This window comes from Cryptomeria japonica, chromosome 3 (genome assembly GCF_030272615.1).
Source record: "Cryptomeria japonica chromosome 3, Sugi_1.0, whole genome shotgun sequence".
NCBI classification, from domain to species: Eukaryota; Viridiplantae; Streptophyta; class Pinopsida; order Cupressales; family Cupressaceae; genus Cryptomeria; species Cryptomeria japonica.
Genome location: NC_081407.1, coordinates 313,437,679 through 314,014,394, shown reverse-complemented (window position 1 = coordinate 314,014,394; position 576,716 = coordinate 313,437,679). Strand labels below are relative to the sequence as shown.

Here is a 576,716-nt window from a genome sequence, read left to right as displayed (position 1 = left end):
AGCCATCAGTTAATTAAATTAATATTTAATTAATTCATCTTCAAACATTCTTCTATTAATTAAATAAATTATTCAATTTATTTTAATTAATTCATTAAATCAAATTCACAAGCAATTAAATGAATAAATCATATTTATTTCATTTAATCCCCTTTTTCCTCTTTTAAATAAATAAAATAAAATATTTATTTAAATCATTTATCCCCCCCACTTGCATTTTCCTACAAATGCAACTTGCACACATTTATTGAAATAAATTAATTTATTTTAAATAAAAATCCTATTTTCCCTCATCCACCAAATCCACTTGCATTCCTAAACCCCCTTCTAGATCCTTCTAAACCCTTCCTAATTAGCCTAATCCATCCCCTAATTATTGTCACATTCCTAAGCAACTTGGAGTCACTTCTCAAAGACTTCAAAGTCTTTGAAAAACATTTAATGCTTTGTGTGTTCAACAATTTAACCTCTAAAGTCTTCCAAAACCACTAATGGCTCTTACATGACCATTAATGGCTCTTACATAACCATTTATGGTTAATTCAACTTGCACTCATGTGTCTCCTCAAGCATTTATTGCTTTGACCATGGTTATCCCTTTTGCCTTTGCACAAGAGTTTATCCATTGGATAAAAGCTTTATTCTTTGAATAAAGAATTTATTCATTCAACCTAACCTTGACCTTACCTCCCAAGTTAACCCTCAGGTCATGTCAAACATTTAATGTTTCTTCCCTTTCCTCTCAACCTATCTGACATTGACACTTGTCATCCTGGGATTGGGTTGAAAGCCCTCACATGGATTGAATATCATTCAATCCTGACCCTTGTTGAGATTACTCAATCTCAACCATCCATTGCTCCATTTTTCCTATAAATAGAGTCCATTCCTTCATAATCCAGATCCTGAAAACTTGTATGCATCTAAGTTATAGAGAATTTTAGAGAGCATTTAGCATAAATCATTAATATCTTGTTATTTTGGCCTAAAATAAATCATTTTATCATCATAGCATCCAATATTAGCTTTTTATTCACATTTGCATAACATTTAGAGTAATCATCTATAATCTTGAACCTCCATAAGCATCCATAGTGCAAAAAGCTGTTGAGAGCTACACTAATGTGGAACTTGGAGAAGAGAGGAACAAGGAAGGAGAAGCTAGCAGCATGGTAGAGAGCATATGGAGAAGTTTAGTTACTTTTTGTAGATTCATTAAGCTTTCTTTTTGTTTAGTAGTATCTTTCTTGATATGCTTGCTTAGGATAGTTTTTAATTGGTGATTTCTAACACTAACATCTAACAATTGATTTCTTTTGTTTCTTGTGTTGTGTTTATCCTAACTAACATTGTCTTTTTTCGCAGAGCATCAGACATCATATTCAGTGCCTATAAATCAATGCTTTTTGTCATGTTCCATCCTTATTTGATAAAATAAATTTGGGAGAACCACAAGGGGATTTACTTGGATGAATGATCCTTTATTCCAATAATATATTCAACCAATATTTTACCTCATTTGATTAAACTAAACTCTCACAGTACAACACTATATTAGGCAAATGATAATCCAAAAATACTAGGATTTCATGCTCAATGGAATACTTAGGTCCAACAATTCCTTAGGATCTATAAAAAATAAAAAACCTTACCAAATCACCCATTTCAATTATTAGTGTGTATCCCATGTAAACTTTCTACCTCTAACCCTTGTATTTGGATTAGGTATTATATCACCTTGTGCAATCCCATGAAAATTATAATTATTTAATATTCTATATATTGTAATGTTGGGGTGCCCCACATTAAGAATCTTGAATACTCTATGTATAACATAGCCTAACACTTGTCAAAGTGGTTATGGTTTATGTAAGAGAACATGTAAGAGGGGGGTTACAAAGTATACTTGAAAATTTTCTTGTACTACCTATTTTGGTAGTGTGCAAGAGCATCTTGGAAGGGGAATCAAACATCCAATTCAGAGTGCTATTTTTTCTCGATTGACTATTCAAATAGGAGGTTACACTCACATGATTTTATGATACATATGAGAATCTTTGGATGGGCTAAAATAGTGTTACCCAAGTTAGATGATTAAACTGCAGGATCCTACATATTGGGAGTTACATTCTATATCAAGGTTGTTGATTACGCATGAAGGGAATTAGAATTAACCCATTCTTACTTCACCAAAATATCCAATCCGTTCAACTAATTAAGTGAATAATTTTGTATATGCTCCATATTTTTTTAAGTCCCCAATTATTCTATTGATTTCTAAGAATTTAAATTATCTTGTTAGAATGTATCAAAAAGTGTGTCTTCATTTTTGTACTTGATTTATATAATTGTCTAAAATAGAAAATGGTGAGTCCATATTCCTCCTTAGAAGTATCTCCTAACACATAAGTTTCCTTGCACGCCATACATTAAAAATTCTCATTTGAATAAACCTGCCAATTCTATTTCTATTTGAATATTTATCTTTAAAGAATTCTCTATGCATGAAGTTTTAACTTGGTCTAGCTTAACCTTTTTTAATTCCTAATATTTTTCATCAATTAGTGTCATACCAAGATTATCAATTGAATCCAATATCATCATCTCAAGTATATCAAATTTCTCCACAAATATTGGTATCCTTGCAACATTATCCTCATGTATTTTGAAAAGCACATCCTTAGGGTGCCCACTCCCTTGATCTAATATTGTGTTTCTATGGAATAAATGTTCTACTTCCACTTTATCTAGTGGATGGCATACCTTTTCATAATTTTTTTATGAACGAGTGTCTACATTAATCATTTATAAAAATTAATAGTACACATTCAAAAAAAATGGTACATAAGAGACTAGAGATAACCATAGTAGAGGTGGAAGGTTGAGGGCCTTGATAATATGGCTTACCTCATTAATTAGAGAGGTGTAGACTAATCATGTGAGGGTCCCACTCTTGATCATCTTTTTTTTAATCTTGATCATCATAGGCTAGATAGATGGCTAGAGCTAGTTGAGAAAACTTGCTAGAGACAAACTAGTTAGAACCACTACCAAAAGGGTCACTTAGGAGCTCCAAACATAGGAGGTGGATAGTAAAGCATAAACTAATATCTTATGATGCACTCCAATATCCATGATCTCCCTTGTCAGCTAGAGGAGAAGCAATGAGTAGTAGGGGTACCATGAGTCAAAAGCCTCTTAACTCCTCAAGTGCCCTCAAGAAAGCGAGCAACACCAATAGGAGGAGGGAGATAGGGAACTCGGGCCTCAACACATGGGGAATTTACCCAATGGTCAAGTAGCACTTGAAGTAAGCCACTTCTAGGGAAAACTTGTTGATTTGGACCTAGATGTATAATAATACATTAGAATAAATATTGAATTTAGAAAAAGTGACATTTTACTTGTTCATAATTTTTATTTTCTAATAGTAAGAAAAAAATGATACAATTATAGATAGAAACACTTATGAAAGACTCATAGATATTTCCCCTAGTAGATATCATTATGCCAATTCAATAAACAACCTTAAAAATGGTAATTTATCACCTCATATAGATGTAAAAAATAGAAACATATATTTTCCATAATAAAACATAAAAGACATGTTAAAAAGAGCATTGACTAGTGAGGAAACACACACACACATTGATATTATTGAACAAAATAATGATCGTTGAGAAATTCTACAAGGGTCAAAACTCCAACAAGAGTGGAAATTTGTGTTATTATATCACTATATTAGTCAATGCATAATTGATACATCAATAAATAGGTCCATTGGGTCCATATAACATGTACAAATATCCCTCACAACTATTATGCAACCCTTGGAACTCCGATAACATATCTCCTACAATTTCAATCTCATAAAGAATAAAAGAAAGAAAGGCTCTAAAATGTGCTAACCCTTCTAAATTCAGGTTTACACAAGATATAATAGTCCTCTATCTTTCTATGGCCCCCAAAATAGAATAACAAAACATGAAATGAATTACTTCAAGAGCCAAAAACATTCAAATTCTATTCTTTATTCGAATAATTTTCTTTTTGTGACTTTTACTAGATCAATGAATACATTTTTGCTACAATATGTCCAAGAAAATTGTACTTTTTATGCATTTTGCATTATATAAATGGTCATTCAATATGATAGATGAATTTTTTCTACATTTACAAAGTAGAAAATTCACCATTCTTACTTTTCTACTTAATTTCACAATTTGCAACTTCGTCAAAATCTTTGTTAGATATTCTAGACCACCACAATTGCCCTCCAAACATCACCATAAATTATCATATATGAAAATACACCATTTTTTATAATATCATATTTCTAAATCTTCATTGAGTTCTCTATAATCCTACCTATCTAATTTAACTTAATTTTTAAATTTATCATAATAATATTCAAAATAAAGAATTCTAACTTTAAAAAAACCTATTTTTTAAAATAATCTAACAATATATCAAAGTATTTCGAATAAATTAATAAAACAAAATAAATATATAAAAACCATAAATATGCTAAAATCAACAACACTAAAAGACTTGAATCATAAGAAAAATGTTAAAAATTGTACACTTTTATCTCTTAAATAATTTTGTATTTATTTCTATACATATTAATGCACATGCCCAATCATAGCTTTTTAAGGATATATAAAACATTTCCATCATTTTTAGCTTTGAAATTAGAAAAGGCTTTGAGTCTCAATTTTTTTTAAATTTATAGGATGATACTAATGTTGTCATATACTTTAATTATAAAAAAATTCATTACTATTTTTAGTTCTTGCAGGAATACTTATGCATTTACCATGGTGTTAAATAGCAATTAGTTTTTGTACTTGACAATCAATCAGCATTTAAAAATTTTCAAATTAAAATAATTTTTTGTTTTTTCAAAAGTAGACATGCACAATTTTTAACAAAAAAATATTTTAAAACATGATTTATTTCTTATCTGATTGGTCTACATTAATTTTAGTAGGCATAAAATTTAATTTCTATAAAAAAAATATAGAATTTTCGTATAATTATTACTATGACATCATTTACTGTTAAAGTAATTATTTCACATGTACAACACTGTACTAAATTAAATAGCTGATAGGACGCTGTTAAATCTTGATTTCCCATTCTCGATAGTTTCCGCCATTTTTACTGCCATCCATTTATCCCGTCTATAGCACAGTATCTCTGCGACAATTAAATTTTTAATGTACCAAATGACGTGGACGTGCGATCGTATCCACCACATGACAAAGTGAAACCGTTTGACAAATGAAGGAGATATACGGAAAGAAATACAATTGGCTACTATACCATATAACCACTCAAAATAATAAATGAATAATACTTACATGCCAGATTGAAGCCAATTTATGATTATTTTTATTTGTAATAAACAAGTTGTTTGGTGTTAATTAAAAATTTAATTAAATTGCTAATTTATTTGTAATTGAATAATTAGCAATTATGGTTATAGATGCAGCTTCATGGTTTGATACAACTTTTGACAAATAGATATGAGGAGTGAAATTTGTAAACTATTTTTTTATAGTAAATAGTATTAAATCGTTATTATTATTATTTTTAAAGAAGTTGAATTAAGTTTTTAATTATTATTAATATAATGTTTAATAATATTGTTTTATTTTTATTTTTTACTCTTGTTTACCATGTTACAATAGATGAAATACAATAATAATTTTTTAAAGTCTTTGATAAAACTTTTGACAAATAGGTTTCAATTTTAGATAAGTATTATTGTTTCACAAAGAGTTAGATCATGAGAAGTGAAATTTGTAACTATTTTTTCATAGTAAATAGTATTAAATCATTATTATTATTATTTTTAAAGAAGTTGAATTAAGTTTTTATTTATTATTAATATAATGTTTAATAATATTGTTTTGTTTTTTTTTTACTCTTGTCTACCATGTTACAATAGATGAAATGCAATGATATTTTTTTAAAACCCTAGATAAATTTTTTGACAAATAGGTTTCAGTTTCAAATAATATTATTGTTTCACAAAGAGTTAAATCATGAGGGGTCAAATTTGTAATTATTTTTTCATAGTAAACAATATTAAATCATTTTATATAAAAAAATCACAACTAATATTATTTAATTGTCATATAATAATTCACTTAATATGCATTTATGTTTTTAAAATATTTGCAATATAGTACTTCATCTAATGTAATATTAGAGTACATTTAAATTTTGAGTTTTAATCTCCTATCGGCTATCCCTTGAACCTCCACGCTATGTACTCACCTAAAAGAGTTAATATTAAAAAAATGAATACGCATTTGTATTAAATTCATACCAATATTTTATATAATTTTGATTTTTTTTATTATTTTTACTTTTGTTTTACTTTTAATTACCCACAATATTAATGGGAATATAGTTTTCCAAATTTAGAAATTTGTCATTATTTTTAGTTTACATTTGAATAAAAATAAATTAAATTATATTCAAATTTTCAAATTTGAATTATTAGATATTTTTAAACCATTGAAACATAAATTTATAAATTAATTTAATTTATATATCTTGACTACAATTGTTAAAGATGAAAAAATAAAGATTAGAGATTAGGTATAATTTTGTTATATTAATATTGTATTTTTCAAGTATGGTAATTAATAAAATTTAATTAGTTATTATTCTTTTTAAATGGTAAATAGATTCTTTTAATTAATTTAATTTAAATATTACTGTATATTAATGTAAATTAATTTTTAAAATTATATTAGAGTTGGAAGACATATCTTAATAATCCTACAAGACTATTTCAAAATTACTAGCATAACATCTTTTTCATGTTTTTATATAGTTTTATAATAAATTATAAATTGACTTTCTAAAACAGAATTAAAATTTTAACTATTATATTGAAAGATACAAATAAAATTAAATTAAAAAAAAATGAAAAAATGAAATCTATTGAAAGTAAAAAGCCAATTTGCAATTCATTCACTTATTTGATTTCACCCCTCTCTCTATAAATTAATAATAATTAGATTTATAAAAAATATTATTATTTATAATTCAAATGATTTTTTATAGTATTTATTGTAATGGTGATAATTTTGTTTGTAAAGTGATTGGTTCATTTAAAACACATCACCCTAGAAAAATGTTAATAGAAAAATCTCATGGTTTTAGGTTTTCCACCTTCTAACTTTTTTATCCATTAAGAAATAATCTAATATATATAGTGACATCATAACTCAATCCACATAATATATATATTTTGTAATAATTTTTCAATTTTTATTGAATTGTGAATTGTTATATAAATTTCGTAATAAATTTTAAAGTTTTGTTGAATGTAATAAATTTTTTATTTTCATTGAATTGTGTATTATATAAATTTTGTAATGAATTTTTAATTTTAGTTGAATTATAGATAAAAATTTAAGACATTCAAAATTAATTGTAATAAATTAATTGTAATTGCTAATCTTAAACTAATATTCATTAACAACAATATTTATATAATCTAGTAACACTCATTTTAAACAATTAAAATTAAATCTTTTCAACTACAAGAGTATTTTAATTAAAAGTTTCTAATATTCATTTTCAAATATTAAAAAAGAATTTCAATATATTAAATTATCTCTATTTTTATTTACTATAAACTAATCATACTAATGGCAAGAACTTGACGCTTTGCGTCCTTGTTTTGGAAGTGGAAAAGACTAGTAAATTAAGATCGTACATACTTTTCACAATTAGATTGGAGCTATAAATTGGAAAAGGTCAACGAATTAGGTCTCACATGTGTATCATTAGGTCTAATATGTTGATCATTTATTTCTTTCACTATCTTCTTCCTTTTTAGACCATGCATACAATTAGCTTAGCATAGAATTATAATATTTATAGAAGACATGATATATTGAGATATATTTGAGTGTTTCAAGGTATTAATTGAATAAATTTGTTAAATTAATTTTCAGATCATTTGAATGATGTAGATTTTTTTATAGATATACAAATCTCAAAATTTAATAATTTATTGATACATTTCTTACATTAAACATAATTAAGAAGATTATAAGATATACTATCTAAATATATATTGGCGCTAAATCTAATTTAAAGAAAATTAGTTATTTCTATTACTCGTGTTAATATATTTTGTATCAATTAAAGTTAAGGGTGAATACATTTTGTATGATTAAAGTTAAGGAGGTTATAACTAGAGGATCTTATCTTTGAGATCTAAGGGATTTGTAGAAAATATTTGAATGTGCTAATAACATACTTATAATTTACACATATAACTTTAAAATTTTGAATTTGCATATATATCTTATTTAATCCAAAAATATTCATTTGTTCTCTTTAAGCATTATAGAAGGTTCTATTATTTTGATTATACATCGCATTTTAAAATGCATGCGTTGGTCTTTTATGTAAAATATAAAAAGAGTATTGTTTAGACACTTACCTTATCAAGTTAAATTCTATTACATCCACAATACTAAGTTGAATAACATTTTAAGCCATAAAACCAAGGCAAAATCCATAAGTTGAATTTCAAATGCACTTAACAGATGTTTTCCCTTATACTCTCATGATCCTGCTACGCAACTTTTGAATTCTCTACACATGGAACCTTCTTTGGGGGGGGGGGGCATATCCATTCTCCTCCTCTCAATTCCAATGATACTCCTGTTGGCATTTTTGATGATTATGTTGTGATTGTCATTGATGGACACACACTTGCTATGAGATCACTTTTTGTATGTATGAGCTACCCTCAACCGATATTTGTTTCAAACCGGTATTATGTTATAGTCTTTAGACTATCGGTATCTTGCAGAAAGTGTTTACCGATCTCAAGCGGCATGAGGACCTCAAGCGGTTCGAAGATCTCAAGCGGAACGGAGCAAAGGAACTAGAAGCGGCAATTATCATTTTCCCAATCTTCATTTTTGTCAACCGGTAATACTCTGTGATGAGTTACCAACCGGTATATCTTTGTGATGAGTTACCATCCACTGACACTTTGATGGTGATTTTGTGTCGTGTTACCAAATATGTCTAGATACAATGAACCTAGGAACTTGCAATGTAATCCTATTGGACCGATATGAAATCAGATTCCTTTTAAGGACATCATGTCTATGGTTTTAGTATGTGTGTAGCTGTTAGGGTTTGAAGTGGTTGATGAGTTCTTGTATGTGCAATCTTATAAGAAAAGATCAAGTCTGTGTACTGTAACAGAGTGTGGATTTTACTGAAGACTGAAGTAATGCTGAAATGCATTAGCAATGAGCTATCATGGATCTAACAAAGCAGACTGTGCTATTTGCTAGATCATTCACTTGTTGATTACTCACATCTTTGACAAGTTAGAAACCGTTAACCGAGTAGGCCCAGAAAAGCCTTTGTAAATCCTCTAACAAGGTGATTCACATCTGTGGATCTAAAATACTCTTACAAGGTAGTCTTTAATCGGACTTATCTCCTAGCAGAGATTGAGATTCCTAACAGGATCTGTTCTGGCAAAGAACATTGTATGACCTTAACCGGTCCGGTTACTATTCTGCAGATAGTTACTTGTGAGTTTCATCTCACCGTGGTTTTTCCCATTTGGGTTTCCACATCAAAATCTCTTGTGTTATGGTGATTGTGCTTCTGTGGGTGAATGTCTTACTTGCTGTTTGGTTTGCATTTGTGTTAACCAGTTTGTTAGTTAAACTGTTATACCAGTTTACCGCTAGACTGATAAAGTGTTTGAGTACAGTAATTTTTGGTATACTAATTCACCCCCCCTCTTAGTATTCATCAATTGGTATCAGAGCCAACCTTTCTATAAGTCTAACCACTTGGAAAGAGATATGGGGGAATACACTGTGAGGGAACTTACTCATCGGCTCACTCAGACTGGGAAAGCCTATGATGAACTTAAAGTCAAATATAAGACCTCTCAGGCAAAAAGAAGAGACCATGCTAAAAAACTGATGGAGCTAACTGAAAATAGTTCTTCTGATGAAGCGGACATGGAAGCCCTAGTTCAAGAAGTTGAAAAACTGAATGAGTCCAATGCCAACCTAAGAAGGGAACTTGAAGGACTAACTATTAGAATGTGTCAAGAACTTGAGAACCAGAGGAAAGTTGAAGATCTAGTAAAAGACAAAGATCATGAGATCTCCAAGCTGAAGCAAGAGATCAGTGCACTTACCGCTCATCTTCATGAAAATAAAATGGAAAAGGAAGAAATGCAAGGTGAACTACACATGGTTGTTTTTGAGAATGCAACCTTGAAGGAATCCAATGCTGCTATCACCAAAGAACTTACTGAGTCAAAGGAAATACTTACCAAATTCAATAAGAGCACTGTCAAGCTAGAGCAGAAGCTTGAGTCGGCTAAACTGGTAAAGAATACCAATGGACTTGGTTTCTCTGAATATGAGGAAGGTGAGACCTCTGGAACAAAAGATGGAGCATCAAAGAAACAACCGGCACCAAAGGATAAAGGTAAGCAAAAGTTCAAACCTGTTTGCTTTAATTGTCTCAAGGAAGGACACACTGCTAATGTATGTAGAAGTAAGGCTTACAATAACTTTTCTTATTTTCTAAATGATAAGCCTAGACCCAATAGATTCAATGGTAATTGTTATGCATGCAACAAGTTTGGGCATAGAGCATATGAATGCAGGTCTGTCATGCACAACACTAGAAGGTATCCTCAAAGGAGTAAAGGAGCTTTTTCTGAACCCTCTGGGAACCGGAACCCAAACCGGTTTAATACCTATAATTATCAGTCAGGAAGCAATGGCTATCAAGCAGCAACTGGATGGAGAGAAACTTGTTTGATCTGTCATGGTAATGGTCACACTGTTGCAACATGCAGAAGGAAGAATGGAAACATGAACAATGGACCTTGGAGAGCACCTAGAATGATTTGCTATCATTGCAACAAACCGGGTCATACAACAAGATTCTGCAGAATGAGAAAGAATATATCGGATGATATACCGGTAACTCCGGAAGGAAAGATAGATGTTAAAACCGTTCAAACAGATATGAAGAAAACCTAGAAGAAGAAGTCAGAAGAAGTGTTTCAAGAAGAATCGGTTTCTGCACCTAGTGTGGAAGTCACTGAACCGACAAACTAAGCATCAGAAAATCTTAGGGGGAGCAAATAGTGAAATATCTCGAACCCCCTAGTTTAAACCGGTAAAAGACCTTAACCGGTAAGTGATACCTATCAACTGGCAGAAGATCGAAAATGGTAAAAGGCAAATTAGGGTTTACGCCCTAATAGTGGAGCATTTATTATGGTAGGTGGAGAACTTGTTTAAAAGGATTTTTCAAGTCATTTTTCACTTATCAGTTCTTGAGCGAAGAAGTTTTTTTAAGCACTGAGCGATGAAAAGTGATTTGGATTCCGATTCAAAGAATTCTCAAAATCTTGAAGAATAATCAAAAGCGAATATCAATCGATCAAGTGTAGAGCACAAAGCGGTATTTCAGCAACCGAAGGAGTGAGTGACAAAGTGTAATTTGCAAGCCCTAAATTTTGAATTACGAAGGTATTTCTCAAAATCTCTCTGTTTATCATGGCTTCCGCATCACACTCTAGCCCTAGTGCACCCGTTGATCCAATAGACTTCATTCAATGGAAGGCAAAATACAATGCCCTATCTCAGATACCCACTGGTGTTATAATGGAGGAAGGCATTTCCGATTACATTGACTATAAAATTGAAGACTTGGGATCTCTTGTAATCCATTCCTAGTTGAGTTTGTTCTGCGGGAAGGACAAGAAGATTAAACCAAAATTTAGCATCCTAGAAAAGAAGAAGCTTCACAATGTAGTCTATTTCCTTGAAGAGTTTTCAGATGATCACATCCACATCATTCTGAGAAAAGTGCACGGTGATAAAATGAACTTAGAGTGGATGCATGACATCACACTGGAAGCAATTCAGGCCGTCACTGGTTTCTGTAACGTTGGTGAAGTGCTTGCCCTAAGGAAGATCAGCAAGACGGAAATGACCAAGCTCACTAGTTCAGTGAGTGACTCATGGGGAATGATTATCAATTCCATCAAGGATGATCTGGTCAAATATGCGTGTATGGTGATAGGATACTAGACATTCCACGCCAACAGAATCAACTCTATCTCTGCTGCAGTGGTAAATGCTGCCTACCGGATGATCATGAAAGATGCATCATTTGATTTGTGCACTTATATGCAAAGACAACTTCTGGTGAACCTGAATTCAATTAAATAGGACAATGCCTTGAGATTTAAGTTTGGACAACTATTGGTTGGGTTGTTCTTCTACTTCCGAGGTTACTTCCTAGGAGTCAGAGATATTCAGTGGTCTGCTGACCAACCGGTTACAAAGCAAATCAAGGAAAGCCTTCAAGCAGTTGGAACCGGTTATCCGGAAGTTCTGAACAAATACTTTGATGACTTCAAACGCAAGATGAGCCAAAGAGTGAGAATATCAGGTGATATTGTCAAGAAATATGATAATGACATCTGCTTCACCATCAGAGTTGATGAATGCATAATGGAGGTGGTTGAGCCTAGACAGGAAGAAGTGGAACCGATGGGATATGAGGTAATGTATGACATGCTAGATGGGTATGCTTCTACCCTACTTGCCTTGCCCCTTGATCCAAAGGCAAAGAGAACCAACACCTATTTGGAAAGGGTTACACCAGTTGAAGAACCATCAGTAAAGAAGGAAAAGATAGTACCTTCAGTATCGACATTGGCTACCACAGCAAGTCCCAAAGTGACCAAGCGGTCACCAGCAAAGAAGAAACTGGAAGCTGCACCCACCAAAGTCTTTGAGAGAAAGCGGAAGACAAAAGACACCACACCATACTCAGAGGACACTGTGTCTGAAGAACAACCTAAGAAGACTAGGCAAACGAGGAAAAAGACAAAGAATGAACCGGCAACATCTGCACCGGTAAATATTGATATTTCCTCCTACAAACCTTTGACACATTGTCAAAGAACTATTAAGAATATTAGAAAAAAATTCCTTGGTGATTTGAAAGAGTTCTTTGATGATTTTAATGATGATGAAAAGAAGGAAGTTGAACAGGAAGTCATCAATTATTTATGTATTAATGACCGATGGCCATCAAAAATTAAATCTAAGACACCTGATTCTTTGTATAATTCTTTAGATAACAAGTGGCGCATTGCCATAGAGAAGGAACAGGAAATAAGAGAGGAAGTATTTGCACAATACTTTCCTAATGTGCCTAAAACTGAACTTTATGAAGTAGTGGAAAGATATAAGGGCCTCTTCTTCATGAGAAGGAGGAGACTCTTGTTGCTAGAAGGAAAAGTTCCTAAAGTGGTAAAAGATACCCACTCTCACATCCAAGCTGCTTTAAGGTTGCATCAAGTGGTTGAAGCCAACAAGAAAGTTGAGAAAGAACCGGTAACCAATAAACTGGATGAGGTATATGACAGTGAAGGAGAATAGGTCACTGATCAAATGGATCCTACTGATGTTGATGCCTTGAATGGTAAAAATGTCACTCCAGGTACACCATCAGAAGCAGCAAGATAGGAAAAACAGGACAAAGAAAAGGCTACCAAGGAGCAAGCAGAAAAAGAGAAGAAGCAATAGGAAGTTGAAAAGAAGAAACAGGTAGAAGAAGAGAAAAAGAGAAAAGAGGAAGAAAAGAAAAAAGAGGAGGAGAAGAGGAAAACAAAAGAAAAGAAGAGGAGAAGAAGAAACAAGAGGAAGAGAAGAAGAAGAAGGAAGAAAAAAAGAAAGAAGAAGAGAAATGACAGGAAGAAGAAAAGAGAAAGGAAGAGGAGAAGAGGAAGCATGAAGAGGAGAAGAGAAAGGCAGAAGAGAAGAGGAAGTAGGAAGAGGAGAAGAAGAAGCAGGAAGAGGAGAAGAAGAAGCAGGAAGAAGAAGAAAAGGAATGGACAAAAGAAGAGAAGAAGAAGGAAGAAGAGAAAAGAAAGAAAGAAGCAGAGGAGCAAAAGAAGGCAGAAGAAGCTAAGTTAAGAGCCAAAGAGAAGGAGGGAGTGGCACAGAGCACACAGGTGAAGACCCCAAAGGAAACCGGTAGTCAAGTCAAATCAGCTGACTTTACCTGTCCCATTGACCTCCAATTTGCTAATGAATCGGAGCTGCTACAAAGCATTAAGCTTTCTCAAGAACTCCTAGAGGTTATAAGAAGGAAGAAGGAGCAAGATGTGATCCAAGCTATAGTGAACACTCTTACCGGTTTGATACCCGGTACCAACCTCCCCAATACCGATTCCTCTCTTGCCCAACTGAAACTCTTAGGCACAATTATGGAGGACCAGGTAAAAACCCTGGAACAGGTTGCCGAAGTGCATGCCAAGAAGGAGCATCAAAAGGCTTTGAACACTGCCTTGGTGAAAAAGTTACATGAGCGTCGATCTAATCTGTAGAAGGCATAGAAGGACATCAGAGATGCAATGGATGAGGGGAAATTGTTGCTCAGTAAGATATGTCTACCCCATCTATCCTGTGATGATGTGCTTGCCCAGAAAGACAAACTGCAAACTGATTTGCAGACATTCATAAGCACCTTCAAAACCCCATATGACTCCTTTACTGCTTATGGGCAAACTGCTCACCGGTTTCAACTTCAGGCTGCAAGAATTGATTTGGAGATCAGCAACCAGACCAAGGATTTGCAGGAACTACAACTGGTTCTACTACCAAGACTGCAAATGCTTCAGAAGTGTTATCTCAATCTGGATGCCTTGACGGTTACTCAAGAGATGAGTACTTTGGATGCCATGGAGGAACAAGTATCCTAGATGCAAATGGAGAGTGAGTTTGCTACCTCATTACTTGAGTCATGGTCCATATCCATGAAGCAATTTATGCAGGACTTTAAATCATTTTTTGACAAGTTTCACTCTTTATTGTCATAAACATTTATTCAGCTAATAGAAACAGGGGTTATTTAGCTATATTTTGTCATTGTTGGCAAAGGGGGAGAAGTATTATGGTATTTAAAATTTTGATGCATGCTATGTATACTCATGTTTATCTCTGTAAGGAAGTAGTATACATTTTCTTTTCTGCAAAGGGATAGTGTATATGCTTAGGGGGAGTATTTTTTATTATGGCATATTTCTTTTGTAAAAACACTTAGACATCAAAATTTTTCCTAAGTGTTGCCATCAATGCCAAAGGGGGAGATTGTTGGCATTTTTGATGATTATGTTGTGATTGTCATTAATGGACACACACTTGCTATGAGATCACTTTTTGCATGTATGAGCTACGCTCAACCGGTATTTGTTTCAAACCGGTATTATGTTATAGTCTTTAGACTATCGGTATCTTGCAGAAAGTGTTTACCGATCTCAAGTGGCATGAGGACCTCAAGCGGTTCGAAGATCTCAAGCAGAACGGAGAAAAGGAACTAGAAGTGGCAATTATCATTTTCCCAGTCTTCATTTCTGTCAACTGGTAATCTGCTAAACTGGTATTACTCTAAGTTACCAATTTGTAATCGATAAAGTTGTATAAACTGGTAATACTCTGTGATGAGTTACCATCCACCGACACTTTGATGGTGATTTTGTGCCATGTTACCAAATGCGTCTAGATACAATGAACCTAGGAACTTGCAATGTAATCCTATTGGACCGACATGAAATCAGATTCCTTTTAAGGACATCATGTCTAGGGTTTTAGTATGTGTGTAGGTGTTAGGCTTTGAAGTGGTTGATGAGTTCTTGTATGTGTGATCTTAATAGAAAAGATCAAGCTTGTGTACTGTAACAGAGTGTGGATTTTACTGAAGACTGAAGTAATTCTGAAATGCATTAGCAATGAGCTATCATGGATCTAACAAAGTAGACTATGTTATTTGCTAGATCGTTCACTTGTTGATTACTCACATCTTCGACAAGTTAGAAACCGTTAACCAGGTAGGCCCAGAAAAGCCTTTGTAATTCCTCTAACAAGGTGATTCACATCTGTGGATCCAAAATCCTCTTAGAAGGTAGTCTTTAATCGGACTTATCTCCTAGTAGAGATTGAGATTCCTAACAGTATCTGTTCTAGTAAAGAACATTGTATGACCTTAACCGGTCTGCTTACTATTCTGCAGATAGTTACTTGTGAGTTTCATCTCATCGTGGTTTTTCCCATTTGGGTTTCCACATCAAAATCTCTTGTGTTATGGTGATTGTACTTCTGTGGGTGAATACCTTACTTGTTGTTTGGTTTGCATTTGTGTTAACCAATTTGTTAGTTAAATTGTTATACCAGTTTACCGCTAGACTAATAAAGTGTTTGAGTACAATAATTTTTGGTATACTAATTCACCCCCCCCCCCCCTCTTAGTATTCATCAACTCCCATGTCATGTTCTAAGGGTCTTATTATAGAGGCTCTTGTGGTACTTGTTGGGGTTGGTGGATTCTCTAAATGCCCCTACACCATCTAAAAAGGAAGGACATGGAAGTGCCACCCAGCTTGATGGTCAACTCAAGACCGAGAATGATGACAGTCCTACAATGATTTAGAATTTGGAGCATGCAACTCCAAAGGGAATCATGAAACCCAAGGGGTGGAAAAATATGCTAATAGGTGATTTTGTGCTACATAATATTCTTGATATAACCTTGGGTTATCTACAAACATAAGAAGGAACAACTATTATGTTGCTTGACTTTGTAGTGGACCACATCGTCTCAACCATGAACTTCACTCTGGTACGCCAATTTTTCTATTTCTATCTATCCATTGATATGTTTCACAGATGGGTTGCTACTAAATGGAATCTTAAGGGGAGCATGACCGCAATTTCATGTTGGGTGGTCTCTTTCTTTTCAAATTTAAAACTAAAGAGGATCTCATTGTGATTCTTACTCTAGGACCATGTTCCTATGGAAAACATCATTTGTCAATCTATAGATCGAAATTAGGATTTGACCTTGCTACAGATCTAAATAAAATAGCGCTACTGTGGGTGCCCCTCTCGAGCTTCCTTCTTGAATTTTGGGATTAATAGATCTTACAAAGGATTGGCAACACTTTTGGACACTATGTGGCTACTAATGGGGTGATAATGAATAAGACTAGGTTCGTATTTGCATGCTTATGTGTGAATATGGATATTAATAAAACTCTCCCTAACTTCATTTCCTTGCAATCTATGTTAGGAAGTTGGACTCAAGCTATAGTTTATGAAAATGCTACAATTTTCTACCAGAATTGTTCTAAGTTTGGACATCTGATCTCTAAATGTAAAGTCCCACCTAAAAAGCCTAAAAAAATAGAAAGCAAAATGTGTTTCTTAGGGGGAAACTACTCAAGATGCAATGGTTTCTCCCTGAGTGGAGAATCTTGCTAATAAGCCCTAGGGGGACGATTTAGGCAATGACTATCCTTTCATGGATTGGATTCTAAAAATCATGGAGACCCCAATAAAAGTTGTCAAACCCCTAGAGGGTTGTAATATGTTTACTCCTGCTAGTGAGGTTCTCCTTGAAGAGGGATAAATCCCAACTCCTTCCAAACCTAGTATTTAGGGGAATTATTCACTCTCACCAAAGCTTCCAATTTCTCCCTTGGCCCAAAAGGCCTATTTTTCACCAGGTGCCTCCTCTAGTGGCCAGATGTTGCTAGCTGATAACTTAGGTTCATAGCCTAAGGAGGAGGGATGGATAACACAAACAAGAAACAAGAATATTGATGTGGGGATGGAAACAAAAATTGGTCAACCATCCCAAAGATTCACAAGGAAAAAGGAACTTGCAAGGGAGATTGCCAATGGAAGGCAGGGAACCCTAGAATCTGCCTCTAAAGTTCATAAATAAAGTTTCTCACTTGGAATATGATGGGCCTCAATAGCCCTCAAAAATAGTATTCCCTACATAATTTCCTCCTAGAGAAGGAAATTAACATTATGTTACTTCAGGAAGTTAAAATGACTATTGCTATTTTTTTAAAAGTTGTTAACTATATTTGGTCGAGCTCTTTCTTTTTCACTAGTGATGTTACTGGCACCTCTGGTGGTGTTGTCACTATGGGGGACCCTCCAAATCTATGGGGAAGTCTCATCTTCAACTTTGCTAATAGTTTGACTATAAATATTACTTCTCCTCAAGTGTCATGGTGTTTGGTGAATATTTATGCTCCAAACACTCGCTCTGGAAGGAAAACTATTTGGGGGGATATTTTTGCTCAAATTTTGGTTGCCTCGAAAGACCACTGGATGATTGTAGGATACTTTAATACCCCTCTTTTCCTTCAAAGAAATTAGGAGGTCTAGTTGATTACTCTGGCAATGCATGTCAGATTTGGTTGATTTCATCAATACAACGGGCCTTCTTGACATTGAATTACAGGGCCAAGTTTTCATCTAATTCAACCACAGGAAAGGGGACAATCTCATCCAAGTTAAGCTGGACAAGTTTCTAGCCTCCTCCAATTGGGATTTAGGATACAACTCCATCCCACAACCCTTCCTAGAATGGTTTTTGATCACAAATCTCTTCTTCTATATTGGGTAGACAAATCAGCAAGGGAACCCATCCCCTTTCATTATGAAACTATTTGGTCCTCACACTCGGACTTCAGAAACTATATTCAAAGATAGTGGAATACCCATATCTAGGGGACTGCTATGTATAGGGTGTCCCAAAGACTAAATATCATAAGAAACAAAGTTAAATGTTGGAAAAAATTCACATTCGGAGATGTTTGTACAAAGAAAAAGGAGATATACACCAAATTAACAGTCATATAGATGCAAATTGTTAATGGTGATTGGTTTGAAACCTCACACAAGGAGGAGGAAGCTTTAAAAGGACAATGGAAAGAGACCTTGAAGAGGGAAGAATTTATTAGAAACAAAATTCATAGGTACAATGGTTGAAAGAAGGTGACATGAACTCTGACTTCTTGCATAGATCAACTCTGAAACATAGAAAGAGAAACACTATCCAATCCTTGATGGATGAGTTGAATAATACTATTATAGATGACCTACAAATAGGGGATATGGCTACTAATTAATTTTATAATGCATAAAGAGATGGTGGAATTGATCATGACCCTGCTTTGGAAGTTCAATTGTAAACCTATGTGCCTATGACTTTGAGTTAGGTTGATAATGCTCAAGTTATGACATCCGTTACTAAACAGGAAGTCAAGTTTGCTACATTCTCTATGGGTTATTTTAAGGCACCAACATTGGATGGCTTTCCCCCAACTTTCTTCTAAGAATTCTGGGATATTTTCGGGTATGAAATAACAATGGCAACTAAGGACTTCTTTTACACTAGTAAGATTTTTAAAAATTGAACGATTCCTATATTGCTTTGATTCCTAAAGTCTTGGATCCCTTGAGACTTTCAGTTTTAAATCTGTTAGTTTGTGATATATGGTCTATAACTAAAGTCTTGGTCAATAAAATCAAATCAATACTTGATAGAATTATTAATAGGAGTCAGTAAGGGTTTGTCTAAAGTAGAAAAATCCTTGATGTTTCAATTTCAATGCATGAAATTATTCATTCAATAGATAGAAGTTGCCTTCCTAGAATGGTCCATAAGATTGAAATTTCCAAGGATTATGATAGGGCGACATGGGATTTTATTTTAAAAGCCCTAAGAAAGATGGGGTTCCAAGACAATCTAATAGGTATGATCAAGGAATGTGTAACTACTATGATTTTTTTTTATTTTGGTCAATGGAGCCCCCAAGGGCTTCTTTAATGCTAAAAAAGGGCTTAGACAAGGGGACCCATTTTCCCCTTATCTTTTCATAATGGTGGTTGAAGTTCTAGGTAGGAACTTCCTAAAATGGAACTTTGCAGGGTGTTAAGGTAGCTTCAACTATCCCACCCTCTATTTTGTAGCAATTTGTTGATGATACCATCTTGTCTGGTTCATCCTCAATTGTTGAGACCAAAAGATGGAAAATGTTTCTAAATGAATATGACAAAGTCTTGGGACAACACATAAATTATGAGAAGAGAAAAATATAATTTTTTCACACAAGGAACAAAATTTAGAGAAAAAACAAACATATTTTAGGGTGTCAAAGTGTAGCCCTCCTGGGGGTCTACTTGGGCCTACCCCTGATTGTCAAGGAGGTAACACATTCATTTTGGAACTCTAAATTGGAAAGACTTCAACAAAAGCTAGCGGGGTGGAAAGGTAAGCTATTAAGTAGCACAAAGAAATTACACCTCTTGGTTACCTTTGTATAGGGGATCCCTATCTACTTTCTCTCCCTCTTTAAAATCTAAGCATCTATTGTTGAAAAACTTGAGAGAATCCTTTGCAAGAAAAAGGAAGAATCCATCTCCCATATCCTTTTACAATGTCAATTTTCTCATGATCTGTGGTGTTAGGTTTTGCAAAATCTAGATGGGTGTTGGTCTATGAAAATAGCTTCCCCAACCCTTGCTTTGTATTGGGTAAGCCCATCTCATCATCCTCAGGTGGGGGAACTATGGAGACAAATATGACCACTCCTATGATGGAGTATCTCGAAGGAAAGGAATAATAGGATCTTTAGAGAGGAGGAAAGAAATATGGAAGAGGTTCTTATCATCTTTACAAACTCTTGAAAGACAATATATTTTTCTATAGATGGGCAGCCCCTCCTACCCCACCTTGACTTTTGATGATAAAACTACCAAGAATTGGAACCTACCCAACGCTTATGCCAAATTCAACAACCCAAAAAGGATAGATGGTGTATACATGTTGGTGGGTGATCCCATAATACTGGGTTACACTTTTTGGCCAAACTTGACACTGAAATTAGCATTTTCCACCAAATATTTACTTGTTAACACTTGTAGCGACTAAACCATTAAGAATTTGAAGATGAAGTAAACTATTGATTTGTGAGATTTTTCATATATATATATATAGATATAGATAATTAGAAATGAATTGTCCATATTTTTATGTACCTTTTAATAACTTAATATTTACAGTAATCAACATTTTTCAGTTGTGACATATATTGTGTAATGCATAACATTTTGTATAGCAAGAATGCAATTCTAATTTTTAAAATATAGATTTATCACACCAATATCTAGTGCATGGATATTTTTTCATAAAAAAATTTTGCATAGATTTTTTTTAATTAATTTTTGAAGTCAGTGTAATTGTAATTTGGATAGAGGTGTATTATGTAATGCATAAATTTTTTTGTATGAATTTGAATTAACTTCTTCTTTTTCTATTGAAATGAGGATATTAATGTCTAGGGAAAAGATATTTAAAAAAAAATCCTGTATTTTTCAATTTTTTCACGTGTCAAATACAATCCTTAATATTTGATGAAAAATCTACATTCATAAAAAATAAAAAACATAAATATATTAGTTAAATTAAATATATTAAAAATTATACTATTCAGAAAGTTTATAATAAGGACTACATACTTAAAAAACAAAAGTTCTAAATGGATTCATTTAACCCCCCAAAAGCTAACGTAAAAGTGGTTTTTTAGATCAACATTTTGATAGGTGCAAAGGAGACTCCATTTCAGCTATGATTTAAGAGTAGAGAGGTTATATCCAAGGGATTTTGATCTAAGAGGCTTTGATCTAAATCTCTTCAACTAATTGTTGTAAATGGGACCTCCCAAGCCTTAAATCACTATATTTTCTAAAAAATGTATGATTTCAATAAAAATGAGGATGTATCAAAAAGTGTAACCCAATATTATGGGATCACCCTGCCAGCACCCCCCTTAATCTGGGTGGCACAAACTAAATTTTGATGGGGCAGCTAGGCAGGGTTTAATTTCTACTAGAGGAGAAATTCGATCCACCATGGCTACCTTGGTGGTAGATTACATTGGTATCCTGGAGGAGGGTACTAGTAATTAGGAAAAGGTATGGCACTTCTATGTGGGTTAAATATTACCCTCTCAATTAGCATCTGATTTTTAGATATTGAGGGTGATTTAAAGCTCATTGTACATTCTATCAAAGGTGATAACATGGCAGGATGGACCATCGATGAGATTATCAATGATATTTGCAAACTACTCCTAGGGCTTGATACTTTTGAAATAAGACACGCATTTAGGGAAGGAAACAAACTTGTGAACACAATGGTTGCTTTGGGCCTAGGGATTGAAAACTTTAGATGTTGGAGATTAAGGGAGTGTCTACCCACCAATGTTCAAAGACTCCTTATAGAGGAGTGCAAATCCAATCAGCATGTAGAATGATGAAAAATGGGAGGTTTGTCTTCGAGGAGCCATTCTCTACTCGTTCTTTCTAAAATAGAAGATGGGAAGTAATGACAAAAAATTCAAATTATTTAGGTAGGAGATGGATTTGAATTGCTTGATGACTAGATGTGACAGTGAGGCTTCTATTAGGGTTGGTAGCCCACATGGAAGAAATGGTGGCACCTTGGGTACAATAAGCTAAATGTTAGGGGGGTGATGCCTATCGAGATGACATGGAAGCCTAGCACATGGTACTACAGACCAAGTAGGATGAAAGGGTGGGGTCACCTTTATAGTGAAGGGGTTGTAATGATGAGATGGTCGGTCCATGCATGGGCTTCTCATGTGCCCACCCCAGAGGACCACTTAATGAAGTTGAGAATCTATCATTTTTCATGTAGTCGGGCAATTGAAATGACTATTAAGAGAAAAATAACACTTTTTTAATGATTGTTTTAAGTGTTGCTATTTTCCATAATAGCAAATCCCAATGTAATATTTCACTTGGTACTGAGGGAAAGGGTTGGCACATTTGACATTTATTGTGACTCCTTATCAATTATTACATCATTGTTGATAGGCATTTAACTAAGAAAGTTAATTTCAATGCTCAAAAGTTTGTTTTATTGATTAATTTTAGATTGTTGAAAAAAGAAAGGGTTGTCTTTGGTTTGGGTTCTCTATGTTACTATGACAAATTTCACTATAGGTGGGGACAAGGTAATAATTGAGCCCAACACCCATGCTCAGTTTAAAGAGAACCCTAATATATGGCATATATATAGGGAGGGAGGGGTGGCCCAATGTATTGAATGCATAAATGATTACGATGAAAACCTATCCATCTAGTTTGCCAAGTCTTGGGTTGATAGGAGGATTACTATGGGAGGTGTATCATTTGAGATCAGTGAGGAAATCATTGGAAAAGTGGCAGGTCTCTCCACTAGAGTGAGAAAATTTAAGAAGCAAAGCCAGGTTATGAACAGTGAAAGACTAGCCCAAATATTCAAGGATAAGAAGGAACTAGTTAGCCTACATGTAGGATTTGTTCATGTCAAATTGACAGAACCATGGAGCAAGGTTTGTCTAATGTTAATGAAATATTTTACTTTAGAAGGAAGATTCAAAGTGTATTACTATGATGGATGAAAATGGACTCGGGTATATTAGGTCCTAATCCCACCTTCATTTATACATTGGAATATGAAAGAGCCTAAGGAAGTGATTCACTTTGACTAACTCTGGTGAAAGAGATCCAAGGAATACTTTTAGGATTTCTATTCCTTCACTGATATGAAAGGGAATGAGCTAAATGTAGGGGAATGTAAAGTTATGCTAATAAGATGAATGAAAGTAACTAGAAAAACAATAATAACAGACAAATAACTTAACCAAACTAAGACAACAAGTACAGATTTGAGAATGGAATTTTGATGTGCACCTGATATAAAAAATTGAGCTTGAATTGGAAAGACCAGGGAATTGGGCACTTTGGTCCTAGTGATTGTTGGCATTATACACTCAAATGAGAATGGTGGATGTTTTCATTGATGGCAACAAGGTTCCATAGGTTCAACCAGAAATAGACTTCACCTACCGGCACCAATAGATACAACAAGGCTTATTCACACCGGCATCCACTTTACACTGGCAGAAGATTATACCGACATTCCAGGCCAACTTGGCAATAGTATTGTTTATGAGAAATGAATTGTAATATAAATTATAATTGTATGGCTGACATGTTGTATTGTAAAGACTCATATATTTATGATCTCTTGTAGGTCATTTGGAATGAATGAAAGCAATGATATGAGATAGGATAGTGATATGATAGTGAATAGTGGTATATGCATTTTGATGTGTTTATTTAGGAGTGAATAAGAAGCTGAGCTGAGCGAAGACTATTTTGTATAAGCAGAATCATTTGACAGAATACCGGCTAGGGTTTTTGGCAGAGGAAGAACCGGTATCAGATAGAGCATAACAGTGAACTCATCCAGCATTTTGATGCAAGTTGTAAGAGTTCATTTTATGTTTACATCAATGTGATGTTGTAGTCAGTGAGACTCCACTTTTTTTGTTGAGCAGTGAGATCTAGGCAGTTGGCCTTCCTGCATGTGCAGGCCCCTTTTGTGCTAAGTAATATTTATTCATATGGCCAATGAGTAAATATTGTGGGTCACAAATCCCACCAAGGTTTTTCCCTTACCGGGTTTCCTCACCAAAATATTTGTGTTATGGTGTGCATTGATGTTGATTCCTTTGTTTCTCTTTACTGCATTATTATTTGTTTACCGGTATATTTATCTCAGTTACAGAATTGCAAATAAGTTTAAATCTTTCATCTACTGGTCAGACACTAATTCACCCTCCCCTCTCAGTGTCTTTGGGATTAACCAATTATCTAACAATTGGTATCAGAGCTTGGTCCTCTATTTGCAGAAGCCTAACAGCTTGAGGAAGATTCTAAAACCAGTACTGATAGAAAGTTTGAGACAACAGTTGGAAGGGGCTCTTGAAGATTTTGATGCAAAAAAATTAAAGAATATCAACCTAGAAGAAGAACTCAGATCTGTTCGAGAATTCATCAAAGCACTTCAAGAAAACCTAGTCATGGCACAGAGTAAGAGAAAAGAATTGCGTGAGTCACTGCAAAAACAAGATGATGAAGAAAAAGAAACTCTTAGAGATATTGCAGAGAAACTGAGACAAGAAAATAGGAACATGAAGAATGAGATGCAAGAATTAACCATGAGACTATGTAAGGATATTGAAGATAGAAAGAAGAATCAGGAAGATTTGGCCAGACAATTTAAAGAAAGATCAGATGAATCTCTAAGGTTTAGTCATGAAAATGATATGCTTAAAACAAAGTTGATTCAAATGCAACATGACAAAGAGGAACTTATGAGACAAGTTAGCACTCTAGAAAATGAGTTGGTCACTACAAATGAATACAAAGATAAATTCAAAAAGAGCTCAGACAAGCTTGATGATATGCTAAAAAGTCAAAAACTTGATGGAGAAACAGTTGGACTTGGATTTGAACATGGAGAAAGTTTTGGAACTGCAAATAATAATGATCACAACAAACCGGTAAGCCAACCCAATGATTATAAATTCAATGGAAAATGTTTTAATTGCAACAAATTTGGTCATAGAGCAAATCAATGCAGATATAGGAATAATCGAAATACAAACTCATCTACTGGTCAATGTTCTAAATACAATAAATATGATCATAACTCAAATAATTGTAGAATGAATGTGAAATTCTATGCTTGTGGTAGATTTGGACATCTATCTAATCAATGCAGAACTCAAACCGGGCAAGGTTATGGAAAAGCTATTCAAAGAAAAAATGTAACTTGTTATGCATGCAACAAGATTGGGCATATTGCAAGATTTTGCAGAAGCAAGAATGTACAGGCAAACAATAGAGGATCTAATGACAAAGGCAAGGAAAAGGTGAATGAAATCAAGCAAGAATTATCTAAACAATGGGTCAAGAAGACAGATCAAAGAAATGATGAATGCACTAGTAGAACAAAGCAATCCTACACTGGCAGTAAATTCTTCATCTAACTATGGAATAATCCTTAGGGGTAAGGCAACTAACTGAAGATCATGCATTTTACCCTCAGGTGATGGTAAGAAGTCATAATCCTTCTTTACCGACATATATGTTGAGTTACAATGGAAATTCACTAAACCAACAAAGCATTTAATGTGGTTGTTAGTTAACCTTTTGGCTATAAAGAATTGAAATTTCTCATTTTGACTCACCAAGCATCCAAGTATTCGAAGAGAACTGAAGTAGAGCAAAAACATTCAAGAAGCGAAGCAATATAGATTTTCTAGGGCATCCATGGTTTTCACTTGCATATGACAGTAAAAGGTATTTATTTTGCATCATGGCTTCTTCATCTTTTGTTCCTGAATTCATAGCAAACCCTACTATTGTGGAGAATATCAAACGTCCTAGGCCATTTTTTAAGATAATTCCTAAGATAGCTAAGGGATTTGCATTCGCAGAAGACCCTAGGGCATACATTCACTGTAATATTGAAGATTTAGGGTCTAAGGATATAAGGAACATGTTTATGAATGTCATCACAAACAACCAAGGTATAATCAAACCTGAACATAAGATTGTGGAAGATTTAGGGTTGGTAGACATCCTTCATATGACTAAATTTGAAGATGAAATTATTCGATATGTTCTAAGTAGAGTTCACGATGAATTCTTATGGCTTGACTTCGTCTTCAAAATCACCAAGGAATCAATTAAAGTTGTTACAGGTTTACCCTCTACCAACACAAGGCTTGAAAAGAAGAAGAAAATTCCAAACAAGGGTGTTATGGATCTACCCGACGCTACATCTGATAGCAGATCACTCAGGGTAAGTGACATAACTGGTGACAATGTTAAATATGCCAGCATGGTTATTGGTTACAAGGTTGCACATACAAATAGGTTGAATTTTGTTTCCAGTCTACGCGTTCACAGTGCTTATAAAATGGTAAAGAACAATGCAAAAATTGATCTTTGTGAATGGTTAAAAGATGAATTGATAGATAACTTGGACAAAATCAAGGGTGATAAATAGGGAACATTCAAATTTGGGAATTTACTTGTATGTTTGATGCTATACTTCTCAAAGGAGATTCCCAACATAGGCCATAGAGACTTTGCCTATGATATTTCTATTGGAAAATAGATTAAGGAGGCAATTTCTGGCATGGGCTCAGAAGGAAACAAGCAGGTAAAGGAATACTTCAAAAACTTTCAAGCAAGAATGAAGCAAAGGGAAAGAATCCCTCAAAGCATTATTGATACGTATGACAAATTGATATGATTTGTTATAAAGAGAGATGAAATATGGATAGAGGCTATCAAACATGGAACTGTTTGGGAAACAGAAATGGGATATGAAGTGGACACCAACATTCTGGAATCTTATGCCAAGATACTTCTAGATGCCCCATTGAAACCTACTGAGAAGATCTTTGGCACTGATGAAACCAGAAAGATGTTGCTATTCATAAGCAAAGAAAGAAAAGGGATAAAATATTAAAAGATCCTTCAAAATTTGTCGAAGATGTTAAAAATGGATTATTGAAACTTGATCAATTGAGTGGTGTTGCTGCAAGCATGGAAGAAATAAAATTCAACCAGCAACTAGTAACACATGTTTCCCCTGTTGTTACCTCATCTAAAACTGATAGTGACAAAGCTGCTGAATTTAAAAGGGTGGATAGGAAGAAGAGAACATCCTCATCGGCACTTGCTCCATCACATAAGAAGACAAGGACACCTAGGAAGAAAGAACAGGTTGTGAGAGAGCCTAGCGGTCTGAAGAAGAAGATTGCACAGAAGCAACCGACACCAAATAAATTTGATACTCTTTCCCCGGTAGAGCTCATCAATGAAATAACTCAGGATGGTAATCTCAGTAATGTCAGTAAGTTTTATCATTCTTTTAATGATTCAGATAAGGACACTATTGAAGAAAGCATAATCTTGTAACCAGATATAAATAAGAAAATTATTATTGAATTCATTGATGTTCTCCCCAATGACTTATATCTAAGACTTGAGGCAAAAAGAATGTCTATTATGGAATTGGACAAGAAATTGAAGGTTGAAGCACTGTTGGTTGTTCATCCAGCTAAATCTAGACAAGAAATAGATGAATTGATCATTGAAGCTAACAAAACTATTTTTGTAAGTGGTCACCGACAAGTAAGCCTCATGGTCGGTAGGACAAAGGAAATAGCAGAAGAGACAACAGACAAATGGGATATTTTCTTTGTGGAGAAAGAGAAAAGAGAAGAAAAAGAAAGACAAAAAGTTGATAAATCTTCTACTAAGGTATATCAAAAGGGAGATAAAAGGAAGAATAAGGTTGGTAGTGCTCCTGACTTAACAATAAAGGATAAATTACCATCACCGGTTCAAGACACCCCACCGACAGTAGCAGAGGCATAGACAGAGGTGCAGAATCAACACGCAGAAAAGACATCAGAGGAAGAAAAAGGAACTGATGCAGTTGATCCCAAGTCAAACATTTTATTCACAATGAAGGTTGACACTCAAGACATTAACATTACAATAGATAATACCTCTATTTCAGAAATTGTTGTAGATAAAGAAATTTTTGAAGAAAAGAAATCAGAATACGTAAATGTTGAGATCTCTGACTCACCGGTCAAGGCAATTGACACTCAACAGGATATTGAGATACCGAAAGATAAAGCACAAGAAAAGACAACATCTGAACCAGAAAAGGATAAGAATGAGAATAAGGAAGAGGAAGTGGTTGCTGAATAGAAAATAGAGGAAGGTACAAAGAAATTAGGAGAAGAGAAGAAAGATAATGCAGAACCTAGCACTTCTCCCAGTACTTCAACTTTGGATTTCAGACCAACAATTGTCACAGAAGTACTATTGGATTATATAAAGAAGATAATAGAGTGTAATGCCTTAGCATTTAAGGCTATCAATGATTCTCTACCCATTTTGTAGATGATTGCACCGAGGTGCAAGGTAGATCATATTGTTGGCTTGATAGGTAAATTGGACACATTGTCTAAATTCATTTCTGCTAACATTCAGACATTAGACAAAGTAAATGAGAAGACTATTGAAGAAAAAGTTGATAAAGAAAAGGAATAATTATTTGGTAAAACAATAAAGGATTGTACTCAGCAGATTGATACACTGCTACCGGCATTAAATTCTACCATTTTGGAGAATAAGGAATTATACCAGGAAGCTTGTAAACCACATCAACTAACATAAGATATTGATGATCAGATAAGAAAAACTCAAAAGAAAATTGATGATATTGTGGATAACATAATTGGTTCCTCATAACTAAAATCAGTCATAGAACAGGAGATGGCTATATATGAGGAAAAGATTGAAAATCTTGAAAAAGAAAAGGCAAGATGGAAAATGAAAACCAGGGAGTTGAAGAATAAGCTTGGTCCAAGACTGGACAATCTAATCATTCACCAGAGTGCACTATCAATGGCTACAATTCAAGAAGATAGATCACCAGAACAACAAATGCACTATCTTACCAAAATGATCAGGCAAACAGAAACATTAATCGCTGACAATACGAAGTTCATGCAAGGTCTGAACTTAGTTCTGGCAAATATTTTTCAAGTTGTACATAACCGTCTTCAGGGTTGTAAGTAAATTTTTGAAGTTTTGGAAAAAAATTGACATCCTTTGTCATTGATGTCAAAGGGGGGGTGGTATAGTGAGAAAAATGTACAATGAACATATCATTTGCTCAGGGGGAGCACTCACCATTTTGGATTCATAATTTTGATTTTTCTCATGAGTGTTGCCATCAATGCCAAAGGGGTAGATTGTTGGAATTATACACTCAGATGAGAATGGTGGATGTTTTCATTGATGGCAACAAGGTTCCATAGGTTCAATTGGCAATAGACATCACCTACTAGCACCAGCATATACAACAAGGCTTATTCACACCGGCATCCAGTTTACACTGACAGAAGATTATACCACCATTCCAGGCCGACTTGGCAATAGTATTGTTTATGCGAAATTAATTGTAATGTAAATTATAATTGTATGGCCTACATGTATTGTAAAGACTAATATATTTATGAGCTCTTGTAGGTCATTTAGAGTTAATGAAAGTGATGATATGAGATAGGATAGTGATATGATAGCGAATAGTGGTATATGCATTTTGACGTGTTTATTTTGGAGCGAATAAGAAGTAGAGCTGAGCGAAGACTATTTTGTATAAGCAAAATCATTTGACAACATACTAGCTAGGGTTTTTGGTAGAGGCAGAACTAGTATCAGACAAAGCATAACAACGAACTCATCCAGCATTTTGATGCAAGTTGTAAGAGTTCATTTTATGTTTACATCAATGTGATGTTGTAGTTAGTGAGACTCCACTTTTGTTGTTGAGCAGTGAGCTCTAGGCAGTTGGCCTTCCTGCATGTGCAGGCCCCTTTTGTACTAAGTAATATTTATTCATATGGCCAGTGAATAAATATTGTGGGTCACAAATCCCACCGAGGCTTTTCCCTTACTGGGTTTCCTCGCCAAAATATTTGTGTTATGGTGTGCATTAATGTTGATTCCTTTGTTTCTCTTTACTACATTATTATTTGTTTACCGGTATATTAATCTCAGTTACAGAATTGCAAATAAGTTTAAATCTTTCATCTACCAGTCAGACATTGATTCACCCCCCCCCCCCCCCACTCTCAGTGTCTTTGAGATTAACCAATTATCTAACAGTGACTATATTGATTTACAAATTGAGGAGGTTTGAGCCCTGTCTACCAAAATTTGCACCTGATTAAGAGGGAATAGGGTGCTAGGCAATTTGGTCTTGTGGACCAGGGTGTTGGGTGCTCTGATGGTGCAGGAGCACATAGCTTCATTCTCAACTTCATTTTCATCTCAGGTTTGTTTTTTGTTGTTTTAAGTTGGAAGGTTGTTTAGGATGTTTTTGAAGTTGTTCTAGGTTGTTTTGATGAGTTTTGAACTCATTATGGGGTTTTGGTTTCTTGTTTTCATCTTTTTGCTCAAAGTTGCCAATTTGGTGTTGCTTGGCAAAATGATGGAAAAATGAGTTTTTTTTGTGGTTTTTGTTTTGAAAAGGTTTTAGACATGTTTTATGCTTGGGTTTAAGGTATGAGAAGTATTTTTAGGTGATGGTTAGTTTTGGAGGTCAATCTTGCATTTTCTAGGCACCAAAAGTTGTCATTTAGGCATCAAAATGTCAAAATTAAGTGCCCTTGGACATGTACCTATCAGTACAGGAGGTTAACCAACTTGGAGAGGTATTTAATCTCCTATTTTAACTATTTTAAGGGTTGATCATTCGAAGTGAAGAAGCATTTTGCAAATTTACACTAGTTTTGTTTGGTTTTTCTCTAGTTTTTGGCTCCATGTGAACAACAGTCCGTACACCAGCTATACTTGGTCATACTGTTCTTACATTTTCTGAATCTAATATGTTTTCTTAAACTTTTCCCTTTGGTGGCATTTGATTTTATCAAGTTTTGAGTTTGTGGAAAAATTAGTTTGATTTGACAGTTTCACTGCCTTGTCTAGGAATTGGCAAGGATGCTTGACCAACTTGGCTTCTTGGAGTCCTAAAATGCTCATGGATTCCCAAGAACCAGTTGGTCAACTTGTAGACTATGTAAATACATGTTTTGTTTTCAATAATGCAGGTGTAAGGAGTTTTTGTGGCCATTAAGCCCTAGGCAAGTGTGCCATTTGGCTAGGGTCTTGAAGGAATTTAATGCTTTGCTCTACTATAGCAAGTGCATTTAAAAGTTGAACAGACTTTCCTTGATGAATAATTTTGTATGCCAAGGAAAAGAGGCTTTCTAAGCCATGAGGAGAATGTTTCATATTTAGTTTTGGAAAATATTGTAAAAAACAGTGAGTCACTATTTTAGAGTCAATTTTCTTGCATTAGCCTACTCTCCATCATGCATTGGAGCTTGTAAGGTTGTTGTACCTCCTTCTAATTGCTTGCAACAAGCACAAGGAGTGTTTTTCATGTCATCTATGAGTTTTAAGTTTCCGAGATCAATCAATGATCTTTGAGGCAAGATTTTGGAATGCCTAATTGCTGTCACAGTCAATTAGGATTGAGTTTTACTTTTTTTCTTGAAGTTATACATGTATTCTTCTCCTCCCAAATGATAGGTATGAAGGACAATAAGTCAGAAAATATTGAGCCTTGTTAAGGAGCACTAAACAGACTTTTTGTGAGGAGTTTTAATACTGAAAGTGCAGGTCACAGTGAACTACAAAAACAACGAAAGACAAAGGGCAGCAACAGTCAGCTTAACAGTGAATTAATTCCATTTTGTAATTGCCTAATGTTTGTATGCAGAGCTAACAAGATTCTATTTGTTTCTAAATGATAGGCATTCTTACATGTTGAATGTAATTGGTTTTGGTTGCAAATGATGTGTTTGAAAGAGGCAAAATTGGAAAAGTTGTAAAATGTTGCATTTTCCTCATAAGCAACTTTTTGTAAAAACTTGTTCTTTAAACTTGGAAGTATAAATATTCTTATTTGTGGCTTAATTAGTCAGTACTATGATGGCACTAAGGTCTCTTTTCCATATTGGAGGTTTATAGGTTGAATCTTGGTTTTTCACCATCAAAACCCTTCAAAACCCTCCTTTTTCACCCATTTTTGGGACAGTCATGAAGAAGGCCTAAGAGACCCTGAAACTTTATGAATCTTCAAGTTCTCCCAAAAGGGTATCCAAAAATGTAAAGCTTTTGTTCTGGAAGTCCATCATTTGAACAGGGTGAGCACAAAACCCCTAATGGAGGGCTAATTGCCTAGTAGCCCGTTTTAGGCCTAAAACCAAATTTGTGACAAATCGGGTATGCCAATGAAGGTAGCAAAGCATGAATTCCAAAAAAACAAGTTGAAACAGGTTAGCCTAACATGAATCCAACCTATTTGGTGAATTTGGCTTCTTAAGTTGGTTTTTGAGCACTTGAAAGGATGTCAAAACTAGGGAGTTCGAGCTTTTGAATAGCCAAGAAGAGTTTAAAATAGGGAGGTGGAGCAAGGTGAGTTGTCAGACTGCCTTTGAACTATTTGGACTCTGACCTTGGTGTTTACACCTTGAAAACAATAAGGAACTTTTGACTAGCAAACATACTAGCCGCTTAACGACCACCCAGCACTATCCTCCCTATCATAGTGGTATCAGAGCACAACTACACTTGGGAAGAAGTAGCAATTTGGCAACCATGGTGACAAATGCAGAGCTAGAAAAGAAAGTGGAAGACCAAGAAGAAGAAAATAGGTTACTCAAAGTGAAGCTAGACCTCTTAGAACAAAAGTTGGGTGAAGTAGAAGTGAAGGCAGATGAAGCCAACAATAAGATAGAGGGAACAGAAGGTAAGGGTAAGCTATTAGCTATAGAGGTTGAGACCCCTATACCAAACCCTATGATAGAGAATGAAACTTTTTTGAAAGCCTTGAAGGCTATGAGTGGGAGAACACTAGAAGGAGTCCCACTATTCAGTGGTAAAATGGACCCAGAAGTGGTCATGGAGTGGATTGAGGGGCTTGAGAACCATTTTGAGTGTGATGGTGTGACAGAGGCCCAGAAAGTGAAGGTGGCTAAGTCCAGGTTGAGAGGAGCTGCCTTAACATGGTGGAAGTTCATTCAGGATGAACATGAGAAAGAGGGCAAAAGGCCCATAGCAACTTGGAAGGGAATGTTGTCCAAGATCAGAGAGGCTTACATTCCAAAGGACTATGAAATACAGTTCCATAAGAGAAGGCAAAACCTTAGGCAAAAAGAATTAGATGTCAGCACCTACACCAAGGAGTTTCAGAAGCTATGCCTTAGGTCAAAGATCCAAGAGGATGAGAATGTCAAGGTTGCTAGGTATCTCAATGGTTTGAGATGGAACATACAGGAAGAGTTAAGTTTGTTGTGCCCTACAACAGTCCATAAGTGCTATCAACTTGCACTCAAGGGAAAGGAAAGGAGTAGGAAGAAGCAAGAGAAGCATAACAGAGGTAGAGGAAGAGGTAGAGATGGTCAAGGCCATTGAGGCAATTTTGGGGGAAGACACATTGACCAAAGGTCCCAGGGGGAATCTAAGCTTATAGAGCAAAGCAGAGATTCTCAGAGCAAACCTAATTATAGGGGAAGGGGATCAAGCAACCTAGGAAGGGGTAGGTCTAGTGGCCTAGGTAGAGGGTCTTATTTCTCCACAATGAAATGATACAACTGTCAGAAATTGGGTCATCCTGCTTATAGGTGTCTTGAAAAGCCTAGTTCTTCCCATGGAGGTGAAAAAAAAGTGAACTATGTGCAGGAGGAAGGGAGTAGTACAAGAACTCCAGCAATGCACCTAGCACCCAAAGATGGTGAAAGTATAATGATGAGGAGAGTATTGATGCATGAACCTCATAAGTGTGAAGTGTCTCAGAGAAGAGCATTGTTCAGGATCAAGTGCAAAATCTTGGGCAAGGTATGTAAGGTGGTTATTGATTTAGGCTCCACAGATAATATTATCTCAGAGGAGGCAGTTAGCAAATTGAACCTACCTAGAATGAAGCACAGTGAACCCTAAAAGGTAACCTGGTTAAACAAGGGGCAACATGTCCTAGTGAATGAACAAGCATGGGTAGACTTCAATATAGGTGATACAAGGATATGATACTATGTGACATCCTTCCCATGGATGCTTGCCGTCTACTATTGGGTAGACCTTAGCAATTTGACAGAAGGGCACACCATGATGGTGAAAAAAACACATATTCCTTTCAAAAGAATGGCATTGTCTACAAAATTTAGTCCCTTAGTGAAGAGACAGAGAACAGCAAACCACAGGCACCTAAAGTGCTATTAGTCAATGAAAAAGAGTTCATCCAAACCATGAAAGAGGGAGATGGGATTGGTTATGCACTTGTAGTGAAACCTAAGGAGGATAAGAAAGAAAAACAAGTTGAGATCCCACAAGAAGTGCAGCAACTTCTTGATAACTTTAAGGGCATGATCAGTGATGGACAACCAACAACATTACCTCCTCCTAGAGCCATTAGTCATCAAATTGACTTTAAACTAGGAGCTTCTTTGCCAAACAAAGTAGCATACAAGATGACTCCTGAGTAGAACAAAGAGGTAGCTAGACAGATTCAAGAGTTATTGGATCAACGATTAATAAGAAAGATTATAAGTCCTTGTGTAGTACCCACTGTGTTAGCACCTAAGAAAGGGGGCACATGGAGACTATGCACAAACTCGAGAGCTATCAACAAGATCACAATAATATACAGATTCCCTATTCCCAGGATAGAAGATTTGATGGATTGTTTAGGGGGTGCGAGGTATTTCTCCAAAATAGACTTAAAAAGTGGTTACCATTAGATAAGAATAAAAGAGGGTGATGAGTGGAAAACTGCTTTCAAAATAATTGAGGGTCTTTATGAATGGTTAGTTATGCCTTTTGGACTCTCTAATGCTCCCAGTACCTTTATGAGGTTAATGAATGAAGTATTGCAGGATTTTCTCAGTAAGTTTGTGGTAGTCTGCTTAGATGATATACTCATTTTTAGTAAGACTAAAGAGGAGCATTTGAAACACTTAGCTATTGTTTTGAAGAGATTATCTGATGAGCAGTTAACCATAAATCTTGAAAAATGTGATTTTATGCGGAAAGAGCTAGTCTATCTTGGTTTTGTTGTGTCCAGTGGAGATCTTAAGATGGATCAATCTAAAGTTGCAGCCATAACCAGTTGGCCAACCCCATAGTCAGCCAATGAAGTTAGGAGTTTTCATGGTCTAGCCCAGTTTTACAGGAAGTTTATCAGAGGTTTCAGTGAAATTTGTGCACCCATGTTAGATACAATAAAAGGTGGTCATAAAGTCAAGTTTCAATGGATCGAAGCAGCCAATAAGGGGTTTGAGTTACTCAAAACTAGAGTTGCTACACAGCCAATGTTAATCCTTCCTAGTTTTGATAAACTCTTTACAATAGAATGTGATGCCAGTCATCTTGCAGTAGGTGCAGTCTTGAGTGAAGATAATAGACCAATTGCTTTCTTTAGTGAAAAACTGAATGATGCAAAGAAAAAGTATTCATCTTATGATTTAGAGTTATATGCATTGGTGCAGGCACTCAAGAAGTGGAGGCATTATTTGCTTCCTAAGGAATTTGTTGTGTATACAGACAACCAAGCAGTCAGTTTCTTGAATTCTCAGGATAAACTCAACCATAGACATGTGAAATGGGTAGAGTACCTACAAGCATATACATTTACTCTTAAGCACAAGAAAGGCCAATGTAACAAAGTAGCTGATGCTTTAAGTAGGAGATTGTTAACTATTCAGGAGATCCAAGTAAAGAGTATTGGGATTGATTGCTTTCAAGATTTATATCCTAATGATAATGATTTTGTTGCTGCTTATAAAGTTTGTCTTGCTTTTGAGAATCATTTTCATAGTGAGTATGCTGACTATACATTGCAGAATGGTTTGTTATTCAGGGGAGGACAGCTATGTGTTCCTAAAGGTTCCATGAGAGAAAATCTCATTCAAGAGAAACACAATGGGTGTTTGAGTGGCCATTTTGGTCTCAATAAGACCTTAGAGTTGGTTCAACACTTTTATTACTGGCCTAAGATGCAAAGAGATGTCCGAAGGTATGTTGAACAGTGCATGATATGTCAGAAGGCAAAAGGTCATAGCACTAATGTTGGTTTATATCAGCCACTTCCCATTCCTTCTAGGTCATGGGAGTGCATCAGTATGGATTTTGTTGTAGGTTTACCAAGGACAAAAATAGGGCATGACAGTATCTTTGTGGTTGTGGACAGATTTAGTAAAATGGCTCACTTTATACCTTGCAAAACTACTAATGATGCTAGTCATATTGCTTTTCTTTTCTTTAAAGAAGTTGTCAGAATACATGGTTTGCCATCTAGCATTGTATCAGATAGAGATGTTAAGTTTTGGGGTCATTTTTGGAAGACTTTGTGGAAGAAATTGGGTACTAACTTATCTTTTGGCTCAGCTTACCATCCACAGACAGATGGCCAAACAAAGGTGGTGAATAGAACATTGGGTAATCTACTCAGATGTCTCACCAAGGAGTATGGACAAAGCTGGGATCAGCTCATCCCATAGGCAGAGTTTGCCTACAATGACAGTGTAAATAGATCCACTGGTAAGAGTCCATTTTAGGTTGTTTATGGTATGCATCCAAGAGGTGTTTTTGAGTTACATGATGTGACTAACTTGCAACATGTTAGTGGGAGAACAGAAGATATGGCACAATCTCTCAAAGAGATACATGAACAGGTTAAGCAGTCTTTGCAGGATACCACAACAAGAGTCAAGGAAAGGGTGGATGCTTCAAAGAGGGATGTCCAATTCACAGTTGGAGATTTTGTGATGGTACATCTCAACAAGTCTAGATTGCAAAAGGGAGTTCCTACCAAGTTACAAATGAGAAGAATTGGACCTTGCAGGATTTTGGCTAAGTATGGTCCAAATTCTTATAAAATTGATTTACCTACTGATGTTTCTTTGTCTCCTATCTTTAATGTTGCAAATTTGGTACCTTTCAAGGGGCAGCTTCCAGAAGAGACTCAGAGAACTTCAAACATTTCAACTTCCCTTTCTGATCTATCTATCCCCTCTTCTTCTTCTCCCATTCCTGAACAGGTACTTGATTCTAGGATCATCAAAAAGACTAGAAGACATAACTACCTTGAGCATTTGATCAAGTGGAAAGATCAACTAGCTTCTGAAGCCACTTGGATACCTAAATGTGACTTCACCAAGGCTAGTATTCCTCTCTCTATTCTGCCCAAAGGAGTCACATGACTTCTTTGTCACCGGGGGAGTATGGTGCAGGAGCACCTAGCTTCATTCTTAGCTTCATTTTCATCTCAGGTTTGATTTTTGTTGTTTTAAGTTGGAAGGTTGTTTAGGATGTTTTTAAAGTTTTTCTAGGTTGTTTTGATGAGCTTTGAACTCATTATGGGGTTTTGGTTTCTTATTTTCATCTTTTTGCTCAAAGTTGCCAGTTTGGTGTTGCTTGGCAAAATGATGGAAAAATGAGTTTTTTTTGTGGTTTTTGTTTTGAAAAGGTTTTAGACATGTTTTATGCTTGGGTTAAAGGTATGAGAAGTATTTTTAGGTGATGGTTAGTTTTGGAGGTCAATCTTGCATTTTCTAGGCACCAAAAGTTGTCATTTAGGCATCAAAATGTCAAAATTAAGTGCCCTTGGACATGTACCTATCCATAAAGGAGGTTAACCAACTTGGAGAGGTATTTAATCTCCTATTTTAACTATTGTAATGGTTGATCATTCAAAGTGAAGAAGCATTTTGCAAATTTACACTAGTTTTGTTTGGTTTTTCTCTAGTTTTTGGCTCCATGTGAACAGCAGTCCGTACACCAGCTGTACTTGGCCGTACTGTTCTTGCATTTTATAATTCTAATATGTTTTCTTAAACTTTTCCCTTTGGTGGCATTTGATTTTATCAAGTTTTGAGTTTGTGGAAAAATTAGTTTGATTTGACAGTTTCACTGCCTTGTCTAGGAATTGGCAAGGATGCTTGACCAACTTGGCTTCTTGGAGTCCTAAAATAATCATGGCTTCCCAAGAACCAATTGGTCAACTTTTAGACTATGTAAATACATGTTTTGTTTTCAAGAATGCAGGTGTAAGGAGTTTTTGTGGCCATTAAGCCCTAGGCAAGTGTGCCATTTGGCTAGGGTCTTGAAGGAATTTAATGCTTTGCTCTACTATAGCAAGTGCATTTAAAAGTTGAACAGACTTGCCTTGATGAATAAGTTTGTATGCCAAGGCAAAGAGGCTTTCTAAGCCATGAGGAGAATGTTTCATATTTAGTTTTGGAAAATATTGTAAAAAATAGTGAGTCACTATTTTAGAGTCAATTTTCTTGCATTAGCCTACTCTCCATCATGCATTGGAGCTTGTAAGGTTGTTGTACCTCCTTCTAATTGCTTGCAACAAGAACAAGGAGTGTTCTTCATGTCATCTATGAGTTTTAAGTTTCCAAGATCAATCAATGATCTTTGAGGCAAGATTTTGGAATGCCTAATTGCTGTCACAGTCAATTAGGATTGAGTTTTACTTTTTTTCTTGAAGTTATACATGTATTCTTCTCCTCCCAAATGATAGGTATGAAGGACAATAAGTCAGAAAATATTGAGCCTTGTTAAGGAGCACTAAACAGACTTTTTGTGAGGAGTTCTAATACTAAAAGTGCAGGTCACAGTGAACTACAAAAACAACGAAAGACAAAGGGCAGCAACAATCAGCTTAACAGTGAATTAATTCCATTTTGTAATTGCCTAATGTTTGTATGCAGAGCTAACAAGATTCTCTTTGTTTCTAAATGATAGGCATGCTTACATGTTGAATGTAATTGGTTTTGGTTGCAAATGATGTGTTTGAAAGAGGCAAAATTGGAAAAGTTGTAAAATGTTGCATTTTCCTCATAAGCAACTTTTTGTAAAAACTTGTTCTTTAAACTTGGAAGTGTAAATATTCTTATTTGTGGCTTAATTAGTCAGCACTATGATGGCACTAAGGTCTCTTTTCCATATTGGAGGTTTATAGGTTGAATCTTGGTTTTTCACCATCAAAACCCTTCAAAACCCTCCTTTTTCACCCATTTTTGGGACAGTCATGGAGAAGGCCTAAGAGACCCTAAAACTTTATGAATCTTCAAGTTCTCCCAAAAGGGTATCCAAAACTATAAAGCTTTTGTTTTGGAAGTCCATCGTTTGAACAGGGTGAGCACAAAACCCCTAATGGAGGGCTAATTGCCTAGTAGCCCGTTTTAGGCCTAAAACCAAATTTGTGACAAATCGGGTATGCCAATGAAGGTAGAAAAGCATGAATTCCAACAAAACAAGTTGAAACAGGTCAGCCTAACATGAATCCAACCTATTTGGTGAATTTGGCTTCTTAAGTTGGTTTTTGAGCACTTGAAAGGATGTCAACAACTAGGGAGTTGGAGCTTTTGAATAGCCAAGAAGAGTTTGACATAGGGAGGTGGAGCAAGGTGAGTTGTCAGACTGCCTTTGAACTATTTTCACTCTGACCTTGGTGTTTACACCTTGAAAACAGTAAGGAACTTTTGACTAGCAAACATACTAGCCGCTTAACAACTACCCAACACTATCCTCCCTATCATCTATTCCTTGATAGTTGGGTCTAATTTTTGATAATGGGTCTATGCATTTTCACTAATGTTGGAAACAAGGCAAAAAAATCAGAGGGCGGGAGGGTGAATCAGTTTTCTCAAAAACTTTACTTAACTCAAACACAAATTTAGATTTGATAATTAACAGTGAAAGATCAAATAAGCACCACATCAATAACACACATAGCACCAAAAATTTTGATGTGGAAAACCTAGTTAAGGGAAAAACCACGGTGGAAAGCTACCCACAATATGATGATACACTTTTAGAAGTATATGAAATATTACAATGGGGAATGCACATGCATTCAGGAACACTACCTAGAGCTCACTGCTCAAACAAAATAACAAAGATGGCTACAACCCTTTGGAAGACTAACTGTCTTACAAAAAGATTTGGATTACATCAAAAAGATCATGAACTGATAGGATAGCATATCCTCATGCCTAGTTATAGTTTCTGTTAAGAACAAAACACTTAATCTGCTCTTTCGCACTTCTTCACACTTCTTCGCACTACTTCATTGCTTCTAAAAGATTAAAGCATTATTCTCACACACAAATCCCTCTCTCACATGATTATTACATTTATTTATACATATCATCAACCTATCTTTCAAGGTCGGCTCAAAACACATCACAAATTACAAATATATAACCACACATGCTAAAATTTTCCTTTCATTTTTCTCATGTGTTTCTTCATGGGTATGGGTCCTCTGTGTCCCTAGTACCCAAATTTTTTTGTGGGTTGAGGGACCCTTTCAAATCCTTCTTGGTTCTGTTTGGAATCAGTTAGCTGGTTTTTCGGTTTTAGGTTGTGGGAGCCTGGTAAAACCCATAAGTAGGTTGTTTGATGCTAGTGCTTTCAGGCTTTTTTTCTTTTCTGTGTGTTCTAGTTGTGGGAGCCTTCGTCTTCCCACATGCAAGCTGGATGCTAGCAATTTTAAAAGGCCCAGTCTGGCTAGTTGTGGTTTTTGGTTAAGGGTTTGTTGTGTTGTTGGTAGGATGAATACTTTGTTATAGATTAAGGGAGCCTAGGAAAACCCTTGTTTGTTGCTTTTGAGAGCCAGTTTAAAACTCATAATGAAGGTTAGGGGAGCCTTTCAAAACCCCATCAGTCCAGATTGTGTTTGTATATGTTGATCTATTGTAATCTAGTGTTGTTGAAGGTGATGGGTTCCTGTATACACCCATGGAAACATCTGTAGGTTAAGGGAGCTTGTAAAACCCTTTTTTATGTGTTAGGGATGATTTTATGTCCAATTTATGGTGTGGTTACTGGTATGCTGATGTTCTTTTTTTTAGTAGCATTGTGCTATGGGTTCCAAATCCTGGTAAAATCTGAGGGTTTTGGGTCCCTTCAAAATCTGTGGGGTTTCAGGTCCCCTCAAAACCTATTGTACGGGGTTTTTGGTCCCCTCAAAACCTGTTTACCCTTAATCAAAAACATATGTGGACCAAAACAATGTTGGCTAAGACATAGTATGGACCCAAATCAACACCTCAAATATGAAACACCTCCAAGAATTATGCCTTGAACATCTGCAACACGCTACAAGGATCATGTCGACCAAGAACAAGAAGAACACCACATGATCAAGGAAAATTATCAATAACACACACAATGATCAATGTAGACAACCAACACAAATAGGACATGATCTAGAAACATCCACAAGTAATCTGAATTACCACAAAAACAACTGCACCATCACCACTTACTAGAATCACCATCATCATTAAACCGAACTTCAAGAACACCCACTGAACTGACTGTCAAACTGAAAAATTCACTTGCAGACCCCCAAATCATGAATCATATGAATTAAGGACTAACCAAAATGTCCCAAACACTACCAAATTTGCAAACCAAAATATTGCAATGCAGAGCAAAATCCAGAACACTGAACAACTATAAAACCAGTCGCAATACCGGATCGCATAACTCGATTAAATCTCCATGCGGACCCTAGAAACTTTAGTTGAATCAACTAGAGATAGTTATCTCAAAACCCTTTAATCTGCAACAACTCATTTGCAACATGCTAGCCAAACCAACTTACTTAATCTGACTGCAACATTGGAACACACAGAGGAATATGTTGACAACAATGACAACACGCCACTCAATCAATCCAAACATATATTTGCATATTATCCCAACAATCTCCCCCTTTGGTATTGATGGCAACATATGACATGAAAAATAATCAATGACAAAGAAAAATGTGTCTCAACAATCAACAATCTCCCCCTTAGATTTTTACATGGTTCTTCACATAATTCTCTCCCCCTTTGACATCAATGCAGAAACACATATTTGCAATCTTGATTCTCTCCACTTTGAACTAAGTCACAAAACTGAACATCTCCCTCAAATCTGAACATCTAAACCACAACACTGACTACTCCCCCTGAGTAGCAACCAGCGCTCATCAATCCAGATCACAAGATATGACTGTGAAATCCACCAGACTGATGCAAATCCATGCATCTTAGTTCTTATCTGGAGGAACAATCACCCCTAGATTCGCTCTAAGATACTCAAAAGTATCCTTAGGCAAAATATTAATAAATATATCTACAATCTATTCCTTTATGGATACATACTCCAATCTAACTTCCTTCTCATTCACCTTCTCTATCAAGAAATGAAACTTGATTGATATATGCTTAGTCTTTGAATGCAATACCGGATTCTTAGAAATGTTGATAGCACTTGAATTATCACAATATATAGAAATAGGCACATCATAAATAACTGATATCCTTCAACATCTACTGCATCCATAATAATGTACAATTTCTAGCGGCATCAATATACTCGGCCTCTACAGTACACAAATAAATTGCATTCTGGTTCTTACTCATCCATGAAACCTATCTCTTTCTCAAGAAAAATGCACTACCACTAGTACTCTTCCGGCCATCCACATCACCTACCCAATCAACATCTGTAAAAGCACTCAAAGTAAAATCATCATCTTTAGGATACCACAAACCAAAACCAACAATCCCTTTCAAATATCTGAAAATTCTTTTCACAACTACAACGTGAGATTCCTTAGGATCAGCTTGAAATCTAGCAACAAGACATACAACATTCATTATATCTAGTCTAGTCTAAATTAAATATAACAATCCACCAATCATAGATCTGTATCTAGTATAATTTGCTTTCAAAGAATCATCATCTTTTGTCATCTTACATCTGGTCACCATAGGAGTACCAAATGGATTTGAGTCTTCTAAACCAAATTTCTTCAACAATTCCTTCACATACTTGGACTGAGATATAAAAATTGTTAGGATAACTAGTGGACAACTGAGAGGGGGGATGAATTGGTTGTCAACAAATTATACAACTTTAAGAACACAAAACCTTTTACCGGAATTCATAAACCAAATACCGTAATAGCAGATATAACAATTAAGCATAAACATAAACCACAAACAAATTACCAACCATCCATAACACATAACACCATGATTTGTACGTGGAAAACCTGATAAATGGAAAAACCATGGTGGGAAGCCTATCCATAGTTAGATAATACTTCTGCAGCAAGTATGTGATTATAATAAGAGGGGCCTACACATGCAAGAAGGACAATAGCCTAGAGCGCACTGCTCATCACAAAAGGAGCGTCACTAACAACAAAATAAATCCAAATTATAATTTGGAAAGATGAATAAACTGCAAGAATAGCATCTCCTATGCTTGAGTACAGTTGTGGTTAAGCTCAATACCAGAGGTCTTAAACCTCTTTTACAAACCCAATTCGATCACCTATGATCAACCAAAACTTCTGCATATGATTACAACTTTATTAGCACACAGATAATCCCATAACCTTTTCCTACCACATATCTATGATCAACAAAGAGATCTTACATTATATTTCTACCAACCCAAGACCTAAACAATTAGGGTGGCCACCTAAAAGATAATACAATAGATCTGTTGCATAATCCCACAAACCAATGATAAACCAAGTTGGCCTAAGATCGAAACAACATAAACCAAACAATAAAATCAATCGGTGATGCATTAGGAGCATCAACCAACACGTTACATAAACCGGTCCATAACCTAACAAAATAACCACCAGACCCAAAATAGGTCGCCATAAGCCAAATGAAATTGGAACATGAACATGATAACCATCAACATCCTGATAACCTTCTAGAAGTTGCACCAACACCACTTATCAGATTCATCAAAAGATCTTCATCAAAGCGTTGCCAGTAAAACCCTTACTGGTAACCAAAAGGCTTACTATAACATATGATAGCATTCAGATCATCAAATCCTAAACCAACTTAATGTGATACACATCAGGAACACATGAATAACCAATCCAAAGCAATTCCAATAGCTAGACCAAACCCAGAGACAAATCTCCAGATCAACATCAAAGACCAACCACTCTACTAGAAACCACTAGACAACAAAACAGGTAGTGTTAACATCAATGAAAAACATCAATAAAACACATAATCAATTCCTCCAAATTGCCAACAATCTCCCCCTTTGGCATTGACGGCAACACTAGATGTGAAAAACATCCAAGTGCCAAGAAGTGCCAAACAAGTCTCCCCCAAAGGAAGACATCCTACAATCTCCCCAAAATGATATGACAATGAAGTTCTGAACCAATAGACCAAACTCCCCTTGTGAATGATATCCCTGTTAAGCTCTGCTTTTCACATAAATATCTCTCTCCCTTTTAAATCAATGCTAAAAATCTGACATAAACATCAAAGAAAAGTCATCAAATCTCTGAACAACATAGTTGACTACTCCCCGTAAGTAGTAGCACCAACACATCAATCTAGAATGAATGGTAGTTCTGATAATTCATGTTGGACTGATGCTAGTGTGCATCACTCAAGTCTCTACCAGAGGGGCATAAACTCCCAATCTATCTCTGAAGTACTCAAATGATTCCTTAGGCAAAGATTTAGTGAAGATATCTGCAATATGTTCTTTAGTGTTCACATAAACCAATCTGACTTCGTTCGCTTCCACCTTCTCCTTCATAATATTATACTTGATAGAATTGTGTTTAGTCTTAGAATAAAATACCAAATTCTTTGATATTTCAATGCAGTAGAACTATCACAATGAATAACTACCGGTTCATTGCAATCCACCCTTATATCCTTCAATTTTTTCTTTGTGTATAGTTAGTAGTGGCAACAACATACTCAGATTCAACAATAGATAAAGAAGTACATGATTGTTTCTTGTTGATCCATGAAACAAGTTTCTTTCCAAGAAAAAAATCTCCATTGGATGTGCTCTTCTAGTTATCAACATCTCCAACCTAGTCAGCATTTGTATATGCACATAGTGTAAAGTCATCATTTTTAGGATACCACAAACCATACTTAGTTGTTCCTTGCAAATACCTAAAAATCCTTTTCACCGCACTCTCATGGTTCTCTCTACGATCACTCTGATATCTTGATACAATACAAACTGAATTCATTATATCCGGTCTAGTCCGAGTCAAATATAGTAAACCTCCAAGCATAGATTTATACCTTGTAAGATTTACTGGAGTTGATGCATCATTCTTTGTCAATTTCTCACTTGTAACCATAGGGGTACCAACTGGTTTGGAATTTTCCATACCAAATTTCTTCAACAACTCTCTAGAATACTTAGTTTGATAGATGAAAATACCTTTATCATTCTGAGTAATCTGCAAACCTGAGAAAAATTTCATCTCCCCAATCATAGACATCTCAAATTCATTCTTCATATTTTTAGAGAATTCCATACATAACTTATCCTCACCTCCAAATATTATATCATCAACAAAGACTTCAAAAATCGATATGTCATCATCAGTAATGTTATAATATAAGTTACTATCAGCATTACCTTTAGTGAAACCAAGCTTCAAAAGATATTTGTCCAATCTAGCATACCAAGCTCTAGGGGCTTGTTTCAATCCATATAAAGCTTTCCTTAACCTGCAAACCATAATTTTATCATCTGAAAGTAAAAATCCATCAGCCTGCTCAGTGTAAACTTTCTCTTCAAGATCTCCATTCAAAAATTCACACTTAACATCCATCTGATACACCTTGTATTTCTTATGGGAAGCATAAACAAGAAATAATCTCACAGCTTCAATCCTAGCTACCAGAGCAAAAGTCTCATCATAATCAATTCCTTCCCTATGAGAATATCCTTTACATACCAATCTAGCCTTATTCCTCACAAATTGTCCATCCTCATTCAATTTATTCCTAAAAACCCATTTAGTTCCAATAACATTCTTATTTTTAGGCCGGGGAACTAAAGTTCATGTGTTGTTATTCTCAATCTAATCTAATTCCTCTTCCATAGCTCTCATCTAACATTCATCTTTACAAGCTTCAATAACTAATGACGGTTCAACTTGAGAAATTAAACATACCTCATTAGTTGCCAACCTTCTTCTTGTCATTACTCCTTTGTTCTTGTCTCTAATGATCTGATCTACTGAATGATTGAACCTTACATACCTAGGAGTCTTCTGACTTTCTATTCCTCTGCTCTGATCTTCAGTTACTGTTGAATTTTCTGATACTGTCAGGGTAACTGGTTCAACATTCTATTCCGGTATAGGTGCTATTGGTTTAGTTATGATCATCTTCACTTTTGGTTCTCTCTCATAAGTTCTGATTTGACCTTTGTACAACTCATCCACCTTGACATTATCACTTTCCATAATTCTCTGCACTCTATTGTTATAACATCTATATGCTTTGCTTTCATTAGAATAACCAATAAATATCCCTTCATCACATCTAGGATCAAAATTTCCAATGGAATCATCTCTTTTGATATAGCATTTACTACCAAAGACTCTGAAATACTTAATTGTAGGTGTATGACCAAACCATAACTCATAAGGTGTCTTACCAGTGTCTCCTTTGATATAAACTTTGTTAAATGTGTATACCACCGTGCTCACATCTTCTCTCCAATAGATATGAGGCAAATTAGCTTCCATCATCATAGTTTTGGCCACATCCAAGATAGTTTTTTTCTTTCTTTCCACAACACCATTTTGTTGAGGTGTCCGAGGAGTAGACAACTGTCTCCTTATCCCATGCTTCTCAAAATAACTATTAAATTCATCGGATGTGAATTCACCACCCTGATCTGACCTTAAGCATTTAATCTTCAACCCTATCTCTATCTCAACTTTAGCTTTAAAGATCTTAAACTTTTCAAAAGATTCAAATTTCTCCCTTAGAAAAGTAACCCACATCATTCTAGAATAGTCATCAATGATTTGCATGAAATATCTATCACCCTGAAAACTCTTTATTCTAGCAGGACCACACAAATCAATATGAATAAGATCAAGAACATCAATAGAGTTTCTTGTATACTCTTAAAAGAAGTTCTTACTTGCTTTCCCATTTGATATTCCTTACATACCAGATTATAGGGCTTCACAATCTTAGGTATATCTCTAACAACCTTAGTTGAACTGATCTTTACAATGCAATCAAAAATCACATGGCACAACCTCTTATGCCATAGCCAACTCTCATCAACTTTTGCAATCAAACATGTCTTCTCACCAGAGTTCAAATGAAAGATGTTACCTTTAGTCTATGTATCGGTTGCAATCTCCAACCAAGATCTGTTAATGATTTTGGATTTTCCACCCTTGAACATTATCAGTATTATACTTACCATCCAATGATATAGTTCCTCTTCCTTTGGTCATACATGCTTTGTCATCTCCAAATCTAACCAATCCATCATCAAATTCTTGCAAAGATAAAAACTTCCTTTTATCTCCAGCCATATGATGTGAAAATCCACTGTCTATCACCCATTCATCCTTTTCTTCAATTTTAGCAGCAAGGGCCTTTTCCTCATTTTGAACAATAGGTGACAGAGCATCTTCCTTGATAGCCAAAAATACCCATTCCTTTCCACTACCGGATCCACTAGTTGAATCTTGTGTCGGTTCATCATCAGAATCAGTCACACCTTCCTCATCCACATAGTAACATGATTTGTCTTTGTTTCTCCTATACTTATGCTTGTTCTGATAATCATGGTTAGGCCTAAAATATCTTCTATCTTTCTCTTCAAATCTTGAATTCCTTTCAAGACATCTAGATGCAAAATGACTTATCTTATTACATGCAAAACATTTAAAAGGTGATTTTCTTTCATACTTACTTCCTATCGGACCTTTAGGTGCTCTTCTAGAAAATAGGGCTTCAAGTTACTCAAACTTGTCATCTTCTTTCTTCATTTCCTCCAGTTCCTTTGCATATAAAGCTTTCCAATCACTCTTGCCGGTTGATGATGCAGATGTATGAAAACCAGATTCAGTCTTTGTAGCTTCTTGAGGACCAAATTCTTCAATCTCAAAAGCAAATAATTTTCCAACCAAAGTATCCCTATTAATAGAAGTGTTAGCCATTGTTCTCATCTCATTAATTATAGTAGCCTTCATCTTGAAATCTGGTGGAAAAGCTCTCAATACTCTAGAAACAATCTCATCTTCGCTCAGAGTTCCACCACAACACTGGATTCCCATAAAAAATTCATTAACTCTTTCCATAAAAGCATTAATCCTTTCATCTTCTTACATCTTCAAATTCTCATACCTCACCCAGTAACTATCAAGTTTAGCAATTTTAACAGCAAGGTCACCTTCATTTAGAGCCTCCAACTTATTTGATATAGCGTTCACAGATGATGGGTTAGTTAATCCCATAATTTGCTGATCAGAAAGTGCACTTAAGAGTGCTTCTCTAGCTCTACAATCATTCTCAATGTCCTTATCCAAGGTTATCGGAGGAGGATTTCCAAATGTTGGATTGTGAGGAGTATAGCTTTTCTCTGTGACCTCCCAAATCTCTTTCCCAATACATCTCAAATGAGTTTCCATCTGAATCTTCCATACCCTATAATTTGTCGAATCAAGCTTAGGGGTTTCTCTCTGGAAAACAGATGCAGTTGAACTATTAGTTGCCATAGGATCTTCCTCAAGTGGTTAAGCTTTTGCAAAGAGAACAAAGCTCTGATACCAATTGTTAGGATAACCGATGGACAACCGAGAGGGGCGGGCAAATCAGTTCTCAACAGATTATACAAATTTAAGCACACAAAACCTTTTACCGGAATAGCAGAATAACAATTAAGCATAGACATAAATCACAAAACAATTACCAACCATCCATAACACATATTACCATGATTTGTACATGGAAAACTTGATAAAGGGAAAAATCATGGTGGGAAGCCTACCCACAGTCAGATAATACTTATGCAGCAAGTATGTGATTACAATAAGAGGTGCACATGCAGGAAGGCCAACAACCTAGAATGCACTGCTCATCACAAAAGGAGCCCCACTAACTACAAAATAAATCCAGACTACAATTTGAAAAGATGAATGAAGTGCAAGAATAGCATCTTCTATGCCTGAGTACAATTCTGGTTAAGCTTAATATCAAAGTTTTTAAACCTCTTTTACAAACCCAATTTGAACACCTATGATTGACCAAAACCTCAGCATATGATTATAACTTTATTCGCACATAGATAATCCCATAACCTTTTCCTACCACATATATATGATCAACAAAGAGAGCTTACATTATATTTATACCAACCTGAGACCTAATTAAACAATTAGGTCAGCCACCTAAAAGATAATACAATAGATCCATTACATAATCCTGCAAACCAATGATAATAAGACCAAAACAAACAACATAAACCAAACAATAAATCGAACCGGTGACGCATCAGGAGCATCAACGAGCACATTACATAAACCAGTCTATAACCTAACAGAATAACCACCAGACCCAAAATAGGTCACCATAAGACAAATGAAACTAGAATGCGAACATGATAACCATCAGCATCCTGATAACCTTCTAGAAGCCGCACCAACACCACTTATCAGATTCATCAAAAGATCTTCATCAAAGCGTTGTCAGTAAAACCCTTACCAGTAACCAAAAGGCTTACTAGAACATATGATAGCATCCAGAGCATCAAATCTGGAACCAACTGAATGTAATACACATCCGGAACACATGAATAACCAACCCAAACCAATTCCAATAGCCAGACCAAACCCAGAGACAAATCTCTAGATCAACATCAAAGACCAACCACTGTACTGTAAGTCGGTAGACAACAAAACAACTAGTGTTGACATCAATGCAACACATAATCAATTACTCTAAATTGCCAATAAAATACCTTTATCTCACTTTGAAATTTGCAATCCCAAAAAGAATTTCATCTCTCCAATCATAGACATCTCAAACTCATTTTGCATCTCATCAACAAACTTCTTGCACAAACTATCATTCCCTCCAAAAATAATGTCATCAACAAAAACTTCAACAATCAAAATGTTATCATGCTCAATCTTGAAATACAAATTACTGTCAGCAATACCTTTATTGAATTCAAGCTTCATCAAATACTTATCCAATTTGGCATACCAAGCTCTAGGGGCTTGCTTCAGTCCATACAGTGCTTTCTTCAATATGCAAACCATATCTTCCTGATCTGTTAACTAAAATCCATCAAGTTGCTCAATATAGACTTTATCTTCCAGATCACCATTAAAAAAAATATGACTTTGTTGGCATTGTGTTTTCATTGATGTCAACCAGTATGGGATGACTACCGGTAGAAGAGATGTATGTGCAACACTATTATCAAGGAGAACAAGATGTGATATCTTGGATATCATCGTGTGTTGCAGAACACCGACAAGGAAAGGATGTCCACTGATGAGTGTTGTGTTGATAGAGGAAGGGTAGGATGCTTGGATGGTGTTTGTGATGAAGAGGCAAAATGTTACCTGAATCACATCAACACTGGAAGAGAAGAATGAACAGGTCATCAGAATGTTGTGAAGTTGCAGAACAACAAGACTCCCACTAGATGAAGAATGCAATCACCATATGAAGAGATAACTGACAGTGAATGTGCCCACACCAGATCACATGTGCCTATTTGAAGATATGTTGCACAAACAGGAAAGTCACATGAGTACATTGTAGGATGTGGAAGACAGGTGTCACTCCACGGGTAAGTGGGTCTTATCTCCTATTATGCATTGTGTGCATTATAGTTTGGCGAGATAAGAGTGAAGTGGTAAAGGCAAGTGCTTGAATGATCACACCGGATCCACTAGTGAAACAAAAGGAATGCCTCAAGAGCATGAGAAAAGGGTTATGCACTAGACTGACAATGAAGGCGTGTTGAGATGCCGATACAAAAGAAGATTGTGTTGTTGCATGCAGATCAGTGAAGTGCTCATCAAGAAGATAGAGAAAAGGCTGAGCAAATGCAAACAAAGGAATGTGTCCTTCATGACTTATGTCATCAAGAGGTTTTACTGGTATGAATGTTCACTGGTAATATGGAAAAGGTATAGAAGAAGATGACCTCCCACTTGATGGGAATGAGCATGCTATGGATAGACATGTATGGCAACCAGTCAAGGAGTTCCACCGGTAGTTCAACAAGTGCAGACATGATGAGTGAACTGGTAGAATGTGAGATGCCAACAGGGTTAGTATACCGACAAGAAAGAGGAATTTGTAGAGTGTTTGGTCGATGATCCTATCTAGACCAACATGAAAGAGGAACCAGTTATAGCTCGTGGGAAAAGGGCAAAACGAATGGGATTCAGACTTGTTGATTCAAGATTGATTTGATAGTCAAAGATGATAGCTCGGAGATGTGAAAGGATTTGGATAATCTTCCAGTTCACGTGTGATGAATCACAAGTTCTCTGATGAATTTAGAGATTTACTTATTGATAGAAATCTTGAAGTAGGAGATTGTACACTGAAAAGAGGAATAAGATCAGAATAAAATCATTCACATAAGGTGAACACATGCCAGTAGAAAAGGAGTGATGGCCTAGGAAATGGTGGTGACTTGAGTTATAGGCATAATTGCTAGAATATGTAGTTGACAGGTTGAGTAGAAGATATCAAAGTGATGATTCTTCACATGGATTAGCACCACCATTTTGAAAGAAATTAATGATTATAAATTCACTAGGCAGATGATAGAATGGGTAGAAACAAATATAAGTTTTTTCATCTTTCTGAGAATAATTTTTCATCTGTAAGAGGATGTTGTTTGAACAGAACTATGAATGGAGTAGTTGTATAGTATATGACATTGGATGGATGATATTTCTCTAGTTTGACGTTGTTCATTGCTAGAGGGGATGTGAAAGCTCAGGGGATTTCCAGAGGGGGTGTGAAATCCTTTTCTTTTTAAGAAAAGTCACCTCAGGCCTATTTCCCGCTCTTACTCTGCATTTCGTTGGCAGAGTGTTCCAAGAGGGAGCTCATGGGGAATTGAAAGAAGGATTTGTTCAAGTGAGGACTGGAAGCCAGTCATCTCTACAGCATTAGGGAAGTTGCAATGCCTTCTCAACAAATCCTATTTACCCCCAAGTTCCTCTTTCCATTTTCTCTGATCTGAGGCATAAAGGCTGGATATTTTCCATTAATTTGAAGGGAAAGTGTTGTTTCATGCTGAGATCTATTTTCCTTTTCAGGAAGAGAAATGCTATGGAATAGAATGAGCATCTCAAATTCCATCCAGGAGTGTCTGGGTGATATCGACACGGCTCAAGTATTTTTGTTTCTACTAATAATCAGTTGTAAATTTTGGTTCCACCTCATCACGAGCACCAACATGCGGATAAGGAATGATTTGTAACAAGAATTGTGTACAGCCTATAAGGCTTGGTTCTGTTGACAAGTGTATAATGGCCTGAAGCTTGTTGCTCCCTTATTTTTTATAAAAGGGAATTCAAGGCCATTAGTTAGGGTCTGAATTTTTCTGAGAAAGATCTTTGTAAAATAGATATTTCTGCAGGGTTAGGTCCAAAATATTTCTAGAGAGTCGTAGGAAATAATAGGGACTGTAATGTTATTTTGCAGAGCAAAATTGTAATAGAATAGTTGTAGTTTCCCCTTTTCAAATGGGTCACTTTGTATTTGAATTTGTTGGCTATCATCTGATAAAAGATAGCTCATAATATTAATGCAAATATAGTTTCCTAATCTTTACTCTCTAGTGTGCGATTTTATTTTCTTTTAAGCAAATGGGATTAAGGGTTTATTTTGTTTATTGCATTGTTATGATGTATGTACTCTTTTATTCAATTCTTTAATCCAAGGGGTTAATTAAAATTCTTGAATAAGATTACAGAGAAAAGAAGGCTCGCCATAGGATTTGATAAGTAGTTCAGATAAAGGATCATAAGCAAATTAATATTGTAAGGCAATATTATTTTAGGCAAGACCAACTATTAGATGAAGTTTTATTAGATTTTCAGCAACACTTTTCATCAACTTTGTAGCCCAAATGAATAAGGCACCAGTATTAGCTAGAAAATCTCATTAGGTTATCAGTTTTCCTATTTTATCTTCTTTGGGATCTCTCGGAACGGATCTTATAAACAATCTGAACAATCATTTGCTAAGATTTATGTATTTTCTGAAAATAGTCTCACCATCTCTCATACTCTAGGTTAAGGTTGAGGATCACTAAAGGATTTTCCATCCTTGAGAATTCTCCCTTTTTGTTGAGTTTTATTAATGAGATAATCTACTTTGTTTTTAGTAGGTTCTTGAATATCCTTGTGGAGAGCAGGAATTTCTTACTAAAGGGATCACCCTCCCTAGTCCTGCAGAGCCTAAAGTGCAGGAGGGCCCTCTGTCCTTGTTATTGTTGGTCCGAACCTGACAAATATTGATTGTTGGAGGTGGCTCTCCATAGATATTTGAATGAAACCAGCTTGGTCTCTACCCTGTAAGCAGTGTAAACCCATCGTCCATTTTTGGGAACCAACAGGGTTGTTTCCCATAAACAAGTTAGGAGTTGGTGCTCCTTGGGTTGGTGCCCTAAAATCAAGGGTTATTTCTCCTTGGGTTGGTGCCCTAAACATTGTAACAAATTTTTTCGTTGTGAGGCTAGATTGGAGTAGTAGACTCCAGCAACATTGCTCACTGAGGTTTTTCCCATCTTGGGTTTTCCTCATACATGCTAAGTGTTATGTGATGCCCCTTGTGTGTATTTGCATTTGAATTGGTCTCCTCACTAATTGGTAAGTTTGTTCCTAGTTAGATCTAATAACTAGTATACACACATAGGATGGTTAAAGGGAAAAGTTTGAGAACCACTGATTCACCCCCCTCTTAGTGGTGCATTGTGTCTAATAGACTTGACATCCATATGATAAACTTTAAAATCTTTGTAAGTAGCATAAGCAAGAAATAATCTAACAACTTCAATTCTAGATACCAAAGCAAAATTCTCCTCAAAATCAATTCCTTCCATCTGAGAATATCCCTTACAAACAAATCTCGCTTTATTCCTAACAACTTCACCTTTTTCATCCAATTTATTCTAAAACACCCATTTTGTTCCAATTATATTTTTATCCTTAGGTTTGGGAACAAGAATCCATATATTATTCTTTTCAATCTGGTTCAATTCTTCTTCCATTGCTTTAACCCAATTTTCATCTTTACATGCTTCATCAACATCCTTAAGTTCAATCTGAGAAATCAAGCAATATTCTTCAGCAATTCTTCTCCTGGTCATCACACCTTTATTATTATCTCCTGTGATCTGATTTTCTAAATGATTTAACCTCACATACTTGGTAGTCTTAGGATTTACTTGATTTTTAGACTCTTGAGCTCTTTCTTCTACACTAGCACTTATCCCTTCTCCTTGAGTTTCAGGCTTTTCCAGAACACTGAATTTGGTTATGGGTCTGCACTTGCTTTCCTTTATCTGAACTAACATCCTAATCATTTGAATCATATCTGCAAGATCTGGGTTGATACACATTTCCTTCATCCACTTTTATATTAGCACTCTCAACTATCTTTCTCAATCTCTTGTTATAATACCAGTATGCCTTGCTCTTAGTATAATAACCAAGAAAAATTCCTTCATCACATCTAGTATCAAATTTTCCTAGATCTTCATCTCTTTTGATATAGCATTTACTTCCAAAAATTCTGAAATATCTAACTGTAGGAACATGACCATACCATAAATCATAAGGAGTCTTACTGGTATCACCTTTTATATGCACCCAATTAAGAGTGTATACAACAATACTCACAACTTCTCTCCAATAGATATGCAAAATATTTCCTTCAATAATCATAGTTCTAGCAGCTTCCTGAATTGTCCTATTCTTTCTCTCCACAACATCATTCTAATGAGGGGTTCTAGGCACGGATAACTGTCTCTTCACTCCATATTCTTCACAAAATGCATTGAACTCACTGAAAGTGAATTCACCACCTTTGTGAGATCTCAGACACTTCAGTTTCAATCTTGTCTTAGTCTCAACCATTTCTTTGAAAATATTGAACTTCTTCAATGCTTTAGACTTCTCCCTTAAGAAAGTAACCCACATCATCCTTGAATAGTCATCAATCAGGGACATGAAATTTATGTCTCCCTGCAAGATTCTCAATCTAGAACACAAATCAGTATGCACAAGGTCCAATAATCCATTAGTATTATACTATTTTCTTTTGAAATTAACTCATGTCTCCTTCCCTAATTGACATTCCTTGCATACTAGATTAGTAGGCTTTACTAACTTAGAATGATCTCTCACTGCTTGAGTAGAACTTATCTTAACCATGCAATCAAAATTTACATGACACATCATTCTATGCCACAACCAACTTTCATTAATTTGAGCAATCAAACAAATTTTACCACCAACATTTAAGTGAAATATATTCCCTTTAGTCTTTGTATAGATGTAATCTCAATTCTGGAACACCTATAAGATCAAGGATTATTTTTTTCAATTTTATTGGAGAGAACTCTCAAGATCCTAATAGTCATATTCAAGCATTTACTATCACTTGTGAAATTTTAGGATACTGTGAAGAAGATGTGTTCATGTAGTTGTTTGTTGAAAACCTCGTTGGATATGCTATAGAATGGTTTCAAAGCTTAAAGGATGGATGCATTACAAATTGCAACAACTTGAAAGGGAATTTTCTTGCAAGATTTAAATCTATAGTTGATATATGCACTATTATCTTAATTTTCCAAATTTAGAAGAAAAAAAAACCTATAAGGGAGTTTACAGAACAATTCAATTAGTTTTTAAATAAGATATTTTCAAAAAAAATGATTGAATGAAAATAATTAATTGTGTCTTAAGCAATGCATTATAACTTGACATTGGATCTCTCTAAAGCCAGATAAGGTACAAAGGTTAGGAGTTAGACAAGGATGCCATTGAAATCAAATATGACTTTAGTTTTATCTAGTTTTTCAAAAAATGGATTAAGAGATGTATTTGTACATTGATACAAGGAATTTAGGTATGCACAACCTTTCTAGAGGCATTTACATGACTAAATAATGTTGTTTTCAATATTATTCAATTTCAGTAGATTGATCAAGGAGTAATGCCCTCATAACTCGTTTGCACAATAATCACCTAACAAATGCATTAATCAATACCACCAACCCATAAAAATACCTGCAAGGTACCTTGAGTGAAGAAAAGAGAATAATTTACAAATTATACAAGTCAAATTTGTAGATATAGGACAAAATTGCAGTCATGGATTCATCCCTAAGAATTAAGCTTGACTCTATATAGTCACAATAGTATGTTCTAATCCTTAAGCAAATTATTAGTCTATTAGCCACTATTCTTAGCAAATTATTTGTCTATTAGCCACTATTCTTGATGTTGAGATACATTAGATTCAAATCCATATCAATTTTAAAGTTGTCTTCCACTATCAAGCCAAGTACATTTTTTTTTATATATACATTTCTTGCATCCAATTATTACAAATTACCAACAATGAGCTAACAAGTATCCACCTAGGTTGATCCATGCTTATTTGTATGCATCTTATTGGAATAGATGATGTAACTTTAAGGAAATATTATTTTCATTTATAAATAATACATTTTGATTTATGAAGGTAAAGTTGATTAGTTCATAAAAGAGTTCCACTTCATACCACACTTACTTTACTGGTCAAATAGTCAATAAAACTTTTAGAAATACTAAAATATAATTAACTGGTCAAACAGTCAACAATAACTTTAGAAACTCCTAAAAATAACACTTAAAACTTATATCCACAGTCTTACTCATATACAAATAACCATCCTATTTATTAATAAAAATGTTTATAATTATCAAACCAGTACACATCCAAAAAAACTTTCAACAATCAAATCTCATTCAATACATACATATTTATCCTTCAATCAAAATAATTAATTTTATAACATATTTAAATGTTTCAGATAACAGTTCTCTAAGCTTTACCATCACCCACCCATTAAAACCTTAATGAGTAAAAAGACCCATGTCCTTTCACTAAGTGTCCAATCACTGGGCCCTATATGATTCCCACATTATGAAAGTTTCTCACTATATTTTTGCCAGAGGGGTCATAGCATATCTGTGGGGACTTTCCTGGATAGAGAAGAATCAATAGAGAGCTGTGCAGTAAGGTGGGGAACCTCAGTTCAGAGCTCAAAGTAGATTTCATCTTCATCTGGGACTGCTATGGACAATACGAGCACCTTGGACTTGGAGAACAGATCCTCCTTTCGCAGTAATCTTCTGAGAGAAGATCCCAATGGCTACTCCTCTAGAGTGTATTACAGATCCAATGTGAATGAGGATGGAGGAGTTCCATTTGAATGGGAAACACAACCAGGGAAGCCCAAGACTGATAACGTGGAAGATCCTTTTAATGTTCTGCCTCTCAACCCTCCTCCCTCCTTTGGGAGTTCACAGGGGAAAACAAAGTTGAGATCAGTGAAGAAGAAGACAGGTAAGAAGTCCAAGAAAATTCGGGGTTCTTGTATGGGCTGTTATCCCTTCAGTTTTAAGATGATACAGTACTTGGTGAAAGTGTAATGCTCATTGCACAACTTTCTTTTCTGTTAAGTCTAGTTAGTCTGTCAGTAGGTTGCATTGTCATTCAACAGTCTGTCAGCAGACTGCATTCCAGTCAATCAGCAAATTTTATGTAGTTTGTACTCAAATCTCTACTTAATAGACAAGTTTCCCAGAAATTTAGACTCTACATTCTTATATTTCATATGATCTGCAAGTTATTGTTTATTTTCTCCATTACTGCTCTATTCTTTTAGTTAGTTACTAGACCTGGTTTTTAAGGTCCAGGTCAGTGGCTTAAAGATTTTTATGAATATTTGTTTAATCAGTTTGTTTAGTAGATAAGTAGGAGGTATGTTATATCAAGTCTTAAGCTATGATATTAATATTGAGATTCAACTGTGTAGTTATTTCTAATTAGTTTGTTTGGTTGATATTTAAGAAGTATTTTTTATAGTGAATTAAGTTATTAATATCAAGAGTCAACTGCATAGTTTTTTTAATCAAATTCATGAAAATATAAGTTAAGAAATTTGACTCAAAAAATCAGTGTTAAATCGTGATACTAATATCATAAGTTAGCACTACTCAAAAGATTACAGAATTAAATTCTATACTAATATCATAACTTAAGACAATGTAGGAAATACCTCCTACTTTTAGTAAGTAGGTTAAGAAATTTGACTCAAAAACAAAAAAACTATACGATTGAATCTTGATGTTAATATTATAAATTAGCACTATTCAGAATTTATGCAGTTGAATATTGATATCAATATAGCACTGTAAGAAATACCTCTTACTTATCAACTAAAGAAACTGATTAACACAAATTAAACATTCTGCATGTTCTAATGGTTTGATATAATGGTTTGATATAGATATTATTCTAAAGATTACTCTAATGGTTTGGTATAGATATTATTCTAAAGAGTAATCTTAGAGATGCAAAATTTTATGACACTGAAATCTTACATACAGAATTTCAGTATAGTGAACTGTGGTTTGGAAACCCATCTCAAATTTTATGACACTGAAATCTTACATACAGAATTTCTGTTTAGTGAACTGTGTTTTGGAAACCCATCTCAAATACAAAGCCTGCCTGTTAATTACTTAGTAATTAAGCCTGTTTTTGTGTGAATGCAGTCAGCTACCATCTGTCAAGCACTTTTGTTGGTCAAAAGTGTTTTTAACTATAGATCAGTACAAAAAGACAACTGTGGACTAGTACAAAAAGGCAACCATGCATCTGCTTATATGTAGTGGTGTTATGATTTATGATTTCTGTCTTAATCATTTCTATATGATTTATCCTTACAACACTTGTTTTAAAAATTAAACAGATTCATAGGATGAGAATACATTGTTATAATGGATAGGATGAGAATACATTACTATATTGGACTGCAAATGTGTGTGGTGTTAAGCTCAGCTGACAGACTCTGCAATTCTCTTTGGTAGAGGGACAATTATTTTGTGTTATCTAGCAAAAACTGAGCCTTTACAGATTTGTCTTCCATGATAATGTTTGCTGTCAACCTGCAGGGTAATGTTTTCTGTCAACCTGCCTGCTTTTCCTTGACCCCTGCAGGAGAATCATTTCAGTTTGCCCCAACAAGGAACATTAACCCTCTTCCCAACTCATTTGTCTGATTAGTTTCAGGCCATGGAATAGCAAGTATGTTATGCCAAAATACATACTGTTGTTTTGAAGCCAAAATAGACGCGTCCTTAAAATGAATGGGTATTTTTGTGTTTTTGTTTGTGGTTCTATTTAAATTTTAGTTTTCAAGAATTAAATGATCAATGATCCAACAATCAATAGTAGTTTGAAACTTTATTTATATAAAAAATTATAAATAATTGTAGTACTTTATATCAGCCAAAATTTGTCTTTGACTATTGAATTGTGTGATATTTAAGAATAGCCTTTTTGAACAAAGACATAAGTACTTGTTGTTGATAAAGAATCTATTGATTTAAATTTACCTTTCTAATGTTTTGAATGAGTTAGAATAATGCAAAATTGTAATAAGCTTGACTCATAAGATTCAATTTTATTTCACAAAATTTGAATACATTTTAAAGAGTTTAGAGAGCATATAAAGCATCCCATTTGAAAAAATGATTCTTCAAGAATAATTCTTGAATAATTCTTTTATAAAAATATTTTTATAATGTTACCTATTTTAATAATCAAACATAAAATTTGATTAATAAAAAATCAAATAATTATTTTTTTAAAAAAGAAAGAATTATTATAAATTATTCACCCATTAAATTAAAAAATTATTTAAATAAAATAGTACTTAAACATATCACATCAAATATTAATGAAATTGCTTATGGCACACATATCATGAAAGATCTACATTGGATTAACATAAAGATCACAATACAATGATAGCACAATCACCTTTCAAAATTATGATATAATGAAGACAAAATGTGGAGTTCGAGGAATGAATTGATATGGGTACAATTATTAGAATGGTCCGTGTAGCCAAAATTGGAATTGGTTCTACCATTATAACTAAGAGCTCATCCATATCACATATTTACTTTATTGATTTATTAATCAATTATTGGTCCATGCTTAAATAAACAATCTAGTAATTAATGTTACAATAATTATGGATGTATATGATTCTAGAACAATTTTTATTTTTTTTCTCATAGTTTATTATATATAATTTTTTCATATTAATTTTAAAATGTATGTATGTATGCATGCATACATGTATGGATAGTAGTAATGCTTATTAAGTAAGATTATATCAATCATGGTCATTTGATGTAAAAATTATTTATATACGCACATCTTACACTAGAAATTAAAAAAAATCATATATGTATGATTATTCATATTTTAATTGTCACCTTTCTTTCGTTGCATCCATTGTCTTGTTAACTAGACAAAATCCTCTTGAAAACTTATATTTTCTTGTTTAGTTCTAGTTTAATAGTAGTTTTTACATGCAAAATTGTAGCCCGCACTTAAACAATCACTAACAACCAAATAAGCTTAATAAATAAAGGTTAAATGGAAATAAAATTAAAAAACACTCAAGTAACACATACCATAAACAATAGTCACCTTTATAGATAAAACCTTCATTAGATCCTAGGGCTCACTTTGCACAAATATTATATCAACCTTAATACACCCATTAAATCAAATATCAAGAAAATTAGGCACTACCTTATCTCCAAAATAACTCTTTTAGTATGGGCACAAGTTTACAAAGTTAAAGGGAAGATTGCAAAAGCTTCTATAGTTGCAAAGGGCACCACCACAACCACATCAATTCTAAGATTTAAGAGAAAGACACTAGAGAAGATGATGTGCCTAATTATGAGGCCAACTAATGATCAAATCATTTAATTTAGGGGTAATTGATCCTTATCACATTTTTCTATAATGGAGTATCATTTTTCTAAATGAAACATAACATTTCTATAGATCTTCACTATAAAAATATGTCTAATATCAATTTGTGGATTGTAATGGGTGAAAAATTAGGGTTTCCACCACAAGAAGGATGAAAATTGCTATTTTTTTTAGTGACCTATTACATTCAAAAGAGGTTTGAATCCAATGGATTTAGTCACAAACCAGCAATCATAAGGACTAAAAATACTAATTGGATTCAAGGGGTGGATTTGTTTACCCTCTTTTGTGAGTTGAATTGTGGAAATTAGGGTAAAGTGTTGGAAATGAAGGTAGAAACATGAAAACAACAAGCTACAGATGTCGGATTGAGACACACACCTGAATTTGAGGAATATAAGAAGATTTTGATTTGATCCCCGAAAAAGCTCCAAAAATGTTGGGACCACCAAAATTCATCCTGGTCCTTCAGAATTTTTCCACACCAAAAGGGGTTGATTCGTCTATGCAAATAATGCCAATTTTGAAGATTGCAACTCCGTACCTATTTCCTACACACATAAAGAAGGGGAAATAGGTTGGGAATAGGGACTTGCCTAAGTCAAACCCCCATTTTGGAATTAACCATGAAATAGAGATAAAAGATAATTGAACTATTGTAATTGAAGATTCTCCTTTTGAGAGAGATGTCGAATAATGACTGAAAACCAAATGATATACCTCTTTGTGAATCTTTGTTTGTCTCCACGCGGGATTAGGAATTCATGAAGTCTTTGACAAAATAAGAGGTAAATCTCCACTTTAATGCTCGAATCTTAACTTTGTTGCTACTCCAAGACTTGAAAGAAGACTGTTTACTTGCCCAATTGCTTGAATGCTTGATCTCACGTGTACATATAATGTATTCTTGCCTATGTATTGTGTGTGTGTCCTTTCAAGAGGGAAAAGCTTCCTTTTATACTTGCCCGACAAAAAACTTATCAATTTTTTGACATGAGCCGACATAGAGTTGGGTTTCCCACTCAAATTTGAAAAGGGGCCCAATTAGGGAGGACCAAAGCGTGGAGCTCTAGTCCTACCCCAAATTAGGGCTAGGACAAGGTGTCGTGTTGGTGTAAAAGTAAAAAATGCAGTCACACTTCAGTGATATGAGCAGAATTAGGTTCCAAATAGGCCTAGGGGTGCAAATGCTAAGGTAGGGACCCAAATGCTGTCAAATTATATAGGCATGCAATTTCAGGACACTACATTTAACCCCTACTTTAGTAGGAGTATGAAGTCAATCATATTCTCTGTAAAGTACAAGGTTTCATATTGAAAAACTTTCACCAAGTCACCAAGAAGGCAAGATACACAAAACCTCCAGTGGACTTTAGGATCTTACAACTTTGATGACAAGATAAAAGGGACATCATGAGAGAAAGAGAAAGAAAGAGTCGTGCCTACAAACTAGTAAGGAACCTCTCTTACTATGAGTCATGAAAATAAATACCAAAATTACAAAGCAAAAGACTAAGTTCGCTAAGTAACTTAAGTATCGAGATATGCAAAAGAGAGATAGCATTGAGCAAAGTGTATGCCACCATGTTAAAGAGCTTGCATACGCCTTATCAGGAGAAATTGCTTTAAAGTAGGATACACCCAAAAAGACAAGCACGTTATAATAATAATATGCCCCCAAGAAAGGGCACATCAAAGGATAATGATCACAAGACATAAAACAGAGGGTGGTTTCGCTTAACTTTGGGGTCAATACGCTTTTTATGATAAATATTGTATATCATGTATATATATGCATAGAATTGCCCTCATCCCCCAAAGAAAGAAAAACCACCATGGAAGAAGGGCACATGTGTCTTTTGAGTCAACATGGGAGAGACCAAAAGAGATCTCAATTCTTTGCATCATCCTCAAGTAGATAAAACTAGGGACAACCAATAGAAGAATTGAGAGACAAATAGAAGATCACAAACAAGCGAGAGAGAGAGAGAGAGAGAGAGAGAGAGAGAGAGAGAGAGAGAGAGAGAGAGAGAGAATATATGGCACAAATGAAACTAATCATGCAAATCATCTGGCTCCCCATCTTTCTCATCACTATTTTGGGAAGGTGGATGACATGCAAGAGGAGCCACTTCGAGCACAGTAGATGGAGCTATCAAAAGTTCCAAACAAGGACCATGCTCTAATGATGAGTCACTTTGTCTGTTACTAGGAGCTAGGATTAATTATTTTGAAAATTGTTTAGACAAATAATTATCAACATCGATATATTCATATTCGTCATATGAATTATTAGCATCAACATTTTCATCATGAACAACATTCTCTTCTATGTTTCTTCAAGATTAACAAAAAGAGGAGCTCTAATAGGAATAGAACTTGAACCATCATTTGTCTTAATCATTTTATGTCTTTGAGATTTAGGTTTAACCTCTTGGTTAGGAGAAGGTTGAGCAAATGTTATCATTTCAATAGTAGGTATCTTAGGAGAAGAAATGGTTTGAGTTAAGCAAGTTCACGAGCCCTAGCACGATGTCTTCATCGACGTTCTCTCACACAATGGTTTCGTTTAGTTTTAGTTGAAGGTTTAAGTTCAACAGACATATACTTATTTTCTTCTTTTAAGGAAGGATGCATAGGAGAAGGTCTCTTAGGTTGAACAATAGGATATGTCGGGTGTTTCCCTTTGTAATATTTAGGAGGTAGAACCACACCATATAAAGGAGTAATAGAAGGTGTAGCAAGGAGACCGAGTCCATCATTAGGAGGAATAGGTCTATCCCTAGGAGGAATAATATGTTTATCCTTAGGAGGAAGAATAGGTTTATTCGCAGGAGGAAGAGGGGGAGTATCCTTAGGAGAAGGACGGGGATAACTTTAAGAAACCACCCCTTGGGCAACTGTGTAAAATCTGTGTAAAATCCTGGCGAATCAGACATTATTTTCAGGGGGAAATTTTCATATTGATGGTGAATTTTTTTTTCAAAATAGGGAAAAAAATTATTTTATATTGGCGATTTTTTTCTAGGGTACGAAAATTCCATAAATTTATAGCGAATAATAACTTGTTCTATGGAGAAAATATATATTGTAGGAGGCGAATAATTTTTGTTAAAAGGAACAAATATATAATTGTATGGGAGAAAAATTTTACTCCAAAGGAAAAATTATTTAAATGTATTGGCGATTTTTATCCACCGCTTGAAAATTATTTCATTTGTTTTGGCGAATATTTTGTTATTTATGAAAAAATATATAATTTATTGACGATTTCATGAATTCATTGTCATTAATAGACAAGGCACATCAAATCACATCAGTACATCACATTGAGTCCGGACTCTGCATGATGTATCAATCAGCACGGCCTCTTTGACATGTGAAGGGTGACACATACCTAAAATCCATCAATGATTTTAAACTGTTCAATGATCGTAGATCAATGGCTGAAGTTTTATTTCGGCCTAATTTTTTGAAGAGAACATAGCTCACCAGAAAGTGCCCGAAATGGAATTGGATTCAATAGACACGTATCAAATGTCGCGATCGATAATTTCGGTCATTTAATATATATCTATTCACTAACTACAATCCACTCTGTCCCCACGACTTCCAATGTGGTACTTGCCAACTTGGTACTGGTTTATATAGTTGTTTCCAATTTCGCACACTAGTGCATTTATGGGAAAGATTTGCAGAGATACGAAAGATTTAAATTTTTTTAAAGCAATTAATATGGTTAGAGAAGTAATTATTACAATCAAGAGCTTCAACTATTTATATACGATCTCTGCTTCTTTCATCTTCAATTAGCCTTTGCCATTTGGTAGATAAATCGTCGGAGCTCACGGTATTTAAATTCTTCCTCTGGTTTAGGTTTATAGGCTCAAGTTGTTTAATTTGTTAATCTGATTTCTCAAGATGGACACTCCCATCTGCTTGAGAATCATTTTTGTAGAGGACTAGAGGGCCTTTCTAGGCTCCGTTAGAGACCCAACCCTCCAATTAGTCTGCAAGGGGGTTGGGTCATTCACCAATGAGGTTGTGTGGATGGTGATGGGAAGAGAGTTTCTGTGAAACGAAAATAGATACCATGTTAACACAGACATTACATCCCGGTTCTTGGCGTCTCTTCTAGACCTCGGAGGAGACAAGGTGGATATGTTGATGCTGTTGAGGAAGGTGTTTAAGGAAGACTTCCTTGGAGACGATATTACTGTTGTCGTCCTTGCAGAAGTAGGGGTGGGGATCCCTTGGGCGAGTGAATTATCCAAGCTTCTCCTCCCTGACCAAACAGTGCCAGTGGCCAGGCAACCGTTTCTTCTGAACCTGAATATGAAGCACTTGACGCGTCATAGGAAATGGGCACGGATTGGCAGGGACTTTCTCCGGAAATGGTTGCTCTTGGACGACTTTCCAAACTACATGTGGCTTGAAGAATTCTCTCAGCTTATGTTGTCTGAAGAATTATACATGGAAGGAGGGAGAGATTCTTAGGGTAAAGTTGTAAACCATCCATTACCTGTGCCCTAGCCCCGTGTTGGCATATGCACACTCCAATGAGACATTGTAGATGATTGAAGGTTTTGTCATTGATGGCAACCTTACAATCCTATGACACCAGCAAGGCATTCCACCGGCACTAGCAAGATCAGACTCTACACCGGCACTCAGACCATCGGCACCAGCAGTGAAAGGAAGCATACTGGCACAGAAGCCGACAGGAATTTTGTTGTTAATATATTTTGTTTATTATTGTAAAATCATTGTAAGCCGACTTGGCAAGTTGTAAAATGACTCTTATATAAGAGAGATCATTGTAGAACATTTTGTAATGAGAGATAGAGGAATGTAATTAGGCGAAATAAGGCAGACCTATTATGTGAATTATAGGTTAAGGGTTTATGTAAGAAGCAGAGCAGAAACTGGTACTGGATCCGGCATTATAGATGCTATTTTGAAGCAGTACAAGACACTGGATTTATACAATCCATTTGTAAGTCAGTGAGACTTCCTATTTTGTATTTGAGCAGTGAGCTCTAGGCACTTGGCCTTCCTGCATGTGTAGGCCCCTCTTGTAGTAGTAATATTCTCTTATTGGCCAGTAAGCAAATATTGTGGGTCACAAATCCCACCGCGGTTTTTCCCACACCGGGTTTCCTCATTAAAATATTGTGTTATGGTGTGTTTTTCATGTGGTTGCTTTTGTCTCTATTTATTGCATTACTTTATGTTTACCGGTACACAGTATTAATATGCTCTACATGTTTTAAGTTAAGAAAATTCTATAACCGATTAGATACTGATTCACCCCCCCCTCTTAGTATCTGTGGGAATCCTAACAATTGGTATCAGAGCTTGGTCCTCTATTTTTAGAAGCCTAACAACTTGAGGAAGATCTTGACACGGGTAGAGATGGAAAACTTGATGAAGCAACTTGAAGGAGCTCTCTCAGACTATGATGCAGAAAAATTGAAAAATATCAAACTTGAAGATGATCTAAAGGCTGCTTAGGATATCATTCAAGCACTTCAAGAAAATCTTACTATTTCAAGAAACAAGAGAAGAGAACTTTATGAAAAGATGCAAAATGAGAATGATGAAAAAGAAACTCTTAATGATATGATAAACAAGCTGAAGCAAGAGAACATGACAACAAAGAATGAGCAGGATATGACTATGAGATTCTGTAAAGAAATTGAAGATAGAAAGAAGAATGAAGAAGATTTGACTAGAAGACTAAGTGATGCTACAAATGAGAACACAAGACTTAGCTATGAAAATGATTTGTTGAAGACAGATCTGATGCACACACAGAATGACTCAAATGAACTGATGAGGCAAAAAGAAGTCTTAGAAAGAGAAGTAGATACTGCAAATCAACATAAAGAGAAATTCAAGAAAAGCTCAGAAGAACTTGGTAACTTGCTGAAGAATCAAAAACCTAAAGGTGACACTTGTGGAATTGGCTTTGAAGTTGGTGAAAGCTTCGGTACTACAAACACACAGGATCATAGCAAACCGGTAAGACAACCTACTGCTTATAAATTCAATGGCAAATGCTTTAACTATAACAAGTATTCTCATAGGCAAATGAATGTAGATCTAGAAACTATCAGAATACCAATGCACCCACCGGTTAATGTTCAAAATGCAACAAAGTTGGTCATAACTTCAAGAATTGCAGAATGAATGTGAGATGTTATGTTTGTGGAAGATTTGGACACTTATCTAATCAATTCAGAACACAAACCGACATAGGTTATGGAAAGGCTATTCAGAAAAATAATGTGACTTGTTATGCATGTAACAAAATTGGGCATATTGCTAAATTTTGTAGAAGCAAGTCCTCACCGGTAGACAACAAAGGTCCTAGTTTGAAAGGAAAAGAAAAAGTTGAAGAAGTTAAGCAGGAATTATCAAAACAATGGACCAGGAAATCAGAACTGAATGGTGTTGGGAATACTCCTCCACTGGTAGAAACAAGCAACACTCCACTGGCAGAACAGAGTAGCACTCCACCGGCAGGAGTCTCTTCATCAAATTGAAGAAATTTCTTTGAGGGTTTGGCAATCAATGAGACATATGCTATTATTCCCTCAGTTGATGGAAACAAGTTGAAATTACTTCTATACCGGCAGTTATGTTAAGTGATTACTTAACCGACGAGCATTAAATGTGATAGTTGGCAGATTGACATTATAAATTAGTGCTTTTGGCTCCATTTCACTTCACTAAGCATTCAAACATTCGAAGAGCGCGAAAATTCCAGAGCTAAGGCATTTCGAGCAAAGAGGCAAAGCATTTCAGCAATCAATCTTTCCAAAGGCAGAAAAAATTATTTATAATCATGGCATCCTCTTCTGTACCTGAATTCATAGCAAACCCTACTATAGTCGAGGTAATCAAACGCCCTAGGCCCGTATTTCAGCTAGTTTTTGAGATAGCTAAAAAGGATAATAATGTTGGTGCATTTTCCCAAATTCCCAAATGAGTTGTTTTTGCAAAAGACCCTAGAATGTACATCCATTGCCATATAGAAGAATTAGGAGATGAAGAAATCAAAAACATGTACAAGATTGTCATATGTGATGACTCCGGAAATGTAAAACCTGAACACAAAATTGTTGAAACCCTAGGATTCACTGAGATCCTCTGCATTCTAGAATTCCCCAAGGAAGTGATAAGGATAGTATTAAGTAGGGTACATGGAGAATTTTTCTAGCTAGATTCAATTCATAAAATGACCAAGGAAGTTGTGAAAGTTGTAATAGGGTTACCTTCCACCGGTAACAGACTAGACAAAACCAAGGTCTCAAAATGACCTGGTAATGAGCCTAATAGGTGCAACATCCGACAAAAGGTCCTTAAGGGTTAATGATGTAACCGACATAAATGTAAGATTCATTAGCATAATTCTAGGTTACAAAACAACACATGCAAGCAGACTTAACTCAATCTCCAGTTTATGCATAAAAAGTGCACATGATATGGTAAATGAGAATGTGAAAATTGATGTATGTGAATGGTTAAAGGATGAATTGATTGACAATTTAGGGAAGATCAAGAAGGACAAGAAAGGAACATTTAGATTTGGCAACTTACTTGTATGCTTAATGCTACACATAACCAAACAGGTGCCCGGTATAGTTATCAAGAACCTTGGATTTGACATACCGGTAGGAAAACAGTTATAAGACTTGTTCAATAACATGGGTGAAAGCAAACAAAAAAATATTGATGAGTATTTTCAAGCACTAAAGGCCAGAATGAACAAAAGAGTCAGACTGTCACACGAAATTGTTAACAAATACAAAGATGACATATGTTTTGTGATTAAAAAGGATGAGATCTGGATGGAAGCAGTTATCCCAAGAACAATCTGGGTTACTGAGATGGGTTATGAGACAGATGATCACATCATTGAAACATATGCTAAATCCCTTCTGGAAGCACCAAATGAACCTAAGGAAGAGGTATTTGGTAGTGCTGAGACCATTGAAAACCAAATTCAATCTAAGAAGAGAGTGAAGAAAGTAGAAGCAACTGTGAGAAGAGGTTCAAGGTAGGATAAGGCTATCAAAGAAGATGTACTAAAACAAACCGGTATCACTGAAGATGAGTTACAAGCTCAACAACCAAAAACTCACCTTTCACTGGTAGCAACTTCTTCAGAAAGTGACATGCCAGCTAAATTCAAAAGAGTTGTAAGGAAAAGACAACCTTCACCGGTATCCACACCTTCACCTAGAATAACCAGGCAAAAACAACAGGCAATGAGGCCCCCGGTCAAGAAGAAAAAGTTGACACCAAAGAAAAGGACTCAACAAAATATTTCTCCGATTGACAAATTGCTAGATGAAATCATAGAGGAAGGATAGTTGAAAAACATCAACAAACTATATGACTCACTATCAGTTGATGATAAAGAAAAGGTTGAAAACTGTGTTATCTTACACTTGGATATCTACAAGAAGTTCTTGATGCAAATTGTAGATGAAGTACCAGATGAACTATTCAAGAGACTGGAAGCAAGGAGACAATCTGTTACAGAGCTTGACAAGAAAATAAAAATTGAAAAATTACTTGTTGTCTACCCAGTTAACTCTCCAAAAGAAATAGATGATCTAATTGTAGAGGCTAACTGGTCAGTATTCTCTACTGCACATCGACATATTGCACTAATGGTTGGAAGAGTAAATGAGGTTGCAGAAGAAACTGAAAATGCATGGGATATATTCCTTGTTGAGAAGGAAAAATAGGAAGAATACAGAAACCCTAAACCAATAAAAGTATATCAGAAAGACAAGGATAAAGGTAAAGGAAAGGTTGGTGGTCCTCCGAGCATCAAAATAAAAGATAATTTATCCCCACGACCTCTAGTTACTCCACCGGTAACAACAACTAAAGATCAACCAACAAATGAGAGTATGGATATAGAGGATACAAATCCTAATCCTAAGGTCTTATACACAGTTGATATTGATACTCAGAAGGTCAACATTATGATAGACAAGGACACAACCAGTAACACAAATATGGCTAGTGAGCCACTGGTAGTTGACAACATTGATAACACTAAAGGTAAACCGGCAGATGGGAAAACAGAGACTCCAACAGATCAACAAACAAAGAGACAAGTAGAGCAACAAGCTCCAGAACAACAACAGGTTCATGTGGAAATAGTGCCACCGGCAACAGGAGAACAACAAAAACCTTTGCCTAAGGAAATGGAAACACAGATTGACCTACCAGAGGTCAGTGCACGCAAGGATATTGCTCCCACCGGCAGAATTCAGAATGTTAGCTCTTCAACTGAAGGATTTAAATCAACAAATGTAACTGAAGTTCTTTTAGATTCTATAAAGAAAATTACAGATTGCAGTTCACAGGCATATAAAGCTATAGATGACACAATTCCAGTTTTGAAGATGATAGCTCCAAAATGCAATGTAGATAATAAGGATTCTTTGAGTCAACTTGACACTTTGTCTAAGTATATTACTGACAACACAGTGATAGTTGAATAAATAAAGGAGGAAGCATTCAAAGAGAGGTTAGAAAAGGAAAAACAGAAATTCTTTGAGGAAGAAATAAAGAAGTGTTCAAGGCAGTTTGACACACTTCTACTGGAACTGTGCAACACACTCAAGGAGTTCAAAACTTTGTACAAAGCCACTTGTAAGACAAAATTTTTAACAGTTGACATAGACAAGAAAATGAGCAAGATACAGGAGGAAATTAATCAACTTGCTGACAATTTTGTTAATTCACCTGATACATTATCAATTTTTGAGCAAAAGATAACTAGTTTTGAGGAAGAATTACTGAAGCTAGAGAGAGAAAATGTGAGAATAATAAACAAGGCTAAGAATCTGAGATTAAGACTAAGTCCCAGACTGGACTATCTAGCATCCCTGAGGAAGGAAATATCTGAAGCACTAGTACAAGGACAGAAAACACCGGCAGAGCATATGCAACACCTCATCGGTACAGTTCAAAGAACAGAGGCAACAATAAAAGACAGTAAGAAGTTTTTGGAAAGCATAAATTTGGTTTTGGCGGATCTTTTTCAAATTGTAACCACCCAGTTACAAGGTTGAGACAGAAAACTACAACTCTATTGACACTTTGACAACCTTTGTCATTGATGCCAAAGGGGGAGTAGTAGTATGAGAAAATAATCAGCAAAAGACTTATCTGCTCAGGGGGAGCTCATATATTTTTGGTACACAATTTTTGGATTATAAGTTTTGGAATTTTCTCATGAATGTTGCCATCAATGCCAAAGGGGGAGATTATTGGCATATGCACACTCCAATGAGACATTGTAGGTGATTGAAGGTTTTGTCATTGATGGCAACCTTACAATCCTATGACACCGACAAGGCATTCCGCCGGCACTAGCAAGATCAGACTCTACATCGACACTCAAACCACCAGCACCGACAATGAAAGGAAGCATATCGGCAGAGAAGCCGACATGAATTTTGTTGTTAATATTTTTTGTTTATTATTGTAAAATCATTGTAAGTCGACTTGGCAAGTTGTAAAATTACTCTTATATAAGAGAGATCATTGTAGAACATTTTGTAATGAGAGATAGAGGAATGTAATTAGGCAAAATAAGGAAGACCTATTATGCGAATTATAGGTTAAGGGTTTATGTAAGAAGCAGAGCAGAAACCGGTACTGGATCCAGCATTATAGATGCTATTTTGAAGCAATACAAGACACTAGATTTATACAATCCATTTTGTAAGTAAGCGAATATTATGGGTCACAAATCCCACCGAGGTTTTTCCCACACTGGGTTTCCTCGTTAAAATATTGTGTTATGGTGTGTTTTTCATGTGGTTGCTTCTGTCTCTATTTATTGCATTACTTTCTGTTTACCGGTACATAGTATTAATATGCTCTACATGTTTTAAGTTAAGAAAATTCTATAACTAGTTAGATACTGATTCACTCCCCCCTCTCAGTATCTGTGGGAATCCTAACACCCCGACCCCCTAGTAGTTTTTTTTTGCCTATGTCCTCGAAACCTCACAGGCTCAGTGGCTCACTCATTTTGGCTTTAAAGTTTTTGAGGGACTCAAGTCTCAAACATGTAAAAATTGTAAATTTCCAAAGCATAAATAATGATAATTTTTCAAATTCCAGTTTGTTTTAGTTTGCCTCTTAGAGTCTTATGGATATAAAAATGCTTTCTATTTCATTTTTATTAATGAAAGTTTTTCAAATGCTTTTTGTCTACGAGCTACATTATTTCAATATTTTGTTAAACAATAGAATAAATTTAATATTGTGATCTTTTTTATGTAATGCTTCTTCCTCTATATTTAATATATAAAAAAAAATCAGTTCGTTCTATTAATTATTTGTACATTGATTATGGTTGATTATAATTTTATAAATATAAAAAACAAAAGTTTATCTCGCAAAAAACAAGTGAATTGAAACTAAAAGTCCAACTTACTTGTTGTTGAAGTTTTGAACTAGTGCATGCGTGGGTTGGTACTGGGTACATGCTATGATTTATAGTTAAGATTTTGTCATAATGAAAAAAATTGAGACATTTATGAAGGGCGGATAGGGTCGCTTTCATGGAAGAGAACCAAGGGCAAGGATGTCCCAACTTCACACAAAATTGATCTGAAGTAGGATTTAGGAATGATAGAAAAAATGACATCTAAGCACTTAGTACCAACCTTAACGGGAAGAGTAATAGAACCTATAGTAGGACAAGAGAAACCATCAAATATCTTAACCACTAAATCAGATTTATCATATCAATATGTTACTTCATGCAATTGTAAAGTGTAAAGATATTCTTAAGTTATTACATTCACCATACATGTTGGATCAATCATCAATGAGAACCCCTCGTGAGAGTATGTCTTTGATCTTTGCAGGTGATATATAGACTTATAGTGGGCCATCAAGTGTTTCAAATTTCAATAGTCTCACTAGGATCAAAGGTAATGCATATTGCATAGATCCTTAGGAGGTGCAACTTTATCAATAAGATTCACCACATTATTAGACTCAAGGCCAAGGTCATTAGAAGAAAATTCAAGATTCTAGACTCAATTGGAGAACAAGATTAGACTCAATTAGATCAATGACTTAGGGTGGATTTTTCATAGAGGCTATAAACTTTGTTGTAAATACAATCATAGAATTTTTTTATAGTCTTTATTTGTTTATTAAATTAATTTGAACTAAATTAAATTAAAATTATATTAAATTAAAATTTATATTAAACTAAATTTATTTTGAACTTTTATATATTTTTTTAGTCTTTATTTATTTATTAAATTAAATTAAATTAAAATTTATATTACATTAAATTTATGTTGAACTTTTATATATATTTTTAAACTATTTTTTAAAATTATATATCGTAAACATATTTTTAAAGAATTTTGTTAAACTTTAAATTAATATTTTAGTTTTAATATTGAATTTTTTCTTTTTTATATTAAACTTTTACCTTTCAAATTGTATATCAAAATTTATATTTTAATTCAGTTATTTTTTTTGTTCTAGAAACTAAGTTTCATGTTCTATACTATTTTTGAATTTCATATTTTTACAAATAATATTAACATTATATTTAATAGTTATCTCAAACTATTGCACATCTTTAAATGTCTCTTATTATGGGACCCACGACATCTGACAACGGGTACCATCGTCCATTGGATGAGCAAAGATCAACGGCTTAGGGTGGATTTCGGCCCGAATGTGGGAAGTGAACACATTTATGAGAACTTCGCCCGGAATTGAACGTTTTAAATTTAATTAAATATAATTAATTCTATAAAGCTCTTTTTTCGGGCAGAAGTTTAAAATGATTAAACAGACTTAAAAAACAATCCCAAAAAGTAACTCGAGTGTGGTGACATTCCCAAAAAATGGCAAAAGTCATGGGACCCACGACATCTGACAATAGGTACCATCGTTCGATGGATGAGCAAAGATCAACGACTTAGGGTGGATTTTGGCCCGAATGTGGGAAGTGAACACATTTGTGAGAACTTTTCCCAGAATTGAATGTTTTACCTTTAATGTCCTCAGAATTTAGACTGAAGTAATGAATATTTTGTCCTTCGGCGGAGAATAGATATTAATAATAATTAATAAAATTATAAATTAATTTAGATATTTTGCTTTAAGTATTACTTTTGTACTTTTTAGAGTTTTCAAAATAAGTGACTCATAAATCATAATCGTATTTCATTTCATGGACAAACCAGTAAATCGAGGGAGATTCAGAAACAACTACTAGATTGAGGAATGCAAGTTGCAACAGAGATGATCTACGCAAATCTAGTGAAATAGAAATTTTGGGTAAAATCTAGAACACATCTCGCCTTTTTTAATTTTTTTAATCTCGTGGTCCAATTTGAGGGTTAGCATTTTCAGGTAGGTATCTAGCATTATTTTGAATTATTAACAATAATAACAATGGGGAAAACGGGAAGCAGTAGTTCAACAGGAAGTCAAGTGAAAAAAAAATGTACCTAACTTAATTAGTTAAAACACCAGGTTTCACTGATGAATACCATGATATTTATGACCCTGCTATCCATGGTGAAAAGCGTATCATAGATATTAGATATGCATTGTCTAGTAAGGCAGTAGATCCATCCAAGGCAAAATTTACTATTTTCAACTCAATGTTAAAACAAAGAACAAATAAAATCACATCGTGGGATCCTGGATTAGGAAGCATGGTGTTACCTGAAGTATTCCCTTGCCCTAATTTTTTCATGCTCTACACCAAAAATTATGATGAATATAAAAAAACAATTGTCAATAAAAATACAAAAGAGGAAATTCGATCCATAAACATGGGAGAATTTGCTCATTTGTTGAACCTAGGGTTTGAAGCACAAAACTCAAACGTCCAAATTGACCTAGGAAAGTTGGCAAAGAATTATGAGAGTCTCGATCCAAGTCGCAGAGATTCATTTATCAAAGCTCTAATAAAGTGTGGTACTCTGTTGGATCATAATCATAAGCCTCCTTATGATTCTAACATATTTGTTCCATGGGCTGGGGATACTATTTCCTTGTTGTCGTTTTGCCTGAGATTGGAAAATGATAGAGAAGTGGGTGCAAGCCTTCTTGAAATTATTTTTAATATCCATTGTGTAGGTCAGCCAGTAAGATATAATTTTATTGAGCACATTGTTCAATCCATGCAAAAACAATTACTAATGATCAAAAAAGGTTCATGTAAGACATTTAGGTTCTCATCCTACTTGTGCTATCTCCTTCTATCCAAGTATCGTGCAATATTCGAGACCAACAATCTTCAAATTGTGAACTATAAGATTGATGAGAAGACTCGGAACATAACAGAGTGTCCAATACATGAATGGACACCAAAGATAAGGATGCATGATAACATAAAGAACTACAACCATTTTGTAGACTTCTTTTTGGCACCAATGTATAAAGAAATTACAAGCACTCCAATGCCTAGATTGCTTGTGTCTTGTAGAGATTGCATTCAACTCGGAAGTCAAATACAATTGGTTGACTGGTTCTTCATGGAAGAATTCACTGTGTTAAGGTTTTACGGATCAACAGTAAAGCCATACAGACTTCCAATACATGTGACAGGGAGGGTATTTGCATTGGAATATGTATGGCAGTTGGAGAGTATAGATAGGCACTTCCATGGTCAGCAAAAGAAGAGCATATTTCCTTCCTTGCCTTTCTCATGTGGAGGGTTCATATTTGAGAGAAAAGCATTCAATGTGGCACATGATTTTTTGACAATTTTTAGCTTTGGTGATGAGGGTCTCTGGCAGTATGATCAAATCAGTGTAGTTCAAGCAAGGCTTAAGAAAAATGGGAACTCTTCAGTGTTATGTCAACATGAAAGTAAACCATTGCTAGAAAAGCTTAGAAATATGGACTCCTGGGATGAGGTAAAAAAAGAGATGGAGAAAATTGTCACTGACAATAACATTTCAACAGTAGAAATGTCATCACAAATTATGGCATTGCACACAAAGAGGACAACAGAGGAGGGCCAGGGCATCTAAAATAGGAGGTCCTACAATTTCTACCAAAAATCTATTAATCCATCTAACAAATCTATTCCCAAATCAATTCTACAAGAATGTAAAGACAGTTATTGGACTCAAACTAAAATAAATGATTTTTGGACTATGAGGAAGAATCTCGGTGAACCAAAGACCAATGCAGAATTTGAGACCATTGACGAGGATGAAGAGTTTAGAAAAAATTGTGGAATATGGAGCATCCCACAACATCATATGACAGGAGTGAAGAAGATGATGAGTATGAGGTTGAGCCCAATCCAACAACTACTACAATCCCTAAAATATTAGGTGGAGTCAATGAGTCCATGAAAGAAAAATATAGCAAAGGGGCAAACATTGTGGAAAAAATGGGTTTTGAAGGTGGTGGTCTAGGTCCCAGAGGAGAAGGCATTTGGTATCCACTCGAGGTACAACTTCCATCAGATTCAAATTCAAAAGCTCTTGTTAAACCAGTCATTGGACTTGATTCTTCAGATTCATCACAGAAAGGTACTACTCATTACCCTCAGGGTCCACCTACATTTGTTTCAGGTTCAAATCCACAACCACCACCACATCATGGTATTCCCATTGGTGGTGAATCAAGTGCCACTTCCACTAGTGGGGAATCTGGGGATAGTATTCCCATTATTGTTCAGTCAAGTGTCGTTGTGATTGGTGGGGTTGGCATGGGTACTACTACTGATACTAGTTATCTTGGTGTTGGACAAGGGCTACGACAAAATATCTCTCGCAAGAGGCCACTAGTGGTAGATACTCATACTATTCAGAATCCTATATCAAGTGCCACTGACACTACAAATCAATCATTTGTAGCTTCAGATCACACACCTCAAAAGATTATGAAAACTACACATGAAAGTGTCAATGGGACATGATCAAGAAAGGTTGTTGGTAATCCTAGTAATGCATTAGTTAAAACCATGGGAATAAGTGGAACTGGAGCCTCTGTTATTCCTATGTCACCTTTCAAACATTCCATTTGCTTCAGCAAGGCCAAATTTTCAATTTCGTGATTACTATGAAAATTTTGAACACACAACAAATGCAAATAAATAAAAAAAGAGCATTTCATAGGGTTGTCGTGACTGAAGTTTTAGACGAACAACCTACAAGGAATGGGGTATTAATTCCAACATATGACCCACACAAAGATATGATGGAGTTCATGGTTGTTATGCCCCCAACTAAAGATAAAAATCCACCACACAGTCAGATAGATCCCTCCGAATTTCAAGTTAGCACCCTCCAAATGGATTTTTCCAGAGTACATAATGTGGACAAAATTAGTGTGTCAAAAAGGACTGACGAAGTGGTCTACACTTCACTGCTAAAGGTGGAAAGAGAAAAAAATAAACTGGAGAAACAAATAGAAAAGTTACAGGCAGAACTGGCAAACAAAAAATCAAAAAGGAAAGCAGCAGATAACAAGTGCAATGATTTATAGAAAAGGATTAAAAATTTGAGCTCTACAGTAGAAATTGCAGAGCACGAGAAGATGGATGCAAAATTGAAGGACTTGAGAGAAAAACTGGCTAAAAGCAGTAAAAAAATTGATGAGGAAAGAGCCAGTTTAAAAAAATTATACAAAATTTATTAGTCTTTTGCTGCCGAAATAAGAAAAATACAGGACCTATTGGATCATGAGAAGGAAAAAGAAAAACATTTGCAAGAGGAAATAGAGGAAGAAAGAAAAAAATGTGCACAAATGAAAGAAGACCTGCACAATGCAAATGATAAAATTAAAACTTTGGAGGATAGATTGAAAGATAATATGAAAAATACAATGAAGTATATACAAGAAAACATTTGGCAGCAAATAATGTAGAGGAGTGACAAGTTGTATGAATGGTTTTAATTGAATGAAAGTCTGAGAGTAATTTATATGAAAATCAAAGGGCGCTTTGAGAAGAGCATACATGTTAATTCAAAATAGGATATGGCAAAACAAATTCTACAAGTAGTCTATTGTACCAGTGACAGCTACTTGGCATCCAAGGGAATTAAGAGCCGCATTGATGCCACAGTTAAGACATCATCTATCATTAAAAAATGCTAGAAACTAAGGGAAACATCAGAAGTTATGGATAAATGTGGCAAAAAGTTATTGAAGCTATAAGAAAAGAAAACTAATTTGATTAAACTTGGTTTGCCTAAGATCGTTGACCCATCAAATAAACTCATTGGAAAAGAAGCTTACAAAAAAAGCATGGAGATAAAATGAAGTCTAATTTAGACTTGCTTCCTAAGGACACAACTCCTCAAAGCTTTCTGGAATTCATCCAAGCATTTAAACTCTGAATTCGGTATTGGGTGAAACACTGATGTCAAGTCACTCTTCTAAATATGGAATGTTGACAAAGTTGCAGTTGACTTTCCATAGTTTACAGAATATTGACCTTCCATCAGACAAAGAGTGGAGTACCCTACAAAAAATGGCACATAAATCTTTAGAATCATAGTATGTATTGCACAGTTTTCTTCTTTTACTCTTAATTTCAAGGTTTTATGTTTTTTCTGTTTGGAATTTGGCATCACTTGAAATAACTTTGTTTTATGAATAGGAAAAAACCAACACTCGCTATTGCTAAATTTCTAATCTAGCCTATGAATCTATGATGCACAGTGCAAAACTTCAACCTGTAAATTTGTATTCTCAAATTCTCCCAAGCTTTAACATTTCTCCATTTCTCTATTTATGATTACTAGGTTTTGGGCACTGTTATTATCTATATTTAATTTTTCATGGCGTGAATTAATATTTAATTTTGAACTTTGTTTTTTTAACAGAAGACATTAGACATGTAGAAGTTGTTAAATTACTAATCCGACTTGTGATGGCCATGTAAATCTGTGTTGAGTTTGTGATTTTGATGTTGAGTCTTCACATGTTGCAATTCAACCTGAAGTTGTTGTTGCTCCCTTGTTTCTATAAAAGGGAATTCAGGGTCATTTGCAAAGGGTTCTAAAACTTTGTATTGACTTTTGCATGGAGAATCACACAAATTGGTGTATTAGTATTAAATGAATTGTATCGTATGGCTATATTTTGAAAGAATTAATGAAAATCTAAGTTCTCAAACATGTCTAAATAAACAATAAACATCTTTGTATCAATAAACACATTATGGTCTTTTATTATGCTATTTTAAATATGGAAATAGAAAGTTGAAAAATACAATTATAAATCAATATTTAATTCTAATTGCAAAAAGTAATATGCTTTTATAATATGAATGATGAGATACAATAATAAGATTAATAAATACCAATCTCTTATAGTTTCCATTCATCCTTATCAAATTCAGAGCTTTCTTGATTCTTGTCTGTGGTTTCTTCACTCTGAGTCTACATACCTTCGTTGAACTGCATCTCAATGCTACCAGTAGGTCCAGTATATGAGTCAATAGTCCCACTGGCACTTTGGTTTGAAGTGTTTCCCAAACCTCTTCTTTCACATTTTGACCTCCAAATTTGTAGTGCCCTATCGTAAGGAGAAGTGTGGACATCATACCTAGATGTATAGAGCCTCAAACAATTTTCCAAATTTTTGTCTAGTTTGTTTCTTAGCTTTGATTTTAGGAACCCCAAATCACTGAAAACTCTCTCATCTTCCACTGAGCCCAATATCATGGTAAGACATAAATCAACAAACTTCAAATATTCTGGTATTGAATCATGCAACACTGTGTTCTCAGCTATATATTTCCAAACCCTTGTTATTGATCCCTCTTCGCGGGGGTTCTCCATTGTGCCATATTGTTATCTCATAGTGTATGCAAAACGAGATGATTGCTCTCGAAGATGAGTTTCGTCTAATATTCCATTTATAGTTACTCCATTCAATTCTTTGGATATGCAAAATTGTTTTATCAAAGTCACTAGCTTACTTAGAAAATCAGTTGCACTATTGAGGCTCCAATATTGAGGAAACACAATAGACATGGCTTCGAGTAGGTTGTCAGGAGGGAATCTGCTTTTAATTTGTGAGGAAAGATCATACGCAATTTTCTTCACGGAAGTAGTTACAGTCTCAACAATCTTGTCGAAATCTTCCCTTGTAAACTTTTGCTAGGGGCTTCCTAGGGCGCTTTCCTGGTTCCTCGAGGTCGACCATGGCATATAAGTGCATTGGTATCTCAACTCCCCGTACATTGGCACATACCTCCCCGTCTGCACCGATTTGTAAAAAGTTATCAGGATTGTTCAAATCTGTGAGTGTCTGCCACTTAACAAATTTTTCATCAGATAGTGTTGGTTGATTTTGATAGAGATTGTCAAGGGTCATGCATTTCATCTTACACAGCATAGCATATTTTGCAATATACAGAGCTCTTTTTTGGGCAGCCTTCATAATATTCCTCATTTCCTCTAGCATGAGCAGAAGAGTTGTTAAAGTTAAGAGTGTCTCTAGATTACTTAACCTCCGAAGAAGGTCAGGAAATTTTGGTTGATCTGATTTGTCGCGAGTTGTGTAAAATAGTCCAATCAAGGATGTATATACTGAAAAAACTAGATGCACTGGACTATCCAAAGAGATCCATCTAGTATCATTATCCTTGAAAAGCTTGTTCCCATCAATTATTCCATCAGCAAAGTGTTGAAATTCCATAAATCGCTTAGGACTTCGACATAAGTGTGAGTAGAACTCTTTGATTAAAATATCATTTTTTCTTACCGAAGCAAACTTGCTCACAATTCCAAAAGCTAGATTCATTTTGTGAGCCATGCAGTGAATTGCAGTAATGTACGGTGCAAATGAAGTTTCAATATTTGTACAAAGACCGTTCCTATGACCTTGCATTACTGAAGCTCCATCTGCTCCAACACAAACCAATTTTTTGGCAACCGTCATGTCATCCATACCTCCATATTCAATTAAACTTCTCTTTACTAGTTGAAATAAATTTTCCGTTGTCGCACTCTCCTTCATTTTAGTAACAGATAGTAAATGAGGTTGGTGGGTATGATTCTCTACAGTATAAGCATGCATGCATACCCATGAAGTATTGTCTACTGTTGTAACTTCGTCTAAAGAAAATACAAAAAAGTTTGACTCTCTTATTTTTTCCTTTACATCTTCTTTTTCAACCTCAGCAAGACAACTTGCCCATTCCCATCCACTATTTACTAACCAATGTCTATTAGAATAGTTAGGAACTTTCAAAAAGTGTAATAAACCACTAATTGATGGGAAATCTATCATAGCACACCCTGTGCTCAAAATATAAAAAAAACAACGCTTAACTGATCAACTTTTCCCAGTTGTTCTATTTGCATTGCTTTTCCAAAACTAGCTTCAATAGAACCTTTAACTTCAGGAGACTTCGTCTGTATTTTCTCATTAAAATAATACTCTTCGGCATTCCTCACATGCTTACATTCCTCCTTTGTTTTCCATCTTATCACTGATTTTTCAACTCTGTCTATCATTTGTTTTTCATAAACTTTACCCATATGCTTTTCTATGGTGTCAAATTTTAGTTGCAACCTAATTTCCTTGTTATGTTTCCAAGTGCAAATCTTACACCTGCATTCTATTAGAGGCTCGCCTTCAATTGGATTCTCCACTGGTTCAATGAATGGATACTTTGATGCCCAATTAATTTGAAAATTCCTCACTGACATATACCACTCCTGATCCTTTTTTGATTGTGGTTCATCCTTTTTTGATCTGGCTTTTCTTTTCCCCTTTCGTGCATTATCATCAATGGCATTATCACCCAAGTCGATTATATCATTTCGGCTAACTTGGGCATCTACCAAATAATCTTCTTCAAGATCATCATAATCTGAGATATCAGGTTCACCGTCGTCTTCAACATGCGGTGTAGGTTGTGAATTTTGTACTTGCACTTGTGATGATGTACCTTCCTGATTTTCACCACAATCTTTTCCAAAGCCAAAGTACGAAGACAACATTTTGCTTTTTGTTGGCCTCTCATGGTCTTCCCCACATTTAGGTTTCCTACCCTTCTTCCTGTTCGACATCTCCAATGAAATAAAGGCTGCCAAAAAAATATCAATTTGTTGAAGAAGCAATAATAGACTATAAAGTATAATATATGTTTCATTGGCCCTATGACCTACAATCTAGATGTCTGAGGTATGAATGTCTCAGCTGACCACTTGGCACTGACGGGTCGCCACTGAATAAAAATGAACTCAATAGTGCAAACAAATATAGATAAATTCAAAATAACATTATAACACTTCAAAAATATGATCGCTCACCTTTAGGTCACTAGCAGTCACCAATGCAGTCAATAGCAATTATTTTCCTGTTGGCATGTCCCTCCACCTCTACCAAAGCTTCTTTTAATTGATTCTTATGTTCTGGATGCTAAGGAGATCCCATAAAGAGACGTTAGTCGGGGCTTTCTTTAGCTGCTCTACCACATCCAATATTGATGACACATATGCTTTTTCTTCTCTTGGCTTATAGGGGATAAACTCCTTCCTCTGATAAGCGGTAGCAACTGCGAGTTGTTCAGGAATTTTTTCCGAGATGAACCTCCCTTGGATGCCTACATGCTCCCTTGTGAATTGTCTTTTTGACCGAAGGTTGTAATCTAACTGCACTTGGGAAGCTCCCGAGATTGATGCAATTGCACTGTTTGTGAGTACGACATCCTCATCTTCCATCCAAGAGAATAAAGCATCGTCTAGAGCTATCTCTATTTCTTGCTCCATTGACATACCTTGCATTTGAGCGATGAGAGTTGCATTGTCCATGCCAAGGGAAGCATAAACCGAATCATCTAAAGTAGCACCTTGACTTCGTCGATCTGCAATTTTTTGTTGCAAATTGCCTCTCAGATAGTTTCTTTGGGCATGAGCATTGTTACATGGGAAACACTAAGAATTGGTGTCATCCGCTAGATTATTATGTCCTACGGTCAACTCTTAATTGGTGCTAGGATAGACAGTTTGCAACGGATTGGGCACTGGAACTATCTGGCCATTCGACTGACTTGAGGAAGCTCGGTTATTTGCATATTGGTTTTGCTGATATGGGGGTCTATTCCCTTGGAAATTTTGATAGAAGGGAGGTCTAACAGAGGGGATTTGGGATCTTTTCAAATTAATGATTTCATTTGAGAAAGATCTCAACAAATTTTTTATATCATTGACTTTCGTAGCCAAAGATGAAGAGGAGGACGTACTCACTTGTTGGGATCTAGGGTACACATACATGGATTGGGGTGCAGCCATGCTAGGTGCAGCTGGCTCAGGAATTTGATTTGATATTTCAGGGAAAACCGACATGAGCGGTCATGGTGCAAGCTTTCCAACATCAATTAGATTGTTTTTTTCTCGGACCGCCAAGTCATACGCATCTGAGAGAGTATTTCCTCTGAGAGACTGGATCATCACAGATATATCCGAATTGAAAGCTTTCAGATAAAAAACAAATGCCATATCTATGAGAGGATGAGCGAACAACGATATCCTCTACCAGGTCCTTTGGAACTTCATATTGAATTATGTCACTGCTTCCTAAGGATCCCTTTTGATGGTAATCAATTGTTGCATTAGAGATGATCTATCGGCCTTGTCGGAAAATCTCTCAAAGAAGCGACTACCCAGTTGGTCCCAATCAGTTATAGAATTAGGAGTAAGAGATCTATACCAATCTAAAGCTCTTCCTTTAAATGAAGCTGCAAGCAATCTCAGATATACATTTTGCTTTGTAATGTTATGGATGGTGCAAACATCAGCTATATCTTGTAGATGTTCCCCTGACATCTTGGAACATTCTTTGGTGAATTTAAGGAAAACTTTTAGCGCAGAGGTGGGAATTGGCCCCCATACTGCAGGTGGAATAGGAGGAATGAGGGGACTACCACTATTCCAATTCATGAAATTTCTGGGAGGAACTTGAGCCATTACTATGGGAACAAGTACCGTAGGGGTAACAGGTGAATTCTGGGAAGAAGTAGCTGCAAAAGAATGGACGTTTACCAAGGGTGGTAGAAGCAAACTGGAATTTGAAGCTGTTTGACTCCTAGAAACAGATCTATGGCTCATAAACTTGCTTAGGCTTGTTAAAAATTAGATCCCACCGGGCGTGCCAGAAAAAGAATTGTTGACTACTAATTTTGCATTAAATGCTAACAACCTTATGAGAAAATCAGTGATGGGGGACCTTTGCGCGAGATTCACTGAATAACCTCCGGGTTTGAGAAGTCGGCTCTTCATACAATTGGGGGAGAAAAGGGGATGAAGAAAACTTTAAAACTACACTACTTAGGCAATACGCCAGAATATTTTAAAGATATTTGCGGCATAGAAAACCCAGATACATGCAGTTTTAAGGCCCATTTAACAATCTACATGCCCAACACCATTTGAGAAGACAATTAAACAATAATCATTCAACATAATATGACATTCACCATTCATCCAACAAATAACAAGTTCTACAACATAGTTTAATTCTTAGAGTCTCACAACATATATCATAGAAGTTACAGAATTCGAATATAGCACATAAGTTAATCTATTAAGCTTCAAACAAAACAACCATAAAGGCCATAGAAGCAATCTGATATGTCTATCATTCATGAAATTTCATTAACATAAAGGCTTCTTCAATGAGCCAAAGTCTAATAAATTCTCTCAAAAGTCTAAACCCCTAAAAAAACAGAAAGAAGACCTATAAATAGCCTTCTTTCCTCAACAAACAATAGGAAAGCATTAGAAAAATCCCAACAACCGCTCCCAATCAGGATTCTCCCTGTGTGGCGCTCATAGAGATGCATGCAAGCGAAAATGACCTGTGATATTGTTATTCTAACTGCATCATGACGACCCCTGCACCTACCAAAACAAGAAAATCGCGGTGCAAACAACATTCTGGTTCATGAATCGCCAAAGAAGGCACGCGACAACTCAGGGGAGACTAGAAGTCGAACACAAAAAGGGAACCAAAACATGCAACGTGGAGGCACCAAGTGTCGTTGCCAGCACATGAAAGATGGTGGGGCCAGAAAACATACGTCGAGGAAAAGACCTGTGCCACGTGACAACTCCACGTTTTCTCAACATAGGGCGAGAAAAGCAAGCCGCTTAGAGCAACGCCAAGACACCACTTGGCAAGCGCGTGAGCGAACAAGAGAGCGGGCCGAAAAACAAAGGAAGGCCTGATACTTTACCAAAATGCCGCTCACGAACAACTTCAAAAGAACATTAACAAATTTTATTATGCATGTTCAAGAGGATGATTTGTAGCTAGTCTAATTTTGTTACTCTTTTAATATTTAAGCTCCAAGTCTACGAGAAAAGGGGAGCAAACTATAATCTTATTTAGCTTTCGATTTTGCTTGCTTATGAGAAAACAATTGATCCAAATTCCCCTAAGACAACAAGATGTTCCCACAAACATGAAATTGACCTAATTGACCTAAGCTTACCACGATCACAACTTTGCCTAATTAGAAGGGTATTATAGTTAACAGAGAGTCACTTATGCTGCTAGAGAGAGTAGGTAGGATTCATTCTAGCCATAACTATTCACTACTGTCCCTTGGACCACAAACTCTTAAAACCCAAAATAGGGGCAGGTTCATCCCACACACCTGCATCTTAGAAATGTCAATTGAATAAATGAAACAACACCTCACAGCCAATTCGACAACCTCAATAAAACAGACAACCACCCCTGTAGTTGATAAGTACCAAAAAAAATATCAGTAGCTTTACCTTATTGAGATTTTTTTACGTGTTTTATCAATAGATTCAGTAACCCAGAAGTTGGCAAATGAGTTTAGTTGCCAAATGGTGAAACCATAGGACAGAGGAGGGGGAGGTGGATCGATCTGCTCCCAATCTCTACTGAGCGAAAGATGCCATTTTGGGGTTAATACGAACCAGAATAGATTCTTTCAGTTTACTGGCGACGATTATGTCGATATCCTGATAAAAATGTTTCATTATAGATGTAACATGCTAGATTAAATAAGAAGAAACTATGTTGGCGTCTAGTGGGTTCCTGAGAATCATGGTATAGGAAGAAACGAGTTTACCCAGTTTACGACATTGAATCATAGACCGTTTACCAAATAACCGATATCAATGCCATTTTAATCTGAAATAGAGTAAGTGATAAGGTATATCCTTCCAAAATGTGTAAACATTGACAATGCAGGTGAACTGTTTGACCAAATGCCTCAAAAAAATGTTGTTTCATGGAATCCCACGATTGCATGATATTCACAAAATGGATTTGTTGAAAAACCCTTGAAACGTTATAACCAAATGCAATTGGTAGGTGTGAAGCCAGTCTGTACAGCCTTCGCCAGCATCCTTCCTCCCTGGGCTAAAGTGGGAGCTTTGAAACAGGGCATGGGCGTACATCAAAGGATAAAATAGAGGAATTTTGTTTGTAATTGCAACTGCCCTGGTACGTGTATGCAAAATGTGGAAGTATAGAAAAGGCACGTGAACTGTTTGACGGAATATCAACAAGGTGTTGAAAAGGCTTTAGAAACTTTCAAGCAAATGCAATTGGCAGAGGTAAAGCCAGACTTCGCAACCTTTGCGAGCATTTTCCCAGCCTGTGCCAAATGAGGGTTTTGGAACAGGGCTCGGACATCCCCAAAGCATGAAGGATAGAGGAACTTTGTTAGATGTTGTAGTTGCTATTGTTCTGGAAGGCATGTATTCAAAATGTGAAAGCATAGACCAAAAAAAATGTGAACTGTTTGACAAAATGCCTCAAAGAATTGTGGCCTCAAGGAATGCCACAGTTGCAGGATATGCATAAAATGGTTTAATTGGCAAGGCTTTAGAAACCTTCAAGTAAATGAAATTGGCTGTTTTGGAGACAGCGTCGCTCCCCGCCTGTGCCAAAATTGGATCTTTGTAGCAGGTTATGGACATCCATCAAAGCGTAATGGAAGGCGGATTTTGTCAGGTATTGTAGTTGGAACGCTTTGGTTGGCATGTACGGCAAAAGTGAAAGCATAGACAAGGTATGTGAACTGTTTGACAAAATGTCTGAGAAATAGGTAATGTGATCCCATGGAATAGAGTAATTGTAGGATATGTACAAAATGGATTTTGCAAGAATGCCTTTAAAATCTTTGCATTAATGAAAAATCTTCGAATCAATGATGCATTCTGGAACATATTCATTCTGACATTATAATCTTGTGTTCAGTCTGCATGCATTCATGCAGATTTAGTGGATGAGGACTGTACGTACTTCAATCACCAGTACCCTAATTGTATTACACGTGCAATTGATTATTATGCGTGCATGGTTGAATTTATTGCCCGTGCTAACCATTTTGAGGACATACTGAACTTTATCATTAAGATGCTAGTTAAACCTGTGGTGGTGGTGTGTTTGTGTTTTCTTGGTGCTAGCAGATCACATATGAATATAGGTTTAAGAGTATTTTCAGTGACTATTTGTCACTTTTTATATGGATGTTAAAAATGTTGTGACTATTTTAAAAATGTTGCGACTTTCTTAACATCTATGTAGAAGAGGGTAAGTGGTGTGAGCTTCAAACAATAAGGAATTCAATGAAAAAAGAATTAAAAATATCTCTGAATGTAGTTGGATTGAAGGATGGTTGTATTAGGGTGTTTTCCAAATTATTTAATGATGTGGAAAAGGAGAAAAAAGAATTATTTTTCTATCGTAAAAATGAAAAGCCGGCAATTGCTTTTGGTTTGTTAGACATGCCCCCCAAGAACAATTATTTGATTTGTGAAGAATCTTTAATTCTGTGTTGATTGTCACACTACAACGAAATTGTTCGAACGAAATTGTTCTCCATGATTGCTACAAGAGAAATTGTTGTGAGAGATGGAAATTGTTTCTATTATTGTTAACATGAAAAATATTTTTGTGGAGATTATTGGTGATGCTAAATGAAGTGATCTAAAAAGTAGGCCTGCACTATAATAATACACATTGTGTTAAACCTAAACTAATATTAAAGGAACATGGTTTTATTTTCAATTTATAGAAATTTCTTTTTCTTTTGTTTTTTGTTTTGAGAATTTGGTGTTATAGACTATGATATTGGCTTCATAAAATTATATGCATAGGGTTTTATTTAGATGACTACGTATATGCATAATATTAGGGTATATATCAAAGATTAATTTTATATTTTAACACATTTAATTAAATTATTTTAATGAAATCAACACATGTGATATGAAAAGTTGGAGGAGGGTGTGGAGAACTAGTTAAAAAAAGGTGAGGAACACTTCAAGTAAATAGAAAGATGCTTGACTAGCAAGAAATGAGAGGTGAGCGTTCACAATTATTCTTGCCATTTTGAATAATTTTTATGTTTGGATTGATTATGTTATCTTTTGTCTGTGCTAGGTTAACCATTTAATACAACAATATAGTGGGCCCTTCAAACGACAATATGCTTTTTCATTAATCCCTTTGAGCAATTAACAATTTTCTACATGGTCCATGCAATAACAAGATCACCAAGTCATGACATAGCATTTCAAGCAAGTCCCCTTTGTCTGTGGATGGGTCATCAATAGAAAAAAGCATGAGGAGCTAGTATTGTGATTAACAATTTATACACCATTAAATTGAAGATCTAATAGCTCATGGGAGTTAAAACAATTCTTAAGAAGAAATGCATGTGAGTGCTAGTTGGTCATTAAATGTATATGATCTATGGTTCTAATTTTTCAATGAACCAAGCCTACATGATAATAACTCCTAGGTTGGACACCCATGAGTTACCCAATGTAAAATCATTTCAAATTTGGACTTCTTTTTGTAAAATGAATAATAAGAAAGGACTACATAGGCCAACAATCTCTAAAGTATGTGTAGTCTCAATCAATAATTTGATTTACTATCAATGTAAGGTTTAAATTTTGATGGGGGGTTTGTAGATAGATTTGACTACTTTGAGTTGAATGCCTAATGAGGCAAGGAAAGGGATAATGGCAAAAATCTAACCTTAGGACACAAGTGGTCATGCTACCATTAAGGTTCTAACCCTCCTAAATTGGACAAGGTAGTTTTTGTAGGTGATTGCCAACAAAGTCAAGATGACACTTCCCACATAAAATTTAAGTATGATTTTCCCTAACCAAAATAACAATGAAATATAGTAGCATACACCAACTTCCAAAACAGAATCAAGTAACATGAGGAGTGATCAAGATTTTGATAAGTGACATGTTGATACAAGGCAATTATCTTTTGTCGTTGGAATTAATGACCATTTGGTACAAGCCATGATTTTGACCATGACATTCTTTTTTGCTTGTCGTTAAATTTCCTTCTTCTAATCTAGCTATAAATGTATTGATCTCATATGAGTTGGTGTGAGAATATTTATGTGTGAAGCCTTAATATTTTAAAGTTTTGAGCATAACCTTGGTCACTTAATTTATTTTATCCTCAAACCTTAAATAATAAAAAATTGTGCAATTTGTGTTTTCCTTTCACATTACTGTTAAGTGTGTTCCTTTTGGCAATCAAGCTATTCTTGCTCTTTATATTTTTTATTTCATTTGGTTCTCTCCTCCCCATTGCTCTCCATTTTCTATGTTTGAATGATAGTGAATCTATGCACTATAGGAAGGCATCCTCAAAAGGCATGTTTACAAGAGTGGATGGGATCACTATGATAACAAGAACACTAGTAGGTGGGATAAAGATTGGACTGTCAAAGGATATAGTTTTCCTACTAGAAGATGAGGTAGAATTTCTTAACTCATGTGAGGGTCATCTACCTAGGCAAACTAGGGTTTGTGGGGGATCAATGTAGTAACTTAAATAGTAAAGGGATAAAAGATTCAGATATGATTAGGGTTGGTATTATGGTGGGAATAATAAGGTCTCACTATAATGGGTGAAAAAATGGTAGAAGTATCAAGTGCAAGAAGTGGATTAGAAATGATAGGGGAAATGGTAGTGGGAGAACTCATGACATGGTATATAAGAGGGGGTAGAGAGGTAGTAGGGGGTGAAATAGAAAAATGATCAATAATACGATGCCTAATAGTAGGAGGATGTCAAGAGGATGTGGGAAGGGGTATGTTTTGGCATAAGGTTGTGGGAAAAGAGAAGAAATGGTATGGGTAAGTAATAAAGGCGAGAGAGAAGAGAGAACATTATAGAATGTGAAATGGCAATTATATTTTCAATATAAGAGATTCTTTATATTGGAAGTATTAGAGGTAAAGAATGAAATTTTTTTTAGCAACCTTATTAAAAAAGTTCTTTCACATTTCTAATTAGATGTTATTTAATATTAAATTACCTAATACATATAAGCATCTTAAGCTAGTCATCCAAGGAAAGATTGGAGTAGGTATTTACCTACTTTAATTAAATGTATCAAGCATGAAGTTGATTATGTCAATGGAAAAAGCCCTTGGCTTATTTTACCAATAGAAGTTGCTAATTTTAACATGCGTATCACTAAATTCTTACGTCCTTAAAAAATCCTACTAAGATTCATTAACTAAACTATAGGAAGATATCAAACACATATAATATATTCTCTTTACTAAATTAAGTTTATAGACCCAAATAAATTTGTTGGTATCAATTATCCATGTTGGTGTCCTTCCTTTTGTACCTCATTTGTGAGACATAGCCACAACATTTTATTCTTAATAATATCTATTGGTGTATGGTTATGACTTTTTACGCTATATTTTTAAATTCTAATTTATATGCAAGAAATATTTATGGTAAAGAATTATGGACTACATCTAAATTGTTGTGACCCTAAACACAATTTTATATCAATAAGGGTAATGATTCATAAGAAATTGGACTCATAAAAATGATAACAAATGCTAAGAATACAATTATAACATGAGGACTCAAAATCCTTATGGGTATCTAAGGGTTGAATAGCATGTAATGTTTAATGCATCTATGTATTTGTATGCCACATATATTATGGTCATACTTCGTAGTAAGAGAATGTTAAAGTTGCAAATTGCCAATATTATGTTTCACAATGACCTCTTGTACCTCAAATCATGAATTATATTTAATTTTAAATTTTTATTTTTTAAAATTGTGTTTGTATAATTTTAGTTTATTAATATTATGTTGGCTAAAATTTTAGTATTGTGTTAGACATTTTGCCAACAAAGATGTTTTGATCAAAACTATTTCATTTCTAACAATTACAAACAAAGGTATTCCACTTGAAACTATTTGGCACCTACATGAGATAAAGTTTCAAGAAAAACCTTTTTACCCTAAATTATTAGATCGATATAATTTAAAAATTTTTTAAACTAGGTTAAATTTAAATGCAATATTTCTTCTAAAATATTTTTGTGTGAAAAAGTTCCAATTCAAACACTTTTGTCTAAAACTACTTATGTGGTAGACTAACACTTCTTTTGGGAAAATTTAAAAAAAAAAAAAAAAAATACAACTTCAATTTTAAATTTTTCAAAACTACTTTCATGAAAATATGAAAATACCCTTTTTGTAGAGCTCAAAGTCTAGAATATATTCTTTAAAATATTTTGATTAGTTTATTATGATTTTTTTTTAATTTATTATAAGTAGGTTATTATAACCAAACATAAAACTAATTAGAAATTTATTAATAATATAATAATAATATATAGTGTATTAATAAAAAAAATCCTCTCTAATTAGTATAGTTTATTTTGAACTATAAAACATTTAGACAAAAGTTGATGTTCCATGAAAATAATGATATTTTCAATAAATTTGACTTTAAAAATTATTAAAAATAAATATTCATTGATTTTTTAATTTTTTTCTCCGTGCATTAGATTTTTAAGTTATTTAAGTGAAAATATTAAATAAAATTTCTAGGAGTAATTTTTTTATATATTTTTTTTGTATATCCAAGTAATTTTAAGAAAATTGTAAAAATTATAAATTTACACTACATTGAGAGTTCTATATTTTATTAGTTTGTATTATTCTAAAATTTAAAACATAAATATCACTTTTAGATGGTCCAAGTCAAAAAAAAAGTCTTTGCCATTTCTTTGATAAAAGTGTGAAGTAATTTTGGATTTTTATCCAATCATGTTCAATAATAAAATATAATATGACATCTCAATATCAATGTCTTGAAGGGACGAACATGATATTTATGTATTTTCATGTTGGTATTATGCACATTTTGACATTTATTTCAATCTCTTAATCAACCTTTATGTATCCAATGTTCGTATCGTACATAACACATTACAATTGTATAAAAATAGATTGTGATAATAAAAAAATATTAGAAATTCTAATGTATTTAAGAAGCGACTCATCGAAAAAATATATAACACACAAAAAAAGATAAGTCTAAATAGTTCGTTTGATTTCTAAGAATAATTTATTATAAGATGACTTGTTACAGAATGTATTTAAAAAAAGTATTATGTAATTGGATAGATACATTCTTTAAAAAAAAACATACAAATTAGTCCTTCTTAATATGGTTAGTACTTGTGTTACTATAGAATATCTTTTGAAATCATTCATAATGTTGATTTAAATTAAAATACTTTTGAAGTTGCTTCTTGCTTAAAAAATTATCTCTTAAATTATCATATCAATAAAATTGTTGGAAATTAGTAACAATAACTAGAATTATTATCCAATAGCCAACAAACATAAATATTTATAGTCTATTGGCAAAACATGATATCTAGAGTGACTCTTAAAAAATATAAATATTTATTTGACAATGACTAAACGTTTGTGTTTATCAACCATTTGTAAACACACTTAAAAAAAAAAATGTTTATTACTTGGCTAACAAAACTATTAATATTTGCGCATTGACCATTTGATAATAGCTTTGAGTATTGTTCCTACTTAGCATTATTAAAAAAAATCTTAATCTAAAATACTTTTGAAGTTGCTTCTTTCTTATAAAATCAAATTGTTGGAAACTAGTAAAAGTAACTAAAATTATTATTGAATAGTCAACAAACATAAAATAGCCAACAAACATAAATATTTATAGTTCTATTGATCAAACATGAAATAGAATTACTCTTAAAAAGTATAAATATGTAGTGCTTGGCTCACAGTGACTATAAACATGTGTGCCAATCAACCATTTGAAAACACTTTAAAAAAAATAATATAAGTGTCTATTATGTATATTGGTTGACTAACAAAACTATAAACATTTGGACATCGACCATTTGATAATACCTTTGAGTATTGTTCCTACTTAGCATAACAATATGAACAAAACTGTGGATACTTATAAATTGTTAATTATGTAGTACCCCTCCTCGTTTGAACTTATTAAACTCATATTTTATTATTGTTTACTTTCATTGGATACATTACCATGATGTGTTATTTAGACTTATATGACATTATTTCATGCTTTATCTGGATATGAGATGCATAATTTATTTGCAGTATTTCAGTACTTGTGATTTATGACATTTTATGGATTATTGCTATGTACTGACACTTTATTTTATCTATGCAATGTGAAATTATATGTTGCATGTCTGCGAGTGTATTGGATGCAAGGGGACGATTTTCCTTCACTCATTCCGATGAGATAGAGAACGTCGTGATTCTCCTTCATCGGTGTGCATGCCGTGTTTTCTATATTGTATATATGCATGTGTGGTTCGGTGATGCAGGATATTGTAGGTACAAGTACCGGGTAGATACGGGGTATCATCTCCACCTAGCTTCACAGGTCCGAGCGTGCCTTATATTGTCTGATGGAAGTGGAGGAGGCAATAGTTGACCCTATTTTAACCAGTTACACTCTTGTGAGTGTCGTCAGTTGGTCGTCCTGTCAGTTTGTTCGGCCTTCGTGTATTGTCGTTTGACTTTTTCTGAGTCTTTGCTTGGGGTTTGTTCAGTTTGTGTGTTTTAGTGGATTTAATTAATTAATTAAATTTATGGAGTTATCTCATAGTTGGTATTTTTGAATTATGTATTTTATGCATTGAGATTATAAATTTAATTAATTAAAAGAAGTTGTTAAATTAAGTTGCAAGCTGCATGATATTAGAAATATATTTTATTTAAATTTTAGTGAAAAATAAATTAAATTAATTTCATTTATTGTTTCCTAGAATTTTAAATAAATAAAAGAATAAATAAATGAATAAAAGACTAAATTAGAATTAAAGTATTGCTTTAATTCCTTTTTTAGGAAATTAATTAATTTGCATGAGAAAAGAAAAGAAAAGAAAAAAAAATGATTTTTGCTTATTGCATGTTATTTTATTCCTTTATTACGAATTAGAAAAGAAAAATAAAATTGCTTTTAATTACTAAAATTAAATATTAGGGTTTTTGGGGAAAAATATATGCAACCTAGAATTTTAGTTTAAAAGGGGAATACATCTTTTTATTTTTGGGAAGTCACGGGAAAGAGGCAGAGATTTTGGTGAAGAAAAATTATTGAAAGCTTGTTGAAGGATTGAATCTCTCATACAAAGTTCTTCCAGGAAAGCTATACCAAGTTGTGTGGCTTCTTCTGATTGTTTTTAAAGAAAACATTTCTATTTCTTCCCTCTTTCTGAATGATGTGTGTGTTAAAATATTTGTCAAATCCAAAATCCTTTCTGGTTATTTCTTGTTCTTGGCTAAAGTCCATTCCTGAAATTAGTTTCTTGTCTATGGATAGAAGTTATTTCCTAGGTGTTTGTAGATTAAAATTTTGAGAAAATTGGGAAAAGTTAATATGGCAAATTTTGCCAAGATTTTTATTGTGCATGAAAATTGCAAGATTTGGGAGAAATGGGATTTACCAGAGAAAATATTCCTTCTTGTTTGATTTTTGTTCGATATTTGGCTATGGTTTTCCTTTTTAGTATTTGTGCATCTCTGTGTGATTATTTAGTTACTATGGTAATAAATTTAATTTCAATTAAATTTATTGGGTTATTAAAATTATGGGGAAATTATTTTATTTAATTATTATGGGGAAAATTTTATTAAATAAATTTAGGAGAAATAAATTTTATTGGAAAATGAAATTTATTATATTCTGATGCTATTGTAAATTTTAAATTAAAAAAAAACATTGGTAGCAACTACCGACGGTAGTACAGCTACCAAACGGTAGCAGTACTATCGGCGGTAGTAGCGGCTACCTACGGTAGTACCTGCTACCATGCGGTAGTAGGGAGGGAGTTATTATATTCGCTTCTTCCTGTGTTAAATTTTGTGCAAATTTTGGTACTTTTGGTTTTCATGCTAGAGTTTTATAATTCGATTTTATTTAATTTTTAATATGTTAAAAAATAATAATAATAATATTATATATTTAGTATTTTTCTGTGGTTTTAGTTATGTTATTTTAGGAATAAAGTTATTTCCTAATTATTGGAAATGAAAGTTATTGCAAAATTAAATCTTCATTTTATTATATAGTTTTAATATGATATAATTACATGATATTATATTCGAAGAATATATATATATATATATATATGTTATATTATTATATATATTTTTAATTTTTAATTTAATTTAGATTATTGATATAAGCTAATCGGGTTTATTTATAAATTAACCATGAACATATAATTAGGGGGTTAATTTTAATGTGATTTTATTTAACCTTATTAGACAAATGACAACATTGATTTCCTTGTATTAATATAGTTGTATTTTCTTATTTTCTAGAAAATCTTTGATTGCAAGTATTTTATGATTTTGGCTGTTTAAAGAAAAGATTGTCTGTATTAGGATTTTGTGTAATGGTATTTGCAGTCAAAGCTTAATTTCGTTGTAATTCTGGTTGAGTTGTTATTATGTCATATGTTGTTATACTCCCTTGGTCAGGTGTTGTTGTATAACCCCGTTGATGTGAGTCATTGTGTGTTTTGTTCCAAATGGTCAATCTTGGGTTAGTGATTGTGTATCCTTCACCTGTGGTTTGTCAGGATTAGATATGGTTGTCTGTTTCGCCATAGAGTTCTCGTAGAGAGACCTTTCCTGGTAGTGTCCTATGAGAGAGAGTGGCTTTCGAGCGGGGGCCGCGCCCGAAGTGGATGGCAGGATAACCCCTCAAAAGTTAGTTAAGAAGTGATAACCGAATAATTGATTAGGGGGTGGGTAGATTAAATATTAATTAAGATAATGTGCCTCTCACATGGTTGAGTTCTTGTATAGGCTCAGGATGTGGTGAGAAGGTCTGGAATGACAAACTTACCACCTTGTCTTCACAAAAGGATTGGTAGGGTCCACATGAGGCTTAGATGGAGCCGGAGGTTCAGGAGAGGTTACCAGGATAACCCAGGATGGGGGTCGGGACCTATGGAGGCCTACCAGGGTAACCACCTTAAGCCATGCGATGACTCTCTCTCTCTCTCTTTAGAGTCACTAGTGTTTGTGAGTTGAGTCACATGGATGTTTGCGGAGTCATGTAGTTCTATCGTACTTGTCTTATTTTGCTTGCTTAAGGGTCTTCTACTATCTCCTAGCACATTGGGGAGGTTCCATTTCGGTATCACATGGTCGGGTGGTAGTGCCACTTCCCATTAGATGTTTTGGATTGTATCTTCAGGCGAGGAAAGGCTTCGCTGGTGTTTCTTGGTTCGTGGTTCATGTACCAGCTCATGTTCGTGTTCATTGTTCAGTTGAGACCTTGTGGTCATTGTATCAAAAATTTATGTAACCTTGGCATTGTAACTTTTGGATACCGTGGTTTTTTTGGAAGCCATGTATTTACGGATATTGTAATATTGTATCAATGAAATGTATGTTAAATTCAATTGCTTTAATCTTTTGTATATATGATCTATGGGAAAATAAATGCATAGGAATACTTTGATTCTTTCATTATGGAATTTAGATGTATGTGTAGGTTTATTCTCAAGCATTTAATTTACCTAATTAAAATGGACAATTAGATTAACCTTGGTGTTAATATAATCTATGAATTAATCTTCATTGGTAACCCTTAGGAAATCATGTGTTAGACTTTTGTTGTGTTATTAAACGTGCAATTGTTATAATTAATGCACTTAATTTTTTTTTAAAAAAAATTTGCCCTTTAGTTGCCTAGTTGTGTTGTTTTCCTTTAGGGTTCCTGGCGGGGCATTACAAATTACATAAATATTCTAGAAAATAATATAAATACATAAAATTCTTACAAATTATAGTTCAATTGGTGAGGATGATGGTATGTTCCTTGATTAGAGCATCTACCAAGGTTCAAATTTGTAGAATGTTACTAGATTCCCCTACTTAAAACAACTTAGTAAAAAACAACGTCTAGTTTAAATTTATACATCCTCATAATACTTGTATTCTCCTACTTATAACAACTTGACCAAAAAATGACTTTTAATTTATATGTTAGCCAAGAAACCTACTTATGACAACTTGACCACAAAAACAACTTTTATTAAATTATATGTATACTTAATCACTATATATAGATTCTCCTACTTATAACAACCTAGCCAAAAAAACAACAACTAATTCAAATTTATACTCTCTCATAATATTTCAATAAACTAAATAAAAAATGCCATATAATTCAACTATTTCCCAAAATTCTTACATATTACAAATTACTATAAAACTTCAAAAACATCTAAATAAAGGCACATCCCAAGATCTAAAAATAATTATTAGATCTCTTTTTTTGTCAAAGGACACTTGATTCAATGACAAAGTCCATATTATAAACATCTAGATGATATTGAGTTCAAATCTTAATCAATATAATAAAAAAGCTATATAATATTATTTAAGAATTTTTGTGAGAAAATATGAAACCCAAATTTTACGAAGACAAGGGGAGGGACTGATAGGTGAGAGGGGTCCAATACATGCTATGGTAGTTGAAAAAAAATGTGATCAATAATGGTGACCTAAAAATGTCATGTCAATGCTTATCCCCAAAAAAGTACCTCTAAATTTTTTTAAAAAACTAATCATGCGATGCCACATCAATGCACAAGTAAATATGACTTAGTGCATACCTATTAGTTTTATCACAATTTGGAACCATTTTGGACTTATTATGATATGGCTATTAGGATTCAACTGTGTAGTTTTTGAGTCAAACTGGTTGACCCATGTTTCATGAGTAGTGGTTCACAAGAATCCACCTCTCAGTAGAATGAATGTTCCACTTAGCACTCATTGCATCTAGGTGATGCTCACATAGGTGAAGCATTGGGCCTTCTTGGGAGGTCACCCATCCCAGTACTGCTCCAACTCAAGCACACAACTCTATTTGCAAAATATTCAACAAGTGTTGTGCCTTATGAACCATTCATTATAGAGCCCCTTTAGCTAATCAATTGACAAGTAGGAGATATTTTCCACAACAAGTCATGAATAGTGGTTGACAAGAACCCATCTCTCCTGAGAATGAATGGTCCACTTAGCACTCATTGCAACTAGGTGATGCTCACAAAAGTGAAGCATTGGGCTTTCTTGGGAGGTCAGCCATCCCAGTACTGCTCCAACTCAAGCACACTTAACCACATAGTTTCCTCCAAGGTTAAACCCACTTATTTTGCAACCCCATTTACAAAACCTTCAGTAAGTGTTGTGCCTTATGAACCATCCCAAATCAAGCACACTTAACCAAATAGTTTCCTCCAAGGTTAAACCCACTTAGCTTGCAACACCATTTGCAAAACCTTCAGAAAGTGTTGTGCCTTTTATATTTTTAATTTCCTCAACCAACTTGGCTCCAAACATCTCTTCCATTTCTTGGAATTTTCTTGCCACTTCGACAGTCATCCCCTTTGAGGCATGGTGTTAGCCTCTCCGTCACTTTCTTCTGCTGACATGCACCAAGATTGCCTTTCCCAATGACCTACTTGTGCTCTGATACCAATATGATACAAAGCTCTCAGTGGAAGCAAGGGTATTCACCCCACAACACCACTCTCCCTAAAAAAATTTGCCCTCAAAACACTAAACCTCCAATGACTTCTAAACAATTTGACACACACTAGAGTGGTCATAACCTCATAAGAATACATATTTCCACTATACATTGGGACATCTGCTTTTCCATCCGAGGAATTCCTACCTACTAACTTCAAGGCCTCAATGAACACCCTATGATCTTCAGGCACCTCCACTTCCTGCCTTGGGGTCTCTTCTCTTTCCCCTTCCTATTCATCTCCTTCAGAGTCACATTAATCCCTCTTCTCTTTGCCTTTTATCTTTCTGATCTCCTTAGCCAACTTGGCTCAAAAAATCTCTTCCATTTCTTGAAATTTTATTGCCACTTCGGCAGTCATCCCCTTTGGCACCATGGTGTTAGCCTCTCCGTCACTTCCTTCTGTTGACATGCACCAAGATTTCCTTTCCCAATGACCTACTTGTGCTCTGATACCAATATGATACAGAGCTCTCAGTGGAAGAAAGGGTATTCAACCCACACCAACACTCTCCCCAAACAAATTTGCCCCCAAAACACTAAACCTCCAATGAATTCTAAACAATTAAACACACACTAGAGTGGTCACATCCAAGACTCTTCTTCATACTCAAAGACTCCAATATTCCCCACTAACATGGACTCCACATGTCTAGTCTTAGAATTGAGTCCTTTTCCTCAACATTTACAATGGTCTTTGACTTGACCCTACAAATTTGTTGCATCCATTCATTGCAGAGGTTGGATAGATACATATGTATGTGTTTCTTGACACTAGGGACCCAAGACACTAGGATACAAACTCACCTTTTATCTCACAATGCTCCTCCAGGGACATTTGTTAGAAATAGGCCCACTCCTTGTAGCCCTTCTAAACACCTTTCTTCCCAACAACTTCCAAAAACCCCTCACAACCACACAAACATGTTACACTTCCAAATTCCCTCTATTGAGACACCAAACATACCAAACCCTTAGGTTTGGATCCCTTCATTCACCTGGTCAAGACCCCAAAGTTTAGATAGATGTAATAGCCCTAATTGTGCATATTTACAAAATAAATACTAGGGTTTGGTTTGATCTTCCCAATCCAATGCTTTGAGAATTGTTGCACACCCTCATGAAGACCAAATCCATCGACCGATTGCACCTATCCAACCGAATTTCATTTCTGCACATACTTTTCTCATTCACTAGTGGCTAGTCGCATAGGGATGCCTGGCATAGGGCTTGGTTTTTATCCCAACTGTCTCCATCTCCCTGTCTAAAACCTTTTGCATCTTAAAATACATACACTCCCCTAAATCTCCACCAGAGGCTGATATCTCCCTATGGTGGAAAGTCAAGATATTAACATTTTATTACCAAACCCTAGGTAGGTGAGGGTTTATAGACTAGTTTCACAAAAACCTCAATATCTTTCACCAAAATTGATGGATTGACTTCACACCACTTGCAGAGAAAATATAACTCAGGTTTATAAGCATCCATGAACATTTTAGTCAATCTCCCAATCCGTACAATGTCATACAACACAAAGAACAATGGAATTGACAGGAAAATAGAGAAATTTTTATTGATTTCAAAAGCTAAACCTTCAACAACTTCAATTCCTCGACCTCTTGAGCCATAAATAAGTACATTCCAACTTCTTCAACCAACCTCAACCGAAATATGAACTGGTTGACTGTTGGGAGGCAAGTTTGTACATTATGATCAAAAGTTGCTCAAAAGTTGTCAAGCAACTTTTGAGCAATTTTATATTTTTGACAACTTTTGCTCCTACCTAGTTTCTATCACCCAAATTAAGTTGCATATAGGTCACACATGACCCTTAACATCAACAAAGGTCACATATGCCATTTTCCTACTCTCCTAAGGTCTTTGACCAAGCTTGACCATATTGACCCATACATGTCTAGTCAGGAACTAATGGCCTTTAGCCTTACAAAATGGTTTCAAAACCTTAAAAAATGGTATGCAATGGTCCATGGGACCTTGTTGCAACATAAAAAAATCAAAACAAAGATGGGTCTTCTTAGGTTCTCCATGAGGTGCCCCTGCACCATACTCCCGGGGTGGATTAATCTCAAGTCCCACTTGAGATGAGTTCCTCAATGCTGCTTCCATGCTTCTTGATCTCAGTCTCATGCATCCAGGTTGGATCCTCTTCAGGAAGTCCTTGCCACTTGACTAAATATTGTTTGTAGGTGTTCTTTCTTGTCTTCTTAACAACTTTGGTGTCCAAAATACATTCAAGACTCAAAGGTTGGCTTGGTGGGAGTTCCTTCAACCAGTCAACATCTACTTCTTTCTCTGTATATTCATCAGTACCTACAATAGTATCATTTTTATAGGGAATCAAATCTAAAACATTGAAAATGAGAGAGATACCTATGTTAGGAGGCTATTCAATTTCATAAGCATTAGGTCCAAATTTGTGGACTATCTTGCATGGACCAATCTTTTTCAGCCTCAACTTTGTATGTTTTCCCTTTAGTAGCCTCTCTTTCTTGAGGTGTTCCCACGCCAAGTATCCAACTTGGAATTGTAAGTCCCTCCTTTTCTTATATGCCTGTTGCTTGTACTTTTCTACGGTCTTATGAAGAGTATCCTTGACCTGATCATGAATGTCCTTGATAACTTCTACAAAACTCTCACCTTGAGAACTGCTCTTGTCATCCTTTGACAACTCTTGGAGCTTGAGTATTCCTCTTGGATTCATCCCATACACAATTTGGAAAGGGATTTTACTTGTTCTTTGATTAATGGAATCATTATAGGCATACTCTTCTTGAGGAAGGACCACATCCAACGCTCGCCCATGTTGCTTTTTCAAACATCTAAGTAGGTTTCCAAGGGACCTATTGACTACTTCACTTTTCCCATCTATTTGGGGATGGTAGGAAGAACTGAAGGAAATATTGGTGCCTAACTTCTTCCATAAGGTCCTCCAAAAATGACCTACAAACTTTGCATCCCTATTAGACACAATGTTTAATGGTAGCCCATGAATTCTTACCACTTCTTTAAAGAAGACCCTACAATTTGAGAAGCATCATTGGTGCTTTTACAAGGTAGGAAGTGAGCCATTTTACTAATTCTGTCTACTACCACAAAAAAATTGTCATAACCCTTTTGTGTCCTTGGAAGATCCATTACAAAGTCCATACTGATGGTTTCCCATGGTCTACTTGGTATGGGGAGGGGTTGGTAAAGTCCCGCATTAGTTGTCACTCCCTTGGCTCTTTGGAAAATCACACATGACTCCACAAACTTCCTAATATCATACTGCATCTTAGGGCAGTAATAGTATGACCTTACTTGTTCTAAGGTCTTATCAAGACCAAAATACCCACTTAAACTACCACAATGTTTCTCCTTTACAATATTATCCCTCATAGAACATCTAGGGATACATAGTTGACTCCCTTTGAAGAGCAATCCATCGTTTAGCAAGGAATTATAATATTCAACATGATAATTATTAGAAAAATCAGTGCATACCTTATAGATCTCATGGAAGTCTTCATCCCCTTCATACATGTCCTTAAGGGAATCCATACCCATACTCTGCAACTGAACTTCTTGAACTGTCAAAACCCTCCTACTTAAAGCATCAACCACTTTGTTGGCTTGACCTTTCTTGTGCTTAATTGTGAATGTATATGCTTGAAGAGTTTCCACCCACTTCATATGCTTGTGACTTAATTTGTCTTGGCTATTTAGGAAACTCAAAGCATGATTATCAGTATATACAATGAACTCTTTAGGAAATACATAATGACTCCATTTCTTTAATGCCTACACCATGGCATAAAGTTCTAAATCATAGGAGGAGTATTTCCTCTTTTCCTCATTTAATTTTTCACTAAAGAAGGTTGTTGGCCTCCCATCTTGGCTTAAGATTGCCCCAATGGCCATGTTACTTGCATCACATTCCACAGTAATTTTTTTATTGAAATCAGGCAAAATCATAATAGGTTGTTGGGATACCTTTTTCTTCAAGAGTTCGAAAGCTTTGTCTGCTGCCTCTATCTAAGAAAACTTGCATTTCCATCCCCCTTTAATTGTCTCCAACATTGGTTTATAAATTTGACTAAAGTTTTTAATGAAATTCCTATAGAAGGTGGACAATCCATGAAAACCCCTTACTTCTTCCATTGTTTTTGGAGTAGGCCAATTCACTATGGCCTCCACCTTTCATGGATCCATTTTGAGGCTCCCCTTGGAGATAACGAATCCAAGGTATACCAGTTCTTCTCTCATAAATTCACACTTTTCTAGGTTGATCAAGAGTTTCTCCTCATGCAACTTCTTCAAGACCATGTCCAAGTTTCTTAGGTGCTCCTCCTTTGACCTGCTAAACACAAGGATGTCATCTAGATATACTACAACAAACCTTCCAATAAAAGGCTTAAGAACCTCATTCATCGAGTGCATAAAAGTGTTTGGGGCATTGGTTAGTCCAAAGGGCATAACCATCCACTCATATAGACCCTCATTGGTCTTGAAAGTTGTCTTCCATTCATCACCTTCCCTTACCCTTATTTGGTGATAGACACTTTTTAAGTCAATTTCAGAAAAATAGCATGACACTCCTAAACAATCCATCAAATCTTCAATCCTTGGCATAGGAAATCTGTATCTTGAGTAATTTTATTAATAGCCCTAGAGTTAGTACATAGTCTCCACTTACCATCTTTCTTGGGTGCAAGTACAGTTGGTATTGCACATGGGCTAAGGCTCTTCTTTATCATCCCTTGTCCAATAGTTCCCGAACTTGTTTTGTAATTTCCTCATTTTGGGATGGAGTCATTTTGCAAGCTACTTTGTTTGGCAAGGTGGCTCTGGGAACGAAGTCAATATAGTGACTTACATCTTTGATAGGTGGCAGGAGTTGGGCAGATCCTCTACCACAATTCCTTCATACCTTTGTAACATCTCCTGCACTTCTTTAGGAATATCCTTCTTCTTAGCACTTGACAGTCCCAATCTATCCTTGGGTTTCAACACCAAAGCAAATCTTATGTGTTCCTCTTTCAACATCTGCAACATCTCCTTCTCCCCAATTAGCATGATGCCTGACCCATTATGTTTATCTACAACATTATTAGGCAAGGGGCTCATGGTATAACTCACACCATCCTTGATGATTGTATATGTATTCTTCTGCCCATCATGTTGGGATTTCAAGTCATATTGCTAAGGCCTCCCAAGGAGTAGATGACATGCATCCATGGCTACTATTTCACAAAGTAGCTTATCCTTATATTCTCCTATCTTAAACTCTACCCAAGCCTTTTCTTCTACCAAGGTTTGTTGTCCTCTAGTTAGCCAAGATACCTTGTATGGGAAAGGGTGAGGTGTCCTCCTTAGCTTCAACTTTTCAACCATCTCTAGGGATACTAAATTGTCAATTGAACTAGCATCTATAGTTACTTTACATACCTTCCCATTAGATTTGCAAGAGGTTCTAAATAATGACTTCCTTTGTGGGGGTTCCTGTGTAGTTGGTATCTTCAACAATGTCCTCATCATTAGGCTTTCTTCTTGCTCTGGGTTTGTAGGTCTTGATGGAGTGTTTACACTTTGAGAATCCTCCTCTGGAACCAGATGAGTTCTCCTTTCTCCCCCTTGGTAATTTGAGGTGTTCTTCTCAGGGAATTTTCTTGCAAGATGTCCTACCTGATTGCAATTATAGCATCTACTGGTGAAGGGACCATTACTTCTTCCAGATCCTCCAAATATACCTCTACCATTTGGTCTTCTCCCTCTAAAGTTCCCTCTAAAACTTGAGTCTCCATGTTGTTCACCCTAGTTGGATTCACCTTTGGTCCGTTGTGGTTGGTTCCTTCCACCAAAACTGCCCCTACCCTTGAAATTTCTTCCACCTCTACCTTTGGTCCGTTGTGGTTGGTTCCTTCCACCAAAACTGCCCCTACCCTTGAAATTTATTCCACCTCTACCTTTGTTGCTCTACTCACTCTTTCTCTTCAAATTATCCTCTTCTCTAAGTGCCAATTGGAAACACCTATTCACTGTCTCCAAGTCACATTGCCGATCTCATCCTGGATACTAAATTTTAACCCATTGATATATCTTGCAACCTTCTCCTTTTCCTCTTCATGGTGTTTGGATCTAAGACTTAGTCTATGGAACTCCTCAGTGTATGCACTTACATTTAGGTCCCTTTGTTTTAAATTTTGCATCTTTCTTTAGATCTGTACCTCATAGTCAGCTGGCAAAAATTGTACCTTAAGCTTAGTCACCAGCCTATCCCAGGATGTGATCATACTCTTCCCTTCTTTCACCCTCTCACCTTGTCTGTAGTTCCACCATGTGAGGCCTGCCCCCTTTAATTTGGTTTTTGCAAATCTAACCTTCTCGTTTTCAGGTACTTTCTTATATTCAAAGTAGTTGTTCAATGCCTTTATTTAATCCACAACCTTGTCAGCATCAATCTTTCCACTATACATTGGGACATCTTCTTTGCCATCCGAGGAATTCCTACCTACTGGCTTCAAGGTCTTAATGAACACCCTCTGATCTGCATGCACCTCCACTTCCTGCCTTGGGGTATCTTCCCTTTCCCCTTCCTCTTCATCTCCTTCTAAGTCACATTAATCCCTCTTCTCTTTTCCTTTTATCTTTTTGATTTCCTCAAGGAACTTGGCTCAGAACATCTCTTCCATTTCTTAGAATTTTCTTGCCACTTCGACAGTCATCCCCTTTGGAGGCATGGTGTTAGCCTCTCCGTCACTTCCTTCTACTGACATGCACCAAGATTTCCTTTCCCAATGACCTACTTGTGCTCTGATACCAATATGATATTGAGCTCCCAGTGGAAGCAAGGGTATTCAACCCACAACAACACTCTCCCCAAACAAATTTGCCCCCAAAACACTAAACCTCCAATGACTTCTAAGCAATTAGACACACACTAGAGTGGTCACATCCAAGACTCTTCTTCAGACTCAAAGAATCCAATACTCCCCACTAACATGGAATCCACATGGCTAGTCTTAGAATTGAGTCCTTTTCCTCAACATTTACAATGGTCTTTGACTTGACCCTACAAAGTTGTTGCATCCATTCATTGCAGAGGTTGGATAGATACATATGTATGTGTTTCTTGACACTAGGGACCCAAGACACAAGGATACAAACTCACCTTTTATCTCACAATGCTCCTCCAGGGACATTTGTTAGAAATAAGCCCACTCCTTATAGCCCTTCCAAATACCTTTTTGCCCAACAACTTCCAAAAACTCCTTACAACCACACAAATAGGTTACACTTCCAAATTCCCTCTATTGAGACACCAAACATACCCAACCCTTAGGTCTAGATCCCTTCATTGACCTGGTCAAAACCCCAACATTTAGACAGACCTAATAGGCCTAATTGTGCACATTTACAAAGCAACTACTAGGGTTTGGTATGATCTTCCCAATCCAATGCTTGAAGAATGTTTCACACCCTCATGAAGACCAAATCCACTGACTCATTACACCTATCCAACCGAATTTTATTTCTGCACACACTCTTCTCATTCACTAGTGGCCAGTCACATAGGGATGCCTGACCTAGGGCTTGGTTTTTATCCTAACTATCTCTATCTCCTTGTCTAAAACCTTTTGCATCTTAAAATACATTCACTCCCCTAACTCTCCACCAGAGGCCAAAATCTCCCTATGGTGAAAAGTCAAGATATTAACATTTTATTACCAAACCCTAGGTAGGCAAGGGTTTACAGACCAGTTTCACAAAAACTTCAATATCTTTCACCAAACTTGATGGATTGACTTCACACCACTTGCAAAGAAAAGATAACGTAGGGTTCTAAGAATCCATGAACATTTTAGTTAGTCTCCCAATCTATACAATGTCGTACAACACATAGAACAATGAAATTGACAGGAAAATAGAGAGTTTTTATTGATTTCAAAAGCCACACCTTCAACAACTTCAATGCCTTGACCTCCTGAGGCATAAATAAGCACATTCCAACTTCCTCAACCAACCTCAACTGAAATTTGAACTGGTTGACGGTTGGGAGGCAAGTTTGTACATTATGATCAAAACTTGCTCAAAAGTTGTCAAGTAACTTTTGAGCAATTTTACATTTTTGACAACTTTTGCTCCTACCTACTTTCTATCACCCAAATTACATTGCATAGGTCACACATCACCCTTAACATCAACAAAGGTCACATATGCCATTTTTCTACTCTCCTAAGGTGTTTGACCATGCTTGACCATATTGACCCATACATGCCTAGTCAGGAATTAGTGGCCTTTAGCCTTACAAATGGTTTCAAAACCTTAGAAAATGGTATGCAATTGTCCATGGGACCTTATTACAACATAAAACAATCAAAACAAAGATGATTCTTCTCAGGTTGTCCATGAGGTGCTTCTATACCAAGAGCCCCTTTAGTTCATCAATTGATAAGTAGGAGATATTTTTCACAACAAGTCAAATCATGATGTGACATAATTGGACACCTTCACAAAAATGCATGTTTAACCAAGGAGTTTCCTCCAAGTTTAAACCCACTTAGCTTGCAACCCTATTTGCAAAACTTTCACCAAGTGTTGTGCCTTATGAACCATTCATTATAGAGCCCCTTTATCTCATCAATTGATAAGTAGGAGATATTTTTCACAAAAAGTCAAATTATGATGTGACATAATTGGACACCTTCATAAGAATGCATGTTTAATCCAAGGTTAAGCCCACTTAACTTGCAACCCCATTTGCAAAACCTTCAAAGTGTTGTGCCTTATGAACCATTCATTATAAAGTCCCTTTAGCTCATTAATTGATAAGTAGGAGATATTTTTCACAAGTCAAATTGTGATGTGACATAATTGGACACCATCACAAAAATGCATGTTGATGTGACATCATATTTGACCAATTTTTTAAGCAAGAGACTTGACAAATCAATTCTATACAAAATTGAAAATAATTTGAAATATCCACCTAAGATTTTAAAAAGTATAAAACTAAAATTAGGGTACACATATCCCCTATCTAGAAAAGAAGATTTTAGACACTTCATCAGAATTTCTAAGAGGGCAGTTTCAATGGATAAACATCCCTAAACAAATCGTTTAACAGGCAGGGTGACTGTGAGACTCAGGCCTCACCCAATGGACAACAACAATGTCGGATAAGTCGGTGGAAGAATTGAAACAATTTGCCCAAGTAATCGACGTGGACAAACAAATAGCCAGTGGATAAGGAATGGCCTTCTATACAAATAAAATCTCCTCAATAATACAAACAAGTCGCCATAAATTCACCTTTTTCTTTCAACCAAATCACAGTTGTCTTTGCCCATTGATGGGTCCTTGTCATGTTTTATTGCAAAGAATCTGCCCTGCCTACTCCAAGATATCAAAGCTTTTTTAGCTGACTGTTCCATTGGAGTGTCGACAGTGTGTTTTTCTATGATGGGTCAGAGCCTTTCTGTAAGGGCTTTCTTGCACAGACAAGACTCCCTAGACGACTCAGCACGCTGGGAGATCTCATTTAAGGCCTCTGATTCATATTTATCTTCATGTGGGAATGGTGTGAACAGTAGAAGAGTTCTAGATGTGGAGAACAAATTCTTTGGTCGCCCTAATCTCTTAAGGGAGGATCCATATGGGTACTCATCTAGAGTATATTACAGATCAAATGTGAATGTGGGTGAAGGAGTTCCATTCCAATGGGAGACTCAACCAGGGAAGCCCAAGACTGATCATGAACACCATGGTTTTAATGATGTGCCTCTCAGCCCTCCTCCCTCCTCCCTCAGCTCACAGGGTGAGCAAAAGATGTATAAAAAGAGTAAGCAGATTAGAAGAAAGTCCAGGAAAATCTATGGCCCTTTTGTGGGTTGTAGTCTTTTCAATATTAAGAAGGTTTGATTGTATTCCATGTAGATGACAGGCCTGGTTTCTTAGGTTTAAGATTAGTGGCTTGGAGCTTTCTATACATATTTCTAAAGATTGGTTTTCAAATTGTGCTGGATGACTGCATGGGATCTGATTTATAACCTCAAAGTTTCTATTGATATGAAATAAAGTTGTAAGAAGCAGAAGGAACAGAAAAAAAAAAAAAGAAGCAAATTTGCTGTGGATTGTTCATTCTATCTTCTGTGATAAGTACAGATCTATGGGATTTTTGTTATCTCATTCTCATTGTATTTATATATATATATATATCTCCCTCCCTCTTTTAACATTTTGCAGCTGATATGGAAGCTCTATGAATGAACCTTCCCAATGGCTTATCCAAACAAATATCTTTGGAAAAGATATTTGTTTTGTTTAACAAAAGTCACATAGAAAGCTGAAGTTTTGGCTTAGCTATCAAGAATTTTGCTTCTATACTGTAGAATAATTAAAAGTTGATAATAAAGGCACTATCAATGCTTGATAAGCATAGATTTTCCAACAGTGTTTTTAGTTAATACTCTTATAACATATTTAATGGTTTTTATGAACAATAATTTATTTATTTTTATTATTATTAATTTATGTTTGTATATGCAGAGATTAATGTTTTTCTTATCTTTTTATAAATAATTATATAATTTGGTTTTAATATTTTTTATCTTACACTAAAATTGATGTCTTATCTGATTGGTAGTTGGCCAAAGCATAATTTCTGGAGGTTTTTATTTCTTCAAAAGTAATTTCAAATCCCTAGCCAATAAAAAGAAAGCAATAGAGAAATAAAACATGTTTAACTATAGTTTGATTTTAACATTTTTATATTACATGAAAATTGATGATTTGAAGAAAGTAAATGTTGTTTTATGCAATATGAAACATACTGAGATTGTTTGTTCATATGAATGATACTAAAATGATAGGCTCAGCTATAGAAGTTTGATTGTCATGGAAAATCAAACTTTTGACCTATCATTGAACATTATTGTCATTGGAGTTTCATTTTCCTCAAAAATAGTTTAAAAAAATATACAACAAAAAAGAGGGTGAGAAAAATATACAGTATTTCATTGGGGTTTCATTTTCCTCAAAAATAGTTTAGAAAATTATACAATGGGAAAGAGGGTGAGGAAAATATAAAGTAGATTCTACAAAGCTCTTTATTGTTGATTAGCATAGGCACATGGTCTACATGATAGAAGACATGGCAATTATGTGTTTGGAATAGGTGTGGGTGTGTGTCAATTTCTTCTTCAATTATAGGCAAAGCTTATGCACAACAAGTGCAAGCCACTGAATTGAGAAAAACTTGGAAATGAAAAGTCTTGAAAGTGAAACTTATTTTCATTCCGAGTTCAGAATTTTTTGTGGGCATTGGAGTTAGTTTCCCTCTCTGTGCATACTCGGGGATTTGGTTTCAAAATGTTTGTCTTAGGCCCTTTGGGCTTTTTGGAAACCTGAACTTTTAGCTGTAATCTTTTTTATTGATTAATATATAAATTTGGCTCTGCCTTTATCGATAAAAAAAAAAGTGAAAGAAAATATAATTTCCTATCATTTGCTTGAGATTTTATCATTCTTGTGAATACTTATAGCAATAATTTATATTCTCAATTTGCAGCCATTTCTTGATGGAAGATTCATAGGATTAAAGAGGCCATAAATTTTTGTTGGAGTGTCATACTGAACAATAAGTTTTTGTTTTGAATTCAGGTTTGGAGGGATCACTAATAAGCACAAAATTACTAGCTTTGGAGCAATATCAAGGCGCAAAAATAGAATGGTAGATTTTGAATAATAGATTGTAGTTGTAAAATTTATGAAGTTATCTGATCAGATTTTTGTTCCTAGAAACAAAAACCTATTATTTATGTAACTACAATTTTCTTTGTCGGTAATTTTGTACATCTAGATAAATGGTTTTCAAAAAGATAAATTTATTAGATTCAAGAGTTCTTGTCTCAAGATAATTCTAAATTTGTTGTTGGAAGTTGTTTTTGAAATTTTTTGTTTGTTTATATAACTTCTAGATATCCAAGAGGTAATTACGCTCTTTAAGCTACACTACTATGGTGAATATTATTTTTTGAAACTCTCCTCACCGTACTTTACTTTCAAGTTATAGAAAAAGTGTTTTCTATTTAGTTATGACTCTGAATAAATATATTTTTTTTCGTAAAAAAATGTTGAAGCGTGGATATTTGAATTGAGTTCTTTGGATTTTTTGTGAGATGTAAGCAACATGATTCTAGGCATTGAAATCATTCAAAAAATATTGTTTGTTTGGTACCTTATCCCATATTTGTAACCTTGATAACAAAAACCATAAAATACAAAACTTAGTATATTTCTTTTTTGAAATATCAAAATTGCATTTTCTAGTATCTTATAGGAAATTTATAATACCTTTTCAACAAATGCATATTATGCATATCCTACATTCATTGTACTCCAAAATCACAAATATGCTCTAAACAATATGGAATTTCACCCTTTTGAATGGAAAGAGATTAAACATCTGTTTGGGATATACAAAGTCCCATATAAAAAGTAGTATGTGTATTGCATACTTTCATCCCTTCCCAATTGGTTGTGCTCTAGATAGTGGGCTCATAGGTAGTTAATATTATCATATGCCTGAAAATGAAACTACAAGATGATAAATGGTCTTTCGTGGTTCTACTCTTTATTTCTAGTTTTACTCTTTAAAGTGTGTTATGACACTTCCATTGGTTTCTATTTGGCACAAAGTTGACAAGACATATAGGTAAATAAGATTATAGGTTGTCCATTTTACAAGCACTAGAAAATCCCTTATCATGTAAACAAGGATCAACTGATTTTGAACCAATGCTTTGTTTGCAGATTAGGAGACCAACAACTTAGGCATGCTTACCCTTTTGTATCTTTGTATTTTTTGTGTGAACAGGTGGTTCAAGGATTCATTTTTTATTGTATGGGTCGTAAAGAATCTCGAGTACGTACTAGATTAGTAGAATAATCTAATTATGAAAGGCCCAAATTTTGCATATGATTTTATGAAAAAAGATTCTTAATCCTTATATTAAGCTCTGGGCATAAGCTTCTTGAGTTTTCTTATGTAGTGGATAAGCAATTTGATAAAGGATAAATATTTAAAATTATTATTTTTGATAAATTTTATTATGTCCACATTTAGTTGAGAAGATCTAGTATAAGGTTGCCATGTCTATTTACTTTGTGTACTTTGAAGAGTCAATGTTCCATTGAAGAATATCCACATTTTCTCAAATCTTTTATATAATGAAAAGATTGAGTTACGTATACAAATCAAGATTATAGCATTAGCAGTGTATAATGTTGATTAGATATTTATGACAATTATGACCATATAATATTTTTTAATTTTTGTCCTAAATCAACTTCCAAATTAAAAAATGTCCAGTTGCATTTCTTATATTAAAGATTGCAAATTATTTGAGTTTATGAAATTGAGTGACTTTGATTCTCACATTGTTATAAAAATAGTCACAAAGAAATATTGTTTATCAAATTCATTAGTATGTTGCAAGTTTAGCAAGTGTTCTCACCCATGGGTGCTTTTTAGTTATTTCAATTCTTTAAACATAAATATTGCACAATTTTCTTGTGGATAAAAATAAGTGATTTTTTACTATATATTTATAATAGATATTAAAGTAAAGGGAAAAAATGAAAGTTACATTGTTATAAGAAGACAAGAGAGATAGGAAAGATTTGTCTAACAATTGAAGTTGATGAGTGCAATATTTCTTATTGTCTTTCTTTATTATAAACATTTAACCTTCAATATGTTTGTAAAAGATAATACATATGAATTATTTAACTTCTTTCTTCATAAGAGAAAAGATTTACACTCAATATTAAAGAATTAATTTTTTTAGTTCATGTTTAATGTAAAACATTAAATTCAAAATCTTATTTATATGTTTTTAATTATTAATCATTTAAAAAAAATTAAATATTAATTCCAAATTAAATGTTAGAAATTTAGACTTGTCAAGATCTTATAGATTGAATGTCAATATTGGTCGAGCAATGAAAGTTAAGCAATCGTACATTCTTATAAGTTATCAAAAACACGTAATGCAAAGCAAAATGAATACACACAAAAACATGGATTCAACATGTATCTGTAGATAGGAATTTGGAATTCATCAAAGCAAATAGATATTAAACTAGCTCAATCACAAAAACTAGATTGCAATGATAAGAAATCCTAAAAACATTCAATAGAGATATGAAGACAAGATAATCAAACCAAATGCAAACCATTACAAACGCGAATATCTCCCCCATAATTCTCCATTGTCCTTATTTCTCTTTCAAATTACTTTGTTTGTGGATCTCACTTACAAATGCAAAGGCATAGTATGAAAGCAAGATTGACAAGATGAAATGGCAGCGTAAGGATACTAGAAGCGTGATTGATTCTCTGAAAATGTGATTAGATAGATCCCTTGATTGAAGAAAATCATCCAATTTATAGACAAATTGGAGAGATGACAAGATTAGCATGAAGAGATTTGAAAGGAAATTTCAAATCAAGAATGACAAATATGACAAATTATGACAAAATTGACACTTTCTATGCAAGATTGATTGATTGACAAATTATGACAAAATTATGACATGCAAGATTGATTGATTGACAAATTATGACAAATTATGACAAGATTGAAATGCCATTCCCATGAAATTAGGGGAAATATTAGAAAAATTGAAGAAAATAGGAGAAATAAAAAATTAGGAATTAGGAGAAATTAGTAAATTAGGTGAATTAATTAATAATTTTTCATTCATTAATTAATTCACAAAAAGAGGGGGAATTAATTAGCCAATTAAATAAATATTTAATCGTGACAAGAAGACTTAGGATAAATAAATAAATTATTTAACCTAGAGGGAAAATGATAAACAAGATTAAATGAATAAATCATAAAACCCTAGAAGATGAATTAGAAATGCAAGGATGACAATTAGGCCTTGACAAAAGATAATTGATGTAGGGTCGATTTGATCATGATTCTGACTGACAAAGGACCAATGCTGATAAACGATTGAGATTGGTTGACAAATTGACCAAGATTGACAAAGAGATCAAATTGATAGGCGCCAATTGACGAGGAACAATGACTAATTGATCCAAATTGACATGATTGAAAAGGACAACGATCGATGACAAATTGATCGCAAAATGGCAAGATTGACCAGTACAAGGATCGATGACGAATCGATCACAAAATGACAAGATTGACAAGGACGAGGATCGATGACGAATCGATCGCAAGATGACAAGATTGACAAGAGGAAAAAACCCTAATTCCATCATCGATTAGGATTGATGATGTCCAAAATGATGATAAATGAGCACGCACATTGATGCGATAGGATAAGATCGACCAAAACCATGACTGAAGATTGTTATCGATAAGACCTAATTTGAAAGCAATAAAAATGAGGAATGTAGAAGGACTTGATGCTCGCAAATGATAAAGACCAAGTGCGCAATAAAGAAGAAGGACTCGATGCTTGCAAATGATAAAGACCAAGTGCGCAATATAGAAGAAATGTTAATGCGATGCAAAAATCCTAAAATAAGGCAATGCGCAGATGTTAAAGTATGACTCCGCAAGCGTTGACCATTTTTAGACGTCTATAGTATCATGTCATGAAATGCAATGTACATATAGAAGAGAGGGAAGAAACTACCACCCAAAGTAATGGAGAAGACTAGAAAGTCAACTTACACTAATTGAGACTCATGGTGAGTTAACTTCCTCAAGATTAATAAGAGATGGCAAGCTAACTCCTACTAATTAGAACACCTTGAGGCTTAAGGCCATGTGAAACTAACTAGATACATAATATGTATGAGATAATGTATACACTAACATGATATATAATTTGAATAAGAGCTGATGCAACTAGAGTCCCTACCTTCTGCCAAAAATAGAAGATTTGTTCTATGTTTAAAACATTTAAACAATATAGGGAAATAACTTATTGCAATGTAGCAAAATAGTTTTTTTATGGATTGCAATTGAATTAAATTCTTACCTTCGTTTAATAACATGAATGTTTATGCAGCTACATGTTGATTAGCCTTTATGGGTTTTGGGATAGATCACTCTTCAATGACAGGTTATTACTCATCCACTTTGATAGACTAAAGATCAAAGACATGTCATTGTTTGCTCTCTCACCATTTTCTGGCATTGTTTTTTGGTCATGCAATGCTTGTAGCATACCCTTCCTAGAGTTTTTCACCCATCTAGGTTTTCTCCAATTGAAATCACATGTACTGCGAGTTTTTTGTTGTTGGATTCTTTGTGTTATTTGGTAACTCAAATATTTATTTCATTGTGTGTTAATTAGCCTTTACAATGGTGTAGCCATGTAGATTTTTTGTTTGATGTATAAACCCAACGATTATGAATCATTTTTCCTTAAGAAGGGGAAATTTGACTATGGGATTTGGGTAGATCACACTTCAAAGACTAGTGATTCCTCACTAACTTTGATACACTGAAGATCAATTAATGACATGTTTTTTTTTTTCTCATGAACGCCATGTACTAAAAAATTATAATGGAGGATGCCATAACATATACCTTCTTCATAGTCTTACAAATATTGACAGTTAAAGGTGAATTTTCATCTAGGAATATGTAGGCCACCTAGCTATAGAGATGATAGAAAATGGTCTGTGTTGCAATCAACATTAGGGAGTTAGATCCCACTCTTACCAATTGCATTTACTTAAAATTTTCAAGGATTTGCCATTCAACACATTTTACATGCATATCCTACAATTATTCCATAAGGCTATATCTCATTGTTACATTTTATCAAATAGTTTTTATGTACCTTGTGTATGCATAATTTTTATACTTGTCTACTAGGGCACTTTCAATAATGTGGAATTTTTTTGTTTATTATTTTTAATGAAATTCAATCCCTTCTTCAAAGACTTTGTTTTTGACATCTAGGTGAGAAGGATACTAAATAAGATTATGGATTCTAGATTTACACATGCCAATTACATAAAATTAGATTTCAATCCATTTTATCTAAATCTAAAATATTATAAATTATTTTAAAAAAATGATAATATAACAAGCCATTGAAATCAATGAAAAATATCTTTATTAATACATACGCAATGACATGTATATCAAAGCCTCTCCTAATTTGAGGTCTTGGTCAAACTCATTATTACACATTGGAGAGATCAATTGATGATGAACATGGTATACCAATCGACAATTCCAATATCACATGCTATTGAAAATTGTCAATCGCCTTGACTACTTAATTGTGGATGGTGCTTTAGATAGCACAATAATAAATCCATCATTCATGTATTCTATGTTTTTAAGAAACCACTGCCACAATGTAATGTCCCTTCTCAAACTTTTCAATCGAAATAATTTGGAACACAAATAATAATATTCATCAAATAACATAAATACAATCTTCAATAAATTATATTCATATTATAATAATTATTTATGTGTACATTGAAAATTGAGAGTGAAAAATTATAATAATTGTGCTTCTCAACCACATATTATTCAAACAGTACAAATAAACTTATACACAAATGATTCAAATTTTAGCAACAATTTATATTGATTTTTATTTGATTTTTACAACAAGGGATTGTTATGACACTCATTACACATCAACATACAATATTGGTCAACAATACACACATTGACTTACTAAAATTTCAACAAATCCTTGAATCTCCATGAACTCCCTAAGTGAAAATGTTTTCAAATAACTAAAGTTTTTTTGTCTTCTAAATTCAACAACCAATGGATTTTTGTCAATTGATCATAATCTCCTATGAGGTTTTTTCCACAAAAGGTATTTTGAATATGCAATGCCAAAAAAATATCATAACATAACATGGATGCCCACAAATGAAATATTTTCCTAATTTTATATACTACCTCTCAAAAGAAAAAAACTAATCAACCTGGACCCAAAATGGCACCAAGGCCCAAATTTTAATTATACTTTATATCACACATAGACCTTATAAGCCTTACAAACTTTTTCGTCAAAGGTTCAATAATTATCCTTTGTCATGACTTGGCATAGGTAGATTATAACTCCAAGCTCTGATTAATGTTGCTTCATTGATCCCATGTCATCCTTTCTCTCTATCATATGTGGATCATAATCTTGAACTCCAATATTCAATGGCTCTTTGGCATGCATTATGTTGCAACCCCAAACCTTGATCTCTAATATCTTTATATTAGACATCTGGTCACGAAATCAGTTTTTGATGGATTTTTGGCACATGTCAGAATGCAACCTTGAACCCCAATCTCCAACAATTATTTAGCATATTTGAAAATGAAACTGACCCTCGATCTCCAATAGCTCTTAGGAACTAGAAGAAGCGCTTCAGGAAACCTACTCCTAAACACCCTAGGTGGGAAGTATTTACCAAATTTTTAAAAAGGTACATGTTGTGCTTCACAAATAACACTCCACCACTTCACTTGAGTGAATAATGAACCCCTCCTCTTCTTTCTAGAATCCAAGAACACTGAGAGGGGGGGGGGGGGTGGGTGGTGAATCAGTGTTTTGTCGGTTAGAGTAATTTTAACCACATGCACCAACACCATAACACATATATTTATACGTGGAAAACCTCAAAGAGGAAAAACCACAATGGGGTTGGAGACCCACAATATCTATCCATTGGCCAAATGAATAAACATTACAAGAGGGGCTTGCACATGCACGAAGGCACACTGCCTAGAGCACACTGCTCATCACAAAAGGAGCCTCACTTGATAACTCAATGATGAACAATAAATACCTAACCAGTACTGAGAGGGGGGGGGGTGTGAATCAGTACAGGCACAAATTTTCTTTTCCCAAACTAGTTTGATTGTAAATACTACAAATGTTGACAGATAGTAACACCGGTCCAAAACATAGTGCAACCGGTAAAGCTAAGAATGACTGAGATAAGCATTAACCGGTTAATCACTTAACTTTCCACTCAACTTAATACTATACTTCCATTTCACCCTTATGCATGAGTAGGTAATCTATCATCAGAGACATAATAACCACTAGCTCAACATGATTTACCTTCAAACACAAAACACATAAATCATCACATGAAAAGTACTACACATGACACATAGATTTTTCACATGGAAACCCAACTGGGAAAAACCACGGTGGGGATGAATACCCACAAGCTGCTTTTGAACTCTTTAGAAGTCCACTCTATTAGGAGCCTAGTTTGGTTAATGACTGTTACAACAGGTTCTGCTAGGAATCGATCATGTTAGAGATCACCCGGTTAAGGGATGGCTAAATACCCGGTTAAGGGTTAAACCCTGTTAGAGGTTACCTTGTTAGAGGATTTCAAGAACTCAATGAGTTTGAGTCACTCGGTTAAAGGATTTACAACAAGCTGATTAAAGCTACCCAGTTAAGGGATTTTCCAACTGTTGAAGTGGTTAAAGATCAACAGGTATTACAATGATCTGATAATAGCACTCAATGCCTAATGTAGATCTGCTTAAGTACCTTCCTTCTGCACACACACTATGCAGGAATCAATCCTCTTATCTCATCTGGTCTGGCAAGAATCACGTATCTCTTTACTTAGATACACACACACCATTTGCCAACAACCTCAACATGAAACACAACATTGACCTTATAGGAAACAGATAGGTCTGTAGCATAAACCCTAAACCCTAAAACATTTAGGTTAAGTAATTCAAACGGTTCAATCCTGACTGTTGAACTTATTGCATTGAATACAAAAGTCTTGAACATATCTCAAGACATTCTCCATCATTAATTCTTCACCGCTTTCATGGTGGCTTGTAACCCATCATGCGTTCTCCACTATTTACAGAGAGTTCGCATATTCCTGAGGTAGATAGGATCGATCTCCTTCATGCAAGATCCTTCATGCGCTCAAGCTAAAGTGGCAACACGATCAAATCTTCATTACAATGCTAACTCATCACACAATGTCATCGGTTGAGTTACACAGGCTTGGAACACTTCAATTGGAAACCCTTAAGCTAAGACTACCAACCGGTAGTCATATCATGTTCAGTCCTCATAGAGAACATTCCATATGGCGGTTCACATTTCATCATATCGGTTCTCTTGGACAAACATACCACTTCACCCATTGCTCAATATATCGGTTTATATCATTATACCAGTTCACTTTGCCAACTGTTTAGCTTCAATATACTTGTTCACTTCTTTGCACATATACCGGTTCACCACATTGTACCGGTTCACATTTCAGCATATTGCCGGTTCACTCTTCAATCATATTGACATCAATGACAACATAATATCATCATGTCAACATACTCAGCACAAATGCCAACAATCTCCCCCTTTGGCATTGATGGCAATATACAAAGATCTCACTTTCTGCATCACATCTTCTCCCCATTGTTGTGGATATATTCTTCGCTTCACATCTTACTTCTCCGCTTCACATCTTCTCCCCCTTTGACAACAATGCCAAAGTGGAGGCACAAGTTTTCCTTTTCCACTATGCTGCTCCCCTTGAGGAGTAGCATCCTTCAACACATCAATCTGGAAAAATTTGGACACTGCAATACCTGACTAATGTGGAGTACATTCTTTGAGTTTACCTCTTGAAGGGGAAACACCCGTAGTTCACCTCTTAAATAGGTAAATGAAGCCTTTGGTAGAGGCTTGGTGAATATATCTGCTAATTGCTCCTTACTGGAAACATGTTCCAGTACAACTTCCTTGTTCTGAACCTTTTCCCTCAAGAAATGATACTTGAGCTCAAAGTGCTTGGTTCTAGCATGCAAAACCGAATTCTTGGAAATGTTGATTGCACTTGTATTGTCACAAAATATGCTTACCGGTTCAGATATAGGAAATTTGAAGCCATTCAATACATGCTTCATCCAAATAGTCTGGGTATAGTTCATAAAGGCTGCAACATACTCCGCTTCTACTGTAAACTGAGAGATACAACTCTACTTTTTACTCATCCATGAGATCGGTCTACCACCGAGAAAGAATGCACCATCGGTTGTGCTCTTCTGTTCATCTACATTACCAACCCAATCAGCATCTGTGAACACTTTCAGGTTGAAATCATTATTGTATGGATACCATAACCCATAGTCAATAGTTCCCTTTAGATATCTAAGAATCCGCTTGACTGCTACCAAGTGGGATTCTCTAGGGCTTTGCTGAAACTGAGCGGTAATACCCACTGCATGTGCAATGTCCGATCTACTATGCACTACATAATGCAACTTACCAATCATTGATCGTTAATCCTTCTCATTTACCACTGCTGAGTCATCTTCTTTTGATAGCTTACAACCGGTCACCATTGGTGTACCAACTGGTTTACTATCTTCCATGCCAAAGGTTTTCAACACCTCTTTGAAATACTTGGATTGAGTAATAAATATTCCATCTTTCATTTGTTGAATTTGTAGTCCAATGAAGAACTTAATCTCCCCTATGAGTGACATTTCAAACTCCTTTTTCATCTCATCAGCAAATTCATGACTCATCTTGTCATAACCTCCAAAGATGATGTCATCAACAAATACTTCACAGATCATAATCTGATCTCCTTCTGATTTCAATAGATATTGCTATCTTCACTTGTTCTTTCAAATCCAATCTTCACAAGATGGGAGTGCAATCATTCATACCATGCTCTAGGTGCCTGCTTTGGTCCATACAAGGCTTTATGTAGCCTACACACCATGTCACTGTCTTTTGATAGGGCAAACCCATCTGGTTGCTCTATATACACCTCCTCTTCAAGTATTCTATTTAGGAATGCAAATTTTACATCCATTTGGTATACCTTGAGTCCTTTAAAAGATGCATATGCAAGAAGCATACAAACTCCTTCCAATCTAGCTACTGGGGCAAAGGTTTCTCCATAGTCTTCTCCTTCTTCTTGAGCATATCCTTTACATACTAGTCTAGCTTTGTTCCTTACCACTGTGCCATCCTCATTCAGCTTGTTTCTGAAAACCCATTTGGTACCAATGACATTTTTATGCTCCGGTTTGGGTACCAAAGACCATGTACCATTCTTCTCTATCTGGTCAAGTTCCTCCTCCATTGCCTTGATCCAGTCTTCATCTTTATGTGCCTCTTTGAATGATTTAGGCTCAAATTCAGAGATCATACAAGAATTTTCTCTGACATTTCTTCTTGTAAGGATTCCTGCATCCTTATTTCCTATGATCTGCTTTGGATCATGATTCAGTTTGACATATCGAGGAATGCTCTTGATTGATTCCTCCTTCTTTTCTTCTTCATCCTCATCTTCATCAGCATCAGCATCTACTGGTGTGGGAACACTATTACTGGTACTTGGCTGATTAGCAACCGGTTCCCAGAAGGTTACTACCGGTTCATCTCTTACTTGCTTACTGCCGGTTTCCTCAGGTTTTCTAGAGTTTTCATCAACTCTAACATTGATGCTTTCAACAATTCTATGAGTCATATTGTTGAAACATTTGACAGCTTTGCTCTTGGTGGAATATCCTAGGAATATTCCTTCATCACATCCTGCATCGAACTTGCTCTGATGTTCACTCCTCTTGATATAATATTTTCTACCAAACATTCTAAAGTAGCTTACCACTGGTGTCTTACAGGTCCAATACTCATAAGGAGTCTTATCCTTTCCTTTCTTAATGAGTACCTGGTTCATTGTGTATACTGTAGTGCTCACCGCTTCTCTCCAAAAGGTGTGAGCAACTTTTCCTTGGATCAACATGGTTCTAGCTGCTTCAACCACAGTCCGGTTGTTTCTCTCTGCTAAGCCATTCTGCTATGGAGTCTAGGGGGTAGACATTTACCTCTTGATGCCGTTCTCTTCACAATATTTGTTGAATTCACCTGAGGTGAACTCTCCTCCTTGATTAGTTCTAAGGCATTTGATTCTTCAACCGCTTTCCTTTTCTACCAGTGCTCTAAAAGATTTGAATTTTCCAAAAGCTTCAGACTTATCTTTCAAGAATGTGACCCACATCATTCTTGAGCAATCATCAATTAGAATCATGAAATACCTATCTCCCTACACACTCCTAGTTTTCATAGGACCACACAAATCAGTATGCACAAGATCAAGTAAATTTTCTGATGTGAAGGATTTACCTTTGAAAGTTGAGGAAGACATTTTCCCCAGTTGACATTCTCTACACAAAGGATTTTTCGGTTTGCTCAACACAGACAATCCTCTAACTGCCTTGGTCTTACTTGCCTTCATAATGTTATCAAAGTTTACATGGCAAAGTCTCCCATGCCATATCCAACTATCATCAAATTTAGCCATAAGACATGTACTTACATTTGCATTCAGCTGAAATAAGTTACCTTTGGTCTGCATACCGATGGCCATCAATTCACCATTCTTTCCTTTGATTTTTCACACTCCATTTTTGAATTCCAGAATAATTCCACTATCATTCAGCTGGGCAACGCTCAATAGATTGTGTCTGAGACCTTCCATCCAATACACATTGTCAGCACTGCTCTTTCCATTTAGAGAGATGGATCCTCTTCCTTTAACCATACATGGTGCATCATTACCAAAATGAACCACACCACCATCATATTCTTCCAAAGATAGAAACTTGCTCCAGTCACCAGTCATATGGTGAGAACAACCACTATCAATAATCCACTCATTGGAATTATCAAAGTGGGAGACAAGAGCCTTCTTGTCTGACACATCTTCCTTTACTGCAACAAACACAATATCTTCATTCTCTTCATCTTCTAATTCCTCATTTGTGACACCTTCATCAACTGCAACAAAACAGTTTCTCCGATTTGCTCCTTTAAATTTCTTGAACCTCTCCGGTTTGTCCTTGCTGTCACCATTAGGATAGTTTATAGCAATATGTCCTATCTGATTACAAGAAAAGCATTTCAAAGGGAGCTTACCTCTGTATTTACTAGTTCCTTTAGGAAGTTTCCTGGCAAGAAGAGCTTCAAATTCCATCAGGATCTCCTCATCATCCATTTCTCTGCTCTGTCTTGGTTCACCACTGGTGCACGCTTCTTTTTCTTTTCTGGATGGTACAACAGAAGCTTTAAAAGCTGATTCAGTCTTTTGAACACTGCCATCAAAACTATTTAGCTCATAGGCTATCAATTTTGCAATGATGGAGTCTAGGGATACCTTAGTCTTGTCTATTGATCTCAACTCATGAATAGCAACAACCCTTATTGCATAGACCGGTAATAAGGATCTCAGAACTTTGCTTACCATAGTGGAATCTTCCATTTTACCACCTACACTCTTGATATCTCCAACAATAGTTTTGATTCTTATTCCATACTGTTGAATGGTCTCACCTTCAACCATCCACATGTCTTCAAACTTCCCTCTAAGGCTTTCTTCCTTAGCTTGTTTTATATGCTCATCATTGCCATAGATACTCTCAAGAGTGTCCCAAACTTCTTTGGGATTATCTTTATCCTAGACATCAATAAACTCAATGTCAGATAAGCTGCTAATTAGGGCTTCCATGACTTGCCCATTCTCCTGTATTTCTCTCTTTTGATCATTGGTGAGAGTACCGGTAGGAATAACAAAAGAATTCTCAACATAGCTCCAGTGTTGAGCACCCATGATTCTGATGTAAATCTTCATTCTGTCCTTCCATATTTTGAAATTGTCTCTGTTTAACTTTGGACCTTCCTTGTTCATCATTACAATAGGATCTTTCCCTCAAGTGGTTAATCTTACAACACAGAGAACCTGGAGGACGCTCTGATACCAATTGATAACTCAATGATGAACAATAAATACCTAACCGGTACTGAGAGAGGGGGGGTGTGAATTAGTATAGGCACAAATTTTCTTTTCCCAAACTGGTTTGACTGTAAATACTGCAAATGTCTGACAGATAGTAACACCAGTCCAAAACAGAGTGCAACCAGTAAAGCTAAGAATGATTGAGATAAGCATTAACTGGTTAATCACTTAACTTTCCACTCAACTTAATACTATACTTCCATTTCACCCTTATGCATGAGTAGGTAATCTATCATCAAAAACATAATAACCACTAGCTCAGCATGATTTACCTTCAAACACAAAACACATAAATCATCACATGAAAAATACTACACATGACACATAGATTTTTCACATGGAAACACAACTGGGAAAAACCACGGTGGGGATGAATACCCACAAGCTGCTTTTGAACTCTTTAGAAGTCCGCTTTGTTAGGAGCCTAGTCCGGTTAATGACTATTACAACAGGTTCTGTTAGGAACCAATCCTGTTAGAGATCACCTAGTTAAGGGATGGCTAAATACTTGGTTAAGGGTTAAACCCTGTTAGAGGTTACCTTGTTAGAGGATTTCAAGAACTCAATGAGTTTGAGTCACCCGATTAAAGGATTTATAGCAAGCTGATTAAAGCTACCCAGTTAAGGGATTTTCCAACTTTTGAAGTGGTTAAAGATCAATAGGTATTACAATGATCCGATAATAGCACTCAATGCCTAATGCAGATCTGCTTAAGTACCCTCCTTCTGCACACACTATGCAGGAGTCAATCCTCTTATCTCATCTGGTCTGGCAAAAATCACGTATCTATTTACTTAGATACACACACACCATTTTCTAGCAACCTTAGCATGAAACACAACATCGACCTTATAGGAAACAGATAGGTCGATAGCATAAACCCTAAACCCTAAAACATTTAGGTTAAGTAATTCAAATGGTTCAATCCTGACCGTTGAACTTATTGCATTGAATACAAAAGTCTTGAACATATCTCAAGACATTCTCCATCATTCATTCTTCACCACTTTCATGGCGGCTTGTAACCCATCATACGTTCTCCACCATTTACAGAGACTTCACATATTCCCGAGGTAGATAGGATCGATCTCCTTCATGCAAGATCCTTCACGCACTCAAGCTGACGTGGTAACACAATCGGATCTTCATTACTATGCTAACTCATCACACAATGTCATCGGTTGAGCTACACAGGTTTGGAACACTTCAACCGGAAACCCTTAAGCTAAGACTACCAACCAGTAGTCATATCATGTTCACTCCTCATAGAGAACATTCCATATGGCGGTTCACATTTCATCATACTGGTTCTCTTGGACAAACATACCACTTCACCTATTGCTCAATATACCAGTTTATATCATTATACCGGTTCACTTTGCCAACTGTTTAGCTTCAATATACTTGTTCACTTCTTTGCACATATACCGGTTCACCACATTGTACAAGTTCACATTTCAGCATATTACCGGTTCACTCTTCAATCATATTGACATCAATGACAACATAATATCATGATGTCAACATACTCAGCGTAAATGCCAACATCACTGACTACAGATCCAAAACACTAGATTACAAACAAGACTGAACTTAGAATGTGCATCTGCTATGCTGGATGAGTTCCGGTTAAAGAACTGTCTATACCGATTATGTTGTAACCTCCCTTACCGGTATCTTAGATCGCTTCCCAATCCTCTAGACCAATAATCAAAGACCAATTACAGATCTTTACATTCACATTCTATTGATCCAGATCACAAAACCTTTCGCATCACTTATCTGTTATACCTCCATATACAAAATGACCTAACCCAGACTGACTTATATACCCATTTACATGAATAAACACAAATTCCTTAATGTCGGCTTACAAACATATTACAAAAGATAAGACACATGTCGGCATAGATAAAATATAAATATAAAGCAATATGACTGTTTCCACTTCCACGCTTGTCGGATCAATCTCCTATGTCGACCTTAGAATACCGGTTCCAAGTTTTCCGGTTAACATGCCTACCAATTCCTTGAATGTCGGTGTAGTGAATGTCGGTTCTCCGATGAAATGTGTTGCCATCAATGACAACACCTATAACCCAGATGAGTGTCAATTGCCAACAATCTCCCCCTTTGTCATTTATGGTAACACTCTTGTGAAAAATGAATCATTGAAGTGTTGTACCAGTTCCCATCCAAAAAATGATCTCCCAAAACTAATCTCAGAAGACTACTCCCCCTAAGCTATACATTACTTCTTATGTCCCTAGACATTTTTCACATCCACCTCTCCCCCTTTGACAACAATGCCAAAGACTGGGGCAAAAGAATAAGAAATGAAATTCTGTACAAACCAAAAATGTGATTACTGGATCTAAATTTACTTGAAAATATTCAAATAAGCACCTTTAAAAAATGCTAAATAAGTATCCCAACTGGATTTCAAAGTTCCCAAAATAGATACAAACCCATTCATAATGTAAGCATGTATTTCTTCCTCTGTTAGGGTTGTCGGTGTGGGAAAATTCATCTGATCCATACATTCCCGCTTATGAAGTAACAAAGTATTTAGCCAGGGACTTACCAAACCTCTCAACTCTCTGGCCCGCTAGATTAACTTGTCTTTTTCCTTCTCTAGGGCTGAAATTTAAGACTCCACAATAAAAATATGACCATCAACCGTGTTGGTCAATGATTCAGTACCATCAAAACTGACTACAAGTTGTTCCAGCTTGTCCTTATCTTCCTTAACTTTATTATCCAGGTCAGCTATTAGTTTTGTTGTGTTAGTGCAAGACTGGTATATTCAATTGCATTGATGAAGAGCCTCATCAATCCTTGTCATCTCATTTTCTAGCTTAGCCTTATCGGATGTGATCATGGTATCATAGGTGACCTTCCTAGCCACATTATACCTTTCTACCAACTGTCAGTTTGATACTTGTTGAAGAGTCTTATACTCTTTTGCAATCTTCCCAGTCAAACCTTTCAACTTACCGAATGGACTAGCTACCTAATCAATTTTGCATTTCGGTGCAAGCTGCTGCAAAATTGGAATAGCTTGCTCAATAGCCTACTTATCTTCTGAATCTTCCTTAATTTCTGAGCTGCAACAAACATCAATTCAAAATTTCTCACTTGCTCAATGTTTTTATTTCCAAGATGACCAAAATCTTCTTGACTGGATGAGTCAAGTGCTAACAATGAGGGACCAACAACTGGTGAAGGTGCCAATACCCTAACCTCAGTCTGATCGTCCTGACCTTTTGCCTTCTAATCTATTTTATCCTTTATGTCCTTCGCACCAGTAGCTTCGCCACTTGGTGCAGTTATTTCCACTACCTCAACCTCATGAACTTCAATTGTATCAACACCAATTACTAAGAGGATTATCTATCGGTTTATTGATCTCAACATCATGTACAAGTGTTACTACCGGAGGAATTTCCTCAGTTGTTTTCCATTCCAAAACTGGTGGATCTCCACCTAGTATACCTTTACCTTTAGCATCAACCGAGATGTCTGGAATGTCAGTCTTAGGCAGAATATCTAGTGATGTAAAGAGACCTGGTTTATCCACAAAGAATTTAACCCAAGCCTCATGTGTTTCCTTCACAATTTCATTAACTCTCCCCACCATAAGACTTACATGTCGGTGTCTACTCCAGAAAATTATTTTATTTGCAAACTCTAGACACTATTGCATCTCTTCATCAGTTATAACACCACAAACAATTAACAATTCTTGAATCTTAATATGCTTATCATCTTCAATAATCGATAACCTCCTAGCATCTAACTTATAATACAATTTTGTCGGTATTTGAGTCTCAATCTCAATTAAATATTTCTTATATATGTCTAAATATAACTAAATCAATCTCCTTTGGTTCTTATCATCCATATCACCATAATAGTGTTGTATGTTACTCAAAATACCATCTTTTTTTATCTGGTCAATCAATTCAACAATAGAAAGAGGAGCAATAACCTTAACACTTTTACCAGATTCAAGAGCTACATCTAAATCTGGTTTCTTCTTCTTACTGGGGGTGGAAGCAGACTCCTTGGTCGATTTCCTTTTCTCAGTAGGCTTCCGCTCCTTCAAAAGTTTCTTCTGAGCTGTCGGAGGAGTGACTTTCTACATCTTCCCTTCCTCAGGCTTCTTCCTCTAAATCCTCATGTAGATCTTAGGAATCTTCAGGGTTTCTTCCTCAGTTTGAGAACCAGATTCAATAGGAGCAATACATGTTTCCGGTTTCTTCCTCTTAGATAAACCCTTACCGGTTCCTATTGCCCAAGAATCCTGAACAACTGCCGGAGGAGATGTCTTTGCCAAACCAATGATTTGTTTAATTTCAGAGGACATCTCCTGGATAGCCTGTCCAACCTTCTTGATTTGTCCTTCACTTTTCTTCTTACCGAAACCAATCTTCATCTCAAATTCTTTTTTCTTTGCTATTCCAAATGTTTTCTCCTTCTCATCAGCCAGGGCATCTATAAGCATCTTGGCATAAAGATCCAAGATCTATGCATCAACCTCATAGCCCATCCCAGTAACCCAGATAGTCCTAGGTTGCACTGCCTGTGTGATTAGAAATGAAGCAACTTATCCCTTTTAATCCATGAATCCCTAATTTCCCATTGACATTAATGCATGGCAACATATGATACCAGATACAAAATCCATTATGTCAGCATTGGTGAATCTCCAGACTGTCTTCACCAAGATCTTAAACAATCTTTTAGACCTCTACCGAGGGCAATGCAAGATATGAATTTGCCTCCCCCTAAAGCTAAAGCCTTAGTTACCAGATAAGTTTCCTGCTGATGTAGGAACATTTTGCTCTGTCAGTTGAGTAACCAGAGAATTTACCTCTGTTGATTGATCTTCAGACTTCGTAATCCACTATTTAGCATGAGCCTATCAGATCTCATCAACCTTTTTCTTTCCAATCCCATTATATGTGTCATTCCCTTCTGGTGTATTCTTGCTTCTGCAATATTTGACAATATGTTCTATTTCGTTGCATGCATAGAAAGTAACATTGTTCTTCTGAATTGCCTTGTTGAGTCCTTGACCATTCTTCGACATACATTGATTAGCCATATGTCCAAACTTTCCACATGCATGACATCTCACATTCATTTTACTATCTTCTATTCTATGACCATACTTATTACACTTCGAACACTGACCGAGAACAACATTATTATTCTGATTTGCTCTATTTCTGTATTGACTTGCTTTATGACCAAACTTATTACAAACAAAACATCTACCATTAAATTTAAGTGCATTGGGTTTCCTTACCGGGTATTTCTAATTCTATTTGTCTAGTGGATTACCCTGATTTTTAGTACCGGAGCTTTCTCCATGCTAAAATCCAAGACCTCTAGTGTCTCTAGTGTCTCTTTGATCCTTCAATAATTCATCAAGCCTTGCAAAAGTAACCCTGAATTTTTCTTTGTATTCATTTGCAACATCTAGATCACTTCTTAGGACTATCATCATTCTTTCCAACTCTTGCTCATTGTTATGTGATTGCACCAACTCAGTTCTCAACACATCATTTTGATGCGCCAACCTAATGCATTCCTCAAATCTATCTTTCAGAGACATAGCAAGATTTTCCTCATTCTTCTTCCGATCTTCAATCTCCTTGGACATCCTCATAGTCATGGCTTTCATTTCATTCTTCATGACACTATTCTCCTGACTTAGCTTCTAACACAATTCCTTAAGGGCATTCTTCTCTTCATCATCTAGGTTTTGTAAAAGTTCTTTCCTTTTAGCTTGAGCAAATGATATCCTCTCCTGCAAGGTAAGATTGAATTCCTTTGTAGAATTCAACTCATCTTGCAGATTCAAGTTCTTCAACCTTTCAACATCATAGTCCTCAAGTGCTACTTCAAGTTTCTTTTGTAGACTCATCTCTATGGATTCCAGATTTAGGATCTTCCTCAAGTTGTTATACTTATTTTGAGGCACAAGGCTCTGATACCAATTGTTGGAATCCAAGAACACTGAGAGAGGGCGGGTTGAAACAATGTTTTGTTGGTTAGAGTAATTTTAACCTTATTAACAAACCCACTTATTAACTGGTATGCATAAAAGAAATTAACAAGTAATATTGATGCAACCACGCGAGTCAACACCATAACATAGATATTTATATGTGGAAAACCTCAAAGAGGAAAAACCACGATGGGATTGGAAACCCACAATATCTATCCACTGGCCAAATGAATTAATATTACAAGAGGGGCCTGCACATGCAGGAAGGCACACTACCTAGAGCGCATTGCTCATCACAAAAGGAGCCTCACTAACTACAAATCTAAAACACTGGATTACAAACAAGACTGAACTCAGAATGTACATCTGCTATGCTGGATGAGTTCCAATTAAAGCACTGTCTATACCGGTTATACTGTAACCTCCCTTACCGGTATCTTAGATCGCTTCCCAATCCTCTATACCAATAATCAAGACCGATTATAGATCTTTACATTTGCATTCTATTGATCCAGATCACAAAACCTTTTGCATCACTTATTTGTTATATCTCCATATACAGAATGACCTAACCCAAACTGACATATACCCATTTACATGAATAAACACAAATGCCTTATGTCGGTTTACAAACATATTACAAAAGACAAGACACATGTTGGCTCAAATAAAATATAAACATAAATCAATATGATTGTTGTCGCTTCCATGCTTGCCAGATCAATCTCCCATGTCATCCTTAGAATACCAGTTCCAAGTTTGTTGGTTAACATTCTCAGCTTCCTGAATGCCGGTGTAGTGAATGCTAGTTCTCCCATAAAGTGTGTTGCCATCAATGACAACACCTATAACCCAGATTAGTGTCAATTGCCAACACTTCTCTCTTTTCTTTTTTCTATATTTTTTTCCTTGGGTTATTTGGTCCCCTTTAGTCTTTTGTCTTCCCCTTTTTTCCTTTGTTTTTGGTCTTTCAAACTTCAAGCTTTGGGTATGCAAAGTCCTGATAGTTCTGATACTTAAAGATAAGTACAGATGCCAAGCTAATAAGATGAAAGGGGGGGGGGGTGAATCATACAAACTTAATCTTCCATTCAAACATCAGATTCAACCTTAGTAGCATATACTTCAGTAATATAACCAAAACTGCTAAACATGCAAACTCAAAAGCATATAAACATCATAACACTCATAACACCATATTTAACATGGAAACCCAAATAGGGAAAAACCACTGTGGGATTTTGGACCCACTAAGAAATATACTCTTCTAGAGTATGCTCGGTTAAAAGAAAATCCTGTTAAAGATTACAAACACATTGTACGTTAGGAAATAGGAAATCATCACAAACAATATAAACATACTAATCATTAGCTCAATCACGAAAGAACATTGCAACAATCTATCCTAAACACATTCAATAGAGACATGAAAATTGAAAGATTCAAAAAGATTATGCAAGCAAGAGGTAAATCCAAATGCTTCCTTCATGCGGCTCCATTGTTCTTCTTTCCTCTTCAAATAGTTTGGTTGTGGATCTCACCTACAAGTGCATACACATAATTGAAAGCAAGTAGACAAGATTATTGATCAAGAGTACTCGAAATGTGATTGATTAGAAATTTGATAATTTGATTAGGGGTTTAATTGAAGAAATTCATCCAATTTATAGACAAATTGGAGAAATGATCAAATTAGCATGATAATGATTCGAATGGAAATTCAAATCAAGAATAGCAAAATTATGACATGTGTATGACAAATTGCTATGCAAGGATTTATGACAATTTATGACAAATTTCTATGCAAGATTTATGACAAATTTCTATGCAAGGATTTATGACAATTTATGACAAATTTCTATGTCATTTCCATGAATTTAGGAGAGAAATAGGAGGAAATTGAAATTAAGAATTTAGAAAATTGAGAAATTAGAGAATTAAGAATTTAGGAATTAAGAAATTGATGGAAATTAGAAATTAGGTAAATTAATTAATAATTTGTCATTTATTAATTAATTCACAAAGAGGAATAATTAGCCAATTAAATGAACATTTAATTGTGACAAGAAGACTTAGGATAAATAAATAATTTAACCTAGAGGAAGAAATGACAAACCAAGTTAAATGATTAAATCACGAAACCCTAGAAGATGAATTAGGTCTTGATGAAAGATAATTGATTTGATCATGATTTTGATTAACAAAGGACCAATGTGATAAAATGATTTGATTGATAAAATGCGCCAATTGACGAGGAACAATGACAAATTGATCCAAATTGACATAATTGAGATAGACAACGATCGATGACAAATCGATCGCAAAATGACAAGATCGAACAAGAGGACAAGAATCGATGACAAAATAGATTGCAAAATGACAATATTGAAAATGACCATGATTGATGACAAATCGATCGCAAAATGACAAAATCGAACATGACAACGACCAATGACAAATCGATCATTAAACGACAAGATTGAAAATGATAAGGATTGATGATAAATCGATCGCCAGATGACAAGATTGATAAGAGGACAACGATCGATGACAAATTGATCGCAAGATTGACAGGAAGACAAAACCCTAATTAGGATTGATGATGTCCAAAATAATGACAAATGAGCATGCACATTGATGCAATAAGATAAGATCGATCATGATTGGAGATTGTTGTTGACAAGACCAAATTCGAGAGCGAGATAAATGAAGAATGTAGAAGAATGACTCGATGCTCACAAATGATAAAGACCAAGTGCGTGACATAGGAGAAAATGTTAATGCGACGCAATAACCTAAAATGAGGCAATGCGCAAATGTTAAAGTATGACTTCGCAGGCGTTGACCATTTTTAGGTGTCTACATTTTGCCCCTCTTTGAGACAATGCGATTTTAAGCGTTGTTTCAAAGAACAATAATGAAAATGCCCCAGACAATGACAATGACATATGCATGCCCCCTCGAGGAATTGGCCGGAAACATGCAGAAAAGAGGCCAATTGATCGATAAAAATGATAGGATCGAACAGACTGACAATCGGAGATCGGATGCATGAAGGACAAGCAATTGAAGATGCAAAAGACCGCGACCAACATAAGATGGAGAGGGTGCACGTCCATCTATGCACTGATGAAGATCGATAAATGAGACCAAGAGAGGTGAAAAATGTTCAGTTGCACTAGACAAAGAGAAGGATTTGTTGCTCTGGACAAGGACACTTGCAGATAGATGGTGAAAATTCCAATGGCGGATCACCTCAGGGAACGTGTACGCACTTACAGACGACCGGACGACGCAGGAGCAGCGGTATGTATCTCAAAAACCCATGTTTTCAATTTTATGAATTTGACTTGCATGCGGGACATTGCGGGGCCCACAGGGGATGCCGAAAAGGACTCTTGCACTTGTGTAGGGCCTTCTGTGCTTGTGTAGGGGGACACAGGCACAAGTTACATGACACAGACGTAGGTTCCTTGACACAGGCACAGTTGTGCATTGGAAACCCTAATTTTGGTCAAAACAACATGCAAATCATCCGGAAAGGGGGGATAAGGGTAGGATAGGTCAGATTAGATGAAAAACACCCTGATTAGACATGAAAATGAGGAAATGCAACTTGTAGGAGCAAACCCTAAAACTGACAAAATGTGCCCCAATTTGTGATGCAGAGTCGATAGTATCCATTGATCACACGGGAGAACTGACCTAACTGCTTCATGCTACGACATAGACTCAGGAGCACAGACAGAGATACATTAGCAGGAATTGGGATATACTATGTCACATTCATGCCCAAGATTAGGGCAAACACAGGACTGCTTACCGCATTGGCAGAGCGATGGCATTCAGAGACTTCCTCCTTCCATCTGGCGACTGGAGAGGCGACGGTGACACTGGAGGATGTATGGCGTATCCTCCGCATTCCAATTCATGGAGAGATGATAGAGTATGACCCAGTGACAGTGAGAGATGCATTGTGTAGATTGTTTGAGTGTGACGCAGATGAGTTGGATATCGTGGAGAGAGAGATTGGCTGGGAGACTATGGCATCAGAATATGATCGACGATATGTAGTGATAGCTGTGGTTATAGCATGCCTACTAGCAGGAGACAGGCGAGGACATGGATTCCCTATTGGATGGGGAAGAGTGCTAGAGCAGATGGCGACAGAGGGGATAGTCTATGCATGGGGACCATGTGTGCTGGCTATGCTATATTTTTAGTTGCATCAGATAGTATATCAGGGAGTTCAGACTTTGAGCTGTGGAGTTACACTGCTACAGGTATGGGCATTTGAGCACATAGCCATATGTCGACTAATCACAGATAGACAGGTAGTACCACACCGACCATATGTGTATTGCTATGGGGGAGCACTGAGACAGGGTCCTTTTGGATACATACTATACTGGCGACATGAGCTAGACAGACTGAGAGAGTTCATATGGAGGCCATATCGTGATTGCCTGGGATGGTCAGATGACAGTGAGGAGCTACCATATTGTAGATAGGAGAGGTACTTGATTGGGCGACTAGTGAATTGCCAGAGAGTGATTGAGTTGTACCTGCCAGAGAGAGTCAAACGATAGTTTGGAGAGAGGCAGGATGTACCTAGGAGGATAGCACACTTTGCCCGATCTCACAAAGAGACGAGTCAGTGGGGGAGTATGATTCAGCCACACACAGCATATGCAGACTTCTCATAGCTACAATAGAGACAGTGGGATTGGAGATCAGATGTGGTGGATGCGAGGACGACAGATGAGTATGATAGATGGTTTGCACGACTACAGCCAGTGCCATTGACAGATCCAGATATTCCAGTACCGAGATGACAGGAGGACTTCCCACTCACAGGAGAGGAGGAGGGAGATGATGAGGACGAGGAGGAGGAGGATAGTGATGAGGATGATGGAGATGAGGATGATGGAGATGACGAGGATGAGCCAGATTTAGGCGAGCATGAGGCATTGCAGGATATACCCATAGAGCCAGAGACAGCTAGGACAGAGGAGATGGAGATGTGCAGGGCTACCATAGCGAGTCAGCAGGATCACATTGGGACATTAGAGAGACAACAGGAGTAGTTCAGAGCGGAGATAGCCAGACTCACAGCAGCTCGAGATGCAGTGATTTCTCAGGCATAGCGAGAGGAATAGAGAGTCACTGAGTATATTGGGTCGATTCAGGATGCCAGTGCACGCGAGATGGCACAGATGCTGGTAGAGACCGGAGAGGAGATACGCCATTGGAGGACACTATATGAGAGTACAGTTCCACCAGAGCAGAGAGCACCTTCATATCGGGCACGATCGAGGACAGAGAGTAGGGCACGCTCTCGGAGGTCATTGAGCAGCATGGGGGTGAGTGGACCTATGAGACCACCACAGCCAGGACCAGGAGGAACATCATCCGCAAGACCTTGCAAGGATGAGGAGGACAGAGGGAGCACCCAGTGACAGAGGCACATGCTCCTTATTATAGACAATGGACATTATGTAGTTTGACATGTTTGTAGTCAGCCTGCGGGCCATACTTAGGACAGACAGTCCAATTTTGTACTCCAATATTATTGTGACATATGATATGATATGCATCGATATGATGGGATACAAATGTTTTATGACTGATGTTACTTTCTATGTATGGATGACTTATGCACTATTTATGTACCATTGTAGATCATGTATGGATGCATTTTTATGCGTTTTTGATGCATTTATAATATGGAATGGATAAAATGCTTGATATGATGCTTAATGTAATGCAAATGTACTAACCAAATGGATGCAGGGTGCAACATGTATGTTTGGGAAAATCGGAGCACTAGACCGAACTGACTATCCGAACTGACGGAAGAAATGTTAGTAAGAAGGAAATGAGACAAAGGATAGTTAGAGACGAAGAAAAACTTGCTTTTAGTAATGCACTTTGTAGGTGAGAACCTTTATTTAATGTAGCAAAATGGATGCGTAGCATCATGGCATTGAAGGCCAGAGCTGAAATGCAACCCTTTTTGCAAAAGACAGACACATCACAGACAAACAACAATCACAATCAAAAAAAGAAAGGACCATGAACCATCCCGATCACTCTAAATCACTCAGTGACATCATCGAGCAACATAGGAACATGATCTAAGCCAAAGATAAATCAGCAAAAAGATAAGATGTACAAATTTAAAACAAATCAAACAAATATCTTGATCTTCATTGTCAAAAGGTTGAAAGTGCTGATAGGACGATCATGCTGTCTGGTTTCAGGACATGCGGTACCCCGTCTAAAACAGGACACAGTCTGGTTTCGAGTATACCACACCCTGTATAAGACCCATGATAGTGTGCCAAGAACAAATTGATTTTGAGGTTGATTGATATGACAATTCTAATCAGTTTGAATGTCTGAATTGATTGAAAGAGAGTTCATCTGTTTACGCATGATTTCATTAAAGCACAGCGTTGGATTGTGAGTTGTTGGATGGATGCTCAGGGATCTATCTTATGCACAGAGGGGTTATTTATTGCAAAATGCTTGTTTTTTGGATTTTAATGTTTTGAAAATATTTTTGTTCATTTTTTCAGGACTTTATATGACTTTTTAGGGATTTTTTCAGGACATTATTTTCAATTTTTTTTAGGACATTATTTGATTTTTTTGGATTATTTCAGGACATTTTTTGATTTTTTATGATTTTTTTTCAGGACATTATTCAATTTTTATGAGATTTTTTTTCAGGACATTTTTAAATGCAAAAGTTCCAGTGATCGATCATGACAAGGGAAACACACCCAATGCGCATCTGAAAGACGTATATAGACCAGGACCAAAACATATGTACAAGAAACTGGGGTATGCAAGACAATGATGTTGACCAATAACAGGCCTGGGAGAGAACATTGGGTCAAGACAAAGATAGACGTGAGAAACTGGCCGAGAAAAAGCATAGCTGAGAGGTCATGATAGATGACGGAGCAATGATCTCATTTTACACATGGTGCCTGTTTGCCAGGTTTTCACCAAGGTACTTGCCCCAAGCGCCTGTTTGCCAGGTTTTCACTAGAGGACGAATCATTTTTTTCTTTACTTTTTTGCTTTTTCACTTTTTTTTTTTGTATTTTTTTGCTTTTTCACTTTTTTTTTGTATTTTTTTTGCTTTTTCACTTTTTTTGGTATTTTTTCAGGATCATGTTTGAAGAAGTACTGATAGAAAATTATGCCCAGTACTTGCAAAGATGCATGCTGTTTATAGGATCAGACAGAGGTTCACCTTCTGGGGTAGCAAGCTGATATGCCCCCGAGCCATAGGCTGCAGTTACTATGAAAGGACCAACCCAATTAGGTTCAAATTTACCTTTGATGATGTCAGTAGACTGTGCATTCTTAGGGTTTGCCTTTAAAACCAAGTCTCCCACTTCGAAGTGTCGCCCTTTGACCTTCTTATTATAAGAGCGACGGAGACAGTTTTGATATGCTTGCAAATGTGTCAGAGCTGTCTGACGTTTCTCATCTAACATCTCAAGTTGATGCAGCCGAGAGACTCTGTGTGTCTCATCATCAATCAGATGTTGCAAGGAAACACGCAAGGAAGGAATCTCCACCTCCAAAGGTAAAATAGCTTCCGCACCATACACCAAGGAATAAGGTGTGGCGCCAGTAGGTGTGCAGATAGAAGTGCGATAGGCCCATAGTGCTGGATTCAACTGTACATGCCAATCTTGACCAGCGTCATCGATGACTTTCTTCAGGATCTTGATAATGGTTTTATTGGATGCTTCGGCTTGACCATTCCCCTGTGGATAGTATGGACTGGAGAAATGGTGTTGGATATGAAACTTTTCATAGAGCTCTTTAACATCTTTATTTTTAAAAGGATGACCATTATCTGTGACTATGGCAAGGGGAACCCCATACCGGCAGATGATATAATTCAGCAAGAATTTTGAAATTTGGACACCCGTGATATAGGTCATGGGGATAGCCTCGATCCATTTTGTAAAATACTCTGTGGCTGTAATGATGAACTTGTGTCCATTTGTAGATGTCGGGTGAATCTTGCCAATAAGATCCAATCCCCATTGAGAAAAAGGCCATGGAGAGATAACAGAATGCAGCTCTTGGGCTGGTGCATGAATGTAGTTTCCATGAATCTGGCATTTGTAGCACTTCTTAACAAAATCATGAACATCTTTTTCCAGAGTGGGCCAATAATACCCAGCACGAATCAAGTTTTTGGCTAAGCTTAGACCATTGAAATGGCCCCCACATATACCATCATGGACCTCGTGTAAAGCCGTTTGTGCTTCGTCAGAATCCAAACACCTGAGGAGGGTATGGCCAAAGGAACAGCGGTAAAGGGTGTCGGCGATGATAACATATTTGGCTGTCTGTCGGATAAAGGCTCGGCATTGGTTAGCGGAAAGGTTGGGTGGTAAGGTTTGGGATTTCAAATATTGATATACGTCATTATACCACGGGGAGTTGGGACCAACAAGAACGCACATCACATCCACTGTCGGAATGTCAAAAGAAGGAACCAGCAATTGTTCAACTAAAAATTCACATTTGTCCATATTGTTTGGCATATTTAACATGGAGGGAATCGTAGCCATTGCATCTGCCGACTTATTTTGCATTCTTGGAACTTGACTGAAATGGATAGCCATGAATTTGGTCTTGAAGAAATCTACCATATGCTTATAGGGAATAAGCTTTTCATCTTTTGTTTCATAGTCATCATTCACTTATCGGATGACTAATTGAGAATCTCCATAGACTTGCAAATGCGTGATGTTCCAGTGGACGGCTACTCGGAGTCCTGTAACCAGTGCTTCATACTCTGCAATGTTATTGGTGCAGTGGAAAGTTATTCTGTAAGACTTTGGAATAGCATCACCTTGAGGGGTGATAAACAAGATGCTGGCTCCGGATCCAAACTTAGTATGGGACCCATCAAAGTATAACTTCCATTCATTAGAGGATGTGAGAGCAAAGACTGATTCATCTGGAAACTCAGTCAACATGGGATGATCATTAGAAATAGGAGCCTTTGCAAGTTGATCTGCTATGACTTGTCCTTTTATGGCCTTTCGCTCCATATACACAATATCAAATTCACTGAGAATCATGACCCACTTTGCTAGGCGACCTGTCAAAGCTGCTCGGCTAAGCAAGTATTTTAGGGGATCAATTTTTGCAACCAACAATGTTTGGTGGCTTAACATATAATGTTAGAGTTTTTGCGTTGCAAATACCACCGCTAAGCATGCCCTTTCAATAGTTGAGTAATTTAGCTCATAGCCTACCAATGTCCGACTGATATAGTAAATAGCTCGCTCTTTGCCATTCTCATCTTGTTGGGCCAAGAGAACTCCTAATGCCATTTCAGTTGCAGAAATATACAATAAAAATGGCTTTCCGTCTATCGGAGGCATTAGAATAGGTGGCGACAACAAATATTCTTTAAGAGCTTGAAAGGCTGATTGACATTGCTCAGTCCATTTGAAAGTGACACCTTTATGCAATAGATGCTGGAATGGATGACATTTGTCAGCCAACTGAGCTATGAAGCGGCGGATTGACTGGAGCTTTCCTTGCAGACTTCTTAATTGCCAGAGGTTTGAAGGTGGAGGCATATCCATTATTGCTTTAACTTTGGCAAGGTCGACCTCAATGCCTCTGTGAGAAACAATGTATCCTAGTAATTTGCCAGCTGTGACACCAAAGACACATTTCTTTGGATTGAGTCTGAGCTTGTATGTCTCCATTCGGTCAAAGATCGGGCCCTGGATGGCTAGATGACTATCTCTGGTGACAGATTTGCATAACAAATCATCAACATAGTCCTCCATCAAAGTGTGCATGAAATCATGAAAAATTGTCATCATTTCTCTTTGATATGTTGCACCTGCATTTTTAAGACCGAAGGGCATCACATTCCAATAGTAGGTACCCCAAGCACACGTGAATGTTGTCTTATGCTGATCTTCAGGAGCAATGCGAATTTGGTTATAGCCAGAGAAACCATCCATTAATGAAAGCATCTCATATCTAGCAGTCATGTCCACTATGAAATCTATGTTTGGCAATGGAAAATCATCCTTAGGGCATGCTTTATTGAGATCTCTAAAATCTATGCAGATTCTGATGCCCCCAGTTACTTTGCTAACTAGTCCTAAATTTGAAATCCAGTCTGCATAATCAATGGGTCTAATGAAGCCCACATCTAGTAATTTTTTTAATTCCACTTTGACCAAAAGAGCCACCTGGGGATTCATCTTTCTAAGTTTCTGTTTGACAGGCTTGGCATCAGCTTTTAGTGGCAAATGATGAAGAACCAATTCTGGATCAAGGCCAGGCATATCTGCATAGGACCATGCAAAGCTGATCTTCTTCTCAAGAAAGAAATTGACAAAATCTATTTTTTCCTGTTGTGATAGAGAAGCAACAAAATGAATGACCTTAGGGTTGTCAGGTGTACCCAAATTGATTTCCTCGATCATTTCCACAAGCAATGTTGATTTGTCCTGACTTGATAGGGGTATGTCCACTCTTCCACCTTTGGGCGCCTCAGAGAGGTTTTCACCCGTAGGTACGTCTTTTATTTTGACTTTTGTATGATCAAAGAGTGCCTTACAGTTTTCACTCAAAGATCTATTCTTTTGATTTTTTAATATTTCTTTTCTTTTTTCATTTTGATGACTGGAAGAGGGAGTTGAATCCCCAAAATATGCTGTGGAATCTAGGTCGATAGCAAATCCTGCCTTATGATCACCTTGTGGTATGCCTTCCCGTAGTCCAAGGAATTCTGCAATTGCTTCGTCATTTTGAAAATAGTCCAATGTGAGCGGTTCTTGTTGGTCATATTGGATAAGCTGGGGATAGATGAGGGGCATGTCATCATCAGTTGTAAGGAGAGAGAGGGCTGATATGGTAAAGATATGAACATCTGTGGTATCACTATCCAAACTGCTTGTATCGGATTCAGAGCTTGGATCCCAAAATGTCTCTATCCAAGCATGAGGACATGTTTTAGGAAGAGGAGTTATTTCGTGTTTGTCTTCCATAGGCAAATTATCAGGGTCAATGAAAATATTGTCGAGGGCATAGGAGCTAGAGGAAAAAGAACTCCACTCCCATTCATTAGAATCAGTTTCAGGTCGGGTATCCTCAGGTGTTATTTCATCGTCAGAATCACGCCCTTTTCTACATGTGGGCACTTTGGTAGATGTAGATCCAATTCACAATGGTACAAAACCTAACCCTAAAGTTGGAGGTCGCCTCTTGGGTATGACAGGTTCTAGCCTTCCATTGTTGTTCAGGCCTAAGCCACTGCAACCATCATATCCTTTCTTTTGCAGCATAGTAAATCCTTTGCCATATCGTTCCACTGGCAATCTGACAGGTGGGGTCTTAGTTGGATCTTTATAAAGCCAATCTATGACATCATCATCTACAGTTTCCTTGTCAAGTTCTCCCCATCTTGTAAATGTAGTAGGAGGCTGATATTGAATAATGACCTTAGGTTCCTTTTGCAATAAATGCGGTTTGCCATATGATTTTGGAGATATTGGCAAATTCCCGATGAGGAATGTTTGATCCATTGAATATTCTCCACATCCTTGGTCTTGTATCTTCAATTTTCCTTTGACAACATCTAACAATTGATTAGGATCCACATAGTTATGTGATTTGGCCTCTCTATTGACTGGGACTTGCTGCTGAGGGGTATCCTTTAGTGCAACACAAAATTGGAATGGATTAGGATCTGCCAGAATTGTTATCTCAGTTCCATTGTAAGGATATTTTAAACATTGATGATAGGTGGATGGAACTGCTTTCATTGCATGGATCCATGGATGACCAAGGATCATATTATAAGGGAGATCAAGGTCTAGGACTTGCAGGAAAGTATTTTCTGTCACTGGACCAACTCTAATAGGCAATGTAATTATCCCTTTGGATGGGCGCTCAACATCATCATATGCTTTAATTGTTATTCTTTTTGAAGCATCAATGTCACTTTCTGTATATCCAAGGCCAATAACCACTCTCAAAGTACAAATTTTAAGACCTGCTCCACCATCTATCAAGACTCGTCGGATTTTGCAGTTATGAACAAAGACTTCAAGGTGTAAAGGATCATTGTGAGGGAGCTTATCAGGTGAGATATCATTGTTAGAAAATGCGACATTTTGGGAAACAACTAAATGTCCAATCCGGGGCTTGAAACTGGTCAACATCAATATCTGTCAGGACAGTGGACTCAATTAAAGCTTTATCCAGGACTGCACGATGCATGGGAGACATTTTCAATAACTCAAGGATTGATATTTGTGGAGGTGTCTTTCCTAGATGATCCAAGAGATTATACTGGCTTGCAGGAGTTGGCTTGGGAGGAGCTGCAGGAGCTCCTTTCAGGACTATTTTGGATCTACGAGTGGTGACTGCACAAGTAGGATTTTGTTCCTTTATTCTCAGGGTGGAAACATACTCATTTGATGCATGAAAACAATTAATGACATTGTTATAACCAATATTTGCATAATTTGTTGTTTGGGCAGAGTTGGAAGAAGACGCTTTACCCTTGTCATGATCAAGCAAAGGAGTTTTGAAAATAGTATGATCAGTGTTAGAGGTCGGATGGGGTGGATCTACCTCAATTACTCCTTGCTCTAATAAATCTTGAATCATGTGTTTCAATTGAAAACATGATGCAGTTTTGTGTCCTTTGGACCGATGATACTCACAGTACACATTATCATTCCACCAATGCGGTTTTACCGCTTGTTCTGCCTTGATATCTGGTAGCTTAATAAATTTTGCTTGTATCAATTGTCTCATTACTAATTCAATAGGCTCTCCCAATAGCGTAAATTGTCGAGGAGGCCCATCTCGCGATCGGAAGGGTTTGTGCTGCTGGTTTTGCTGTTGGCCTTGTTGTTGATTATATTGTTGAGTATGCTGTTGTTGAGCATGTTGTTGGTATTGCGGCTGTTGAGTAACATTGCTCATTGGCACTTGATTTTGTGCCATAGTTGACATATTAGGAACACTCAACTTCTTGATCGTGAATGGGGGTTGATTTGCATTCACCGCTCTTGCATCAACAACTCCATCATTAGTGACATTCTTGTTCTTATATCAAAATCTATTTCTATCTCCCGAATAATTGGCATTGTCATTGTATTTATTGAGCTTGATAATTCCTTTATCTACCAGAGCCATTTCAATGCTCATTCCTTTCTTAATGAGTTTCTCTATAGTACTGGGACTTTTCAATTTTAGCTCATACATCATTTCTGGGACCAAATTCTGGATAAACAGATTCACTTGTTGCTCTTTGGGTATATCGAGAGATGAATGACTATACAAGCTTCGCCATCATTGCAAGAAAGTCACTAATGATTCACCTTGCTTTTGCTTGGTGTTGCATAAATCTGACATGGTCACATCACTGTCGATGTTGAACGCAAAATGAGATAAAAACTTTTGAGCCAATTCAGACCAAGTCTTTATATTTCCTGGCAGATGTGAATACCAATCCATAGCTTGTCCCGTGAGACTTCGTGCAAACAATTGCATTAAATATGTCTCCTCATAGCTTACTTCAGTACATGCCGCGAAAAATGCTCGAATATGATCTTTTGGATTACCATTCCCTTTATATTTCTCAAAATTAGGTGCCTCAAAATGCTTAGGGAATGGAGGCATGTATACACTCTTGTCAAAAGGATTAGGACATAAATCTTGATCTGTATACAACTTCTTTGTTCCTTTAGTTTCTAATGCGTCAACTTTTCATTGCAACTTCTCAAGTTGTTGCACAATTGTATCAGATTGTGGAGGTCCATCATTAATCCCAGTTGGTATTCTTTGTCGATACATCGCATTTCCGATCGGTTGTTGATACTCTGAAATGGCCGTTTTTGGTGTCTCCAACGTATAAAGTTCTTGGTAAATCGCTTGTTGTCGCGGTTGTGCTATGCCTTGATATTGACCTTGTTGTTGTGCTTCTTGGAGCCTAGGTTGATATTGCAATTGAGTAGGTTGTTGATATTGCATAGGTGCCAATTGCGGTTGTGAAGTAGGATAGCTTGTTTGCCTTGGCACGTATTGTGGCACATGTTGGTGTTGAGGCTGACGGATCGGAATTTGTTGACTTTGTGCCAATTGTTGTCGTGGTGTATATCCCATCATTTGTAGAAAACTTTGCTTAGGTGCTTTTCGTTTCTTCTCCTTAGGATGGGATATAGCACTTGCATTAAATTGCTATGTTGTTTGTCCAATCCATTGTGATGGTTACAAGTTTGCATTAACTTGTAATGGTGCGGAAGGTGCTGCAATTTGTTGTCGAATGCGAAATTGTTGTTGTGGTACATTGCTTGTTTGCACATTCGATTGTACCTTTTGTATATTACTCAATTGTTGCAACAATTGTTGTTGGTGCAAACCACTATCTATAGCTCTTTGTGTCACCATTATCGAAGGATTTGTCGCAATAGTGTTTGGCAAAGATATTGAACTTAACGAGACATAAGAACTCTGTTGCATCGTGGAATTATTTTGGACATTGGTGACATTAGGCATTCCAGTTGTGAAGCTTTCCTGCATCTTAGATTTTGATCCAACTTTATGCATGTAAGGAACCACTTCTTGTTGAGGGACAGCTGTGAATACTTGTGTGTTCGTCATTTGATCTTGTGTTACAGGTGTTGTGTTGAATAGTGGATTATTTATTGTCTCAAATGGTGACTTTTGAGGAATGGTCGCTGTCAATGCCTTTGAAGCACGTTTACTCATCAATGTAGGTTGAGTTGCTTGTTGTGCATTTTCTTCATTTGGATGCAGGGAGAAACTTAACAACTCACCACCTTGTTGTTCTTGCACATTGATTTGGTCACTTGAAGAGGTCACATTACTCATCATGTTAAGATACTTTTGTGGAAACATCTTAAAGACCTTGTTCAAGAACTTATCCATCTTTTTTGTTATCTTTGGATCTTGAAGGAACATGTCAACATCATCAGAAGCATCGGAATCGGATGAAGAATCTGGTTGGACATTTGTATTCATTTCTTGTTGAATGCCTTGATCTGAACCAAATCCTTGTGAGAGGGTTTGTTCTTCATATAATGTTTGAGTCTGAATGTCATGTTGCAGGTGTGGTTGATTCAAATTGAAAGGCGCACTTCCTCTTGGAGTTGGTGGAACACTCCCATGTCCTGGTTTCATAGGTACAAACACTGGTTCATATAATGGAGGTGGTCCAAGTTGAACCGTTCCATATGGTGGTAGAGATGTGTTTGATGAACCTTCAATTTGTGCTGTTTGACTAGTTTGAAACTGCGAATTTGCTATGTTGTCCATGGGTTGATACGTTGGTTCGCCCATCTTCTTAGATTTTGATCTTGTCTCAACTGGCATGTCACTTATGCAAATGCAATATTTTTGGAATTTTTTCAAGGGTAATATATGCTATACAACTAAATGCAAACTTGAATAGATGAAAATGCAATCTATGTTTTTGGTTGTTTTTGAAGATTTTGACAAACTTTTGAATGCAAATCTAAGAGAGGGACCCTTAGGAAATTGGAATGATATCTAGACCTCAAAGGACAAAAGGACTTAAGTGACAAAAGGACAAATGACAAAGTCTCCCCTATATGATTGGATACTAAGCTAGGTTTGACAAAATGACATGGATGACAAAAGGACAAAAGGTTTGATAAGGTCTAGACTTCCTAACAATGACTTAGGGTTTATCAAAGATTTGGATTACTCAAGTATGACAAAACCTAGTTTTGACACTATATGCAAAGGGACAATTACTATGCAAATGACCTAATATGATATGATAATGACCTAAGCTTAATGAAGAGACCTAGGGTATGCAAATATGAATGTATGACAATGGTATGACTTTAATGCAAGAGGACATATGCAAATGGATGACCCTTATTGAAAAGAGTATGACTTAGGTGAAACCTAACCTTGGTACTTGACAATGAACTTTGCAAAATGCAACTTAGGATGAACCTAAATGTAAGTGACATGCTTGTTGAGACAAGATTTTGAACAATATTTGACAACCATGTTTGAAGATGAGTTTTTGAATCTTGTTGAACCTTTGTTGGATGAATGTCTCTTGTGTTTAATCTTATGTTGGATCAATTTGCTTTGCTCTTGAAATGAGATGCAATTAAACTTTTGACAAGTAAATAAGACAAGATATTTTAACATAGACTCAAGACAATCATGCTCATTCCCACATTTCTTATGGTAGGCAAGGACATTAGGTACTTGAGAGGTAGACTCATTATGGGATTCAAGGAGAATACATAGATGCTTGACCCCACAGGCTCCCCTCCATAGCACTCACTTCTCAGGGCAGCCAAGCATCAGTCCCCATGGAAATCTCCCCATGGCAAACTTAGTATCTCTTCCAAGTATCCGAATTTGTCCTTCTCAAGAAACTAGAAGGGTTTTTGGCTTCTAAAAACAAGGTGTTTAGTAAGGATTTCTGTTAAGTGTTACTCCTTGATGTCACGCAAGCATGATTGAGACATTAAGCCCATCAAGATACCAAACAAATGTAGTCGCGCAAGCACGATTTAGACCGTGAGGTCCTACTTAGATGTTGATATGAGAAAGAGTCCAAGGGTCATCACTTCCCAAGTAACTGCAATTCCCACGTAACACTTCCTTCAAAGCTTTCGCTCATCAGGTATTTTTTTATAGTGAGTTAGAATGCCAAGGTATTCTAGCCATACTCACTTTGGGTCATTCCCTTCTCATGATTATCACTTGCTCGCAAAAGAAAAGTGGTCGGGAAGGCAGGCCCTCTAAAGGTGACAAACAATTAAAGACACAAGCATGGTATCGAAGATCTGGATTTCTGATCACCCTAAGAAGGATGAGAGCATACTCTCCTACTCCAATGTCACACTCAACAATCAAAGTAAAAATATGTTCATTCCAACTTATTTAAAAATCACTAGGTGCCTAAAACATTAATAACAAACACCAAGTTTAGTTGTTTCTCCAAGGCAACCTGCAAAACCCAAGTTAGAAGTTTGAGATGCTTATTCTTTGACTATTGATTCTGCATAACACATGTTAGTAGTTTGATTTTTTGTCTTTGCCATGCGTATGCCAAGATTCTGCATAGATAATTAGTACCAAAAACCAAAACACAGAAAACAAAATGCAAAATCAAGACAATTTTCAAGTAAAACACTGCATTTTTACCTCTGTTCTGGACTTTACATAGGCGCAGAACTCAGGACACAGGCATAGAATGTAGGACACAGGCGCAGAATGCAGGACATAGGCCTAGAATGTCTTCAACACAGGCGCAACTTGCTTCACACAGGCACAAGTTGCTTCACACAGGTGCAGAAGTCTCCAGAAAACCCTGCACGACCCTATTTTTGGGTTTTTGGCCTGCAAATCAACTTGAAAGCACTCAAAAACACCATAAAGGGGTTAGATGGTTAGTGTTCTTATCGGGTTCACCAATTAATGTATGTTAGGAAATAGGAAATCATCACAAACAATATAAACATACTAATCATTAGCTCAATCACGAAAGCACATTGCAACAATCTATCCTAAACACATTCAATAGAGACATGAAAATTGAAACATTCAAAAAGATTATGCAAACAAGAGGTAAATCCAAATGCTTCCTTCATGCAGCTCCATTGTTCTTCTTTCCTCTTCAAATAGTTTGGTTGTGGATTTCACCTACAAGTGCATACACATAATTGAAAGCAAGTAGACAAGATTATTGATCAAGAGTACTCGAAATGTGATTGATTAGAAATTCGATAATCTGATTAGGGGTTTGATTGAAGAAATTCATCCAATTTATAGACAAATTGGAGAAATGATCAAATTAGCATGATAATGATTCGAATGGAAATTCAAATCAAGAATAGCAAAATTATGACATGTGTATGACAAATTGCTATGCAAGGATTTATGACAATTTATGACAAATTTCTATGCAAGATTTATGACAAATTTCTATGCAAGGATTTATGACAATTTATGACAAATTTCTATGTCATTTCCATGAATTTAGGAGAGAAATAGGAGGAAATTGAAATTAAGAATTTAGAAAATTAAGAAATTAGAGAATTAAGAATTTAGGAATTAAGAAATTGATGGAAATTAGAAATTAGGTAAATTAATTAATAATTTATCATTTATTAATTAATTCACAAAGAGGAATAATTAGCCAATTAAATGAACATTTAATTGTGACAAGAAGACTTAGGATAAATAAATAATTTAACCTAGAGGAAGAAATGACAAACCAAGTTAAATGATTAAATCACGAAACCCTAGAAGATGAATTAGGTCTTGATGAAAGATAATTGATTTGATCATGATTTTGATTAACAAAGGACCAATGTGATAAAATGATTTGATTGATAAAATGCGCCAATTGACAAGGAACAATGACAAATTGATCCAAATTGACATAATTGAGATAGACAACGATCGATGACAAATCGATCGCAAAATGACAAGATCGAACAAGAGGACAAGAATCGATGACAAAATAGATTGCAAAATGACAATATTGAAAATGACCATGATTGATGACAAATCAATCGCAAAATGACAAAATCGAACATGACAACGACCGATGACAAATCGATCGTTAAACGACAAGATTGAAAATGATAAGGATTGATGATAAATCAATCGCCAGATGACAAGATTGATAAGAGGACAACGATCGATGACAAATCGATCACAAGATTGACAGGAGGACAAAACCCTAATTAGGATTGACGATGTCCAAAATAATGACAAATGAGCATGCACATTGATGCAATAAGATAAGATCGATCATGACTGGAGATTGTTGTTGACAAGACCAAATTCGAGAGCGAGATAAATGAAGAATGTAGAAGAATGACTCGATGCTCGCAAATGATAAAGACCAAGTGCGTGACATAGGAGAAAATGTTAATGCGACGCAAAAACCTAAAATGAGGCAATGCGCAAATGTTAAAGTATGACTTCGCAGGCGTTGACCATTTTTAGGTGTCTACACACATTACTAGATGTGACCCAGTTAAGGGATTTCCCTCAGATCTGTTAGGATCTTCACCTTGTTAGAAGTGACCTTGTTAAAGGATTTCAAACACTTAATCTGAATGTCACCTTGCTAGAGGGTTTTACAAATAATACTGTTAAGTCCACTAAGTTAAGAGATTTTCTGTCACTTCACAAAATAACAGTAATAAAAATCTATCTGCAACTTCACATCTAAAATGCTAAAGTAGATTCTTATTTTCTCAATACAATATAGACACTTCAATCTTCTGTGCTCGGTAATCACTATGTAGCATCCCTGTGCATGCACTTGCACCCATACATTGTTCATCAACAGTTCCCTATTTATAAACAATTTGCCAATCGCTTAATCTCCTTGATCACATTTCCCATGATCAATCATAGCCATCAGATCTTTAAACTTTGATCAGGTTCAATGTATACTTCGATCTGAAAATGTTTTACCCCACCTTGGAACTTGCATATATTTCTTGGAACTTGTGCTAGGGTATTGCGGTTCAATCTAAGCTGTAGATCTTCCTGCCAATTTTCCTTTGCCATAGATTCTTTAACAAACTTCATTCACGGCATACCAATCATTTAATCATAGCCTGCTCATCAACTTCCTTCATTAAATAATGCATGTAATCATTTAATGCATTCTGTTATTACTCGGTTGCAACTCGGTAAATACTAAACTTCACTCAGTAGACATTCTGCCTTCATTAACCGATAGCAATAACCTTAGGGTTTACTGACTAGGTTCTTTAGGGTTTACCGACTTAGTTCTTTGCTTGGTAACATAGTATAGTATTAACCTTTCAATTAATAACAGATGTAGGATATCAAAACAATCTAATCATCATGATCTCATCATTGTCTAACTCGATAATAGTTGCCCATTAAATAACTTATTTCTCCCCTTATCCATCATATTCTTTCTGTGTCTTTTACCGACATCTTTATACTCATCAAATCATACTGAATTAGAAAATCAATTTCTTGACATCAATGATAAAATAATAATATTAAGACAGTAAACATCCTTAATCAGTTTTATCCATAATCATCAGCAACCTTCTCAATATCCTTATTGAAATACCAACAATCTCTCCTTGTCTGTTATAATGCCAAATGCCAACAAGTCTCACATCACTTGGAAAGATTTTGCATGCCCTAACCCTTGATACCCACCTTTCCTTTGTCTATTTGTCAAGATTCAAGCATCAGGGATGTCCCATCCCCTATTTCCAACTTTTGGTGCTTTCCTTTCGAGGATCGGGTATTGGGGAGTCAGGGATCACATAACAATGTCTAACCCTTGAAACCTCAATATGTGACCCCTAAAAGGTGTTTAGTCTTCCTACCTACCACCTTCTTGTATTAATTACACCCAACATTTGATGATGTCACTCCTTTCACCTATAAAAGTGACTTTGAAATTCTCATTTATGAACTTTGAATTCATTTTTCTTGAGATCCTTTGACCTTCTAAGAACTCCTTTGCAAATTTTCATCCCTTGAGATCAGTGCAATTGACCTAAGAATTCTATCCTCAAGTGTTAGACATCAAGAGTCTCGCGAGTTGGGGTTCAAGTAGGATTTGGTTTTTCTTTATTTTCTCCTTGTTTTGTGGTTTTGTTTTGTCTTGTGTTTAGAGAAGACCCTATAGGCTTCTACTCCCTTCATTTGTTTTTTTTCATTTCATTTCTTGGTGTAGACTCACAGAGATTCTTCTCCCCATCACTACACAATTCACGGATATAGCTTTTAGGGCTTATTTTTTTCTGACCCTTTCTAGTTTTGTGCATTCCCAAGGTTTATATTGGTTTGAGAAAGGTAGGGTTTGTGATTTTTATCTTTTAGTTCAATCTTGGTCAGGGTACACTTGGCACAAAGAAATTACTACTTAGAGATTTAGTAAATTAAACCCTAGACTAGAATTATTCATGTTCCCCAAACCTTTAATTGAATCAACATAAGATATTACTATTCTATCACCATGAAAAAATAACAAATTGATGAATGTTGTGAGATTTTGCCAAGATCTAGAGGCAATGGAAATCACAAATAAGAGAGAACAAAATAGATGATAGGAATAAACTGTATTCTATCAAGATGCAAAATGTGATCAACTGGATCATCTATCATTATTACATACAATGAATATGAGCCTGCATATATAGGCAAGGCTATATGGATATGTGAGCACACAAACATGAAATGTAGCTCAATAAGAAACAAGGGTAGGTAGAGATTAGGTGTGGTAGGTAGGAGACACAATAAAATATTCCACATGAGGTGGATCACCCACCGAAGGTGGAATTATCACTCCACAATAAGGGGATATGATAAAGTAGTAACAAGATCAACACCATAAAAGGTGGAAATTATCCTACACACACTATCCCAATGTGGCACAAACACCCAAGTGTCTCATACCCAAACTACTATGAAATGCATTTCCTAAGTAAACTTAAGTAAGGTGTAGTAATATCTATTATGAATAATTATTTACACCAACACCCCCCCTTAAGTGCAACTTAGGGGAATGCACTTAAGTCTACAATGCAAATAAGCAATGCAAGATGGGTCTTGGCTACAAGGCCATGTTAGGTACCCATGTAAAAATGCAAATGCAAGAAAACCAATGCAATGAAATCTCTCACAAAGCGGGGAAATAGAGAAAAACCCAATGGGAAAAAACCCTCCCCCAAAAGAGAGATGAAAACTATACAATAGAAATCTCATAGAAGTATGTGAGGAACAAAACCCCATGTGAGGAAAAAGTCCCCCCCATATGAGAGAAGAAGAGAAGTGAGGTATCCCCCCCTCAATGTAGAATCTGCACCAATGATAGAAGCTCGATGATGAATGAAGAAACCGCTCCATGAACGTCAAACAACATTCCTCCCCTTAGGAAGAAACAAAACCAAAGATGTATCCTTGAAGTCTCCCCAATAATTAATGAAAGATGTATGAAAAAAACTCATGATTAATGGAATCTCTGAAAAACTGCTCAAGTGTCCCCATGTCGATGCTGAAAGATACCCCATCCAAAGGTGGTAAAATGCTCCACACTGCTGAAAAAGGCACTCCAAGATCTAGTGGAGATGAATCTAGAACAAGTCCCAAAGACTCACATGTCTCCTCTAAGCATAAAGAGACCTCCTCCAACTATTGTACATAGGTATCCACAATCATATCAACCTCAAAAGAATGATCATGTAGAGAATGAACAAGAGGGCCAGAGTGTTCCTTTGCAACAATCAAAGAAGGATCATCTTCATCAAAGAGAAGATGAATATCAGCAATGATGTCTCCCAAATCTACAATGTAGGACTCCACAAACAAACCTGCAATGTCTATCAAGTACTCATCTCATGAAACTGAAGCTAAAAGACATGGAATATCCTGCTGCACTGAATCACAAGAAGGAAAAACTGTTGCACTATCTACATCATCAGGTACAATAGGTGATGTGATATCAAGAGGAGGAGATGAAACACAAGGCTCAAGAATGGGGTCACATGTGAGAATCCCCAAGTTCAAGTACCCAAAGTTGTCCTCAAAATATGAACCACAAGAAGTGTGATCATCATGTATAGAATCATCATATGTGAAAACATCATCATCAACAAAATTTGAAAAGGAGTATAACCGAGATGCATGATCAACCACCCCAGTCGCAATGATAGCTCGAGTCTCCAAGTCTCTAATAAAAACTGACTCAGGTGTGAACTCCACAATTCTCTTAGTTGCGCCATGTGTGACTTGATAGATGGAAAGGAGATTGTTTGTGAAGCAGGGTACATAGAACACATCATTGAAGGAGTTATCCCTAATGGTAATTGTTTCTTTCCCAATCACATCCATGTATGTATGATTTCCCATCAAAATCTGTGGCATGGTGCAAGGCTCAAATGTAGAGAACATAGACTGCAAAGATGCCATATGATGAGAAGCCCCTGAATCTAGAAGCCATCTCCCTAAATCATGACTTGTAGTAGTACAAATAAATTTTCCTTTTCTTGTCCCAAAAGAGTGAGTCTTACCACTTGTAGAAGCCATGAATGCTTTCCCTTTTTTTTTTGAATGTGTGGAAGTGGAAGTTGATGAATCCTCCTTCTTGTAGACACTAGGAAAATCAATGTTATGCTTTTTGAGGATATATGTGAGCTCATCAATCTTCTTAGAATGGCAACGACACTCCTCATGACCAAAATTTTTACAATAGGCACAAGTAGGTCTCTCCCTCTTTGGTGAATTGTCCCTCTTGGAAGAGGATGAATCTCCTTGTTGTGGAGAAGGTGATGCTTTGTCCTTAGGCTTTAATTATCATTTCTCTTTTTGGAGTTGTCCTTTCCTTGATTTCTTTTGTTTCCTTGATTTGCCACTAATGCTTGAGACTTAGAAGCCTTAAGAATGCCCATTCTTATCAACTTAGTTTGTTCCATCATCAACATTTCAGCGAAAGCATCAAATTTAGGCATTGTGTAGCTTGAACCCATTGTCATCCTATGGGTTTGGAAACTAGAAACAAATGCTGCATATTCTTGTGGAAGTTTGCCCATCAAATTGAAGATCAATTGAGTATCCTTCTTATCAATGCCACAATCCTTGAGTTGTGCCCTCAACTCATTTGCCTTAGTGATATAATCTTGTATAGTATCAAAGTTATAGGGATCTAACATGGTGAGATCACTATCAATTTGATATCCCCTAATCTCATCAACTTGACAATACAAGTCTTGAAAATTTTGCCAAGCATCCTTGATTAGAGTACATTTCTCAATATAAAAAATGAGATCCTTTGATACATACTTTCTTAAGGTACCAATTTCCATGATAATTTTAGTGAGCCAATCCAAGTGACCAACTAGATCAGCCTTAGGATTAGCAGGAGCAACAATAGTTCCATCAATATAATGAGTTAGTCTTTTTTCCATAAGTTTACTCCATGCATCAATTTTCCAAGTAGCATGATTATGAGGAGTTAAGAGAGGAAACTTAGAAGAAACCATAGCAACAAAAAGGAAGGAACACAAGATAGAGAGAGGCACAATCACAAAAGACACCCCCCCAAATTACTCAATCAAGAAACCCCCCAAAATTATGATTTGACACTTTATACTTAGTGCATGTACAATGGGCCACTTGAAAAACAAGGCAAGGTGGACTTCTGATTTAAAGTTTACAAATTCTCAAAATGAGATATAAGAGACTTCAACAAATACTGCTAGTGATCTAAACTGAGATCCAAGCAAAATACAAGTACTAAATAGGCCAAAAAATGACCAAATACTGGAAGTAAAATTTCTACTCAAAATCACTGCAAACAAATGGCATATTATGAAATTAGACAAAAAATTATGCACTGTCAAAAAAGGAGTCCATATGAGCCTAAACGAAGCTTCCAAAGTTGTAAAATTGAGATTTCACGATTTCAAAAAAACCCGTATCCAAAAATCAGAAAACTCATGGACCACTGTACGGATCACAAAATTCTACCCCAAAACAAAAAAAATTGCTCAAAAAAAGGAGTCGGGATGGGTGAGATATCACTATTTGAAAATTGCTTGCAAAATTATAATTTCTGGAAAATTTTCGTCGGAGCTTCAAACTTCAAATGCCTCTAGATTTGGCCTCCGAAGTCCGATTTGGATGAAACAAAAGACAAAACTAACTTTTTTGGACCTCCTCATTCCAATGGTAACCTCAGATTTGACCCATCAAGCTTCAATAATAACCTGCAATAGAAAGCTCCAAAATACACAACCCCAAATAGCATCAAATTTCTCTCAATTGGCAAACCAATGACACTCTAATGACTCTGATACCATGTGAGATTTTCCCAATATCTAGAGGCAATGGAAAGCACAAATAAGAAAGAACAAAATAGATTATAGGAATAAATTGTATTCTATCATGATGCAAAATGTGATCAATTGGATCATCAATCATTATTACATACAATGAATATGAGCCTACATATATAGGCAAGGCTATATGGATATGTGAGCACACAAACATGATATGTGGCTCAATAAGAAAGAAGGGTAGAAAGAGAATAGGTGTGGTAGGTAGGAGAAACAATAAAATATTCCACATGAGGTGGATCACCCACCAAAGGTGGAATTATCACTCCACAATAAGTGGATGTGATAAAGTAGTAACAAGATCAACACCATAAAGGTGGAAATTCTCCTACACACACTATCCCAATGTGACACAAAAACCCAAGTGTCTCATACCCAAACTACTATGAAATGCATTTCCTAAGTAAACTTAAGTAAGGTGTAATAATATCCATGATGAATAATTATTTACACCAACAAATGTGATAGAGAGGCAAATAGAAAAATAATAATAACTATGTTTTTTGGAGGTGTAGATCAAGAAATATGTTTTTTAGAAGGAATATTCATATGCCACCCCTAGCCTTGGCCTTGACCCTTGACAAGCCTTGGCTTGTTGGGCATTATGCATTAGGGGTATAGGGTATAAAAAGGGGATTGTGGATGTACCATCCCCTACCTCGAAGCTTTATCCGAGCACCTATATTTAAGGGGATTCAGGGATGCCTCATCCTTGATCACCAAAATATCTTTAATAAAGGTGTAGTCAGTCATATGACTTGTAGCAGGCTGTAACTATTAGTGCTAGATATAGTTTTAATTTTGGTTTCAATAAGTAATGCAATATGAAAATTAGTGAATAATCAATGCTTTGGTAGTATTATTCTTAATGAGTTATTAACTTGCTTTATTTTCATGTAAGAGTGTGATGTCTCAAGAGAGAGTCATACCAGTGAATTACAAATACCTCAGCTACCTTCCCCCTACCAACCTAGTATTTGTGAAAGGGAACATCACTAAGATCAATGTGGGATACATAGATTTCAGTTAGTTCATCTAGAGAATATCCAGTCCAAATGAAGGGATTTATTAGGCTACATCCTTGGTCGGGTATAAAATAGTACTAGTTGCAAGCTTCCCTTGTCTCATTTCAATCATCAGACTTGACAACAACTTGTGCTAGAAACTACAAAGCAAAGGAGAGAAGAGTATATATGCCCTATTAGGGGAAGTAATATTTGATATTTCACCTGATTCTATTAAGAAGGTATTTTCCATCCTAGCACATGATCACTATGCTAAGGCCATAGTGGCTAATGGGGAGAGATACTACAAAGAGTATATAAATCCCATGACTTACATTGATGAGCAATTATTAGAAAAGCCTAGGAAAGGGAAACAACTAGAGAAATGGAAATCATCCAAGGGATCCTTCTATGTATTGATGTGAGAGATATGTTTACCTCCTAAGTAGGGTGGTTGGTCTACCAGATGCTTAATAGTTTTGGCCATGGATGGTCCTCTTCATCAAGACCATTGTGGTACGAAGAGAATATATTGACTAGGACAAGATGATTAGTGACAACTTACATGAATAATTGGTTTAGGTAAAAAATAATCCAAGGTTCTACATGACCTTATACTTGGTTTATTTGTTACCTCCCCAAGCTACATATCATGGATTGAATAAGAGAGGATCACTCATTGACCCTAACATTAGAGTGTCTAATCACTACCCTCAATTGACTCTAAAGATAAGTATAAAGGCTCATATGGTACTTAATGATGCCTTTGTGGGTGTTGTCATAAGGACCCTAGAATAATATTTTTTCAAAAAGGTTGTACCTTGATGTTTGATGCAGAGCATCCAAAAAACTTAACCAGCTAGGGAGATCCTTCTCCCAACTCACCAACTCAATAGGTGAAACTCTTCATTAACTTCACAAACTACTCACTAGGCTTCAATAGCTCAAACCCACTCAAGCCTCTCATTCTCTTACCCAACCACACTCAACCATCCTTCCACACATATATAACCTTCTTTACCCCAAAATATTGTTCCACAACTCACAAACACCCTCAAAATTCATATTGTGACTCAACTAGGACTGCCCCTTAAATAATACTCCTTTTCATCACATACCAACTCACAATGTGTTAGAATTCTCTCAAACACACACACAACCTTTGTCAAGCCTTCAAGGCTTATTAAACATGTAACAAAATACCTTCTCTACCCACCCATCCCCCCATGAATACACAAAAAACCCTACTACTATATCCTTTGTTTTAGGACAACCAACTCCCATGTTGGGGTAACATAACATGTTTAGGACAGTCATGTATTAGGGGATTCTCTCCACTCTCCAATGCTCCAATAGACTTATAAGGACTTAATAGGATCCCTACAACCCTTGACCACAAGTTCCAATCAAAAGAAACCTACCAACACTTATTTAACCCAATAAACAAGAAAGGTTCACAACATTGTCATATTGGGACAACCATGCATAAATTATGGGACAGTCATACTATTTGGTGTTTGTTTTATTTTTCTAGGCTCCAAAACCCTAGGAAAATGTCCACACACTCCACTCTCACCCTAAAAAACCCTCTAAACATTTCCAAACCTTTCTCACACTTTTACTGTTAGGTCCTGGAGACAACTGAGAGGGGGGGGGGGTGAATCAGTTGTCTAATAAATTTAACCAAAATTAACTTAACCAAAACATAGTGCATAATATCGGTAAACCAAACTTTATGCCGGTAGACAATTTTATCAGTTAATTGCAGTATCAGTAAAGATTAATGCATGAAACAAAAAGACAATAACATCCACAACAAATAACACAAATATTTGTACGTGGAAACCCTATAATGGGAAAAACCATGGTGGGAAGCCTTACCCACAATCAAATGATACTACTGTAGATAGTATGTGTGTACAATATGGATTCTACACATACAGAAAGGTTAGCTGCCTAGAGCTCACTGCTCAATCACAAAATGAGAGTCACATTGACTACAATTGGATGGTTAAATCCAATGATAATGTACTGCATAAAATAGCATCTTCATATGCTGGATTCAGTACTGGTTTAGTTTTGATTGCCTTCACAAAACCTTCCTTCAACCTTCAAATGATGTCTATGTGTATAGCTCTGCTTATTTTTGCATATACTTTATTACAATTCTTTTTCCCAATCGCATATAAATCTCACAAATGACATCTTACATTTATACCATAACCTAAGACCAATTGAATAGGTCGGCTCACTAAAAGATATTACAATAAAATAAATTAAAAATAAATCAATATCTAATGCATGATATCAGCTCAAAGCATTTACAATAATAATAAATCATTTCCATAACGTGTCATGCTGATCTGGAATAGATATGCCTGCCAGTGCTTATCCTAGACCTATTTGCCGATAACAACAAATATGCAAACCCGAATAAACAAATAACCAAATTGCCAAAACCAAGTGATCGAATAATGTCTTCGACATAACCAAGTAGTCTCCAAGTCATTCCAAGTGCCACTGAACAATATATTCTGCCGGTGACTGTGCATAAGTATTTGACTTACCGGTGAACATAACCAAAGATCTCCAAGTGCTGATAAGTGTTGACAAGTGATGATAGGTGTTGACATCAATGACAAAACTATATCAACATATCCAAAATAACAACAATCTCCCCCTTTGGCATTGATGGAAACACAAGATGGAAAAACCATAAAAGTGCCAAAACAGAAATGCCAAAAACCAAAAACCAATAATCTCCCAAAGAGATCATTAACCAGAAATGAAAATACAGATACAAAGAGTAATCAATCTCTCCAACAATCTCTCCCAAAGTAACAATCTCTCCCCAAGGGATAATGTGTTTTTCCATATCAATCTCTTCCCCTTTGACATCAAATGCCAAAGCATTACAAAAACCAGTTTCAAATACAAAATACCAACTATTCCCTCAGAGAAGTAGCTCTCCTCATCAAAGCTGGAAAAAGATTTCTCTATTTAATTCTGTCGGTTGATGACAAACATCAACTGTCTAAGTCTCTACCGGTGGGGGTACGACTCCAAGTTGCTCTCTGAGATATTCAAAAGTCTCCTTAGGAAAATAATTTGTAAAAATATTTGCAATCTTCTCTTTAGTATTCACATAAATCAATTTCACTTCTTTTGCTTCAACATTCTCTTTTAGAAAATTGAATTTGATAGAAACATGTTTAGTCTTAGAGTGGAATACTGGGTTCTTTGATATATCAATTGCTGCCATATTATCACAATAAATAGTTATAGGTTCCTTGCATTTTACCTTTATGTCCTTCAACATTTGTTTGATCCATAATACCTGTGTGCAGTTAGTTGCTGCTGCAAAATATTCAGATTCTGCTATTGATAGACTTTTACAACTTTGTTTCTTTCTCAACCATGAAATTGGTCTGCTACCAAGAAAAAATGCTCCACCGGTGGTGCTTTTCCTATCATCCACATCTCCTACCCAATTAGCATTTGTGTATGCACATAAGTCAAAATTTTCATCTCTAGGATACCATAAACCAAGATTTGTAGTGACTTGCAGTTACCAGAAAATCTTTTTTACTGTTGATTCATGATTTTCTGTAGGATAACTCTGAAATCTTGAAACAATACATACTGCATTTATAATATCAGGTCTTTTTTGTGTCAAATATAGTAAACCTCCTATCATAGACTTGTATCTAGTCAGATTAACAGGTGTTGATTCATCCTTCAAAGATAATTTATCAGTTGTAGTCATAGGTGTGCTTACCAGTTTACAGTTTTCCATGTCGAATTTCTTTAGTAATTCCTTCAAGTACTTAGATTGACATAGGAATATACCTTTATCAGTCTATGAAATCTGCAATCCTAAAAATAATTTTATCTCTCCAATCATAGACATTTCAAATTCTTGCTGCATTTTGTTAGAAAAGTCTTTACACAAACCATCTTCTCCTCCAAAGATTATATCATCAACAAAAACTTCAATAACCAAGATGTCATCATTAGTCACTTTGAAGTATAGATTGTTGTCAGTATTACCTTTAGTGTAACCAAGCTTCAAAAGATATTTGTCCAATCTAGCATACCAAGCTCTAGGAGCTTGTTTCGATCCATATAAAGCTTTCGTTAACCTAGAAACCATGTCTTTTTTATTTGTTAAAGAAAATCCATTAGGTTGTTCAATATAAACTTCTTCTTAAAGATCTCCATTCAGAAATGTAAATTTAACATCCATTTGATATAATTCATAGTTCTTGTGTGCTCCAAAAGGCAATAAAAGTCTGATTGCCTCAATTCTAGCTACTGGTGCAAAGGTTTTATTGTAATCAATTCCTTCTTTCTGTGAATATCCCTTACACCCTAATCTTGCTTTGTTTTTGATTACTTTACCATCTTGATTAAGTTTCTTTCAAAAAATCCATTTACTTCCAATTACATTTTTGTCTTTAGGCCAGGGAACTAATGACCAAGTGTTATTCCTTTCAATTTGTTCCATTTCATCTTCCATAGCTTTAATCTAGTATTTATCTTCACATGCCTCATTAATTGATGTAGGTTCAATTTGAGTAATAAGACATACCTCTTCATTTTCCAATCTTCCTCTAGTCATAACTCCTTGAATTTTGTTTCCAATTATCTGATCTTCGGAATGATTCAATCTTACATAATTGGGTATTTTTACTTGCTGTTGTTCTTTAGTGACCATTGAATCTCCAGATGATGCTTGTGTAACTGGATCAACATTCTGTACCAATGTATTCACAGTAGGTTCATTTGTGATTATCTCTATCACCAGTTCAGAATCTGTATACCTTGAATTTCCTCTAAACTGTTCATCAATCTTCACATTTGCACTCTCAACAATTTTCTACAATCTCTTATTAAAACATATATATGCCTCTCTCTTAGATGAATAACAAAGAAATATTCCTTCATCACTTCTAGGATCAAATTTTCCAATATACTCATCTCTTCTAATATAGCATTTACTTCAAAATATTCTGAATATTTAAGAGTAGGAGTAATACCAAACCATAGTTCATGTGAGGTCTTACCGATTTCACCTCTGATGTGAACTCTGTTCTATGTATAAACTGTTGTATTGATCGCTTCTCTCCTATATATAAGAGGTAGATTTGCTTCTGATATCATACTTCTGGCTGCATCCAAGATAGTTCTATTTTTCCTTTCCACAACTTCATTCTGCTTGGGTGTTCGGGGTGCTGATAACTGTCTTCTGATCCCATTCACTTCACATAATGTATTAAATTCCTTAGATATAAATTCACCTCCTTGATCTGATCTCAAACATTTGATTTTCTTGTTAGTTTCATTTTCTGCCATCACTTTGAATAGTTTGAAGTTCCCAAATGCTTCAGATTCCTCCCTGAGAAAATTAACCGAACACATTCTAGAATAGTCATCAATAATTAGCATAAAATACCTATCTCCTTGTATACTTCTAGTTCTTGCTAGACCACATAAATCAGTATGAATTAAGTCAAGAACATTGTTAGACTTTTCTGGAATACTCTTGAAAGTTGCTCTAACTTGCTTTCCAAATTGACATTCCTTACATAATGGATTGTGAGGTTTAACAATCTTAGGTAAATCTCTTACCGCCTTAGTAGTACTGATTTTCACAATGCAATCAAAATTTACATGACAAAGTCTCTAATGCCATAATCAACTTTCATCAATATGTGCAATCAAACATGCTTTCTCATTATTGTTCGAATGAAAGATATTACCTCTAGTCTGATTACTAGTTGCAATTTCCAAACTAGTTATGTTTAAGATTTTGCATTTACCATTCTTGAATTGTAACTGAAATCCTTTCTCAACTAATTGACCAACACTCAAAAGATTATGCTTCAAACCTTAAACAAAGTAAACATTATCAGTATTGTGCTTACCATCAAAAGATATAGTGCCTTTTCCTTTGACCAAACAAGCTTTATCATCTAAAAAATCTTACTAGACCTCCATTGTATTCCTGAAAGGTTAAAAATTTACTCTTATCACCAGTCATGTGATGTGAACATCCTGAATCAATAATCCATTCATCCTTATCTTCAACTTTAGCTGCCAGGGCCTGCTCTTCCGGTTGAACAGTAGGTGCCAGTTGATCTTCTGTTATAGCAACAAAAGTCCATCCATTCTCTGCCGGATCCTCATCAGAATCATCAGTAACTCCTTCATCAACACAATAACAAGATTTGTCTCTATTCTTCTTAAACATGTATTTCTGATAGTCAGGGTTAGGCTTATATGTTCTTTTAGCTTCTTCTCTTAATATTGCATGTCTATCAAGACATCTAGAAGCCATATGACCAATCTTATTACAGTTAAAACATTTAAAGGGTGCTTTACCTTCATACTTACTTCCAATTGGACCTTTAGGCATTTTCCTTGCAAATAGTGCTTTAAGTTCTTCATTTTCTCTTCTGCTTTCTTCAAGTTCTCTTGCATAGAAGGCTTTCCAATAAGATTTATCAGATGATGATGATGATGCCTTGAAAGCTAGATCTATCTTATTAGTAGTAACATGACCAAATTCCTCAAGTTCAAAAGCTAAAAGTTTTCCAACCAAAGTGTCTCTAGATACTGATGCATTAGGCATTGTTCTCAATTCATTTATAGCAGTAACTTTCATTTTAGATGCTGTTGGCAAAGATCTTAAAACTTTAGAAACATTCTCATCTTCACTTAAGGTTCCTCCACAACATTGTATACCCAAAACAATTTCATTTACTCTTTCCATAAAATCAAAAATTCTTTCTTCTTCTTCTTCCATTTTCAGACTTTCATACCTGACCTGGAAGGATTCAAGTTTTGCAATTTTTACTATGGAATCTCCTTCATTCAATCTTTCCAGTTTGTCCCAAATAGCTTTAGCAGTAGATCTGTTTGATAATCCCATGACTTGCTGATCTGACAATGCATTCAAAAGCGCTTCTCTTGCTTTGCAATCATTTTCTTCATCTTTCGCCAAGGTATGTGGATTAGGTTGACCTTGAGTAGGAGCAGTATAGCCATTATTTTTAACATCCCATATGTCATTTCCAATTTAATTCAAGTGTGTCTCCATCCTGATCTTCCATATGCCATAGTTAGTTCCATCAAGTTTCAGATTGTTCTTCCTGAAATAGTTAGAAGACATTGGATCTCCTAAAGCTATTAAACTTTTGTAAAAAGAGGACTAGGATCTGATACCAGTTGTTAGGTAATGGAGACAACTTAGAGGGGGGGTGGGGGTGAATCAGTTGTCTAATAAATCAACCCAAATTAAGTTAAACGATACTTAATGCTTAATACCGGTAGAGCAAACTTTATGCCGGTAGATAGTTTTATCAGTTAATGGCAGTATCGGTAAAGATTAATGCATGAAACAAAAAGACAATAACATCCACAACACATAACACAAACATTTGTACATGGAAACCCTGTTGTATGCGGGAAAACCGGGTCGATAGAACTCAAAATGTGAAAAACTAGAACTCTATGGAGCCTTTCTCACACACTCAAAGGACTTCTTGGTGCAAGCTATGGAGTAATGAAGTATCACTCAGCTTCCCAAGGTTGGTCCTATGGTTCTCTATCTTACATGGTCCCTCAAACCAATGTTTTTGCTCTCAGATCACTGAGAAAAATGGTTTAGGGATGGCAAATGCAAGAACGAGGGATGCCTTTTGGTGATTTAATATGAGATGCATCCTAAGCTATGCATGATGCTACAAATGCAATAAACTAACTATAAGATGACAAGGTTAGTAAACAAACTATCCTAACATACTATATTAGTTAATGATTTAAGCTAATGATAATAGAAATACTCTAAAATGCATATTATATTAATTTCTTTTTTAAAGAGAGGCTAAATGATGAGCATAAATGGTATATGAAAGCTTTAATGTATTTGAGCATAAGTATGATACTAAAAACTTGGATGATCAAAATGGAGGGATGAGAGCTCTATTTATAGCAAAAATAGGGCAATGGATGGTCAGGATTGAAAGAGTTAATCAAGGGTTGAGTTTGAAAGTTGGGAAACCATGTTTGCAATTTGCACCAATGAAATGGTGACAAATGTCAACATAAGACTGGTTGAGAAAAGGGGTTGGAGACATTAAATGCCTAAGAAGACCTCATGGTTATCTAGAGGGTAAGGGTCAAACTTAAGTTAAGATTACCGATTGGATTAAGTTTTAATCCAAGGATAAACTCTTGTGCAAATGATTAAGGTCAAAGCAATGAATGCTTGAGGAGACCCTTGGGTTGGATGGAGGTTAAGTTAGGCAAAAAGTCTCTAACCATGTAAGAGGGTTGAGTTAGCCATTAATGGTTTGTAAGAGAAAGTTGTTGGAGACTTGGAGCCTTTAATGGTTATTGAAGACTTTGAGGGTTTGAGAAGTGACTTCCCTTTGTTTAGGGATGTGACAAAGTTTAGAAGATGGGTTAGGTTAATTTAGAAGTGATTAGAAGGGTCTAGAAGAAATTAGGAATAGGGTTTAGGATGCAAGTGGGAGATGTAGGATTTTGCAAGTGGATGGAGGGATAATAGGATTTTTAATTGAATAAAATGAATTTCATTCAATTTGGTTGTAATTGGGGAAATCAAATAAATTAAATTTATTCAATTTAGGATAAACTATTTAATTAAATTTGAATTTAATTAAAAGTGGATAGGAGGGATTTAATTGAATAAAATGAATTATTCATTAAATGGTAAAAAGAAGTCTAGTGAATTTAATTTAAATAAATTGAGTAATTTACTTAATTAAATAGAGGAATGCGGGTAATTTAATTAAATTGAATTTAATTAAATAGAGAAATGAACATAAAATATTCATTTAGGAATATGGTCATTTTTATACATCTACATTTTGCCCCTCTTTGAAGTGACGTGTGTGCACATGTTATTTCAAAGAAAATGATGTGTTATCATGATTTATGATCAAATGCAATTTTATGTTGCTTTTATGATTTTCAAGTCGTGCCCCAGATTTGATTTGATGGTGATGCCCCCTTGGGAGATGAATCAATATTTTGAAAATTTGGATTTGATTTGGTGATTTGTGTTTGGTGTGTATGATTTTGTTTATATGAAATGTTTAAATTGATTCATCTCCCGATAATTTACATGTTTTAGGGTATAAGGGAGACCGCGAGCAAATTACATGCCCATTTCTCTAACTCTAATTTCATTTTTTTCCTATAAAATGGGAAAATTGCTTTGATTTGATTCATTTGTGCATTGTTGACTTTGGAGAAAGAGATTTTTTGAGAGAAGTCAAAATGCCTATTCCGTATTCCAGGCATCGTTTTGAGTGTGTTCGGAGGTACCGGAGACTTGCCGCATATGGACCACTAGTAAGTCAACACTTTTGACCCTTTTTTGATTTTTGATTTTGTCATTTTTGGTCAGTTTTTGATTTTTGAAATTCGGTTTTATCGGTTTAGCGCGTCAAAGTCATAATTTAGTGCATACGATAATTTAGGTAGCGCATAGCGTTTGAATTTAGGGTTGTGTCCAAAACAAATAGTGTAGCGCATTAAAGTTCTATGTTAGCGCATGGTGGTAGAGTAGCACATGTTGAACATTGGGTAGCGCGTCAGGTCAATAGGGTAGTGCATGAGCGAGACCTAGTGCATAGGGGTTACAGGGGTTCGCATGGGTAAGGGGTTTTAGCACGTAGGATAGACCTAGTGCATAGGGTCAAATAGGTAGCGTCAGCATGATGTAGGTTAGCGCATAAATAGGTTTTAGCACATGGGGTAGGTTGGGTGGCGCATTGGAAAAAAAGGATAGCGCATAGAGGCAGTCTAGCGCATAGGGTAAATAGATTAGCGCGTGGAGAAAACAACATAGCGCATGGGTGTATTTTAGCGCATAGACAATGTGTTTAAGTGCATCAGAAATTTTTTTGTGAGATTGGGTGATTTGTGAATAAAAAAAATTTGATAAGATAAAGCTAGTTTTGTCAGGATAGGTGTAATTGGTGCTTTGCTGTCATGGTTTTTTACTGATTTGTCCAATATGAGTGTTGATATAACTTGTTTTGATTTGCGATATTTCAAGTTATGCATAGATATTAATGTGTTGTTTTGGTCAAAGCATGATTTGTTTTTGCACTCTGTTTTAAGTTCAATGTGTGAAGCCTGATTTGTATTACAAGCTGATATGGGTTGGAAACTTGAGTTGTTTTACAAGCTAATATGGGTGGGAAACTTGAGTTGTTTTACAAGTTTATGTTATTTGGAGACTTGAGTTGTGTTACAAGTTTTGATATGGTTTATGATAACTTGAGTTGTGGTACAAGTTGATATGAAGTGATAGGATGTTGAACTTGATGTAGATGAGCAAATTGTTTCATGTTGTTGATGTGATTTTGATTTTGATATCTTTGTTTTGAGTTGGAAACTGATATTGGACTTGATTTGCTGCTTGACAGGAGCGATTGGGCGTAGTTCAGTCGCATGAGCGATTTCCTAGGCCTTGGAGTTTGATACCACGGTTGACACAGGTTGACTTGGATATTATTGAGAGATGCGGTCTGACGTCCCTGTTGGATATGCCTCGGTTCACTGTGAACCGGGGGCTACTTACACCACTCGCAGAGAGGTGGCATAGTGACACGAACACCTTCCACTTTGCCACGGGTGAGATGACAGTCACGCTAGAGGACTGTTACAGGATTCTGTGCATACCAGTAGTAGGTTCACTACTACCTTATGAGCAGTCAGAGGAGGGCGGTATAGAGGCACTTCGCCGCATATTCCATGATGAGACAGTATGTGGATTTGAGATCCCTTGGCAGGAGTTCCTGGACTTGGATTATGCATCGCTTCCATCGGTACTGGCAGGGTTTATAGGTGGCTTTCTATGTCCCAACCACAGGTCGAAGGGACTATTTGTGGGATGGGGGCTAGTTTTAGAGGACATGGTTACACAGGGCCGCAGGTTCACATGGGGATCGACTATTCTAGCCCATCTGTACAGGGACTTGCATGAGGTGGTATACCTGGGTTACGACAGTTTGTCAGTTGGCGTGACGCTCCTTCAAGTATGGTGCTAGGAGCACATTCTGGTAGCCAGGCCATTAGCAGACAAAGATAGGCCTGTTGGATGTGCCTATGCCTATGGGTACAGGGGTCTAGTTGTCCAGTGGAAGCTGGACAAACTAGAGCATTGGAGGAGAGTGCTGGATGACATTGATACGGTCACATGGCAACCGTATATAGGGTGTGAGGTATGGGCGAAGGACGGGTTGGAGATGCCCTATGTTTTCATGACGAGATACCTGATCGGGAGGACCCCATTCATGATCGAGAGATCTGTGGTCACCTGAGTTTTGCGATAGTTTGGTCGACAACAGGGTATACCGTAGGGGGCTTGTTTGTATGCACGCCGGAGGCAAGACATACCAGATTGGGGTTCGACTATGGATAGTGCAGCGATAGTAGAGGATTTTGTCAGTTTGGTGGGCCAGATATGGGATTATGCCCATGAGATTTTGGATGCGGGCATGACAGACGAGTTTGCCAGATTGCAGTGGTGAGGATATCAGATCCAGAGGAGATGCGGCCGTCATTTGATGATGATGATGATGATGACGAGGGAGGTGGAGATGATGAAGATGATGGAGATGGTGGAGGAGGACGACAAGGGAGAGGAGATCAGGGGAGGAGAGGAGGTAGAGGGAGGAGAGAAGATAGAGGTTTGGAGAGAGCAGTTAGATGGGCGGTGATGAACAGAGGGAGAGGTGGGTTGGCCATTGGAGCAGGTGGAGAGGGGAGGGTGGGAGAGGTTTTAGCTACAGTGGGAGGGACTGATGAGGTGACACAACCATTGCCGAGGAGGAGGACATATGTGTTCCCGCCTCCAGCATCGAGGACAGGCAGAGGGAGAGGGGATACCCCTGCACAGGTACCGCTACAGGTCCGGATCCCTACTCATGTGGAGGATGCTAAGATTAGGACCCTATAGGTGATGGTACAACAGCTACAGGCATAGTTATTGACATATCAGTGACAGATTGTGCAGTTGACCACTGAGCGAGATATGGAGATACAGCGGCGGGGTCAAGCGGAGGAGCTTGCAGCGAGCGTGCAAAGAGCAGCGGTGGGTGGTCCAATGAGAGACACCTTGAGAGAGCTATCTTTGAGATCTCAGGAGGTGGAGTACTACCGTCGACACTATGAGGCTGTGGTACCTAGGGATCATCGAGTACAGAGCTTTACACAGTCGAGATCTAGTCGATCTCGAGATACGGGGTCGTGGTTAGAGAGCCGAGGGGTGATAGGGCCATCGAGACATGATCCCCTTGGAGATCCAGGAGTGGGGACTTCTGGAGCGAGACCATCTCTGTCAGGGGATAGCCATACTTGAGAGACATTGTCTCCATTGTATTTTTGATCATTTTATTCTTTGTACTGGGCACAGATACGACAGATTTTGTACATTTTGATCATTTTTGAGATATATATATATATATATATATATATATATATATATATACGACATCATTGTCTTTGATCATGTGGTGTGTTACATGGATGTATGTGCTATGTGTTCTTTTCTTTACTTTATGGTGATGCAATGCTTAAATTTATGATGCAGGATGTATGCGTTGATATGTTGTGAGATGTATGATAATGATATGCAAGTAATTGTGAAATGATATGCAATTATTTGTAAAATGATATGCAACTAATTGTAAAATGATATGCAACTAATTGTATTTGGAGCATTCTCATTCTGTATTTTCTATCCTGATATAACCATATGTTATTTGCTTTCAAGATAAGTGTCATCATTGAGCATTGATTTGATTTTGGGATATGTTGAAAATTTATACAAGCATAATGGTACAATTGAACCATAATGACCTAAGAAAAATTTACATGATATTTGATTTTGCAAGATAGGACAAGCGTCAAGGTATAATTGAACCAGGATGACCAGAGTGCAGATTGCGTATAAACAAACAAGATTAAATGATTTGTATGCGTGAAGTGGAATCATGCCTTCGGTGATATTCGATGTATCATGTCTCGAGGCAAGTATTCACATAGTACAAATGATTGCCTCACAGACAGAAGACTAAGAAAATATTGGAGTTCCTTCATGATCTCTAGCTTTGAAGCATTTAGTGAGAAAAGGGAGAAAATCCAATAATTTAAAAAAAGTTCAAAATGCAAAAATAGTCAAGATTTTATGCGATAATGCAACATTTAGTACTTCAGAAAATCATCCATCCTTGATATTTTTGTGTTTCTTTGTTTTGCTTTGCGATGAAGTGTAGTTTTGGTTGTTTGGATGTAATGTTTCTGAGTTTTGCAAATAGTTTTGATGTCTTGAAAGTGTTGCAAATTTTGACGATTTATTACCCCTAGCTGAGTGTGCCTCTTGATGTGAATATGTATAGTGATTTCTAAGCCATGGTGGAATGTGGTAAGAGGATATATATGGATAGACCAGGATAGTGACTATGCTAAGTATGTCCTGAATGGATATGTGCTAAGTGTCAGGCGATGGCCGATAGTGGTTGATGGATATGGATTAAATGGTATGGATATAGATAGAGGAGCCGTTCTTTCACAATAGCGCCTATTACCAGGTTTTCACTAGTTGCTTTTATTGTACCTTGTTATTTGCTTTTTCTGGATTTTTTGATTTTTTGCTTGTTTTGGCTTTTTCCATGCATTAGACTACTCAAGTGTAGTACTTCTTCAGATGGATGATGTTAGTTGGTTCATTGAGCACATCTCCTTCTGAAGTTGTTAGCTGATAGGCACCTAATCCATAGACTGATATGATGACATAGGGGCCCAACCAGTTAGGTTCAAATTTCCCTTTCTTTTCTCGATCTTTCTGATTTCTTGGATTTTCTTTGAGGACTAGATCACCAATTTTGAAGTTGCGAGGGATGACCTTGTGATTGTAGCTCCTGCACATGCATTGTTGATATCTTTTGAGATGAGTGTAAGCATGCTGATGTCTTTCATCTAATAGTTCAAGTTCTTGCAGTCGGTTAACTCGATACTCTTCATTCGAGATTAAACTTTTCAAAGATACTCTGAGAGATGGGATTTCTATCTCCAGGGGTAAAATGGCTTCTGATCCATATACCAATGAGTATGGTGTTGCTCCTGTAGGTGTACAGATGCCGGTTCTGTATGCCCAAAGTGCTGGATTGAGTTGTACGTGCCAATCTTTGCCTGCATCATTCACTATTTTCTTTAGAATTTTTAGTATTGTCTTGTTAGATGCTTCTGCTTGACCATTTCCCTGTGGGTAGTATGGTGTAGAGAACCGATGTTGGATTTTGAATTTTTCACATAGTTCTTGTACATCTTGGTTTTTGAAAGGTCGTCCATTATCTGTGATGATTGAACTTAGAATACCATATCTGCAGATCAGATAATTTAGGATAAAAGAGGCCATTTGTTTCCCAGTTACTGTGGTCATAGGAATTGCTTCTATCCATTTGGTAAAGTATTCTGTTGCAGTTATAATGAACTTGTGTTCATTTGAAGATGAAGGATGAATTTTGCCAACTAAGTCTAGTCCCCACTGACAAAAGGGCCATGATGTTGTAAATGGCTGCAATTCCTGTGCTGGTGTGTGTATCAGATTGCCATGGATCTAGCATTTAGGACATTTCTTGGCGAAGTAGTAAGAATCTTTCTTCATTGTAGGCCAGTAGTATCCAATCCTTAGAAGCTTTTTAGCAAGAGTAGTACCACTTGAATGTGTGCCACAAATACCTTCATGAAGCTCGTGTAAAGCGGGATCAGAATCATTACGATCAAGGCAACGAAGAAGAGTACCATCTAGACCTCGATGGTAGAAAGTATCAGTGGTAAGGGTATAACAGGCAGCTTGCCAGATAAAATTACGTTTCTGGCTACAGGATTGGTCAATGGGTAAGATATTGTTCATGAGGTAGTTGTGTATTGGTCCATATAACGGAGAATCTGAACCAGTCAGAGCATAAATAACATGGGATTCAAAGTGGTCATAGGCTGGGGAGAACAGTTGATCTACCAGGAACTCGTAACGACTCTGTTGCTCTGGAATATGTAATAATGAAGCAATAGTAGCCATGGCATCAGCTGCCTTGTTGTTCAACCTTGGTATCTGCTCGAAGGTGATGTGCACAAAATATTATTTGAAGTCATCCACCATTCGTTTGTAGGGTAGCAGCTTGTCATCCTTTGTCTGATAGTCATTGTTGATCTGATTGATGACTAATTGTGAGTCACCGTAGACCTTTAACTCTGTGATTTTCCATTCGACGGCCATTTTGATGCCTATAACCAATGCCTCATATTCAGCCATATTATTCATGCATGGGAACATAAGCCTATATGATCTTGGTATAGTGTGTCCTTCAGGAGTGATGAATAGAATGCCAACACCTGAACCATGTTGTGTGTAGGATCCGTCAAAGTATAGGGTCCATTGTTTGGCAGAAATAGCAAGAACGTCCCTGTCCAGAAATTCAATCACCATAGTTTGTTTTCCTGGTAGCGGTGCTTCAGCTAGGTGATCCGCAATTCCTTGTCCTTTGATGGCTCATCTTTATATGTATTGGATGTCGAATTCACTGAGAATCATGACCCATTTAGCCAATCATCCTGTAAGAGCTGCTTTGCTAAGTAGATATTTGAGAGGATCAATTTTTGCCACTAGGTTAATTGTGTGTGCTAGCATATAATGTCGGAACTTCTGAGATGTGAAGACCACTGTTAGGCAAGCCTTTTCAATGAATGTAAAGTTGAGTTCATAGCCATTCAATGTCCTACTGATGTAATATATGGCTCGTTCCTTTCCTTGTTGATCTTCTTGTGCCAATAGTGCCCCTAGCGATATATATGTTGTTGAGATATATAGGATAAGTGGCTTTCTTATGACTGGTGGTACCAGAACTGGTGGATTCATTAGGTACTATTTGATTTGGTAAAAAGATTCTACACACTTGGTCTCCCATCTGAATGGTACATTTTTGTGTAGTAAATGGTTAAATGGTAGACTTTTATCTGCTAGTTGAGTGATGAATCGCCTGATTGATTGAAGTCATCCTTGTAGAGATCTGAGTTGACTGATATTCTTTGGTGGTGGCATCTCCATAATGGCTTGTACCTTTGCTGGATCTACTTCAATACCTTTAGCTGAGACTATGTAGCCTAGTAACTTGCTTGATGTAACCCCAAAGACACACTTCTTAGGGTTGAGCCTGACTTGGAATTTCTCCAATCGATCAAAGATCTTTGTGAGGATGCTTAGATGTTCCGCTCTAGTGAAGGATTTAGCTAGTAAATCATCCACGTAATCTTCCATAAATGTGTGCATCATGTCATGAAAGATTGTTGTCATTTCCCTTTGATAAGTAGCCCCTGCATTCTTTAAGCCAAAAGGCATAACATTCCAACATTACGTTCCCCAAGGACAGGTGAATGCGGTTTTATCTTGATCTTCTGGGGCTATTTTGATTTCATTATAGCCTAAGAAACCATCCATTAGTGAGAGCATTGCATGGCCTGCTGTGAGATCTACAATTATGTCGATAATGGGCAGAGGAATGTTGTCTTTTGGACAAGCTTTGTTGACATCTCAAAAATCAGTGCAAATTCTAATACTGCCATCTGGTTTTGATACCAGTACTATATTGGAAATCCATTCTACATAGTCAATGGGTCGGATGAATCCGACATCTAATAGTTTCTTCAGTTCAGCTTTGACCATGAGTGCCACCTGTGGATTCATCTTTCGTAGCTTTTGTTTGACTGGTTTAACTCTTGGAGAGATGGACAAGTGATGCATGATTAAGTGTGGATCCACTTGGGGCATATTGGCATATGACAAAGCAAAGTTAATTTGTTGTTCTTTAAAGAAAATGATAAATGCTGATCGTTCCTCCTCTGTCAGAGATTCTGCAAGGTGTATGTTTTTGACTGCTTCTGTGGTACCAATGCTGATTGATTGAGTGGGCTCAATCAATATGGGTGATTGCTCATGAAAGTGCTCAGGAAGAGTGTCAAGTCTCCCATCTTTAGGTGCCTTAAAAAGGTTTTCACCCTCAGATGCATCCTTTATTTTTACTTTTTTGTGATCTTGAGCTGCCATTGACTGGTTTTCAGCACTAGATTTTTTACTTGGTTCATTTTTGCGACTGAGAGACTTGGCACTCCCTGATTGGCAGACATCATTACTTTGTTCACTGGTAGAGCCTATTTCTGGGTTAACGGTACATAGGTAGTGGATAATAGATTCATCATCTGAGAAAATTGGTATATCATGGATTTTAGGTTCATCCCAGTCTATGAGGTCAGGAAAGACAAGCGGTAAGGAATCATTTGGTGGATCAAGTTCTGCTACTATAAGTGCCAAGACAAAGGTTTCATCATGATTATTCTTGGTTTTAAAGAAGTCTAGGATTTGATTGAGGTCTTCGATGGTATTATCTTCTATATAGGCTTGTTCATAATGTTTCTGTTTGCTTTCCTTGGTGTCATAGATATTTTGTGGACCAAATTCAAGATGTCTATCTTCTGCGTTATGCTCTTCCTAAGAAAGGGGTATGTTGTCAGTGTTATTAGGGATATCTGTAGTAGCATTTGAGCAGGTACCCCATTCATATTCATTGGAATCAGTCTCTAAGGCTTCATCCTAGATTCTATCAGTGCTGTAAACAGGTATGTTGTATGGTGAAAACAAATCTTTGATGATGGATACCATTTTGATAGTTTTTGTTGATTTGGTGTTAGATCCTACTTCCACTTTCTGTATTTGTTCATAGACTGTGCCTTCTCGAGGAGAAATAATGGTATCCTGAGATGATTTTATTTGTTCATGAAATAATGGATCTTGAATATAAGCTACTGCCACAGATATGGCCCTTTTGTGGCTTTGAAGCTTTTCCTGATGTAACTTCTGTTCTTGATGTTCCCATGCCTTGCAGATTTTTTCTGCAGACTCAAAGAGTGCTTCCTGCCGGGGTTCTTCTTTGTACTTCCTCTTTACTTTCCATTGAGGTTTCGCAGTTATGCGAGGTGGCTGTCTTAATAGGAAAGTGAGCTTACAACCCAATCCTATTTTGTCTCTACTGGGCTGTGAAGGAAGATCTATGGGTTCAGTGACTCCTTTGCATTTCCCAATAGGTCCTTTACTGTCATATCCCATTTGCTGCATGATTAAGTATCCTTTTCCATATAGGTGTGTAGGTAGAACAATCTCTAGTGCAGCTACTCTGTTATCTTCTTCTACATCTTTGTATAACCAACTAAGAATATCCTTGTCTTCTAATTCATGCGCTAGAGTGCCCAATTGAATGAAGGTACCATCAAATTTGGTGATGGGCTGAGTGACCAGATGTGTTGATGTATTAGGCAATCCATGAGATCTGGGTGATGTTGGTAAATTGGCCAAACATAAGGGCTCCAAAGAGTATTCTCCCATACCTTGGTCTTTGATTTGCATTTGTTGTTTGAAATCTCTAGATAATGAACTGGGCTTTGTTGTTTGTAGATCTGATGTTAAAGATCGCTGCTTTTCTCTATTGCGAGGAACTAAACTAGCCTGGGCTGCCCCCATTGTGTTGCAATGTTGAAATGGATTGTGATCAGCAGATATGGAGATTTCTTGTCCGTCATAAGGAAATTTGACACACTGGTGATACGTAGAAGGCACTGCTTGCATCTCATGTATCCAAGGTCGCCCCAACAAAATATTGTAGGTGAGATCTATGTCTAAGACCTGACACATAGTATCCTTTTGCACTAGTCCCACTTGAATAGGTAACATCACGGTTCCTTTAGAGGATCTTTCCTCATCATCATATGCTTTTATGGTAATCTTCTTGCAGGGATCAATAGACTCTTCTGAAAAGCCTAATGCATGGATAAGCTTTAAAGTACATATATTAAGTCCAGCTCCTCCATCTATTAAGACTCTTTTTACTCGGTGTTTGCAAATGATGACTTCGATATGGAGAGGAGTGTTATGTGGATGACTCAAGGAAGCATTGTCATGCTCTGAGAAGGTGAGGCTATGAGGTCCGGTCATATGGGCGACCATGGCTTGAAATCTGTCCGTATCCAGATTTTGAGGTACATTGGTTTCCAATAGCGCTTGTTCCAATATGTCTTTGTGTTTCGGTGATAGTTTCAGCAATTCTAGTATAGATATCTGAGCTGGAGTTTTGCGTAGTTGGCTAACCAAGTCATATTGGATCTTTGGTGTAGTAGTTGTAGGCACAGTATGTCCTTTTAAAACATATTTATGAGTTTGGGTTGTCACATTGACAGATTCATGATCACGTTGATCTCAGATGGTGATGACATTTACTTGATGATCTTCAGCTGATATGTGATTTATGGTGTTGTTGTAGATATGGTTGATATGAGCTCCACGTGTATCGTTCGAGGTTGAAGCTCCATCTTTGTTGTAATTTGGAAGAGGATTTTTAAAGGCTCTATGATCACCATTTGTTTTGAGACCATCTACTGTTAAATCACCTTGATCAATCATGTCTTGCACAATGTTTTTCAATCTCATGCAGACGTTCGGCCGATGACCCTTGTTACAATGGAAATCACAATAGTGTGAATCATTCCACCAAGGTGGTTTGATTTGGGGTTCATAGTTGCTGATCGTAGGTAAGGAGAGAATTTTGTTTGCCAAAAGTTCTCTGAATGCTGATTCTAGTGATTGACCCAGTGGTGTGAAGACACGCTTTTGGAAATTGTTCGTGTTGTCGCGCGAATTGTTGTTAGGTCCTGGATTTGTGTTTTTACTTTGAGTATCATTGGTGTTGTTTGGGTTGAGTTGTCCTTGATTGGCATTTGGTGCATATGTGTTAGCATTTGGATTAGCACTTTTAGGATTTTTCATAGTTTGAGGATTTTCGAATAATGCAAGCACTGGTTGCTTGGATTTGGGATCATGTGATTCATTGTTGCCTTCATTTTTGTTTCGAGTCCAAAATCAAGATTTTTCCAATTTGATGTTGTTCTGGTTATTGTAGTTTGATGAGTTTGTTCCTTCCTTGAAGAATTTGAGTGTTCCCTTTTTGACACATGCTTCCTCTACTTGAATGCCATTTTCAATCAATTTAGCGAAAGACGGTATGCATTTGAGTTTTAGCTTGTAACTCATTTCACCATTCAAGTTGTCGATGAAGATTTCCATTTTCTCCTTTTCAGGAATATCTCGAGGATATCTTGATACCATACGTCGCCAGCATTGAAGGAATATCATGAATATTTTGTTGTTCTTTTGTTTGGTGTTGCAGATGTCCAGCATGGTTATGGTGTGTTGGATGTTATAAGAGTATTGTGTTATGAATTTGTTAACCAATTCATCAAATGATCTGACAGGTGGTGTAATTTTGGATAACCATTCCATTGTTTTCCCTCCCAAGCTTCTTGGGAATAACCTTATCAGATAGGTGTCATCATGAGCAAACTCAAGACTCATGGTACAAAATTATCTGACATGATCACGGGGATCACTTTTTCTATCGTATTTGTCAAATTTAGGCACGTTTGAGTTTGGAGGAAAAGGGATCATGTGTAATCTCCTGTCAAAAGGATAAGGACAAATTTCGTTTAAAGAGTATCGTACTGTTGTTCCTTGTTCCATGTCTTGCATTTGCATTTGTTGAGTAAGGGCAGCCAAAGGTACATTGTTTTGCCGAGGGAAAATTTATTCCCTTGTATTGACCCTGGGTTGAAATGGTGTTTGGAATGGTATATTTTGCTCGGGAAGGTATTGTCTTGGTGTATGTTGCTCCGGTATGTCTTGATCCAGGATGTTTTGCATTGGTGTATGTTGTTCTGGTATGTTCTGATCCGGGATGTTTTGTTCAGGGTCGCGGATTTCCCTTTTTCATTGTCATTCTTGATATTCGTACTGCTGAGGTTGTGTCCTAAACACGTCTGCGTCAAGGTTGTTAGGGAGTTTTACTCTACTTGTGAGCATGAACAAATATTTTTCTTTGTCATTTTCCATAAGCCTTTCTACAAGCTTTTGGAATGAAGCGTTTTCCTGACATTCCTGAAGAAGCACCTCAGAAATTTCAATCTCCTCTAGGTGTGGACCTTCAAAAGGATTTGACAACCTTTGATTCATACTAGAATCTGCGTGTGTCTTGCTTTGTTGGTTTCTTTGAGAGCGAGTAACAGACATTTTAGTAGAAACTTTCAGTGACGAAGGGGACAAAATCCTCGTTGATATGTTGCTCGGGAGTTGGTGGTTCTGGTCGAGGTGTGTTATAAGTGATACACTCGTTGGGCAAGAATGCTGGATTGATCTTTCCTCCACAATTTATGATTTGATTAAAAGCGGACTTTTGACAATATGCTCTTGTTTTTAAAGGCTCTTTGTCAAATTCATTGGATTTGTTTTGCATATAATGTTTGACGTGATGAAGGAATACTCGATGAGATTTGAAGAGTTGATGATTGATGTATAAAAACTTATTTCTCTTGATGAATTTGAAAAAGCTAGGTTGTTGTTTCTTCAACATGATGTTACGATAAAGGTTCTTTCTTATCAGAATATGGGGATTAGTCATGCATGAGTGATCAATGGTTTCCTTTGATTTGTTTGGATTCAGTTGATCTTGTTTGGAAAATTTCAAGTCTTACTCTATCAAAAATGAAGGTTTAGATGCCCCTTCATGATAAAGTGTGCCAAATGATATGGATAAAAGCCTCCCGATATGGAGACTTGATTTGACAACCTAAAATTGTTAAACAAGTGTTTTTGAGATGAAATCCGTAAGATGGTAAAGGATTTTGTTGATACTTATGATGAGGTTTCCGGATTATGATAGGATAGATATGTTTTACCGTGCGATCAGTTTTGGATTTTTACAACGTTTGTTTTGACACAAATTTAGCTCAAAAAATATCCTTTAAAGTCTTGTTTTCGCTACTCTGCTTTGATGAAAAATGTTGCTGATGAAAAGAGGCTTCTGAAAATGTTTTCAAAAATTTTAAAAATTCCTCACTGTTTTGCCCCCTATCTATATGTTTTTGGTCATGCGCTAAAATAGAGATGAAATGTGCTACCAAAATTACTCCACACGCTAAACAAATGACCACACGCGCTAGGCTTCCCTAGACACGCGCTAAAGTTTTGACTGTTCAAAATTTGGTTTCTAACTATTTGAAAAGTTATGCGCTAATCTGGGTCTGTGACGCGCTAACTATTAAACTTGATGCGCTAATGTTTGTCTCCTACGTGTAAGCTGATGCTTCTATGCACTACACCGTTTCTCTGATGCGCTAAATGTTTTAACACTGTTTTGGACTTGGGATAAAACGCTACTGTTTGGAACAGACGCGCTAACTGGACGGTTTGATGCACTAACTGAAATACCCTATGCGCTAAGGAGTTGTCCCCACGCGCTAATCTGTCCTATTTTTTTTTCTTCAGTTGGTTTTTCTGCAATTTTTTGGTTTGATTGTGAGTTTTTCAGCTTAGATGGATGATTTTCTGAAGTAATAAATGCAAGCATAGCACAAAAAGTACAACCATTTGTCTAATCTAACAAAAAGTGTATGTTCTGCAAGGATGTGTTCAAATCCCCAATGTTTTAATAGGTTTGGATACGAATAATACATTTCAGAAAGACTCTTTATTCAAAGGTCATAAATAACATCATAGCCCACTGGTCTTGATACTCCGTCAGCTCAAATAGCCATGTCACCCCCTAGAGGGTGCCCTTTTTTTACCTTTTGCTAGAAATTAACCCAAAGTGAATTGCTTCATAGTTGAGTAGTTATTTTGGGAGATATATGGTGAGTAATCTTAGGGGCGGATTCTTCCCCACCCTTGCACTATGATGTTATAAATGTCTGGTTACTGACTCGGTTCAAAGTTTCTATTTCTATGGCTCGTAATCAGGCTTCCTGTTCAGTCGTCAGTGATAAACTCCCTTAGGAGGCTTCCCAACCTTTAGAACAAAGGCTTTACGTATCTCAAGGATACTAGGGGAAGGCTAATCACTATGCGCAACCGTTGAGAAGGACTTTCATCACTTTTCACTTTTGATTATAGTGGGTTGGAATACTTGGCGTCAAATCCATTCCCCACTTAGGTCGTTCCCTTCACACCGGCCATAAATGACTTTAAGAGTTGATTTCAACTCCTCGGGAAGGTAGGCCTGCTAAAGGATGTAAATGCTTTGAAGGAAAGAAATCTTTTTAAGAGAGGTCTGGCTTTTTGATCACCCAGTTAAGGGGAGAGCATATACCTTCCTCTTTCGATTCAAGGCAATCAAAAATTCTTTTTAAACCTTCAATTCAGTGATTTTCTAACCTCTACTTGGAGATGTTTCTCCAAGAAAAGCATTGGTGTTCCTTTTAGTTCCTCAAAGCAATGATTATTTAATCTAGTGAAATAATTTGGTCAACAAAGCAAATTTATCAATGTGGTCAACAAAAGAAAATCAGAAAAGGGGAATAACTTCCCTCTTTTGATTTTGAATGAAACTTCGTAAGTGAGGTTCTTTCCTTTGCAAAATTTTAAAAAAGAATCCTTTTATACACCAAAGGATGGTGAGGTTCTTTTTAGAGCTAAGTTTGCAAAAAGAAAAGTTTGTGTTATTCTTTTTAGAACCTGAAATAAAGGTTTTCTCCTATGAAAGCAAGAAAATTTTGATAGTGGTTCTTTTTATAGCCTAAGAACAAGGTGAGTTCAATTTTAAGAAAAGAAAATAAAATTTTAAACTAACATATGTTAGTTAGTAAAAATCTAACTATCTTAATTTTAAGATGAAGCTCCTATCTGCAATGAAGTTGTTAGAAACCTGCAAAATAACTAGTTAGATACCTCGGTGGACTTCTACAAGTCTAATTTCTAACTTTCGGTTACAATGTTTGTTTTTCTTATTTCGGTCTGTGATGCACTACAGAACAAACTGTACGTGCTACAAAATAACAGTAATGCGCTAAAATAAATCAGTGATGCGCTATACTATCTTCGAGATGCACTACTTTGTGTTCCAGAGATGCTGCTCTATTTGTCTCCCACGCCGAAACCTACAGGAAAAATTAGTATTCCTATACACTGATAAATGGACTTTACGCGTTAGGTGATGGACCCTACGCACTGAACAAGGAACTGGATGCGCTAGGCTGTTAGCCAAATGCGCTAGGGAATGATTCCCATGCACTGATTTTTATTTTCCACGGACCTGCAAAAGTGGATATATTTCAAAACCGATTAGATATATGGGGTAATGCCCCACGGTGGGTGCCAGAAATGTATGCAGGAAAAGCGGGTCGATATAACTCAAAATATGAAAAACTGGAACTCTATGGAGCCTTTCTCACACACTCACAGGACTTCTTGGTGCAAGCTATGGAGTAATGAAGTATCACTCATCTTCCCAAGGTTGGTCCTATGGCTCTATATCTTACACGGTCCCTCAAACCAATGTTTTTGCTCTCAGATCACTGAGCAAAATGGTTTAGGGATGGCAAATGCAAGAACGAGGGATGCTTTTTGGTGATTTAATATGAGATGCATCCTAAGCTATGCATGATGCTACAAATGCAATAAACTAACTATAAGATGACAAGGTCAGTAAACAAACTATCCTAACACACTATATTAGTTAATGATTTAAGCTAATGATAATAGAAATACTCTAAAATGCATATTAGATTAATTTCTATTTTAAAAAGAGGCTAAATGATGAGCATAAATGGTATATGAAAGCTTGAATGTATTTGAGCATAAGTATGATACTAAAAACTTGGATGATCAAAATGGAGGGATGAGAGCTCTATTTATAGCAAAAATAGGGCAATGGATGGTCAGGATTGAAAGAGTTAATCAAGGGTTGAGTTTGAAAGTTGGGAATCCATGTTTGCAATTTGCACCAATGAAATGGTGACAAATGTCAACATAAGACTGGTTGAGAAAAGGGGTTGGAGACATTAAATGCCTGAGAAGACCTCATGGTTATCTAGAGGGTAAGGGTCAAACTTAAGTTAAGATTACCGATTGGATTAAGTTTTAATCCAAGGATAAAATCTTGTGCAAATGATTAAGGTCAAAGCAATGAATGATTGAGGAGACCCTTGGGTTGGATGGAGGTTAAGTTAGGCAAAAAGTCTCTAACCATGTAAGAGGGTTGAGTTAACGATTAATGGTTTGTAAGAGAAAGTTGTTGGAGACTTGGAGCCTTTAATGGTTATTGAAGACTTTGAGGGTTTGAGAAGTGACTTCCCTTTGTTTAGGGATGTGACAAAGTTTAGAAGATGGGTTAGGTTAATTTAGAAGTGATTAGAAGGGTCTAGAAGAAATTAGGAATAGGGTTTAGGAAGCAAGTGGGAGATGTAGGATTTTGCAAGTGGATGGAGGGATAATAGGATTTTTAATTGAATAAAATGAATTTCATTCAATTTGGTTGTAATTGGGGAAATCAAATAAATTAAATTTATTCAATTTAGGATAAACTATTTAATTAAATTTGAATTTAATTAAAAGTGGATAGGAGGGATTTAATTGAATAAAATGAATTATTCATTAAATGGTAAAAAGAAGTCTAGTGAATTTAATTTAAATAAATTGAGTAATTTACTTAATTAAATAGAGGAATGCGGGTAATTTAATTAAATTGAATTTAATTAAATAGAGAAATGAACATAAAATATTCATTTAGGAATATGGTCATTTTTATACGTCTACATTTTGCCCCTCTTTGAAGTGACGTGTGTGCACATGTTATTTCAAAGAAAATGACGTGTTATCATGATTTATGATCAAATGCAATTTTATGTTGCTTTTATGATTTTCAAGTCGTGCCCTAGATTTGATTTGATGGTGATGCCCCCTCGGGAAATGATTCAATATTTTGAAAATTTCGATTTGATTTGGTGATTTGTATTTGGTGTGTATGATTTTGTTTACGTGAAATGTTTAAATTAATTCATCTCTCGATAATTTACATATTTTAGGGTATAAGGGAGACCGCGAGCAAATTACATGCCCATTTCCCTAACCCTAATTTCATTTTTTTTCCTATAAAAGGGGAAAATTGCTTTGATTTGATTCATTTGTGCATTGTTGACTTTGGAGAAAGAGATTTTTGGAGAGAAGTCAAAATGCCTATTCTGTATTCCAGGCATCGTTTTGAGTGTGTTCGAAGGTACCGGAGACCTGCCGCATATGGACCACTAGTAAGTCGACACTTTTGACCCTTTTTTGATTTTTGATTTTGTCATTTTTGGTCAGTTTTTGATTTTTGAAATTTAGTTTTATTGGTTTAGCGTGTCAATGTCGTAATTTAGCACATACAATAATTTAGGTAGCGCATAGCATTTGAATTTAGGGCTGTGTCCGAAACAAATAGTGTAGTGCATAAAAGTTGTAAGTTAGCGCATGGTGGTAGAGTAGCGCATGTTGAACATAGGGTAGCGCCTTAGGTCAACAAGGTAGCGCATGAGCGAGACCTAGTGCATAGGGGTTCGCATGGGTAAGGGCTTTTAGCGCGTAGGATAGACCTAGCGCATAGGGTCAAATAGGTAGCATCAGCATGATGTAGGTTAGCGCATAAATAGGTTTTAGCGCATGGGGTAGGTTGGGTGGCGCATTGGGGAAAAAGGATAGCACGTAGAGGCAGTCTAATGCATAGGGTAAATAGATTAGCGCATGGAGAAAACAACATAGCCCATGGGTGTATTTTAGCGCATAGACAAACTGTTTTAGCGCATCAAGAAAATTTTTGTGAGATTGGGTGATTTGTGAATGAAAAAAAATTTATAAGATAAAGCCAGTTTTGTCAGGATAGGTGTAATTGGTGCTTTGCTGTGTTTTGCTGTCATGGTTTTTAATTGATTTGTCCAATATGAGTGTTGATATAACTTGTTTTGATTTGCGATATTTCAAGTTATGCATAGATATTAATGTGTTGTTTTGGTCAAAGCATGATTTGTTTTTGCACTCTGTTTTAAGTTCAATGTGTGAAGCCTGATTTGTGTTACAAGTTGATATGGGTTGGAAACTTGAGTTGTTTTACAAGCTGATATGGGTGGGAAACTTGAGTTGTTTTACAAGTTTATGTTATTTGGAGACTTGAGTTGTGTTACAAGTTTTGATATGGTTTTTGATAACTTGAGCTGTGGTACAAGCTGATATGAAGTGATAGGATGTTGAACTTGATGTAGATGAGCAAATTGTTTCATGTTGTTGATGTGATTTTGATTTTGATATCTTAGTTTTGAGTTGGAAACTGGTGTTGGACTTGTTTTACTGCTTGACAGGAGCGATTGGGCATAGTTCAGTTGCGTGAGCGATTTCCTGGGCCTTGGACTTTGATACCACGGTTGACACAGGCCGACCTGGATATTATCGAGAGATGCGGTCTGATGTCCCTGTTGGATATGCCTCGGTTCACTGTGAACCGAGGGTTACTTATAGTGCTCCCAGAGAGGTGGCACAACGACACAAACACCTTCCACTTTGCCACGGGTGAGATGACAATCACGCTAGAGGACTGTTACAGGATTCTGCGCATACTAGTAGTAGGTTCACTACTACCTTATGAGCAGCCGGAGGAGGGTGTTACATTGGCACTTCGCCACATATTCCATGATGAGACTTTATGTGGATATGAGATCCCTTGGCAGGAGTTCCTAGACTTGGATTATGCATCGCTTCCATCAGTACTGGCAGGGTTTATAGGTGGCTTTCTATGGTGGGAAGCCTTACCCACAATCAAATAGTATTGCAGATAGTATGTGTGTACAATGTGGATTTTGCACATGCAAAAAGGCCAGCTACCTAGAGCTCACTGCTCAATCGCAAAATGAGAGTCACACTGACTACAATTGGATGGTTAAATCCAATGATAATGTACTACATAAAATAGCATTTTCATATGCTGGATTTAGTACCGGTTTAGTTCTGAATGCCTTCACAAAACCTTCCTTCAACCTTCAAATGATGTCTGCATGTATAGCTCTGCTTATTTTCGCATATACCTTATTACAATTCTTTTTCCCAATCGTATATCAATCTCACAAATGAGAACTTAAATTTATACCATAACCTAAGACTAATTGAATAGGTCAGCTCACTGAAAGATATTATAATAAAATCAATTACAAATAAATCAATATTTGATGCATGATGTCGGCTCAATACATTTACAATAATAATAAATCATCTCCATAACATGCCATGCTGATCTGGAATCGATATGCTTGTCAATGCTTATCCTGGACCTATTTGCCGGTTACAACAAATATGCAAACTCGAATAAACAAATAACCAAATCACCAAAACCAAATAATCGAATAATGTCTTCGACATAACCAAGTAGTCTCAAAGTCATTCCAAGTGCCAGTGAATAATATAATCTGCCGGTGAACCAAATACCGGTCACTGTGCATAAGTCTCTGACTTGCCAGTTAACATAACCAAAGATCTCCAAGTGTTGATAAGTGTTGACAAGTGATGACAGGTGTTGACATCAATGACAAAACCATATCAACAATTCCAACAATCTCCCCCTTTGGCATTGATGGCAACACAAGATGGAAAAACCATCAAAGTGCCAAAACAGAAATGCCAAAAACCAAAAACCAATAATCTCCCAAAGAGATCATTAACCAGAAATGAAAATACAGATACAGAGAGTAATAAATATCTCCAACAATCTCTCCCAAAGTAACAATCTCTCTCCAAGGGATAATGTGTTTTTCCATATCAATCTCTCCCCCTTTAACATCAAATGCCAAAGCATTACAAAAACCAGTTTCAAATACAAAATACCAACTACTCCCCCTGAGAAGTAGCTCTCCTCATCAAAGCCGAAAAAAGATTTCTCTATTTAATTCTGCCAGTTGAGGACAAACTGTTGGCATTTTTGATGTTTATGTTGTGATTGTCATTGATGGACACACACTTGTATTGAGATCCCCTTATATGTATGAGCTAGAGCTCAACCGGTATTTGTTCCAACCGGTTTGTTGCATTCTAGTCTTTAGACTATTGGTGATTTTGTAGAATGTGTTTCCCAGTCTGAAGCGGCATGTCGACCCCAAGCGGTTCAAAGATCTCAAGCGGTACGAGGAAGCAAAGCAGCATAACACATTATTACTAGTCTTCATTTTTGTCAAACCAGCAACTGGTATTTTGTATGAACTGGTAATACTCTGTGATGAGTTACCAACTAGCATTTTATGATGAGTTACCAATCCACTGATTGATTGACGGTGCCGACACACTGACGGTTCTTTTTGTGTTGTGTTACTGAGTATGTCTAGATTCATTGAACCTAGGAAATTGTAATATAATCCTATTGGACCGACATGAAATCAGATTCCTTTAAAACGACATCATGTCTAGGGTTTATGTGGTGCTAGGGTTTAAGGTGATTGTTGAGTTGTTGAAGAGCGATCTTATTTGAGAAGATCAAGTTGTAACTGAGAGAGATAAAGAAGAATGAAGTAATGCTAGAATGCATTGGCAGTGAACTATACTGGATCTAATCAAGCAGTCTATGCTATTAGATAGATCAAACACTTGTTGATTACTCACATCTTTGACAAGTTTGTAGCCCTTAACCGGGTAGGCCTAAAAGCCTTTGTAAAATCCTCTAACAAGGTGGTTCACCACTGTGAATCTAAAATCCTCTAGCAAGGTAGTCTTTAATCAGACTTATCTCCTAACAGAGATTGAGATTCCTGATAAGATTTGTTCTGGTGAAGAACATTGTAAGACCTTAACCGGTCTGACCTTAACAGTTCTGGTTTCTATTATGCAGATAGTGACTTGTGAGTTCCATCTCACCGTGGTTTTTCCCATTTGGGTTTCCACATCAAATATCTTGTGTTATGGTTGTATTGCTTTTGTGGGTGAATGCTTTACTTGCATTTTGGTTTGCATGTGTGGTAACCGGTCTATCTGTTAAACTGTTTTACCAGTTTTTCTTCAGACTATTTAAGTGTTTTAGTGCATTGATTTTTGGCATACTAATTCACCCCCCCTCTTAGTATTCATCAATTGGTATCAGAGCCTACCTTTCTATAAGTTTAACCACTTGGAAAGAGATATTGGGGAATACACCTTGAGGGAACTTACTCAACAGCTCACACAGTCTGAGAAAGCCTATGATGATCTTATGGTCAAATACAAGGCATATCAAGCAAAAAGGAGAGAACATGCAGAGAAGCTGATGGAGCTATCTGAAAGTAGTTCTGAAGATGAAGCAAATATGGAAGCTATGATTGCAGAATTAAATAAGCTGAATGATTCAAACTCCAATATGAGAAAGGAGTTGGAAGGACTGACTATCCGGTTTAGTCAAGAGCTTGAGAACCAGAGAAAAGCTGAAGATCTGGTAAAGGACAAAGATCATGAGATCTCCAAGTTGAAACAAGAGATTAGTGCACTAACTGCTTGCCTTCATGAGAGTGGAATGGAAAAGGAAGACATGCAAGGAGAACTGAACATAGCCATCTCTGAAAATGCAAGCCTAATGGAGACAAATACTGCTATTTCCAAAGAACTCTCTGAGTCAAAGGAAATACTTGCTAAGTTCAGCAAAAGTACTGTCAAACTAGAGCAAAAGTTTGAGTCATCAAGATCGATAAAGAATACCAATGGACTTGGTTTCTCTAGACATGAGGAAGGAGAATCCTCAGGAACAAATGCTAAAGCATCAAAGAAGCAATCGACACTCAAAGGAAAAGGTAAGAAAAAATTCAAACCTATTTGCTTTAACTATCTTAAAGAAGGACACACTGCCAATGTATGTAAGAGAAAAGCCTACAATAATTTTCCTTATTTTATCAACAATGTACCTAGATCCAATAAGTTCAATGGTCATTGTTATGCATGCAACAAGTTTGGGCATAGAGCATCTGAATGTAGGTCTGTCATGAACAATACCAGAAGATATCCTCAGAGGACCCAAGGAGCTGGTCCATAATCTTTTGTGAACCGGAACCCTAACCGGTTTAATGCTTACAATTATCAGTCAGGCAACAATGGTTATCAACTGGCAACTAGATGGAGAGAAAACTGTTGGATTTGTCATGGACATGGTCATATTGCTGCTACATGCAGAAGAAAGAATGGAAACATGAATAATGGACCTTGGAGAGCATCTGGACTGGTTTGCTATCATTGCAACAAACCAGGTACCATTGCAAGATTCTGCAGAAGTAGAAAGAGTATATCTGATGATATACCGGTCACTCAGAAAGGAGAAGTTGATGTTGAAAAAGTTCAAGTGGACATGAACAAAACCTGGAGGAAGAAACCAATAATGTTGGAAGAGGAACCGGTTTCTGCACCTAGTGTAGAAATACTGGAACCGGCAAACTAAGCTCCAAAGAGGCTTAGGGGGAGAAAATGGTGAAATGATTGTGAACCCCCGGTTACACTGTAAAAGATCTTAACCGGTATGTAACACCTATTGCTTGGCAGAAGACTGGAAATGGTAAAAGAGGAAAATTAGGGTTTATGCCCTAATAGAGGAGCATTAATGGTGGTAGGTGAGAGACATGTATAAAAGCATATTTCAACTCATTTCTCACTATCTATTTTCGAGCGAAGAAAAGTTTTTCAAAGTGCAGAGCAAAGAAAAAGCAATTTGAGCTAAGATTTCAAGAAGTTGACAAGTCTTGAAGGAGATTCAAATCTAGTTTGCAAGCGGTCGTGGAGAACACAAAGCGATGATTTGGCAACTGATAGAGAGTAGAGTGAAGTTGAATCTGGAAGCCCTAAATTCGCATTGTAAAGGTATTTTTCATGTTCTTGAAATACTCAACAATGGCTTCCGCATCTCATACCAGTTCTAGTACATCAATTGAGTCAGAGGGTTTCATTCAAAGGAAGTCCAAATATAATGCTTTATCACAAGTTCCAGCTGGAGTCATAGTTGAAGAAGGAATTTCAGATTATATTGATTGCAAAATAGAAGATCTAGGGTCTTTATCTATTCACACCTAGTTAGGTTTATTTTGCGGCAAGGACAAAAAAATCAAACTGGAGTTTAGTATCCTAGAGAAGAAGAAACTCCATAATGCAGTATACTTTTTGGAAGATTTTACAGAGGATCACATCAGGATCATCTTGAGCAGAGTCCATGGTGACAAAATGTACCTGGAGAGGATGCATGATATCACACCACAGGCAATTCATGTAGTCACCGGTTTTTGCAATATAGGGGAAGTGCCAGCCCTTAGAACGGTAAGCAAAATGGAAATGGCCAAGCTCACCGGTTCAACAAGTGACTCACGAGGTATGACAGCTAATCCTATCAAGGATGATCTGGTGAAATACGCCTACATGGTGATAGGCTACAGAACATTCTTAGCCAGCAAGATTAATTCTGTATCTGCTGCAGCGGTAAATGCCGCTTACCGGATGATTAAAGAGGATGCATCATTTGACCTATGCATCGGTATGCAGAGGCAACTCCTGTCTAATCTGAAGTTGATTAAACAGGATAATGCACTAAGATTGAAGTTTGTACAACTATTGGTTGGGTTTTTTTTCTATTTTCAGGGCTACTTTCTTGGAGTAGGAGATGTCCAGTGGTCCCCTGACCAACCGATAACCAAACAGATGAAGGAAAGCATACAAGCCATTGGAACCGGTTACCCTGAGGTGCTGAACAAATATTTTGATGAGTTCAAAAGAAAGATGAGTCAAAGGGTAAGGATCTCAGGTGACATCGTTAAGAAATACGAAGATGACATCTATTTCACCATTCAGGTGGACAAATGCCTAATGGAGGCTGTTGAGCCTAGAATGGAAGAAGTGGAGCCAATGGGCTATGAGGTTATGTATGATATGCTGGAAGGGTATGCCTCAACTCTTATTGCCTCGCCTCTTGATCCTAAGGCTAAGAGGACTGAAACCTACTTGGAGAGGATTGCACTAGCCGAGGAACCATTTGTTAAGAAAGGAAAAGAACCGGCAGCAAAGAAAGCAAAGGCAGTGCCTGCAGCATCGACACCAACCACCACTGCAACTCCAAGAGTGACCAAGCAGTCATCGGCAAAGAAGAAACTGGAAGTGGCTCCAGAAAAAGTCTTCGAAAGAAAAAGGAAAACTAAGTCAAATGAACCGGACTCCGAAGAGACTGAGTCTGATGATAAGCCAAAGAAGGCCAGACAGACAAAAAAGATAAAGAAGAATGAACCGACAACATCCGCATCGGTAAATATTGATATCTCCTCATACAAACCTTTGACACATTATCAAAGGACAATAAAGAATATTAGGAGAAAATTACTTCATGATTTAATAGATTATTATGATGTTTTAGTGATGAGGAGAAAGAAGAAGTATTATAGGAAATCATTATTTATTTGTGTAAAAATGACCGGTCACCATCAAAGATAAAATCTCAGACACCGGATTATTTATATAAAGCATTAGATAATAAATGGCACATTTCCATTGAAAAAGAACAGGAGATTAGGGAGAAAGTCTTTGCACAGTACTTTCTTGACCTCTCAAATTGAGAATTATTTGATGTCTTGGATCAAAATAAAGGACTCTTCTTCACAAGGAGAAGAAGACTCTGGCTGTTGCAGGGGAGAATTGATGATGTTGAAAAAGATACTCATCAGCATATGGATTATGCTATCAATTCTCACAAAGCACGAATGGCCAACCTCCAAGCGGAAAAAAAACCGATTGTATCCAAACTGGATGAATTTTTTGATGAAGGAAACCTAGTTGAAGAACCAATCAACACTATTGATGTCGATGCACTAGACATAGAGGATGTCACTCTAACATACCTTCTGAAGGAACATAATAGGGACAACAAGCTAAACAGGGCAGTAAGCAAGCCAAGGACACATAGGAAGCAGCTGAAGAACAGACAGAGAAGAAGAAGAGGGATGAAGATGAGGAAGAGAAGAGAAAAGAGAAAGAAAAGAGAAAAGAGGAAGAGAAGAGAAAAGAGGAAGAAGAGAAACAGAAAGATGAAGAGAAGAAGAATCAAGAAGATGATAGGAAAAAAGAAAGAAGAAGAGGATAAGGAAGAGAAGAAGAAGAAGGAAGAGGAAGAAAAGAAGAAGAAGGAAGAGGAAGAAAAGAAGAAGAAGGAAGAGGAAGAGAAAGAAGAAGAGAAGAAGAAGGAAACAAAGAGGAAAAAGAAAGTAGAGGAAGACAAGGCACAAGAACAGAAGCAGGAAGCAGAGAAAAGGAAGAAGGAAGAAGCAGACAAGGCAGCAGAGGCAATGAAGAGCACACAGATGGAGACTCCGAAGGCAACCGGGAGTCAAGCCAAACCGACTGATATCTCTAGTCCTATTGATCTCCAGTGTGCCAGTGAGTCAGAGCTTATGCAGAGCATCAAGGTTACTCAAGAGCGCCTTGAAATAATATGCAGGAAAAAGGAGCAAGATATCATTCAAGCGGTTTGATCCCTGGTACCAATCTTCCTAACACTGAATCATCACTAGCACAGCTCAAACTACTATGTACTGTAGTGGATGATCAGGTGCATAGCCTGGAAGAAGCAGTTGAGGCAAATGCCAAGAAAGAGCATCAAAAGGCTCTTAACATTGCTCTGGTGAAAAAGTTGAATGAGCTCCGGTCTGAACTTCTGAAAGATCAAAAGGATATAAGGGATGCTTTGGATGAGGGAAACTTGCTACTAAGCAAAATCTGTCAACCCCATCTACTTTGTGATGATGTGCTAACTCAGCAACAAAAGCTTCAAATAGACTTATAGTCCTACTTGAGCACATTTAAGCCACCCTATGATTTCTTTGCAACTTATGGGCAAACCATTCACCAGTTCCAAATCCAGTCAGCCAAAATGGAGCAAGAGATCAGTACACGATCTAGGGATTTGCAGGAGCTACAACTGGTTTTACTTCCATGTCTGCAAATTCTTCAGAAGTGTTATATGAACCTGGATGCCTTGACAGTTATCCAGGAGCCGAGAACAGTTGATGCCATGGAGGAACAGGTATCCCAGATGCAAACAGAAAAAGAAGTGGCAACCTCCCTACTTGAGTCCTGGTCTCTATCCATGAAACAATTTGTGCAGGACTATAAATCAGTTTTTGACAAATATTATTCATTGTTGTCATAAACTTTTATTATTTCAATATCAAATGGAAACAGCGATATTCAGTGGTACTTTTTCATTGTTGGCAAAGGGGGAGAAGTATCTGGTTTTGAAATTTTGATCTTCTGATAAAGGGGGAGAAGTACTCTATCTATTTTTGGAGACAAATAGGGAGAAGTATCTGCTTTTGAAAATTTTGATATATGTTTTGATATATGCTATATGCTCTAATATCTCACTGTTTATGCTCTGTAAGAAAAGTTGCTATACATTGTATTGATTAAGGGATAGTGTATATGCTTAGGGGGAGCAATTTTGTTAATGGCATGTTTTTTATTGTAAAACACTTAGATGTCAAAATTTTATTTTCCTAAGTGTTGCCATCAATGCCAAAGGGGGAGATTGTTGGCATTTTTTATGTTTATGTTGTGATTGTCATTGATGGACACATACTTGTATTGAGATCCCCTTATATGTATGAGCTAGAGCTCAACCGGTATTTGTTCCAACCGGTTTGTTGCATTCTAGTCTTTAGACTATTGGGGATTTTGTAGAATGTGTTTCCTGGTCTTAAGTAGCATGTCGACCCCAAGAGGTTCGAAGATCTCAAGCTGTATGAGGAAGCAAAGCGGCATAACACATTCTTACCAGTCTTCATTTTTGTCAAACCAGCAACTGGTATTTTGTATGAACCAGTAATACTCTGTGATGAGTTACAAACCGACATTTTATGATGAGTTACCAATCTACTGATTGATTGACGGTGTCGACACACTGACGGTGCTTTTTGTGTCATGTTACTGAGTATGTCTAGATTCATTGAACCTAGGAAATTGTAATATAATCCTATTGGACTGACATGAAATCAGATTCCTTTAAAAGGACATCATGTCTAGGGTTTTTGTTGTTGCAAAAAAAAAGGGTTTATGTGGTGCTAGGGTTTAAGGTGATTGTTGAGTTGTTGAAGAGTGATCTTATCTGAGAAGATCAAGTTGTAACTGAGAGAGATAAAGAAGGCTGAAGTAATGCTGGAATGCATTAGCAGTGAACTATACTGCATCTAATCAAGTAGTCTGTGCTATTAGATAGATCAAACACTTGTTGATTACTCACATCTTTGACAAGTTTGTAGCCCTTAACCGGGTAGGCCTAAAAGCCTTTGTAAAATCCTCTAACAAGGTGGTTCACCACTGTGAATCTAAAATCCTCTAGCAAGGTAGTCTTTAATAGGACTTATCTCCTAACAAAGATTGAGATTCCTGACAGGATCTGTTCTGGTGAAGAACATTGTAAGACCTTAACCGGTCTGGTTTCTATTATGCCAGATAGTGACTTGTGAGTTCCATCTCACCATGGTTTTTCCCATTTGGGTTTCCACATCAAATATCTTGTGTTATGGTTGTATTGCTTTTGTGGGTGAATGCTTTACTTGCATTTTGGTTTGCATGTGTGGTAACCGGTCTGTCTGTTAAATTGTTTTACCGGCTTCTATTCAGACTGTTTAAGTGTTTTAGTGCATTGATTTTTGGCATACTAATTCACCCCCCCCTCTTAGTATTCATCACAAACATCAACTGTCCAAGTCTCTACCGGCGGGGGTAGTCTTCCTAGTTGCTCTTTGAGATATTCAAAAGTCTCCTTAGGCAAAGACTTTGTAAAAATATTTGCAATCTTCTCTTTAGTATTCACATAAATCAATTTCACTTCTTTTGCTTCAAAATTCTCTTTTAGAAAATTGAATTTGATAGAAACATGTTTAGTCCTAGAGTGGAATACCGGGTTCTTTGATATATCAATTACTGCCATATTATCATAGTAAATAGTTATAGGTTCCTTGCATTTTACCTTTATGTCCTTCAACATTTGTTTGATCCATAATACCCGTGTATAGTTAGTTGTTGCTGCAACATATTCTGATTCTGCTGTTGATAGACTTGTACAACTTTGTTTCATGCTCAACCATGAAATTAGTCTGCTACCAAGAAAAAATGCCCCGCCGGTGGTGGTTTTCCTGTCATCCACATCTCCTGCCCAATTAGCATCTGTGTATGCACATAAGTCAAAATTTTCATCTCTAGGATACCATACACCAAGATTTGTAGTGCCTTGTAGTTACTAGAAAATCCTTTTTACTATTGATTCATGATTTTCTGTACGATTACTCTGAAATCTTGAAACAATACATACTGCATTTAAAATATCAGGTCTTGTTTGTGTCAAATACAGTAAACCTCCTATCATAGACTTGTATCTAGTCAGATTAAGAGGTGTTGATTCATCCTTCAAAGATAATTTATCAGTTGTAGTCATAGGTGTGCTTATCGGTTTACAGTTTTCCATGTCAAATTTCTTTAGTAATTCCTTCAAGTACTTAGATTGACATAGGAATATACCTTTATCAATCTGCAAAATCTGCAATCCTAAAAATAATTTTATCTCTCCAATCATAGACATTTCAAATTCTTGTTGCATTTTGTTAGAAAAGTCTTTACACAAACCATCTTCTCCTCCAAAGATTATATCATCAACAAAAACTTCAATAACCAAGATGTCATCATTAGTCACTTTGTAGTATAGATTGTTGTCAGCATTACCTTTAGTGTAACCAAGCTTCAAAAGATATTTGTCCAATCTACCATACCAAGCTCTAGGAGCTTGTTTCGATCCATATAAAGCTTTCGTTAACCTGCAAACCATGTCTTCATTATCTATCAAAGAAAATCCATCAGGTTGTTCAATATAAACTTCTTCTTCAATATTTCCATTAAAAAATGCAAATTTTACATACATTTGATATACTTTGTAGTTCTTGTGTGCTGCAAAAGCCAATAAAAGTCTGACTACCTCAATTCTAGCTACCGGTGCAAAGGTTTTATTGTAATCAATTCCTTCTTTCTGTGAATATCCCTTACACACTAATCTTTCTTTGCTTTTTATTACTTTACCACCTTGATTAAGTTTATTTCAAAAAATCCATTTAGTTCCAATTACATTTTTGTCTTTAGGCCGGGGAAGTAATGACCAAGTGTTATTCCTTTCAATTTGTTCCAATTCATCTTCCATAGCTTTAATCCAATATTTATCTTCACATTCCTCATTAATTGATGTAGGTTCAATTTGAGAAATAAGACATACCTCTTCATTTGCCAATCTTCCTCTAGTCATAACTCCTTAAATTTTGTTTCCAATTATCTGATCTTCAGAATGATTCAATCTTACATGCTAGGGTATTTTTACTTGCTGCTTTTCTTTAGTGACCGTTGAATCTCCAGATGATGCTGGTGTAACTGGATCAACATTCTGTACCGGTGTATTCATAGTAGGTTCATTTGTGATTATCTCTATTGCTGGTTTAGAATCTGTGTACCTTGAATTTCCTCTAAACTGTTCATCAATCTTCACATTTACACTCTCAACAATTTTCTGCAATCTCTTGTTAAAACATATTTATGCCTTTCTCGTAGATGAATAACCAAGAAATATTCCTTCATCACTTCTAGGATCCAATTTTCCAATATACTCATCTCTTCTAATATAGCATTTACTTCCAAATATTCTGAATATTTAAGAGTAGGAGTATTACCAAACCATAGTTCATGTGAGGTCTTACCGATTTCACCTCTGATGTGAACTTTGTTGAATGTATAAACTGCTGTATTGATCGCTTCTCTCTTGTATATAAGAGGTAGATTTGCTTCTGATATCATACTTCTGGCTGCATCCAAGATAGTTCTATTTTTCCTTTCCACAACTTCATTCTGCTGGGGTGTCTGGGGTGCTGATAACTATCTTCTGATCCCATTCACTTCACATAATGTATTAAATTCCTTAGATATAAATTCACCTCCTTGATCTGATCTCAAACATTTGATTTTCTTGTCGGTTTCATTTTCTACCATCACTTTGAATAGTTTTAATTTCCCAAATGCTTCAGATTTCTCCCTGAGAAAATTAACCGAACACATTCTAGAATAGTCATCAATAATTAGCATAAAATACCTATCTCCTTGTATAATTCTAGTTCTTGTTAGACCACATAATTCAGTATGAATTAAGTCAAGAACATTGTTAGACTTTTCTGGAATACTCTTGAAAGTTGCTTTAACTTGCTTTCCAAATTGACATTCCTTACATAATGGATTGTGAGGTTTAACAATCTTAGGTAAATCTCTTACCGCCTTTGTACTGCTGATTTTCACAATGCAATAAAAATTTACATGGAAAAGTCTCTTATGCCATAATCAACTTTCATCAATATGTGCAATCAAACATGCTTTCTCATTGTTGTTCGAATGAAAGATATTACCTCTAGTCTGATTACCGGTTGTAATTTCCAAACCAGTTATGTTTAAGATTTTGCATTTACCATTCTTGAATTGTAACTGTAATCCTTTTTCAAATAATTGACCAACACTCAAAAGATTATGCTTCAAACCTTCAACATAGTAAACATTATCAGTATTGTGCTTACCATCAAAAGATATTGTGTCTTTTCCTTTGATCAAACAAGCTTTATCATCTCCTAATCTTACTAGACCTCCATTGTATTCCTGAAAGTTTAAAAATTTACTCTTATCACCAATCATGTGATGTGAACATCCTGAATCAATAATCCATTCATCCTTATCTTCAACTTTAGTTGCCAGGGCCTACTCTACCGGTTGAACAGTAGGTGTCGGTTGATCTTCTGTTATAGAAACAAAAGTCCATCCATTCTCTACCGGATCCTCATTAGAATCATCAGTAACTCCTTCATCAACATAATAACAAGATTTGTCTCTATTCTTCTTAAACAAGTATTTCTGATAGTCAGGGTTAGGCTTATATGTTCTTTTAGCTTCTTCTCTTAATCTTGCATGTCTATCAGGACATCTAGAAGCCATATGACCAATCTTATTATAGTTAAAACATTTAAAGGGTGCTTTACCTTCATACTTACTTCCAATTGGACCTTTAGGCATTTTCCTTGCAAATAGTGCTTCAAGTTCTTCATTTTCTCTCCTACTTTCTTCAAGTTCTCTTGCATAGAAGGCTTTCCAATAAGATTTATCAGATGATGATGATGGTGATGCCTTGAAAGCTAGATCTATCTTATTAGTAGTAACAGGACCAAATTCCTCAAGTTCAAAAGCTAAAATCTTTCCAACCAAAGTGTCTCTAGATACTGATGCATTAGGCATTGTTCTTAATTCATTTATAGCAGTAACTTTCATTTTAGATGTTGTTGGAAAAGATCTTAAAACTTTAGAAACTATCTCATCTTCACTTAAGGTTCCTCCACAACATTGTATACCCAAAACAATTTCATTTACTCTTTCCATAAAACCAAAAATTCTTTCTTCTTCTTCTTCTTCCATTTTCAGACTTTCATACCTGACTCGGAAGGATTCAAGTTTTGCAATTTTTACTATGGAATCTCCTTCATTCAATGTTTCCACTTTGTCCCAAATAGCTTTAGTAGTAGATCTGTCTGATAATCCCATGACTTGCTGATCTGACAATGCGCTCAAAAGTGCTTCTCTTGCTTTGCAATCATTTTCTTCATCTTTCGCCAAGCTATGTAGATTAGGTTGACCTTGAGTAGGAGCAATATAGCCATTATTTGTAACATCCCATATGTCCTTTCCAATGCAATTCAAATGTGTCTTCATTCTGATCTTCCATATGCCATAGTTAGTTTCATCAAGTTTCGGATTGTTCTTCCTGAAATAGTTAGAAGACATTGGATCTCCTCAAGCTGTTAAACTTCTGTAAAAGAGGACTAGGCTCTAATACCAATTGTTAGGTCCCGGAGAGAACTGAGAGGGTGGGGGGGGGGTGAATTAGTTGTCTAATAAATTCAACCCAAATTAACTTAAGCAAAACTTAATGCTTAATACCGGTAGAGAAAACTTTATGCCGATAGATAGTTTTATCAGTTAATTGCAGTACCGATAAAGATTAATGCATGAAACAAAAAGACAATAACATCCACAACACATAACACAAATATTTGTACGTGGAAACCCCGTAAGGGGAAAAACCATGGTGGGAAGCCTTACCCACAATCAAATGATACTACTGCATATAGTATGTGTGTCCAATATGGATTCTGCACATGCAGAAAGGCCAACTGCCTAGAGCTCACTGCTCAATCGCAAAATGAGAGTCACACCGACTACAATTGGATGATTAAATCCAATGATAATGTACTACATAAAATAGCATCTTCATATGTTGGATTCAGTACCGGTTCAGTTCTGATTGCCTTCACAAAACCTTCCTTCAACCTTCAAATGATGTCTGCGTGTATAGCTCTGCTTATTTTCACATATACCTTATTACAATTATTTTTCCTAATCGCATATCAATCTCACAAATGAGATCTTACATTTATACCATAACCTAAGACTAATTGAATAGGTCAACTCACTAAAAGATATTATAATAAAATCAATTACAAATAAATCAATATTTGATGCATGATGTCGGCTCAATGCATTTACAATAATAATAAATCATCTCCATAACGTGTCTTGCTAATCTAGAATCGATATGCCTGTCGATGCTTATCCTGGACCTATTTGCCGGTTACAAAAAATATGCAAACCCAAATAAACAAATAACCAAATCACCAAAACCAAATGATCGAATAATGTCTTCGACATAACCAAGTAGTCTCCAAGTCATTCCAAGTGCCGATGAACAATATAATCTGTCGGTGAACCAAATAACGGTGACTGTGCATAAGTCTCTGACTTGCCGGTTAACATAACCAAAGATCTCCAAGTGTTGATAAGTGTTGACAAGTGATGACAGGTGTTGACATCAATGACAAAACCATATCAACAATTCCAACAATCTCCCCCTTTGGCATTGATGGCAACACAAGATGGAAAAACCATCAAAGTGCCAAAATAGAAATGCCAAACACCAAAAACCAATAATCTCCCAAAGAGATCATTAACTAGAAATGAAAATATAGATACAGAGAGTAATCAATCTCTCCCCAAGGGAAAATGTGTTTTTCCATATCAATCTCTACCCCTTTGACATCAAATGCCAAAGCATTACAAAAACCAGTTTCAAATACAAAATACCATCTACTCCCCTTGAGAAGTAGCTCTCCTCATCAAAGCTGGAAAAAGATTTCTCTGTTTAATTCTGTCGGTTGATGACAAACATCAACATTCTAAGTCTCTACCGGTGGGGGTAGGACTCCAAGTTGCTCCCTGAGATATTCAAAAGTCTCCTTAGGCAAAGGCTTTGTAAAAATATCTGCAATCTACTCTTTAGTATTCACATAAACCAATTTCACTTCTTTTGCTTCAACATTCTCTTTTAGAAAATTGAATTTGATAGAAACATGCTTAGTCTTAGAGTGGAATATTGGGTTCTTTGATATATCAATTGCTACCATATTATCACAGTAAATAGTTATAGGTTCCTTGCATTTTACCTTTATGTCCTTCAACATTTGTTTGATCCATAATACATGTGTACAGTTAGTTGCTGCTGCAACATATTTTGATTCTACTATTGATAGACTTGTACAACTTTGTTTCTTGCTCAACCATGAAATTAGTCTGCTACCAAGAAAAAATTCTTCGTCGGTGGTGCTTTTTCTGTCATCCACATCTCTTGCCCAATTAGCATCTATGTATGCACATAAGTCAAACTTTTCATCTCTAGGATACCATAAAACAAGATTTGTAGTGCCTTGTAGGTACCGGAAAATCTTTTTTACTGCTGATTCATGATTTTCTTTAGGATTAGTTTGAAATCTTGAAACAATACATACTGCATTCATAATATCAGGTCTTGTTTGTGTCAAATACAATAAACCTCCTATCATAGACTTGTATCTAGTCAGATTAACAGGTGTTGATTCATCCTTCAAAGATAATTTATCAGTTGTAGTCATAGGTGTGGTTACCGGTTTACAGTTTTCCATGCCAAATCTCTTTAGTAATTCCTTCAAGTACTTAGATTGACATAAGAATATACCTTTATCAGTCTGTGAAATTTTGAATCCTAAAAAGAATTTCATCTCTCCAATCATAGACATTTCAAATTCTTGCTGCATTTTGTTAGAAAAGTCTTTACACAAACCATCTTCTCCTCCAAAGATTATATCATCAACAAAAACTTCAATAACCAAGATGTCATCATTAGTCACTTTGTAGTATAGATTGCTATTAGCATTACCTTTAGTGTAACCAAGCTTCAAAAGATATTTGTCCAATCTAGCATACTAAGCTCTAGGAGCTTGTTTCAATGCATATAAATCATTCCTTAACTTGTAAACCATGTCTTTGTTATCTATCAAAGAAAATCCATCAGGTTGTTCAATATAAACTTATTCTTCAAGATCTCCATTCAGAAATGCAAATTTAACATCCATTTGATATACTTTGTAGTTCTTGTGTGCTACAAAAGCCAATAAATGTCTAACTGCCTCAATTCTAGCTATCAGTGCAAAGGTTTCATTGTAATCAATTCTTTCTTTCTGTGAATATCCCTTACACACTAATCTTGCTTTGTTTTTTATTAGTTTACCATCTTCATTAAGTTCATCTCTGAAAACCCATTTAGTTCCAATTACATTTTTGTGTTTAGGACGGGGAACTAATGACCAAGTGTTATTCCTTTCAATTTGTTCCTGTAGACACCTAAAAGTTGCACACTGAATTAAGTGAATTTTATTCATTTAATTATTCTTAATTCTTCCATTTAATTAAATTAAGATTTAATTAATATACCCTTCTTCTATCTAAGCCATTTAATTCAATTTACATTTAATTAAATCCCCCTTCTAGCATATTTAATTAAATCCCCCTCCTAACCCATTTAATTAAATTTACATTTAATTAAAATCCCCCTTCTAGCCCATTTAATTAAATCCCCCCACTTGCAAAATCCTACAAATGCAAGTTGCAACCACAATTGAAATAAATTAATTTTATTTTAATTAAATTCTATTTTCCTCACCCACTTGCAAAATCCTACATCTCCCACTTGTCTCCTAAACCCCCTTCTAGATTCTTCTAATCACTTCTAAATGAGCTTAACCCATCTACTAAATATTGTCACATCCTTAAGAAAAGGGAAGTCACTTCTCAAACCCTCAAAGTCTTTGAAAACCATTAAAGGCTTTATGTCTTCAACAAGTTAACCTTGAAAGTCTTCCAAATCATTAATGGTTAACTCAACCCTCTAGCATGATTAGAGACTTTTTCTCTTAACTCAACCTTCATCTAACCCAAGGGTCTCATCAAGCATTCATTTCTTTGACCATAGTTATCCCTTTAACCTTTGTACAAGAGTTTACCCCTTGGGTAAAAGCTTTATCCATTGGATAACCCTAACCTAACCTTACCCCTTACCTTATAAGGTAACCATCATGTCTTCTCAAGCATTTAATGCTTCTTACATCTCCTCTCAAGCAGTCTCTTGTTGACAATTGTCACCATTTCATTGATGAGAATTGAAAACATGGATTGATTAACTTTCAATCCTGACCCTTGATAAGATTATCCAATCTTGACCATCCATTGCCCTATTTTACCTATAAATAGAGCCCATTCTTTCTTCAAAAAAATGAAGTCTTTGTGCATCAAACTTATAGTCTCATAACATTAAGCATATTATCTCTCTTTGATAGAATAGCAAGTTAGATCATTTTGATAGCATTATAATCTTAGATATATCATGTTAGCTTCATCTTAGTATCATTTTCATACTAGTTCAAGCTTCATATCAATATATTGCATCTTATCATCATCTAGTTTCATATCTAAATCATCACTACTAGGATCTTGGTTGCATTCCATTTAGATCTTAGAATCATAAATCTCGTTCTTTAGATTGTCATCTTAAAGAATCAACTGCTCTTCCAAGCTAAGAGCCACCTTGAATCTTGAAGATCCTTGGAGATAGAGGAACATGGAACGATTTTAGGAGTTAAGATCAACTAACTTGCTTTCTTTTGATTTCTAACCTCTAATGCAATGTTTCATGTGTGTGTTTGAATTGTTTCCTCCTATTGCAGATTGATGCCACATTTTCTAGCATATAGTTCCAATTCATCTTCCATAGCTTTAATCCAGTATTTATCTTTACATGCCTCATTAATTGATGTAGGTTCAATTTGAGAAATAAGACATACCTCTTCATTTTCCAATCTTCTTCTAGTCATAACTCCTTGAAATTTGTTTCCAATTATCTAATCTTCAGAATGATTCATGTACATTAGGAATTTGGAAATCATCACAAGACAAGATAAACATAATAATCTAGCTCAATCATGAAAACTAAAATGCAATGATCTATACTAAACACACTCAATAAAGACATGAAAATGAAACATTCAAAACTAAATACTATGCAAACCAAACGTAGATATGAATGCTTCCTTCATGCGGCTCCATTGTTCTTCTTTCCTCTTCAAATAGTTTGGTTGTGGATCTCACCTACAAGTGCACATACATGTTTGAAAGCAAATAGGTAAGAAAATTGCTCAAAAAGTACTCGAAGCGTGATTGATTAGAAATTCGATAATTTGATTAGGGGTCAAGAATCAAGGGATTTGAGTGAAGAAATTCATCCAATTTATAGACAAAATGGAGAAATGATCAAATTAGCATGAAAGAGATTCGAATGGAAATTCAAATCAAGAATAGCAAAATTATGACATGTGTATGACAAATTGCTATGCAAGGATTTATGACAATTTATGACAATTTATGACAAATTGCTATGCAAGGATTTATGACAAGATTTTGAAATAGAAATAGACATTTAGGAATTTAGGAGAAATTAGAAAATTAAGTTGAAAATAATGACTTGGAAATTAGGAAATTGATGCAAATTAGGTAAATTAATTAATAATTTCTCATTCATTAATTAATTTACAAAAATAGGAAGAATTAATTAGCCAATTAAATAAACATTTAATTGTGACAAGAAGACTTAGGATAAATAAATAAATTATTTAACCTAGAGGGAAAATGCAAAGCAAGATTAAATGAATAAATCATAAAACCTTGGAAGATGAATTAGAAATGCAAAGATGACAATTAGGTCTTGATGTAAGATTGATTTGATGTCGATTCGATCATGATTTTGAATTAATAAATGATTTGATTGATAAATGCGCCAAGGAACAATGACAAATTGATCCAAATTGACATGATTGAAGAGGACAAGGATCGATGACAAATCGATCGTAAAACGACGAGATTAACAAGTTGATAAGAGATTGACAAGATCGACCAAAATCATGATTAAAGATTGCTATCGACAAGACCAAATTCGAAAGCGAGATGATTGAAGAATGTAGAAGAATGACTCGATGCTCGCAAATGATAAAAACCAAGTGCGTGACATAGGAGAAATGTTAATGCGACGCAAAAACCTAAAATGAGGCAATGCGCAAATGTTAAAGTATGACTCCGCAAGTGTTGACCATTTTTAGGTGTCTACAATTCAATCTTACATACCGGGGTGTTTTTACTTCTTGTTGTTCTTCAGTGACTATTTAATCTCCAAATGATGCTGGTGTAACTGGATCACCATTCTGTACCGGTGTATTCATAGTAGGTTCATTTGTGATTATCTCTATTGCCGGTTCAGAGTCTGTGTACCTTGAATTTCCTCTAAACTGTTCATCAATCTTCACATTTGCACTCTAAACAATTTTCTGCAATCTCTTGTTAAAACATCTATATGTCTTGCTCTTAGATGACTAACCAAGAAATATTCCTTCATCACTTCTAGGATCAAATTTGCCAATATACTCATCTCTTCTAATATAGTATTTACTTCCAAATATTCTAAAATATTTAAGAGTAGGAGTATTACCAGACCATAGTTCATGTGAGGTCTTACCGGTTTCACCTTTGATGTGAACTCTGTTGACTTTATAAATTTCTATATTGACCGCTTCTCTCTAGTATATATGAGGTAGATTTGCTTCTGATATCATACTTCTGGCTGCATCCAAGAAAGTTCTGTTTTTCCTTTCCACAACTCCATTTTGTTGGGGTGTCCGAGGTGCAGATAACTATCTTCTTATCCCATTCACTTCACAAAATGTATTAAATTCCTTAGATGTAAATTCACCTCCTTGATCTGATCTCAAACATTTTATTTTCTTGCCGGTTTCATTTTCTACCATCACTTTGAATAGTTTGAATTTCCTAAATGCTTCAGATTTCTCCCTGAGAAAAGTAACCCAACACATTCTAGAATAGTCATCAATGATTAGCATAAAATACCTATCTCCTTGTATACTTCTAGTTCTTGCTGGACCACATAAATCAGTATGAATTAAGTCAAGAACATTGTTAGTCTTTTCTGGAATACTCTTGAAAGTTGCTCTAACTTGCTTTCCAAATTGACATTCCTTACATACCGGATTGTGAGGTTTAAAAATCTTAGGTAAATCTCTTACCGCCTTAGTAGTACTGATTTTCACAATGCAATCAAAATTTACATGACAAAGTCTCTTATGCCATAACCAACTTTCATCAATATGTGCAATCAAACATGCTTTCTCAATGTTGTTCAAATGAAAGATATTACCTCTAGTTTGATTACCGGTTGCAATTTCCAAACCAATTATGTTTAAGATTTTGCATTTACCATTTTTGAATTGTAACTGAAATCCTTTCTCAACTAATTGACCAACACTCAAAAGATTATAATTCAAACCTTCAACATAGTAAACATTATCAGTATTGTACTTACGATCAAAAGATATAATGCTTTTCCTTTCATCAAACAAGCTTTATCATCTCCAAATCTTACTAGACCTCCATTGTATTCCTGAAAGGTTAAAAACTTACTCTTATCACCAGTCATGTGATGTGAACATCCTGAATCAATAATCCATTCATCCTTATCTTCAACTTTAGCTGCCAGGGCCTGCTCTACCGGTTGAACAGTAGGTGCTGGTTGATCTTCGGTTATAGCAATAAAAGTCCATCCATTGTCTTCCAGATCCTCATCAGAATCATCAGTAACTCCATCAGCATAATAACAAGATTTGTCTCTATTCTTCTTAAACTTGTATTTCTGATAGTCAAGGTTAGGCTTATATGTTCTTTTAGCTTCTTCTCTTAATCTTGCATGTCTATCAGGACATCTAGAAGCCATATGAACAATCTTATTACAGTTAAAACATTTAAAGGGTGCTTTACCTTAATACTTACCTCCAATTGGACCTTTACGCATTTTCCTTGCAAATAGTGCTTCAAGTTCTTCATTTTCTCTCCCGTTTTCTTTAAGTTCTCTTGCATAGAAGGCTTTCCAATAAGATTTATCAGATGATGATGATGATGCCTTGAAAGCTAGATCTATCTTAATAGTAGTAACATGACCAAATTCCTCAAGTTCAAAAGCTAAAAGTTTTCCAACCAAAGTGTCGTTAGATACTGATGCATTAGGCATTGTTCTCAATTCATTTATAGTAGTAACTTTCATTTTATATGCCAGTGGCAAAGCTCTTAAAATTTTAGAAACAATATCATCTTCACTTAAGGTTCCTCCACAACATTGTATACCCAAAACAATTTCATTTACTCTTTCCATAAAAGCATAAATTCTTTCTTCTTCTTCTTCCATTTTCAGACTTTCATACCCGACCCAGGAGGTTCAAGTTTTGCAATTTTGGTTGCGGAATTTCCTTCATTTAATGTTTCTAGTTTGTCCCAAATAGCTTTAGTAATAGATCTGTCTAATAATCCCATGACTTGCTAATCTGATAATGCGCTCAAAAGTGCTTCTCTTGTTTTGCAATCATTTTCTTCATCTTTAGCCAAGGTAGGTGGATTAAGGTGACCTTGAGTAGGAGCAGTATAGCCATTCTTTGTAACATCCCATATGTCCTTTCCAGTGCAATTCAAATGTGTCTCAATGCCGATCTTCCATATGCCATAGTTAGTTCCATCAAGTTTCAGATTGTCCTTCCTGAAATAGTTAGAAGACATTGGATCTCCTCAAGTTGTTAAACTTCTGCAAAAAGAGGACTAGGCTCTGATACCAATTGTTAGGTCCTAGAGACAACTGAGAGCGGGGGGAGGGGGGGTGAATCAGTTGTCTAATAAATTCAACTAAATTTAGCTTAACCAAAACTTAATGCTTAATACCGGTAAACCAAACTTTATGCCGGTAGACAATTTTATCAGTTAATTGTAGTACCGGTAAATATTAATGCATGAAACAAAAAGACAATAACATCCACAACACATAACACAAATATTTGAATGTAGAAACCCTTTAAGGAGAAAAACCATGGTGGGAAGCCTTACCCAAAATCAAATGATACTACTGCAAATAGTATGTGTGTACAAGATGGATTCTGCACATGCAGAAAGGCCAGTTGCCTAGAGCTCACTGCTCAATCACAAAATGAGAGTCACATTGACTACAATTGGATGGTTAAATCCAATGATAATGTACTGCATAAAATAACATCTTCATATGCTAGATTCAGTACCAGTTTAGTTCTGATTGCCTTCACAAAACCTTCCTTCAACCTTCAAATGATGTCTATGTGTATAGCTTTGGTTATTTTCGCATATACCTTTTTACAATTCTTTTTCCCAATCGCATATCAATCTCACAAATGAGATCTTACATTTATACCATAACCTAAGACCAATTGAATAGGTCAGCTCATTAAAAGATATTACAATAAAATCAATTACAAATAAATCAATATCCGATGCATGATGTCGGCTCAACGCATTTACAATAATAATAAATCATCTCCATAACGTGTCGTGCTAATCTGGAATAGATATGCACGTCTGTGCTTATCCTAGACCTATTTGCCGGTAACAGCAAATATACAAACCCGAATAAACAAATAACCAAATCACCAAAACCAAGTGATTGAATAATGTCTTCGACATAACCAAGTAGTCTCCAAGTCATTCCAAGTGCCGGTGAACAATATAATCTTCCGGTGAACCAAATACCGGTGACTATGCATAAGTCTCTGACTTGCTGGTGAACATAACCAAAGATCTCCAAGTGCTGATAAGTGTTGACAAGTGATGATAGGTGTTGACATCAATGACAAAACCATATCAACATATCCAAAATGCCAACATCTACGTCACATTCAAAACTCCAACACTATATTGTTGTTCACAATCATCCCGCTGTGACAATCACATTTTTCTTGTTTTGCACATGCCAAATTTGACTTGAAGACCTCGACACTTTACTGTAAGAAATAATAAAATATAATACAAAGTTACATTCATTTTTGATACCATTCAATCTATAAATAACTCATAAATCGTTTTTGTCTAATCACTGGATACCCTAATGAGGGTTTGGATAGATTTTACTAGTAATGTGATATCTTCCTCAAAAATGAATGAAATGACATGAGATCAAAATAAAATGAAAGAGGATTCACCCCAAAATCACGTCCAATCAGTTTTACAAGAAAATGAAAAGGTTCTGGTATGGAAAACTTCAGGTTTCTAGATTGTTATGTAGAGAAAACTCAGAAAAGTGCAACAATCTTCCAAATTTTATTGATTTTCTCAACATAAAATGATCAAAAACCTCTCCCACGGGGTTGGAAGGATATTTCTATACCTAAATAACCACAAAAACCACCAATAACTTAATTCTAACTCCCTATTATCATTAGAGACACAAAAACACATTTTTTGTGTGTTATTGACACACGACAACATTATGACAACTTTTGTAAAATTGACAATTTTTAATCCTAAAACCTTCCATGATGTAAAATGGATCCAAATAGGTCCAAATACATCAAAAATACCCTTTTACATCATAAATCCCTTTACATGGATCATTTTTGCATATTTGCACCTTATTGGCAACTTTTGACAATTTTGTCCATATTACAACTTTAGGACTCAAAACCTCAACAAATGGACTCATTGACACTTATTACATAAAATAATGGTCATTATTGACCTTATTACATCATAAATGGTCCCAAAAGACCTTATTTAAATCTTTGACACTTCAAAACACAAAACTTCCATACTTAGCCTCATAGAGGCTTGAGGGCAAATTAGGTGCTCCTGCACCAATGTTGTTGTAGAAATTAAGAGATTTGGAAGTTATTTAATTCAATTCAAGACCTTTACATACATAAGAGTAGAAAGATGTACAATAGGTCCAAATAAATTTCCAAGATACACTTGTAGTAGGTTGATTGTTTTAGAATTATGCAAGTAGGTGGATGATGCCCATAAAATAGTTGTGAACAAACATAAGCCTTGTTTCCAGGTTCCTATCAGAGTGGGGGCACATTCTTGTTTGGATATGAAGGCAACCAAAAGTATAGAGCCTAAGTTGCTAGAAATTTCTCTGAAACCCTTGAACATGGATGAAGACAAGATTGACCCTATTGGCACACTTATCCATGCGATTGGGTCACACTTCAAATGTGTACTTGATATAGAGGACCATTAGGGAAAATATGTTGTTGATTATGAGGTAAGGGTAAGAAAATTTTGTAGGTTGGATTTACACCTTGCTAATCAGGCTTGTGGAATACCAATCTTAGAAAAAGCTAGAGCCAAGGCCAATGACAATGCGTTACATTAATTGTATAATTCAAAAAGGATTTGTGATATCCTCATACACAATGTTGATATGAATTTAATAGAAAAATAATATATCAAGCACAGGGCTAGATATGTTGTGAAATGGACACAAGAGTAGGTCATTAAGCCTTACCAAATGCACCCTATTCACTAGGTAGAAGTGTAGCCACAACAAGAATAGGCAAGTACCTCAAAGGGTAAAACTTCCTCTTCTGTCAAACTACCCCCTTCAACTCATCCAATTGGGCATGCAATAATAGTTATGGATCAAGTTCCTCTTAAAATTCATAAACAAAGGAAAGAGGGGAAATAATCTCAAAAGGCTCCTTCAACTAGTAAAGAGAAGCCTAAAAAAGAGAGACCTATTGCCCCTACCACTATTGCTACCACAATTCCTTCCTTAATTAATCTAAGGACTAGGTATTCTAAGGCTAAAGAAGTTCCTGAAGACATCCCCAGAGTTTACAAAAAGTTAAGAAAACGTCCCAAGAAGATAATCATTTAGTCTTTAGAGGAAGAAATGGAAGAAGAGAAACATCTGCTTAGAAGAAAGAAGATAAGGTTAAAATCTCTTGGTACATAGGAACAAGGTGTTCCCGCTCCTTGAATCCAAAAGGGACAAAAAAATCCTCCTCTTGAGAAATCATCAATGATATAGGAAGGAATTATTATCCACAATTTTGCAGATGACATGCTAAAAATTAGCATCACATAGAAACAACCCCTAGACACAATTGTTGGCATTATGTGAATGGGTATAAGGACATAATGACATTGTATGTTGTCATTGATGTCAATATGCTGAAGAGGTGAGAACTGGCATAACACTGTGAACCGACATTTGTGCCAAAGTGAAGTGGTGTGCTTGTTCAAGGTGAACCAGCATATGGTTATGGGAACCGGTACATGGAAGTGTTGTATGACTACCAGTTGGTAGTCTCAACTTCAGGGTTTCCGGTTGAAGTGCTTCAAGCCTGTGTGGCTCAATCGGTGACATTGTGTGATGAGTTAGCATTGTAATGAAGAATAGATCATGTTGCCACGTCAGCCTTGTGCGCATGAAGGAGATTGTTCCTATCTACCTTAGGAATGTGCGAAGTCTGTAAAATGGTGATAACGTGTGATGGGTTATCAACTGCCATGAAATCGGTGAAAATGGATGATGGAGAATGTCTTGAGATTGGATCAAGACTATTGCAATTAATGGAGTATTCTCAACAGTCAGGATTGAACCGTTTGAATTCCTTAACCTAATAGGTTTAGGGTTTAGGGTTTATGCTACCGACCTATCTGTTTTCCTATAAGGTCGATGTTGTGTCTCTTTCTGAGGTTGTTGGCAAAAGTTGTGCGTGTGTATCCAAGAGCAGGGATACATAATTCTTGCCAAACCAAAAGGAGAGAAGTGATACCTGCAGAGTGTAAGTGCAGAAGGTGAAGAGGAGCTTAAGCAGATTTGCATTGGCATTGAGTGCTATTACCAGGTCATTGTAATACTTGTTGATCTCTAACCACCTCAACAGTTGGAAAATCCCTTAACAGGGTAGCCTTAATTGGCTTGCTGTAAATCCTTTAACAGGGTAATTCAAAGCTATTGAGTTCTTGAAATCCTCTAACAAGGTAACCTTTAACAGGGTTTAACACTTAACTAGGTATTGTAGCCATCCCTTAACTTGGTGATCTTTAACAGAATCAATTCCTAGCAGAACCTATTGTAATGTCTCTAACCAGACAAGGCTCCTAACAGAGCGGACTTCTAAAGAGTTCAAAAATAGCTTGTGGGTATTCATCCCCACCGTGGTTTTTCCCAGTTGGGTTTCCACGTGAAAAATATGTGTGTCATGTGTGATGCTTTTATCTTGTAATGATTTTCTATTGTCTGTCAAGCATATGATGGTTCTATGTTTTATGCTTGTCAATAAAACATGTTGAACTAGCTGTTATTATGATTTGATGATAGATTACCTATTTATGCATAAGGGTGAAATGGTAGTGTATTCTTGAGTTGAGTGAAAAGCTAAGTGAGTAACCGGTTAATGCTTGTCATAGTCATTCTTAGCTTTGTTAGGTCCCAGAGACAACTGAGAGGGGGGGTGAATCAATTGTCTAATAAATTCAAACCAAAAACCAATTAACCAACTTAATGCTTAATACTGGTAAACCAGTTAACTATGCCGGTAGACAGTGTTAACAGTAAATTGCTATATCGGTAAAGATTAAAGCATGAAACATAAACATAAAGTCATGCACAACACATAACACCAATATTTGTACGTGGAAACCCTGTAAGGGGAAAAACCATGGTGGGAAACCTTACCCACAATCAGATGATACTACTATAGATAGTAAGTGTACATAAATGGGGTTTGCACATGCAGAAAGGCCAACAGCCTAGAGCTCACTGCTCAATCACAAAATGGGAGTCACACTGACTACAATTGGATGGTTAAATCCAATAAGAATGTACTATACAAAATAGCATCTTCATATGCTAGATTTAGTACCGGTGTAATGCTAATATGCTTCTACAAAAACCTAACTTCACTTTCAAATGATGTCTTCGTGTATACCTTTGCTTAATCTCGCATATACCTTCTAACAATTCTTCTTCGCATTCCACACATTCGATCTTACAAATAAGATCTTATATTTATACCATACCCTAAGACCAATTTTAGTAGGTCGGCTCTACAAGATATTACAATAAAAACATTTTACAAATAATATAATATCTGATGCAATAACCGATTGAACAAGTCGGCTTAATGCATTTACAACAATAATAAATCATCTCTATAGCATGCCATGCTGATCTAAAAAAGATAAGCCTGTCGGTGTAACCCTAGATAACCCTGGACCTATTTGCCGGTAAAAGAAAATATGCCAATATGAATATACCAATGATTAAATCCTAAAAACAAAGTGTACATACGATGTCTTCGACATTAGCAAGTGTCTTCCATATCATTCCAAGTGCCGGTGAACATTATATCCTGCCAGTGAACCATATACCAGTAACTTTGCAATAGTTACTTGCTTGCTGGTGAATGTTGCTGGATCTCCAAAGTGCTAGTGTTTTAGTAGGTGTTGACATCAATGACAAACCATACCAAAATACCAACAAGCTTTACCGGTTGCACTCTGTTTCAAACCGGTGTCATTGCTTGCCAGTCATTTGAAGTGTCTGCCGTCAAACCGGTTTTGGATTGTATTTTTGTCTGTACTGATTCACCCCCCCTCTCAGTACCGGGTTAGTACTATCCATTCATCATTGAGTTATCAACAATTAATATAGAAGATGATATAGAAGAAGAAGCTGAAAAGATTGACACTGCAGGTGTCAATGTAGAAGAAAAAAAGATGGTAGAAGAGGATCCTATGGTAGAAGAGAATCTTGCTCAAAGCAATATATAAGAAGAAGAGATAAGAGGGGAAGATGGTGAAGGGGATAAAGGTGACTATGAAAAAATTGACATGAAGACAATAAATGAGGAAAGTGAAGAATCTCTACACTTAATGCTAGGTGGAAGAAGTGTTGGTAAATATGAAAATGATGAAGATCAATGCCACCTTGAGGAAGAGGTTCTTGAGGAACATCATGCAGAGAAATATGACACTGGATATAAAGAAGAACTTCATGAGTATCAACATGAGGAATATGAACAAGAAAAGAATCAAGAACTTGAATGAGATAAGGCCTCACAACATGCTAAATAACAATATGTTGAAGAATAACATTAACAAGAAGAGCATCATGATGAAGAGTATGTTGAAAATGAACAATTGGATGAAAGGAATAATAAATTGATAAAAGATAAACCTAAAGTGAGTATGGGACCATATTGTAAGTAGAAGGACAAAGATGTATTGGAAACACATATCCTTCCAGAGACTAGTTCTGGCACAACCCCCATGTGGTTTACCTAGAGAATCCAAAAGAAGTAGAGAAATTACAAAGAGATAAATGAAGAAGATCTCACTATCTTAGAACAAGCCTTCAAAACCTCTAAACCTAAGCGGAGGGATAGTAAAATATCAATGATAAAAAGATATGCCATTGGCCACCAAAGAGACTAGATAGTGGTACCACTAGTAGATAAACCTGAGAATAAAATTAAAGTACAAGATTATAAAATGTAAGAAGTGGATCTTGAGGTGCAGACTAGGGAAGGGAAAAAAAATTCTCTCTAAAAAGATGTAGATACAATATTTGAAAGAGGATGGAGAAAGATGAGGATTCTAAAGAAGAATTGAAGGTGTAGATTAAGGAATTAAAGAAATACATAAGTCATTTCTTGGGACCTATAGACTCTAGTGCTCCTTCATCAATCTTGCAAGATGCATTGTCCCAAGGAACAACATTTCAAGGTAACAATCCATTCATTTTGTCTACTCTAGAGTGGCTCTAGGATATTAAAAATCAAAGTGAGGAAACAATCATTATGGTTATGAATTTACATCATGCTATAAAGGATCAATTGGGAGTCTTGCATGGAATGATAATGGGAGAAGGAGAAAGTGGAATAGGCATTGATGAAGCCATCCACATGTTGGAAAAATGCTAGATTTGGTTAAATGTTGTCATTGATGTCAACACTGTATCCCAGTTGGATCTATCCTGGTTAGTCTTGTTGATCTTCTTAGCTTTGGCTGTGATTCTGATCTGGTATAATCAAATCTTTGGAATTGGTTTTTGATTCTTATTCTGATGGTTATATACTTTCTATATTATGGTGGTTCATGATTTGATTATCTCTTTTGGTATCTATCGGTACCTGGCTAGCTTTTGGCTTTACCAACTTGCCTAGCATTGTTGGTTAGCTTTACTGACATGCATTATTTGGTAACTTGATCAGAGGATTTTGGGTCTGGCTTATGGGATCAGTTTCTTTCATGCTGAAGGTATTTCTTAATCATGGTCCCATATTTTGGTGACTTTGCATTGGATGGCGTGTTGTAATGATGGTCCTATTTGGATCTGGTTAAACTTTCTCTTATTTCACTGAGGGTTTCTACCAGTTGGTGAAGCATGTTGGATTTTGGTGTTAGCGGAATTTACAGTGGATGTAATTTTTTGGATATTTGATTTAGGTATATGATATGTAATCTAAATCATAATATTGGTCTGGTGGTAACGTGTGATGTAATTTTTATAATTATGGGTTTATGGGTTTAGGGTTTAGCCAACCTTGTCAATAAGGTTGATGATCTATATTTATAGGTGCATTATTCATGTAATTTGGAATCGATGGTTATAGGTGGTTATGTCTGAATTATCAGAGAAATAATTATGTGTGAATAGAGTTATATCATTCCAATGAAGGTTGGAAAGGTTTTGTGTTGCAAAACAGACGTCAACGCTTAACCGAAACTGTATCAGGCATTAGTGGATGCTACTTTCACAGTTCATTTCTTTATGGATTGTAGTTCGATGTTTATGTAAGCCAGTGAGACTTCCCTTTGTGTTGAGAAGTGCGCTCTAAGCTGGTGGCCTTTCTGCAAGTGCATACCCCATTGTAATTATTCATAATACTACTGCAGAGTATTCATCTGATTGTGGGTAGGGTTTCCCACTATGGTTTTTCCCTTTTTGGGTTTTCCACGTGAAAATATTGGTGTTATGTGTGGTGTTCTTTCATGTCATATCTTTCATTGTGTTGTGCTACGATATAAGGTTTATAATTGAATTGATTGTTGTACTTGTTAGTAAACTGATTTACCCCCCTCTCAGTTTACTGCTAGTATTAGTGCATTCCAACACATGTGGCATGACTATTTTCCTATTCTCCATATCATAAAGTCAATAGGTGAATATGCACGATTAAAGAGAGGAGTTTTTGATGACTCCTCTAGGAAAATTTCAATAGAATGGATAAGAGTAATCATGATGGTCATAAAATAACATAAGAAATCCAAGGAGAAGACCATTGACTATATGAATGCTACAAATACACTACTACAAAGAGAACAATAATTTATCGTGTCCCTTGTACTCTCCTAAATGAGAGACTAGCTATAAATGATCTCAAAGATATACTGCAATAATTTAAAGATAAACTTCATAAGTATTGTACTACAAACATAATTAATCAATGGTGGCTATGAAGAGACAATTTAACTCATGAAAGTATAGATCCCTTAGTTCAAAGAGAAGAGAAAGACGTTTAGAACCTTTGGTAAGACTCTAGTTATCAAGTTAAAATAAACAAAGATTTAGGATCTTATAGAATTTAATGGTGTAATGCATTCCTTCGACCAATATTTTCTCAAAGAAATCGCTCATTTGAAAATACATGTTCCTTCTAATTATTTCATAACTCTCCAATATTTGGTTGCAAGAGTGATGTCTCTCGTGTAGCAATAAATGCATGAATTTTGTACTACACACTCATATTATGCAATGAAGAGTGGCTAAGCAAATGTAAGGATCTCTCTCACACAAATTTTTGTTTAAAGAAATGTTCCAATTGTGTAATAGTTAACTAAGAGTTATTGCCGCAAAAATAAGACACAAAGCTCACACATTGATAGCTAAAAGTCATTCCAAATATGTAAACAATAGTTAAATCTTAGCCATTCGCTTCATAAAAGAGCACATTTTATAATTTTCAATGTCCCAAATTATTCATTTACCTCTTGCACAAGGTTTAGCATTAGTTAGCTTCGGTTTTAGCTCAATTTTAGAGTAGTTTTGTTGATTTTTCATTGTTGTTTGACCCTTAATCAATTTCAAAAACCCTAGCTTTGGGTTTGCTAATTGAGCTTTGAAAACTCTATTTAAACACTTCATTTTGTGATGAAAAAGCGTATATTTTTTATGTAAACATTTTAGAAAAATAATTACACAATTTTAGTGTGGTTTCTTGCTAGACTTGATGAATTTGAATACAAATAAAGTTCAGATTTAGTTATTTTTTTATTTGTGTTGATTGTTAAAACAAATCCATGGATGGTAATGGTAATTTCATAAATAACTATACTCAAAAGATAACTAGGTTGGATTGTATTTCATGTTCTTGAAAATGAATTCGTCTCATATGTGTGCATGGGTAATGGTCATATGTTTCAGTGAATTCTGAAAATATGATTATTTAAGTTTATTCATTGGATAATTAAATTGCATTTATATGAATTGTGATAATCTAATATACATATCTATGTTATCCCCTTCAATATAATCTAATAACCATACTTAGCAAGTTAGTTTGTGATTGAAATTGTCCAATAGTTGCTTACATTTCATTCATTTCTTATTATATCACTCTATATATTTTGTTAGTTATTTCATGATCGTCAATAAGATAACATGTTAGAATAGATCTTGGTACTCTCATATGTGATTTATGCAAGTTTATTTCAAAATATAGACTATCAAATCATGAGAAGAATTAGGAACTCAACCTTCCAGATCTATCTTGAAGTGTCAAAATGCTAGTAGGCCCCTTTGTAAAAAAATCACATTGTTCCAATTGACCTATCCCGCATGGATAAGACCTATCTTATTGTAATCTTGTAGAGATAAATCTCACTTTTCAAAAGAGGGGATCCATCTCAGACCTCATGTCATTCCTTGCGCAAACATTGTAATCAATAGTATATGATAAGTCCACCCAAAGATTTTGTTTTCGCTAGCAATGCAAATTAGGATGCTTAAGAATCTTAGACCTTTCCAATGTGTCATATTCTACTAGGAGGTTTTCCCATTTAACTAAATACTTTGTGATGCTCGAATACCTCAATTTTTTGATGTGGGTGTTGTTGCCCCCATATTTGGCATACCTAAAATTTGAATTTCAAATCGATCTCAATGTTGAATGAAGATCCAATAGGCGTTTATGCGTAAGCAATGAGCACATGATCCAAGGTCATTGCTAGTCAAAATATGAAAAATGGATGAAATTTGGAAATTACCAATAATTGAGGGAAATAATTTGATAGACATTTCCTTAGCATCATTTTGTGTCATGTGGCCAATTTTCGCCTGAACCCAGTTCATATTTTGCTATATATTAAACCTTCAAATTTTGGTGTCCATCGCCTAGAAATGATTAAAATCTGTCATTTTATGATTCTTCATGAGGAGCAAATAATGTTGTTGGCTCATATCCCTACCATCAACGCGTGTTTCAAATTTAAGGACTTAATTCCCTACCGTTTGGAAGATATGGTCATATTTCTCAAGTCTGAGCATTAAATTTAAAATATTTAAATTATTTTTCAAATAAACAATTTAATATTTTAAATTATTTTAATATTGTGGTCATTTGAGAGAAAAAGTTTTCTAAAAACGTCATTTTCATTTCTCCTTTATTCTCTTCTGTGGTCGATGGTTTCTGGAGGTCAAGGTCATAGTCTTTGAAAGAAATGGTTAGAGATGCTCCGTTTTCGAGCATTTTTAACCCATAATCATAACCTTTGAAAAAAAAAATTGTTAGAAATGCTCCGTTCTAGAGCATTCTTAACCCATATTTATAACCTCTCAAAAAAAGGTTAAGAATGCTCCATAACGAAGCATCTCTAACCTTATTTCCTAACCTTGTGGGCCTACTTTTTGTCAAGAAGGTTAGAAATGCTCCCTTCTGGAGCATTCTTAACCTCTTCCATAAGAATTTAAAAACAAAGAGAGGAAGAAGAAGCTTCAAACACTAGGTTATGAATGTTCATCAGATGTATAGAAAAGAAAGTGGTTTTGACTAGATTTTGAAAATTTTCAAGTGATTGCAGTTGGTAAGGTTAATGAAATCCTCTGCAACCTTTGGCCGCGTCATCCCAATTTGAACAAATGAGAGCCTTGAAACAACAGCATGGACATTCATCAAGGAAACATTGGAAAACATAATTGCAGATGATGGAAGCACAGACATGCTGTGAGTTGTGGATATGAACGCAAAATTGTGAGAAGTGTAGTCAAGGCGCATGAACTGTTTGCACACAGTGGAGATTTGTAGAAGTCGGTTTGATGAGTTCGACCTCACATCCCTCACACATCATCTTTTCCTTGTTGGATAAATATGAAGGCTTCATAAAGGTTAAAGACATGCATCAAAGCGTAAAGGATAGATGAACTACATCAAATTACACCAGAGGTTGCAATTAATAAAGCTCAATGCATATGATTGCAGAATATAACAACGCAGAAGAGGTGTATTTATAACTAAAACCGACAAACAAATGTCACCCCATGGAATTCATGATTGCATGTTATGTATCAATTGGAATGATCGCAGGATGTGCACCAAATTGTCACAGGCATTCATCAAAGCGTAGAGGCTAGAGGAATTGTGTCAGATGTTGTAGTCGCAGTTGCTCTGGTAAACAATGTTGCAGAATGTGGAAGTATAGACAATGCACGATAACTATTGCCCATAGCTTCATTGGCAACTTGCACAACTTGCAGTTGATTTGTTTAACAAAATGCCTGAATGAGATGTCATCTCAAAGAACAAAGTAAAATTATTGCAGGGTATGCACCAAATGATTTTGTTCAAAAAGGTAAGGAAACTTCCAAGCAAATGCATTTGGTTGGTGTAATCCCAAACCTCACAACCTTTCTCCATGCTCTCGGCCTGCGTGACAATGGAAACTCTCAAAACCTTTGAATTAATGAAGCACCTCCGAGAACATTTTAACATTGTTTTGAACAATAATGTTTTGTTCTAAAAAAGAGCTTTGGAAACTTCAAAGCAAACGCAACTAACTGTATGACAAACTGCCTCAAGGAAATATGTAACACGGTGATTGCAGGATATGCATATAAATTCAATTTGTTGAAAAGCTTTTAGAGACTTTCAGGCAAATGTAATTGGTAGGTGTAATACCAAGTTCTCCAACCTTGCCACCATCTTCCAGCCACATTAAGGTAGAATGTGAAGATGAAGGAATTTTGTTAGACATCATGGTTTTAAACTACTCTCAAAGACATGTATGCAATGTGTGCAATCAAAAGATAGTGCACCTAAGTGGTTTGATAGAGCACCCCAAGGAAACGCTCTAGAATTAAATGAAACGTTTGAAGTATATACACAAAATACATTTTGCAAGGAAGCTCTTGAAGCTTTAAATTAATAAAGCACTCTTAAATGTCTCCAAACATTGTAAAGATTTGTTAGCAAACGAGGGCCACAATTTTTTATCACATGGGTCGGGTTATACATATATTTGATCCATAGGTGTCCATGTTTAACTGTAATGTTAGTGTGGCTATCTTGAGAGCACCTCAAACCTTATTTGTTAAGATGCTAGTGAAGCCAGTGGTAATTATGTGGATCCGTTTTCTTGGTTAGGAAATGAGGGCAGCAAGGTAGTCCTAGATTCAAGACATTAACTTAGTGTTGTGCGAGCGATGAAAGAGATATTTTGCCAATGCAAAATTTAAAGTTCAACTCAGCATATCTTCTACGCCAATTATAAATGGAGAGCTTTGAGACAGAGAATGGGCAATCATTTGATCATAATGCAATAGAGTTTTTATCAATCGATGTTCTATATTTTGTAGCAGTCTTCACCCAAAGGATTTCCTTGCATTGAGGAGAATAATGTTATTGAAGTAGTAGCTGTATGGATTTGTTTTTCACTCTTTATTAGGAATGTGTGTAAAATGTGAATGGTGGTATAATACCTTGAAGAATACAATGATTAGATGATACATGTAGAATATCGTTGAAGTTGTTATAAGTGCACTTGACAACATTGATGCAGTAAAATTGTAATTAGCTTAGAAGAGCTAAATATGATTGAGAGAGATGTAGGTTTAAAGCAAGTAGACAAAGAGAACGAATGCTCACTGCCAAAAACATTTTCAAAAGTTGTCATAGGTGAAGCAAATGGAATGGACAAGCAACTTGGCAAACTGAACATGACATTTCTTTGAAGTTTGGGGTTTTCAATTATCTTTTGATTAAAGTGACTTACGTGTCACATATTTTTAATAAGAAAATAAGCTTTATTTGTTCAAAAGTTGAGAAAAGTCAAACTAAATTAAAGCTTATTTTTATTTTTCTCAAAATTTAAAGGTAGTTACTATTGGCATTTTGATAATGTTTGTACTTAGTTGAGATGGCTGTTGGCATGTTTAGTTGTGATTGTCATTGATGGGCACATACTTATTTTATGTATGAGTTATTCTCAACCGGTAGTATGTGTTGTATTGTTCAAACCGGTATTATATGCCATTGTATGTATAGTCTTTGTTTGTAGAAGACTATCGGTGTTTTGCAGAAGAATCTTATTGGTTAAAGCATGACCAAAGACCTCAAGCAGTATGGAGACCTCAAGTGGAATGAGGACCCCTAGCGACAGTTAATCTTTTTGATTGGAACACTATGTTCTAGTTTACCAGTATTTGTTCCTTAATCGATATAGTGTTAAACTGGTAAAATTGTAAAGTGTGATGAGTTATCATCCACTGACACTGATGCAAGGATTCGATCGGTAAAATAGTATAGTGTGATGAGTTTTCATCCACCGACACTTTGGCAGTGTTTTTGTGTCGTGTTACCAAATGTGTCTAGATGCTTTGAACCTAGGAAATTATAATCCAATCTCATTGGACCGACATGAAATCAACTTCCTATTTAAGGACATCATGTCTAGGGTTTTAACGTGTGTGTATGTGTGTTGGAGAGTGAAGTTGTTATAGAAGCATCGTGCGATAGAGATTGGACATGCAAAGGATAGAAGACTGAAGTAATGCTGCAATGCATTAACAAAAGAGCAGTCAAGGATCTAATCAAGCATTCTGTGTTACTTTCTAGATCATTCACTTGTTGATTACTAATCTCTTCGACAAGTCTGAAACCCTTAATCGGGTAGGCCCAGTCAAGCATATTGTAAATCCTCTAACAAGGTGGTTCACAGTTGTGGATCTGAAATCCTTTAACAGGGTAGTCTTTAAAAAGACTTATCTCCTAATAGAGATTTGGATTCCTAACAGGATTTGTTCTGGTGAAGAACATTGTAAGGCCTTAACCAGTTTGACCTTAACCGGTCTGGTTACTATTATGCAAATAGTTGACTTGTGAGTTTTACTCACCGTGGTTTTTCCCATTTGGGTTTCCACATCAAAATATCTTGTGTTATGGTGATTGTGCTTCTGTGGGTGAATGCTTTATTTACTATTTGGCTTATCTATGTTTTAACCGGTTTTCTATTTAAACTAATATACTGATCTACAGTAAAATTGCTTAAGAGTTTGGTTACAAGTTTGGGCATACTAATTCAGGCCCCCTCTTAGTATTAATCAATTGGTATCAGAGCCAACCTTTCTTTAAGTCTAACCACTTGAAAGGAGATATGGGGGAATATAGCATGAGGAAACTCACTCACCAATTGGCTGAATCTGAGAGAGCCTATGATGAACTTAAGATCAAATATAAAGCCTCTTTAGCCAAAAGAAGAGAGCTTGCTGAGAAAATGATGGAAATTACTGAGAATAGCTCTTTTGATGAAGCAGACATGGATGCCCTAGTCCAAGAAGTGGAGAAATTGAACAAGTCCAAAACTAACCTAAGGAGGGAGCTGGAAGGACTAACAATTAGGATGAGTCTGGAACTAGAAAAAAGAAGAAAATCTGAAGATTTAGTGAAGGACAAGGAACACGAGATCTCTAAGTTGAAACAAGAAATTGGTACCATTACCGCCTATCTACAAAAGGGTAAGGAAGAGAAAGAAGAAATGCAAGCAAAAATCAATACAACCATTTCTCAGAATGAAACCTTGATGAAGACCAATGATGCTCTTTCCAAGGAACTTGTTGAGACAAAGGAGATACTTGCAAAGTTCAACCAAAGTGCTATGAAGTTGGACCAAAAACTAGAATCAATGAAGCCATCAAAGGATACCTTTGGACTTGGTTTCTTTGCATATGAGGAAGGTGAAACCTATGGAACCAAGACTGATGCACCAAAGGAGCAATCGACACCTAAGATCAACTGAAGTAAAGGTAAGCCAAAGTTCAAACCTATATGCTTTAATTGCCATAAGGAAGGACATACTGCCAATGTGTGTAGGAGTAAGACTTACAATAAGTTTCCTTACATGCAAAACAATATGTACAACAACAATTCTAGAACCGGTAGATTTAATGGTCATTTTTATGCACGCAACAAGTTTGGACATAGATCTTTTGAGTGCAAATCAATTATGACCAGCCCTGGAAGTTATGCACCAAAATCTAAAGGAGTTGTCCCAGAACCTCCTATGAACCGGAACCCAAACCGGTATAGAATCTATGACCACTTGTCAAATAGTTGGAGAGCAACCTGTTTGATCTATTGTGGTAGCGGTCACACTGTTGCAACATGCAGGAGGAAGAATGGAAATGTGAACACCGAACAATGGAGAGAACTTGTTATGGTATGCTATCATTATCACAAATCGGGACATATTTCCAGAACATGTAGACAGAAAAAGAATCCATCGGGAGACATACCAGTCGACCCAGAAGGAAAGGTCGATGTTGAAACCATTCAAGCCGATATGGATAAAATTTGGAAGAAGAAATCTGAAGAGAAGCCACAAGATGTACCAGTGTCCGCACCCAGTGTGGAGACCTCTGAACCGGCGAATTAAGCTTTGAAAAGATTAAGGGGGAACATATCGATAACAATGTTTTAGACCCCTGGTGTATATCGGTAAAGTGTTTTTATTGGTATCGGTTACCTATCAACTGACAGAAGAAGTGAAGTGGTAAAGTTAGGGTTTGTACCCTATCGGTGATGCATTTATTGTGGTAGGTAGGAGCATGTTTAAAAGTGACTTTTGTCATCATTTTTACATACCTATTTTAAAAGAAGAATTTTTCTAGCTTGAGTAACAAAACAAGAGCGATCAATCTTGCATTCAAAGAAATCCAGAAATAAATCTTTCATAAGATTTTGCAGCCATTTCAAGTTATCCAGAGTGGAGGTCAGAGTGGTAAAACAAGCTTTTGAAGAAGTGTGTTGTGCTCAACATCAATGAACCCTAGTTTGGAGTGAAAAGGTATTTTTTGTCGAATCACTCTCATCATTCGAAATTATTTAGACATGGCCTCTACATCTAAAATCCCTTCTAGTTCTACCGAACCTGAAGAGTCATCTAAGTTTCTTAGGAAGAAGGTGAAATATAATGCCCTATCTCAAATTCCCACTGGAGTCATTGTTGAAGGGGATGTTTCAGGATACATTGATTGCAAATTTGAAGAGCTAGGGTCTCTAGTGATTCACTCCCAGTTAAGTTTGTTCTGTGCGAAAGACAGGAAGATTAAACCAAAGTATAGTGTGATCGAGAAAAATAAATTCCACAATGCAGTATATTTTCTCGAGGAATTCACAGAAGATCATATAAGGATTATTCTTAGTAGGGTTCATGGTGAAAAGATGTATCTTGATCAAACCCATGATATCACACTGGAGGCAATCCATGCTATGACCAGTTTCTGCAATGTTGGAGAAGTCCCTGATCTTTGCAAGATCACCAAATCCAAAGTGATAGAGCTCACCGGTTCTATGAGTGACAAGCGGGCAATGACTGTTAACACCAAAAGAGATGACTTGGTGAAGTATGTGTGCATGGTGATTGGTTACAGAGTATTTTATACTAGCAAGATGAACTCTGTTCCTACAGTTGTGGTGCATGCTGCTTATCAGATGATCAAGGATGATGTTGAGTATGACTTATGTACTTGTATGCAAAAACAACTCATGGAGAATTTGAAATCTATCAAAGAGGATAATTCTCTAAAATTCAAATTTGGTCAGCTACTGGTTGGGTTGTTTTTCTACTTTCAAGGGTATTTTCTGGGAGTTGGTGATGTTCAATGGTCAAGTGACCTACTAGTTTCAAGACAAATAAAGGAGAGTCTGCAAGCAGTGGGATCTGCTTATCTAGAGACTCTGAACAAGTATTTTGATGAGTTCAGATTGAAGATGAACCAGAGAATAAGAATATCAGGTGCTCTGGTTAAAAAGTATGAAGATGATATCTGTTTCACAATCAAAGTAGATCATTGCATAATGGAAGCAGTTGAGCCTATGGGCTATGAAGTGGTAAATGATATACTCACAGGGTATGCCTCTATCCTACTTGCTTCACAACTTGATCCAAAGAAGAATAGGACTGATACTTACTCAGAGAGGATCAAACCTATTGAAGTACCAAAGTAGAAGAAGAGGAAAGTTGTGCCATCAACATCGACATTGGTTACATTTGTTGTCAGTCCTAAAGTGACCAAGAGGTCACCAACCAAAAAGAAATTGGAGGTTATCTTGCCAAAGGTATTTGAAAGGAAGAGAAAAACCAAGAATAACACATCAGATCCAGAAGACACTGAACCGAAGGTAGAAATGAAGAAGACAAGGCAACCAAGTAAGAAGACGAAGACAACCAGTAATGTACCTACAACCTCTGCACTGGTAAATATACATGTTGCTTCTTACCATCCTATGACACATTTTTAAAGGATTATGAAGAATATTAGAAGGAAAGTTCTTAATGATCTACAAGATTATTTTAATGATCTTAGTGATATTGAAAATGAAGAGGTAGAGCTAGAGGTCATTAAATATTTATGTGATAATGATCGGTCACCAACCGATATTAAGTCTATTGTTCCTAATTCTTTGTATAATTATTTGGATAATAAATGGCACATTGCCATTGAAAAGGAGCAAGAAATTAGCGAAGAAATTTTTGCCCAATATTTTCTTGATGTGTCTAATTCAAAATTGTTTGAGATTCTTAATCAGTACAAAAGCATCTTTTTCATGCGAAAAAGAAGATTTCAGCTACTCGAAGGCAAAACCTCTGAAGTGGAAAAAGACACCCATTTGCAAGCTAAAGCAGCTATCAAAATGCAGAAGGTATCTGAAGCTAATCAACAGGCTAAGCAAGAGCCTGACCTTTCTACATCTAAATCGGATGAAACCTTCAACGGTTAGGGTGAAAGAATAATTGAGCAGAATGACCCTATTGATGTGGATGCACTAGATGCTGAAGGTACTCAACCAAAGGAAGAAGAGAAAGAGAAACATGAAAAAGAGAAAGTGGAGAAGGAAACGGCAGAAAAGGAGAAAGTTGAAGGAGAGAGAGTGGAAAAAGAAAAAGTTGAGAAAGTGGCAAAAGAGAAAGATGAGAAAGAGAAACAAGAGAAAGAGAAACATGAGAAAGAGAGAGTGGAGAAAGAAAATAAGACAAAGAGAGAGCAGAAAAGGAAAAAGAAGAGAGAAGAGAAGGAAGAAGAGAAGAAGAGAGCGCAGGAAAAAGGAAGAAGAGAAGAAGAAGGAAGAAGAGAGGAAGAAGGAAGAAGAGAAGAAGAAGGAAGAAGAGAGGAAGAAAGAAGAAGAGAAGAAGAGAGTGGAGAAGGAGGAGGAGGAGAAAGAGAAGGCGAACAAGGAGGCCAAAGAAAAAGAAGAGTAGGAGAAGAGGAAATAAGAGGAGAATAAATCAAAGGAATGAGGAAAGACTCCTAAGGAAACCGACGATCAAACCAAATAGGTTGATCCCACCAGTCACAGTGATTTGACTCTTGCCTGCCTTACCTAATTGGTAGATGAAAATGAGCTACTAAGGAGTATTCAAATAGCTCAGGAAAGATTGGAAGAACTAAGGAGAAAGAAAGAACATGATGTCATTCAATCTGCTGTTGACACTCTTTCCAACTTAGTTCCCGGTACTAGTCTCCCTGGTATCGATTCCTCTTTGGCCCAGTTAAAACTTCTTTGCACAATCATGGATGATCAAGTACAATGTTTGGAGGATGTTGCTCAGGCCAGTGCAAAAAAAAATGATGAAAAGGCACTCAAAGTTGCACTAGTGAAGCAATTTAATGAAGACAAAGACAAACTGATCCACCAGAGGGATGATATCAGTCTGGCAATGGCTGAAGGACATAAACTATTGAGAAAAATCTACTAGCCCGATCTATTTTGTGATGATGCTTTGAAGAAAAAGAGTCAACTCCAATTGGAGTTAAAGAAACATATTTGCAACTTGAAATTACCATATGATTCCTTCATAATGTATGGGCAGACTATTCACACTCATCGATAGCAGATTGCAAAGATTGAATTAGAGATCTGCAAGCGAAATCAAGATCTATAGGAGCTAAAACTACTCCTATTACCTAAGTTGCAGGTTCTTCAGAAGTGCTTTCTGAACTTGGAGGCTATTACTGTCACACAGGAGATGAGCACTATCAATTCCATGGAAGAATTAGCCTTCCAAATGAAGACCAAGAGTGAAATTGCTTCCTCACTTCTTGATTCCTGGTCTTCAGACATGAAGGATTTTATGAAAAACTTTAAATTCCTTTTTGAGAAGTTTTACTCTTTATTGTCATGAACATATACTCTGTTTTTATGTTATGCAATATAAATGGAAGATGCATTACTTTGTCATTGTTGGCAAAGGGGGAGTGGTATTGAAAATTTCATACAAATGGAAGATGCACATTCTTGTAATTATGGCAAAGGGAGTAGTGTATATGCTTAGGGGGAGTAATTTTGATTATGGCATCATTTTTTGTTTGTAAGTACTTAGATGTCAAATTTTCCTAAGTGCTACCATCAATGCCAAAGGGGGATATTGTTGGCATTTTGATAATGTTTGTACTTAGCTGAGATGGTTGTTGGCATGTTTAGTTGTGATTGTCATTTATGGACACACACTTATTTTATGTATGAGTTATTCTCAACTAGTAGTATGTGTTGTATTGTTCAAACTGATATTATATGCCATTGTATGTATATTCTTTGTTAGTAGAAGACTATTGGTGTTTTATAGAAGAAGCTTACTGGTCAAAGCATGACCAAAGACCTCAAGTAGTATGAAGACCTCAAGTGGTATGAAGACCTCAAGCAGAACAAGGACCCCTAGCAGCAATTAATCTTTTTGATCGAAACACTATGTTCTAGTTTACCAGTCTTTGTTTGTTAATTGGTATAGTGTTAAACCGGTAAAATTGTAAAGTGTGATGAGTTATCATCCACCGACACTTTGGCGGTGTTTCTATGTTGTGTTACCAAATGTGTCTAGATGCTTTGAACCTAGGAAATTGTAATCCAATCTCATTGGACCGACATGAAATCAGCTTCCTATTTAAGGACATCATGTCTAGGTTTTTAACGTGTGTGTATGTGTGTTGGAGAGTGAAGTTGTTATAGAAGTATCGTGCGATAGAGATTGAAAATGCAAAGGATAGAAGACTAAAGTAATGCTACAATGAATTAACAAAAGAACAGTCAAGGATATAATCAAGCATTATGTGCTACTTTCTAGATCATTCACTTGTTTATTATTAATCTCTTCGACAAGTCTGAAACCCTTAACTGGGTAGGCCCAGTCAAGCCTATTGTAAATCCTCTAACAAGGTGGTTCATAGTTGTGGATCTAAAATCCTTTAACAAGACTTATCTCCTAACAGAGATCTGGATTCCTAACAGGATCTATTCTGGTGAAGAACATTGTAAGGCCTTAATCGGTCTGGTTACTATTCTGCAGATAGTTGACTTGTGAGTTTTACTCATCATGGTTTTTCGCATTTGGGTTTCCACGTCAAAATATCTTATGTTATGGTGATTGTTCTTCTGTGGGTGAATGCTTTATTTGCTATTTGGCTTATCTGTGTTTTAACCGGTTTGTTGTTTAAACTAATATACCGGTCTGCAGTAAAATTGCTTAAGAGTTTGGTTACAAGTTTGGGCATACTAATTCACCCCCCCCCTCTTAGTATTCATCAATTACTAGCTGGTTAGAGAGTTAGTTATTTTGTGAAGTCTATAAATGCAAGGCTATTTGCAATGTAGAGGGGGGATACTCTTACAGAGGGGAAAAAATTTATAGAACTTTGTAGAGAAACTAAGTGAGATCTTTTGATGTTCATACCTTTGTACTAAGGGGTTTTTGAACTTGTATATTTTCAAAAAGAATAATGAAGAATGCATTGAGTTTGTGTGTCTTGAATGTACTCATGAGTTATTGTTACTAATTTCTCGTATGTTGAATTAGTAATCCCTTTATGTATTGGCAAAATCTATTGATTAAACACATCATTTCATGGTATCTTGACTTGCATGTGCTAGTACAACCTATCTCTTCACATGTCGAGGTTTATTGTACTTCTTTCATCATCATTGAATGACTAACCTATTTGGTGAATACCCCTTTTGTGATTGTTATCATTTATGGAGTCCTACTTGGTATTCGTATGTCTTCTAGTAGGCTTTCTGTTATTAATCTTGTTTAAGTTCTTTTTTTTCTCCTTTATGTACTTTCAAGTTAAAAGTACACAAAAACCCTAAACACCCCTATCATATGAGGGAGCTGCCCCTCTCAAATGCAGAGGAAGATTGTGGTTTTACTCCAATCTCTCCAAATGTTGGAACGTCTATCACTGCTCATCGGGCAAACAGGGTCAGTTTTAGATGAACGACCGTAGTGACAAATCTATTTACCAATAGGTGTCTATCACTTCTTATGAGATCATAATCAACTTACCCTCATCATCTAAGGGTGGCAACTCTTTTAATATTGTAATTTGTTGATCAAAGACTTCTTTTAGATAAGACATATGAAGAATTGTATGAATCTTCTTTCTTTGTGGAAGCTCCAACTCATAGGTGTTGGTTGATAGGTTTTTCTACCTACTCTATATTCTAATACTCAAATAGTTAACAATATGGGCAACAATTGAGATAGGTATGGTGTCCTTCTATACATACTCCCTGCTTCTTTTACAAGGCACAACTACCTTCCGATAATCAACAAGAAATCTTAATACTATGAATTATTTTAACTCGAAAGAAAATAAGGTAGATCTTTTAACCAAAAGATTTAAAAGGTAGAGAAAAACATAATAGAGATAAGAAAGAGAATAAAAATATTCTCTTTTCATACAACAAATTCCTTAAAATTTCACGATATTACTGTATCGTTTGTTCAAAGCCATCTTTTACACAACAATATACACAATTTATCATAAAGACTTTTAATAGATACTAAGAAGAATCATCTGAGAAGAAATATATTCAACATAAGAAGAATAAACATCCTTTAATCATAACACAAAGTCTATGATTAACAAAATTGTATTCATATAACCATATTCATATGTATAAAAAATTGCAGAGTTCCTTCAAAATAGAGTTTCTTTATACAACCCTCAAAAGGGAGAGATCCCTAATCACTAGTGAACCATAACATATATAAACATTTCATCATAACCATCTCACGAAGTAATAGTTTGTTGAAAATGACCATTTCCACAAAAAGAAATGAAATGCAATTAAATCATATATGTGTCCCACTAGAAGCCATAATTCGAAACACCAAAAATCTCCTAATTCTACGTTATTTACATTAATTTAAAATTAGCAACACTAATTATCAAGGGGAGTTGGATTCCTTTCGGCTTTGAGTACCATTTGGAGTTGCACATCATGTAATTCAATATTTTCATCTTCCTCTTCTAGCACAAGGATCACTCTCATGTACTCAACAAAACTTGTTTTGTATTACCACACTAAAGTTGTCAACCCCAAGAGGATGTTTTCTTATGGGTTTTTCGTAAAATCCATGCCAAGTTGAACCACTGGAGAAATACCATTTTCTAACAACATTATCCTTCAAGTTTGAATTTTCTTTCCACGGTAGAGGGTACTCTATGTCAATAATACGTCATCGATAGGATACTAAAGAGAATTGCTTAAAGTTGGGTTTCTTGCTGTGATAATTTCTCCTTGTAGGCATTGATTATGATCTTGTACTTGTCGCTCCTCTTTCCTTAAGGAATTAATTTCCCTCTTGTACTCTAAAAAGTCAATCTATTCTTTCCAAGATAATGCACCCAATCTGGAAATGATGTCACTTTGTTCATCTTGCAGCCAATTCAAATCAAGTTGGACTACAAGAAATTGGTCATCATGGGGTAACACCATTTCAGTTTTAAACAAGGGAACAATCCATACTAAAAACTAACTAAAAATTGGAGTTATAGGGTCTGACAAGTCTCTGTATTCTTTAGGTGGACAATAATATGTTTCTTTAGCCAACTTGGGCAAGTAATAATGAGGTTAGGAATTTTACCATTTTGTATTTATGAATTTGGTTTCAAACCCATTCAATGTTGTCTTGTGAGGGGTAATATCACCTATTTAAAAAAAATAAGACTGCCACCTTTGCATTCCTTTCTCTATCCAAATCCATCATAAAGAAGTCATACTTTCTAGATTTTCTGAAAGATTGTGCCTTGGGAAAAGTGAGTCTCAACAAAGTCAGGTGGTTAATGACCTTTTGAATTGAGAAGCATATTGAGCAAGAGATGTCCTGAGTTCAAAAATCATTTGACATGTCGACTTTAGGTTTGGACCAATGCACTTAGCTCTTGGTGATATGTGATTATTGAAGAGTAGTTGGGTAATTGGTGTATTTGGGAACACAAGAACAATTTGTGAATAAGTACCAAGGTTCTATATTTAGCCAACTAGAAAATTACAAAGGGACGGATTTGACCAATAGCATGAGCTTTGAGAACTAAGGGAGAGATTAGATGATCGGTACTTTGGCAAACTTGGGCATTGTGAAGACCGGGTTCAAAAATTATAAATTTTTTGATTCAAAGCACAAATCCAATGGATGAGGCCACTTCAAAGGGAAGTAAAAAATTAGGGAAATGACATACTCTAAAGGGGGACAAGGACTAGCAATGACACAAAGAACTTAACATGCATGACCAAAAGGCCTTATTTATTAGGCAACAGAGTCACACCAAAACCTTAGCTAATGACATAGAAAATAAAAATGAAATGAAGGTAGGCACAAAACCTAAAAATATAAACCTAAAGGTAGCCAAGGGGTCCTACCTTACAACCATTCCTCATTGAGTCATGCTTATCCATTTATTGGTTGAGAAAATATATCCCATGGTAAAATAGGAAACGATGACAATAGGTTTCTTTCGAACTAGATTGAATTTGTGCTCCTTGATATTCCAAACTGAGAATGCTATCATGCAAGGGTATTTTATTCAGTACCCTATACCCAAACAACCACTATTTGTCAAAAAATTTGGGGTCTGTAGCTGAATTGGATTATTTTTGCTTACAACTAATCACCTCCTTTTGGATGAGTTGAAGTATTATAATCTCAAGCTTTTGAATGTCTTTCCTTTTATTTTGATCATCTTCACTATTATTTGCAAACCTTTTATCTCATGTTTGAAATTCATTCTTCCCGATTCCAATGTCTTCAGCTGAAACTTATAGAGAACTTTTCCAAATCTCATCTTCTTCTATCATGAGCACATAAGCTAGTTCTATCCATTCAATAACACAAACCCTTTCAACAATGTTGTTCTCAAATTCATGATTCAAGTAAAAATAATATGAATTTTTTTATCATTGGGAATCATATTGCTCAGAGACTTGCAACCATGATCAGTCTCTCAATTTTTATCTTAGTAAGGGTTCTTCTAGATTTCTCTCGATTCTTTGCGGTACACATACCCTTTTCCATCATCTTCACACCAATCTTCTCAATAATTTGTCTTTCTTAAAATACCCCTTCCATGCATCACTCTTGTTTGATCCATGTCATCGCTACTTGGGGTAGCATTTGCCAATGTTTATCCTGCTTTGGAGGACATCCTCTCGAGACTCTGAAAATCATCTTTAATGCATGATAACTGAAATTCATCAAAGGAGGGTAACTCAAAAAATTCTTTACTAGGAAGAAGCCAAGAAAAAGGGTTGGATAATTTCATCCTTTGAATATCATTCATTTGAAGCTCTTCCTTAGATAGGAATGATAGGTGAAAAGTAAAATATTCTTCATTAGATGAATGCTTGCTTGGGATTTTAGGATCTAAAGATTTTTTTTTTACATAATTCTTCCTTGTCTTCCTTTCTCTTGTTATCATTCTTTATTTGTTTTTCTCCTTGTAGCGTCATAAAATTGTGACCCTTCCAATTTTGACCGCGTTTTAGGCCCTCACCTTGGCAATTGCATCTCCCTACTCAACCCCTTTCTGCATCATTCTTCCAAATCTCCTCCCATTTCAGCCCTTGTGTGACCCTATGACCCTGTCCAAGCCCCAAAATAGGACAGGATAGGGGCATGGCGCCCCTATCCTCCCTCTTTGGGTGGCCCTAAAATGGGTCCATCTAACCCTAATTTTCTCTTCAGGATTTAATCTCCCCTATATCAGCCTTAAGTGAGATGAAAATTATCCTCCTAGGCAAGTATAAAAGGGGATCTAGTTATCTCATTTGCATAAGCATAAATTAGATAAGCGAAGATAAGTGAAAATTGGGTAAACAAGTGGAAGGTCTCCATCATTGTCATCAAGCATTCAAGTCTTCAAGCATCCATGAAGTCTTCTTCTTCATGTGTCTTCTTCTTTCATCCATTGGAGCAACATTACAACATTCATTTGCAAGTATGTGTGTGTGTGTGTGTGTGTGTGTGTGTGTGTGTGTGTTAGGGCTTTTTCATGGTACATGCCATTTCATGAAACACTTGTGATTACATTCAAGGAACAAAGCAACCATCATCAACAAATTGCAGATCTACAAGGTATACATCTCCATCATTTACATTTAAGCATTTGCAATTGCTTTCATTCAAGGTTGATTCCTCAACCGGGGTTTGACTAAGGAAAACCCCTATCCACAACCCTTATTCCCTTCTTTTTTGTGTGTAGGTTGTAGGTGCACAATTGTAATTGCACATTTAGGCTTCATTTGCAGAGACGAAAAAACCCTTTTCGACTCGCAGATTTTTCAGAGGACCAGGTGCAACTTCAACTTGGTCTCGATGAATTTTCTCCAAATTTGTAGAGCAGGTCTGTATCGGTCTAAATACCTCAAATCTGAAGTTACATCACGATCCCAAATTGGTAGCTCCTTATTTCACCCATTTTGTCTTCATTTTCTGCATAGTCAACAAGTCAACTCTTCTACTTACAAAAGAGGGTAAATTGCATTGCACCCTTGCAATTCACTTAGTATTTAGATCCTTATTCACTCCAAGGTTTGGATCTAGTGAATTCAATCCCTCTTTTGAATGTAAAGTATCTCCCAAGTGAAAATCATCCTAGTGATTTCCTTTCTCTCTCCTAGGTGGGGAATCACTAGGGTTCAATTTTCCACTTTACATTTTGGTGAACTCAATGTCTTACACCATTAATTCTGATTTTTGTTTTCAAATCTGAGTGTATGCAATTTTAAATTCAAATTTTCATTTACAAGTTTGATTTTCTTGTAAATTTTAAAAATTTAGAGGTTAATTTCATTGAAACCCTAATTTTTAATTTCAAAATTGAGCCTGTCAATTGTTTAATTTGGATAAATTATTTCAGATTTGAGCACTTTTTCAATTACATAATTCAAAATTTCATCTACAAGACAAATTTCACAATTAATTTCTAAAATTAAGTGGTTAATTTCAAAAACCCTAATTTTTTTTTATAATTTTTTTAAAAATGAGTTATGGGTTATTTAAATTTTGAATTTCCCTCTTCAAATTTGGTTTCTAATTTCAATTTAAATTCAAATTGCAATCTTAGATCAAATTTCAATCTCAAATTTAAATTTTAAAATTAAGTGATTAATGAAACAAACCCTAATTTTTAAATTAAACTAATTTTGTGCATTTCCCAATTTTTGGATTTCCAAATTCCAATCTTAGATCTATTTTCAAATTTAAATTTTAAAATTAAGTGGTTCTTTCTACAAGACCCTAATTTTGAATTTAATTTTCTTGTGGACAATCTCAAATTTAAATTTTAAAAATTAAATGGTTAATTAAACAAACCCTAATTTTTAAGTTTAAATTAATCTTGTGCATTTCCCAATTTTTCAATTTTCAAATTTCAATGTTAGAGCTATTAAGTGTTTCTTTTTTTTGCAAGACCCTAATTTTAAATTTAAATCTCTTGTGGACAATTTCAAATTTAAATTTTAAAATTAAGAGGTTAATTAAAAGAGCCCTAATTTTTAAATTTAAATTAATTCCTTCAATTTCAAATTCTAAAATTAAGAGGTTATTTCCACAAGGCCCTAATTTTAAAAAACTGAATCTCTTTTGGATAATTTTAAATTTTAATTTAAGCGGTTCTTTTTTTACACAATCCTAATTTTAAATTTCAATTTCCTAGGAGGTTTCATTATTGCTCTTTATTCTTTCAATTAATTTGTTCATTTAATTGAGTAATCATTTTTCCTAGAATTTTGCACATTTCAAATTTCACAATTTCAAATTCAAATTTCAAATTTCCAATTCAAAATCCATTTTTCCTCCTTTATTGAATATTCTATGCATGTATGGGGTGAACATTATTATGAATAAATGACATACGAGTTTCTTGTTTGATCATAAATGAATATGGAGTTCTTATCTTATTTTTCTAATTCAATTTCAAGTTACATCAAATATGTTCATGATGTTCCCTTTCATGCATATGATTGTAATGTTCTGATGCCAATAGGTAACAAGATGAGAGGGGGGGGGGGCGGTGAATCATACAAACTTAATCTTCCATAAAATCAATAGATTCAACCTCGGTAACTTATACTTCAACAATATAACCAAAAACTGCTAAACATGCAAACTCATAAACACATAATCATCATAACAAATATAACACCAGATTTAATGTGGAAACCCAAATAGGGAAAAACCGCTATGGGATTTTGGACCCACTAAGAAATATACTCTTCTAGAGTATGCTTGGTTAAAAGCAAATCCTGTTAAAGATTACAAACACATTGCTAGATGTGACCCAGTTAAGGGATTTCCCTCAAATCTATTAGGATCTTCACTTTGTTAGAAGTGACCTTGTCAAAGGATTTCAAACACTCATTTAGAATGTTACCTTGCTAGAGGGTTTACAAATAAGATTGTTAAGTCCACTCGCTTAAGAGATTTTCTATCACTTACAAAATAAACAACGGTAATAAATATATCTGCAACTTCACATCTGAAATGCTATAGAAGATTCTTAATTTCTCAAAACAATCTTGTCATAGGACTTATCTTGTCCCTCTGCTGGGCTCCCTACTCTGTTATTCAAAACAGGTCTTCAAGCTTCTGTACTCGGTAATCACTATGTAGCATCCCTATGCTTACACTTGCTCACATACATTGTTCATCAACAATTTCTTATTTATAAATAATTTGCTAACTGCTGAATCTCCTTGATCACATTTCCTATGATCAATCTTAGCCATTAGATCTTCAATCTTGACTAGGTTCAATGCATCCTTTGATCTGAAAATGTTTTACCTTGCCTTGGGACTTGCATTCCTTTCTTGGAATTTGCACAAGGTTATTGCAGTTCAATCTACGTTGTAGATCTTCCTACCGATCTCCCATTGCCATAGATCCTTAACAAACTTCATGCACGACATACCAATAATTTAATCAACTCCAGCTCACCATTGTCCTTCATTAAATAATGCTTTTATCCATCCAATGCGATCTGTCATAACTCGGTTGCAACTCGGTAAATAGTAAACTTTACTCGGTAGACATTCCTCCTTCATTAACCGATATCGATAACCTTAGGTTTTACCAACTAGGTTCCTTAGGGTTTACCGACTAGGTTCTTTGCTTGGTGACATAGTATAGTATTAACCTTACAATCAACAACATATGTAGGATATCAAAACAATCTAAACATCATGATCTCATCATTGTCTAACTCGGTAATAGTTGCCCATTGAATAACTTATTTCTCCCCTTTCTTATCACATTCTTTCTGTGTCACTTACCGACCACTTAATACTCATCAAAACATACTTCTTAAGATATGGCAACATCATACTAAATTAGAAAATCAATTTCTTGACATCAATGACAAAATAATGTTATAAAGATAGTTATCATCCTTTTTCAATTATATCAAATAATCTTCAACAACCTTCTCAATATCCTTAATGAATATCAACAATCTTTCTTTCTATTGAAATGCCAACAATCTCCCCCTTTGGCATTGATGGAAAAACCAACTTTTAAATGGTAATACTAACAAGATATTCAAATTGATTCGGATTCAAATTGTTGTTAGACTTCTCCCGTTGTCTTGCATTTAGTCTGCTCCCTTTTGTAATCTTCTCCCCCTATCATTAGTTTTCAGTTATCTTCTTCATTTAGGATTTTACCATTTAGTCTTCTCCCCCTTTGACAAGAATGCCAAAAAGTAAAAGAACTAAATCATGATTTCTTCCTCTGTGAAGTGATTTTCTTTGCTGTGTATCATCTCAGTCTCGGTCAGAGCAACTTGTCTCTATTCACTATTTCCTGCACACCTTTAGCAAAACCTTCTAAAGTGTGTAAATCAGCATCAATCCACACATAATATTCTATAGATTCATCGAATTGATGCTTTCACCAAACTCTGTCAGTGAGTAGAAGATAGGTGTAGGACCCCTAACTTGCTTTTAAGATATTCAAAAGTGTCCCTTGGTAGTGGCTTTGTGAAGATGTCTGCTAATTGCTCATTTGAACTGATATATTCCAGCACAACTTTCTTCTCTTGAACTTCTTCTCTGAGATAATGATACTTTATAGAGATATGTTTTGTCTTAGAGTGCATTACCAGATTCTTTGAAATGTTAATGGCACTCATATTATCACAGAATATAGTTACTGGCTCGGTAACTTTCTCATTTATACCTTCCAATAGTTGTTTGATCCATGCTATATTGGTACAATTCAATGTTGTAGCAACATATTTAGCTTCTGTTGTTGACAATGAAATACATCCTTGTTTCTTACTAAGCCAACTCACTAGTCTTTCTCCTAAAAAGAAAGCTCCACCACTTGTGCTTTTCCTGTCATCTATGTTGCCTGCTCAATTAGCATCAGTATAAACTTTTAAATCAAAGTCATTTCTCTTTTCATATACTAAGCCATAATCTTTAGTGCCTCTTAGGTATCTGAAAATTCTCTTGATTGTTGTCATATAGGTTTCCTTGGGATCTGCAGAAAATCTTGCAACAATACCTACTACATGTGCTATATCCGGTCTACTATGCACAACATATTGCAACTTCCCAATCATAGACCGGTAAAGTGTCTCATCAATAGATGTGGATTCATCATTCTTTGATAGTTTACAGTTAGTAGTCATAGGAGTACTTACTGGTTTAGAATCTCCATTCCAAATTTCTTCAAGATTTCCTTTATGTACTTGGATTGAGTAATGAAAATCTCATCTTTCATTTGCAGTATCTGTAAACCTATAAAATACTTTATCTCACCGATTAATGACATCTCAAATTCTTTGCACATTTCATTTCCAAAGTTCTTGCATAAGGAGTCATTACCACAAAAAATAATATCATCAACAAATATGGCTGAGATTAGTATTCCATTGTCCTCATCACTCTTCATGTACATGTTGCTATTTTCACTTGTCCTTATAAAACCAATCTTGATTAAGTAAGAGTGCAGTCTCTTAGACCATGCTCTAGGTGCTTGTTTCAGACCATATAAAGCTTTGTTTAATTTAGATACCTGATCTTTACTCTTGTCTTCAACAAATCCTTCAGGCTGTTCAATGTAAACTTCTTCTTCTAGTATACCATTCAAAAATGCAGATTTAACATCCATTTGATATACCTTGAAATTTTTGAAAGCAACATATGCCAACAATGTTCTTACTCCCTCAAGTCTAGCCATAGGTGCAAAATTCTCACTATAATCTATTCTTGGGATCAGTGTCCATGTGTCATTCTTCTTGATTTGATCAATCTTTTCTATCATAGCATTTACCCAATCTTCACTATTAAATGCCTCTTTTACTATTCTTGGTTCAAATTCAAATATCAGACATGTTTTCTGTCTCAGTTTGTTCCTTGTCAGTACTAGATCATCCTTATCTCCTATAATCTGACTTGACGCATGATGTATTCTGACATATTTGGCTAATATAGGCTTGGTAGGTTCTATATGATCTTCTTCACCACTCAGTAACTGGACATTATCTTCATTTTCTTCAGCAACTTTCTCAATAGGACTTCTCGGTTGAACATAAATGAATTCTTCATAATCTTATGGTTCTTTGGAATTTCCCTCATCATTTCTTTATGCAAATTCATCAATTTTCACATTTTCACTTTCCACTATTTTGTTAGATGATTTGATCAGACATTTAAATGCTTTACTTCTAGAAGAATAACCAAGAAATGTTCCTTCTTCACTTTTTTGATCAAACTTTCCATTTCTATCATCTTTGTGAACATAACATCTACTTCCAAAGATTTTAAAATAACTTACATTAGGTTTCTTGTCATACCAGATCTCATATGGTGTCTTCATAGTTCCTTTCTTTAGTTGTACTCAGTTCAGGGTGTAAACTGCAGTGCTGATTGCTTCTCTCCAAAATGTTTGAGGTACCCTTTTTTCTATCATCAGGGTTCTGGCACAGTCTACAATTGATCTGTTTCTTCTCTTGACTATCCCATTTTGTTGAGGTGTTCTTGGTGTAGATACTTGTCTTTTTATACCACGATCATTATAGAATAAGTTAAATTCATCAGAAGTGAACTCTCCTCCTCTATCAGATCTAAGACATTTCAGCCGTCTTCCTGTTTCATTTTCAACTCTTGCCTTGTACCATTAAACATTTCAAAAGCTTCGGATTTTTCTTTTAAAAACATAATTGACATCATCCTTAAGTAATCATCCACAAATAATATGAAATACTTATCACCATAATAACTTTGAACTTTCATGGGACCACAAAGATCAGTGTGTACTAGATCTAAAATTCCTTTAGAAGTGTAGGACTTACTTGTAAAGCTTGACCTTGTCATCTTACCCATCTGGCATCCTCGACATATAGCATTCTCAAGTTTTCCCAAACTTAGTAGACCTCTTACTCGGTGCTTCTTACTTCTTTTGATCAGATTATCAAAATTTACATGACAAAACCTTTTATGCCATAACTAGTTATCATCTATCTTAGCATAAAGACACTTGTTCCAAGTTGAGTCAAGATGAAATGTATTACCTTTTGTTTGTGTCCTGGTAGCAGCTAACTTTCCATGCTTGTCATGAACTTTGACAATTCCTTTCTGAATTTCTATTCGGTATCCTATATTGTTTAGCTGTGCTACACTCAACAAATTGTATTTCAAGCCTTCAACCCAGTATACATCATCACATTTAGAATTGTCAAGAAGTGTTATAGATCCTTTACCTTTCATCGGACATTGTGCATCAATACCAAATCTTACATAGCCTCCATCATAGTCTTCTAATTTAACAAACTTGTGTTTATCACCTGTCATGTGATGTGAGCATCCACTGTCTATGATCCAAGAATCATTATTATTTATGTGAGATACTAGGGCTTTTTTCTTCATACCTTTCTTCATCTAATCCATCTTTAATAGCCACATAAACAACTTCCTCTATATCCATTTCATCAAATTTGTCATCGTTGGATTCCTCATCAGCTACTAGGCATGTCTTTCTGTCTCTCCTTCTGAAGTCTCGGTGTCCTCTATATTGGTTTTCTTTCTACCTGTTATCTCGGTATTCTCTCTTTTCACTAGATTCTTTGTCAGGACAGTTAGAAGTCACAATTGAAACATTTTAAAGGTAGCTTTCCTTTATACTTACCTTTTCCTCTTGGTAGCCTTCTGGCTAATAATGCTTCAAAGTCTTCTTGCTTCTTGATTTCCTCATACAGTTTGTGCACTTCTTCCATGTTCTTGCAAAATATTTCACTTGCTTCACTGTGATTCCCTTCAGAGTACTTACTCATTCTATCATTGTAATCATTAGATTCACCAATATAAAAATAACTGAATGCAGATTCTACTTTATTTACCGAAGACCCACTGTTATCAAAATTACTTAACTCAAATGCATGTAGCTTACCAATAGTAGCATCCAAAGAAACTGGCATGTTAGGTACAAACCTTAGTTCATTGATTGTAGAGACTCGAATGACATAAGAAGGTAGAAGGGTTCTCAACAACTTTCTTGTTACATCCTTTTCTTCAATAGTTCCTCCTGCTCCTTTAATTTGATTGACAATCTCCTTTAACCTTGTACTGTATTGGGTTATGTTCTCACCTTCATTCATTCTCATGGATTCAAGTTGTCCTCTTAGACTATCTACTTTTTCTCTTTGGACATGTTCATCACCGCCATACATAGATATGAGCTTGGTCCACATTGCTTTTGCATCATTGCATCCTTCTAGATCATTAAACTCTGAGTTGGTCAATGCTGATGTTATTTCAATCATAGCTTGAATATGTTCTTTCTTTGCCTTGTCATTGGGTTGGTGCTTGGTGGTATGTAATCATTCTCCAAATAATATATTTCGTATTCTCCAATTCTTGATAAATGCAACTTCATCCTTTTCTTCCATGTGGAGAAACTTGACTTGTTCAGCTTTGGTGCATCCCTTTTATACATCTTCGGATCTTTGCCTCAAGTACCTTTAAACTTTTCTTCCAGAGTCCAAAGCTTTGATACCAATTGTAAAGTTTTGATGCCAATAGCTAACAAGATGAGAGGGAGGGGGGGGGGGGGTGAATCATACAAACGTAATCTTCCATAAAATCAACAGATTCAACCTCGGTAACGTATACTTCAGCAATATAACCAAAAACTGCTAAACATGCAAACTCATAAACACATAATCATCATAACACATATAACACCAGATTTAACGTAGAAACCCAAATAGGGAAAAACCACTGTGGGATTTTGGACCCACTAAGAAATATACTCTTCTAGAGTATGCTCAGTTAAAAGCAAATCCTGTTAAAGATTACAAACACATTGCTAGATGTGACCCGGTTAAGGGATTTCCCTTAGATCTGTTAGGATCTTCACTTTGTTAGAAGTGACCTTTTCAAAGGATTTCAAACACTCATTTAGAATGTTACCTTGCTAGAGGGTTTACAAATAAGACTGTTAAGTCCACTCGGTTATTGCAGTTCAATCTACGCTGTAAATCTTCCTGCTGATCTCCCATTGCCATAGATCCTTAACAAACTTCATGCACGACATATCAATCATTTAATCAACTCCAGCTCATCATTGTCCTTCATTAAATAATGCTTTTATCCATCCAATGCGATCTATCATAACTCAGTTGCAACTCAGTAAATACTAAACTTTACTTGGTAGACATTCCTCCTTCATTAACTGATATTGATAACCTTAGGGTTTACCGACTAGGTTCTTTGCTCAGTGACATAGTATAGTATTAACCTTACAATCAACAACATATGTAGGATATCCAAACAATCTAAACATCATGATCTCATCATTGTCTAACTCGGTAATAGTTGCCCATTGAATAACTAATTTCTCCCATTTCTTATCACATTATTTCTGTGTCACTTACCGACCACTTAATACTCATCAAAACATACTTCTTAAGATATGGCAACATCATACTGAATCAAAAAATCAATTTCTTGACATCAATGACAAAATAATGTTATAAAGATAGTTATCATCCTTTTTCAGTTATATCAAATAATCTTCAACAACCTTCTTAATATCCTTAATGAATATCAACAATCTTTCTTTCTATTGAAATGCCAACAGTGATGATAATTTAGATCTCCCTTTCACTCATAGATATGATTTACCCTTGTTAGGTTTAAACCAAAAACAACTTAACCAACCTTAATGCTTAATACCGGTAAACCAAACTTTATGTTGGTAGACAGTTTATTAGTTAATTATAGTACCGGTAAAGATTAATGCATGAAATAGAAAGACAATAACATCCACAACACATAACATCAATATTTGTACATGGAAACCCTGTAAGGGGAAAAACCACGGTGGGAAACCTTACCCACAATCAAATGATACTACTGCAAATAGTATGTGTATACAAATAGGGTCTGTACATGCACAAAGGCCAAGCACCTAGAGCTCACTGCTCAAACACAAATAGGAGTCACACTGACTACAATTGGATGGTTAAATCCAATAAGAATGAATTGCTCAAAATAACATCTTCATATGCTGGATTCAGTACTGGTGTAGTTCTGATTGTCTTTACAAGAACCTTGCTTCACCTTCAAATGATGTCTGCATGTATAGCTCTTCTTATTCTTGCATATACCTTCTTACAATTCCTTATCCCAATCGCATATTGATCTTATAAATAAGATCTTCCTTATATATCATACCCTAAGACCAATTTTAGTAGGTCGGCTCTAAAAGATATTACAATAAAACAATTACAAGTAAATCAATAATCGATGCAATATCCGATTCAACATGTTGGCTTAATGCATTTACAATAACAACAAAATCATCTCCAAAGCGTGTCGTGTTGATCTGGAATAGATAAGCCTGTCGGTGCATAACCTGGACCTATTTGCTGGTAACAACAAATATGCAAATATGAATATGCCAATGAACAAATCTCCAAGACACTGTATAAGTCACTAGATACCAAGTGCCGGTGAATAATATATCCTGTCAGTGTACTAGATACTGGTGACTGTGCATAAGTCACTTGCTTGCCGGTGAACATTGCCAATCCTTCAAAGTGTCAGAGTTGATAAGTGTTGATAGGTGTTGACATCAATGACAAAACCATACCAAAATACCAACAATCTCCCCCTTTTGCATTGATGGCAACACGAGATGGAAAAACCATCAAAGTGCCAAAACAAAAATGCCAAAAGCTAATAAACCAATAATCTCCCAAAAGAGATCATAACCAGAAATCAAATATTCATAATCAATCTCTCCAAAGTAACAATCTCTCCCCCTGAGAGTAACATGTGTTTTCCTTATGTTTTTCCATATCAATCTCTCCCTCTTTGACATCAAATGCCAAAGCCAAAAAGCCAGGTTCAAATACAAAATACCAACCAATTCAGTATGCCAACTACTCCCCTTGAGAAGTAGCTCTCCTCATCAAAGACAGAGTAAAAGATTTCTCTGTTAATTCTGCTGGTTGATGACAAACATCAACTGTCTAAGTCTCTACCGGTGAGGGTATGACCCCAAGCTGGTCTCTGAGATATTCAAAAGTCTCTTTAGGCATAGGTTTGTGAAAATATCTGCAATCTACTCTTTAGTATTCACATAAACCAGTTTTACTTCTTTTGCTTCAACATTCTCTTTCAAAAAATTCAATTTGATAGAAACATATTTAGTTTTAGAATGTAGTACCAGATTCTTAGATATATCAATTTCTACAATGTTGTCACAATAGATAGTTATAGGTTCCTTGCATTTTACCTTTATGTCATTCAACATTTGCTTAAGCCATAATACCTGTGTACAGTTAGTTGTTGCTACAACATATTCTGATTCTGCTGTTGATAAAGATGTACAACTTTGTTTCTTACTCAACCAAGAAATTAATCTGCTTCCAACAAAAAATGCTCCGTCGGTGGTGTTTTTTCTGTCATCCACATCTCCTACCCAATTTGCATCTGTGTATGCACATAATTCAAAGTTTTCATCTCTAGGATACGATAAACCAAGGTTTCTAGTGCCTTGTAAGTACCAAAAAATTCTTTTTACGACTGATTCATGATTTTCTCTAGGATTACTCTGAAATCTTGAAACAATACATACTGCATTCATAATATCAGGTCTTGTTTGTGTCAAATACAATAGGCCTCCTATCATAGATTTGTATCTAGTCAGATTAACAGGTGTAGATTCATCTCTTAGTGATAATTTGTCATTTGTAGTCATAGGTGTGCTTACCGGTTTAGAGTTCTCCATCCCAAATTTCTTTAGTAACTCCTTCAAGTACTTGTATTGACTCGAGAATATACATCTATCAGTCTGTGAAATCTGCAATCCTAAAAAGAATTTTATCTCTCCAATCATAGATATTTCAAATTCATGCTGCATTTCAATAGAAAAGTCTTTACATAATCCATCTTCTCCTCCAAAGATTATATCATCAACAAAAACTTCTATAACCAAGATGTCATCATTAGTCACTTTATAGCACAAGTTTTTGATCAATTAAAAATAGGTTTTAAGGGACCCGAAACCCATTTACATAGGAAAGATATTAAGGAGAGAAACAAAACACAATGGCTGCAAAAGACCAGCAAAAAAACCAGCAACAGAGAAAAGGACAACAAGAGGCCAGCAAGAAATTGACCCCAAGCCCAGCATAAAAAGAAATTTAGAAATTCTTTATGGTTTCTTCTGCATTCTGCACCAAGAGCATCATTGCCTTGGCCACTTCCCTCAAGTCGATATTTTCCTGAGCAATCTAACTTTCTTTCATCTTCATGTCCTTCTCCACCATAGTCTGCCTAGTTCTATGCCTAGGGGTTTGGTGGCTTAGGCTGGAAGTAGGAGCATCTTCAATAATTACTAGGTTCTTCTCCTAGTTTTTCTTTTCCAGATGATTCACCAGCGCATTCATATTCTGGGAGGAGACTTTAAGAACTTGGACGCTGTGGTTCATAAGGCTTTTCAAGGCTTTCTCATTTCAGGCCATTCGGGTATTGACATTGTCCTTATCCTCCTCCACCTATTCCTTCATGATTTTAATGACATCCTCCAAATGTTTCAGGTCACCTATTATCAAGTCTTTCTCCAGCCAGTCTTCCATTTCCATTTCCTCCTTCGCTTCACTGTTCTCCATCTCCTCGTGTTGTTTCCCAGAGTCAGACATATTGATCAGCTTGTTGATCTTAACTTCCAGCTCCCTTTGTTTACCCTGCATGCTGGTGATGTTTTCAACCACCCACTTCTGAAAATTGAATAATTCAAAGGTGCAATTGCAGGCGATATCCATAGAATCCTTGCTCTATTCAGTCTCCTCCACATTAGGGTTTTCACCTTCCTTAGGCTCCAGAGCCTCTTTCTTAGTTTTTGAGCCTTCAGGGTTGGGTTGACGATTCTCAGAATTTCCCCCTTCCTCTCCTTCCCCATAATTCTCCTCCTTGTTAAGCTCCATTTCAGAATTAATTTCCTTATTCTTTCCCTCTTCTTCATCACAAAGCACATCCTTTTCAACCTGCATGGTTTCAACCTTCCTTTTTTTATGGGTAGGGGTGCTGGGCTCCCCAGTCGAATCAGAGTCTATGCATTTCTCATAAATCTGAGCATTGATGATTAAAGGATCATCCTTGGTAGCCCTAGTCTTATCCTTAATATGTTCATAAATCAGCAGAATGAGTCCCTGGTGTGCAAGAGGGTAGGAGCTAGGCTTTTTAACATGGTCGGCCAGGCTCTCATTTAGAGAGGAGGCTAAATAGAAGGGCAAAGATATTTTAGCCCCATGGCGGAAGTGGTTCAGGATGGCGAAATGATAGTTGTAAATTTTCGTAAACCTGCCATCCACAGTTAAATATTCCATTAAAGCCCTAAGAACTTTTTCCCAGAAAGGTTTTACCTGTTGGGGGGTGTAGTATGATATGTTGCCCTTCTTCGCCAAGTTGCCCTTCTCGTCCTCTGTCTTCGGGAAATTTTTGAAGGCCTTAGTGGCATACTTTCTATCCTTGTAGAATTTTGTCCCTTCCATCTTGAGTCCCGTGACCTCCGAGATCAAATTTTCATCGATTTGCCAGATTTCCCCAAACAGGGTAGCCCTGTTATTGCTCCAGCTTTTAGCGAAACCGTGAGACACAGAGTTTCTACTACCATGGAGCTTCTCCATATAATCAGTGAAACCGTGTTTGTGGAGCCATCTCCACACCTTTCTTTTGCTCTTCCAGTGCTCACAACCTGAAGCTTCCTTCCTGTAAAGAGTCTTTCACAATTTTGAGATTGCTACTCATGTTCATACGATCTCAGCTATTATTACAATTACCTTTCGCACACATATGATCTTGGTTATGATGCTGAAAAACACTCATCATCTGGCAGTTCATCCGCCTCCAAAATCTGTCATTGGTACTCATTCCCCAGAAATCCCTCATGATATTAGCTTGATCCATTAAGGCGATCAAAGTATAATTGTTCCTTAATTTCCCACTTGATGTGATTTTCCCCTATGTATTTGACACCCTTCTCCAATTTGACCCCTTCATTGGCAAGGATATCCGCTATCTTGTTGCCTTCTCTAAATGTGTGGGTTATAATAATGCTAACATAGTTATTTAGAATATCTTTAGCATTTTCTATAATATTGGCAATATTCCAGGAAACAAAACTAATACCTTTAAGGGCTTGTATTATATTTAAAGAGTCCCCTTCAAGCCAAATTCTTTTAAATTTGAATTCCTGAGCTAACTGGAGGCTCTTTAGCATGGCCATAGCTTCAGCCACATGGTTATTTTGGGTTCCAAAAGGGGAAGCAAAAGCAACAATACAAATTCCTTGAGCATTTTTGATAACTCCACCTCCACCAGCCTGTCCAGGGTTCCCTTTAGCAGCCCCATCAAAATTAACCTTTATCCAGTCATAATCAAGAAACCTCCAAACAATGTTATCTCTCTTCTTCTTATTGTGCAATCTGTAGACCTTATGAATTAGGTTCCATTTAGTAAGGATGTCTTTTTCCATATCATTCATATCAATAATAGCCCATTGCTGATTATTCTTGTGAGGGATGTTGATGTTCTCCTTTATAGCCCTGCATATTTTTTCAAAGACTACCTGAGTATTATACTTATCTTCCCTAAATATCCTATTATTCCTTTCTTTCCAAATGCCTAGCATATCATGGGGAGGGTCAAAGACCACAGGTTCTTGATAATTTGACATTTGGTAGGAAAATTCCATTGCCAGATGATATCCTTAATGCTTTTGTTCACGACCCAATTAATTTTCCATTTTTCCCACATTTTGCACCAAATTTCCCTTGTGAAGGAGCAATGAAAAAATAGGTGATCAATTGATTCCCCCTCCTTCTGACAGAGCTCACATCTATTAGGGAATTTGAAGCCCCTTCGGATTAAATTATCAAGAGTAAGGGTGCTATTATGAGAAGCAAGCCAAAAGAAAATGTTGACTTTAGGGATCAGGATGCTATTCCAGACTTTGCTCCAGATGGGATTGCTGGTTTGAGAGAAAGTGTTTTTATAGGCAGAAGCAACTATGAATTCACCTTTAGGATCACTTTTCTAGAGGAAAACATCAACATGGTTTTTATTAGGGGAAAAGGACAACAACTCTTTCTGGAGAGAGGAAAATCCAGAATGGATGTCCTCAAGTTTAACCCACTTATTCTCCTTCCAATAGTCACATACCATCAGCCCAAACCTCCTTTTACATTCTTCAATAATTTGACTGTTGTTTTGATCATATAGGGCTTCATTCTTCATCCAGGGGTCCTCCCAAGACCTTATTCTATCACCTTTTCCAAGGACCCATCCAGCTCCAGCTTTTGCAACTTTTATGGATTTGGTAATACTATTTCAGATGAAGGATCTAGCCGGGATATCTTCGGAATTGAGGAATCCTTTTATACTCTGATGCTTAATGTATTTGTCAAACCAAATTTGGTTCCAGTCTTTCTTTGTGTCATAGGCTCTCCATAACTGCTTGGCAAGAAAAGCTTTGTTAAATTTTTTTATAATTTTAATCCCCAACCCTCCTTTGTTCTTTGGTCTACACACCTTGTCCCAGGCAATCAAAGGGATTCTCTTCTTTTCTTCCACTCCTGACCATAAGAATCTCTTTTGAATTCTTTCTATAGCTTCAACAATTTTAGCCAGAATACCAAACAGACTGAGGGCATAAACAGGGAGATTTTGAAGGGTAGCTTGGAGGAGCTGCATTTTCCCAGCCTGAGATAACATTGAGCCTTTCCATCCTGCAAGTCTCTTATTAAATTTATCAATGATCATATTCCAGAATGAATTTGGGGGTGCCATCCCTAAAGGAAGACCTAGATAGGTGGAAGGCAGCAATTCCACTTTGCATCCAATAATATTGGCAATTTTCTATTGTCTTATGACTAGAGTATTGAGGAAGTACATAGCCGATTTGTCCCAATTAACTTGCTGACCAGTTGCAAAACCATAGGAGTTGAGAGCTATTTTGAAGGCATTAGCCTCCTTGACTGAAGAATATCCCATGAGGATAGTGTCATCAACAAACTGTTGATGAGTGCTAAAAACATTGGCAGAGGAAGGTTGAAGACATTTGATAGTTTTGCTTTGTTTCAACTTATGAATCAATCTGCTCATACTTTCAGCCAAAATGGTAAAAAGGATAGGAGATATGGGATCTCCTTGTCTTAGCCCTCTAGAAGTTTAAAAAAAAATTGTTGGAGATCCATTAACCAAAATGGAGAACATAGGAGTAGTGATTAGTTCTCTGATTATTTTGATAATCTTATCATCAAAACCAAAAGCCCCCATGATCTTAAATAGAACATCCCATTCAACTCTATCATAAGCCTTTGCCAAATCCAGCTTTATCAAGAACCCTTCTTTCTTTGTAGCACTAAGGGAATGAATGTTCTCATGAACAAGAATGATGGAGTCCAGAATCTGCCTACCAGGAACAAAGCCTTTTTACTCTTCAGATATGATGAAGGGAATCACCACCAAAATTCTAGTAGTCAAGACTTTGGATATAATTTTGTAGAAAGAGTTACATAAGCTAATTGGCCTAAATTTGCCCATAGAATCCGCCCCAACAACTTTGGGGATTAAGCCTATAAAAGTGGAATTCAATTCCTTAAGGATTCTTCTGGATCCAAAAAATTCTTTAACTGCATTAATCGTATCCTCCCCCACAATATTCTAGAATTCTTGAAAGAAGAACATAGGGAAGCCATCAGGGCCCGAAGCTTTATCCCCTTGAAAAGAGAAGACAACTTTTTTTATTTCTTCAGAAGACGGGATGGCAGTAAGGGCCTTATTCTGAATAGGGTTTATGATCTTAGGAATATTATTAACCAAATTGAGTTGATGGGTCTGATCAAGGTCCTCATTACTAGATAGGAGTTGCTTGAAGAATCTAATAGCTTCATCCCTGATTTCATCCTTATTGAGTAGAGTGTTGTTCTCAACAGTTAGTTTTGTGATTCTATTTGTTGCCTTATGTTTTAGGGAAGTCATGTGGAAAAATTTAGTGTTTCTATCCCCTGCCTTCAGCCATATAGCCCTGGATCTCTGTCTCCAATATATTTCTTCCCTAGAAATAATGTTGTGGATGTTGCCAAGGACCTTATCTTCCATGGCTTTGAAATACTTTTTGTAGCCTTCTTTTTGGATGGAATTTTGTATCTGGTCCAATTCCTCCTTTAATTTTTTCTTTGAATCAAAAAAATCCCCAAAGACCTTCTTGTTCCATGTCTTAATATTGGTTTTGACATATTTAAGTTTTTTGGCAACTTTATACATGGCAGTTCCATTCACATCAAGATTCCACCATTCAGCAATGGAGTTTTCAAGATTAGGGTGGGAGATCCACATCTTTTCGAAATGAAAAGGGAATCTTTAATTATTCTTAGAGTTCTCAACAACAAAGGAAATGGGATAATGATCTGACCCAATTTTATTAATAATAGAAAGGGAACAACTATGAGAAAGAATCCAATCATTAGAGAGAAGGGCTCTATCAAGTCTTACCTGGATAAGATCATCACCATCTCTTCGGTTGGACCAAGTATAGGAAGCCCCGTTGAGATCCAAATCAATGAGAGAATTGTCATTAATAAAGTCCATCAGGTCAGATCTACTATCTGGTTGAGCTTGACTACCTCCAAATTTTTCTATGTCTTGCAGAGGAGTATTGAAATCTCCCATTACAACCCAGCTATACATAGAGAATTTTTTCTTTTTATGCTGAACTTTATTTCAGAATTTACTTCTAGCAGATTTGGAATTAGGGGCATAGATATTAGTAATAACAAATTCCTTTTCATCAAGGATATTTCTATCGTTTAGGGATAAAATATTGCCATCCACATCTATCATATCTACAGAGGTTGTGCTTTCATTCCAGAATATTGCAACCCCTCCAGAGGCTCCATTCGAGCTACTACCACAGACCCCTCCATTTTTAAAAAACTTTAGTTTCTCCACTTTCTCTTTACTCATTTTAGTTTCCTAAACTAGGATAATATCCGAATTTTGATCTTGAATAAGGTTCCTTAATATATCCTATTTATTGACACCATTTAGGCCTCTAATGTTCCATGATATTACTTTCATTTGGAAGCCTAGGGGCAGGACTCCTTCATAGTTCTCTGCCTTCCATCAGCTATGTTTTGTTTACTCTCTTGGTCCCTATACCATTTCATAGTTTTGCGTCCTGGTGGGGATCTTGAGGCCAAAAAATCTGCCTTAGATCCGGTTCTGGTTTTACTCCATTAGGGCCTCCTACCTTGTTGGTCTTAATTTTCTTTCCATTTCCTATTGTGTTTTCTTCTTGTTGTTCTACCCTAGATTCATCTTGTATGTTGCTCCATAGCTTTTCTCTTTTCTAGGATGAAGTGGTCATATTCACTTCTATGTTTTGGAATAAAGCATTTAAGTTTTCTTGTGGCGATCCAAACTTATTACTCCTTCCCATATCTATTTCTTGTTCTTGAAACTCTTCCCCTAAACAGGGTTCTTCTTTCTTTGATATGGGTTCATATAGCTCCTCATGATGAAAGTTAGTGATATCCTCAATCTCACCATCTTCAAGTGTCTCTGTACTGATTTCATTCTCCTTCTCCTATGAGTGAAGGGCTTCAAAGGTATTGCCCATTTTGATCTCAAACTCCTTGGTTTCATTCTTCTTGTTCCCCTTCAGGGAGGGGTCTTTAGGAGGGTCAGTGGAGTTAATTTCCTGATATTCTAGTTTGTTTACCAGATTTCCACTTTTTTCTTCTAACTTGTTGCAGTCTTTGTTGTTATTTTTTTCTTTCCAAACTGGTTTATTAATATTTTTTTCTTTAATCATAGGTCTTTTAGGGTTGCTGGGGCAAGCCTTAGCCCAATGACCTTCTTTTTTGCAAGAAAAATACACAAAAGGGAGAGATTCAAATTCAATGGCTTGTTCCCATAACCCAAGTTTGGAGTTTATATCAATAGTGCTTGGGAGATCCATATTCTATGATATGTTGACATAGATGCGTGCATACACCAATCTCTTGCGAGCTGCAGTCATTGGGTCTATCGCAATAAGATCCCCAAAGGAATTAGCAATTCTTGAGAAAACATCCTCCACCCAGTATTCCAATAGTAGTCCAGGCAACCTAACCCACACCGGAGCAGATTCAAAAAAGGAGTCATTTAGTTCCATATTAGGGATCCATTTTCTAATAGAAAGAGAGGATTTACCAAACATCTAGGGGCCACCACTTAGAACCGCTTCCAGATCTTCCTCGCATGAAAAGGAGAACACGAAAAAACCTCGAGGCAGGGCAGAAACATCAACCTTTCCTTTCATTCTCCATTTTATTTTAACAAAGGATCTAACATCCTCGATATTAGGTTGGGTCCAACAAATTTCCCCACCAGAGAAAGAGTCATTAAAGAGATACTATGGTCAATAACCAAATCAGGAATCTCAATCACAATTTTACCTGTTCTATTGTCTAATATATCCTTCACAAAGGGGAGAGATGATTTACCAGTCGGTTTACTAGATGCTTGTCTAGCGAAGAGACTATTCCATGGTTTAGGTCTTCGCCCCTCCTTGGTATTTCCTTAATTGATCTGCACTGCCTCGGGGCTTGAATCTTGCAATTTTTTTAATTTTTCAGAATCGGGAGGAGGGTCCCCATCCTGTCTTCCATCCTCATCATTAGATGTTTGTCCTCGAGCTACAGTGGAATTAGACCCAGAGGAACCAGCATTGTTGTTACCTCCATTTCTCGAATTCAAATTCCCCCCTGCAAATGTTGTTCCCTCCATTTTTTCCTTCTTGTTGTTTGAAATTTGGTTCTACTTTTCACCGATAGACTAATTGCTTCATGTTGTTAGTAAGAACTTCTTAAAATAAATGCTTTATAGCATAAGTTGCCGTCAACATTACCTTTAGAAAAACCAACCAATTTTCAAAAGATATTTATCCAATCTAGCATACCAAGCTCTTGGAGCTTGCTTGAACCCATACAAAGCTTTCCTTAACCTGCAAACCATATCTTTATTATCTGTTAAAGAAAATCCATCAGGTTTCTCAATGTAAACTTCTTCTTCAAGATCTCCATTCAAAAATGTAAATTTAATATCCATTTGATATACTTTGTAGTTCTTGTGTGCTGCAAAAGCCAAGAATAATCTGACTGCCTCAATTCTAGCTACCGGTGCAAAGGTTTCATTATAATCATTTCATTCTTTCTAAGAATATCCCTTACACACTAGTCTTGCTTTATTTCTGATTACCTTACCATCTTCATTAAGTTTGTTTCTGAATACCCATTTTGTTCCAATCACATTTTTGTCTTTAGGTCAGGGAACTAATGTCCATGTGTTATTCTTCTCAATTTGTTCTAGTTCCTCTTCCATAGCTTTAATCCAGTGTTTATCTTCACATGCCTCATTAATTGATGATGGTTCAATTTGAGAAATAAGACATACCTCTTCATTTTCCAGTCTTCCTCTTGTCATAACTCCTTGATACTTATTCCCAATTATCTGATTTTCAGAGTGATTCAGTCTTACATACCAGGATGTCTTTGTTTGTTGTTGTTCCTCAGTTACAGTGGAATTTTTAGATGATACCAATGTAACTGGATCTTCATTCTATACCAGTGGATTCAATGTAGGTTACTTTTTCAGTATCTCTGTTGCCGGTTCAGAGTCTATATACCTTGAAGTTCCTCTAAATTGTTCATCAATCTTCACATTTGTACTCTCAACAATTTTCTGCAATCTCTTGTTAAAACATTTATATGCCTTTCTCTTAGATGAATAACCAATAAATATTCCTTCATCACTTCTAGGATCAAATTTTCCAATATACTCATCTCTTCTAATATAGCATTTACTTCCAAATATTCTGAAATATTTAAGAGTAGGAGTAATACCAAACCATAGTTCATGAAGGCTCTTACTAGTTTCTCCTTTGATGTGAAATTTGTTGAATGTATAGACCATTGTGCTTATTACCTCTCTCCAATATACATGTGGTAGATTTGCTTCAAATAACATACTTCTAGCTGCATCCAAGATAGTTTTGTTTTTCCTTTCTACAACTCCATTCTGCTGTGGTGTCTGGGGTGCTGATAACTATCTGTTGATTCCATTCACTTCACAGAATATATTAAATTCCTTAGATGTGAATTCACCTCCTTGATTTGATCTTAGACATTTTATTTTCGTGCCGGTTTCATTTTCTACCATTGCTTTGAATAGTTTGAACTTCCCAAGTGCTTCTAATTTTTCTCTGAGAAAAGTAACCCAACACATTCTAGAATAGTCATCAATGATTAGCATGAAATATCTATCACCTTGTAAGCTTTTAGTTCTAGATGGACAACATAAATCAGTGTGAATTAAGTCAAGAGCATTATTGGATTTTTCTAGAATACTTTTAAAAGATGCTCTAACTTGTTTTCCAAATTGACATTCCTTACATACCGGATTGTGAGGCTTAACAATCTTAGGTAAATCTCTAATTGCCTTAGTAGTACCATTTTTTACCATGCAATCAAAATTTACATGACAGAGTCTCTTATGCCATAGCCAACTTTCATCAATATGTGAAATCAAGCATGTCTTTTCATTGTTATTCAAATGAAAGATATTTCCTCTAGTTTGATTACCGGTTGCAATTTCCAAACCATATCTATTCATAATTTTGCATTTACCATTCTTGAATTGTAACTAAAATCCTTTTTCAACTAATTGACCAACACTCAAAAGATTATGCTTTAAACCTTCTACATAGTAAACATTGTCAGTATTATGCTTACCATCAAGAGATATAGTACCTTTTCCTTTTATCAAACAATCTTTATCATCTCCAAATCTTACTAGACCTCCATTATATTCCTGAAAGTTCAAGAATTTACTTTATCACCAGTCATGTGATGTGAACATCCTGAATCAATGATCTGTTCATCCTTAACTTCAACTCTAGCTGCCTGGGCCTGTTCTACCAGTCGAACAGTAGTTGCTGGTTGATCTTTTGTTATAGAAACAAAAAACCATCCATTGTCTGCCGAATCTTCATCAGAATCATTAGTGACTCCTTCATCAGTAAGATAACAAGATTTATCTTTATTCTTCTTAAATCTGTATCTCTGATATTTAGAGTTAGGCTTGTATGCTCTTCTAGCTTTTTCTCTTAGTCTAGCATGTCTATCAGGGCATCTTGAAGCCATATGACCAATCTTATTATAGTTAAAACATTTAAAGGGTTCTTTACCTTCATACTTACTTTCGAATGGACCTTTAGGCATTTTCCTTGCAAATAGTGCTTCAAGTTCTTCAAGTTCTTCATTTTCTCTCCTACTTTCCTTAAGTTCTCTTGCATAAAAGGCTTTCCAATCAGATTTGTAAAAAGATAGTGCAGATGATGTTGATGCCTTAAAAGCTAAATCTGTCTTTATAGTAGCAACAGGATCAAATTCCTCAATTTCAAAAGCTGAAAGTTTTCCAATCAATGTATCCCTAGTTACTGATGTATTAGGCATTGTTCTCAATTCATTTATAGCAGTAACTTTCATTTTATATGCCGGTGGCAATCCTCTTAAAACTTTTGAAATAATTTCATCTTCACTTAAGGTTCCTCCACAACATTTAATACCCAAAACAATTTCATTCTCTTTCCATAAAAGCAGAAATCCTTTCATTTTCTTCCATTTTCAGATTTTCACACCTGACCCAAAAGCTTTCAAGTTTTGCAATTTTGACTGTGGAATCTCCTTCATTCAACATTTCCAAATGATCCCAAATATCTTTAGCAATAGACCTATATGATAATCCCATGATTTTCTGATCTGTTAATGCGCTCAAAAGTGCTTCTCTTGCTTTGCAATAATTTTCTTCATCTTTTCCTAAGGTAGATGGATTAGGCTAATCGGATGTAGGAGCTATATAGCCATTCTTTGTAACATCCCAGATGTCCTTTCCAATGCAATTTAGATGTGTCTCCATTCTGATCTTCCATATACCATAGTTGGTTAAATCAAGTTTAGGATTGTCCTTCCTAAAATAGTTAGTAGACATTGGATCTCCTCAAGCTGTTAAACTTTCTATAAAAAGAGGACTAAGCTCTAATACCAATTGTTAGGTCCCAGAGACAATTGAGAGGGGGGGGGGGTGAATCAGTTGTCAAATAAATTCAAACCAAAAACAACTTAACCAACCTTAAATGCTTAATATGGGTAAACCAAACTTTATGTCTGTAGATAGTTTATCAGTTAATTACAGTACCAGTAAAGATTAATGCATGAAACAGAAAGACAATAACATCCACAACACATAACACCAATATTTGTACGTGGAAACCCTGTAAGGGAAAAAACCATGGTGGGAAACCTTACCCACAATCAGATGATACTACTGCAGATAGTATATGTATACAAATGAGGTCTGCACATGCAGAAAGGCCAAGCGCCTAGAGCTCACTGCTCAAACACAAATAGGAGTCACACTGACTACAATTGGATGGTTAAATCCAATAAGAATGTACTGCTCAAACTAACATCTTCATATGCTGGATTTAGTAGCAGTGTAGTTCTAATTGTCTTTACAAGGACCTTGCTTCACCTTCAAATGATGTCTGTGTGTATAGCTCTGCTTATTCTCGCATATACCTTCTTACAATTACTTATCCCAATCACATATCAATCTTATAAATAAGATCTTACATATATATTATACCCTAAGACCAATTTTAGTAGGTCGGCTCTAAAAGATATTACAAGTAAATCAATAACCGATGCAATATCTGATTCAACATGTCAACTTAATGCATTTACAATAACAACAAAATCATCTCCAAAGCATGTCGTGCTGATCTGGAATAGATAAGCTTGCTGGTGCATAACCTGGACCTATTTGTCGGTAACAACAAATATGCAAATACGAATATGCCAATGAACAAATCCCCAAGACAAAGTGTCCAAACGATGTCTTCGACATAACTAGATGTTTTTCATGTCATTCCAAGTGCCGATGAATAATATATCCTACTGGTGTACCAGATACCGGTGACTGTGCATAAGTCACTTGCTTGTCGGTGAACATTGCCAATCCTTCACAGTGTCAGAGTTGATAAGTGTTGATAGGTGTTGACATCAATGACAAAACCATACCAAAATACCAACAACCCTCTTCCAAAATTGATCTCATTATTGAGGGCACATTGGTGCAAAAAGGGAATGTGGATACTTCTTTCCAAGATCTCCCTCCTAAAGATGAGTCTTTGGAGAATTGTGTTCCTTCTTCTCCTAAAAAGTACCTCCCTCATAAGGATTATTTAGTGCAAGAGGATGATATTATGGCTACTTATCCTACTGATACCATACCTTCTTTTCATGATCTTGCCCCTAGAGATGAAGCATTCATTACATATGATAGTCCATTTCCTAATCACAAAGATGTTGTAGAGAAAGAAGATGAAATTATTAGCAATTTCCTTTATTCTCTTCTTTCTCAAGATGTATCCTTAGAGAAAAAATAACCTTTTCAAGTCAATACCATTCATGCTTCTAATTATGAGAAGCCTAGACCTAAAAAACCTCCCAATATCCTACAAGCTACAAAATACATATGTGAAAGAAGTAATATGGAAAGGGAACTAGAGGAAAAATATGGTTTTGAACTACATCACTCATTTAATGCTGGCATAAAAAAGAAAGATCCCAATATTCTTTTCACCTCTCTTCCTTCCCCTCCTCATTCTACAAAACATGTTGATAGGGAACCAAATCTTGTGAAAAAGCTTCATGATGTCTTAGCTAAGATTTCCCTTTGGGATTTAATTCAACTTTACCTTCATATCATTAGTTGATCCAAGAAGCCTTACAAAGGGTGGTTCCTCATCCTTCTTCTAAAACAAATGATATCACATTCTCACAAGATGAATTACCTTCTATAGAGGTTAAAAATAGAAATGATCCCCTTATGATTACTTCTTTCATTTATGAATAATAGATACGAGGTACTTTAATTGATAATGGGTCAGCTTTAACATTTATTGTAATGAATTATTAGATAAGATAAATTGGGATTATTCTTCTATTCAACCTGATCATCTTGGTGTGTGTGGCTTTGATAATTTTCCTAGAGAGTCGCTTGGTATAGCCATATTACCTATTAAAGTAGGGCCTGTGACTTTGCCTACTCCTATTCATGTCATGCCAAACCATCTTAATTATAACCTTCTTCTAGGTAGACCATTGATTCATGATATGAAAGAAGTCTCTTTTACCCTTCATCGCACAATCAAATTCATATATAACAGTGAACTTCACTCAATAAAGGTTGATTCTAGTCCTTATAATTTCACTTATGATGAAGTGGGATATATTCCCCCCTTTAGTACTATGATTCCTTCAACAACACCATCTCCTATCAATGAAGCTTCTAAAACAAAGAATTGGGGTACAAGAGACTTTACACCCTCCTCCAATGAATATAAGATTCCTGAATCTAATATTGAAGCCTCCACGAAGCCTTTTGTGTCTTTTATCCAAGCTTCTAAACCAATTTCCACTTCTCCTTCTAACACATGTCTTGATAGGACCAAATAGAATGGACAAGTTATAAGATGTGTGCAACAAAGTCTTGAAAGTCATGAGAAATCATACTTTCCTTTGTCAACATCTTCTTCTCCATTGTCTTGTAAATCCACACCTTCTCATTCTAATTTTGAGTTACAACAAGAAAATGTGTTGACCAATCTTCTAAATTCCAACTTAATATCTCCTCTTTGTCCTAAATGAAGACGAAAACATAAACACCATTCTCAAAGTTCTTTTTGTAAATATCATCAAACCCATGGCCATTCTAATAATGAGTGTCAAGCATTGAAAACACAAATACAACATTAGATTGATTTAGGCATATTTGTAATAACCTATTTGTAAAACTCCCAATTCCATACAATGTTAATTGATAAACAATAGCATATGGCTTCTACTGTGTACAACTAAACATACCTTCTTCATTCTCAAGTTTCTCTCACCATTCCATCATTGTGCAATTGTTTTTCTTCCAAGACCTGCATCCACAAATATTGTACATGTCTAGGTGTACAATAGAAGGTCAATATATACTTGGTACATGATTTCCATATCAAATCATACTAATACTTTAACCGATTGGGGATTATCACAAATGGCCTTGCCTACGTGAAAGCGCAAAGACATCCTAGTTTGCAAACACAACTAAAACTCATCTAATATTATGGAATAAGAGTGGGTATGCAACCCTTTCTAGGGTCCAGTACCCTAGATTGTACCCTCGTCATTTGCCACCCACTTAGGTGAAATGGGGATGAAAAAACTAAACACTTTCCCCTGAGGCTTATCTCTCTTTACTCTATGCCTAAGTAAATTCCAAAATTAAACACCTAACTGATATTTATCAAGATTCATGATGAACAGGTGCTATCAATAGAATACAAAAAAAGAAAAAAAAAAAACTACCTATAGTAATCCCCAAATGGTTACTTAATGGTTCCATAACATTCTCCAATAACTATAATCCTCATGAAAATGATGTCCTATTTACTTTGATATGACTTTTTAATGGACATAATAATATGACTATATGATTTCTCTACCAAATTAAGGTGATTGGCTCATATAAGATGATTCCATAATACTTCTCAAATTAAATAGTAAGGTGGGAGATTAGAATGAGAATGATCAAAGTGTTTAATACAATTTATAATTTTCAAATAAGAGTAAGGGTTAAGATATTCTACAAAAACATATATATAGAATAATAACAAGTGCACTAATCCACTATATACCTTCCATTCCTTGAAACCTAATACATGATAACAAAGCCCAATTGCACATCGAGATATCATGAAAAAAATACTAATATGCACCAAACGAATATCTAATCGATCATTGATGAATACTAGAGGGAACTATTGTACAATATGGAATGAATATTAACAAATATATATTTATAAAGCAAAGATTTTATGCAACATGTGTCTCCTAGTAAATTAGTTATAACTTTTATTGAAAATCTCAACCTTGATAATTTATCTCTAATAATAAAATGACATCTTATTATTTGTTACTTACCTTAAGTAGTCAATGAAAAATATTTATCATTCTAATGGGGCAATTCAGTATGACAACATGGTAATAACATAAACTACATGATTCCTCTTTAATTTTAGAATTGTATGCACCTCTAGCCAATTTTAGCTTTTGTAACATAAACTTATGCCGTACAACTTTAAGATTGGGACTTGTTATGGCTAAATGATTTACTATCAAAGTTATCCAATATAGCCACGTTTTTTGGAATAAAATTACCTTGAAACATCATCCCTTCTTATTTCATCACAGTGAAAATTCTATCATGTCAAAAAAAGTCGCGAGACAAGGTAAGGAATTCTATATCACCAAAATAAAACCCAACTATTTTATCCAACTGAAAGGAAATACAAGAGAAAGGAAAGAAAAACAAAATCCAAAAAAATTTACTGATGAAGTAAATGTTACCAAGAGAAATGAAAAAACCTTGGAGCAAACACCCAAATGTGAAGAAGGAGGCACAAGAAATTTTGAAAGGTGAAAAGCAAAGAAAAAACCCTTGTGTTATTATGAATGAGGCAATGCCTAAAATGAGAGAGAGAGAGAGAGCAAGAAGCTCTTTACAATATTGTCATTAAGAAGAAATGAGAGAGGAGAAATCTCTTAAACAGAGATGAGGAGAGGAGTTACAAAGTAACTCCCAAATCTATGAATGCCACCATTCATAAAATGTGTGTGCCATGTGTCCACATCCTCTTATGGAGGAAATCTAATATTCCTTAATAAAGGAAAATAAAAGAAATGACTTGTCCTCACACATGTACTAGAGGACAAGTTACATGTAGGAGTTCCAAAGGAATATCCTAAACTAAATAAAAATAAACCTAAGCCAAGTAAAGATTAAATATTCTAACACCCCCCTTAAGCTTTACTTGGGGAGTTTACATCAAACCCTTCAATGGGTTTCAATCCAAGATTTTTACAATGAAATTGGAACTTTTCTTTACAAAGTGGCTTGGTCAAAATATCTACAACTTGGTCTTCCCCCTTGCAATAGAGGCGCGAAACTTGTTTGTCTTCAATTTGTTCTCTAATAAAGTGGTGTTGGAGAGCAATGTGTTTTGTCCTTGCATGGAAAATTGAATTTTTAGCCAAGGCAATGGAACTTTGGTTGTCACAATACAATGGAGTTGGTTCGTGTTGAGGTAGACCCAAATCTTCAAGTAGTCTTCTAAGCCACAAGGCTTCTTTGGAAGCATTAGTGCATCCTTTGTACTCAGCTTCAGTGGATCCAAGAGAGGTAGATTGTTGCTTTTTACTATTCCAAGAAATTGCTCCTGAACCAACAAAAAAACAATAACCGCAAGTAGATTTCCCATCATTGGGATCTCCACCTAGATCGGAATCAGTAAAACCATTTAAAGTAAAATTAGAATTTGCATCATAAAACAAATCTACATTAATAGTTCCTTTAATATATCTTAAAATTCTTTTAGCAACTTTAATGTGTGTTTGTTGAGGTTTAGACATGAATCTTGAAACAAAACCAACACTATAAGCAATATTCGGCCTAGTAAGAGTTAAATAATTCAAACTTCCAACTAATTGTCTATACAAAGTAGGATCAACAAGAGGAGTTTGCATATCAAGCATTAACTTAGTGCCTAATTCAATAGGAATTGAAACATGGTGAGCATCATTCATGTTAAACTTATCTATGAGATCTTGAGCATATTTACTTTGAGATAAGAAAATTCCTTTAGAGGTTTGCCAAATTTGCATTCCTAAGAAATAATGTAAAAGACCTAAATCAGTCATTTGAAATTTTTGATTTAGTTGAAACTTAATATCAGAAATCAAAGTATTGGAACTTGAAGTAAGAATCAAATCATCTACATACAAGATAATAATGATAATATCATCCTCACTATGTGTAATATACAAGTTAGGATCATTTTTACTTCTAATAAAGCCTTGAGAAAGAAAGAATGTATTAATCTTTGAATACCACTTCCTAGGAGATTGCTTTAATCCATAAATTGATTTATTTAATTTACAAACTATGTGTGCATTACCTTCTTTAATAAAACCAGGAGGTTGAGACATATAAATTTCCTCATGTAAATCACCATCAATAAAAGCACTTTTAACATCCATTTGGTGAATAGGCCAAGTCATTCTAGAAGCTAAAGCAAGCACAAGTTTAATTGTAGGCATTTTAGCAACAGGAGCAAAAGTTTTAGTATAATCTAACCCTTCAATTTGAGAAAAACCTCTAGCAACTAATCTAGCTTTAAATTTAATAACTTGATTATTAGCATTCAATTTAGTTTTATAAAGCCACTTGCAAGAAACAATATTTTTACCATGAGGCAAGGGAACTAAATCCCAAGTTTGGTTAGAAATTAAAGTATCATATTCTTCCTTCATTGCTTTTTGCCAATGTGGTTGATTTTTAGCTTGATCGAATGTTTTAGGATCATTATAATTCATAATAGTAGTCATTAAAGCATAATTATAATAATTAACTCTTCTAGCTTGAAGTGTATCCATTCTAGCTAAGTAATCATCACTATCATGAATTAAAGATTTAAACCATTTAGGTCTTCTTTTAGAAGTAATGGATTCATCACTAGAAGAAGAGTCATGAGGAGTAGAGTTATTATTATCATCATCACTATCACTTGAAGGAATAGAAAGAGATGCATTAGGAGTAGGGTTAATAGAAGGAGGTTGGTCCTCCACAAGCATAACTTTGCTTTAAGCAAGTTCATCATCCTCCACTTTAGAACAATCATGAATGCCTTTTTCTGCAATACAAACATCTCTTGCAACTTTTACCTTGTTAGTAATAGGATTGTAAAATCTATAACCTTTAGTATTTTTATCATAACAAACAAAAATAAAAGGAGAAGATTTAGCATCTAATTTATTTCTTTTCTCCTTAGGTTTGTGAACATATGCTTGGGAACCAAAAATTCTTAAATTTTGCAAATTGGGCTTTCTACCAGACCAAGCTTCTTCAGGAGTTTTATCCTTTAAGGCTTTGGTAGGTGTTCTATTAATTATAAAAGTTGCACAAGCCATATCTTCAGCCCAAAACTTGTAATCCATATATTTTGCATGCAATAAACATCTTGCCATTTCTACTATTGTCCTATGCTTCCATTCTGCCGCACCATTTTGTTGTGGTGTATAAGGAATGGTAAGCTCATGTTTAATTCCAAAAGATTTCAAATAAGTATTAAATGCATTATTGACATATTCTCTCACATTGTTAGTACGAAGAGTCTTAATTTTAGAACTAGATTACCTTTCTACAAACATATGAAATTCAGTAAACACATCAAGCACTTGCTCCTTACTATGAAGGAAATATATCCATGTTCTCCTTGAAAAATCATCAACAAAGGTAAGAGCATACTTTGAACCTTGGATGTAGGGATTCTCCATGGGACCCAAGAGATCACTATGAACTAGATGCAATTTAGTATATGCCCTCCAAGATTGACCATGAGGAAAGGGTTCCCTATGCATCTTACCACTCATGCAACCATTGAAAACAATTTGAGAAGGAACAATAGTAGGCAATCCATCAACCATATTTGTTTTTTGCATCAATGAAATATAATCAGAATTGAGATGACCAAGTCTTTCATGCCATATAGTAAAATTAACAGTAGTAAGCAAGGAATACTTTGTAGGGGCAAATTCATAGAACTTGAATAAGTTATCACTATCCATTTTAGTAGTAGCAATAACATGATTAGTTTTTGGATCAATGATAGAACACATGCCCCTATAAAAGTTAGTCTTATAATCTTGACAAAGTTTAGGAACTAAAATCAAATTTGATTTTAATTCAGGAGCATAAAGAACATCATGTAATTTCCCATTAGGAACATTCACATCACCAATAGCTTCAACTTTGCAACTATGATTATTAGCTAATTGAATAGGAATATTAGAAGTATCAAGATGCAAAGATTCAAAACATTCTTTATGAGAAGTAACATGCTGAGATGCACCGGAATCAACAATCCACTCAAGTGGTTGAGAAACATTATAAGTACATGTAAATGCATGACGAGATGAATTACCATTATTATTGCCTTTCTTATAATGAGGTTTATGTTGTAGATTATTTTAATTATTTTGGTTCATGGGCTTTTTACCATTTTGCTTCTTAAAACAATTATTAGTAATCTATCCATCTTTCCCACAATATGTGCAATGGGGTCTTGTTTGAGAATTATTCCTTTGATTATTGTTCGTATTATTATGAGAATTGTTATGATAGGATTTAGAATGAGATTGATAATTAGAATATTTGTGATTATTATTATGATTATGATTATTATTATTGGATCTAAAATTATTATTATGATTTTGATTTTTAGACATAAAAGCATGTTCGCTACTTTTAAGAGTACCGAATTGAATTAATTTAGCTTCCTCTTGACATAATAAACTATGAAAAAATATCATAAGTTAATTGAGTAGCTAAGCTAGGAATAGCAAGTTGAGCATGAATATTTGTAATAAATTGTTGAAATTGACGAGGAAGACATTTTTTAAGAATAAGATGGATTAAACGTAAATGAGCTAGAGTAACTCCTAAACTAGTTAATTGACTATTAACAGAATCAGACTTTAATAAGAATTCATCCATGGTTTTAAAATTTGTATACCTGAGATCTTCAAGTTGATCTTAAAGCTGAATTTTTCAGGATTCATTTGAGCTATCATAAGTTGTTTTTAAAATTTCTCAAGCTTCATACGCTTTTGTACAATTTCTAATTAGAACATACAAATTAGGAACCATTGAAATACCAATTAAACCAAGTGCTTCCTCATTTTGAACCTTCCATCTATCTTGGTGGGCTTGAGGAGCAGTTGAAGCGGGCTCAAAGGTCTTATCTGTAGCAACATCCAAAAGGTGCTTGAAACGAAAAATAAAAGAAATGTGTGTTTTCCATGAATGATAATTAGAACTATTTAATTTAATTTCTGGAATTAAAGTAGACATGATAACAAAATAAGATTAGTATTGAAAAAATACCCCCTTGAATTAAAAAACGAAAAAATTAACCTCCTTGAATCAAACTTGAATAATAACTTTTTAAAAAATAACAATATTTTTAAAAAGAGACTATTTATCAAAGTATTATTTTCAAATCTTTAATGAAAATTTTTAAATTTTTAAAAATTTAAATTTATTTGAATCTTAATAATAAAATAAAACTATTTAAAAAAAAAAAAAAAACTTTATAAACTTTAAAAACTTTTTAATATACGTATGATTAAGAAAATAAACTTTTGAAACTTTTTATATTTAGAATTTTATAAACTTTTAATAAACTTATTAAACTTTTAAATATACTAAACTTTATAAAGATTTTAAAACTTTTAAACATACGTGAAAGATAATAAAGAAAAGAAAGATAAAAAAAACTTAAACTCTTTATTAAGTTATAGGAAATGTAATAAATGAAAGACTGAGCATGCAAGAGACAAGTGAAACGTAAGGTTGCAAAGAATCCAGAGAGACCACAAAAGTGTTATTTTAATAAAGTTATTTGTAGAAAGACAAAACATTTCCAGAGCAGAAAGCAGAGATGTTAGATAGTTCAGGGAAGAGTACAGAGATGTAATGACAACAGACTTATGACAACAAAAGTTGGAAAATAATACGTGCAGAAATAGTTACAGAGACATTATGACAGCATAAGTTGAAAAATAATATGTGCAGAAATACTTACAAAGATGTTAGCACAACGGATGAAATGACAGTAGACGTTAATAGCAGACGAAGAAAAAAAATAGGGGCATTGCAAATCCTTGTTTAACAAATTTGCAGAGATGATGAAGCTTGCAAATGTGAAAGATTTACAGAATTATTTGTAGAAATAAAGATATTTTGTAATAACAAAAACTAGATTTCAGATTTGAAAGGAAATACAATGTAGAACTACAAATAGAGAGATTTATGCCTTTTACAGGGTAGAACCTGCAGAAAATGTTAGACTCTGATTTTTTTTTTTTTGTAAATACACAGAGATTCAATTAAGAAACAATATAAAAAAAAATTTTTATCAAAAAACTTGTAAGTAAATGAAATGTTAGAACCCACAAACAAATAGAGAATGCAATTTAATAATAAACCAGATTTGGCGGCAAGCTGACCAAATAGATTAAGCAGGTTGAGTTTGGTGGTAAACCTTCCAAACTAGTCACAATAAAAAAAACTAGAAAGAAGAAACTTTGGCAGCAAGCCTTCCAAAGCTTTTTTTTTTTTAAAACTAGAATTTAAGAAGATTAAACCTATAGGCAAACTTGTTAACAAGTTTGAAAAAAAATTAAAATCTGAAATAAAAAACCTGCACAGTAGAAAATATTAGAGAAAGAACTTCTCCTCTCAAGAATGCCTCCAAGAAGGTGAACTCCACAGAATGGTAACCTTCATCAATCTCAACTTGAAACAAGGATTAAAAACCTGCTCTGATACGATGAAAGGAAATACAAGAGCAAGGAAAGAAAAGCAAAATCCAAGTAAGTTTATTGATGAAGTAAATGTTACCAAGAGAAATGCAAAAACCTTGGAGAAAACACCCAAATGTGAAGAAGGAGGCACAAGAACTTTTGAAAGGGGAAAAACAAAGAAAAACCCCTTGTGTTATTATGAATGAGACAATGCCTAAAATGAGAGAGAGAGAGAGAGAGAGAGAGAGAGAGAGAGAGAGAGAGAAGCTCTTTACAATATTATCATTAAAAAGAAATGAGAGAGGAGACATCTCTTAAATAGAGATGAGGAGAGGAGCTACAAAGTAACTCCCAAATCTATGAATGCCACCATTCATAAAATGTGTGTGCCATGTGTCCACATCCTCTTATGGAGGAAATTTAATATTCCTTAATAAAGGAAAATAAAAGAAATGACTTGTCCTCACACATGTACTAGAGGACAAATTACATGTAGGAGTTCCAAAGGAATATCCTAAACTAAATACAAATAAACCTAAGACAAGTAAAGATTAAATATTCTAATACAACATAAAATTTAATGGTAGTTAAATTAACATAGATAACTTAAAAGTGATATTAATTTACTCAATGATAATTAGCCAATGACCACCAAGTTATTAAATGATTTTTCTGTCACTAAGTGATAAACATCCTTGATAACAAGGTTATTCAACAATAATTAAACAACGGTAAAACAAAGACAAATTATTTTATTTAATTAGATATACATGTCAACCCTTTAGTACTAATCTCCATACATCCTATTAACACTATATCCTCATAAGGAAGGCATCCCATTAGCGCTATAATTTCTTGCAACTTATTAACATTGATATGTATATATTATATATATGTAATATAAAGAAATTCAAACCAATTCATTTATTAATTTAGGGTAATATACATATCTAGCAACATAAATGGACAAGCGATTTAATGTGATAAGTTCATAATCAATTATGATCGTCTGCACTTATGAATATAGGTATGCACATAGTGGTATATTATGCCCTTCTATGAGGCTAAGAGGTCTAAGGCTCTTTTTGGATACAAATATAATACTTACCTATTTACTTTGTTCATCCAATTTAGTTATTATTATTCCTATTAACCTGTATTTGTACAACAAGTAGAATCCTACCCAAATCTATGTAATAAGCATGAGAGTAGGTTTTTAACTTCCACTCATAGAAATAATGCATCTCAATAGTCTATTTATTTGGCTAACATTAATTTCAATAGATCAGAGGAATTTTATATCATGCTAAGACCTAGTTCAAACAGATATAACTAGTGGTTCATGATTACTTTTTCCAAAATAGAGTTCAAACTTCCATTAATAACACAAACACTGAAAAAACATAATAGAGATAAATCATTGGAGATTGGACTTCCCTTATCAAATACTGAAATAAAAGAGCAGGGGTAAACTAAATGGGATCAATATAGTAGGGATAAACCAATTAGAGATCTTACTTCCATTTGTCAACTATCAAATACTATTTAATAACAGAATAGAGCTAAACCAACAAAGATTACACCACAATTGACAAATTATGAGACTAGTATAATAGACTTCACGTACTTCACATCACAAGGTAATGAGCATGGGGTTTTCTCCACGGTAATACATATGTCGATATGCTATCATGGTGCAACATAGACAACATGCATTTGATTCACATAGTCATTAACAACTAGTAGAATATAAATATCAAGATCAACCTCTGTTTTACCACTCTAACACCTAGTCCATACATTATTTAACTTCAAAACATGATTCAAAATCCTTAAGAAACTAGCATCGGATGTTCAAGCAAAACAAAGATTGAAAACAAAATATATCTCTTGCCTAATAATTAGTAGAGCAAACAATTATTCCAACCGAATTCGAGGTGAAACGACTTGTATCCTGACTAAATGCAAATAGAGCCTCCAAGTTACAATCAACACACAACATTGACTATATATATATATACATATATGACTGAAAAAGGTTGTCAAATGAAGCAACAACAACATAGTGAGAAATATATAATAGTTCATATGCATATAATTTTATTTAAATACCAATGTACATGCTGTTGTAGGAAATCCAAAAAAAATGGTGGAGATAATAAATTTACATATAAATATAATAATGCTGACATGTTCAGTCTAAGGACATACAAAGAACAAAAAGCAACTCAAAGAAAACAATAGTGCATATTGATAAAACCGTCAATGAGAAATCAATTTCTCACTAATCAAAGAAGAAATTGCTCAAATAAGGAAGGCATACATATATTAACTCTTAATTTCTATACTAAGGATATTAATAGTAACATTTGGTTAAGTAGTAAACAAAATGCAGAATCATTGCTAGATAGTAGTTTACAATCCAATTTGTTTTATTATAATTGGAAAAAATTAAGGGAGCGATCAATCAGTAAATATGTGAACAAGGAGCATACATGTGTAGATAATACACACAAAAGTCGATGAACAAGGAGAACATAGGAGTAGATAGTATGATCAACAAACAAAAGGAGTTGCCAACCAAATTATCATCGGTATCAACAAAACAGAGTGATTTGATAACAAATTCAGCAAGGAACCAGAGGAATAAGAATACATGGAACCAACCAAAGAATCAATAAGACTGTAGATCCAAATTAAGGGTTGGTATCAATGCAGGTCTATCGATTGCATATTATTCGAATAATAATGAGAAAAGTGTATCGGCAACCAAAGAAAATTAAGCCATGACAAAAGAAATTCGACTACTACAGAAGGGTATAGGAAAAGGGTTGCAACTCCGATTTGATAATTGATAACAGGGAAACATGCCCATATAAAATATATGGATGGGGAAAGTATGCCTATTGATTTGAGTATATTGACCGTAGGAAAATTTGTCTTCAACGGAAGAAAAAAAATCACCACATCAAAAATTAACGAATAAATAAACACCGATAGTGGTATTCAAAATAATGAGAAGCATAAGCAAAGCAGTTTTATAGTGAGTAAAATTCACCACTGAACAAAAGATAAGTGATACATAGGATGAAAGATTTACTAAACATAGACATGTCTTAGCAGAGAAATAAAAAAATTTCAGTCTTGGCTAAAGAAACAAGTTTGGGGAGAAATTTAGATAGAGATTAAGAACGCTAAAAAACATGGTCTTATTGAATACATTCTACATGAAAATATAATGGAGATACATAAGATCAAGAGTGACTCTTACCTAGAGACTTACGCTTGATGGGGAGTTCTTGGCATTGAAATATCTTCAAGAAACCCAAATTTAAGAGTCCCTTCCCCCCTTCAACTAGCACTAGAATCAAATTCCAACATCCCCAAGAAAGCCCCAAATTTTTTCCAATAATAGTTTTAAATAAATTGCTCTGAACCAGTTCCTCACCCTTCTCTCCATTTCACACTTCATCTTCCACAAGAAGGCTTCTTCGACAATTCACATCTAAATCCCCTCCTCCTGCCTTGCTATCACCCCTGAATACCTTATACCCTAAGAAAAGTAACGAACCCCCCAAAATGGATTTTCCTCTCCTTTCCCCACCTTTCCCCCAAATTACACCTGCCTGTAATGCTCTACTCCACACCCTTCCATGATCCCCCTCAATTTGTAACTCCCCAAGCTTTAAATAGATAATAAAATAAATGAAATTATCAATAAATCTTAAGGATGATACATATATTAATTATTTATTAATAGTTTGATATGAATTATCAAATAAATATTTCATTTATTCCATTACCTAATTGTTTTTATGAATAAATGTTAATTATCCATAAAGATTATTTTATTGGAACATAAAATTGTTTAGTTAATAACATTTGCTTCATCTAATGTTGATTCTATTATTTACCATTATTATTTTTTTAAATTCTTTCGTTCACCATAGATAAAATCATACATTATATCGATTAAAAGTGTTTAGTCATTTTAAGTTGATTGTACATATTAAGGGTGATCATTCTTACCTCACACATATAAGATTGAAAGCATTTTATGTTATTCTTCATCCATCAATAAACATAATCAAGGTAAGTTCGTAAGCCCATGTTCATATTATTCGAATCAAACCTTAAATAATCCAAGATAAAATTGAAACTCTAAAGTGTCTATATCCACTGATAGGTGAGGTTTGACACAGTGGGTTGTGACATCCTCCCCACCTTATATTGTGCATCGTCTCGATGCAATCATTTAATGTATCCATAAAAGAGTTGGTTTTTCATGATAAGTCTATCACAAGGGTGAATGCATCTACTGCATGTCATTGTGTCTCCCCTTGTAGCATTCTATCCATCATATACATTCTATTGTACATTTCCTCAATCCATCTCATCAAAATAACCTACTTAACTCAATCCAAAATCATAGTGATTCAATCACATACTCTGGGCATCTATCCAAATGAGATAGGCATCCATCTAACTAGGATGGGCATCTAACCATACGGGCTAGGCATCTATCCATATAGGATAGGGGGTTTCATCTATCCAATTTGAGATAGGCATCTACCCAAATGGGTTAGGCATCTATTCAAAGATAATAGGGAGTGCTATGGCTAGAAACTTTAGACTCATCGGGACCATCTGGGTCCTGAGTCACTCTCTAAGGACTACACCCCTCTACTAGGAGTGCACCGAGGTCACTGTCCTTAGGAGTAAATATAATATAAAGAGCTTGAGTTTCACCTCGGAATTCAGCCTAAGGCCTCAGGAAGTCAAGTGAATCCATATAGGATCCCTTCTAAGTATGCATTGTAATACCTTTAATATTTCATTTAGCATCATCTGCACCCTTTGATTTTGTTTAGGAGGCAGTTTCCCTTCCACGAATTATAATTTTGATTCTTGTTGAAATTCTATCTTGGTTTTGTTGAATTTTTCTGCTATAAATATTTCTCAAGTGCTTCCTTCAAGCCCATGAATAACAACTTCTACACTTATGTCGGTATTTCTAATCTTAAAATGAATCTCCTCATCCTTTTGATACATCAGTACATTCCTTATCAATAGGTGAATATTGTTGAATAGTTCTAGTCTCTTGTCGAAGGTCATGGGTTATGTTGCCTTCTCATCGAATAATAATGGTGATAGCCATCTTCGGTGATCAAATGATCTCACGTGATTATATCCTTGCCATTCCCATTTTACTTCATTTGTGTAAATCCAACAACTATTTGCTTCCTTGATAAGTTGATAGGGACCCCATCATGCCTTAGTTGTTCCACTAAAGTCCTTTATTCTCCCCCCCCTTTTTTTTTAAAACCCATCTTCGATTCCTTCACAATTTGTTTGCCATAAACCTTAGGCTAGGTAGGTTCCTTCAAATTCTTAAATAGATATCATTTTCCTTCCATTGAACCTCTCATTCCTTAATGGTTGCCAAACTTTTCTTTGTTTAGTTAATATACTGACTATAGCTTTGACTCTTTTTTTCAATATTCATTTGGTCTTGTTGATTTATTTCTAACCTATGACTCCTTGGAGTGGTGGTATTCTTTTCTTGTACCACTTTCCTTACCATCCAGGCCTTCTTGAAATTTTGAATTTATTAATCAATCCTTGATCTAAGATATATCAACTTATCTCTACAACCTCTATATACTTCTAAGATACCCTTCAAGTCTGCATAAGTTGAGTTGAGCTCAAGGCCTAGAATTGAACCCTTGCTCTGATACCACATGTAATAACCCATTTGTCAAACTCCTAATTCCATACAATGTTAATTGATAAATAGTAGCATATGGCTTCTACTGGGTAGAACTGAGCATACCTTCTTCATTCTCGAGTTTCTCTCACCATTCCATTGTTGCGTAATTCCTTTTCTTCTAAGACTTGCATCCACAAATAGTCTACTTGTCTAGATGTACAATAAAAGGTCAGTATATACTTGGTACATGATTCCATATCAAATCATACTAATAGTTTAACCGATTCAATCATACAATAGGTAATCATTAATTTTATAAATACGATTAAGACATACATACTAAAGGAAAGGTATAGTAAGATAAATTCAAACCCAAAGAACAAGACCTAAGGGCCAGACCTTATGTCTCGGGCGCTCATCATAGATGGCCTTGGCTGCGTGAAAGCGTAAAGACATCGTAGTTTGCTAAAACAAGTAAAACTCATCTAGTATGCTGGAATAAGAGTGGGTATGCAACCCTTTCTAGGGTCCAGTACCCTAGACAGTACCCTCGTCGGCTGCAACCCACTTAGGTGAAACAATGATGAAAAACCTAAACACTTTCCCTTGAGGCTTATCTCTCTTTACTCTATGCCTAAGGAAATTCCTAAATAAAACACCTAACCGAGATTTATCAAGATTCGTGATGAACAGGTACTATCAATAGCATGAAATTTTTTTAAAAAAAAATCTATCTATAGTTATCCCCAAATGGTTACTTAAGGGTTCCATAACATTCTCCAATAACTATAATCCTCATGAAAATTATGTCCTATTTAATTTGATATGCCTTTTTAATGGACATAATAACATGACTACATGATTTCTCTACCAAATTAAGGTGATTGGCTCATATAAGATGATTCCATAATACTTACCTCTCAAATTAAATAGTAAGGTGGGAGATTAGAATGAGCATGATCAAAGTGTTTAATACAATTTATAATTTGTAAATAAGAGTAAGGGTTAAGATGTTCTACAAACAACATATAGAATAATCACAAGTGCACTAATCCACTATATACCTTCCATTCCTTGAATCCTAATACATGATAAAGAAGAACAATTGCACATCGAGATATCATGAAAAAAATACTAATATGCACCAAATGAATATCTAATCGATCATTGATGAATACTAGAGGGAACTATTGTACAATATCGAATGAATATTAACAAATATATATATTTACAAAGAAAAGATTTGATGCAACATGTGTCTCCTAGTAAATTAGTTATAGTTTTTATTGAAAATACCAACCTTGATAATTTATCTCTAATAATAAATGACATCTTATTATTGGTTACTAACCTTAAGTAGTCAACAACAAATATTTATCATTCTAATGGGCCAATTTAGTATGACAACATGGTAATAACATAAACTACATGCTTTCTTTTTAATTTTAGAATTGCATGCACCCCTAGCCAATTTTAGCTTTTGTAACATAAACTTATGTCGTACAACTTTAAGATTGGGACTTGTAATGATTTACTATCAAAGTTATCCAATATAGCCACATTCTTTGGAAGAAAATTACCTTGAAACATCATCCCTTATTCCATCACAGTGACAATTCTATCACCGCGTCAAACAAAGTCTCGAGACAAGGTAAGGCATTCTATATCACCAAAATAAAACCCAACTATTTTATCCAACATAAAATTCAATGGTAATTAAATTAACCCAGATAACTTAAAAGTGATATTAATTTACTCAATGATAATTAGCCAATGACCACCAAGTTATTAAATGATTCTTCTATCACTAAGTGATAAACATCCTTGATAACAAGGTTATTTAGGGATAGTCAAACATCGGTAAAACAAAGACAAATTATTTTATTTAACTAGTTACCCACATCCACCCTTTAGTACTAATCTCCATACATCCTATTAATACTATATCCTCATAAGGAAGGCATCCCATTAGCACTATAATTTCTTGTAACTTATTAACATTGATATGTATATATTATATATATGCGATATAAAGAAATTCAAACCAATTCATTTATTCATTTAGGGTAATATACATGTATAGAAACATAAATGGACAAGCGATTTAATGTGATAAGTTCATAATCAATTATGATCGTCAACACTTACTATATGTGGTGACCAAAATGAATGACTCGAGATCAGAAGACCCACATAACAATGAGACTCTTGGTGCAAGTATATGAACTAATTGAATTAGTTTAACTTCCCAAGGGGTGTCTCATTGTTCTCTATCTCACAAGATCCCTAAAGCCAATGTTTTGCTCTCAAATTATTGAGCAAATGACGTAGGAATGACAACTCCAAGAATGAGTGATATTTGATCTACATGCATGAATGCATTCTAAACTCTAAATGATGTGTTAAAGCTTATGATGATTAAGTTAAGATGAAGATAATGATATGATAAAAGATTAACAAATTATCCTAACATGATATACTAGCCTAGCATGAATGTTCTATGATATGAAAAATACTTTTAAATGCTATGATGATGTTTTAACAAAGAGAGGCTAAAATGTTTAGTAAATTAGGCTATAATGTAGATGCATGAAAAAAAATTTATTATTGAAAATGAACAATGAGAGCTCTATTTATAGGAAAAATAGGGAAATGGATGGTTAAGAATGAATAATCTTAACAAGGGCTAGGATTGAAAGTTAATCAATTCAAGTTTACAATTCTCACCAATGAAATGGTGACAATTGTCAACAAGAGGTTGCTTGAGAGGAGATACAAGAAACATTAAATGCCTAAGAATACATAAAGGTTACCTTAGGAGGTAAGGGTTAAGGTTAGGTTAGGGTTATCCAATGGATAAAACTTTTACCCAAGGGGTAAACTCTTGTGCAAGGGTTAATAGGATAACTATGGTCAAATCCATAAGTGTTTGATGAGACCCTTTAGTTAGAAGGATGGTTAAGTTAGAGGAAATTATCTAACCAAAGGTAAAAGATGAGTTAACCATAAATGGTTATGTAAGAGCCTTTAATGGTTTGGAAGACTTTAGAGGTTAACCATTTGAAGACATAAAAGCCTTTAATGGTTATTGAAGACTTTGGAGACTTGGAGAAGTGACTTCCTTCTACTTAGGAATGTGACAATAATTTGGAGATGAATTAGGCTAAAATCAAAGTGATTAGAAGAATCTAGAAGGGGTTTAGGAGGCAAGTGGGAGATGTAGGAAAATGCAAGTGGATGAGGGAAAAGGGTTTTAATTAAAATAAAATTACTTTATTTCAACTAAAATAGATGCAACTTGCATAAATACAAGTGGGGGATTTAATAAATTAATTAGATTTATTTATTTGCAAGAATCAATTTAATTAAAAAGGGAAAAAGGGGAATTAATTAAATAAAGTAACTAGAAAAGGTTTAGGTGAATTTAATTAAATAAATTGAGTAATTTATTTAATTAAATAGATGAAAATGAAGAAATTAATTAAATAGAATTTAATTAATAAGGGGATATGGTTAAAATAAATATTAAATATTTATTTAGGAAAGAGGTCAGATTTATATGTCTACATTTTGCCCCTCTTTGAAGTGATGTGTGTGCACATGTTGATTCAAAGAAAATTGTTGGATATGCCGCCAAAATTTGATCGATATGATGTTGTGTGTCAAAAATATCGATATGATGCCCCCAATGTAGATTAGATGAACAATATTGATGATGCCCCCTCGGAAGATGAATCAAGGATCTAGTGAAAAGTTGTCAAGTTTATGATCGTTTTTGAATTAATTGCTATATGAGATAATTAACTATGTTGGATACACATTATTGATTCATCTCCCAAAAAAAAAATGATGTGGATAAGGTTAAAAATGAAAAAAGTGGGAGTAAAATACATGCCCCACTTATTAACCCTATTAAAAGGGAAAAGGTCATTTTGAAAAATCATTTGCACAATTGTCCTTTTGTGATTGTGACATTTGGAGCTCTGACCATGATGTCGGTTCTATACTCCTTGCACCAATTTGAGCATGTCAGGCGATACCAGAGACCCGTTGCATATGGCCCACCAGTAAGTGGCCAAGATCCATCTTTGTTTTTGATTAATTTTATTTATTTTTGCCACATTTTTCAAATTTGGGTCGGAATTTTCCGATTTAGTCCGTAGGGTTGGTTGTCTAGCGCATACGATAGGAGTGTTAGCGCATAGAAAACCATAAGTAGTTTTAGCATTTGAGGGTCAAATACTAGCGCGTCCAGGAGGCAGGCTAGCGCGTACGGTGATTTTAGCGCATAGGTTCTGTATAGAAGTGCAATGGGTAGGCCAGTTAGCATGGAGGACAACTTTAACACATTGGGTAAATAGGGTAGTGCAAATGGTGTGTCAGTTAGCGCATGATAGCAAGATGGCACATAGGGTCTATTTTATAGTGCATTTGTGAAAAAATTTAGCGCATATGTGGCAGCTTAGCACTTTGGATCCTTGATTTAGCAAAGAGGGTAAAAAGGTTGGAAAAAAAAGCATGGTGAAAAGTGCGTCGTGAGTCAAATGAATTGGATAGATTGCGTAGATGTCGATATGGGTTCATCGATTGTTCTAATATGGTTCATGATCCAATGTGAGTCCACTTTTGTGATGATATCTGATTCTGATATGGTGCTGGATTACGATATGAGTTTGTGGTCAATATGGATCTTATTTTGATATGAGTTGCTTTTTGAGATGAGTCAAGTTGTTGATATGAATTTGATTTCATTATGGGTCTTTGAGTTCGATATGGATCTTGATTTCGATATGGGTCTTTGAGTCGATATGATTCTTGATTTTGATATGGGTCTTGATTTCAATATGAGTCTGATTTCGTTATGGATTTGATTTCGTTATGGATTTTGATTTCGATATGGGTATGATTTTGTTATGGGTCCTAATTTCGTTATAGATCTGAGTTTGATATGGGTCTGATTTCATTATGGATCTTTGAGTCAATATGAGCCTTGATCTTGATATGGGTCTTGATTTCGATGAGTCTGATTTCATTATGGATTTTGATTTCGATATGGGTCTGATTTCGTTATGGGTCCTAGTTTTGTTATGGTTCTAAGTTCGATATGGGTTTGAGTTTGATATGGATTTGATTTCGATATGAGTTTGATTTCAATATGGGTTTGATATGATGCACTGATTGATTCACTGACATGATTCACTGATTAATGTGAATATATTTCTGATGTGCTTTTGATATGATTCACATTCTCAAGTTGATTTTTTTTTTATTGATAGATTTGATTGAAGCGAGGACGGATGATGGATATGTGTTTATTTGCAAGAAGAGCTTGGCGTACTATAGTCTTGAGAGCAATTTATGAGGCCATGGACACTTATCCAACACTTGTCATAGGCTGCCAAAGATGTGATTTGGAGATGTGGGTTATCATCTTTGCTAGACATGCCCTGGCATATCATTTACTGGGGATTACTGACGGCTTTGGCAGAGAGGTGGCACAGTGATATGAACACCTTTCATTTGGTGACTAGTGAGATGATAGCCACACCAAAGGACTATTATCAGATTATGTGAATTCCTATGGTTGGGGCATTGCTACCTTATGAGAAGACCGAGGAGAGTGGCATAGAGGCTCTCTGTCATATTTTTTCAGGATGATGAGATTAGTGGCTACGAGATCTCATGGTAGGAGTTTTTGGATTTGGGTTATGCTTTGCTGCCTTCAGTATTAGTAGGTTTCATTGGTGGATTCCTGTGTTCCGACCATAGGTCGAAGGGACCAGTTATTGGATGAGGACTGATGCTAGAGGATATGGTGACATAGGGACACAGGTTTGCATGGGGGTCTTGCATGATGGCCCATCTATATAGAGAGCTCCACCAGGCAGTATATCTAAGATACACTAGTCTATCAGCTAGGGTGACATTATTACAAGTGTCGGCATGGGAGCATATACTAGTGTTGAGACCGCTTGCAAACAAGGATAGGCTAGTTGGTCATGCATATGTTTATGGGTATACAGGTGTAGTTGTCCAACGTAAGCTAGGAAAACTAGAGCACTGGCGGATGGCATTGGAAGATTTTGATATGGTCATCAGGTGACCGTATATGGATTGTGAGGTGTGGGCAGAGGATGGGCTAGAGATGGCCTATGTATATATGTCAAGGCACCTGATTGGGTGGATGCCCTTGATTATTGAGTGATTTTTGCACAGTCACGTTCATCAATAGTATGGTAGACAATGAGGAAAAAAAGGGAGCCTATTTGTATGCTCGTCGACGACAAGATGTGCTAGAGTTAGGGCCTACCCTAGATAGAGGAGTAGCTATAGATGAGTACATGTCCCTGGCAAGACAGATTTGGGATTACGGGGCCGGGTTAGTGGATGTTGGGATGACAAAGGAGTTCTTAGCCTACTTTGTGGCACATGTCATGGCATGCATTTATGATCCGACAGAGTATTTTCCAACCTTTGACGATGATGAGGAGGAGCAGTCATAGAGGCGAGGAGGTGCCAAATGGAGAGAGGAGGATGAGGGAGAGGAGGGAGGAGATGGAGGTGGAGGCGGTGGAGGTGGAGGAGATGGAGGTGGAGGAGGAGATGGTGGTGGAGGTGGTGGAGGAGGTAGAGGTAGAGGGGGTGGTGGAGATAGAGGTAGAGGTGGTGGTGGTGATGGAAGAGGTGGAGGTGGTGGTGGAGATAGAGGTAGAGGGGGTGGTGGTTTTGATATAGGTGGAGGTGGTTTAGGTGGTCTTGTTCTTGGTGCGGGTGGGGGTGGTAGGTGATGGGGAGGTTACTCAATAGAGAGCTTACAACTTGTCTAAGGGCAGTTAGATTTTGTCCTAGTGGGCTTCATGATTTTTTCATATTGTCTTCAAAACAATTTGGACATCTAAGCTCCCTAGGAGTGCTCCCAATCTAGATGTGCTCCTTGATTGCTCAAGCATGGTTGAGATTCACTAGGGTAAATCCCACCTTATACTCTAAAACTCCTCATAAGTGCTTGCAGGAGTTGTAGTAGGTGTTTTTGATGTTCTCGTATGTCAATTAGTTGGTTTTGAGTGAGGGTTTCATTCTTTTCCCCATCACTCCTTCCTTTTCCTACTTTCTAGGCCTAGTAGCCCTAAAGCCCCAATTAGCCCTACCAAACCATTTTTTGTGAATTTTCTCCCAACTTATCCAAAGACTCACACAAATTGTTTGTTGATAAGGATACCCTTTTGGAAGTAATTTCCAACATATGAATTTAGGAATCTAAGTCTGACCGTACAGATACGAAACTTGAGAAATGCTTGTTTTATGTGGTTTTGGGCTTGTTTTGGTCTTTTTCCAAGATTTAGGTGTCTTCCTTGATCTGCCACACCTCCAAATTCACACATATATTCTTCCACACATCACTTGTTCATCCCAAACACTTTGTAACTCCAACCCTACTCTTTCCTGCAAACACTTGCATAATCTCATGCATTTCCTAACCGGGCTATGACTGAGCTCGCCTAGGAAATGATGCTCATTGGAATTTCAATGAAATCCAAAGGAAAATAAAAGTTATATACACTATACAAAGGTTACATTGCTTGAGTCCCAAGGGTTATTGAGAAGAACTCAAAGGACTTCAAGCAGGAACCATGTCTGGCCCTCTCAAACCCTTACTCAAACCGAGAGCTTACAAAATGAGAAACTCAATTCAAACCTGCAAATAAAATAATCAAATTGCATCTTGAGCACTAAAATAACATGAAAAAAACAATAAGCAAGGTACAATAATGCAATCAATCCATTAATTACGGATTGCTGCTCTAACTCTTGACAAAATGCAATGTAAAACTTCAAAATGGTCTCAAAATGTATTCCAATATAATCCAGGAATTGAACAAACTCATTACATTTATTCTCAAATATTTTATATTCCATTTGTGGCCTAACTAACTCTCCATTGGTTCCCTAACAAACCCTTTGCACAAAAATGCAAAAAGTTGCTCAACATTGCAAAAAGTTGTCAAGCAACTTTGACAACTTTTGCCAAAAAGTGTATTTTTGCCTTACATGCTTGATTCTCTCCTTCAAACCATCTAAGATGAATAAAAAATATTAAATTGACATGTTCCAATGCCAAAAAAAGCTAGTCAAGGCATTTTTCATCAAAATGCAAGATTTTGCCATTTTAGGCTTACAAGGGCTTACAAGCCAAAATTGAGCAAATGCATTGTCCTAAGGATATTCAACCTACTAGAGCACTAGAAAAAAATATTAAGGACTAAGAGAAGAATCTTATTCACCATTCCAAACCAAACTATGAACAAACACACCAAAATGTAAAAACTGAACTCAAAACTAGCTCAAAATTAGGTGCTACTGCACCAGTAGGATAGGTGTGGTGCTAGCTGTTATAGGAGGGATAGAGGATGATAGGAGACCTACCCAGAGGAGGAGATCTGACATTATACCTCCACCAATGCCTCAGGAAGGGATAGGTGTAGGTGGGACCATGATGCAGGTACCCATTCAGATTAGGGTGCCCACCCACCGACAGGATTCACAGATTAGAGCGCTATAAGTCTCGATGCAAGAGCTACAGGAACAGGTGTTAGCACAACAACTATAGATTAAGAAGTTGTAGGAAGAGAGGGATATGACAGTCAAGCACCAGGACTAAGCAAAGGCCCTTGCTGATAGGTTAGAGAGAGCCTTGGTTGGTGCCCCACTCTGGGACACACTGAGAGAGATACAATACTCAACCAAGGAGGCCGAGTAATATAGGCGTTTAGCGAGGAGATGGTCCCTCGAGATTATAGAGCTCCTAGATATGCTGCAATGACATCCACTCGATCTAGTCATAGTTATACGAGGACAGAGAGAAGAGTTATTATGGGGCTCACTCGACGTGATCCATCTAGTGGAGATTTAGGAGCTGGGACATCTGTTGTTAGATTCTGCATAAAACATGTTAGTAGTTTCATTTGTTGTCTTTGCCATGCGTATGCCAAGATGCTGCACAGATAATTAGTACCAAAAACCAAAAAATAGAAAACAGAATGCAAAAACAAACAATTTTCAAGTAAAACACTGCATTTTTACCTCTGTTTCTAGACTTTACACAGGCGCAGAACTCATGACACAGGTGCAGAACTCATGACACAGGCGCATAATGTCTCTAACAAAAGCACATAATGCTTAACACAGGCACAAGTTGTCTTACACAGGCACATAAGTCCCCAGAAAACGCTGCACTACCCTGATTTTGGGTTTTTGGGTTGCAAATCAACTCAAAAGCACTCAAAAAAACAATTAAGGAGTTAGATGGTTAGTGTTCACGTCGGGTTCACCAATTAATGTAGCTAGGAAATTAGGAATCATCACAAACAATATAAAAACTAATCTAGCCCAATCACGAAAGCTCAAATGCAATGATCAATCCTAATTACATCCAATAGAGACATGAAAATTGAAACATTCAAAAAAATTATGCAAACCAGATGTAGATCCAAATGCTTCCTTCATGCGGCTCCATTGTCCTTCTTTCTTCTCCAAATAGTTTTGTTGTGGATCTCACCTTCAAGTGCATAAACCTAATGTGAAAGCAAGATTGACATTGGCACAAGAGTACTTGAAGTGTGATTTGACAAAGTGATTAGAAATTCGATAATCTGATTAGGGATTAGATTGAAAGAATTCATCCAATTTATAGATAAATTGGAGAGATGGATCAAATTAGCATGAAGAGATTCAAATGGAAATTGCAAATCAATTATGTCAATTATGACAATTTATGACAAATTATACACTTTCTATGCAAAATTTGATTGATTGATAATTCATGACAATTTATGACAAATTTCTATGTCAAGAATTGATTGATTGTCAATTATGACAAATTATGACAAATTTCTATGTCATTCCCATGAAATTAGGAGAAAAATAGGAGAGAATTGAAATTAGGAATTAAAAAATAGGTAAATTAGAAATTGATGGAAATTAGGAAATTAAGTGAATTAATTAATAATTTTTTCATTTATTAATTAATTCACAAAGAGAGAAATTATTAGCCAATTAAATGAACATTTAATTGTGATGAGAAGACTTAGGATAAATAATTAATTTATTAATCCTAGAGAGAGAAATGACAAACAAGGTTAAATGATTAAATCATGAAACCCTAGAAGATGAATTAGCAATGCAAAGATGACAATTAGGTCGTGATGAAAGATTGATTGATGTTGATTCGATTATGATCATGATTCGGACTGACACAGGACCAATGCTGATAAATGATTTGATTGATAAATGTGCCAATTGATGAGGAACAATGACTAATTGATCCAAATTGACATAAATGAGACAAACAACGATCGATGACAAATTGATCGCAAAATGACAAAATTGACAAGAGGACAAGAATCGATGGCAAAATAGATTGCAAAATGACAAGATTGAAAATGACAACGATCAATGACAAATTGATCGCAAAATGACAAGATCAAACATAACAACGATCGATGACAAATTGATTGCCAGATGATAAGATTGATCAGAGGACAAAACCCTAATTAGGATTGATGATGTCCAAAATAATGACAAATGAGTATGCACATTGATGTGACAGGATAAAATCGATCAAAATCATGACTGGATAATGTTGTCGACAAGACCAAATTAGAGAGCGAGATGAATGAAGAATGTAGAAGAAGGACTCAATGTTCACAAATGATAAAGACCAAGTGCGTGACATAGGAGAAAATGTTAATGCAACACAAAAACCTAAAATAACGTAATGCGCAAATGTTAAAGTATGATTCCGCAAGCATTGACCATTTTTAGGTGTCTACATTTTGCCCCTCTTTGAGACAATGCGATTTTAAGCGTTGTTTCAAAGAACAATAATGAAAATGCCCCAGACAATAATAATGACATATGCATGCCCCCTTGAGGAATTGGCTGGAAACATGCAAAAAAGAGGCCAATTGATCAATAATAATAATAGAAAATGATAGGAGCAAGCAGACTGACAAGACTGATGGAAGAAATGTTAGTAAGCAGAAATTAGACAGAGGACAATTAGAGATGAAAAAAAAAAAAAAATTGCTTTTACTAATGCACTTTGTAGGTGAGAACCGTTATTTAATGTAGCAAAATGGATGCAGAGCATCATGGCATTGAAGGCTAGAGCTGGAATGCAACCCTTTTTTGCAAAAGACAGACACATCACAGACAAACATCAATCACAACAAAAAGGAAAAGGACCATGAACCATCCCGGTCACTCTAAATCACTCAGTGACATCATCGAGCAACATAGGAACATGATTGAAGCCAAAAATAAATCAGTAAAAAGATAAGATGCACAAATTCCAACAAATCAAACAAACATCTTGATCTTCATTGTCAAAAGTTGAAAGTGCTAATAGGACGATCATGCTGTCTGGTTTCAGGACATGCGGTACCCCATCTAAGATAGGACACAGTCTGGTTTCGAGTATACCACACCCTGTATAAGACCCATGATAGAAGTGACAAAGTCAAATGATATTGACGCTGACGTTCGATTGAGAAGACAATTGTGATCAGTTTGAATGTTTGGTTTGATTGAAAAAGGTGATCTGTTTAAGCGTGATTTCAGTAAAGCACAATGTTGATTGTGAGTCATTGGATGTATGCTTAGGGATCTATCTTATGCACCAAGAGGATATTTATTGTGAAATGCGTGTTTTTGGATTTTAATGTTTTTGAAAAAATTTTGTTCATTTTTTTCAAGACTTTATTTGACTTTTTAGGAATTTTCTCAGGACATTATTTGATTTTTAGAGATTTTTTTAGGATCATTTTTCAATTTTTTTGAATTATTTCAGGACATTTTTCAATTTTTTTGGATTTTTTCAGGACATTTTTCAATTTTTTATGATTTTGCCCCCAGTGTCTAGCAAGGCAAGGAATATGACAGATGAATAAATAGGCTTTCTGAAATGATGGTGGATAGAGGGAAGACAAAGGCCTTTTATCATGGAGACAATGCGGATGCAATTTTCAAGGGTTATTGTGTGATGGGACAAGAGACTAGATATGACAATGTAAAGCAGTGACATGGCATGAGAGACATGTCAAGAGGTTTTTGAAACCATGTTTAAATTTTGTGTCCTTATGTCAAATCAAGATCAAGGAATGAAAAAGAGTGTATGGATAGTGATAAGATATGGATAGGATAAGCAAGACCAATAATGGATAAGGGACATGGACTGAAGGTCGGGATTGGCTAAGGGATAGTGGTAGAAAGTTGTAATAAGCTAGGGAATATGGATGAAAGGTTGTAATAAGCAAATGGATAAATGACCAAAAGCTATGATAGACTGAAAGCTGCAAACAAGATGCATGATGCTCATGATGATCTTCAGCCTTGTCAAGATCAAAGGTGGAAAGAGGAAATGGACATGAGGGACAATAGGATATGAAGGGTAATGACATGGTATGATAGGATAATGAAGGGCAATAGGATATGAAGGAGGAAACCTGCCCCCAAGTGTGGTGTGCAAGAAGTTCATAAATTACGCATGACCCCTGTTTGCCAGGTTTTCATCATGGTACTTGTCCAAGGCGCCTGTTTGCCAGGTTTTTACCAGTGGATGAATTATTTTTACTTTTTTTTTTTTTTTTGTCTTTCTTTTTTTTCACTCTATTTTTTTTTTTTTTGTATTTTGACTTTTTCAATAGAAGATGGACACATGATAGGGGATGGAAGAAGGATTCAAGCATCTTTTTGTTTGGATAGTAGCCTTGAAAAAAAATGGACCATGACCTTTAAAAGCATGCTCAAAGACATTGGTAGGATAAGGACGTGGAAAATGAGATGAAACTAAGGCGAGGATTTATGCAAAGGATTGGATCAAAGGGATGGAAGGATGGAAAATATGCATTGGATAATGGATAGGGTATTGGAAGAACTATGCTTGAGTGGATGGAAATGTTGGCAAGATTGACATTGGCACACACCTTGAGGGGTGATGGACTGATGGAGGAAAGATGTATTTTGGATAATGAGATTTTGACGGAGGAAAGGCTATAGATTTTGGGACATAAGGGCCCAAAACGGATGAAGAAGGTGATGGAGGAACAAATTTGAGAGGGTTGGATGGAGGAATTGCAACTTTGGATGCCAAGTTGGATGTTTCTTTAGGCTTTTGTGCTACAAGGAGCCACTTAGGGATCCACATGGTTTTTGATTTTTCATGCTTTTGTGGTTCCTTGGAGTGCATTGCTTGCATAAGGGATTTAGGAACCCATATATATTTTGACTTTGCTTTATTTTGCTCAGTGGGCCTCTGTGGCCTTTTGGGTATATTTTTTTCTTTAGAGATCATATTTTTCTTTGCTTTGACATGTCAATTATATTGGACATGTTGATCCTTGAATACATGTGGATTTTTAGACTTATGACTTTTATACTTGGCATTCAAATTGCTTGGAGGGGGAAAGGAATGTATGGATGGATATGAATGAAATGGAGTTCTTTTGGATTGATGAAATTTACTCAAGGATGTGTGCCTTTTCTGACCTTGCATAGAGGACAAAGGGGTATAAGGACCTAAGATGGATGGAAGGTATGAAGGGGAAGGGATATGTTTTGATTTTGGTGGAGGGATACTAACGTCTTGAGAGTGAGTTGTGTAGACATGACCCTTAAGATCTTCTTTGAGATGGAGGGGTTCTTTCTCATGAAGGTCTACCCCTTTGCCTTTATGAATATCTTGACTTGTAGGATACTCTTTTCTTTGGGAAGAAGATGCGAGTCCATTATGTGGTGGATATGAGATGAGAGAAATAATGAGATCTTGAAGTGGATTGGATTTCACCAAAGTGGAAGAACCCATTATGCATGTCGAGGGTTCATGAACATCTTGCACTGACATGTTAGAATCATGAGGGGGACTAGGATTGTGTTGTGGACATGGTTCAATGATAGGCTCTTCAAGAGATGGAATGGGAGAAATAATGGGATCATCAAAAGGAATGAGATCTTGGAGTGTATATGGAGCATTAGGACAAGGAGATGGAGGAACAAAAGGATCTTGTGGATGATTTAAAGGAATAATTTGATCTTGACAAGGAGGAAGATCATTAAAATCCTCTTTAAAGGTGCTTTGCTCTTGACTTTTAATGGGATCATCAGAAAGGATGGAAGGGATATCTTGATCTTTCTCGGGGAATAGAGTGTCAATGGGATTTGAAAGGACATTATTTTCATGAAATGGAAGGGGATCAATTGGGATTGGATGGACTAGGATATCTTGATCTTGCTTGGGGAATGGAGTGTCAATAGGACTTTGGATAGGATGGACAAGAATAGGGGAATCATCATGAGTGTCTGGGAAAATGGGATCCTGGTCAACAATTGGATGGGATGATAAGGTTTCAGGATCTTGATCTTGATTTTCTTTAGGACACATTTCTTCATGCTCTAAATTATCCTCTTGACATGGGGTTGGACTTTGGATATGCATGGAGGATTCTGACAAGGGCTCAGTGTTTTGGGATGAAGGAAATGCACTTTGAACATTTGTGATGGATTCTGGCAAGGAATCAATGCTTAAACATGAGGAAGAGGGACTTCGAATGGGGTCCTCTAAAATAGGTAATGGCAATAAAGTGCATGGTGGCATTGGGTCTTGTATTTCTAAAACATGACAAGGATGTTCATCATGAATTGGATTATCGTGGCAATCAATTATGGATAGCTCTTGGGTAATTTCATCCTTGGGTGTATTGTTTGATGAGAACAATATGGAAGGTTCTTGTGAAACTTCTAGAGGTGTAGGGATAGATGCCACTGGAGAGTCAATTTGTTTGTGGGGGGATGAGGCATTGCTAGACATAAGTGTATTATTTTGATCTTCCTCAAAGAACTCACTTGGTAATTTCCTTAAAATCATTGCAATAAAGCCACCTTTCTTTCGAGGTTTTGACATAGTTGTATCTAGAATTTGAACTTGTTTGGCAAGGAGTTGGTTTTGATCTGATGTCATGTTTTGATATTGGACTTGGTTCAATTGTTCTGACATGTTTGAAACTTGGGTTGGTGTGTGCTGCAACCTTTGTTTTTGAATGTTTGGTTGTGGTTGTTGACATTGATATTCCACCATTGGTTGAACCATTTGTGGACATTGTATAGTTGGTTGGACATATTGTTGAAATTGGACCATTGGTTGTGTTGGTTGAATATGTTGGACAATTGGTTGAACCATTGGTTGTGATGGTTGAAAATGTGATTGATAGTAAACACTTTCTTGTTCTTGTTGTGAAGGCACATAATGTTGTAGTCTCTTTTCTTGAAATTGTTTCATCATCTCTATTTGTGAGATGAGAGCTGGTATGTCTGATCGTTCAATAAGAGATCTTACATCAATTGGCTCAATCTTTGGATTTCGACCTGGAAATTTTTGAAACATTTTGGACATTTGTGATCTATTCTTCTCAATGTTTTTCACTCTTTGTTCCAAAATCTCATTTTCTTGAGCTAGTTTCTCCTCTAGTTTTTGTATTTGGAGACTTGTTTCATCATAAAAAGTTTGACCGATATTGCCTTGTTGTTGGGTTGGATATAATTGTGATTGCATTGTTGGTTGATATGTCAAACTTTGTTGCATCATTGGTGCTTGGAACCTTGTTTCAATAGACATGTCACTATGCAAATGCAGCTTTTAAAGGATGATGTATGATATGCAAACTAAATAGATGAAAATGCAATCTATGGCAAGAATGCAACCTATGTTTTTGGTTGTTTTTCAAGATTTTGAGAAACTTTTTGGAATGCAAACCCAAGAAAGAGACCCTTAGGAAACTGAAATGATGTCTAGACCTCAAAGGACAAAAGGACCAAGTGACAAAAGGACAAAATGACAAAGTCTCCCCTATATGCTTGGATACTAAGCTAGGTTTGACCAAATGACAATAATGACATAAAGAGAAAAGGTTTGATAAGGTCTAGACTTCTTAACAATGACTTAGGGTTTATCAAAGATTTGGATTACTCAAGTATGACAAAACCTAGTTTTGGCACTATATGCAAAGGGACAATTACTATGCAAATAACCCTAATATGATATGATAATGACCTAAACTTAATGAAGAGACCTAGGGTATGCAAATGCAAATGTATGACAATGTCAACCTAAGTTTGAATTATGAAATGGTATTGCTCTAATGCAAGAGGACACATGCAAATGGATGACGCTTATTGATATGCAAAGGAGTATGACCTAGGTGAAACTTAACCTTGGTAATTGACAATGAATTTGCAAAATGCAAACCTAGGATGAACCTAAATCTAAGTGACATGAATGTTGAGACAAGATTTTGAAAAATGTTTGACAACCATGTTTGAAGATGTTTTGAACTTTGTTGGATGAAATGTTCTTGTGTTTAGCCCTGTTTTGAATCAATTCGTCTTGTTTTTGAAATGAGATGCAATTCAACTTTTGACAAACAAAGAAGACAAGATATTTCAACTTAGACTCAAGACAATCATGCTCATTCACACATTTCTTATGGTAGGCAAGGACATTAGGTACTTGAGAGGTAGACTCGTTATGAGATTCAAGGAGAATACATAGATGCTTGACCCCATGGGCTCCCCTCCATGACACTCACTTCTCAGGGCAGCCAAGCATCAGTCCCCATGGAAATATCCCCATGGCGAACTTAGTATCTCTTCCAGGTATCCAAACTTGTCCTTCTCAAGAAACTAGAAGGGTTTTTGGCCTCTAAAAACAAGGTGTTTAGTAAGGATTTCCGTTAAGTGTTACTCCTTGATGTCACGCAAGCGTGATTGAGACATTAGGCCCACCAAGATACCAAACAAATGTAGTCACGCAAGCACGATTTAGACCCATGAGGCCCTACTTAGATGTTGATATGAGAAAGAGTTCAAGGGTCATCACTTCCCAAGTAACTGCAATTCCCACGTAACCCTTCCTTCAAAGGTTTCACTCATCAGGTATTTGTTTATAGTGAGTTAGAATGCCAAGGTATTCTAGCCGTACTCACTTTGGGTCATTCCCTTCTCACGATTATCACTTGCTTGCAAAAGCAAATGGTCGCGAAGGCAGGCCCTCTAAAGGTGACACACAATCAAAACAATGAGCATGGTATCGAAGATCTGGATTTCTAATCACCCTAAGAAGGATGAGAGCATACTCTCCTACTCCAATGTCACACTCAACAATCAAAGAAAAAACATGTTCATTCCAACCTATTTAGAAATCATACTAGGTGCCTATAACATTAATGGCAAACACCAAGTTTAGTTGTTTCTCCAAGGCAACCTGCAAAACCCAAGTTAGAAGTTTGAGGTGTTTATTCTTTGACTATCGATTCTGCATAAAACATGTTAGTAGTTTCATTTGTTGTCTTTTCCATGCGTATGCCAAGATGTTGCACAGATAATTAGTACCAAAAACCAAAAAATAGAAAACAAAATGCAAAAACAAACAATTTTCAAGTAAAACACTGCATTTTTACCTCTGTTTCTAGACTTTACACGGGCGCAGAACTCATGACACAGGTGCAGAACTCATGACACAGGCGCATAATGTCTCTAACAAAAGTGCAGAATGCTTAACACAGGCGCAAGTTGTCTTACACAGGCACATAAGTCCCCAGAAAACCCTGCACTACCCTATTTTTGGGTTTTTGGGTTGCAAATCAACTCAAAAGCACTCAAAAACACAGTTAAGGAGTTAGATGGTTAGTGTTCATGTCGGGTTCACCAATTAATGTAGCTAGGAAATTAGGAATCATCACAAACAATATAAAAACTAATCTAGCCCAATCACGAAAGCTCAAATGCAATGATCAATCCTAATTACATCCAATAGAGACATGAAAATTGAAACATTCAAAAAAATTATGCAAACCAGATGTAGATCCAAATGCTTCCTTCATGCGGCTCCATTGTCCTTCTTTCTTCTCCAAATAGTTTTGTTGTGGATCTCACCTTCAAGTGCATAAACCTAATGTGAAAGCAAGCTTGACATTGGCACAAGAGTACTCGAAGCGTGATTTGACAAAGTGATTAGAAATTCGATAATCTGATTAGGGATTAGATTGAAAGAATTCATCCAATTTATAGATAAATTGGAGAGATGGATCAAATTAGCATGAAGAGATTCAAATGGAAATTGCAAATCAATTATGTCAATTATGACAATTTATGACAAATTATGCACTTTCTATGCAAAATTTGATTGATTGATAATTCATGACAATTTATGACAAATTTCTATGTCAAGAATTGATTGATTGTCAATTATGACAAATTATGACAAATTTCTATGTCATTCCCATGAAATTAGGAGAAAAATAGGAGAGAATTGAAATTAGGAATTAAGAAATAGGTAAATTAGAAATTGATGGAAATTAGGAAATTAAGTGAATTAATTTATAATTTTTTCATTTATTAATTAATTCACAAAGAGAGGAATTATTAGCCAATTAAATGAACATTTAATTGTGATGAGAAGACTTAGGATAAATAATTAATTTATTAATCCTAGAGAGAGAAATGACAAACAAGGTTAAATGATTAAATCATGAAACCCTAGAAGATGAATTAGCAATGCAAAGATGACAATTAGGTCGTGATGAAAGATTGATTGATGTTGATTTGATTATGATCATGATTCTGACTGACACAGGACCAATGCTGATAAATGATTTGATTGATAAATGCGCCAATTGATGAGGAACAATGACTAATTGATCCAAATTGACATAAATGAGACAAACAACGATCGATGACAAATTGATCACAAAATGACAAAATTAACAAGAGGACAAGAATCGATGGCAAAATAGATTGCAAAACGACAAGATTGAAAATGACAACGATCAATGACAAATTGATCGCAAAATGACAAGATCAAACATAACAACGATCGATGACAAATCGATTGCCAGATGATAAGATTGATCAGAGGACAAAACCCTAATTAGGATTGACGATGTCCAAAATAATGACAAATGAGTACGCACATTGATGTGACAGGATAAAATCGATCAAAATCATGACTGGATAATGTTGTCGACAAGACCAAATTAGAGAGCGAGATGAATGAAGAATGCAGAAGAAGGACTCAATGTTCACAAATGATAAAGACCAAGTGTGTGACATAGGAGAAAATGATAATGCAATGCAAAAACCTAATATAAGGCAATGTGCAAATGTTAAAGTATGATTCCGCAAGCGTTGACCATTTTTAGGTGTCTACATTTTGCCCCTCTTTGAGACAATGCGATTTTAAGCATTGTTTCAAAGAACAATAATGAAAATGCCCCAGACAATAATAATGACATATGCATGCCCCCTCGAGGAATTGGCCGAAAACATGCAAAAAAGAGGCCAATTGATCGATAATAATTATATCATCTATTGTATAAGCAAGGTGAAGTAGCAGAAGATATCTTGGACTTACCTATCTGGAAACTGGTTTGAGAGTTCCATCGACAACTCAAGATGAGAGAAGATATGAGAAAGTAACCAGTAGAATGGTTGAAGACTAGAAGGGTTTTAAAACTGACCGAAGTAAGGAACCGGCAAGGTGGTTGGTCGGTGATCCTACTTGGACCGACTTGAAGTACCAAGCTAGCAGATAGTCGACATAGAGTCAACATGGAAAACCCACAATTGGATAAAGATGGAACGTACAAGCGATAAGGTTGTTGCAGGGTTGGTCAGCTTTAATGAAAGACCCCTCCTCAAGGTCTAAAAGAAAACTATGAGCCAACTAAGAGATTGAGAAGATCAAGGCAATGAAAGAAACAGCTCGACAGATCTCTTGTGACTAAATGAAGGATTTGTTGAGAAGGTAAAAAGCAAATCACCAGGATTAAAGGACGTGATCAAGGAAACATGACTATGGTGGAGATATGCATTTAGATGTCAAAAAGATCAGATCTTGCAAGATCTAATTGGATTTGGTATCTCTCAAAGATGGTGAAAAAACCCTAACCGCCTAAGTTTTGAATTGGCATTTTGGCAGGAAATCTGGGCTATAAGTAAAAAGGCTTAAGAGATTGTTTGTTGTTGATGAATAGAGAGAGTATTGTATTATTGCAAAGTTGTAGACTTCTGCAAGTAAAAGACAAGATCAACCGAGTGATCAATGAGCAAGAGAGGGAGAGTGAACCTGGTTGAAGCTTTCAACCAGTTGGAGAGAAGAACCGGTAGTTACTACACCATCAGAGTGTGAAACCAGTGATGTGCAGAGAGTGAGGTGCAAATCTAGCAGAGTAGCAGTAGTTGTAGAGTAGGAAGAAGAGTGAGTCGGTAGAAGAGAGAAGTACTTCACCGACAGAGTAAGACATTTGATAAGGTTGCAAGATTCACTTGTAACATGATAATAACTTATGTATTTGAAGTTTGCTTTATGAACATTGAGTTGTAGCTTGGTGCAAGGGTTGGTGCTCCTTTGGGTTGTAGCCCATAAATCTGTTAGGGGTTGTAGCTCCTTGGGTTGGTGCCCTAAAGTCAGGGGTTGAAGCTCCTTGGGTTGGTGCCCTAAACTGTGTAACTATGTTTAACCATGAGGTTGGATTGGAGCAGTAGACTCCAGCAACATTTCTCACCAAGGTTTTTCCCCATTGGGTTTTCCTCGTATATACTGGTGTTATGTGATGTCTCCTTATGTGCGTGTGTATTTGAGTTAGTCTCATTGCTAACTAGTAAGTCTGCATTGTGCTTGGTTAGCAAACCGGTGTTGCTCACAAAAGAAAGCCAAAAAGAAAAGTTTAAGAGCCACTGATTCACCCTCTCCCCCTCTCAGTGGTGCATTCTGTCTAACAAATGGCACTTGTTACCAGGTTTTCACCACTTGTTTTTATTGCACTTTTTGATTTGTTTTTCATTTTTTTTTCTTTTTCTGATTTTTTTATTTTTTTGTGTAACAAGGTGCTTGTTTGCCAGTTTTTTACCATAGTGATGATTTTTTATTCTTTTTTTTATTTTTTTGCTTTTTTGCTTGATTTGTGCATTGGATGACTCAAGTGTAGAACTTCTTCAGATGGATATTGTTGGTTGGTTCATCAAGCACGTCTCCTTCTAATTTTGATAGCCAATATGCTCCCGATCCATAAGTTGATATGATGACAAAGGGTCCCAACCAGTTAGGTTCAAAATTCCCCTTCTTTTCTCGATCTTGCTAATTTCAAGGATTTTCCTTTAGGACAAGATCACCGACTCTGAAAGCCCTTGGGATGACTTTGTGATTATAGCTTCTGCACATTCATTGCTGATATGCCTTGAGATGGTCATAGGCATGTTGTTGTTTTTCATCAAGAAGCTCTAGTTCTTGCAACCTGTTTACTCTATATTCCTCATCTGGTATGAGGCCCTTCAAAGATACTCGAAGCGATGGGATTTCTACCTCAAGAGGTAGAATTTCTTCTAAACCATATACTAATGAATATGGTGTAGCCCCTATAGGTGTGCAGATACTCGTTCTGTAGGCCCAAAGTGCCAGATTAAGTTGTACATGCCAATCCTTGACAGCATCATTTACTATTTTCTTGAGGATTTTCAGGATTGTTTTGTTTGATGCTTTCGCCTGGCCATTCCCATGTGGGTAGTATGGTGTGGAAAAGTGATGTTGGATTTTGAATCATTCTCATAGCTCCCACACATCTTGATTCTTAAAGGGACGTTCGTTATCTGTGATGATGGAACAGAGAATGCCATATCTCTAAATGAGATAGTTGAGGATGAATGATGAGATCTACTTTCCAATTACAGTAGTCATCAGGACTGCTTTGATCCAATTGGTGAAGTATTCTATGGTAGGGATAATGAACTTATGCCCATTTGAAGAGGAAGGATGAATCTTCCCTACAAAATCAAGTCCACATTGACAGAAAGGCCAAGATGTGGTGAACGGTTACAACTCCTGTGCTAGTGCATGTATGAGGTTCCCATGAATTTGATATTTAGGATATTTCTTAGAAAATTGATAGGACTCTCTTTCCATTGTCGGCCAGTAATATCCCATTCTTAGAAGCTTCTTGGCGAGAGTAGGACCACTTTAATGTGTACCACAAATACCTTCTTGAAGCTCATGTAAGGCGGAGTTAGATTCATTACGATTGAGGCATCGAAGAAGAGTACCGTCTAGATCTTGGCGGTAAAGTGTGTTAGTGGTTAAGGTATAGCAGGCATCTTGTCGAATAAAGTTGCATTTTTTATTGTAAGATAAGTTGGGTGGGAGAGTATTGTTTTTGAGATAATCATAAATCTTCCCGTATAAAGGTGAATCTGAACTGGTTAGGGCATAGATGACATGGGATGCGAAATTGTCATAGATTGGGGAAAATAATTGCTCCACCGGGAATTCATAATGATTCTTTTTATCTAGAATTTGTAGAAGTGAGGCAATAGTGGCCATTGCATCGGCAGCTCTATTATCCAATCTTGGAATTTGCTCAAAGGTGATGTACACAAAGTACTTTTTGAAGTCATCCACCATTCTCTTGTAAGGAATTAGCTTATCATCTTTTATCTGATAGTCATCATTGATCTGGTTGATAACTAATTGAGAATCCCCATAGACTTTCAATTCCGTGATTCTCCATTTGATAGCCACCTTGATTCCGGTTACCAGGCCTTCATATTCAGTAATGTTGTTGGTGCATGGAAACATTAGTTTATAAGATCTTGGAATTGTGTGTCCTTCTTGATTGACGAATAGGATGTCGGCACCCGATCCATGTTGTGTATAGGGCCCATCAAAGTATAGGGTCCATTGCTTGGGGGTGATAGTGAGCACATCCATATTTGGAAATTTCACCCGTAGTGGTTGTTGGTCTGGTAATGGTGCTTCTACGAGTTGATATGCAATTGCTTGTCCTTTGATAGCCCACTGTTCTGTGTACTGAGTATCAAACTCACTTAGAATTGTGACCCATTTATCCAATCTTCCCGTGAGAGTTGCCTTGTTAAGTAGATACTTGAGAGGATCTATTTTTTCTACCAGCTTGATTGTATGGGCTAGCATATAATGGCAGAACTTTTGAGAGACAAACACCACTTCTAAGAAAGCCTTTTAGATGAATGTATAATTGAGTTCATATCCGTTCAAAGTCCTATTGATGTAATAGATATCCCTTTCTTTTCCTGTTGGATCTTCTTGTGCTAGCACTGCCCCCAGGGATACTTTTGTTGTTGATATATAGAGAATGAGTGGCTTGCCTACTATTGGTGGTACCAAAACTGGTGGATTCATTAGATATTATTTGAACTGGTGGAATGATTCTGCACACTTGTCTTCCCATCTGAAAGGTATATTCTTATGAAGCAGATGATTGAATAGGAGACACTTATCTACTAACTGAGTGATGAATCATCTGATGGATTGTATCCTGCCTTACAAAGATCTGAGTTGGCTGATGTTTTTAGGAGGTGGCATCTCCATGATAGCTTGAACCTTTGTTGGATCTATTTCGATGCCCTTTTCTGATACAATGTAGCCCAACAGTTTGTCAGATGTGACCTCAAAGACACACTTCTTAGGGTTTAATCTGACATTGAATTGCTCCAATCATTGAAAGAATTTATCTAGTATGCCCAGGTTATCTGCTCTGGTGAATGATATAGATAGAAAATTATCCACATAATCCTCCATGAAAGTATGCATCATGTCGTGGAAGATTGTTGTCATGGCTCTTTGATAAGTTGCACCAACATGTATCAAGCCAAAAGACATGGCATTTCAACAATATGCTCCCCATGGACATGTGAATGTAGTTTTATGTTGATCCTCTGGGGCTATCTTGATTTGGTTATAACCAGAGAAGCCATCCATGAGAGATAGCATTGCGTGCCCTACTATTAGATCCACAATAGTGTCGATGCTTGGTAAAGGAAAGTCATTCTTTAGACATGCTTTGTTGACATCCCTAAAGTCTATACAAATTCTAATGCTTTTATCTGATTTGAAAATTGGTAAAAATATTTGAGATCCATTCGACATAGTCTATAGGTCAGATAAATCCAACATCTAATAACTTCTTTAGTTCTGCTTTGACCAACAATGCCACATGTGGATACATCTTTCTTAATTTGTGCTTGATAGGTTTAGCTCCAGGAGCGATGGGTAAGTGATGCATGATTAGATTTGGATCTACTCCTGGCATGTCAACATAAGACCAAGCAAAATTGATTTGCTTCTCCTTAAAGAATCTAATAAAATCTAGTTGTTCTTTTTATGTGAGTGACTCTGCTAGATGTATGGTTTTGACTGTCACTTTAGTACCGATGTTTATTGATTGAGTTGGCTCAATCAAGATTGGTGAACTATCCTGGTAATGTTCAGGAAGAGTATCAAGTCTCCCATCTTTAGGTGCCTCAAGAAGGTTTTCACCCTCAGATACCTCCTTTATTTTTACTTTTTTGTGATCTAATATTGCCATTGACTGGTTTTCTCCATTAGATCTGTTGTTTCATTTTTGCAACTAAGAGACTTGGCACTCTCCTAATTGAAAATATCATTATGTTGTTCACTGGTGGAGCATGTTTCTAGGTTGAATGAGTATAGGTATTGGACAATGGATTCATCATTCAAGAATATTGGTATATCATGATGTTCGGGTTCTTCCCAGTCTATGAGATCTGGATATATGAGTGGTAAGGAGTCATTTGGTGAGTTAAGATCAACTGCTATAAGTGTCACAATGGATTCTTTGTTATATTCATTTGGGATATTGGTGAGGTCTATGATATTTTGGAGGTCTTTGATGGTTTTCCTCGATATTCCCTTGTTCGTATTCTCGCTGCTTGTTCTCACTAGCCTCGTAGATATGTTGTGGGCCAAATTCAAACGATCAAGATCTTGAGCCTTGTCCCTCCTAAGAAAGGGGTGTGTATGTGTGGATTGTATCCACCTCAATATCTTCAGTAACATTAGAACAACTATCCCACTCATATTCATTGGAATCAGTTTCAGAATCACTAACCCAGGTTACCTCATTGCATCTGACAGGTATATTGTATGGTGAGAAAACATCACTGATAATTGACACAAGTTTAGTAGCTTGTTTAGATTCGAGATCGATGCTTGCTTGGACTCTTTCAATTTATTCATACACCATTTCTTTTCTGTGAGGCAATATTTTTAGGTTGTAGCTCAACCATGGTTTGATCAGGTTCTTTTACATGATGTACTCTTTTATAAGAAGCTTCCTCCTTTTTAATAGCGAGCTCTTCTTGTCGTTTCTCATCTTCTTCATGTTTTTGCTCCTTCCTTATAATTTATGCTTCTTGGTGTAGTGCTTCTTGCCATGAGTCTTCATTACATTTCTTCTTTTCTCTCCACTAAGGTTTTTGATGGTGATTTTTCTTCTACACAGTCGGATAATGTTGGCTATACCCAAGTCTTGTTTTGTATTTTGTAATTTGTGAACAAAGTTGTAGGGGTTCTATGATGCCTTCTTGATGCTTGCCAATAGGTCCTTTTCCTTTGTATCCCATTCAGTGCATGATTCGGAACCCATTTCCATACTATTTTGTGGGTACGACCACTTCTAGGGTAGCAGCTTTGACTTCTTCTTCATCCTTGTATAGCCAGCTAAGGATGTCTTTATCTTTTGATTCGTCAGCCAGTGTGCCCAATTGGATAAATTTACCATCAAACTTGGTGATGGGTTGTGTTGTTTGATGTCTTTATGTGGAAGGTTGTCCATCAGACCTTGGTGAAGTTGGCAATTCAGATAGACACAAGGGTTCAAAAGAGTACTCTCCCATGCCTTGGTCCTTTATTTTCATATTTTTCTTGAAGTTCATGGATAGGGAATTGAGTTATTCTTGATGATTTGATGCTGAGGAAGCTTGGGCCTCCTTGTTGTGAGGAACTAAGATATCTTGAGCTGCCCCCATAATGTTGCAATACTGAAAATGGTTATTATCTGCAGATATTGAAATTTCCTATCCATTGTAGAGGAACTTGATACATTGATGGTATGTGGAAGGCACTGCTTTCATTTCATGGATCCCTGGATGACCCAATAGTATATTTTATGTAAAGCCTATGTCCAAGACTTGGCACAAGGTGTCTCTTTGTATAGGACCTACCTGAATGGGTAGTATTACAGTTCCTTCAGATGACCTCTCTTCATCATCATATACTTTGATAGTGATTTTATTTTTGGGATCAATAGACTGCTCAGAGAAGCCCAATGCACGGATAAGATTTAGAGTACATATATTGAGACCAGATCCTCCATCTATTAATATTCTTTTTACCCAATGTTTATAGACTAAGACATCAATATGTAGTGGGGTATTATGCGGATGATTCAAGGAGACATCATCTTGTTTAGAAAAAGGTATATTGTGTGGCACCATCATATGGGCCACCATGGATTGGAAATGATCAATATCTAGATTATTTGGAATTGTTGTTTCAATAAGAGCTTGCTCCAAAACATCCTTGTGTTTTGGCGAAAGTTTGAGTAACTCAAGTATAGATATCTAAGCAGGAGTTATCCATAGTTGGTCGACCAAGTTGTATTGAGTTTTGGGGAGAGTTGTTGATGTTGATGTGTTCCCTTTCAAGACATATTTATGCACTCTTGTTGTCACATTTATCTGTGCATGTTCTTGTTTGTCTTTGATTTTTATGATATTCACTTGATTGTCACATGCTGATATGTGATTGATGGTGTTTTTGTATATGTGATTAATACAAGCCCCTTTGGTGTTGTTGGATGTTGATGCTCTTCCTTTGTCATAATTGGGAAGAGTATTTTTGAAAGCTTCATGGTCACCATTGGTTTTATGACCATTGACTATTAAGTCACCCTTGTCTATCATGTCTTGAACTTTGTTCTTCAACCTCATGCAATCATTTGTGTTATGCCCTTTGTTTCAATGATAATCACAATAATGTGAGTCATTTCACCATGGTGGTTTGATTTGGGGTTCAAAGTTTCTTGTGGCTGATAATGTGATGATCTTATTTTCCAATAGCTCTTGAAATGTTGATTTCAAGGTTTGTCCTAATGGTGTGTATATTTGTTGATTGGGGAAAGTATTAGTGTTGCCTTTTTGGTTTGTGTTGTTCCTTGGGGTGTTATTATTGTTACCTTGGTAATTCTTGTTGTTGTTTGATGTTGAATCTCCTTGGTTGGTATTCCTCTAATAAGTGTTAGTGTCTTGTTTAGAACTTTTTTGATCATTAATGGATGGTGGGTTGCCTGATAAAGTCAACATTGGTTGTTTAGACTTTACATTGTTGGCATCAATTACCCCATCATTAACAATATTTTTATTCCTTGTCTAAAATATGGACTTGTCTAAATTGTTGTTATTGTTTTGATTGTTAAAGTGTTATTGTTTGATGAATTAACACCGTCCTTAAAGAACTTCAATGTTCCTTTCTTGATGGAAGCTTCCTCTAATTGGATACCATTTTCTATTAATTTTGCAAAAGATGGTATACATTGTAATTTAAGTTGATAACTCATCTCACTATTAAGGTTGTCTATGAAGATTTCAATCTTTTCCTTTTAAGGCACATCTCGTGGATATCTTGAGACCAGGTGCCTCCATCATTGTAGAAACACCATGAATGTTTCATTGTTCTTTTGTTTCATGTTACACACATCCAACATGGTGATTGCGTGTTGGATGTTATAGGAGTATTGTGTTATGAATTTGTTCACCAACTCATCAAATGATCTGATGGGAGGTGTGAGTTTTGACAACCACTCCATCGTTTGCCCTCTAAAACTTCTTGGGAATAATCTCATTAAGTATGTGTCGTTGTGAGCAAACTCTAAGCTCATGGTAAAAAATTCTTGAACATGATCATGGGGATCAGTCTTACCATCATATTTGTCATACTTAGGTATATTTGAATTTGGGGGAAAAGGTACCATGTTCAATCTCCAATCAAAAGGATAAGGAAAAATTTTGTCTAATGAATATCATACTGTGGTTCCTTGTTGCATGTCCTGCATTTGTCTTTGAAGTGTTTGAAGGTGTTGTGTAAGAGCAGTTATGGGTGGATTTGTCCTTTGATGGGGAGCTTCCCCTCGTTCATTAACATTGTCCCGATTGCAGGCATAGTTTTGTTCATGAGTGTTGTCTTGTTCATGGGTGTGATCTTGGTTGCACATGTTTTATTGATCATGTGCCTCTTCTTCTCTCAGTTGTTGTTGATAAGTATAGTTTCTTTCTCTTGTTCTTGAAATTCTCTCATATGTATTCCTTAAGTTTTCTGTGTTGAAATCCTTAGGAATATTAACTCATTTTCTAGTTAGCATGATTAGATATTTTTCCTTATCCACTTCTACAAGTCTTTCTATGAGTTTTTGAAAAGACGCATTCTCTTGAAATTCTTGGAGAAGTTCTTTAGTGATATCTATTTCTCCCATATTTGCATATTCATCAAAAGGATTAGATAGTCTATGACTCATACTTGATTTTGGTTGTGATTCCTTCTTTTTGTTTCTCTTAGACTGAGTGACAGTGGGCATTAATATATCTCTACCGTAGAGAATTCTTCTTCTTCTATTGGGGTTCTTGGTGGAGTTGGTGGATCAGGTCAAGCTTCATTGTAAGTGATAAGAAATTTTGGAAACAAAGTGGGATTAATCCTTCCTCCACTATTAAGGCGTTGGTTAAACGTTGCTTTTTGAATGTAAGCCCTACTTCTCAAAGGGTCTTTGTCAAATTCATTGGTTTTTCCTTCGATATACAACCATATATGACACAAGAAGGTGCGATGTGATGTAAAGAGTTGACGGTTGGTATAGAAAAATATTCCTTTTGATAAATGCCTTAGAACTAGGTTGTCTCTTCTTCAACTTAGTCTTTTGATGAAGACTTCTTCTTCTCAAAATATGAGGAGTGGTCATACACAAATGATCAATGTTGATGTTGATGTTGGATATGGATACTTTGTTTTGGAAACTCAAGTTTACTTGTCAAGTAGAAGTTTAGTTTGATTCACTTCTACGACAAAGTGTGTCAAATGATATGAGTCAAGTTTCACGATCTAGAAACTTAACTTGACAGCTTGAGAACCTAACTAGGTATTAGTTTGATATGATTCGTTGGATGGTAGAACCTTTGATCATTGTCTTGATACTCCTTAATTTTGTTGGATGAAATATAATCTCTAGCTAGCTGAAGATTTGAAAACTCTTTCTAAGAATGCTTTGTTGGATTTAGAAATTTCTCACTTATGAACCTTTTTTTTATTGAAGTTTCATTGCTGGATTTGTTAGAGGACCTAAAAGGGTATTTGAAAATATTGATGAAAAATTCAGAAGGTGACTGGTTTTCTCTTTGTTTTTCACTAATTTTGACTATGTTCTAGAATAGAGACCTGATGCGCTAAAGGATTCTCTCAAAGTGCTACAAAAAGTTCTTGATGTGCTATGCTACCTCTCAAATGCATGACTTTATACTCTGTGATAATACAATTGGTGGATAGGTCATGCGATAATATGTCCCTCTTATGCGTTGATGTTTGGTATATATGCGCTATAATATGCTTTCGATGCGCTATGTTGATGCTCTTATGTGCTACAGGGATGTTGAGAAGAGCTATCTGAATTCTTACCAGTATGATACTGATCATGCGCTAATGGGAGTGATGAAAGCATTAAATTTTGGTTGAAATGTGCTATTGGATGGTTGAAATGTGCTAGGATGTTGCTCTTATGTGCTAATTGTCTTGATAATTTTGTTTTTATGTTTGTGATGTTGAGAAATAAATTTTGTGAATTGATGGATGATTTTATGAAAATGACTTAAAAAACACAATAGATAGAAGTGATAATAACTTGTCTATGCTAAACAAATAGTGTATGTTTTTTTGAGGATGATTTCAAATCCTCGGTGTTTTCACTGGTTTGGATTACAAAAAGACAGATTAAGCAAACTCTTTATTCAAGGCTCATTGACAATATCATAGCCCACTAGTCTTGATACTCTATCAGCTCAAATAGCCTTGTCACCCCCTAGGGGCCGCTTGTTTTTTTTGCCTTTTGCCAGAAAAAACCCAAAGTGAATTGCTGCACAATTGGGTATCTATCTTGGGAGATATATGGTGAGTGATCTTGGGGGTGGATTCTTCCCCACCCTTGCACTATGATATTGCCAATGTTTGGTAATTGACTCGGCTCAAAGATTCTATTTCTATGGTTTTTAATCAAGCTTCCATTCAGTCTTCAGTGATAAACTCCCTTGGGAGGCTTCCCAACCTTCAGAACAAAGGCTTTACATATCTTAAAGATACCGAAGGAAGACTAATCACTAAGCAAAATCGTTGGAGGGGACTTTCATCAGCCTCCACATTTGATTATAGTGGGTTGGAACACTTGGCAATAAATTTGTTTCCCACTTAGGTTGTTCCCCTCTCACTGGCCTTAATGGTTCCCTAAGGGAAACTCGGGAGGGAAGGCCTTCTAAAGGATTTAATTTCTTGAAGTAAAAGAAAGCATAAAAGAGTGGTTTGGTTTTTTGGTCACCCAATTAAGGGGAGAGCATATACCTTCCACTTCAAGACAAGGCAAACAATGTTCTTTTTATCTTTCTAAAGCAATGGTTATCTAAGGCCTATTTGGAGATGTTGATCCAACAAGCATGGTGTTCTTTTTAGTCCCGTAAAGAAATTTGTTTGTTTAGTCTGGGAAATGAAGTCCCGATCAACTTAAAATAATGCACGTTGCTTTGAGATGGAAATTGCTTTGCAAAATGAAAATGTGGATTGTTCTTTTTAATCTTGCAAACAAGTATTGATTGTGAATTTTATAACCTTTGCAAGAAAATAAAGATTGTTGTTCTTTTTATAACCCAAAATTTGAAGTGTGAGCCTAACTTGCAAGAAGGAAAATGTGAAGTTGTTGTTCTTTTTAAACTTGCAAATTTGATTCCTTTTTAAAAACCCTCAAATTGAAATGTGAGATTCTTTTACCAATTGAAATTTAATGAGATTCTTTGTAGCTTGAAAATAAAATGAGTTAATTTTAGCCAACTTTGAAAAAGATAGAAAAATTAACATCAAATCCTACTTTAACTCCTTCAAACTCCTTCAATCTTGCATCAACTTGTTAGACCTACAAGAAAACATAAGTTAGAAAATTAAAAAATCATATGGTCAATTTCACAAGCCTAAATTTTTCTGACTCTGTTACAAATTTTCTTTTTCTCTGTCAGAGCCACGCGCTAAACTTCTGCATAGATGTGCTACAAAATGGTGTAAAATCACTAAAAGAAAACCCCTACATGCTACTCTAATGTCCGAATGTGCTAAAATAAAGTTTAAACGTGCTAAGAGATGGTTCCTATGCGCTAAACAGTGCGATGAATGCGCTAAAGTTTGCCACAGATATGCTAAAGGAGTGTTCTAGTGTGCTTTCAATCCTTATCCTGCACAAAAAATGATATTATTTTTGGGGACATGCCCCACCGTGGGCACTAGAAATGTATGCAAGAAAATGCGGTGACCAAAATGAATCTCGATATCAGAAAACCCACATACCAATGAGACTCTTGGTGCAAGTATATGAACTAATTGAATTAGTTTAACTTCCCAAGGGGTGTCCCATTGTTCTCTATCTCACATGATCCCTAAAGCCAATGTTTTCCTCTTAGATTATTGAGCAAATGACTTAGGAATGACAACTCCAAGAATGAGTGATATTTGATCTACATGTATGAATGCATTCTAAACTCTATTTGATGTATTAAAGCTTATGATGATTAAGTTAAGATGAAGATAATGACATGATAAAAGATTAACAAATTATCCTAACATGATATACTATCTAGCATGAATGTTCTATGATATGAAAAATACTTCTAAATGTTATGATGTTGTTTTAACAAAGAGAGGCTAAAATGTTTAGTAAATTAGGCTATGATGTAGATACATGAAACTTTTATTATTATTGAAAATGAAGAATGAGATCTCTATTTATAGGAAAAATAGGGCAATGGATGGTTAAGATTGAATAATCTTAACAAGGGCTAGGATTGAAAGTTAATCAATCCAAGTTTACAATTCTCACCAATGAAATGGTGACAATTGTCAACAAGAGGTTACTTGAGAGGAGATGCAAGAAGCATTAAATGTCTGAGAAGACATGAAGGTTACCTTAGGAGGTAAGGGTTAAGGTCAGGTTAGGGTTATCCAATGGATAAAGATTTTACCCAAGGGGTAAACTCTTGTGCAAGGGTTAATAGGATAAATATGGTCAAAGCCATAAGTGTTTGATGAGACCCTTTAGCTAGAAGGATGGTTAAGTTAGAGGAAAGTCTCTAGCCAAAGGTAAAAGATGAGTTAACCATAAATGGTTATGTAAGATCCTTTAATGGTTTGGAAGACTTTAGAGGTCAACCATTTGAAGACACAAAATCCTTCAATGGTTATTGAAGAGTTTGGAGGCTTTGAGAAGTGACAATAATTAGGAGATGAATTAGGCTAAAAATGGAAGTGATTAGAAGAATCTATAAGGGGTTTAGAACGCAAGTGGGAAATGTAGGAAAGTGCAAGTGGATGAGGGAAAAGGGCTTTAATTAAAATAAAATTACTTTTTTTCAACTAAAATAGATGCAACTTGCATAAATACAAGTGGGGGATTTAACAAATAAATTAGATTTATTTATTTGCAAAGATCAATTTAATTAAATGTAAATTTAAGTAAAAATGGAAAAAGGGGAATTAATTAAATAAAGTGATTTATTTAATTAAAGGCTAGAAAAGGTTTAGGTGAATTTAATTAAATAAATTGAGTAATTTATTAAATCAAATAGATGAAAATGAAGTAATTAATTAAATACAATTGAATTAAGAAGGGGATATGGTTAAAATAAAGATTAAATATTTATTTAGGAAAGTGGTCAGATTTATACGTCTAGACTTACGAATATAGGTATGCGCATAGTGGTATGTTACGCCCTTCTATGAGGTTAAGAGGTCTAAGGATCTTTTTGGATACAAATATAATCCTTACCTATTTACTTCGTTTGTCTAGTTTAGTTATTATTATTTCTATTAACCTGCATTTGTACAACAAGTATAATCCTACCCAAACCTATGTAATAAGCATGAGAGTAGATTTTTAACTTCCACTCATAGAAATAATGCATCTCAATAGTCCATTTATTTGGCTAACATTAATTTCAATAGATCAAAAGAATTTTATATCACGCTAAGACCTAGTTCAGACAGATACAACTAGTGGTTCATGATTACTTTTTCCAAAATAGAGTCCAGACTTCCATTAATAACACAAACATTGAAATAACATAAGAAAGCTAAATCAATGCAGATCAAACTTCCCTTATCAGATAGTGAAATAATAGAGCAGGGGTAAAATAAATGGGATCAATAGAGTAGGGATAAACTATTTAGAGATCTTATTTCCATTATCAACTATCAAATACTATTTAATAATAAAGCAGAGCTAAACCAATGAAGATTACACTAGAATTGATAAATTACGAGACTGGTATTATAGACTTCACGTACTTCACATCACAAGGTAATGAGCATTGGGTTTTCTCCACAATGATACATATGTTGATATGCTATCATGGTCTGACATATACAACATGAATTTAATTCACATAGTCATTAACAACTAGTAGAATAGAAATATCAAGATCAACCTCTATTTTACCACTCTAATGCCAAGTCCACACAAGATTTAACTTACAAAACATGATTCAAAATCCTTAAGAAACTAGCATCGAATGTTCAAGCAAAAAAAAGATTGAAAACAAAATATATCTCTTGCCTAAGAATTAGTAGAGTAAACAATTATTCCAGCCGAATTCGAGATGAAACGACTTGTATATTGACTAGATGCAAATAGAGCCTCCAAGCTACAATCAAGACACAACAATGACTATATATATACATATATATGGCCGAAAAAGGCTATCGAATGAAGCAACACTGATAGAGAGGGAAATATATAATAGTTCATATGCATGCAATTTTATGTAAAAACCAATGTACATGTTGCTGTAGAAAATCCAAAAAAAATGGTGGAGATAATAAATTTGCATATAAATATAATAATGTCGGCATGTTCAGTCAAAGGACATAAGGAGAACATAAAGCAACCCAAAGCAAACAATAATGCATATTGATAAAACCATCAATTAGAAATCAATTTCTCACTGATCAAAGAAGAAATTGCTTGAATAAGGAAGGCATACATATATTAACTCTCGATTTCTATACTAAGTATATTAATAGTAACATTTGGTTAAGTAGTAAACAAAATGTAGAAACACTGCTAGATAGTAGTTTACAATCCAATTTGTTTTATTATAATTGTCAAACAACAAGGGAGCCATAGATCAGTAAATTTGTGAATAAGGAGCATACAGGTGTAGATAATACACACAAAAGTTGATGAAGAAGGAGCACATGGGAACAGATAATATGATCAACAAAAAAAGGAGTTTCCAACCAAATTATCATTAGTATCAACAAAATAGAGCGATTTGATAACAAATTTAGCAAGGAATTTGAGGAATAAGAATACATGGAACCAACCGAAGAATCGATAAGACTGTAGATCCAAATTAAGGGTGGGTATCAATGCAGGTCTATCAATTTCATATTATTTAGATAATACTAAGAAAAGTGTATCGGCAACCAGAGAAACTTCTGTCATGACAAAAAAAATTTGACTACTGCAAAAGGGTATAGGAAAAGGGTTGCAACTCCGATATGCCCATATAAAATATCTGGATGGGGAAAGTATGCCTATTGATCTGAGTATATTGACCGTACGCAAATTTGGCTTCAACGGAAGAAAAAAAACCACTACATAAAAAATTAATGAATAAATAAACACCGATAGTGGTATTCAGATTAATGAGAAGCATAAGCAAAGAAGTTTCATAGTGAGTAAAATTCACAACAGAACAAAAGATAAGCGATACATAGGATGAAAGATTTCCTAATCACAGACATGTCTTAGTAGAGAAGTCAAAAATTTTAGTCCTGGCTAAAGAAACAAGTTTGGGGAGAAATTCAAATAGAGATTAAGAATTCTCAAAAACATGGTCTTATTGGATACATTCTACATGCAAATCTAATGGAGATACACAAGATCAAGAGTGACTCTTACCTAGAGACTTACTCTTGATGGGGAGTTCTTGGCATAGAAATCTCTTCAAGAAACCCAAATTCAAGAGTCCCTTCCCCCCTTCAACTAGCACCAGAATCAAATTCCAGCATCCTCAAGAAAGCCCCAAAAAATTTCCAACAATAATTTTAAATAAAGTGCTCTGAACCGGTCCCTCCCCCTTCTTTCCATTTCATTCTCCATCTTGTACAAGAAGGCTTCTTCGAGAGTTCACATCCAAATCCCTTCCTCCTACTTGGCTATCACCCCTACATACCTTATACCCCAAGAAAAGTAACGAACCCCCCAAAATAGATTTTCCTCTCCTTTCCCCACCTTTCCACCAAATTACACTTGCCTGTAATGAACTACTCCACACCCTTCCATGATCCCCCTCAATTCATAACTCCCCAAGCTTTAAATAGATAATAAAATAAATGAAATAATTAATAAATCTTAAGGATGATAGATATATTAATTATTTATTAATAGTTTTCTATGAATTATCAAATAAATATTTCATTTATTCCATTCCCTAAATCTATTTATGAATAAATGTTAATTATCCATAAAGATTATTTTATTAGAACATCAAATTGTTTAGTTAATAAAATTAGCTTCATCTAATGTTGATTCTATTATTTACCATTAATTTTTTAAAATTCTTTCATTCACCATAGATAAAATTGTACATTATATTGACTAAAAGTGTTTAGTCATTTTAAGTTGATTGTACATATTAAGGGTGATCATTCTTACCTCATACATATAAGATTGAAAGCATTTTATGTTATTCTACATCCATCAATAAACATAATCAAGGTAAGTTCTTAAGCCCATGTTCATATTATTTGAATCAAACCTTAAATAGCCCAAGATAAAATTGAAACTCTGAAGTGTCTATATCCACTGATAGCCGAGGTTTGACACAGAGGATCGTGACAATGTTAAAAATAACATCTGACAATGAATGCCATATTCATCATGATCATTTAAAATAATTCAAGTTCCTATTATGTTGCTCCTCACTATGTGACATTGTTAGCCTACCTATTGGGGGCTCCTTGTCATTCATGGTGGTACAATTTCAGGTGCAATCATACTTAGTGAGCAGCGTAATAGTCTATTTATTCTTGCCTCTATGCTTGGGGGCCAAGAATATATTCCCTTTCCTCTTTCTAAGGTTTCACTATTTTCTTTATGGATTACATTATTCATAAACTTGATGTCCTTTCTTGCATGGAGTTCTCCTTTATGCGAGTGCATGTCTATTTCATGAGTGGGATCTTTTCCATGCTTGAAATGGTATGTCTATTATGAACAATCTCTCCTTAGAGAACTTTTGGGAACCTTCTTATTCTTTATATCTCTTTGTAAATTACCTCTTCTATTGTGTTATTTATAAGTTGATGTCCTTTGTTGAATGGAGTTATCCTTCATGTGAGCACATGTCTATTCCTTGGTTAGGATGTATTTCTTTTGTGAGATTGTTGTTTCTTGCTCAAGGATTCTTTCTTATACAAGAGGTGTAAGTCCTTGACTATAACCTCTTTTACACTTGGTAATGTACATCTATAATAAATTCACTCGTCCCCACTAGGATAAAAGTGAGTCATCCTTCATAAAGAATCCCTTTCACTTAACAATAGGAGGAAGGATTGAATTCTTGCTCTCTTATTTTATTTATTCTAGAAGATTTTATATTTGTCTAAGACAACTCCTCTTGGTGGGTAGATGTATTTTTAACAAATATCTCTTCTCCTCCAAGGATATCCTTTACACTTACAACAAGATATCTCTTTTCAACTATCTCATCCTTGCTTGAAGATTATTCCCTCTCTTTCTTGGGTCTATGACATTGTTGGATAATGCATATCTTATTTGTGTTAGAGGTAGGTATCCTTGTTCTACTTTCCTTAAGATATCAATATTAAACTAAGTTGACATCTTAAGGGGGGAGGGGCACCCACACTGCTCTTTTTGTATTATATTTCTCTTGTGCATTGTATCTCTTATATAGTGGGTCATTCTCAGAATGGGATGTTGCCACTTTTCCCCTATATAGTGAATCATTCTTAGAACGAGATGTCACCACTTTTCTCTTATATAATGGGTCATTCTTGGAACTTTTGGGTAGCCTCTTAGATCGAGATGTCACCACTTTCTTGACATTTGTACTATACAGGTTGTAGAATACTTGGGAATAGACTCCTATGAGGTGCTTCAAACCTCACTTGCACACATGTGCACGAGGTTGAGTGGAACTAACAATTTTCTCACTCTCCTCCCTTTCATGGATCACCTAGATAGAATATACGGGATAGTTTTCCATGTCCTTTTTTTTTCTACATGTATCACCTAGTTGTAGGGGCGAGATGTCCATGGTTCCTTTTGTTCACCTTTCTTCTCATGGATCACCAAAGTGTGTATTCATGTTCTCTCTCTTCTTCCTCTCATGAAATCTTAGTTTTACTATTGATGGTTCATGAATGATGTCAACTTTTCTCTTTTATGTGATTAAATGTGTTCATGAGATGGCATTTTATGTTTCAAGGATGATATTACTTGATTTAGACATTTTTCATATCAAGGTCTCTTAGGCTAGTTGACTTGAGGTCTTAAGATATTAGCTTTTGTGCTGTGCCTTTTTATGCACACTTGCATATGATTGAGTGAGTTAAGATCCTAAGATTGGGGGCTTGGTTCTTCCAGATTAGTGACATCTTATACTCCTTCTAATCTTGCTCCACATCTCTCATTTTCATCTCTATTTCTTCTAATTTACTGGTAGTATTGGCATGCCATACCCTCACTAAAGTGGGGGTTGAATGTAGCATCATAAAATTGCGACCCTTGCAATTTTGATTGCGTTTTAGGCCCTCACATTGGTGACTATATCTCCCCACTCAATTGGGACCCCTTTCTGCATCATTCTTCCAAATCTCCTCCCATTTAAGCCCTTGTGTCACCTTGTGACCCTATCCAAGCCCCAAAATAGGATAGGACAAGGGCATGGCACCCCTGTCCCCCTTGGATAGGAGTGTGGCACCCTTGTCCTCCCTCTTTGGGTGGCCCTAAAATGGGTCCATCTAACCCTTGACCCTAATTTTCTCTTCGGGATTTAATCTCCCCTATGTCAGCCTTCGATGAGATGAAAATTATCCTCCTAGGCAAGTATAAAAGGGGATCTAGTTCTCTCATTGGCATAAGCAAAAATTAGATAAGAAAAAATTGGGTAAACAAGTGGAAGGTCACCATCATCGTCATCAAGCATTCAAGTTTTCAATCATCCATCAATTCTTCTTCTTCATTCATCCATTGGAGCAACATTACAACATTCATTTGCAAGCATGTGTGTGTTTGTGTTAGGAAACAAAGCAACCATCATCAACCAATTGTAGATCTACAAGGTATACATTTCCATTATTTACATTTAAGCATTTGCAATTACTTTCTTTCAAGGTTGATTCCTCAACTGGGGTTTGCCTAAGGCAAAACCCTATCCACAACCCTTCTTCCCTTCTTTTCTATGTGTAGGTTGCAGGCACATGACTTTAATTGCAGATTTAGGCTTCATTTGTAGAGACAAAAAAACCTTTTTCAACTCACCGATTTTTTGGAGGACCAAGTGCAACTTCATTTCGGTCCTGATGACTTTTCTCCAAATTTGTAGGGCAGGTCCATATTAGTCTAAATACCTTAGATCTGAAGTTACAACATGATCCTAAATCAGTAGCTCCTTATTTCATCCATTTTGTCTTCATTTTCTGCATAGTCAACAAGTCAACTCTTCTACTTACAAAAGAGGGTAAATTGCATTGCACCCTTGCAATTCACTTAGTATTCAGATCCTTATTCACTCTAGGGTTTGGATCTAGTGAATTCAAACCCTCTTTTGAATGTAAAGTATCTCCCAAGTGAAAATCATCCTGGTGATTTCTTTTCTCTCTCCTAGGTGGGGAATCACTAGGGTTCAATTTTCCACTTTACACTCCTTAGATACTTCAAACAACAAAGGTGACACTTCATTAGAGGTAACCTTCAATTTATCACAAAAAATTTCTAGGAGACTAATTGGTGTGGGTTGTTCTTTAACCATGTCTTCAAACATCCCCTTTGAAGGTGCAGATGATTGTAGTTTCTGAATATTATATTCTACTAGCATGGGATCAAAATTTTCAAAGGAAATTTCTACATTTTTTGCATAAACAAACTCATCATGTGGCTTATCATGTATTTCCTTTTCTTCATCCTTGACATCAAAGGATTTGAACAACAAATACTCAGGTGAAGGATATCCTTAATGGCTTCCATCCTTCCAACATTCACCTTATTAGGTACTAACAAATCATTGTTAAAGACACAAATTTCTTTTTCTAAACTAAAGGGAAAAAAAAGTTATTTTTATTTTCACAAAAGGGTTTCTCTTTTGTAGGGCCCATTTGATCAAGACCAAAAGTGAAGACTTCTATATAAGAAATGAAAATTGAAATAAAATATTGTTCATACCTTTCTGCATCCCATTAGGAGCATAGTTGACATAAAAAATATGTCCATTTTCATCGACTTTCCCACATAGAAAGTGTAAAGCGGAAAATCGCGATCGAACCCTAGTTGCTCTCCCCTCTTCCAACTCCAAGGAGAGAGAAGGGAGGTTCACTAGGGTTGATGGTTTTCACTTAGGGGAGAGACTTTACATTCAAAAGAGGGGTTGAAACCCACAAGATCCAATCCCACACAATGCAAGATTGGATGCTAAATGTGTTTCAAGGGTTAAGAAAGCAAGGCTACCCTCTTTTGTAAAGAATGTTGATAGAAGAATTAAGCTAGGAATGCATAGAAAATGACAAAGATTCACTTATAAACTGAGATAGGGATACAGTATGAAGCTGCAGACCTGGAATTAGCAGTAAAATGTCGATACGGCGCTGTCCTATAAATTTGAGCAAAAGTTGTCAGGACGATGGCGCCCGAGCGCCACGGTCCTCCGAAAAATCCGAGAAACGAAGGGGGATCTGTTCGTCTCTGCACAAGGATTCCAGATCTTCAATTTCAGCCACGTACCTGCAACCTACACATAGAAAAGCGAAGACGATTGGGGGGTTAGGGATTAGGGGTTTGCCTTTAGGTCAAACCCCGGTTTTGGAATTAACCAAGAAATGAGCAATGCTATAAATGTAAATGTCTGTAATGTAAAACAAGTACTAATACCTTGTTGTAAGGATTTTTGTATCCTTAGGTGCGAAGGTATAGATGTTGTATGTTGTATGTTGTAGTAGTATGTTGTAAGTGATCTCCCCTTCAATGGTTGAATCCTTGTCTTGAATGCAACACTTAGCCTTGAATGGAGACTTGAAATGATCGATTGCTTGAAGGAATGCTTGAATGCTTGAATGCTTGAGTATAATTTCCACGCCTTTTCCATCATATCGAATGAAAGAGGAAAATGTAGTTTATATACTTGTCATTTAGGGCTGATAGACTGATTTTCCCGACCTTAGGCCAACCAGGAAAGATAATTTTCCAATTTGCAAACATAAAGACCCGAAGTCCAAAAGAGACCGGGCCCAAAATAGGACCCAGGGACCAGGGCACTAGGCGCCATGGTCCTGGGGACCAGGGCACCCTGGTCCTGAATGACCAGGGTGCTGGGCGCTCTGGTCCCACCTCCCTGGACAGCAGGGTGCAAAGGAGGTTCAGGCCAAGGTGCAAGAAAATGTAGTTTTCAGTGTCATAATCAGGTTTCGGGGTCTCCATTCAGGTTGCGTGTTGCGTCGCCATCGTGAAGACCGAAATGCAGTCGAAATTGCAAGTGTCGCAATTTTAGGATGCTACATTTAGCCCCCACTTTAGCGGGAGTATGTATGCTCATACTTCCGGTAAAGTACAAGGAAACAATATTGAAAGACTTTCACCACGTCAAGGAGGCAAGATACACCAAGCCCCCAGTGGACTAAGGACCTTACGACTTCGATTGACAAAGTAAAAGGGAAGATCACGAGGGAGAACCATGACTGTCAGTAGTAAGGTTCCCTCACTATGAGTCATGCAAGAAAGATATCAAAAATTTTCAAGGCAAAGCTAAATTTGTCAAGAAATTTTCAAGTATCTTGAAAAGATATGAACGGGATGTATGCCCCCCTACGTTAAAGCGATTGCACACGCCTCACTGGGGGTGATTGCTTTAAGGTAGTGATACATATAAGAATGAGAAAGGAAAGGAGCACGTTATCACAAGGATTTAGCCCCCAAGTGTGAGATAAGCCCAAGGATAATAGACACAAAACACAAAGCATGAGGTGACTTCGCTTTCCTCGGGGTTAGTATGCTGTATGATAATTCAGGTATATCATATGTATGTATGCATAATTGTTCTTCATTCCCCAATCAAGGAAGGTCACCTAGAAGAAGGGAACACATGTGTCTTTTGAGTCAACATGAGAGAGGCCAAAAGAGATCTCAATGCTTTGCATCGTCCTCAAGTAGACAACACTAAGGACAACAAATAGAAGAATGAGAATAACATATAGAAGAAGTAACGAAAGAGAGGAGGAGAGAATCTGCTATGCTAATGAAACCAGTCTAGCATGTCATCTACCCCCCGATCTTGCTGATCAATGTTTCGGGAAGGCAGGGAACACGCTAGAGGAGGAACATCCAACACAGCAGATGGAGCTATCACAAGATCCAAACAAGGGCTATGTTCATGTTCCAAGCCACGCTGTTCTTGTCTAGGAGCTAGGATAAGTGCTTTAGAAAATTTATTAGATAAATGGTTATCAATATCAACAAGTTCATATTCACTATCAGAAGCAAGAGGAGTAACATTTTCATCATGAATAACATTTTCATCTATAGCATCATCAAGATTTATAAAAATAGGGTCTTTAATTCGCACAGGATCAAGACCATCATGCATCTTATGTTTTGGAGATTTTGGAGAAAATGGAATAATGCTTGTTGAAGGTGTTTTTGGAGATTGCAAAGTTTGAGAAGCAGCTGCTTGAGCTCTAAGACGATGCTTTCGTCGGTGTTCACGTGCAGAACGATTTCGTCTAGTCTTAGTAGGAAGTGAAGAAGATTGAGGAGGAGGAATGTTCTCATCCTTAACACTTGGGTGTTTAGGTTGTGGTCTCTTATGCTGGATAATAGGAGAAGAAGAAGGTCTCTTCTCTCTATAAAAAGAAGGAGGAGGGACTGCTCCATACAAAGGAGGAATATTTGGTTTAGGAAGAAGACCAAGTCCATCATGACGAGGAGGTATAGGTCTGCTTTTAGGAAGTTTATTAGGCATAGACATAATCACATCCATGGGAACGGGTTGGGAATCTTCTTGAGGAAAGACATTAGTTTTATCTTTCAAAGGAAGAACTTCCTTCTCAAGAATGATAGGAATATCAAGTTTAGGTGTTCTAGGTTCACTTAGAGATAGGATCATATCTGTTTTCCACTTTTGATAAATTTTGAAAAGATGATCACTTCACGGAGGAAGAGATTGGAATTGTTTAGGCCAAAAGTAATCAATAGGAACACTAGAAGTTCTTTCAGCTGGTTTAAAGAGACTATGATTGACAGTAACAATTTCACCATTATGGGGAAATTTCAAACACTTATGAATAGGAGAAGCAATAGCTTTCATGGAAGATAGCCAAGGATAGCCAAGCTTCACACGAAATTGTTCGGAAGATGGAATAATAGCAAAGTTCACATCAAGGGATTTGTTATGGACCTCAATAGGCAATGTAATAGAACCAATTGCAGGAGAAGAAAATGCATCAAATAGTTTCACAATCACATCTGTTTTGTCATAGATCACTTGATTCAATTGCAAAGTAAAAAGAAATTCTTCAGTAATAACATTAACCATGCACGAAGGATCAATAAGCACTCCACGGCAAGGTGTATTCTTGACTTTTGCAACTATGTATAAAGGACCATCAGGTGCCCTAATGGTTTCACTGGAATCAAATGTGATGGAAGGTTCTTTAGGGTTTTGTTGCTGCTCTACAAAGTTAATCACATTCAGAGTCATAGACACAAGACCATCAGATGAGAGAGAAGAATCATTAGCCTCAATTGCATTAGAGGTATGAGAAGGTAATGGATCAGTGAAAATCTGAAGATTTTGATTAGGAGGAGCTACAGATGTATTGCCTTTATCATTCACTCCAGAAACAGAAATAGTATTATTATCAATCAAATCTTGAATTTTACCCTTTAAAGAAAAACATTTTTCAGTATCATGCCCAAGCTGACGATGAAATTGACAAAAAGCTTTGTTATCAAAATAAGGTGAAGTAATCTTTGCAGGATCAATTTGTCTTATAGGAGGAAGAGTAAGCACATTTTGTTCCAATAACTTATTCATAATACTATGCAATGATTCATTCAAAGGAGTATACTTTCTTTCTTTCTTGAAAAATTTAGAAATAGGAGGCACACTTGATGCTACATTCACATTGTTGTTGATGATGTTTTCATTGAATTTGATGGAATCTTTGTTTGGTTTAAACTTCCCAAATGGTTTTTGACTGCTATCACCCTTATCACTCGGAGCCATAGGATGTGATTGTTCCATTTGACTCACAGTCAGTTGATAATTGTGAAGAGTTGCACACAACTGTTGGAAAGAAGTAAACTCAGAAAACAGAAGTTTGTCTCGAATATCTTTTTGTAAATTAGAAATAAAGATTCTTTGAATATCATTGTCAGGCACTGGAAAGGAAATTTGAGCATACAAATGCTTATATCTACCAATGAAATCAGTCACTTTTTCTTTAACACCTTGTTTGCAATGCATTAAATCAATCAAAGTAACTTTAGGACTTATATTGTTTTGAAATTGTTGAATGAAAGCATTTGCAAGTTGTTCGAAAGAAGTAATAGAATAAGAAGGCAACGAGCAATACCATTGTAGGGCTTTATCTCTTAATGTTCTAGTGAACAGTTTTGCAAGCAACCTTTGGTCATAAGCAAAATCAGTACATATTGTTTGAAAAGTCTTAACATGTGTTAGAGGATCACCTTTACCATTATAAAGCTCCAAATGCGGGATTTCAACATGTTTAGGAGGGATAGCTCGAACAATGTCAAGAGAAAGTGGGCTCACAACATCAAATGTGGGCACACTAAACTTAGATTGATTCATAGAGGCAATTTGTTGTTGTAAAGAAGAGACAGTTTGTGCAAGATTGTTAATGGTCGCTTCAGTCGAAGAATTCATATTGGATGTGTTAGATTGAGATGGAGGTGTTATGTTATTGAAAGAAGGTAAAGAGTAAGGTGGTGGGACTCTATGATAATTGTCATAGGAGATGATTGGACAGGAGGAACACTACAAGGAGGAATGGAATGATTGAATGAATTGCCCCCTTGCATCATGTTCATTTGTGGAGATATAATAGGGACACTCATTGAAGGAATGAATGAAGAAGTCGGATTAAATGAAGGAAGAGGGTTAATTGAAGAAGAAGGGTTGCCCCCATGACTGGTGATCATAGGAGGAATGTCTTGTGTAGAAGTAGCCATTATGTTTGATGTAAAGGTAGGTACGCTAGCAATAGAAGTCATCAAAGGAATAGAATGATTGACTTGAGTAGGAGGTTGTGTATAACCCAAATTTTCAGCACAACTCTTCATAGGCATCACATTCGAATCCACAATGTGTGCAATACCACGCAAAATATCAATTCCATTCTTATCACTTTGAAGCATACGTTTTAGACCCTCAATGAAAGGAAGAGCTTGACTATCAGGGTATTCTTGAGACATCCATTGTCGAAAATCGTCAAATTGGTTATCCAATTTTGAAAGTTGTTCTTCAGAAACCTCATGGAGAGCTTCTTCATCATTAGGAGGATTAGAGGAATTACCCATGTCCTCGTTAAAAAGGCTATTCAAATTAGGTTTCATCTCCTCAGTAGTTAAACCTCAGAAAGACTTAATTCTACGGCTTCGTCTAACGGGAATAGTGTAAGTAGGGCTTATTGTTGTAAAACTCATGCACTAGAGAGAGAGAGAAAGTTTTGAATTTAGAGGTAGCAATTTTTAGTAAAATCAGCCAATCTTCTGGATTTAAGCTGTTAAATACAATCAGGACAATCTCCCGAAATTTCAGAAAAAATGTCAGGGACCGTGGCGCTTCGGAGTGCACACGGTCCCAACAACTTTTTTTGAAATTCACAGGGATGAAAGTTATGATGATTTTAGAGTTAATCTGAAAAAATTGAGTGATTTTACGATCTGTAGATAGGCCAAATTAAAGTTGCAATCTCGAAATTGAACCCTACCAAGATTGTCAAAAAATGGAAAAATTTGAATTTTGAAAAAGAGAGGGATACTGAAATTTTGAATGTTATGATTTTAGAGGGAATGTCAAGAGCAATGCAAATTTTGAAATTTAAAAATTGACTCAATATCACGCAAAATTCAATTTTGAAAGCGGAAATTAAAGTTGTTGTAATTAAGCACTTAACTTCAAAAGTCACAAATTGCAAGAATTTGAATAAAGCACTGAAATTTCGAATGAATGCAAACACACTTTTCAGATTTAGGACAGTAAGAACACAATTTTGACACAAAATTTCAATTTCGATGATTTTTGAATGTTTAGAAGCCTTAATCCAAGCAATCACAAGACCAACTTTGACTTTAATTTTGAAAGTGTTAGATTTGATAAAATCAGCGAAAATTCTGGATTTTAGCAGGAAAATACAGTAAGATCTAGCTCCCGAAATTTCAGAAAAAATGTCGGGGACGATGGCACTCAGAGTGCACACGGTCCTCGCAACTTTTTTCCAAATTTTCAAGGATGAAAGATATTGTGATTTTATTGCGGAATCCAAAGTTACAGCTGATTTGGAGATGTTTTGATCAGTGAAATTGTTGGACAAAGGTTGAATCAAGAGGGTTTCAAAAATTAGGGTTTTGACACTTAACCACTTAATTTTCAAAATTAAAGCATAGATATGAATTGATAATTTGTAATAGAAGGGCAGATCTGAAACAAGCATTAACATTTAGACATTTCACAAGCTTAATTACTAAAAAGAAAATTTAGGGTTTTTATGCAATTAACCTCTAAAATTTTGCAAAAGATCAACATGGAAATGTAATCAAGGAATCCAATTTTCAGATCTAACTATGAATAATCAGAAAGGATGTTCACGTCGGGTTCACCAAAATGTAAAGCGGAAAATCGCGATCGAACCCTAGTTGCTCTCCCCTCTTCCAACTCCAAGGAGAGAGAAGGGAGGTTCACTAGGGTTGATGGTTTTCACTTAGGGGAGAGAATTTACATTCAAAAGAGGGGTTGAAACCCACAAGATCCAATCCCACACAATGCAAGATTGGATGCTAAATGTGTTTCAAGGGTTAAGAAAGCAAGGCTACCCTCTTTTGTAAAGAATGTTGATAGAAGAATTAAGCTAGGAATGCATAGAAAATGACAAAGATTCGCTTATAAACTGAGATAGGGATACAGTATGAAGCTGCAGACCTGGAATTAGCAGTAAAATGTTGATACGGCGCTGTCCTACAAATTTGAGCAAAAGTTGTCGGGACGATGGCGCCCGAGAGCCACGGTCCTCCAAAAAATCTGCGAAACGAAGGGGGATCTGCTCGTCTCTGCACAAGGATTCCAGATCTTCAATTTCAGCCGCGTACCTGCAACCTACACACAGAAAAGCGAAGACGATTGGGGGGTTAGGGATTAGGGGTTTTCCTTTAGGTCAAACCCTGGTTTTGGAATTAACCAAGAAATGAGCAATGCTATAAATGTAAATGTCTGTAATGTAAAACAAGTACTAATACCTTGTTGTAAGGATGTTTGTATCCTTAGGTGCAAAGGTATAGATGTTGTATGTTGTATGTTGTATGTTGTAGTAGTATGTTGTAAGTGATCTCCTCTTCAATGGTTGAATCCTTGTCTTGAATGCAACACTTAGCCTTGAATGGAGACTTGAAATGATCAATTGCTTGAAGGAATGCTTGAATGCTTGAATGCTTGAATGCTTGAGTATAATTTCCACGCCTTTTCCATCATATCGAATGAAAGAGCAAAATGTAGTTTATATACTTGTCATTTAGGCCTGATAGACTGATTTTCCGGACCTTAGGCCGACTAGGAAAGATAATTTTCCAATTTGCAAACATAAAGACCCGAAGTCCAAAAGAGACCGGGCCCAAAATAGGACCCAGGGACCAGGGCGTTGGGCGTCCTGGTCCTGAAGGACCAGGGTGCTGGGCGCTCTGGTCCCACCTCCCGGGACAGCAGGGTACAAAGGAGGTTCAGGCCAGGGTGCAAGAAAATGCAGTTTTTAGTGTCATAATCAGGTTTCGGGGTCTCCATTCAGGTTGCATGTTGCGTCGCCATCGTGAAGACCGAAATGCAGTCGAAATTGCAAGTGTCGCAATTTTAGGACGCTACAGAAAGTCATCATTTCAACTAGACATTCATTGGTGCGGTTTATTCTGCATGCTGGTCATGGGGATTTCTCCCTTAAATAAATTCCATATCTCTATTATGATTTGTAATTGATCAGCTTATTTTTTAAAACCATAAAGTAAATAGTACTTGTGATGCACACTTTCTAACAATAGTGTGGATTTTGAATCTTTAGAGGGGTGAAGTTTTCTCTTTTTCACTTCGACAATAATTTCTTTCAGAGCATCTTAGGATGAGAGGAGTACCTCATCAAATTCAGCCAATATTTCTCTAATGGTTGACATAGGTTGCCCATTGGAGGGATTCCTATAATTTTATTGGCGTTGGAACATTTTTTGGGGTTTTTCAAATCAAAACAAAGTCACCATAGATTTAAGGAGCACCTTTAAATATCCAAGGGATAAAAGTCTTTCCCCAGTAGAGTCACCAGAAATTTGTTGGTTGACAGGTTTCACTACCTAACTTTATATTCTAACGCCCAAACATGTAACAATCTGGCAAACAATTGAGATATGTATGATGTACTTCTATACCTACTCTCTGCTTCTTTTACAAGGAACAACTACCTTCTGATAATCAATAAGAAATATTAATTCAATGGATGATTTTAACCCAAAAGGAAATAAGGAAGATCTTTTAACCAGAAAGATTTGAAAGGAAGAGAAAAACATAACGAAGACAGGAAAGAGAATACAAAGATTCTCCTTTCATAGAACAAATTCCTTAAAATTTCACCATATTTCTATATCGTTTCTTCAAAGACAACTTTTCCACAGCAATATACACAATTTTTTCATAAAGACTTTTAAAAGATACTAAGAAGAATCATCTGAGAAGCAATGTATTCATCATAAGAAGAATAAAAATCCTTTAATCATAACACAAAGTCTATGATTCATAAAATTGCATTCAGATAACCTTATTCATATCTATCAAAAACTTGTAGAGTTACACTTGTAGAGTTACACAAAGTTTCTTTATAAATCCCTCAAAAGGGAGAGATCCCTAATCACTATTGATTCATAACATATATAGGCATTTCATCTTAACCGTCTCAGGAAGTAATGATTTCTTGAAAATGATCATTTCTACAAAAATAGCTGAAAAACCATTAAATCATATATGTGGCCCACCAGAAACCATAATTCAAAACACCAAGAATCTCCTAATCCTATATTATTTACATTAATTCAAAATTATAAACACTAATTATCAAAGGGAGATGGATTCCTTTTCACTTCAAGTACCATTTGGAGTTGTTCATTATGAAATTCAACATTTTTCTCTTCCTCTTCTAGCACCAGGATTACTCTCATGTACTCAACAAAACTCATTCTTCATTCCCATGCTAAAGTCATCAACCTAGAGAGGATGTCTTCTTGTGGGTCTTCTATAAAATCCATACAAGTTTGAACCACTGGATCAGTACCGTTTCCTGATAGAACCATCCTTCAAGATTAAATTTTCTTTCCACAATAGAGGGTACTCTATCTCAACAAGACGTCACTAACAAGATACTAAAGTGAATTTCTTAAAGTTGGATATCTCGCTGTAATAATTTCTTCTTGTAGGCATTGATTATGATCTTCTATTCACTTCTCCTCTTCCTTAAGGTATTTGTTGGCTCTTCCAATTTTTTCCTCAAAATCTCCTAAGAATTAGCCTTCTCCATTTAATGGGAATCTGAGACAAATTGCCAATTGACAAGATTCACTTATAGAGCAAGTAATTATTGTACTCTTTGAGCTCTACAAGACCCAAACAAGTGAACCAAGTTACAATACTAATAGATCAAGAACAAATGGTAACAAATATTGCTTGCAAGCAGACGACTCTCAGTAGACTAATTTAGAACACATATGAATTTTTTCAGAATAGGCTACATTTTGAGTATAAATCATTAAATTCATCCATGAGAGTAAAACTTTAATTAAAACACTAACCTATTACACAAATAAAGGAAATTTGCTTTGATTTCAAATTAGTTAATGAAAATACATATAGCGGGGACTAGTGCCTTATCTATTGGAATATAGTCATATATTTAATGGATTTGACAAGAACTGCATACATAATTTTGAATGCATATGCCTTACAAATTCATCCTATTGCCACACACATAGATCATACTTATCTAATCACCACCATCCTCTCAAAGTTATTATAATACATAAATAGTATTTTATTTCTTCTTTGAAAAAAACCCAATTTATGCATCACACATTCATGAGAAACTCACAAAGACAAATTCACTTATCCTTGATAAATGAAATCATACAACAAAAAGAGAATAAAATGGGTAACAATCCATAGTGGATTTTTTCATTAATTTCTTCAAAATGCAACCATACAATTCATCAAAAACAAACTTTGTAAGATTCAATACACGAGGAATTTTCTATTTTATCTCTCTACCCATACAAACTTTTCAGAACCCCTACAAAGTAATATTGAATTGCCTTTTATCAAACAAGGGAGCAACAAGATTCAGGTTACTTTGTCATGTGCCAAAATTTAACTTCCTAACTAAAGAATATACTGAGAACATCACATGACTTTGAAAAACATGAGAGAGGGTGGAGACAACTCAACCCATAATTTGCAATGATTACTCTTGAAGTGATTCCTTGGTTGCATATTCTTGCCGAGTTGGAGAAGAAACCAAAATTGATGTTGAGTTGGCACTTGCAGGTTGTGTTGGGAATGACATGGGAATAAGACAAAAATTCTTTAGTAAAAAATGGCCAAAGAAATGAAACACTTTCTTGTTTCATTCTTCACTTCTCCTTCATCAAACACTCACTGCAAGCTTTGAGATGAGAATTATATGCTATATTCACTATAGCTACATTATGTCTATTAAAAATTCTTATATCGTAATCAATCTCGTACAAACCATCCAATCACTTTTGCAGGTTCTCCTCCAACTTGTCACCATCATCTATGACTTTGTCAATTATATTATGCAGAAAAAACTTTCCAATCTCTACCCTCCAATATTGCTTTGTTTTGTTTTCTCCATTGTCCTTCCTAAATGGTGGAGTAGTGCCCTACAATTTATCAAACCTACCAAGAGCCCTTTCTATTTTTCCATGAAACTTGTGATGCTTTGTTAGCAGTGCATCTACTTCAGACATTGAGACTTCCAAGTCATTAATCATATTTTCCCATGGCTTCTCCACTTTGTCCTTGACATTTTTTAGAAAACTTGTTTAAGCAATAGAGTAGTTGCTACTTTTAAGACAAATATTTTAGCACAAGCTTCAAATGAATCTCTATTTTTCTTTGTTTTTCAATGATTGGGAGAATCTCTTGATATCTTGTTCACAAGATCTGTAGATGACGTAACATTCATTTAAATTTGTCTTCGATGATATTTTGAACCATCTTGAACCTACTCATCTTGAGCTGCTCTCTCTTCAAAGATACAACTTCTTGTTGGGCCCTGATCAATTGTCTCTCCATTTCTTCTTATTTCCTTGTCTCAAGAATAACATAAATTTATAACAGTGAAGTTGTAGCCCCTACTTTCAATAAGAGTCCCTTACCTGAAGACAATCCTAGTTCTTCCCTCAAGTCATTATTCTCTTTCCTAAGTTGTGCAATTATTTCATCTTGAGCAACTTGTGAGACAAAAGTAGGATCATCTTCTATTACTTAAATCATGTGCTTATTCAAGACAATTAGACTCATGAATTAAAGTGAGGTCTGAGTTTCTAATACACTATAAGGGAAGAGCATACTTCTCTACACACTTTCAAAATCCTAAGAATCTATAAGACTACTAGACATTGGCTTTTTTACTTGCCACTTGTATTATGTTTGTTATGAGTGAGTGGGAACCTTTTATACACCAATCTGATCACTTTTTCATGAACAAGGGTATAATGAAGTTTGAAATCCACCAACTGAATACTAACATGCAGAAAGCACCAACAACTCTTTCCTAGATGAGATGCCCACTATGAGGATTACTCTAGGTGGACCCCAATATCTTGTGAAAAAGGAAAGTTTGAAGGACAAACATGTGGGGCCGCTACATGTGGGGCCGCTACATGTGGAGCATTTCTTTACAGTCAAAAGCAGATACAACATGAATCTTTTTTATCATGGGAAGCATAACCTGTGGTTACTTTATGGTGGTAACCTTACCCTTTTTGCCATGGTGCAGTCCATGTCAGTCTTTTCATACAAAGATACTGATAACTTTGATGAGTGACAAACCCACTCATTAGTCACTATCACTATGAGTACTATGATAATTCAACTCACTGCCTTTAAAACTATCAGAAACATACCTGACAATTTCTTATTTACCTTGTGGATTATTTTCTTTCAGGATGCCTACCCAAACATTTTAACTTGCATCTGTTTCTATAATTTTATCACCATTACTTGGAAGACACAAAGATGGTAATGAAGCACATTTTCTCTTGATTATGTCAATAGCTTCATCATGTTTAGATGACCAAACTGGAGGGTTCTTCTTTAGCAACTTATCGAGTTCTATTATGTCATGTGCAATATTTGAATACAATCTTGCAACATAGTTAACCAACCCAAGAAAACGTTGAAGCTCTTTAAGATTAGTCACCTGTAGATTGGTAATGTGTATTAAGATGTATTGTTGTGCTTCCATTCTCCCACTAGGAAGAATATGAATGCCAATTAATATGAGAGACTCTTGAGCAAAATGACTCTTAGTGGGATTCACAGCAAGACCATGTTGTTAGAAAAGATGTAGAAATTGCCTAAGATGCTCAGGATGTGTATTGGGGCTTTGATTGAAGACCAAAATATCATCAATATAAGGTAGGGTGAATTTAGAATATTTGCAAAAATAACATCCATGTGTTGCTGAAAAATAGGAGCAGTTTTGATACCAAATGAAAGGACATTTCATTTATAAAATCCCAGTGGAACTGAGAAAGTTGTCTTGTAGCAATCATCAAGATGAATTGAGATCTGCCAAAAAACCTTTCATCAGATCAAACTCAGAATATATGTTACTTCCCTGAATTGTTTGCCATATGTGATCCTTTCTTGGAAGAGGATGTTGATTATCTTGTATACAAGTGTTAAGAGGCTTATAATTGACAACTAGACGCTTTTCCTCAAGCTCATCGCCATTTTTATCATATTTTGGAATATACATTGCATGACAATAAAATGGTGAAGAAGAGGGAGAAACTAATCCTCGATTTAAAAGATCATCAATTTCTTTTTTACAAAGTCATGTTTCAATAGGACTCATTAAGAAATAGTTTTCATTCTTTGGGTAGCATTTCCTTTCCTTCAACATGTTTTTTAAGAGGCAATCTAATATTTTCTTAGATCCTTAGTCATGATTGTTGCTTTAAATTCTGCCTTTATCTGATTCAACTGTGGTTCAATGTTGGTTGTTTATTTGTTAATCCACACTGTATTATTTTCCCTTTCTTTTGAGACATTTATTTAATTAGTATAAGCATATTCTATTTGCAACCTTAGGACTTAGTGTTTATTCAATGTGATATACTTTTGTGTAGTTAAAACTGGTTATCAATTCTGCATTTCCTGACTACCTATTACTCCATCATACCCATCTATTTCATAATGGAAAAAGACAAGTTCAACAATATGTTCATTAGAGAATTAAATTGAGGCTTTACATATCAAATGAGATAAATGTTTTCCATTACCAAAGGTAATTTCAATGATGGCTTTGATCCATTGATTTTCAGGAAAATAATTATATCTAGCAATATTCAAATTAACACCAGTATCCCATAAAAAGGCTAATGGGTATGATTTTATTCCTTGAAAATGGATTTGTAATTCTAAACCAGGTCATGAGGTTGTAATGGGTTGTCTAAAATCTCTGTATTTCTTAGGTACCTCTTCTCCCATGTCTGGATCAAATCCTTTAGCATGGATAGCTTCTTTTATAAGAGGATTGGAAACTTTATCTTGATTCTATAGTTCTTCTTCCTCTTTTGTTGAAATAATTGGAGATATAGGAACTGGTGAGATTTCATTGAATCTAGAAATGAAGGCTTCCATTTCTTTTCCTTTTGTTAATTCCTTTGTAAGATTTTCATTTTCTTCATCTTCTAGCTCTTGAATTTCTTCTTTAGCTTGATAGATTACTTTATGAATAAATTCAATCATATGTCTATGCCAAATTTTTTGTGCCATACTACCATTGTTAGGTACTTCTAGAAAAATTCCTTTGATTTAGAGGTATGGCTTTTTCTGGATGTGAGTATCATGTTGATCTGATAGAGGATGAGGGTTTGTCTGATTGTTAAGTAAATATTTTTTCTTTTCTTCTAACCTCATTAATATTTCTTTATTTTTTTCTCCATGTTTCTGGTCCTACATTCATTCCTTTTTAAATTTTTTTTATTCTACATATCTCATTGATGATTTAATCTAATGTTTGAGTTGTGTTTTTAGAATAGCTTTTACCCCACATCATTCTAACAAAGAATGATACTTTAGACGATTCTGAGTCTAAATCTTCATAATTGTTTTCAGGTTCAAAGAATTCTTCATTCTCATCTAGCTCATCCATTTCTTCTTCATCAGTCAAGACAACACCATCATGGTCAAAAGCCTAATCATCTATGTAGAGATATCCATATGAATTATCTAACCCTGTCTCTTTGAGTTTTCTAACTTTTCCTCTATGTTTCCCTTATGTCTTTCTGGGCATTTGTTGGCATAATGTTCTCCTTTACAAATATAACATGTTGGCTTCCAATTAGATTTTATTTTAAATCTATCTTTCTTACTAAAAAATTCCTTTTTCTTAGAAAATATTTTCTTTATATAGTTTCCTTGTTTGCGAGAACAACCTAAACAAGGTCAATCCTTACATTTTCTTTTGTGAGTTTTCTGAACTCTTGATCTATAAACTAACATCTTGAAGTGTTTTTTTTACATATTAAAGGAGATATAAAGGGTCTTACCCTTTCCATTTCTCTTTCCTTTTTGATATCATTATAGATTTGTTCGAAACTAGACAACTTGTGGGAAGGTGAGTTCTTTCATTTCAAGTTGTTCATGAACCAGATTTTCTACAACTATTTTCTGATAGTATTCTCTTATTCCCTTAAAGCTTTTAATAAAGGTTGTGAGCATCACTTCCTAATTTTGTTCTTTCCTTGACCAATAGAATTTCTCATACTTTTCTTCATAGTTTTGGTAAAAATAGGGATAAATATTTAAAATTGTGTATATTTCTATATCGATCTTGGGATCCACTTCCTCTATCCATCTTCATTTTTCCTTGTTGTTTTTCTTTTGGTGTAGCATTCCTCATTTTTCCCAGAGCAGTATCCCAAACTTTCTCAATGGTTGGCTCTGGTATTCTAGGATTTAAACCTTTCCCTGAATATTGGGCTTGAAGATAATCGGTTGATCTTGTGGGAATGTTCAATCTTTTTATTGGCTTAGATGATACAGGCACAGATGTAGAAACATGTATTTTAATTTTCTCAACTTATTTCACTATGGTATTTTCAAGATGCAACGTAGTTTGAGTAATGCTTTGAGAAATTGTGTCTATTCTTTGTATAGTTTGTACTATAGTAGAAACTTTAGACTTAATATCTTTCAAATGTTGCTCATGTTGTCTCTGAGATTTTTGTTGATCTAGCCACCAAGCTTCCGCTTTATTCTTGAAAAGAGTGTAATCAACACAAAGGGGGATTATTTTAGCATAAAAAATGGATTTCCATTCATAAATAAGATGAGCCTCAAGAGTTTGTAATAGAGCAAGAATAGAATGCATGTTGGCTTGGGCGGTAGTAAATTTTTGCTACTAGTCAAGTAGATGAGCTTGTTGTTGGTAGCGAAGATCTTGTGCAAGGATCATTTGTTTACATAGACAAAGATTAGACCAATTAAGCAATTTGCTTTGAATTGGGATAGGTTGTTAACCAATAATAGAGACATGTTGAGGCCAAAATTCAATCTAGTATTTGCCAGTTGTATCATATTGCATGAAATCCCTAAAAGATGGTATGATTTCTGGAATAACAGATTTTCCTACTTCAGTCTCCATAAACATTTCTTCCTAATTTGAATTATTAGGAGTAGGAAAAGAAACAACTTTTCTAAACATCATTGAGGCTTTTTCAGAGTGAAAAATGAAATTATAATTATCACATTTCATTTGTCCATTTTCTAGTTCAGAGAAATGAACATGAGTGCAAGAGGACGTATCAAGTCCTAGCATAGGGATTTTACCTTTCAATAAGAAGCTATAATCACAAGAGTTGTGACCATCATAAACCTCTTTATGTATTAATCCTTTTGGAAATTGAAATATGTGTTCCCAGTCGGGTGTAGGCTGAATAGATGTTGAAGGAATATCAAAAGACATTCTTGCAGATGGAGCTTTGTCCTGGTTATAATTGAATACTCTTTCAGTCCGCATAGATAGGCTTCAAGTAACAGTTGGAATGGAGAAATTTAGGACAACCTTATCATCAATTTCTTGAATACTAATCCCTTGCAATTGTGAAGGTTTCTCCTTTTGGGCATTCTCACTCCATAATTCAAGCGCCCATGAGGTTGGCATCTTGATATCTTTGAGTTTTATCATACAAGGAGCTCTTAACTGGGTTGTAGGATTGGTGAACTTCCAAACTGTGGACAAGGCTTCTCCAGTAGAAAGAGATTTCTTGGGGTTATTCATTAATGGAAGGGATTTGTTATATAACTGGTAATGAAGAAGAAAAACTAGAGTATGATCAACATATTTGTTTTTCATGTATAGGTTCATAGTTTTAAATTGGTAAGTCAGGATATCATCAATATTTGCATCTTTAAAACTAAAAGAATAATCTAAAGAGTAATCAATATAGATTGGACCAATTGCCATAGAATCACAGGCTCCTCCTAAGTGTGCATGAGAAGTTTGAGTAATTCTGGCATCTTTTGATAACATAAAAATAATGATAGGTAATCCTTTTCTATAGTGACTTGTGATCCCTATTCTAACATATGACAAATACATATTGCAGACACATAAATTTATCCACTCAATTAAATAGATATTTTTTATATTTATTTAATTATTTTAATAACATTCCTCTATTAATTAAATTCACATTTAATTAATTCACTTACCTTATACTCGTCTATTTAATTAAATGAATTTAATAATTTATTTAATTTAATTCACTAGTTGTATTCTAACTATTAGTTAAATAAATAAGCCTATTTGTTGGTGTAATTATTTATTCATGTTGGATATAATTACACTTTACTTAAGTTTACTTAGGTACATGCACCACATAGTAGTTTTCATATGAGACACCTAGGGAGATGTGCTACATTGGGAGTGTGTATGTAGTAGAATTTCCACCTTTTATGGTGTGATCATGTTATTACTTTATCATATCCACTTATTGTGGAGTGATAATTCCACCTTCAGTGCATGATCCACCTCATGTGGAATATTTTACCATTTCTCCTACCTACCCTCACCTACCTCTGCATCTCATTGAGCCACATGCTATCATTGTTTTCTCTCTTGTCTATTAGCCTTGCCTTTATAAGCAGGCTCATCTACTTTGTATGTAATTCTTGATGATTGAGTTGATCAGTATTTTCATCTTGATTAGAATACAGTTTATTCTTATCAAATATTTTATCTCTCTTATTGTGCTATTCAATGTTCTCTAGATCTTGGCTATTTTCAACAAATTCTCACATGGTATCAAAACCTATAGGGCTTCATTGAGTAGTCATTTTTGGAGAGCTTTTGGAGGTTTCAATTTTGGATCTAGGGAGCTTCTCTTTTTGGGTGCATCATATGGTGATTTGGACCTCATGGTTGAGTTTGGGATGTTGTTTCCATAAAAAATCAAGTATAAATTAGCCTATATTTGGTGAAGGTGATTTTTGGGCCTTGGAAGAAATTTTTTGCCCAATTTGGGCTACGGTACGAATTGTTTTTTAAAAAAAAAATTTAAAATAAATGTTTTTTTCTACGAAAATATTTTATATTTTCCAAATTTCATTTAAATTTCATAGTTTTTTTATATTGTCAAAGTTATTTTAAAAAAAAAAGATCAAAAATAGTATTTTTAAAGGGGGGGGCTCCCCGCCCCATCCCCCCGACACCGTACTATGATTTATTTTATAGAGTGTACAATTTTGGGGCCATCACCCACACCCTCCAACAACCCACTTTCCTCCCACTTCCGCTAACCGACCCCTCCTCCTCGACCATTGCTCTCTAGTGACATCTCTCTCCCAATTGTGTCGTTCGTGCCTCACCGCGTCATCTATGCTTCTTCTAGCCAACATCACCGCCTCTATCGGTTGCTTCTCCACCGACCCTTGTAACCGGTGACCGAGCTCCTGACGTAACCGGTGACTGAGCTCCCGACAAGATTTGCCTACTCTATCCTGGAGGGTCCCACGTCTACTAAATGGCAGGAGGCCATTGGCCTGCATAAAACTTTGTGGCATGCCAGTGATGTCACCATCAACAAGACACATGTCCTCCAATTATTTGCTCATGTATGCATAAATTGCAAGCTCAGTGCCACATAACCGTACAACAACCACATCTCGACCACATTAGCTTTCCATATGGACCGTATGACATGTGCCCAATTTTGATTGTATAACGTATCAAAGTCCATACCTTACGGATAACTTGTGTAGTGGGGTGTGATAGCCAGATGACGGTTAGACGATCATCAATTTTAAGCTAGTGATATGCTACTGCAACATGATATCAGCATTTTTGAAAAATTTTACCCCTCTCTCAGTGAGCTTTTTTATTTTTTAGTCCAACTTCAAGAGGCCATATCTTGCTCATTTCAGCTTCTTTTTGGGTGCAAAGTTTTTTTATTTGGGCTACTTTTTTGTGCTCTTTGCAGTGGTGGAGGAATTTTATGATTTTGATGGACATATTTTTCACAATTTGTAGTTTTAGTTGACTGTACCTATCTAATCCTCAATTTAACAACTACAGAGGCCTCGTTTGGAGTCATACGACCTCCTTTTTAGGTGCCATTTTTTTTAAGTGTATAGTTTTTCATCTACTTTCATAATATACCATCATTTTACAGTAATTTTGAGTAGAAATTGTACTTTTAGTATTTAGCCATTCTTGGCATATTTGGTACTTGTATTTTGCTTGGATCTCAGTTTAGATAACTTGCAGTATTTTTTGGGTTCTATTATAGCCTATTTGAGGTAGTTGTAAAGTTGAAATCAAAATTCCACCTTGTCTTGTTTTGCAATTGGCCATTGTACATGCACTAAGTTTAAAGTGCCAAATCATCATTTTGGGGGGGTTTCTTGATTGAGTAATTTGGGGGCGTGTCTTGTGTGTTTGTGCCTCTCTCTATCTTGTGATTTTTCATTTTGGTGCTCTGGGTTCTCCTAAATTTCCACTTTTAACTCCTCATAATTATGCATCATGGAAGATTAAGGCATGGAGTAAACTAATGGAAAAAGGACTCATTCATTATGTAAATGGAACCATAACAACACCACCTAATCCTAAGGCTAATCCTAATACTCAAGTTGAATGACTCACTAAAATTTTTATGGAACTTGGAACATTGAGAAAGTATGTATCAGATAACCTCATTTTTCACATTGAGAAGTGTACAATTAAAGAGGACTGGGATATTTATGAGAAGTTGTATTGTCAAGTTGATGAGATTAATAGATACAAGCTTGATAATGAACTCACAACATTGGATCCAAAGGATTTTGATACAATCCAAGATTTTGTCACAAAAGTAAATGAGCTAAGAGCAAAGCTTAAGGATTGTGGCATTAATAAAAGGATGCTCAATTGGTTTACAACTTGTTGGCAAGCTTCCATCAGAGTATGCGACCTTTGTATCTAGCTTTCACACCCATCTATTGGCTCAAGGTTCCTCCTACACTCCACCAGCTTTTGATACATTCACGGAGATATTGATTCTTAAGCAATCTAAGTTGACCAAGATGGGGATTCTCAAATCTTCAAAGTCCCAAGCATTGGTGGCTAATAAAGGGAATCAAAGCAATAAAAGAAAAGCAAGAACCAAAAGTAACCTAAGCCTAAACACGATGGGGCACAATCATCTTCTCCACAACAAGGTGATTCTACATCCTCACCTAAGAGGAAATCATATAAGGACAATATTTTTTGTGCATTTTGCAAGAAATTGAGACATGATGAACAATGTTGTTACAAGAAGGATATTGATAAATTGAAACATCTTATTGAGAAGAACAAAATCAGTTTGCCTTCTAGAATGTCTATTTCGAATTATTCTTCCAAAGATAAGGATAAACGAAAGGATCACTCTTTTGAGTCAAAAGGAAAGGGACAAGCTCTTTTTGCTACTACAAGTCATGATTCAAGGAGATGGCTTCCAGATTCAAGGGATTCTCATCATATCGCATCTTCGTAGTCAATGTTCTCTTCATTTGAGCCTTGCCACATACCACAGATTTTGATAGGCAATCATATATACATGGATGTGATTAGGAAAGGATCTATTGCCATTGGGGATAACTCCTTCAATGATGTGTTGTGTGTACTCCATTTGACAAACAGTCTTATTTCCATCTATCAAATCACACATGGGGCAACAAAGGAAAACTATGGAGTTCACACCCGATTCAGTTATCATTAGAGACTTGGAGACTAGAGCTATCATTGCAACTGGGGTGGTTGATCATGCATATTGGTTGTACTCCTTTTCACATTTTGGTCCTATTGATGAGGTTGATTCTTCCTATATTGATGATTCAGATATTGAGGAGAACTTTGGGTATTTGAACTTGGGGATTCTCACATGTGATCCCATTCTCGAGCCTTGCATTTCATCTCCTCCTATTGATATCACACCACTTATTACGCTTGATGATGCAAATGTTGCAACAATTTTGCCTTCTTGTGATTCAGTGCAGCGGGATATTCCTTGTCTTCCAGCTTCAATTGATTGGGATTACTACTTGACATATATTGTAGGTTTTTTTATGTAGTCCTACATTGTATATTTGGGAGACACCACTGATGACATTCATCTTCTCTTTGATGAAGATGATCCTTCCTCGATTGTTGCGAGGGAACACTCTGAATCTCTTGTGCATTCTCTACATGATCCTTCTTTCGAGGTTGACATGATTGTGGATACTTTTGTACAGTAGTTGGAGGAGGTCTCTTTATCTTTAGAGGAGACATGTGAGTCTTCGTATATTGTTCTACATTCATCTCCACTAGATCTTTGAGTTCCTTTTTCAGCAGTGTGGATCAATACAACACCTTTGGAGGGGTTACCTTTCAGCATCGACATGGGGACCTTTGAGCATTTTTTTAGAGACTCCATTCATCATGAGTCTTTTTCCTACATCTTCCCTTCATGATTGGGGATACTTTATGGATACACCTTTGGTTTTGTTTCTTCCCAAGGGGAGGAACATTGTTCAATGTTTGTGGAGTAGTTTCTTCATTCATCTTTGAGCTTCTACCATTGGTGCGGATTCTACATTGAGGGGGGCCTATTTGGTCTCTCTTCTTATCTTATATGGGGGGGACATTTTCCTCACATGGGGATTTGTCCTTCTCACACTTCTCTGGGAGTTCCTTTGTATATAGTTTTCATCTCTCTTTTGGGGGAGGGTTTTTTCCCATTGGTTTTTTCTCTCTTTCCTCACTTTATGAGAGATTGCATTTGTATTTTCATTTGCACATGGGTACCTAACATGGCCTTGTAGCTGAGACCCATCTTGCATTACTTAGTTGAATTGTAGACTTAAGTGCATTCCCCTAAGTTGCACTTAAGGGGGGGTGTTGGTGTAATTATTTATTCATGTTGGATATAATTAGATTTTACTTAAGTTTACTTAGGTACATGCATCGCATAGTAGTTTTCATATGAGACACTTAGGGAGATGTGCTTCATTGGGAGTGTGTATGTAGGAGAATTTCCACCTTTTATGGTGTGATCTTGTTATTACTTTATCATATCCACTTATTGTGGAGTGATAATTCCACATTTGGTGGGTGATCCACCTCATGTGGAATATTTTACCATTTCTCCTACCTACCCCTACTTACCCTTGCATCTCATTGAGCCACATGTCATCATTGTGTGCTCTCTTGTCTCTTGGCCTTGCCTTTTTAAGCAGGCTCATCTAATTTGTATGTAATTCTTGATGATCCAGTTGATCAGTATTTTCATCTTGATTAGAATATAGTTTATTCTTATCAAATATTATGTATCTCTTATTGTTCTATTCAATGTGATCTAGATCTTGGCTATTTTCAAAAAATTCTCACACTATTTATCTAATTAAATCACATCCCCCTTCTTCTCATTTAAATAAATTAAAGATTTATTTAAATAAATCCAAAATTCACATGCACATTTAAATAAATAATGCTATTTATTCTCACCCACTTGCATTTTCTTACAATGCCCACTTGCTCACTAATTTTCTTCTAAGCCCTTCTAAATTAGCCTAATCCCCTTCTAAAACACTTGCACATTCTCAAACTAAGGATTGGGAAGGAGTCACTTCTCAAAAACAATTAAGGCTCTTACATAACATTAAAATCCTTTTCCTTCCACAAAGTTAACCCTCAAAGTCTTCTAAAAGCATTCAAGGCTCTCTTTTTCTTCCAATAAGCTAACTCACCTTTTGACCCTGGGTTAGAAACTTATCCCTTAACCCAACCATCCAAGGTAACTCTCAAGTATCTTCAAGCTTTTAATGATTTGACTAAGGGAACCATTTAATCCTTGCATATTACTTTATCCCTTGGATGAAATATGTATCCATTAAACTAGCCTTAACTCAATCACCTAGGATAACCATCATGTCTCTTTAGGAATTTAATGATTTGTCCCTCCTCTCAATCCCTCTCATGATGCCACTTGTCACCATTGCATTGGTGGAATTTGCAAACATGGATTAAGGATCATGCCTCTCTCATGAAATAGACCTTGCTAATGATGTAGAGGGTAGGAGGAAAACCATAACCCTCCTCAATCACTCAACTAAACTCAACTACAATTTGTTCACAACTCATTCCTTTAGGCATTCTTGGATTACCTTGGAATAACACATTTTGAGAAACCACCAATAAAATTACTTTGAAAAACTTTGGCAGACCTTATACCAACTTTCCATGTCAAACACCAACACCCAAAACCCTGCAAACAACTTCAAAACCTCAACCCAATTTTCTTCCTTGCATACTTCACTATACCCATGTAGCCCTTCCAAACCGGGTTGTCATTATTATCTTTTGATGCAGACCTTTATTACTAATTGTAAAAGGCTTTTTGGGTTCCCTTTTTAGAGTTTTTAAACATATCAACAATTTGGCATAGGTTGTTTTGGACAAAACCTTCCAAAATTGGACTGTTATGTTGCATTTAGCCCCAATTAGCCCTTCAAATTGACTCAAATGACCATAACTTTTCTTAGAATCTTTACCTTATAAGAAAATTAAATTTCTAGATACCCATTTGGCACATTAACAATGTTGGCTTGATGATGATGATTTTGTTTTTGATTACGGGAAAATCAGGTTTTGAAGGGACCCCAAAACTCTTTAAAAAGGATCCAAAAAAGATAAAAGCATTAAGAAACTAAATGGGACAGACAGCGAAAAAACCAGCAAAGAACTGGACAAAAGCTAGCACAAAAGTCCAGCACAACCAACTAATGAATACTAAGACGAGGGGGGCGAATTAGTATACCAAAAAATAGTGAACTCAAACACTTAAATAGTTTAGCAGTAAACTGGTATAACAGTTTTACTAACCAACCAGTTATTCTCAGAGATGACAGAGGCATTTGCAAAGGTATGGTTGTTGTCCTTATTGGCATTCAAACCATTCATAAGGCGGAAGCTATGGCAGCCCTTCAAGGCATTATTCTAGCCAAAAAATGGAACTATACCCATCTCTGGATCGAAGGGGATTCCAAAAATATTATTAAGTGTCTCAATGGGACCTCTCAGCCCTCTTGGTTGATCCACAATATAATTTTTTCTGCCATTGACATCATCAGAACCTTCAAAAAATGCCACATATCCCATATATATCGAGAAGCCAACTATTCTGCTGATTGGGCTGCAAACATGGCGGTGAAGAATGATACAATAACCACGTGGACAGGTGAGAGTGGTCTTCCCGGAGATGTAAGACAAATCATAATAAATGAAAGATATCGAAGTACCCCAAAGAATCTTGATTGACAAGGCAATTATGATATGTACTAAAGTAAGCACTTTGAGTTACTTCAATAATGAGGGAATTACTCATTATAACATCAAAGTTAGCAGAATGTGCATTATAACTTGTCAAATCAATAATGTTATGCACGCTTTTTGGGCTTTTGTTTTAGCTTCGAAAATCTTTCTATTTCACCATCTCTGTAACCTGAACTTGACTGTGAGAAATGACACCATGGGCGGAAATAGGAGAAGATATGAGCCAGGAAGTTGCAAGGAGTGGAAACAGAAAGAAGAGGTGTGGGAAATTTTGTAGAAGGGTGGTCTTTCGAGCTTCCTTGAGAGACTCCATGGCCGTGATGGAAAGATAACCATCTTCTTTTGTAAAAATTGGAAGAAGGGCGAGCTTAAAATGGGCAACCAACTGGTGGAAATTGATGAAGAGTTAATAGCTAAAGCTACGGGACTCAAAAGGGAGGGCTGCAATTTCTACAGAGATAGGAAGGTCAACAGGGAAGCCATTGAAAGGTACTCAGTCATAGAGAAAGAGAAGAAAAGATTGGTAAAGTTGAGCAAAACATATTACCCGCCTAGGGCTTTTCCAAAGCCCTGACGGGAAATTCTCTTTGTTTTAATGAGGTATATAACTCTAGATGGTAGGTTTATGAAAGTATATGGATATCACTTTGTCCTCTTAAATCATTTTAGGCATAACGGTAAGGTGAATTTCCCTTATTTCTTGCTCTATTCTATGAATGCATCCCTAAAAGCATATAAATAAAATCCTTGGGGTGACACTGCAATGCACCAGGGACTTATGGTCCTCATTTATGATCATCTAAAGGCCAGTAAAATCAATTGAATGCAGCTCTCTGTGGATTCAGAAGAAGAAATGTCTGATTCTGATTTCTCAGAGGAGGAGGATTCAGATAATGATTCCTTGACTAAAAATGAGGAAAGCTCTGACGACTCATAGTATGAGAGGAGCAAGAAGAGGAAATCAAGACCCTCTTCTTCTAAGAGTAAAAAACCCCAAAGCAAACCCTTGATTAGTATTTCTTTGGAAGAAGAGGACTCTGATTTCCCTGAGGAGAAGAAGAACCCTAAGGGAGTGCTGAAGGAAAAAATTAAAATCCAAGCCCAACCAAGGAAGAAGCAAAAGAAAATAGAGGAGACTGGCAAAGATCCAGAGGACACAGGCAAGGAACTAGAAGAGGACAAGCAAACAAGAACCCTGGAAGCTAAACAAAGCCTAGAGATGGAGACTATGGAGGAGACCCTCAGGGCCACTGGCACTATTTCTACCTTCCATATTGCTAAAGATGAACAGATAACCCCTGGTAAAGTTACTCCTTCTCCTGGTCCTCACCCCGAGGCCTTGAAGGGTTTTATGAAAACCATTGAATGGCTTATTGACGGGAATAAGAATACTGTGGATGAATACAAAAAACTCTGCAATAGAGTCATGATCCTGGAGACCATTAACATTGGAGAGGGGAACACTATGGCCAATTATATTGAAGATTTGAAGAACACAATTGCCAAAGCGGAAGACATCAGAGATGCCTTTAATCCTCGGTTTGAGAAAATTGAAAAGGAGATACAGGATAGAAAAACCCTAGAGGAAACTAACAAAAAAAGGCTCTCGGATATAGTTGCCAAAGTGGACAAGATAGAGGAGTGCCTCAAGAACATTGCGGAGAAGAGTATCAACATTCTGAAAATCTCAGCCAACAACACCCATACCCTCATCAGCAAGCTCGATGATGAAAAGGAAACCCAGGAAATTGACCTAGATGCAAAAGGAACCAGGGAAGCCCAAGGTCCCAGAACTCGCACCCATGGAAAGAGGAAGGAAAAGAAAGTGAATAAGGACCTAGAGGAGCTAAAAGCAGTTGGGGTGACCTATGACGAGCTGGCGACTAAGGCAAAGGATCTACTGAAGAAAATTGCTATGTAGTGTCTCCTTGGGTTCTTTGCTGTTTTTTCTGTTCGTTGGTTTTTTGGACCAGTCACTTTGTATGAGGACTCTAATTTCTCAGCTTTTTATTTTAACTATGTTGTAATGGTTTCGAGTCCTTAAAACTTGTTTTTCATTCAATCAGAACAAACCAGTTAACACAAAGGCAAACCAAACAACAAATAAGGCATTCACGCATAGAAGCACAATCACCATAACACAAGAGATTTTGACGTGAAAACCCAAATGGGAAAAACCATGGTGAGATGAAACTCACAAGTAACTATCTACAAAATAGTAACTAGACTGGTTAAGGTAAGACCGGTTAAGGTCATACAATGTTCTTTACCAGAACAGATCCTGTTAGGAATCTCAATCTTTGTTAGGAGATAAGTCTGATTAAAGACTACCATGTGAGAGGATTTTAGATCCACAGTTGTGAACCACCTTGTTAGAGGATTTACAAAGGCTTTGCCAAGCCTACCCGGTTAAGGGTTTCAGACTTGCCGAAGATGAGTAATCAACAAGTGAGTGATCTAAATACTTAGCATAGTATGCTTGGTTAGATCCTTGATAGCTCATTGTTAATGCATTTCAACATTACTTCAGTCTTCAAAATCTCCACACTCTGTTTCTTCACACATACCTATGTTGGCATTACAGTAAGAAAGATTGTTGATATTCAATAAGGATATTGAGAAGGTTGTTGAAGATGATTGATATAATTGAAGAAGGATGATAACTATCTTTATAACATTATTTTATCATTGATGTCAAGAAATTGATTATCTGATTCAGTAAGATGTTGCCATATCGTGAGAAGATTGATTAGAAGAGAAATAAGATGTCGGTAAAAGACATAGAAAGAATGTGATGAATAAAGGGAGGAATAAATTATTCAATGGGAAACTATTACCGAGTTAGACAATGATGAGATCATGATGTTTAGATTGTTTTGATATCCTACATATGTTGTTGATTGTAAGGTTAATACTATACTATGCAACTGAGCAATGAACCTAGTCGATAAACCCTAAGGAACCTAGTCGATAAACCCTAAGGTTATCGATATCGGTTAATGAAGGCAAAATGTCTACCGAGTACAATTTAGTATTTACCGAGTTGCAACCAAGTTATGACAGTGCACATGGGATGGATAAAAGCATTATTTAATGAAGGACAATGATTAGTTGGAGATGTATACATGATTGGTATACCATGTATAAAGTTTGTTAAGGATCTACAGTGTAGATTGAACCGCAATAACCTTATGCAAGTTCCAAGAAGGGAATGCAAGTCCCAAGGTAAGGTCAAACATTTTTAGATCAGAAGGATACATTGAACCTGGTCAATTTTGAAGATCTGATGGCTAAGATTGATCATGGGAAATGTGATCAAGGAGATTTAGCGGTTAGCAATTGTTTATAAATAAGAAATTGTTAATAAACAATGTATGCGGGAAAGTGTATGCATAGGGATGCTACAAAGTGATTAAGAAGCACAGAAGCTTGAAGACCTGTTTGAATGATAGAGTAGAAAGCCCAGCAAAGGGACAAGATAAGTCCTATGACTAGATTGTTTTGAGCAAAAAGGAATCTGCTTTAGCATTTTAGATGTGAAGTTGCAGATAGATTTTTATTACTATTATTTTTTAAATGATAGAAAATATCTTAATCGAATGGAGTTAACAGTCTTATATGTAAACCCTCTAGCAAGGTAACATTCTAATTGAGTGTTTAAAATCCTTTAACAAGGTCACTTCTAACAAAGTGAAGATCCTAATAGATCTGAGGGAAATCCCTTAATCGGGTCACATCTAGCAATGTGTTTGTAATCTTTAACAGGATTTGCTTTTAACCAAGCATACTCTAGATCTTAGTGGGTCCGAAATCCCACAATGGTTTTTTTCCCTATTTCGGTTTCCACGTTAAATCTGGTGTTATGAGTGTTATTATGATTATGTGTTCATAAGTTTGCAGGTTTTGCAGTTTTTGGTTAAGTTACCGAAGTTGAATCTGTTGACTTTATGGAAGTTTAAGTTTGTATGATTCACCCCCCCCTCTCATCTTGTTAGCTATTGGCATCAGCTCTTTACATTAAGTATTAGAACTAACAATTGGTATCAGAGCTAAGGATTCCAGAAGAAAAAGTTTAAAGGTACTTGAGGCAAAGATTCCGAAGATGTATAAAAGGGATGCACCAAAGCTGAACAAGTCAAGTTTCTCCACATGGCAGAAAACGATGAAGCTGCATTTATCAGGAATTGGAGAATATGCAACATATTATCTGGAGAATGATTACATTGCACTAAGCACCAACCCTATGACCTTGGAAGAGATTAAGGAAAAGCAAGAACATATTCAAGCTATGATTGAAATAACATCAGCATTGACCGACTCAGAGTTTAATGATCTAGAAGGCTGCAATGATGCAAAAGCAATGTGGACTAAGCTCATATCTGTATATGGAGGTGATGAATATGTTCAAAGAGAAAAAGTAGATAGTCTAAGAGGACAACTTGAATCCATGAGGATGAATGAAGGTGAGAACATAACCCAATACAGTACAAGACTAAAGGAGATTGTCAATCAAATTAACGGAGCAGGTGGAACTATTGAAGAAAAGGATATAACAAGTAAGTTGTTGAGAACCCTTCTACCAACTTATGCTATTCGAGTCTCTGCAATCAATGAATTGAGGTCTGTACCTAACATGCTAGTTTCTTTGGATGCTACTATTGGTAAGCTACATGCATTTGAGTTGAGTAATTTTGATGGCAGTGGGTCTTCGGTAAACAAAGTAGAATCTGCATTCACTTCTTTTCATATTGGTGAATCTGATGATTACAATGATAGAATGAGTAAGTACTCTGAAGGAGAACATAGTGGAGCAAGTGAATGATTTCACAAGAACATGGAAAAAGTGCACAAGCTATATGAGGAAATCAAGAAGCAAGAAGAATTTGAAGCATTATTAGCTAGAAGGTTACCGAGAGGAAAAGGTAAGTATAAAGGAAAGCTACCTTTAAAATGTTTCAATTGTGATAAAATAGGACATATGGCTTCTAACTGCCTTGACAAAGAATCTAGTGAAAAGAGAGAATACCGAGATAACAGGCAGAAAGATAACAAATACAAAGGACACCAAGACTTTAGAAGGAGAGATAGAAAGACATGTCTAGTAGCATATGAGGAATCCAATGATGACGAATCTGATGAAACTGATACTGAGGAAGTTGTTTATGTGGCTATTAGAGATGGATCTGATGAGGAAAGGTATGAAGAAAAATCCCTAATATCTCACATAAATAATAATGATTCTTGGATCATAGATAATGGATGCTCACATCATATGACAGGTGATAAACACAAGTTTGTTAAATTAGAAGACTATGATGGAGGCTATGTAAGATTTGGTAATGATGCACCATGTCCGGTAAAAGGTAAAGGATCTATAACACTTCTTGATAATGCTAAATGTGATGATGTATACTGGGTTGAAGGTTTGAAATACAATTTGTTGAGTGTAGCACAACTAAACAATATAGGATACCGAATAGAATTTCAAAAAAGAATTATCAAAGTTCATGACAAACATGGAAAGTTAGCTGCTACCGGGACACAAACAAAAGGTAATACATTTCATCTTGACTCAACTTGGAACAAGTGTCTTTATGCAAAGATAGATGATACCTAGTTATGGCATAAAAGGTTTTGTCATGTAAATTTTGATAATCTGACCAAATTAAGTAAGAAGCACTGAGTAAGAGAACTATCGAGTCTTGAAAAACCTGAGAATGCTATGTGCCGAGGATGCCAGATGGGTAAGATGACAAGATCAAGCTTTACAAGTAAGTCCTACACTTCTAAAGGAATTTTAGATCTAGTACACACTGATATTTGTGGTCCTATGAAAGTTCAAAGTTATTATGGTGATAAATATTTCATCTTATTTGTGGATGATTACTCAAGGATGATGTCAGTTATGTTTTTAAAAGAAAAAATAGAAGCTTTTCAAATGTTCAAATGGTACAAGGCAAGAGTTGAAAATGAAACAGGAAGACAACTAAAATGTCTTAGATTTGATAGAGGAGGAGAATTCACTTCTGATGAATTTAACTTATACTGCAATGATCATGGTATAAAGAGGCAAGTATCTGCACCAAGAACATCTCAACAAAATGGGATAGCCGAGAGAAGAAACAGATCAATTATGGATTATGCAAGAACCTTGATGATAGAAAAGAGGGTACCTCAAACATTTTGGAGAGAAGCAATCAACACTGCAGTTTACACCCTAAACCGAGTTCAACTAAAGAAAGGAACTATGAAGACACCATATGAGATCTGGTATGACAATAAACCTAATGTAAGTTACTTTAAAATCTTTGGAAGTAGATGCTATGTTCACAAAGATGACAGAAATGGAAAGTTTGATAAAAAAAGTGAAGAAGGAACATTTCTTGGTTATTCCTCTAGAAGTAAAGCATTTAAATATCTGATCAAATCATCTAACAAAATAGTGGAAAGTGCAAATGTGAAAATTGATGAATTTACAGAAAGAAATGATGAAGGAAATTCCAAAGAACTAGAAGATTATGAAGAATTTGTTTATGTTCAACCGAGAAGTCCTACCGAGAAAGCTGCTGAAGAAAATGAAGATAATGTCCAGTTACCGAGTGATGAAGAAGATCATACAGAACCTACCAAGCCTATATTAGCCAAATATGTTAGAAGACATCATGCATCAAGTCAGATTATAGGAGATAAAGATGATCCAGTGATGATAAGAAACAAACTGAAACATAACACATGTCTGATTTCTGAATTTGAACCAAGAATAGTAGAAAAGGAATTTAACAGTGAAGATTGGGTAAATGCTATGATAGAAGAAATTGATCAAATCAAGAAGAATGACACATGGACACTAATCCCAAGACCAAAGGACAAAAATATAATCGGTACTAAGTGGATTTTTAGAAACAGGCTAAATGAAAAAGGTGAGGTCATTCGCAACAAAGAAAGACTAGTTTGCAAAGGTTATGCTCAAGAAGAAGGAATAGATTATGGTGAGACTTTTGCACCTATGGCTAGACTTGAGGGAGTAAGAACATTGTTGGCATATGCTGCTTTCAAAAATTTAAAGGTATATCAAATGGATGCTAAATCTGCATTTTTGAATGGTATACTAGAAGAAGAAGTTTTCAATGAACAACGTGAAGGATTTGTTGAAGACAAGAGTAAAGATCAGGTATGCAAACTGAACAAATCCTTATATGGTCTGAAAAAAGCACCTAGAACATGGTATGAAAGATTGCACTCTTATTTAATCAAGATTGGTTTTATAAGGACAAGTGAAAACATCAATATGTACATAAAGAAAGATGAGGACAATGGAATACTGATCTCAGCCATATTTGTTGATGATACAGTATATTTTGTGGTAATGACTCCTTATGCAAGAACTTTGGAAATGAAATGTGCAAAACATTTGAGATGTCACTAATCAGTGAGATAAAGTATTTTATAGGTTTACAGATATTGAAAATGAAAGATGAGATTTTTATTACTCAATCCAAGTACATAAAGGAAATCTTGAAGAAATTTGGAATGGAGGATTCTAAACCAGTAAGTACTCCTATGACTACTAACTGTAAATTATCAAAGAATGCTGAATCTACATCTGTTGATGAGACACTTTACCGATCTATGATTGGAAAATTGCAATATGTTGTGCATAGTAGACCGGATATAACACATGTAGTAGGTATTGTAGCAAGATTCTCTACAGATCTCAAGCAAACCCATATGACAGCAATCAAGAGAATTTTCAGATACTTGAGAGGCACTGAAGATTATGGCTTAGTATATGAAAAGAGAAATAATTTTGATTTAAAAGTTTATACTGATGCTGATTGGGTAGGCAACATAGATGACAGGAAAAGCACGAGTGGTGGAGATTTCTTTTTGGGAGAAAGACTAGTAAGTTGGCTTAGCAAGAAACAAGGATGTATTTCTCAATCTACAACAGAAGCTGAATATGTTGTTGCAGCATTGAACTATACCAATATAGCATGGATCAAACAACTGTTGGAAGGTATAAATGAGAAAGTTACCGAGCCAGTAACTATATTCTGTGATAATACTAGTGCCATTAACATTTCAAAGAATCTAGTGATGCACTCTAAGGCAAAGCATATATCTAAAAGTATCATTATCTCATAGAAGAAGTTCAAGAGAAGAAAGTTGTGCTGGAATATATCAATTCAAAGGAGCGATTAGTAGACATCTTCACAAAGCCACTGCCAAGGGACACTTTTGAGTATCTCAGAAGCAAGTTAGGGGTCCTACCCCTATCTTCTACTCACTAACTGAGTTTGGCGAAAGCATCAATTCGATGAATCTACAAAATATTATGTGTGGATTGATGTTGTAATGCACTTTAGAAGGTTTTCTATAGGTGTGCAAAAAAAAAAAAAAAGAATCAAGACAAGTTGATCTGATTGAGACTGAGATGTTACACAACAAAGCAAATCACTTCACAGAGGAAGAAATCATGATTTAGTTCTTTTACTTTTTGGCATTGTTGTCAAAGGGGGAGAAGACTAAATGGTTGACTACATGGTAAAGCCCTGAATGATGGAAATAACAGAAGATTAATGACAAGGGGAGTAGATTGCAAAATGGAGAAGACTTCAGAAGACAACAGATCAAGGATAAAAGGAGAAGTCTAACAACAATTTGAATCTGAATCAATTTGAATATCTTGTTGGTATTACCATTTAAATTATTGATTTTGCCATCAATGCCAAAGGGGGAGATTGTTGGCATTACAGTAAGAAAGATTGTTGATATTCAATAAGGATATTGAGAAGGTTGTTGAAGATTATTGATATAACTAAAGAAGGATGATAACTATCTTTATAACATTATTTTATCATTGATGTCAAGAAATTGATTATCTGATTCAGTATGATGTTGCCATATCTTGAGAAGATTGATTAGAAGAGAATTAAGATGTCGGTAAAAGTCACATAAAGAATGTGATGAATAAAGGGAGGAATAAGTTATTCAATGAGCAACTATTACCAAGTTAGACAATGATGAGATCATGATGTTTAGATTGTTTTGATATCCTACATATGTTGTTGATTGTTAGGTTAATACTATACTATGCAACCGAGCAATGAACCTAGTCGGTAAACCCTAAGGAACCTAGTTAGTAAACCCTAAGGTTATCGATATCAGTTAATGAAGGCAAAATTTCTACCGAGTAAAGTTTAATATTTACCGAGTTGCAACCAAGTTATGACAGTGCGCATGGGATGGATAAAAGCATTATTTAATGAAGGACAATGATTAGCTGGAGATGTATACATGATTGGTATGCTGTGTATAAAGTTTGTTAAGGATCTATGGTAAAGGAAAATTGGCAGGAAGATCTACAGCGCAGATTGAACCGCAATAACCTTATGCAAGTTCCAAGAAGGGAATGCAAGTCCCAAGGTAAGGTAAAATGTTTTTAGATCGGAAGGATACATTGAACCTAGTCAAGTTTGAAGATTTGATGGCTAAGATTAATCATGGGAAATGTGATCAAGGAGATTTAGCGGTTAGCAATTGTTTATAAATAAGAAATTGTTAATAAACAATGTATGTGGGCAAGTGTATGCACAGGGATGCTACATAGTGATTACCAAGCACAGAAGCTTGAAGACCTGTTTGAATAACAGAGTAGAAAGCCTAGCAGAGGGACAAGATAAGTCCTATGACTAGATTGTTTTGAGCAAAAAGGAATCTACTTTAGCATTTTAGATGTGAAGTTACAGATAGATTTTTATTACTGTTATTTTGTAAGTGACAAAAAATCTCTTAACCAAGTGGACTTAACAGTCTTATATGTAAACCCTCTAGCAAGGTAACATTCTAAGTGAGTGCTTGAAATCCTTTAACAAGGTCACTTCTAACAAAGTGAAGATCCTAATAGATCTGAGATAAATCCCTTAACCAGGTCACATCTAACAATGTGTTTGTAATCTTTAACAGGATTTGCTTTTAATCGAGCATACTCTAGAAGAGTATATTTCTTAGTGGGTCTAAAATCCCACAGTGGTTTTTTTCCCTATTTGGGTTTCCACATTAAATCTGGTGTTATAAGTGTTATTATGATTATGTGTTCATAAGTTTGCAGGTTTAGCAATTTTTGGTTAAGTTGCTGAAGTATAAGTTACCAAGGTTGAATCTATTGATTTTATGGAAGTTTAAGCTTGTATGATTCACCCCCCCCTCTCATCTTGTTAGCTATTGGCATCGACTCTTTACATTAAGTATCAGAACTAACAACCTAATCTTCTTCTATGATGGCACATGCAAAAACCTCATCAACCATACAAAACCCTAGCAACCACTAAAACCCTAGACATGATGTCCTTATAAAGGAATCTGATTTCATGTCAGTCCAATAAGATTACATTGCAAGTTCCTAGGTTTTGTGCATCTGGACACATTTGGTAACACAACACAGAATCACCGCCAAAGTGTCAGTGGATGATAACTCATCAAAAAATAATACTGGTTGGTAACTCATCACATAGTAATATTGATTCATACATTTTCTTATTATTGGTTCACATATTTTACCGATTACCGGTTCAACATTTACCAATTACCGGTTCACACATTTTACCAATTACCGGTTTGTCAAAATGAAGACTGGGAAAAATGATAACAATCGCTTTGTTCCTTCATACCACTTTGGGATCCTCAAACTACTTAGGTCTTCATACCACTTGAGATCAGTAAACAATTTCTGCAAAACACTGATAGTCTAAAGACTATAATACACAATACCGATTGGAACAAGTATCGGTTGAGCATAAATCATATATACAAAAAGTGATCTCAAAGAAAGTGTGTGTCCATCAATGACAATCACAACATCATCATCAAAAATGCCAACAATCTCCCCCTTTGGCATTGATGGCAACACTTAGGAAAATTTTGACATCTAAGTGTTTTACAACAAAAATATGCCATAATCAAAATTACTCCCCCTAAGCATATACACTATCCCTTTTGCAGAAAATACAATGTATACTACTCCCTTACAAAGATAAACATGAAAGTATACATAACATGCATCAAAATTTTAAATACATAATATTACTCCCCCTTTGCCAACAATGACAAAGTATTGCAGAATAACCCCTGTTTCTCATTATCATTAAAATAATAAGTGTTTATGACAATAATGAGTGAAACTTATCAAAAACCGATTTAAAATCTTGCATAAATGTCTTCATGGATAAGGACCATGACTCAAGCAATGAGGTAGCAACCTCACTTTTCGTTTGCATCTGGGATACTTGTTCCTCCATGGCATCCAAGGTACTCATCTCTTGAGTGACTGTTAAGGCATCCAGATTGAGATAACACTTCTAAAGGATTTGCAGTCGAGGTAGTAGAACCAATTGAAGTTCCTGCAAATCTCTGGTCCAGTTGGTGATCTCCAACTCTATTTTGGTAGTTTGGAATTGAAACCGGTGAACGGTTTGCCCATATGTGGTGAAGGAATCATAGGGCATCTTGAAGGTGCTTATATATGCCTTTAAGTCAGATTGCAACTTTTTCTTTTGTGCAAGCACATCATCACAAAATAGATGGCTTATCTTACTGAGTCATAGTTTCCCCTCATCCAAAGCATCTCTTATGTCCTTTTGCGCTTTCTAAAGTTCAAATCAGAGCTCATTTAATTTCTTCACTAAGGTAGTGTTCAGTGCCTTTTGATGCTTCTTTTGTGCATTGGCTTCAGCAACATCTTCCAGGCATTGTACTTGGTCCTCTACAACTGTGCATAAAAGTTTTAGTTGGGCCAAAGAGGAATCGACACTGGGAAGGTTGGTACCAAGAATCAAACTGGTAAGAGTTTCCACCGCAGTTTGAATAACATCTTGTTGCTTCTTCCTCCTTAGCGCTTCCAGTCGCTCTTGGGCAAGCTTAATGCTTTGCAACAACTCTATTTCATTTGTAGATTGGAGGTCAATGGGACTAGTAATGTCAGCCGGTTTGGCTTGACTACTGGTTGCCTTCGGGGTCTCCACTTGTGTTCTCTTTGTCATTTCCTCCTTCTCTTTGGCTCTTTTCTTTTCCTCTTCAGCCTTCTTTTGCTCCTCTGCTTCTTTCTTTCTCTTTTCTTCTACCTTATTTCTATCTTCTTCTTTCTACTTCTCTTCTTCTTTCTGCTTCTCTTCTTCTTTCTTCTTCTCCTCTTCCTATTTCCTCTTCTCCTCTTCCTTTTTCTTCTCCTCCTCTTCCTATTTATTTTTCTCCTCTTCCTCTTTCTTCCTCTCCTCTTCCTCTTTCTTCTTCTCCTCTTCCTTTTTCTTCTTTTCCTCTTCCTTTTTCTTCTTCTCCTCTTCCTCTTTCTTCTTCTCCTCTTCCTTTTTCTTCTTCTCCTCTTCCTTTTTCTTCTTCTTCTCTTTCTCTACTTCCAATTTATCAGCCTTTTCTTTGTCCACTCTCTCTTTGTTAGCCTTGTCCTTTATTGCATCTAGAGTGACATTTTCACCATCCAAAGCATCAACGTCAATAGGGTCCATTTGTTCAGTAACCGGTTCTCCTTCATTGTCATACACCTCATCCGCTTTTCCAGTTTCCGATTATTGCTTAGCCTTCTTGTTGGCTTCAGACACTTGATGCAACCTCAGAGCAGCTTTGGCATGTGAGTGGGTATCTTTTACCACTTCAGGGACTTTCCCTTCCAATAATAGGAGTCTTCTTCTTCTCATGAAGAAGAGGCCTTTGTACTTTTCCATAACTTCATAAAGTTTTGAATTTGATACATCAGGAAAATATTGTGCAAATATTTCTTCTCTTATTTCATGTTCCTTTTCTATGGCAATGCACCATTTGTTATCTAAAGAATTATATAAAGAATCTGGTGTCACAGATCTAATTTCTGATGTTGACTGGTCATTAATACATAAATATTAGATAACTTCCTATTCAACTTCCTCCTTTTTATTGTCATTAAAATCATCAAAATGATCTATTAAATCACTTAGCACTTTTCTCCTAATATTCTTGATAGTTCTTTGACAATGTGTCAAAGGTTTGTAAGAGGAAATGTCTATATTTACCAGTGCTAATGATGTCGGTTCATTGCTGGTTGTCTTTGTCTTCTTCCTCATTTGCCTAGTCTTTTTAGGTTGTACCTTAGGTTCTATATCCTCATAATCTAGTGAGGTGTTCTTAGTTTTCCGCTTCCTTTCAAAGACCTTGGCAGGTGCAGCTTCTGGTTTCTTCTTTGCCAGTGACTGCTTGGTCACTTTAGTACTTGTTGAAGTAACTAGTGCTGATATAGATGGCATTGCATTTCCTTTCTTCACTGAAGGTTCTTCAACCAGTGTTACCCTCTCCAAATAGGTGTCGGTTCTCTTCTTCTTAGGATCAAGAGGCGAGGCAAGTAGGGTAGAAGCATACCCATCTAGCATGTCATACATTACCTCATATCCCATGGGCTCCACTTCTTCTTTTCTAGGCTCAACCGCCTCCATTATGCACTCATCTACTATGATGATAAAGCAGATGTCCTCTTCATACTTCTTGACAATATCACCAGATATTCTCATCCTCTAGCTCATCTTGCATCTAAACTCATCAAAGTATTTATTCAGGACTCAAGATAACCGGTTCCTACCACTTGGAGGCTTTCTCTAATTTGCTTGGTAACCAGTTGGTCAGAAGACCATTGTATATCACCTACTCCTTGGAAATAGCCTTGAAAGTAGAAAAACAATCCTACCAGTAGTTGTCCAAATTTAAATCTTAAGGCATTGTCCTGTTTAATTGACTTCAAGTTCACCAGAAGTTGCCTTTGCATATAGGTGCATAAATCAAATGAGGCATCTTCCATGATCATCCTGTAGGCAACATTTACCATTGCAATAGAGACAGAGTTAATTCTGCTAGCATAGAATGTCCGGTAACCTATCACCATGCAATATATTTGACCAGATCATCCTTGATGGTATTGACGATCATTCCTCGTTGGTCGCTCACAGAACTGGTGAGCTTGGTCATTTCCATCTTAATGACTTTCCTTAGGGTTGGCACATCTCCAACATTATAGAAACTGGTGATGGCATGAATAGCTTCCAGTGTGATGTCATGTGTGCGCTCAAGATACATTTTGTCACTATGCACTCTACTTAGAATGATGTAGATGTGATCTTCTATAAATTCTTCAAGGAAATAGACCGCATTGTGAAGTTTCTTTCTTTCCAAGATGTTGTATTCTAGTTTGATCTTCTTGTCCTTCTTGTAGAATAAACTTAACTGAGAATGGATCACTAGAGATCATAGGTCTTCTATTTTGCAATCAATATAATCTGAAATACCTTCCTCAACTATAACACCAGTAGGTATCTGGGATAGGGCATTGTATTTTGCCTTTCATTGGATGAAATCTACTGAATCATCAAGTGCACTAGAACTGGAGTGCGATGTAGAAGCCATGATAAAAGGATAAAAAAGAATTTTTGATAAATACCTTCAGAAACCCACAATTTAGGGTTTGCAACTTCAGCTTTGCCACACACTACTTTGGTTGCTGGATTACCGCTTTGTGTTCTTCACCTGACTAATTGATATTATCTCCGGATTCTTCTTTCAAAGTTTTAAAATCTCTCTGAATCGCAAGACAAATCACCTTTTGTCGCTGTACACTTGAAAATTTCTTTGCTCGCAAACTAATAAGTGAAAATGACTTGAAAATATCTTTTAAATGAATTCTTCACCTACCATAATAAATGCTCCACCATTAGGGCATAAACCCTAATTTGCCTTTTACCATTTCTGGTCTTCTGCCAATTGATAGGTATCACATAGTGGTTAAGGTCTTTTACCGGTGTAAACTGGGGGTTCGAAACATTTCATCGATTTTCTCCCCCTAAGCTTTTCTGAAGCTTAGTTTGCCGGTTCAGTGACTTCCACACTAGGTGTAGAAACTGGTTCTTATTGTGACACTTCTTTAGGTTTCTTCTTCCATGTTGTCTTCATATCTACTTGAACAGTTTCAACATCAATCTTTCCTTCTGGAGTGACCAGTAGATCATCTGATATGCTCTTTCTCATTCTACAGGTTCTGGCAGGGTGTCCCAGTTTGTTGCAATGATAGAAAACCATTCCAGGTGTTCTCTAAGTCCATTGTTCATTCTACCATTCTTCCTTCTGCAATTTGCAGTAGTGTGACCAGGACCATGACAAATCAACTAGGTTTCTCTTCAACCAGTTGTCTCTTGATAGCCACTACCACCTGACTGATGGTCATAGGCATTATACCAGTTTGGATTCTGGTTCATAGAGGATTCAGGAAAAACTCCTTAACTCCTTTGAGGATATCTTCTAGTGTTGTGTATAATAGACCTGCATTCAAATGATCTATGCCCAAACTTGTTGCATGCATAACATTTACCATTGAATCTATTTGATCTAGGCTTATTGTTTAGAAAGTAGGGAAAATTATTGTAAGCCTTACTTCTACATACATTGGTAGTGTGTCCTTCCTTGAGACAATTAAAGAAAATAGGTTTAAACTTTTGCTTACCTTTATCCTTTAGTGTCGGTTGCTTCTTTGATGCTCCATCTTTTGTTCTAGAGGTCTCACCTTCCTCATAACCAGAAAAACCAATTCTAGTGGTATTCTTTACCAGTTTTGCTGATTCAAGCTTTTGTTCTAGCTTAATAGTGCTCTTATTGAATTTGGAAAGTATTTCCTTTGACTCAGTGAGTTCTTTGGAAATAATAGCATTGGATTCCTTCAAGGTTGCATTCTTAGAAATAGCCATGTTTAGTTCACCTTGCATTTATTCTTTTTCCACTTTACTCTCTTGGAGATGAGCGGTAAGTGCACTGATTTCTTGCTTTAGCTTGAAGATCTCATGATATTTTTCTTTTACCAGATCTTCAACTTTCCTTAGGTTCTCAAGCTCTTGACACATTCTGATAGTCAGTCCTTCCAGTTCCCTTCTTAGGTTAGCATTAGATTCATTCAGTTTTTCAACTTCTTCAACTAGGGCTTCCATGTCTGCTTCATCAAAGGAACTATTTTCAGTAAGCTCCATCAGTTTTTTAGCATGTTCTCTTCTCTTTGCTAGAGAGGCTTTGTATTTGACTTTGAGTTCATCAAAGGCTTTCTCAGTCTAAGTGAGATGATGAGTAAGCTCCCTCATTGTGTATTCCCCCATATATCCTTCCAAGTGGTTAAACTTATAGAAAGGTTAGCTCTTATACCAATTGATGAATACTAAGAGGGGGGTGAATTAGTATACCAAAAAATACTGAACTCAAATAGTTTAGCAGTAAACTGTTATAACAGTTTTACTAACAAACTGGTTAACACAAATGAAAACCAAACAACAAATAAGGCATTCACCTATAGAAGCACAATCACCATAACACAAGAGATTTTGACATGGAAACCCAAATGGGAAAAACCACGGTGAGATGAAACTCACAAGTAACTATCTACAGAATAGTAACCAGACCGGTTAAGGTCAGATCGGTTAAGGTCATACAATGTTCTTTACCAGAACAGATCTTGTTAGGAACCTCAATCTCTGTTAGGAGATAAGTCTGATTAAAGACTACCTTGTGAGAGGATTTCAGATCCACAGTTGTGAACCACCTTGTTAGAGGATTTACAAAGGCTTTGCCAGGCCTACCCGGTTAAGGGTTTCAGACTTGCCAAAGATGTGAGTAATCAACAAGTAAGTGATTTAAATACTTACAACAGTATGCTTGGTTAGATCCTTGATAGCTCATTGTTAATGCATTTCAGCATTACTTCAGTCTTCAAAATCTCCACACTTTGTTTCTTCACACAGACCTAATCTTCTTCTATGATCACACATGCAAAAATCTCATCAACCACACAAAACCCTAACAACCACTAAAACCCTAGACATTATGTCCTTATAAAGGAATCTGATTTCATGTCGGTCCAATAGGATTACATTACAAGTTCCTAGGTTCAGTGCATCTAGACACATTTGGTAACACGATACAGAATCACTGCCAAAGTGTCGGTGGATGATAACTCATCACAAAAATAATGCCAGTTGGTAACTCATCATAGAGTAATACTGGTTCATACATTTTCTTATTACCGGTTTACATATTTTACCGATTATTGGTTCACACATTTTACCAATTATCAGTTCACACATTTTACCAATTACCGGTTTGTCAAAATGAAGATTGGGAAAAATGATAACAATCGCTTTGTTCCTTCGTACCGGTTTGGGATCCTCGAATCACTTGGGTCTTCATACTGCTAGAGATAGGTAAACACTTTCTGCAAAACACCGATAGTCTAAAGACTATAATACACAATATCGGTTGGAACAAGTACCGATTGAGCATAACTCGTATATACAAAAAGTGATCTCAAAGCAAGTGTGTGTCCATCAATGACAATCACAACATCATCATAAAAAATGCCAACACCAACAACAACCAGCGAAAACTGAAAAAAGACAAATTACATTATGTTTTTAAGGGCATTAGCCAATTTCTCGGTAATCCCTTGCATTTCTTTGATATTCTCCCTGAGAATTGGGATTTCCTTTGAAGAAGCCAAGGCAGCCTTTTTCAAGATTTCCCTAGTCCTTTTAGCCGCACCTCTAGGAGCGCTATCCACATTCCCAACCTCAATAGCTACCTCTTCAGTATCAAGGTCCACAATAGACTTGGTAGGGATGGGACCATCAAGGTATTCGGCAATTTCCTCCATGTTCCTGGTCACAGCGTTGAGGATCTCTGAAATCATAATCAGGAAGTTCTTCATGGCCACCTTCCCTTCATCTAGCTTGCTTATCTGAACTTCCATCTTCTCCACCTTTTCGTCCATTTCCTTTTTCCATTGCTCCAGGTTGCTTTCACCTTTTTGTCCCCGTTCTTCCTGATGGTTAGCCTTTTTTTCCATTTTATTAATTCTTTCATAAACCCATCTATCAAAACCCAGATGAGCATTAGACTGGTTCTTAAGCTTATCTAGGATAAGCGTACTAGTATTCATCTCATCACCATCTCTATCCTTTTCCATGCTCATATCCTCCTTATCCTTGTTCAACTTTGTTTCCATTTCCTTGTCCTCTTGGTTTTTTTGGTTATCCGGCTCCTCTATGAGATGGTTGTTGAGATCATTGGGGCTTGCACTATGGGTAATTTCCTCCTTATTACCCTCATCCTCTTCTTGATTCTCCTTCTCATTACCACTGTCCATTCTAGATGTTTCCTTGATCGAGATTTTCTGATCAGAATCTTCCTCTTCTCCTCCTTCCTATTCCCCCACTTCTTCATCTTTCTAGCTCTCCACCCTATAAGTATCATCAGTCTCCATATCACTACCATCTTTTCCCAAATAATCAGGATCAACCTCCACCTCCTTATGTTTATGGCTCAAATCCGTGTCCTCCACATTTTTCTCCACAGCACCTTTTTTAGCCTTTTTACTCTATTTCTTCTCCTTGCTGGGCCCAGAATACTCACTTTTCCTCTTACCTTTTCCTAGGGACACCGATGGCCTTTTGTTTTCCTAAATCACCAAAATCTTGCAATGCTCATAAATGAGCTAAATAAGACCATAATATAGCACAGGAGAAGAGGGATTCTTACTGTTCTTATTTAACGAGTGCGACAGGGACCTGAAAAGGTAATAAGGAAGAGACACCCTTTTCTCATGCCTAAAGTGGCTTAGAAGCACAAAGTGATATGTATGGACCCTAGTGAAGCGACCCTCCATAATGATATACTCCATAATGGCATTAAGCACAAAACCCCAAAAAATTTTAATATTAGACGCATCATAATACCCCCCAGACGCTTTGCCTAATTTATCTCTCTCTTTATCTTTGTGCAGAAAGAACTTCACAGCATTATTGGAAACTTTCAGGTCCCTAAAGAAATTGAGACTAGTGTGGGGCATACCAGTGACTGTAGAGATGAGGTCTACGTCCAACTTGAATTTGACACCATGGATTTTGAAAGTACCATTTTTCCATTTTTCAGTCACTGTAGTAACCACCAAGTTAACTCTTCTTTTGTCATAATCCACCAGCTTTTCCATGAATGGTGTCATAAAACCCTTCTCCAGCTTTGTCCATATTTTGGGCATCTCCCGCCATCTAAAAAGGTTATCGGGTTCCTCTCTTCTAAGGTCACCTCCCATTCTTGAATTCATTCTGCAAATTTTTTGCTTCAGCAAATTTCAAAGCGAGCTTCCAGATGACACTCGGACACTTGAAAATAAGCACCCACAAAGCATGCAAATTTTTAATATTCTTATTTAAAACTCTTCCCTTCTGACAAGCTATCATTCTCCTTTTTAAAGTTTTGATGGTTAATCATTAATACAACCATGATTAAAATACAATCTTTCTTTCCCCATAATTCTGTCCTTTTTAATCAGGTCTTTAATATTGAACTCAATATTATCTTCACCATTCCATATATTTTTTTCCAGATATAACACCAAGGTTAGCAAGACCATCTGCAACGTCATTCTTTTCCCTAAAGGCATGCTCAATAATAACAAATTTAAAACTAGTTATAATTTCTCTAGCCTTAAAAATGATATTTTTGATGGACCACGAAGGCTCAGCTTCACCCTTTAGGCATTTAATAATATTAAGAGAATCTCCCTCCAACCATAATTTGTCATGATTGAGATTTTTAGCAATAATTAGAGTATTAAGGGTAGTCAAAGCTTCAACATAATGGCTCGTTTGGTTACCCAAAGGACTAGCAAAAACCACAAGACAACCTCCAACAAAATTCCTAACAATTCTCCCATATCTAGCATTGCTAGGATTCCCCTTAGATGCCCCATCAAAATTGGCCTTGATCCATCCCTGGGGAGGAAAGTTCTTGAAAAGACCTTCTCTACCTTTATCCTTGATATTTCCACTATTGGAAAGGTTCCATCTTTCATTAAAATCTTCTTTAGCAGATAATCTAGTATCAATGCCATATAAGCATTGATTGATCCCTCTATAAATTTTATCCACCACCACTTTAGGGTTCACACTTTTTTCCCTAAAAATCTTGTTGTTACACTCCTTCTAGATGTTCCAAGTGACAATGGGGAGAATAAGTTTCCAAATCTCAACATTCTTAGAATTAGAGCTAGGGCAAAACCATTGTTGCTAGAATTCTTCCAGAGAGTTCGGGAAAACCCAGCTCAACTTCCACTTATTAAGAATTATATTCCAAATATCTTGACTAAAAGTGCACTGGTAGAGGATATGGAAGGCAGACTTCTCCTTGCAGCAAAGAGAGCACCTGTTAGGAAAAACAAATCCACGCTTATGGAGATTATCAAGGGTTAGAACCTAATTTTGGATAAAGATACAAAAGAAGATATTAATTTTGGGAGTCAAATTCTTCATCCACACTTTCTCCCACAGAGGAATCTCATCCGGAACTTTGTTATGTATAGAGACAGCCAAAGAAATAGAATATTGCCCATCAGAAGTTTCCTTCCAAATCATACAATCCTCAGAATGCTCCATGAAGATTTTGGAAGAGAGCAAGGTCTCCAAAAATCTTAGGCCCGAACAAACCTGGCTAAACTCAATCCACTTACCATTTCTCGAGTAGTCCCTAACAAGGTCTCCATACCTGCTTTTAAACCAATCTTTCCATTCATTAAGAATTGGGATTTCCTCTAGCGATTTATCCATTATCCATATGTTCTCCCAGAATCTGATATTTCTCCCATTACCCAATTTCCACTTTCTTCCAGCAGCAACCCAGACTTTAGCTGTTTGAACAACACTCCAAATAGCAGAACCATCCACAAGAAAGGAATTATCCATAAATTCTTCATCAGACAGTTGCATATGAAGGTATTTCTTTTTCCAAATGGAATTCCATTCCCTTTCCTCACCTTTCATTCTCCAAATTTGTTTAGCTAATAGGGCATTGTTCATGGTCATAATATTCCTTATTCCCAGGCCCCCAAAAGCCTTAGGAGTGCAATATTATTCCAGGCAATAAGGGGTATTCTATTTTTATCTTCCACCCCCGACCATAAGAATTTTATGATGATTTTGTTGTAATAGGTTGAGTGATGACTTTATTTGTGTTTTCATTGATGGCAACCATGTTTCTTGTTAGTTATATAAGTCATCTAGACCAACCGGTAGTGGAACCGATTGACTGCAAGGTAAACTAAACCAGTAAACAAGAACTGAGCATTGATCATCAAGCCAATATAGATGATTGGTGAAGAATTAAGTGTTGCAGTTTGGAACACATGTTTATGACATTTTCATAAGTCTATGATTGCAACTGCATCAACAGATTCAAAATTTGGATCAAGTTATGATCGGTAGAACAGTGACAGTCATAAAGAACACATAACCAGTAAAGCAGAGACAGTTTGATCGGTCACCAATAGACATAATGTTATATTTTTGAGTTATGTGATGTTTGTCCGATATAAGGAAAGTGTGTTGTGCAAGATGACTAGATTCAATGTACCTAGGGAATTGTTCAAAGGTACTTAGCCGACTTAACTGAGTTTGTTATAAGGAGATGAACATTGTATGAATTCATGTATGATGAGAAAGAATTTGATCATGCAGTGGAAGGAGTTTGGTTTTGATGTTTAGTCAGTGGTAGAAGCAAAACTGAAGCAAATCTAATCAAGCACAAAGGTGCTAACAATAGATCAGTCAAACTTTTTGTTCCCTAACAGTTGCAACAAGAAAATCCTCTTACAAGGTCACTCCTAACAGGGTGCAGTAGGATCCTAGTAGGTCTGAAGGTTAAATCCTCTAGCTAGGTGACACATTAGCTTGCGTTTTGAAAATCCTCTAGCAAGGTAGCTCCTAACAGACCTTATTGTAATAGCTCTTAACTGGGATAAAGCACTCTTAACTGGGTGTCACTCCTAAAGGGTGTTGTATGACCTTAACCAATCAGAGCTCTATTCTGGAGATAGTTGATCCTTGTGGGCACTAATTCCCACCATGGTTTTTCCCATTTGGGTTTCCATGTGATAATTATTATGTTATGATTTGCATGCTTTATTGGGTGTTTGCTGATGTGGTTTTATTTCTTGCATGCATATTAATTTTCAAGTTGATAAAATGTGTAATCAGATCTATTAAGTTTTTGCTTGCACTGATTAACCCCCTCCCTCTCAGTGCCTTATAAGTTTATCAATTGGTATCAGAGCTTAATTCCCTTATGGATTAACTGCTTGGGAAGGATCCTGAAGGCTATCATTGGGGATATGAGTTACGGAGAGCTATCAAATAGGCTTGCAGAATCTAAAGAAGCCCTAAGCAAATTAAGGGTCAAGTATAAAGCTTCATTGGCTAAGAGAAGAGAGTTGGCTAAATAGTTATTTGAACTTAGTGAAAATAATTCATATGAGGAAGCAAACATTGATGCATTGGCTAATGAGGTGGAAAAAATTAATGATGAGAAGTCAAATCTAAGAAGAAATTTGGAAGCCCTAACCATCAGACTGAGTCAAGAGTTGGAAGCCAAGAGGACTGCTGAAGAAAAAATAAAAGAAAAGCACCATGAGAATTTTAAGCTGAACCAGGAGATTGGTATCCTGCATGCACATCTTCATGAGTAAGAAGAAAAAGAAGAAATATAGGCTGATCTAGACATGGCTATGTCTCTTAGAGAAAGTCTTATAAAAGAAGAATGAAAAGCTTACTAAGGATTTGGCTGATGCTAATGAGTTATTGTCTAAATTCAATAAGAGCACTATTATGCTTGATGAGCAGATCCAGTCACAAAGGCAAAAAGGAGAAACACAAGGCTTGGGATACACAACCTTTGAAAAAGGAGAACCATCTAGTACCAAGGACACCATGCATGAAGACAAATCTGCACCTAAGACCAAGATGAACACCGGTAAGAAAGCCTACAAACCAGTATGTTTCAATTGTCATAAGGTAGGTCATACTGCTAATGTTTGTAGAAGTAGATCTAGTACTTTTGATGGATATAGACCTAATACATATGAAGGATATACATCTAGAAATTTTGATGGATATTGCTTCAATTATAACAATTATGGGCATAGAGCTATTGAGTGTAGGTCTAGAGTGAACAATCAAAGATCTTTCATGAATCAGAGGTCTAATGGTGAATGGAAAAGAACTTCCAATGACCGGAGAAACCCTACTTGGCAGAGACCTTATGTGAACTGGTCTAGTCCTTATGAAAGAGAGAACAGATGGAATCTAACATGTTCAATCTGTCACAACTATGGTCATGTTGACATGAGTTATCAGAGAAGAACTGGTAGAGGAAATTTTGGACCTTGGAGAGCATCTAGAATGGCATGTTTTCATTGTCACAAACCGAGACACCTTGCAAAGTTTTGTGGAGCAAAAATGAATAAACTGGTTAATCAGTTTGTTGAACGGAAAGGAAAGAAGAAGGTTAAAGTAGAAGTCAAAAGTGATATGAACAAGATTTGGAGGAAGAAAAGTGAGGAGAAACCATTAGAAGACTCCAATTATTCATTGAGTGTGGAGAATCCCTCACTAGTAAAGTAAGCTATATATAAAGCTTAGGGGGAGCTTAATGTCAGATCCATTTCTAGACCCCCTATATGGTGTGCAGTAAGTCAAAATCTGCATGTTGTGACACATTATGATGTTATGAAGAGATTTTGTGAATCCAACTAGTACATATGATGTGATGACTAAAAAGATAGATAGTGCACACATTGATGATGTACATGTAACTGAGCCACTGGAGAAAGGTGAAGAGATTCATAAAGATGCCTAGGAGAGTGTACACATAGATGTTGAGGAACCAATGAATATAGATTCTGATAAAACTAAAGAGCCACTAGTAAAGATGAATGAGAAGCAAAAAAAAGAAGAGAAGAAAGAAGAACATGATAAGAAAGTGACTCCCTAGTCACTTACTTCTAAGAAAATTGCTGATGATGATGAAGAGGATGACACTGTGAGCATTCAAGGACCGATCAATATGGATATGTTGAGTCCTACTGAGTTGATAGAGATTGCATCTGATATGCAATCTAGGGCACATAAGAAAATACAAAGAACTTAGAGGAAAGAGGCACAAACCCTACAAGTTGTTGTAGATATATTGTCTAGTCTATTACCAGAGACTGAGATAGATAATTTCACATATCCTATTGAGAAACTGGACCACTTGGTCACATCAACAGGAGAACAAATGAAGAGTCTTGAAGAGGCTGCTATCAAGAATGTGGAAAAGGAATATGAAAAGAGGAGAATTGGACAATTGATGAAGGATATTGATAAAGACAGAGTAGGTCTTATTGTTAACATAGACCTAATTAAAGAAGCATTGAAGACAAGAGGTAAAATCCTTTCCAAAATTTCCAACTTTTCATTATTTTGTGATGATCTTGAAAAGAAAAAGTAGGAAGCTCAACAGGAGCTAAAAGTTTTAAGTGAATCATTTACCCCCTTAAATGATTCAGTAATCAATTTTTGTAAATCGGTTATTGCATTGCAACTAAGGCTTAAGGCATATGAGGCTGAATAGGTAAAATGGACAACTTCATTGCAGGAGTTATAAACTTTTTTAGTCCCTAAGATTGAACTTTTGCAAAGAGGTCACAAGGAAACTGAAGTAATTTTGGCTACACCAGAGATGAGCACACTTGATGCAATGGAGGAGATTTCATATTAGATCAGGACACATATTGAGATTAGAGGGACACTTTTGGAGACTTGGGATAATGATTTGAAACTTTTGAAGTCTAATTTTGTAGATGTATTTCTTAAGATGACATTGTAAAAACTGTTGAACTCCTCTATATATTTGGTAATGCAAATTCTGATGTATATTGTATTCATATTTTTTTTCATCTATTTTCTTATCTTTGTCATTGTTGTCAAAGGGGAAGTAGTATAAGGTCAAAATTTTATAAATGGGAGTAGTATAATTTTTGTAATAGCATGTAATTGCTAAGGGGGAGTTTGGGTTGAGTCTTGGCTATGTATTTTGAGTTGAGTCATTTTTGTAATGTCACACTTAGACAAAAATTTTCCTGAGTGTTTCCATCAATGCCAAAGGGGGATATTGTTGGATTGATGATGATGATTTTGTTGTAATAGGTTGAGTGATGAATTTATTTGTGTTGTCATTGATGGAAACTGTGTTCTGTTAGTTTTCTAAGTCATCTAGACCAACCGGTAGTGGAATCAGTTGACTGCAAGGTAAACTAAACTGGTAAACAAGGATAGAGAATTGATCATCAAACCGGTACAGATGATTGGTGAAGAATTAATTTTTTTGGTTTGGACCACATGTTTATGACATTTGCATGAGTCTATGATTGCAACCGCATTGATAGATTCAAAGGTTGGAGCAAGTTATGATCGGTAGAATAGTGACAATAATGAAGAACACAAAACTAGTAAAGTAGAGACAATTTGATTGATCACCGATAGACATAATGCTATATTTTTGAGTTATGTGATGTTTGGCTGACATAAGGAAAGTGTGTTGTGTAAGATGACTAGATTCAATGTACCTAGGGAATTGTTCCAAGGTACGTAGTCAGCTTAACTGAGTTTGTTACAAGGAGAAGAACATTGTATGAATTCATGTATGATGAGTAAGAATTTGATCGTGTGGTGTAAGAAGGAGTTTGGTTTTTATGTTTAGTTGGTGGTAGAAGAAGAAATAAAGCAGATCTAATCAGGCATAGAGGTGATAACATAATATCAGTCAAACTTGTTGTTCCCTAATAATTGCAACAAGAAAATCCTCTCACAAGGTCACTCCTAATAGGGTGCAGTAGGATCCTAGCAGGTCCGAAGGTTAAATCCTCTAACTAGGTGACACATTAGCTTGTGTTTTGTAAATCCTCTAGTAAGGTATCTCCTAATAGGGATGGGTCCTAACATGCCTTATTGTAATAGCTCTTAGCTGAGCTAAAGCACACTTAACTGAGTGTCACTCCTAACAGGGTGTTGTATGACCTTAATTGGCCAGATTTCTATTCTTCAGATAGTTGATCATTGTGGGTACTGATTCCCACCATGGTGTTTCCACATGAAAATCATTGTGTTATGGTTTGAATGCTTTATTGGGTGTTTGCTTATGTGGTTTTATTTCTTGCATGCATATTGATTTTCAAGTTGATAAAAGGTGTAACCAGATCTATTAAGTTTTTGGTTGCATTGATTCACCCCCCCTCTCAGTGCCTTATAATTTTATCAAACAACATATCTTGATTTTAGGTACACTTGTTTTGGAACATCTTGTTCTAAAATGGACCGATAGCCTACAATAGAGGCCTTATTAAGGCTTCACCAAGAGGGTTCATTTGGATATATGGTTTAAAAACACCAAATTACTTCAACAAAGGCTCAAAAACATTACATTAGACTTGTATAAGCTTTGTAAATCAATATCTATGCGTTTCCATGAGTATTTTGATAAACCCTTGTACCAAACTCACAAAATTGCATAAAAAACCCTATAACAGTCACCTAGGGATTCCTTAAAACTCATCTAAATATTATTCAAAATCAATGAAACCAATGGGAAATCATTTATGACCCTAAAATATACCTTCATGCAAGTTTTTACTAATTTCTAATGGTTAAAATGAAAGATATACAATTTTTATTGCTTGCTGCCCTATGTAAATCTGAATATACCCGCTTGGAGAAAAATTGTCATAACTTCTTCATACCTGCATGGTTTTCAGTGAAACCAATTGTGTTTCGAAGTAGACATATTAATTTGAAAAACTATCACTTTTCCATCATTATCTACTCATACAAATCCACAAAAGGCATGAAAATTGAAAAGAAACTTTCAAAAATTGTAGAGGATCATGGTGAAATCAATGTTTTACATTCAAATTATTAACACCACCCCTAAAATGATGGAAATTAACTTTCTTAAATTCCTTTCAACTTCCTCAACCACCTACAACTTAATTTTAACCTCCTTGACTTTTTGTCTTCCCCTTTTGTAAATTTTCTTGCATTTTTACACATTTGACAATTTTTGCAATATTGGACAACTTTTAACAATATTTGACAAATGAATTAGATATAACTTCCTAGGACTAAAAAACCCCTAAAATGGTTTTATGGACCTTATTACATCATTAAAACATCTAACCTAAGTAATTTGTACAATGTGGCCTCATGGAGGCATGAAATCAAATAGGTGCTCTTGCACTAGCTAAGCCAAATAAATCCTAGCCATCCAAATACCCATTTCCTCTATAAATAGGATTCATCCTTTCATTATCAAGGTGCTCTCTTTATCCATGTTTTTGTCTATCAGAGTTATCTTTCTCTATATTTTGTCCCTCTTTGTCTCTCTCACAAGCATATCAATCATTTTAGATATCAAGCATTTTAGATCATAATCTTATTATCATAGCATAGTAATTTCGTTATCAATATCATAGTAATTTCATTATCAATAGCATAGTAATCTCATTATCAATAGACCAACCATATCAATCATTGCTATTATCTCATATAGATCTTAAGTGCATAGCATATAGATCATCTTATCATAACACTCATTCTTTAGGTTGTCAATCTGAAAGTCTAGTGCTCAATGATCTAAGAGAAAAACCATGACTTGAAGAATCCTTGGAGATAGAGAACAATGGAACTCCTTAAAAGGATGGTTTTCTATATTTCTTTTTAATTACATCTTTTTATATAATGTTTCATTGGCGTGTCCTTATATTTTGATCATTTGATAGTCACAATTTAGTGCACACATTTTTGGGACCCACTAAGAATGGGATACTATTGGCCAAACATGGAAAAATAATACTATCAATTTGATAAGAAGTGCCAAAAATGTCAAACCCATGGAAATCTTATACATGCACTGGCACAGGATCTGCAACCGTTCACAACATCATGGTCATTTTGTCAATGGGAACTCGACCTCGTGTGTAAGATTCATCCCTCCTCCTCAAATGGACACAAGTTCATAATCACAGCCATTGAGTATTTCACCAAGTGGATCAAAGTTGTTCCATTAACCACCGTTATCGGTAAGCAAATATCCTTCTTCATTTTGAACTACATTATCTATCGGTATGACATTCCTAGTTCCATTTTCATTGAAAATGGTAGACCTTTCAAAAACCAAGATGTGCAAGAACTTTGTGAAATATTCCATATCTAGCATAATTTTTCCACACCTTATTATCCTCAAGGGAATGGCCAAGTAGAAGCTTCAAACAAAACCATTTTGAAAATCTTAAAGAAAACTAAGAATGATGTTAGTCGTGATTGGCATGTCCAACTAGACCCTGCCTTGTGGGCACACTGAACTAGCATCCACACTCCTACTGGAACCACACCATATGCACTTGTATATGGATCAAAATCCATTTTACCCATTGAGGTCGAGATACCTTCACCTGAAATATCATTTAAATGACTCATCCCAGATGAGGAATACCAGGTATCCAGACTACAAGAATTGGAATTGCTAGTTGAACATCGTCAATATGCTTTTGATCACTTAAAAGCATATCAACAATGGATGTCCAGAAGCTAAAACCACAAAGAAAGATCAAGAATTTTTTAGGTTGGTGACTTGGTACTAAGAGAGAATCACTACAATCAATAGGATTTGGAAAAGAAGGGAAAATTTGAACCAAACTGGCTAGGTTTGTTCGTCATCATATCAGCATATGGATCTAGGGATTATCATCTATCTACACAAAAGGGGGACCTATTTGACAATCCTATCAACAACATCCATCTCAAAAAAATTTATACATAAGTCATCCAATGCACAGAAAAATCTTAAAATAAAAAAATCACAAAAATAAAAAAGGTGCAATAAAAGCAAGTAGTGAAAACCAGGCAACGAATGCTATTTGTGATAGATCAACTCTTCTATCTATTAATACATATATCATGCATCTGATTTTCACTATTATTATCCATATCATACTAAAAAACCTTGTATTCACCTCAGGCATTGTAGTAATGCCTCACCATGGCTTGGTGATTATTTCCTATATCCATAATAAAAGGTGTTTCTATGTTGCGTGCAAAATCTTGAACTTAGTGGGGGCAATCCACTTTGAGATTAACACAACATACAAATGGTTACAAGAAAACACATTGAAAATAAAGATCACAATAAAATCAACATTGAACATAAATCACAATTTTTGAAACCATCAAACTCAACATTCGGATCGGTAAAATAAAACTCAATGGATGATCTAATTCAGAATCATGGTTTGATCACTTTGGTAGGAAAATTTTGACTTTGGTGCCTTGATTTTTGTTATCATATCTATTAAGTGACTTAAGGATGTCTTGAACTTGAGAAGCGAGGAAGGATCATGATTTTTTTCTTTGTCTACTGTCTGTGAGGAGATCATTAGTACTATGCAAATTTATCACACGACATGATTAGTAACATATCATTGAGGACATTTCAGATTTTCATAAGAAAAGGGTCAAGTCTTGTCCATTTTATGCAAGTAATACTCAGGTCATCTTGGTTCAAATATACCTTGATTCTTGTGTCATCCTGCAATATTAAAATCCATGTAAGTTGTACTCAGGTCATCATGGTTCAATTATACCATCAATGTTTGTACTAAATTCCAACATTTTAAAAGCTCAATGATGATAAACAAAGAACAACAAATTGGCTGATAGAATGACAAAATTGCATAATTAGACTTGTATGGTTAAAATCATCATTCATATCATTACATTTAGTTGCATTCATTATCATTCTGGTTAATTACAGTTCAAATAAGTACATGCATCTATATCAACTCAATACATTTTTCACATTATAATTACATTCATTAAGTAAAAAATCGTGCATCATCATAGCATTAGTACATGATCTCACTGCATCATTCCATGCATCACACCATCATAAATAGAAATGCATCATCACATACGCATAATCAAAAAGTGTCATGAAGCATTAGCATACACATGAATTTCATCATTGCATCCATCACATCAACATACATCACATATAAAATAAACTTTGACATAGATGCATTCTCATATAAGCATCATTATCCGAGCAAAATCCATATTCTGTATTGCATAATCATCCTCATGTACAAATTTCATCATTACATTATCATATACATAACCACCATATAGACATCTAACACATTTATAATAGAAATCATATAACGTAGAGCACATAGACATCTCATGCATAATAGAAGTGAAATACATCCATACATCATAGAAACAAATCACAAACACATCATAAGCACAATAGAACAAAAATTAAATGCATCCATCATATGAATAAACATCATCATATGTAAAACATATAAGCATCATATCATCAAGCATGTAGACAACATATATATCCAAAATTGTCGTTGTATCTCATACAATCTCAAAAAATTAAGTGTGCAATAATATCATGTCAATATGAGAGATATATCAAAAATGATAGGATTCATATTATGTCCAAATAAATGTGCATATACATAAAAAATGGTATAAAATATATGGCACATATGACATGAGGAGTTGAATTGCGCTCCCCTAGAATCTATCGGTCTAGCTGACCCTCTTGTTGTTGTGCCCCTAGCACCTGGATCTCCACCAGGTGGATCTCAACAAAATGGCCTTGTCACCCCTCAACTCTTAGTCCATGAATGACTATGTCCTAACCTGGTGCCAGCGGTCTATGCATAGCTCAATGCTCTTTGATCTATGAGAATGAACTCATAATATAACCACCGATAATACTCAATCTCCTTGCCTAACTGTCAAATCTCTCTAATGGTATCAACAGTAATGGTCCCATAGGCAATTGCCTCTACTCTGTCAGTCAAGGCCTCAACATGCCTATATCTCTCAATGGCAACATCTCTTGCTGCAATGGTGGTGTCTCTTTCTAAATTCAAAGAGGTAATATGTCCCTAGACTTGGGTCAACTAACCTTATACCTATGCCTATCTAAGTTGTGCATGTAATCCCTGTACCATGATCTGTAGAATAACTATTTGAGCCTCCTACTAATGTGAGGGCACTCAAATCTGAACCTATCTAGGAGTTGTCTGTTGTGATCTTGTCTCCTGTTGCTGAGGGGGGACTTGTCTAGAATTACCTACTACTCATGTATCCTACCTAGTAGCCTCTCCTCTACTAGTGCTATGTGTAGGAGGGATCTTGGATCTCCTCCTTTGGGATACTCTTCTCTCCAAGCTCTTCCTAGCACTACTCCCACATATCCCACCTATGTTGTCTCCACCCTCTGCCACATCCCCATCCTCCTCCTCCTCTGCATCATCATCATCTCTAGACTAGCGAGCCCCCTTCAGCTATGGTTTGTCCTCATCCTCATCTAGAGTAGGCATTAGATCAACTAGGTCAAATGATATAGGTACCACATGAGCTACAAAGTAGTGAGAATACTTAGTAGTCATCCTAGCATCAATCACACTAGTTGTGTAATCCCAGGTCTTTGCACCTAACCCAAAGTACTCTTCATAGGGTGCCTCATATGAAATCATGGGCCCCCACTATGGAACATCCTGCTATATACGTGTTGGCATATTGGCATAACTGATAATGTGAATGGATATTGGCATAATTGTTGATGATATTGATGAATTGTTATAAGGACTGTTGGTGATGATATAGTTGAGATGTTGTTTGATGACTTGATGATCAGTTTGTATTGTCATTGATGGAAACTATGGTTATATTGTTCTATCATATTATCTAAGTCATCTATGATTGACTAGAAAGCTATGGAATGGATTTGACAATTAATTGGCAAATAGGACTTTAACTGGTAAATGTGAAACTGTGTTATGCTTAAGTAATTGGATCTAGAGATTGATGAGGAATTTGGTGTTGTGGTTTAGAATATGTGTTTATAACATTGTAATGAGGTTATGTTTGAGATTAACTGATGTATTTTCTATAGGGTTTTAGTAGGGTTTAAGAACCGGTATTCAAATCTTATAACCAATAATGATTTTGAGTTTGATAGTGTTTTACATTATGTTTGTAAGATGGTGATGACGTGGTTGAATCTGTGTGAAGTGTTAAAATGCTATTTTGGTGTGATTAAAGATGGAATCTCTTGGGAAACAATGAAGAACATAGAAGAATGTTTTAAGGGCTTGATTGCTTATCAGATCGAAGTACAGTGATGATTTATGATTATTCAATGACTGTAATTGATTTGTAATTTTTTGTAATGATCCATATGATTATCTATAATGATTTGTAAAAATTTGTGATGATCTATGATGTAAATCTTAGTATGAGGTTAGGGTTTTGTAACCAACTAAGTTGTAAAGTCTATTTAGGGTAAGTCTATGATGATTTACTATGTCAGTGATCAAAAGAAGAGTGTGTGTCCAAACCAGTGTGCATCTTAGTAAGAGAGAAGCAAATTGGAGGAAAAAAGGATCTATACAAGCAAGCAAAGAGTGCTATTTTCAAATCATACATCTGTTGTTCCCTATAAGTTGCAGCAGACTCAAAATCCCTTAATCAGGTAGGTCCTGACATGCCTAATTGTATAAATCCCTTCAACGGGTGACTCATTAGCTTGGGTTCTAAATCCTTTCATAAGGTTACTCCTAACAGAGTAAAGCTCCTAACAGGGCCGAGGTAAATCCCTTAACTAGGGGACTCCTAACTAAGCATAATTGTAAGCTCCTAACTGGGCTAGGCTCCTAACATGGTGCATTCTAAAAAAGTGCAAAATCTTGTGGGTGCTAATTCCCACCGTGGTTTTTCCCATTTGGGTTTCCATGTGAAAATCCTAGTGTTCATGTGTTGAGTTGATATCTTTCTATTACATGTATGTTGATGAACACTTAGAAGAACAGTTTCATAAATCTGATCAGCAATATGATTTCAGTTATTACCAGTTCTATTTGTAAAGTGGAAAATTGGATCCTAGTGACTCCCCAGCTAAGAGAGAGAAAGGAAGCCACTAGGATGATTTTCACTTGGAAGGAATTTACATTCAAAAGAGGGGTTTGAATCTAATAGATCCAAATCCAAGGGAAACAAGGATGTGAATTCCAGGTGGATTGCAAGGGTTGAAGTGTGATTTACCCTCTTTTTTAAATGAGAAATTTGACTTGTTGACTATGTAGAAAAGAGAGATAAAATGAGTAAAATGAGGGGCTATCGGTTCAGGATAGCGTTGTAACTTTGGATCTAATATATCTAGACTAGTATGGATCTTCCCTGTGAATTTGAGGAAAAGTTGTGGGGACCATGTCGAAAGTGTCCACGGTCCTCCAAAAAATCCGTGAAACAAAAAGAGTTCTTTCATCTCTGCAAATGAATCCCAAACCTGCAATTATAGCTGCACACCTGCAACCTACTCACAAAAAAGAGGGGAAGAAGGATTGTGGATAGGGATTTGCCTCATTTAAACCCCAGTTGATGAATCAACCTTGAAAGAAAGTAATTGTGAATGCTTGAATGTAAACAATGGAAATGTATACCTTGTAGATCTTCAATTTGTTGATAATGGTTGCTTTGCTTCTTGAATGTAATCACAAATGTTGTATGGAATGGCATGTAGCTTGAAAAATCCCTAACACACACATATGTTTGCAAATGAACGTTGTAAATGTTGCTCCAATGGATAAATGAAGAAGACACATGGAGAAAAACACTTGATGGATTCTTGAAGACATGAATGCTTGAACTTCGCCTATTGTGTATATTTCCTCCTTTGTCTCTTTTGTATCGCACATTCATGTATATGCAAATAAGAGGACCAACTCCCTTTTATACATGCTTTAGAGGATCAATTCACCAAAGGCCAACATCGGGGAGATTCAAAAACTTGAAATGCAGATAGGAATTGAGGGACCTATCTTGGGACCACCCTAAGAGGGGGAGATAGGGGTGCTACACCCTTGTCCTACCCTATCTTTGGGTTCGAACAGGGTCTCGAGTGTTGGCATTTTGGCACTAAGTTATCATTGATGTCAACCGGTGGAGATTGAGCATGGAGGATGGTTTCTTGTTTAATGATGAAGAGATAGAATGTTAAGATGTGCAATCGGTACAAGATTCTATATAGGTCAATAGAAGAAGAACACTCTATTGGAAAAGGGTTTTAACAGTATGTGTTTTCCAGACTAACTGCATATTGGTAGGATGTGTCTTGATCGGTGTGATCTTGTGTGAAGCTGAGGTGGCAAGTAGGGTGTGGTTGGTAAAGCTTCATCGATAGGGTCGATGAAACAGATATTTTCCATTAATGAAGGAACCAAAAATCAAGGGATTGCATCAGACTGATGGCAGCTTGAGGAAGAAGGAATGACAGAGGAAGATTAGGGGAGTAGTTGGGGCCTGGATCGAAGCAAGAAGATTGAATTGAAAGGTACCTTGAGAAGGAAACAATAGAGGTATTAATATCAGTTTGATAGATGTAGATCTATACAATGGATCGTGTTTCCCTTGTCTAGAAAATGTGTCTTAAAAGGAATGGAAATGATGGAGATGAACAGATGGACATCAAGGTGATCAGATCATGCAGGATCTGATTGGATTTGGTTTGCCTCGTAGATGGTGAGGAAACCCTAACCGTCAAAACTTTGAATTACTTTTTGGCGGGAAATCATCTGATAAGAAATGGGAGCAAGGGACAGAAAGAATGATGATGTTGTTGTGAAGATAGAGCAATAAAGAGAAGTGAGAGTGAGCAAGGAGAAAACTTGAGAAGGGGTTCTGATCAAGTTATAGTGTGAGTGAGAAAGCAAACCGGTAAGAGGATTCTACCGGAAGTATCATAGTCAGGTAGTTGAGCCTAACTGGTAAGGTGTGGAAGAGCAGAGCAGGCAACATCCTAGTGTGACACAGTGTATTGAGAAACTGTGTGTGAAAGGGAGAGAAAGATAACAAAGAGTTAATTGATTCAAGAGTTGCAGAATTCATTTGCAACAAGAAACCTTAATTGTATTCAAATAGTATTTCAATATACATCACCAAGTTGAAGCTTGGTGTAGGGGTTGGTGCTCCTTGGGTTGGTGCCCTAAAAGTACAAGGGTGAGTGCTCCTTGGGTTGGTGCCCAAAATATTTGTAAATCAGTGTTTTACCTGTAAGGCTGGATTGGAGCAGTAGTCTTCAGGAACTTTTTTCACTGAGGTTTTTCCCATATTGGGTTTTCCTCGTAAATCTGGTGTTGTGAGTTACTTTTGTATGTATGGTCACTTTGGCTTTCTTTCTTGTATTACTGGTTTGACTGTTTAAGTGATTAAGTACATAATTAATATTCTCAAGTTAGATTAGAAAAGGAAAAACTTAGGAACCACTTATTCACCCCCCTCTCAGTGGTACTTTGTGTTCAACACTGAGGTCATCTCAGGGCTTTAACAAGGAGAGGTTCAAGGTGCAAATGCAGAGAGAAGTCCTAGTTGGGAAGGAAGTTGTTGTCACCAAGGTGAGGACTTCAAATGTGGTTAAAATTGCAAGGGTCACAATTTTATAACACTATATTTAGCCCCCAATTTAGTGGGAGTATGGCTTACACCACTATTGCTGGTAAACTAGAAGAAATAGAGATGAAGATGAGAGATGCAGATCAAGACTACAAGGAGAATAAGACATCACTAATCTTGAGGAACAAAATCCCCCAATCATAGGATCTTAACTCACTCAAACATATGCAAGAGATCACAAAACAAAAAGGAACAAGAAACACAAAACAAAAACAAAGTGCAAAAGACACACAACAAAGACAAGACACAAGACCACAAACCAACTAGCCAAAGAGACCTCGATACTTATATGCCTCAACAACTAATTAAGACACACAAAGAAAAATGCCATCACATAAACACGAGTGATCACATAAAAGAGAAAAGCTGACATCATCCATGAACCATCAGTAGTAAAACTTGTTACTATTTATCAAATTGCCATTAGTTTCATATCCAAAGTCATACTATATTCTAGTTGGTTAGTATTACCGAATCATGCAGTTGGTACACACAGAGAAGTCAGTATGAACAATCTAGTCGGTTACTAAAGAAAGCAGTCACAGAACATAGTATTCACCGAGCTGTTTATCGAGTAAAGGTTCAGGGCTACCGAGTGGTAAAGTTAACTCATCGAGTTGATATTCACCGAGTGAAACATTTTACTAGATACATTGAACCTGGACATGCACATGAAAACGTGTTACAAGATCGAGGCACATCTAACCATTTTTGCATTGGAAATTGCACTATGAGATTATGTATGTTTACAAGGCCAATCTAACCTATGAGATATTTTGTTTATTTATTCATTTGAAGAATATTTTTATAAGATCGAAGCAATGAATCAGATCACCATTGTAAGAGATCTATATATATAGCATGATTCTAGGGTTAGATATATGACATGATATGATGTGATAAGAGATGCAATGAGATATCAGTGTGTATGCATGAAGGGAGACTGTTACAGAGACACAGAGAGGTCATCGAGAAGGTTATCAGTGAACAGTCAAAGAACAAAGTAAATAGAAGGGTTTACCGAGTTTCATTATGGGTTACCGAGGTATGCTACAAGCTAGGTAATCTTATTCAGAGCACATAGAATCTACTTTAACATTTCAGATGTAAAGTTGTAGATATTTGTAATGATTATATTGTAATGTTTTGAATTTGTAAGAGAAACCTTTAACAGGGTAAAAGACTCTAACCAAGTCTATAAATTGTAAATCCTTTAACCAGGTGCTACACTTATATAGTGTTGTAAAAATCCTTTAGCAAGGTAGATCTAACTGATCTTAATACTCCTAATAGGGTAAGCTATTAGAAATAGCTAAATGTAGCTCTAAGCGAGCATTCTTTATTATTGCAGTAGTAAAGTTGTGGGTGCCATCCCCAGCACAGTTTTTCTCTCTAACCAAGAGTTTCTGCGTGACCAAAATATATGTGTTATGGAGTGAATAATGTATGATTGTTATCTATTGATTATAGTTTTATTTTATGTTACTACACTATTCTGTTTATGCATCATAGTAAGGTTATTACAAAAGAAAATTTTTGGAGTACTGATTCACCCCTCCCCTCTCAGTACATTAGCTTTCTATATTGGGCCTAACAGTTGGTATCAGAGCTTGAATCTTGGAAAAGGGTTTAACCACATAAAGAGAAAGATCTTAGCAATGGAAGGATACAAACAATCTTGAAGGATTGTGTATCTTCAAGAAGAGTTGGATAATGCAAATCAAGTGATTGCAGACATGTAGAGGCAAATGCAAAAATCTCTGAAAGTAAGGAGAAGATTATCTGATGACTTGTAGGATTCTCAAGAGCTAGTGGAACAAATTGAGACATCATCTGAGAACAATATATCTGAAGAAATTGAAGAAATGATTGGAATGTTGAAAGCAAAGAACAAAGCATTGGCTGATCAACTAAAAGCAATGAAAAGAGAACGTGAACATTTCAGTACATAAATGACTGAAAATCTAGATGCATTAAGGAGAGCTGAGGATAAAGCAAGAGATCTACAAAGAGAGAAACAACAATTTGAAGCTCTAGTATCTAATAAGGATGATGAAATCATAAGGTTAACTGGTATTCAACAAAATATGACAAATCAACTAGGTTATGCTCATCATGAAGCAATTTTGAAGAATGATGAAAATCAATCATTGAAACTTGAAGTATCAAGGTTGACTGGTGAACTTGAAATAGAAAAGAAATCCAAAGAATCATTGGAGAAATGTTATGAAGCATCAAAGATGTTGGATGAGCAACTGAATACAAGAAGACTCTACAAAGATGGAGGACTCAGTTACAAAGGAAAAGACTCTACCGAGAAAGGAATTAATACTACCGAGAGAGGAGAATCTTCAAAACAAGTTGGAAAAAGAAATAACATCAAAAGGAAGAAGCCTATTTGCTACTACTGTGGAAATCAAGGTCATACTGCCAACATATGCCAAATCAGAAAAGGTAAGCAATAGAATATCCCTAAGACCAATGGATATTGTTATAATTACAAAAAATATGGTCACATACCTAATCAATGTAGGACAAAGTCTGTTAACAACCATCAGAAGGCAAAATTCAAAGGGTTTTGTAAAAACTGCAATAGATATGGACATAGTACCGAGAGATGCTGGTTTAAGCAAAAGAACTACATGAAGTATCCACACCGAGCAAACACTAGAGGTTACCAAACTCACACAGATTTTTACCGACAATATGCAGCAGTACCATGGGATTACAATACAAGGATATGGTGTGAATTTTGTGGAAGATATGGATATATAAGTGCCAACTATTTTATAAGGTTTGTGTAAAGCAGAAAAATCAAACCCTAGTCATTCTCCCCTCCCCAACTCCGAGGAGGGAGAAGGGAGAGTTACTAGGGTTGATGGTTTTCACTTAGGAGGGACTTTACATTCAAAAGAGGGGTTGAAACCCACAAGATCCAATCCCACGCAATGCAAGATTGGATTCTATATGAGTTTCAAGGGTTGTGATAGCAAGGATACCCTCTTTTGTAAAGAATGTAGATGGAAAGATTGAACTAGGAATGCATAGAAAGTGAGAAAGATTCGCTTATAAACTGAGTTAGGGATATAGGATGAAGCTGCGGACCTGAAATTAGTAGTAAAATGTCAAGACGGCGCTGTCCTACAAATTTGAGCAAAAGTTGATGGGACGATGGCGCCCGACGTGCACACGGTCCTCCAAAAAATCTGCGAAACAAAGGGGGATCTATTCGTCTCTGCACAAGGATTCCAGATCTTCAATTTCAGCCGCGTACCTGCAACCTACACACAGAAAAGCGAAGATGATTGGGGGGTTAGGGATTAGGGGTTTGCCCTTAGGTCAAACCCCAGTTTTGGAATTAACCAAGAAATGAGAAATGTTGTAAATGCAATGTAAAACAAGTACTAATACCTTGTTGTAAGGATGTTTGTATCCTTATATGCGAAGGTATAGATGTTGTTGTTTGTTGTATGTTGTATGTTGTAGCATGTAATGTGTTGTAAGTGATCTCCTCTTCAATGGTTGAATCCTTGTCTTGAATGCAACACTTAGCCTTGAATGGAGACTTAGAATGATCAATTGCTTGAAGGAATGCTTGAATGCTTGAATGCTTGAATGTTTGAATATCGTTTTCACCTTTTTTTCCTCCTCCTCAAATGAGAGAGGAAAAGTAGTTTATATACTTGCCAATTAGGGTTAAAAGACTGATTTTCCCGACCTTAGGCCGACCAGGAAATGTTATTTTCCAATTTGCAAACAAAAAGGCCCGAAGTCCCATAGGAGACCGGGCCCAAAATAGGGCTAGGGACCAGGGCGCTGGGTGCCATGGTCCTGGGGGACCAGGGCACTGGGTGCCCTGGTCCTGAAGGACCAGGGCACTGGGCGCCCTGGTCCTGAAGGACCAGGGCACTGGGCGCCCTGGTCCTGAAGGACCAGGGCACTGGGCGCTCTGGTCCCACCTCCCGGGATAGCAGGGTGCAAGGAGGATCAGGCCAGGGTGTTGGAAAAATGCAGTTTTTGGTGTCATGAGCAAGTTTCGGGGTCTCCATTCAGGTTTAGTGTTGCGTCGCCATCGTGAAGACCCAAATGCGGTTGAAATTGCAAGTGTCACAATTTTAGTACGCTACATTTAGCCCCCACTTTAGCGGGAGTATAAGCGTACGCTCATACTTCCGGTAAAGTACAAGGAAACAACATTGAAAAAAACTTTCACCACGTCAAGGAGGCAAGATACACCAAGCCCCCAATGGACTAAGGATCTTACGACTTCGATTGACAAGGTAAAAGGAAAGATCACGAGGGAGAATCATGACTGTCAGTAGCAAGGTTCCCTCACTATGAGTGATGCAAGAAAGATATCAAAAATTTTCAAGGCAAAGCTAAATTTGTCAAGAAATTTTCAAGTATCTTGAAAAGATATGAACGGGATGTATGCCCCCCTACGTTAAAGCGATCGCACACGCCTCACCGGGGGTGATTTCTTTAAGGTAGTGATACATATAAGAAAATGAAAAAGGGAAAGGAGCACGTTATCACAAGGATTTAGCCCCCAAGTGTGAGATAAGCCCAAGGATAATAGACACAAAACACAAAGCACGAGGTGACTTCGCTTTCCTTGGGGTCAGTATGCTGTATGATAATTCATGTATATCATATGTATGTATGCATAATTGTTCTTCATTCCCCAATCAAGGAAGGTCACCTAGAAGAAGGGAACACATGTGTCTTTTGAGTCAACATGAGAGAGATCGAGAGATCTCAATGCTTTGCATCGTCCTCAAGTAGACAACACTAAGGACAACAAATAGAAGAATGAGAATAACACATAGAAGAAGTAACGAAAGAGAGGAGGAGAGAATCTGCTATGCTAATGAAACTAGTCTAGCACGTCATCTACCCCCCGATCTTGCTGATCAATGTTTCGGGAAGGCAGGGAACACGCTAGAGGAGGAACATCCAACACAGCAGATGGAGCTATCACAAGATCCAAACAAGGGCTATGTTCATATCCCAAGCCGCGGTGTTCTTGTCTAGGAGCTAGGATAAGTGCTTTAGAAAATTCGTTAGATAAATGGTTATCAATATCAACAAGTTCATATTCACTATCAGAATGAACAAGAGAAGTAGCATTTTCATCATGAATAACATTTTCATCATGAATAACATTTTCATCTATATCATCATCAAGATTTATAAAAATAGGATCTTTAACTCGCACAGGATCAAGACCATCATGTATCTTATGTTTAGGAGATTTCAGCTCAATCGTCGGCTGAGGAGAAAATGGAATAATGCTTGTTGAAGGTGTTTTTGGGGATTGCAAAGTTTGAGCTCTAAGACGACGCTTTCGTCGGCGTTCACGTGCAGAACGATTTCGTCTAGTCTTAGTAGGAAGTTGAGAAGATTGAGGAGGAGGAATGTTCTCATCCTTATCACTTGGGTGTTTAGGTTGTGGTCTCTTAGGCTGAGCAATAGGAGAAGAGGAAGGTCTCTTCTCTCCATAAGAGGAAGGAGGAATATTTGGTTTTGGAAGGAGACCAAGTCCATCATGACGAGGAGGGATAGGTCTACTTTTAGGAAGTTTATTAATCATAGGCATAGTCACATCCATAGGGATGGGTTGGGAATCTTCTTGAGGAAAGACATTAGTTTTATCTTTCAAAGGAAGAACTTCCTTCTCAAGAATGATAGGAATGTCAAGTTTGGGTGTTCTAGGTTCACTTAGAGATAGGATCATGTCTTTTTTCCACTTTTGATAAGATTTGAAAAGATGATCACTTCGCAGAGGAAGAGATTGGAATTGTTTAGGCCAAAAGTAATCAAGAGGAATGCTAGAAGTTCTTTCAGCTGGTTTAAAGAGACTATGATTGATAGTAACAACTTCACCATTATGGGGAAATTTCAAACACTTGTGAATAGGAGAAGCAATAGCTTTCATGGAAGATAGCCAAGGATAGCCTAGCTTCACATGAAATTGTTCGGATGATGGAATAATAGCAAAGGCTACATCAAGGGATTTGTTATGGACCTCAATAGGTAATGTAATAGAACCAATTGCAGGAGAAGAAAATGCATCAAATAGTTTCACAACCACATCTGTTTTGTCATAGATAACTTGATTCAATTGCAAAGTAAAAAGAAATTCTTCAGTAATGACATTAACCATACAAGAAGGATCAATAAGCACTCCACGGCAAGGTGTGTTCTTGACTTTTGCAACTATATATAAAGGACCATCAAGTGCCTTGATAGTTTCACTGGAATCAAATGTGATGGAAGGTTCTTTAGGGATTTTCTGTTGCTCCACAAAATTAATCACATTCGGAGTCATAGACACGAGATCATCAGGTGAGACAGAGGAATCAGTAGTATCAATCGCGTTAGAGGTATGAGAAGGTAATGGATCAGTGAAAATCTGAAGATTTTGGTTAGGAGGAGCTACAGATGTATTGCCTTTATCATTCACACCAGAAACAAAGATAGTATTATTATCAATCAAATCTTGAATTTTCCCCTTTAAAGCAAAACATTTTTCAGTATCATGCCCAGGTTGACGATGAAATTGACAAAAAGATTTGTTATCAAAATAGGGTGAATTAATCTTTGCAGGATCAATTTGCCTTAGAGGAGGAAGAGTAAGCACATTTTGTTCCAATAACTTATTAATAATACTATGCAATGATTCATTCAAAGGAGTAAACTTTCTTTCTTTCTTGAAAAACTTAGAAATAGGAGACACACCTGATGTTGCATTCACATTGTTGTTGATGATGTTTTCATTGAATTTAATGGACTCTCTGTTCGGTTTAAACTTCCCAAATGGTTGTTGACTACTATCACCCTTATCACTCAAAGTCATAGGATGTGATTGTTCCATTTGACTCACAGTCAATTGATAATTGTGAAGAGTTGCGCACAACTATTGGAAAGAAGTAAACTCAGAAAATAGGAGTTTTTCTCTAATGTCTTTTTGTAAATTAGAAATAAAGATTCTTTGAATATCATTGTCAGGTACTGGAAAAGAAATTTGAGCATACAAATGCTTATATCTACCAATGAAATCAGTCACTTTTTCTTTAACACCTTGTTTACAATGCATTAAATCAATCAAAGTAACTTTAGGACTTATATTGTTTTCAAATTGTTGAATGAAAGCATTTGCAAGTTGTTCGAAAGAAGTAATAGAATAGGAAGGCAACGAGCAATACCATTGTAGGGCTTTGTCTCTTAATGTTCTAGTAAACAATTTTGCAAGCAACCTTTGGTCATAAGCAAAATCAGTACATATTGTTTGAAAGGTCTTAACATGTGTTAGAGGATCACCCTTACCATTATAAAGCTCCAAATGCGGAATTTCAACATGTTTAGGGGGAATAGCTCGAACAATGTCAAGAGAAAGTGGACTCGCAACATCAAATGTGGGCACACTAAACTTAGATTGATTCATAGAGGCAATTTGTTGTTGTAAAGAAGAGACAGTTTGTGCAAGATTGTTAATGGTTGCTTCAGTCGAAGAGTTCATATTAGACGTGTTAGATTGTGATGGAGGTGTTATGTTATTGAAAGAAGGTAGAGAGTAAGGTGGTGGAACACTATGATAGTTAGTCATAGGAGATGATTGGACAGGAGGAACACTACAAGGAGGAATGGAATGATTAAACGAGTTGCCCCCTTGCGTCATGTTCATTTGTGGTGATATAATAGGAACACTCATTGAAGGAATGAATGAAGAAGTTGGATTGAATGAAGGAAGAGGGTTAATTGAAGAAGAGGGATTGCCCCCATGACTGGTGATCATAGGAGGAATGTCTTGTGTTGAAGTAGTCATTATGTTTGATGTAAAAGTAGGTATACTAGCAATAGGAGTCGTCAAAGGAATAGAATGATTGTCTTGAGTAGGAGGTTGTGTATAACCTAAGGTTTCGGCACAACTTTTCATAGGCATCACATTTGAATCCACAATGTGTGCAATACCACGCAAAATATCAATTCCATTCTTATCACTTTGAAGCATACGTTTTAGACCCTCAATTAAAGGAAGAGCTTGACTATCAGGGTATTCTTGAGACATCCATTGTCGAAAATCGTCAAATTGGTTATCCAATTTTGAAAGTTGTTCTACAGAAACCTCATGGAGAGCTTCTTCATCATTAAGAGGATTAGAGGAATTACCCATGTCCTCATTAAAAAGACCATTCAAATTAGGTTCCATCTCCTCAGTAATTAAACCTTGGAAGGACTTAATTCTAAGGCTTCGTCTAACGGGAATAGTGTAAGTAGGACTTATTGTTCTAAAACTAATGCACTAAAGAGAGAGAGAAGATTTTGAATTTTTAGAGGTAGCAAATTTTAGTAAAACCAGCCAATCTTCTAGATTTAAGCTGTTAAATACAATCAAGACAATCTCCCGAAATTTCGGAAAAAATGTCCGGGACCGTGGCGCTCAGGGTGCACACGGTCCTCGCAACTTTTTTTGAAATTTGCAGGGATGAAAGTTATGATGATTTTACAGCTAACCTGAAAAAATTGAGTGATTTTATGATCTGTAGATAGGCCAAATTAAAGTTGCAATCTCAAAATTGAACCCTACCAAGATTGTCGAAAAATTCAAAATTTGAATTTTGAAAAAGAGAGGGAAACTGAAATTTTGAATTTTATGATTTTAGAGGGAATACCAAAAGCAATGTAAGTTTTGAAATTTGAAAGTTGACTCAATTTCACGCAAAATTCAATTTTGAAAGCGGAAATCAAAGTTGTTGTAATTAAACACTTAATTTCAAAAGTCACAAATTGCAAAAATTTGAATAAATCACTGAAATTTCGAATGAATGCTAACACACTTTTCAGATTTAGGACTGTAAGAAACACAATTTTGACACAAATTTCAATTTCAACAATTTTTGAATGATTAGAAGCCTCAATCCAAGCAATCACTAGACCAACTTTGACTGTAATTTTGAAGGTGTTAAAATTGATAAAATCAGCCAAAAGTCTGGATTTTAGCAGGAAAATACAGTAAGATCTCGCTCCCGAAATTTCGGAAAAAATGTCGGGGACGATGGTGCTCGGAGTGCACACGGTCTTCGCAACTTTTTTCCAAATTTCCAAGGATGAAGATATTGTGATTTTATTGCGGAATCCAAAGTTACAGCCGATTTGGAGGTGTTTTGATTAGTGAAATTATCAGTCAAAGGTTGAATCAAGAGGGTTTCAAAAATTAGGGTTTTGACACTTAACCACTTAATTTTCAAAATCAAAGCACAAATATGAATTGATAATTTGTAATAGAAGGGTAGATCTGAAACAAGCATCAACAATTAAACATTTCACAAGTTTAATTACTTAAAAAGAAAATTTAGGGTTTTTATGCAATTAACCTCAAAAATTTTGCCAAAGATCAAACATGGAAATGTAATCAAGGAATCCAATTTTCAGATCTAACTATGAATAATCAGAAAGGATGTTCACGTCGGGTTCACCAAAATGTAAAGCGGAAAAATTGAACCCTAGTCGTTCTCCCCTCCCCAACTCCGAGGAGGGACAAGGGAGAGTTACTAGGGTTGATGGTTTTCACTTAGGAGGGACTTTACATTCAAAAGAGGGGTTGAAACCCACAAGATCCAATCCCACACAATGCAAGATTGGATTTTATATGAGTTTCAAGGGTTGTGATAGCAAGGATACCCTCTTTTGTAAAGAATGTAGATGGAAAGATTGAACTAGGAATGCATAGAAAGTGAGAAAGATTCGCTTATAAACTGAGTTAGGGATATAGGATGAAGCTGCGGACCTGGAATTAGCAGTAAAATGTTGAGACGGCGCTGTCCTGCAAATTTGAGCAAAAGTTGACGGGACGATGGCGCCCGGCGTGCACACGGTCCTCCAAAAAATCCGCGAAACGAAGGGGGATCTGTTCATCTCTGCACAAGGATTCCAGATCTTCAATTTCAGCCGCGTACCTGCAACCTACACACAGAAAAGCGAAGATGATTGGGGGGTTAGGGATTAGGGGTTTTCCCTTAGGTCAAACCCCGATTTTGGAATTAACCAAGAAATGAGAAATGCTGTAAATGCAATGTAAAACAAGTACTAATACCTTGTTGTAAGGATGTTTGTATCCTTATATGCGAAGGTATAGATGTTGTTGTTTGTTGTATGTTGTATGTTGTAGCATGTAATGTGTTGTAAGTGATCTCCTCTTCAATGGTTGAATCCTTATCTTGAATGCAACACTTAGCCTTGAATGGAGACTTAGAATGATCAATTGCTTGAAGGAATGCTTGAATGCTTGAATGCTTGAATGTTTGAATATCGTTTTCACCTTTTTTTCCTCCTCCTCAAATGAGAGAGGAAAAGTAGTTTATATACTTGCCAATTAGGGTTAAAAGACTGATTTTCCCGACCTTAGGCCGACCAGGAAATGTTATTTTCCAATTTGCAAACAAAAAGGCCCGAAGTCCCATAGGAGACCGGGCCCAAAATAGGGCCAGGGACCAGGGCGCTGGGCGCCATGGTCCTGGGGGACCAGGGCACTGGGCGCCCTAGTCCTGAAGGACCAGGGCACTGGGCACTCTGGTCCCACCTCCCGGGACAGCAGGGTGCAAGGAGGATCAGGCCAGGGTGCTGGAAAAATGCAGTTTTTGGTGTCATGAGCAAGTTTCGGGGTCTCCATTCAGGTTTAGTGTTGCGTCGCCATCGTGAAGACCCAAATGCGGTCGAAATTGCAAGTGTCACAATTTTAGGATGCTACAGTTTGGAATGAACAACCAGAGATCATGGAGAAATCCCGGTATGGCATGTTTTCATTGTCACAAAGATGGACATTTAGCTAAAGATTGCAGAGATCAACTGAGAAGAGACACTGAGGAGATAAAAGAAAAATTCAAGATGACTTGGAAAAAGAAAGAAATTATGTCTGATGAAGAAAGCACCTTACCTATCGAGTTAGGTGCACCTATTTCAAATTAGCCAAGAAAAGGTATGAAGGGACTGCATTCTTAAAAGTTAAATCATAACAGTTCCTATTTTATTATGAACAGAATTCAAAATCTGCATAGTTAAGATGCAATTAGTCAGTTTACATACTATACAAGAAACCTGTCAAGTCGGTGTATACAGGAAACCTGTCAAGTTAGTTAACAAAGAAAAGTTGGATACTTGGTGAAAATAGAAAATGAAGTAAATCAGTAAAAGGTGAACCGAGTGCATTTAATATCATGACCTAACTTGCGCAGAGCCCGATAAGGTATTTTTGAGTACTTAAAAGTGTTTTCACGGTCATTTTCATTCACCCAAGTTTTCGAGAAGCAAAGCAGAGCGAATCAAAGCGACCAAACTTCATTTAGAGTGAATTTTCAAGGTATTTACATTAATCTATTCACACTATTTAGCTGGTTTCTGATCTAGTCAAATTGCTAGTGTCTACCGAGTGTGAAGAGTAAGTCACTTGTAAACCCTAAGGATAATCTGTCAAATTTTTACTCGAGATCTACCATGGCACCCAAGATCCAAGACCTTGTAGTTTTCCAAAATGTGGAGAAGCCATCTCTGAAGTATTCCCTAACTCCTAAAGTCGCCTCAGAACCGGATAATAAAACTGCATTTTCACTCATCCCAGATCGATTCTTATTGGTCGAAGATGTCAGATTCTTTACCAAGCACCGTGTTGAGGAACTTAGTCATGTAGAGATTAGTGACACATATGATGAACTATGCACTGACGACAAATTGGATAGTAAATTTGAACATATCAGAATCAAGGGATTAACTGAAGCCCTAGTCTATCCTTGTGTGTTCAAACCCCAATGGGTTAAGTTTGTATTGAGTAGAGTACATGACAATTTCATGTGGCTACAAGAGCAACCATTCAAGATCATGAAGGAAGTCATTCACCTGATCACCGGATATCCCATCTACGATCATGCTCATGGACAGAAAATGATATCACAAAAGGAGCTAATCAGTCTAACCGGAGTAGAATTTGATTACCGAGGACTGAAATTAAATAATGTCACTGATGTTGAACTGAAATTTGCAATCAGAGTCATTGGTTACTGTTTCTTCCAATCTGCAAGGGAAAACAGTGTACCATGTGCTGCAGTGGACCTGGCCTACAAAATAGTAAAGAAGGGAATGAAAGTAGACTTGTGTGAAGTACTACTAAAGATCTTATTTGAGAACCTGAACACAATAAGGAAGCCGAAGAAGAACAACTCGGCAAACACACTCAAGTTCGGTTCACTACTTGTCTGTATGTTTTTCTATTTTGAAAAGTTCTTTCCCTCAATCGGTAAAGTAATATGGGAGCTGCACGGACCTATCACCCATCAGATCAATGATTACATCAAGAAGTTAGGAGATAACTTTAATGATGTCATGGATGATTACTTTAGCAAATTCTAAGAGAAAATGCACAACAGGTACAGGATCCCACCGTAGCTGGTTGAAAAATACAAGGACAATATTTATTTTGAAGTCGACACTGATTACTGCTATGTAAATGTTGTTGAACCGAGGATTCAGTCACTGCAACCAATGGGTTATGAAATTGATTATGACATCACACAGCAACAAATTGATGCCTACCTATCATTGCCAAGGCATGCAACTGAACTAAGTTATGGAACCTATGAAGAGGTAAAGGAGAAAGTAAAAATGAGCATTGTAGTTCCTAAGGCTACAAGGAAAGCTACAAAGATGATAAAAGCTTTATCTGAGAAATTCAGAGAAGAATCCTCATCTACACCTGTCAAAGGCAATCTTGCCATTACTGAGGAAGAATCAAAAGCACAGAGTTGCCAAAGGGAAAAGTTCTAAAAAGAAAGAAACAGGACATCACAAAGACCCTTCTGACTCCACCAATAAAGAGACCCAACACCAGAGCATCAGCTGCATCACCGAGCAAGAAACAAAAGATTGTTGTTGTTCCTAAGGTAATAAAGACTTACAAGAAATCTACTTGGAGATTCATCTTGGAAAAAGAGTCAAGTGATACAGAGTTTGATGATGCTAACAAATTCCAGATTCTGAAGAGGAAAAAGGCAAACATTCACAATGTTGAAAATTTTTGTGCCAATCTTAAGGAATACGGTGGATTTGCAGGATTCAGATATGTTAAGTATGAGTCTAGGAACAATGATGAGAAATGACAGATTGAAGAAGCTACCATATGTACACTTCTAAAGTTTCGGTTAGCACCATTGGAACTAGCAAAGTCACTTCCAAGTGAACTCTACTCACTTATTGATAATAGATGGAAATATGCAATGGATTCAAAGAGACAAATAAGAGAAAGAAGTCTTGTCCACTTATTTCCTGACATGTCCATAGCTGAAATCAAGGAGCATTTGTCCACATACAATTCAAAATTTCTTGTGAAACAGAGAGCCTTAAAATTGATGAATGGGCTATACATTGATGTGGAGAATGAGACTAAGGACAAGTGGCAGGAGATCTTCAAACAAAAGGATGTCGGTGAACAATCTCAAATTGAAATTGTTGATGTCACCGAACAAGATCCAGATGTCACCGAGCAAGGTCCAGACCCGGTTGACATAATACAAATTGATGAAGATGTAATGGATGAAGCCGCACTAGAGCAAGAAATGATTGAAGGCACCACTTATGCAAAACTTGTGTCTAGTGAATCGGTCTTAGAACAAGCTCAACCTTATCCGCCGGTGAAGCCAACAGTACCAACCGAAGCCCCCAAGGACACTGAACAAGTTACCGAAGGTAACAAATCTGAAGCTGCAGAAGATACAGGTAACAAGTCTGAAGCTGCAGCAAACACAACAAAAGATAAATCGTCTCAATCACAGACAAGCACAACAAATATTACAGTAGAGACCCCTAGCACTGAGCCATCCAAAGACATTGCAACTACTATAGGAACAGTGCAAAGTGTTGCATCTACTGAGCAACTTACCGAGGGACAGCAAGCCTCACAAGCACTTGTCTTAGTGCCCCAGACAAAAGGAAAAGAGAAAAATGTGAGAAAGCATGGTTTTAAATTTGACTTATCTAAACTGATTGTGTTGCCCAATGTTGACATCTCCAAATTAAAAGGGCAAGCACTCATTGAATTCGGTGAACTATGCAAAGAAAAGGTCGAATAAGAGAAACAACTGGCAATACAAAAAAAGAACAAGGTACTTCAAAAGGTTAGGACATTGCTCACAGAAATGCTACCATTAGCAAAAGTGTCAACTGATGCAGCCATCCATATTTAGTTGGATGAACTCCTTAATCAGATTGAAACATCTGGAGTTGATGCATCTGAATAGCTAAGCAGGCTCAAGGATAAAGAGCTCACAGCAAAAATGATAGAGGAAGTCCAAAAATCAATTGCTGTTGGCAAGGGAAAACTTGTCAAATTCATTGTTGAGTTGACCGCTCAACTCAAGCACATTCTTTATTTATTCCATAAATTGTGTACATTTTCTTTATTTATTAAAGACGTCAAAAATAAAACTGATGCAATTGAGAAAGAGATCACCGATCTCTCATCCAAGTTGACCACTAAGTCTAATTCAGTTCAGACTTTTTACAAAAAGCTACAACAGCTCATGGCTCAATAGTTAGAACTAAGGAATGAAGAGCATAAAATTAGGATGGATATAATGACCCTTCAAACATTATTCCTTCCTCATCTCTCATCAGTCCAAGAGCAGCTTAACTGAGCTACAAACTTATCAACTACCCAAGAGGGAAGCACTCTTGATGGCTTGATATCACTCTTATTTGATATTCAAGCACAAAACTCATTAATGGAAAGTCTCAAGGACTCACTCTCAGTCGCCCTCACTGATGCCTGGACCAAGTATAAGATGATTTTTGATCAATTACCACCTCTGGATGCAAATTAAGTTTTTAATGTTTGTCAAAAAGGGGGAGTAATATTATGTTACTACACAGAGGAAAGCCCAGCAAAGGGGGAGTAATTCTACTATTATGTTACTACACAGAGGAAAGCCCAACAAAGGGGGAGTAATTCTACACTTGGAGAGTAGTACAGTTACACAATTTTGAGTATTGTATACAAGGGGAGTATACCGAGCAGAATATATAGAGCATTCAGAGCACACAAGTATAGTACAGAACCGAACCGAACATACAAAATTCAGAGTTATGTACAGGATAATGATAAGGGGAGTATATCTGCATATACTATTGACCATTGTACATATTGTAAAGTCTAGTCATTTTGTCAAGTATATAGTTTTTTGAGTTATGACTTTGTAAGTAGTTTTTGTCAAACATCTCAACTAATGTCAAAAGGGGAGATTGTTACTACTTATCAAATTGCCATTAGTTTCATATCCAAAGTCATACTATATTCTAGTTGGTTAGTATTACCGAATCATGTAGTCGGTACACACAGAGAAGTCGGTATGAACAATCTAGTTGGTTACTGAAGAAAGCAGTCACTGAACACAATATTCACCGATTTGTTTACCAAGTAAAGGTTCATGGCTACCGAGTGGTAAAGTTAACTCACCGAGTTGATATTCACCGAGTGAAACGTTTTACTAGATACATTGAACATGGACATGCACATGAAAATGTGTTACAAAATCAAGGCACATCTAACTGTTTTTGCATTGGAAATTGCACTATGAGATTATGTATGATTACAAGGCCAATCTAACCTATGAGATATTTTGTTTAGTTATTCATTCAAAGAATCTTTTTGTAAGATCAAAGCAATGAATTAGATCACTGTTGTAAGAGATCTATATATACAACATGATTCTAGGGTTAGATATATGACATGATATGATGTGTTAAGAGATGCAATGAGATAGCAGTGTGTATGCATGAAGGAAGACTATTACAGAGACACAAAGAGGTCACCGAGAAGGTTATCAGTGAGCAGTCAAAGAACAGAGTAAACAGAAGGGTTTACCAAGTTTCATTATGGGTTATCGAGGTATGCTACAAGCTAGGTAATCTTATTCAAAGCACATAGAATCTGCTTTAACATTTCAGATGTAAAGTTGTAGATATTTGTAATGATTATATTGCAATGTTTTGAAGTTGTAAGAGAAACCTTTAACAAGGTAAAAGACTCTAACCAAGTCTATAAATTGTAAATCCTTTAACCAGGTGCTACACTTATATAGTGTTTTAAAAATCCCTTAGTAAGGTAGATCTAACTAATCTTAATACTCCTAACAGGGTAAGCTATCAGAAATAGCTAAATGTAGCTCTAACCGAGCATTCTTTATTATTGTAGTAGTGAAGTTGTGGGTGCCATCCCCACCATAGTTTTTCTCTCTAACCAAGAGTTTCTGTGTGACCAAAATATATGTGTTATGGAGTGAATCATGTATGATTGTTATTTGTTGATTATAGTTTTATTCTATGTTACTGCACTATTCTGTTAATGCATAACATTAAGGTTATTACAAAAGAAAATTTTTGGAGTATTGCTTCACCCCTCCCCTCTTAGTACATTAGCTTTCTATATTGGGCCTAACAAAACTATGGGTTCATGAGAAGAAGAAGAGAGAGGACATGAATACACACTTTGGTGATCCATGAGAAGAAAGGTGAACAAGAGAGAAACCATGGACATCTCACCCCTAAAACTAGGTGATCCATGGAGAGAAGGACATGAAAATATAGCCTCCAGAGTTTGTCTAGGTGATCCAAGTAAGGGAGGAGAGTGAGAACACCGTTAGTTCTACCCAACCTCAAGTGCATGTGTGTGCAAGTGAGGTTTGAAGCATCTCATATGAGTCTATGCTCGAGTATGCTACAACCTGTATGTATAGTACAAGTGTCAAACAGTCGTGATATCTCGCTCTAAGAGTCTGTGCTCTATTTTCGAGAATAATCACCTTGCATAAGAGAAAAGTGGCATCATCTTTCTCTAAGAGTATGTGCTTTGGTTCCGAGAATAACCCACTATACAAGAGAAAAAGAAATGTCACCTCGCTCTAAGAGTCTATGCTCTGGTTCCGATAATGACCTACTGTACAAGGAAAAAGTAGCGTCATCTCGCTCTAAGAGTCTGTGCTCTGGTTCTGAGGATGACCTACTCTACAATGCATAAGAGAATTATGCTACAAAGGAGTAGTGTGGGTACCCCCCCTTAAGATGTCAACATAGGTTGATGTTGATATCTTAAGGAAAGTAGAACAAGGATATCTACCTTCATCATAAAGAAGATATCTGCTATGCAACAACATCATAAATCCAAGCAAGAGAGGGAATACTCTTCAATCTAGGATAATATAGTTGAAAAGAGATATCTTGTTGTAAGTGTAAAGGATATCCTTGGAGGAGAAAAGATCTTTATTCAAAAGACATTTGCCCCCCAAGAGGAATTGTCTTAGACAAATATAACATCTTCTAGCATAAAGAAAAGAATTCCTTCCTCCTATTGCTAAGTGAAACAGATTCTTGATGAAGGATGAATCACTTTTTAACCCAAATGGGGATAGGTGAATTTATTATAAATGTATATTACCAAGTGTGAAAGAGATTGTAATCAAGGACTTACACCTCTTGTATAAGAGAGAACCCTTGAGTAAACAACGACAATTCCACACAAGGAATGGCATCAAGTAATAAAACTCAAACTATCCACGACATATGAAAGAGTGGATCCTTAGAGAGAGAGAGAGAGAGAGAGAGAGAGAAATCATTTCCCCCCAAGTGTAGGGACAATGAGAAGAGCTTACACAATCTTCTATAGAGAGATTAAACATAAGCAAATGTACAATATACTTTCATGAATGCATGGAAGGAAAGACATTAGTGTTATGCCCAATATGGAAAGCTAATGTACTGAGAGGGGAGGGTTGAATCAGTACTTCAAATCTTTTCTTCATCAATAGCTTTATTGTTAAGCATAAACTGAATATTGCTGAAACATAATATAATGCTAAAACAAATAAATAACAATCATACATGATTCACTCCATAACACATATATTTTGGTTACGCAGAAACTCTTGGTTAGAGAGAAAAATTGCGGTGGGGATGATACCCACAACTTCAACTACTGCAATAATAAAGGTTGCTCAGTTAGAGCTACATGTTTAGCTATTTCTGATAGCTTACCCTATTAGGAGTATCAAGATCTTTAGATCTACCTTGCTAAAGGATTTTACTACACTTATTCTAAATGTTGCACCTGGTTAAAGGCTTTACAATTTATAGACTTTGTTAGAGTCTTTTACCCTATTAAAGGTTTCTCTTGCAACTCAAAATATTACAATCAAAATCTTACAAAATATCTGCAACTTCACGTCTAAAATTTTATAGCAGATTCTATGTGCTCAAAATAAGATTACCTTGCTTATAGCATACCTCGGTAACCCATAAATTTACTCAGTAAACCTTTTTGTTTACTCTGTTCCTTGACTGTTCTCTAAATTCCTTCTCGGTGACCTCTGTGTATCTCTGTCAATCATAACAGTCATAACACTCAGTTCTTTCCCATGATTTTGCTTTTCCACATATGTCTTGCTTCACACACATGTTTGATCCTCAATTCATGTTGTATAAATAGATCTCTTGTAATGGTGATCTTGTTCATGCTTCGATCTTACAAACATGATTCATTAAATGAATAACCATACAAAATTATTTCATTGGACAGATGTCCTCAAAATCATACCAAATCTTAAGTGCAATTTCCAATGTGTTGATGGTTCCTTGTTCCTTGAGCTTTGTAACACATTTCCCATATGTGTCTAGGTTCAATGAACCTGGTAACATGTTTTACTCGGTGTGTATGAACTCGGTATACCATCTTTGCTGCTCGATAGTCTTAGAACATTACTCGGTAGAGAGCTCGGTGTATACTAAACTTTGTGACTCCTTTCTTCTATAACCGACTGCTCTGTGCTTACCGGCTTAATATTTCGGTACTAATAACCGACTAGAGTATATAGAATGACTTTGGACATAAAACTAATGACAACTTAGTAAATAGTAACAATCTCCCCTTTTGACATTAGTTTTGAAATGCTTGACAAAACTTCTTTCAAACTCATAACTCAAAAAAAAATCTATATACTTACAAAATTTGACTATACTGACAGTATATACAATTGTCAATAAAATAGTATACTCAGATATACTCCCCTTATCAATATACTGTACATAAATTTGATTATGCATGCATTGTGATCAATATTCTATATTCACTGCTCCCCCTATCAAAATTATCTGTATACTCGAATATGCTAATCTGCTCGGTATACTCCTCTTGTATACACTATACTCCCCCTTTTTGACAAACATCAAAACTAGTTACCATTCAGTGGAGGCAACTGGTCAAAAATGGATTTATACTTTGTTCTTGCATCGGTGAGAGCGGCATAGAGGGCATCCTTGACACTATCCATGAGTGAATTTTGAGCTGTAATATCGGCTAATAGTGAAATCAGACCATCTAAAGTGCTTCCCTTTGGCTGAGTGGATAAGGAGGTAGCCTTGTTGATCTGTTCTTGGATGGAGGACAAGTGTGGAGTGAATAAGGTTTGAAGAGTCATAATGTCCATCCTTATTTTGTGCTCTTCATTCCTAAGTTCCAATTGTTGAGCCATGAGCATTTGTAACTTGGTATAGAAATTTTGAATAAAAATTGGCTCAGTGGTCAATTTATTAGAGAGATCAATGATCTCTTTCTCAATCACTTCTGTTTTATTCTTGATATCTTTAATGAATAAAGAGAATGTATAGAGTTTCTGAAATAAATAAAGAATGTGCTTGAGTTGAGGGGACAACTCAGCAATAAATTTGACAAGTTTTACTTTACCAATAGCAATGGCTTTCTGTACCTCTTCAATTATTTTTGCAGTGAGCTCTTTGTCCTTCAATTTGCTCAGGTATTCAGATGCATCTACTCCAGATGTCTCGATCTGATTGAGGAGTTCATCCAGTTGAATATGGATGGCTGCATCTTTTGTTACAGTAGCTTCAGGTATCATTTATGTTAAGAGTGCTTTGACCTTCTGAAGTACTCTGTTTTTCTTGTTTGGATTTGGCTTTGCATAGTTCACCGAATTCAATAAGTTCTTGCCCTCTTAATTTGGATATGTCTACATTCGGCAACACAATTGGTTTTGACAAATCTAACTTGAAACTATGCTTTTTCATTTTCTTTTCTTTAGAGGAGGAGGCTTTCACCAGTTGAACTAATATAATGGCTTGGGAGGCTTGTTCACCTTCGGTAGGTTGCTCGGTAGAGGCAACACTTTTGTCAATTTCTTTAGCCTCAGATGTAGCCTTCAGTGAATCCTTACTTGAGGTCTCAGTTGTAACATTGTCAATACTTGAAGGGGCTTGATAAATCTATTCCCCAGTGGCCTGAGAAGTAGCTTCTCCTTTTGTAGACTGGTGACCCTCTTTTCCTTGTTCAGTATCTTGAGGTGTCTCGGTTGAAACATGTTGACTTACCGGAGGATAGGACTTGACTTATTCCAAAACTGACTAACTTGATACCAATTTGGCATAAGCATTCCCTTCTATCATTTCCTGTTCCTGTTCCTCGGTATCCATGACATCCTCATCAAGTTGTATAGTTTCACTGGGATCTTGCTCGGTGATATCCACTATTTCAACTTCACCTTTCTCATCAGCACTCTTGATTTGAAAATTTATTGCCATTTTTCTTTTGTCTCTTTCTCTACTTCAAGATAAAGGCCATTCATCAGTTTCAAGGCTCTTTGCTTGACTAGGAATTTTGTGTGGTAGTTTTTTAGATGTTCACTTATCTCATCTACCGACATGTCTGGAAAGAGATGTACCAGACTTCTTTCTCTCAGCTTATTTTCTAAGTCCATAGCATATTTCCGCCTGTTAGCAATGTGTAGTATAATGATTTTGGAAGAGAATTGGTTACTTCCAATGAGACCAATCAGAATTTAAGAAGTGTGCATACAACTGACTCTTCTATTTGTCTCTTTTCTTCTTCTATCTGAGAGTCATATTTGACATACCTAAATGCTCCAAATCCACCATATTGTTTCAAATTGGCACAAAAATTATCAACTCTATGTACATCTTCCTTTTTGCTTTTGACAATCTGAAATTTATTTTTCTCTTCAGATTCAGTGTCACTTGACTCTTTATTTAAAATGAGTCTCTGAGTAGACTTCTTATAAGTTTTTGTTACCTTTGGAACTGCAACATTTTTTTGTTTCTTGCTTGGTGACACTGCAGATGATCTAGTGTTGGGGTGCTTCACTGGAGGAGTCGGTGATACCTATGATGTATCCAGTTTCTTCCTTTTCAAAATTTTCCCTTTTGGCAACTCAGTGCTCAAAGTAATAGCTACTTCTTGGGCTTCAGATTCCTCCTCGGTGATGACTTGATTGCTCTTGATAGGAGTGGAGGAAGAACCTTCTCCAAATTTCTCCGTTAATGCTTTAATCATTTTTGTTGCTTTCCTAGTAGCCTTTGGTACTACAATGCTCATTTTGACTTTTTCTTTAACTTCTTCATATGTACCGTATCTGATCTCAATAGCATGCCTTGGTAGTGCAAGAAAAGCATCTATCTACTACTGTGTAATGTCAAAATCAATCTCATAACCCATAGGTGGTAAAGATTGAGTTCTCAGCTCTACTGCATTGACATAGCAGTAGTCGGTATCCACTTGAAAACATATATTGTCCTTATATTTCTCCACTAATTGGGGTGGTATCCTATACCTGTTATGCATATTTTCCTAAAACTTGCTAAAATAATCATCCATAATCTCATTAAAGTTATCACCTAGCTGTTTGATGAAGTCATTAATTTGATGGGTGATTGGTCGGTGTAGCTCCCAAACTACATTATCGACTGATGGAAAGAATTTCTCAAAATAGAAAAACATGCATACCAAAAGTGATCCAAACTTCAATGTGTTTGCCGAGTTGTTCTTCTTCGGCTTCCTTATGGTATTGAGATTTTCAAATAGATTTTTCAACAACACTTCACATAGATCAATCTTCATACCTTTCTTCACAATTTTATAGGCTAAGTCAACAACAACATAGGGTACATTGTTTTCCCTTACCGATTGAAAGAAACAATAACCTATGACTCTAATTGCAAACTTTAGTTCTGCATCTGTGACATTATTCAGTTTCAGACCTCTGCAATCAAATTCAACTCCGGTTAAAGTGATCAATTCTTTCTGTGAAATCATTTTCTGAGCTCGGGCATGGTAAAAAATAGGGTAACCGGTGATCAAGTGGATGATTTCCTTGGTGATCTTGAATGGTTGCTCCTCTAACCACATAAAGTCATCATGAACTCTGCTCAAAACAAATTTAACCTATTGGGGTTTGAAGACTCGCAGGTAGGTTAGGGCTTCGGTCAATCCCTTGATTTTAATATGTTCAAACTTGCTATCTAGTTTGCCATCGGTACACAATTCATCATATGTGTCCTTGATCTCTGTGTGACCCGGTTCCTCAACACGACACTTAGTGAAGAACTTGACATCCTCAACTAATAAAATCCTATCCGGAATGAGTGAAAATGCAGTTTTATCATCCGATTCAGATGCTACTTTGGGAGGTAGTGAGTATTTCAGTGAGGGCTTCTCAATGTTCTCAACAACAACGGATTTCTGAATTTTAGGTGCCATTTCAAACTTTGGATAATCACTAACGAAAGAGCCTTAGGGTTTGAAAACTTTTAACCAGCAGATGCTTTCCACTTAGTAAATATAAAACAGATATTCACAGCTGATATGATCAGTTAACTTGCTTGACAATGCGTTGTGATTGATATAAATACCTTGAATTTTTCTTCAGAAGAGATTTGATTGCCTTTGAATCGCTTCGCTTTTCTTTCTAAAAACTTGGTAAGTGTAAAATGACCGCGCAAAAACTTTAAGTACACATTTTACCTTATCAGGCTCCATGCAGTTAGGTCAAAAAACATTAAATGCACTAGGTTCCACTAAACCGATTTACCTTTTTTTTATTTTACTGAGTAGCCAGACTTCTTGCATTTACTGACTTGACAGGCTTCCTGCATTTACCAACTTGACAGGCTTCCAAAAGACTTGATAAAATTTCAAACTTGCTAATGCATCTTAGCTATGCAGATTTTGAATTAAGTACATGATAAAATAGGAACTGTTTAAGATTTAACCTTGAGAGAATGCAGTCCCTTCATACCTTTACTGATTAATTTGGAATAGATGCACCTAACTCAATAGGTAAGGTGCTTTCTTCATTTGACACAATTTCCTTCTTTTTCCAAATCATCTGGAATTTGCTTTTTATTTCTTCAATATCTCCTCTAGGTTGATCTCTGCAATCTCTAGCCAAGTGTCCATCTTTGTGACAATGAAAACATGCCATACCAGGATTTCTCCATGATCTTCGGTTGTTCATTCCAAACCTTATAAAGCAGTTGGCACTTATATGTCCATACCTTCCACAACATTCACACCATATCCTTGTATTATAATCCCATGGTACTGCAGTATACTGTCGATTAAGATCAGTGTGAGTTTGGTAGCCTCTAGTATTTTCTCGGTGTGCAAACCACATATAGTTCTTCTACTTAAACCAACACTTCTCGGTACTGTGTCCATATCTATTGCAGTTTTTACAAAACCCTTTGAATTTTGCCTTCTGATAATTGCTAGCAAATTTTGTCCTACATTGATTAGATGTATGACCATACTTATTGCAATTGATACAATAACCATTAGACCTAGTGACATTCGGTTGCTTACCTTTTCTAGTTTGGCACATGTTGGTAGTATGTTCTTGTTTCATGATTCATTAAATGAATAACCATATAAAATCATTTCATTGGACAAATGTCCTCAAAATCATACCAAATCTTAAGTGCAATTTCCAATGTGTTAACAGTTCCTTGTTCCTCGATCTTTGTAACACATTTCCCATATGTGTCTAGGTTCAATGAATCTGGTAACACGTTTTACTCGGTGTGCATGAACTTGATATACCATATTTTCTGCTTGGTAGTCATAGAATGTTACTCGATAGACAGCTCGGTGTATACTAAACTTTGTGACTCCTTTCTTCTATAACCGATTGCTCTGTGCTTACCGACTTAATATTTCAGTAGTAATAACCGACTAGAGTATATAGAAGGACTTTGGACATAAAACTAATGACAACTTAGTAAGTAGTAACAATTAGTATATGTAAGATACATGTCTCAATAAGTGGTAATCTTTGAAAGAAAGAGATAAAAAGCATCACATATTCCCCAAGGGGGATTAATCATATAAATATACCATTTTAAGAAATGATAATCACATATGAAAAATGTCGCCCCTAAAGGAAACCTTGATACATGAGATAAAAAGAAAGAAAGAGAAAGGAGTGAAAATCCTTGCCCCACAAGTGAGGAAGATAAAGAGAAACATTACACATCCTCCAATGGTGAGTATTGGCAAGTGATATTCCTTCCTAGTGGACAAAATCCTCGCAAGTAAGGGATACATATTTCTCAAGAGATCATTCCATGCCAAGGGGCATATCCTGCTTGCTAATAATCGAGATCGTAGAGGAGGTAAGTTTTTGAGAGAATGAAGGAAAGAGAAAAAGAACACTAGTCATTAAATAAACTTCTCTTTGGCAAAGATAAAAATCCAAGAACAATTATATGCTCACATAGGAATGATTCTGATGCTAGAAAAGAGATATAATGATGTATAATGCACCAAGATAGAGATGAACATAAGGAGAAATGAATTTCATGTTGCTGCCCCAAAGTATGTAAACTTGAGACAACACCACCACAAATGATAAAAAGCCCCCAACTAAGCTGACTATTTATGTGATAAGGGTGAGGAGCAACATAAAGAGAAAAGAAGTGCTAAGGCACTATTTTGATGTCAAGGAAGACAACTAGATCTAATGTAAGAGAAATCCATGCAAGGTCATATTGCTTTTGAACAAATTTCTTAAATGCATAACATTTCCCAAGAGAATATGAATGTGAATCATGAAAAATGCAATATTCAATACCTTTAACTAGCTTAAGATTTTTGTTTTTTATTTTGTGGAGGAAAGGAAATGTTCCTATCATATTTCAATTTCCAATAGATTCTTGCAGCCAATCTTTCAGGGTGATAGATAGCGTCTTGACATAAAGGAGAAGAAATAGTAGAAGAAGGAGGTTTATCATCCACAATTCTAATTTTTCCATTGTTTATGCCATCTTGAATAGTTTTTTTTAATCAGGGCAATCATCAACATTATGGTCATGGGTTTGATGAAATGAACAAAAAGGACGTTTTCAAGAAGAAGCATTCTTGTGGGCTCTTTTGATTTGTTGTTTTTTAAGATAATTTTCAAAAATTTGGAGCCTAAGGAGTTCATCCATAGAAAGAGGAGCATAATTTCCGAGGCCTTTTGTAGTAGTGTGTGTAGAAAGATATATAGGGACACAAATTCCTTTCTCAAATTTCCCAATTCCTTGTCCTGTAAAACCATGTTTTGTGATGATATGAAAGTCGTGACTATAAGAATGTTTCAATTGACTAGATGGAGGAATAGGATCATGAATTTATTTGAAATCTAATGTATAAGGGGGAAGAAAAGGATTTGTAGATGAAGAAGGAGTATCATGTGAAATCACAATCTCCTTTCCTTTATCAAGCTTATCCTTTGTGGGGGATTGGGGATGAACATCTTCATCATCTAGAAGCTCATTTTTAGTTATTTCTATGCGAGGGGAAAGATCATGAATAAAATGCATGACATCATCCTTCCTACACATACTTTGATGCTGAAGATAGGTCTTAGGAGAATAAGGAGGATCTAAAGATGTAAGAATGTTAATGTTTTGGTTTTTCCCCCCTTGCTCAAGGGTATGTGTAGAGGAAGATGGATCCTTGCCACTTTCCAATTCTTGCACTTGTTTAAAGAGAGCATTGGTTAAAGCATTAGGTCTCATCTCATCCACATAAGATACCCTAGGAGAGGTACAAGGGTTAGGATCTTTAGGTTTAGGATCTACAAAATCCTTAAGCTGATTAACATAGGAAATGCATTTTGTTAACAACATCGCCATAATGAAACACAAATGATACATGAAATCTTGGAGATCTAATTGAAAAGAAAATAATTTGGAAATCCTAACAACACAATATGACCAAGTGCTATGAATAAACAGAAGCAACAAGAAATGAAAGTAACTCTTATCTGACACATGATTGTAGTAAATATATGTAAAAAGCAATCTGATCATATGCAAAAGAGAAAGTAAATCCAATTTATTAATTGCCATTGAAAGTCTCTTAATTAAAATCTTAATTTGCTAGAAAAGAATATCTAAAATAAAGACCTTTTTATAAAAATTAATTGAAATTTTGAATTTGATGAAATTTGAATTTGTGTTCAACCTTAGGAGGTGTTAAAGTTGATAAAGTACACCAATTTTTTGAATTTAAGCAGAAAGTACAGTCAATTCCATCTCCCAAAATTTTGGGAAAAAATCTAGGGACCGTGTTGAAAGTGCACACGATCCATCCAACGTTTTTTGAAATTTTCAGCGACAATAGATATTATGATTTTATTGTAGGATCCAAAAAAATAGTTGATTTGGAGATGTGTAGATTGGGCAAATTGGCAGTCAGATCGAAAATAAAAGGATTTTAAAAATTTGGGTTTTGTTGTTTAACCACTAAATTTTCAGAATAAAAAGGTAGATTTGAATTGCAATTTTGAAATAAAAACCAGATCTGAAACAAAGAAATTAAGATTTTGCACTTCATAAGCTTAATGTTCACAAAATGAAAAAATAGGGTTTCAATGCAATTATCCTCTAAAATTTTCTGACTGTTAAAGTTTTAAAGTTTATTGTAATTACTTATTCACACCCCCCTCTCAGTAATTACTGGATCCTCACAAATAACAATTGGTATCAAAGCCTTAGTCCTCTGTATGTAGAAGCTTAATCACTTGAGGAAAAGATCCAGAGGAAAATGATGAAGGAGGGGTTAGAAGTTTACTAAGGACAACTACACAATATGGAAAGATAGAATGAAGATTTATATCAAAGGTATGGGTTCTTAGTTTTGGCAACATGTTACTACTAAATATGTATCTCCTACCAGTTAACTCTAACTCAAGATCAAATTAAGGAGCAACACAAAAACAATCAAGCATTGGAAGCTCTTGTAAGTGCATTGTCTGATACTGAATACATTGATGTACATGGATTAGAAACTACATTTCAAGTTTGGGAGAAATTAGAACTAATCTATGGTGGTGACAAACATGTTAAAAAAGCTAAGGAAGAGAGTCTTAGAGGTAAATTTGATGACATGAGAATGGTTGAAGGAGAGAATATAACTTAGTATGGGCAAAGGATCAAAGAGATTGTCGGTGGTATTCAAAGTTTTGGAGGAAAGATTAAAGATGACACTGTTGTAAGTAAGATGCTTAGAACTCTTTTACTTGCCTATGCAATCACAATTTCTTCTATTCAAGAATTAAGGTCAATAAGCAATGAAAAGGTCACTGTTGATTCTCTTATTGGTAAACTAACTACATTTGAATTAAATGGTTTTGATAATGGTATTTCTAAGTCACCTAAATGAGATTTTAAGGCATTTGTAACTAATACACCTATGAGAAAAGGGAAAGATGTATGTCACAATTATGATTGAAAATCTAGTCATGGCGGTAGCAGAGGAGATAATGATGATGAAGACAACTTGATGGAGTTTGAAGCTCTTCTGGCTAAGAGACTTCCAAGAGGCATTGGTAAATATAAAGGTAAACTATCCCTTAAGTGTTTCTCTTGTAATAAGATTGGACATATTGCTGCAAATTGCCCTAATAGTGATAGAAAGGAGAAGTTTAGGAAATATAAAGGAAAAGAGAAGAAACAATGCTATGTTGCAGTTGATGAAGGAGTGACAAATAAGGAAATTGTCTTTGTTGCTGTGAAGGAAGATCTCACTGATGAAAAGGCTTTGGTATCTTAGTTTGACTCTGGTAATGAGTGGATAATAGATAGTTGTTGTTCACATCATATGACTAGTGATAAGAAAAAATTCATATCCCTTGAAGAGTTTGATGGCAGTGTGGTAAGATTTGGTAATAACTCACCCTGCATGGTAAAAGGTAAAGGATCCAATTCACATCACATGACTTGTTGAGTGTTGGACAACTAAATGATAAAGGATATCACCTTGAGTTTAAAAAAGGAGTGTGTAGGATCATGGGATGCAATGGAGATTTGATAGCTACTGGTAAGAAGACTAGAGGTAATCTTTTTCATCTAAATCCTAATGTGAATAGTTGTTTGGTGGCTAAAATTGAAGATAGTTGATTGTGGCACAAAAGGTTCTATCATGTCAACTTTGATAATTTGATAAAGGTCAGCAAATCAAGTATGGTGAGAGGTATGCCCCAACTTGTTAAACCGGATAATGTGTTATGCAAAGATTGTCAAATGGGTAATTGACTTTGACATCTTTTAAGAGTAAATCCTTTTCTTCTGAACATATTCTTGATTTAGTGCATACTAATCTATGTGGTCCTATGATAACTAGAAGTTTCTTTGGTGATAAGTATTTTATGATTTTCATTGATGATTTTTCAAGGATTATGTGGGCAACTTTCTTGAAGGAGAAATCAAAGACATTTAGTAAATTCAAGATCTTTAAAGCCCTAGTTGAAAAGGAAACTAACAAGAATCTGAAGTGCTTAAGATCTGACCGGGGTGGAGAATTTACTTCTAATGAGTTTACCAGGTATTGTGAAGAACATGCAATAAAGAGATATATGCCAATGCCTAGGACTCCACATCAGAATGACATTGCAGAGAGGAGAAACAGAACAATAGTGGAAGTTGCTAGAATAATGTTGATACAAGGAGATGTTCCAAAAATGTTTTGGAGAGAAGCAGTTAGCACTGTTGTTTATACTTTGAACTAGGTCCTTTTGAAGAAACATAATGATAAAACACCTTATGAACTTTGACATGGTAAGACTCCTAATGCCAGCTACTTTAAAGTTTTTGGTAGTAGATGTTTTATTAAAAGAGATGATTTTACTAGAAAGTTTGATGTGAAGAGTGATGAAGGGATATTTCTTGGATATTCTACCAAGAGTAAAGCATTCAAATGTTATAATAAAAGGAAAAAGAAAAAAGTTGAGTGTGTGAATGTTAAAATTGATGAATTGTCCAACAAACCTAATGAGTCTAGCAGATCTGAGCCTGCTAATGATAAAGAAAAACTTGTGTATATTGAACTAGAAGTGTAGAAGGAAGATGAGCAAAACAATGCAGAAATAGGAGATCAACCGGTAAGCGATGAAGAAGATGATGAACAAGAAGAAGAAAGCATTGCACTAGAAATGGTAATTCCAAGATATGTAAGGCTAAATTATTAAGAAGACCAGATTATAGGTGACAAGAAGAAAAATCGGAGAGAATTCCTAACTAATTTCAACTATTAAGTCGAAGACTGTTAGAGAAGCTTTGAAAGATGAACACTGGTTGAATGTAATGAATGAAGAACTTGACTAGATTGAGAAGAACAATATATGTTTACTTGTTCCTAGACCGGTAGACAAAAATGTTATTGGGATAAAATGGGTATTCAGAAACAAACTTAATGAGGATGGTGAAGTTGTTAGAAACAAGGAAAGGTTGGTTTGCAGAGGGTTTGCACAAGAAGAAGGTGAAGACTATGGTCAAAACTTTGCACCAGTGGCAAGACTTGAAGGTGTTAGAATGTTGATTGCCTTTACTATTTTTAAAGTATTAAAGGTATATCAGATGGATGTTAAATCAACTTTTCTTAATGGTATCCTGGAAGAAGAAGTATATATAGAACAATCGGATGGTTTTGCATTGAGTGAAGATGAAAATGTGTTTGTAAACTACACAAGACACTATATGGATTGAAGCAAGCTCCCAAAGCATGTTTTGAAAGATTGCATGCACATCTGATCAAGATAGGATTATGGAGAACCAGTGAAGACAATAATATATATTTGAAGACTGGTTGAGACAAAATGTTAATTGCTGAAGTTTTTGTTGATGATATAATATTTGGTGGAGATGATGACATGTGTATGTCTTTTGCAAATGAAATGAAGAAAGAATTTGAGATGTCTCTTATCGGTGAGATAAAATTATTTATTAGTTTATAGACTCAACAACTGGTGAATGGAATATTTATCTATCAGACTAATTATGTAAAAGAAATCTTGAAAACTTTTGGCATGGAAAATTGCAAACCGGTTGGTACTCTGATGGTGATAGGTTGTAAATTGTCAAAATAAGATGATTCACCATCTGTGGATGAGAAAGAATACAAGTCTATGATTCGAAAGTTGCATTATGTTGTTCACAGTAGATCAAAAATTACACACATTGTTGGATTGGTTGCAAGATTTCAAAAAGATCCTAAGGAGACACACATGGTAGCGATAAAAAGGATATTTAGGTATTTGAAAGGAATAGTTGATTATGGTTTGTGGTATCCTCACAAGGATAATTTTTCTTTAAAATTTTTTATAGATGCGGACTGGGATGGAAATGTTGATGACTGGAAAAGCACTATCTATGGAGCTTTCTTTTTAGGAGAAAGATTGGTGTCTTGGATAAGCAAGAAACAGTCTTCTATTTCATAATCTACAACTAAAGAAGAATATGTGGCAACAACAATGAATTGTACTCAGGTTATATGGATGAGATATATTTTGGAAGGTTTTAAGGAAGACATGTCTGAACCGGTGACTATTCATTGTGATAACACTAGTGCTATTAATATTTCAAAAAATCTTGTATTGCATGCAAGAACAAAGCACATTTAGTTGAAGTATCACTTTCTGAGGGAAAGAGTATAGGAGAAGAAACTAAAAATGGAGTATGTGTCTATCAAAGAGCAGTTAGCTGATATATTCACTAAACCTTTTCCTAAGACAACCTTTCAACATCTCAGAGGTAGATTAGGGGTTGTACCCCTACACAAGATCAACTAAGATGTTGGTGATGCATCAATCTTGTGAATTCATTTAATATCTTTTAGTTTTGGGTTGATGTGAAGTGGGATACTCCTCAGGGGGAGCAACTATGATAAGATAAATAGTGATGATAGCAGAAGAGATGAAGACAACAAAGGTATTTTCACCTTTGGCATTGTTGTCAAAGGGGGAGAACTAGTTGACAAAAAGAACTAGATAACCGACAGAAGAAATACAAAGGAGATGTTGAGCAGAAGAGCAAGTACAAAAAAAAAAAGTTTATTTCAGCATGATAAGGTCTTTTAGTGTTGCCATCAAGGCCAAAGGGGGAGAATGTTGGCATATTGGCATGACTGATAATGTGAATGGATTTCGGCATAGTTGTTGATGATATTGATGAACCGATATAAGGATTGTTGGTGATGATATAGTTGAGATATTGTTTGATGAATTGATGATCAGTTTGTGTTGTCATTGATGTCAACTATGGTTACATTGTTCTATCATGTTATATAATTCATCTATGATTGACCAGAAAGATATGGAATGGATTTGATAGTTAACTGGCAAATAGGACTTTAACTGGTAAATGCGAAACTATGCTATGCTTAAGTAATTGGATCTAGAGATTGATGAGGAATTTTGTGTTGCAGTTTAGAATATGTGTTTGTAAAATTGTAATGAGGATATGACCAAAACCGCATAATGTTTTGGTTACCGAAAGTTATGTTTGAGATTGACTGATGTATTTTCTATAGGGTTTTAGTAGGGTTTAAGAACTGGTATTCAAATCTTATAACTGGTAATGATTTTGAGTTTGGCAGTGTATTACATTAGGTTTGTAAGATGGTGATGACGTGGTTGAATCTGCGTGAAGTGTTAAAATTTTGTTTTGGTGCGACTAAAGATGGAATCTCTTGGGAAACAACAAAGAACATAGAAGAATGTTATAAGGGCTTGATTGCTTATTAGATTGAAGTACAGTGATGATTTATGATCATTCAACGACTGTAATTGATTTGTAATTTGTTGTAATGATCCATATGATGGTCTATAATGATTTATAAAGATATGTGATGATCTATGATGGAAATATTAGTATGAGGTTAGGGTTTTGTCACCAACTAAGTTGTAAAATCTATTTAGGGTAATTTTGTGATGATTTACTATATCGGTGATCAAAAGAAGAGTGTGTGGCCAAACCAGTGTGTGTGTGTCTGGAAGAGAGAAGTAGATTGGAGAAGAAAAGGATCTATACAAGAAAGAAGAGAGTGCTATTTTTAGATCATACATCTTTTGTTCCCTAACAGTTGCAGCAGATTCAAAATCCCTTAACTGGGTAGGTCCTGACAGGCCTAATTGTATAAATGCCTTCACTGGGTGACTCATTAGTTTGGGTTCTAAACACTTTCATAAGGTTACTCCTAATAGATTAAAGCTCCTATTAGGGATAAGGTAAATCCCTTGATCGGGGGACTCCTGACAGGGTCTGCTCCTAACCGTGCATAATTTTAAGCTCCTAACTGGGCTAGGTTCCTAATAGGGCGCATTTTGAAAGAGTGCAAAATCTTGTGGGTACCAATTCCCACCATGGTTTTTCCCATTTGGGTTTCCATGTGAAAATCCTGGTGTTCATGTGTTGATTGATTTCTTATGTGATGAGTTGATATCTTTCTATTACATACATGTTGATGAACACTTAGAATAATACTTTGATAAATCTGATCAGCAGTATGATTTCAGTTATTACAGGTACTGTTTATGAGTTGTTTTGAAAAACGTTTTTGGTGATTGTTAAAGTTTTAAATTTTATTGTAATTATTGATTCACTCCTCCTCTCAATAATTATCGGATCCTCACAAATAACACTACGAGCATATGCATAGCCTCCATGTGGTACTCCCTATATGTAGCCATACTGCCTATACACTTGTGTGTGAAGAAACCTATCAATAATGAACAGTGTCCATCCAATCAAATATATAGAGGTAAAGACATATGACATGTCTATCACATCCTCCTTCCATGGTTTAGTTGAGTGAATATTTTTTCACTAGCGTACCAATGGCAAAATATATGATTCACACACAGCTATGTTGAGAAATTAATCTCTCCTCTCATCAAGGGGAGGTTCCCTTTGAAATCTCTTCTCTAATTAATAAGAAATTAAAATATGTGGGTTAGTGTTGGGCATATAACTCTCTTTTTTCAAAGTTAATGTATTTTCCCTTCACTTTGTTACAATTTCCCTATCACTTCGATACTTAAGGAAATTAATGAATTTATCCAACAAACTATGTCAAGATTTTATAAGAAAGAAGCACAAAGTCTTTCTTGAATATAACACTAACTAAACTAATTATCACAATGATAAGGAATTCAACTTGCATCTCAAAGTCTTCAAGTATAATTCCTTAATCCTAAAAACTACAAGCAATAGTAGCAATACAAAGCCTACTACTAATCACTTAACAATAGAAAATTTCTCAAATATTCAAGGAGCACAAAGTCTACTTTCACAATTCAAGATCTCTTTAATCCACTTAACAATACTTCCTATATCAATAAATTCAAGAACATATATAAGTCATGAACATAAGAACATCAACTCATACAAGAATTGTTTTTTAAAACACAACACAAAGTTTGGGATCAAATAAAATTGCTTTCTTTATTTGCTTGATCAAATTTTCACAACAAAAGCTCAAAGTCTTAGTTGAGCCCAAAATTTGGCAGAGTTTTTCTTAGCATAATCCAAGATAAAAATATACAAATGAGGGTTCCCCTTATATATAAGAAGAGTGGAGAAAAATGTGGGCACAATTGACTAATTCAATTGCACAGTCCCACTTGGCTACAATTACAACAGAAAGAAAATATGTAGCTATGAGAAAACTTGCAGCATCTAACAATGCAACTACATGAAAAAAATGTCAAAAAGGGACACTTTATTCATTTTTCTCCTCCTCATTTGATTTGTGGAATTCTTTGAACTTAGTCAAGATGGCCTCCATCTCTACTTTGTTTGGCATTGGGGTAGAATCTTCTATTACATGAACACAAGAAATTGTATCTTCAACCTCTACATATTTCTTTTTTTCGTCCTTCAACATTGATGCGAGGACCTCAAAACTGACTTGGATCTCCAGTAACTTATCAAATGCACCAAGTGAGAAATCTTGTCCTATGTAGTGATCCATTAAGGAAAGAAATTCATGTGTGATGGCATCACTAGTAACGAGATTTTGCTTGTCATCATACAAATAACAAGGAAGGTCGGCAATTCTGGCAGAAATGAGATCAATCACATCATCACCTTCCTTTTGTTCTTGATCCAACTCTATTATCATCAACCTTATTGTCTCTTTCTTGTAAGACAATAGTGAAAAGATTTGGATATATTTTTCCCTTGAAGGAAACACTTTATTTTCAACGAGGACGTCTATTCTAAAGCCCTCCATTTTGCTCCAAAGGATTGTACTCTTCTCAATATTTTCAATCTCCTAAGATAATGAAGTTTTGACACTTTGCATTTGACTTTGGATCACTTCAAAATCAATCAATAACCCAGCTATTGAACTTAGGAGGTGAGACCCTTCTAACTTCAGGCATGCAATCCACTCATCCACCACTCGGCCCTTGGCTCCTACATGTTCAATTTTCTTAAGAGCTTCAGTGTCCATTGAGGATCCTATGGGCTCAACTTCCTGGGAGGATTGTTTAACTTTCAGAAGCAAATTAGTCAATTATTTACTTTTTTGTTTTAATTCATTCTTCTCATCCCTATCTTGGTCAAGTCTTTGTAACAAAGAGTTAAAAGCCATCTGAGAATGTAGCTTAACACTCTCATGCATCTTCTCTCCAAGATCTATAGTTTGCATGATGTAATCCTCAAGTTGTTTATCATATTTATTCTTATCTGATGATGGCACCATGACCTCAGCATACTTCCTTTTAGAAGTTGAGTCTACTAACACTCGAGAAACAGTCTTTGATTTTTTTGTTCCCTTGGGATTCAGAGGAACTAACTGCTCAAAATCAAACTCATTAGGCGAAATCACCTGTTTCTTCCTCTTAGGTGCTACTACCTCCATCCAAGGTGGTAATTTTGGATTGGTGGGTGGAGTAGTAGCTTCTTGCTGAGTCTCAGTTGGTATTTCAGGAGCATACTGGCTTGGATTTGCAGCAGTTGTAGATGTTGTTATTGATATCAATGTTGAAGTATCCAGTGATATACCTATTGATGTAGTAACAGTTGGTGATGTTTACCCTTCTTCAATTATGGCCATAGAGGAGAGAGTGGAAGGTGCAGTGGAAACAATTTGTGTAGTAACCAAAGGTGGAATTTTTGTTATAACTATCATAGTAGAAATAACTTCAGTGCTTACTAGAGATGGAATCTCTGTTATGACCACTATAGAAGGTAAAGTCATCATTTTTTGTTCCATGAACGCTTGCTCCATAGCTTCAGGAAACTCCAACATTAAAGATTCAATGGTGGTTGAAGGAATATCATCTAGGTTGGAAAAGTTGGATAGTGCAAAAAATAGTTGAGCAGTCTCTGACTGAGTCATGCCTATGCCGAGGTCCTCATCATTGAATTACTCTTCCTCTTGATCAGAATCATAATCGATGGAATGGATAATCACTTCTGAATGATTTGGCACCTATGAAGTGGTTAGAACATTAACTTCACCAAGATGTGACATTTCTTAAACCCATGCTTCCTCTTGTTGAGGAATTCCACCTTCTTTCATTTCCTTCTCTTTATCAGTATCTCTAGTAGTATGTTTTTATGGTTCCTTTGTGGATGTCTCTTGTGCTGCTGAAGATGATTCAGCTTTCTTGGACCCTTTAATTTTGAACTTTATTTTGGGTCCTTTCCCCTTGGATTGTGTTGTAGGGGCCAACGATAATGCTTGTGAATCTACTTTGCCCTTGGTTCTTGTTTCAGCCATAGTTGTCTTACCAACTGGGCCATCACTATTGTCATCATATCCAAAACTAGTAAGAAATTGTTTCATTATAAGATTGTTTTTTAACAACCATGCATTGGTGTTTACCAAAATAGGAGAGATTCTTTGAGTGATAGACTTACTTTCCTTTTTTGACCATTGCACCGGTGGAAGTGGAGAGTTAGCAATCTTCTTTTCATAATAGACTGGGTCTATTATGTCATCAGTGTCTTCCATGGTCATTGGGATCTTTGCCAAATCCAAGTTTTCAATTTTTTCCAAGGTAAGACGACTGGAATCCATCCTTCTTATATCTTCTTCATCTTTGGAGTCCTCCCATACATCCTCAAACCTATAGACATGGGTGTAACTCCTCTTGAGCTTGTTCTTCATGCCACAAAAATCAAAATTATTTTGTGCCTTGAATCTTCTCATAGTATTCCATTGCATTTCTTCCTCCATGTTCTTGGCCTTGGGGTTAGTTAGAACTGAGAACCTGCCAATAGATTATGGGAACTTCAACCTAGTCTTATGTGCTTGTGATTGCTTTTTATGCACATAGATTAGTTGTCAACACAAATCCATGAGAATGATCTTATCAGAAGGATACCCTGGTAGAATGAAGGGTTCACCTAAGAAACATCCAATCCGGATGTAAGTGAATGTTGGAAACTGAAGAAAAATGCATCCAAAATGAGACACCCAGTTATATGCAGCCTCTGATAATTTTTTCTTCTGTAGGATTTTATCAAACATGCACTTCCACACAATAAATAAGGCATCATTTGTTAGAATCAATGACATTCCCAAAGACACTGAGAGGGTGGGGGGGGTGAATCAATGTCTAACCGGTTTGCATAATATTTATACTTATTAAGAACTTTGCATCCCAAAATAGTGTACCGGTAAATAAGAATTAATGCAACAAATAAGAATAGCAGAGACAGCATAGAGAACACACCATAACACAATATATTTAATGAGGAAACCTGGTGTGGGAAAAACCTCGATGGGATTTGTGACCCGCATTATTCACTCACTGGCCAATGAATAAATATTACTTACAATGAGGGGCATGCAAATGCAAGAAGGCTAGTAGCCTATGTTGGAGTTGAGAAAATACACCACAGGAGCCCAAATGATCTCTGCAAGCTGAAAAACCTGTTACAAGGAGAAGCAAGGAAGCAAATCACAGAAGAAAGAAATACACAGAAAATATGCTCAAAAAGAGAGAGCTCAATATTCATAAAATGTGTAATGTAAAAAACCTTCTTCTTCATACAATGAAAAGAATGAACTTAACCTTTAATAGGTAAAGAAACCCTAAAAGGGAAAACCTTGGTTTGCACATAATAATTAATAAAAGAATTAATTATTATGCACCTAAAGTTAGCTTAAGTGTGAAAGAGATAAAGGGAACTTAAATAATTAAACAAATATTGTTTATTTAATCAGGTAAATACCCGAATACTCTAACAGCCTAGAGCTCACTGCTCAACTACAAAATAGAAGTCTCACTGACTTATAAAATGGATTATCAAAATCCAATATAATGTACTACTTCAAATCAACATCAACTATGCTAGGTTTCAGTACCTGTTTAAGCTCAGTCTATAACCAAAACCTTCGTTGTCAACTATATCACCTTCTACAAAATTGCCTTATACTTCTCATCTATCCTCTATACAAAAAGACCTATAATATCTCATACATATATGAGTCTTTTACAATATGCCATGTTGGATTTTACAAGAGATAATTACATTATAAAACAATAAACAAAATTTTATTGTATGTCATCTTGAGTGTTGATATGCATTATTGTCGTTGTCGATGAAGTGCCTGTCGGTGTATGTAGAAGTCTATTGCCGGTGTCGGTAACTACCGGTGGGTTGCCAAATGATTTCCAGTTGGTTTCCATCAATGACAACATCAACTATTCTCATAAGAGTGTAGAATTCCAACAATCTCCCCCTTTGGCATTGATGGCAACACTCATGAGAAAAATCCAAAAACTGTTCCAAAAATTGAAGTCCAAAAAGTTTCCAGAAAGATGTGCTCCCCCTAAGAAAATGATCTCCTCTGTATAAGTATTCTTATTTCCACTACTCTCCCTTTGACATCAATGGCAAAGTTTTTCAAAAATAGTCAATCGAGTGCAAAAATTTTATCTCAAAGTTTGTAATCGGTTGGTTACAATCTGAAAAATATCTACCAAAACTAGATTTAGACTCTGCATAAACTTTTTGTTGGCATTCAAGGTTGCCTCAGTCTGTTGGATCATGTCAGTGAGATAATGCATGTGTTCTTCCAGTGATCGCTCTCCTTGAAGTAATGCCTTAGATATTTCAATTCTCTAAGAGATAATATTGTCCAACTTGGGACCAAGTTTATTTTTAAGTTCTCGAGCATTTGACCTTATCCTTGCCTTCTCTTTCACAAGTTCTCTAATTTCTCCTCAAAACCTGTCATTTCCTGCTCAAAAAATGATATATGTTTGGATGAACCAATTATATTTTTAGCTATGTCATCTATTTCTTTTTGTGTTTTACTGATCTCTTTATCTATGTCTATTGTCAAAAGGTGAGGTTTGCATGTTTTCTTATATAGCTCTTTGTACTCCAAAATTGTAGAGTTAAGTGTTGATAATAATGTATTCAAGTGTTCTGTACACTTCTTTATGGTGTCTTGAAAGAATTTGTTTTTCTCCTTTTCAACCCTCTCTTTGATTGTGTCCTCATTCACCTTATCAATAGTTATTACATTGTCAACAATAAATTTGGAAAATATGATAACTATTGATAAGGTGAATGAGGACACAATCAAAGAGAGAGTTGAAAAGGAGAAAAACAAATTCTTTGAAGACACCATAAAGAAGTGTACAAAACACTTGAATACATTATTACCGGCACTTAACTCTACAATTTTGGAGTACAAAGAGCTATATAAGGAAACATGCAAACCTCATCTTTTAACAGTGGACATAGATACAGAGATCAGTAAAACACAGAAAGAAATAGATGACATGGCTAATAATATAATTGGTTCATCCAGACATATATCAGTTTTTGAGCAGGAAATGACAAGTTTTGAGGAGAAATTAGAGAAACTTGTAAAAGAGAAGGCAAGAATAAGGTCAAATGCTCGGGAACTTAAAAATAAACTTGGTCCCAAGTTGGACAATCTTATCTCTTAGAGAATTGAAATATCTAAGGCATTACTTCAAGGAGAGTGATCACCGGAAGAACACATGCATTATCTCACCGACATGATCCAACAGACTAAGGCAACCTTGAATGACAGCAAAAAGTTTATGCAGAGTCTAAATGTAGTTTTGGTAGATATTTTTTAGATTGTAACCAACCGGTTATAGCCTTTGAGGTGAAATTTTTGCACTCGATTGACTATTTTTGACAAACTTTGTCATTGATGTCAAAGGGAGAGTAGTGGAAATAAGAATACTTATATAGAGGAGATCATTTGCTCAGGGGGAGCACATCTTTTTCATCATCATCTTTTTGTATCTTCTCATGAAGTTCTTTTCTTTTATTTTGTGCTATAGCAAAGTTCTCCTAAAGTCCTTTAATGAATTCTTGTGTAGTCCTTAGATCATCTTCAAGTTTGATATTCTTCAATTTCTCTGCATCATAATCTACAAGAGCTCCTTCCAATTGTTTTCTTAAGTTCTCCATCTATACTGGTGTTAGAATCTTCCTCAAGTTGTTAGGAATTTGAAAATAGAGGTCCAAGCTCTGATACCAACTGTTAGAATCAATAACACTCCCAAAGACACTGAGAGGTGGGGGGGGGAGGGGGTGAATCAGTGTCTAACCAATTTGCATAATATTTATACTTATTAAGAACTTTGCATCCCAAAACAGTGTACCTGTAAATAAGAATTAATGCAACAAATAAGAATAGCAGAGACATCATAGAAAACACACCATAACACAAGATATTTAACAAGGAAACCCGGTGTGGGAAAAACCTTGATGGGATTTGTGACCCACAATATTCACTCACTGGCCAATGAATAAATATTACTTACAATGAGGGGCCTGCACATGTAGGAAGGCTAGTAGCCTAGAGCTCACTACTCAACTACAAAATAGAAGTCTCACTGACTTACAAAATGGATTATTAGAATCTAGTATAATGTACTGCTTCAAATCAACATCAACTATTCCAGGTTCAGTACTGGTTTAAGCTCACTCTATAACCAAAACCTTCACTGTCAACTATATCACCTTATACTTATCATCTATCCTCTATACAAAAAGACCTATAAGATCTCATACATATATGAGTCTTTTACAATATGCCATGTCGGCTTTTCCAAGAGATAATTACATTATAAAACAAAAATTAAAGTTTATTCCATGTTGGCTTGAGTGTCGGTATGCATTATTGCCGCTGCCAGTGAAGTGTCTGCCAATGTATGTAGAACTCTATTGCCAGTGCTGGTAACTGTCGGTGGGTTTCCAGATGATTTCCAGTTGGTTGCCATCAATGACAACATCAACTATTCTCATAAGAGTGTAGAATGCCAACATCATTGACTCTTCTAAAGTGGCTACCTTGATTCTTGATTGTGAGTTGATCATAGTATTCCTAGATAGAACATAATCTCCTGTCACCTTTAGTAGACAAACCTGGATATTACCTCATGGAAGCAGCTACATAAACCAGGTAAGAAGTCATATAAAATTTCAATGTCACTTTGACTTCTTTCAACTGTGCGCAAAGAGCATCACTGATATGGTCACCCCAATCAATCCTAGTAGCCCCTTTCCTAATTATATTTATGTAATAACACATCTAGCTTTGAAAGTAATGAGAGTCCTTTAAACCCTTCACTCTTGCCAACATGGTGACCATATCGTTGTACTCCTCATTGAAGTCACTCCTATGAAAATACTTAGGCCATCGTGAGGTGGTAGAATTTCTTTCAGCGGAGAGGTACACAGTATTGATCACTTTCTTGCATTTGACCTCATTTTTCTCATAGTACTCCTTAGCACTTTCTTGAGAAATGTCGGCTACTTCCTTGATTGAATAACCTTTGAAAACACTGTTGAAGAAGACATTATCCAAATTCATGATCACATTTTGATCAGCTTCCCTAACCTATCTTGTATTTGGATCAAAGTGATCTGCTACTACAAGTACAAAATCTAGATCATGAGCTGCAACTGGGAAGGAAGCATATATATGCAACTCGGATTTGATCAGGTTTGTTAGGCGGGAAGGAGCTTTCTCAACTCAATCAATAAACCATTGCATACTGACATGTCCAATTTTTGTATCTTTGATCTCCTTGATGTTTGAATCTACTGAACATTTCGGGTACAAATTCAAGTACTTATCATACTTGTACTTCATCTTCTTTGCTGATGTTTTACACGGAGAAGATTCCAACTGACTCGAAGAAGGATCTAATTTGTCATGAGAGGGCCTTGACATTTGCAAATGACTACATTCAACACTAAGGATTAGCTCATTTGATAGTTATCATCATCAATAAAATCAAATTTTATCAATCGGACTCAGAATAGGCTTGGGAGCAAAACTGTCAAAAATGGTAGGTCAGGAAAAAAGGTCCGATCTGCACCTTAGGAATCAAAATTTGCATTGGAATTTAAAGTCCAACGTGAAAAGATAAAACATCTTTACTTGCATATCGTATTTTAAAGTCCGATGTGCAAATTGGGGAAAAAACACTAGCGCATCGGAATTTAAAGTCCAGTGTGCAGGTTGGGAAAAATCATTGAAAAACTAGCACAATGGACTTTAAAGTCCAATGTTCTTGGGAAGGGCAACTGATTGACATGTCAGGTTTTAAAGCCCAACATGTCAATCAAGTAATCTCCTCTCGCATATTAGACTTTAAAGTCTGATATGCAAGGTTTACCCTCCCGCATAACAGGCTTTAAAGTCCGATATGCGGAGGGGTCTTCGCGCATAGCCTACAGATCGGGTTTCAAAACCCATCATGTAGGTGAGGAAAATGTGAAGAACAATCGAACTTTAAATTCTGAAGTGTCTCTAATCAATCAGAAAAAACCCAAAGGAAAAACGACCGAGAGAGGGAAGAAAAGAAAAAATGAAGCAAGGGAAAAACCTGAAATGAATAAAATAGAACAAAAAGACTACCTCAATCCATGATGATAGATGAAAATATGATGGAATTTCAAAAAATCCACAAGGACGATGAGCAAAATCAGAGGAGGAAGGAAGAGGGCATGCGCAGAGGAGATTTCACAAAATGTGAATGAAGAAATGACCTTTAAAACTTAATAAATAATCTCCAAATTCAGCAATAAATGAGACATTAATTGTTAATTATGTTGTGCATGTCGGACTTTAAAGTCTGAAATGCAGGACTAAAACCCTTGCAAGTCAGAATTTAAAGTCCGACATGCAGCTTTTGACTGAACAACCTACAGATCAAACTTTAAAGTCCAAACTTCAGGGGAAGGATTACCTACAGGTCAGACTTTAAAGTCCAATCTGGAAGGATAAAACCAAACCTTTGCACATCAGACTTTAAAGTTTGATGTGCAATTACCTTTGAAAAGAAGGAACCTTGCAGGTCAGACTTCAAAATCCGACCTGCAAGAAAAACTACAAATCTAAAGAAATAGGAAAACAATAAAAACAAAAAGCGAAAAGCTAAATGAGCTAACCGACAGAGTCAATCAAGCTCTCCCAAAAGTCATAAGGTATGAAACAGACCAGTTTCATTGGGTTGCCTCACGATTTTGGTCATGCTAAAATCAAGGACAACAGTTGGCTCTAACTGGGGAACAAGTTGCACCACTTGAATTTTTTAGAATCCAGAACTCTGAGTGCTTGTATCCATTGGGCTATAGAGTCAAGCGACGAAAAGACTAAAAAGAGAAGACTACAAATTTTATAATAAGTACAACCTTTTTTTACATTGCTTTTAATTGAGTAAAGAGCTTCAAATGTTCTCCACTGTGAGGTAGCAAGAACGAGGTACCATCCACATATGCAAGTAAGTAGCTATGCTCACCACATATTTCATGAATAGTGAAGGGACCTCTCCATAAGGAGTCAAACTTTCCATGTAAACCCTTTGGTTCCCTCCTCTTGTCCCATAACAAGACTTGATCACCAACAGAGAACTCACGAGAAGTTGTTTCCTTATCAAATAACACCTTCACTTGGCTTTGGTATGCAGCAATCCTATCAACAACTTCTGCTCTTGTTTCTTCCAACTGAGAAAGAAACATAATCCGCTTATCAGGTGAATCTTGATAGGTTACATCTTCAATGGCCTTGGCGAGCTTTAATGTTGGAAGTTCCACAGTGATTGGAATCTCATAATTCAATGCATACAGAAGTTGAAAAGGTGACATACCGATTGCTCTTTTTGGATTTATACGATCCACCCATAGCGCATCATAAAGAGCTTTATACCTAGTCCGTTGTCTCTCTTCAACAAGCTTCCTCATAATAGTAACCAGATTCTTGTTGCTTGACTCGGCCTGACCATTTCCTTGCAAATAATAGTCAGATGAGTGTGAAAGAGTAATACCATGATCAAAGCAAAAGTGAATGATCTCATAAGATGAAAAACATGAAGCATTATCAGTTGCTATCTTATGAGGAACACCAAACCTTGAAACAATGTTTTCCTTCAAAAATTGACAAACCACCGCCAAGGTAGCTTGCTTAGTTGGGATTGCCTCCACCCACTTGGTGAAGTAATCTATTGCTCTAAGAATGTATATGTGACCTGCACTAGATGTCAGATTGGCAAGTCCAATGAAGTCCAATCCCCACTGTTGAAAGGGCTCTTCAATTACAACTGGTTTAAGAGGGAATGTAGCTAGTTTAGGCTTATCCACAAATTGCTGACATTGCTCACATTTGCGAACCCAACTGAATGTGTCCTTAAACAATGTCAGCCAATAGTATCTAGCATGCAAGATTTTGTGTGTAGTAATAGGGGTAGAAAAATGTCCACCACAAGCAAGATCATGAAAAGCTTGAAGTAATCTTACTTGTTGTTGTTTGTCCATGCAGCACAGGAAATTATCGTCTAGACCTTTCTTATACAAACCATTGTCCCATAGGACAAAATTTACCACTTTAAGCTTCAGGGTTCACCTTTTATTACGTGAGAGGTGTGCAAGACAATCTCCATATGTTAAGAGATATGCCAAGTCAGAATACCACTCATCAGTGGTGTTGACAAATTGAACCTTGGGAAGATCTTTATTCATACCTTGATTTTCTAGCACCACTTCATCAATTGATTTATTGTCAACTATCAACTGACATAGACCTTTTCCATGAACCACCTTAGTGGGCTTGATTTCCTTGTCATATTCTTGAATCTTGGCAACCCAGTTGCCCCTTTTAGTTCCAAAGTCTTGTTGCATCAAAATTGACTTGACAACAGCATCAGGAAAAAGTGCGATGACATGTGAATTCAAAATATAAAACCTGAAATGTTTCACTGTTTTTACCATGGCAAAAGCATGCTTCTCCATTTCTGAGTACTTCAACTCATGAGCCTTTAGCAGATAACTCATTAATGCAATGGGTGATTCCACGCCTTCATGATTTTTCTGCATCAGTATGGTCGAACATGTATGATCTAATGCATAGCTATACATGATAAACTCTTTTGTATAATCAGGGCATACCAAGATTGGGGCGTTCACCATGGCCTCCTTGATTTGATGAAAAGCTTTGTTTCCTTCGAGAGTCCACTTGAAAAGATAATTTATTTTCATCATGTTAACTATGTGATGAGTTTGTTCAACAAAGTCTAGAATAAATCTTCACAAGAAATTTACTTTGCCAAAGAAAGAATGGACATTAGTCTTACTTGCTGGCATGGAAAGATCAGGAATAGCTTTCACTCTTTCAGCATAAGTTTTTATACCTTCTTTTGAAACAATATGCCCAAGTAACTTACCTTTGGTAACCCCAAAAATAAATTTCTTGGGATTGAGGGAAATTCCATGCTGATGACACTTACTCAAAACTTGTTGCAAGTGATTGAAATGATCTTGACATTTCTTAGAATAAACAGTCAAATCATCCAGATAGACTACAATGAACTTACCAAGGAAACTTCAGAAGGCCAATTCCATTACATGTTGGAAAGTCGCTCCTGCATTTATTAACCCAAAAGGCATTCTGTGATATGCAAAAGTGCCCCAAGGTGTGGTAAATGCAGTTTTATGTTGATATTTTTCAAGAACCTCCACTTGGTTGTAACCCAAAAACCCATCCAACATGGACATCATCTTTGATCTAGTCACAACTTGTAGGACATGATCCATGATAGGTAAAGGGTAGTTATCTTTTAAGGATGCTTGGCTCAAATCTCAAAAATCAACACATATCCGGATCTCACCATTCTTCTTACGAACGGATACAATATTGGCTATCCAAGAAGAATGATGAATGGGGAAGATTATCCTTTCTTTCAACATCTTTTGAACTTCAGCAAAGATAGTATCGGAGATCTTTGGGTTGTATTGCCTTTGCTTTTAATGGAAAGGAGTGATATCCGACTTAAATGGAATGTTGTGATAGAGTTATTCGAGAGGAAAAGACTTTAGATCTTCATAGGAGTAGGCCAAGACATCAACATATTGCTGCAATAATGCAACAAATTTCTACCTTTCATCTTGTGAACAACACTTTCCAATGTTGATCATTTTTGGATTGCCTTCAGTCCCGATATTTACTTTCTCATATTCCATTAAGCCTACAACTGATCTTTGTTTCTTTTTGACATAATGGTCATGTTTGTCAAAAATCTTTTCTAAAGAAACTATACCCTTAGGGATCTTGTTTCCTTTCAATTGCATAAATTTCTCTCCTATTTCTGCATCAATACTTTCAATTGCATCCTTTGAAGGGCAGTGACTACCTTCAAAATACAAATCATCAAAATTGTCACCAGTCTGCAAAAAATTAATTACATGATGATCGTCATTAAACACTTGGTCGAAAGACCAATTCAACAATATATGTTGATCCCAAAAAATCTTTGTGAGGAACCAAAGAGGTTGTTGATACTGCTAATGATTCTGCCCTGTCATTAAATTCACAGGAAACTACAGATATATCAAAATCATCAAATGCCTCTATTAGATCCCATACAAGCCTATGATCATGTCGTAGCCTATCGATCCTCATCTGATATATGTTCCTAACTTGACAAACTATCAGCTCAACATCTCCTTGAGCATGTAAATTTTTAATCCCCTTTCTTTGGACCACATTCATCCCCAAAAGAACAGATTCATACTCAGTAGTGTTATCTATGTTGTCAAACTACAATCTGAAGGAGAAAGCGAAGAAATAGTCCCATGCTTAGCAATAGAAACTGGTAAACATTGAGAATCCTTGATTTGAATAGGATCATCACTCTTCACGATGACAGGTGGCTGAGCTGCCTGTGCTTGCGAACGGGTGAATACTGCAAAGACATCCCCATCATGTGTCTGGCGTATCATCTTCTTGATATTGCATAAACCTGATATTAGAGTCACCAGCCAACTCTGCATCATCTTTTTGATGCAAATTGGTGTCTTCTTCACCAAAAGAGGGAAGATCATTCTGTTCAGCTTCATAATAACCTGTACCTAAATTTTGGGGTGGTGCTTCCAATGCAAGCCTCTCTGGACCAGGAGGCAATTTATTCTGATTATGCATGGCATAATTGGAAGCATTATTTGGATAAGTCCTTCTTGGAACATCATGATAAGAAGTATTTCCTTGTTAGGAAATTTTCTTCTTAAGTGCTAACAACTCATTTTCTAACTTTTGTATCATGGGATCAACAGAATTCGTTGAAGGAAAAGACGAATCAGCAATTTGATTATTCCTAACCTTGTTAGGATATCTCCTTATCTTACCAGCAAGGATAAGATCATCTTCAACTGATATAGCCAACTATTGCGCAACGGCCAAATCTGTAGGATTATCCCTTCGCAAAAGAAAGCTCACCTCTACCAATTGAGCATTGATAAAGAAGCATTTCAAATTTCCAATGGTTGGTTGTGAAGCAACTGGAATGCGATTGTGCAATCTGTTGAACTTTTCTACAAACTCATGCATAGCTTCCCAAGGTTCTTTCTTCATTTGAGTTAACTAAGCCAACAGCATGTGATCATCTTCGATAGACTTGAACCTTGCTTCAAACAGTGTTTTGAGAGTTGCCCAATTTGTGATACAAGCATTTAGAAGATGATAGAATCAATCAGCAACAACTCCATGTAAATTATCAATGAACAATCTCACCAAAACATCATCATGCTCAACACCTAGGACTCCACATGCGATGTAGAAGGCATCAATGTGTTCGTCCGGGTGTTGAGAACCATCCCCAAAAAATTTAGGTAAATTTTTCCGCATGCCTTTGGGAAGTTCATGCAAAGGTGTGGTCAAGTTCAATGGACCAAAAGCAGTACCCCAAGGGCTAGCAGCAACCATCCTTAATGGATATATGGTGGTATTACAAAACAACTTGCAAGTGGAACAAATAAGACTTGCAAACTTGATGCCTCACTTGGTATGGGAGATTGTCGTGCAAAAGGAGGAAAACTTTGTGTCCGCTGAAAAGGAGAACGTGTCCATGGAGGTGTCACAAAAGGAAAATTATGTTGTTGCAAAAACTCAAAAGTAGGATCAACAACTCCCGCTAATCGTTGCCCACGAGTGTAACTTCGATCAGCTAGATTATGATTTTTGAGAAAATTAGCAAAATGGATATTATAATGAAAAGAGAACTACAACCCAAAGAGAAAATACTAGTTGAACGTCGCTCCCCATCAAAATCGCCAAAAAAACTGTTGGGTGAATATTTTGTCACTAGCGTACCAATGGCAAAATATATGATTCGCACACAGCTATGTTGAGAAATTAATCTCTCCTCTCATCAAGGGGAGGTTCCCTTTGAAATCTCTTCTCTAATTAATAAGAAATTAAAATATGTGGATTAGTGTTGGGCATATAAATCTCTTTTTTCAGAGTTAATGCATTTTCCCTTCACTTTGTTACAATTTCCCTATCACTTTGATACTTAAGGAAATTAATGAATTTATCCAACAAACTATATCAAGATTTTATAAGAAAGAAGCACAAAGTCTTTCTTGAATATAACACTAACTAAACTAATTATCACATTGATAAGGAATTCAACTTGCAGCTCAAAGTCTTCAAGTATAATTCCTTAATCCTAAAAACTACAAGCAATAGTAGCAATATAAAGCCTACTACTAATCACTTAACAATAGAAAATTTCTCAAATATTCAAGGAGCACAAAGTCTACTTTCACAATTCAAGAGCTCTTTAATCTACTTAACAATACTTCCTATATCAATAAATTCAAGAACATATATAAGTGATGAACTTAAGAAAAGACTGACTCTTCCCCGCTCATGACAAGCTCTGAAATGCAAGAACCCCAAAAATGTGCAATATCGGGTATGAACCTTTCGGATTCAGATCAAAACTCAAAAAAAGTAAACAGTGCTTCACACAATTCTAGATTCCCTAATTAGGGCAATGAAGATGAAATATCAAGAATCCTTAGCAATTCGGAAGCGATTCTCGAGAAAGAAGCTGACTAGAAAATACCAAAATATAGGAACAAGAAAGGATCCACTCCCTCGGCTTCTCAACTAAGGAAATCCAACATAATAGATCAAGTAGATGTTGGGTATATCTCCTCTTCCCCATGTCGACCTTCTAACCATAAAGTCAGAGACAAGGAGGCCAGTAAGAACATTGCAGATGGGACTATGAAGATTATCTCTTGGAATATTAGGGGACTTAATAATCCTCATAAACACAATATTATTAGGAATATGATAAGGGATAGTAAACCAGATGTTTTTCTAATTCAAGAGACCAAAATGAGTCGAGAAAAAGTTAAATCTTTGAAGTTTTTTAAAAATGGGAGTATCAGTGGTGGTAGCTCGGAAGGTGCTTCGGGAGGCATAGCTACCATTTGGAATCTTAATAGTGTCAAAGGCCATGTTCTTATTCAAGAAAAAAATTTCTCTTGCATTAGATTTGAGCATTTAAAAGATGGAACATCATGGGTCCTCACAAACATTTATGCATCCAACACCTTGAAAGCTAGAAACTCCTTTTGGAAAAAAACTTATAGAAATTAGGGACAGATTCAAGAATCTTAGCTGGCTGGTCATGGGAGACTTTAATACTCCTTTGAGAGAGGAGGAAAAATTTGGTGGAAGCCCGTCTAATTTTGAAAGTAGGTTGGCCCTGATGGACTTTATAAATACACAGGCTCTCAACGATGTGGAGATACAGGGATGTAATTAATAGAAGAAGATATTTTCCTTTCAGATTTGAAAAAATGTGGACTCATCACCCTGACATAACTCATAATATTCAGAAATGGTGGAGTATCCAAGTTGAGGGAACTGCTATGTATAGATTTGTAAAGAAACTCAAAAGTGTTAAGGACAATATAAGACTCTAAAATAAATCCAGCTTTGGGAATGTTTTTGAGGCCAAAGGTAAAGTCCAGGATGACCTTAAGAAAATATAGGTCTAAATTTAGAAGGATGGTTTCAGTACTATATCTATTGTTGAAGAAAATGAGACCCTTAAAAAATACCATGAAATCATTGCTAAAGAGGAAACTTTTTGGAAGCAAAGATCAAGATGCATTTGGCTAAAGGAAGGAGATAGGAATACAAGATTCTTTTATATGTCAATGATCAAACATAAAGTGGCAAATAGGATTACAAAATTGGCAGTGGACAATGGGGAGCTGGTCAAGGAGGAAGAGATAAGGAATGAGGCCAAAAGATACTTTTCAGAACTTTTGAGGAGGGATCACGGGTTGGACGCTGATGCTCAATCTTCTTTTCTTCAAAATATTTCTTGTCTCATTGATGAGCAGATGAACGCCTCCCTTTCTTCAATTCCTTCAATTTTGGAAATCAAAAATGTTGTTTTTTCTTTTGATGGTAACAAAGCCCCTGGTCCAAATGGCTTCCCCGTGTTCTTTTTCCAGGATTTCTGGGACATTGTTGGGAAAGATGTTTCCAATGGGGTCAAGGAATTTTTTGGGGCTAGAAGACTTTTGAAAGAAATTAATGGCACTTTCATTGCACTTATTCCCAAAACCCAAGGTACTGAGTCCATGGACAAGTTCAGACCAATCAGCTTATGCAATTCTTTTTATAAGATTATCTCCAAGGTTCTTACCACCAGAATCCTAACTGTCCTTCCTTATTTGATTAATCATCAACAAAATGGTTTTGTCCCAGGAAGACAAATTCTCAACTCCATTATTACTATCCATGAGAATATTCATTCTATTGTTAGGGCTAAGAAATGGGGTCTCATCCTCAAGCTTGATCTCTCCAAGGCCTATGACCGGGTTGACTGGTCTTTTCTTGTGAAGGTTCTTGTGGCTTATGGTTTTTCCACCAAATGTGTTGACCTCTTCAGTCAGCTTATTACCTTAGCCTCTTTTTTTGTTCTTGTCAATGGTTCGCCATCCCCCTTTTTCCAAGCATCTAGAGGACTAAGGCAAGGTGATCCCATTTCCCCTATCCTCTTCATAATTATGGTCGAATGTTTTGGTAGGTCTATGGAAAACATGGTGATGCAAGGATCTTTTAAGGGACTTCAACCTTTGTCTGTTGATCTTATCTACTCTCACCAATAGTTTGTGGATGATACCATTTTCATGGGGGAATCAAGTATCTCAGAAGCTAGAACCCTGAAGGACGCTCTTTGTAAGTTTGCCTCTGCATCTGTTCAGCTCATTAATTGGGTCAAAAGAGAATTTTTTTCATCAACACACCAAAGAGAAGACAACATAGAATCAGCAAAATCTTGGAATGTTGGATTGCTGATCTTCCTGCCACTTATCTTGGCATCCCCCTAGGCATTGCACCTTCTGATTCTTTTTGGAGCTCTCTAGTGGACAAATTTCATAAAAATCTAGCTGGTTGGGAAGGAGCCCTTTTAAGTCAGGCTGGAAAGCTTCAACTTCTTAAAGCTTCTCTTCAAAGCATACCTATCTATGCCCTAAGCCTTTTCAGAATTCTTGTCAAGTATGTTGATGCAATTGAGAAAATTTAAAGAAAATTTCTATGGTCAGGGGTTGAGGATAAGAAAAGAATGTCTCTTGTGGCTTGGGATCAGGTATGCAAACCAAAAAGTAAAGGAGGTCTAGGCCTGAGAATAATCCGGATCTTAAATGAAGCTCTCCTATCTAAACAGTTTTAGAGAATGTTCCACTCAGATAGTGAATGGTGTAAAATATAGCGAAGTGAGTACTCTCTTCTATCCTCCTCTCTATCCTCTTTTATCAATTCTAAAATCAACATTAATGGGTCCCATATCTGGAATCATGCCTCTAAGTGTAGAGATAGCATTGCTAAAGCAGTTACTTGGAAAGTAGGAAATGGTAGGAAAGTTAATTTTTGGGAAGACCCCTGGCTTTTTGATAAACCTTTGACTGATTTCCCAGAATGGGCCCCTTATGCCTCCTCCTGTATTAGATCTTTTGGTCCTTTAGTTGAAGGGTATTGGATTGGTAATAAAAGGCAGAACATTGAAATTATTCACCCAAGCCTTATCAAGCTTAAAAACCATCTATCTTCAGCCTGGTTGAATAAAGAGGAAGACTCCCTCATTTGGAAATTTGAACCCAAAGGTAATATTAATGTCTCTTCTATGTATGGTTTTCTCTCCCCCGCTCCTTATGAAAATCCTTTCTGGTCTAAAGCTTGGATAAAGGGTTTGACCCCCAAAATCAACTTTTTCTATTGGACTATTCTTCAAATTAAAATCTTGACCTTAGATAACCTAAAGGGTAGAGTGTTTTCCTTTCCTAATAGATGTGCTTTGTGTCTTAAGGAGGAAGAGTCAGTGGACCATTTGGCTATCCACCGTTCCTATTCTGCTTCGATGTGGGAAAGATTTCTTAATAGTTTTTGCATTGATTGGGTGTTTACTAACACTATCAGTGAGTTTTTCTACTCTTGGAATTACCATTGGTCTAACTCCTTTTTGAGATCTCTGTGGCAACTATCACTCCCTCACATTCTGTGGGGATTATGGAAAGAAAGAAACAATCATATTTTTAGGGACACTTCTCTTACTCATGCTATTGTGTTCTAGAAAATACAATGGGTGATTGTGGAGAACATTGGGATCATTGGGGGTCCCTACTTTTTGACCAACCCATTGGAATCTCACATTTTAAGTTCCTGGAATTTGAAGAATGTTGGCAGTTCTGACCCCAAGCAAAACAAAAGATTAGAAACAAGATGGCAAACTCCCCCTCGTGGTTGGTCCAAAGTCAATTTTGATGGTACTGCAAAAGGTAATCCAGGCCCTGTAGGATGTGGAGATATTCTTAGAGATGACAAAGGTACATGAAAGGAAATGATTATTGTTCCAATAGGAAGCCAAACAATTCACAAGGTAGAAGCAATGGCAGCACTCCAAGGTATTCTCCTCACAAAAAGATGGAATTGCTCCTACATATGGAATGATGGGAACTCTAACAACATCATCAAATGACTGAGGGGGACCTCTAAGCCCTCATGGTCTATCAATAATATTATAAAGGCTGCTAGAGACCTCATTAACACTTTTGAGAAAAGTTACATATCTCATATCTACCGTGAAGGTAATGGTTCTGCTGACTGGGCAGCCAATGCGGTAGTCAATCAAGATGAAATGATTACTTGGAAGGGAGAACAAGGCCTCCTAGAGGATGTCAGATTAATCATTTTTAAGGACCGATACAAAAGCACCCCAAATATTATTAATGTACAAAACAATAATGAAACGGATTAAAAGGAGTGCTTCGAGCAATTATAATATTGTCAGCACCATTTATTATAACACTCAATCAATCACTTCCCATGCTTTCTGGGTAAATTTGGTAGCTCCGAGAAATTCGCTGTCTAAAGCTCTCTGCAAGTTTTGACATTTTGCTTTGAATAGAAAAAATATGGGAGGAAATAGACGTCGCTACGAACCTAGCAGTTGTAAGGAATGGAAGCAAAAGGAGGCGGTCTGGAACATTCTCTAGAAGGGTGGGTTTTCAAAATTTATGGAGAGGCTCCATGGATGGGACACCACAGTCACTAATTTATTTTGTAAAAACTGGAGAAAGGGAACTTTGAAGATGGGAGACCAGTCTGTTGTCATAGATGAAGACCTTATTGCCCAGGTCATGGGTCTCCGAAGGGAAGGAAGTAACTACTACAGAGATAGAAAAGTGAGCAAGGAGGCCATTGAAAGATATCCTAAAACTGAAAAGGAGAAAAAATGTCTGGTGAAGCTAAGTAAAACTTACTATCCCCCTAGGGATTTTGTTAAACCATGGAGGGAGGTCCTTTTTGTTATAATGCACTATGTTACTTTAGATGGTAGATTCACTAAAGTATACAGCTACCAATTTGATGTGTTGAATCATTTTAGGCATGACGAGAAGGTTAACATTCCATATTTTATGTTATGTTCTATGAATACCACCATTAAGGCCTATAAAGAGAACCCTACAAGTGACACTACCATGCATCAAGGCCTAATGGTTCTTATTTATGACCACCTCAAGGCTAACCAAATAGCCCGCCTGCAACCCTCTATTTCTGAGTCTAAGAAGGATGGGTCGGACTCTATTTTTTCTTTGGATGAGGGTTTTGATAGTGATCCAATGAGTGATTCTGAGTAGAGTATGGATGACCTAGAATTTGATGTAGGTAAGAAGAGGAAACATTTTAAAACTAGGCCTTCCTCCTCAAAGGGAAAGAAATCTAAAGGAAAAATTCTCCAGATAAGCTCCTCGGAGGAGGAGGAGGTCTCTGAAGATTCAAAGAAGGAGAAACCCCGGAGTTCTCTAAAAAAGAAAACTAAAGTCCATACTCAGACCAAAAACAAACAAAAGAGAAAGGGTGAGAATGTGAAGCAGCTGGAGGAACATAAGCAGAAAAATATTTCGGAAGCTGACTAGAACTTGGAGGAGGTGACCACTGGAGAAGTTCATAGGGTTGAAGATAAAGCTACTATTGGTGACACCCCAAATAAGTAACAGGACAACTCCAGTAAGATAGATCCCTCCTCAAACCCTCCTCTTGATGGTATGAAATGTTTTATGGACACCATGGAATGGTTAATCACCAGTTACAAGAAAGTTGTGGATGACAACAAGAAGCTTAGCCATAGAATCCAGATTCTGGAAACTATCAACACTGGTGAAGGGAAGACTATGGTAGATTATATGGAGGATTTGACAAATACTGTTGCTAAAGATGAAAATATAAGAGACTCCTTCAACCCCAGATTCAAGCAAATCGAGAAAGACCTGCTGGAGAGGAAAGCAAATGCTAATGCTATGGATTAAACTATGTCAAGAACTGTCAATAAAGTCAACAAAATTGAGGAATGTCTCAAAATTATTGCAAAGGAAAGCTTAAACATTCTGAAGGTCTTTGTTGCCAATACCATAACTCTCATCAGCAAATTGGATGAGGAGAAGGACACCCTGGAAATTGACCCTAACATTGAAGGCACAAGAGATGTTCAAGGACCCAGAACAAGAACCAAAGGTAAAAAGAAGGAGAAGAAGCCTAATAAGGACCTGGAGGAACTCAAAGCTATTGCGGCCACCTATGACCAACTGGTGATTAAGGCAGAGGACCTCCTGAAGACTATTTAACTGTGTAGTGTTTTCCTGGTTTCTGTTGTTTTTCTGTTTCTATCTTTTGTTGTCCTTTCTGTTAACTGGCTTTATTGCTAGTTGTTTTGTAAGCTATTTTTTATGGTCTGGATACTCTATGATGATATCTCTTAATCTCCTTTGTTAAAGGTTTCAGGTCTTGAAAACCTATTTTTCTTATTAATCAAAACTAATATAAGCAACTTTTTTTAAAACATAACAAAAAGTTTGGGATCAAATAAAATCGCTTTCTTTATTTGCTTGATCAAATTTTCACAACAAAATCTCAAAGTCTTACTAGAGGCCAAAATTTGGCAGAGTTTTGGTTAAAATAATCCAAGATAAAAATATACAAATGAGGGTTCCCCTTATATATAAGAAGAGTGGAGAAAAATGTGGGCACAATTGACTAATTCAACTACACAGTCCCACTTGACTACAATTATAGCAAAAAGAAAATATGTAGCTGTGAGAAAACTTGATGCATCTAACAATGCAACTACATCAAAAGAAAATGTCAAAAAGGGACCCTTATTCATTTTTCTCCTCCTTATTTGATTTATGGAATTCTTCAAACTTAGTCAAGATGGCCTCCATCTCTGCTTGGCTCAACATTGGGGTAGAACCTGCTATTACACGAACACAATAAATCATATCCTTAGCCTCTACATATTTCTTTTTTTCATTCTTTAGCATGGATGTGAGAACCTCAAAACTGACTTGGATCTCCAGCAACTTATCGAATGCACCAAGTGAGAAATCTTGTCATGTGCAGTGATCCATTAAGGAAAGAAAATCCTATGTGATGGAATCACTAGTAATGAGATTCTGATTGTCATCATATAGATAACAAGGAAGGTCAACAATTCTTGCAGAAATGAGATCAATCTCATCATCACCTTCCTTTTGTTCTTGATCCAGCTTTGCTATCATCAACCTTATTGTCTCTTTCTTGTAAGACAATATCGACAAGATTTGGATATATTTTTCCCTTGAAGGAGACTTTATTTTCAATGAGGACGTCTATTCTGAAGTCATTCATTTTGCTCCAAAGGATTGTACTCTTCTCAATATTTTCAATCTCCTAAGATAATGAAGTTTTGACACTTTGCATCTGACTTTGGATCACTTCAAAATCAATCAATAACCCAACTTTTGAACTTAGGAGATGAGACCCTTCTGACTTCAGCTGTGCAATCCACTCGTCCACCACTCGGCCCTTGGCTCCTACCTATTCAATTTTCTTAAGAGCTTCAGTGTCCATTGAGGATCCTATGGGCTCAACTTCCTAGGAGGATTCTGTAACTTTTAGAAGACCATTAGTCAGTTGTTCATATTTCTATTTTAATTCATTCTTCTCATCCCTCTCTTGGCCAAGTCTTTGTAACAAAGAGTTAAAAGTCGTTTGAGAATCTAGCTTAACACTCTCATGCATCTCCTCCCCAAGCTCTATGGTTTACATGATGTAATCCTTAGGTTGTATATCATCTTTATTTTTATTTGATGATGGCACCATTACCTTAGCATACTTCCTTTTAGAAGTCGGGTCTACTAACACCCAAGAAACAGTCTTCGGCTTCTTTGTTCCCTTGGGCTTTGGAGAAACCAACTGCTCAAAATCAAACTCATTAGGAAAAATTACCTATTTCTTCCTCTTAGGTGCTACTACCTCCATCCAAGGTGGTAATTCTAGATTGGCAAGTGGAGTAGAATCTTCTTGTTGACTCTCACTTGGTATTTTAGGAGCATACTGGCTTGGACTTGCAGTGGTTGTAGATGTTGTTATTGATATCAATGCTAAAGTATCTAGTGATATACCTATTGATATAGTAACAGTTGTTGATGATGACCCTTCTTTAGTTACAACCACATAGGAGAGAGTGGCAGGTGTTGTGGAAACAATTTGAGTAGTAACTAGAGGTAGAATTTATGTTATAACTGTCATAGTAGAAATATCTTCAGTGATTACCAGAGATGGAATCTCTGTTATGACCACCATAGAAGGTAAATTCATCATTTGTTGTTCCATGAATGCTTGCTCCATAGCTTCAAGAAACTCCAACATTGAATATTCAATGGCGGTTGAAGGAATATCATCCAGGCTTGAAAAGTTGGATAGTGGAAAAAATTGTTGAGCAGTCTCTGACTGAGTCATGCCCATGACCAGGTCCTCATCATTGAATTCCTCTTCCTCTTGATCAGAATCAGAATAGATGGAATGGATAATCACTTCTGAATGAGTGGGTGCCTATGAAGTGGTTGGAATATTAACTTCACCAAGATGTGATATTTCTTCAACCTGTGCTTCCTCTTGTTGAGGAATTTCACCTTCTTTTGTTTCCTTCTCTTTATTAGTATCTCTAGCAGTCTGTTGTTTTGGTTCCTTTGTGGATGTCTCTTGTGCTACTAAAGATGATTCATCTTTCTTGGACAGTTTAATTGTGAACTTGATTTTGGGTCCTTTCCCATTGGATTGCATTGCAAGGGCCAAGGATAATGCTTGTGAATCTTCTTTGCCCTCGGTTCTTGTTTTAGCCATAGTTGTCTTACCAACTGGGCCATCACCATTATCATCATCTCCATAACTAGTAGGATACTATTTCATTCTAAGATTCTTTTTTAACAACCATTCATTGGTGTTTGCCAAAATAGGAGAGATTATTTGAGTGATAGACTTACTTTCCTTTTTGATCATTGCACCGGTGGAAGTGGAGAGTTGGCATAATAGACTAGGTCTATTATGTCATCAAAGTCTTCCATGGTCATTGGGATCTTTGCCAAATCCATGTTTTCAATTTGTTCCAGGGTAAGACGACTGAAATCCATCCTTCTTATATCTTTTTCATCTTTGCAGTCTGTCCATACATCCTCAAACCTATAGACATGGGTGTAACTCCTCTTGAGCTTGTTCTTCATGCCATGAAAATCAAAATGATTTCAAGCCTTGAATCTTCTCATAGTATTCCATTGCATTTATTCCTCCATGTTCTTGGCCTTGGGGTTAGTTAGAACTGAGTACCTGCCAATAGATTCTAGGAACTTCAACCTGGTCTTATGTGCTTGCGATTTCTTTTCATGCACATAGATTAGTTGCCGACACAACTCCATGAGAATGATCTTATCAAAAGGATACCTTGGTAGAATGAAGGGTTCACCTGAGAAACATCCGATCTGGATGTAAGTGAATGTTGGGAACTGAAGAAAAATGCATCCAAAATGAGACACCCTATTATATGCATCCTTTGATAATCTTTTCTTCTGCAGGCTTTTATCAAACATGCACTTCCACATAGCAAAGAAGGCATCATTGAATCTTCTAAAGTGGCTACCTTGATTCTTGATTGTGAGTTGATCATAGTATTCCCAAATAGGCAATAATCTCCTATCAACTTTAGTAGACAAACCTAGATATTGCCTCCTGGAAGCGGCTGCATAAACCAGGTAAGAAGTCATATAAATTTTTAATGTCACTTTGACTTCTTTCAACTGTGCACAGAGTGTATCACTGATCTACTCTCCCCAATCAATCCTAGTATCCCTTTTCCTAATTATATTTATGTAGTAACACATCCAGCTTTGAAAGTAATGAGAGTCCTTTAAACCCTTCACTCTTGCCAACATGGTGACCATATCATTGTACTCCTCATTGATGTCACTCCTACGAAAATACTTAGGCCATCACAAGGTGGTAGAATTTCTGGCAGTAGAGAGGTACACTGTATTGATCACTTTCTTGCATTTGACCTCATTTTTCTCATAGTACTCCTGAGCAGTTTCTTGAGAAATGTTGGCTACTTCCTCGACTGAAGAACCTTTGAAAACACTGTTGAAGAAGACACTATCCAAAGTCATGATCACATTTTGATCAACATCCCTAACCTCTCTTGTATTCTAATCGAAGTGATCCGCTACTGCAAGTACAAAATCTAGATCATGAGCTGCAACTGGGAAGGAAGCATATTTATGTAACTCTGATTTAATCAGGTTTGTTAGGTGGGAAGGATATTTCTCAACTCGATCAATAAACTACTGCATACTGACATGTCCAATTTCTGTATCTTTGATCTCCTTGATGTTTGAATCTACTGAACTTTCCGAGTACAAACTCAAGTACTTATCATACTTGTAATAAATCTTCTTTGCTGATGTTTTACCCAGAGAAGATTCCAACTGATTCGAAGAAGGCTCTGATTTGTCATGAGAGGGCCTTGACATTTGCAAATGAATGCATTCAACACTAAGGATTAGCTCATTTTATAGTTATCATCATCAATAAAATCAAGTTTTATCAATCGGATCGAAAAATCAGACGCAGAACAGGCTTGGGAACAAAACTGTCAAAAATGATAGGCCAGGGAGAGAAGTCCAATCTGCACCTTAGGAGTCAAAATTTGCACATCGGACTTTAAAGTCTGATGTACAAATTGGGGAAAAAACACTAGCACATTGGAATTTAAAGTCTGATGTGCAGGTTGGGAAAAATCATTGAAAAGACTAGCACATCAAACTTTAAAGTCCGATGTGCTTGGGAAGGGAAACCAATTGAGATGTCAGGTTTTAAAGCCCAACATGTCAATCAGGTAATCTCCTCTCACATATCAGACTTTAAAGTCTGATATGCAAGGTTTACCCTCCTACATATTGGGCTTTAAAGTCCGATATGCCGAGGGATCTCCATGCATAGCCTGCAGATCGGGTTTCAAAACCATCGTGCAGGTGAGGAAAATGTGAAGAACAATCAGACTTTAAATTCCGAAGCACCTCTAATCGATTAGAAAAAACCCTAAGGAAAAATGACGGAGATAGGGAAGAAAAGAAAAAACAAAGCAAGGGAAAAACCTGAAATGAATAAAATAGAACAAAAATCCTACCTCAATCCGCGATGATATATGAAAATATGATGGAATTTCAACAAATCCACGAGGGCGGCGAGCGAAATCGGAGGAGGAGCTAGAGGGCACGCATAGAGGAGATTTCACAAAATGGGAATGAAGAAATGACCTCCAAAACTTAATAATTAATCTCTAAATTTAGTAATAAATGAGACATTAATTGCTAATTAAGTGGTGCATGCCAGACTTTAAAGTCCAATATGTAGGACTAAAACCCTTGCAAGTCGGACTTTAAAGTCTAACATGCAACTTTTGACCAAAGAACCTGCAGATCAGACTTTAAAGTCCGAACTACAGGTGAAGGATTACCTACAAGTCGGACTTTAAAGTCTGATCTACAGGGATAAAACCAAACCTTTGCACATCAGACTTTAAAGTCAGATGTTCAATTAACTTTGAAAAGAAGGAACCCTGCAGGTCGGACTTTAAAGTCTGACATGCAAGAAAAACTGCAAATCTAAAGAACTTAGAAAACAATAAAAATGAAAAAAGTGAAAAGCTAAATGAGCTAACTGATGGAGTTGATCAAGCTCTCCTGGAGGTCGTAAGGTATGAAACAGAACAATTTCATAGGGTTGCCACATGATTTTGGTCATGTTGAAATCGAGGACAATAGGTTCATAGTCTAGATACGACCTCCATATTACTATGTCAAGATCATCAAGAACCCGACACCAGTACTCCAATTTTCCTAGCTTTTGTTGGACAACAAATCATGTGTACCCAAAAAAATATGGTGTGTCGATCGATCTATCTCTATCTTCCAAGGTTCGGGTAACAACTATATGCTCCCAGGTCAAAACCTGTAGCAATGTGACCCCGACTGATATATTGGTAGCTCTCTGATACACCACCTGATGAAGCTCACGATATAAATGTGCAAGCATTTAGGAGCCCCACACATACCTCCTGCCCTCTGTGATCATTATCTGTAGTACTAAACCCCATTTAACTATGAGTCCCTTTGACCTATGGTCGGGACATAAAAAACCTCCAACAAAACCAATGAGTACGGATGGTAGTGGCTCATACATATCAACCATCTCCTGCCAAGGATCTCATAACCACTAATTTGATCATCACAAAACACTTGCCTCAGTGCCTCTATACCTCCCTCCTCAATGTGCTCATAAGAAACCAGGTGCTGGCATTATATTGTCATTGATGTCAACCGATATACGATGGCAACCGTAATGGGAGATGTATGTGCAATACTGTCATTGATGCATACCGGATGTGTTGTCTTTGATGTCACCTAGCATAATGGCTATTAGATTCACTGGTACATAGGTTAGTGTTTGACTTGTATTAAAGATATGGACAGAAGACCAGTATGATATAGCAATTGGTAAATGATGACATCTGTAAGTGGGCAAGATGTTGGGTTGTTGATTGTGATGAAGAGAAGGAATGTTATCAAGAATCACATCAACACTGGAGGAGAAGTATGTATAGGTCACTGGTATACTATTGAATGTAAATCTACAAGACTCCCACCAGATGAAGAGAAGACTGATAGTGAGTGTGCCCAAACCGATTCACATGTGCCTATTTGAAGATATGCTACTCAAATAGGGAAGCCATATTGGTGCATTGCAGGATGCAGATGACGTAGATCCACTCTCATCGGTAAGTGAAACTTATCTCACCATACGCATGAAATGCATCATATTCCTTTGAGATAAGTCAGTCAGAGGAAACAAAGGCAGGAGATTGAATGCATAGACTGGATGATAAATGTGAATGACGAGGAAACCTCTTGACCTTAAGATCTGAGATGTATACCCAACCTACAAAGGTAAACATGTTGGATTGTTGGTATAGAGAAGGAAGGATATGTTTTCCATCTTGGCAAACTGATTAAGAGGAGGACTGGTCAAATGATGAAGATGGCAAAGTTGGAATAGCTGCAGACAGAGGACATTGTCGGATTGAGGATGGAGTTTATTGAAGGTTGATGACATGTTGTCATCAAGGTGATTACCAGTATGTATGTCCACTGGTAAAGATGACAAGGTGTAGAGGTGTTAGGCTCTCATATGATGAAGATGTGCATGAGGTATTTTGGCAAGAGTGATGACTGGTGAAGGTGTTCCATTGAAAGAGAGGCAGAGTGCAAGGTTGAAAGAAGACCAGTTAGGGTATAACTGGCAGGGTCTGCGAACCAGTAGATGAAACCGGTTGTGTGGTTGGTCGCTGATCCTATCCAAATTGACATAACCAACCTAGAAAAGGTGGATGCCGACAAAGGGGCCACATGGAGGTGAAGTGGCATGCATGCACAGGACGGTGAAAGTGTTATCAATAAGGTAGGTGGTAATTGGTCGACATTAATGTTGATAGCATGATTCATGGTTTGAAGAGTATGACTCGAGACTGATTAGAGGACAAATATCTGATTTGATGACTTCATGATCAAGGTTGAGTGTCCAGGTGCTAATCAGGGTAGGTGAAGCTATCTGCATGATCGCTTCATAGGTGTTTGACAAGTGCAGATTGAAGGAGTCATGTTTGCTAAACTTAGAAAATGTGTATTGGAAGCCACGTGATTGGTGGAGTTTGATTGATTTGTTGCAAGTGGTCAATCTATGGAAGGAGATCTGATTGGATTTAGTTTACCTCAAGGTCGATGAAGAAACCCTAACCACTTGAAGTTTGAATTGGTTTTTGGTGGGAAGACTTGTTTATAAATATGCAAGTCAAAATCGATGAATGTGGTTGCTACATGAGAGAGAAAGGTTAGTGAAGAAAGCCAATCAGTCAAGTGCTCAATGTCAATTTGAGAAGAGACTAAGTGTTGAAAGTGTAACCAGAGAGAGGTTTTGGCAAAGGCAAAATCGAAAAGGACAGAGAAACCAGTGAACTGCAAAGTGAGTTGCATGTTAGGAACTTGAAGGCAACTGAGAGGGGGGGGGGTGAATTAGCTGTCAATGAATTTCAACCCAATTATCACTTAATCAAACTTGATACTTAAGGATGGTTAATAGATTAATAGTTAATATCAATACCGATGAAATTTAATGCATGAAACAGAAAGAGAAACAACATCCACAACACATAACACATATATTTTGACATGGAAACCCTGTAAGAGGAAAAACCAAGGTGGGAGACCTTACCCACAATTACATGATACTACTATAGATAGTATGTGTATACAATGGGGTTAGTACATGAAGAAAGGCCAACCGCCTAGAGCACACTTCTCAAATGGGAGTTGCAATGACTATAGTAGGATGGTTAAATCCTAGAATAATGTACTGCTCAAAATAGCATCTCCAATGCTAGATTCAGTACCAGTTAAGCTCTGATAATCACCTTCAAACCTTGCTTGAACCGTCTCTATGGTCTGCTCATATGATCTTCAATATTCACACATACCATGTTACAATACAATACCATGACCTTACATACCACAACCATATCTCATCTCACAAATGAGATCTTACATATATACAAAACGTAAAACCAAATGTGTAGGTCGGCTCACAAAGAATATTACAATAAAATCAATTACAAATAAGTTTTGATGTGATGCATCATGTTGGAGCAATACATTTACAACAATATTCAATCAATAAATCATCTTCATAACGCGACGTGCTGATCTGGAATAGATAATGCATACCGGTCCATAACCTACACCAATCTGCCGATAACAGCAAATATGTCAACCCAATTAGACCAATAACCAAAACACCAAAACCAAGTATCCAAACCATGTCTTCAACATAATCAGCTGATCTCTAGATGATAATAAGTCATCATCAGTTCTGGTGAACCATATAACCTGTCGGTGAACAATATACCAGTGACTGTGCATAAGTCACTGAACTTGCTGGTGAACACAATATGCCAGTGAACTAGTAAACCCAATATAACCATAGTGCTAAATCAACAATGTAGATCTCTAGAAGGATAAGTGTTGACATCAATGACAAAACTAATGCAACACATCCATAATACTAACAATCTCCCCCTTTGGCATTGATGGAAACACTAGATGGAAAAACATCTAAGTGCCAAAACAAAATGCCAAAAACCAGAAACCAACAATCTCCAGAATAGATCAATACCAGAAATCAAAATCAAAATCAAAAAGTATATATCTCTCCCCAATGAATAATGTCTCATAGATCTCTCTCCAAGAATGTTTTCCAATAATTTTTTTCCATAGATCTCTCCCCCTTTGACATCAAATGTCAAAGCAATAAAAAATACCAGAACATACAACCAACTACTCCCCCTGAGAAGTAGCTCTCCTCCATCAAAGCCGGAAAAAATATTTCTTTGTTAGTTTCTGTCGGTTTGATGCCAAACTTCAACTATCTAAGTCTCTATCGGTGGGGGTATTACTCCAAGCTGCTCTCTTAGATATTCAAAAGTTTCTTTAGGCAAAGGTTTAGTAAAGATATCTGCAATTTGCTCTTTAGTATTCACATAAACCAATCTTACTTCTTTTGCTTCAACATTTTCTTTCATAAAGTTATATTTGATAGAAACATGCTTAGTCTAAGAGTGAAATACCGGATTCTTTGATATATCAATTGTTGTTGAATTATCATAATAAATGATTATAGGTTCTTTGCATTTTACCTTTATGTCCTTCAACATTTGTTTAATCCATAATACCTGAGTACAATTAGTTTTTGCTGCAACATATTCTGATTCTACTGTTGATAATGATGTACAACTCTGTTTCTTGCTTATCCATGAAATCAATGTGCTACCAAGAAAGAATGCACCACCAGTGGTACTCTTTATGTCATCTACATCTCCTGCCCAATTTGCATCGATGTAAGCACATAAAGCACATAAATCAAAAATTTTATCTTTAGGATACCATAAACCAAGATTTGTTGTGCCTTGTAGATACCGGAAAATCCTTTTTATTGTTGATTCATGATTTTCTTTAGGATTACTCTGAAATCTTGAAATAATACATACTGCATTCATTATATTAGGTCTTGTTTGTGTCAAATATAGTAAACCTCTAATCATAGTGTTATTATTTACTAATTTGTCATTAGTTTTATGTCCAAAGTCATCCTATATACTCTAGTCAGTTAATACTACCAAAATATTTAGTCGATAAGTACTAAGGTTGTCGGTTATAGAAGAAAGGCTAGTCATCGAGATGAGTAATACCGAGCTGCCTACCGAATAAAGTTCCTATGCCTACTGAGCAGCAAAGAAGGTATACTGAGTTAATCAGAACCGAGTGGAAATGTGTTACCAGATTTAATGAACCTGAACACATATGTGGAAATGTGTTACAAGATTCGAGAACAGGGAACCGTTATTACATAGGAAATTGCATTCAAAGATTTTGTATGATTTTGAGGAAGTTTATCCAATGAAATAATTTCTATGTTTATTCATTCGATAAAACATGTTTGTATGATCAATGTATGAACAAGATCACCATCTCAGATATCTATATATGCAAAGTGATTTGATTATATATCATTGAGAGGGAAGATTGATGATTTGAAAATGAAAATCATAAGAAAAGAGTGACAGAGATATTCAGAGGTCACCAAGGAGGTTTTTTTAGAAAATACTTTAAGGAACAGAGTTTACAGAAGAGGTCGTCGAGTTGATTTATCAATTACCGAGGTATGCTTTGAGCAAGGTAATTTCATATTGAGCACATAGAGTCTGTTATAACATTTCAGATGTAAAGTTGCAGATATTTGTAAAGACTTTTGATTGAATTATTTGAGTTGTAATAGAAACCTTTAACAAGGTAAAAGACTCTAACAATGTCTATCAATTGTAAAGCCTTTAACCAAATACAACATTTTGTAAAAGTGGTTGTAAAATCCTTTAGCAAGGTAGATCTAAAGATCTTGATAAACCTAATAGGGTAAGCTATCAGAAATAGCTAAACATGTAGCTCTAACCGAGCAACCTTTATTATTGCAGTAGAGAAGTTGTGGGTGTCATCCCCACCGTAGTTTTTCTCTCTAACAAAGAGTTTCTACATAACCATAATATTTGAGTTATGGAGTGAAATGTGTATGAATGTTATTTCTATGATTATGTTTTAGCATTATATATTATGAGATCATCTATACACAGTTTATGTTTATCAGTAAGATTGTTTTTGAAGAAAAGTTTTGAAGTACTAATACACCCCTCCCCTCTCAGTACATTAGCTTTCCTAGTTGGACCTAACAATTGGTATTAGAGCACTACTCTTGGAAAAGGGTTTTATAGCCTAAAGAGAAAGATCCTATCAATGGAAGGCTATAAACAATCACACAAAATTGTGAATCTTCAAGAAGAATTGGATCATGCTAATCAAGTGATTGCAGACATGTAGAGACAAATGCAAAAATCATTGAAAATCAGAAGAAGATTATCTGATGATTTATAGGACTCACAAGAGTTGGTGGAACAAATTGAGCAATCATCTGAGAACAGCATATCAGAAGAGTCTGAAGAAATGATTGTAGAATTGAAAGAAAAGAACAAAGCATTGAATGATCAGCTAAAAGCAATGAAAAGGGAACATGAGTATTTTAGCACAAAGATGACTGAAAATCTTGATGCACTGAGAACAACTAAAGACAACATAAGAGATATAGAAAGAGAAAAACAACAGCTAGAAGCATTGGTGTCTGAAAAGAATGATGAAATCACAAGGATGACTGGAATTTAGCATAATCTATCTGATCAATTGGGCTATGCACATCATGAAGCAAATCTAAAAGAAAATGAGAATCAAGCATTAAAACTTGAATATCAATATTGACCAATGAACTTGAAGCAGAAAAGAAGTCAAAAGAAACACTGAAGAAAAGTTATGAAGCGTCAAGAATGTTGGATGAGCAACTAAACATAAGATCACCCAACAAATCTGCTAGATTCGGTTACAAAAGAAACAACTCTACTGACAAAGGAATCAACACTACCGAGAAAGGAGAATCATCAAAGAAGGATGGAAATAAAGATAAGTTGAAAGTTAAAAAGCCTATTTGTAATTGTTGTGGAAAACAAGGACATACTGCCAACATGTGCCAAACAAGAAAAGCTAAGCAACCAAATGTCACTAGGTCTGATGATTATTGTTACAATTGCAATAAGTATGATCACACATCTAATCAATGTAGGACAAAGTCTGTTAGCAATTATCAGAAGGAAAAATTCAAGGGGTTTGCAAAAACTGCAATAGATATGGACACAATACCGAGAAGTGTTGGTTTAAGTAGAAAAACTATATGTGGTCTTTACACCAAGCTTCACACCAAGCAAATTCTAGAAGCTACTGAACTCACACAGATCTTAACCAACAATATACTGTAGTACCATGGGATTACAATACAAGGATATGGTGTGAATGTTGTGGAAGATATGGACATATAAGTGCCAACTGTATGATAAGGTTTGGGATGAACAACCAGAGATCATGGAGAAATCCTGGAATGGCATGTTTTCATTGTCACAAAGTTGGACACTTGGCTAAAGATTGCATAGATCAACCCATAGGAGATACTGAAGAGATAAGAATCAAATTACAGAAAATCTGGAAAAAGAAGGAAAATGGGTCAAATAATGAAGAAAGCACCTTACCTACCGAGTTAGGTGCATCTACTTCGAATTAATCATAAAGGTATGAAGGGACTACATTTTCTCAAGGTTACATCTTAACAATTCCTATTTAATCATGAACACAATTCCAAAATCTGCATACCTAATATGCAATAACATTTTTTAATACTATATAGTCTTTTGAAGTACCAGAGAAGTCGGTAAATGCAGTAAACCTATCTAGTTGGTAAAAGCATAGAAGGAAGATAATCGGTTTAGTGGAACTGGGTGCATTTAATGCTTATCTTACCTGACTACATGAAGCCCGATAAGGTAAAGGGTGTATTTAAAAGTTCTTTGTGTGGTCATTTTACACTTACCAGTTTTCAAAGAGTAGAGTTAAGCGAATCAAAGGCGATCAAACATTTTCCGAGCGAATTTCAAGGTATTTTCACAACAATCTTAAACGCATTTTCAAGCAAGTTAACCAGTCAATATTAGTTGTGAATATTTGCATTATATTTACTAAGTCAAAAAAATATTCTAGTTAGTTGAAACCCTAAGCTATTTCGTTAGTAGAAATCCAAGTTTGAAATGGCTCCCAAGATGCAAAAACTTGTTGTAGTTGAGACTATTGAGAAGCCCTCACTAAAGTATTCCTTACCTCCCAAAGTGGCATCTGAACTTGATGAGAAAGTTGCATTCTCTCTTATTCCGGATAGGGTTCTATTGGTTGAAGATGTCAGATTTTATACTAAGTGTCATGTTGAAGGGCTAGGTCATACCGAAATTAAGGACATGTATGATGAATTACACACCGATGGAATCCTAGATAGTAAGTTTGTGCATATCAAAACTAAGGGATTGATTAAAGCCCTAACCTATCCTCGAGTTTTCAAACCCCAATGGGTCAAATTTGTCTTGAGCAGAGTGCATGACAACTTTATGAGGTTAGAGGAGCAACCATTCAAAATCACCAAGGAGATTATTCACATAATAACCGGATACCCTATATTCGACCATACCCGAGCACAGAAGATGATTTCACAGAAGGAATTGATAACTTTAACCGGAGTTGAGTCTGATTGCAAAGGTCTTAAGTTGAATAATGTAATAGATGCAAAGCTAAAGTTTGCAATTAGAGTCATTGGTTATTGTTTCTTTCAATCGGCAAGAGAAAATAGTGTACCGTGTGCAGCTGTAGATTTGGCCTATAAAATTGTGAAAAGGGGTATGAAAGTTGATTTATGTGAAGTACTGTTGAAGAACCTTTTTGAAAATCTCAACACAATAAGGAAATCTAAGAAGAATAACACTACTAACACACTAAAGTCTGGGTCACTCTTAGTGTGTATGTTCTTCTATTTTTAGAAGTTTTTTCCTTCAGTCGGTAACATTGTTTGGGAATTACATTGACCAATCACCCATCAAATAAATGATTTTATCATTCAGCTAGGTGATGATTTCAATGAGATAATGGATGATTACTTTAACAAATTTCAGGACAAGATGCATAACAGGTACAGGATCCCACCTCGGCTAGTGGAAAAATATAAGGATACTATATGTTTTGAAGTGGACGCCGACTACTATTATGTCAATGCAGTAGAACCCATAACTCAATCTTTACCGCCTATGGGTTATGAGATTGATTTTGATATTACTCAACAATAGATAGATGCCTTTTTGGCACTTCCAAGGCACTCGACCAAGATCAGGTATGGTACCTATGAAGAGGTAAAAGAAAAAGTAAAAATGAGTATTGTGGTACCAAAGGCTACCAGGAAAGCCACTAAAATGATCAAAGTTTTAACTGAGAAATTTGGAGAAGGTTCTACCTCCACACCTACTAAGCCAGCAGGTAGGAAAAATGATCAACTTACAATCGAGGAAGAATCTGAAGCTCAACAAACAACAATTACATTGAGCACCAAGTTGGCAAAGGGGAAAATCTTGAAAGGAAAGAAACAAGATACTACTAAGGTATCACCGACTCCACCAGTTAAGTGACCTAACACTAGATCATCTATTGTGTCACCCGGTAAGAGGTAGAAAAATGTTGAATTGCCTAAAGTTACAAAGACTTATAGAAAGTCAACCAGAAGACTCATTTTGAATAAGGAGTCAAGTGACACTGAATCTGAAGATGCGAATAAGTTTCAGATTGTTAAAAGCACAAAGGAAAATATACACAGTGTTGACAATTTTTGTGCAAAATTGAAACAATATGGAGGATTTGGATCATTTAGGTATGTAAAATATGACTCCCAAATAGAAGAAGAGAAGAGGCAAATAGAAGAGTTAGTAGTGTGTACACTTCTCAAATTCCGAGTAGTTCCATTGGAAGTAACTAATTTTCTTCCAAAAGCATTGTACTCTCATATTGACAACAGATGGAAATATGCTATGGACTCAAAGAAACAGATTAGAGAAAGAATTTTGGTACATCTCTTTCCTGACATGTCAGTAGATGATATAAGAAATCATTTGAAAAACTACCAAACAAATTTTCAAGTAAAGCAAAGGGCCTTGAAAATGATGAATGGTCTTTATCTTGAAGTAGAGAAGGAAACTAAAGATCAATGGCAAGACATATTCAGAATTTAGAATGAAGAGCCTCAAGGTGAAGTGGAAATAGTTGACATCATCGAGAAAGATCTTGCTTCAACCATTCAACTAGATGAAGATGTCATGGACACTGAGGCACAAGAAGAAGAGATGATAGAAGGAAATGCCTATGCCAAACTGGTATCAAGTGAATCAATCTTGGAACAAGTTAAGTCCTATCCTCCAGTAACTCAACAAGTGTCAACCGAGAAACCTCAAGATATAGAACAAGGTAAAGAGGATCAAAAGGCTACACAAAGTGAATCTATCTCTCAAGCCACATGCAAGCAAAATTCTCAAGCACCTACAAACACTAAACCTGTTGCCATTAAGACCCCAATCAAGGAAACACCGAAGGTTACATCAGAGGCTACAGAAATCAACAAAAGTGTTGCTTCCACCGAGCAACATACCAAGGAAGAACAAGCCTCTAAAGCCATTGTACTCATTCAACCATTGAAGGCATCATCATTCAAAGAGAAGAAAGCAAAGAAGCACAATTTTAAGGTAGATCTGCCAAAGCCTATTGTGTTGCCGAATGTTGACATTTCAAAACTAAAAGGGAAAACACTTATCGAATTCGGAGAGATTTGTAAAGCCAAAGCAGAACAGGAAAAATAGATAGCTATTTAGAAGAAGAACCGATTACTACAGAAGGTCAAAGCATTATTGATAGACATGCTACCTGAAGCTACTATGAATAAAGATGCTGCCATCCATATGCAACTGGATGAACTTCTCACTCAATTCTCAATTAGAAGCATTAGGAGTAGACGTATCAAAATACCTTAGCAAATTAAAACAAAAAGAGCTAACTACCAAGATGATTGAAGAAGTACATAAAGCAATTGCTATAGGTAAAGTCAAGCTTGTTGGATTCATTGTTGAGTTGTCCCCTCAACTCAAGCACATTATTTATTTATTTTAGAAGTTATGTACATTTTCATTCTTTATTAAAGATATCAAGGATAAGACCAAAGTCATTGAAAAAGAGATTACTGATCTCTCCAATAACCTAACTACCGAGCCCAATTCTATTCAGTATTTTAATACAAAATTACAAACTCTTATGGCTCAGCAGTTAGAACTTTGGAATGAAGAGCACAAAATAAGGATGGATATCATGAATCTTCAAACATTATTTATTCCCCATTTATCATCCTTTCAAGAGCAGATCAACCGAGCTACACAATTATCCACTCAAACAGAGGGAAGCACTTTAGATTGTTTGATTTCACTGTCAGCTGATATTACAACTCAAAATTATTTAATGGAAAGTGTCAAGGATGCATTTACCAAGGCTCTCAAAGATGCTTCTACTAAGTATAAATCTCTTTTTGACCAGTTGCCCCCACCTAATGGTAACTAGTTTTGTTGTTTGTCAAAAAGGGGGAGTGTACCAAGTATACAGAGTATCTGAGTGTATAGAGTTTATACTATCTACCAAGTGTACATGTGACATTGACAGGGGGAGCATGGAACATTACGAGCATGGAAATCAAGTTATGTACAACATATTGATAAGGGGAGTATGTACTTGAAGTATGTATTTGAACAAATGTATATATTGTCATTTCAGTCAAATTTTGTAAGTATATAGAATTTGAGTTATGACTTTGAAAGGAGTTTTGTCAAACATACCAAACTAATGTCAAAAGGGGAGATTGTTATTATTTACTAAGTTGTCATTAGTTTTATGTCCAAAGTCATCATATATACTCTAGTTGGTTAATACTACCGAAATATTCAGTCGATAAGTACTAAGGTTGTTGGTTACAGAAGAAAGGCTAGTCACCAAGATGAGTAATACCGAGCTGCCTATCGAGTAAAGTTCCTGTAGCGTCCTAAAATTGTGACACTTGCAATTTCGACTGCATTTCGGTCTTCACGATGACGACACAACACGCAACTTGAATGGAGACCCCAAAACTTGCTCACGACACTGAAAACTGCATTTTTCATGCACCCTAGCCTGAACCTCCTTTGCACCCCGCTGTCCCGGAGGTGGGACCAGAGCGCCCAGCGCCCTGGTCCCTCAGGACCAAGGCGCCCAGCGCCCTGGTCCCTGGGTCCTATTTTGGGCCCGGTTTCCTAAGTGGTATCGGGTCTTTTTTATTGCAATTTGGAAATATACTTCCCTGGTCGGCCTAAGGTCGGGAAAATCAGTCTATCAGCCCTAATTGACAAGTATATAAACTACATTTTCCTCTTTCATTCGATATGATGGAAAAGGCGTGGAAACTATACTCAAGCATTCAAGCATTCAAACAATTGATCATTTCAAGTCTCCATTCAAGGCTAAGTGTTGCATTCAAGTCAAGGATTCAACCATTGAAGAGGAGATCACTTATTACATGCTACATACTACAACATACAACATCTAAACCTTTGCACATAAGGATACAAACATCCTTAGAACAAGGTATTAGTACTTGTTTTACATTACAGTCATTTACATTTACAGCTCTTGCTCATTTCTTGGTTAATTCCAAAACTGGGGTTTGACCTAAAGGCAAACCCCTAATCCCTAACCCCTCATCATCTTCGCTTTTCTGTGTGTAGGTTGCAGGTACGCGACTGAAATTGAAGATCTGGAATCCTTGTGCAGAGACGAACCGATCCCCCTTCGTTTCGCGGATTTTTCGGAGGACCGTGGCGCCGGGCGCCATCGTCCCGACAACTTTTGCTCAAATTTGCAGGACAGCGCCGTATCGACATTTTACTGCTAATTCTAGGTCCGCAGCTTCATCCTATAACCCGAACTCAGTTTATAAGCGAATCTTGATGACTTTCTATGCATCCTTAGCTTAATTTCCTTAATCAACATTCTTTACAAAAGAGGGTAGCCTTGCTTTCCTAACCCTTGAAATTCATTTAGCATCCAATCTTACATCGTGTGGGATTGAATCTTATGAGTTTCAACCCCTCTTTTGAATGTAAAGTCTTCCCCCTAAGTGAAAACCCATCGAATCCTAGCGAACCTCCCTTCTCTCTCCTTAGAGTTAGAAGAGGGGAGACCAACTAGGGTTCGACTGCGATTTTCCGCTTTACATTTTGGTGAACCCGACGTGAACATCCTTTCTGATTTTTCATGCTTAGATCTGAAAAAATTGATTACATTTCCATGTTTGATCTTTTGCAAAGTTTTAGAGGTGATTGCATTAAAACCCTAAAATTTCTTTTTAGTAATTAAACTTGCGAAATGTCTAAATGTTAATGCTTGTTTCAGATCTGTCCTTCTATTACAAATTATCAATTCATATTTGTGCTTTAATTCTGAAAATTAAGTGGTTAAAAGTTAAAACCCTAATTTTTGAAACCCTCTTGATTCAACCTTTGTCCGACAATTTGACCGATCAAAACATCTCCAAATCAGCTGTAACTTTGGATTCCGCAATAAAATCACAATATCTTTCATCCCTGAAAATTTGGAAAAAAGTTGCGAGGACCGTGTTGCACTCCGAGCGCCATCGTCCCCGACATTTTTTCCAAAATTTCGGGAGCGAGATCTTGCTGTATTTTCCTGCTAAAATCCAGAATTTTGGCTGATTTTGTCAATTATAACACTTTCAAAATTACAGTCAAAGTTGGTCTTGTGATTGCTTGGTCTAAGGCTCCTAATCATTCAAAAATTATCGAAACTGAAATTTTGTGTCAAAATTGTGTTCTTACTGTCTTAGATCTGAAAATTGTATTTGCATTCATTCGAAATTTCAGTGCTTTATTCAAATATTTGCATTTTGTGACTTTTGAAATTAAGTGCCTAATTACAACAACTTTGATTTCCGCTTTCAAAATTGAATTTTGCGTGAAATTGAGTCAATTTTCAAATTTCAAAATTTGCATTGCTCTTGACATTCCCTCTAAAATCATAAAATTCAAAATTTCAGTTTCCCTCTCTTTTTCAAAATTCAAATTTTGCATTTTTCGACAATCTTGATAGGGTTCAATTTTGAATTTGCAACTTTAATTTGGCCTATCTACAGATCGTAAAATCCCTCAATTTTTTTAGATTAGCTCTAAAATCATCATACCTTTCATCCCTGCAAATTTTGAAAAAAGTTGCAAGGACCGTGTTGCACTCCGAGCGCCACGGTCCCGAACATTTTTTCTGAAATTTCGGGAGACTGTTGTGATTGCATTTAATAGCTTAAATCTCGAAGATTGGCTGGTTTTACTGAAAATTGCTACCTCTAAAATCAAAATCTTCTCTCTCTCTCTAGTGCATGAGTTTTACAACAATAAGCCCTACTTACACTATTCCCATTAGACGAAGCCGTAGAATTAAGTCTTTCCGAGGTTTAACTACTGAGGAGATGGAACCTAATTTGAGTAGTCTTTTTAACGAGGACATGGGTAATTCCTCTAATCCTCCTAATGATGAAGAAGCTCTCCATGAAGTTTCTGTTGAACAACTTTCCAAATTGGATAACCAATTTGACGATTTTCACCAATGGATGTCTCATGAGTATCCCGATAGTCAAGCTCTTCCTTTAATTGAGGGTCTAAAACGTATGCTTCAAAGTGATAAGAATGGAATTGATGTTTTACGTGGTATCGCACACATTGTGGATTCGAATGTGATGCCTATGAAGAGTTGTGCTGAATCTTTAGGTTATACACAACCTCCTACACAAGTCAATCATTCTATTCCTTTGACCACTTCTATTGCTAGTATACCTACCTTTACATCAAACATCATGGCTACCTCTATACAAAACATTCCTCCTGTGATCACCAGTCATGGGGGCAATCCTTCTTCTTCAATTAACCCTCTTCCTTCATTCAATCCGACTTCTTCATTCATTCCTTCAATGAGTGTTCCTATTACATCTTCACAAATGAACATGATGCAAGGGGGAAATTCATTTAATCATTCCATTCCTCCTTGTAGTGTTCCTCCTATCCAATCATCCCCTATGGTTGACTATCATAGGGTCCCACCACCTTACTCTTTACCTTCTTTCAATAACATCACACCTCCATCTCAATCTAACACACCTAATATGAACTCTTCGACTGAAGCTACCATTAATAATCTTGCACAAACTGTCTCTTCTTCACAGCAACAAATTGCCTCTATGAATCAATCTAAGTTTAGTGTGCCCACATTTGATGTTGCGAGCCCACTTTCTCTTGACATTGTTCGAGCTATTCCTCCTAAGCATGTTGAAATCCCACATTTGGAACTTTATAATGGTAAAGGAGATCCTCTAACACATGTTAAGACTTTTCAAACAATATGTACTGATTTTGCTTATGACCAAAGGTTGCTTGCAAAACTATTCACCAGAACATTAAGAGACAAAGCCCTACAATGGTATTGCTCGTTGCCTTCTTATTCTATTACTTCTTTCGAACAACTTGCAAATGCTTTCATTCAACAATTTCAAAATAATATAAGTCCTAAAGTTACTTTGATTGATTTAATGCATTGTAAACAAGGTGTTAAAGAAAAAGTGACTGATTTCATTGGTAGATATAAGCATTTGTATGCTCAAATTTCTTTTCCAGTGCCTGACAATGATATTCAAAGAATCTTTATTTGTAATTTGCAAAAAGATATTCGAGACAAACTTCTGTTTTCTGAGTTTACTTCTTTCCAACAGTTGTGTGCCACTCTTCACAATTATCAACTGACTGTGAGTCAAATGGAACAATCACATCCTATGGCTCCGAGTGATAAGGGTGATAGCAGTCAACAACCATTTGGGAAGTTTAAACCGAACAGAGATTCCATCAAATTCAATGAAAACATCATCAACAACAATGTGAATGCAGCATCAGGTGTGCCTCCTATTTCTAAATTTTTCAGGAAAGAAAGAAAGTATACTCCTTTGAATGAATCATTGCATGATATTATGAATAAGTTATTGGGACAAAATGTGCTTACCCTTCCTCCTATAAGACAAATTGATCCTGCAAAGATTACTTCACCTTATTTTGATCACAAAGCTTTTTGTCACTTTCATCGTCAGCCTGGGCATGATACTGAAAAATGTTTTTCTTTAAAGGGTAAAATTCAAGATTTGATTGATAATAATACTATTTCTGTTTCTGGAGTGAATGATAAAGGCAACACATCTGTAGCTCCTCCGAACCAAAATCTTCAGATTTTTACTGATCCATTACCTTCTCATACTTCTCATACTTCTAATGTGATTGAGGCTAATGATTCCTCTTTCTCATCTGATGGTCTTGTGTCTATGACTCCGAATGTGATTAACTTTGTAGAGCAGAAAGAAAACCCTAAAGAACCTTCCATCACATTTGATTCTAGTGAAACCATTAGGGCACCTGATGGTCCTTTATACATAGTTGCAAAAGTCAAGAATATGCCTTGCCGTGGAGTGCTTATTGATCCTTCGTGCATGGTTAATGTTATTACTGAAGAATTTCTTTTTACTTTGCAATTGAATCAAGTGATCTATGACAAAACAGATGTGATTGTGAAACTATTTGATGCATTTTCTTCTCCTGCAATTGGTTCTATTACATTGCCTATTGAGGTCCATAACAAATCTCTTGATGTGAACTTTGCTATTATTCCTTCTTCCGAACAATTTTGTGTGAAGCTTGGCTATCCTTGGCTATCTTCCATGAAAGCTATTGCTTCTCCTATTCATAAGTGTTTGAAATTTCCCCATAATGGTGAAGTTGTTACTGTCAATCATAGTCTCTTTAAACCAGCTGAAAGAACCTCTAGTGTTCCTATTGATTACTTTTGGCCTAAACAATTCCAATCTCTTCCTCCGCGAAGTGATCATCTTTTTAAATCTTATCAAAAGTGGAAAACAGATATGATCCTATCTCTAAGTGAACCTAGAACACCTAAACTTGACATTCCTATCATTCTTGAGAAGGAAATTCTTCCTTTGAAAGACAAAACTAATGTCTTTCCCCAAGAAGATTCCCAACCCGTCCCCATGGATGCGACTATGTCTATGCCTAATAAATCTTCTAAAAGTAGACCTATACCTCCTCGTCATGATGGACTTGATCTTCTTCCTAAACCAAAAACTCCTCCTTTATATGGAGCAGTTCCTCCTCCTGCCTTCTATAGAGAGAAGAGACCTTCTTCTTCTCCTATTATCCAGCCTAAGAGACCACAACCTAAACACCCAAGTGATAGGGATGAGAACATTCCTCCTCCTCTATCTTCTACACTTCCTACTAAGACTAGACGTAATCGTTCTGCACGGGAACGTCGACGAAAGCGTCGTCTTAGGGCTCAAGCAGCTGCTTCTCAAACTTTGTAATCTCCAAAAACACCTTCAACAAGCATTATTCCATTTTCTCCTCAGCCGGATATTGAGCCTAAATCTCCTAAACATAAGATGCATGATGGTCTTGATCCTGTGTGAGTTAAAGATCCTATTTTTATAAATCTTGATGATGATATAGATGAAAATGTTACTCCTCTTGCTTCTGATAGTGAATATGAACTTGTTGATGTTGATAACCATTTATCTAATGAATTTTCTAAAGCACTTATCATAGCTCCTAGACAAGAACAATGTGGCTTGGAACATGAACATAGCCCTTGTTTGGATCTTGTGATAGCTCCATCTGCTGTGTTGGATGTTCCTCCTCTAGCGTGTTCCCTGCCTTCCCGAAACATTGATCAGCAAGATCGGGGGGTAGATGACATGCTAGACTAGTTACATTAGCATAGCAGATTCTCTCCCCCTCTCTTTTGTTACTTCTTCTATATGTTATTCTCATTCTTCTATTTGTCGTCCTTAGTGTTGTCTACTTGAGGACGATGCAAAGCATTGAGATCTCTCGATCTCTCTCATGTTGACTCAAAAGACACATGTGTTCCCTTCTTCTAGGTGACCTTCCTTGATTGGGGAATGAAGAACAATTATGCATACATACATATGATATATATACATGACTTATCATACAGCATACTGACCCCAAGGAAAGCGAAGTCACCTCGTGTTTTGTGTTTTGTGTCTATTATCCTTGGGCTTATCTCACACTTGGGGGCTAAATCCTTGCGATAACGTGCTCCTTTTTCCTTTCTCATTTCTTATGTGTATCACTACGTTAAAACAATCACCCCCGTTGAGGCGTGTGCGATCGCTTTAACGTAGGGGGGCATACACCCTGTCTATCCTTTCAAAGATACTTGAAAATTTCTTGGCAAACTTAGCTTTGTCTTGAAGATTTTTGGTATTTCTTTTACATGACTCATAGCGAGGGAACCTTACTACTGACAGTCATGGTTCTTCCTCGTGATCTTCCCTTGTACTTTGTCAATCGAAGTTGTAAGATCCTTAGTCCACTGGGGGCTTGGTGTATCTTGCCTCCTTGACGTGGTGAAAGTCTTTCAATGTTGTTTCCTTGTACTTTACCGGAAGTATGAGCATACATACTCCCGCTAAAGTGGGGGCTAAATGTAGCGTCCTAAAATTGTGACACTTGCAATTTCGACTGCATTTCGGTCTTCACGATGACGACGCAACACACAACCTGAATGGAGACCCCAAAACTTGCTCACGACACTGAAAACTGCATTTTTCATGCACCCTGGCCTGAACCTCCTTTGCACCCCGCTGTCCCGGAGGTGGGACCAGAGCGCCCAGCGCCCTCGTCCCTGGGTCCTATTTTGGGCCCGGTTTCCTAAGTGGTATCGGGTCTTTTTTATTGCAATTTGGAAATATACTTCCCTAGTCGGCCTAAGGTCGGGAAAATCAGTCTATCAGCCCTAATTGACAAGTATATAAACTACATTTTCCTCTTTCATTCGATATGATGGAAAAGGCGTGGAAACTATACTCAAGCATTCAAGCATTCAAGCAATTGATCATTTCAAGTCTCCATTCAAGGCTAAGTGTTGCATTCAAGTCAAGGATTCAACCATTGAAGAGGAGATCACTTATTACATGCTACATACTACAACATACAACATCTAAACCTTCGCACATAAGGATACAAACATCCTTAGAACAAGGTATTAGTACTTGTTTTACATTACAGTCATTTACATTTACAGCTCTTGCTCATTTCTTGGTTAATTCCAAAACCGGGGTTTGACCTAAAGGCAAACCCCTAATCCCTAACCCCCCATTGTCTTCGCTTTTCTGTGTGTAGGTTGCAGGTACGCGGCTGAAATTGAAGATCTGGAATCCTTGTGCAGAGACGAACCGATCCCCCTTCGTTTCGCGGATTTTTCGGAGGACCGTGGCGCCGGGCGCCATCGTCCTGACAACTTTTGCTCAAATTTGCAGGACAGCGCTGTATCGACATTTTACTGCTAATTCCAGGTCCGCAGCTTCATCCTATAACCCGAACTCAGTTTATAAGCGAATCTTGATGACTTTCTATGCATCCTTAGCTTAATTTCCTTAATCAACATTCTTTACAAAAGAGGGTAGCCTTGCTTTCCTAACCCTTGAAATTCATTTAGCATCCAATCTTACATCGTGTGGGATTGAATCTTATGAGTTTCAACCCCTCTTTTGAATGTAAATTCTTCCCCCTAAGTGAAAACCCATCGAATCCTAGCGAACCTCCCTTCTCTCTCCTTGGAGTTAGAAGAGGGGAGACCAACTAGGGTTCGACCGCGATTTTCTGCTTTACAGTTCCTATGCCTACTGAGCAGCAAAGAAGGTATACCGATTTAATCGGAACTGAGTGGAAACGTGTTACCAGATTCAGTGAACCTGGACACATATGTGGAAACATGTTACAAGATTCGAGAACAGGAAACCGTTATTACATAGGAAATTGCATTCAAAGATTTTGTATGATTTTGAGGAAGTTTATCCAATGAAATAATTTTTATGTTTATTCATTCGATAAAACATGTTTGTATGATCAATGTGTAAACAAGATCACCCTCTCAGATATCTATATATGCAAAGTGATTTGAGTATCTAACATTGAGAGGGAAGATTGATGATTTGAAAATGAAAATCATAAGAAAAGAGTGACAGAGATATTCAGAGGTCACCAAGAAGGTTTTTTCATATAATTGTTTAAGGAACGGAGTTTACAAAAGAGGTCACTGAGTTGATTTATCAATTACCAAAGTATGCTTTGAGCAAGGTAATTTCATATTGAGCACATACAGTCTGCTATAACATTTCAGATGTAAAGTTGCAGATATTTGTAAAGACTTTTGATTGAATTATTTGAGTTGTAATAGAAACCTTTAACAGGGTAAAAGACTCTAACAAAGTCTATAAATTGCAAAGCCTTTAACTAGGTAAAACATTTTGTAAAAGTGTTTGTAAAATCCTTTAGCAAGGTAGATCTAAAGATCTTGATACTCCTAACAGGGTAAGCTATCAAAAATAGCTAAACATGTAGCTCTAATCGAGCAACCTTTATTATTGCAGTAGTGAAGTTGTGGGTGTCATCCCCACCGCAATTTTTCTCTCTAACAAAGAGTTTTTGCGTAACCAAAATATTGGAGTTATGGAGTGAAATTTTTATGAATGTTATTTCTATGATTATGTTTTAGCATTATATATTATGAGATCAGCTATACATAGTTTATGTTTATCGATTGTTTTTGGAGAAAAGTTTTGAAGTACTGATTCACCCCTCCCCTCTCAGTACATTAGCTTTCCTAGTTGGACCTAACAATTTGTATTAGAGCACTACTCTTGGAAAAGGGTTTTACAACCTAAAGAGAAATATCCTATCAATGGAAGGCTATAAACAATCATGCAGAATTATGAATCTTCAAGAAGAATTGGATTATGCTAATCAAGTGATTGCAGACATGCAGAGACAAATACAAAAATCACTAAAAGTCAGAAGAAGATTATCTGATGATTTACAGGACTCACAAGAGTTGGTGCAACAAATTGAGACATCATCTGAGAATAGCATATCAAAAGAGTCTGGAGAAATGATTGTAGAATTGAAAGAAAAGAACAAAGCACTGAATGATTAGCTAAAAGCAATGAAAAGGGAACATGAGTATTTTAGCACAAAGATGACTAAAAATCTTGATGCATTGAGAACAACTGAAGATAACATAAGAGATATAGAAAGAGAAAAACAACAGCTAGAAACATTGATGTCTAAAAAGAATGATGAAATCACAAGGATGACTGAAATTCAGCATAATCTGTTTGATCAATTGGGTTATGCACATCATGAAGCAAATATAAAAGAAAATGACAATCAAGCATTGAAAATTGAATTATCAAGATTGATCGATGAACTTGAAGCAGAAAAGAAGTCAAAAGAAACACTGAAGAAAAGTTATGAAGCGTCAAGAATGTTGGATGAGCTTGACTAAACATAAGATCACCCAACAAATCTGTCGGACTCAATTACAAAAGAAACAACTCTACCGACAAAGGAATCAACACTACCGAGAAAGGAGAATCATCAAAGAAGGCTAGAAATAAAGATAAGTTGAAAGATAAGAAGCCTATTTGTAATTATTATGGAAAACAATGACATACTGCCAACATGTGGCAAACAAGAAAAGGTAAGCAACCGAATGTCACTAGGTCTGATGGTTATTGTTACAATTGCAATAAGTATGGTCACACATCTAATCAATGTAGGACAAAGTCTATTAACAATTATTAGAAGGAAAAATTCAAGGGGTTTTGCAAAAACTGCAATAGATATGGACACAATACCGAGAAGTGTTGGTTTAAGTAGAAAAACTATATGTGGTCTTCACACCGAGCAAATTCTAGAAGCTACCGAACTCACACAGATCTTAACTGACAATATACTGCAGTACCATGGGATTACTATACAAGGATATGGTGTGAATGTTGTGGAAGATATGGACATATAAGTGCCAATTGTATGATAAGGTTTGGGATGGAAAACTGGAGATCATGGTGAAATCCTAGAATGGCATGTTTTCATTGTCACAAAGTTGGACACTTGGCTAAAGATTGCACAAATCAACCCAGAGGAGATACTGAAGAGATAAGAATCAAATTACAGAAAAACTAGAAAAAGAAGGAAAATGGGTCAAATAATGAAGAAAGCACGTTACCTACCGAGTTAGGTGCATCTACTTCGAATTAATCATAAAGGTATGAAGAGACTGCATTTTCGCAAGGTTAGATCTTAACAGATCCTATTTAATCATGAACACAATTCCAAAATCTGTATACCTAAGATGCAATAACATTTTTTTAATACTATATAGTCTTTTGAAGTACTAGAGAAGTCGGTAAAAGCAGTAAACTTGTCTAGTCGGTAAAATCATAGAAGGAAGATAATCGGTTTAGTGGAACCAAGTGCATTTAATGCTTATCTTACCTAACTGCACGAAGCCAGATAAGGTAAAGGGTGTATTTAAAAGTTCTTTGTGCCATCATTTTACACTTACCAGTTTTCAAAGAGTAGAGTTAAGCGAATCAAAGGCGATCAAACATTTCCCGAGCGAATTTCAAGGTATTTTCACAACAATCTTAAACGCATTTTCAAGCAAGTTAATCGGTCAATATCAATTGTGAATATTTGCATTATATTTACTAAGTCGAAAGCATTTTCTGGTTAGTTTAAACCCTAAGATGTAGAGTTGCAGATATTTGTAAAGACTTTTGATTGAATTATTTGAGTTGTAATAGAAACCTTTAACAGGGTAAAAGACTCTAACAAAGTCTATAAATTGTAAAGCCTTTAACTAGGTGTTTATGGTGAAAATGAATAACAATAACAACAAGATTGAAAGGCTAAATGAATTCAACCACCAAACCCTAGCCTAACAACAAAAAAGATCCACCATAACATATGAAGATTACCTAAGACAATGCAAATCACATGAAATCACAAAGATTATACCATCACATATCCAATAGGGTTTTGATCTCCATTCTTCCTATCTCTATTGATCTTGCTTGATATATTTGCTCTCAGATTTTATGTGCACAAGAGCTTAACAAAGAACGAAATGTGGTTGCAAGTAGGATCGTAGTGTAGTCAAGTGATCAAACATAGTTCATTAGGGTTATTAGGTCATTAGGGTTTGATAATGAAGGAAGCATCTCCTTAAATAGAAGACACTATATGAAATGGAGGGATAAGATTGAGAGGTGTAAAAAGGAGGTCGGCTATGATTAGAGGGTAGGTAAAAGAAATAATAAAATAATGAGAGGGGTAGGTAGTGTATGAATTAAGAGATGAATGACATGTGTCATCGGTAGAAAAGGCTAATGAATTAATTAAATAAACACAGATTTATTTAATTAATATAAGAAGTAGGATAATTAAATAAATAAGATATTTATTTAATTTAGGAAAAGGATAATTTAAATAAATAAATGTATTTATTTAAATGAGAAATAAGGTTAGAAGAGGATAAATGAATTAATTAAATAAATAAGGATTTATTTAATTAATAGAAGAATTAGGCTTAGATAATTAAATAAATAAAATATTTATTTAATTAGACATGACAATTTTAGGTGTCTACATTTTGCCCCTCTTTGAGACAATGCGGCTTGTCGCATTGTTTCAAAGAAGATAATATGAACTGATACAGAGTTGCCCCAAGATGGGAATGATATGCCCCCTCGAGAGATTGGATGAAAATGTCTGGAAAGATCGCAGACAATCTCTCGATAAGAAAGACGGGATAGAATGGACTGACTGGATAAAGTGACAGAGTCACGGGATAATGAAGATTGACTCAGGAAACGAGAGCTAGGGCAGTCTATAAGATAGACCATGGGGGAAAACACATCCTCATTGTCGTCTACACGTTCACGAGATCAAAGTGCAAAGTGAGAAAAGAGCAGGAGCAGTCAGTAGCGATGGCTTTCATGCATAGATTCGACTGTGTTCATCGATTTCAGAGGCCAGCAGAGGTAGGAGAGCCGGTAAGTACCACCAAACCTCCTTGTACTTTAACGCATTCAATTTTGTCATTAATGCATGTTGAATAGAGCAATAAATGTGCTTAGAAGTAGAATTAAAAAATGTCAAAAAACCATTGAAACACGTCTGTGTCGGTGCTAGGCGCGTCTGTGTAGGTGCCAAGCGCGTTTGCGTCAGTCAAGCATGTTTGCGTTGAAAAAGGCAAGTTTTGGTCTTCTAGGTCAAATCGACAATTCTGTGATGAACATACGCTATCGATTGGATAAGCTGCTGAGAGGATACACTCAAGCAGATCCTCGAGGAAGACTAGGATAGATCAAGGCACTTTGTGATGAATAGTGAGTACCAAGATAGAGTACTTTGTGATGAACAGGGAGTACCCAAAGTATGAGCAGCACTTTGTGATGAATAGGGAGTGCAAATGTGAGTAACACTTTGTGATGAATAGGGGGTGTCACACACGTAGTACTTTGTGATGAACAGGGAGTACTACTAGGATAGATAGTAACACTTTGTGATGAACAGTGAGTTTCACTAGGGTAGATAGCCATGTGCATTTAGATAACGAGTAGCATTTTGTGATAAACAGTGAATGCCACTATGACTGACATGATTTGATTTGCTTGACTATAGGAGTACTTGCTGATGCTGGAGTCACGAGAGAGATTCTCGTCGATGCAGAGGTTGCGACCTGAGCTATCGGTTGGAGACAGAGCTGCCATCGAGGAGATGGGTCTGAGACATGTATTGTATGTGCCTGAGTTTCGGGCAAACATGGGACTACTGACTGCATTAGCTGAGAGATGTCACTCTGAGACGTGCACATTCCATTTACTGATGGGTGAGATGACAGTCACCCTGGAGGATGTTTACAGCATTCTGCGGGTGTCGATCGATGGAGATTTGATCCCCTATGATCGAGATGGAGACCGGGAGGCATTGAGACGGGTATTTCAGGACCCTAGATTAGAGATGAGAGCAGGACACGTGGCATGGGACACCATGACCGCTACAGGGTTAGCATTGCTGGCCGTGATCGGAGGAGCGATCAGTGGATTCCTGTGTCTAGACAGGGCGACACGGGGATTGGCTATGGGCTAGGGGGGAGCACTGGAGACACTGGTGACACATCACACCAGATATGCCTGGGGACCATGTGTGCTGGCCCATATATATTATGAGCTTCACCAGTTTGTTTATCACGGGTCAGTGGGATTGGGCTGCGGGGTGACACTATTGCAGGTTTGGGCTTACGAGCATCTGCCAGTGACGAGGTCAATACACTTCAGAGGCAGGGGATATGGATGCAATTTTGTGCATTTGTATGATATGATCACCTCACAGCCACGGATTGGCAGGTTGGAGCATTGGCGGCGGGTGCTAGATGATATCAATGTGGTCATATGGAGACCATATCTAGGCTGCGAAGAGTGGGAGGATGATGCAGTGGAGCTGCCCTACACCTTCCAGAGCAGGTACCTGATTGGGCGGATGCCCTATGTGCTAGAGAGGCAGCTTGTGGATAGGGTTTGCAGGCAGTATGGCAGGATTTAGAGGATGCCACGGGGCTCGGACATGTATGCCTGCATAGTCAGAGATCAGGCACAGTTTGGGCCGCTACTGTCATATGATCAGGCAATTACATAGCTGGCAGAGATGGTGCCCCTACCCTGGGACATGTGGCCTGAGATTGAGGACGTTGGGATGGATGCTGAGTATTCAGCATATTGGGCAGAGCATCCATTCCCACGATTGACAGATCCAGGGGAGCTATTAGATGGAGATGGAGGTGGGGACGATGATGATGATGGTGGAGGTGATGGGGGTAGAGGTCGACGGAGGTGGAGGGGAGTAGTTGGGGAGAGGTGAGTTGCACCTTGGAGGGAGGGTGGGGAGGAGAGACAGGCTCGGGTGGTGAGGGGTCACGGTGGATTACCCTTACAGGTACCAGCAGCACAGGGTCCCAAGCAGGTACAGAGACAGGGACAGGTACAGGGACAGGTGCCAGTACAGGTACAGGAGCAGGGATGGAGATAGGTACAGGCACAGAGGCATGTACAGAGATAGGTACCCGTACAGGCACCAGTACAGGTACAGGTACAGGGGCAGGCACCCGCAGAGGGGGAGCCACAGGCAGAGGCAGAGGGGGCTGACCCAGAGGAGGATGAGCTGATTGAGCTCAGGGAGATCTACCAGGGCCAGGCAGATGAGATTCAGGAGCTAGAGAGGGAGAGGGATCGGCTCAGGATGAGGCTCAGAGATACTGAGCGGGAGAGAGATCAGGCACTCCAGTGCTATACAGAGGCTGAGACAGCGCTGAGGGCAGGGAGACAGGCAGCGGAGGACACAGGGGCAGGATATGCATATGTCCTGCGGGCTGGAGAGGAGATAGGGTACTGGAGGGATCTCTACTACAGTGCAGTGCCAGTAGATCAACGGGCGAGGAGCTTCCATAGACCGTCACATATAGTGACAGCTACGGGGGGGAGCCGGAGGAGACAGGCATCTAGTGGTGGGGTCATGGGTCCTCCACCACCACTAGATAGAGGGGATAGGCAGGATGATCCTGGGGTGGGTCCCTCAAGGGCTCAGATTCCACCGAGGCCAGGCGGCTCTGAGGGAGGGAGTTCATCATAGCCATAGAGGGCTCCCATTGTATCAGTGTTGTACCATTTTTTTTGTATGATGATATAGACACCTTCGGGTGATTGTAGCCATATGTATTTTTCACATCATTGTATCATGACACTTATGATTATATATATGAGATGATTCATTTTTGCGGCAGCTATATGCATGTGTACCTATGTGATGAGATGTTTAATGATGTATGTTTTGTGTGATGCTTATAATATGGATGCAAATATGTATATGATGCAATGCAATATATTTTGTTCTTTTATGTTTTATATGCGTATGCATGATGCAAATGTGAATGTATGAAATGCAAATGTAAATTGTGCTAACAGGTGTTGTGTGCAGGATGAGATGTAGTTGTGATATCTATATGTATGTATGAAATGCTTATATGTGGTAATGCAGGTGCAACTACATGAAATGCAAATGTTTTTGGTGTGTCATTATACTCAGTCATGTGATAGCAAGCTACACGGACTCAAGAAGGACGATGGAAGTCAATCAAGAAAGGGGGATGAAAGATAGAAGATATGAAAGTGAAAGAGCTTCTTGTGCGTTATCATTATTGAGCTTTATTATGGCAAGTAGGTTATGACAATCGAGGCATATGTTCGACCCAGAAAGTCATTGTACCTGTTTGCATGGAGATAAGACAGTCACAAACAAGGAATGCCCCAATTCATACTAGACTCACAGTGTCCTCATATCCTTGGACAAGTCATAGCATTAATAAGAGACAATCCACAAATAGCAAATACAAATAGGTGACGATACCCCATCCTCGCTTTTCTAGTCAAAGACATCCTGGAGATAGAATCTCTAGTCAGAGACATCCTGAAAAAGCTAAAAGACATGTCACCAAAAGATAAAATCAAAAGAAAACCAAGACTTGACACCAACATCCACTGTAGTCCTCAGGTTTAGTGTCTCTTGTCACTTGTATAAGTCTTATTCGATTGTGGTCACAATGTTTACTTTCACAAAAAGGATAGATAGCACTAAACCATATGTTGTCTGAGTCTGTTGAAAGATTTGATTTGTTGAAGCTCATTGTTGCTGCTGTCTCATCTGAAACTGACTGAATCCATGAAGCTGATACTTTATTGCGGAGAAGATGAAACTTTATTGCGGATCTGTGATGCAAATGCTGCTTTATTGCGGATTGTGCGCGAATAGACTGAAGGAAGCTGGAAGAAACTGTACTCCTCGAAACATGTGATGTTCTTAGTTCCACACCCATTACTAGACGTAGGATTTGCCTTAGCCACAGATAGGATCTGATTTATTATGAATAGAAGAGAGGTTTATTATGAATGGCTAACCAATCTTAGGTAGATCAATAACAAGTCATGATGGGAATGGATAAGTTTATTATGAACGAATAGGTTGTGAGTGTGTGCAAAGTGAAATTATGAAAGAGAATCTTGAAGGAGGGAGGAACAATGTCTCTACGCATGGCGCTGGTGACCCAATTTTCACCATGGTACTTGCCCAAGGTGCCACCAAAGTGGTTTTCACCATTGGACGAAATTATTTCTCTTTACTTTTTCCAAATTTTCAAATTTTTTTTGTGTCACAAGGCGCCTATTTGCTAGGTTTTCACCAAGTAACGATTTTTTTGTATTATAAATTCTTTTTGTATTTTTGTATTTTTTGATTTTTTTGTATTTTTTGAATTAGGATATTCTGAAGAGCTATGTGTAGAACCTGTGAAGGTGCATGCTGTTGATAGGATCCTCCAAAGGTTCACCTTCTGTAGTTGAGAGCTGATATGCCCCAGAGCCATATACTACTGTGATGATGTAAGGACCAAGCCAATTTGGTTCGAACTTGCCCTTCTTCTCTCTGTCTTGCTGATTCTTGGGTTTTTCTCTAAGAACCAAGTCACCTACCTCAAATGTGCGAGGCTTGACCTTGTGATTGTAGCTGCGACTCATTCGTTGTTGGTAAGCCTTGAGATGATTAAAAGCAATTTGTCTCCATTCATCCAGCAGTTCTAGCTCTTGTAAGCGAGAGACTTTGTAATCTTCATCAGTGATGATGTTTTGCAAAGAGACCCGTAAAGAGGGTAACTCGACCTCAATAGGCAAGATGGCTTCAGCGCCATAAACAAGTGAATAGGGTGTAGCTTCTGTAGGTGTGCGGACACTTGTGCGGTAGGCCCAAAGTGCCGGATTGAGTTGGATATGCCAATTACGGCCAGCGTCGTCGACTGTCTTCTTGAGGATTTTAAGGATTATTTTATTAGACGCTTCAGCTTGGCCATTACCTTCGGGGTAATACGATGTGGAGAAATGATGGGAAATATGGAAGTGGTCACAGAGTTCACGAACATCCTGATTTTTGAAGGGACGCCCGTTATCAGTAATAATGGAAACAGGAATACCATATCGGCATATGATATAGTTAAGGATGAATGTAGCAATCTGTTTTCCAGTGACTTGTGTGAGAGGCATGGCTTCAATCCATTTTGTGAAATACTCTGTGGCTGTGATAATGAATTTATGACCATTAGAGGAAGGAGGGTGAATCTTTCCTATGAGATCGAGTCCCCACTGACAAAAGGGCCAAGGAGATGCAAGTGGTTGTAGTTCTTATGCTGGCGCATGTATGAGGTCTCCATGAATTTGACATTGCTTACATTTCTTGACAAACTGATATGAGTCTTTTTCCATATTGGGCCAGTAATATCCAGTCCTGATAAGTTTCCTGGCCAAGGTAGGACCACTAGCATGTGGACCACATATCCCTTCATGCACTTCACGTAACGCAATCTGAGCTTCGTCGCTTTCTAAACATCTAAAAAGAGTGTCATCTAGACCTCGCCAATATAGGATATCAGCTAAAATGACATATCGAGAGGATTGGCAAATGAAGGTGTGGCGTTGGTTATTTGACAGATCAGGAGGTAGGGTATTGTCGCGAAGGTATGTGAAGATAGAACCATATAATTGGAATTCGGGACCAACAACGCATATCATTTCAGTAGGAGTGATCTCATATGAAGGAACCAATAGGTTGTCCACCAAGAACTCATAGAAGGTCTCATTTTGAGGTAGATCAATCAGTGAAGCAATTGTAGCCATGGCATCTGCAGCATGATTCTGCTCTCTTGGTATCTGCTCAAAATCTATCTTTGTGAAGTGTTGTTTCAAATCATCCACCATTTGCTTGTAAGGCAGTAATTTTTTATCTTTTGTTTGGTAATCATCAGTTGCTTGATGGATGACAAGTTGGGAATCCCCAAAAACTTGAAGTTCCTGGATCTTCCACTGAACTGCAATTCGTAATCCAGTTGTTAATGCCTCATATTCCACTATATTGTTAGTGCAAGGAAATGATAAGCGGTATGATTTTGGTATAGAATCTCCTTGAGGAGTTATAAAGAGAATACCAGCTCCTGCCCCATGCTGTGTGTATGAGCCGTCAAAGTATAGTTGCCATGGCTTTGCATGTGATATTGTTAAAATGGATTTGTCTGGAAATTCTGAATTTAGAGGAACATCATCAATCATGGGGGCATCTGCTAATTGATCCGCGATGGCTTGTCCTTTTATTGCTTTTCTGTCCACATACTCAATGTTGAATTCACTAAGGATCATTACCCATTTGGCCAGCCGCCCAGTAAGTGTTTCTTTATTGAGGAGGTATTTCAATGGATCTATCCTTGCAACTAACTTAGTTTTATGAGTAAGCATGTAATGTCGTAATTTTTGTGAAGCAAAGACCACGGCGAGACATGCACGCTCAATTGGTGTGTAGTTTAGCTCATATCCCACCAATGTGCGACTGATATAGTATACGGCTTTTTCCTTGCCTCCAGCAATTTGTTGCGCTAAGAGTGCCCCCAGTGCTGTTGGAGTAGCTGAAATGTATAATAACAGTGGTTGATCTGGAACTGGTGGCATCAGAACTGGCGGATTTAGAAGATAATCTTTGAGCATCTGGAAAGCTTGTTGACAGTTGTCATCCCATTTAAATTTGATATTTTTATGTAGCAGGTGTTGAAAAGGATTACACTTATTTGCAAGTTGTGCTATGAATCTTTGTATAGACTGGAGTCTCCCTTGTAAGGATCAAAGTTGACTGATATTTCTGGGTGGCGGAATGTCCAAGATAGCCTTGACTTTTGCTAGATCGGCTTCGATTCCTCTTTTGGACACAATGAATCCTACGAGCTTCCCGAAGGTTACTCCAAAGACACATTTCTTGGGATTTAATCTTACTTTGTATTTTTCCAACCGATCAAAGATGACTGAAAGTATGTCCAAATGTGTATCTCTGTCTACTGATTTACCCAAGAGATCATCAACATAATCTTCCACAGTTATGTGCATGAGATCATGGAAGATAGTAGTCATTGCTCTTTGATATGTAGCACCTGCATTTTTTAGCCCAAAGGGCATGACATTCCAATAGAAAGTTCCCCAAGGACAAGTAAATGATGTTTTATGTTGATCCTCGGGTGCAATTCTGATTTGATTATAACCAGAAAATACATCCATCAATGATAACACTTCGTGACCTGCCGTGAGATCAACAATCAAGTCAATATTTGGTAATGGGAAGTCATCTTTTGGACAAGCTTTATTGATGTCTCTGAAATCTGTACATATTCTGATACTGCGATCTGGTTTACTGACAGGTACTAAATTGGAGATCCATTTAGGATAATCAATTGGGTGTATGAATCCGACATCCAATAACTTCTCCAACTCTGCTTTGACTAGTAATGCCACTTGTGGATGCATTTTTCTTAATTTCTGTTTCACTGGCTTTGCCCCCGGTTTGACTGTCAAATGATGCATTACCAAATCCGGATCTAGTCCAGGCATATCAGCGTATGACCATGCAAAGTTGATTTGTCGTTCCTTGAAGAAACTTATGAACTATGACCTTTCGGACTCTGTCAATGATTTAGCCAGGAATATGTTGTGTGGAACCTCTTCCATACCAATGTTTGTTTTGATAGTCTCCTCTACTAGCATGGATGACTTTTCCTCATACGAGGCTGGGAGAATGTCGAGCCTTCCATCTTCGGGTGCCTCAGAGAGGTTTTCGCCCTCAGATACGTCCTTTCTTTTTACTTTTTTGGGATCAGATAGTGCCACAGTGTGGTTTTCACCATAAGACCCTTGATTTGTTCTTATTTTCACATTTTTGCGACTGGAAGGTCCGACACCCTCACCAAAATATGCCACGTTGTTGAGTTCTATGGTGTATCCTGCTTTATGATCCCCAAGGGGAAGATCATCTCGTATGACAAGATAGTCAATAACAGCTTCATCATTTTGGAATGTGTCAAACTGTGTTGGTCCTTCATAATCCCAGTCAATGAGTTGGTGGTGAACAAGGGGAAGGCCTTTAATGTTTTTGGAGTTTGCGGGGTCAAGAGTGAAGATGTGGTTATATTTGGGTATGTCAAGGTAATTATCGAGGTCATCGATGGCACTCTCCTCATCAGTCTCGATCGCAAGTGAATCCAAATTGTCATCACTAGTAGCGCATTCTGGGATAGGTGTTCTCATCCTATGTGATTTCAACCTAGAACCTTGAGACGAAGACTGTGCGGAATCCTCATGGGTTGTTTCTTGACCAATTCTGAACTTTTTATAAAATTCCTCTTCTTCTGTGGGTTCATCTGGCTCTCTGAATGTCTCGGTGAGCTCATAGTCACTGGAGGATTTGTCTGAACCCCATTCCCATTCGTTGGAGTCTGTGGAATAGCGATCCTCTCGTTGAATTTTGGCAATTTTAATTCGTGATGCCTCTTCTGTCCTTTTAGTGTGGATCTTGGAAGTTAGAAAACCAAGTCCCTTCGAGTGTTCCCTTTTTACAGTCAATTCAGGTTGTAAGGGCTCCATAACGCCTTCTTTTCGTAACCCAAGAGGGCTTTTTCCATCATACCCGAATTTTTGTAGAATCTTGAAGCCTTTGCCATATTTCTCACAGGGTATATTGATCTGATCTTGTGTGTCATCTTCAATGTCTTTGTAGAGCATTTTGTATAAACCTTCCTCTTCCAGTTCACCCCATCTTTGAAAGGTAGTAGGATCCCATTTGAATACTATGTTGGATATTGGCTTGTTAGGATGTGGCCTTCCATATTCTTTTGGAGAGCTCATGACTTGTCGTAAATACATGGTCTGATTTAAAGTGTATTCTCCCATGCCTTTGTCCTAAAATCTGCCTTTAAGTTCACCCTATTTTGATGTCGAAGGTTTCAATGACTTAGGGTCAATGTATGCGGAAGAAGGAACAGCTTCACGATTACTGGGAATGATGATCTCAGTATGTGATCTCAAGTTTTTGCAATAAATGAATGGATTAGGATCACTGTTAACTGTTACTTCGACTCCATTGTGAGGAAACTTAATGCATTGGTGATATGTCGATGGGACTGCCCTCATTTCATGAATCCAAGGACGTCCTAGCAATATATTATAAGTGAGATCTAAATCTAGGACTTGACAAACCACATCCTTTGTAACTGGCCCAATTCTTAGAGGTAAGGTGACCGTGCCCTTGGATGAGCATTCTTCATCATCATAAGCCTTGATGGTGATTTGATTTTTTGAATTCACAGCTTTATCGGAATATCCCAATTGTTTAATGGTGCTCAATGTACAAATGTTTAGACCAGCTCCTCCATCTATCAGGACTCACTTTATTCGATGTTTGTATATGAAGGCTTCAATATCTAATGGTGCATTATGTGGCTGACTTACAGAGGCGTCATCGGCTTCTGTGAATGTAAGGGAATGTGGAATGGAAAGGTATCCCACCATGGCTTGAAACTGGTCCACGTTCAGATCAGTAGGAACAACAGTATCTCTCAAGATTTTGTCAAGAATAGCTTTATGAGCGGGGGATATGCATAAGAGTTCAAGTATGGAGATTAGTGTGGGTGTCTTCCCTAACTGTTCTACAAGGTCATACTCAGGTTTAGTTGATGAAGAAGCGGTGTTTTTAGTTGAAGCACCTGGCAAAGTAATTTTACCTCGATGAGTTGTAACATGACATTCAGAGGTAGGCTCAGAAGAAGATCCAACACCTCTTAGGACAATCTTGGGTCTCTGAGGAGGATTCTCAAGGTTTTTGTTCTTGATGGTAATAGTAGAGATATGATTGTCCATCGAGATATGATTGATAGTTGAATCATAGTTGTAAGGTGCTCTAGTATAGTTGGCTTGATCATCTGTGACTTTAGCTTTTCCCTTGTCGTGCTTTGGGAATGGTTCCTTAAACATCTCATGTTCTTGATTGGATGAGTGTCCCTCAATCTCAATGTCACCTCTATCAATGAGATCTTGCACAATATTCTTCAGTCGATGACAATTACCTGTTTTATGACCCTTGCTTTTATGAAATTCACAATACTCATCATCATTCCACCAATTTGGTTTAACCTTTGGTTCATATGGATGAAAATCTGGAACTGTGATCACCCTGTTTGCCACCATCTTTTTGAAGACTGACTCAAGTGGTTCTCCCAATGGGGTGTACTTCCTTCGTGATCTGGAAGTTGTTTGAGTATTCACTTGATTATTTGTAGAACTTGATCCTGAAAAGATGAATTTGGGTCGCACCGTGTTGGCATCAACAACACCATCATTGACTGTGTTCTTGTTTTTATTCCAAAATCTTGGCTTGTCTTTTCCTTTAAAGTCATCTTTGTTTTCCTTGAATATCTTAATGACTCCTTGTTCAATTAGAACCTTTTTTGTTGCTAAGCCCTTTTCAATGACATCCTTGAAGGTGGACAAACAAGCTTTTCTTAGATCATAACCAATGTCTTTGTTAACATTCTGGGTGAACATTTCTACCATTTGTTTTTGTGGAATTTCGCAAGAGCATCTACTGGCTAGATTTCTCCATCTTTGTAAAAATGATGCAAAAGATTCTCCCTCTTTTTGCTTGGTGTTGCACAAAGTAGTGACTGATATGTCTGTCTCTATGTTTTAGGAGAAATGTTGAATAAATGCCTCTGCTAAGTCACCCCATGACTTAATTCCAGGTGGAAGTTGGGAGAACCATTCCATAGCTTGATCACCTAGGCTTTGTGGGAATAATCTCATCAAGTATGTCTCTTCTGCTGCTACCTCAATGCAAGCTGTGAAAAATTGTCTTATGTGTGCCTTAGGATCCCCTTTTCCTCTATACTTATCAAATTTAGGCGTCACAAAGTGTGTAGGAAAAGGAGGCATTGGAATGCTCTTGTCAAATGGATAAGGACATATGTCTCTCATTGTGTATGTTGGCTTTGGTGTATTTATGTCCTCCATTTTCTTTTGTAAGTCCCTTATTTGTTGCTCCAAATTGCTCTTAGGTGGAGATCGACTTCTTGGACCATACCCCATGTTTGAGGCACCAATTGGAGGAGGATCATGTTGCATATATGGATGATATTGATCATACACATGTTCATATGGAGGAGGTCTATAGTGATGCGGCATATATGGAGCAGTTGGTATAGATTCATGTTGAGGAACACCATATCTATTTTGCGCATGTATACCATATTCTACAGGCCTGTCATGTTCCATTGTGTTGCCCCCAAATTTGACACGAGGTTTCCTTGTGTCCAAATTTTGAGCATGCCTTTGAACATCCAATTGCTTTGGTTGATCCTTAGCATTAGTATGTGATTGAGCATATCTATCTGCATAAGACTTCCATAAGGGTCTACGAAGGTAAGTATCATATGCTTGACCATGTGTATGTGGGATCTCTAGTTTTTGAAGCAAAGACGATGGTGATTCAGGCACCATATATGGTCCTCTATTTCCTCCACTATTAGGTCTCCTTTGATCCATGTTGGAGTGAGTTTGTTGCAAAGGTTGGTTTTCCATTATTTGAGACATGTCAAAATCATGAGGTATCTTGGCTCCACTTTGTGCCATCATTTGTAAGAAATATTGTCTATCCCTCCTCATTATTTCCTCAACCAATCGATTGAAATGGGGATTCATAATGGATTCTTCCACATCTATTGAATGTATTGATAAGTTGTCCAAATTATCATTGTGTGTAGCATTGTGGTTCGTAGTGCCTGTGTTTTCAACATTTGGAATGTTTCTATAGACATCCATATTAGGTAATGTAGTGTGATCAATATTGAAAAATAAATCATTCTCATACTCATAAGAACTCATGTTTGTGGACTCTTGAGCCTCTTTAGTTTCTCTCCTAGATTTTTGAAGATGGGTTTCAACCATGAACTAGGTATTGACCAAGATGTGTAAGACTAGATGAAAATGGAAGAAGTATGGAAGACCAAGAGTTGGATGGAATGTAAATGAATCTGAGGTGTACTTGCAAATGTCCAAAGTGTAAGACCAAGTATGTATGTAGTAGAGTAGGTGTGACTTCCAAAGAGAGGATAGTTTCTCTTGATGAGGTAAGCTGACCTTGACTTTAAGTAAGACCAAATGAGACCCAAAGGTAAGAAACCTTGATGAGGGACCACCTAGCAAAGTGTTGTTGTATGTAATGTGTTGACAAAGTATGATGAGGACAAGCAAATGACCTTTTGACTCAAGTTTAGACAAGTGTGAATGTAAAGAAAGATGTAAAGCAATAATGGATTTTGTGAGACCCAAAGACAGGTTGAATGCTAAATGAAACCTTAGAGAGATGACCTAGGAAGCTCAAGATTTCCAAAACTGACTGTGTTTGCTTGCTGGACTGTAACAGTTTTTGTTTTTTTTCAATTCTGGACATAGACGCAACTGTATACTTCACAGACGTGGTTTCCTGACACAGACACTACTCTATTTAACACAGACACGCTTCTGAGATTTTCTTGTTTATGTTTGCTGGACTGTAAAATTTTTTACAATTCTGGACACAGACACGACTGTATACTGCACAGACGCGGTTATCCGACACAGACGCGTTTCTATTCAACACAGATGCTGTTATAAACATAGATGCTATTCTACCCTTCACAGACGCGCCTAGACAACACAGACGCGGTTAAAACAGACACAGACGCGTTTCTGTAAAATTTGTGCAATTTTTTCCAATCTGTGAAGTCGTTTTGTTGTGACCAAATCTGACTGTTTGACTATTTTTTCATGACAAGAGGACACAATGTTGATGAGGACTCAATGTTTGCAAGTGTTTAGACTGACAATGACTCCAAGAAAAGTGTGTTGTTTGATGTAAAATTGTTTTGCATACACTTGAAGACACAAAAGACACAATTTTTTGCTGTTTGGTCTTGAATGTTTTGAATGTTTAAAATAAGTCAAGCAAAATTCTTATGGCTGGCCAAGACAATAGTTGTTGATCCCACATGGGGTTTTACCCCCGAGGCTACGCTATTCAGAGCGGATACTTAGATGCTTGACCTCACTGGCTCCACCCTCGGCACTCACTTCTCGGGTCAGCCAAGCATCAGTCCCCATGAAAACTCCCCATGGCGAACTTTGTATCTCTACTAAGAACCGTATGTGTGTGGGCCGCTACCAGAGGTCCGACCTCCTGCCCCAACAACTAGAAGGATTTGGGCCTCTAAAACAAAATGGTGCTAGTAAGGGCATCCGCTCGTGTGGCCATACATGCGGCACTTTCAGCTCTGTAAATATAGAAGGCTCCTAGCCGGTAGGGGTTACGCCCTACAACTGATCAAATAAATTTGATCAAACGGGTTTATGGGGAGACATAGTGTCGGTATGAACTAATCAGCACACGTTATCCATAGTTTTCACCATGAATACATTTGATTATAGTGGTTCGGATGAGGTGGGTTTTCCTCGCTACCACTTGGGTCATTCTCTTCTCACTAGTAGTCCTAATGACCACACGGGAAGATAGGCCCTCTAAAGATTAAACAAAAAGAGCCTATTGCTCAAGACACAAAAGACAATGATTCAATTTTAGTGCACCAATGGAAGTGTTTGCTAGTCTATGAAAACAAGGCACACAATAAAAATAAAAAACTCTTGCCAAGGACCTGCAACAAAGAGTTGTTAGTAGTTTGGGTTGTTTGAAATAATCACCCCTTCCTGCAAATACACAAGTTAGGTAAATTTTAAAACCCAAAAGACTTTGTGAAAATAGGGGCCTTCAACCAAACGATTTAGCTTCCAAGGCAAGCTGCACCAATTGTGTTAGCTAGATCTAAAAATGTTAGTCCAAAAATAAACCAGATCTGAAACCCTAAATGCAAAATCCGAAAACCGAATCAATAAAATTTCCAAAATTTTGAAACAGGCAATACACAGACGCGATTACCTCCTACGCAGATGTGACTCCGCAACAAAAACGCGGTTCTGTGAGACATAGACGCGATTAAAAACCACAGATGCGCTTTTTGTACGCAGACGTGGGTGAAAATGACATAGACGTGTTTCAGTAACATAGACACACCTCCCTGGAACCTGCAAAATGAAATATGACCAAAACACAGACGCGGATCCAGCTATCTCAGATGCGCCAGAAAATCAAAAATGCGATCCGAAAGTGCGCAGACGCGAAAATACCAAAAATGCTGCCGAAAAATGTCCGATCTACAACTTCAAAAACACAAGACCTACAACAAGGGGGTCAAATGCAAAGGGACAAGAGTCCCACCAGGTGTGCCAAAATGTTTATAGTGAAAATGGATAACAATAACAACAAGATTGAAAGGCTAAATGAATTCAACCACCAAACCCTAGCCTAACAACAACAAAGATCCACCATAACATATGAAGATTACCTAAGACAATGCAAATCACATGAAATCACAAAGATTATACCATCACATGTCCAATAGGGTTTTGATCTCCATTCTTCCTATCTCCATTGATCTTGCTTGATATATTTGCTCTCAGATTTTATGTGCACAAGAGCTCAACAAAGAACGGAATGTGGTTGCAAGTAGGATCGTAGTGTAGTCAAGTGATCAAAAATAGTTCATTAGGGTTATTAGGTCATTAGGGTTTGATAATGAAGGAAGCATCTCCTTAAATAGAAGACACTATATGAAATGGAGGGATAAGATTGAGAGGTGTAAAAAGGAGGTCGGCTATGATTAGAGGGTAGGTAAAAGAAATAATAAAATAATGAGAGGGGTAGGTAGTGTATGAATTAAGAGATGAATGACGTGTCATGGGTAGAAAAGGCTAATGAATTAATTAAATAAACACAAATTTATTTAATTAATAGAAGAAGTAGGATAATTAAATAAATAAGATATTTATTTAATTTAGGAAAAGGATAATTTAAATAAATAAATGTATTTATTTAAATGAGAAATAAGGTTAGAAGAGGATAAATGAATTAATTAAATAAATAAGGATTTATTTAATTAATAGAAGAATTAGGCTTAGATAATTAAATAAATAAAATATTTATTTAATTAGACATGACAATTTTAGGTGTCTACACTAGGTACAACATTTTGTAAAAGTGTTTGTAAAATCCTTTAGCAAGGTATATCTAAAGATCTTGATACTCCTAATAAGGTAAGCTATCAAAAATAGCTAAACATGTAGCTCTAACCGAGCAACCTTTATTATTGCAGTAGTGAAGTTGTGGGTGTCATCCTCACCATAGTTTTTCTCTCTAACAAAAAGTTTATGTGTAACCAAAAATATTTGAGTTATGGAGTGAAAAATGAATGAATTTTATTTCTATTATTATGTTTTAGCATTATATATTATAAGATCAGCTATACACAGTTTATGTTTATCAGTAAGATTGTTTTTGAACAAAAGTTTTGAAGTACTGATTCACCCCTCACCCCTCAGTACATTAGCTTTCCTAGTTGGACCTAACACATAGATTTGTATCTTGTCAGATTAACATGAGCTGAATCATTCTTTAATCGTTCTTGAATGCCAATTTATCAGTTGTAGTCATAGGAGTACTTACCGGTTTAGAGTTTTCCATACCAAATTTCTTCAGTAGTTCCTTCAAGTATTTTGTTTGACATATGAATATACCTTTATCAGTTTGTGAAATCTACAATCCTAAAAAGAATTTTATCTCCCCAATCATAGACATTTTGAATTCTTCCTGCATCTTGTTAGCAAAGTCCTTACACAATCCATCTTCTCCTCCAAAAATGATATCATCAACAAAAACTTCAATAACCAAGATGTCATCATTAGTCACTTTGAAATATAAGTTGTTGTCAGCATTACCTTTAGTGTAACCAAGCTTAAAATGATATTTGTCCAATCTAGCATACCAAGCTCTAGGAGCTTGCTTCAATCCATACAAATCTTTCCTTAATCTACAAACCATATTTTTAACATTTGTCAATGAAAATCCATCAGGTCGTTCAATGTAAACTTCCTCTTCAAGATCACCATTCAGAAATGCACATTTTACATCCATCTAATATACTTTATAGTTCTTATGAGCTGTAAATGCAAGAAATAATCTAACTGCCTCAATTCTAACTACCAGTGCAAAGGTTTCATTGTAGTCAATTCCCTCTTTCTGTGAATATCCTTTACACACTAATCTTTCTTTGTTCCTGATTACCTTACCATCTTCATTAAGTTTATTTTTGAATACCCATTTAGTTCCAATTACATTTTTGTCTTTATGTCGGGGAACTAATGTCCATGTATTGTTCTTTTCAATTTGTTCTAATTCATCTTTCATTTCTTTAATCCAATGTTCATCTTGACATGCTTCAATAACAGTTGTTGGTTCAATTTGAGATATTAAGCATACCTCTTCATTTGTCAGTCATCCTCTTGTCATAAACACCTTGATACTCATTCCCAATTATCTGATTTTCTAAATGATTTAGTCTTACATAGTTGGGTTTATCCACATGTTGTTGTTCTTCAGTCATTGTGGAAATATCTTATGATGTTGGTGTGACTGGATCCACATTTTGTACCAGTGCACTCTGTATAGGTTCATTTATGATCATCTCAACTGTCGATTCATAATCTACAAACCTTGAATTTCCTCTAAAGTGTTCATCTATCTTCACATTAGCACTTTCAATGATCTTCTGCAATCTTTTATTAAAACATCTATATGCCTTTCTCTTAGATGAATAACCAAGAAATATTCCTTCATCACTTCTAGGATCAAATTTACCAATATACTCATCTTTCCTAATATAGCATTTGCTTCCAAATATTCTGAAGTATTTAAGAGTAGGAGTATTACCAAACTTTAGTTCATAAGAGGTCTTACTGGTTTCACCTTTGATGTGAAATCTGTTGAAAGTGTAAACCGTTGTATTCACTACTTCCCTCCAGTACACGAGGTAGATTTGCTTCCAATATCATGCTTCTAGGTGCTTCTAAAATAGTTTTGTTCTTCCTTTCCACAATTCCATTTTGTTGAGGTGTTCAGGGTGCTGATAGTTGTCTTCTAATTCCATTCACTTCACAGAATGTATTAAATTCCTTAGATGTGAATTCTCCTCCTTGATTAGATCTCAAACATTTGATTTTCTTACCAGTTTCATTCTCTACCATTGCCTTGTATAACTTGAATTTTCCAAAATCTTTTGATTTCTCCCTAAGAAAATTAACCCAACACATTCTAGAATAATCATCAATAATTAGCATAAAGTATCAATCTCCCTGTAGACTCCTTGTTCTTGCCGGACCACACAAGTCAGTATGAATTAAATCAAGAACATTATTGGATTTCTCAGAAATACTCTTAAAAGTCGTTCTAACTTGCTTTCCCATTTGACATTCCTTACATACCGGATTATGAGGTTTCACAATCTTAGGTAAATCCCTTACTGCATTAGTTGAACTGATCTTTACAATACAATCAAAATTCACATGACAAAGTCTCTTATGCCATAACCAAATTTCATCGATATTTGCAATCAAGCATGTCTTATCACTGTTTTTAAAATGAAAGATATTACCTTTAGTTTGATTACCGGTTGCAATCTCTAATCCAGTTCTATTCATGATTTTGCATTTACCATTCTTAAATTGTAATTGAAATCCCTTTTCAACTAATTGACCAACACTCAAAAGATTATGCTTTAGACCTTCAACATAATAAACATTGTTAGTATTGTGCTTACCATCCAAAGATATAGTGCCTTTTCCTTTGATTAAACAAGCTTTATCATTGCCAAATCTTACTAGACCTCCACTATAATCCTGAAAATATAAGAATTTACTTTTATCACCAGTCATATGATGTGAACATCCACTATCAATGATCCATTCATCTTTTTCTTCAATTTTAGTTTCTAGGGCCTCCTCTACCGATGGAATAGTAGGTGCTAGTTGATCTTATTTTATTGCAAAAAAATCCCATCCATTGTCTATCGGTTCTTCATTAGAATCATCAATAACTCCTTCATCAACATAGTAACAAGATTTATTTCTATTCTTTTTAAATCTATATCTCTGATATTCAAGGTTAGGCTTATATGTTCTTTTAGCTTCCTCTCTCAATCTTTCATGTCTTTCAGGACATCTAGATGCTATATGAACAACTCTATTGCAATTAAAACATTTAAATGGTACTTTATCTTCATACTTACTTCCAACTGGACCTTTAGGCATTTTCCTTGCAAATAGTGCTTCAAGTTCTTCCAGTTCTTCATTTTCCCTTATGATATCTTCAAATTCTTTTGCATACAGTATTTTCCAATCCGATTTGTTAGGTGATGATGATGATGATGATGTTGTAGATGATGATGCTCTAAAGGCTAAATCTATCTTAATCGTATCAACGAGACCAAATTCCTCAAGCTCAAATGTTGAAAGTTTTCCAACCAAGGTATCTCTAGATACTGATGTATTAGGCATTGTTCTCAACTCATTAATAGCAATTACTTTCATTTTGTATGTCGATGGAAAATCTCTTAAAACTTTAGAAACAATTTCATCTTCACTTAAGGATCATCCACAACATTGTATTCCTAAAACAATTTCATTAACTCTTTCCATAAAAGAAGAAAATCTTTCATCTTCTTCCATTTTTAAATTTTCATACCTGACCTGGTAACATTCCAGTTTTGCAATTTTGATAGTGGTATTTCCTTCATTCAATGTCTCCAATTTATCCCAAATAGCTTTAGCAGTAGATCGGTCTGATAATCCCATGACTTACTGATCTGACAATGCGCTCAAAAGTGCTTCTCTTGCTTTGCAATCATTTTCTTGATCTTTACCCAATGTTGGTGGATTAGGTTGATTCAAAGTAGGACCAACATAGCCATTCTTTGTAACTTCCCATATATCTCTTCCAAAGCAATTCAGATGTGTCTCCATTCTGATCTTCCATATACCATAGTTAGCTCCATCAAGTTTAGGACTGTCCTTCCTAAAAATGTTTATTGTCATAGGATCTCCTCAAGCTGTTAGGCTTCTGCAAAAAGAGGACTCAACTCTAATACCAATTGTTAGGAACCAGAAGGCAACTGAGATTGGGGGGTGAATCAATTGTCAATGAATTTTAACCCAATTATCACTTAATCAAACTTGATACTTATTACCGGTAAACCAAATTGAATGTCAGTTAACAGATTAACAATTAATATCAATACCAATGAAATTTAATGCATGAAATAGAAAGAGAAACAACATCCACAACACATAACACATAAATTTTGATATGGAAACCCTGTAAGGGGAAAACCCACGGTGGGAAACCTTACCCACAATCAGATGATACTACTGCAGATAGTATGTGTATACAAATGGGGTCTGCACATGCAGAAAGGCCAACCACCTAGAGCACACTACTCAAATGAGAGTCGCAATGATAATCACCTTCAAACTTTCCTTTAACCTTCTCTATGGTTTGCTCATATGTTCTTCAATATTCTCACATACCATGTTACTATACCATACCATGATTTTACATACCACAACCATATCTCATCTCACAAATGAGATCTTACATATATACAAAACCTAGGACCAGATGTGTAGGTCGACTCACTAAGAATATTACAATAAAATCAATTACAAATAAGTCTTGATATGATACATCATGTCTGCTCAATACATTTACAACAATATTCAATCAATAAATCATCTCCATAACATGTCATGCTGATCTGGAATAGATAACGCATACCGGTCCATAACCTAGACCAATCTGTCGGTAACAACAAATATGTCAACTCGATTAGACCAATAAAAAAAACACCAAAACCAAGTATCCAAACCATGTCTTTGACATAATCAAATGATCTCCAGATGATAACAAGTCATCATTAGTGTCGGTGAACAATATATCAGTGACTATGCATAAGTCACTGAACTTGCTGGTGAACATAATGTGTCGGTGAACCAGTAAATCAATATAACCATAGTGCTAAATCAACAATGTAGATTTCTAGAAGGATAAGTGTTGACATCAATGACAAAACTAATGCAACACATCCATAATACCAACATTGCAGTGGTGTAAACTGGTAGTCTTAGAACCTGCAATAAAGTAGCTAGAAGGAGTTGTAGTGCAGAGCAAGTAGTTGACGAGATCCGACAACTTTGAGATCAGTGCAGAGTTAAGCCTGCAACTGAAGTAACTATCATGAACCATATTTATCTATAATTATTTTATTAGGAAAATAATGCTTATTTTTCATTTATGAAATTGAAATGAAATGGAAATAGAATATTTTAGTGAAATGGACAATAAGAAATAGGAGTACAAATGCAATGAAATGAATAACATGCAAATGAATTATCAGTATTAATTTTGTTATGAATTTGGGATTGTCGTTGCTAATAAGTAATTGAGTGCAAGTGAATGCAAGAACATGTGAACACAGATGAAGGTGAGAACAGGGTTCAAGTAGAGTTGTCTTGGCTCATGGACTTCGCTAGAATAGATGGAATCTCACACACCACTTTAGAATACTTATGTGTGCATTTGATATATAATTGGAGTTTGTGATAGAATTAGAATTGAATTTTTATGAGTGTGTGAAATATTATGCTTTATTGTTAAAAGAGATGTATTTTGTTTAATGATTTAAAAATGAATAATGACCATATGATTTCACGTTCTTTTGTGCAGATATGTGTGATTTAGTGAACTATATATTTATTTGCTTACTTATAGATGTACTTATATATATATATATATAATCTCAAATAATTATGTATATGTATAAACAAAATTCATGAAGTAAGGTAATTTAAATCTGATGATAATTATATATATATATATATATGTGTGTGTGTATTTACATGTATATGATTGAATCATTATTCGAATAATGATTCAATCATATACATGTAAATACATATGTAATTATAATATATATATATATATATATATATATATATATATATATATATATATATATAATTATCATCAGATTTAAATTACCTTACTTCATGAATTTTGTTTATACATATACATAATTATTTGAGATTATATATATATATATATATATATATATATAATATGAGGATATACACATACATATACGTATATGATTATATTATGTCATGAATTGTTAATTAAACTTGAATTGATTTATTCATATATATATACATATCTACATATGTGTATGTACATTATTACATGGCAGACTTTTCTTGGAATTATGTTAAATGCTGAAGAAGTCAATACTTAGGAAAATCGACCTGCATGACATATTGCAATCATTGAAACTTAGAGTTATATGAATGATAATAAAGCATATCATACATTTCAGGGAGGAAGTCGATAAGTATATCGACAATGCAATTAAAACAAAAAACATTGTTTTTGAGTTTAACTCGAATTGTGTTGACTAATATATGCATGTAAGCCACATACCCAATACGGTGGCAGGTTATCACAGCAATACATAGTCAACAGGTACATGTTATAAGGGAAGTCGACTTGGCAACATAGAGACTTAGGAAACCGTTGGCAAGGAAACGTAGAAACTATTGCAAGTAATATGGTATTATTAGTGACTCATTGTAAACAACTTGTTAAGAGGGAGTCGATATTATTATCGACTCATGAAGCAAACACTTAGAGTTGTATTGAACACGAAATTCTCAAGGAATGCTATCACGATGTAGAGTTCGAGTTGAACATGAGTATTGCATGTAACAAACAAGCCGTGTTTGTAGAGTTTGAGGTAAATAAGGAATTTAGCTGCAAGCCTATGTGGTAGGACTTGATACCACATGCCATTCAATTTATTTGGATCTGTTAGATTTCTTGCTCAAGGTGGCATAAATAACAGTTAAGATAGGCTTGAAACCAAGAAATGGTAGTTGGAAAAACAACATAAATATAGAGAATTTACATAGAAAATATACAGAATGATAGGGAGCACGACGGTAATAAAAATATAGTAAGAAATGTGCAGAGAATAGAGAGTAGCAAATAGAGAAGAGAATTGCAATGATAGAACAACATAGAGGAGGATTAGCATTAGAAATCTGGACATATTGCAGACAGTTTTGCGAGAAGTTTACCAATGATCATTATAGACCTGGATCATATTTCAGAGGTAGGCTCTATTCTAGCCAATTTTATCATAGAGATCTAAAAGATAAAAGAATGTTCTATTTTGTTTAGATTTAGACAATAATCAAATGAAGGAATTAGAATCATGATATTTGATTTCCTGATATGAAACCATTTTAAATTGTTTTAAAATACGTTAATATAAATAAAGATGCAATAATGAAATATTTTCTTAAATTTTGTTGATAAACATAGTGAAACTAATGAAATTAGATCACCAAACCCTCTAGAAACAGAGTAAGAGGATAGAGAGAGTTTGTGCATTATAAACTTTGAATTTGAACCACAAATAAGATGAAATACTAGGATAATGAATTATTAAATATTGAAGCTTATTTTGATTTCATGAAGAAAAGAGTTACACTCCCGAATTTAATCCTTGCATTAGAAGTTATGATGATTATTGGGTATCTTGTTTGAAAAGCCATATAGGTATGCACATTATGAATTTCATCATGTTAAATGCTCTTATGGAAAATTACTAAAATCAGTTAGTTGAATACATAAATCATGAAAAAACCAAAACACGTGGAAAGATAGAGAACTTAGGCGATATAAATGTGGAAATTCAAAGCCATAAGAAATAGAATGCAAGTTAATGATTACGCTATTTAAATGTTATGATAAATGAATAAAAGAATGTGTACTCATTTTTTATTCAATTTTTATGTAAAGATGCATACATGTGTTACACCTTCGTATTTTTAATTCTTGATTTACAAGAAGAGATAGAAGCCAAAGATTGTTTTCTTATTAGATGAAATTGGTTGTAAACGAAAGATTGTTTTCTTTAAATATTATAATTTTATCATGTGAAGAATAGGAAGCTAGAATTGAGAAAAGAAAGATTGTCTTCCATGTACTTTGTTCTGATTTCATATGAATATAGAAAAGTTAGATATGCTTGTGTGTTGGAAAGATTACCTTCTGGGATGGGTGCCGAATGTGGAATCATAGAGAGAATAGTTTTCTTTTCCAAACTATATTTTATTGCTATGCATGGAATTTTACTTGAGTAACTAATTGACCATTGAAATAGATGGATTTATTTATGCTCTCTACCATATCCTTGATTGATCAGGCTTGTTGCTTAATGAAATTAGAAAAATTAAAATGCATGTATCATTCTAGGCATGCATCAGATTCCATCTTGTCTATCGAATTCTTTTTGCTAAGCAATTCATGTCAGGTCGGGTATTCTTGATTGACCAAGAATTTCAAGGAAGTGTAAGCTACAAGGTTGGGTGGAAAAAGCACCTGAATCTTGTTCTTGTCTTCATTCTAAAGATTGCATTGAAGATAGCTTGGATTGCAGATCAAAGGACGCATCTCATCCTTTACTTTATATTTATCTTGTTATATGAACTTAAGGCATTGAAAGGCCTAAGTATTATATGTAGATATGAGTGAGATACTACTACATTTTCTTATTGAATAAAGAATCTTTATCTTTTTTTAGAAATCTCATGTTTATAATGATATCATTGGAAATGATCATTTTGAGCTAAGAACAAAATAGTGGAAGTAAATAGAATTATTAATGGAATTATGAATTTATTTAAGAATAAAGGGTATTTTGTTTTATTATGGAATATAGAACGTTTTACGTCTTTATAGTAACCGGCAATCTAAGAACCGGTAGTGTGCAGAGAGCAGAACCAACAAAGAAGGAGAAGAGGCTAAACCGGTAAGGTTGCAACTGAGAGAAGGTGAGTAGAGAACTAGCAGAGATCTGTAGAGAGGAGAACCAATGGAGAGACATACATGAGAGTTACAAAGTTCTTTTGTAACAAGAAGATAACTTTTGTATTCAAAATATGATTTTGTAATCACTGAGTTGGATCTCGTTGCAGGGGTTGGTGCTCCTTAGGTTGGTGCCCCAAATAAGGAGTGGTACTCCTTGGGTTGGTGCCCTAAATATTGTAACCGAATGTTGCATTGTGAGGCTAGATTGGAGTAGTAGTTTCTAGCAACATTTCTCACCGAGGTTTTTCCCATCTTGGGTTTTCCTCGTACATATGGTGTTATGTGGTATCTCTTTTATATGTGGTTGCATTTGTGTCATTCTCCCTTCTAACCAATATGTCTGCTTTACATTAGATCTGTTAACCATTTTACACACATAGGTTAGAAAAGGGGTAAGATTAGAAATCATTGATTCACCCCCCTCTCAGTGACATCTTGTGTTCAACAATTGGTATCAGAGCCTGGGTTCCCTATCGATAAGCTTTCTCTAGCTTGGGTAGATTATAGTATTTGAACACAATGGTTTGTTTTGTATCAATCCCTACTCATGTATTTGATGGTTCAAATTTTCCTATTTGGAGTTGTAGGATGGAATTCCACCTATCCTCCTTAGGGTTTGATGTGTGGATGTTGGTTGTTAATGGCTGCCCTAGAAAAGTCAATTCTCCCACTGATTCAGATGCAGAAAGAAGAAACCAGTGCAATGAAGGCTATACTCTGTGGGCTCACAGATGATATCTCCTCACTGGTGGATAGATGCAAATCGACAAAGAGTCTATAAGACAAATTGAAGAAGCTCTATGGAAATGATCCTACCATTGCAGAACCGGTTTGTGAAGAAAAGATAAGAAATTCAACTCATGTATCTGTAGATGATGAAGGCAGATATGTTTGCAGCCGCAGCAATGATGAAGAAGGAACTCACCTCTTCATGGCACAAGAATCAAAAGATGAGAGATAGACATCTGAGAATGATCATACAGATAACTCCTACCAGGGAGATGTGTTTGGCAATGATAGTGAAGGTGAAGAAGAAGAAGAAGAAGAAGAAATTGATCTTAAAGGGGAACTTGTAAGTGCACTCAAAGAGCTTAGTAGAGTGAGGAATGAATACAAGCTATTCAAGAATGCTACAGTTGTGAAGCAAAACTAGTTGATTAGATGCCTTGAAGAATCTAAGAAATGTATCTCAGAGTTAAAGACTCAACAAGAAGACACCAAGGAGTGTCGGTGCAAAGAACAAACATCTGAGCTAGAGGCAAAAGATAAGGAATATCAGCAGCTGGTAGAAAATATGGAGTGTCTCTGAAATAACCTTGAGAAATGTCAAGATGAGCTCAAGGTGAGAATCTGGTTTGATGGCAGCAGTGATGCCTTGGATAAGATGCTAAAGAAACAAAATCATTCTAAGGATACTGGAGGCTTAGGATGTGGTATCGATGAGTCCTCTACAAGCAAGGAGACCTCCCACAAAGATATTAAATTTGTCTCCTCGAATGGAAATGGAAAGGATTAGACCTTCATAATTAGAGATGCTCCAAGAAAGAAGGTTGATCTAACCACAACCAGTGAAGACATGCAGACAAGGATGAAGACCGGTGTTGCAAGAAGAAGAAACAATGCAGATCCCAAAGGAAAAGGGAAGATGGGAGAAGGCAGCTTCATTGGAAGCAAGAACATGAGAAGACAACAAAGAAGACCTCCTACCAATAGAGGACAAGGAAATGCTACCACCCACAAGACAAAGTAGGTGTGGAAAAAGAAGAGATCAAATGGAAGAAATGCAAAGAATGGACAACCTAGAGTCCATCCCCGGAGAAGTAGCAATGGAGATGCCAAACCAGTAAGATCTCCCCATGCATGGCAGAATAAGTTTGTAAGTTATAAATCTTCCTTCTCCGATTATTTCTTTGCATGTAATGGTTATGACCATAGGGAAGAAGAATGTAGAAAGAGATCTAGAAGGAACAATCTAAGATCTCATAGATATCATGCATATGAGAAAAATGTATCAAGGAGTAGAAACACGCATGTTTCCTCTCTCGGTTATGCAAATAGTGTTTGTTATAACTACAATAGATTTGTCCATAAAGAGTTTGAATGCAGGAAGAAGGACTTGTAGTCATATGGAAGTCGATATAGTAGCTATGCTCAACATAGAAATGGATATAGAGCATATGGAGGTCAAAGACCTGCATGGAACCAAAGGAGAAATGTTCCTGTAGGATCAAGAGGATCACCAGTTCCAGTAGCCAGTTACAATAGCATGACCGAAAGAAGATGATCAAACCGGTTTGACAAAAGGTCCCCGAATCATGTGTTTGGCATGGACACTATTTGCTTCTACAGCAATGTCTTTGGTCATGATACAGAATCTGGTAGAGCAAGGACCCATCAGCAAAAGAAAGAAAGACCTGCTCCCAAGACTAAAAACGGGAAGAAGAATGAGATCAAGCAGGTCTAGAGAAAGAAGTAAGAAGATACAACCATAGATTGGCACTGTGCATTTAATGCATGGGTGATATCTCCTAAGTCTTAAAGGAGATGCACAACATTAGGGGGAGTCATATACTGACCATATCATTTACCCCCTCAATGTAATAGGACATATGGAGGAACAAGTTGTTGTCGGTATGAAGGAAGGAAATGAGAAGATAAGTGTGTGTAGTGGCTGCCTTTGCTACACACCTACAGATCAGAGATGGATCACTACTACATGTGTCAATAGATGGATAATTAACAATTGGGATTAGATACACATTGACACAAGAAGATAGACAATAGAGGAAGGTGCTCCGATAATGATGATGAACTGGTACGAGAAACCGGTATGAATGCTAATAGGTACTTGCAGGTTATGTAAGACAATGAGGTTCAAGATCATTGCATTAGCTCCGGTAGCATGGAATGAGGATTTTATGTCTCAGGTGGTATTGGAGATGACCTAAATGACAGATGTTGGCTCGGTTGTTGATAATATATGCATGCATCCTTTGTGGGCTAACCGGTTTGATTTATGGCATGATGATGATATTGTATGGCATTGTGTATGTCTAGTATCATGTCATATGCTATGGTAGATATAATGGAGCTGATAGATCATTAGATTGATCACATATGCACAGCTCAACTGGTATATGGTGAAGATTGGTGCTCTGGTTTTGGACCTAACCAACAATATGGACCTGAGATGCATGACTCAGGGGGAGTTATAGCCATGTTTTCTGACTAGTATCGGACTTGCTGGACACAGAGGGTGTGCAAGTGTGTATGGTTGTACCGGTATGTTTGTGTCTTTGGAGGTATCTGGGATTGTGAGATATTTCAATGCCTATTCAATTGAAATCACAACTGGATCACCAAGAGTGTTGCTTTCTAAGAGGGAAAGTTACCTGCATAAGAGAACATGTATTTGGTATCGAAAGAGATATAATTGGTATCAGTGTTAGCCACAACACTTGGTATCAACAATTTGAGGTCAGAATGGCTTCTACATATCAAGAGGAGATGGTGTAGCTTGACTGGTAGGTATATTGTATTCAGGGACACATGGGCCTTCAATTGGTTTTAGACTTGTATATGCATATGTTTCTGGTTTGCATAAACACTTGGTTCCGAACAATTGGTGTTGGTTGGTGGTTGTACCCTCCATCTCAAGTGTTGTTATTTGAGAAGATGTAACAAATGATGATTAAAGGAAAGATGCATCTAGTAGAGCAAAAAGGGGAGAAAAATATTTGTCAGTGCCTAGTAGACATAAGGAGGAGAGAAACCCTGACAGTGCCCTTTGCCATTGTTGTCAAAGGGGGAGAAAAATGTTGTAGTATGTCGGATACTACATGTGTTGACATCAATGCCAAAGTGGGAGATTGTTGGCATTGTGTTGTCATTGATGTCAACCGGTATATGATGGTAGCCGGTATGGGAGATGTATGTGCAATATTGTCATTGATGCATACCGGATGTGATGTCTTTGATGTCACCTAGCATAATGGCCATTGGGGTCACTGGTACACAGGTTAGTGTTTGACTTGTGTTAAAGATATGGACATGAGACTGGTATGATATAGCAACCGGTAAATGATGACATCTGTAAGTGGGAAAGATGTTGGGCTGTTGATTGTGATGAAGAGGGGGAATGTTATCAAGAATCAAATCATTACCGGAGGATAAGTATGTACAGGTCACTGGTATACTATTGAATGTCAATATGTAGGACTCCCACCAGATGAAGAGAAGACTGATAGTGAGTTTTCCCAAACCAGCTCACATGTGCCTGTTTGAAGATATGTTGCTCAAATAAGGAAGCCACATTGGTGCAATGCAGGATGCAAATGACATAGATCCACTCTCACTAGTAAGTGAAACTTATCTCACCATACGCATGGCATGCATCATATTCATATGAGAGAAGGTCGTCAAAGGAAGCAAAGGCAAGAGATTGGATGCATAGACTAGATGACAAATGTGAACGATGAGGAAGCCTCCTGACCTTAAGATCTGATATGTGTACCGGATTTTCAAAGGTAGACATGTTGAGTTATTGATACAGAGAAGGAAGGATATGTTTGCCATCTTGGAAAAATAGTTAAGAGGAGGATCGGTCAAATGATGAAGAAGTCAAAGTTGGAATAGCTGCTGACAGAGGACATTGTTGGATTGAAGATGGAGTTTGTTGAAGGTTGATGACATGGTGTCATCAAGGTGGTTACTGGTAAGTATCTCCACCGGTAAAGCTGACAAGGTGTGAGTCTCTCATTAGATGAAGATGTGCATGAGTTTTTTTGGCAAGAGTGATGACCGGTGAAGGTGCTCCACCGAAAGAGAGGCAGAGTGCAAGGTTGAAAGAAAACTGGTTAGGGTATAACCGACAGGGTCTGTGAACCAATAGATGAACTCAATTGTGTGGTTGGTAGGTGATCCTATACAAACCACCATAACCAACCTAACAAAGGTGGATGCCAACAAAGGGGCCACATGGAGGTGAAGTGGCATGCATGCACATGACATTGAAAATGTTGTTGGTGACGTAGGTGGTAACTAGTCGACATTAATGTCAATAGTGTGTTTCACAATACGAAGAGAAGAAGAGTGTGGCTTGAGACTGATCAGAGGACAAATATATGATTTGATGACTTCATGATCAAGGTCGAGTATCTAGGTGTTGATCAGGGTAGGCTAAGCTATCTGCATGATCACTTCATAGGTGTTTGACAAGTGCAAACTGAAGAAGGAGCCATGTTTGCTAAACTTAGCAAATGAGTATTGGAAGTCGCGCAATTGGTGGAGTTTGATTGATTTGTTGCAAGTGGTTGATCTCTGGAAGGAGATCTGATTAGATTTGGTTTGCCTAAAGCTCAATGAAGAAACCCTAACCGCCTAAAGTTTGCATTGGTTTTTAATGGGAAGACTTGTTTATAAATATGGAATTCAAAATTGATGAATATGGTTGTTGCATGAGAGAGAAAGGTTAGTGAAGAAATCCAATTAGTCAAGTGCTCAACGTCAATCTATGAAGAGATTGAGTGTTAAAGGTGCAACCGGTGAGAGGTTTTGATAGAGGCAAAACCGACAAGGACAAAGAAACTGGTAAACTATAAAGTTAGTTGTAGTGGTGTAAACCGGTAGTGTTAGAACTTGCAATAAAGTAGAGAAGGATTTGTAGTGAATGGAAAGCAGTTGAGGAGATCCGACAACCCTGAGATCAGTGCAGAGTTAAGCTCGCAATTGAAGTAATTGAGAAGCTGAGAACTGGTAGTGTGCAGAGAGAAGAATCAACAAAGAAGGAGAAGAGGCTAAACCAATAAGGTTGCAGCTGAGAGAATGTGAGTAGAGGACCGACAAAGATCTATAGAGAGGAGAACCGGTGGAGAGACATACATGACAGTTACAAAGTTCTTATATAACAAGAAGATAACTTTTGTATTTAAAATATGATTTTATAATCACTGAGTTGGTGCTCGGTGCAGGGGTTGGTGCTCCTTGGGTTGGTGCCCTAAAGTATGAGTGGTACTCCTTGGGTTGGTGCCCTAAATGTTGTAACCGAATGTTTCATTGTGAGGCTGGATTGGAGCAGTAGTCTCCAATAGCGTTTCTCACTGAGGTTTTTCCCATCTTGGGTTTTCCTCATACATATGGTGTTATTTGGTATCCCTTTTATGTGTGGTTACATTTGTGTTAGTCTCCCTTCTAACTAGTATGTCTTCTTTATGTTAGATCTATTAACCGGTTTACACACAGGTTAGAAAAGGGTTAAGATTGGAAATCACTGATTCACCCCCCCCCTCTCAATGACATCTTGCATTCAACACCAAGTCTCCAACCACGAGGATCGTCAAAATTTGGTAAACATCCTCTAGTGTCACCATCATCTCACCAATCACCAGATGGAAAGTGTTGGTGTTGTTATGCCACCGCTCAACCAAAGTCATCAATAAACCCATGTTAATTGATTACTGGGGCATGTCAACCAAGGACGATAATCCACATCTATCAATGATATCTAGATCAACTTGCACTAGGTGGGGGATCAATCTCCAAGTCTTTGGGAATAGCTCCAGAGATTGTAGAACTCCTAAGTTCTCCTACAAATCAAAACATATCGCAAATTAACTTTTGATCAATCAAATTAATCTATCAATCTAACTGGCTTATGGGAGATTTCAATAAAATCTTGTTGAGATCATATCATTGATTCACATATATCATGAGGTCAATCATCAACTCAAACTATTAGTCTAATCATCTGATTGCAGATTCCAATCAATCTCGGTGAATTCCTATCATTGATTCTCATTCATCATGAGGTCAATCATCATCTATTCTACCTAACATCAACATGAAAAAAGTTGTCATGATCAAACATATTGAAATCAAGGAGAAGCATCAATTTTTTCATCATTTTAGGACATGTGCATTAGAACAGTGTTTCTATGTGCCGAAATCATTAATGCGCTAGAAAAATCGGTCGATGTGCTAAAACCTACTTCGAATGTGCTATTATAATCTATGTGCTAAAACAGTCCATGATTGCACTACTCTAATCGGCCAATGCGCTAAAATCACCTATGCGCTAAAAGATCCTATCATTGTGCTATCAAATTAATTCTATGCACTAAAACAAACTATTAATGCACTAGCCTATCAATCAAATACACTAAATTTGAGCCCTCAGCCTATGCGCTAAAACAAAAAAATGTGCTAAAACTCTATTCGCAAGCACTAAAATGACAAAAACCGCATGTAAAACCAATTAAAAAAAGATATTAATTTTTTTTTTAAATCACAAAGGTGCGCTTTTCGAGACACTTAACGACGGTCCATATGTGGTGGGTCACTAACATCACCTAACTCACTTGAATCAGTGGGTCTGGTACGAAATTACCATTTTGGCTCCAAGCTCTCTTTTCAAATCTCAATGCACAAATGAAATCAAATGACCTATCTTTTTTACTTTTTACCTTATTAAGGGGTAAAAGAGGGTATTTAAGTGAGGTGCCTTTTTCCACTTGCATAATCAACTTAATCAACAATGTCATCATTTTTTTTATCGGGCAATGAATCAGGTATCAATCCAAACATCGTAAAAATTCTCAAGAATTTCGAAAAATCAAAAATTTTGAAAAATCGTAAAAATTTCAAATATTGTCAAAAATCCTAAAAATTCAATAAAATTTCTGATTCATCTCTCGAGGGGGCATCATCACATCATTATTCGACAATCAACGTCTAGGGTAAATCGACAATTTTATCAACATCATCAAGCAAATTTTTCTTTGAATCAATGTGCCACACATCACTTCAAAGAGGAGCAAAATGTAGACACATAAAAATTTCCATTAATTTGTCCTCATTTAATTTCAAATTTATCTAAACATTAGGCGAATCCTTATTATTACTGTATTATTTCTCCATAATTCATTATTCATAATTTCCATCTTTCATTATATTATTATTAATATCTCATCATTTATCTATTAAATTTATTATTTAAAACATTATATCATATTCATTTATACGCCTTCATGCATTCACCTTATATACATTTCTCTATTTATTTAATAAAACCCTTTAATATCCCCTCCTACCACTTGCCATTTCCCATTTACCACTCATCTTGCATTATCCCATATTCCTCCCACAATATGAACAAGGCCCCCTCTCTTATTTGGGTATCTCATCTTTATCTCATTATCTTGACATTTTGAGCACATATCCGCTATCTTTGCATTTCAAGCATTGATTATCTCTTGCATCTCTTGTTTTCTCATATTCTAGCTTTTATATCATTTTCTTGCATTCTCAAATCTCCATTTACCATTGCCTCTTGTGTACAGTGTTATGAGAGAAAAAAATTTAGAAACACAAGACCTTGGTTGATAGGAGGGCAATGGAATGAATTTATGTTACATGCATGTGTGTTTTAGCTTAGATATTTGCATTTACATGTGTGTTTTACAGGTACTTCATTTCTTTCTTTTTTTTTTCACTTTTCACTGACATATCTCATTGTTTCACGTTTTTGTCAAACAAGTTCAACGTACCTTTGTCTTTATCATTGCATGTTGATTTTGTATGTTTAAACCTTCAATCTGTCTACATGTGTCCTTCATAGCCTGTGTGACAACCCACATACCTACACAAAGCTTACACTCCCAGCCCACGTATTGGATATAAAATGCAAGTTTGTTGATTAGTTTTATCTTTTTCCCGAGTATAGCTAATTGTTATTGCTTTGTTAGTTTATGAGATTTATTTAGCTTAAGTTTGTTTGGTGTTTTAAATTAGTTTATTAGATTTGGTTTTAGTTTAAAATTTTAGTTTTTGGTTTTCTTTCCATTTTAGTTTGTAGTTTGGTTTTTAAAATTAGCTTTTAATTTTGTTTTTTCTATTTCAGTTTATAATTTGGATTTTTATTGTTCTTTTTTATTTTAGTTTAAAATTTTAGTTTTTGGTTTTCTTTCCATTTTAGTTTTTAGTTTGGTTTTTTAAATTAGCTTTTAATTTTGTTTTTTCTATTTTAGTTTATAATTTGGATTTTTATTGTTCTTTTTTATTTTTGGTTTTTAAGTTAGTTTGGTTTTAATTTTAGTTTTTAATTTGGTTTTAAAGTTTACTTTTGATTTGTTTTTTAATTTTATTTTAAACTTCTTTATTTTTGGTTGTTGGATTTTTAGTTTTTTTATTTTATTTTTAGGTTTAGTTTATTTTGGTTTTTGATTTTTGGTTTACAATGATTTTGAATTTTTTTTTCAATTTGGTTTTCTATTTTGGTTTTTGTTTTTAATTTTAATTTCAATTTAGGTTGCTTAGTTTGTTTGTTTTTAACTAATTTAGATTGTTTATTTTGTTTGTTTTTTGTTAGTTGGTTAGTTTGGGGTTTTTTTGTGTGTGTGAGAGATTAGTGTGGGTAGTCTGTCAATTTGCTCTCTAATTCTTGTGGTATTGTGTAGGGAATCCATCTATCGTGCATCGAAGGCAATATCTCAAAATTACTAATGACATTTGGTGTAGGACGCTTGATGAAGACTTGATTTTGAAATTGATTGTGTGTTAGTTTAGTAAACATTTCAATTGGTGCTTTAAAAATTGACTAGTGTCTTTTGTGTCTTGAGCGATGGGCTCTTTTTGTTTTACCTTTTAGAGGGCCCACCTCCTGAGAAGCCTCTAAGGCTTGATGAGAGGGAACGAACCAACTGGTAACGGGCTAAAGCCAAGCTCATCCGAACCACTATAAATAAATGTGTTTGTGAGGAAAGTTGCAAGCAAAGGGTGTTGATTAGTTCATATCGACGACATGTCTCCCCATAAAACCCTATAGAGTGCAACCTCTATAGGCTAGGAGCCTTCCTTAACAGAGCGTATGTCGCCGCATGTATGGCCGCTCGAACGGATGCCCTTACTAGACACCTTTTGTGTTAGAAACCAAACAACCTTCTAGTTGTTGACGCAGGAGGCCATTCCTCTAAAGCGGCTCACATTCTTACGGTTCTTAGTAGAGATACAAAGTTCACCATGGGGAGTTTTCATGGGGACTCCTGTTTGGCTTCCCCAAAGAAGTGAGTGCTGAGGGTGGAGCCAGTGGGGTCAAGCAAGTCTTATTAGGAACAGATCCTGTTAGGGACCACCCAGTTAAGGTATTGACTATAATGCCCTATTAGAAGCAATACCCTATTAGGAGTAACCTCGATAGAGGATTTGAAATCCAAGCTAATGGATCACCTAGTTAGAGGATTTAGATAGCACTAAGCCTGTTAGAGCTTACCCGGTTAAGGGATTTGACTATTGTAATTGTTAGAGAACAATAGGGGTTTATTGATCTAGTGAATAGCATTACTCTGCTTGATCAGATCCTTTTCATGCTTCTATCTGCCTTCACACATACTGTAGATACACCTTCTGGTTTGACAAGTTCATACTATAGTTTTGGAGAAATATTTATGTGCATAGATTTTAATATAAAGTTGAACTATAGGGCTTGGAAAAAATGCTTTGTTTTCATTGGCTGGGAGTGTTGTCGTGAATGCACGACTCTGTGCAATTTCTATTTTTTTAATCCTGGCTTTTGGATTTCTTAAAGTAGCTTGGCTTGAAGGATTTTTGGAGGAATTTGGTTGTGCTCAACAATTTTGGGTTTATTTGTGATATTGGATTACTCTTGTGAGTTTTTCTGCACGGGTACCACCGTGAAGGGAGTTCGAAGAGAGTTAATCTTATTATCCCTTGTCTTTAATTGATTCTATAAGGTATACTTGTGGTTCTTGAGTGTGGTTTAATTTGGAGAATGTGATTTAGTCTTGTTTTGAGTTATCTATATTAAGTTTTTTGTGTATTGTGGAAGGAAAGCTCTTATGTTTGAATTGCATTTTATCCTTCATGAATTTATGGATTTGAGTTTCGTTTGTTGCTCTTATTCAGTCTTGTCTGGGCATCACTTATTCAGTTGGTTTCGAGACTTGGAAAAATTCCCTTGATTTTTAATTGAGACTCATAATTTTATTGTTTCTCGTGTGTTTTTTGTCATCTGAGTCATATGCACTAAAATAATTATTGTATGCGCTAAAGTTTTGATCATATGTGCTATTTATTCTGTCATATGCACTATTTTGTTAGTCGTATGCACTATTTTGATGTTTATGCGTTGAATTACTTGTCATATGCATTGAAAGATTGTTTATATGCACTGAAGCATCTATCATATGCGTTGGATAATGAGTCAAATGTGCTAAACTTCATGTCATATCCACTATTATGTGGTTTTCTAGTATTTGCTCAATGTTTTATTGTCTGTTTGTCTTTTTCAAAGCTGATTTTGTACCAAAGGCTTTTCGGATGTTTATTGATGATTTTCCAAATTGTGCATTTGATCAATTTGATGAATCTTTTATAGTTTCACTTCTATATGATCTTTATGATGGATTTATGCCTATATCATGTTGAGAAGCCATGGTAGAGAGAGTTATTTATTATGCTCAGTCTAGCAAGTTGGTGTGCCTTGTTGTTGATATTTATTTCATTTGATGAGCAAATTGATTATCTTATTGATGCATTTTTATTCTATGAGGCTCTTGATGTTTATTTGGTTTTATGAGCTTTGGATGACCATGTATGTGTATGGTTGTATGATGATTATGATTTCAGATTTAAATGTTGATATGAGCCTCTTGTTGCATTTATTGCTTGGACCATGTTAGGTGGAGTGGGCTTCCATGTGATGACTGGGGTCACAAGAGATAGGCTTGCATGAGGTTCCTTGTAAGGATGCATGAAGTCTAGACTGTCGAGGCACATTGGGAGCTTACCATGTTCTGTAAATAAGTGATAACTTAATAATTAATGGGTTGGGTAGATGAATTCATTGATAAGAAAATAAATTGATTTGAGCCTCATGACTTAATCCTTGGGATTATGTTTTAGGATAAGCATGAGAAGGTCATGAAGACGGTAAGTTAATCTCCCTTAATCTCTCATAGGTTGAGATGGATCCACATGTCCATCAGGATAGTGCCTTATGTTATTATGTTTTGAGGATGGCATTTGATGACACTCCACTCCTACATGTGTCCCCCTTGATGATTTATAATTATGCCTTGTTGGAAGCATTTATGTCTTGTTGAATTGTATGCCTCTAGGAGTTTATTCTTGTAGTATTGTGTGGGTTCTTGCATGAGAGTCCTTGTGTGCTTAGTCTCTTTGGTTAGGGTGCCATTTTAGGTTTAGAGTGTGTGTTGGGACCTTGTGTCATCTCCTAGCATGGGGGGTGGTTCATTTGGTTCCATTTGGTCGGGTGGTTGGTTCTTTTTAGCCATTGTGATGTTCTCTTGGATTCTTCGCGCATGGATGTGGATTCTTATTCATGATGGTTATGGATGTACCTTGTATCAGATTTATGTAATGAATATAATGGAGTTCATGTAATGTAATATTCTTGTATGTAGTAGTTGGAAATTAGGATTATGTCATAGATTGTAATAAGACATTAGAGATGTAATTGTATTATAGTAAGGATGTGATCTTATGTACCTTGAAATAGAAATGGAGTTGCATTATGGTTTAATTGCATTATTCTATGAAATGTTTAGGATGTATAATAGAATGTAAAAGAAAATTGGGATTAAAAGGTATTGAGGCCTTAGAATGTAGCTAATAGGAAATGGATTGATTTGCATAGTAATGGAATGTATATCATGTTAGATGAATAGTAAATGACTTTTATATGATAAATGACATGCACTTGTATTGAAAGTAATGGGTTTATAATGTTATATGTTTGTAAATTAATAAATGAACTCTATGATTGAAGGATTAGTGGGATGTTGTGCTTGCTCATGCTGAAGTAAAGAAATAAGGAAATATAGTTTATACATTATGAGTAGATAATCATAATATATGTGATTGAAGTATGTTTAGATGGATTAGTAAAGATTGATTATACCCATACAATAGGATTGCATTGTCATGGAAAAGGATAAAGAGCATGTAGATAGGGAATGATGAGTTAAAAACACATTTGGTTTTGGTGCATAAAATGAATGTAGGATTACGGGGTTGTCTTGCATTTTTAAAGAAGAAATGTAATATGCTAGTAGAATGATAGAGCACTATGCATATCATGATGGATAGATAATTTGTTGGCATTTGCATGAAGATTGCATTAATGATATGTTATGTTGTCATTGATGTCAATTGAACTAGTAATGATATTGTTGATATTGTTGTAATATTGTTACTGTAACTGGTAGGAAGAATTTGTGAGGAGAACCAGTAACCAGTGTAACAGTGTAAACCTTATCTATTGATGTAACCGGTAAACCATACCTGTTGTTTTTTGATAAACCCTAACCGATTAAGTTTGATGAATTGGCTATATTGGTTTATGATATGATAATGAGCGGTAATGATGATGACACACATGATTATTATATGAAGACAATTCCAAGAGATTTTGGCGAGTTGTTGTAATAATTTTTGTCTAGGGAATGAGCAAATGTATTGCATCTAATGCAAAGCGCGTGATGAGTTACTAAGTTCAATGAAGCGGTGATCAAGGAGCGATCAAGGTTTTCTTGATTGATGTGCAGAGATTGCTATGTAATCGAATGGTCATACTTGAATCGAATTTGTTTGTAATCTCAATGAGAGTTAGGTTTTTGTTGTGTTATCGACCTAATTGATTTGTATTTAAGGTCAATGAAGTTGTTTAGTTTTAAGAGAGTTGGCAAGAGATAGACACAGTTCAGTTGAGTGTGTGGTTGCCTAACCAGATGATGTATCTACAGTTTGAGTAAAGGCAGATATGAGCATGAGATGGATCTAATTAAGCAAGTGTAGTGCTATTCAGACAGATCAGCAAACTCCTATTGTTTTCTAACAATTAAAGAAGAATTGAAATCCCCTAACCAGGTAAGCTCTAACAAGCTTGGTGCTATTCAAATCCTCTAACAAGATGGTCAATTATATTAGATTTTCAAATCCTCTACTGAGGTTATTCCTTACAAGGTATTTATTCTAACAAGGCATTTGTAGTCAATCCCTTAATCGGGTGATTCCTAACAAGACCAGTTCTTAACATGACTCTTTGTAAAGCTTTAATAGACTAGGCTCCTGACAGGGCAAACTTTAGAAGAGTTCAAATATTATCTTGTGAGTCTCATATCACCGTGGTTTTTACCTATTTGGGTTTCCACATCAAAAATATTTGTGTCAAGTGGTGAATGTTTTTGTGGTTATGTTTAATGGTTGATTTACTTAACTACTTAACTATTTTTGATAAGTCATGATAACCGGAAGCATTGAGATATGAAGAAGTTGTTTACAGTTAAATTGTTGTAACAGACAATCGGTTTATCTTATGAGTTTTTATCTTGACATAGTTATTATTCTAAGTTTACTTTGAAAGATTGATTGGTGAAGTTTATTATCAGTTTTTCTATCTACTGGTTCACCCCCCCCTCTCAGTAGTTGACCGAATACTTATTCTTTCATCATACCATCATAATCTAGTAGGTTGCATATCTCATGATTAGGAAATTAAATATGATGTATTAATTCAAGATGAAATATGTTTCGCTTGTGAGTGGGATGGCATTATGAAAGTTAAATTAAGTAATGGCATTGAAGTACCCTAGGTAAAGATTAATGGTGTTATGTTATTTCTAATTGCGTTAATTAATGAAATGTGTAACGATGTATGTTCATAATGGGTAAATTGTTAATGAATGTAGTTAGATGGAGATGTTTGTGTTACATTAGTTGTTATTAGATGTTAATAAAAAAAAATCTTGATCTACATTAGTATGTTAGATGTTTAGTTTCTCTAGGGTATTTTGGCAGGCACTACAATAGGGGTTATGATTGGCAAAATTTTGTTAAAAACATAATCATATAAGATAGCTCAAATAGCTAAATGATTGAAGAAAAATCTCATAGAGTGGAAAATTTGACATCATTTCAGATCTTTGATAGTTTAAATTAAATGAGAGGATCATATTGAAATAATTATATTTCAATGAGTAATTAGGGAAAGTTTGACAATGTGTAGTCAATGACCCATATAGATGAATGAGCTCAAGAATTTGATACTCAATGAAGGATGGAAATATTTACTAATGATCGAAATATGATCATAACTTTCAAAATATAGTCACCAAATGTATAGGGTGTTGGATCAACCAAGATAAACTTTCAATATCAAACCATTCCTCAAATAAGAATATACAAGATAAAACATATATCATATAAACTATAGAAAATGAAATGTACAAGGTTCAACCTTACACATAAGGGCAAGGTTGAGGATGTTAAAAGGTAGGACTAAAATTCTAACAACCCTTCCAAATTCGAAACATGTGTAATATACTTGAGAAAAGTGTGGGGATAGAATGTTGAGAATGGATATCTCAAACTTATTGGTTGAAATCTCAGACAGATGACACTTGATCTCTAAATGTGCAGTTCGGTGTCAATAACCTTCATTTTATTAATAGCATAGTTGATAACCTTCATATTATATATACCCGCTTGAAGTAGCACTGTGTGGAGCAACGATTTCGTTGTAACATCTGATTTCAGTATGACTGTCCAAGTAGTCAACCGAAGTCTCATGGTCTGGACGATAAGCGGTTGTCAAGGAGACTTCGCTAAAGTCTTGGCAATATCAAGGAGTTTCGTTGTAACATATTTTTTTGATATGTCTCCCACAATAGTCAACCGAAGTCATGTGCTACACTGACGAGCCCGAGTTCGATATAGTTTTGGAGAAGTCTTGGAAAAGCCAAAGGAATGGTTCTTCCCACCACCCCTCGAGGATTTTCCAATAGTCTCAGGTGTAGTGCGGGATAAGGCCGAAGGTGAAGGGATGGTTCATCTTGACACCCCACATGGTGAATAGCGGTACAAGGGTGGTATTGCGGGCTAAGAGGGAAGCAAGCAGGTTTGCCTTCCCCGCCACCCCGCGGGTAGTCTGAGGGTTCCCGAGGAGCTTTGTAGGATAATTATAGGAGAAAGGACATGCTCATCTCACCATCCCATAATGATGCCAAAGTGACTTTAGAGGAAAGTCAAGTTCAAAGTGACAAAGGTGGGGACCATGACTGAGTGTGAAGTGACTTGTTGAGCTATGTGTAGGCGATTGGTGGAAACTGGAATGACTCGGAGGAAGCTGAAGCGATTGAGATAACATGGCGTGCTATTGACAATTTGAGGAAGTTTGATAGTTAGTAACTAAATCAAACTGTATTTTGACAAAGACATGTAAACATATGGAAAAATGGTTGAAGGGTTAGATCATGTGTGAATGATTTCTATGATTGTGTAGAGGGGATTGAGGCATCATTTGGTAATTCTATAAGCAGAATTGAAAAGCAGGTTGTGAATGTAATCTTCTGTACTATTGTTGTCTGAATAGAGACTAGATCAAAGATCTGTAACTTGTATGTAAACTGATTTTACTATAATACAAGAGATTCCTTTGGTGTGTGGGTTTTTCACCTATAAGGGTTTTCCCACGTGATATCTGGTGTATGTTTTTGTGTTGGAGTTTTTCATGTTGTTATGTTTGTCTTGTATTGTGTATCTATGTTGATATAATTTGAATTAAAAACTCATCTGCTTCACTTCTCTAAGAAATTAATATTAGGAAGACATTTTCTGCACTTTTCTTTCCTTACAAGTGGTATCAGAGTTTGGCTAATTGTGTTATCCTTGTGGGTAGGACAGGTTTTTTTGTGTTAATTCTGTAGTGGGAGTTTTCTAGAGGTTTGTTTGAAATTGTGGACTGAGATGGCAAGCACATCAGAAGACGGGACATTGAGATTCAATGGCGGCAACTACGAGTTATGGAAACTCAAGATGGAAGACCTGTTGGTACATAGAGACCTCTAGGTTGCACTATTTGGATCAAAACCAGTAGGTATGAAACAAGAGGATTATGATCTCACAAATAGGAAGGCCAAAGGGTTGATTAGATTATGTCTTGCAGATTCTGTTCTCTTGAATGTTCACTAGAAGAAGACAACAGCTTCTTTGTGGAAGAGACTTGGTTATATTTATTAGGGAAAGTCTTTGGTAAACAAGTTGTTCCTGAGGAAGAAGTTATACTCCTTGAAAATGAACAAAGGGACATCTGCAACAGACCATTTATATGCTTTCAACATGATCATTGCACAGTTAACTTATATGGGAGATATGATTAAGGAGGAGGATCATTGTATGATTATGTTGTGTTCCTTGCTAGACACATGGGACCATTTGGTGATGGCTATTGGGATTACAACAACCACCTTCAAAATGGAGGATGTGGTTTCTTCACTACTCTCAGAAGAGGCATAGAGGAAGTCTTTTGAAATGGCCAAGGAGGCCCTTGTTGTTTGAGGGAAATCAAAAGAGAAAGGCAAATAGAAGGACAAGAAGTCCAAATCCAAATCAAAGGAGAGATCAAAGTCTCCTAGGAAGAAGTCCAAGGTGAAATGTTGGAATTGTGGGCAGACTGGCCATATCTGAAAGGATTGTAAAGAGGAGAAAAAGAAGAAGAACTCTTTTGATACCGAATCTTTTTTAAAAAGTTTTGATTCCAATAGTTAGAATGAACTAGAAGACAACTGAGAGGGGGGTGAATCAGTTTTCCACAAGTTAAACAATTAATGCAAATTATAAACTTTCTACCAAAACAATTGTTACCTATTTTTTTCTAGCAAGCTCAATCGGGTAGAGCTTTAGTGTTTTTAACATACAAAAAGTACATATTTATTCTTCTATTATTACATTCGTGCACATGAAAAGAGAAAAGAAGATTACATTTCCAGGATTTTCAAGCTTAGAACGATATGAGAGTACACATTTTTTTTAAAAAGAGTAGTCTTTATAGATATGAATGTGTAATGTCTCACACAAACCACGAGACTAACTGATATGTATGCACATAAAGAAAATACTATGTATTTATAAATGCATAAAATGTAAATATACATAAGAGAGGGTGACTCGTCATTGCCTGAATGACGCATCCTAGTTAAGTTCCCTTGTGTTATCCTTGGTTCATCGTCTGTCTTGCATCCACTTGAGTACCCACATTTGGGGAAAATTGTGTTAGAGAAATGAGAGCCATCATTTATTATATACACATGCATTTACAAACACATAATACATCCCTCGTATGCATACTAGCAGTCAGCATGCCATATAGATCCAGGAAAGCAAGTGCCAGATCAGATCATCATCAAATACATTTCTAGTCTAATTTATTTGCTTCATGTGTAGACACAGGAAAAATAACTTTTTGTTCATTGAATTATAGCATGTGGGGTAAAATGTGGCTCCCAGAAGGGTTGAGCCCAACATGTTCTTATGAAAAGTTATTGAATGAATACTTTCAGATGCTATAGTACAGTCATACACCACAAAGAGCATGAAAAATAATAATACAACTTCATGGATATGTTTTCAAAAATACAGAGTAGACGTGTGATGATAATAAAGGTTTGGGTAAAAGATAGTGTGTCATAGGAATAGTCTCAACCCTATTTGTAAAAGAGATTATCTGTCTCTTAAAGAAAATCCAATATAATGTAAAAGACAATAAAATTTATTAGAGGAGAGTGGTAAGACTTTCATACTCTAGCAACAAAGCACCTACATTCACCAAAATATTAATGCATAATGATCAGTTTGAAAGCACAATGAAGATAGCAACATATTGGGTAGAACATTGTCATAGCAGTGTAGTAGGGGATATATTTTGAAGTAATAAAAATCATCATGTGCTCCTTCATCATAGTTACAGTTCAAAATAGTGGAGTAGAGCAATATCAAAGACCCTTGTAGCAGAATGATAATAATGAAGTACCCTATGAAATAAAGGTTTGTAGACTTTAAGATCTTCAATCAAATCTATGACATGAAATTCAACACAAAGTGCAGCATCAATCACAAAGCTAGATTATTCAAATCAGTGACTAAGTTTAAGTCAATAAGAAGATTTGCAAAATAATAAGCCACAGTATGTGAGTGAGCCCTCATCAATGGGTGAATGCAATCTTATCAGTCATGAACATTGAATGAAAATACATGATACATTCTCAGATCAGCCCCAATGCATCCAAAAGACATTCATAGCAACCTGCGGGTGAATGCAGGTGAAAATTTTGAATATTATACAAAAATGGAGATCACATTCACTACTAGTTAAAACAGTGTAAACACAGTCACGTGTTTTGATCGTTTCTTAGAAACCCAAATGCCAAATTGGCTAATTTTTTCACACAAATAAGAAAACATAGAGATGGAAAAATCTAGAAAATCTCGTAAAAACCCAGTTCATGATTTTTAATAATTTCTTCACCAGGCCAAAAGGGTGCAAAGAAAGAGAATTCACAACCAAGGTTTCATTCTTGAACAACAAGATCATATAGCAGTGATAGCTACAGTCAAATACAAAGACAATATAAAGCCCTTTTTGTAGGTTTGAAACTAAAAAAGCATAATCATAGCTGATCAGAAAGAGTAAAAATGCAACAGTGGTGAGCTTACCACACCTCTCTCTATTGAAATCCATCAACAAATCATCAGAACAACAAAGTGCATTCAAGCTCAAACTCCAGGTTTCCTCATGGTGGCAGCTTCCTCTTCTCAGAAATGCAAATGAAAATGATCAAGAGTTTTTTCATTTTTGCTTTAGGGTTGCAACCCTAATGAAACCCATGAGAGAAAGGGTTTTATTTTTGTTGTAAAACTGTATCCATATGTCTATCCCTTCTTTTTTTTTAAATTAAAAAAAAACTTTTGAGTGTTTGTTGAACACTTCTTTAGAATTCTTGTCAAAACTCTTGCAATTCTTGCATGTAGTTTATTTGTAAATCTTTATTAAAGGTGATACTTATAAATCAATTTGAATAAGAGATATTTTTTAAATGCAAAAGGGAGTATGTGGGGTCTTTGAAGCACAAGTCTAGGAGACAACTTTGGTGTTTTTAGAGTTGTGTCAACTCATAGGAGAACAATTGGGCGATTTGTCACCTAATTGTGAGTTTAACTCCAATTAAAGAGTCTTAGTGGGTTGGGTTTCAGTTAAGGAGTGTTTTGAAACACTTAACTACTTGATTATATCAGTTGCATCCCTAACTTTGAGGGATTTTCAGTTGAATTCGACCCAAGGAGTTGTGTTCAATTTGGCTACTCCTTATGCAGTTTTGGAGGAGTTTTTCTTTCAGTTAGAGTCCTGATTTGGTGGAGAGATGACAGCAAATATTTTTGAGAGCCAAAATTCAAATTTTGAATTTTGGAGGTTGTTTGTATAAGTGTTGGTTTTTCACTCTGAAAAAAAAGAAGTCTGAAAAAAAAGAAGTTCTGGAGTTTCTTATACTTGTGTAGCAGCAGTTTTTCATGCTCCTGTAACTCATTTCTTATGAGTTTTTCTAGATTTGTAATGCAGATATCTCCCATTGATCAATAAAGAATTTCATTTTCCTTCTCAGATTTGTGTTGTTCAAGCATTGTGTGTGAGTTCTTAGAGTGAATTTTTGTGATTTTTATAGAATCCTTCTTTTCATCTTATTACCTCAGTACTATGATCATATGCAACATGTTATAGTGCAGGTCAGTGAATGTGTTGTTATATTTAATGTTTGAAGTTGTGAAAATATCAGTGTTTTCCTCCTGCAAACATATAAAAGTTTAGACCTTTCATATGAATCATTTTTGCAAGCATGCATATTTGAGTTGTGAGATTACAAAGCTTCATTATTTGTATATTTTGTGAGGTTTGTAAGCATTTGCAAGTCAGTTTCAGTCATTGGTGGATCACCTTTTTAGCAATAGTTTCATTTTATGCATATCCTTCTTTCCTTTTCTCATAAATCAATTAAGTTTTTAGGTGATCTAATAGGAAGCCGACCTATAATCCAGAGGTTTGCTCTCAAAAAAGGATACCCACAGCCTGAGAGTAGTCCAATGTGTCATGGGATTGCAGGAAATTCAAGCTTGCATCGGGTGCAAATCCCTATGACAACAACAATATAACAACACCAATATTTTTGATGTGGAAATGGGCGGTTAAGGGAAAAACCACAGTGGGAAACCCTACCCATAGTCAAATAATACTTCTGCAGTAGTATGTGAAATTACAATGGGGATGGCACTTGTAATCAGGCTAACCACCTAGAGCACACTACTCATCACAAAAGGGAAGTCTCATTGACTTACATAAACATTAGACTACAATCCGAAGGAAATGAACTATGAAGATAGCATCTCCTAATGCTTGATACAGTTCTAGTTAAGCACAAATGTCTACTCTACAATACCAAACTCTCCTCACACCTTTTGTTGAATTATATAACCTTGTTCGCACATAAACCACTCACTGATAATGCAGACATAACCATACCATACAAATTACATGAATGTATCACCTATATATATAGATCATCAACCTTGATAGACAAGGTTGGCTAAACCCTAAACCCATAACTCATAATTACATAAATTACATCACACAATACTACTGGACCAATATTATGATTTACATTACATAGCATGGATATAATTCAACTTCCCAAACAATTATATCCACCGGAAATCAGGCCAAGACTAAATGCAACACATTTCACCAACCGGTAAAAACCCTCAATGTTAATAACACAGAATAAACAACCGGACCCAAATAGGATCACCAAAATCATCACGCTAGCCAATGTGAAGTCGCCAAACAATTAGGACATGATCAAGAACACTTTTAGCATGTTAGGAACCATATCTAGAAGTCGGTGTCACAACCCTCCTTTATCACCTTTTGATTTAAATACAAACTCTATTATATTTCTTTTGGATAAACTATTGAATGAATAATATAAAGGAATAAAAATAATAAATCACACACACACATGGAAAATATATATATATTTTTTTAATTGGTTATTTAAATTTCCTCACCCAAATTATGGCACATGTTGTAGGAAGAATAAGAAGCTTCTAGAGGCTTCTCCACCACCCTGCATGTAACTCCTCCCACTAAGTCTAATCAATTTGCATGAAGGCCAAATTGGGGGAGAATCTCTATTTTTTATTAAAAAAAATTAGGTAGTGGAATTTGGAGTTTTCCTTATAAAAGATGTACAAGTTTTCAAAAAGGGAGTTGATTATTCCATAAAGAAATTCTTCAAGTAAATTTCTCTTTTGTAGTCACTTTTCATTTTTGGAGGATAGCTAAGATTTTGCTTTGGAGGTCTTCTTCCAAGTTGAAGGATCAAGGGAGATTCATAGGGGATTCTACACCATTTTCAAGCATCCAGGTTCTTTAAATTTAGTTCTTTTATTTTATTTTTATGCATCTTATCCTTGCTGCAAATTAGATTAGATTAATTTGTTAAAGAAATTAGATCCATTAGTTTCAAATTTTTGATAGGAATTAGATTCATTTGTTTAAGAAATTAGATCAATCTTGGTTTAATATATTGCTGAAATTAGTTGAAATCTGTTTGTAGTGGATTAGTTGAAGAATTAAAATATTGTCTTTCAATTTCTTGCTGTAGATTGGATATTGTTAATTAAAAATATTCTCTTTCAATTTCTTGCTGTAGATTGGATACTGTTAGTTTGAAGAATAAAAATATTGTCTTTCAATTTCTTGCTGTAGATTGGATATTGTCAGTTTGAAGAATTAAAATATTGTCTTTCAATTTCTTGCTGTAGATTGGATATTGTCAGTTTGAAGAATTAAAAATATTGTCTTTCGATTTCTTGCTGTAGATTGGATATTTGTTAGTTGAAGAATTAAAATATTGTCTTCCAATTCCTTGCTATGAATAAAATCATGTTTTTTTTCTTATTTCTTTTTGAATGAATTAAATCTTCCAGTAGGAATAAATTTATCTCTGTAAATTTTAGATTGAAATCAGATTAACGAAATACAATTATAAGCTTACATTTACCAACATAATCATCTACCTTTCATGGCTGGAAACGATTTACTTCTCTGGATTATTTATCTCTAGGAATAACTCTCTGTGAGGAAGCAAAATATAAGTTATTTTTATATACACATCTGGCTTTCAATCATCTGTACTCTGCTAGGATTGAATTATTCTCCCTGGATTGTTTTATCTCTCTGGGTTATTTACTCCTGAGAATGAACCCTTATTATTACTTTAATATTTTAATTTATTTTATTTTTATCCTTAATGTTTGAAATCTACTCTCTATCTATTTAAATTAACTTGTAAAAACCATATATATATATACACGGAATTGATTAAACTATCGCATGAGAAATAATGCAAGTAAATTAACATTGCAACGTAGTACGTAGAAAGTACCGTGACTGGTTGCATGGGATATCGACCGCAGACGGAGTTAATAACTCTGCAGGGGGGGAGTGGTACCGTTACAATACCCTCCACTAACCTACGGTCACTGCTACGGCAGTGGCCGCAGGGTAGTGGAGGGGACCGTGGGGTCCCCCTCCCACTAAATGCCTTGGGCACGCAATACCATGACCTTTATATTTCAAATTCTTTTTTTTGGGAATTTATTTGTTAATACTTGGTAATAAAGTTTTAGTTGTTAATAATTGATAAACTTTAGATTAATTTTTTTTTTGTTATTAATAAGTTTTGGATTAATTAGTAATAATTATTAATAACTTATTAATAATTATTATTAATGTAATTGGTAATAATTATTAATAAATTATTGATGATTATTATTAATAGTGAAGTAAATTTGGAAAAATTTAATAATTAATAGAGATTATCGTATGGTAGATTATTGTAAAAGAATGGGATCTCCCAATCTATTGAGGATCTAATTGATTCTTGGGCGATAAATTTAAGCTTACTTAAATCTTTAAGTCTTATGATTGATCCCAAATCGCCAAAAGTATAAACTAATTGCTAGTAACTCTATATTTAATTATTCTTACAATAAGAGTAAACACTTCTTCATTTTGTATGCAATGACACTATTTTACCTTGCTTTTATTCCGCATGCATTATCTACATGCAATTGCTCATAAGTTCACAATTATCATGCCAATTGTAGAATAGCGATATTTCTCTTTTTCAAATAGTATTTAAAGTTTTAAATTGTGTACATCCATTTCATAATTATATTTCAAGCATGATGTTCATAAGTTCTTAGTTAGAGACTAAACAAAGGAAGTTGGAAAACCAAAACTAGCAGTGTTCGGTATATACGGTGCCTCTGGGTCACGCTTACGGGTAATGCCGTCGTGTTGAACTACTACACTTAACGCCTAATAAAGATGCATTAACGACGTCTGTGGCATCGTCCCTATAAATCATCGGGGAGTAATAAGGGACACTTGGAAGTTAAAATCCAAGGGGCGGGTAATCCCCCTTGGATCGACAATTTAATAAGATAACTTTTAAATGATTTTCACATCTGTTGAGATAAACCATAGTAAACCCCTTTTTAAGGATGGTCAAGTTAAATGCTCTGATGAAATTTATTTTCTTTATTTATTTATTTTTTTCATCTTGAAGGGATATTGGTGATTTGAAATTGGGTGAAGCTCATGATAAGTATTAGGGTCTAGTTATTTTTTTTAGGCCACAAGCAATAGGCCATCTTGAGCCTTCTCTTAAGCGCTACCATCGTGGGTAGCAACCGCAGAGAAACTGTCTGGGACACTGACCCTAGAAAGGGTTGCATACCCACAAATTAGTTTACATCAAACCATAGACTAGAAAATAGAACTACATACTTTACGCCTTGATCCCGTGTCGAAGCGGGTATGTAGGCAGTCTTGGGATGGAGTTGTCCCTCGTACTCAGGCGTTCGTTGGTGGGGTCTAGGCTTGGTTGAGTAAGAATCCTAATTGAAAGATAAGATAATCAAATTTAATTCAATGCATACTCGGAAGGAATCCTGTATGGATTCGCTTGACTTCCCGAGGCTTTAAGCCAAATTCCGAGGCGGAATTCAAGCTTGTATTATCTTCAATTACTCCTAAGGACGGCGACCTCGATGCATTCTTGTTAGAAGAGTGTAGTACTTAGTGAGTGGCTCAGGACCCGAATGGTCCCGACGAGTCTAAGTCTTTGGCCAGAGCATCTCCTATCCCGTTTGGATGGATGCCTACCCCGTATGGGTAGATGCCTATCCCGTATTGGATAGATGGAATTTTATGTCCCGTATGGATAATTGCCTAACCCGTATGGTTAGAAGCTCATCCCGGATGGATGAATGCCTAATCCTAATTGGATGGATGCCCAGAGTATGCAATTGAATAAAACATAAAGAAGAAAAAAAAAAATACTTAATTTTTGTTGAATCAATTTTGGTGGGTTATTACATGTGGTATCAGAGCAAAGGTTCAAATCTAGGCCTTGTGCTCACTTCAATTTATTCAACTAAGGGAATGTTTTACAATAATAGAAACTAATTTTATTTTATTTTATTTTTTTAAATCCTAAATCAAAAAAACTAACTACATAATTTAACTTTCAGGTAAAACCTAGAATGGCAAGAGGAAGAGGAAGAGGAAGAGGAAGAGGAAGGGGTAATGGAAGACGTACTAGGAGTCAAAGGGAGGAAAACCATGAGGAAAATCGTGAGGAAAACCATGAAGAAAACCATGAGGAAGACCATGAAGAGGATTGACACAACCCAGGGAATAACGGAGATGGGGTCCTCCAGGTGGATGATTTATGTGTGGGGAAAACCATTTTGCTAGAGAGTGCCCCAGGATGCAAGGACAAATTAGGGCCAATCAATCCCAACAAGGGCCCCAACAGAGGATTCATGCAGTGGTTAGGAACCAAAGAGGAAGATACCAGAATGTTCCCGTGGAAACTACAGGTACACTATTTGAACAACCAATATCAATTCTAATTGACACTGGATCATCTGAATGTTTCATCTCACCTGAATTAGTAAACAAATATGCACTAAAAGTTAATCAAATGGAGTCATCATGGACGGTTCAATATGGGGATAAGGCAACTAGGGAAGTAACTAAGTGTTTATCGAGGGCAAGGGTACAATTCCCTGAGTTCGAAACAAGGGTAGATCTCTATGTGGCACCCCTAGGATTATATGATGTAATTATGGGAATGAGTTGGTTAGCGGACCATCAAGCTAATGTAGATTGCTATAACAAAGTTGTTGAATGTTTGGATGATGGGGGAAAGAGGGTCAAATCCAAGGAAAGTTTAAAACCATTAATATAGAAACTATCTCAGCAATGCAATTAAAGAAGGAAAGGAGAAGAGGAGGACAAATCTTTATGGTTGAAATTGATGAAGGAAAGGAGGAAAATACACCAACATTTGAAAATACCCCTTTCTTAAAGGAGTTTAAGGATGTTTTTCCAGAAGAATTACCCGGTTTACCCCCTAAGAGGAAGTTTGACTTTTCTATCGAAGTACTCCCAGGAGCTGAACTAGTATCAAGGGCACCTTACCAGATGAACACAACCGAATTACAAGAGCTCAAAATGCAATTAGAGGAACTCTTAGCTAAGGGATTAATAAGGCCAAGTGTGTCACCATGGGGAGCGCCAATTTTATTTGTTAAGAAGAAGGATGGAACCTGAAGGCTATGCATCGATTATAGGATGTTGAACAAAGTTACAATAAAGAATAGGTATCCCTTACCTCGCATAGAGGATCTCTTTGACCAAATGAAAGGAGCGGCAGTTTTCTCAAAGATAGATCTCCGGTCAGGGTATCATCAACTCAGAATTAAGGAGGAAGACATTCTGAAGACAGCCTTCAGGATGAGGTATGGACATTATGAATTCACAGTAGTTCCTTTCGGTGTAACTAATGCCCCAGCTGCATTCATGAACCTAATGAATAGTGTACTCCATGACTACTTGGATAAATTTGTTTTGGTATTTTTGGATGACATATTGATTTACTCTAGAAATGAAGAGGAACATTTAGTGCACCTACAAATTGTTTTGCAAAGGTTGAGAGAACATAAGTTATATGGGAAATTGTCCAAATGTGCCTTCTTTGAGGAAAAGATTCACTACCTTGGGCATATAATATCAAAGGAAGGAATAGCAGTCGACCCAGATAAAATAAAGGCGATAGTAGAATGGCCAATCCCTAAGAATGTTTCAGAGGTAAGAAGCTTTATGGGGCTAGCAGGTTACTATAGGAGGTTTGTGGAAGGATTCTCTAAGATAGCAAATCCCATCACCTCATTGCAAAGGAAGGGCAAAAGATTTGTGTGGACCGAGCAAAGTGATAAGGCATTTCAAATCTTGAAGGGAAAACTAACTTCAGCACCCATTCTAAGGGTACCAGATCCAAATGGACACTTCACAGTCATAACAGATGCTTCTATTAAAGGGTTAGGAGGAGTACTTGTCCAAGATGAAGGGGTAGTACTTACGAATCTAGGAAGCTAAAGACTCATGAAGTCAATTATGCACCCCACGACTTAGAGTTGGCAGCAATTGTGCATGCCCTGCAAAAATGGAGACACTTCTTGCTAGGGAAGCCCTTTGAGCTAAAATCAGATAACCAAGGACTAAAATACATCTTTACCCAACCTCACTTAAATGCCAGACAAAGAAGGTGGTTAGAGTTTCTAAGTGAAAATGATTTTGAAATTGAATATATTAAGGGAAAAGAAAATAGGGTGGCAGCTGCCTTAAGTAGGAGGAGACACTTGATGACTATAGCAACATTCAAAACCTCTTTCAAAAGTCAAGTAATGGATGAACAAGGACATGACCCATGGTATGAGAAAGTCAAATTAACTTTAAGACACAACCCGACCGATCCTAAGGTCGAAGGGTATACATTAGATGAAGATGGGTTGCTCAGATACAATAATAGAATCTATATTCCTAATTTAGGGAACTTAAGGGAAGTAGTCTTGTCGAAGGCTCACAATGCCCCTTATTCAGGCCACCTAGGAGTTAAAAAACTTTATGCAGATCTAAAGAAGTTATACTTTTGGCAAGGGTTGAAGAACGATATTGTCAAGTATGTAGCTAAATGTTTGGAGTGTCAAAGAGTAAAGGCAGAACATAGACACCCAGCTGGATTGTTGCAATTGCACGATGTACCTCAACACAAGTGGCAAGTTATTAGCATGGATTTTGTGCAAGGGTTACCCATGTCACCTTCTAGGCATGATGCAATAATGGTGGTAATTGACAAACTCACTAAGGTGGCACACTTTATACTAGGAAATCTGACAGATGATGCACCTACCTTGGCTAGATGCTTTGTTAAGGAAATATTTAGGTTGCATGGAATACCAGAGAAAATCATATCAGATAGAGATGCTAGATTCACTTCAAGGTTTTGGACCACTCTTCAATCAGCTCTAGGAGCTCAACTAAATTTTAGCACCGCATACCATCCTGAAATCGACGATCAAACAGAAAGGACAAATTAGATTATGGAAGACTTGCTTCGCATGTATTGCATGGACCAACAGAGGAAATGGGAAGAGTACCTACCTTTGGTAGAGTTTGCTTACAATAATACATACTAAACATCTTTGGGAATGGCACCTTTTGAAGCTTTGTATGGTAGACCATGTCAAACACCTTTGAGTTGGGATAGTCTTGAAGATAGAGTAATTATTGGGCTAGATATGTTGAAAGAAATGGAAAGTAAAACTAAGGAAATTAGGAAAAGATTGAAGGAAGCCTCAGATAGGCAGAAAAGTTATGCAGACAAAAACAGAACACCAAGGGAGTTTGAGGTAGGAGAGAAAGTCTTCCTAAGGGTTAGGCCACACAAGAGTTCCATAAGATTTGGGAAAAAGACTAAGCTTGCACCTCGTTATGTCAGACCTTTTGAAATATTGGGAAGAATTAATCCAGTTGCATACCGGTTGGCCTTACCTCCCCAATTGAGCCGAATCCATGATGTCTTCCATGTATCTCTTCTTAAAAAGTATGTACCTGATGAGAAAAACATTTTGAATTGGGATGCTTTACAGGTCCAAGAAATGGGAGGAATAATGATAGAGCCATTCAGAATCTTGGAGAGGCGCCAGTGCCAGTTGCGCAATAGAGAGGTTGATCAATGCAAAGTGCAATGGGACCAGTATGATGAAAAGAATGCCACATGGGAGGACACTAAGGAGATGCAGCAATTGTTTCCTTTTTTGTTTTAAACATGAACTATAAACTCTTTTGAATGCATTTAATAAGTGCATCGGGATGATGCACAAATTTAAGGGGGGGAGGATGTCACAACCCTCCTTTATCACCTTTTGATTTAAATACAAACTCTATTATATTTCTTTTGGATAAACTATTGAATGAATAATATAAAGGAATAAAAATAATAAATCACACACACACATGGAAAATATATATATATATTTTTAATTGGTTATTTAAATTTCCTCACCCAAATTATGGCACATGTTGTAGGAAGAATAAGAAGCTTCTAGAGGCTTCTCCACCACCTTGCATGTAACTCCTCCCACTAAGTCTAATCAATTTGCATGAAGGCCAAATTGGGGGAGAATCTCTATTTTTTATTAAAAAAAAATTAGGTAGTGGAATTTGGAGTTTTCCTTATAAAAGATGTACAAGTTTTCAAAAAGGGAGTTGATTATTCCATAAAGAAATTCTTCAAGTAAATTTCTCTTTTGTAGTCACTTTTCATTTTTGGAGGATAGCTAAGATTTTGCTTTGGAGGTCTTCTTCCAAGTTGAAGGATCAAGGGAGATTCATAGGGGATTCTACACCATTTTCAAGCATCCAGGTTCTTTCAATTTAGTTCTTTTATTTTATTTTTATGCATCTTATCCTTGCTGCAAATTAGATTAGATTAATTTGTTTAAGAAATTAGATCCATTAGTTTCAAACTTTTGATAGGAATTAGATTCATTTGTTTAAGAAATTAGATCAATCTTGGTTTAATATATTGCTGAAATTAGTTGAAATCTGTTTGTAGTGGATTAGTTGAAGAATTAAAATATTGTCTTTCAATTTCTTGCTGTAGATTGGATACTGTTAATTAAAAATATTGTCTTTCAATTTCTTGCTGTAGATTGGATACTGTTAGTTTGAAGAATAAAAATATTGTCTTTCAATTTCTTGCTATAGATTGGATATTGTCAGTTTGAAGAATTAAAATATTGTCTTTCAATTTCTTGTTGTAGATTGGATATTGTCAGTTTGAAGAATTAAAAATATTGTCTTTCGATTTCTTGCTGCAGATTGGATATTTGTTAGTTGAAGAATTAAAATATTGTCTTCCAATTCTTTGCTGTGAATAAAATCTTCCAGTAGGAATAAATTTATCTCTGTAAATTTTAGATTGAAATCAGATTAACGAAATACAATTATAAGCTTACATTTACCAGCATAATCATCTACCTTTCATGGCTGGAAACGATTTACTTCTCTGGATTATTTATCTCTAGGAATAACTCTCTATGAGGAAGTAAAATATAAGTTATCTTTATATACACATCTGGCTTTCAATCATCTGTACTCTACTGGGATCGAATTATTCTCCCTGGATTGTTTTATCTCTCTGGGTTATTTACTCCTGAGAATGAACCCTTATTATTACTTTAATATTTTAATTTATTTTATTTTTATCCTTAATGTTTGAAATCTACTCTCTATCTATTTAAATTAACCTGTAAAAACCATATATATATATACATGGAATTGATTAAACTATCGCATGACAAATAATGCAAGTAAATTAACATTGCAACGCAGTACGTAGAAAGTATCGTGACTGGTTGCATGGGATATCGGCCGCAGGCGGAGTTAATAACTCTGCAGGGGGTGAGTGGTACCGTTACGGTACCCTCCACTAACCTGCGGTCACTGCTACGGCAGTGGCCGCAGGGTAGTGGAGGGGACCGTGGGGTCCCCCTCCCACTAAATGCCTTGGGCGCGCAATACCATGACCTTTATATTTCAAATTCTTTTTTTTTGGAATTTATTTGTTAATACTTGGTAATAAAGTTTTAGTTGTTAATAATTTATAAACTTTAGATTAATTTTTTTTTGTTATTAATAAGTTTTGGATTAATTAGTAATAATTATTAATAACTTATTAATAATTATTATTAATGTAATTGGTAATAATTATTAATAAATTATTGATGATTATTATTAATAGTGAAGTAAATTGGAAAAATTTAATAATTAATAGAGATTATCGTATGGTAGATTATTGTAAAAGAATGGGATCTCCCAATCTATTGAGGATCTAATTGATTCTTGGGCGATAAATTTAAGCTTACTTAAATCTTTAAGTCTTATGATTGATCCCAAATCGCCAAAAGTATAAACTAATTGCTAGTAACTCTATATTTAATTATTCTTACAATAAGAGTAAACACTTCTTCATTTTGTATGCAATGACACTATTTTACCTTGCTTTTATTTCGCATTCATTATCTACATGCAATTGCTCATAAGTTCACAATTATCATGCCAATTGTAGAATAACGATATTTCTCTTTTCCAAATAGTATTTAAAGTTTAAATTGTGTACATCCATTTCATAATTATATTTCAAGCATGATGTTCATAAGTTCTTAGTTAGAGACTAAACAAAGGAAGTTGGAAAACCAAAACTAGCAGTGTTCGGTATATACGGTGCCTCTGGGTCACGCTTACGGGTAATGCCGTCGTGTTGAACTACTACACTTAATGCCTAATAAAGCTGCATTAACGCTGTTTGTGGCATCGTCCCTATAAATCGTCGGGGAGTAATAAGGAACACTTGGAATTTAAAATCCAAGGGGCGGGTAATCCCCCTTGGATCGACAATTTAATAAGATAACTTTTAAATGATTTTCACATCTGTTGAGATAAACCATAGTAAACCCCTTTTTAAGGATGGTCAAGTTAAATGCTCTCATGAAATTTATTTTCTTTATTTATTTATTTTTTTCATCTTGAAGGGATATTGGTGATTTGCAATTGGGTGACGCTCATGATAAGTATTAGGGTCTAGTTATTTTTTTTAGGCCACAAGCAATAGGCCATCTTGAGCCTTCGCTTAAGCGCTACCATCGTGGGTAGCAACCGTAGAGAAACTGTCTGGGACACTGACCCTAGAAAGGGTTGCGTACCCACAAATCAGTTTACATCAAACCATAGACTAGAAAATAGAACTACATACTTTACGCCTTGATCCCGTGCCAAAGCGGGTATGTAGGCAGTCTTGGGACGAAGTTGTCCCTCGTACTTAGGCATTCGTGGGTGGGGTCTAAGCTTGGTTGAGTAAGAATCCTAATTGAAAGATAAGATAATCAAATTTAATTCAATGCATACTCGAAAGGAATCCCGTATGGATTCGCTTGACTTCTCGAGGTTTTAAGCCAAATTCCGAGGCGGAATTCAAGCTTGTATTATCTTCAATTACTCCTAAGGACGGCGACCTTGGTGCATTCTTGTTAGAAGAGTGTAGTACTTAGTGAGTGGCTTAGGACCCGAATGGTCCCGACGAGTCTAAGTCTCTGGCCAGAGCATCTCCTATCCCGTTTGGATGGATGCCTACCCCGTATGGGTAGATGCCTATCCCGTATTGGATAGATGGAATTTTATGTCCCGTATGGACAATTGCCTAACCCGTATGGTTAGAAGCTCATCCCGGATGGATGAATGCCTAATCCTAATTGGATGGATGCCTAGAGTATGCAATTGAATAAAACATAATGAAGAAAAAAAAATAATACTCAAATTTTGTTGATTCAATTTTGGTGGGTTATTACAGTCGGATCAAAACCACTTAACCAATTCATCAAATATCACCAACCGGTACTGCCAACCATTACAAAGAATATCAATCGACAAACCAGAACATAAATGATAGCTTCTAGAGCACCAAACCATGAGCCAACCGAATATGACAAGCATATAATCATCTTGAATAACTATCTTAAACCGAATCCAACAATCTTATCATATTAAATCAAAATCTCTAAAAACCTTAGCCAAAACCAAGACAAACCGAAACAGGTCCAACCGGGACAAAACCATGACCAATCGAAGCACAGTGTTGACATTAATGACAACACATAATTAATTCCTACATATTTCCAACAATCTTCTCATAGCGATGCAGATGCCTTGGAAATGCAAACAACTAACAATGTCTGGTTAATCAATTCGGGTGCATCTTTCCACATGACATCTCATATGGAATGATTTTCCAAGTATGAAGAGTATGATGGTGGAAAGGTTTGTTGGCAGAAACATTAAAGGAAGACTAAGAGGGGGGGTAAATTAGTCTTCCCTAGATTGACAAACTTAACCACAAATACAGATATGATAAACTGCAGCAATATGAAAGACAAGCAAATTAATAGCACAACACACAACACCAAGATTTTGACGTGGAAAACCCGGTTAAGGGAAAAATCATGGTGGGAACCTACCCATAGTAAGATGATACGCTATGATAGTATGTGAAAATATTACAATGGGGAAAGCATATGCATTCAGGTACATTGCCTAGAGCTCACTACCCAAATATAATGAGTCGAAGGGCTACAACCCTCAGGGAAGTCTCACTGATTTAAAACAAGATTCAGACTACAATCCGAAAGAAATGAACTGAAAGAATAGAATCTCCAAAAGCCTGATTATAGCTCAAGTTAAGCACAATTGTCTGCTCTGCAACACCAATCTCTCCTTAATCAAAACACTGAAGGATAAATCACTTGATCACACATACACCACTCTTTGATCATGCAGACACAACCTCTATGCCAAAATACATGACAATATTTGTAATGCCCCACCAAGAAACCCTAAAGGAAACAACTACAAACACTTGAAAAGAGTGCAAAATATATAAATAATTAGAACACATTAACGTAAAAGATAAACATTGCAATTGAAGTTGCACATGAAAAAGACTTAACTCAAACTCTTAAAGGGTTTCCCAACGTGAATTATTTAATTAAACTAATCTTTCCTTAAGGTCAATTAATCCATTTAAGTTATATATTTAACCATTAAGAACTTAATTATACAAATCAATGATTGTTTATACTTTGAATGAGATAACAATTACATTACTATACTTCATTCATGTTAACACATTCAATCACATTACAACAATGATTTGACTAAAGACATAAATCTTAACGTCTAAATCACATCATAATACATTTCTTTTACATTCCAAGGATAAATTAGTATAACAATTGCACTTATACATCAAGTCACATATAAATTACATAATGATTACATCAAATTATAGCTACCATGAAGGCATACATATAACAAATGATGCAACTGACCACATATGGGTCCAAGAGATACAAATATGGTCCAAGGAAATAAAGAGGATCCAACTAGTACAATGGAATGAATCCAAGAGAAACATCTGGAGCACCGATGAAGCTAGTCCATCACAAGAAAGCATGAACAAAATACCCAATGGAAAGTGGCACTACCACCCAACCATGTGGTCCAAAAATGAACCACCCCTCTGTGCTAGGTGTAGCGTCCTAAAATTGTGACACTTGCAATTTCGACTGCATTTGGGTCTTCACGATGGAGGCACAACGTTGAACCTGAATGGAGACCCCGAAACCTATTTATAACACCAAAAACTGCATTTTTCTGCACCCTGGCCTGATCCCTCCTTGCACCCTGCTGTCCCGGGAGGTGGGACCATGGTGCCCAGCGCCCTGGTCCCCCAGGACCATGGCGCCCAATGCCCTGGTCCCCCAGGACCATGGTGCCCAACGCCCTGGTCCCTGGCCCTATTTTAGGCCCGGTCTCTTGTGGGCATCGGGTCTTTAAGTTTGCAAATTGGAAAATAATGTTTCCTGGTCGGCCTAAGGTCGGGAAAATCAGTCTATCAGCCCTAATTGACAAGTATATAAACTACTTTTCCTCTCCTGGAAAGGGAGGAAGGAAATAAGCAAGAGCAAGAGGTGAAAGCGATATTCAAACATTCAAACATTCAAGCATTCAAGCATTCCTTCAAGCAATTGAGCATTCTAAGTCTCCATTCAAGGCTAAGTGTTGCATTCAAGACAAGGATTCAACCATTGAAGAGGAGATCACATACAACATACAACATACTACATACATTACACCTTCGCATGTAAGAATACAAACATTCTTACAACAAGGTATCAGTACTTGTTTACATTACAAACATTTACATTTACAGCATTCTCATTTCTTGGTTAATTCCAAAATCGGGGTTTGACCTAAAGGCAAACCCCTCATCCCTAACCCCCCAGTCATCCTCTCTTTTCTATGTGTAGGTTGCAGGTACGCGGCTGTAATTGAAGATCTGGAATCCTTGTGCAGAGACGAACAGATCCCCCTTCGTTTCGCGGATTTTTCGGAGGACCGTGTGCACGCCGGGCGCCATCGTCCCATCAACTTTCGCTCAAATTTGCAGAACAGCACCGTCTCGACATTTTACTGCTAATTCTAGGTCCGCAGCTTCATCCCATATCCCTATCTCTGTTTATAAGCGAATCTTTCCTACTTTACATGCATTCCTAGTTCAATCTTTCTACATTCTTTACAAAAGAGGGTATCCTTGATGTCACAACCCTTGAAATTCATTTAGAATACAATCTTGCATTGCGTGGGATTGGATCTTGTGGGTTTCAACCCCTCTTTTGAATGTAAAGTCTCCCCTAAGTGAAAACCATCAACCCTAGTGACTCTCCCTTCTCTCTCCTTGGAGTTGGGGAGGGGAGAACGACTAGGGTTCGATTTTTCCGCTTTACATTTTGGTGAACCTGACGTGAACATCCTAATTCTGATTTTTCATGGTTAGATCTAAAAATTTGCTTCCTTAATTACATTTCCATGTTTGATCTTTTGCAAATTTTAGAGGTTGATTGCATAAAAACCCTAAAATTTTCTTTTTAAGTAATTAAACTTGTGAAATGTTTAATTGTTAATGCTTGTTTCAGATCTACCCTTCTATTGCAAATTGTCAGTTCATATTTGTGCTTTAATTTTGAAAATTAAGTGGTTAAATGTCAAAACCCTAATTTTTAAGACCTTCTTGATTCAACCTTTGACTGATAATTTCACTAATCAAAACACCTCCAAATCGGCTGTAACTTTGGATTCCACAATAAAATCACAATATCTTTCATCCCTGAAAATTTGGAAAAAAGTTGCGAGGACCGTGTGCACCCTGAGTGCCATCGTCCCTGACATTTTTTCCAAAATTTCGAGAGCTAGATCTTACTGTATTTTTCTGCTAAAATCCAGAATTTTGGCTGATTTTATCAATTTTAACACTTTCAAAATTAAAGTCAAAGTTGGTCTAGCGATTGCTTGGATTGAGGCTTCTAATCATTCAAAAATTGTTGAAATTGAAATTCATATCAAAATTGTGTTTCTTACTATCCTAAATCTGAAAAGTGTGTTGGCATTCATTCGAAATTTCAGTGCTTTATTCAAATTTTTGCAATTTGTGACTTTTGAAATTAAGTGTTTAATTACAACAACTCTGATTTCCGCTTTCAAATTTGAATTTTGCATGAAATTGAGTCAATTTTTAAATTTCAAAGCCTGCATTGCTTTTAGCATTCCCTCTAAAATCATAAAATTCAAAATTTCAGTTTCCCTCTCTTTTTCAAAATTCAAAATTTGCATTTTTCAACAATCTTGGTAGGGTTCAATTTTGAGATTGCAACTTTAATTTGGCCTATCTACAGATCGTAAAATCACTCAATTTTTTCAGATTAGCTTTAAAATCATCATAACTTTCATCCTTGAAAATTTTGAAAAAAGTTGCGAGGACCGTGTGCACTCCGTTCGCCACGGTCCCAGACATTTTTTTCGAAATTTTGGGAGATTGTCCTGATTGCATTTAACAGCTTAAATCTAGGAGACTGGCTAGTTTTATTGAAATTTTCTACCTCTAAAATTCAAAATCTTCTCTCTCTCTTTAGTGCATGAGTTTTACAACAATAAGTCCTACTTACACTATTCCCGTTAGACGAAGCCTTAGAATTAAGTCTTTCCAAGGTGTAATTACCGAGGAGATGGAACCTAATTTGAATGGCCTTTTTAACGAGGACATGGGTAATTCCTCTAATCCTCTTAATGATGAAGAAGCTCTCCATGAGGTTTCTGTAGAACAACTTTCAAAATTGGATAACCAATTTGATGATTTTCGACAATGGATGTCTCAAGAATACCCTGATAGTGAAGCTCTTTTATTAATTGAGGGTCTAAAACGTATGGTTCAAAGTGATAAGAATGGAATTGATATTTTGCGTGGTATTGCATACATTGTGGATTCGAATGTGATGCCGATGAAAAGTTGTGCCGAAACCTTAGGTTATACACAACCTCCTACTCAAGTCAATCATTCTATTCCTTTGACAACTCCTATTGCTAGTATACCTACTTTTACATCAAACATAATGACTACTTCAATACAAGACGTTCCTCCTATGATCACTAATCATGGGGGCAATCCTTCTTCTTCAATCAACCCTCTTCCTTCATTCAATCCGACTTCTTCATTCATTCCTTCAATGAGTGTTCCTATTATATCTCCACAAATAAACATGACACAAGGGGGCAATTCATTTAACCCTTCCATTCCTCCTTGTAGTGTTCTTCCTTTCCAATCATCTCCTATGACTAACTATCATAGTGTCCCACCACCTTACTCTCTACCTTCTTTCAATAACATAACACCTCCATCACAATCTAACACATCTAATATGAACTCTTCGACTGAAGCGACCATTAACAATCTTGCACAAACTGTCTCTTCTTTACAGCAACAAATTGCCTCTATGAATCAATCTAAGTTTAGTGTGCCCACATTTGATGTTGCAAGCCCACTTTCTCTGGACATTGTTCGAGCTATCCCCCCTAAACATGTTGAAATTCCGCATTTGGAGCTTTATAATGGTAAGGGTGATCCTCTAACACATGTTAAGACCTTTCAAACAATATGTACTGATTTTGCTTATGACCAAAGGTTGCTTGCAAAACTGTTTGCTAGAACATTAAGAGATAAAGCCCTACAATGGTATTGCTCATTGCCTTCTTATTCTATTACTTCTTTCGAACAACTTGCAAATGCTTTTATTCAACAATTTCAAAACAATATAAGTCCTAAGGTTACTTTGATTGATTTAATGCATTGTAAACAAGGTGTTAAAGAAAAAGTGACTGATTTCATTGGTAGATATAAGCATTTGTATGCTCAAATTTATTTTCTAGTGCTTGACAATGATATTCAAAGAATCTTTATTTCTAATTTACAAAAAGACATTAGAGAAAAACTTCTATTTTCTGCGTTTACTTCTTTCCAACAGTTGTGCGCAACTCTTCACAATTATCAACTGACTGTGAGTCAAATGGAACAAGCAAATCCTATGGCTCCGAGTGATAAGGGTGATAGTAGTCAACAACCATTTGGGAAGTTTAAACTGAACAGAGAGTCCATTAAATTCAATGAAAACATCATCAACAACAATGTGAATGCGGCATCAGGTGTGCCTCCTATTTCTAAGTTTTTCAAGAAAGAAAGAAAGTTCACTCCTTTGAATGAATCATTGCATAGTATTATGAATAAGTTATTGGAACAAAATGTGCTTACTCTTCCTCCTATAAGGCAAATAGACCCTGCAAAGATTAACTCACCCTATTTTGATAACAAATCTTTTTGTCAATTTCATCGTCAACCTGGGCATGATATTGAAAAATGTTTTGCTTTAAAGGGTAAAATTCAAGATTTGATTGATAATAATACTATTTCTGTTTCTGGCGTGAATGATAAAGGCAACACATCTGTAGCTCCTCCTAACCAAAATCTTCAGATTTTTACTGATCCATTGCCTTCTCATACCTCTAATGCGATTGATACTACTGATTCCTCTGTCTCACCTGATGATCTTGTGTCCATGACTCCGAATGTGATTAACTTTGTGGAATAGTAGAAAATCCCTAAAGAACCTTCCATCACATTTGATTCCAGTGAAACTATCAGGGTACCTGATGGTCCTTTATATATAGTTGCAAAAGTCAAGAATACGCCTTGTCATGGAGTGCTTATTGATCCTTCTTGTATGGTTAATATCATTACTGAAGAATTCCTTTTTACTTTGCAATTGAATCAAGTGATCTATGATGAAACAAATGAGGTTGTGAAACTATTTGATGCATTTTCTTCTCCTGTAATTGGTTCTATTACATTACCTATTGAGGTCCATAACAAATCCCTTGATGTGGACTTTGCAATTATTCCATCATCCGAACAATTTCGTGTGAAGCTAGGCTATCCTTGGCTGTCTTCCATGAAAGCTATTGCTTCTCCTATTCATAAGTGTTTGAAATTTCCCCATAATGGTGAAGTTGTTACTGTCAATCATAGTCTCTTTAAACCAGCTGAAAGAACTTCTAGCGTTCCTATTGATTATTTTTGGCCTAAACAATTCCAATCTCTTCCTCCACGAAGTGATCATCTTTTCAAATCTTATCAAAAGTGGAAGAAAGATATGATCCTATCTCTAAGTGAACCTAGAACACCCAAACTTGACATTCCTATCATTCTTGAGAAGGAAGTTCTTCCCTTGAAAGATAAAACTAATTTCTTTCCTCAAGAAGATTCCCAACCCATTCCTATGAATGTGACTATGCCTATATATAATAAACTTCCTAAAAGTAGACCTATACCTCCTCGTCATGAGGGGCTTGGTCTCCTTCCTAAACCAAATATTCCTCCCTTATATGGAGAAGTTCCTCCTCCTTCCTCTTATGGAGAGAAGAGACCTTCCTCTTCTCCTATTGTTCAACCTAAGAGACCACAACCTAAACACCCAAGTGATAAGGATGAGAACATTCCTCCTCCTCAATCTTCGCAACTTCCTACTAAGACTAGACGAAATCGTTCTGCACGTGAACGCTGACGAAAGCATCATCTTAGAGCTTAGGCAGCTGCTGCTCAAACTTTGCAATCCCCAAAAACACCTTCAGCCAGTATTATTCCATTTTCTCCTCAGCCGACGATTGAGCCGAAATCTCCTAAACATAAGATGCATGATGGTCTTGATCCTGTGCGAGTTAAAGATCCTATTTTTATAAATCTTGATGATGATATAGATGAAAATGTTATTGTTACTCCTATTCATTCTGATAGTGAATATGAATATGTTGATGTTGATAACCATTTATCTAACGAATTTTCTAAAGCACTTATCCTAGCTCCTAGACAAAAACAACGTGGCTCGGAACATGAACATAGCCCTTGTTTGGATCTTGTGATAGCTCCATCTGCTGTGTTGGATGTTCCTCCTCTAGCGTGTTTCCTACCTTCCCGAAATATTGATCAACAAGATCGGGGGATAGATGACGTGCTAAACTAGTTCATTAGCATAGTAGACTCTCTCCTCCTCTCTTGATCTCTTTTATTACTTCTTCTATATGTTATTCTCATTCTTCTGTTTGTTGTCCTTAGTGTTGTCTACTTGAGGACGATGCAAAGCATTGAGATCGCTTTTGGTCTCTCTCATGTTGACTCAAAAGACACATGTGTTCCCTTCTTCTAGGTGACCTTCCTTGATTGGGGAATGAAGAACAATTATGCATACATACATATGATATACATGAATTATCATACAGCATACTGACCCCGAGGAAAGCGAAGTCACCTTGTGCTTTTTGTTTTGTGTCTATTATCCTTGGGCTTATCTCACACTTGGGGGCTAAATCCTTGTGATAACGTGCTCCTTTCCTTTCTCATTTCTTATATGTATCACTACCTTAAAGCAATCACCCCTGGTGAGGCATGTGCGATCGCTTTAACGTAGGGGGCATACATCCCATTCATATCTTTTCAAGATACTTGAAAATTTCTTGACAAATTTAGCTTTGCCTTGAAAATTTTTGATATCTTTCTTGCATGACTCATAGTGAGGGAACCTTACTACTGACAGTCATGGTTCTCCCTCGTGATCTTCCCTTTTACTTTGTCAATCAAAGTCGTAAGATCCTTAGTCCACTGGGGGCTTGGTGTATCTTGCCTCCTTGACGTGGTGAAAGTTTTTCAATGTTGTTTCCTTGTACTTTACCGGAAGTATGAGCGTACGCTTATACTCCCGCTAAAGTGGGGGCTAAATGTAGCATCCTAAAATTGTGACACTTGCAATTTTGACTGCATTTGGGTCTTCACAATGGCGGCGCAATGTTGAACCTAAATGGAGACCCCGAAACCTGTTTATAACACCAAAAACTGCATTTTTCTGCACCCAGGCCTGATCCCTCCTTGCACCCTGTTGTCCCAGGAGGTGGGCCATGGCGCCCAGCGCCCTAGTCCTTCAGGACTAGTTCGCCCAGTGCCTTGGTCCCTCAGGACCATGGCGCCCAGCGCCCTGGTCCCTGGCCCTATTTTGGGCCCGGTCTCTTGTGGGCATCGGGTCTTTAAGTTTGCAAATTGGAAAATAATGTTTCCTGGTCGGCCTAAGGTCGGGAAAATCAGTCTATCAGCCCTAATTGACAAGTATATAAACTACTTTTCCTCTCCTGGAAAGGGAGGAAGGAAATAAGCAAGAGCAAGAGGTGAAAGCGATATTCAAACATTCAAACATTCAAGCATTCAAGCATTCCTTCAAGCAATTGAGCATTCTAAGTCTCCATTCAAGGCTAAGTGTTGCATTTAAGACAAGGATTCAACCATTGAAGAGGAGATCACATACAACATACAACATACTACATACATTACACCTTCGCATGTAAGAATACAAACATTCTTACAACAAGGTATCAGTACTTGTTTACATTACAAACATTTACATTTACAGCATTCTCATTTCTTGGTTAATTCCAAAACTGGGGTTTGACCTAAAGGCAAACCCCTCATCCCTAACCCCCCAATCGTCCTCTCTTTTCTATGTGTAGGTTGCAGGTACGCAGCTGTAATTGAAGATATGGAATCCTTGTGCAGAGACGAATAGATCCCCCTTCGTTTCGTGGATTTTTTGGAGGACCGTGTGCACGCCGGGAGCCATCATCCCTTCAACTTTCGCTCAAATTTGCAGAACAGCACTGTCTCGACATTTTACTGCTAATTCCAGGTCCCCAGCTTCATCCCATATCCCTATCTCTGTTTATAAGTGAATCTTTCCTACTTTACATGCATTCCTAGTTCAATCTTTCTACATTCTTTACAAAAGAGGGTATCCTTGATGTCATAACCCTTGAAATTCATTTAGAATCCAATCTTGCATTGCGTGGGATTGGATCTTGTGGGTTTCAACCCCTCTTTTGAATGTAAAGTCTCCCCTAAGTGAAAACCATCAACCCTAGTGACTCTCCCTTCTCTCTCCTTGGAGTTGGGGAGGGGAGAACGACTAGGGTTCGATTTTTCCGCTTTACACTAGGAGATAGTACTAAGTCCCTCAAGCAAGCCACAACAAAGCATCACATGGTCTCAGATGTACATCGGGTACTCACACAAGACATAAGCATACATATATGACTCTCACAAGAGTGCTCCAAGTAAAGCCAACACATGACTAGACACTAGTGAACATAAGGGAAGAATGTCATCACATAGCTAGTATGGGTTATCTTAGCAGGCCTCCATAGGCCCCGACCCCCATCCTGGGTTATCCTGGTAGCCTCTCCCAAATCTCCGGTGCCCATCCATGACTCATGTGGACCCAACAAACCTTTCGTGAAGACAAGGTAGTTGGTTTTCCATTCTAGGCCTTCCCACTGCATCCTGAGCCTTTACTAGCACTCAACCATGAGTGGGGCACAATTAATCTTGATTAATATTTGAAATCTAAACCCAGTTAATTAATTAAGTTATTACTTATTACACAACTTCCAAGGGGTTATCCTGGCAGCCACTTTGGGCCCCGACCCCCACTTAGAAGCCACTCTTTCTTATGACACTACACAACCTCCAAAAACCCCAAGGCAATCACAAAATCCAACTAACACAAGGAGTTCAAATACAAAACTGAAAACAACTTGGTTATACAAACCTTCTACCAAGGTTAAACCAACAAGAGGTGTGAAACGAACAACTGGTCTATCCACAAGACAAGCCCAAAACCAAAATAAAGCAAGTACAACCACAACAAAAAACTTAACCAAATCAACTTGCACAATAGACTACATTCAATAATCATGCCATCATGACATGAGAAAGACTCTGACAAATCAACACCAAAATTCTACCAATCAGAGTAAAAACTCAAAGGACACACTTGCACTCTAAACTCATCCATGTTAAGGAATCATAACGATTACTCAAAATATAATTAAAAACTAATGTTCTCTAATTGCATCGTTTTCAATAACTAACTCTTTCATGATAAGAACACCACAATAGGGAATAATGCGTAAAGAGGGTCCAAGTACACATACACCCAAATAGACTTGCACAATGCTTAACTTAAAAACCATACACCCTTAAAAAGAATAAACGCAACTCATAAGCTAAATAAGCCATCATTTAAAACAATTATAATTTTTTTCAATTAAAGCCAATTTGGCTAAAACAATTTCCATTTGCCTTCAAAATTTCTAATTAATAAAAATATCAATTAAATACATTTAAAAACTACAATCATTATTTAAATCAAAATAAATCTTTCCAGTTTAAAATCATATTGACTAAACATAATTGATGGTTATTCATATAGCCTTTGTTTTCACAAAATCGTTTACGATTATATCCAATCAAATTTAACATTTTCTTCATATTGCTAATTCAAAATACATAGTATACACACACACACACACACACACACACACACCACGTCATTCACATTTATTTATTTATTTATTATATATTTTTTTAAAATCCTCTCTATTAAAATCAGCAAAGGTATATTTAATTTATTTTTATTAAATTTCTTTTTCAAGCAGAATTCAAAATGAAGTTTCAGAGTGAAGTTTTCCAATAGCAACCTAAAAGCACCAGTCCTCTACCCAGAAATCGGGTATGGACTTTTTGCAAACCAATTTAATGGTGAAACACTCATAATATTTAATCAATAGGATTAATCCAAGTTTCAAATACCAAAATTTCAAAGACACTTCACAAACCAAATTTTTCTTTCCAACAGGAAATTAAAAAATTTCCAAAACTCCAAGAACCAATTTTGCCCAAAAAGAGAAGGAATAAATTTCTTCCTAATTCACTAAATTCAAATTGAAACCATGCAAAGAAAGGAACAAACAATTACACATTCACAAACAAATTTAAGAAGAACAAGCAAAGGAATTTAGGCAGCCAACCTGCAAGAGCTTTCCTGGAGGAAATTTGAGAAGAGCCATCCCAATCCTCCCCAAAATGCCAGAGTTCACACCAAACCCCCATAACCAGCAAAGAGGAGGAAAAACAAAATCTCCAACATGAGAAGAATCCCCCTTTTCCAAAAATTTACAAATTATAAAGCCCTTTTTCTTCCAAAATCTAATTTTGGGCATAAATTCATTTTTTTAATAAAAATTTAAAAAATTAATTTCATTTTAAAACATTTGCATGACTATATTCAAAAATTATATTATTCTTTTACTTTTTTCTTTTCAACACAAAAGTCATAAAATATTTAACAACTAATAAGTAAAAATTGATTTTCTTTCTCTTTTATTTTTCTACAACAATTAGTCAAAACATAATTTGATTCTCACTAATAATTTATCCCCATTTAATCTATAAATGAAATTCACATAAACAACACTAGAACAATAAATAAGTCACAAAACATATAACACACAAAAAAATTAACTTAAATAAAACAGAGACCTGACCCACATACCAACATCAAAATGATGGCCTACTTGGCGATCTAATAGGGTAGACAAAAGACTAACGATGCTCACAATCGAACAAGGCTAGGGATGACATTAGGGCCTTAGAAATACCTCCTCTACTTCCATTGGATTAATAAGGTATGCTCCGACCTGTGGAGCCAGGTGGAGTCTGTAGTGTCATAAAATTGTGACCCTTGCGATTTTTTACCACATTAGGGTCTTCACATTGGCAAATTGAATCCCCAAGCCTGATCGGAGACCCAAGACTTGTTCAATCCCCAAAACTGCACTTTTTCTGCCCCCCGCACTACTTGAACTTGCTTCCTGTCCTGAGATAAGGGCAGGACAAGGGCATGGCACCCTGGTCCCTGCCCTATTTCAGGGCCCCTTAATTCAAACTATGCATTGGTCTTTGCACTTAAAGCAGGAAAACTTTCCCTGTGTCAGCCTATGAAGAAAAATCAGTCCAATAACCCTAATTGATGAATATATAAGTCGTATTCACCCTCCCATTTGAAAAGGGACAAGTTTTCATAAGTTACAAGTTCAAGCAATCAACCGTTCAAGAGAATTCAAGCATCCCTTTCAAGCATTGAGCATTCTCAAGTCTCCCTTCAAGGCTAGGTGTTGCATTCAAGTCAAGGATTCAACCATTGAAGAGGAGATCATTTTCAACATTCAATTTCACATAAGCAATTCTATCTTAACCTTTCTTGAGGTGAGTTACATTTTAGTCTTTCATTTACATTTACTTACAAGTAATTTCTTTCATCATTTGGCTAATTCCAAAAGTGGGGTTTGACCTGAAGGCAAACCCCCAATCCCATCCCCTTTTCCTCTTTTTTTTGTGTGTAGGTTGTAGGTGTGTAGCTGTGTTTGCAGATTTTGACTCCATTTGTAGAGGCAGAAAAACCTTTTTCATTTCGCGTATTTTCGGAGGACCGTGTGCAATTTCAACACGGTCCTAACAACTTTTCCTCAAATTTGCAGGGCAACTTCGTCTCGACATATTATAGCTAGATCCAGGTGCACAGCTTCATCCCATGTTTCTATTTCGAGTTATAATCAATTCTTTGCTGCGTTCTCAAAACACATAATTCAATCATTTTCCATTCTAAAAGAGGGGTTAGCTTGTCATTTTCACACCATTATCAATTCATTTAGTATTCAATCTCTTTCCTACGAGATTGGATCTAGTGGATTTTCTGTTAGGAACTGAAAGGACAACTGAGAGGGGGGGTGAATCAGTTGTCAATGAATTTCAATCCAATTATAACTTAATCCATCTTAATACTTAATATCGGCTTAATTTCGGTTAACAGATTAGCACTTGATATCAATACCGGTGAAACTTAATGCTTGAAATAGAAAGAGAAACAACATCCACAACACATAACATGGATATTTTTGACATGCAAACCCTGTAAGGGAAAAAACCACAGTGGGAAACCTTGCCCACAATCATATTATACTACTGTAGATAGTATGTGTATACAAATGGGGTCTGCACATGCAGAAATGCCAATAGCCTAGAGCACATTGCTCAAATGGGAGTCGCAATGACTATAGTAGGATGGTTAAATCCTAGAATAATGTACTACTTCAAAGTGCATCTGCAATGCTCGATTCAGTAATGGTTTAAGCTCTAATAAACACCTTCAAACCTTCCTTTAACCTTTAAATGATGTCTTCTTGATTTGCTCTATGATCTGCTTATATGATCTTCAATATTCGCACATACCATGATCATACCACTTTCCCACACTTCATCTCACAAATGAGATCTTACATTTATACAAAACCTAAGACAAAATGTGTAGGTCGGCTCACTAAGAATATTACAATTAAATCAATTACAAATAAGTCTTGATGTGATACAACATGCCAACTCAATACATTTACAACAATATCCAATCAATAAATCATCTTCATAACTTGATGTGTTGATCTAGAATAGATAACGTATATCAGTCTATAACCTAGACCTATTTGCCGGTAACAACAAATATGTCAACCCGATTAGACCAATAACCAAAACACCAAAACCAAGTATCCAAACCATGTCTTTGACATAATCAAGTGATTTCCAGATGATAACAAGTCATCATCAGTGTTGGTGACTGTGCATAAGTCACTAACCTTGCCGGTGAACACAATGTGTCATTTCAACAGTAAACCAATATAACCATAGTGCCAAATCAATGTAGATCTCCAGAAGGATAAGTGTTGACATCAATGACAAAACCAATGCAACACATCCATCATACCAACAATCTACCCCTTTGGCATTGATGGCAACACTAGATGGAAAAACATTTGTGCCAAAACAGAATGCCAAAAACCAAAAACCAACAATCTCCAGAATAGATCAATACCAGAAATCAAAACCAAAATACGAGTATATATCTCTCCCCCAATGAATAATGCTTTTCCATAGATATCTCTCCCCCTTTGACATCAAATGCCAAAGCAGTTAAGAAGAAATACCAAAACATATAACCAGCTACTCCCCCTAAGAAGTAGCTCTCCTCCATCAAAGCCAGAAAAAGATTTCTTTGTTAGTTTTTGCCGGTTTGATGCCAATCTTCAATCATCTAAGTCTTTTATGGTGAGGGTATTACCCCAAGCTGCTCTCTGAGATATTCAAAGGTTTCCTTAGGCAAAGGCTTTGTAAAGATATCTGCAATCTTCTCTTTAGTATTCACATAAACGAATTTTACCTCTTTTGCTTCAACATTCTCTTTCAGAAAATTATACTTGATAGAAACATGCTTAGTCTTAGAGTGAAATACCGGATTATTTGATATATCAATTGTTGCTGAATTATCATAAATGATTATAGGTTCTTTGCATTTTACCTTTATGTCCTTCAACATTTTCTTAATCCATAATACATTAGTACAATTAGTTGTCGCTACAACATATTCTGATTCTATTGTTGATAATGATTTACAACTCTGCTTCTTGCTTATCCATAAAATCAATCTGCTACCAAGAAAGAATGCACCGCCAGTGGTACTCTTTCTATCATCTACATTTTCTACCCAGTTTGCATCGGTGTATGCACATAAATCAAAATTTTCATCTTTAGGATACCATAAACCAAGATTTGTTGTGCCTTGTAGATACCAGAAAATCCTTTTTACTGTTGATTCATGATTTTCTTTAGGATTATTCTGAAACCTTGAAACAATACATACTACATTCATTATATCAGGTCTGGTTTGTGTCAAATACAGTAAACTTCCAATCATAGATTTGTATCTTGTTAGATTAATAGGAGCTAAATCATCCTTCAATGTCAATTTATCAATTGTAGTCATAGGAGTACTTACCGGTTTAGAGTTTTCCATACCAAATTTCTTCAGTAGTTCCTTTAAGTATTTTGTTTGACATATGAATATACTTTTATCAATTTGTGAAATCTGCAATCCTAAAAAGAATTTTATCTCCCCAATCATAGACATTTCAAATTCTTCCTGTGTCTTGTTAGCAAAGTCCTTACACAATCCATCTTCTCCTCCAAAAATGATATCATCAACAAAGACTTCAATAACCAAGATGACATCATTAGTCACTTTGTAATAAAATTTGTTGTCAGCATTACCTTTAGGGTAACCAAGCTTCAAAAGATATTTGTCCAATCTAGCATACCAAGCTCTAGGAGCTTGCTTCAATCCATACAAAGATTTCCTTAATCTGCAAACCATATCTTTCAACTTTGTTAATGAAAATCCACTAGGTTGTTCAATGTAACTTCCTCTTCAAGATCACCATTCAGAAATGCACATTTTACATCCACCGTATATACTTTATAGTTCTTATGAGCTACAAATGCAAGAAATAATCTAGCTACCGATGCAAAGGTTTCATTATAATCAATTCCCTCTTTCTGTGAATATCCTTTACAAACTAATCTTTCTTTGTTCCTGATTACCTTACCATCTTCATTAAGTTTATTTCTAAATACCTGTTTAGTTCAAATTATATTTTTCTCTTTAGGCCGAGGAACTAATGTCCATGTATTGTTATTTTCAATTTGTTATAATTCATCTTCCATTGCTTTTATCCAATGTTCATCTTGACATGCTTCAATAATAGATGTTGGTTCAATTTGATAAATTAAGCATACCTCTTCATTTGCCAGTCTTCCTCTTGTCATAACACCTTGATACTTATTCCCAATTATCTGATTTTATGAGTGATTCAATCTCACATACTTGGGTTTATTCACATGTTGTTGTTCTTCAGTCACTGTGGAATTCTTTGATGATGTCGGTGTGACTGGATCCACATTCTGTACCAGTGCAATCTGTATTTTTTCATTTATGATCATCTCAACTGTCGGTTCAGAATCTACAGACCTTGAATTTCCTCTAAAGTGTTCATCTATCTTCACATTAGCACTTTCAATGATCTTCTACAATCTTTTATTAAAACATCTATATGCCTTGATCTTAGATGAATAACCAAGAAATATTCCTTCATCACTTCTAGGATCAAATTTACCAACATACTCATCTCTCCTAATGTAGCATTTGCTTCCAAATATTTTGAAGTATTTAAGAGTACGAGTATTACCAAACCATAGTTCATAAGGGCTCTTATCGGTTTCACCTTTTATATGAACTCTGTTGAAAGTGTAAGCAGTTGTATTTACTACTTCTCTCCAGTACATATGAGGTAGATTTGCTTCCAATATCATGCTTCTAGCTACTTCCAGAATAGTTTTGTTTTTCCTTTCCACAATTGCATTCTACTAAGGTGTATGGGGTGTTGATAGCTTTCTTTTGATTCCATTCACTTCACAGAATGTATTAAATTTCTTAGATGTAAATTCTCCTCTTTGATCAGATCTAAAACATTTGATTTTCTTACCGGTTTCATTCTCTACCATTGCCTTGTATAACTTGAATTTTCCAAAAACCTCTAATTTATCCCTGAGAAAAGTAACCCAACACATTCTAGAATAATCATCAATAATTAGCATAAAATATCTATCTCCCTATAGACTTCTTGTTCTTGCCAGACCACACAAGTCAGTATGAATTAAATCAAGAACACTATTGTATTTCTCAGAAATACTCTTAAAAGTTGTTCTAGCTTGCACTAATACATTTGGCCTAAAATTTTGACGAAGAAGGTATATTGTGATCAAATTTGATTTTTTTTTTTAAATACCTGATTTCATTGGAATTCTAACAATAATGCAACATTTGGTTTCGACAGAGAAGGAATTGGCAATGACATTTGGGTTTTTTTAGAAAAAGTGCCCGCGTTCATCTAAATTCCGACGATCGTGTGCATTACTTAAAAAAAAAAAGACCAAGTCATTTCGTAAATCCGGCCTCTTTGTGTCGTCAACCTCTGCCATTACAAAATCCCGCCTCTGCAGGGAACCTATTGGTTTAATCATCAACTATCCTAGCTATCTACTACTAGTGCTCCAGCTACGGAATGAAGTGGTTCCTCCCATGCCGATTCTAGCGAAAGACTCCAGACCAATTATGCACTCAAGAAGTTGTGGGTTGGGGTCTAGTAAGTCGAGATGTTATTGTTGGGCCCCAAATCCCTACTATTGAGGCTATGGTGGGGAAGATCATTGGTGTGAAACCAGCCGGTTCTGTAGCTCAGGCTAGAAGTGGAGGGCATACGATTCGGTTATGTGCTTCCCCAACAAATGGGAATTATTGACCTAAAGAAGAAAGAAGAGCCACACTGGAAACAACCTGAATTCCTAGACACTCACTATCGAATCTCCATCCATCTTTTTTGGCTTCAACCATAACTATTCGCGTAAGCGTCCCTTCCCGGTTGAGCGAATGAGTGCCTACCTAAAGGCCCTCCCAAGGTATCTTAGTTCGCTATCTCGGGGCATATTAGGGGATCACAATAGGGAACATGTAGGTTGTAATGCCCCGCCAGGAACCCTAAAGGAAAAAAGACCCAACTAGGCAGCTAAAGGGTGAAATAATTTTTTTTTAAAGATTAAGTGCATTAATTATAACAATTGCATGTTTAATAACACAATGGAAGTCTAACACATGATCTCCTAAGGGTTACCAACAAAGATTAATTCATAGATTATATTAACACCACGGTTAATCCAATTGTCCATTTAATTAGGTAAATTAAATGCTTATGATTAAAACTACACATCTAAATTCCAAAATGAAAGAATCAAAGTATTCTATGCATTCAATTTATCCATAAATCATTTATACATAAGATCAAAGCAACTGGATTTAACATACATTCTACTGACATAATATTACAATATCTATCAATACATGGCTTCCAAAAATACCACGGAATCCAAAACTCCTTTCCTTGCCTGAAGATACAAACTAGAACATCCGATGGGAAGTGGCACTACCACCAGACCATGTGATCTTAAAATGGAACCACCCCACCATGCTAGGAGATAGTAGAAAACCCTCAAGCGAGCAAAGTAAGAGAAGTACAAAATAACTACAAGACTCCGCAAACATCCATGTGACTCAACTCACAAAACACTAGTGACTCTAAGGAGAGAGTCTCATCGCATAGATTGATGGTTACCATGGTAGGCCTCCTAGGTCCCGACTCTCTGTCCTGGTAACCTCTCCCGGCTTCCAGCTCCAACTAAGTCTCATGCAGACCCTAACAATCCTTTCGTAAAGACAAGGTGGTAAGTTTGCCATTCCAGGCCTTCTCGTAGCATTATGAGCCTTGTACTAGCACTACACCTATGCACGAGGTACATGTTAGGACCAATATGGAAAGCTAATGTACTAAGAGGGGAGGGGTGAATCAGTACTCCAAAACTTTTCTTCAATAATAACTTTACTGTTATGCATAAACGGAATAGTGTAGTAACATAATATAAAGCTAAAATAAATAGATAACAATAATACATGATTCACTCCATAACACATATATTTTGGCTATGCAAAAACTCTTGGTTAGAGAGAAAAACTGTGGTGGGGATGGCACCCACAACTTCACTACTGCAATAATAAAGAGTGCTCGATTAGAGCTACATGTTTAGCTATTTCTGATAGCTTACCCTGTTAGGAGTATCAAGATCTGTTAGATCTACCTTGCTAAAGGATTTCACAATACTTAAACTAAATGTTGCACCTGGTTAGAGGCTTTACAATTTATAGACTTGATTAGAGTCTTTTACCCTATTAAAGGTTTCTCTTAAAACTTCAAAATATTACAATAAAATCATTACAAATATTTGCAACTTTACATCTAGAATGTTATAGCAAATTCTATGTGCTAAGAATAAGTTACTTTGCTTATAGCATACCTCAGTAACCCATATAGTAACTCGGTAAACCCTTCTGTTTACTCTGTTCTTCGATTGTTCTCTAAAAACCTTCTCGGTGACCTCTGTGTCTCTGTAATAGTCTTCTTACACTCATGCATACACCTATAATTCTTAACTCATGCTATATAAATAGATCTCTTATGACGGTGATCCATTCATTGCTTCGATCTTACAAATATGATTTATCAAATGAATAACCATGCAAATTATTTCATTGGTTAGATGACTTCAAAATCATACACAATCTTTAAGTGCAATTTCCAATGTGATAACGGTTAGATGTCCCTCAATCTTGTAACATGTTTTCATATGTATGTCCAGGTTCAATGAATCTGGTAACACATTTCACTCGGTGTATATCAACTTGGTGTGTCATCTTTGCTGCTCGATAGACATGAAATGATACTCGGTAGACAGCTCGGTGTATACTATGTTTTGAGACTACTTTCTTTTGTAACCGACTAGACTGTTCTTACCGACTGAATATCTTGGTAGAGATAACTGACTAGAGTATATAGAATAACTTTGACATGAAACTAATGGCAACTTGATAAGTAGTAACAATCTCCCCTTTTGACATTAGTTGAGATGTTTGACAAAAACTACTTACAAAGCTATAACTCAATAATCTATATACTTGCAAAATTTGGCTATGCTGACAGTATATACAATAGTCAATAATATAATATATCCAGATATACTCCCCTTATCGATATACTGTACAAAACTCTGATTTTGCATGCTTGGTGATCTATTCTATGTGCTTTGCTTACTGTTCTATTTACTGCTCTTGGATACTTTGCTTGGTATACTCCCCCTGTATACTATACTCCTTTTGTTTGATACTTTGAATACAACACTTCCCCAATACTGTATCACTCCCCTAATATGATACTGTATCACTCCCCCTTTTTTAAAAACATCAAAACTTAATTACCATTTGGGGGTGGTAACTAATCAAAAATGGATTTGTACTTGGTCTGTGCTTTGGTGAGAGTGACAGAGAGTGCAATCTTTACACTGTCCATTAAATAATTTTGTGCTTGAATATCAGCCAATAATGATATTAAGCCATCTAGAGTGCTTCCCTCTTGTATAGTAGATAAGGAGGTGGCTCAGTTGATCTGTTCTTGGACGGATGAAAGATGAGGAAGGAATAATGTCTAAAGTGTCATTATGTCCATCCGGATCTTGTGTTCTTCATTTCTTAGGTCCAATTATTGAGCCATGAGCTGTTGTAGCTTTGTATAAAAATTTTGAACTAAATTTGTCTCTATGGTTAACTTGCTTGAGAGATCGGTGATCTCTTTCTTAATTGCCTTTGTTTTATTCTTAATGTCTTTAATGAATAAAGAAAATGTGCAGAGTTTCTGAAATAAATAAAGAATGTGCTTGAGTTGAGGAGTCAACTCAGCAATAAATTTGACAAGTTTAACTTTGCCAATAAGTATAGCTTTCTGTACCTCTTCTATCATTTTTGCAGTGAGCTCTTTGTCTTTTAGCTTGCTCAAATACTCCGATGCATCTACTCCAGATGTCTCTATCTTTGTTACGAGTTCATCCAGTTGAATGTGGATGGCTGCATCTGTTGATACTGTAGCTTCAGGTAGCATATCTATTAAGAGTGCCTTTACCTTCTGAAGTACTTTATTTTTCTTTTGAATTGCCATTTGCTTCTCTTGTTCGGCCTTTGCTTTACATAGTTCACCAAAATCAATGAGTGCTTGCCCCTTTAATTTTGATATGTCTACATTGGGCAACACTATTGGTTTTGACAAATCAACTTTAAAACTATGTTTTTTCATCTTCTTTTCTTTACCTTTCACCGATGGAACTAAGACAAGGGCTTGTGAGGCTTGATGACCCTGGGTAGGTTGCTCGATAGAGGCAACACTTTGATCGGTTTCTTTAGCCTCTGTAGAGTCCTTTGGTGTCTCAGTACTTGGTGTCTCAGTTGCAACATTCTTAGTGTTAGAAGGTGCTTGAGATGTCTATTCTTGAGAAGTACCTTCTCCTGTTATAGACTTATGACCTTTGGTGCCTTGATCCGTGTCATGAGGGGTTTCGGTTGAGACAGGTTGCATGACCAGTGGATAAGGCTGAACTTGTTCCAAGACTAATTCACTAGATACAAGTTTTGCATATGCATTGCCTTCTATCATTTCCTGTTCCGGTGCCTCTGTATCCATGACATCTTCATCTATTTGAATGGTGTTAGCAGGGTTTTTCTCGGTAACATTAGGATCTTACTCGGCGACATCAACAATATCAATTTCAGCTTGCTCACCAGCATCCTTGATTTTAAAGATTTTCAGCCACTTTGCTTTCGTCTCATTTTCCACTTTAATATATAGCCCATTCATCAATTTTAAGGCTCTCTATTTGACAAGAAATTTTGAGTTGTAGGTTGTCAGATGTTCTTTTATTTCAGCTACTGACATGTCGGGAAATAGATGAACCAGACTTCTCTCTCTGATCTGTTTCTCTGAGTCCATTGCATACTTCCATCTATTATCAATATGCAAGTAAAGTTCATTCGGAAGTGACTTAGCTAGTTCCAATGGAGCTAATCGGAATTTTAGAAGTGTGCAGATGACAGCTTCTTCAATTTGTCTCTTCTCATCATTATTTCTGGTTTCATACTTGACATGTCTAAATGATCCAAATCCGCCATATTCTTTCAGATTAGCACAGAAGTTTTCAACACTATGTACATTTACCTTCTTGCTCTTGACAATCTGAAATTTGTTTGCATCCTCTGATTCGGTATCACTAGACTCTTTTGCCAAAATGAGTCTCGGAGTAGATTTCTTGTAGGTCTTTATTACCTTGGGAATAGTAACACTCTTTGTTTTCTTACTCGGTGAAGCTACAGATGCTCTAGTGTTAGGTTGCTTTGGAGGTGGAGTCGGTGAGGCCTTTGATGTGTCCTGTTTCTTTCTTTTCAACACTTTTCCCTTAGGCAATTTAGTGCTTAGTGTTATTGCTGCCTCTTGGGCTTCATATTCCTCTTCGGTAATGGCAATGGTGCCTTTGACAGGTGTAGAGGAAGAGTCTTCTCTTAATTTCTCTGACAATGCCTTTATCATTTTTGTTGCCTTTTTTGTAGCTTTGGGTACTACAATGCTCATCTTTACCTTTTCCTTCACTTCCTCATAGGTTTCATACCTCAGCTCGGTAGCATGCCTCGGTAATGAGAGAAATACATCAATTTTCTATTGTGTGATCTCAAAATCAATCTCATATCCCATAGGTGACAAATATTGAGTTCTTGGTTCCACACCATTCACATAACAGTAATTGGTGTCAACTTCAAAACATATATCATTTTTGTATTTCTCCACTAGTTGGGGTAGAATCCGGTACCTGTTATGCATTTTCTCCTGAAATTTACTGAAGTAGTCATCCATAATATCATTGAAATTATCACCTAACTTCTTGATGAAGTCATTAATCTGATGGGTGATTGGTCGGTGTAGTTCCCAAATAACTTTACCGACTAGAGGAAAGAATTTTTCAAAATAGAAAAACATGCATACAAGTAATGATCCAAACTTTAGTGTAATAACCAAGTTGTTTTTCTTCGGCTTCCTGATGATGTTCAGATTCTCAAACAGGTTCTTCAGCAACACCTCACATAGATCAATTTTCATTCCCTTTTTCACAATTTTGTATACTAAGTCTACTACTGCACAGGGTACACTGTTTTCCCTTGCTGATTGGAAGAAACAGTAACCTATAACTCTTATGGAAAATTTTATTTCTTCATCTGTGACATTATTCAGTTTCAATCCTCTACAATCTAATTCCACTCCGGTTAAACTGATCAATTCCTTCTATGATATCATCTTTTGGGCTCGAGCATGATCATAAATGGGGTAACCGATAATCAGATGAATGATTTCCTTGGTAATCTTAAATGGTTGCTCTTCTAGACACATGAAATCATCATGAACTCTGCTTAGAAAAAACTTAACCCACTGGGGTTTGAACACATGGGGATAGGTTAGGGCTTCAGTTAATCCCTTGATCTTAATGTGCTCATACTTGCTATTCAGTTTACCATCTATGCATAGCTCATCATAGGTGTCTTTAATTTCAACATGGCTGAGTTCTTCAACATGACATTTGGTGAAGAATCTCACATCCTCGACTAACAACACTCTATCCGGGATGAGTGAAAAGGCGGTTTTGTCATCCAGTTCAGATGCAACTTTGGGAGTCAAAGAGTATTTTATTGAGGGCTTCTCTACATTCTTGACAACGATGGGATCTTGGATCTTAGATGCCATTGTAGATTTCAGATAAAAGCTAACAAAGGATCCTTAGCGTTTCAGGATTTTCAAACGACTGACGCTTTATACTTAGCAGATAATGGCAACTAGATACGATCGGTAAACCAGCTTAACAATGCATTGAGAATGATGTAAATACCTTGAATTTGCTTTGTAGGAGGTTTGATCACCTTTGATTCGCTTTGCTCTGCTCTCTCAAAAACTTGGTAAGTAGAAAATGAACTGCGAAAATGCTTTTAAGTGCACCATATGCCTTATCGGGCTCTATGCGAGTTAGGTCAAAAACATTAAATGCACTTGGTTCCACTAATCCTTCTTTCCTTTTTCCGCTTTAACCGAGTAACCAAACTTCCTTCATTCACTAACTAGACAGGTTTCCTATATAGTGCTTCAAAAGACTTTGATATAATTTCAAACTTACTATTACATCTTATTTATGCAGATTTGAATTAAGTACATGATAAAATAGGAACTGTTAAGATTTAACCTTGAGAGAATGCAGTCCCTTCATACCTTTATTGATTAATTTGGAATAGGTGCACCTAACTCAGTAGGTAAGGTGCTTTCTTCATTTGACATAATTTCCTTCTTTTTCCAAATCATCTTTAATTTGTCTTTTATTTTTTCAGTGTCTTTTCTAGGTTGATCTCTGCAATCTCCAGCTAAGTGTCCAACTTTGTGACAATGAAAACATGCCATGCCAAGATTTCTCCATGATCTTCGGTTGTTCATCCCAAACCTTATAAAATAGTTGGCACTTATATGTCCATATCTTCCACAACATTCACACCATATCCTTGTATTGTAATCCCATGGTACTGCAGAATGTTGTCGGTAAGGATGTGTGTGAGTTCGGCAACCTCTAGCATTTGCTCGATGTGCAGACCACATATAGTTCTTTTGCTTAAGCCAGCACTTCTCGGTACTATGTCCATATCTATTGCAGTTTTTACAAAACCCTTTGAATTTTGCCTTCTGATAATTGTTAACAGACTTTGTCCTACATTGATTAGATGTGTGACCATATTTATTGCAATTGTAACAATAACCTTTGGACTTAGTGACATTCAGTTGCTTAACTTTTCTGATTTGACACATGTTGGCAGTGTGACCTTGATTTCCATAGTAGTTGCAAATAGGCTTCTTTCTTTTGATGTTATTCTTGTTTCCAGCTTGCTTTGATGATTCTCCTCTCTCGGTAGTATGAATTTCCTTCTCGGTAGAGTCTTTTCCTTTGTAACTGAGTCCTGCATCTTTGTTGGGTCTTCTTGTATTCAGTTGGTCATCCAACATCTTTGATGCTTCATAACTCTTCTTGAGTGTTTCTTTGGATTTCTTCTCTGATTCAAGTTCATCAATCAACCTTGATACTTCAAGTTTCAATGCTTGATTCTCATCATTTTTCAGAATTGCTTCATGATGTGCATAACCTAGTTGATCTAATAGATTTTGTTGAATTCCAATCAACCTTGTGATTTCATCATTCTTATCAGATACTAAGACTTTAAGTTGTTGTTTCTATCTTTCTAGATCTCTTACTTTATCCTCAGTTATCCTTAATGCATCAAGATTTTCAGTCATCTGTGTGTTGAAATGTTCATGTTCTCTTTTCATTGCTTTCAGTTGATCAACCAGTGCTTTGTTCTTTTCTTTCAATAATCCAATCATTTCTTCAGTTTCTTCAAATATACTGTTCTCAAATGATGTTTCAATTTGTTCCACTAACTCTTGAGAGTCTTGCAAATCATCAGATAATCTTCTTCTTACTTTCAAAGATTTTTGCATTTGTCTTTACATGTCTACAATCACTTGATTAGCATGATCCAGCTCTTCTTGTAGATATACAATCCTTCGAGATTGTTTATAGCCTTCCATTGATAAGATATTTCTCTTTAGGTAGTTAAACCCTTTTCCAAGATTCAAGCTCTGATACCAATTGTTAGGCCCAATATGGAAAGCTAATGTACTGAGAGGGGAGGGGTGAATCAGTACTCCAAAACTTTTCTTCAATAATAACTTTACTGTTATGCATAAACCGAATAGTGCAGTAACATAATGTAAAGCTAAAACAAATAGATAACAATCATACATGATTCACTCCATAACATATATATTTTGGTTACGCAGAAACTCTTGGTTAGAGAGAAAAACTGTAGTGGGGATGGCACCCAAAACTTCACTACTGCAATAATAAAGAGTGCTCGATTAGAGCTACATGTTTAGCTATTTCTGATAGCTTACCCTATTAGGAGTATCAATATCTGTTAGATCTACCTTGCTAAAGGATTTCACAACACTTAAACTAAATGATGCACCTAGTTAGAGGCTTTACAATTTATAGACTTGATTAGAGTCTTTTACCCTGTTAAAGGTTTCTCTTACAACTTCAAATATTACAATAAAATCATTACAAATATCTACAACTTTACATCTGGAATGTTATAGCAGATTCTATGTGCTCAAAATAAGCTACCTTGCTTATAGCATACCTTGGTAACCCATATAGTAACTCGATAAACCCTTTTGTTCTTCGACTGTTCTCTGAAAACCTTCTCGATGACCTATGTGTCTCTGTAACAGTCTTCTTACACTCATGCACACACCTATAATTCTTAACTCATGATGTATAAATAGATCTCTTATGACGATGATCCATTCATTGCTTCAACCTTACAAATATGATTTATCAAATGAATAACCATGCAAATTATTTCATTGGTTAGATTACCTCAAAATCATACACAATCTTTAAGTGCAATTTCCAATGTGATAACGGTTAGATGTTCCTCGATCTTGTAACACGTTTTCATATGTATGTCCAAGTTCAATGAATCTGGTAGCACGTTTCACTCGGTGTATATCAACTCGGTGTGTCATATTTGTTGCTCGGTAGATAGCTTGGTGTATACTACGTTTTGAGACTACTTTCTTTTGTAACCAACTAGACTGTTCATACCGACTAAATATCTCGGTAGAGATAACCGACTAGAGTATATAGAATAACTTTGACATGAAACTAATGGCAACTTGATAAGTAGTAACAGTACATTATCTTAATTAATATTTATTCTACCCACCCCCTAATCAATTATTAGGTTATCACTTCTTAACTGACTTTCGATGGGTTATCTAGTCATCCACTTTGGGCATGGCCCCTGCTTAAAAGCCACTCTCTCGCATAGGACACGAACAGGAAAGGTCTCTCTACAAGAACTCTATGGCAAAACAGACAACCATAACTAATCCTGACAAACCACAGGTGAAGGTTACACAATCACTAACCCAAGATTGACCATTTGGACAAAAACACACAATGGCTCACATCAACGGGGTTATACAACAACACCTAAGCAAGGAGATATAATAACATAGGACATAATGATAACTCAACCAGAATTGCAATGGAATTAAGCTTGACTACAAACAACATTTACACAAGACCCTAATACAGGCCATCTTCCTTTACAACAGCCAAAAGAATAAATAACTTGCAAATAAGGAATTTCCAGAAGATAAGAAAACACAACTATTTTAATACAAATCAATCAATGTTGTCATTTGTCCAATAAGATTTAAATCAATCACACAAACATTAATCTCCTAATGTTTTCAAGCATAAATATAAAATCTCTAAATCTACAAGCTTTTCTGAAAACACCCAAACTAAAATTTAATTATATTCATAAAATATAATTATATTCAATACCTATAAATAATTCACTTAAAATTATATTTCAGAATATATATCTATCAACTCAGAATTAATTCCCACAGAAATAAAATAATTCTAAATAACTTAATACCCATAATAAAATAAATTTATATATGAATAAACATATACATATATATATATAGATATACATATACATATACATATACATATACATATATGTATATGTATGTATGTATATATATATATATATATGTATGTATGTATGTATATCTATATATATATATATATATATATGTATATACATATATCATATAAGTATACAAATTAATTTTTTTTTTAAATCTAATTTAATACCCTGCACCGAAACCGAAATACTACATCTCGGTCTGCATGCAAAAAACCTTGGGAAAGCAAATTTTAGTTACCACTTGCCATGTATGGTAGTACGTGTTGCCGTAGGTAGCACATGCTACCGCTGGTAGCAAATGCTACCACCAATAGCATGCTACCGTCAGTAGTACTGCTACAGCACGGTAGTCGTACTACTGTCGATAGTGCTACCTAGGGTTAGTTTTATTTTTATTTTTTTTGTTTTATTTTTTAAAATTAATTTCCTTTGCTCAATACAACAATAAAATAAATTTCCAATATCAATGAAATTCTCTCTCACAAAATTTTATTTAATATATATATTTTTTTCTTCTAAAATTTAAGTAAATTATTTTTCCAAGACTTAAATAGCCCAATAAATTTAATTAATAATTAAATTTATTTTCTAAAGTAAATAAACCATTTCACAGAGATCCAATTATTAAACAAAAACTGTCATAGCCAAATCTCATAACAAAATCAACAAGAGAGGATGATTTCTCTGGTAAATCCTATTCCTCCCAAATCTTGAAATTTCCATGCATAATAAAAATCTTGGCAATATTTGCCATAATAATTCTCCCAATTTTCTCAAAAACTTAATCCATAACACTCAGGAAATAATTTCTTTTCATAAACTAGAAATTAACATCAGGAATGGACTTTAACCAAGAATAAGAAATAATCAAACAGGATTTCAAATTTGACAAACACCTTAATACACACATCATTCAGATAGATGAAAGAAATAGAAAAAATTTCTTAAAAACGGCAATCAAAAGAAGCCACCCAACCTGGTATAGCTTTCCTGGAAGAAATTTGTAGAAGAGCCCTAATCCTTCAACAAGCTTCCAAATAAAATCTCTCTTCACCTAAATTCCCTGACCTGTTTCCCATGTCTCCTAAAATAATGACCTATTCCTCTTTTTAAACTAAAATTCTAGGTTGAATATATTTTTCCCCAGAAACCTAAATTTAGAATAAAAGCAATTTTTTTTTTTTTCTAATATTCAAATCAAAGATGAGTTAACATGCAATAATTAAAAATCATTATTCTTTCTTTTCTTTTCTCATGCAACTCTAATTAATTTTCTAAATAAGAAATTAAAGCAATGCTATAATTTTAATGAATTCTTTTATTCATTTATTTATTTAAAATTCTAGGAAATAATAAATGCAATAAATCTAATTTATTTTTCCACTAAAATTTAAATCAAATATATTTCTAATATCATGTAGCTTGTCACTTCACTTAATAACTTCTTTTAATTAATTAAATTTATAATCTCAATGCAAACATAAATCAACTATGAGATAGCTCCATAAACTTAATTAATTAATCAAATCCACTAAAAACACACAAACTGAACAAATATCAAGCAAATACTCATAAAAAGATCAAACGACAAAATACGAAGGCCAAACTAACTGACTGGACGACCAACTGACGACACTCACACGAGTGTAAATGAGTGAAATAGGGTCAACTACTATCTCCTCCACTTCCATCGGAAAATATAAGGCATGCTCAGACCTATGAAGCCAAGTGGAGACAATACCCTGTACCTACCCGGTACTTGTACCTGCAATATCCTGCATCACCTAACCACACATGCATATATACAATATAGAAAACATGACATACACACCGATGAAGGAGAATCGTGACGTTCCCTGCCTCATCGAAATGAGTGAAGGAAAATTGTCCCCTTGCATCCAATACACTCGCAGATACACAACATATAATTACACATTGCATAGATAAAGTAAAATGTTAGTACATAACAATAATCCATAAAATGCCATAAATCACAAGTACTGAAATACTGTAAATAAATTACTCATCTCATATCTAGATAAAGCATGAAATAATGTCATAAAAATCTAAATAACAAACAATAATAAAATATGAGTCTAATGAGTTCAAACGAGTAGGGGTACTACACAGGTAGGGTTCATCCCCTGATGATGACCAAGGAGGGAGGTGGACATAGGTTCCCTGTGGGTTTAATTGCTGCAGGATGTAGGAATGGTTTAATCGTTGCAGGAAAAAGGTAGGGTATAATCAGCAAATTCATTGTTATACGTATTCAAATATTTAGATTCAAAGTTTATTATAGATTTATCAGATTAATTGCCAATAGCAGAGATGGTGAGAGGTTTTTATAATATGATATGATCAATTTAAAAGAAGAATTTTTTACAAGACCTAAACCGTTGAACAATCCTACAATCATGTATTAATTAAACATTGCATTTTAAATAATGAACAACATAGTTAGCCTGAAACATATTAACACTACTTTCCATATTTAAAATATATCCTAATTAAGGAGAGGGATGACCTAAACCTACGTGATCGAGTGCCATTATGTAAAATATATCCTAATTATGGATGTTGGTAAATATGGTTGTGATAGAAAATCCCTGCTGCATAACTATGAGAGCACTGTGTAGTGATCGAGTGCTATTTTTTGTCGGTGTTTTGGAAGAGAGCATAAGTGTACCATTAGGAAGGTGGTATAAAATGGAAGCTGAGAGGTATAAGGTTATGGGGTGTAGATTAGGATAAGATAGGGAGGTAAGTGATGATGGATGTAATGGTGAAAGAGTAAGTTAAAATATGTTAGGGGTTTGGAAGGTAGGAAATTGAATGGGGGGAGATAAAAGGATGTGAAGGATGGAATGGGGTTAGGTAGGTGAAGTAAAAGTAAGTGTGTATAATGTTAAGGTTGAGGATAGGATGTAGGAAAGTGGAGGAGGTTAAGATAGGGGATATGAAAGGTAGATGGAAGGTAATAATGATAGGAAGTGAGGTAAAGGTTATGAGGTGTGGGTTAGAAAATAGGGTGTAGGAAATGGAAGGAAGGGTCATATCACTTTGAGATTTTTCACCAAGATGAGTAGCCCGAGTATGGACCTCAAATCTTACAAGCCATGGGGATCCACTTGTAATAGAGGAGCATATACTTGCATCTTGGGAGCTTATTAGGAGTTCGCCTTCAATTTGGGAAATACACATAGAGCTTATAGAATATTGAACAATACACATTACCTAGCCTCATCATGCATAAATACAAGAGGTATAAACTATAGCAAGAACATATCATGAGACAAAGGATCATATTCAAGAGTTGCTTCATCTCCAATCCTTTACATTTTTAAGATCCACAAATGGGGTTAAGGATAAGTCTTGGTTACTTAGCTTGGACTTATGCTTTGGGTTGCATCTATATGTGAGCAACCTAAAGGCATAATTTTCAATGCAATTTTTGAGAGGACTTGATTCCACCTTGTGGTACTGGGAGGATAAAATGCACCAAGTCACATTGGAAACCCTCTCCAGATACCATTTTGGAGTGATTCAAAGTGTGTTCTATTTAAAAATATTTTTGACAGAGATGCATAGATGAGTTTCACAATTTAAATAATAAGGTTTCATAGTGTCTCAACATGAGAGTTAGTTTTTGGAGTTCTTATAGTTTGTAGATTACATTCAAGACAAGTTACTTGTCAATTATTTCATTAGGGGTGGAAAGCCCAAAATTTCAGTTTTCCTACACATGGCCAATCCAAATGACTTTAGGGTTGCTATGGCAAAGTCTCTTATGGAAAAGGAGGTACATGGGAGGACAAAAGAGGCATGAGAGAAGTTTGTAACCTTGATGAAGGGACTAAAGTGTCCATAGGCCTCCCCATCCTTCAAAGGATAATTTAGACTTACTATATGATTTACAAAGAAAAACCCAATAGTATCAATATCAGGGACAAAGGTCTAGAGCATAGTAGGGGCCATAGGATAGTCACATTTGACCATCATCGACACAAGGATATTTTAGGTATGAGAGACTATAGGGCTATCAAGCTAGGCCTTCTATGACTCAACAACCTTTTAGGGGAGAATCTAGTGTTTTTAGTAATTAGGATCTTCTAATTATGGTGGGGCCTAGCCAACATAGGGTTATATGAGAGGCACATGTTATGTATATGTTTAAATCAGACAGAGAGTGCCCACAAGGTTTTAGAGTAGGTGAACACCATCCTAGGATGTCAAAGTAGATAGTTGATATGTGGGTCTTTACCCTCCCAACCACTCAACATATACCACCATGGGTCTTTACCATCCCAAACACACAAAGGTCAAAGGAAGATTCACTGCTGCAACACTCACTTTTTGTGATAGTCTCAAGCACTTAGGACAGTCACTCCTTTCGTGGCCATTCTTCTTCACACAACACTCTCTAACATTAATTATGATGATAGTGTACCTCTGTAAACCTTCCACCAATACCTAACTCAATACCAAACTCATTTCCAATCTCGCTAATGGACTAATTAACTCAACTCACTATGAAATTATGACGTTCAATGCAAGGTTTAGGACAGTAGTAATTGTTAGGTCCCGGAGACAACTGAGAGGGGGGGTGAATCAGTTGTCAAATAAATTTAAACCAAAAATAATTTAACCAACTTACTGCTTAGTACCGGTGAGATAGTCTATTATACCGGTGGACAAATTAATAGATAAATGCAATACCGGTAAAGATTAATGCATGAAAATAAAAGACAAAGTCATCCACAACACATAACACCAATGTTTGTACGTGGAAACCCTGTAAGGGGAAAAACCACGGTGGGAAACCTTACCCACAATTAGATGATACTACTGCAAATAGTAAGTGTACATAAATGGGGTCTGCACATGCAAAAAGGCCAACCGCCTAGAGCTCACTGCTCAATCACAAAATGGGAGTCACACTGACTACAATTGAATGGTTAAATCCAATAAGAATGTACTACACAAAATAGAATCTTCATATGCTAGATTCAGTACCGGTGTAATGCTGATATGCTTTCACAAAAACCTAGCTTCACCTTCAAATGATGTCTTCATGTATAGCTCTATTTATTCTCGCATATACCTTCACACAATCCCTTTTCTGCATTCCACACTTGATCTTACAAATAAGATCTTACATTTATACCATAACCTAAGACCAATTTTAGTAGGTCAGCTCTACAAGATATTACAATAAAAACATTTTACAAACAATGTAATATCCGATGCAATAACTAATTGAACATGTCGGCTTAATGCATTTACAACAATAATTAATCATCTCCATAGCGTGCCATGTTGATCTGGAAAAGATAAACCTGTCAGTGTAACCCTAGACCTATTTGCCAGTAACAACAAATATGCAACTATGAATATACCAATGAACAAAACTCAGGGACAAGATGTCCAAACGATGTCTTTGACATTACCAAGTGTTTTCCATATCATTCCAAGTATTGGTGATCATTATATCTTGCCAGTGTACCAGATATCGGTGACTGTGCATGAGTCACTTGCTTGTCAATGAATGTTGTCGATTCTCCAAAGTGCCAGAGTTGATAAGAGTTTAGTAGGTGTTGACATCAAGGACAAAACCATACCAAAATAACAACAATCTCCCCCTTTGGCATTGATGGCAACACAAGATGGAAAAACCATCAAAGTGCCAAAATAGAAATGCCAAGTACCAAAATCCAACAATCTCCAAAAAGATCATAAACAGAGAGTAATAATCTCTCCTAAACAACAATCTCTCCCCCTGGGAGCAACATGTGTTTTCCTTGTGTTTTTCAAAGTTTTCCCATACCAATCTCTCCCCCTTTGACATCAAATGTCAAAGTTACAATAAAACTAAGTTCATATACAAAATACCAATCAATTCAATATACCAAATACTCCCCCTAAGAAGTAGCTTCTCATCAAAGCCGGAATAAAAGATTTCTTTGTTAATTCTGTCGGTTGATGACAATCATCAACTGTCTAAGTCTCTACCGGTGGTGGTATGACTTCAAGCTGATCTTTGAGATATTCAAAAGTCTCCTTAGGAAAAGGTTTAGTGAAAACATCTGCAATCTGTTCTTTAGTATTCACATAAACCAGTTTTATCTCCTTTGCTTCAACATTTTCCCTTAGAAAATTCGGTTTGATAGAAACATTTTTGGTTTTAGAATGTAATACCGAATTCTTAGATATATCAATTGCTGTAGTGTTATCACAATACATAGTAATAGGTTCCTTGCATTTTACCTTCATGTCTTTCAACATTTGCTTAAGCCATAGTGCATGTGTACAGTTAGTTGCTGTTGCAACATATTTTGATTTTGTTGTTGATAAAGATGTACAACTTTGTTTCTTACTCAACCAAGAAACTAGTCTGTTTCCAAGAAAGAATGCTCTATCGGTGGTGCTTTTTATATCATCCACATCTCCTGCCCAATTTGCATCTGTGTATGCACATAATTCAAAGTTTTCATCTCTAGGATACAATAATCCAAGATTTATAGTGCCTTGTAAGTACCGGAAAATCCTTTTTACTGCTGATTCATGATTTTCTCTAGGATTACTTTGAAATCTTGAAACAATACATACTGCATTCATAATATCAGGTCTGGTTTGTGTCAAATACAGTAAACCTCGTATCATAGATTTGTATCTAGTTGGATTAACAGGTGTAGATTCATCCCTTTGTGATAATTTGTCATTTGTTGTCATAGGTGTACTTACAGGTTTAGAGTTCTCCATCCCAAATTTCTTTAGCAACTCTTTTAAGTATTTGGATTGACTCAAGAATATACCTTTATCAGTCTATGAAATCTGCAATCCTAAAAAGAATTTTATTTCTCCAATCATAGATATTTCAAATTCTTACTGCAATTTAGTAGAAAATTCCTTACATAATCCATCTTCTCCTCCAAATATTATATCATCAACAAATACTTATATAATCAAGATGTCATCATTAGTTACTTTATAATATAAATTATTGTCTGCATTTCCTTTAGTAAAACCAATCTTTAAAAGATACTTATCCAATCTTTCATACCAAGCTCTTGGAGCTTGTTTTAGTCCATACAGAGCTTTCCTTAACCTGCAAACCATATCATTGTCATCTGTCAAAGAAAATCCATCAGGTTGTTCAATGTATACTTCCTCTTCAAGATCTCCATTCAAAAATGCACATTTAATATCCATTTGATAAACTTTGTAGTTCTTGTGTGCTACAAAAGACAAAAATAATCTGACTGCCTCAATTCTAGCTACTGGTGCAAAGGTTTCATTGTAATCAACTCCTTCTTTTTGAGAATATCCCTTACACACTAGTCTTGCTTTATTTCTCACAACCTTACCATCTTCATTAAGTTTTTTTTTGAATACCCATTTGGTTCCAATTACATTTTTATCTTTAGGTCAGGGAACTAATGTCCAAGTGTTGTTTTCTCAATTTGTTTTAATTCTTCTTCCATAGCTTTAATCCAAAATTTATCTTCACATGCCTCATTAACAGATGATGGTTCAATTTGAGAAATAAGACATACCTCTTCATTTTCCAATCTTCCTCTTGTCATAACTCCTTTAAACTTGTTTCCAATTATCTGATCTTCAGAATGATTCAGTCTTACATACCGGGGTGTCTTGGTTTGTTGTTGTTCCTCAATTATTGTGGAATCCTCAAATGATACCGGGGTAACTGGATCTTTATTCTATACCGGTGGATTCAGAGTAGGTTCATTTGTCAAAATTTTTGTTGCCGGTTCAGAGTCTATATACCTTGAAGTTCCTCTGAATTGTTCATCAATCTTTACATTTGTACTTTCAACAATTTTCTACAATCTTTTGTTGAAACATCTATATGCCTTGCTCTTAGATGAATAACCAAGAAATATTCCTTCATCACTTCTAGGATCAAATTTGCCAATATACTCATCTCTTCTGATATAACATTTACTTCCAAAAATTTTGAAATACTTAAGAGTAGGAGTATTACCAAACCATAGTTCATGAGGGGTCTTACCGGTTTCACCTTTGATGTGAACTTTGTTAAATGTATATACTGTTGTACTGACTGCTTCTCTCCAATATACATGTGGTAGGTTTGCTTCTGATAACATACTTCTTGCTGCATCCAAGATAGTTCTATTTTTCCTTACAACAACTCCATTCTATTGTGGTGTCTGAGGTGCTGATAGTTGTCTTCTGATTCCATTCACTTCACAAAATGTATTAAATTCCTTAGATGTAAATTCACCTCCTTGATCTGATCTTAAACATTTGATTTTCTTCCCAGTTTCATTTTCTACCATTGCTTTGAATAATTTGAACTTTCCAAGTGCTTCTGATTTTTCTCTAAGAAAAATAACCCAACACATTCTAGAATAGTCATCAATAATTAGCATGAAATATCTATCACCTTGTAAGCTTTTAGTTCTAGCTAGACCACATAAATCAGTGTGAATCAAATCAAGAGCATTATTTGAATTTTCTGGAATACTTTTGAAACTATCTCTAACTTGTTTTCCAAATTGACATTCCTTACATACTGTATTTTGAGGTTTGACAATTTTAGGTAAATCTCTAACTGTCTTAGTAGTACTAATCTTTACCATGCAATCAAATTTTACATGACAGAGTCTCTTATGCCATAACCAACTTTCATCTATATGTGCAATTAAGCATGTCTTTTCATTGTTATTCAAATGAAAGATATTACCTCTAGTCTGATTATCGGTTGCAATTTCCAAACCAGTTCTATTCATGATTTTGCATTTTCCATTTTTAAATTGTAACTGAAATCCTTTCTCAACTAATTGACCAACACTCAAAAGATTATGCTTTAATCCTTCAACATAGTAGACATTGTCAGTGTTATGCTTACCATCAAGAGATATTGTACCCTTAACTTTGATTGAGCAAGCTTTGTCATCTCCAAATCTCACCAATCCTCCATTGTATTCTTGAAATTTCAAGAATTTACCTTTGTCTCCTGTCATATGATGTGAGCATCCTGAATCAATGATCCATTCATCCTTTACTTCAACTTTAGCTACCAGGGCCTGTACTACCGGTTGAGTAGTAGGTGCCAGTTGATCTTTTGTTATAGCAATAAAAACCCATCCATTGTCTGTTGGATCCTCATCAAAATCATCAGTCACACCTTCATCAACAATGTAACAAGATTTGTATTTATTCTTCTTAAATTTGTATCTCTGATATTCAGGGTTAGGCTTGTATGTTCTTCTAGCTTCTTCTCTTAGTCTAGCATGTCTATTAGGGCATCTTAAAGCCATATGACCAATCTTATTGCAGTTAAAACATTTAAAGGGTGCTTTACCTTCATAGTTACTTCCAACTGGACCTTTGGGTATTTTCCTTGCAAATAGTGCTTCAATTTCTTCAAGTTCTTCATTTTCTTTCCTACTTTCTTTAAGTTCTCTTGCATAAAAGGCTTTCCAATCAGATTTGTCAAATGATGGAGCAGATGATGTTGATTCTTTAAAGGCCAAATTTGTCTTTATAGTAGCAACTAGACCAAATTCTTCAATTTCAAAAGCTGAAAGTTTCCCAATCAATGTATCCCTAGTAACTGATGTATTAGGCATTGTTCTTAACTCATTTATAGCAGTGACTTTCATTTTATATGTTGGTGGAAATCCTCTTAAAACTTTTGAAACAATTTCATCTTCACTTAAGGTTCCTCCACAACATTTAATACCCAAAACAATTTCATTTACTCTTTCCATAAAAGCATAAATCCTTTCATCTTCTTCCATTTTCAGATGTTCATACCTGACTCAGATGCTTTCAAGTTTTGCAATTTTGACTGTGGAGTCTCCTTCATTCAGAGTTTCCAAATGATCCCAAATAGCTTTAGCAGTAGACCTATCTGATAGTCCCATGATTTGTTGATCTGATAATGCATTCAAAAGTGCTTCTCTTGCTTTGCAATCATTTTCTTCATCTTTAGTCAAGTTAGCTGGACTAGGTTGGCCTTGTACAGTAGCAGTATAACCATTCTTTGTAACTTCTCAGATGTCTTTTCCAATGCAATTCAAATGTGTCTCCATTCTGATCTTCCATATGCCATAGTTGGTTCCATCAAGTTTAGGACTCTCCTTCCTGAAATAATTAGTAGACATTGGATCTCCTCAAACTGTTAAACTTCTGCAAAAGAGGACTAAGCTCTGATACCAATTGTTAGGTCCTGGAGACAACTGAGAGGCGGGGGGGTGAATTAGTTGTCAAATAAATTTAAACCAAAAATAATTTAACCAACTTACTGCTTAGTACTGGTGAGACAGTTTGTTATACCGGTGGACAGATTAATAGATAAATGCAATACCGGTAAAGATTAATGCATGAAAATAAAAGACAAAGTCATCCACAACACGTAACACCAATGTTTGTGCATGGAAACCCTGTAAGGGGAAAAACCACGATGGGAAACCTTACCCACAATCAGATGATACTACTGCAAATAGTAAGTGTACATAAATGGGGTGTGCACATGCAGAAAGGCCAACCGCCTAGAGCTCACTGCTCAATCACAAAATGGGAGTCACACTGACTACAGTTGGATGTTTAAATCCAATAAGAATGTACTGCACAAAATAGCATCTTCATATGTTGGATTCAGTACTAGTGTAATGTTGATATGCTTTCACAAAAACCTAGCTTCACCTTCAAATGATGTCTGCGTGTATAGCTCTACTTATTCTCGCATATACCTTCACACAATCCCTTTTCTGCATTCCACACTTGATCTTACAAATAAGATCTTACATTTATACCATAACCTAAGACCAATTTTAGTAGGTCAGCTCTACAAGATATTACAATAAAAACATTTTACAAACAATGTAATATCCGATGCAATAACCGATTGAACATGTCGGCTTAATGCATTTACAACAATAAGTAATCATCTCCATAGCGTGCCATGTTGATCTGGAAAAGATAAACCTGTCAGTGTAACCCTAGATCTATTTGTCGGTAACAACAAATATGCAACTATGAATATACCAATAAACAAAACTCCAGGACAAGATGTCCAAATGATGTCTTTGACATTACCAAGTGTTTTCCATATCATTCCAAGTGTCGATGATCATTATATCTTGCCGGTGTACCAGATACTAGTGACTGTGCATGAGTCACTTGCTTGCCGGTGAATGTTGCTGATTCTCCAAAGTGCCAAAGTTGATAAGCGTTTAGTAGGTGTTAACAGCAATGACAAAACCATACCAAAATACCAACAATAATTAGGATCTTCTAATTATTATGGGGCCTAGCCAACATAGGGTTATATGAGACAGGGGTAAGTTCAATAGTGATGTGTATTAGATTGTCATCAAAGTTTCCTGTTAGTGTTACTTTGTATCAGCATTAACCACTTATTGTCATGGGAATCAACGAATAGACATCATAAATATTTATCATCAACCTCCTTTTTTTTCACCAAAGGGATAAAAATTTATTAAACACAACGAGAATTACAGAGCAAGAAAGTAGATACATAACCTAATCTAATCTCCATTTGCATAACCTAAGAAGGTAGATACAACTAAATAATCTTGAAAGAATTGCATATGAAGGGCACTATTAGAAAAGAACTTATGTACCATGCTAGTCTATGTAGCTACTACTAATTATTGCATAGAAATAGATACTTGTGTTAGAATGTGTTGAAGTAGTAGCTAGCTCGAATAGGATAGACCCTATAAATGTAACTTGTAATTTGAATATACCTTGAAGTGTGCAATATGGAAGGTTTGTATTCTTAATCTCCTGCCCATTTCTTAATTTAAAAGATGATATCTTTATTAAATATATCCTCTATTAAATATCTTTATTAACTTGATTTCTCCTTCAATTCTTGATGAATGCTTGATTGCATGTTCACTTGGAATTGAATTGATTTTATAATTAAGAGATCACTTGAATTGTAGGTAAACCCCTTCAAATGATAGGGTAGGCTTCCTTTTATACCTAATATATGTCTTGAAAGCATTTTATCCTGATGGCTTTAAATTAAAGTACTTTCTCTTCTATCTGGTATTGGTGGAGCAGAGGTTGCATTGCATCATCCTAGGATACATGTTTCCGCAAATACAACACAAGTTAAATGTATCTCAGGTCGATGCAAAGCAACCTCTACTCCAGAGATCACCAGAAAATAGAGAAAGAACTTTAATTTAATGCCATCAGGATAAAAGTCTTTAATCAAGACAGATAAATGGTATGCAACTGTATCTATTTGGAATGCATTACCCAAACAGTGCAATCGATCAGTGGTATGATGAAATATTTAAGCATAAAATAGATGAAATGCACTCCATACTACTGCTGCACAATATTTTGGTCGATGATATTTTTAAAATAGTAAAGGAAGGTGTATGGAACAACCAAATTCTTATCATTATAAACAATGAATATTTTAAAATCTTTTAATGATGTGTAAGTTGAGAATATTTTATGAAAGGTCCCTAAATGAATACACTTTAAACTGATTTTAGCAATGACTATCAAATGTAGACAAAATGAATGCTTTTTGGGTTAGGATGGTACATAGAATCTACTATCAAAAGGTTTCTTTGGAAAGTATATGATTCAAAACTAAGGAAATGCAATTATTTACAAGTTTTAACCTTCTTAAATGCAAAATCCCTTATTTAGCCTCTCACAAACCCTTAAAAGTAGGGTTTCTCATATACCCCTCTTCCAAACACTATACCATCTAAATGATGATGGATTCACCTTTCATTTGAAATGTCTAAACACTGTCAATCATAAAATGTGCCCCTCCTTAAGGCAGATTTGCTACTGCTGCTCCTTAGCAAGTAATTTCTCCACTCTTTCATTCTCCATAATGGACCTTAAGACATCATAATTGATTGGCTCTTCACTCCTAAGACCTTCAAAAGTCTTTAATGGCTTCATTGAGTCCTTTGGTCTTCCAAATGCACCTACACCAACTTGAATTCTCCTTCAATAATTGATTGCTTGTTCACTTGGAATTGAATTGATTTTATAATTAAGAGATCACTTGGATTGTAGGTAGACCCCTTCAAATGATAGGGTAGGCTTCCTTTTATACCTAATATATGTCTTGAAAGCATTTTATTCTGATGGCATTAAATTAAAGTACTTTTTCTTCTATCTAGTATTGGTGGAGCAGAGGTTGCATTGCATCAACCTATGATACATATTTCCACAAATACAACACAAGTTAAATGTATCCCAGGTCGATGCAAAGCAACCTCTGCTCTAGAGATCACCAGAAAATAGAGAAATAACTTTAATTTAATGCCATCAGGTGTAATGCCCGCCAAAATACCCTAGAGAAATATAGTTAAAAACACACTATTTTAATTTTTTTTACAATATAACTCATAACATCTCATAAGCAATGTAGCAAGCACACAACAAAATTTAAGTGTTATGAACATAGAATAATTCACTCAAGCTATTCAAACAATTACGCAAGCGGAATACAATAAATCATTACTACTAACTCCCTAGGGTATCTCAACAACATTACTTAATCTACCTACATAAGCAATAAACATTTACTTTCATCTAGATCAATACCTCATAATCTTAGTCATTATACACACATAGGTGCAACATAGAAATACCTAACACTCGTGATATGCAACCTTCTTAATCTTTCATTTAATATGAGATTCTATCTTTCAATGCACGTCTATTTCCCTTTTCACTTAGATTCATTTTATACACCAAGTCCAAATGTTCCTATTACCATTATCCACTGTTTGACTATTAACATCATCATTCACATACCAAGATTAACCCTTACATTGCATTAGCACCATTTCCATTTATAATTATCTTCCACATAATCCTTTATGATTCTACACTCCTAGCATGCTTATTACTTCATCATGATTCCTAAAGCACATAATGCAATACTCACAAAGTCTCCTTAAACATTTAACCCATAGCTCGTTTAATACTCATAAAATCTCTTACACTATATCAATTAACCAACAATCATCTTATTACAAATCAGGTAACTACACGAATTCATCTCAACACAAACTATGATACGATATCCTAATTCCATAACAACTAATAGCATCCACCAAATGGAGATATAATTCTTAAACTATAACACATGATACATTCTAATCCTTTCCTAAAAGACAAGAACTCATTTAATTGTCTTCCCATACACTTACTAGTAATTTCCATTAATAAGATTAGCAATTCATTCACTAAGGACATCCATACAATATTTCATAAGAAACATTCAACTGCATCCCAAACATTATAAGATTTTCATTCCTACCATTAGATCACTAACTACGAAGTATGATACTATAATTTCAAATTCTTTAGTCAAAACTCATAAACATGTGCTAAGATATCTTCCAACATTACTCAAACTCACACATCCTATCAAGACATAACATTTCTTCTACTTAAATCATTAGTTAAAGACATCATTTCAAATCTAATACCATTATCATAACATTTACCCGAATTAGTTTTAACATGGTTCATCAAGAATACAAAATGCATCATTAAATCCTAAACCACCATACTTATCCACATCTCATGCATCCATTTCATTTAATATAAATGCATTACAATACCACTCAAGGTTCATCATTACAATCATCTACCATAATCAAAAGATATTACTATAACTAGAACAACATAGTCATTTCTCATATACATGACTTCTTTTACAACCGTTACATAGGAATTTCATTACATAAATCACATCATCATTTACATTCTTGCTACAATTATTATCCATGAAAAATCTAAAGAAGCATCCCCATCCACGCAAGAAGAATCCAAAGACAGGAACATCCCAATGGTTTAAAAGCACCAACCACCCGACCATGTGGAACCAAAGGAACCATCCCCCGTGCTAGGAGATGACACAAGGTCCCAACACACACTCTACATCTAGGCTGACACTCAAAACCAAAGAGACTAACCAACAAGGACTCTCAAGCAAGAACTCACACAAAGCCACAAGAATAGACTCCTAGAGGCGTAAAACTCATCAAGACATAAATGCATCCAATAAGCATAATCATAAATCATAAAGGGGGAACACATGTAGGAGTGGAGTGTCATCACATGCCATCCTCATAACATAATAACACAAGGCACTAGCTTGATGGACATGTGGAGCCATCTCAACCTATGAGAGACCAAGGGAGATTAGCTTACTGTCTTCACGACCTTCTCATGCTTATCCTAAAACATCCTCCCTAGGACTAAGCCATGAGGCTCAAAACTATTCATTATCTTGTTTAAATGAGTTATAATTTTCCCATCCCATTTAATTCATTATCAATGTTATCACTTTCTTACAAATCATGGAAAACTCCAATGTACCCTGGTGGTCTAGACTTTATGCATCCTTACAAGGAACCTCATGCCAGCCTATCTCTCATGACCCCGGTCATCACAAGGAAGCCCACTCCTCCTAACATGGCCCAACAATACATCACAAGAGGCTCTACCAACATAAATACATGAAAATAATACTCAATGTAACCAATAACTTCCACACATACTCTCACAACATATGCAAGGCTACAACAACATCAATATAACAAAATGAGCCTCTTGGCTAGCAATCAACAAAGGCATATCAAGCCATTAAATTTGCTCTCATTAATGAAAGTAAAACCACAGCAAGGCCAACTCACTTGCTACCCCAAAACAACAACACTTCCAACTCACCAACCATAGCACATCAATGTGGATGAAAACACAATTCTTTCCCCAATAACATAGGAAGGTAAATATGCTTGAAACCAACAAAATACATCAAATAAAATCAGAAATAAAACTATAAATCATCAACACCCTCAACAATGCCTCTGGTACAAGAATTAATCCGAAAAGTACCACAAAATCAAGCAACTAGCAAATGAAGGCCTATTTATCAAAAATATAAAAAAATAAAACAAAACCAAGAAAAACCATGCTCCAATCAAAATATTTCAAAAATATTATATTCCATACCTACCTTCCCAAAGTTCAAGAAAATAAAATATATTTTCTACCTACCATAAACTTCCAGCCAATCAATTCCAAGGGTAGGCAAAATAAATTAAACCATTGACCTGGGGTGAAAATAACTTTTAAATAAAAGAATACAAATTAATCCCTTTTAAATTACTTAATGGGTAAAATAATATTACTCAATAAATAAAATTCACTTCAACATTAAATAAACAATAAACACTTGAAGGCCAATATTAAATCAAAACTCCATGCACGACACAGACTCAGAAAGACACAAAAGGCTTTCAGCAAACTCAAAAATACAAATATTTCCCACAAACTCTAAAATAAAGCCTTATAATCAAACTAAATATTTCCTTCCAATTGATACAACTATAAATTTATTTTCCAAAGCTCATACATTAAATTACAGACACGGAGCATACAGGAAAACTATAAAATAAAATATAAAAGGGTAGAATACATCTCCAACCTGCAACCTGTGTTATGGAAGAAGTCGAAGAAGAGATCCCACAAGCCAAACCAAATCAAATCCAAGCTCCAGCCAAAATCCAAAAGAAAAGAAAACCAAAGCCAAGAAGAAAACTTGCTAGAGAAAATCAACCCCCGAAAACTTCACGGGAAAGAAAATAAAAAGAAAAACATTAACCAAAAACCCTAGCCTCAATCTCAGCCAATCAAAATATTCCAATCTATAATAAAGTTTACCAACCCCACCATATAATATAATATACCTCCCTTTCTAAATTCAACCAATAAAAGAAGAGGGTAGGTAAGGTAAATATAAATCATACTTTTTACAATTTGGTGAGAATGTTTTATCATTTTATTATTTATACAACCCACTTAATATAAAAGTCAAACTAATAAATAAAACATGAGCCACAATTAAATAAATTAAATGAGGAAATTAAATTAAATAAACCAAAGGCTCATAAATGAATTAATGAACCAGATAAACATTAAAAGCCAAATAAATATTAAACCATAGGCGATTAAATAAATAAATAAATAAAGACCAATAAAGGTCAAATTACAAATAAATATAAAACACATCATAAGCTAAACAATAAAAATTAAATATTTAATCATCATTAAAATAAATAAATATTTAAATATCAAATAATCAAATAACCAAAAGGGAAAGAATCTAATAAATTAAATATCAAATACTCAACATTAAATTAAATAGATCAAATAATAAGTAAATCTTTATTAAATAAATAAATAAAAGATCAAGCCAATTAGATTAAATACATTATTCACTTAAATAAATTCCTTATAAGGGGAAATCCAAATACACAATGAGAAATCCATACCTCAAAACTCACACAAAAGAAGTTAGAGGGATTTGATCTCCAAACCTCCAACTCATGATAAAGAGACTTAACCAATACACCACAATACTTACTTGACCAACAAAAAGGAAAATAAAAATAACAAAAGATATCAACAAATCAGCTAACATCAAGATAACTTGACAAGGTGAACATCTTAGACCTAGAGTACGTGAGGGGAACTTGTGCCAACTCCGAACTACATGCCATTGGGATTTAAAGACGCTTAGACCTGTGGAGCTAGGTGGAGTCGATGTCTGGTACCTGCAAATCTTGCATCTACAAAGAAATGATACAACATATGCATATATATAATAACAGACAAGGGTTAGAGAATCGCAACGACACATCCCGCTCGCAATGAGTGATGTGGAATTGTCTCTATCCCGAAGACAGTCATACAACAATCAAACACACCATAAGATCAACTCATCATAGATAATCATTAAATATGGTTAGTACATAAAAACATCATCAAGTGCATGATTAGTATAATTCACGATTATATTAAGGCATGTAAAATCCATCAACAATTATGTTCATCAAATCACATGAATAATCTTTCGATAGTCAATCACATAATAAGCATATAGTGTCTCATAAATCACATGATCATTAATGATAGTATAAACATCCTATAAATCATCTAAAATAGCCTATGCCCAATAGTGTCTATCATGCATGAATTAAAGGTCAACTCTAGTCAAATAAGTCAAGTCAAGGATGGACACTACATCAGGATAAAATGCTTTCAAGACAGATAAAATTTGAGTTTGATTGTCATCATTTACTTTGCCAAATTCTTCACACGTAACTCCTGAATCAATTTCCTACTCACAAGAATTTTATTAAGTCTCAAATATAGGGAAATGGAAGACTTCAAATAGAAAACTTGTACATGCAACTAAATCCATTGACTAATCAAAAGAACAAAATTAAGAAATGGTTTGATCATCTGAAAGATGTTGTAGACTTGCAACTCACCACCTACTTAGTTTTTGCAGGTAATATTTTTTTTTGTTTTGGTTATGGTTGTGGTGTTTGTAGGGAGACATTTACAAATTTATATTTATTTTCACTATTTAATGGTTTATGGGTTTGTAATGGTAATTTAATATTCTTTCATATTTTTGTATATATTCTTTATAATAGCCTATTATATTGATTTGTTCTATTATGGATAATGGTGTGGGTCAGACAGCTTTGCCGTTGGTGCATGAAAGCCTTGAACGAGTTCTACTTTTAAAAATTACATGAAACATTTTTAATTTATTTGATTTAGTGTTATTTGCAAAAATTGATTATCAATGATGTTTCCTTTCTCCAAGAATTGTCTAGGATCTTTTCGTCAGATAATATGTAACATCGAATGACTAAATTTTTTCATTACAAATGCTTATTTTATTTAATTATTATCTTAGCGTGAATTAAAATTTATATCTGTACGAAAGCAGAACATACAAGCTGAAGAGTCACGTGCAAGCAAATTTTGTAAACGAAAGCAAGCAGGCATTATCTTGAATGACATGGAAACAATCTCATCAGCTTCCTGGAAGAGAGCAATTGGAGAAAAGCAGAGGAAAGTGTTAAAGGGTGATAAATAGATAGAGAGTATGCAATACAAACAAACAATGTCTGGAGTGTGTGATGTGATGTCTCTAATTTATGTCCGGAGGGACTAACTGGTTTTGGAGTTCCTGCGAAACCTATTGGGCCACGATTGGAGGAAAACAATGTGTTCATGCAAGGAGAACCTTTTTTCTATTATGAGAATGATGCTTTTGCACCAAAGGATATTTGGAAGTCATTATTCAAAAATTTCTATAGTGTGGAACCAGAGTTAGTGAACTCGAAGTAATTTTCAGCTTTCAAATGACCAAGAGGTTATGTACACAATCTCCCAATAGAAGGGTGATTTCAAGCATTACCTCTCCCCCCCATGACTATTCAGGAAGCACTTCCTCAGACAAAGGACTATTGGCCTCCATGGGATCAAAGAAAATAATTGAAGCATAGACTCTAGATGATGTGGTGGTGTCCTTTGTGAAGAACTCTGCACTATAATTGAAAATTCACAAGGGAAAATAGTGAAGAGAAATACAATCTTGAAAAGTGGGAAGAATGGATCTTGGTTTGGGTGGGGCCAATTTAGGTGGCTACTCTAGAGGTTGACAAGATAGAAATCATATTAGGATTTGAAAAAGATCACACTCATGGAACTTCGCGTGCGACTGATTGATTGTGATGTTTGGGTAATGCATTCCAAATAGATACAGTTGCATACCATTTATTTGTCTTGATTAAAGCCTTTTATGCTGATGGCATTAAATTAAAGTACTTTCTCTTCTATCTAGTAATGGTGGAGAAGAGGTTCTTTGCATCGACCTGACCTGCCACCTATTGACCTGACCTGCCACCTATTGGTAGGTTAGGTTGATGCAGAGCAACCTCTTATCCACTAATACCAGATAGAAAAGAAAGAACTTTAATTTAATGCCATCAAGATAAAATCCTTTAATCAAGACAGATAAATGGTATGCAACTATATCTATTTGGAGTGCATTACCCAAACACCGCAATCGATCAGTCGCATACAAAGTTCCACGAGTGTGATCTTTTTCAAATACTAATATGATTTCTATCTCATCAACCTCTAGAGGAGCCACCTGACTTGGCCCCACCCAAAAAAAGATCCATTCTTCCCACTTTTCAAGATTGTATTTCTCTTCACTATCTTGCAGTTTCCCTCGTGAATTTTCAATTATAGTGCAAAGTTCTTCACGAAGGACACCACCACATCATCTAGAGTCTATGCTTCAATTTTTTTCTTTGATCCCATGGAGGCCAATAGTCCTTTGTTTGAGGAAGTGATTCCTGAATAGTCATGGGGGGGAGAGGTAATGTTTGAAATAGCCCTTCTATTAGGAGATTGTGTACATAACCTCTTGGTCTTCTGAAAGCTGAAAATTACTTCGAGTCCGCCAACTCTAGTTCCACACTATAGAAATTTTTGGATATTGACTTCCAAATATCCTTCGGTGCAAAAGCATCATTCTCATAATAGAAAAAAGGTTCTCCTTGCATGAACACATTGATTTCCTCCAAGCGTGGCCCAATAGGTTTCGCATGAACTCCAAAACCAGTTAGTCCCTCCGAACATAAATTAGAGACGTCAAATCATACACTCTAAACATTGTTTGTTTGTATTGAATAATCTCTATCTATTTATCACCCTTTAACACTTTCCTCTACTTTTCTCCAATTGCTCTCTTCTAGGTAGCTGATGAGCTTGTTTCCATGTCATTCAAGATAATGCCTGCTTGCTTTCTTTTATGAAATTTTCTTGCACATGACACTTCATCTTGTATGTTCTGCTTCCATACAAAAATAAATTTTAATTCACGCTCAAATAATAATTAAATAAAATAAGCATTTGTAAAGAAAAGATTTAGTCATTTGATGTTACATATTAACTAATGGAAAGATCCTAGACAATTCTTGGAGAAAGGAAACATCATTGATAATCATTTTTTGCAAATAACACTGAATCAAATAAATAATAAATGTTTTATGCAATTTTTAAAAGTAGAACTTGTTCAATGCTTTCATTCACCGACGGAAAAGCCATTTGACCCACATCATCTCTCACCATCGGAATTCCGATGACAACTAATGAAACATCCAACAAGGATGTTGTATATCCGACGTCACTTCCATGTCGGACAGTCATCGAGGAGAAAATATAGCATCTGTCAGAAATCCGATGGAAATTCGCCAAAATTTGTGGCCAAGGGTGCAAATATAGCCGTCGGAGGAGGAGTTCATAACATCGTTGGATTGCCGATGCAAATGGCATCGTCGAGAAGCCGAACAAGGAGTTTTTGATGGTAAAGTTGCTCAGAAGTCCGACGTTGTGTCGTTGCAAATCTGACAATTAGCCATCGGAAATTAGGCCCAAATGTACTAGTGTTGCTTTCCCATTTGGCATTCCTTACATACCAGATTATGAGGTTTCACAATCTTAGGTAAATCCCTTACTACCTTAAGTGAATTGATCTTAACAATGCAATCAAAATTTACATGACAAAGTCTCTTATGCCATAACCAGCTTTCATCAATATGTGCAATCAAACATGTTTTATCACTATTATTCAAATGAAAGATATTACCTTTAGTCTGATTACCGGTTCCAATCTCCAATCTAGTTATATTTCTGATTTTGCATTTTCCATTCTTGAATTGTAACTGAAATCCCTTTTCAACTAATTGACCAACGCTCAAAATATTATGCTTCAAACCTTCAACATAATAAACATTGTTAGTATTGTGCTTACCATCCAAAGATATACTGCCTTTTCCTTTAATTAAACAAGCTTTATCATTGCCAAATCTTACTAGACCTCCATTATATTCCTGAAAAGATAAGAATTTACTTTTATCACTAGTCATATGATGTGAACATCCACTATCAATGATCCATTCATCTTTTTCTTCAATTTTAGCCGCCAGGGCCTGCTCTACTGGTGGGACAGTAGGTGCTAGTTGATCTTCTTTTATTGCAAAAAATGCCTATCCATTGTCTATCGGTTCTTCATCAGAATCATTTGTAACACCTTCATCAACATAGTAACATGATTTATCTCTTTTCTTCTTAAATCTGTATCTCTGATATTCAGGGTTAGGCTTATATGTTCTTTTAGCTTCCTCTCTCAATCTTGCATGTCTATCAGGACATCTAGGTGCTATATGACCAACTCTATTGCAATTAAAACATTTGAATGATGCTTTACCTTCATACTTACTTCCAACTAGACCTTTAGGCATCTTCCTTGCAAATAGTGCTTCAAGTTCTTCCAGTTCTTCATTTTCCCTCCTGATATCTTCAAGTTCTTTTGCATAAAGTGCTTTCCAATCAGATTTGTCAGATGATGATGATGATGTTGCAGATGATGATGCTCTGAAGGCTAAATTAGTCTTAACTGTAGCAACAAGACCAAATTCCTCAAGCTCAAATGTTGAAATTTTTCCAACCAAGGTATCTCTAGATACTAATGTATTAGGCATTGTTCTCAACTCATTAATAGAAGCTACTTTCATTTGTAAGTCACTGGAAAAGCTCTTAAAACTTTAAAAATAATTTCATCTTCACTTAAGGATCCTCCACAACATTGTATTCCTAAAACAATTTTATTAACTCTTTCCATAAAAGCAGAAATTATTTCATCTTCTTCCATTTTTACATTTTCATACCTGACCTGGTAACATTCCAGTTTTGTGATTTTGACAGTGTTATCTCCTTCATTCAATGTTTCCAATTTATCCCAAATAGATTTAGCAGTAGATCAGTTTGATAATCCCATGATTTGTTGATCTGATAATTCGCTTAGAAGTGCTTCTCTTGCTTTGCAATCATTCTCCAAGTCCTTATCCAATGTCGGTGGATTAGGTTGATTCGGAGTAGGAGCAACATAATCATTCTCTGTAACTTCCCATATGTCTCTTCCAATGCAATTCAAATGTGTCTCCATTCTGATCTTCCATATACCATAGTTAGTTCCATCAAATTTCGGACTGTCCTTCTTGAAAATGTTCATTGCCATAGGATCTCCTCAAGCTGTTAGACTTCTGCAAAAAGAGGACTTAGCTCTGATACCAATTGTTAGGAACCGGAAGGACAACTGAGAGGGGGGGTGAATCGGTTGTTAATGAATTTCAATCCAATTATAACTTAATCCATCTTAATACTTAATACCGGTAAACCAAACTTAATGTCGGTTAACAGATTAGCAGTTAACATCAATACTGGTGAAACTTAATGCATGAAACAGAAAGAGAAACAACATCCACAACACATAACACGGATATTTTTGACGTGGAAACCCTGTAAGGGGAAAAACAATGATGGGAAACCTTACCCACAATCAAATGATACTACTGCAGATAGTATGTGTATACAAATGGGGTTTGCACATGCAGAAAGGCCAACCGCCTAGAGCACACTTCTCAAATGGGAGTCGCAATGACTACAGTAGGATGGTTAAATCCTAGAGTAGTGTACTGCTTCAAAGTGCATCTACAATGTTGGATTCAGTACCAATTTAAGCTTTGATAAACACCTTCAAACCTTCCTTTAACCTTCAAATGATGTCTGCTTGATTAGCTCTATGACCTTCAATATTAACACATACCATGATCATACCACTTTTCCACACTTCATCTTGCAAATGAGATCTTACATTTATACAAAACCTAAGACCAAATGTGTAGGTCGGCTCAATAAGAATATTACAATTAAATCAATTAAAAATAAGTCTTGATGCGATACAACATGTCGGCTCAATACATTTACAACAATATCCAATCAATAAATCATCTCCATAACGTGTCGTACTGATCTGGAATAGATAATGTATACCAGTCCATAACCTAGACCTATCTGTCGGTAACAACAAATATGTCAACCCAATTAGACCAATAACCAAAACATCAAAACCAAGTATCCAAACCATGTCTCTGACATAATCAAGTGATTTCCATATGATAACAAGTCATCATCAGTGTCGGTGAACCATATAACCTATCGATGAGCATATACCAATGACTGTGCATAAGTCATTGACCTTGTCGATGAACACAATGTGCCAATTCAACAGTAAACCAATATAACCATAGTGCCAAATCAATGTAGATCTCTAGAAGGATAAGTGTTGACATCAATGACAAAACCAATGCAGCACATCCATAATACCAACATTTTCCCCCTTCTTTTAAATGTAATGTGGATAAAGTGTTTGAAGGGAAATCTGCAGTGAAACTGTCATCTCTCCTCGGAGGGAAGAAAAGCTTTCCTCTTGATCTATCCATCTTTCACTTTCCATCGCATTAAATTTTGGTGAACCTAATGTCTTACATGCTTGATATTTCAAATCTTTGCATATTTTTCATTTACAGGTTTAATTTTGTGCAAAATTAGTGGTTAATTCATTCAAAACCCTAGTTTTTAAAATTGAAATTGAATTTGTGTCTTGTAAAAATTGCTAGTTATTGTCTTAGATCTTAAAATTGTTTTGTTTGTCAAATTCAATATTGTCTTGTTCAATTTGCAAATCAAATTCACAAAATTAAGAGGTTAATTGTCAAAACCCTAATATTCAAAAATCATCTTGAAATTATGCATAAATTGAATTTCCATTTAATTTTCAGATTCGTGACTGTTTCAGACTTATCCTCTATCCTAAAAATCAAATTTTTAATTTCCCTCCTTTTTCAAAATTCAAAATTTCAAAAATTAAGTGGTTAGGTCCTAAAACCCTAATTTTCAAATTTAATTGGATTTTGTACAAATTTCAATCAATTTCAGTCAATTTCAGTTTTCTAAACATTTTTCAAGATGTCACTATCCATTAGGTTTGACCCTTTTCAAATTTGCAATTCAATTCCTCTTTTTTCTCAAAACCCTGATAGGGTCCTATTTTCACATTCAAACCTTAATTTCGCCTATCTAGGGATCATAAATCCACCAAAATTTTGGGGGGTTAGCTTTAAATCATTGTAACTTTCATCCCTGAAATTTTTTTAAAAAGTTGGTCGGGTTGTGTGCACTTTCAACACAGTCCCTGACTTTTTTCCCAAAATTTCGGGAGACTGTTATGACTATATTTAATAGCTTAAATCTAGAAGATTGGTTGATTTTTTTGACTTTTGATTTCTTTAAAATAAAAAATACCTCCAAAATTCAACCTTTCAAATTTCAAGAAAATTTTTAAATTTAAGTGGTTAATTATAATCTGCCCTGATTTAATAAATTTTGATTTTGTCAATTTTAAAAATTAAGTGATATCCCATTGGCCCTAATTTTAAATTCCAATTTCCTTTCATTTATCATAAAATTATTGTTGGAAATTGTGTCATTTTCTTCTTTCAACAAAGTTCCCAAGGTTTAATTACCAAGGAGATGGAGCATAATTTGGGTGACTTCTTTAATGAGGATCATGTTAATTCTTCCCATCCTAATCATGTCCCTATTTATCCAATTGATGAATCTCATGATGAACAAGAAGAAGCTTTGACTAGATTTTCCATAGATCAACGTTCAAAATGGGACAATCAATTTGATAACTTTCAACAATGGATGTCCCAAGAGTACCCTAATAGTGAAGCTCTTCCATTAATTGAAGGCCTTAAACGCGCGATTCAAAGTGATAATAATAGAACTGATATATTGCATGGCATTACTGATATTATTGATTCCAATGTCATGCCTATAAAGAGTTGTGTCGAAACCTTAGGTTATTCACAACCCTCTCCACAAATCAATTCTTCTATTCCTTTGACTACTCCTATGACTAGTGTTCCTACTTTTACCTCAAACATCATGGCTACTTCAACTTAAAATTTCATTCCTACATTAATTAGTAATGGGGGCAATCCCTCTTCTTCATTTAATCCTCCATCTTTACCTATGTCTTCAATAAGTATTCCTATTATCCATCAACTAATCAATGTGACACAAGGGATCAATTCATTCTACAATTTTATTCCTCCTTTGAGTGTCCCTCTTCCTACTCAATCATCACCCATGCCTACTTATCATAATGTCCCACCACCTTATTTGATTCCTTCCTTCAATAACATCCCACCACCTTCTCAATCAACCATGACTAACATCAATTCTTCTACTGAAGTGACCATTAACAATCTTGCTCAAACTGTGTCTTCCTTACAACAACAAATTTCTTCCATGAGTCAATCCAAGTTTAGTGTGCCCACATTTGATGTTGCAAGCCCACTTTCTCTTGATATTGTCAAAGCCATCCCACCTAAACATGTTAAGGTCCCTCAATCGGAACTCTATAATGGAAAAGGTGATCCTCTCATGCATGTCAAAACATTTCAAACCTTGTGTACTGACTTTTCTTATGATCAAAGATTACTTGCAAAATTGTTTACAAGAACACTAAGAGATAAGGTTTTACAATGGTATTGCTCTTTGCCTTTTTATTCTATCATTTATTTTCAACAATTTCAAAACAACATTGGTCCTACAATCACTTTGACTGATTTAATGCATTGTAAATAAGGTGTTAAAGAAAAAGTGATTGATTTCAATGGTAGATATAAACATTTGTGTGCTCAAATTTATTTTCTTGTACCATATAATGATATTCAAAGAAATTTCATTTCTAATTTGTAAAAAGATATTAGGGAAAAGCTTCTTTTGTCTAAGTTTACTTCCTTTCCACGGTTGTGCGCAACACTCCACAATTATCAACTGGTTGTGAGTCAAATGGAGCAATCTACTCCTATGGCTCTGAGTGATAAGGGGGAGAGTGTTCAACAACCATTTGCGAAGTTCAAACCAACAAAAATATTCATCAAGTTCAATGATACAATCAACAACAACAATGTGAATGCTACAACAAGTGTGCCTCCTATTTCTAAATTCTTCAAAAGAGAAAGACAATTTACTTCTTTAAATGAATCTTCATAGTATTATGTCTCAGTTGTTGCAAAGAAACGTTATCAAACTCCCTCCTATACAACCAGTGGACCCATCTAAGCTATCATCTCCTTATTTTGATAACAATTCCTTTTGTCAATTTCATCATCAGCCTAGTCATGATACTGAGAAATGTTTTGCATTGAAAAGTAAAATTCAAGATTTGATTGATAATACTATATTTGTGGGAGGTGTGAATGATAAGGGAAACAAATCAGTAGCTCCTCCTAATCAAAATCTTAAGATTTTTACTGATCCTTTTCCTTCTCATACCTCTAACGTGATTGAGACTGAACATACCTCTTTCTATCCTTTTGATCTTACTACGATGACTCCAAATTTAGTGAATATAGTAGAGAAACAAGAGACACCCAAGGATCCTTGTATCACATTTGACCCTATTGAGACCATTAGGGCACCCGATGGCCCTTTATACATAGTTACGAAGGTTAAGGACATAAATTTTTGTTGTGCTCCTGTTTATCCCTCTTGCATGGTTAATGTCATCACCAAGGAGTATCTTTTCACTTTACGATTACACAAACCGATTAATGATGACACTAATGTGGTTGTGAAGTTATTTGCTGGATTCTCTTGTCCTACCATTGATTCTACCACCCTTCATGTTTAATTTCACACTAAATCTATGGATGCCAACTTTGTTATCATTCCCTCTTCAGAGAAATTTTGTTTTAAGTTGGGCTACCCTTGGCTATCTTCCATTAGGGCTATTGCTTCTCCAATTCATAAGTGTTTAAAATTTCCCCACAATGGAGAAATCATAATTGTTAACCATAGCTTATTTCGACCATTCAACAGAAGCCCAAGTGTTCCTATTGATCTATTTTGGCCTAAGCAATTTCAATCTCTTCCACAAAGGAAAGATTCTCTTTTCCAATCTTATCAAAAATGGAAGAAATATATGATCTTATCCTTAAGTCAACCTAGATCCCCAGCAATTGGCATTCCTATCCTTCCTGAAGATGAAATCCTTCCCCTAACGGATAAGACTAATCTTCCTCCTAAGGAAGATCCTCAACCTATCCCTATGGATGTAATTATGCCTTCTCCTAAGAAGAACAACAATATTTCTTCTAAGGTTAGACCTGTACCACCTCCCCATGATGGACCCAGTCTCCTTCCTACACCTAATCTTCCTCCTTTATATGGTGCAATTCCACCTCCTTCCTCTTATAGAGAGAAGAGGTTTTTCTCTCCTCTTTTCTAACCTAAAAGACCTCAACGTAAACCTTCAACTATCAAAGAGGAGACTATTCCTCCTTCAATAAATGTTCCTCCTTCTTCTTAGCCTTTCACTAAGACTTGATGAAATTATTGTGTGAGAGACCACCGATGAAGGTGTCATGCCCAAGCTTGTGAATTTGTTCCCCAAAGCATTCAATCTCCCAAGACTCCAATAGTTGACATGATTCCCTTTTCTCCTAAGCAAGATGTTGAACAATACATCTCCAAATCATAAATTACAAAAAACATGTGATGGTTTTACTCTTGTTCGTGTTCATACTCCTCTCTCTATAAATCTAGATGAACAAATGAGTGAAAATATTATTCATGATAGCAATACAACTACTAATTCTTCTAATAGTGACTATAAATATGTTGATGTGGACAAGCATTTATTAGCTAAATTTTCAAAAACCCTAATCCTAGCTCCTAGAATCGAACAAAGTGACTTAGCACATGAGCATAGTCCTTTTTTGGATCTTGTGTTAGATCCATCTGTTGTGCTCAACGCCGCTCCTCTGATGTGTTTCCCACCTTCCCGAAATAGTGATCAACAAGATCAGGAGGTGGATGTCATGCTAGATTGGCAATATTAGCACTGTAGATCTTCTCCGTCTCTCCTCTCTTGCTCTTTGTGATTATTCTTCTATATGTATCCTTGTTCTTCTATTTTTAACTTTATGTCTACTTGAAGACGATGCAAAGCATTGAGATCTCTTTTGCTCTCTTTCATTTTGACTCAAAAGATATCCTCTATTCCCTTTCTTCCAAGGTAGTGTCCTTTCTTTGGGGAATGACGATTATTATACACACATACATATATGATATACATGAGTTATCATATAGCATACTAACCTCGAGGAAAGAAAAACCACCTCGTGTTTTGTGTTCATTGTCCTTGCATTTATTCCTTGACTGGGGGCTAAATCCTTGTGATAACGTGCTCCCTCTCTTCTCTCTCTCTCTTGAGTGTATCCTACCTTAAAGCAATCACTCCGGATAAGGAATGCGCGATCTCTTTAATATGGGGGCATACACTCCGCTCATATTTTCCTTCTTGATACTTAACGTTACTTAGTGAATTGGGCTTTGCTTTGTAATTTTTTGTATCCTTGCTTTTCATGACTCATAGTGAGGGGAACCTAGCTACTTGCAGTCATGGTTTTCCCTTCTTGATCTTCCCTTTTTCATTGTCAATCGATGTTGTAAGATCCTTAGTCCATGGATCTTGCCTCCTTGACATGGTAGAAGTCTTTCAATCTTATTTCCTTGTACTTTACCGACAGTATTAGCGTACACTTATACTCTCGCTAAAGTGATGGCTAAATGTAATGTCATAAAATTGCAACCCTTGCAATTTTTTACCATATTAGGGTCTTCACATTGGCAAATTGAATCCCCAAGCCTGATCGGAGACCCAAAACTTTCTCAATCCCCAAAACTACACTTTTTATGCCCCTCACACTACTTGAACTTGCTTCCTGTTCTGAGATAAGGGCAGGACAGAGGCGTGGTGCCCCCATCCCTGCCTTATTTCAGGGCCCCTTCATTCAAACTATGCATTGGTATATGCACTTAAAGCGGGAAAACTTTCCCTGTGTCGGCCTATGACAAAAAATCAGTCCAATAACCCTAATTGACAAATATATAAGTCGCATTCACCATCCCATTTGAAAAGGGACATGTCTTGATAAGCTACAAGTTCAAGCAATCAAGCGTTCAAGAGAATTCAAGCATTGAGCATTCTCAAGTCTCCCTTCAAGGCTAGGTGTTGCATTCAAGTCAAGGATTCAACCATTGAAGAGGAGATCCTTTTCAACGTTCAATTTCACACAAGCAATTCTATCACAACATCTCTTGAGGTGAATTACATTTCAGTCCTCTTGAGGTGAATTACATTTCAGTCCTTCATTTACATTTACTTGCAAGTACTTTCTTTCATCATTTCATTAATTCCAAAACTGGGGTTTGACCTGAAGGCAAACCCCCAATCCCAACCCCTTTTCCTCTCTTTTATAGTGTGTAGGTTGTAGGTACACAACTATGTTTGCATATTTGGACTCCATTTGCAGAGGCAGAAAAACCCTTTTCGTTTCACGGATTTTTTGGAGGGCCATGTGCATGTTCAACATGGTCCTGACAAATTTTCCTCAAATTCGTAGGGTAGCTTCGTCTTGACATATTATAGCTAGATCTAGGTGCACAACTTCATCCCATGCTTCTATTTCAAGTTATAATCAATTCTTTGCTACTTTTACACTTAGTCTCAAAACACATAATTCAATCATTTTCCATTCTAAAAGAGGGGTTAGCTTGTCATTTTCACACTATTATCAATTCATTTAGAATTCAATATCTTTCCTAAGAGATTGGATCTAGTGAATTTCCCCCCCTCTTTTAAATGTAATATGGACAAAGTGTTTGAAGGGAAATCCATGAAACTTTCATCTCTCCTCGGAGGGAAGAAAAGTTTTACTCTTGATCTCTCCATCATTCACTTTCCACCCCATTATAGAGTCGGTACCTTGTACCTACAATTTCCTGCATCACCAAACCAAACATACATATATATACCAAACACGGTAAACACACCAGTGAAGAATAATCGTGACTTTCTATGTCTCACCAAAATGAGTGATGGAAAATCATCTCCTCGCACCCCATACACTTCCACAAAACATGATGAAATATACATAAAGAAACTCACAAATGAAGTAAATCTGTTAGTCCATCATTAGTAACACATAAATAAAATTAACATTTCATTATTAATAAGATACAATGCAGATGTAGAGTTTACAACTACTCATCAATAAGCAATAATGCATAATCACGTTCACCAAATCACACTACAAAGTGTCATACCAGAATAAAACATCACAATCACAATAAATCAACCATCCACATAAGCCACTGAAAATTCAACCTTGGTCAACAAGGTCAAAAAGGGTTTGAACATGGTAGGGGTACTACAATATCACCTATATATACTATTCATAAACCTTGATAACAAGGTCGGCTAAACCCTCAACTCACAATTACAAAATTACATCACACGATACAAAGATCAACCATCAGATCAATATAATGATTTATATAGCATAGCATGGACCTAATTCAAATTCCCAAATGCTCAACTCTATCAGAAATCACGCCAAGATCAACTGCAACATGCTACACCACCAAAAAAAATATATAACATGAAAATCATCACCGATTCAGCAAAAACACCAAAACTCATACAACAATCAATGGAGATCATCAAAATAAATAGGAAGTAATTAGGAAACACCAAAAAGAACGTTAGAATCATCAGTAATAGTTGCACCAACACCACTTATCAAATCTTCATTGATCAATATCTAAAGCTCAAGAACACAACCAATCAACAACTGTCATGAAGAAAGATAACTTGTAGAGAACCAAATCATGATCCAACTAAAATGAAGATATACAAGATGGTCCCAAACAATATCCCAAAATATCAGCTCAATATCAGATCACACCGAAATATATTGGAGGAAATACTTAACTCTTGAAAACACTGATCAACGATACATAACTGCAAAACTGGATCATAAGATCTTCCCAATCTGCAATCACCAAAGAAAATCATAGGAATATGATGGCATCAATGATAACAACATATCCTAGCAACAACAATGACCAACAATATCCAACAATATCCAACAAGGTTTACCTGGCTAGTGATTCGTCTCTTGAAATTGTTCGCCAAGGAAGAGTTAGAATTCAGTTTCCTGATGGAAGAACAAAGGGAATTGATGGTGTAATGCACATACCAGGCCTGGCTCATAATCTACTTTTTGTTAGTAAGATAAATGATGCTGGTGTACAAGTATTATTCTCAGGTGGTGGTTGTAAGATGACTAGAGGCTCTATAGTGTTGGCTAAGGGTGCAAGGATTGGTACTCTGTTCAAGTTGGATGCACAGTCTGTTCAATGTAACAGTGTCTCTGGAAAGTCAAACAAGGATTCCTGGAAGAAGAACATTGTAAGTTCAGTGAAAGTTAAACTTCCTGTTGACAAAACCATGCTTTGGCATCATAGACTTGATCACATAGGAGAAAAGGGCTTAAAAGCTTTGAAAAATAAAACCTAGTAGAGGGGCTTGATGATTTAAATTTTGAATTTGAATTTTGCAAACATTGTATATATGGAAAGCAACACTGTGTTTCATTTTATTCTAATCCTCATAAATATTCTAGTTTATTGGATCATATTCAGTCTAATGTATTTGGTCTAGTTAATGTTCCTTCATTATCGAATTCTAGATATTAAGTTTCTTTTATAGATGATTATTCGAGAAGGGAATTTGTGTGTTTTCTGAAAAATAAATTAGAAGTGCTCAGTTGGTCTAAGGAGTTTAAAACCTTGGTTGAAAATCAAACTAATAGGAAAATTAAATGTCCAAGGACTTATAATGGTGATGAATTATGTTCTATAGAATTCGATCAATTTTGCGAAGACCATGGAATTAAATGGCACAATACCACACCTCACTCCACAACAAAATGGAGTTTCTAAAAGGCTAAATAGAATGTTGATGGAAAAGGTGAGAAGCATGTTAAGTAGTGCTGGTCTAGAGCAAAAGTTCTAGGCTGAGGCTGTGTCTATTGCATGTTATTTACAAAATAGATCTCCCACTTCAGCGTTGGTGGATAAAACGCCCATGGAAGCATGCTCTGGTAAGAATCCCTCTTTGAGACATATTAGTGTATTTGGCTATGAGGCATATGTGTATTGTCTGATATAAATAGATCTAAGTTGGATAACAAGGTTGTTAAGTGTATCTTTATTGGCTACGGCTTGGGACTAAAAGGATACAAGCTTTGGAATCCTGTAATTGAGAAGGTATTATATAGTAGAAGTGTAATCTTCCATGAGATGAAGAGCACCTCAATTGATATGTAGTTTGAAAAGACAAAGAAAGAGGAAGCAGAAGTTGAAATTCCTCTAACTCTAGAAAAGGAGGAACTTTGAACTCCATGTGTACCTGAAAGTGAGCAGATCTCAAGCATCTCTTATAGTTCTAGTCAAGAAGAAGAAGAATAACCTCCACCTCAACCATTGAGGAGGTCTACACAAGAGAGAAGACAACCTGATAGCTATGGTTTCTCATCATTGGATACAAATTGTGCCTATGCTCTGGTTACTAACATTGATGAGCCTAGGACTATGAAAGAGGCAATAGAAATGCCTGATTTAGATTCCTGGTTGGAGGCCATGAATGAAGAAATGGATTCACTAAGGAAGAATGAAACCTGGGATCTAGTGCCCTTTCCTAAAGGCAAAAGACCAGTTGGCTATAAATGGGTATTTAAAAATAAAATCAGTTGGATGGTAGTGTGGAAAAGTATAAAGCTAGATTGGTTGTGAAGGGATATTCCCAAGTTGAGGGAATAGATTATGGAGAAATCTTTTCTCCTATAGAAAAGCTGACATCTATCATATTTCTTTTGTCACTTGCAGGAGCATATGACTTTGAGATTGACCAGATGGATGTGAAGACAATGTTCCTTCAGGGTGACTTGGAGGAAGAGATTTATATGTCCAGCCTATGTTAATCCTATGAGGATCTAGTTAATACTAAGAGGGGGGGTGAATCAGTATTAACACAATCTATAACTTCAAATAAAAATACCATTTACAACAAATCTGAAATCATGAATCTATCCCTTTAGCAGATCTCATACACTTGATACCCACTTATGCAATCTTATTAATCAAAATATACACCAACTAGATATCTGATCAACACATACTCATACTGACTTATTATCATATCAGAATACTTCATCTATCAATTCATTAACATCACCAGTAACCATTTACAGATCTCTGATAAACAACAGTAAACTTATCATAACCAATAATCAGAAATAATTCATGAAAACATAAACACTATGAAAAGACATTCCACACATGAACACCAAGATTTTTGACGTGGAAACCCAAATGGGAAAAACCACAATGGGGATTGGTATCGACAATAATTTGTACTCTTTTGAAGTACGCCCTGTTAGGAGAAGACCCATTTAGGAGTCACCCAGTTAAGGGATTTTCCTATCACTCGAGCTAGGAGCTTAATGATCTGTTATGATCAACCTAGTTAGAGGATTTAAACACTCTTTTGTGAGCTTCCTTGTTAGGAGACTTAGATGTCAAAGGCCTGTTAGGACCTACCCGGTTAAGGGATTTATGTTGTTGTAACTATTAGGGAGCAACAATGAAAAATGATCTGTTACTTTGCACTTTTAGCTTGCTAAATCAGATCCACTTATGCTTCATGGTCTGCAACACTCAGGAAGATCTCTATCTTCTCTAGGATGGCTTAACTCATTCTCCTAATGCCACTAACACATTAAACATCAGTTGTGTCGCCCTATATAGCCATAACAACTAAGTCGGCCATAAAACCTAATTACATCTTGAATTTACAATACATATCATATCAAATAAATATCTAGATCATTACAACAATTTACAATGCAATAGCAACCATTGATTATTCATAACCCATCACAAAAAACTGATCTGTACATAAGTCAAACCCTTAGAACATTCCACTAAGTACTTCGCACATTCGCGAGAAATTCTACCATCTTCCACGCCAAAAACAAAATTCAAATTATTCAGGTGGGTTGTGTCGTGTTATCTCCTTCATGTAGATTCACCACCAATCACCATCATAACAAAAATCATTCCCAGTTGAGTGAACTCATCACCGGTCCTAAAACCCTACTAAAACTCTAGCACAACTCCATCAAAAATTCAAAACCTGTCTTCCGATAATCAACATAGGATGTGGTTCCGGTCACATACACAAATCCATCATTTACTTATCATTTCTCTGTATGTGGATGATATGTTGTTCATTGGGAATGATAAGGGTATGATTTCTGACTTAAAATCTTAGTTGTCAACACGGTTTGAAATGAAAGATTTAGGTATAGCTAGGTATATTTTGGGGATGTAAATTAGTAGGGATAGAAAGAATAGAAATCTTTGGCTCAATCAGAGCAAGTACATTAGTACTCTCTTGGAGAGATTTAACATATTAGTGTAGCATCATAAATTGTACGCACTTGCTAAGGTGGTACAATTTCACACTTGGTTTAGCACCCGCCTTGGCGCATTTTGCATTTTGCATTGCATTTCCCCTTTAGCACTTAATTAGGTCTAAGGTTCTATTTTTATCATCTCCCATATCATAAAGTTGGGCCCTTTTCATTAAAGTGTGCCCCTTTTATTTTATTCCTCCAATACATCATTTAATCAAAAACCCTAATTAGGTCCTATTTTGAACTTGGGGGCTTGATTTCGGGGGTTAAAACATCTTGAAATCAACTATAACTTTGGGATTTTCTCTAAAATCATCATATCCGACGGCCCTGAAAATTTGGTGAAAAGTTGTCGGGACCATGGCGCCCGGAGTGCACATGGTCTCGGACATTTTTCCCAAAATTTTAGGAGCGCAATCCAATCATAAAATAAAGCTTAACCCCCCAAGAAATTGGCGGGAGATTCAATCTCTAGGTTGGCCAAAAGTTGAAATTAAGACCTAGGGTTTCATATATAAGAGCTCTCTTTCTTCATTTGAAAGGATCTGAATTTTGGTTTAAGGGACCTTCTATGTAGCGAAAGAGCAGATCTTTGAAAACTTCAACAACATTCAACATCCACCCATCAAGCATTCATCAATTTCATTCATCCGTTTAGGGCTTTGAAGACATTGAAGAGCAATAGGGGATCACCGACTGAAGATTGGCTTGTACCCCTCCCTTAGGCTTGGGTATGATTTCATGTTGTTTTCATGTCTTTGCATAAGTCTCATTCTATCATTTGTATTCATGCTTTAGATCACTTTGCATCTTGATTTGGAGCATTTACATTATCATTTACAAGCAATTAGGGTTTACTTTCTAGGTTGCTCTAGTTTGCTTACTTGCATTTTAGGATCTTGCACACACACTACTTTTACAATACAACTTGGCTATTCGTGGAGGTGGAAATCACCAAAGCGGGGGTTTGACTAAGGCAAAACCCTATATAGCTGCCCAACGTACCTTTTCAGATATAAGTGCAGATTTCGGGATTCGGACGATGCCGCAAGTTGCAGATCCGGCAGAAGCAGACAGAAACTGAGCTACGCACCAAATTTCAGGGCAAAAGACCAGGACAAGGGCATGGGGCACCCTGGTCCTACCAGGACAGGGGCACTGGGCACCTTGGTCCCTGGGACAGGGGCACTAGGCTCCCTGGTCCTTCTGTCAGACAACAAGTTTCAGCATTTCCGACAGCTTTTCAGGTTGCAAAACAGCAGTTTCAGGAGCAAAATCAGGACAGTGGCGCCTGCGCCCCCGTCCCAAACATTTTCACTCAGATTTTAACTCTAGGTACGCATCTGCATTCTTGTCTTGTCCTTGTGTTTACAACTTTCCATTGTTTAATCTCAATTCTGCAATCTTGTTATTAGTTCATACTTGCACTTTGGGGTTAGGAATTGAACTTGCATCATTTTATCTTTCAATTACAACAAAGGAATAGAAACCCTAATAGGTAGCCCGTGGCTCTCTCTTCAAAAAGAAGTAGCCAATTGTGTGATACCTCTAGGCTCTTTCGTATTCCACAATGTGTGTCAAAAGGTAGGATTAGGGCATGTTAGCCTAGTCTCGCTTTTTCCCCTACACATTTTGGTGAACCTGACGTGAATCTTATTATTGCTTTCTCTTGCATTGCATTTGTTAGATCTAGATCTAGATTTAGTGTGTTTCATTTAAGTTTCATTTTCATTAAAAAAAAAAGAAAAGAAAAAAAAAAGGAAAAGAAAGAGTGTGTTTCTTTGTTTCTTTGCATTGTGTGTTTAAGTTTTATGCAATTTTTATTTCAAAATGTCAGATTTTTATTTGCAAGATGTTCATATTTATGATGATGTATGCAATTATGTTGATTATGAGTATAGCCAAGATGAATTAGATGAAGCTTTAGATGAGTTTTTGAACCCTAAAGATACCAAACCTTCATTTTACCAAAAACTCATAAACATTGTTACTATGCCATTTCGTTGTGATGAGAAAGATAAGTCGAATGATTCCTCTCAAGGGTACATTCCTATCAACTCTTCCACTAAATCTAGTAACATGGTTGTTTTCAATGATCCTCTCTATGAAGAGATGTCTCCTTTTGAATCAAAAGATAAACCTTTTAATCGATATGATCATGCTTTGTTGGATGATGCTCTTGATGACTTTGTGGCTTTATCGAAATCTTTAGACAAGAACGAAACTTCTAAATTAGTTAACATGATAAACCTGAATGAGCAAAATAAGCCTCTTTTTGAAGTCCAAGGTGCTTATCCTTCTCCCACCTTTCAAATTCCTAAATCACCTCTCCTTACTGTCCAAGGAGGGTATGGTCATGATTCCTTTCTTACTCCGAATAAACCTATCATCACTGTGCAAGGAAGAAAACCTATAAGTCCTTATAGTTATGCCAAGTAATTAACTAGAGAGAGTTATAATGCGGTTGCCCATACTTATAATACTAGAAATAATAGGCAGCCTAATCCTCCTCCTGTTACTCTAGTTTCTCTTCCTAATCCTCAACCAATTCTTCCGCAAGCTCCATGTATTTCACAAATGCTTAGTAAGGACTATGATCTTATTGAACAACTTAAAACTACTCCAGCAAAGATTTCTATTTGGAATTTAGTTCAAACTTCACCTGCCTATCATGGGATGTTACAAGATGCTTTAAAAAATTTAGATGTCCCACCTGCAGTGACACCTAATAATAATAATAATAACATGGCTTCTTGATTGATTCTACAAGCAAACCCAAAGCTCAAATTGTGTTCACACAAGATGAGTTACCTTCTCATGAAATTCAAAATCAATATGATCCTCTTATGATTGTAGTTATTATCAATGAAAGTGCTATAAGACGAACCCTTGTGGACAATGGATCTAACCTTAATGTTTGTAGTATTGATTTATTGGACAAGCTTAATGTGGATCATTCTCTCATTAAACGTTCTTCTATTTCTATTCGAGGCTTTGATAATGTTGGTAAAGAATGTTTGGGTATCATAATCTTACCTATTACAGTAGGTCCTGTTACTTTACCTACACCTATTCATGTCATCTCTAGTAATTTGACTTACAATCTTCTATTAGGGAGACCTTGGCTTCATAGTATGCAAGTTGTCCCCTCAACTTTGCATGGGCGAGTCAAATTCATTTATGACAATATAACATACACCTTTCTAGCTGATACTAATCTTCAAGAACCATTATGAACTGGATCTTCTTGTTCAACTACTTCCAATCCTTCTACCACTTCAAATGCATCTACTTCCTTTAAGGATTTTGTCCCCTCTAGTACTCTTGATCCTTCTACTCAATCAGAATCTTCTCCCAAAGATATCTTTTCTCCCGAAAAGGCTCTCTTGGATGATGATTGGGGATCTTTATACTTTAACCCTACTTTTGTAGGAGAATATAGAGTGCCTAAGATTGAGAAGGGAAAATCTAAGGAAGAAACTAAAGAGAAGCCCACTTTGTGTAAGCAATTCAGTAACAACTTTGTGGCTACCTCCGATTCAAATAACTCTTCAACATCTTCCTCTAATACAAATAGCACTGAGATCTATGGGGCATCACCATCCCTCTCTGATTTAGCATCCCTTCATGGTCGTGGTTTTCATATTTTGGCTAAGAGTGGCTATAGTGGAAATGGTTGTGGCACAAATGAACAAGGAATTAAAGTTCCTTTAGAACATAACATGCATGAATATTCATTTGGACTTGGATATAATCTTTCTAAACCCACCAAAGCATCTAAAAAACCATCTCTCAATGTGAATGCTATATTTAGTAGTGATGATGATCTCACTTCAACTAAATCATCTTCTACTTCTATCAACTCTCATTCCCCTCATAAGGAAATCTTGGCGATGAACAAATCTCTTTATGACTCCCCTCAAATTTCTAAATCCACTTATGAATCTTTATCTCCTATTCATCATAGAGTCCTTTCCTCCAGGGATAAGGCTCTAATAAATTACACTCATCCCTCTTCTAAGATTTCTTGTGACTTTTCTTCTTCAATTTTTATCATTTTATACATGTTTTTGATCTCACTTATAGTTGAGAATTTAGCATGTCATATTCAAATACCTCATTCAATCTATCATGTCTTTAAATAACATTAATGGCTATTATGTTGCTCATCATTATGTGACATTGGTAGCTCATTTATTGGGGGCTCATTGTCATTCATGATGGTACAATTTCAAGTGCAATCATATTTTTGAAGCAACATAATAGCCTAATTTTCTATGTTATCTCTTGTTCCTATGGGGACAAGAGTGATTTCATACATCTCTTCTTTTTATGGTTAAAATTTCCCTTTGGGGTAATAGTGTGGAAATATTGATCATCTTTTCTTTAGAATCCTCTTTTCCTAGATATGGGAGAAGATGTGTATTCTCTTTCTTATCCTACCCACTTCTTGAGAGGAGCATTTTACATACACTAATGTCTTGCTTGCATGAACTCATGTGAGTATGTAGTACATTTTTCTTATGTCTAAATCTCTCCCTGGAAGATTGTGTAAGTCCTTCTCATTGTCCTTATCCTTGGGAGGCAATGATCTTTCCTTATTTTTATCTAAGGATCCACTTTTTCCTATTTCGTGGATAGTGTGAACTTTATTACTTGATGTTATTCCTTGTATGCATTTTTTGTTGTTTGTTCAAGGATTCTCTCTTACAAGAGGTGTAAGTCCTTGACTACAACCTCTTTTGCACTTGGTAAAATACATCCATAATGAATTCACTCTCCCAATTGGGTTAAAAAGAGCGTCATCCTTCATTAAGAATCACTTTCA

The 576,716-nt window shown here is 36.0% G+C and overlaps 1 protein-coding gene across 1 annotated transcript; it reads right to left on the bottom strand.

Annotated features, from left to right (window-relative positions):
• Positions 1–411,617: 411,617 nt before the first annotated feature.
• Positions 411,618–412,611, bottom strand: LOC131874126 (uncharacterized). The gene is made up of 2 exons (XM_059217368.1): positions 412,272–412,611; positions 411,618–411,745 (listed from the first exon to the last, which is right to left on the bottom strand). Exons 1-2 carry the CDS (start codon positions 412,609–412,611, stop codon positions 411,618–411,620), a joined length of 468 nt encoding a protein of 155 aa, XP_059073351.1.
• Between the last annotated feature and the right edge of the window lie 164,105 nt (positions 412,612–576,716).

Excerpts from the sequence above, each read along its gene's own strand:
- LOC131874126 (XM_059217368.1), bottom strand. The coding sequence starts at position 412,611 with ATGAGGAAGCTTGTTGAAGAGAGACAACGGACTAGGTATAAAGCTCTT. Across the intron at positions 411,746-412,271 it reads TTCTCGTGAGTTCTCTGTTG|GTCGGATTTTGAAGTCTGAC; the intron begins GTGATCAAGTCT and ends TTTTTCTTGCAG.